Source organism: Nipponia nippon, unplaced genomic scaffold, assembly GCF_047370975.1.
Source record: "Nipponia nippon isolate SJK-2023a ecotype South Korea unplaced genomic scaffold, ASM4737097v1 scaffold_3, whole genome shotgun sequence".
In the NCBI taxonomy this organism is placed as follows: Eukaryota; Metazoa; Chordata; class Aves; order Pelecaniformes; family Threskiornithidae; genus Nipponia; species Nipponia nippon.
The window spans coordinates 14,041,863-14,462,695 of record NW_028262347.1 but is presented as its reverse complement, the minus strand read 5'-3'; the positions used below and the strand labels follow the sequence as shown (position 1 = coordinate 14,462,695).

At 39.8% G+C, this 420,833-nt stretch overlaps 12 protein-coding genes and 1 long non-coding RNA gene across 49 annotated transcripts; 6 read left to right on the top strand and 7 right to left on the bottom strand.

Annotated features, from left to right (window-relative positions):
* The first annotated feature begins 2,594 nt into the window (after positions 1-2,594).
* On the top strand, positions 2,595-39,956 carry SLC26A5 (solute carrier family 26 member 5). 6 transcript variants are annotated; one of them, XM_087767874.1, is made up of 20 exons: positions 2,595-2,761; positions 12,523-12,708; positions 16,678-16,892; positions 18,642-18,781; positions 22,862-22,972; positions 23,537-23,718; positions 24,241-24,405; positions 26,459-26,611; positions 27,848-27,930; positions 28,025-28,172; positions 29,910-30,023; positions 30,341-30,418; positions 31,326-31,421; positions 32,204-32,310; positions 33,529-33,598; positions 35,046-35,138; positions 36,083-36,205; positions 37,060-37,272; positions 37,527-37,581; positions 38,131-39,956. In XM_087767874.1, exons 3-20 carry the CDS (start codon positions 16,738-16,740, stop codon positions 38,271-38,273), a joined length of 2,229 nt encoding a protein of 742 aa, XP_087624000.1. In that variant the 5' UTR covers positions 2,595-2,761; positions 12,523-12,708; positions 16,678-16,737; the 3' UTR covers positions 38,274-39,956. The 6 variants fall into 6 exon arrangements, with proteins under 6 accessions (XP_087624000.1, XP_087623999.1, XP_087624004.1 ...); XM_087767873.1 differs by lacking the exon at positions 12,523-12,708; XM_087767876.1 differs by lacking the exons at positions 2,595-2,761; positions 12,523-12,708 and adding an exon at positions 3,565-3,584.
* A 1,393-nt stretch (positions 39,957-41,349) lies between these two features.
* Positions 41,350-50,438, bottom strand: PSMC2 (proteasome 26S subunit, ATPase 2). Its single transcript, XM_087767881.1, has 12 exons — positions 50,305-50,438; positions 48,091-48,128; positions 46,749-46,830; positions 45,594-45,693; positions 45,121-45,252; positions 44,420-44,492; positions 44,180-44,275; positions 43,756-43,920; positions 43,135-43,222; positions 42,345-42,547; positions 41,719-41,815; positions 41,350-41,622 (listed from the first exon to the last, which is right to left on the bottom strand). The coding sequence occupies exons 1-12, from the start codon at positions 50,372-50,374 to the stop codon at positions 41,465-41,467; spliced, it is 1,302 nt and encodes a 433-aa protein (XP_087624007.1). The 5' UTR covers positions 50,375-50,438; the 3' UTR covers positions 41,350-41,464.
* DNAJC2 (DnaJ heat shock protein family (Hsp40) member C2) lies at positions 50,411-68,423 on the top strand. 8 transcript variants are annotated; one of them, XM_087767865.1, is made up of 17 exons: positions 50,411-50,915; positions 51,650-51,840; positions 52,471-52,546; positions 54,745-54,843; positions 57,123-57,264; positions 58,469-58,549; positions 59,328-59,393; positions 61,147-61,238; positions 61,340-61,461; positions 62,351-62,500; positions 62,802-62,890; positions 62,977-63,046; positions 64,634-64,818; positions 66,104-66,204; positions 67,180-67,287; positions 67,619-67,773; positions 68,303-68,423. In XM_087767865.1, exons 1-17 carry the CDS (start codon positions 50,411-50,413, stop codon positions 68,375-68,377), a joined length of 2,307 nt encoding a protein of 768 aa, XP_087623991.1. In that variant the 3' UTR covers positions 68,378-68,423. The 8 variants fall into 8 exon arrangements, 7 of the variants coding, with proteins under 7 accessions (XP_087623991.1, XP_087623993.1, XP_087623992.1 ...); XM_087767872.1 differs by having other exon boundaries at positions 50,779-50,915; positions 51,739-51,840; XR_015706995.1 differs by lacking the exon at positions 68,303-68,423 and having other exon boundaries at positions 67,160-67,287; positions 67,619-67,659.
* On the bottom strand, positions 68,375-78,181 carry PMPCB (peptidase, mitochondrial processing subunit beta). Of its 2 annotated transcripts, none has more exons than XM_087767879.1 (13): positions 78,050-78,181; positions 75,263-75,403; positions 74,851-74,937; positions 74,244-74,373; positions 73,665-73,863; positions 72,906-72,985; positions 72,222-72,334; positions 71,414-71,557; positions 70,672-70,835; positions 69,202-69,287; positions 69,038-69,126; positions 68,749-68,824; positions 68,375-68,653 (listed from the first exon to the last, which is right to left on the bottom strand). In XM_087767879.1, the coding sequence occupies exons 1-13, from the start codon at positions 78,137-78,139 to the stop codon at positions 68,589-68,591; spliced, it is 1,464 nt and encodes a 487-aa protein (XP_087624005.1). In that variant the 5' UTR covers positions 78,140-78,181; the 3' UTR covers positions 68,375-68,588. The 2 variants fall into 2 exon arrangements, with proteins under 2 accessions (XP_087624005.1, XP_087624006.1); XM_087767880.1 differs by having other exon boundaries at positions 70,672-70,832.
* A 19,323-nt stretch (positions 78,182-97,504) lies between these two features.
* NAPEPLD (N-acyl phosphatidylethanolamine phospholipase D) lies at positions 97,505-119,783 on the top strand. Of its 8 annotated transcripts, none has more exons than XR_015706901.1 (6): positions 97,505-97,796; positions 109,166-109,478; positions 115,579-116,225; positions 117,265-117,379; positions 117,894-118,077; positions 118,663-118,793. XR_015706901.1 is itself a non-coding variant. In XM_087767576.1 (6 exons), exons 3-6 carry the CDS (start codon positions 109,182-109,184, stop codon positions 118,786-118,788), a joined length of 1,185 nt encoding a protein of 394 aa, XP_087623702.1. In that variant the 5' UTR covers positions 97,688-97,796; positions 105,599-105,733; positions 109,166-109,181; the 3' UTR covers positions 118,789-119,779. The 8 variants fall into 8 exon arrangements, 7 of the variants coding, with proteins under 7 accessions (XP_087623698.1, XP_087623702.1, XP_087623700.1 ...); XM_087767576.1 differs by lacking the exon at positions 117,894-118,077 and adding an exon at positions 105,599-105,733 and having other exon boundaries at positions 97,688-97,796; positions 118,663-119,779; XM_087767574.1 differs by lacking the exon at positions 117,894-118,077 and adding an exon at positions 105,807-105,898 and having other exon boundaries at positions 97,764-97,796; positions 118,663-119,779.
* On the bottom strand, positions 119,061-130,925 carry ARMC10 (armadillo repeat containing 10). Of its 4 annotated transcripts, none has more exons than XM_087767583.1 (6): positions 130,793-130,925; positions 128,907-129,052; positions 127,592-127,726; positions 125,514-125,690; positions 124,362-124,433; positions 119,061-123,070 (listed from the first exon to the last, which is right to left on the bottom strand). In XM_087767583.1, the coding sequence occupies exons 2-6, from the start codon at positions 129,021-129,023 to the stop codon at positions 122,816-122,818; spliced, it is 756 nt and encodes a 251-aa protein (XP_087623709.1). In that variant the 5' UTR covers positions 129,024-129,052; positions 130,793-130,925; the 3' UTR covers positions 119,061-122,815. The 4 variants fall into 4 exon arrangements, with proteins under 4 accessions (XP_087623709.1, XP_087623712.1, XP_087623711.1 ...); XM_087767586.1 differs by lacking the exon at positions 130,793-130,925 and adding an exon at positions 130,251-130,407; XM_087767585.1 differs by lacking the exon at positions 130,793-130,925 and adding an exon at positions 130,369-130,384.
* Positions 130,926-131,148: 223 nt separating this feature from the next.
* Positions 131,149-224,912, top strand: FBXL13 (F-box and leucine rich repeat protein 13). 5 transcript variants are annotated; one of them, XM_087767569.1, is made up of 21 exons: positions 131,149-131,282; positions 138,570-138,673; positions 141,318-141,411; positions 142,806-142,873; positions 144,573-144,727; positions 147,360-147,469; positions 148,152-148,247; positions 156,423-156,518; positions 159,574-159,649; positions 177,682-177,734; positions 181,846-181,946; positions 185,281-185,410; positions 192,990-193,088; positions 193,723-193,840; positions 193,997-194,159; positions 198,199-198,318; positions 199,482-199,608; positions 207,272-207,355; positions 214,269-214,403; positions 217,761-217,924; positions 224,789-224,912. In XM_087767569.1, the coding sequence occupies exons 1-21, from the start codon at positions 131,208-131,210 to the stop codon at positions 224,910-224,912; spliced, it is 2,292 nt and encodes a 763-aa protein (XP_087623695.1). In that variant the 5' UTR covers positions 131,149-131,207. The 5 variants fall into 5 exon arrangements, with proteins under 5 accessions (XP_087623695.1, XP_087623694.1, XP_087623693.1 ...); XM_087767568.1 differs by having other exon boundaries at positions 159,514-159,649; positions 185,284-185,410; XM_087767567.1 differs by having other exon boundaries at positions 159,514-159,649.
* Positions 166,735-186,593, bottom strand: LRRC17 (leucine rich repeat containing 17). Of its 3 annotated transcripts, none has more exons than XM_009462899.2 (5): positions 186,561-186,593; positions 185,351-185,437; positions 172,651-173,525; positions 168,807-168,962; positions 166,735-167,573 (listed from the first exon to the last, which is right to left on the bottom strand). In XM_009462899.2, the coding sequence occupies exons 3-5, from the start codon at positions 173,405-173,407 to the stop codon at positions 167,170-167,172; spliced, it is 1,317 nt and encodes a 438-aa protein (XP_009461174.1). In that variant the 5' UTR covers positions 173,408-173,525; positions 185,351-185,437; positions 186,561-186,593; the 3' UTR covers positions 166,735-167,169. The 3 variants fall into 3 exon arrangements, with proteins under 3 accessions (XP_009461174.1, XP_087623705.1, XP_009461173.1); XM_087767579.1 differs by lacking the exon at positions 186,561-186,593 and adding an exon at positions 186,361-186,469; XM_009462898.2 differs by lacking the exon at positions 186,561-186,593 and having other exon boundaries at positions 185,351-185,486.
* On the bottom strand, positions 224,047-276,515 carry FAM185A (family with sequence similarity 185 member A). 4 transcript variants are annotated; one of them, XR_015706903.1, is made up of 10 exons: positions 275,942-276,515; positions 268,788-268,897; positions 262,964-263,056; positions 254,877-255,015; positions 249,968-250,009; positions 239,549-239,644; positions 236,527-236,661; positions 231,091-231,270; positions 228,701-230,393; positions 227,762-227,890 (listed from the first exon to the last, which is right to left on the bottom strand). XR_015706903.1 is itself a non-coding variant. In XM_087767581.1 (8 exons), the coding sequence occupies exons 1-8, from the start codon at positions 276,333-276,335 to the stop codon at positions 227,775-227,777; spliced, it is 1,125 nt and encodes a 374-aa protein (XP_087623707.1). In that variant the 5' UTR covers positions 276,336-276,509; the 3' UTR covers positions 224,047-227,774. The 4 variants fall into 4 exon arrangements, 2 of the variants coding, with proteins under 2 accessions (XP_087623707.1, XP_087623708.1); XR_015706902.1 differs by having other exon boundaries at positions 228,701-231,270; XM_087767581.1 differs by lacking the exons at positions 228,701-230,393; positions 231,091-231,270 and having other exon boundaries at positions 224,047-227,890; positions 275,942-276,509.
* A 7,829-nt stretch (positions 276,516-284,344) lies between these two features.
* On the top strand, positions 284,345-360,763 carry CCDC146 (coiled-coil domain containing 146). The gene is made up of 21 exons (XM_087768006.1): positions 284,345-284,420; positions 285,842-286,008; positions 319,790-319,872; positions 324,681-324,890; positions 332,549-332,606; positions 333,146-333,322; positions 333,458-333,460; positions 333,785-333,812; positions 334,352-334,394; positions 335,727-335,954; positions 336,908-337,094; positions 340,799-340,894; positions 342,115-342,285; positions 343,649-343,737; positions 343,855-344,019; positions 346,888-347,112; positions 347,739-347,967; positions 354,240-354,368; positions 355,931-356,068; positions 357,489-357,737; positions 358,955-360,763. Exons 1-21 carry the CDS (start codon positions 284,378-284,380, stop codon positions 359,156-359,158), a joined length of 2,922 nt encoding a protein of 973 aa, XP_087624132.1. The 5' UTR covers positions 284,345-284,377; the 3' UTR covers positions 359,159-360,763.
* On the bottom strand, positions 294,246-300,823 carry FGL2 (fibrinogen like 2). The gene is made up of 2 exons (XM_009462900.2): positions 300,076-300,823; positions 294,246-297,267 (listed from the first exon to the last, which is right to left on the bottom strand). The coding sequence occupies exons 1-2, from the start codon at positions 300,821-300,823 to the stop codon at positions 296,561-296,563; spliced, it is 1,455 nt and encodes a 484-aa protein (XP_009461175.2). The 3' UTR covers positions 294,246-296,560.
* Positions 360,208-407,376, bottom strand: GSAP (gamma-secretase activating protein). 5 transcript variants are annotated; one of them, XM_087768000.1, is made up of 31 exons: positions 407,169-407,376; positions 403,617-403,690; positions 399,065-399,121; positions 398,297-398,366; positions 397,812-397,868; positions 397,591-397,679; positions 397,126-397,195; positions 395,971-396,020; positions 394,593-394,697; positions 393,596-393,655; positions 392,845-392,888; positions 391,158-391,243; positions 386,550-386,627; positions 384,180-384,257; positions 383,616-383,708; positions 382,117-382,334; positions 381,745-381,814; positions 380,955-381,037; positions 380,250-380,303; positions 376,175-376,300; positions 375,694-375,749; positions 375,241-375,272; positions 373,506-373,567; positions 371,810-371,905; positions 367,180-367,250; positions 366,522-366,616; positions 365,253-365,372; positions 364,334-364,395; positions 362,246-362,350; positions 362,001-362,094; positions 360,208-360,960 (listed from the first exon to the last, which is right to left on the bottom strand). In XM_087768000.1, the coding sequence occupies exons 1-31, from the start codon at positions 407,251-407,253 to the stop codon at positions 360,860-360,862; spliced, it is 2,541 nt and encodes an 846-aa protein (XP_087624126.1). In that variant the 5' UTR covers positions 407,254-407,376; the 3' UTR covers positions 360,208-360,859. The 5 variants fall into 5 exon arrangements, with proteins under 5 accessions (XP_087624126.1, XP_087624127.1, XP_087624129.1 ...); XM_087768001.1 differs by lacking the exon at positions 407,169-407,376 and adding an exon at positions 404,311-404,831; XM_087768003.1 differs by lacking the exon at positions 362,001-362,094.
* Positions 407,377-407,545: 169 nt separating this feature from the next.
* On the top strand, positions 407,546-418,904 carry LOC148054502 (uncharacterized). The gene is made up of 3 exons (XR_015707012.1): positions 407,546-408,083; positions 409,158-409,334; positions 413,869-418,904. It is a non-coding gene; the product is annotated as an uncharacterized LOC148054502 (long non-coding RNA).
* The last annotated feature ends 1,929 nt before the right edge of the window (positions 418,905-420,833 follow it).

Genomic DNA, 420,833 nt, shown 5'->3' with positions numbered 1-420,833 from the left:
GCGTCAGCGGTCTCCACACTCCCCAGTCCCTCAGCTAGCTCCTGTGCCCATGCTCACCATCAGCGGTTGTCTGAGGGAGCTGAGAACGAAACAGCCCAACAAGAGGAGCTCTAACCGGCTATGAGCGCTGGATCTGGCCTTTGATGGTGCCTCACAGCTTTCCTTATGCTGCTGGAGAGCAACGGCTCCTGCTGCTCCGTCCCCTCTGAGCCAGACGAGCCCTCCAAGCTCACACTGGGCTCTGTCATCACACAGCTCCAGTGGTGTCTGTGCCATTAACTAATTCCCCCAATTATCCTCCGCAGGAATTTTTTTTAGTCTCTCCAATTGTCCATATTGTTTATTCTGTATTAACTTCCCCTCCCTTCTTTTGTTTTGACCAAAAATCCTCTCTTCATCTTGTTCCTACTGAGTTCAGCACTATATTAATCCCTGCCCTTCTCTCAGAGCTGAAGAACTGAAGCATCTTTTACCATTTTAGACAATGCTGGAAAGAAGCAATAAAAAGAACTATTAACCTTCCCAGTGGGTCACGCTAAAATGCACACAAGAAATTAAAACCGGCTTCAGTTCATGGATTTAAATGCAACCATTGACACAATTAGTGTAACATAATCCGCAGTGTGGATTACTGTAACATTCAAAATGATTTATGCCTTTGTGGATTTTTTTAGCAGGAAATCTGCTATTCCCGTGTTTGCTTCAGGCTTTCTCCTCTCCCTCCTCTTTGTGCCGGGTGCGTAAGCACAGCTCTCTCTGTGGCGTGTTGCTGCAGTACATGCTTTACTGGTAATAAAGCACTTCAGAATTTCAGTACACCAGTGGTGACTCAACACATTCATGAGCTCATTATCTCTAACACAAGCTACAGATGCCCACGTTCAGAAAAAAATAGATTTTTGGATAAATAAATATGCATCAAAAAAGATGTCTCTCCCAAAGTATCTCCATTTACCCAGTTCTGTGTAACACTGGCATCCAGCACCATTCCACATGAAGGCTGATGTATGTGGTGTATCTAATACATCACTCCGAAATTGTTCACCAAAATGCCTTTTTGTTACAGCCTATTTTGGATAAAACCAGTTATAACAAACCTCTTATTTAAAATGCAACTTTTGAAATGTTTCGACCTTGCAATTTCTCAGTTTGACAACACTGAAATTTAAAGTACTGTATTTCAGCTTGAATTAATTTCAATTTTATTTAAGTTATTCTTAAACTCTAACAAGGACTAACATGTCAAGGAATCATTTTAAGGTTTTCAAAATAATACATTCTAGTAGACACCAGTTTTACATTTTTTTTTCATGGTCTCAGTGCATAAGAATCTAAAAATGCTTTTTTCCTACCAGTTCTAGATACAAAACCAAATCTCTAAGAATCTGAGAGGCGGGAAAACATTTTCTCCTGGGCAAGAGAGAGAGCTATTGTTATGCTGGAAAACATTTATAAATCAAGGACTGAAAGGTGAGATCTGTGAAAATATTTCACTATCAATTCCTGTGTATTCCCAAGGAAATTGATACCTACATATTCTTTGCATCCCTAAATAAGTAAGAAACCATGCCCAGTCATTTGTGAGACCAACCACACCGAGGCCCAGGCTAAGTGTGTTCCTCAGACAGCAGAGGTGGCAAAAACACTCTCCTCATTATAAAAGAAGAAAAATAATTGTAAGTCAGTCTCTTGAAGTGTTCAATCAACACGAAGTCCTTCAGAAATTTGTATTTTTACATTCATTTACATGACTGGCACATGTCTGAGCTGGGGTTGTTTAGTCTGGAGAAGAGGAGGCTGAGGGGAGACCTTATTGCTCTCTCCAACTACCTGAAAGGAGGCTGTAGCCAGGTGGGGGTCGGTCCCTTCTCCCAAGTAACAAGAAATAGGACGAGAGGAAGCGGCCTCAAGCTGCGCCAGGGGAGGTTTAGGTTGGATATTAGGAAAAACTTCTTCACTGAAAGGGCAGTCAGGCATTGGAACAGGCTGCCCAGGGCAGTGGTTGAGTCCCCATCCCTGGGGGTATTGAAAAGACGGGTAGATGTGGTGCTTAGGGCCATGGTTTAGTGGTGGACTTGGCAGTGCCAGGTTAACGGTTGGACTCGATGATCTTAAGGGTCTTTTCCAACCTAAACGGGTCTATGATTCTATGTACTAAATTTCTTAAAGGACAGAGCATTGATGTCTGCCTTTTCAAACCCACTTTAGACAATAAATCCTGAAAGCCTCACTTCACCGGCACGTCGGAGAGCCCAGCCGGGCTGTATCTAACAACCCCGCGCGTACCCCAGCGCGGCGCCCACGCAGCCGGGCCGTGCCCTGTGTGTCACGGCACTGCCAGCCAGCGCCCGCCCCGCGCTCCCCAGATGCACACCCGTATTTAAGTCAGAAGTAAATGACATCTATGCCGTGTGTTCGGTGTGAGCGCACCCGAGGGGAGGCCGGGGGGGGGGGGGGGGGGGGGCGCCCGGCCGCCCCCGGGCCCCGCCCCCGGGCCCCGCCCCGGCAGGTCGCCCCTGCCCCGCGGCATTCTGGGACGTGTAGGCCGCGGCGGGCGCGCGCCCGGCGGGGGCTGCGGGGGGGACTACGAGTCCCAGCCGCGCCCGCGCTCGCCCGCGGCCGGCAAGCGAGGAGGCGGGTCCGGCGGCCCGCTGCCGCCCGCCCGCCCCGCTTGCGCTCACCTTGGGCGCGGAGGGGCGGGAGCAGGCGGTCGGCGCCGCGGGTGTCTCGTCGCCGGGCTGGAAGGAGGCAGCGCCTGGAGGTGAGCGGAGCGCGGCCGGGCTGGCGTGGGCGAGCGCGGCGTGCGGGGCCGGCGGCGGCGGCGGCGGGGTCCCTCCGAGCGGCCCCTCTGAGGGGGCGAGCCTTCGCCGTGAGGAGCGCCGGGCCGGGGTCGCGCTCTGCCGGTGCCCGCGGCTCCAGCCCGGTCGTCCCGGGCCGGGGGTCTCGCACGGTGCCGCCGCCTCTCACCGTGCCTTCCCGGCTCCCTTCGCCCCCGCTGCCCGCCGGCCCCTGCCGCCGGTGCTGCCTGGGCGCCGGGAGCGGTTGAAAGGCGCTTGTGGCGACCGCGGGGCTCGCCTCGCCGCCTGGCCCGGGCAGCCGGGCCGGTCCGCGCCCCGTCCCTGGCGGGCCCCGTAGAGCCGAGAGGTTTGCCGGGCGGCGGGCGGCAGCCGCGCTGCTCCTCGCCGTGAGGGGCACGCGAAACGCCCCGGCTCGGGGCAGAAGGAAGATGAAAGGGGAAACGGGAGGACGGCTGTGAGATCGGCCGCTTCCTCGTCTGGCGGCTGCAGCCCTCCGGCTGGAAGCTGCCGGTTCGGGTCGGGGCGACCGTCCGAGGGGTCTTGTAACAGCAAGAAGTAACTGCTTTGCGCCCTGTTACCAGCTCCAACCCAGAGGTCTTCAAAACCTGCCCCAAAACCTTGACTGAACTACTCCTGCTGCCCCCCGCCCCCAGTTTGCTGGCAAAGGATAAGGTGGTGGCTTTCCCTGTGTCAGTGCTTTTCAACTTCGGGTCTGCGAACTGTGGGAACGTTTTGAACCCCTTAGGAGGGATCAGTGAAAGCAAGCAGGAAAAGCCAGCCGGGAAAGTAAGTAGGCTTAAATTTGCTGTGCTGCTGCCCATACTGCTGTGGCAGAACTTTTAATTGTCTGAACATTGAAAGCTGTTTTCAGGATGCTTCAAAATTTCAGATAACCCAAATGGCTGTTGCAGCAGGCATTTAGAGATACTCCAGTAGTAAGAAAATGAAGAAAAAAAAAAATTAAAAATTACCACCGTTATTTCTGCTGATGACTCAGCAGAATGTACATTCATAATTCTTCGTATCTATCACAGTAACACCATTGCGCAGCATTGGCTTGGATGGGGATGACTGACAGCCTTAACAAGGGTCTGGCCACTGGAATTTTTTTGGCCGAAGCTTTCACAAAGGAAGGCTAAAATGTTCAGACAGACTTTTAAAATGCCTTCTACTAAACGTGCGATAGAATGTATTCTGGGTTAACAGGTGTCTTGGTTTATATTACAGAATTTTCATGAGTAAGATGCTATTTTACTGGCTGCTGTAGAAATGGAGAAACTAAGGTGATAACTGTACAGTGTCAGAAACAAGCACGTGTAGGTGACTTGCACTGAATTAACTCTTTGAGCATCGATTCTCGCACTGGCCTTCCTCAGGTGGTAGTCATCACAATTTGAAATACTTGGTTTATGGCAATTCCAAGCCTTCTCAGGACACATGATAGGTGTTCCAGTTCTGCATTTAGCAGTATTCCTGAACTGAAGTATTTTATTGATTGTTTTGCAGTGTACTGTGAAATGTCTCTGAAATGGAATGGGGAAAGGGTATAGGGAGAGAAGGGAGTTTCGCCCCTGCAAAGCTGCTGTTGGTAGTTGAGAAAGCATATTCATTTCAGATAGAATATACCCCCTTGTATCGACTTGAGGGCCTTAAACTCAGCAGTCTCGTGCTAAAAGCTTCACTACACTTCAAGGTATATTTGTGGGGGGAGCTGGGGCAATATTGGGTTATAACCAGAATCACATTTCAGTGAAGGAAAGCTCTAAGTCCAATAAGAAAAAAACCTGCTGCTACTTCCAGGCTTGGGTTCTTACCACTAAACTGTATTTCCTCTACCCAAGTAATCTGTCCACAGCTGATGCGGTTTTTTGATTGTACTGTACAAACTCTGTGTAGGGTAACAGTTTGCTTAAAGGCTGACATACTTATAATTAAAAAAAAAGTGAAGACGGCTGAAGTGGGCGAAAGGGCCTAGGACATGGCGAAGTTGTCAGCCTCTGCCACAAACTGAGCCCAGTTTTCTGAGCTGAGTGCTTACTGAAGTGCTCTGTTGGGTTCAGCCATCAGATCTTAAGACTTGGGCCACTAAACAGCCAAGTATTGCCTTTTGCTTGTTGTTTCTAGTCCGTTACTGTGGTTCAAATCGTATCCTTAGCACACAGCTCTTCATAGGTATAGTGGTCAGTCCCCAGGGGTGCAAAGTTTTTAGAACTTAAATATTCCAAAACCAGACGGGAAGTTGGTTATTATTTAACGTGACACTAAAATCATGCAATACTGAAGCACGGATCTAGCACATGGCTGCGATACCCTTGTTCTTTTGCTAGTAACTTGAGAAAGAAGAACTGAGTGTGTGTTTATCTGCTTTGACTATTATTATAGTATAGACAGACCATTATTGTCTTAAACTACTGTTTATTTGGACTGTAGCCTCTGTAAATGTGACGAAGACTTTTGTGCAGCCCACGGGTTGCCTAGAGAAGCACAGAGTCCTTTGAGCTCCTCTGCCTCTCTTGGTTTGGCTGATCATCTGTGAAAGTCAGCCCTGTTGGGGAGCTACAAAGGAATTCACGACTCTGGAGCCTGCTGCTTTTTTTTGTGTCTTGAGACAGTTTTCCCCTGCAGAAGACAAGCCTCCACTCTACATTTTGGTGGGATTTTTTTGTTCCATCTTTTCTCTGTGTTAGTCCTCCCCTGCGCAGGCTGTCCTAGCCACGCTGGTGTGCTCAGCTTTAACTTTGTTATGCCAGTTGTTACCAAGCTAGGGGTCAGTAGCAGCTACCAGTAATGTAAACTTGACAGGATTGGGCTGTAAACAGAAATAATTAGGCCAAAACTGTATCTGATTTAATAGGCAGCTATTAAGGCTTAATATCTCATTGTCCCCTAGTTCCCCGTTTGCATGCACAGTGACTGAAGCATTTACGTTGTGGTAACTTTCCTAGCAACTTCCCAAAGGTACCCAGACAGCTTCTCAAATCGTTGTCCTACATGGTAGCATCAGACCTTTTAACTGAATTATGGAAGGACAGTGGATCTCAAAGAATAATGAAATTACAGTGATACTGTATCTGTGCATGTACATTAGATGTCAGTTTGATGATTAAATCAGAGTATGCAAAATTCTAGGAAGAGCTTGTGTTACTTCAGCTGTCCATTCTTCCCACGCTAACATTAGCACACGGCAAGAAAGCCCGAAAGGCTTTCATTCTCGTCGACTAACTATGCCGTCTTCTCTTCAACATTGAAACAGGTTGCTTTAATTTGCAATTCAAGGTTCAATAGCTTTCGTGGGTTCCCTCATTTCTTCGTACTAGTCGCCTTTTTTCTGAATGGCTTTACACAAGGATCTTTTGGCATCTCTCATTATTTCCCCATGATCCAGCATTTTCTTCCTTCTGAATCTGATGAACTGCTGACTGCTATTTTTCCTTCTATTTCATTGCTGATACAATTTTTCCATAAGAGCTGGTTTTCTAAAGCATGTGTTTTTCTGTCTGATCATTTGGTAGATCTATAAGTTTTAGCACAAGAAGACCATGCTGAAGCTAAAATTCTCAAGCTCAAATTAGCCTATTGATTTCCCAGTTAAGTTTAATGAATTAAATGCCTGCCTTATCCTGATGTGTGTCCTTCCATAGATCTGTTAGCCAGCATAATGTTGTCCTGCTAGATAGTATTTCTTGATAGTCCTTCTTGATAGTATTTCTTAATATGGCTACAAGACCTACCATTGCTATTATTTTATAGGTAGTTATCTATAGCTTTTTGCTCTTCAGAAGTATAAGCAGCAGCGAAGTCCAGGTCTTGTAGTTATTTTCGATGTGCCCAGGTAATGAGAAAGCTATAGACAAACAGACAATGTCAAGTATTTCCATGGGTACGAAGATATGGCTGTAAGTTTGTGCAGGCAGTTGAATGGGTTTTGCAAGTCAGTTACGTTGATAAGATTTAGATTTTATTAATGATCATAAAGGTACATATATGAATAACTGGCTGTGTGGGTACTTGGATTACTGTTCTCAAAGACTTGCATTAACTGTTTCTTTTGTTTTGTGCAGTCGCAAGCTGGGAAGACCTTGCATGTGACAAACAATAGTGTGATTGCCTTCTTGGGAGTTGTTTTGACAGTAAATCTGTGTTGTCACTGCCTGGGTGGAGTCTCTTTCTCCAGCCTTCACTGAAGAATTCTTACCAGTTTTGCACAGACCGTGGATCAAGTTTTGCTGCTCTTCTCTGACTGTTGCCTACCATTTTATATGTCCAATTTCGTTTGCCTTCTTGTGGTGGTGTGGGTTGTTTTGGGTTGGGGTCTTTTTTTTAGCTAATTAATAGATTCTAATCTGTTGATTGAAAACTTGAGATTCTGACACCTAGACTGGGCTAGAGCTAAGGTCAAATTGTTCATTTTCATTTCTTTTATGGAAATCGGGTTCGGAGGCAGGGCTGGGACTTTTGAGAACTCCTCAGAAAACCTTTCATAACTAAACATGGACAGAATTTTCCAATCCAAATGAAAGATTGCAGTGTCTGTCATTTGAAACGTCCTCGTTGGAGTTCAGTCTTGTAGGGCTAGACTGAATTAAGGATTGAGCTGACTAGGCATTGCTAAATTTCGGTTTGGGGCACCTGGTTTTCATGGAGCAGAATTCAAAACTCCGTATACCATCCAGGAGAAAACTTGGATTGCTACTCAGAGGCGTCTACAGGGAGCTGCCTGCTCCTGTTCTCACGGAGCTCTGCTAAGCTCAGGCATGTCTGAAGAGGCATGTCAGGAAGAAAACCACAGATCTTTGATAGATACAGGCATCTGTAATATCGTCTCTAAATACTGAAGTTTTGCCGCTGCTGTCATAACTTTATGGCATAACATGGTTAAAGTCCTTCCCCAGAGAAAGCTAGACCTGAGTTCCATTACCACTTCAGCGTGTCGGGATTTAACCCTGCATCTCCTGCTTTACTAGGATAATGCCATAGCTACACAGCTTTGACATAACATTGTTTTCTAAGCCCTCCCTATTTCTTTCAGGTTTACTGCTTCTTTATCTTCTGTCTCTGGTCCATTTCATTGTTCAGTTTGGAAGTTCGCACTATACTTCTTGTTTTCTTGTTTTCAGTTCTGTATTATGTGTTTCTGTTTGTATTTCTTTGCTGGTTTCATGTTTAAAATTGATGCTTATGATTTTTTTTTCACTATGGCATTGCAGTGGTTCTGTGTTTGTGTCCATATAGCTGAACAGGTGACCCGAGTCTTTAACTTACTACAGATGTAGTGAGTCTCATTTTCTTTTTCCCTACTTTCTGTTGACATTTGTTTCTTTTGCATATGTGTTTCTGAGGAAGGAAGGTTCTTGCAAGAAGAAATCACCAGAAAATTACTCGATGAACCTTTCTTCATTTCATTTGATCATCCTCAGCCCAGACACCCTTGTTCCTTTGTTATGGCACCCTGTTTTAGTGTTAGCTGCTGCAGGAATCCCTTCACGCTGGGTTGTTCTGCCAAACACACTTGAAGAGTCAGTTGGAGAACTCTTTGCCTCTACAGGCCTATTTGGACTAAACTCTGTGACTGACATAGTTACAAATCTGCTATAGATGATGTTTTGGTAGGTGGATTCGTAGCTTTACTGCATGCTTGGATGATGAACACCTCTACTCTCGTAGACCTCTTCACAGAATATACATATCTTCAGTTCTACCTAATAAATGCCACTGATTTATGAAGACCTGACCAGCATATCTGAAAGTCCTGTGCTTCAGTAGCCTAGCAAAATTAAAGTGTAACTGCAAGGACATGAGCCTGGTAGGTTGTTTTATCATTCCTGTACTCTATAGCCTGGAACCTTCAAAATGTGAACATGTTCAGTGCCAACCAGTAACTAGTGTCAGTCCAAAGCAATTTCTCTATATTGTCCGTCTTATTTGATTGCTCTGTTTGGGATTGTGGAGTCATTTCTTTAGCTGTATGAAGGTTAGTCTTTTTACTTGTGTAGTTAAGAACAGACACAGGGCTGTCTCACGTTAAAATGTGAGCTCTGTCATCAGCCACAGAAGAAATGTGAAGCCCTAAGGTGAGTCTGCAAATAAAGCAGGGGATTGCTGTGAAATACTTATCAGAGAAGCTCTCTACGTGTTCATTTTGCTTACTATGAATTTTAAACATTTCAAGGAAAAGCAGTATTGGCCTGGGTTTGCTGCGCACTCGTGGCCTTTATGTGTAACCTTGACATCAAGATGTTGAGGAAGGTCATTCCCACTGCTGGCAATCACTTTCAGAACATGAAGCAACACCCTTAAGTACATAGGAGACAGGAAAACACTATTGCTTGGGTAATCTAATATTAATCAAGCATTAGTTGCATAAATGGGGACAGGATCTGTCACAAGTCATGTCCTACTCACTGCTCATGTAGGATTTGGTTTGATATCTAAGTGCACAAAAGATATACAGAGAAAATATGTTATAAAGTAGATGCCAAGAATGAAATGTTTCTTCCAAAAGCAGATCCTGACATGGATAGGGAACTTGAACTTCTCTCTCAAAACTAGCAGGAAGAGAGTTGCAGCTTAGATAAATAGTTATCGTTACTACTTTCCCAGGGAGCGCCTGCCCCGTGCTGGAGTTCGTTGTCGGCCTTGTCAGAAGCAGCAGTTACTCAGGAATTCCTTCAGGCACGGCAGTGGCTGTGTCTGTTCTGCAGAGGGGCAAGTCCTTTCGGAAGCTGTTAGGAAGAGAGCCTCGTAGAGGATCCTTGGAAACATTTCAAAACTTCATATTAGTTAAGTAAGGTAGTTACTTCATGCCTTGTTTTCAGCAGTGAAACTGGAATATAAATTTATACTCCCATCCTAAACCCCCTCTTCTTTCCTACCCCCACCCCAGTAATTTCTTTCTGTAACCACGCTGTGTTTTACTCTCCTTCAGCTTCCCCTCTGGCTTGAGAGGTTTGCACTGTAAACACGATGACTGAAATGATTCTGGTTATAAATAACAACCTTCTGCTTGTTTTTTGTTTTGTTTATTTTTAGCTTGATTCAGCACTTGAGAGACTAGTGATGTGTGTAAACAGGACTGATGAAGCAGATACAGAGGGGGAGGACTCTTTTGGTCGCTTCTCTGCTGAAGGAAGTGTATCATGTAAATTTTTTCTTCTGCACAGGCACTTGTTTGTCTGCTTGTTCTGCTTTGCCAGAAAAGATGAACCAGCTGCTGGAGGTCATTGATGCACTGAGGTCACATGAATTGCAGAAATTATTCTGAGTTAGCTTTGGTGTGTATGCGTGTGTTTTTGGCAGTGGATTGCCTCTGGAAAAATGAAGCTAGCTAATGATTACTTGTCTCTGGGGGGGTGTACATCCTTATCAGTTGGCTTAAGCATGACAAAGGGGTCAGCAACCATGGTACCATTCTGATTAACTTATCTGATTCCACTGTCACTAGCTACTGCTTTTGGATTTCAAAAGGGGTGAGGGCGGCAGATTCAGAGCCAAGGTCACTAAAGCCACAAAAAGCAGGAATAAGAATGATCATATTTCCATGGGTTTTCATGCTCATCAGTGTGTTTGCACTGGAAAGAGAAGGCATCTCTTATCTATATCTGAGAGGGAAGGAGACCAGTGTTCGGCTGCTCAAAGTACTCCAGGTGTTTGTCTTATGTGGAATTGATTAAACAGCTCAATCATCATAACGGGTTCCCAAAACATTGTCTTGTTGAAAACAAACATAAGATTGCTGGTTGATAAGAGATACCATTAAGATACTAATGAATTCATTAGTCCATGGAGTAAATCTTTAGAGGCTAAAGTGTTTTTTGGCAAGGGACATGAAATATAAAATACCCCTTATCAGTTACATAATCTATTTTTTTTTTTGTATAGGTCTAATTTGTTACCATTTTCTGAGATCAGGATCTCTATGCCTCACATGTTGTTGTTACGCTCTTTTCAGTGGATAAGGTCAGTTTGTTAGAGGAAAATATATCCTACTGAATCCAGCAGCCTGAGGAAGGCAAGGCTGCTGCTGCTGCTCCATATCCCCAGGTCTAACCAGTATCAAGGCTGAAGGTGTATTCCCAGCAGGCACACGCACACAAAACATGTATATGCACAACGTATATACATGGCAAGTCACACAGATGAGACAGGCAACAGTGACAGCCTCATCCTCGTCCCTTCTCTGGCTAAGCAGGACAGAGGTCCAATAGTGAGAATACATATACATGTATATAGAGATACACACACACACACACATGTGTTTGTACAAGGTGGATCCCTTCAGCAACTGGGCTGACACTCAGTCTGCCCAGTAGCTGGCTCCTGCATCCCAGTCTCCCCAGCTGCTGGCAGCTGGGCATATGAGCCCTCAAGGCTGTAGCTCCACTCCAGTTGCTGGTACAGACCATTATGTGTGCACGCGCGTGGCTGGCTAGGACTCCCCAGGCCCCAATAGCTGCCCCCTCTGTGCTCTTACTCTTAGAGATACACAGATGCTCTCACACCCAGAGCTGGCAGGGACTCCCATGGTCCCAGAGCTGGCCCTCCTGTGCTGCTCTGGGCTCCTGAAGATGAGCCTTTGATGGGCTGATGGCTCCTGTGATGGACCTGGGAGTAGCCCGGCAGGGCATTATCCAGGCTCTCCCTCCTGCCATTGTCCCTCTGAGTAACTCTGTGGGTGTGCCAAGGAGCTTTATCACACAACCCAACACAGTTTATGTAGCCATCTCTCCTTTCTGTGTGGAGTAAAGTGGAAATTTTGCCTAAAAGCTGTATAGTAATTCAAGGTCCTGATTTTTATTTTTTGTTTTTATTTTTTTCCCAAAGATTCACCCTTGGAGTGTATTTTTTTAGCTTAGGACCTATACAAGGAAAATTCTGTTTGTTTTACAAGTTATTTCTAAATTTGTGAAGCTTTACATGAAGGCTACAGGTCTAAATAATCTGTTCGTTAGTGGATTTAGTGGGAGTAGTGGAGGTGGAATGAGGTTGATAAGCACAGTCCAAGAAAACTGGGAGAATGCATTCTGTATGGCCCCACCCAGTCATTTTACACCTTTGTGCTTGTTTTAAAAACTTCTATTCCGGCTTGGCCTACTTTTATACATACCACTCAAGGTGATAAGTGGAAGGGCATAGGGCACTGGGGGATCAGGCCAGAGAGGAAAGAAATAAATGAGAGAACATGTAGTTCCTAAAATTGCCTCAGTTTTTGTGTCTAGCCTCTTCAGACAGTAGGAACAGACCTTGCAATAACTCTGCTTTTCAGTGTACATTTGGGAGAATGTATTTTACATAGAGTGGCAGTATTTCCGCCAGCCCTTTGGCTGATGGCAGTCACTCACATTTATTTGTAAGCTTACAGATACAAAATACTTCATAGACTTTGCAGTTCATAATCAAACTTGGAATTCCCTAGCACAGATGTGTTTTTCTACTATAACGCTGTACTAGTACTGTCCACCTGTGCTTTTCCACTATTTAAACTCTGTGCTTAGCTAGCAGAAGAAAGGTTTTCTGCTCTTTTAAAACAGGCAAGTCAACAGATCTCCTACTGACTCCCCCCTGTTGCACTAGGTAGTTCAGATACATTCAAGTTAGATCATAGAATCATTTAGGTTGGAAAAGACCTTTAAGATCATCAGGTCCAACTGTTAACCTAACACTGCCAAGTCCACCACTAAACCATGTCCCTAAGTGCCACATCTACCTGTCTTTTATATACCTCCAGGGATGGGGACTCAACCACTTCCCTGGGCAGCCTGTTCCAGTGCCTGACTGCCCTTTCGCTGAAGAAGTTTTTCCTAATATCCAATCTAAACCTCCCCTGGTGCAGCTTGAGGCTGTTTCCTCTCATCCTATCGCTTGTTACCTGGGAGAAGAGACCGACCCCTACCTGGCTACAGCCTCCTTTCAGGTAGGAGCGAAAGTGCCCCATTTTGTAATTATAAGCCCATTAAAGCTGCAATAATCACAAAGTACACTATTCTTCATGTCTCCAGCTTTTTTTTTTTTCTCCCCATAGTCATATTTTGAATCTAAGGAACAGCAGCCAATTGTAGTCCTTATAAATTTTATGGCTGCATTCTAATTCACGTGGACTGGATCAAAGGTTATGATTCTCTACAAGAATCAGTGTAGATGGCTTAACAGCCCTCCTTTATCATCTAAGATTGGGAAGAGAAAGTACTTAATTATTAGTGATAGTGTTATAAATTGATGTTTGCTTCATTTTTTTTTCTATTTAACACCTTCAATTTGATAATAGCAGTAAAGACATAAGACAGGCCTTTATCAGTCAGATAAATAATCACCAACTCAAGTCTTTTGCATACAGCTTTTAACTACTTCAGCTCAGCTCTTATCTGGCTGATAAGATTAATGGCAGTGTTTCTTATAGCTTTTTAATTCTATTCTTGCCATGAAGTTCAAACATTGTCCGAGAGCAGTATTCCACTATTAATTAGGACTCGGATGCCCAAAGATTGCCTCTTTCTTCCTTTGGATAAAGGTCTGGGAGTTTTCAGAACTCATAGCGGTGAGCTTTGTCTTCATGGAAATGACAATATCTGCTTTTGCTCTTCCTTGAGCATGCTGGGAGAGAAGGGCAAGGCTGAATCTCCAAGCCTTGGCTATCTCTTTTGGCAGTTTGTCATACTGCTATTCAGCAAACACTTGGAGAGACACTTCAGCCAGTCACAAAATGCTGCTATTTTGCCACTCCATGGACAATGCGTATCATCTGTTGTAAACACAAGCATCTCAATCCTTGTTCTGTGTGTGCTTTTGCAAAAGAGATGGATGATATTGAAAACTTTCATCTTTATTGTATTATCTATAGCTTAGTATTCAAAATGATCATGAGAGAACATGGTTGTGGAGGGCTGTTAAGATGAAGTTGGTGACATGACATGGAATACAGAAAATGATGCATCCAGCTATAGTTTTCATAGTTTCATAAATCCATGCTGACTATTCTCAATCACCTCATTGTCCTTAACGTGTTTGAAAATGATTTCCAGGGTTACTTGTTCCATCACCTTCCCAGAGATCAAGGTGAGGCTGACCAGCCTGGAGTTCCCTAGGTCCTTCTTACTCACCTTGAAAGTGGGAATGACGTTGGCTTTCTTCCAGTCCTTAGGAACTTCCCCAGTTGTCATGACCTTTCAAAGGTAATTGAGAGTGGCCTTGCTCCCTCAGCCCTCGTGGGTATGTCCTGTCAGGTCCCATGGACTCGTGTCTGTCCAATCTGTTTAAATGTTCCCTTACCTGATCCTTTTCCATGGATTTAAGTTTTCCTTGCTCTAGACTTTCCCACTGGTCTCAAGGGCTGGGATTGCTAAAGGCTGATCTTACCAGTAAAGACCGAGGCAAAGCTCATCTTTCACCACGTCCTTTGTCACCACTGTCCTTTTCAGTAGAGAGCCCACATTTTCTATAGTGTTCCTCTTGCTGCTGATACACCTGTAGAAGCCCTTCTTGTTGCCATTCATGTCCTCCTTCAGATTCAGCTCCAGGTGGACTTTGGCTTTCCTAACCCCATCCGTGGATGCTCGAAGTGTCTCTATATTTATTCTTCCTGTGTCATCTGTCCTTGCTGCTACCTCTCATATGCTTCTTTTTCATGTATGAGTTTTGCCAGGAGCTCCTTGTTCATCTACACAGGCCTCCTACCACTCGTGCTTGAATTCCTGTTACTTGGGATGGACCATTCTTGAGTCTGGAGGAGGTAATCCTTGAAAATCAGCTAGCTCTCCTGGACCCTTCTTGTCTTCAGGACCATATCCCATGGGATTCTTCTAAGCAGGTCCCTGAACAGACCAAATTCTGTTCTCCTGAAGCCTGGGATTGTAAGCCTGCTATAGGTCTTGTTTCCCTCAGGATCCTGAACTCCAGCACCTCATGGTCACGGCAGCCAAGGCTGCCCCCAGGCTTCATATTTCTCCATCACCTGTGGCAGGAAGCTATCATCACCGAACCTCAGAAGGCTCCTGGATTCCTTGTGCCCTGCTGTGTTGCCCTTCCAGCAGATACTAGGGGCATTAAAGTTTCACTTTCACTGGGCAGAAGTTGATACGCTAGGATTCATGGGTAGCTCGCTGTCTGTGGCAGGGCAAGATGTGAAGTAGGAAGTGGTATTTGTGGATAGGTAGACACTGATGTGGGAAACAAGTGCTACAGATGTTAGTGGCCAAGCATATCTTAGTATGACGGCATTGCTGTAAATATGAAATAAGATACATGTGTAATATGGAGGTTAGAAGAAAGCCAGAGGGCTGCTCAGATGGGAATTGCTGGTAGAGCAATCCTATTCTAAAGCTGACCGGATCAAAATCTGCAGGTAGGCGGAAAAAATTGTAATGCTGAGAGTTATAATTTGCTAAACAATAACATGAGAAAACAGTTCACAAAATGTCGTTCAGGCTTCTCGGTGAATTGAAACTATGGAATGATGTAAAAGAAGCTTCAGATGTATTTCAGGAGTACAAAGGTAACAAGCTCTGATGGTACCCTTGATATGATACTGTTCTTACAAACGAGTTTGAGAGATCTTATTTCACGTGATAAAGCTGAAGTAATCTTGAATGTAGTGTAAATAAAAAATTATAATTTCAGTAAAAATATCCTTTTGTGGCTGACTATGTGGGGAAAATGTTGCTTACAAAACAATGAGAACTGAAGAGATGCTAGGCTGCGTCTGTCCTAGGAGACAGAGAACAGCGAGCACCGAGAGGAAAATTCCAGCACCTTTGTCAGACTGAAGGCCTAGGTAGCAATATTAGTATTTTGCTGCCAGGCAGACTGTATTTGCTGAATCAGAACATTGGACCAATCGTGGTTTGCTTTGTCTGAGTGTTTAGGTCGCAATTTGTTTAATTTCTGCACGGTAACCCTTTTCTAGGAAGGTATTGATGTACAGCTAAAAACTAAACACCTCTGGGTTAGCTCCCTGGGCTGAAGACAAACACATGCTTAAGTGACTTGCTGGACTTGATCCCAAGGGCCTGGTTTACAATTATGGCTCTGTTTCCCATTGCACTCGTGTTCTGTCATCAAATGTAGTGCTAGCCAGCATCTCTGCTTAATGATGTAGCCGTCCTGTCATTTTGCTCATAATTTGGAGTTGTGTTTCTTGCCCCGTATTTCTAGAAGCAGCCAACAAGGGACAAAGGCATTAACAGAGTATCTCCTAAATATGTTAAGGTGTTTATAGCGCTAAATCAGACAGAGGAATAGATGTTTACAAACCTTCTGGCTAGTTTTAAAATTGCGTAAATCTCCTGACTCCTGTTTTAGTGGGCACGGGACTGAGAATAGCAGTAAGTGGCACATCCATTGAAAGAATAACTTTTTGAAAGTAGTGGATTGTGCATCCTTGAGATGCTGTCTGGAAAAAGAAGGCTGTGAAACAGAGGAGAAAGCAGGTGGATGGATGCAGGAAGCAACAGGCTGTTCAGAAGAAAGAAGTGGCTTTCCCTGTTAAAACCGGAGTTGTGTCTTTTGGAGATGGATGTGACAGTTTGAGTAAGCAGGAAGTAAGTCAGCAATAAAGCAATCTCCCTTCCACACTGACATTTCCTTTAGAAACTGAGGAGGGAAGATCCAGATAAGCATGAATGTAACCTTCCAATTTTGTTTCTGCAATTATTTACAGAGTAATTAATGCAAAAGCTTTTGTTGCCTAAGAGAAGCATAAATCAATGGCTTCTGTCTAATAAAGATTGTGAGCGTGGTTTATTTACTTACTGCTGTTACAGACTGTCTAATTAGTGCTTTTAAACTGCATTCACAGTTCCTGTCTCTAGCTTGTCAAAATACATTCTTTGAAAGGAAATGCCAAATCCAAGGTTAAAAAAGTAACCAAACTTCTTGTGTCTGCAACCAGGTTTTTTTAGTGGAGACTGTGGAACTGTTCTTCCTTGGCTCCTGCTCCGTGAGATGAACTATGGAACATGCTCAAGAACACGAAGCATGTCTTGAGCAAACCCAGAGGTATTGTGTGGAGAGACCAATATATAACCAAGAGCTCTTGCAAGGACAGCTGCACAGACGAGAAAGAACACCTCAGACTTTAAGGCAGAAGATTGCACATTCTTGTCGGTAGGGTTTTTTGTCTTATCTTTATTTTATTGATTAGAAATATTCTAATTCTTAATTGATTCAAGCACATAGCTGGTAATCTCTTCAAAGAAACCTAAAAGATAAAAACACTAGTTCTACTTTGATTATTCAGCAAGACTGTGATAAAGTTGTATGTGTTTTTATATGTTCGTAATGTAGTTATATATTAAATGTTGGATAAATTTGTTGAATTGCCTTCATCAAAGTGCAAAGGAAAAATATGCAGGATAGGAATGTGAGGTATTAGTCAAATCATGTGACATGAATTCATAAGACCCAGAAAAATATCTGTCCTTTTTACATGGAAGTACTTATGGCCAGATTTGTGCTTCACATGATCCTTTCACGGAAGAAGAATGGAGATGTATGACAGCTGTGTAGAAATCTAAATTATTAAAAGACATAATAGAGGCATTCTGTAGCTTTTAACTAACTGCCTTGGAATCTAAGTATCATCTGATTAGACAGGTAATGTCTTTAACTGTGCAACTCTTGCTCTGAGGTACCAGAAGATAGTGAAGAGAAACTTATTCTAGTTAAGTTCTCATAGCTTTACGTTTATCCATGCTTCATTTGCAGAGTTGATTCAATTTCTTGCTAGAACCTTGTTCTGCAAGACAACAAATGATTTCTGCCTGACTGCTTGTCTGTAAAATATTCCTGTTCACGTGATTTGACATTTGGAGATTTGTTTTGGATAATGGAATGACCATTCTAATGGTAACGGCACCTAATTCCACCTCAAAAAACTTATCTGTCCTGAATAAAAAATATTGGATCAAAATCCTCCTGAGCTATGACTTCTTGTGATTCAGTCTGCTTAAACATGGAGAAGTGTGGATGACTGTAGTTCCTCTCACTTGTAGCCATAAGCTGCCTCACTATGCAATTTATCCCCTGAAAATTCAGAAATGTTAACAAATCTCTGCAGTTCTCTTGCAGTTCCCATACACAGAAAAGCATTTATATGATCCCAGTGTTATATTTTTACCCAAGGTTAAACTTTCTTATCACAGAACAATCAGTGTGATGCATGGCAGTACTGGATAGAGATATTTATTTCCTGGCTCTAGTCATTTGTCATGAGTCAGGGTTTCAAAAGGTTAATAACGCTAAGAGACACAAGGATCAGTGTTGCTGGCTTCAGTGCCTTTCCTTTCAGGGTAAAGAAGGGTTATGTTCTCAAATAGCCTTAAAGTGAGGCTATCAGTACCAGTGGTAGTAATAAGCATTAGTAAAATAATAGTTTTTTTAAAAAAAGCATAATAGTATAACATGTTATAATCAAAAAAAGTATAAAGCGCACAAATAGTAAATAAAAACAGGAAAAAGCATTGCAAAGTACTTTGAGTGAAAACTGCTATCAGAAAGCAAGTTATCCTCAGGGGATTGTTACTAGGAATGATCTCGGCAAAAAGTGCTGTGTGACTGCTCAATCATGCATGGAATTGAACCGTTTCACTTCCCACTTACCTCCAGCCTCACAAGACCGTGATTCTCTTCTCCAGTTCCATAAGGTTTGTGAACACCAACCAACATGTGATAAAGGGCTAAATTAACTGGAGTCATAGTTGGTTGTGCTTAAGCTTTGTCCAGAAATTATTGTCATCAGGGGTCTAAGCCTGCCTTTAATGGAGCTGTTTCCCTGCAGAGGGATGAAAGACAGTTTTTTCGACCTATTTGTCCCCTGCTAGTGTGTAACTTTTTCTTTCTGCTTTGTATTTTCAGTTGTTCTTCTAAGAAAGCCAAGTCTCATCTTTACAGTTTCTTACCAATTTTAAAATGGCTTCCCCGTTACCCAGTGAAGGAATACTTATTAGGAGACATAATCTCAGGTATAAGCACTGGGGTTATGCAGCTTCCTCAAGGTGAGTATCTCTCTGGATTTATTTATCCTCCTCTTCGCTTTTTCTGCCTGTGCTTTTATGGTAGTGCTTGGCTTCTTGAACAGGTCCCCATGAGAATAGGATGTGTATTTCAGGTGTGTACGTGGAGATCAGTACATTCTGCAGACCAGCCCATAATGATGATACCCTTAAAACTGCAAGTCAGTGATATGCAGCAAACTCTTGACAGAAGCTTATCCTGCTGGTCAATACCAACAGCTCTTGATGACAGAACAACTTTTCACAGTTTAAGTGCATGTCTAAACCTTTGCTGAATGCACCCAGTTATTTTCTGATCTTATCATCCTGAAAGTTGTAGCAAATTTCCTACAGAAGGTAGCAGTATCTAATAGATATATAGGCAGGCTTCCTACCCTGGTACGGCCCGCAGATTACTATCCATTATTGATTTTTCTTTTTGCAACAAGAAGTCCGAGGGCAATCAAGAGAGATTTCAGGGCCTTGGGGTGACTGGTTAGGGAATCAGGAGCACAAGTAGTGTTCCCTGTCCTTCCAGTTGCAGGGAATGATGAGGGAAGAAACAGGAAGAGCCAGCAGATCAATACCTGGCTCCGAGCCTGGTGTCACCGGCAGAATTTTGGGTTTTTTTGATGATGGGCTGGTGTACATGACACCAGGCCTGCTGGCAACAAATGGGGTACACCTGTGTCAAAGTGGGAAATGGATCCAGCTGGAACTTAATCTGACTACTGCCATAAAAGACAATAAAAAACGTTTCTATAAATATATTAGCAACAAAAGGGGCAACGAAGCTGGTGAAGGGTCTAGAGCACAAGTCTAATGAGGAGCGGCTGAGGGAGCTGGGGTTGTTTAGTTTGGAGGAGAGGAGGCTGAGGGGAGACCTTATTGCTCTCTACAACTACCTGAAAGGAGGCTGTAGCGAGGTGGGGGTTGGTCTCTTCTCCCAAGTGACAAGGGATAGGACGAGAGGAAATGGCCTCAGGTTGTGCCAGGGGAGGTTTAGGTTGGATATTAGGAAAAACTTCTTCACTGGAAGGGCAGTCAGGCATTGGAACAGGCTGCCCAGAGAGGTGGTGGAGTCTTCATCCCTGGAGGTATTTAAAAGACAGGTAGACGTGGTGCTTGAGGACATGGTTTAGTGGTGGACTTGGCAGTGATAGGTTAACGGTTGGACTCTATGATCTTAAGGGTCTTTTCCAACCTGAATGTTTCTATGAGTCTGTGTTTCAAGAGAGCATCTGTTGCACAGTAACCAAACTAAATTCAACCAGAGAAGAACATGCAAGAAACCAGAGGCTGATCCCTCTTTTTCTCTTAAGGCTAGAAGTCACCAGTTTAAGCTGGAACCATAGTAGTGGGCAATGATTTCCATGGTGCAAATAAATCAAAAGTATCTTCTATAACAAGACTGCAAATCTGTGGAATTTCTATTAAATTACTTGGAATTTTCACCCCAAGTGGAGCCTGGCCCTGAAGAAGGAGCAGGCTCTGTGGAGGATGAAGAGAAAACCAGTGTTCACTCTTCTGTTCAGCTTTTGGTGACTGGACCAGTGGAATCTTTTATTCAGCCTAACACCTTACTATCAGCAGTTTCAGAACTGCTATGGGGTTAGAAAGTGACAGCATTTTTATAGCAGCATTGTTATGGGGTGCCATCAGTGCTCTGGGAATGGCAACTTCGCGACAGCTGCTACAGTCCCAGTAGATTTCCCCACGAGGTCTTGGAGTAGAGGGAATTCTTGAATTTGTGCAGAGCACAGTCCAGAGGAGTCCTCAAGCTTAGGGTAATGCAATTAAGCATATATAAGCATTTTGCCTTATTTCACATTTCCACCTCACTCATTCCACTTTAGGCTGAGGCAGGTCTGAAGAATTAATCTGTAAATCCAAGAAGCCTAGATTTTAATAGGCATTAACCCATTAAAGCAATGGAATATCCTAATTTAGTCTGTGCAGTTGACTTCTTTATTTCTGTAGCTTCCTGAGTTTGTGCAATTTTTTATAATTAAGGATGTTTTTTTCTTATACAAATATAAACATCAGCTTATCTTAAACTGATAAGTAATGTGGTTAACTGTCAGGCAAATCTGTTTGACACAAGTGTTACCGGTTGTATACTGAAACACAGTTTGTGTGATGACCAGATAAGGGCACTAAAATTTAAGTGGTCAGCAGTGAACTTTATATTTAATTTTGTGACTTTGTTTTAAATTAAACATTATTCTTTCCTTCGGTGACTGCAGACATGCCCTTACACTGCTCCTAATCTTTCCCTTTCTAAAAAGACCAACGTTGAACTTTTATTTTTCTGGAACAGATGTAATTATAGCAAGCATGAGTTCAAAGAAGCCTGGGAATCATTCCAGGAAGAACTACAATGACCAGGATGTTTAAGCCATGAACTCCTGTCATGTCAATATCTCCTTATTTCCTTGGCACTGACAGCCTTTAAAAATGCCAGTACAAATGGAAAGGAAAAGGAATAAAAGGGTATTCAGATCAGTGACTTCCCATTGACCCCCCCCTCCTGGTTTTGAAACCACTGGGTTTCAGTTCTGGTCACTTGTACTGTTAGGTTCACCACCCTATTAAAGGGCAGGCGGTAGTAGTACAGGGTGGTCTGCTGATAGGCTTGGCATGAGAGGTAGCCCCTGGGGCAGAGAATGTATGTGGGATGATTTTCACAAGTACTTAATGAAAAGCTCATTGCTGCAAGAGAACAAACGATATCATCAGTCCAGTTCTGACGGGAATATGAATTCTTGGTTAGGACTCAGGCATTGCTTAAGGCATGAGCAAGGCCGTGTGAGCTGATACACTGCGCAAGAGTGCTTGGATGACACAGAAGTTCCCTTCCTGTTTTGGTTCTTTTGTTGTAACCTGGTGCTTTGTCTCTCAATTTAAAAATAAATTAATAGGGAGAGGTGGTTTTGAGTATCACTAGCTCTCCATGGTGGGTGAACCGTTGCTTCCTTTTGTGATTTGCACTGGACCGTTGAGCTTTTCAGTCCTAACTTGGACCAGTCTGCCCAAGTGTGGTAAGAACACACAGCTTCCTCATGAGTCTGCACTTGCAAAGGTGAATTGGAGAACCAAGCCAAGCCAGGATATCGTGTTTTCTTCTCAAGGCCCATTTGTTCAGTTCTGGTATCTAATTCTCATTAACGCAAGCTGTGTAGAACTGTTGATTTTGCTGGAACTGCTCGGGACAGTGGCACGCCATAGCACGTGGTGCACACGATTTGCTTGTGAGCCTGGTCCCATGATAAGCGCACACAGAGTCACGCAGAGGGGGAGCATCATGGGAGGTGTCCCTCCCCGGTGTCGCTTAGAGCTGCTCCCCCACAGTTCCGTTGTTGTGCTTGCCAGCCCCTCTACAAATAGGAATGGTGTGGATCATACTTCCACTGCGTGGAACTGGACAGGGCTTAATAATGAAAGGACTTCATCTTGGGGAAGAATACCAGACTGTATAAGCTCTATGACCTTACGGATTGTAAACAATGATTGTCTGCTTATTTTACATTTTGGAGCATGTTTTGCAGAAACATAAACTGTTATCTCATCCCACTCGTTCTGGGGTGAGGGAAGAGGGAAGTGTTTAATCAGTCATCGATTACCATGAAGATCATGTCTGATGAGAAGAGGAGGAGAAAAATCAAATGTGTCCCACTGGTTATGGGGTTTGGGGGTTTTGGGTGTTTCTAATTACATTCTTTGACAGATGAAAACAAAAGCACCAAAAAGTGTGGGCTATTAAGAAGTACTTCCAGCCACAAAGGCAAAACAATGAGTGCCCAGGTGCACAGATATACACACAGACATGCACGCACACACCTGCAGTGTCTGTAATTAGAGACTTCTAGTTTCCTGATTCAAACCATCAGGTTTCTAGGCACTGCCCTACAGTATTATATATATTAAAGAATATTCCCTGCAAGACTTCTTGTTTTTTACACCTGTGATATGTCACTAGATTTCCTGTTAGGTGAGTTCAGTTTTAGTAGGCTTGAATCCTTTTGCTTCAGATGGTTTCTTTCTGTTGTTTGCCTAACATACATATTTGTGTCTGTTTTCTAGGTTTAGCGTATGCTTTGCTGGCAGCTGTTCCCCCAGTATTTGGCCTATATTCTTCATTTTATCCTGTCTTTCTATATACTTTTTTTGGAACCTCCAAGCACATATCAATAGGTATATCTGTATGGATAACTGAAAGTCTGTGTGTGTGTTTAATAAAGTTGTAAAAAATAAAATTGGAGAAATAGAAAGTGTAGTTGTTTTCCATAAATTCAGACTTAAGTGAATAGGAGAAACACAAATGTATCAAACATTAGCAGTATTTTTTATTGTTAATTTGTCCATCCTACTTAGGAAGGAACAGAAGAACATGTTTTATTGGATTAGATCTAGAAACGTGTGCTGTGAACTCCTGAACTATAATTTCGTCACTGCAGTCAGCTGTCTCTGTGGCCAGGATGAATCTTTAATTTGCATAACAGAAACAGAGACAGAAAAAAAATTACAGTGTTTACTTACCATAGAGATGTATGTTCACCATCTAACTAGCTTTAATGGTGCTGAGTACTGGAGCAGATTTTGGGACTAAAAAATACAATATTGAGTTAGAAAACTCTATTATAGTTTAATTCCACATATCTTTTAATAAGAACCACTCCTAAAAAAAAAAAAAAAAAAAAAAAAACAAACAACACACCAGGTTTTTAACCAATTATTTTCCTCTCCCTCTTATTTCAGGCACCTTTGCTGTGATTAGTATGATGGTTGGCGGCGTTGCTGTGAGACAAGTGCCTGATGAAATTATTTCTGTAGGCTATAATTCTACTAATGTTACAGATTCCTTTGAATATGACAATCCTAGGGATGCCAGGAGGGTACAGGTGGCTGTGACTCTCGCCTTTCTTTCAGGAATTATCCAGGTATGTGCTTGCAGTTTGCTCTAAGGACAAGTTCAAATGCTGCTGCTAGACTTGCAGTTGCAAGGGGTGCTGGGTCATGGCAGATCCCTGGTCAATAGACTTGTGCTTCAGCACTGCACTGTCTAGAATACAGGCTGCTTCGTGGCAGCCACATAACAGAAGTGGGGAGGGATACACTGGAGGCAAGTCTTTGTCTGGCATCTTGGCTTGACTGGGGAAAATGGGACCTTCCCCCTTTCATTTTTTCCTATCCCATCAGAAAAAGTCAACCTGATGTTCTCTAATCTGTCCATAAATGCATACAAACACAGGTGTTTACCCATATCCCACATTGTACCTGCCAATGGCCTGGAAGATTTGGTGCGTTGATGGCTGCTTACTGAACTGTGGCTTTAGAAAGGCCAAGTTCAGGTTTGCCTGATCTGGCTTGGGCAAGAGGTGTCCTGTGGCCTGTCTGCTATATAGTGCTGATGTTCAGGCTCCAGTGGGAGTCACTAGGTTAATCTTCCTCTTCTTCATTAGTTGTGTTTAGGTCTCCTTCGATTTGGATTTGTAGCCATCTATCTAACGGAGCCTCTGGTACGAGGATTTACGACTGCTGCTGCAGTTCATGTCTTTACTTCTCAGTTAAAGTATCTCCTTGGCATTAAGACTAACCGATACAGTGGACCCCTCTCAGTTGTATATGTGAGTAACTACATTTACTAAACATGCACATTCTGCGTTGTCTGGATCTAGTACTTAAACCTTTTCCTATTTTTTTTAAATTATTTTGGCACTAAGTAGAATAATGCTTCAGTATTCAAAACTGGATATGAGGTCTTTAAGTGCCATAGCAATATATAAGCATCTTAAAGTGCAGCGTGGGTGCAACTTGATAGATCAGCATGGTCTGATGGGCAGATTTTAGGGTTCTGATAAATGTAGTTTTGTAATATGAACAGATAATTTTCATTGAAGCAAGTGTCTTGTACATCGTGGGAAAAGGTGCTGCTAAAATGTGTCACTGTAGACGAGACATGTTTTGCAAAGCTGGGAGATGTTATTCTCAGAACGCTGCCCAGTCTGTATGTCTTTAATTTCACACATGCTTCCTGATGGCAGTATCCTTCATTTCCTGTTTGTAAGCGGTTTTGTAGCGTGGTTGGACACAAAGTGCTGTATCATCATAAATGTACCTGTTCTTTAGATGAGGAGGAAAAACTATTTTGAAATAAGGACACTTAGTGTAAAACATTGCTATTTATCGAAGACCCTAAGCATTAAAACCGATTGTTCAGAGCATGTAGGGGATCCAGTATTTGACATAGCTCATAGCCTAATCTTCCACTCACCTTCTGTCTAACACAAAGGGATGCGAGAGGACAGAAGAAAAACCATGCAGTGTAAAGCTATGATTTGGTTAGTATGACTTAAGTAAAACCAAAAGCTCGTTACCTGCATTTAAAATCGACAGTTGTACTCTGAAAAAAATGTAATGGATCCCATGCAGCAAATTATTTATTTAAAGGGACATTCCTAATTGAAATCACAACCAAAGCTTTTTAAGTTTATATGAGCATTACTTTTCTTGCTGTTATGAACACACAGAGTTGAAATGCATCTGAATCTGGTTTGGCTGCCAGTCTAGGAAGCCCCAAGTTGTTATCACAAAACCAATGCTCTGATTTTGCAGACAAGAACTCCTGAGTGGAAGAATAGGGAAGATCTCAGATATCTGTGAAAACCCAAGCTTTTGAGCAGATTGATGGCTCAGCAATAACAAAGCTTCAGGATTTCAACTACATGGAGGCTATAGAAAATTACTTTGTGGGAATCTTTTTCTTGTATATTTGTGCAGGTATAACAAACCCTTTGGAAACAAGGCTGCGCTAATGATTAATTCTTAAATTTGCTGTTTATTTCACTAGTCCAGAAACCAGACATACTAACTGCCAGACAAATAAGAAGGAAGATATACATTCAAGATGTACTACCAGGACATCTTGAATGTATAGTACCTTGATAGTTGCTGTAATTTTCCTTCTGTCTAAGGAAGGGTATGTACATCTTCTTTCAAAGACCTCTCCAGAGGTCATTTATTTATTTTTATTTTTTTAAATGCAGTGGAAGAAGGAGGAGTAATTGGTAGGGGAATCGTGTACCCTCTAGTATCTTGTGTGTTCCAGCAAGCTTTCTTTCCTAACACCCTTTTAATAGCGTTTTCAACTAAAAGATGTTTGGAATTGTGGCCAGTTCAGCAGTGTTGCAAGATCACTGTTATTTAATCATATTGCTATGGTAACCTCAATGGTTGTATCAGGAGCTTTATCGTTTTAGACTGGTTTATGCAGCTCTAAGTAGATGTGACTTGCCAGAGAATATTTGAAGGTATTAGAAGGAGTTTGCATTTATTGCTTTCGGGTAGCTGCCAGTATGAAATACATGTGAAATGCTGAGGATAAGAGATGTGGTTTAGTTTAGACTTTTTCCCCCCTTTATAGTTTTTCTCCAAATTTTTGCCCCATTTGAGGAAGACTGATATTGTAAATGATTGCAAGTGCATCTCCCTCACTGAGATACTCTGAACTTGTGTCTTGTGGGAACAATGGGGATTTTGGTGAGGCACTGATTCACTGTGATTATAAATGCAGAATGAAAACACAGCTGAACAGCAATGTATAATTTGCTCTTTTGTGGCAAATCTCCATGAAGATTACATTTTCTTAAGAATAATTATGATACTTCTGTTGTGTTACAGAGCATAGCTGCTGTGCTGTCAAAAATAACAACAACCAATATTGCTGCATTGATTGTTGGATTAACGTGCATTGTTCTATTGTTGATTGGCAAGGAAATCAATCTGCGGTTTAAGAAGCAGCTCCCAGTTCCTATTCCTATGGAGATCATTGTGGTAAGCCAGTTGTGAAATTCTGTAGCTAAATGATAAAACTATTCTAAAGCTGTAGAAACTATCTCATTTTCTATCAAGTCTTATTGAGCTTTAGAGTAACATAATTCATTTGAGGCTTGATCCTGTTGAAGGTTTGGATACTCATAAGGTTAGGGACTGACATGCCCAGGTTTTAGGCATGAAGTCCCAAAGAAGAATTGAAAACGCAGTTAAACACCCACAGTCCCCTATGGCAATGGGCAGGTAGAGATTTGTTGTAAACCCCTCTCTATCTTGGAGTTTCAGCACCTGAATGATTCTCGGTGAGACATGCTGCTGAGTGGCATTTCCCACTTGGAGTCCAAGAGCTCAGAACCCCCTCCTGGAAGAAGGTGCTTACAGACGCCTGTTCCGGAGGTTCTGCAGGGTGTGCTTGCTTTTTAAAACGCAGTGACAGAAAAAAGAGCAGGAACCAGTGGGACTTAATACTTAACCTTCCTTTCTCTGTTTCTGAGACTGATAACTGACTGCAGCATTGATTCTGTTTCGAATGACTAGTCTAAAATACATGGATAAAGCAGACTATCTTAATACGCATGAAGCCCACATCTCAGATAACCTTTCACCTTTAAAAGTGGTTGGATTTAAAATGAGTTCTTGGGTAACGAGAGCTCTCAAACAACCTGCACAAAATCAGAGCTGAGAAAGGGAATAACTGAAGGTATGGGTACAATCTAGATAGAAGGAGCAAAGAAAAGGGATGCTGTTGAGAGATGAAGGAGGCGGTGTAATAGGGTATTTGATAGTAAAGCAAGAACAAAGCGATCTTACACCTGTTCCTTTCACTGCTGCTGCACCAGTTCTGTTTACAGAGAGCATGCAGGTTATGCACGTGAAAATATGGCAGTGCAGACGTCCTTGGCTTGTCCTTGCATTTAATTTCCCAATACACTATTCTGCCTGAACTTGGCTCAGGCAAAGAGAATTCGAGTGATTCAGATCATACTGTAGCGTGTTCCATTTAACTGTTTCCAAGAAAACTTCATAAAATCCCTGGGAGTTGAACATGATGGAGGGAAAATCGTGGTATTTCCTCCTTTTTATCTGCTTCTTTATCCCATAACTCTTAGAAAACTGATTGACAAATAAATGTAATCCCTTGTGTGTATTATTCATAATCAGCTAACTGTTATTGGTTCTTCAGGTGGCTTTATCTCTTTCTAGCTGATGCTTACAAATGTGTCTGTGGATTTTTAGGTAATTATTGGCACAGGAGTTTCAGCTGGAATGAATCTGAGTGAGTCATACAGCGTGGATGTTGTTGGGAGTATTCCTCAAGGGTAGGGATGATATATTCTTACTCAAACTATACCTTTTCCATATGGTATGTAGCTTTTATTATAGTAATTTGTAAATATTTATTTCATCTCCAAGGTTACGTGCACCAGCAGTTCCTGAGATTCAGCTCATCCCAGCAATATTTGTGGATGCAATAGCAATAGCAATAGTTGGATTTTCAATGGCTGTATCAATGGCCAAGATCTTTGCTCTTAAACATGGTTACACCATTGATGGGAATCAGGTAAAACTATTGGGGTTGCTTTGTTGAAAATTCTCAGTAGCACCTTTGTTACATAGTTAAAGTAGCATGGGATATTGGACAAAAATCAGGTTTTCTTTCATAGTGGAGTCAGGTCAGGTTTTTGACAGCCTACACATTTAAATGCCAGGAATTATTTCATGTTCTTCTGGCTGTGTTTTAATAACCAGTTTCACTTTTAGCTTCATTTAGGGAAACTTGCTTCTCTTAGACTTGGACATATGTATTAATATTAATTGTTGGGGCAGACATTACTTGGCCTACTGTCCCGATGGGCAGCTACTTTATCTCTGCTTTCTGTAATAGAGCTAAGCATAGAGTTCCCATGTGATAAATACAATGCCTTATGCATCAAAGAACTATTATCTAAGGTTTAGAAATTCCAATTATGTTTTATAGGGTGTGGTTTGTTTTTTTTTTTTTGATTCCCACCCATTGCAAATAGGCAGCTCATCATTTTCTGGGACAGCAATTGGCCCTGTCTGTAGTTAGCATTCTGATCATGATTTGAGTGATAAAGGCTGTGGTTAGGGACTCTCTAAAACTAAAACGATATGTCATCCTCACCTGCTCTGTCCTTCCTGTGCAATTTAGAATCAATATTGCAATTGGATTATTGGTTGATATCATTGTGGTGTCAAGGGAGACTGTTCATATGCTGTAACTCATTTCCTAGAGCAAGCATCTGACACAGCACAGATAGCTGTTCCCCCTTCTCAAAATGGCTGTCTTCTTCTGAGAGTAAATGGAGTTTAAATGACTTTTACCTACAGTGTTTTACATCTGGTCAGATGAACCTCATCCTTCGTATTATTGGTTTTTGTTACCCAAAGAGAGAAGAGGACAAATCTATAGCTGTGTGAATGGAATCAGTGCTATTTACGTTAGTTAAAGTAATCATCACAGACCTGAGTTAAGCATCTAGATCTTTTTCCTCAGGTGGTGCCAGATGCTCCTTCACCTGGATGTTAAACTATAGAACTCCTTGTCACCTGATGCAGCGCATGCTGGCTGTTCAAATGAGTCAAAAAAGGATTGTACAAATGCAAAGAGGAAAACTCATTGAGAACTATTGAAAACATATAATTCAAATTACCTCAGTTACAAATGGGGGTGCAGAGTAATCTGGGGAGGCCTCATTACAAGCAAATACTTTCTTAGGTGTCAGAAACACAGTACCGAGGTAGATGGAGCTCTGATCTTGCTCATGATAACAGTTCTTGCGGGATCTTCCTGATGAAACAGTGGGAAAACATTGGTTTTTTCATGTACAGCAATGGATCACCACCCATAGAAACAGAGCCCAGGCTGCTCTTGGTTCTAATAGTACTAAACAGATAGTTTAGAGTGGGATACAGGAGCAGTGTTTGTGTGAGAAACCATTTTCCATGTATATTCACTGGTAAAATTCAGGTTATCCCCAAGTTGAAGAAATCCTCAAAACAAGCAATGCTGCCATTCATTGTAGTTTTCAGTGTGACTCATTACAGTAACATTTGAGGATGGGAAATGTCTCGAACACTTCATCAGATGCTTTATTTAACAGATGATTTAACATGCATCAACTTGTGCATGTGTGAGAAACACAAGTATAAACTACAATAAGGTTGCTAGAAAGCACTGTAAATAAGATGTGGTTATTAATATGTATGGATAGCTCCAGCTTCATACAGTTGCTAGGTATAACTGCCTTTTGTTTTGCTCTATTGTTTAATGCAGGAACTTATTGCCTTGGGAATATGCAACTCTGTGGGGTCGTTTTTCCAAAGCTTTTCAATCACTTGCTCAATGTCTCGGAGTCTTGTTCAGGAAAGCACCGGTGGGAAAACTCAGGTATGTAAACTCAAATTTTGAGCTGAACAAAGTATGCTTTTTGGAGCTCCAAAGCTAAAGTCTGAAGCTTCACTAGATTGCCAGATTTCTCTGCCTGGGCCAGAAGGAATAACTGGAGTTTCCCATGTTCAAATCCAGGTTGGGCCAGGATAGCGGGCTGCTTGACAGTCGAAATGGATGAACTGAGTGAGAGGGATCAAAAGCCACTTGGAAAAACAGCCTTGTGGAAAGCATGAGAGGGGTTAGCTAATCAGTGATAGTGCCCTTTGGGGGCACTTCTTAATACTCTGACATCGTTTCTTGCTGCTTTTGTTCAGATTGCAGGTGCGCTCTCTTCAGTTATGGTTCTGTTGGTAATTGTGGCTATTGGATACCTCTTTGAACCACTTCCACAGGTAAGGGAGTTTTGCCCGTTAGGCATTGCGTCGTCAGTGAACAGAGGCCAGCGAGAATTGCTTAAAATAGAGATGGTGAGATCATTAGTAAGCACACACAGTTAGGCCTTGAACCTGAAACCTTTAAATTCTGTATGCTTTTTTGCTGTAAGTTAGACTAGAAATTAATAATATTTTGAAGAATCCGGCATGCTTTTTTGTTGTTGTTGTTTTTAATATTGGACATTCTGGACTCTGTCTTTAGAACATTAAAATGATACCTTCAAACAATTCCCCTTTGCAGCATAGGAATTCTGGGAAGAGGTTAAAAAAGTTATTTTCTTCTAAAGTAACAGCTCAGCTGGGAAAGGGTTGGGGCTAGGTGATGGCTCAGCATAATGAGTTGGTTTTGCTGCAGTTTTAATTATTTGTATAAAAATATATTTCTGTGAATAAATATTCTCACTTAAAAAGAAAAAAAGCTTGGTTCTGGGGCATGCATAGAATGATATGCAATTCCTGTGTGTTTGTTTTTTTTTTATAGGAGATGTACCTTGGGTTACACCTATATGACACTTGCAGGAAATGTTGCAGTATATTGTAGAGAAACTTGAATTTGAGATTATAGCCTAGCTGCTTCAGGCACCACAGGCACTGTAATTGCATGGAGCTCAGGAATATGTGATTTCTCTTGCCAGGAGAGAGTAAATCAAACTGTACCACTCTGGCTTGCCATTTCTGCAGCTCCAGTAAAAGCATATCTCCACTGAACTACTTGAAAAGTTGTTTGTTTAAATGGAACATCTGTTCAGTAGACTTGTATCAGTTGTACAAAGCACAGAAATATGGTTATTTTGATGCTTTGAAGTTTTTATTTGGCATTGGGTTTATTTTGCTTGTGAAAATTGTATTTGTGTTCTATTCCTAGACAGTGCTAGCTGCAATTGTAATGGTGAACCTGAAAGGAATGTTTAAACAGTTTGGAGACATCGCGCACTTCTGGAGAACCAGTAGGATTGAACTGGTGAGCAATACACAGCTCAGTGCAAATATTTTACTGTATTAAGTTTGTTGTTCCTCTTCTTCCTAACCCCCAAAAGAGGGTAGAAACTTATCAAGGAGTTACAAATTGGTGTTGCGTTGCAGATAAACATAAGACATGGAGCTCTAAGTACCCTAGAAGAGTGATTTGTTGCAGACAAGAATGTTTTTGTTGGTGTTCAACGACCTTTAACTCAGGTCAGAAGTAGTTTGGTTGCAGTAAAAGCAAAGCTTTTCCAGTGTTGCTATAGGAACTGCACTGAAGGCTGTGAGAATGTCAGAGAAGAATTTGAAATAGAGAGTAACAAAGGAAACTACTTGAAGGTATTTCCCATCTTTTAAGATAAACCAAAAACCTGGCTGGAGTGGGCCAGAACTAAGAGTGTATTTCAGGGAACAGTTTGGTGGCATTTTTCTCCTGGATTAACTGGCTAATGGCAGTAAGCGAGAGCTGCTTGCAGGCCTTGCGTAATTTTTTTTTTTTATCCTAAGGTATTTGGAGTCTGATGGTAACACAAGATTCCCTGGAGAACAGGACTTAACACATTAATACATGACAGTTTGTCAGATGTTATGTTAGTGCGCCTTGAGATGTTATGCCCTTCTGAAAGGTTAAGGTAATTAACAGTCTGCTATCATGATGGATTACATTATAGCCTATCCCTGAACAGAAGGGCTACATAGGTTTTGAGGCTGAATTATGCTATTGTTTTTGCTGGTAACAGAAAAGGATGCATAATAATTCGGAGCTTTTCTTTGTTTTAGGCCATCTGGGTGGTAGCTTTTCTAGCTTCTCTTCTCCTGGGACTAGACTACGGTTTGCTTACTGCAGTAGCGTTTGCAGTGATAACCGTTATTTACAGAACACAAAGGTCAGATTTCTTCTTTATCAAAATTAGTGTTTGCTGATCTTCTGTGTGGTTTTGTTTGTTTAAGGACTGCAAAGAAGCAGAAGACCTTTCCAACCTCTTCAACTGACCTTTCCAACCTCTTCAACTGCATGCAGCATCGAATCTGCTTCATAATGTAGATCATGACCTGTGGCTCTGATCCAGGGTTCACATTTTATTTTTCTGAGAACAAAATTTCTAGAGGGCATGAAACTTGCAATTTCAATGATAAACAGAAGATTTTTGATTTCTTATATTGGTTAACCTTCTTGTTTACTTTTTTTAATGCCTAGAGTTCAGAAATTCAAATCTGCTTGATGCTAGTTTCAGTAAATGATTACATTTTGTGTGCACTAATTGTCACAGTCAAGCAGAAGTTGTATTAGGTTATCACTAGATGGATGTTTAGGTATTTTATAAGAAAGTTCTAATTCATCAGAAAATTGTGCCTGCCTTCTCGTTTTTTAGATCACTTCTCCTCTCTCCCCATTCAAAGTGACAAAGTTTTTACTGTGAAGCTTTCCAGGTCTATAGCAAAATGATTTTTTGCATGTGTGGATAGGACTGTTACGTCAGGCTTCTAGGCTCAAGGTCTGGGATATCTAGGTGGAAAATGCGTAAAAGTGTTGGTCTCAGTCTGCATTGGAATGAAACCAAATTCTGAGATTTCCACTCTGCATTAATAAGAGTATTTTTCTGCCATCTCTATACTTTTTTTTTTCTTGCAAACAGAACAGTAATGTACTTTGCTGTCGCACTGCTTGCGAGTTGGAAATATTCATCTTCTCAGGCACTGTCCTGGGAGCAGAGTGGCTCTTTGAAATTGCAGCATGTTTTCTGCCAATATGAGTTTCCATATTTGCAAGATAGTCAATGGAGTTGCACCACTTCACACTGAAGAGAATTTGCCTTGTACCTTTTCATGCTTTGGCCCATGCTTTTCAGAAAATGACAGCATTACAGTGCTAAGTTTCTAAATTGTTTTTGCATTGACAGTAGCAAACTTGTCTAGTCACTAAATGGCCCCTTTATTATGTTCCTGCCATAAACTGCCCACTGCATTTGACTGCATTTAGATAAGCCTGTACCAGACAGGCACTGCAGAATGACCATTTAAAATAAGTTGCAATCTGTATTGAATACTTACTTTTCCACTTTATAAGTGATAATACTGAAACATTTGCTTCCATTTCTCTCTAGCCCTCAATACAGAATCCTTGGTCGGATTCCCGACACTGACATCTACTGTGACGTGGAAGAGTATGAAGAGGTAGGAGTGTGTTCTTCTGTGTTGAAGAGTTTTATGTAGTGGAGCAAAGACAACTGTGGCAATTCGCTGCTTAGCTGTGCCATACTGCACATATAGTGCTGCCTGCGTGTTCACCGGTGTTGACGGGGAGGAAAATAAATTTAATTTAGTAGTAAAAGCTGTTTTGTTCAAAATGCTAGCTTTTTGCACTGCATGTACATTTGACCAGGAGGTGATCAAAAGTAACCTTCACACTAGTTTCATTGTACTAGCTTGTACAAAATAGTAAGGTTTATAGGAATACCACTGCTAAACCTGCTATATACACAAGTGCATGCAAGGTCACCTTCCGTACTTGTGTGGCAGTATTGCAGGAAATCCATGGAACCCAGGACCCAAACTGATCTGTTCTTCAGAACTGCACAGACTGTTAAAAGTAGCATCTCCCTGCCTCCACCCATTCCCTGCTCATTAAATATACATAATTAATGGCACAATTGCTCGCTATGCACTTAGCTTTTTATAAATGCCATTTTGTTCAACCAAAAGTCCATTAAAGCAGTACGTTTTGTCAATATAATGGACATAAACATGCTGTATTTATTAAAAAACAGCAACTACAATTCTCTGCGCGCTCTGCCGTGTTTTCAGAGACGCTGCCATGAAGCAGCATCCCCCTTTGCTAAGGAACCAGTCTGTAAAAACCTATGTGAAAAGATGGTGCTGCCATCTGAAAACATTCTCTCACCAGCAGTTCTCCTTTGAATACGATACAAAGCGAAAGGATATGTGGGCCTGTTTATAGCTGTCTGCAAAGAAGAGGAGAGTCCATTTTTGTTATACTCAATGCAGTTAGCATTTCCTCCTCCTGTTTAAGGACGGGGTTGGCAGCATATGGCAGGCTGGATCTCTGCTGCTGGCCGGGTCATTTGCATGTAAAATGTCAGAGTGCAGCCTGTTTAGAGATGACTTCCTTTAAAGAAGAGGAAGAAAGTGATATTGAGACCTGAAGGCCTGTTAAAGAACAAAGATTTGAAAGGGAAGGCAAGAAAGAAAAAGAGAAAGAAAGAGAAGGAGAAATTAGTTATTATGCCTGTAGAAAGAGAGGCTGAAGGGAAGCATTCCTAGATCTGCATAACTTCCTAATGTTAATACCAGCTGCAGATGCCAACGTCAGAGAACTGCAAATACATAATTCCTTTTTATAGCTGTACATTTCATTCTTATAAAGAAGGAGAAATGTTACATGGCTTTGATTGTGTGCAACATGGCACTGGGAAGGGTGGAAGTTCTGATCTTCTGACTGGCTTTGCTCACAACAGTGCCGAACTTCTTTGCTTGATGCATGCTGATAGCCATTCAGGGTTGGCTGTTGGGCTGCATGTTCATGTGTCTTGTGATCACACAGGTGCTTTTCTTCTAGAGCAGGCAATACTTAACTGTGCACATCCACTATTCTATTCCTTAGGTTAAAGAATATCCTGGGATAAAAATATTTCAAGCTAATGCATCACTTTATTTTGCCAATAGCGAGTCATATACAAGTGCACTGAAGAAAAAGGTGAGTAAAGCACATTCTTTAATGTCTGTGTCTTGAAAATTCAAACTGGCTTCTGAAATATGCTCATCTTTCAGCCTTTTTAGTGTAGCCCCTAGCACAATGTTTCTCACCCTGTGCCCTGGTGATCACTGAAAGTGACAAGGTCACCCTCCAGCCAACGGCAGATCATCTTAGGAAGCAACAACGTGGTGGGAGGGAATAAACGGACAAAGTGCAGCTTAATACTGACCGCTTGGGAATGGCGAGTCTGGTGGTTGCAGAGCACAAACTGGTCAAACACTTCGTTTTTTTTTTTCAGAAGGAAATAAGTAGTTGCTGAACTGAAAACAAAATGTCTGGGAGTAAAAGCTTCCTTTTTGGGTGACAAACCTTACTGGAGTGTAAGACTGTGGAATACTGGGCATTTAATGCCTCTCATGAGCAACAAATTACCTGCATACAGAGTGTGCCTCACCTCCTGTCTAACCCGTGTTTGACTGGGTGGGAATGGCAATAACAGAAGGAGCTAAGGGCAGAACTGCCGGACCCGGTAGCAATTGCACCCTTACTAACTTCTGAAAAATTTTTCTGTAGCTCCCATGATGAGTCTTACACCGAACAGGTGGGTGGTACTTGTTGTCACAAAGCAAGAGGTAGTAGTGATTTACATCCAGACGCACTTCTCTCCCCTTTGCTCTCTGCACTCGAATCAGCATTTGGTTGAAACATGGCACTCTCTGATTTCAAGAAAAGAATGTGATGCATCTCTTCCTCATCTTGTTAACACAGTGCTTGCCAAGATTATTCCTTCTTACTTTTTACTGTTCTCACCCCCACCAAGGGAAGCTGACCAATGCAGGCTTGTGTTTTAAATTTATGACGGTGATGAATTCAGTGCTAATTGGTACTGCACTGTCACCCTAACAAGCTGAATCTCCTCTGATCGTGCTTTCTTTTCATGACAGACTGGAGTGGACCCTTGTGCCATATTAGCAGCAAGGAGAAAAGCCCAGAAGAGGCATGCCAGGGAAATAAAGGCGGCAAATCAACTCCGAAAGAAAGCTGTATTGAAACTAGTGAATTCTTCGGTAAATATTTACCTCTGCTTTATCAGCTAACACGGTGCTTTCTGGTGTTACAGTTCTTGTTTATACAAGGTACAGAGTGCTACTTGGGTAGGAAGGCTTAGGGAGCAAGCACCGTGCAGTGTGGACAGGCTGCTGCGGGAACAGCGGTCAGGATCAGAGGCTCGTGGCTGGATTGGAGAACGGTGTTGAACCTTGATTACACTCAGGTAGCCTGTAGCGGAGCAGAGCCTTTCCACGCTGTCTCAGCAGTGGTGTTGGCAGAAACTGGAGGGACCCTACCTACCAGAAATAGGATATAATAAAAGTAACGCAAATTAGCAGCCCCTGTAATAAGAAGGTGTCATCCGCGCTGCTGATCCTGGTGTGGTTAAGTGAGGCAGGTACACTGAGAAGGGCTGTTTGAAACACGCTTGTGCTTTCGTGCATGTTTAAATTCACCCCCACGGTGGGAGCTGGTGTGTGCTTTTTACCATGGGGAGCCAAGCAAATGCCTAACTTAAGAGCCCGATTGCTTCTTTTGAATACGTAGGCCCTGACAGGATCAGCAGGGATAAGGCAAGGAAAGGGAGTAACAACATAGCAGCAGGTGTCGGTGTTTGAAGGAAACGGGTAATTCCCTCCGGAGATAACAGCTGGAAGCTGCTTGCATGTGACTGTAGAAAGGCTGGGCCTAAGAGAGGAAACCTTCCTACACATAAGATACGGCAGTACGTGTGCAGGTACAGCCAGTTTCTGCAACGGTTAGGAGCCGCACACCTTTCAAAGGCTGAAAGAACAGATGAGTACGGGGAGGAAGGGGATCTACGCTGGAAAAGCTTTAGCTGTCATTAAGCTTTATTTATCTTCTCTCCCAGACTAACGACGTGGAAGCAAGTGTAAAACACGAGATCGCAAATGATGAGTTACCCGTAAATGGAAAATTTGCATCTGCAGATGCTAGTGCACAAGACATGTCTCCTGATGAGCATGAACACTTTGTGGAGCCCAAAACAAACATCCACTCTTTAATTCTGGATTTTACCCCAGTGAACTTCGTGGATTCAGTTGGAGCAAAAACATTAAAATCAGTAAGTGGGGCTTTTCCCCCCAGAAAAAAACATAGAAAACTTGTGAGGTACCAAACAGGGAACCTGTCGGCATGAGGCATAAATGCCAGCTCAAGTACAATCCAGTATCTCACCTCATCACAGCTTTAATTCTGTAACTCTGTAAGTTTTAGCTGAATACTGGGGAATGTGGACTGTGCAGCTTTCACAGGAATTGGCTTCTTCCAGAGCTGTGATGCATACCTGCGTTTAATTTCAGTTTAACTCTGTTGCAGATTATCAAAGAATACAAAGAAGTTGGCGTCTGTGTCTATATTGCCAGCTGCAGCGGTGAGTTGAGGTTTGGTTGTGTGTGTGTGTTTTATGGGAGAGATTGTGTTTTATCTCTTTCCCTCTGGCCCCAAATTTTCTGCTGCCAGGTGCCTCAGTAGTATTAGCACTTACTTCACGTAAAACTGGATTAAAATTGGATTTGAGGAGAGCCTTCACTTTGGTGAAGGTAGAGCACTGACATAACGAGTTCTGTGAGGACTAGAGCCTGCTTCCATGTATTCCAGCTGGCAAATTGTAAATGCCACACCAAACTTTGTATCTTGAAATTGTTCTAATAACGTAATAAGGAGAAAAGCCTGCGGCATTCCAAGTTTCTGATATTTGGAATTAGAGCATCTTCTGCTGAGAACAGGCCTCTGTGTATGTCTGGAGAAGAGACTTACCCATTTGGAGTAGAAGTAGCATGTGGTCCACCTGGCTATTTTAAATGTTTTAAGTAATAACAAGTAAGAGAATAAGTTGTCGTCTTCTTCCTGAGATACCGTTGTCTTCCATCATCGTACTTCAGTTTGTGCAGTGATGCCATGTTTGGTTTTTATTTTGTAGGCCCTGTTATGAACGAGCTGACCAGGCTGAATTTTTTTGATAACGCCGTAACGAGAGAGTTGCTGTTCCACAGCATTCATGATGCTGTCCTTGCTTGCCAAGGGAAAGACGGCTCTGCTTCCCAGACTGACTTTGACCTCTGAAGAGTGGCATCGAGCAGAACAGAAGCCAGATTTATGCTGATGGAGACTCTTCCTCAATATTTAATAATTTGCACAGTTTAAAGAGAGCCTAAGGCTGTTTGTATCTACGGGTATAGGGCAGTGCTGCTTTTCTGTAGGAAGAGTGGATAAGGAACTGGAAGCCTTCATGCTCTTGAATTTTTTTCCTTCAATCAGGGTATAGCCTTCCAACGACATACAAGCACAAAATTATGCAAGACAAGACAGTTCAGTGTATTCTGCTACAGTCAGAATCCGATAGACAAGGTGACATTCCTATTCCTGTTGAGAAAATGGGCACTTTAACTCACTACGAGGTGGGATCTTGCAGGAAATAACCGTTCTGCACTTGCAATGCACTGTACCAGTGTCTTTAAAGAACTTTCTTAGATGACTTTTAAAGCCTGATGTCAACATCTGCGTACAACAGATTCATATAAATGATAATAATCTGCTAGCTGGATTAATGAATTCACACTGGTGGTGTTTAGCTGCTACTCTTTTTAAACCTGGATGGCACAGTTATTTTTTTAAAATATCTAACCTGTGTCAACTGTACCAACTCTTCATTGCCTGAACATTTTCACTCTTAAGTGAACCTCAAATTAGAAACTTGTTTAATTATTACATTACCCATGAGGTACTTTCACTGCCAAGATCTAGTTGTGCTTTCTAGAAAAGAATAAAGTTGATTTTAAGCTAAAATTAGTTTAGCTTCAAAGTCTGAAGACAAAACTGGTTTAAAGCAGGCGTGAAGCCTGTTAAAATTAAATTCAGAACTGATGCCCTCTATGCAGCCTCTTTAAGCTGGAATAAAAACGTAGACGAGGTCTAAAGTCTCAATGGTCCAAAAAAAAGAAAAAAGTACTTTTCTGTTGCCTGAGATACCTTCCTACCAGCAGTCTTGCTTCTGCCTCAACTTGCAAGTGCTTTGAGAAATAGATTTCAGTAGAACTCAAAAATGTTACGTGGTTGGGTTTTTTAAAAGAAAGAGTAGTGTGGGGTTTTTCTGTTGTCTTCACAACCTGGCTGCCACGGTACCGACTCACTGTAGATGCGAGCTGAAAAACATGGAAATGTAATTCAAGCAAAAGAATAAAATCTTCAATGCCTGTATTTCCCTAACAGCAATCGCTACGCATCTGAGCAGGAGCAGGCACCCTAAAGCGTCTCCCTGTAGGTTATTCCGACAGCAGAGGGGAAGGGGAGCTCAGTGCACCCTCAAATCAAAGGTCCTGTGCGCAAGGGAACTCGAGCGACTTCCTCTCCTCTGAATGCAGACCTTGGTACTCTCGTTTTGCTTCGGGCTCTGCGTGATTAATGCTTGCTTCAGATAAACCAAGCGTCCCAAGAACTGGGGCAGTTGGGGAAGATGTTTTCTTTCCTCAGCCTCCCCTGCCAATAGGGATAGGAAGCTTTCTGCATCAGAAATTACTGCTTAGCTGGAGTTCTAAGGATGAATTGAATGCATGTTAACACATTGTGTGTGTTCGTTTAAATGACTTTTGGTACATTTTATAATGTTAATTAGTTTAACAAGGCTTTGTATCTACATACAGTATATTTTTCTACTTTCAGCTTGTCGCAGCTTCAGTTTTTAACTACATACTCTCTTCAGTTCACGTCAAAATCCTGTCAACTTCTGAAATAAAGTGATGATCATGACTTGTCACAATTTTCCACTTTGTCTGGGTGAGCCCCTGTGTGGGACAAGTGCCTGTTGCGAAGGGGTGGGCTGGGAAGGGTCGCCCCCTCCGTGCGGGTCCTGCGGGCTGCTCGGGGTCCTGCTCCCCACCCTCCTGGCTCCCTCACCTGCAGGAAGCCCTCTCCATGCCAGGCCTCACACTATTACTGCTGCATTCCCCAGCCTGGCAGCAAGAGCTGTGCTCCCGGGAGCTGCTGAAATGCCGGGCTGAAAGCCTCTGCCCCAGAACATCCTGGATCCCGGCCTGGGCGGCGCTAGCGCAGTGCAACCTGCTCCCGGGCACCACGGGCGCTGTGCTAACGAACCCATCCAGTAAAATCATCAAACCTGGGGCCTTCGCGTCTCTCCCTGCGCTGCGCTGCCACCAGCTGAAGCGCTGCTTCGTACTCGCCGGCCTGGGCCAGCTCCTGAAAAGTAACCGCGCTTCCTCCTCCCTACGCTGACTAACAGACTGCTATCTAAAAGTGTAAACCCCACCTTAGGCTCGTCAGTGCTAGAGTAAACCAACCCGCACCCTTCAACCTCCCAACAGGGCTCATCTCTTTTTCCCCTCTCCAGTTTGTCCGCAGTGACGGGGGGGCCTCACCCCACCGCAGCACGTGGCACTCTCAGCCCAAGTACCTCTTAACAGAGTACTATTCCTCCCCCCCTCCTTTTTTGCAATTTGCTAATTCAGGATACCCGGTAAGCTCCAAACTCTTCTCACATCCTTCACTTACTTACCCTTTTCAAGTAAAAGGTACGCTTCGTTTCACGTGCTGCGCTTGGTAGAGAGAGACTCTGTCAGCGCTGCTTTCTGAACCACTTTCCTCTCAGTCTCGAAATGAAAAAAAAAAAAAAATTCTGTCCCCAATAAACTTGCATCTGTCCCCAAAATGTTCTCACAAAATAACACCTAACGGTTGTGTGGGCAAACGCACAGGATTGCCCGAGTTTGCTGATCAAGACAGACAGTGACACAGGAAGAGGAGACAGGAATCTCCCTTCCCTTAGTGCTAAGAAATTACACTTACTTCTTTCTTCCTCCTTGACCCACTTATATTTTGTAAAAAAACAAAGAATCTCAGCAAAAGGGACGAAGAAAACCACTGAAGAAAAAACACAAGTTATGATGATGCCTGGGAACGCTGCAGGCACTCGGGGATCTTTCAGCACCTCCACAGCCCAGAGGGTGTTTTGGGGTGTAAGCGGTGACTGGGGATCTAAACCTCGGCTTTCTAACGTTGCCCAGGTATCTGGTTTAAAAATCTCTCACTGCTTTAGGCTCTGGTATTAGAATCTCACTCAGATTTTTCTGCTACAGCAGCAATACTTCACTAATGCAGACCACCCCCATCACGCACTCACACCTACTGTTTGGAATACTCCGTTTATTTCTAGTTTCCAAGCACAAGACATGAATTACTCCACTTGGCTTTTTGTTTCATAGAAAGTTTAACAACAGGAACAGGAAGAAAACCGCAAGACATTAGTTGTAGGTCATGTAGCGGGGGGTGGCGCTGAATTTCGCATACGATTTAATGACTTTGTTCACTGCTTCTAAGAAGTCTTTCTCTGTTGCGATTTTTCGACGTGCTCGGATAGCAAACATGCCTGCCTCCGTGCAGACACTGCGAATCTCAGCGCCTTCGAAAGAAAGGGATAAACGAATTCAACACTGACCCCCAGGGGAGATGATGCATACAGAAAATTGTTTAAAAAATAAAAAAAATATCAGCTTACCTGTGCTATTAGGGCACAGTCGAGCCAACAGCTCAAATCTTATGTCTCTTTCAACGCTCATCGAACGAGCATGTATCTTGAATATGTGAGTTCGCCCCTGAAAAAAGAGCGGAGGAGAGAAGTGCTCATGCTATGAAAGAGGCGATGACTCTCGGCGTGCAGCTGTCCGCATCCAGAGCAAGGGCAGATGGAAAACAAACCTTTTATTTGCTGCCCGACTACAGTTTCCTACGTCTGGACTAGCATGTGTAAGTGTCCATGACACTAAATTAAGAAAATAACTTTAAAAAGAGCTTTAATGGTAGAAGTATCTCAAGAAATCTCTCTCAAAGAGCCAAACAAAATACATTCCAACTTCAGAACTACATCACGGATCTGGTGAAAGGATTCTTTATCTGTTGAGCCAGGACTATACAGTGAATATCGCTATCCACCATGGCTTCTCAGCCAGGGATGGAATCTGTGCAGCGTGGGACAACCTTTTTGGCACATCTTTAATCCCCCAAATGCCCGTGTAGTTTCACGTAAGTGAAGAGTGCTGCTTTTGTTAATTCTTGTGAACTGCTTCCAGACAATAATGCCCTAACTGAAGAAACACGCTGATATCAGAAAGCAAGCATTCTCACCTCAAGATCAGGCAAGCTAAACTCGATCTTCCTATCCAACCTGCCGGGCCTCATCAGGGCTGGATCCAGAGTATCGGGTCTGTTGGTAGCCATCAGCACTTTGATGTTGCCTCGTGGGTCAAACCCATCCAGCTGGTTGATCAGCTCCAGCATAGTACGCTGCACTTCGTTGTCGCCCCCGGCCCCATCATCAAACCGAGCCCCTGGCGAGAGCAGACACCCGTGTTTCACAAAGCGAGAGGGGGACCTGCGGCGCGGGGAGGAGGTGTCGCAGTCCCCCGCCTAGCAACTGGCCAAGCTGCTGAGCTTCAGAAACGTAGTTTGGTTGGTTGGTTTGCCTCCCCTCAACCAAAATCCCCACCGCCCCGCCTTGTCTGTGTAAACATTGTTCTGCTTTCAAAGGACCCAAGTAATTCCTTTGGGGAAAAAAAAATCATTTCCTTTTCAGGCAGTAATAAAGATTTAGTATGTAGTCCAGAAGCCAAAGGGGGTTTAAGTTAACAGTACTTTTTGCCAACACAATACAGAGATTCTTCACTAAAGTTTAAATAATCTGGATGTTCTAAACGTGCAAAAATGACTTCTCATCTGGGCTAAATATGTTCAAATTTATATAAAACACTTCTTGATAGCTTCCTGGACACGCGACGTGCTGGTAGTCGTTTTGCTAAATAGGTATTTACAAGCACATTACTTGAAATGCAGCAATCCAGATAAAGAATTACAACATGAAAAGAAAACCTGAAAGTTCTCTATGATGAGATTAGAGCTATACATACTGCAAACATACCTCCAATGGCATCAATTTCATCAAAGAATATAAGACAAGCTTTTTTAGTTCTGGCCATTTCAAAGAGTTCACGAACCATTCGAGCTCCCTGGGAAGAAAAAAAAAAAAAAAAAATCAGGATTTTGTTAAAGATTCAAGACACGTTAAAGAAAAACTATCACAACGAAGCTTTTCATGCTTCCAAACACTTCTAAGTTTCCAATGATAAAACTCTCTTATTTGTACACACGCACACGTATATATAACAGAACATTCATAGAACTTAAAGCGATTTATCAAGGAGAGACAGATTACTGCTCTTAAAGTCAGAAGTACAGATGAAGCCAATTCCTCAGGGCCAAGTGGAAAGCAAGTGGCAGAGCTGGGAACAGAATCCTACTCCCAGAATCCTCCCGAACCACAGCTTAAACTCTGCACTGCAAAATCCATTTCATCGACGACAGCACAGTCCAGGTCTCATAACCGACTGCCTGATCTGCAGAGATTTGTCTGACAGCGCCTCCCCTCTCCCTGTATCCCCAGCAGGCGAGTACATTCACCCACCATATCCACGACGGTGCCTGGCCCGCACGACTGGACATCAGCAAATCACTCCACCCTCCATCAGGTATTTGCTCTTACCTCTCCCACGTACTTCTGCACCAGTTCGGATCCAATTACTCTGATGAAGCAGGCATCAGTCCTGTTAGCAACAGCACGGGCACAAAGTGTTTTGCCTGTACCAGGTGGCCCAAACAAAAGTACTCCTTTGGGAGGCTCAATTCCAAGGTTAACAAATCTTTCAGGCTGTAATGGTGGGAAACAGAAGACAAGGTTATGTGCAAATTACAGATCATGTGCACCAAAGGGTATATGCAAATTAAGAAAATCGTCAATGAAGAGCAATATAAACCAGGCTAGGCTGGATTTCACTTGTTAAAACTAGGCCTCCTTTCACCTGGGTGTTTACACTCAGCTACATTATTCTTTTCATGCTTTTTCAAATGCTAACAGGTGACCAGAATGCTTTCAAAATAATAAAATTTTCAATCTGGAGGATACTTACATGAAGCAGAGGGGTTTCAACCACCTCTCTCAGCTTTTCAATCTGCTCTTTACAACCACCAACATCACTGTAAGTGACGTCTGGTTTTTCTTCTACCTGCACAACAAGAAGGTGAGCGAGCAGTTAACAGCCTGATGCTGCACATCTCTCCAGGCTTTCAAGAGCCTAGAACAAAATCCAGCCGAAGTAATCAGAGTTACAAGACAAATCAATGTCATAATATGTAAAGGCAGCTCTCACTTGCATCATGGTGACTGTGGGATCAATCTTTGGAGGCAAGGGGATATGGATTTGATACTTGTTTCTGTCCACCCTGGTGAGAAAGAATACAGACTGTTATTTTAACACCGGTTAATTAAACTGTCATGTAGAAACAACTCTGTAAATTAGAAGCTGAATTCTTAAACTGTTCTTTTCTCTGGCACCAAGACAGCCCAGCCCTGAAAGCTAACAGTCAGATGGGCTAGAAATTGGAACTCCTTCTGCAGAGAAGTTTAAGGTTTCCAAAAATAGTAGTTCCAAGGTATTTTGAAAACTAAACTTCAAAATATCCCACAGAGCAAACTGGCAAAATATGGATTCTAAAAGTAACTGGCTTCACCTCCTTAGCAAACACTTCCTGCAGCCACTCTGTGTGTAACTGTGCAGGCTGCCCAAGAGGAAGCGGGCTACGCAGGCTCCCTGAAAGCTGGGACTGTTGGGACCCGAACTGAAAGGTTTCAGTCCATGACGCACGGTTCTCGTCAGAATGACATCAAAATCAAAAGATTCCAGCACAGCATGCAGGTGAGTTACTGTCTTCCAACAGAAAGACATTAGTGTTATAATTTCAACTATGGCAAAAATACGAAATGATAGTTGTTGAGCTGTCAAACTAATGGATCAGACGAGAAAGCTTCAGTCTCCAGGAAAACTCATAAGAACATAAAGATTTTGCTTACCCAACTCTCATGCCTTCTTCTATGTCAGTAGGTGCCACCTGGTCACTGAGATCCACCACGAACTTGGCAAACTGCTTGACATTGATAATGTACTTGGGGTCCTCGGAGTCTGCATTGATTATCTTTGTACACCTAACACACAACATACAATTAACACCACCAGGCAGACAAACTACCTGGCTTGCTATTTGTATAAGCATCAAGATGAGAATTGTATTTTCCAAATACACTGAAATAGCTATTGTGCTTGTGATTCTATTACTATAGCATCCTACAATAATTACAGGAATAACTACAAGTATGAAGTACGCAATACATCATCAAGCATAACAGCTCCTTTTTGACACAATGGTAAAAGGCACTTTCAATAAGCACAACAGGTGAACCTTATTTTTTAAAAAAGTCTACACGTGAGCTATAAGTCACATGTTTACAGTATGCAGCTCCACTCCAAAGAGGAAGAGTGCGCCCACCTTGCAACTTGTAACGGTTGCTCGCTTTGGAGAGTTTGCTTATCTGCAGCCAGATCCCAAAGGGCAGGAGGAGCCAGGCCGGTGTCGGATTCCTTGATTCCTGTGTAGGACACAGACAAGCTGAGGAGGAAGCAGCTAACTGGTACCTCAGCAATCATTCCCACACCGAGAACCTTACACACAAGCCTGCAGGAAACTGAGATCTCTAAAGCACACCGAGAACCTTACACACAAGCCTGCAGGAAGCTGAGATCTCTAAAGCACACGCACACACGCCTTTGACGGACTTCCTAAAAAACAAGTTTCCTAAAGAAAGGAGGCCTATGTGCCTGTGCCAGCTAAACATGCAAATACCAGTCTAGTCATCCTCTAATACAATGTGTGGATGATTACAACAAAGCGGGATAGAAATATCAGAGATAAGCATATTTCTAAAAGTTTCAGAAAAGGAGTGAAACTCTGCAAGTGCTTTCACCCAGGGAAAGCTTTGGTGCAAGATATCGGAAGCTAAGGGATTCACACAGATGAAAAACGTTACAAATCTCCCAAAACATGGATATAAAAAGCACCACTGCCATGATGTATTTGAAAGAATCAAGGATTTTACTGGAAAAGAGAAATTGCGGTCTTCCTGGCACAACTGAGGGCCATTAGAGGATTAGCAACAGGGCAACAAACATACACCAGTGAAACAAAGAAAGAAAAATCAGGGAACAAATTAGTTTTTATTGTAACTGCCATAAGTGGCCAGCTGATTTTAAATGCTAATTGCTCTGATACGCATTTCTTCATTATACAAGGACTGGTACCACTACTTAATGATAATAGGTTGGGTTTTTGCAGTCTCAACAAATTATCTAGTGGCAGCAAGGGGCATTCATTTCATGCCACCGTAACACATAAAAATTACAGTTTTGAATAAAAATGTGTTAAACTACAAAATCACACAGTCATATGTACAGATTATTCCTGCTCAATCAAAAGGGCCATCACCCACAAAGCAAAAATCTCACGTTACCAAATAAAGAAATGTATTCTTCTGAGAAAAATAACAATAATAAACCAATGCAGAAGATGTTTAAAATCAGCTTCTTAAAACACTCGTTTTGGTACACATGCTCTTCTATCAAAAGTTATCTTAAGACAGAAAGATACCAGTGAGCTCATTGATTTTCTTAAGTAGTTGTTGAATATCATCTTCTACTTGCTTGATCTGCCTTGAGTATGTGCTCTGGCCCTGGAAAATAAATATCATGTACATTTCGTAACTCAAATTATTTTCTGTTTAGGAAAAAATGCCAATAGCTGCTGAGCGTCAAGATGTTCAATAGACTCTCTTGGTATAACAGCCAACTATTGATCACAGCCAAAAAAGACAGTATTAAGTTCCAGTAACAATATTTCTGTTCACAAAAACAGAGCGCAGCTATCCACAATCAACCAGTTGCGCAAGTGGAAATTTTTCACATTTGTAAACTTCAAGGATTTGTTTTTCTCTTAAACTTGTTCAGCCTTATTTTTTAAACTATTTTTTTCTAAAGTTTAAAAAAGACTTAGTAAAAATTGTATATAGACAGAATTCTGTATACATTATCTGAAAATCATCTGTACGAGCGCTTTAACCACCTTACCCAACCTTTCTATCATGCACAGAAGACAGCAGAAAGACCACGGGGCAAATCAGAAGCTAGATTCTTGCTTGTGATAAAATGCTTTACTATCTTGCCCTGCCTAATGCAGGCAGATCTGGATCTGGATTTCCTTTACAAGATCTCCTTCGTATCAACCTGGCAACAAAAAAGAAGCTGCTGTGGGCACAAGCCACATTTCAGAGCTTCGTGAAGGAGTCCTAGCGTTAACAAAATTCAGACTTCTCGCAAACATATCCAAATCCAGACACATGCTAAGCTGCAAGTTTCATTCTTCAAGAGTTCTTTCACAGACCCACTCTGCTCTCTGGTGGAGAGGGGAGATTTGCATTTTAAGCCTTATTGTCTGTGGAAGACAGCTCCCAAGATGACATTCTTTTTGACAAGGTCCGTGTATCCCTCACTAATAGTAATTTAACATGATGGCTAAAAGCAAGTAAATTTGATGGGAGAAGGGGTCTTAAAGTTATTGTTCTTTATAAAGCAAGAAAATTGGTTAGTGAAAAAGCCCTAGTAAAGCCCTAGCTGTTAGACCCCTATGACAATCAGCTACGAGATACACAACAAAAATAAAGGGGAAAAAAAAAGTCATTCCTTTCAAGCTAATGAACCTACTGGATTATTTTTAGGGTTGTGGGTTGGGTTTGGGGCTTTCTCATTGGAAGGTGGAAAGGGAGAAAAGATTTTGGCAGGAGAGAAAAGCAAGAGGAAAAGCAGATTTACTAACTGCTCCCTAAGTACACACCCCTCCACTCTTCCATTTTTCGAAGGGGACTTCTTTTTTTCTATGGGGGACTAATGGGACTTGCTTTTTTTCTTTAACACTCTTGTATATGTACGCTACTTACGTATGTTTTCAGCAAGGCAATATCTCCTTCATCCAGAGCTGAAACAAGACAAGAAAGACTTAGCTTCCTGTTTTAAAAACAAAACCAGCAGTATCAATTCTGCTTCTAAAAGATGAAAACATGTATTTTAAAGGGATTCTTTTGAGTTTCTACTTTTTCACTAAACCAAAGCAGAACAAAAAAGTATCAGACATTCAAGGAAAACAAAACAGGGTCTCCAGCTACTCTCTTCAGTCCAAAAATCTGTACCACCCAGAGCTCACAGCAAGCAAGCTACTTGAACTTTGCCTCGCTCAGAGTAGCTTACCAACCTATGGCTGTACAGAGAAGGAACTAAAGGTATCAAAACTTCATCTTTTCAACTTTTTGTTTCTTAATGTTTAAGAAAACATCAGTGAAAAACTGTCACCACTTTCCACCAGTGATGTCTCTTTTCCAACATGCCCAGTGTCAGCAGAGAACAGCAACCAAATCTAAGCTGGTCTCACTAACAAAAAACTACCATAAACTACTAAAGCAGCCTGGAATCAGTAACTAAGACTGTTAAGTTTTAATATTGCAAAACAGAAACCATGAGAATGGTCATACTAGACGAGATAACCGGTCTGGTCCAATATCCCTTCTCCGACAGGAAGGTCTGCAAACATGGCAAATACACAGCGAGCTCCCCCTCCCGGGTCACACACTGTTATTAACAGCCCTTAAAACACTTTCCTTAAGTGAATATTTCTCTCAGTTTTTTGAATCCCTGTAAAGTTTCAACAGCTTGCAGCAGAATATGCAGGAAGGAATCCCCCGATTTAAATCAGCATTGTGATTCCTTTTACTTGACTTAAACTTGGAATCCAAAAATTGTACTTGGGCCTCAAAACTAAGAAAAATATAAGTCTCTATTACTGTCGTCCTCTATTTACTTCCACATCACTCATCATTTAACAGACCTTTAACATTCTCTATCCCTTCCCCCCAAAGCTATCTCTTTCCCTGAACGAATGATAGCCTTCACCTTAAGCATCCCTTGCCCTCCGTCTTCCTCTTTTCTAATTCCATTGTTTCTTTTTATGATAAAGGGAGCCCGAACCACACCGTATTGAAGATCTGGGCGCAGCGTGTATTATACGGTATTTTGAGAGGATTTTTTTTGTGTTGATCCTTATTTCTTTCCTGATTATTTGTACTACCCCGTTGATTTTTTGATATCTACTAAACACTATGTTGTTATAACTAAAAAAACCTTTCTTGAGTGGGAACAGTTCAAAGTCCATCCCTGATTACATATAGCATTGATTTTGTCTCTGGATGCGTTACTTAATATTTACTAGCATGAAATAAAAAGGCAAACGCAGTTCAGACATGAGGAGCAACTGGCAATTTTCACCCAGTTGGCCACCTCACCCTCTCCTGCTTCCACACCATTACTTATGACAGTGGCAGCACAGGGGGTTTGACAGCCCCTCTGCAGGACTCCACCAGCGAAAAAAAAGAAGTTATCACGTTTTATTAGGCTGATCTTCTAACTAACCACTAAACCGCAAAAGGCCTTCCGTTTTACAAAGAGCAGATTAGGGTTTTTAGGAGCCCCGGCGCCGGGGAGGCCGGCCTGCGCCGCGGGGATCGCCCCGCTCCCGAGGCCCAGCGGCTGCCCCGCAGCGACGGGGGCGATGGCCGCCGCCCCCCCGCTGTTTGCCACCCACCCCCATCGACCCCTCGCCGCGCCGCCCGCGCGCTGCCCCCGGAGGAGCGGCGCACTTCGCGGGCCCGGTGCCCCTCGGTTTCCCCTCGCCATCTTCCAACAGCGGACGGACGTTTAACGCCCCCACCCCACCGGCCGCCCCCCGCCAGGGCCGCGGAGGCGGCACCGGCCCAGCCCCGGCTCCGGGGGCCGCTCGGGGGGCGGCGATCGCGGCGCCAAAACGCCCATTCAAGGGATTTTTAAGTCTTTTTTCCCCTCCGGCCGCGCTCCCCCAGCCCCGCCGCTCCCGGCACCGAAATGGCGGCCGGCAGCGCCGCCCGCGCCCCGCTGCCCCGCGCCCGGCCGCCGCCTCGGCCTTGCTCGGGGCGGCTCCCCGCCATCAACCCGGGGACCCCAACCCGGGGCCGGGAGGCGGGGGGGGGGGGCGCTGCCGGTTCCGCCGCCCGTTGCCGTGCTAACGGGCCGCGGGCCCCGGGGAGGCGGCAGGACCGGGCCTGGCCCCCGCCCGCGTCGCCCCTCACCGCGGATGGGTTTGTCCTCCTTCTCCTCCTCCTTGGTCTTCCTCTGGTCGGCGCCCAGGTAGTCCGGCATCCCGGCGGCCCCGTCCCGCGGCCTGCCCTGCCCCGGATGCGTTACGCAGCACCGCCGGGGCTTCCGGCCGGGCCGGGGGGACACCAAAGGAGGGTGCACCGGCCCGTACGCGCCGCGTGCCGCGCTCCCCGCGCCACCGGCATCTCCTTCCCCCCCGCCACCGCTGCCCCCGCCGGCGGGTTCCGCCAGTTAAACCCGCGCCGCCCCGAGCCGCGGGGCCCGCCTCGGGCTGCCGCGGGCCCGGCTGGGCCTCGCCGCGGATGCCGGCCCCGTTGCGGAGAGGCGGCGCGGAGCAGGCAGGGGGGCGGGGGGCCGGCGAGGGGGGCCGGGCCCCGCCGGGCCGCTTATCCCGCCGCACGCCGCCGCCGCCCCGGAAGCGCTCTCCGGGCGCCTCCATGCGCCGGCTCCCGGCAACCGGCGAGGCGAGGCGAGCGGGGCCCGTCGCCCAGGCCCGAGGCTCGCTCCGGCCCGCCGCCCGCCGCCATGCTGCGGGGGGCGCGGGAGGGGCAGGTGACGGCCGTCACCGGGGCGCTGTCGGCCGGTAGGTACCACCGGCCCCGCGGGCGGGGGGCGGGAGCGGCCCGGCCCGGCCGCGGGGTTGCGGCGGGTGCCGAGCCACGGGCGGGGGCGGGGGCCGTCCGGGATCTGGCGCTGCCGCCCGGGCCGGCGGGGTGCGGGGCTCCCCTCGGCCGCTGCTGACAGGACCGGGGCTGCCCCTGTGCGCGACCCGGGGGAACAAGCCCGCCCTCCCGCGCCTGCTGAGGCGCTGGAGCTGAGGGATCGTCTGTTCCTGAGGAGCTTTCCCGTTTATTTACTGCACTGCTGCCGCTCCCGGGCTGCCTCTGCCGCGGTGCTCACCGCAGGTCCGCGTGTGAGTAACAAGTCTGGTTTCGCCGCCGGAGGGAGTGGCCTGTACGAGGGAGCGGGAACGCGGGGGAGATCCATCCAAATTTATCATTCCTGCCGCAGTTATCTCCTCTATCACCAAAGCAAGGAGGGTATTAAATATAATCCGGCGTATGCCTTCCTTTAACTGGAAAGCACCTTCCAAGAGTTGAGAACGCGGTGGAGTGTTGGGAAGATACCGCCCGGTAGGCATGGGTTCTGGTTCTCGCAGCCTTTAAAGCAGTCTGGTGTTTGTAGAGCGAGCTAGAAGATTTGGCAATCTGTAGCCTCGTGTGATGCCGTACTTTTATGGGCTTTGATGGGGTTTAATTAAAAAAAAAAAAAAGTAAACCACAGAAGGTGAAGTTGCTTTTATGTTTTTGCTTATAGCATCAGTACTCTGTCAAGTGGAACCTGTGGGAAGATGGTTTGAAGCATTTATTAAGAGGAGAAACATAAATGTTTCTGCCTCTTTCCAGGAGCTAGAAGATGAGAAGGAACTTTCTGAAGAATCAGGGGATGAAGAATTGCAACTTGAAGAATTTCCTATGTTAAAAACCCTTGATCCAAAGGACTGGAAGGTATTCAGTTGACGTTGTTATAGATTAGTGTTAATTATTTTTGCTGGAAATCTGCTGTCAAAGTTATCTGCCATTCCCAGCTGCTAAAGGTCCCCTTCCTCCCCCACTCCCACCCCCACCTGAACTGGTTTGTGTCCCTTAGCATTATAGCTGGGTTTGTATTTTCCACACGTAAGCAGTTGGTGAGGGCACACTCAAGCGCACATCAGGGTAAGATCTTAGTCTTGAACTGCTGTTTTTCATTTTACTGCCTGTAAGCAGTAAAAGTGTCTCTTCTCCCTGCTACCGCCTCCCTTATTCTGGAATTGCGTTAGCACTCTTGATATTAAAGACAGCAATTCAATCTTCCAATAATTGAACTTTCTAGGATTCAATGCTTTAATCCAATTTAGAGTAAGCTACTTGAATTTCTGTAACAGTGGCTTGATTTATTGATGTTTGGTTATTCAATAATTATGGCCTTTATAACAATTGTTCTTTTTCTAGTATTTATTGAGAGAGGGAAGAATTCTGCCTCTTGCTTTTAAAAGATGGGGAGGAGAACTGTTTTTCTGCATGTGTTGTGTTGTGGTTTTTCAGGTTGCATTTTTCAGTGTTTATTAGGGTTCATTTTTTTTTTTTTTTCCTCAGAATCAAGACCATTATGCAGTTCTTGGGCTAGGAAATATACGATACAGGGCTACTCAGAAACAAATCAAAGCAGCTCGTAAGTACCTTTCCTTCATAAGCGTACCTTTCTTTCACATGTACACAACTGTTTTCCATGTAAAAATACATACATGTCACCAACAAGCTTTTTATTATTTCACAGGCCTAAAAATGCCCGCTCTTTGATTTGTGTTGCTTACCGGCCTTCTAAATTCACTTCACAGCTCCAAAATCCACAGGCTTAAAGCTAGGGAATTCAAAAATTACACAGAGTTCACATCTCAGCTTCCTTGCCTGTGTTTTTCATCAACAACCTTGAGACTGTAACTGTACATTTCTGCATTTTTGAATCTGCAGCCAGGCTCAGTGAAAGCCAGAGAAATACAACTAGCCCTGCCCTACGTGTTTCAGTAGGTTGGTACCTTGAAGCCCCCTTACGATGGTTAGCTGCCGCGTTAATGCCAGTGAATGTTTAAGACGTACACTGCTGTTATCATTCTCATTAGGCTGAGCATTGCATGGGAATGGAGCAGTAGCTCTTGAATTGTCAGGTATTCAAGTAACTGAAGTTACTTAGGCCACTGAGGAGAAGCTCGGTTTTGCTCTTCTTTGGTCATTTTACCATGTGAAAACTGTACAGTTCCTGTGGCTGGCTCTCTGGGATATTACCAAGCTCTTAAAAATGTAGTCTTGTGAGGTTGAGTTTCCTTGACATTTTGGGTAAGTAAACAATAGAACTTGGAAGTGCCACTGTGCTGCTTAATGACGTCACGGGCCTGTGTCTTAAATCATGACGTGATTCAGAAGTGCATGCAGCTGATTGGGGGTATTTTATGGTACTTGCGTATGAAGGAACAACATGTTGGGCTTCACAACTTTTTTTCCTAGAAAGCAATGTGACCAAGAGTTGACTTTGCAAGAAGGGTGCAAGTATTTAGTGGAGGGAGATTTAAAAGTACGCGGAAGGTTGTTCAGTAGCCTTTATGAAATAAGCTGATGGTTTTGTGACTTGATCTTGCAAGCAGTTGCCTGTATAACTGTACTGCTGTGAGTAGAATCACTTTCCCCAGTGAAACCACAGACGAAGATTAAGTTACTCCCAAATGCAAATGGGTGGAAATTAGCAAATTACCAACTTGCCCAGGAAATGACGTTGCCTCAGGTACGTGTTGCTTAGCAGTGCCACCGTGGAGCATGGGCTAATGTAGCACAGAGCAACACCTACTCCGGTGATGGTTAGTGGTCTCACTACTCTTGTCGAGCAAGAACTGGGGCATCTCTCTTTCTAGGATCCTACCAGCACTCAATTATTACATGGTGGTGTAGAGATGTGAGTCTTACAAGGATTCTGATTTGTTCTCAGTGAGTCTTACAAGGATTCTGATTTGTTCTCAGAAGGCAGGTTGCTGTAACTACTTGCATGGTATCTTCTCTCTAGTATTTTATAGTGAGCCAGGAAGGTCCATTTTACGTTGTATGATAATATGGCTAGACCTTTTGGCAAAGAAGTCAGTTTAAAATCTGATTTTACTGTTTAAACGCTAGGACAACTTTGGTAGCAAATTTAGTAGATACTTCATATGTGTTAGTTAAATCTTAGGATTTAAGGCCTAAGTAAAGAGAGAGCTTGACCAGAGTCTTGTGTGTGTGCTTAATGTTACCCATGGGTAAGTGCAGCAGTCTTCGCAGGCTCGTGGCTGTAGTTTCCTTGCTGAATTTCATCTTGGCTTGTGTTTAGAACTTGAGTAAAGGGATAGAACACAATTTTTATTTTATCTGAACTACTTTGCTTTTCATTAGAAATAACAACTAAAATTACCTTATTTATTTTTCTTTATTTTTTCAGTATGATTGCACAGAGAATTGTACAGTTTTGCACAGTTAAGGTCCTGAAACTGCATTATGCTTAAACTGTACACTTACAGGTACTGAAGCACTTTGCTATGCATAATATTAGAATAAGTCCCAGAAAATCAGTACTTCTTCAGCTGATGAAGGTGGAATAGAGTTTCTGAGTTGCGGTTATCTTGTGTCCTAGCAAAGATGAAATAATTCTGACAATAGTGTTAAATGAAAGAGAGTTCATTAACTCATATCTGTTTTCTTCCCGATGTTATTTGGGGTTTGGGTTTTTTTTATTTTTTTAAGTATCTATTCAGAGAAATGTCAGTTGGAATTACTGTATTACTTTGTAGTTTGTGAGAAATAAATTGTTGGTGATGAAGCATTTCTAAACCTCACGCACCTGTTTGCTAGATAAATCCATGGTTTTGAAACATCATCCAGACAAGCGAAAAGCTGCAGGGGAACAGATAGGCGAAGGTGATAATGATTACTTTACATGCATAACTAAAGGTAAGCAATTGATCTCTTTTATTAGATACTGTCTTAATCTACTTGATTATCTGAAATGTATTTGTAGTGCTTTAGTAGGCTTTTAAGGAATTGTCAGTTACTAAAAAGCCGGAGAAGCTCTTTCCCATTTGAGAAAACTGCCTCAATAAATACAGATTACATTAATATAACTTCTCTCTGGGTAGATGCAGTATGGGAATGCAACTGATAGACAAACGGATAGTTTGTCTGCTGTGCCACTTGGTGATAAAATCTGAACATTTGCAGCAGCGTATGCAAAGATGAACCACTAGAGGTAGCCACATACCTGGGATAAACTGGCGTGCTAGAAGGTAATTCCCCTAAAACACCAACAGCAATTGGAAAATCTGAATTCTAATGCACTTACTCTGCCAACAGAGCATCTCTTGATTTGATGTAGAATACCAGTGTCTTCAGCTGCTCTTGTTTGCCCCCAGATGACTGAGTGAAGTCGATTGAATAACATTTCCTTTCTTGCCTGTAGTGACCTAGAACACCACTGCTGGCTGATTCCAGAACCGTAGGGAGTGTTCTAGGTGTATGACTTGTGCCTCCAGAAATGCTTTGGAGTTTGGCTTTTTTGTTTATTTTAAAAAAAATTTTTTTGACTCAATAAGGTCAGGGCAAGAGGAATTTGTGTGTTCTAAACTTTCTTCTGGGTGTCTTCTTACAATATTGGTTAAAATTTAGATGATATGTTAGACAAGCTAATGATATTTTCAGTCTCCCTTAGAGTTGTCAAAAGGAAAAAAAAGTTGCCAAAGGAAATTTTTTTTCCATAGTTGCAGTCCTGTCGAAACTGGCAGGTATTTATAGTAAGAACAACCTGCAACTGAATTCAGGAATATGCTCTGTGTTCTACATGCAAGGAGCAAAATATGTTTCCCCTTAACTGCTTATGATCTAAGTTTAAGGATAAACAGAAAGGAAAGCACAAAGTGGCATGGAAGAGGAGTAATGCTTCCAGGCAGTGCCTTGGAGGAAGGAAATGCAGTGGTAGGGAAGGGCAGTCTGGAGTAGGAGCAAGTGGTAATGGAATGGAGAGAAGAAGCTTGGAAAGGCAGGAGTACACAGCTGGGATTCCGACCTGGGGCTGAGGAAGGAATGAGTGGGAGATAGCGTGCCGGGGGAACTGAGTATGTGGGAGTGGAATTGGTGATCTGTATGAAAGGGAAACCTCTTAAGCGGAAGAGGAACCAATGGATGTGCGCAGAATTTCTTGCATCAGGAAAACGGTGTTAAGGGTTACAGAAGCTCCTAGCTTGTAATGTAGAGGATAACTGGGGTCATTTAGAGTATTGCCAGAGGGAAGTCCCTTCCCAGAGGGAAAGGGAAGACTGGCAGACAGCAGCTCGTTGGTGGTCCCTTGCATTCCTTCCTCGCTCCGTTAACATGCGCAGTGAGATCAGTTTACAGAACCACAGAGCACCAAGGTCTCCTCCAGCTTATCACCTTCTAGATCCGACCTTCACGGTGCAGTGTCCAGGAATGTGCTCAGAGAAGCCCATGAATGATCACAACATCAATTTGATTCCTTTGATGACTTTTCACTCTTATTGAAAAATAGTAGGTATTGTAGAACAGACAAAGTAATTCCACGCTTCCTTGAGAGAAAACAAGTGTTTACCGCAGCTACAGCGTGTGTGATTTCCAAGGTATAAGATTCAGTAACGTGATGCTCCCCAACTGCAGGAGTGTAAGAACAGGAAAACTGGGAGCACATGCATGTTTTGGCTAGTAGCTATGTGGTATTTTATACTCTTTCCACGTCTCAGTACAACTTCATCATGAGCTGCAAAAATTCTCGTGAATAGCTCCTGTTCTTGGCAGTTCTGTCATCATATTAACTCAGGGACTGTTTTTACTCCATGCCTGTCTTAGTAGACTGTTTTTTGTCAATTTATCTGCAAGGATCTGGTGTAGGATCAAAGCCTGAAGATGTCACGCCCAAACTCCCAGTGCCTGAACCGAATTTACTGCTATAAAATTATGTTAAATATAACCTGGTTTTGTTATATCGTAATGGTTAAATGTGTTGTTTTTCATAAACATTTTCCTCCTACTTGGTTTAACAGGAATTGACGGCAATGCTATTTGGTGTCACTAAAATAATTAAATATCAAGCTGTACAGAATGATAGATCCAGCACAGATCTGAGAGCATCTTTTTAAACATTTAGAACCTTTTCTGTAACATTTCCACCTTGTGGGGACGACTCACTTTAGTCTCATGTTTTATGTCTGGTAACTTTTTTTCAGCTTACGAAATATTATCTGATCCTGTGAAACGACGAGCATTTAACAGCATAGATCCTACTTTTGATAACTCTGTACCGTCCAAAAGTGAAGCAAAAGAAAACTTCTTTGAAGTTTTTTCACCAGTTTTTGAAAGAAATGCCAGGTAAGCTATGTCAGACTGCCTTTGCTGTTGCTGGAGAATCAGCCTTTGCAAACTCTTCTGGCATTGTGTTTGTAAGAGGTGTGATTTTAAGGGATGCTGGGAGACGCATTAATTTGCTAGAAATGTAATAGAAGTAAAATAGTGCGTTCTCTATTATTTAGTTTTAAAATAATCTGAACTGTCACACTGGTGGCATTGACCCATTTGACCCATGAGATTTAAAAAAAAAAAAAAAGTCTGTTCTCAGCTCCATATTATTTACTGTCCTTTTTTTACAACACATTGTTTCATCTTAAAATTATTTACTATAGCAAGTGTGTGTATGCTACTGACTAAAAATTCCTTTTTTATGATTTTCTTATGAGGGTGAGACATTAAGAGAAGACAATAGTTATGTTCACAATTTAGCTGGTTAAAAGAGAAGATAAATATAACTATCAATATTTGGTGGTTCTCTCTTAAGGTGTGTGACTTTTTTCCTGCATTTGATTCATGCTTGCCAATTAACTTTGTATTAAGGCTGTCACAATAGAAGTCTATTTCACCTTTAACCTGTATGGAAAAAAAGTGTTTTATTGTGTGAGGCACTTTACAACACATTCTGAACAATCTGTTGATTATTTAAAGTATTATTTAAAGTATTCCAGAGATTCAGACCTGGATCTGTGGTTGTCAGATGGGTTGTTCCCTTCTCTGCTTGGAAATGGATGCTATGTCATGGAATAACTAATTCTAGAGCCTATGGAAGAGTTCCCTCCTCGTAGGGAAAAAATGGAATGGAGGCAGAGCATTCGTTATTGCCTTGTGCTCGATTAGAATATGTCGGAAACTTCCTGTAGCCTACCACAGAGCCAAGTTATTCACAGAGTACCTTTTGTCTGCTTTCTGTAAGCTGCTCTAGCAGGACAATATCTACAACAATATCTACAACAATAGAACAATAGCTTGTGCTCCATCAAGTCTCCTTCTAGGCACGCCAAACTTGGGCAGGAGGAGTTTGCTTTTCTGGGGGAGCTCCCCAAAAAAGGCCCAGTCTGGAGGATGTTTAGAAGGAACTCTCCTGTTTTCTTCCTCTTTCCTGGTGCCCCTCTGTGTTGGTGGGAGGGAGCCTCTGATTTGGGATTTTGATTCTGTGCTTAACACATGCCACCTTATGATGTAAGATTATATATATAATTTCTTGCATATATCCATTTATTTTCAGGTGGTCAAATAAGAAAAATGTTCCTAAACTTGGGGACATGAACTCGTCATTTGAAGAGGTAGATGCATTCTATTCATTTTGGTAAGTTAGCTGATACCTCCGTTTCTATTCAGTGTTCAAGACCTGCGATATAAAGGGCTTGCAGACCCTTTTGTACATAGGTTGTTGGCTGTGGTCTGTTTTGACCTAGTAATGTCACGAAATTACCCCACAGCTGTTTGGTGTCTTCCGCAAACTGAGCTGGCTCTCTCCTAGCTAATATATCCACCTTGTAAATTCAGTTACAGCGGACGCTTCTGACAGTTCTCTGCCCACGATGGCTGTGAACCGAGTTGACCCACAGACTAGAAGTGGGGTTCATCTCACCTAACTTGTGTTTTCAGTGGAGGTGTCTACTAGCTGTTTAAGCTCCTCTAGTTAAGGGAGGTCTGTCTAGTCCAATAAAGTCAGTAGAGTTTATGGCTTGACTCATCTGCTAAATACGGATGCTTATATAAAGATTAAATTAATTTCTCTCTGAACTCTACAGCCTGCACTGTATCTCCACTGCTTAGACAACTGCACTGTAGGCATTTAGAGTTGGTGAGACTGATACCATCCTAAAATACACTCTGTCCTACAGTACAGATAGGTGTAAATCATTACTTTCAATAGCACCTTGTGTTTTGACTTAACACAGTGCAATCATTGTAGGTGGAGTATAATTGTAAAGTATGTAGTACAAACTGTAAATAGCAGTATAACTGCCTACAGAAAAACTAATAGTAAAAAAGGTAGATTATTTGTAATAGTTTTGCTGGTTGGTTGGTTGTTTTTTTCATTCATTCGTGGTTTGTTTTTTTAATTTGATTTACTCTAGGTATAATTTTGATTCCTGGAGAGAGTTTTCATATTTAGATGAAGAGGAAAAAGAAAAAGCAGAATGGTATGTAAGTAAAAAGAAATTTGAGAGGAGACTGAGACATTGATACAGCAAGGTTTTCCAACTTTCTATTAGACTGTAAGCCATAGGAAGAAAGGTAGCTGAACAAAGACTGAATTCCGTTCTCCCAGCTTAGTAGTCAGTCATGGACTTGAACTGGACTGACCATGGGCTTCTCTTTGTCTTATTTGTGTAAGTGAAATAGTTCTTGCTTGCATCACAGAGGCGCTTGGAAATGCGTGTTCATTTACGTTCAGACTTGCAGTTCCAGCAAGTCCCAAACACAGGTTGAACCTGGATGAGTGCCCAGGTATCATTTCTCTCTCCAACTCTTTATTAAACTGTGCTGAGACAAGCGAGACTTCCTAGAATTTAGAGAGATTAGTTCTGATGGCTTGATGTTAATAAAAATCGTGTAGTTGTTGATGTAGTGATAGTTGCTGAATTACTCAGACCATGTTGCTATTGGAAAATACATTCTATTTTTATCCTTCCTACAGTTATAAACACAGAATGTTCAAGTTGAAGCATCAAATCATTTAGTCCAGCACGTATTTCACAGGACACAACCTTTCATTTTGTCATCCTTGTATAACCATAACTGGCATTGTATGAACCTCTTCTTCCAAGTTTGAATAGAAATCAATTTTGCAGTTAGATGCAGTGGTTAGCTTGCTTTGTGGCTAAAAGCTGTGCCATATTTAGGCTGTAGCTAGGCATGCATTCCTCTTCTCTTATGCCTTTTCCTGCTATTAAAGTTTTTGAGCCTCTCTGGATCCAATGTTCTCTCTCCTGTCAAGGTTCTGTGAAGGCACTGTAATCAACTCCATATCGCTTGTATTTTTGATAAATTGTACAGATTAATCTTTAGGCTTCTCATTGGAAGGCTCTTGAATTATTTGCATAGCTTTTTTTGTGCTTGTTCCTCTCATTAGTGTCCTTTTTTAAAAATGTTTAGACAAATGGTACATAGTGTGCTGAACTTCAGAGAGAGAACTACGTTTCAGCTTCTGTTCATAGTTGTGATTCTTGTTATCCCTTCTTGGCAAAGGTGATGTTGCTCATGTTTTAAACTTTCAATCTACTCATAGTAGTCTCCTACTCTGTTCTGGGGATTGTTTTTTGTTCTGAGGTACATTGTTCTGTATTTGGTTGTATGGATGAGGATATAGACCCCCACTAAAAATTCGCCTCTTTCTTGACAGCACTGGCAAATATTTTCAGATTATTTAGTCAGCCAATTTTTAATCTATTTCACCTGAGCTGTATTTTAGTGGAGTGAATCTGGCATGATTTTACTGGAGTGTCACAGTACTTCATAGAAAGTGTTCTTTCTGTGCAGACGGGTTTACTTGACATGGCCTATATTTTGTAAAATGGAGATAATTGACATTGATTATATTGCTGCCCTTTAATTAAACTGTATACCAGCATTTCCGTTGTTTTGCTTGGGTTTAATGTTAGGTCAACAAGTGGATTGCATTTTTAAAAATAAAGTCCATGATCTCATTCCCTGCAATGACAGATAAGCAGCTTGTTTTGTCAGGCGTTTTGAAGGTTTATGTAATTGTGTAAATGCTTAGCATTTTGAACATGAGCATGGGCCCTGAAACTTCATTTTTTGAAGTCTATTTTTGAAGTATTTAGAGAAAAGCATCTGTGTGGGGAAACTTTTAAAAAAAGTTTATTGTTGAATTTCTAACAGTCTGACACTGTAGGGTATTAGCAGGGAACTAACTATGCTTTCCCTTTGTAGTCGAGATGAAAGGAGGTGGATTGAAAAGCAAAACAGAGCTGCCAGAGCATTGAGAAAAAAAGAAGAAATGAACAGAATTAGGACACTTGTGGGTGAGCATGCAAACGGCTCTTTTTTTAAAGAGATATTTGTTAACTAACAGTGGAAATCTCCTGTTTTTCTTTTGTACGTGATGCATCCTTTCTTCTGCCAGACAATGCATACAGCTGTGATCCCAGGATAAAGAAATTTAAGGAGGAAGAGAAGGCAAAGAAAGAAGCAGAGAAGAAAGCAAAGGTAGAAGCAAAACGAAAAGAACAGGAGGCAAAAGAAAAAGTAAGTTAACTACTTTATTTGCGTTGAAAAACCCTGGTTCATCTACAGCTGATCCACTGCTTCAGCTTCTAGATGTGTCTGAAAGCTACTGTTAGAATCATATTGGGGTTTAAAGATGTGTTGTCTTCGATCCCTGTGCAACAGGCAGTGCAAGATTGACAGCCTTTTGAGAATGAGATGAAAACAAGGAGCACAGATCTGAAACAAAAAAACTTCTAAAACTGTGTTCTGCTGTTGCATACACTTCCTCTGGTTTAGAGGCAGTCGTTAAGTTCTGTGGCCTACTTTCCTTTTTCATAAAATGGATACAGCTGTTTGCCTTGTGCGTGTGGTCTGTGAATGGCTGATTGGTATGAAACACTTTGAGGTAACGTATTTGATTAATATTAACAGTTAGGAAAAGATGGCTCTGAAAACAGCACCAGGAATGAAAGGGAACTGTAAGGTGCTAAAAAGTGACTTGAAGGACAGTACTGGAGCACTGCAAGATATTATGTTAATAATGATGCAGGAGAAATGTTGGACCACTGCATTTTTCCAAGCTTATACTCTTGGGGCAGGCATAGGAAATTTCTTACAGTTTTATATCTTCACTGTAAAGGAAGTCAGGATTTATAAACTAGGGGTCCTCATAGTGAGTATTTGAATTAGTGCCAACTGGTTTGTGTTTCATCACCTCCCTCAGAATTCTTGGAAAACCAAACATTAAAGAATTGATGTATTAAAAAAACAAAACAAAAAAAACCCAACCAAACAAAAAAAACCCCAAAAAACCAAAACCAAACACTAACCAAAACCCCACCAGAAACAGCACATTTCAATATTGACTGACCCTGTTACAGTGTGACTTTGTTGAGTTTTTTGTTTGTATTTTTCCTTTTGATTGCAGCAAAGACAAGCAGAATTAGAAGCTGCACGGTTAGCAAAAGAAAAGGAGGAAGAAGAAGTTAGGCAACAAGCATTAGTAGCAAAGAAGGAAAAAGAGATACAGAAAAAAGCGATCAAGAAAGAAAGGCAAAAACTGAGAACGACATGCAAGGTATTTAAATATTATTACAGTGAAATACAGGTTAGATCAGTGAAATTACTATGTTTGCTTAGATCAGACCCTATCACATGCTTGCTTGTTCTTATGGCTGGAGAGGGGTACGGAAAGTGGGTTTAGTAAAAAGCAAAATACTAAAACACGTACTTATCATACGGTTTTGAGTTGTGAGTAAAGCTGACCAAATAGGTCCAAACACAGCAGTGGCTGAAGAATGCTGTGCGTTAAGCCTTTGTCTGAAGGAACAGGACAATAAAGTTCAAGAACTTTGTAGAACATGTATTTCTGCTTCCAGAACTGGAATTACTTTTCTGATAATGAGGCAGATTGTGTTAAAATGATGGAGGAGGTGGAAAAGCTTTGTGATCGTCTTGAGCTAGCAAGGTAAGTCTTCCTGCTGCTGCTTTCTGCTCATTTTGATACCCATCTTTCTATTAGCTATCCGTTGTAACTTAATAATTTATTTTTAGTCTGCAATGCTTGAATGAAGCACTTACATCCACAACAAGGGAAGGAGGAAAGGCGGCTGTAGTAAAACAGGTAATTATGCTGAGTGTCAAATCAAAATAACAGAATAATTTGATTTGTGAAATCTACATGACTGAATCGAAGTAAGATACAACATAGCTGCTGTGGAATCCTGCCTGTTAAACACGAAGACCTGAGTTTCAGAGTCCCCAGGCAGACCTTATCTCTGCTATATTTTACACAGTGCAGTTCATGGCTGGCGAAATAACAAGGGCCAGCTGAGAAAAAAATATGCGCTTTTAGTTAGTAAAGGATACAAAACCTACCATTTGTACAGTATACAGAAACAGTGGAGGAATTTAATTTTGCCCAACAATGGGTAGCAATTACCTAGAGGGGAAGGAGGGCAGTCTTAACCTACTCTGTTACGCAAGAAAAATCCTAGTCTAGGATCCGTGACCTGGGGCTAGATCCACAAAAGGACTTAAGTGCTGCAGGCTGTAGCCACTGGAAGGGCCAGTGGGTTGGATACCAAAGTATGGGAAAAGCAAGATGCTTGTGATCAAGATTTACAAAACTCAGCAAGGATCTCCCTAAACTTGGCAGCAGGGAAAAGCCATTTGGACTAATAAGGCTGAACCCACATCCTGCAGAAAGAATAAGGTGCTTTCTCTCATCTGCTTTGGATTCACAGCTGTGAACTTTCTCTCCTGGTGGGGAAGATGATCTGTGCCCATCCCTGGGTCAGGTTTACTCATCAGACAACTTAAGACTCAAATCCCTCCTGTTCTACAGGGGACTGAATCCAATCTCCCAGTCTCCAGGAGAGTGTTCCAGACACGGGACAGTCACCTTTCTGTCTCTCTGTTAAAACTGTTCCACTTTTGCATTAATAAAAATTATTTGTCCAATAACTTTCCTTTTGCCAGGAAGATTTTATTATGAGATAGACAGCGAGAAACCTATTTTGAGCATCCTGCCAACAGGCGTAAGTGCATAGCTGTTTTTAATATTGCCAGGACTGGACTGGGCATACTCACAAGCAAATACGTTAAAGATATGTCACACCACAGTCTCAAGATGTGATTACAGTCCACAAAGATGTGCGATGGATAACTTAAGTTCTGCTGAATTGCTTGCTAACAAACTACGTGTGGCCATCTAACCCTGAGTAAGCACTTAGTAACTAAAATCTGGGTTGTTGCAGTTAATGCTAACTTAGTACAACTATAGTTACTGAGAATTTCTGGTATAACTAGGCTTAGGTAGCAGTTAGGTTGGAAGATCTGGGAATCAGTGTATTCAACATGGATGTTTAACTGCCCTCACTAGTCACTTTAGGTTCTTAATACTTTTGTGGATCTGTCCCTGTAAGTCAGGAGTTAGCAGAAGTTTTGCCTTAATCCTGGAAGTGTTTGTTTAATTTCCTAGTGAACTCGTGATGGATTCCTGCTGTAGCTCCTGATCTGGGATGGCCAAATTTACGCACGGGATGGAGGGAAATAATACTGAAGCAGATAAGCTCCTCCATTTCCTTATGTATAATGTATGGAACAGAAACTAAGCAAAATTCAAGGCTCAAAGCAATTCCAGAGAGAGAGGTTTGTGTCACTGTAAAATGTATAAATAAATAAATAATGCTTGTTTACAATCCTTCAGATAGAAGAAATAAATGAACAAATAAGGCGAGAGAAAGAAGAGGCAGAAGCTCGTATGCGCCAAGCAACAAAGAGTTCAGAAAAGTCAACTACTGGTGGTGGAGGGGGAAGCAAAAATTGGCCGGAAGATGATTTACAGTTGTTAATTAAAGCTGTGAACCTCTTCCCAGCAGGGACTAACTCAAGGTACTTCTCAGGTTTGGTGTTAAAAGCCCAACTAACAATTTTTAAGTAAACAACAAGCGTAATACAGGTTATTTTCAGACCATCCTAAGTATGATGTCAGTATAAGGACTCCCTAAACTTCCTCCTTTTCCTTGACTATTGAGCAGCCTGTGGTTTGTCTTCTCTTAGCACCATGCTCTACGTGTCACTGGAGTTAGCTCTGGCCCTCTATCTTGTTTCCCCCCAAACTTGGGCCTCAGTCCATCAGCAAGATTGTACTGAGGTGCATGTTTGCACAGGACTTGCTACAGGATAGGTTCCTGTCATTAAAGTAGAGAATAAAACCGGAACAGTGACCATGATGCAGCTGGCTAGGAATACAAGTGTGTAAGCTGCTTCCAGTAGCTCCACAATGAACGTGAGGCTGGTTCCTCCTCTTACACAGTAGGAGGAAAACAGCCAGAGATATGAGTTCAGTGCCCCAGCTCACTTTTGGGAACAGCCAGGGGAAAAGGGAAAGGCTGGGCTTCACAGAAAGCAGCACTGGCAATCAGCTTACTAATAAGCATTGAGAACAGGAGCATGCCTTAAATCCTGTTCTTTCCCAGGAGTTAAATGCCTTCTTCCACTTAGGATTCACAGATTTGAAGCCTCCATTACAAGATTTGGATGCTTACTTTTAAAAAAACAAGCTATCATACTCTTTATGGAGATGATACCAGTACCTGTTTCTGCACTGCAGCTCAGCAGCCAAGAGTACTCATTGAGAACACAGGGCTAGATACGAGCCTACTGTCTGATCAGGTGCAAACATTCCCCTCCATTTTCTAAGAATGCACTAGGAATGATCTCGGGGCTAGGGCTGTTCCAGGTCTCTCCTGTTGAAGCCCCTGTACCTGATGGTTAGGTATTCTTTTGGGGGGCAGTGGAAACAGGGTTCGTAACTTCTCAGCCCTTTCAGTGCAGCCTGCAGTATTTAATGTCAGAGGTGTTTAGGGAATTCAGGAAAGCAACAGCTGAGCAGAGTTTTGAGGATTAGAGGTTTGCACTTACACACCTATATTCTACCCCATCCTTCTGTATCACGCCAAGAAGCTCCCCTAAGCTGACTGAATTCTTAAGGGAAACTTCTGCATTTAGTGACTGAAAGCTTTCCAGGATTGTTACCGTGACAGTTTATATGTGTTTAAGTATGATGAAACTTACTTAGGAGTTGATATAAATGTGTACGGGAGCTTGAAAGTAGCTTGTATGAAGATAAGCTATTATGTAATACGCTGGTTTACCCTTTCTGTTCTTGCTTTAGGTGGGAAGTTATTGCCAATTACATGAACTTGCACTCTACTACTGGAATAAAACGAACCGCAAAAGATGTCATCAATAAAGCAAAGAGCCTCCAAAAGCTTGGTATCTATATTACCTTATTTTTGTAATAAGATGGTCTGCATGCTTCTGTACGGCTCGATTTTCTTTGAACCGCATTGTGTTTCTATTATGAGAAAATCCTCTGTATATCCCCAAAGGAAACGTAGTTCAGATGGAAGATTTAGAGGAGCATTTATGTGACTCAGTATTTTTCAACCTAATAGCTATCCTGTAAGTTACCACCTCGTGAGCGAATCTCAGGAATTCTTTTAATCTAACTCGATGCACAGATGTCGAGGCCACATGCATTGCCTAGGCTCCTCTGCACTCAGAGAGACACAAACTGGCCTCTGAAAAAGCTCTCTACAAAGGAAGGCATCTAGAAAAATGACATGGATGAAGCTATAGAGATACTTTAAAAAGATGAATTGGATTCAGCAACAGACTCGGACACCTGAATTAATGTGGCTCATCTCTTCTTATAGTAAATGGAGCCTAGAGAGCTGGGATACTGAGAGGAAGCTCTTGAGTAAGTTCTTAAGGAAAATCAAAACATTCCAAAAAACAAAGTTTAAGGAGTTTCTCCATTCCAATACCTGCACTAGGAGGACCCTGGGAGGCTCTCCCAGTGTTCCTGACTGCCCCTCTGAGACACTGGTACTCTGGGTAATATGTAAGTTTTGTGCTGCAGCCTGCCCTTGAGAGAATATTATTTTGATTTCAGTGAAGTTGCAGGTTCAGGCTTAAGCTTATACGGAGGAAGTATTCATCTGAGCAGTATAAAGCAGGGTGGGGGTTGGAGAACTTGATACTTTGAGTAAAGTTTACTAGACCCTGAAAGATTTTTTTTTTTAAATCTACCAACTTTTCTAACATTATTTTAAAGGAAGTAGGAATTAGGTTTTTTGATTATGTGATTATTAGTTTGCAATAAATCTGCTACAAAATGTTTTTATTGTTACATCCAGTTTTAATTTTGTTGCAATGATTACTCTAGTCAATGTCTGTTGCTCATAGACCCTCATCAAAAAGATGATATAAACAAGAAAGCATTTGACAAATTTAAAAAAGAACATGGTGTGGTGCCTCAGATGGACAGTGCTGCCCCTTCGGAACGATTTGAAGGTAAAGGTGAAAAGGGAGCCCTTCTTGCAGAATTGTCTCCCCTGTGCATTTTAGTAAGAAAGTAATCCAAAACTTACTTAAGACTTGCTTACAAACAAATTTATGTAGCAAGTAAGAAAGTGATCCAGGTTTGGGGTTTCAGGGTTGGGTTTTTTTTTTTTTTTTCTTTCAGGTTTTTAGTACTGGGTAGCCCTTAGGTCAGACTAGTATCACAAAACTGTAAGGATTTTAAATCAACTATAATAGATTCTACAATATATTCTTAGTCTTATCTCATAGACACCTTATTCAATATTTTTTTTCTTACTGTAATTTTTGCATTTAAAAACAGGATCACCATTGGATTCATCCCCTTGGACTACAGAAGAACAAAAGCTTTTAGAACAAGCATTGAAGACTTATCCAGTAAATACTCCCGAAAGATGGGAGAAAATAGCAGCAGCTGTTCCAGGCCGGTCAAAAAAAGACTGCATGAAGCGATACAAGGTAAGGTGCCTCACCTCCTTCTCGGATTGTAATTAGCCCGGGTCTTGTTAGAATCCTTTGCTTTTACTGTTGCGCTCCCTACCAGAGACAGTATCTGACAACAGCAAACGAGCACAAGATGGAGCCTTATGGAGAAACTTTTTTTTGTTTTGTAACTCAACCCCAAAAGAGCACTAAGGACTAAGTTTTCCTCAGTGAAAGTAGTGGTTCTGGCAGCTGGGAAGGGAAGTCTGTCTTGTGAAATCTGTCTTACAATTTGACAGCAAGCTCCTGTAGATGGTAAAGTCCTATCCCTAGCCTCCTATAGGCAAAGTTCCTGCAACAGGGGAAGCAGATGAGCATTGACCTTCCATTAATTTATTTGTTTCTAAGAGGAACTGTTTTAAGGTATTAACCTGTCTAGATTCCTTGCTATGTTGAGAGCTAGAGTGTTTCAGGCTGAATATATGTAGTGTTCAAAACCACAGCATCGTTATCAAGTTCCACATTTAGATAAGTACCTTTTTTTTTTTTCCCTCCAACTCTCCAGGAACTCGTTGAAATGGTCAAGGCCAAGAAAGCTGCTCAAGAACAAGTGATGAATGCTACTAAAGTCAAGAAATGACTCTTACTGACAATCTTTGTTTTATAATAAAAATGCAAATACTGTACATGTTTTCATTCCTTCCTTAATTATACAGATATGCAGGACTGGCTGGTTCTTGAGTTTTAATCTTCTCAAATGCATTTCTTCAACTCAAAAGCTTTAAATGGGGGTGTAGTTTTTTTTGGTTTTTTTTTTAAAGCTCAAACATATTGACAGTTCTTGTTATTCATTACTCACGAAGCCAATACATGCCACTGCAGATTTTGTTATACTCTGGAAGTTGTTCAATTGGACCTGGAAGTTAAAGAAAGTTGGCCATGACACATGCTAAACTGATACCAATTGGTGTGGAGGGATTGCGGGAGGGTAGGGAAACTTATACAACATACCCACGGCAGCAACTGCAGGATGCTTATCGTAGATGTACTTTGTGCAAATTTCTCTAATAGTCTGGGCATCAATAGCCTAAAAGGGGTAAAGAGAGATCTTTGTTACCAATTCCATCTAAAAAAATATTAAGAGCCAGTGATCTTCATTTTGTATAACCCAGGGGAAGAGGCAACAAAACAGTTGAAAATTTTCTCAGTTGGAAACAGGCTAACTTCTGTAATGTTACTTCCCATACAATTAAATTTCTTAAGGGCCTAATTTAACAGTTGCAACATGACTGCCACTTACTTCAATTCTTGCCTCAAGTTCTGGAATTGGGATTCGGCGCTTATAACACAGCATTTGTCTTCCAATGTCTTCACAGATTGGTGTGGACCCTAAAATAGGGGAAAAGATGCTTCAGTTATCAGCATACAACTCCGCTGAAAATAAAAAGCTCTCATAAGTCTCACCATCAAGTTGTAGCAGCATATTTGTCTTTAGAAGATTTTTTGCCCGGGCTACTTCATTTTCTGTAACACTTGTGCAAAGTCTTATCCTGAAAAATAGTGTAAATCCAAAGGCATTAAGTAATGGTAACCTGTAGCACCCAAGATTGCCTGTGATAAAGAGGTACATATATCTTAATACACCTACCAGGCACATCTTTTCTATAGACAGAGCTGGTAAGAGAGTTTGGTATGGAAACAAGCCATAGGATGCAAAGCAGCAGCATAAGAGTAGCGCTTATTGGAAGCACACCAATATACCCAAGAGCAAGTTTTTCCCCTTAGAAGAGCTGTATTTCATTTTATTAAATGAATATTTTGAGCAAAGTGTAGTCCATACTCGCTATCTTGAGAATAGCTGTTATAGCTGAGATAGTAGGAGCCCAACAATTAGAGGTAATTAGCCTAGAAAGCAATCCATTACGTCCTGGCTCTTGGTGAGAGAATAATTCAGCACACTGCATAAGGACCATTTCACCAGGACAGGGGGATGCACCAGATATCTTAACATGTTCTTGTCACAGGAATGGTTCATATCTTCCCCGGTGCTAAGCTGCAGCAAACAGCCAAAACGATGCCGTTTTTCTCCACAAGTTGTTTACAAAGATCTCATAGAATAATGGTATATGAGAAGTGATCCATGTGATTAAAGAAACTCCTCATTTTCAAGTTTTCTTTCAACTTTTGTTTCAACTTCACCCACTTTAAATCAGTGTTCTTAAGTAACATATGTCTATTTCTAATCACATCTGCAGTTCAAGCATTACAGTTGCACCTATGGACATCTTTTCAATTTAGACATAAGCCTTAGATGAATGAGTATTATCTAGGATCCCAGGTTTCAAAATTCTGTATATAACAGCTCACCTACCTTACATCATTTCATTTCCCTGTGTACTCACTAGGGCTCTATGTAACACCACCACCTGGTACGTCATGTGGGATAGCAATGGCAGAACGGGGAACTGCTTATGGTGTTTGTAGGTAACTGCATGTTCGTTATTCTCATTCATGAATATTTACTCTTTCAGTTGTCAATCATGCAGTTCACGGGCACTGTACAATCACTCAGTAGTATTCTAAAAGGTTTGACACATTTTCATAACTTCTGTCACTTCCAAGTCAAAAAAAAAATCACTGCTATATTTTCTTGTACAAGGAACGCTATTATATTAACCACAGTTACTATTCATTCTTCCAGGGCAGAAAAAGAAAACCAAACCTAAACCTTAAGCTATTCACTCCGAGTAAGGCTGCCAGAAACTGGCTGTTGGGACTCTGCATTCAGTGTCAAAGTTTAGAACTTGATGCATTTGTTTTTTCCAGGCAAGCCTAAGCAGAGAAAAAAAAATATTCTCTTTAAATGATTGCTATTTTTAAAATTGTATTCCTCCACTGAAAACAATCTTTTTAGAGAAAGAGCTGTTAGCTTACCATTCTTTCTGAACAAAGTGCACCATGTCCTGTATAGTGGATGGCTCACAGACCATATAGAGTCCCCAGAGCCCTGTATCAGTGTAGCAGGTGTTGAAGGACTGGAAACTGTGACACAAGTTACCATGGCAGGCAATCTGAGCAAGTTTACTGGATAAATTCTGCTGAGGCAAAACAGAATATATTATTTATTTTATGAAGTGTTTTGAAAGCCCACTAGTTACATCCATGGTCTCCTGTTTTCATTTCAGTGACGGAACATACAGTAGTATCTCAGGCTCCAGCAGAAGCTATGAGGTTAGTTTTCAGCTCTTCATCTCAACAGCTTCTTTCCTTGCATGTAATCTCATGTTTCCAAGTAACAGCCCAGATTTAAGCCAAAATCCTAAAGCTACTTAGGTTCAAGAAAGGGACAGTTACTGATACCCACACGTTCTGATGACCTACAGGTATGAAACATCCTACTTTCCAAGAGGGCTGTCAGACGTCAAGTCACCTCTATTTTGGTGGTTTAAAACCACTTCCTAAGATCTTCCTAGATCTTGGGCAACAAATTCTCTCAGACTCACCACTGGATCCCCCTCTCCCAGTCCAAAAAAGGACCTTCAGAAATAGCCATAAAGTAGCAGTAACGCCATCAGACAGGTTTGAATGGGTCGGTATTGGCAGTACCCAAGTCGGAGCGATCTCACCAGCCCACCAGCCTCATTAAGAGCAGGAAGGTGCTTGCAGGTTCACTCACCGCGCCTCCTCCAAAGGAACGATCCCAGTTACCTATCAGAGTATTCGCTACCATAAGTGGGATTGTATCTGGGTGCGACCAGCCAGCTGCTTCAACGGCTATCGCCATGTGCGCCAAGGGCATCTTGTCATCTCTTATACGAATCTGTGGGAACATACGAAAGTAGCTGTAGTACCAACCCGTACAAGGTAATGTACACGGGAAGTTCACTGTCAGGAGACAGATATTTCCATCACATCTGAATTATAAAGCATGCACATGGAGAACCAAAAATTAAAGCACGTGTAGCTTTATTTAACATCGGTCTTAACTAGTCTTCCCTGTGGCGATTTCAGAGCATTTTGGCCAACAGCAAGCCTAAAGCCATGTACACAGAGAGGGCATTACAAGTCATTTTATGACAAACAGCAGCAAGGAAAACTGATGAGTTTTCAAAATCCAAATAGAGCTGGGAACAGAACACAGATGCCTCTGTTCTCTTCCATACCCTTTAAATTAGTGATTCTCAACAAGTGGAAATGCTCCAACACTGTAGGTAAGGGGATAAAAAGAAAGTAGCAGCAGGGGTAAGGGAGGTATTCCTCCAGGAACTGATAAAGCAGAAAAAGTGGCAGCAGCGAGGCTTGTCCAAGACAGGTTGGAAAGTACTGCTTTGGAAAGCAGCTACTCCATTGCCCTCACTGGGGGCAAGAAACCTTTTCACCTGCTGATTCTGTGGCCGAGAAGCTCTCTCCTCAGCAGAGAGGACGTGTCAGTTGTGGTCACAGGGGATATAAGGGCCAGCTCAAAAAGCCATCTAACAGCTTACCTCACTACCTGTGAAGCTACAAGGGGGCAGGGGTGGCAGTCCTCCTTCCGGAGCAGATGGCAAGTTACCGAAGTGGCACTTTGCTAGGTCAAGGAGCTCATCATGAGAGACCCCTGAACAAAGACATTTCACACACTTTGTAATGTTACCCTGTAAACAGTTAATTTAAATTGCTGTGCAGTTTAAAGACTCAACCAAGCAGTAATTTATTGTTCCCCAGCTTCAATGCCACACTTTCAGATTCCTCACACCTCCCCGTTATACAGAGTAAGATCATCATTACCCCCCTCCTTAATTCTCTTCAATGGCCCTCTATTAATATTACATCAAATCAAGCTGTTTGCTCTCAGTTTCAAGCCTAATGTTATTTCTCCTCTGCTTTCCTTGCTACTCCCCTTTTCACACTGAACCCCTCCTAGGCCCCTCTTTTCCTGCCCACATGGAAAAATGACCTTGGCGTACAATTTACTTCTAATTACTGGTTTAAGAATGTTTCTGGAATACTACTGAGGGGAAAAGGGAACAAAAGTTCAAAGGGTATGAAGGCACAAAACATGCAGGGCTAACAATGAACTTCCGGAACCTACTGAACAATGGGTAATTCATCATGTTGTCCCCAGAAACTTAAAGACCGTGGTTTTAAGTACAGTTTCACATGATCCAGGGTGAATATCTCATACTAACCTCCAGCAGCAGCCAGGACCATTCTGGGTCCTTTGTAATGTGTTGTTATGTACTCCACCAAGTCATTACGGTTTATGGATCTAGAAACAATCAAGGGAACATCACTACTGTGTCAGTAAAGATTATTAGGGTAAGAAGAGCTAAATGTATAGAACAATACAACATCAAAATTACTGTAAGTTCTGCCAACGCACAGAGCTGTGCATAGAGGCAGAAAGCTAAAATAAGGGTGAATTCCTAAAAAGGAAACAGGAACTTGATACATTTTGCCTTTCAAAGCCCTTCTAGCTTCCTGAGAAGGAATGAGAATTACAACTCACTCAGGTGGCGACAGGATCCACTAACGATCTCATGCCAATTTGAAAATAGCACATTTAGCAGTCTCCTGGGCTGCACTGGTATAAACAAATGCTGAAAGAGCAGTGCAGACACAGTTGTATTTACGATAATGCCCAACATCTGACCGATGGGAAAAAGAAGCATTTCTAATTTTGTGTCAGATGCATTTTTAACAAACAGGAGAAAAATACGGCAAATAAATAATGAAGACATGTGGTAGACATCTGAAGTTCACATACCCTTTGATGCTTGCATACAGGGGAATTAAGGCAATAGGGGGATTCTTATTACAGTTATATCCAGTGCAATTTCAGCTACCTTCCAGGTAAAAATGAAAACTGACGCTGTTCCCTACATCGTCAGATGAGTCTTTTATAAAAGTTACCACACAATTAAAGATAGCCACAAATTTGGACATACTTGATGTTTTCAGTGGGTCCTAAAATCGTCCGTCCTAGGGCTGTCTTCTGATAGGCTGTAGCATGAAGGTAATCAAAGACAACTTCTTGTAAATTGGTTTCAACCTCTTGCATCTCTCGAAGTATAACTCCTCGTTCACGCTCAATCTCTGCTTCTCCCAGGGTGCTGTTCTGAATTATGTCAGCAAGAATTTCCACAGCTAATTGAAAACAGAGATAGGAATGGAAAGCGTATTTTCAGGCTACCAGAAAAGTCTGGTTCCAAAAGTAAAACCCACCCCAAAGATCAAGTGGCCCAAGATTTGCTAATAAGATTTGCAAGGGTACAAAAGACTTGCTCTGCAGGAAAGGAGAAGTCCAAAAGGTATTTTCTTTTGGGAATCTAAAGACAACAATGTTTCAAATATCAGCTGGCACTCTCCTTTCCAAACCTTCACATTCCTGTGAAGTTCAAGAAAGGACTTTTCACCCAGGAAGGAAGGGACTGTTACGCTGCAAAAGCATCATTCTGTGTTGTCTCATCAGGAGCTGGATAAGCACTTCATTCTTCGCTGCTTTTCTGATGAATGAAAGCAGTTACCTCTTGGTAAGTCTTTTGAAAAAGCCTTTGCATAATACACGGTTTGTTCCCTGGATGTATACGCATTCAGATGAGCTCCCATGTTCTCAATCTCTAGTTCAAGGTCTAACTGAGATCTCTTTTTTGTTCCCTGAAATAAAACAATAAGAAAATAAAACTAGACGCTTTAATTCACCTACTCATCATTACTACTTCTTGTCTGGAAAAGTCAAGGTCAAGAGAAAGAAAAAGTATTCTGGAAAGAAAACTGGCATACTAATCTCTCCAAGTCTGAAAGTCAGATATAAATCCTACTATGCTCCCAAATTAAAATAAAAAGCCGGCAAAAGATGGACTAAGTGTCTTCTAAGACTATTAGACGAAGTTAAAAGTGAGTTAAAATTAGACCTGTGTTACTCATCTATAGTTGTTTATCGGCTACACAGAACTAGGACTTCAGCTACATTCTCTAAGGAAACCAAAGTCTAAGTTGTCCACTTTTTTTTTTCCTCACTCATTGATTTGGAAAATTTATTTACCCAATTCTGACAAAGTTCTTGTCATTGATCTTTAAAGATATATAACTTAGAAATCCATTGTAAATTTCTACATCAATACTCATACTCACCTTGAAAGCCATATGCTCAAGGAAGTGAGCAGTTCCATTGTTCTTCTCATTTTCATACCTGCTTCCAGCATCAATCCAAAGTCCAACCTCATTGGGGAAAAAAAAAAGAAGTCATTTTACCAGCTAACAATGCAGCTTTCCTGTTTTTGTATATGAACTACACTTAGATTTTCAAGACCTATTTTTAAATGGCTTTTTCCTTAAACGAAGCAGGTTTTCAAGAAAAAGAAAATTTTGATCTTCATGAAAACTCTAATCACAAATCATTTACAAAAGCCTTAAGACTTCTATTTCCTAGCTTAAGTTTCAAGAACAATTGTTAATAAACATTGAAAGAATGTTCATTTCCTTGTGGAATTAAATTGCACACATGAACAGTTACAAAAAAACCTTCCCTTTACAAGTTACCTACTGTGCACGTTGAGAGTCCAGAGTCTTCAGAAGCTACTTGCAAGCCATTTTCCAGAGGACTCACCCTAGTTTCAGGAACATTTAAGATTACCTCTGTTGCTGCTTTAGAAGCTCTGAGCCTGCCTGTTCCAACATGCACACGCTGTAAAGAAAAAACATCAGTCATGCTCAGACTGTTAAATTATATCCTAGGATGCTCTTCTAAAAAAATGTATTCCTGAAGTTTTCCCTTAAGTTTGTGGATCTTTTTTAAAGCATACATTTAAAAAGAAAAATTCAGCCCTGATTTATTCGCCACTACTTCACATCAGGGATGCATTAACCTGATTCAGAAGAAAAACATGAAGCATGTCCAAAGAATGGCAACGAAGCACAAGTCTTACGAGGAGCAACTGAGGGAGCTGGTGTTGTTTAGTCTGGAAAAGAGGAGGCTGAGGGGAGACCTTATCGCTCTCTCCAACTACCTGAAAGGAGGTTGTAGCGAGGTGGGGGTCAGTCTCTTCTCCCAAGTAACAAGAAATAGGATGAGAGGAAACAGCCTCAAGTTGCACCAGGGAGGTTTACGTTGGATATTAGGAAAAATTTCTTCACTGAAAGGGCAGTCAGGCACTGGAACAGGCTGCCCAGGGAAGTGGTTGAGTCCCCATCCCTGGAAGTATTTAAAACACGGGTAGATGTGGTGCTTAGGGACATGGTTTAGTGGTGGACTTGGCAGTGCTGGGTTAACGGTTGGATTCAATGATCTTAAAGGTCTATTCCAACCTAAACGATTCTATGATTCTGTGAAATGATCTGACAGAAAAGCATGTTACTATCATCAGTCAGCCACCCCGAGAGCCACACTTGTTTCCCAGTTCTGCCAGCAAGAGCCTGCAGGACCTAGAATATATCCTTTAACATCTGGAATTCTTTTGGGTACCTGCTTTCTAAAGTGAAGTAAGAAGTCCAAGGGCCTATGTCCACAACTGCAAATCACAGTCACCCATTGTTCATAACAGGGACAGATATTGAAATTGTCACTTTTTATACAATCATCTGGCAGTTAAAGCACATTAAATCAGAATGGGGTACAAAAGAAGGGAAGATGTAGGTTAAAAAAAGAGAAAGTTCATTGCACTTTTTCAACATCAAGAAATTGAAATATGTATCCCAAATGTGTACTTCAAGCAATAAGCTACTCCAAAAATTTTAAATCTATCAAATAAACAAAGATTTCCCTCACCATGTGACTGCCCTAAACATGAAAGTACAAAAGCCAGCTCTCACCCACTCTCCTCCTGGAATACCAAAAGGCTAGATCTCTCAAAGCTTGTGCATTTTAGGACCATAGCACAATTCAAGTTTGAAAGAACCTCGCATTTTAGAACCATAGCACAATTCAAGTTTGAAGGAACCTCAGGAGGTTTCTAGTCCAACCTTCTGCTCCAAGGATCAGCAATGGGGTCAGACAAGTATGCTCAGTGCTTTTTGCAGCTGGGTATTGAAAATCTCCCAGAATGGTGAGAAACTGCACAGCCTCTCTGGGCAGCCTGCTCCATTGCTTGACTGCCTCATGGGAAAAAATGTTTTTCGTCCAGTTTTGCCTCTCTTGTTTCAACTTATGCCCATTGCCTCTTATTCTGCCACCACACCCCACTGTGAAGAGCCTGGCTTTCTCTTCCTCACAACCTTCTCATAGGTACTGGCAGGCTGCTGTTAGGTCCAACCAAAGCTGTGTCTTCCCTGGGCTGAAAATGTCCCAGATCCTCAGCCTCTCCTCACAGGGCACATGCTCCAGCCTGCAACCATCTTGCTGGCTCTCTGCTGAACACACTCCAGTTCACTAATGTCCTCCTTACACTGAGGAGCCCAAAACCAGTTGCCATATTCTAACCACCCAACGAGTGCGAACTAATCGCTTCCTTTGACCGGCTGGCTGCGTTGCTGTTTGTTCAGCCCAGGCTGCTGCCAGCCCGCTCAGAACAGGGACAGATATTGAAATTGCCACCTTTTATACAAAGAAGGGAAGATGTAGGTTAAAAAAAGAAGTTCTGTGCCCAGCTTGCTGTCCTCCGGGACCCTCAGGCCTCTTCCACACAGCTGCTCCCCTGCCAGTCAGTTCCCAGCCTGGGCTGTTGCAAGGGATCATTTTCACTGCTAGTCTGCATTACGGGGAAGGAAAAACCTGTGTTTGACAACAAAACCTCCCTCTCCTGTTTTTCAAAAGAAAAGCTTCGGTTTCAAACTGGGAGGATGGGGAAAATGACCGAAGGGGAGGGCTCTGCGATCAGCGCCTCTGGGCAGCCTCCATCTGACCACGGGAGAGACGGAGGGCTTAAGCTTTCTCCGAGCTCCCCCGGGGTGAGCAGGGCAGGCCCCGTGCCGGGGTGGATGCTGCTGCTGCTGCCCCTCTCCAAGACACCGCTCCGGCTCCCAGCCGCCGCGCCAGCCCCGACGCCTCGGCACCGCGGGGGGCGACACGGGGTAACAGCGGCCCCAGGGAGCAGGCAGCAAACCCTGGGGCCTGCGGCACCCGGGCTCGCCCCCCGGACCACCGTGTCCCGCCGAGGGGCGGCCGCCAAGTCACCTCAGCCGGGCAGAGACTACAGTTCCCACCATGCACCGCGGCAGGGCGCCCGCCCAGCACCACCTCCTCCCCGCCGCCGCGACTACAAATCCCAGCGTGCTCCGCGCCCCGGGGCCGCCCGTCCCCCCGCCCCCCTTGCGGCAGCCTGACCACCAGCGCAGGGAGCCACCGGGGCGCTTGGGCTCTCCGCGGCTCCCTCCCCTTCCCCGCTCCGCCGCCTACCCGCTCCGCCGAGCCGGACGCCCGCACAAGGCGAGCAGACCAAGGCAGGAAAAGTCGCCGAGCCGCTAAGCGAGCCGTAGACGCAGCCATCTTGGCGAGCGGGCGGGCGGGGCGGTGGCCCCCTTCCGGCGGGTGGGGCGCAGGCGCAGAGGCCGCCCCGCCCCGCCCCGCCCTCCCCGCCGCGGGGCGCTCCCTCAGGCTCCGCCCAGCCCGCGGGCAGAACCGCCTTCGCCCAGCCAGCCGCCATGGCGGTGCGGTGTTCCCCCGTCTCCTCAGAGCCCCTGACGGCGCTGCCGCAGCCCGAGGCCCCCGGCGGGGGCTGACCCCTTCGTGAGGAAACACCAACACCGGGGCCTCGACCAAGCCTCGGCGGTGCGGGCCCAGCAACGGGAGTGAGGCCTGGTACCTGATCAGAGCTGTGGAAAGTTTATATTCCTCACAAAACGGCTGATTCCCCTGTAATTCGTATTTTCAGTGGGATTATCCAACAAACCACAGTCAAACCGAACTATTCCGGAGCTGGCTAATTATAAACTGCAGAACAGGCCTAGGTTTTAGTCACCCTGCTCTCCTAACTCTGCTCCAGAGAGCAGTGCAATTCAGGAAAGCCCCTTTTCCTCTCAGTAAATCGCTACTGCCAGTTTCAGCAGCGACAAACTCGTGCGCCTCTTTGCTTAGTTTGTGAACTGCTGTGGGCAGCGCTTACCGCCCGCTGAGGTTCCCTCGGCCGCGTGTTTCCACGCAGCGCTGAAACGGGCCCTTTGGGCGCTGCTGGTTGAGGGCGCTGCGTTTCCTGCCAGACAGATCCACCCTAACTGGGGAAATCCCCAGACTGAAGCAAGATAATAATCTAAAGTCTTGTTGTAAGAAGCATTCTGAATGTATGCAACGTATCTAAGAGACTGGACTATCAGGGCTAGGAAGTCTTCGTCGACACCAGTGAATTCAAAGCTCAGCCAAGGCCAGCTGGCAGGGAACGGCCCATGCCAACGCTGGTGAGCTCCCTCAGCTCCCAGCGCAGGACGGCCCTCTGCAAACTGGCTGCTGGGAACAGTCCCTCCCAACTGCCAGGGGCTGGGAAAGGCTGGGAATGGTACTTGATGAGAGCCAAATTTGGGCTGGGAAAAGTTCTGGCAATGCACCAGTAGAGGCAACTTCATTTCAGTGCCAAAGATCCTTCCTGAGCATGCTTGGAGTGTATGGCTGTAGATAAATAGGTACAGACAGGCAGAAAGCACTGCTGTCAGTTTTTACTTCCCAGTTAAAATTTTTACTTTTTTCCTGGAGTTAGGAGCTTTTCACTTGGCTAATCAAGTATTATCTCAAAAATGAGGGAAAGTCAGAGGTGAAATTCTATTACCTGTCCAAGTCCCACAGTTTGTTAAGTGTGACACTATACAAAGAAACAAAATACAATTAAAAAAAAAATCTGTACTATATATGCTGGAGGGAAGGCACTGTTTTGGGGTACTACTTTCCTAACCCAGTAACTCCCCTCTGCCTCAGACTGTAGCACAGTGCTTCTGACGTCCTCTGCCTCAGTACAGATAGTATAAACCTCCGTTACTGCTGTCTTGCTCTGCTCCAAAAAGAGAAAGAAAGCTGGGCTCTCAGCAGATGATCAGAAGGAAGAGGATCTTGGGTGCCAGATGTAGTATTGGCTTTTCCCCAGGTCCTCCAGCGCCTGCCTTCTGTGCCCCCTGTGCTTTCCTTTCCAATAGATACAGCCAGTTTCTGAAGGAGCTCAGTGCCGAGTTGATGAGTGCCCTCAGTCACTCTGTGTCTTGCTCTGGGCTCTACTTCCACGCTGGGTCTCGAAAATGGTGGGGACTGAGGATCCTTCTGCTCCGTGTGAGCTGTCTCCTACAACTGCCAACGTCCTGTTACTCAGAGTTGATTCACAAGAGCTGTCAGAAGTGGTGCTCCCTTCCCCCTGAAATGTTATCAGTCCCACGCAGATCTTTTAGGTGACAAAACTACTGTGACTCACAAATGACATGACGGTGGTTAGAGGGTCCTGAGCTGTCACAGAGGCTAAAGCTTGAGAAGGCTATTCACCGTGATTTACCTTCTCAGACTCCAAAACATGGAGGAATTTCAGAAAAAGCCATCGTATTTTAAATACATAGCTTTTCTGGAATATTTTGTGCGTGTTGGCAAGTTGTTTTTCCCTTCAGAGTTCAGAATGAAAATGTACTGACTGCCCTAAAAAGCTTACACTGCCACTTCATATGCTGTGTGTTTAAACAGCAGCTTTAATCCTGCAGCGGGGCCTGTCCAGTTTCTGTCACGAGGACTGTAATTGCATGAAAATAGTAAAACACAAAAGCATGATATACATTTAGAAATAAAAGTGGAAACTGTTGTTAACACATTAGTTAAAATACAAACCTAAATGCCAAGAAACCAGATGCTACCTAATTTGACAAGGACACCTTGATTGCATACGTGACTGTAGATCTCTGTGACTGAAATTATTGTTACTGTTGTTTTGCTGCCTGTACTATTCTCGTACCCACATAACCTATGTAAGAAGCATCTTGTAGCTGCAGAGTAGGCACATCTTTTTACCAGAGAATTTACATCGGAGGCAAATTAGTTTCCGTGGAATAGAAAATCTAACCCTACATGAAGCTAGCTACTTCTTCTTTTTTTTTTTTTTTTAGTTTAGTTTCTCCCTTTTAGTTTGTGCATATTCAAGAGATCCATCCAGTTCCAGCATTTTTTAAATTTCAGATATCTCTCTGTCAAGTTGTAAAATAAAAAAGCAAAGCACCAAACTGTGCATTTGAAAATTAAAATTAAGCTTCTCTTCCATTTTACAGTTAGATCTAACTGATCTCATTATGCTGGGATTTATCTCAAAGATGTTTTACCAGATTTCACTAAGCCATTAGACATCCTCCATCCTAGAAATTTGAATCCTTGCTAGACAAAGAATTACAGCTTAAGATAAACTGATTATCCTCATAATATGTCTCCTACTTAACAAAATAGCAGTGTCTCATATGTAAATGCAATCTAAAACGTAGCATTCAGCAAAGGTCATTAGAGAGATGCAACTTTAAATCAAGAAATGTTATTATTCAGCTAAAAATGCAATAAAATTAAAAAAATACTGGTGTTCTAACAGTACGAGCTGAATATATAAACATTCACCACTGAACTCTTACAAAACGCTGCTTTTTAAATGGTTTTAACAATCTCTTTTTACAATGAGATTATTTAGAAATGGACTATTATAACAATGAACACTCACAATATCCCTCTGGTTTAGGTAAACAGTATTATCTGCAGCTTCCAGGTGGAGAAAATGAGACCTTTCTTCATAGTTATGCGTCCAGTCTCAAGCAACAATGAAGCAGAAGGGCCAGGATTAGCAGAGGGGAGTTCTATAGAAACGATGTCCTTGTCATTTATCCTGCACTCATCAGCATGATACATAAACGGTTGCCTGCCAAGTTCAGGATGCCACGGAGCCTGACGAAATGGGTAGATGATACAGGTGAGATTCTCAGGATGACAACCTGGTTCCTTCAAATCCAGACTCCAGATTTCACCCAAAGTATGAAAAGCTTTGTATTTTACACTAAGTAGCTATTTTAGATTAGCATCCCTCGTAAACAGGTTTCTGGAAAAGGACCAAATGGCACTTTTGGTTTTTAAGCAGGCTTTACCCTTCAAATTTGTCAGGAACTCCACCAAAACCAGTAGTAATACACAGTCTGAATTATTCAGTTCAACTGGTTTTCTGAAGAAATGAGGTTTCCATGCTCATTACTGTACAATATCAACCAAGCTTGACACAGAGATCTCAAAGATAAGGCCATTCCTATGTCTCATGAAGATGAGCAGCCAGGAGCTGCCAGCTGAGGAGAAGGCTGCGGTATCAGCTCACACACACGGGGAGAAACTCTACAAATGGCCGAGATGAGAAAAGATTCAGCTGGTTCCAGCACTCATAGATCTAGCTGGTTGCTTCTAGAGTAATACTTCTACTTTATAGAACAATTCCAGGTAGCAGCAGTGAAAGTGATATAAATCAGAAATCTGCATATACGTACCTGATGCATCTATAACCATGTGTCAACATAGGGGCTGAACACAGGACTTGGACATCAGCACTGCTGTAACTCTGAACTGGAATGACAATCTTGATATGACCAGTGAAAGCACGGTCACATTGAAAGGTTTTTCTTTCAATTGTATAGATAAAATATTTCTGCTGAAATAAAGAAAAAGTTCATATCAGCGAGACACCCTGTCATGATCAGGTTACTATAGAAGTCTGGAAGAGCTATCCTGAATTACAGGCTGATTCAACCCCAGACGAGAGGCCACAGCAACTGAGCGTCAGAACGGCACTGCCCAGGAAAAAGACCTTCAGAACTGCTGAAACCAGCACACAGTAAAAGCATTAACAATTGAAATTGCCTTCAGCTAAACTACTGTTTAGTGCTGTGTTGGCTTTTTGGAGAGTCATCATGTTCACTGTTTATTTACAATCCATTATGTTTTTAAAGCAATGATATAGCATTGCACTTAATGAATATGCCAAAATCCTGCTGCCAGGAATTGGCTTTAGCTTAGCCAAGCAAGCAGAATTCAAACGAGCCTAAAAACACAGGCTCAAGAAACACTACTTTTTTTTTTGCAGAGGAGTGGTTTTTTGTGAATAAGCTGTTTTGAGAATACAAATCAAGCTTTATGGACACTACGTTGTCCAATTTTCATGCCAGCTGCTCACTGGCATCTAGCTGCTTATTTTTATCAGTATTACCTATAGGTTATCCTCCAGCTAATTAAATTGCAAATAGCTTTTCTTTCCCATGGTTAATCACTGGGCAGCAACTGCAAAGGCCTACAGGCCACCGACACTGGCCTTTTGTACTCTCAAGCTGCAAGGAAAACTGTCTAAATTAAACATAAAGGCTGTTGGCTGAATTTATAACATTTCAATTGCTCATTAACAGAGCACTCTTTTGAAGCTGCTGATTAAAAACTTTCTTCAGGGAATATTGTAGTATTCTGTCTGCATGCAGTTCTTTTCCTCATCGGTATTTGTGCACTGAAATAAGAAAGAGGGACCTGTTGGTAAGTACCAAACAACTTACTACCTGACTTCTGAGGACTTTTCTCAGAAAGATAAATGGAAGGAGTTTGGATAGTTCATAACAACAGTGTTTCAAGAAGATACAGTAACTCAATAGGAAATTCCTGTGGGTGAGTTCATCTGATTTAGCAAAACAAATACAGGTTTCTCCTTGCCTTTCAGCAGGCTCACTACAGAACAAGGATCTTAGAAATTAGTCCTTTTTTATTGCTGTTGTTGGCATTCTATACAAGTGTCATTTCCATACCTTCCTTTGACTATAACCACAGACAGGTGCATTGTTTTGTTTATTCTGGTTTGATGATGGACGACTTTCCAAAACTCCAACATTTATTTCAACCTTTTGCTCGTTTTAAGAAAAGGTCACTTTAGCAAAATATTTTCTTCAGAAAATAATTAAAAGGTCACCCAAGTCTCTAGTATAATTCAACAGCAATTAAAACAGTTAGTGAAAAATGAAATTAATGCAATTACTGAAAATACTAGAATTTGGCACCTGATCAGGCAGCCAAGACAGCCGTCATTTTTTTATTCTGTGATTCATTCTTCCTCAATATGTTCAGGTATCAATGTGGTGAGCAGCTTTTCTTAACAATCTGTGGAAGGAGAGTAGATCTTTTGTTACACAAAAATGCTGTTAATGCGACTCGTCACAGCTTATAATATAGGAAATGTACAGTTATATGTTATTTTAGTATCTAGATAACTGAGTTTTCTCTTTTATCTCCTCTCTTAAACCCTGTTTTCTCAATCTCTAATCCCTATAATTCAATAATGCTTAAGTAAGCATTAGCAAACACAAGCTGCAGACCATGTAGTTTTATACAGATATTAATACAGTGCAAGTATAGACTTACCCAAAAGAGTCATTGATGCAGGGCAGTTTTGGTTTAGCTACCATGTTTCCCTGTTGCAGTTTAACCGTGGAAGCGAAGCGTTCGGCTTTACAGCTCTTTCCAGCTTCTTAGCTGGTTTTATAGCCTGGACTGATTGCCATGATGTCGTAGGCTCTCTGAGGCCCGTGATGCTATTGCAGACTGGCCAAATTTGAGTCCTGGCTCATCTCTGTGTGCTGTAGGCCTGCCCTGCACTCACGTGCTAAGGCGGTTTCACTCATCACACCTAACTCCAGCTGTATAAAACTAGTTCTCTACGCTCTCTCAATAATCAGTGGAAGGAAACGGGCACCTCCAAAATGTGGGTTATCTGTTGTATTCTGGACACCTCTCTTAGGATGATGGCTAAGAAATGTCTCCTGGTGGTAATTCTCTCTCCCGGTGAATGCAGAGGAAGGAATGACTAGTTCAGCAGACTAAAGATACCCAACTTCTAGGCAGCTACCTTCAGGCAAAACAAATCTTATACTGAGCTTCAGGCTAGTAGCTCATCCCAGGCGTCCCTTACCTAAACATCAGATCCATATATTTTATTAAATTATTGGAGGGTATTATACAGATTATAAATGCATTTACTCAAGGGCACAAGTTGAACCTACATTCTGTAAGGGCCTCCAGCATTTTAATGCAACAGGCTGGAAATTCTGAAGCATCTTTACTTAAATTTAAATACTGAGTTCTTGTCATTAATTAAATCAAACAAAGCAAGCACTTGATTATTCCTTGTGTTATTTATCTTTATATTACAAAAGGTTTATTTTTTGATGCGTGCACATATTCAGGGTTCAAGACTCTGTAGCAACTGTATTTTGTGCTGATTTTTGTGAAACGAATAACCACACTGTATCGAGGGAAAAGCTAGGGGTGTTGGCAGATGGCTGGCAAAGAGAAAGTTGGAGCTTTTATAACCTGAGAAGCCAGCAGAAGGACTTTGGGAATGTGGGATAATATTGGTTGGATATTTCTGCTCACATAAGCAGCTAACTTGCTGAAGCTGATATTTAAATTTCAAGTTAACAATCTGATTGCACTGAGTTTAGCGGTGCGTATCAATAAAGATCTTTTTTCAGACTGATTTCAGATTCACTGGCCTTTTTTTTATAGTCTTCTGAAGGAAACAATTTCTGGAGCTTCTCAAACCCACTGTGCTCTATGTCCCAGATTGATGCCTTTCTCAAATCCTATTATAGCCCAGAGTGCCAGACCTACCATTTTCTTTGTGGGAGACAGCTGCTTTTGCTGGTCATTTTCTTCCCTACCACTTTTCTGCATTTTTCTACTAACTTCCAGATGGTTGGCAGCTAGTGCAGAGCAGTAACTCCAAGCAGGCTGCCAAACATCGACAAATCCCAGACATTGTGCATGCACAGGTCTTCTCTGTATTTGATGTGCACTGTGATGCTTCTCCTTCACAAAAGCCATGCAACTTGAGCCATGTATGCTCAGAAAATCAGCAGGTTTGCGATGCAAGAATTTCAGTGCATGCACATTAATGAGTTGCTCTGTAGACAAGCAGTAAGTTTGAAATGACCAAAACACATTCAAACTGATGCACAAGCATAAAGATCCAGTATGTCTTAAACACATTTGCTTCCACATTTGCCTTTGGAACTTCAGATATTGACTGGGAGGCACGAGAGTACCTGCGTACCGCTGGAATATGTATTTTTTTCTTTGAAAATCCCATTTAACTAAGTATATACAGAAGAACCTGGTTAATATGAGAGGTTTAAGAGGTCTACCTAAGAGGGATTTTCAGACACGACATGGTCTTCATAGCAGATGAGCTGTAGTATGTCAAATGAAAGAAGGTTTGGAAAGGACTCCAAGTCACTGCTACTAAGTAGACTCAACAGAGTTAGGGGGTGGGCAGTTACTCTCTGGCTGGTTGCAGTTATTGCACTGATGGTATTGCGTAGTGCTTGCACTACTTTAAGCATTAGCCATAGTCTCATGTGTTTCTGACTATGGCTGTCAGTCGTCCTGCTAGCCTATTAATGCTGGCAGATCTACTTTTTGTACTATGTAACATATTTATTTTATCCCAAAACATTTTTCCCAAACCAGGTATAAAAAATAAAACCAGAAAGCTTCAGAACTTACTGCCAGCTGCACAGTGCCCAAATCTCACAGCTCTTTCCACTTTTTTTTTCCCACTTTTTTTTTTTTCTATGATAACCCATATTTATTAGTCTTGGCTTTCTACCAGTGAAATTATTTACGTCTCAATCTTTTCTTTTTGAGTCTCAATCTTTTCTTTTTGAATTACAAGTTAAGCACTAGGAGTAACTTTTTGTATAATTATACATATAAGTCGATCACAAGAGATTTATTGAGAAATTCTAAATTCCCCAAACCTTCTTGAAACTATTCTTTTTTACTGTTTTTCAAAGTTTTCAGCAGCCTCTGGATAAATAAAAGAAAGACTATGTGGCATTTACATGCAATTTTTATTTCATCCATGTAAGATCCTCATACATTTCTCAGAAATGTATGGATTGACTCTCTCTGCCTCCATAAAATCTACCCCAAATCATTTATATTTGAATAAGGAAAACACATCTACACAGTTCGCAATAAAGCACCAGGAACTATGTGTGTAGTTAAGATTTGCTATCCGATCTTTACAGGCAAAGACTCTAAAGGCCCGAATCAAAGTTCAGCACAGTCAATGAGATGCTCTGATTTAATTCAAAGTACCTGTCTTTAAACAGACGACTTGACTTGCATGAAATGGTGGCTGATACTCACAAACTGAACATGGAATGGAATGGAATGGAATGGAATGGAATGGAATGGAATGGAATGGAATATTTCAGTTGGAAGGGACCTACAAGGATCATCTAGTCCAACGGCCTGACCACTTCAGGGCTGACCAAAAGTTGGAGCGTGTTATTAAGGGTATTGTCCACATGCCTCTTAAACACTGACAGGCACGGGGACACCGACCACCTCTCTAGGAAGCCTGTTCCAGGGTTGGACTACACTCTTGGTAAAGAAATGTTTCCTAATGCCTCTTTTTTTACCTCCTTGCTTTGACTTCTGCAAATGCTTGCGTATGATGCCTTACTTTTTGATTGGGAAGCTAGAGAAGGGAATAAGACTTCCAGATGGAAAAGGGGAAGAACAGATAAAGACAACTTAGATAAATTAAATGTTCTAAATTGTGTCAGCCTGATATAACCCCCTTAACCAGTTTTCAGAAGTAACTGATTCATTCCCTCTCTAAATAAGGAATGTGTATGTTAAATAAGAAAGGAAATGGTCAAGCATACAAATGGAAAAAAGGCAGAATCCAAAACTCAGGAATTCAGGAAAGGCAGTTCTTTGCCTTTTAGTTTCTTTTGCCAAATGATAGAAAAAAATTAAAGTATTCCTAAGCATCTATACAAATAGAAAAGAGGAGATTATCAAGAAGATGGAGCCAGGTTTTTCGAAGTGCTATACAGTGAGAAGATGACAGACAATGAGCTAAGTTGAAATAAGAGAGGTTCAAACTGGATTTAAGGGAAAACATTTTCACCATGAGGCAGTCAAGCCATGGAACTGGTTTTCCAGAAAGCTTGTGAAGTCTACACTCTTGCAAGTTTTCAAAATCCAACAGGATAAAATCTGATCTGAACTCATAGCTAACCCTGCTTTGAGTAGGGGGTTGGACTAGAGACCTGCTGAGGTCCCTTTCAAACTAAATTATCCTGTAATCCTATGGTGATAAGTAACAGGTAATGTGGTTTTACAAGAAAACAACCTATTAAAAGCAACATTCCAGAACAGGGACTATAGGCCTTGCAGATTAAGAAGAAGCAACAGATGCTTCATATGTTGACTATAATAAGGTTCTTAACCTGGTCTTTCAGGAAGCACACATGGCTAGCTAAGGAAATACTCTGCGTCTATCTAGGGACCAGATTCAATTTTCCTTGAAAATTCCCCCATCTCTTGCCCCATTCCCTTTTGTCTTCTCCTAAGGGCCACACGGAATTGGGCAGGGAGTGGTCACGGCATGCATCAGTTGTGCTAGTTCTGCCCCGTGGCACCGTCCTTCGTGAGGGCTGCATGGCCTTTCCTCAGGAGGCAGGAAAGGGAATCTGTCACATGGTCTTAATGCAGTGGCCTAAGTGGTATGAGTGCACAGGTACATCGTGTCATAGGATCAACATCAGAATAAAAATTGGAGAACGAGAGAAACGATCTCAAAAAATAGGATGTTGTTCAAGATGGAAGGATGTAAGGTATTATTTTTAAGAATAATTAGCTGCACAGGAAGGCGATGGAGTGTTATTGGTAAGCAGTACACCCCTCAGAAAAGCATCTAGGGCTAGTATTGCATCATAAACTGAACAAGCCAGTGCTGTCATACTGTTGTGAAATAAGCAGACTTCACACTGTATAAAGAGCTCTATAAAAGACACATGAAGCAAGGTCCTGTTCAAGTCAGCACTGATAAGACGTCAGCTGGAGCACAACATCCATTTTTGGGCACCTCACTTGAAGAAAGACCAATAAAGAAACCACGGTAGAGCCATGTAATTTTCAGAGGTATAGAAAATGTGACCCATGAGGTAAAATTGAAAGAATTAATTTGTTTAGTCTAGCAATGAGAGGACTGAGGGAAGATATGATACCACTTCTCAAACACATAAAAAGTATTGCAGAGATACAAACTGTTCTTCATGTCTATGGATACGGCAAGAAGTAATAGTCTTAAACTGCAACTTGAAGACTTAAGTTATATTTTACAAAAAGCTTTTGAACTGTAAGGAACATTATGCAGTAGCTCACTGTGGAGAGGTCTGAAGAATCAGCATGACTGCAAATTTTCAAGGTCAGGTTGAACAAATATCTGTCAGGAGCTGATCAGATAGAGTGGATTCTGCTCCGAAGCAAGAGGATGAACTGGAAAACATTTTCAGATCCTTTTTAAAATCATGTCTAGAGAAGCAACTCCATGGTCCTCATTACTAAGTTGGCATGAAAAAGGAGGAAATAATGTACCAGTGTCACATCTCCAAGTTTTCTTAAATTATGACAAGTATTTTGGTTTTCTACTCGTTAAATCTCAGTCTTGTTTTATGTAGAATTAGGGTATCTCTGGTAGAAGAACAGTACATCATACATGAAGCTGGAAAATTATTTTTATTAAGGTTATTCTCTTCTGTGTTTTGTAAATACTTTTAACTTAAATCATGTGAGCAGCTGGGATAAAAGAACCCTTTGATTTATAACTGCTCATTTTGTTTAAATGACAGGAATGGCAGGGATAAGAGAAGAACCCTTCATTCAGCTTTATCTGTGCTGGAGAGTATCTCTTGCAATTGGTCTGTACACCACCGTTTTGTCTAGGTCTTTTTACACTGACTTTCTAAACTCCCCAAAGCTCTCCTAGTGACAGAGGTACACAGACACCAAGATTTGGTGTCCTTTCAGCTAGGCTTGAAAACACACTCACGATCAAACTTCTTCATTTCAACTCTAAAGAAACTTACTCTGACCTTTGTAGAAGTCCTGGTGAAACTAGGGGAAATCCCACTTGAAATTCCCAATACTTCTATGATTAAACATAAATAGCAGAGTTAAACGTCAGTAAGAGAACACCAGTCCCTCATTTCATTTACTACAAAGGAGCAAGTCACTTGTTCTTTATCTACCTCAAAATCCATAAAAGTTGCGGTTTCTAAAAGTTTCCATCCCAGGAAGCAGGAAGCTTAGAAGCAATCTTTTTTTTTTTTCCATTTTAGAGGTAGTTTTATCCTCTGCTTATGTTACCTTTTATTAATTAACACCACTATTTTGTTATCTGACTCCAAAAGCATTTTCTATGGAAGAAGCTTGCCACTGTGTTGTGCTGTGCTCTTGAGTCATTTATTTCTTTGAAGAAAAAACTACCTATACCAGAATACTTGAAGAAGCATCAGTCATTTCCCAAGTTATAAATAACATGATAACTACATCCCCTTTGAAAAAGACAATGATGCTAATAATTACCTTGAAAAAAATCTTTGTTGCCTTCATAGAGTTTACATCATCAATAAACCACTATCAACAATTACTTATGCATTTTAAGTAACAATTGTGCAGTTCTGCTCTAGTTTTGCCAAAATGAAAAGACTCGGTTCAGATGCATCTGTTTTCCAGTGACATCGATGCTTGCTTTCTTTCATTTATTCAGTGAACCAGCTGTGTTGACTGATGTCTGAGAAATCAAGTTCACTCCCAGAATAATTCCATTGTAGTCAATTTAGTTGCAGCGAGGACCAATTTGACCCATGGAGCTCAGCATATTCTAGAAGGTCATGCAGCCTGTCAGTAGCTCAGACAGGACTTAAATAGAGGATCCTCCTGAATCCCAATTCAAATGAGCCTCTTTTGACATCATCATCGTGTCTACACATTCAGAGTGACATTTTGTCAAATGCCACTTGGAGCATTGCTCATCTGTTGGCATACCAAAAAGTGACCTTAATGGCTTTAGTCACATGCCCTCATTCTTTATTTCCATTTATTTATAACTCTCTTCTCTATTCAGTGCCAGCTGTGGAAACCAAAGCGAATTTCCTTTCCCTCTCCCTTGTGGGAGCTGTGGATGAAGAGGTTTCAGACTCATTTCAGGAGGGCGGTAGCAGGGTACTGAGGTCAGTCTGGGAACCCAGCAGTTTCCCTTCGTGCCAGAGCAGCAGCTTAGCAGCTGAAAGCAGCTTCTTGTAGCACATAGCATGCCTGTGTGGGGTGCCCACAGCTAAAATAATACTCCAGTTATGAAGGATCCTCGCTGAATGTAGTGGTTTTGACTATGGGATTTCTCAAAGCCCCTTCTAGCCCTGTATTTCTATGATGCTTGTATAAGAAAGGTACAAAAATAGTTTGTAAGGAAAAGGAAAAGGGTGGTCCATGGAAAGGATGGTCCAAGGAAAAGGATGGTCCATGATTCTGAATATTTACAAGCAATCACAAGGAAGCTCTGACTTACCTCATTGTTATACACCTTTCTTATTCATGACTATTTCTCTATAGTAACTTTACATGATTTAAAAAGTCATTATTTTTTCTCATTTTCCATTTCACAATATATTTTTCGTTGTAATCTAGAAACTAACTTATTTGAAATTATGCAGAAGTTTTTGGTTACAATACCACCAGCACTATCTGTTTTTAACCAGGTTTCTTGTGAAACCATGTTCTGTGCCTTTCTGTCAAACTAATTGGCCGATTTCAATGATACTTGAAAGAAGGAAAGAAATTTCAAGGGCTTTCTGTGGCTTAGGAAATCTTAGAGCATTCCTCGGTTTCTTAGTAAAGGTGGACAACTCCGCTACATCCCAGTTCACACTGTGAAGAAACCTGGGTATGCATCCGTCCTTTTCTCTGCAGCCTGGTTTTCATAGAAAGTAAACATTAAACATTTGTGTTTGATGGGATCTGAACGATGCTCCAAAGGCATCTGTTCTGGTCAGTTCAGGGACCAAGGCCTCTGAGCATGTAGTAGTACGCCCCTGAAGTAAGCCTAATACAGCCCAAAGTGATTAAGTGCCTGTGATTTTCTTTCTATCTGGATATGGGAAGGAGACTCAAATTAGTTCCCTGAGTATGGGAAAAGTAGGTAGAACACGGCAGCATGTATTATCTTAGCGTGAGCCAGCTGGCAGTGGGCGCGCGCACTTGCTGGCCAGTCTGCCTGCACGTACGACTAACTGGATTAACCACAGCACACGCTGTCTCTCTTGCCCAAAGAGATGTCATGGAAGGCACGGAGAGAAGTGGGCTCGGATTATTGCACTGGGAGGGTGAAACTACAGAGCAGTGAATAGAAATGATCAGGACACCAACCTTGCTTAGTTTCATTCTTTCTGAAAGAGCCTATTTATATATGATTGTATGTTTCTACGTGCCATTGTCTTTCCATATGTGCTCTGAAAGTATATGAGCAAACAGTGGCCCCAGTTCTTCCATGACCATCACTGCTTTCGTTCTGCATTGTTGTCATAGGTATTACACTGACTTTAAACTAAAAAACGGGACAGACAGTGAATTCAAAGTTGTTGTTCCAATCCTAGGATCTCCAAATGGGTACGTCACTGTTTAGCAGGAAATAAACATCTATGAACCTCCAACATTGTCTCTCTGTAAGACTTCAAACATATTATGTTCAAACATGAGAAGGAAGAGACAGTTGTAACACTCTGCAGCTTTATAGACAGCTCCTATAAAGCACGTAGAATAAATAGTTGAACTGACCTGCCACACTCCCATGGTCAGCTCATCACTGTATTAGTGCACCCCCAAAATCATCCTGAGAGCAACCGATTTGGGACACTGCTGGTGAAAACTCAGGCCTGTGCACCCTTTCAGCATCCTCTTCAGGAGGTCTAGGTACTTCTTCTGCAGATGTACACAGCCTGGAACATCCCCAGCCAGCATATTTCCACCACGAAGTACTTAAGAGTATATTTTTCCATACTCTCATACTGAGTACTTTGTAGTACTGCCAGTGCAGTAGCCCTCTCATTTTGCAGGCGGACGATATGCCAAACAAGCGAGCTGTGTCTTGGCAGGATGAATTTTCCTCCCACATTCCAGAGGACTCACAACGGGCACTCCCTGCCGAAGGGCTACGTTCACAGCCATGAAGGCAGCCAGACCATCTTACAGACCCACTGAGACGCAGCATTGGGGTTGTCAGATGATGCATATCTGCCTCACGGTAACCCACTTGCTCTGGGGTGAACAAAAGCAAAGAGCTAGGGCCCAGTACTTCTTAGAGACACAAAAAATGAAACCAGAGAGATATAAATGGCATGAGAATAAGGTTCATTACATATACAGACAGCGACCTGGTCAATATCAGAAATTAAACTAGAGGATTTAGTTAAGATCTTGGCAATTCCCAAGATTCACATCCAACCCATGGCACTATGCGTAAGAAATGCTCCCTTAAATAAAGGAAAGTCACAAACTCAATCCATTTTAGTATATGTCTAAAATGATTGTTAGAGGGACACTTTTCAGTAATGCCTTAGACACAAAGAAACAGTTTGTCGTCATCTTGCCTGCAATGAAAGCAGCACAACATTCTACAATTTCTAATTCGCGATTAAAAGTCAAGACACTCATAACAACCTAACTGTGTTAGGAGCTACCTTACATATTTTTATCTGTTCCTCCTCTGTACATCCAGAATGTCTTTTTCCTGTTTATGGGACCTGTTACTGTATCTTGTGCCCAATTACAAATGCAATTGCAAAAGGGCAGGAATTTTTCTTTCTGCACAGTGCCACTCACAAAGGAATCTGGATCTGATCAGGCCTTGTAGACACTGTAATTGAATTTCCTAAATAAATTTTAATGACAGCAATTTTGCAAAATGTTATGCAATATTACAATACATTATCAGGTACTGACTGTAACAGCATCATCTCATGGTAGTGCTTGTTCACAATGACACTGCTAAGCTTCACCGATTTTGGAAACAAATGTAACAACTTTAATTTCCCCTGAGATACATGGTTAAATCTGAAAATCGGGTGTTGTCTAAGCCTAGATGTGTTCCAGTAAACTATGGCATGGGCCTGGATGTTGCCACGCTGTAATAGCCATTAAATAGCTAGCAAAGTTGCTACCTGAGTTTTGGCTCATGCCAACTAGGATTCTCCCAGACGGTGCCCAAGCATGCTTCAGGGATTAGCGTGGGCCAGGGAAGACTTTCAACAGCCATTTTGATGCAGCCACCTGCTCTGCAGGGCTCGGAAGGTTTATCTGTATGAAAATACACGTGTTGTACGATTCGGTGTCAGGGCTGGAGAACGCTCCTGGCCCGTTAGTAGTATAACACAGCCTAAATGTCTCTGTTAGGGCCCCAGTTTATTGTCTCCCCCAGATTTGTCCCCTAAGTAGAAGTTAAAGATATACCAGCTAGGCATCAGAGAGTATTTCACATAATATTTAGAAGCACTTTTTTTTTGGTTTGTTTTAACTGTAGTTCATAAGTTCCTTCTGTGTAGTCTCAAAGACCGTCAAATTCTTTATCATGTAAGAGGTTGGGATTTGTAACAGTAAACATGATATGTACAGTCATTTCATTAAGTATTGTATATTGATTATATATTCATTTTTAACTAAGGCAATTTAATGTTTTGATTAAGCATTACTGTGAAGCCTTTTGTACCTACACATATAGATACATATATATAAAAAATATATTAGCTAATTGTGTAAGCCTCTTTCACAGGGTAACTTAACATCCAACATGATTTGAAACTCTGCTTGCATCTGCCTGCAACAGGTGCCAAATAACTTTTCTCCCTTAATTTCTCTCCAAAACAGTGTGGATACCATAAGGGTGGTCGCCTCTCCACACTGTCATTAGAGGGCTAGGTTAGGCTTTTTGATTATGTCCCCATATGGGCCAGTTTTGCCAGAGAGGCTTTTACTAGCCTAGTAGAATTTATTTTGGTGCAAAATCTCTATGCTAGTAAAAATTTCAGTATAGCTAGTATTAGAGGGGTGAAAAACTTCTTTGCTAGGATAGTTTATTTCACTCAGAGACCCAGCACAAACTGTTACAGTGAGTGTGCTTTTTTGCTGCGATAAACTGCATCTGCACTATAACAGTAAACATTGCCTAGCAAGACTAAGCCTAAAGGGATTTTGGACTATGACTTGATATTCTAAGATGGAGCGAGAGATGGTACAACATTTTTTATCGTGTTATCTAGGAGGATTTTCAATCAAGTTAAAACAGCTCAGTTATAAGGCTATAAAAAATTTAACTATCAGAATTTTTACTTTTTCCTACTTTAGATTGTGCTTCAGTTACTGCCCAAGACAATGAGTATCTTGCTCTGACACAGCTTATGTCAACTGGCTAAATTAAACTTTGTGAAAAAGATATTAATTCTACACTTTAGAGGTCTAAACAAAATACTGATAAACTTTGGTTGCATAGAAGGTTAAACCCTTCATCAAGAGAAGTTTTATCATCAAGTTAGTTGAGCTGTCCTGCCCATGATTAATGCATACACTATCTCCAAGGGAAAGACACCACTGCGGATACAGTTCATGAAATACATACTGTGTGATTCTAATTAAGATATAGGTTGTTGCATTATGCAGATTAAGCTGCGTTAAGGAACTTATCCTTCCAAGTGATTAATGAAATGGTATGCCCAAAAAAATTCTTCAGTAAAAAAGGATTCTGTTTCAGCTGTTAATTTTCACTGTGAGAAAATAAAATGCACTGACCCCAAAATAACCCCACTTCGCTATTCCTCAGTATCTGTGCCTCTCTGCAGTACAAAGAAGCTCCCAAATCTTTTTCATTTCCATATATAGTGGACAATATGTAGGGCCAGTCTGAGTAGTAAAAATGCCAGGAATGTATGCCACTAAAGAAAATACAATTATTAAAACTCCCTTTCTTAGGACTAGGTGCCAAGCAAAAAACTCTGACCTCATGCACAGATGGCTGGAACCTTCCCATCTGTTAATAACTTCTGGCCTCCAACTTCTGCAGGATCCTAACATCAGTCCTCTAAGCATAATAGCACGTCTGGGGTGTATTAAGAGTCAGAGATCTCTGTTCTGGGTTTGCACAACTGTTTGAGCACAGATGTCCCATTGGGACTTTTCCTCAGTTTAAATGCCTTTGTGTGCATAAGACATTGAAAGATCAAAACATACCAAAGCAGCAGGACTAGACTGACATCTTCGTTGGCTCATGGGAATACTGAAACAGGAAACCAATTCAAAATTCTGGTTTGTTGAAGAGCACCTCTGAAGTTGAATTTTCTCATGTTGTGCACACTGGCGTGGCAGAATAGGTACTGATAGGGACATCCAGCAGTGCCAGAAATTACTTGAACAACCATGTAATTCTTCACCAGTTGTTATACCAGAAAAAGAGATGTTTCCCTTTCAAACCGAAAACTGCATGCTGCACAGACACCAGTTGTCTTTACTTACAGACTCCAAATGTTGGCATCTATATTTGTAGTACAGACAAAATGCATTTACTAAAGCAGAGCCTCCTGAACTGTGGCTTTTGCAGCACTGGTGACATACGAACCACTTCCAAATGACACGTGAAGGCAGGTCTGCCTACCGGGAGATACTCAGCTGAAGTGTAGGATGAGCATCCCAAATCCACTACTGTTGGCAATCAGTTACTACCAGGCTGGAGGCACTTACCTAGTGGCTTGCACAAATTTCTATACATAGGCACTAATTATTACTAACTGTTAATGGGCATTGATCAGAGCTATGGAGAGCAGCTTTATCATCTAACTCATTTAGTAGGTCTTAGATTCCATAAAGTAACAGTAGAAATAACTTCAGTCAATATAGATCTGTGTTTAATGACATATGAGTAAAAGTCATTGCGACTGCAAGGCCAGCTTAACATTAGACATACTGATAGGAGATGAAATGATCAGGAAATGTCAGATGAGAAGAGCCAGAAGTAAGAAATAAATTAGGATTTTCCACTGGCAAACGTCAGCAAATCTGCCTGACCATAAGCAGCCAATATATACCTGTCTTCCTCATACAGAACAAGATAACTTGGTAGTATTATCCTTCCTCTACCTTACAGAGACTAAGAGAATGATAGGTTAATGATAAGAAGAGTAAGACTCATGTTTCTAGCCTCCCAAGACGTACCTTGAGAACGCGGCCTCTGAACATAGGTAAGATTTCTTCACTAATAAACTGGACATCCATTCCTGAGCTTCAAGATAAAACGTACATAAATATATTATCGGAGCTCCAGATAGTCTTAGATTTCATATTGCTGCTATACATGATTTTTTTTTTTTTTCATATCACAGCTGCACAGCTTTGTCAACCTTTGATTGTGCTATGTGCTTGAGGAGGTAAGGAAAGATCAAAAAAAACCCATATTTATTTCTAAGAACCTAATTTCTCTGGATTGGGTGCCTCAAAATCCCCCAGTTCCCAGCCCATCGGCTGGAGCCACACGTGAACTACTCACAGGCATAAACAGGGGGTGAGGTGATGGTGGTAATCCAGTGCGTGAAGAAACTTGGGCATGAGTTGTAACGTCCTAACGTAGGGGAAATGGCCAGGGGGATGCAGGGGCCTGCGAGGTGGGCTGCTCTGGGGGAGGGCGGCCACGCGTGGCCTCCCTCGGGCGCCGAGCCTCCCGTGAGTGCCGGTACCCCCGGTGACGGCGGCAGCGCTTCAGGTTCCTGACAAAACCGAGTCTAGGAAACTTTTCACCGCGGCACCAGGTGGTCAGAGCCCGCTCGTCCTCCCAAACGGGACCGCGGGCAGCGTTTACCAACCACCGGAGCCGGACAGCAGCAGAACCAAGTGCTTCCCTTTCCCCGGGGCCGACGAGCAGCCCGGCCTCCCGCCGCGGCCCTGACGCTGCCCCGCCGCGGCTCCGGGCCCAGGACGTCCGGCGGCCGCGGCTCCCTCAGCGCCGGCCCCCCCGCCGCCATCTTGCTAAGGCGCCGCCAGGCGGCCCGCCGCTGCGAGCCCGGCACCTGGCGGGGCCCCGCTGAGGCGGGCAGGGCGGCCGCGCCATGGTGCGGAGCAGGGCGCTGTGGAGCTGCCGCCTGCAGCTCGCCGCGCTGCCCTCAGCGGCGGGCTGGTCAGGTGGGAAGCCGCAGCCGGCGTTGAACGGCTCCTGCTGGAGAGCCGCGGAGCCGCCGCGGAGGGGGTGGAGCGGCACCATGGAGGAGGAGGAGGAGGAGGACGAGACTCCTCAGGGGCAGCCCGGGAGGTGAGCGGCGCTCCGGCGGCAGGCAGCGCTCCGGGGGCGGGGGTCGCTGCCCCTGCGCCTTCCTGTGGGCAGGGAGGGACCGAGCCGAGCCGAGCGGCGGCTGCCGTGCCGTACCCGTCCGGAGGAGAGGCACCTGCCCGACCTGCCGCCTTCCGAGCCCGGGGGAAGGGGAGCCGGAGCAGCGCGGCGCTCCGCACCTGCTCCCAGCGCGGCGGCGGGGCTCGCTAGACGCACGGTACCGGGGTCCCGGCGGGTGAATGCGGCGGGGGTAGCCGGGCTGAGCCGCTGCGGGGGGCGGCGGGGAGCGGGGCGGGGAGCCCCGCCGGAGGCAGCGGGGCAGAGCGGCTGCGGGCGTCCGCTCGGAAAAGTTCGGCGGTGGGCGAGGTGCGCGGGGCCGCCGAGCCCGGGCCCCTGGCCGGGGAGGAGCGGTGAAGCCGGCTCTCCCCCGCGCCGCCTCGGCCCCCGAGGTCCGGGCGGGCGGGCGGCGGCGTGGGCGCTGGCGCGGCGCGGGAGCTGGCGGGCTGGCCGCCCCCGGCCCTTCGCGACAGATCGCGACTGGCGCCCGCTCCAGAAGCAGCTGGGACGGGGAGATCCTTTCACACCGGTGACGGAAATCCTGGAAGAAGAAGTCGTACCGGCCCCCTCCCCGGCCTCCCGCGGGGATGCCTTGGTTTCCCGTAAATTGACAGTAAAATGTGCTGCGGCGGCGCTGGGAAAGAAACAAGTTACGTAATCGCCTGCCCAAAATACGCTTCATGGTACCGACGGTGCCGCGGATGTTTTGCTTTGAAGAGGAGAGACGAGCGGATGTTTATCGCCAGCATTTTTCTTGCGTTGTATAATGTCGATGCGAAGTGGAAGATACTAACGAAGTCGTTTGATGTAATTAGTTCAGTCAAATCATCTCAGTGATCGGCAATTATCTCTAGTAAGGATTCAGGGAAAGTATTTGTTGAATGTCTTGACGGCATGCAGTTAAGTTCGTATTAAACTTCTGCAGAAATGGTTTTTCTAGTGATGATTATGATTTCTTACTCTTCTGTTTGCTAAATGGCGATTATGAAGCAAGTTTTCAGTTTTAAAGGAAAGTACTATTGGCACTTAGGTATTTTTTCTTTGTTTTTCAAACTGCACGGACTAAAGTGACATCAGAAACTGAAGGTAGTGACAGGAAAATCACTTCTGTTTTCTGCCAAAAGACACTTGAAAAAGAGTCATGTATTAATTCATAGTAGTAGCTTTATCAGTTAATGAAGTAGGAAGCCTGTTTCCTTTTACAGGTAAGACTTCCAGGAAGACAAGAAGAAATAAGATTTTTATCTTATTAATGCAAGAGTTATTGCAATAGTTGCTTTAGAAATGCCCAAAATGATATGAAATTAAAAAACTTATTATGGTAAAGGTAATGGGAATTTTGAATACCTGGAGATTGGAAAGCCTTGTCTGATTCATTTGCTGTGATGGAGAGGACACGTTCAGGAGAGGAGGAAGTAAGGGATGACAGTGAAACTGTTCAAATATAAGTAACAGTTAATTGGGCTTCAGCTTGGCCCAAATCAAGAGAGATCCACAGCCTTCTTAAAAGGAAGCAATCCATTATTATTATTATTTTCTTCAGTTGGATTAACTAAGTAGATTTGAGGAATTACCTCAGCAGAAATCTGCTATTTCCTCAGCCTTTATAAGCTCAAGATTGAACCAAAACTGCTAATTCTCCATCCAGAAATAGCTTTTAAGTTCTTTACTGCAAACAGGAAGGCAATTGTTTTGTCTGTGATGAGAAAAATGGAAATGCTGCCATATTAATTAGTGCCTTTATATGTAATACCTGTTGCGAAAATATCCTTTGGTCACATCTATAAATCCCTTCCTGATCTCGGTTTAATTTTTTTTCAGTCAGTTGTTGCAAGTATGTAGCTTGCAGTATGCTGGCTAGCACTGTAATCGGGGTTCTACTTCTCATATGCTCAGAGCCAGGACCGTGCTAAATCACTTGGTCATCTTGTGTCTAAATGCAGCTTTGAGTAAAAAGGATTTTTCTGTAAACGAGATGTTGCACTTGGTTTAAATATTCTTAGAAAATCTAGGAAAGAAGTTACGTGTTATTTACTGTTTGCATGTAATATCTTAGTATTTAGCAGCTGTATAAAGAAGGGATGATTTGGGTTTGAATAGCATGCAACTACACCCAAGCAGATTAACCTTACAAAGCTGTTCAGCAAGAATTGGGCATTACCAAGTGACACTATGAAAACATTTTGCTGCCATTGTGTCCCTGCTGTGAAAAACAAGGTTTGATGAGATGTTGTGTGAGTGAAAAGTCAAGTGGTAAGGAATGTATATCAAGATGTCTATCAGAAGATTTTTCTTGTGTAAGACCTGTTACCATGGTTGGAGCTGGTAGTGCCACTGTCTGCTGAGTAAAGCTTATGGTAAGATTTCAGTTTTTATTGCTTATAATATTTGGAAATAGTTTCAGTTGTTTAGGTGGAAATCTCCCATGGTGTGGGCTGGTTTTTGAGAGAGGGTTTCAGTGAGGTTCAGCTGTTGCTGATAATGAGATTGTGGCAATAACAAGTTGTTCATGTGTGTCTATTTAAGTGTGTGTAAATGAAATACTTTGTCTTCTTAAAACACCTACATATTTAGGATGGTGCCTCGAAAATTACTAGATGGATTACATTTGTGTTGGAAATGTGCCTTGACTCTTCCATAAGAAAAACAAACAAACAAACAACTTCTAATATTAACACTTTTGTTGTTGACTAACAACCAAAGCACTTTGCATTTCATTTAGAGTACATGAAGAGACATAATAATCTAGAGTCATGGGGACAGAGTAGAAGGCTGGTTCTATATAGGAAAAAGGGTTGTCATGAAAAATGTTAACGTGTTGTGATGTTTCCAGTTTCCTTGGGTATTTGTGTTTTGCTGTGTCTGGTATTCTACCATTTGTAATTTCTTTTAATGGCTGTGTTTCAGTTAAAGAACCGTAAGGGTGCTGTATCACATGTTTTCTGGCTTTCCAGTATGAAGTTTTGGAGATTCAAAACTTTTATATTTGGAAAGGCTGATGACCTTCTAGCTTAACTCATGTGAAAGATGGTCTTGGAACAGTTGCATTCAAGAAAAACATTTTTCAACAAAGAAAAACTTCTATTTTCCTTATCTTGACTGATCTGGAAATGATTTCAATGCATTTGAGGTCAAATGTTATAAATAGTTCTATAAAATGCATATATCTATGGGGTGTGTGTACATACATACACAGACAGGGAGAGAGAGAATGTTGTTGGGACAAGCAAAAGTTGAGCTTATGTTGAAACCTAAGTAGATTTAGAAAGAATTTAGGGCAATATTTTTATACTGCAGAGACATAACATTGGGTCCTATGTGCTTGGACTTTGAACTGAAGAGAGGGAATCAAATAGACAAGCATTTAAATATGTATATAAACAAAACTGTATGACTGTGTATTAACTTAAAAATAAAAACTAGTTTAGTGCTTGGGCATTGCTGCACTTCCTGGACAACTAGAGGTTTTATAGGGTTTTAAAGGGTTATTCTCGGTGTGAGTCTAGAGAAAGTTTGCATAGGAGTTTGTTCCTTTCTGGCATGGAGAGAAAAGGAAAAAGAAAATTAAAAGGCTTCGTAAATGAGGTGGAGATAGCAATTGTGCAGTTGCAGACATAAAAGTGCTGGAGTTGATTATAAATGAACTGCTTCAGATCCTACTTTGCCACGTGGATCCTATGGATCAAGGTTTTAACATGATTTCTATCCATTTTATGAAAACAGTTCTTACTTTGCCTCTGTGGCCATGTGCTACAAAGGAAATTGTATTTCTACCATAGTATGTTCAAGTGGAGCCTTAGTTTCATTATGTGTAGTAGTATTTCTTTTTAGTCATATCTAATTGACATAAGATGTTAGATGGGAAACCTTTACCCTCAGGACAGAGTGTGAGCTTGTAATATTTTAAAACTTAATAACTTAAAATACTAAACCGAAGATGCACAGGCTGTTAACGCATGGGAGTGGCTACAGTGTGTTTGTAAATGCTAATCTGTAAAGTTTGGTTGTTTTTTCTAACAGTAAGCCCTATCCGGGAAGGGTTTGGCTCTGTTATTAACTGTAGTCACATCAGTAGACCAACTGAAACTAATGAACTACTCGTTTGCATAAATACTTACAGGAGTGGAGCTGGTGCCAGAACACTAAAGTTGGGGTCCAGATCCTGTAGCTGGGTTGGTACAAGTTTCGTGTTTGCTCTTTTGGAAAAGCTTTATTGAAATTCTGTACAAATGTAAAAGGCTATCCATGGAGATTGTAGTTGTTATTGGAGTCCACGGTTTATCTGCCCAGCTGGATGCATGTGCTATCTTCTCTTATTTTTCTGTTGATTTTAAGAACTCTGCATTTGATTCGTGATCCAGTTATCGTCTTGCTTAGCGTAACGCAGCTGTAATGCTGCTTCTTGCTTCTGTATGTTGTCAGCCTGAGTCCTGCAGAGCAGGTAAGAAAGCTTTCATTCCAGCTCTTGTGTTTTCATCATTCTTCCCTGTACATTAAGCAGTCATGTGAAATTAGTTGTTTAGGGGGAGCAAAGGAAAGCACTTTCTGTTCTGGTGTAGGGAAAATTGACTCCTGCTTTTCTTTGATGACTGCTTCAGCAATAGCATAGAATTACTCTGCTCTTGTGCTTAATCATAATGATAGTCTAGGCTGCTCTTTTAAATGTGATGGCCACATGCCAACTTTTGGATACTTTTGTTCAAGACTGCAGTAAAAGATGAGGGTAGAGAGGGAAATAACTTATTTTAATAGGCCTGTATAGCTAAAGACATTTGCTACTGGGTCTGTCATCTCTGTTAATATGCATGGCCCCTACGGACAACTACCATCATATCAGGGATCATAACCTAAACAGAATGTGCATAACCTAAACAGAAAGCTTCTATAATATTAAATACAGTTCATAAACACGTTTGGGGACTATAAAGTGGTCATATTGGACAGGGACAGTCAGTTGGGGTGTGTGGAAACAAAGGGAAAATAGTTATGTATCATCCCAGTTGCAGGAAGAGGCACCTTTATGCAGTTGATACAATGCCCATAGCTGATCAGATTTAACTCAGGGTTGAGAAATAGCTGGCTCCAGGTACTACTGATGGATTTGACTCTAAAGCCTATTTGCATTTGTACCCAGAGGCATATAAGGGTGTAGCTGATAGGTACTCATAATGACTATGAATAACTTTCTGTTGGTTTAGTTCCCCTAATGAATGCCAGGAAAGTAGAGGTCAGAATGTGTAGTAACGGGAGTGGGCTGCCTTTTGGGTGGTAGGTAGCTATTGAATTTGCTTGGTTATGATATGAAACATCACTTTTGGAGGAGGCAGCCAGAGAGTTTAAGCAGCATCAGTACTAAATGTGAAACCTTGGATGGGGAATAGATTGAAAATGAAGTCTTTTAGGGGTAGGGGGAATCACTGAACCTGACTTGGTGGTGTATGTAACTGAGCTACACTGAGAGAATTCTAAATGGAGGGTATTTAATAAATTACTTTAGCAGCACTGGCATAAGCAGTTTTTGTTTACAACAGTATATTCCTGTTCTCACCCTTCCCTTTCCTAACCAGTTTGTTGGTATAAACACTTGCATGGTTACACAGGGATGCAGGTGAAAAATAAGTACTTCTCTAAGGGATGGGAAGGTAAGAAGTGACTATCAGCTAGATCAGTTTCTTGAACTAATTTACCATGTGGACGCAAATGTTTGTTTTGGCAAGCCTGGGGGAGTAATGGGGGCAGAAATGGGTTGGCTTATGGTCATGGCTGCTCACGTAATACAGCTGTTGTGAGAATATGCCTAACAACCGATGACCGTGGGTAGATGCTTCACATTTGTTTTACTTGTAACTAAATTTTTTTTCTCTGTAATGTCTAAATAAAACTTTGCTTTGATTTACTGTTCATCCTCAAGCTAGATAAGAATGGCAAAGGATTCATCCTAATTCTATGAGGTTGTTTATGGAGAAAGCTATTTCTGTTTCTGTTATCAACTCGTTTCTTCTTCTTTCCTAATCAGTACACAAAATCACTGTAGAGTCAGGATACGTACAGATCTGTTGAGAAGAGAGAAGAACTGGGCTGGCAACTATAGCTGTGCTATGAAATGGGTGCATCCAAGAATGGAAGAAGGCTGTACTAGCATGGATTTTTTGCTTTGTGGATGTTTGGAAAATATGGAAATAGGACATCACACAGAATCCCAAGCTGGCTGTTAAAATATCAAACAATTTGAATGAAAATTTCTGCACTGCTTGTTCTTGCTTGCAACTTTTAATGAGAAATCTCAAATAATAAAAGCATTTATAGGTTCATCTAGTTGCAAACTTGAGAGATCTTCTTTGTGTGAAATCCTAAGACCAAGAGTGTCTGGAATAATTGCTGTTGCAGTCATAAAAAATATGTATAGTGAACGAAGACTTCCAAGTTGTGTAGCAGTATATGATTTGCAGAAAGCTCAGGTTCTTGCTTTGATAAGGCTACAGTGGTATGATGAACAGCCTGAAGTACTGCACAATAAAAGTTCAAATGCATTCAGAATTTTCCAGTCTCAAACTGTTCATTAATTAAAGCAGGCAATTTCAGACCTGAAGGAAAAATAAAAGCACAGCCAAAACTTAGCTGGCAGTTGTTTGATAGTTGAGCTGGCAGCAGGCTTTTTTCAGAAAAATACTTGTGTGATCGCTAGTGTTTGCAAATACCTTACCTTTTAGCTGAAATCCTTTTTTTTTTTTTCTTTTTAGTTTCAAGCCAAAAAGTGTGCTTTTTGCAGTCTTATAAAATACGTATGTTGAAAGAAAACTTCTGAGTTATGTAGCAGTACATGTCTTGTAGAAAGCTTGAATTCTTGCTTTGATAAGGCTACAGTGGCATGATGAAGCACAAACCAAATGAGTTTGCTAGGAATTGTGTGCTGTCCCTTTTAGGTGATGTGTAGTGCAGCCCAGTTCTGGATGTAGTCTATACAGAGAGACAGCAATTAGAAATGAGCCAAACTTGTTCCTCCAAAAATAGAGAAAATTAAGGATATTTGGAAAGCTATGGAATATTTTGCAAGGTCGGTGTGAAGTGTTGTGGATGTTGTTGGGTTCCAGTAAACTATAGCTTCATAGTAACTCTTTCGTAAACTTTCTGGCTTATGAATTTGTTAAATAACGACCACATTTCTGTGTAGAAAAGAAGGATAAACCCATTCTGGCAGACTTCACGTTTAGTAGCATGGCTGTATGCTTAGCAGGGGGAACTACATCCATTTCAGTTATGGAGTAGTGGATGTTAGAGGAGACTGGGTGGAAAAGGTGAAGACTCACACAGTAGAGTTTATGTCGATGCATTTCTTCTTCAAAGAAAGTTAAAATAGTTTGGCTTGAAGCTCTGCTGTGTTTAAAAGACCATTTAAAAAGAAAAATTTCAATGTTGGCGTGCTTCTTGTAGCGTTAATGTATCCTGTTTCCAACCTTCTTTTGGAACAGAAAGAGAAAGTATGAAAATGTTTAACTAAACTTTTAATTATTTTCCTAAATAAACAGAAGACTCAAAGCCAAAATGTTTGTATCCAAGTTTTCAGTTATATAAACAATGCTAAAATAAACAGTTTACCCCAAACCTGTTGTCCTAAGGGCTGTATCCTGTTTAGAAGTGTAAGCTTGTTTACCATGACATAAGACATGGGTTTTCCATGCCACGTCCTGCCTGATCTACAACTTCTCTCTTGCTTTGTGGATTCCTAGGGGCCCCTTAATATTTGGTGCTGGAAAACCAGTTACGTGAGCTCTGCGTTTTGATTCATGTTAGGCTTCATCCTGTTCATCAGACAGTGGTGGTTTCGCCCTCTGCCTCGAGTACCTTCTGGCCTCATGGATTTGGTATGACTAATGGTCTCCTTTAGTAGTTTGTATGTCTTGGTCCATTTCCTTTTTCTCAATTCTCTTGAAACAGTAAAGCACCTTTCAGCACGGAGAGGGTGGTTGCGTTGCGTCTTGCCTGAGCCCCTCTTACAAACGAGGCAATCTACTTGCCCTGGTTTGGGGGTAAGTCACCTCATCCTGAAGGATGGGTTCCATTTGCTAAGAAAGCAATTTAATGCTTTTAAGTAGAATAGTAGTTTTCCTCTTTGTTTAGAAGTGTGTAAAATAGAAGATTTCTTGTGGAACCTTACAATAACAAATATTCACCAAGGACATGACCCCTTCCCCCTGCCCCTCCCAAATGAACACAACTCTACTCCAGTTTGATTTTGGTGTCTCTATCGCTCATAATTTGGCTGGCAATCCAGTGCTTAAATTTATTTCTTGAGTGTCAAACTATTATTCTTCTTGCGGAAGAATTCAGGAAAGCTGGATGAAAAATCAGCTCATTTATGATTGGGTATTTTCTAATATTTAAAATATACCTGCCAAATCTTCTTGTCTGTAGAGGCTTTCTTTTGCAAAAGGGTGAGAATCTCCTTGGACTAATAACTGGTTGAGTTTTATTTTAAGCTAATGATTGCTGGCTTTCAAGAAATTATCGTCTACCATTTTGTTTAATAAGAAAATTAGATTTCTTTTCCTGTATTCCATGAATATTCTAGGATATATTTTACCAGTTTAAATGAAACAGAAATGAACTGTCAAGATTGATACTTCAAAGGAATCTACAGGTCATCAGGAATACTTCGTCAGTTAATTGTTTGTAAATGTGTCCCTTTCTCATACATGTAAAAGGGTTTAAAGTATTCTGTGAGCACTGAGGTCTTTTATCCCTTCAGTTGCTTATGGAATACTAATGAAAGTAATGTATGTGCATCATGTGGAAAATATGTTGGCAGACAGATACCTGCAGTGCCTTAAATGCTTTGGCATTGTCTTTGTTTAATCAGCACAGTTGATCCCTGCTTCCCCTAGAGCTTTATACTTTCAGAATAAGATCAAAGGTTTATATGAAAATTTAAGCAAAAGTAGAATTCACCTATTTTAGAGATGAATGAATAGATAAACAGAAGCTTAAAAATAAAACCTTAGGCACTCCAGTCTCTAATATAAAATGTCTTGTAGGAACAATAATTACAGTAGTTATATATATTTAAAAATCAGACATCTGAGATGTTAACAGAAGAATTTCCTTGAATTAAGTACCTAACTGATTAAAGTTTTGTGATTTGTTTTCATGATGCTTTCTGGAAGAGTAGATGTTTTATGCTGTTTCTGCGTGCTTTGCTAAATTAATAAGCTGACTTGGCATTGAAAATGCTCTTTGAGGAATGCCAAAAAAAAAAAAAAACCCTCTTAGATTAAAAAGTAACAGTTAAAATATCCATTACAATTTTTTGGGTAGTCTGTCTACCTTTTCGTGGCACTAATTCTTTTTGTTGCCATTTATACCTGCTTAAATTGGTATAGAGCACGTTGGGTGGCTGTTCCATTGAAGGCTGATTCCAGTAAATGTTTAGTGGCATAGAGAAAAAGCCTAGGAGTATCAACAGTTAAATTAAAATTATGATGCAGATGTGGTATATTATTGCTAAATAGAAAATACATAAATGGAATGGTTTCAGTAAAACTACAGGGAAACTAGAGTACAAAGCAATTACATTAAAACAAGATTATGACCAATGGTACTATTTATTAAAAAAGTATATCAGCAATGTTTTCTGAACGTTGTTCATGCTTCTTTATCAGAAGTGAATTTTGATGTGTTAATATTTTATCTCTACTGTATGGCAAAATAATGGTTATTTTGTTAAGAAAATTTCACAATATTTATCAATTGTTATATGTTTGCAACTGACACCACACTTTCTGTTTAGTAATAGGTTGCTGCTGAAATAGCAGGGATGGGCTCTGCATTTGAAGTTAGAGCATCACCAGTGAATGCATTTGGGTTCAGTTTGATAACACTTATATGTGTGTGAAATCTTCACTGTAATGTTGCAGTGACAATATTTTTTTCTCTGTAATTATGAACTTATGAGGGGCACAGTGAGTTACACCTACCCAGCTACTTAGAAAATATCTAATTTAGGAAATAATTTCTAAGAAAACTGTGGGCTTTAATTCTGTTTTCTGAAAATGTTGTTTGTTTGGACTAGCTTTCATACATCAGCCCAGTGCTTCTCATATGAGTATACAGCTGAAGTTTGAGTATCTGAGTTAATGAAATAGTAGATAGTCGAAAACATGTGGTGGAGAGTTTTTCCACAGGATGAACTTCACAATTTATTATTAAAAATTATTCCTGCACCTAAGCAGTATATCATGCTGTCTGGTCATCTTCTAGTTTTTATCAGGTAGAGCTTGTAACTACCAGAAAGTTGTGTACTCTTTAAAATGGCAACCTATTTTTTTAAAAAACTGTCAGAACAGTGTATTTACTTTCAACTGAAATGTTGAAAGTAAATATAGAAACTGAAGAATTTAGCTTCAACTGAATTGCTTCAGCAACTTTTAAATAAAATAGGCGTATTTGGGTTTTTTTGTACCTTGGATATAATGAGTTCAGTAGGACTCTGTATTCCTAAACTCTGCAACACTTAAGTGCAGTTTGGAATAAGAGACTCTGACTACTGAGTTCACAGTTTTCTAAGAAATGTGCCAGAGTTGTGACTTTATAGAAATAAGCTTGTCTCAGTTATTTTGTGATATTCCAATTTTCTGTGGCCTCTCACTAGTCAGTTCAGTTAAATTTGTATCAAAATTGTATTTGAAACAGTTACTTTTATTGTTACTACAATAAGCTTTTCCTCTGTTTTGGACAAAATAGGAAATAGGACCAAGCATCTTTTGTGTTCTGACTTTTCTGCATGTATGTGCATCTTGTTGGTAGAAGTAATGTTATTAATGCTACATGAGGCTGCTGCTCTTACTACAAAACAAAGTTACTATATAGGCAAATCCTAAGGTACTGTATAGTTCCAGTGTCTCTTGGACAGGTTTGCAGGAACGTATTAAATCAGGCACTAAATGTCATAAGTTTCAGGGGGAACTTACTATTCTTCCAAAACGTAAATTAAAGAACCCTTCCCCCTCACTCTTGCAATTGGTAGATAATAGTTTTAGTATCTGAAGCTGTGCATACCAGGGAGTAAAATTCTGCCTGAACTACAGAGAGATGTCATGTCTACTTGCCACAGCATGTTTTTGAAGTCTTTTGTGTAATAGCAACTGTTTTAAAAGCATATTTTGTTGAGGAAAAAATACACTAGATCATAAAATGAGAAGGGCAGGCTTGTTTTTAATGTGTGTGAGAACATTCAGTCTTACGAATGCTGATGTTAGTCCAAGAAAAGATTGATTAATCTAATTTAAAATTTATTTTAGTTCTCCTCAAATAGATATGGATAAGAAAATGGGTGAAGAGCAACCTTTGACTGTGTGTAACCAGTACCCTAAAGAAGCGGTGAGGAAACGTCAGAATTCGGGTCGAGGTTCCAGGGGCAGCGATTCTTCCAGGACCTCCAGGAAAAGCTTCAGGCTGGACTACAGATTAGAAGAGGATGTAACTAAATCAAAGAGAGGCAAAGATGGGAAGTTTGTCAACCCGTGGCCAACATGGAAATCGCCAACCTTGCCAAATATTTTGAAATGGTCCCTTATGGAAAAAAATAACAGCAACGTGCCATGCTCAAAGCAGGTAAATACTTGCATGTTTCCTGTTCTTGGTTTAGACTGCTTTTACCTCTGCTCTACTCAATAAAATAGGACAGTTTCTAACTAACACTTATTAGGCATCTTTTGGAGACTTTTCTAAGTGTTATTTTTCTAATCTTTATTATCACTTCATTCTTTTCAAAAGGTGGGTTACTACTTCCTGCCTCTTTAGGTTGTTTGTTTTTTTTTTCTCCTTTCTGTTAGTTCCACACCCTTGGATTGATCCAGCTTAGTTTGTATTTACAAAACCAACAAAAATGGCCCCCTAGCTCAGTCATAAACTACAGTTGCACTTTTCTTTTTAATACGTGTTGCCTTATGAAGCATAATACATAACATTACTCGTATTGGATGAAGCAGCTGAATAATTGTGGTATAACTAATTTTAAAAATTTTACCTTCCCCCCCCCCCCCCGACTCCCGTTTACTACATACATTACATCTTTTTCATAAAAATGTAATAAATATTTGCTCTCACTTACTTATGGAAGTGTTTGCAAATCTATGTTTTTCTGTTTCAGTACACCAGGAGAAAAAATTGCATATGTTAAAACTAACCTGAGCAAGTATTTGTACTGAAATACTAAAGGTACGGTGCCAGTTTACTGGGAAACACCATTATTTGTTCTTGGTGTATTGCTTCTGTCAGATATGGTATATAAAGAAAGAGGCAGGGGAAGCAACTTCTGAGAGAAGCTTCTTTTCTGTGAAGAGTAATGGATACTGGAAAGCCCCGGGTTATCTTTGTGGCCACAATGGGTGTTATGATGGCCACAGTTTTGACAGTTAGGATTACTTCTCAGTGTATTTTCTAATGTGTTTACTGCACTTCGGAAAAGCCGTGCTGAAGGGTGTGCAACCAGGAAAAGCATTTTTGAACAAATAGGTGGTGTTAATGCCTTTAAGCATCCAAGAAGCCAAGCATAAGCTATAAATCTCACAGTCAGTATTTAGCAAATAGCTTACACTTTTCATTTTCATCTTATGTGAATTAACTGTGAAGGAAGGAATTTGATCAGCTTTACAGACAGGAAGGCCACGTTACTTACTAACACATGATAGTCAGAGGTTTGGGGATTTTTTTTTTTTAAGGATGTGTGGCACGGAACATGTTTAAGGGAGAAATAATCTTGGCTGTAATTGTTCTGTAGTAATAACAATTTGACATTGGAAAGAAGCACAACAAACCTATTTTGGTCTTGGGATCCCTTTCAGCAATTTACTGTTTTAAATTTGGTGTCTTGCTTCTACACATTGTCTGCACCTTGTAGTAGTAACAGTGGTTGTGTCTCAGTGCGTACAGCTTTCAAGGCAGTGTGCTGCATTATGATACTTTGGCCACGTTTTTGTGTAAAATTCACACCTTGGCTTTTTCAGTCGCCTTTGACCGTTGCCCTATTCTGTATGTGTACAGTAGGCTTCGTATTTTGCCAGAAACCTGGTTAGTGACTGAAGTACCTAGAAGGCGGTGCTAAGGTGTACTATAGAGTGCAGAATATGCAGGTCTGATGGCAGTGGAGAACTGTAGCACTCCCCTTTAATTTCCAGATTATCCCTGCAATAAAGGATGATTACAAAGAAATCTACACTGTACCAGTTGTAAAGCTCTCTCTGACCCAGTTGGGATTAATTTTGGATTAATTTTATTGCTTTGCATCTGAAATTTTTTAATTAAGTGCCTGCAATTATTCAGCAGCTCAGCAAAGTAAATCAGAAATAGAAAAACCTAGATAGGGATCAATGAAATGCACTTCTTGGGTACTCAGCCATTTCGATGCTTGTTCCAGCTACGTTTGCTCCACACCTAAATCAACCCATAAAGCACTTCTGAGCTTGTTTAAGATTCATACTAAGGACTCCATACTTTATTTAGCACTGCTAGGTAGCAGATTCCTACTTCAGTTTCCACATCGAGTGTGCCTGGTGATACCCGGCTATGCTGGGCAGGTTCAGTTTATCTGTACCAAGTGCTTTGCATATGTAAAAAAAAAAAGCATATGTTACCCCAGATGTGTGCTTCACTGGGTAAAAGCTATATGTATTATAATCATGCCTCCACAACAAGCCTCTGTCATTATCCAGAATGCATAGGCTTTTTCTACTTTCATGACAGGCTTTATTAATAACTTTTTTCAGTGCCGTTGAAGTGTCTTTAATTATTAGTTGTTGGATCAACAATTTAGATTGTTCTCATTGCTGTAAAATCCAGTGGTACTCCAGTACACACTAAGCACCGAAAATCCTCAGCTAATTAGCTAGTCTTACCAAAGCCCGTCATGTGTTTCTTCTTGCTTTGTATTAGGAAGGAAAGAAGAACATGGGAAGGGGGAAGGGGCACAGCAGGAGGAATTCTTGTATTACTCCAGTGAGGAAGATAAGACAGTATTAGGCACATTTAGCTCATGTTGGTAGCTGATTTGACATTAATGCCATATTTCAAAGATCCGTTATAATTCTTGTAGTATTAATGTGTTTCTGGTTAGTCTGACAGAGAACAAAATGTACTACAGCAGGATAAAGGTTCCATAAGATTATGTATTTCGTTCATTATGTTGTTTTATTTTGTTGTATGAGTTTTAAGAATTTCATTTGATGTGTGCTGCCAATAGAACTTGTGTTTTAGTTTGAAATCTTATGAGTTGAGTAAAGAGTCCTTATTGCTTTAAAAGGTAATTTGGGGGATTTTAGTGTACTTTTGTAAAATGTTAAAAAAAAACCCCAAACCCCATGCACTGAGAATTAATTTCTTTAGCTATTTCCCTGTGTGATTTACTATGATAGCTCAAAATAATGCCTGATTTCTGATCTCATCTCCCAGGGAATCACTGATTTGGATCAGATGCCTATGTATCACAAACCTGTAGATCTCATACTGAGTTAGTGCTTTCCAGGTTACATTGCCTTTGTGCTTTTGGTTTGCCTTGAATTTTTGTTCACAGAATTTTCTTTAAATACGTTAGCATACTAGCTGTTCAAACTGTTCTGCCCTTTATTTATCAGTTTTCCTGTCTACATGTCCTCCACAAATCTCCACAAATGCCTTTTATAGTCATTAGTTTTACCTTTAAATCAACTGTTCAAAATATTTCATAGTGTCAGTCCTAGTGACATCCCTGTAAAGCCTTTAACAGTGCAAATGTGTTGTGGTTTAATCCCAGCAGCAGCTCAGGCCCACGCAGCCGCTCGCTCACTCCCCCTGCAGCGGGACAGGGAGAGAATTGGAAGAGTAAAAGTGAGAAAACTCATGGGTTGAGATAAAGACAGTTTAATAAGTAAAGCAAAAGCTGCATGCACAAGCAAAACAAAACAAGGAATTAATTCACTCCTTCCCATCGGCAGGCAGGTGTTCAGCCATCTCCAGGAAAGCAGGGCTCCATCACGTGTAACGGTTACTTGGGAAGACAAACGCCATCACTCCCAACGTCCCCCCCTTCCTTCTTCTTCCCCCAGCTTTATATGCTGGGCATGACGTCATATGGTGTGGGATATCCCTTTGGGCAGCTGGGGTCAGCTGTCCCAGCCGTGTCCCCTCCCAGCTCCTTGTGCACCCCCAGCCTACTGGCTTTGACGCTGTGTAAGCACTGCTCAGCAATAGCTAAAACATAAGCCTGTTATCAACACTGCTTTGGTCGCAAATCCAAAACATGGCACTATATTGAGCTACTAGGAAGAAAATTAACTCTATCCCAGCCAAAACCAGTACAATATGTTTAAATCCCAGTTAAGAACTCATTGTTCACATCTGCCAATTAGCCGGTTCTTAATCCATTTAGTAGTATTGCTTAATGTTGCATGATACTAATTTTAAAAACTAGTTTGTGTGAAATGACAGCAAAAATAAAGTGCATTCACTTAGAGTTCTCAGAATAATTTGTAGTCTACCTTTAAAAACAACTACTTAAAAAGAACGTTTTCCATAAAAAATGTGCTCACTGACCTAAATTGCATTATGACAATTAATTATTAAATTCCATATCTGAGTTTAATTTCCTTGATATAATCTGATTTGTTGGCTTAACCACATGTAATTTGGTGGGTTGTCCTAATTTCCATTTTTGAGTATTATGTTAGTTTTATGGATCTTTCACTCCTTTTTTTTTAATTGAAGTGTCACAGTATAACACTCTCTGTGGTTCAGATTTCTCCTGTCAGTGTCGTTCCCATGTACTTAGAATGAAATAGAGATAAGAAAGTGATGTTACTTTCTTGAAGAAGCAGCAGATTATTTCCGTCTAATACTCACACTTTGTTTAGTCTTGTATGAATTAAGTGATTGTATTGTACTAACCTTATATTCAGCTTTATGGCAGGTTATCTATTACTTGTTCCTGGAGACAATAATGAAACTTTTTCAGTAGACATGTCTTGTCCATTAGCTCTCCGAAAAAGCAGTTTCATTAATATTGTATCACTTAGAGTAGGATTGCAGGGAGTAGGGTGTGTGTCTTTGTTTTTTCCCAACATATGCCCTCCAAATCATTAAAATATTGTGGAGAAAGTAACTTTCCTGAAGCTGTCAGGACTGTTTTAGCAAGGGAAATCCTAGACTCCTAAACTGTCGCAGCATCAGCTGGGCTTTTAAGGGAGCAGGAGGTCAGCTCTGTATAAGCTCACTGATAGCACTAATCTGCTATCCTAGACCTAGAGAACGAGAGCAGCAACCGTGATAGGGAGACGCTGACTAGGAACCAGAAGTGCTGGGACACCTGCGATTACCGGGGAGAGGAGAGTGTCAGGAGTCTGCAGAAGGTGCCTTAGGAGAGCCTTAGCTGTGCTGTGGCAGAGCTGGAGATGGTCAGGAGTCCCGAGAGGACTTTCTGTTTGGTTGGTTTTTATAGTAGGAAAACTCTTTATTACAATAAAGCTTCTGCATAAGCATTTCAACCAAACTGCAGTGAAGAACGTAACTCCTGTTCAAGCTGAGAGAATGAGCAGTGGTTTGATAGTGAGTTTCAGTAGATAATGTACAGCCATGGCCTCCTTTGTGCCAACTGACCTCTTGAAGCTGTACATAGAGTCAAATTTGGAAGCTGATCAAGCTGAAAGCTGCCTGTTTTCCTCCTCTGGATTAATGTTCAGCTGGATCAGTTCTCTGACCTGTCAGACTTGAGTGGGGACTGCATAAGCATTGAGGCTGGAACAAGAGGGCAGGTGGGGGAAGGTTTCCATAACTTTGTTACACATGAGTATAGATTTACGTTGGTTTAAGGCATTCATGGGACTGCATCCTGAACATACAGGGAGATCAGTATAGCGATTTATTCAGTAATAATTAAACTTTAATTACCTAGAACGCTTCAATAAAACATCGTGAGAAGCATAGCTATAAGTGCCTAAAAGACCATCTTAAAAAGGAGATCTGAGTTTTAGTTTGTTTTACGAATGTTTATTGAATTATTGGCAGGATGGAAAGAGAGAATGGTAAAAGCTAACATTAGCCATGTGAAGTTAACCTCCACACGCTGCTTCTAAACATAATGGAGAAGGAGGGTCTGCTAAAGGCTAACAGAACAGAGCTTCTGTGGAATGCTGTTGGGAACGTTGCATTCTCCTTCATCTGTGGGTTTGTGACTTACTTGTGCTAGGACTTAGGGGACGCATCATTTCGTTGCGCAAGCTAAACTTGAGCATTTGTTACAGTAACAGTGTGTGTGTGTATATATATATATATACACACACATATATATATATATATATATTCTTTTCCAGATCAGGAAGGCCAACTGATTGCAAAGCCTTTCCCAGGATGTTGTCAGTGCCTTGCAGTGCTTTCATTGCAATATTTTCAGACTGTTTCTCCATTAGTAGGTCTCCTGGCCTGATGTGGTACTCTTGAGCGCTCTCCTCTCTCTCTTGACAGAGATGTGAAAATGCTATAAAAACCTAAGATAAAATTAGGAGGAAGTAGCTGGGAGAATGGTCATTAAAAAGGCATCTGTTTTGTGTTGCAGTTCTCTGGTTGCCTAAAAATATAAACAAAATGCTAGTCTTGACTGTAATGATTTGTGCCTTGTATGCAGTTTCTGTTCCACGGCCAAGTACGTTCTGAAGTCCCTCATGCACGTTGTGTTCTTTTTTGCTAGGAACTCGATAAAGAGCTTCCAGTGTTAAAACCTTACTTTGTTCAAAAGCCGGAACTTGCTGGGAAGACGGGAACTGGTATGCGAGTCACCTGGTTGGGACATGCCTCTGTTATGGTGGAAATGGATGAACTTATATTTCTAACCGACCCAATCTTCAGCCAGCGAGCTTCCCCTACTCAGCTGGTGGGTCCCAAGCGCTTCCGAGGACCTCCGTGCACAGTAGAGCAGCTCCCCAAAATCGATGCAGTCATGATCAGCCACACCCATTATGATCATTTGGACTACAATACTGTAACGAGTTTAAATGAACGCTTTGGGAGTGAGCTGCGCTGGTTTGTGCCCCTAGGGCTCTTGGACTGGATGCAGAGATGCGGTTGTGAGAACGTGATTGAACTGGATTGGTGGGAAGAGAACTGTGTCCCTGGTCACGATGCGGTAACTTTTGTCTTCACCCCTTCGCAACATTGGTGCAAAAGGACTGCGACAGATGATAACAAGGTTCTTTGGGGCAGCTGGTCTGTCTTGGGACCTTGGAATAGGTTTTTCTTTTCAGGAGATACTGGATATTGTGTTGCTTTTGAACAGATAGGTAAAAGGTTTGGACCTTTTGATCTTGCAGCCATCCCCATTGGAGCTTATGAGCCAAGGTATGAAAATCAAAGTTTAATCAAAATACATATATGAAATGATATACTAATGACAAAAAAATACACCCAGAAGTGAAAGCTGTAGGTATGCTTGTATTAATATTTTATAATAGAATACAGAGGCAAAAGAAGGAAATTGCTGAATGACCAAAAAAAAAAGCAGGCAATTGGATGATGGAGCTGAAATGTCTAGGATACTTGCCTGTGTATGTGTGGTGTTCTTGGAGGGTTTTTTTTTCTTCAGTGTTAAGCACAGCAAGGATGAATCGGCTGACTTTCTTCCATGAAAAATGTTGAGTAAAAATCTGGAATTACTTTGTGCCTTTTTCTTTTAAGTAGCATCGCTTAATCCAACTGTTCAGATGCATGCAATTTTCAGCATTTTTCTCTTGCTTCAGTCCTTAACGCTGTTTTTGCAACTTACCTGGAGATAAAGATGAATCCTTTATAGAGTATGAAAGATCTCTTTGTTTAAGCATCTGTATTGTACTTATGACGGGGTATCTAAACCTTTAGATGATAACGCTCATACAATGCTGGAAGCAGAGCATGTATAGGCTGGGGAAGGAAGATAGGAATCAGAATAACGTGGTAAAAATCCGGTATCTTTCAAGAATTGCCAGGTTCTCTCTTCTGCTTTACCACCCGTTCCCTTAGGCTGTCTTCTGAAGCACACGCTTTTTGGTGTGTGCTGCTAGCATGAAATTTTTTCAGGGATGGATTTAAATTGACAGCCTTAATGCCTCAAGGCACCAGTAATATGTCCTTATACTGTTAAAAATACAGATAAGAAAAAAAAAAGTTTGAAAAGAGGAGTGAAATACATGAACCGCTATTTTGTGGGTATGTTGGTATATTCCAGCTTGTTGATTTTGAGTGTTCTCTATGTTGTTCAGACATACATGCTCCTTAATTTTTTTTATTAGGTGAGCATTTTTTTTTTTTTTTTTAGATTCTTTGGAACTTACCCAATGAAAGTAAAGAAGAAATCTTGCACTAAATTAGGTGACAGAAAAAAATGTACTTTGTGTTTTGGTAGGTGGTTTATGAAATACCAGCATGTGGATCCTGAAGAAGCAGTAAGAATCCATATTGATGTTCAAGCAAAGAAGTCTGTAGCAATTCATTGGGGGACCTTTGCTTTAGCAAATGAGGTAAATTTCAACACTATACATGAGTTCAGATTTCCTGAGTACACAGTCATTAATGAAGCTTTGCTCTTGCAGTTTAACCTACATATCTGTAAATGTATACTTAAAATGTAAACTTTGTATGAGTGAAAAGTTACTATATGTACTGCAGTTAAAAACAATGCTTAGCTTTTCATAACCAATTACATAAAATATTTCCACGGCTAAGACTGATTTGAAAGTACAGAGTTATTGGAACAAATGTGGAGGACTTCTGATATCCAAAAGCTAAGGAACATGAACGGTGGGGACACATACGCAATAATAACAGTAAACTCAGTGGTGCATCACTTGGAGACGTTAAGAATTGCGTGCTTGTAGGTCAATACAGTATTTATTAATCTGTCTAGTAAATAAATTGAATAGCGTTTTTGATAGTTGATTTGTAGTTAAATACCAGCAAGAATATGAAAAACTGAGTTATTCTGAATTGCTGATTTTTTTTGTTTATTTTTTTATTCCTCCTCCCCCCGCCAAGTCCCCAGTTCTAATAAGGAGGTTACCCAGGTACCCTAACAGTGACTAAAAATGCAGCGAAAGGGAAGTATCTACATCTACTTTGATACACCTTGTCTGGTAGCTGTTTTTCAACCTTATCTTTGCATCAGTTGCACCACCTTGCCTTATAACTCAGTCCTGATGCTGTTAGCTATGTTCACCTGGTATGTCATGTTTTCTTTAACTTGGATATAACATTTTCTATCCATGATGCTTCTAATAAGCTGTGTGACTAGTGCCCGCGGTACCAATGCTATTGTGTATTTAGAAGCACAAAAAAATGGATGATTTCTCCCTGCTGATGCCTTTTCTGAAATGTAACCAACACAATGCAGTAACTTGAGGGGACCTCACTGAAATGGCACTGGTTTTTAAGCAGTGAAGCTGGCAGCTTTGTTTTGCTCGCCGAGAGAACGAGCCCTCCGCTGACCCGCGTGCCCGCCCTCCTCTGGGCTGGCAGCGAGCAACCGCCGGCTTTCTGCTGCTGGGAGATCCAGTTCAGCACGTGGACGACACTGGCTTTTGGATGACAGCTTGTGCCTTGCTAGCTACTCTACAACTGTAAATCAGCATTCTTGTCGTTTAAAAACTGAAAATGAAGCCAAACATTTTAATTTGACAAATATATCCCCCCCTTTTCCGATAATGTTTTAAAAGTAAACTATTTCTTGTTTAGAGCAGTGATGTTCTTTTTTTCCCCCAAATGCTGCAGTGGTATCTTTTCCCTTATTTTATTCTTATTTTTCCAGTACTACTTGGATCCTCCAGTTAAGCTGAATGAAGCTCTTGAAAGATATGGATTGAAAAAAGATGACTTCTTTGTCTTAAACCATGGAGAATCACGGGACTTGAGTACAAATGATGGATTTGAATAACGAAACAGTAGCAAGCAGTTCCTTGGAAGCTTCGTTTGATTTGAACTAGCAGTTAATGTTACAAATATTAATATGATGTACTTACAAAGTAGGTTTTTTGGAGTGAATTGGATTTTTAGATGCCAGGTTTGTCAGTTTCAGAACTAAAACTTGCATACCAATATCATGCTAAATTTTACTAGTTATATTGTTTATATGAGAGGTGATCAAAAAACTGGTTAATATATAAGCTATTGTCTGGGAATAACTTGCAGTTTCAACTCTTATGTATGCCACTGATAAATTACTGTTTTTATTGGTTGTTTTTTTTTTTTAAGAACTCTTCATCTTACCTGCAACAGCAATAATAACCTCAGCACAGGACATATTCTTAAAATTAATGGCTGACTTGAATTAGTCATTGTTAGTGTCATCTCCCACTTGTTAGTCATTAATCTTCAGGTTATGCCCTGTACCTTGATAGCTTCACTGTATGTTTTGTGGGGTGGAGTCTTCCAATACAGCTGTGTTGTTAAAGCACAAGCACAGTAAAATCATTATTTTACTGAGTGCTTCTACATTTTCGTATATTGACGAACCACAGAAGCTGAATTTTACAATGATCTAAAGAAACGTGCCTTTTAAAGAGAGAGATAATTTAATATTGCATCACTGATGTTTAAAACTTACTGCTGGCCAGAGTATGTGCACACTTGCATTGTTTTGTCAATATTTTTAAGTTAGGCCTGAATGTGTCTAAAATAACTTTCCTGTTACACGAAATCGAAGAATCCCTTAATGGCGCTTGTCTTTGCATTGGCTCAGCCTATTATTAAGTACTTTTTTTTTTTACATTAAAAGTCTTAAGCCAGGGCTGTGGTATTTTTTCTTATGGTTTCCCTATAATTTTAAAGTTGAATGAGAGATTACAACATTGTTCAGTATTGTAAAACTTGGCTAAATGTATCTGTATCAAATTGCCATGCTAATTTACAGAATTAAAGCCTATTGTTGCCAATAAAATGGGTTGTTATTCTCCTTCATAATTCATTGGCAAATCATTTTTTTGTTCATGATTTGTTGTGGTCTATGGTATATGTGTATTTTTTGCTCTTGCTGTGCATTACATTTTATGTTCATTCTCCATGAAGATAAATAAAAAAAAGACACGTTATTTCCCTGCAATTTAAAGACATGAACTTCTGGCAACTAATTAAAACCAGTTAATGAGATTTCATGCTAGGAGCAAACTGAAGTGATCTTTTAACTGTTGACAGTTATCTTTAAAAAATTTAGATCAGGAAGTTCTAGAAGTCTTAAAGATCTTAATACCAACAAAGAACAGCACAAGGAGGCAAAGCTCAGTTAGTCCAAGTCCATGCTGCAGAAGGGTTCTAGAACAGAGGATTACACTTAAATGTAAGAAAAAGTAGCTTATATTCCTTTGGTGGGATCCACACTTGACAAACATCAACATTTCTTTATGTGAAAAGTTAATTCTAATATGGTCTAGATGTATTCACCAGAATGTGTTCAAAACTGGTTTAAAACTACTCTCAGTCGGTCAGTGTTGATTTTTGGGAGGGTGTTTCAGATGAAGTCTCTGTTGGGCCTCTTATTTACACAACAGCTTCAGTAACGATTTTGGTAATACAATGCATGTTACATGTTCATAACATTGTGGAGGACACCAAGCTGCAGGATGTTTTGAGTACTTTGAAGGACATGGTTAAAATTGAAGTTGGGTTGTTTGTTTTGGTTTTGTTTTTTTTTTTTCAGCTTTCAAAATCATCAATAGACTATTCTGTGAAGTTCTGTACTTTAGAAAGAAAGAATGAAACTAAAATACAGAATACCTAGATAAGCAGCTACATAGCAGAGAAGTACGGACTTACAAGGATCAGAGCCTACATGTCAGTAATGGCATACGTTTTGTTTTGGATCTATTAATTTGTAGGATTTGTATGTAGAATGGTGACTGTTACGCTTTGCTTGGTGCTGATAAGATTCCATCTAGGGTGGGGGATGGGGGATAAAAAAATTACACACTTGTATGAAGACACTTTGGAGAGTCTTCCATGATTTCAAAACATCTCAATAGCATTGTTCTAGGAAGAAAGCATTTAAAAATAGCTCTTTCTAGACTGAGACAACACTGTAACAAGTTTTCATGTATTTTTAGAAAAGGGGACAATGGTCACTTGTTTCTGTCAGCTATCAAAGCAAAGGATAAGAGATCAACTTTAATTATCAAAAACATGATGTTTGAAAAACTTATTTTTAGGTTGGAGAACATGGAGAGGGATATCTGGACACCTCCATTGCTGAGCTTAAGAAAACATACATCTCTCAGATATACCTAGAACAGAGTAGTCCAAGTTCTTGTGTCAGAAGAGAAAGGTGGGATTGGTAAATTCTTAGTGTCTGACCTAGCCTTTATTTTTCTTTGTTAAAAACAGAAGCAGAAAAAAATTCAATCTACAAAAAGTGGCAAAACATTAAGGGATTGTAATGTAATTTGCTTATTGCAACAGGAACAGTGTTTTTGGAGCAGTGGGTTCGCTGTCAATGCAGCGATTGTCAGGGTTCTGACTGGGCATCACGCCAGCTTCTGTTCCCGCCTTAACTGTATTCCTGAGGAGCTACAACTACCTACGTATTGAGAACTACGTAGGTACCTTTTCTTTTTTCTGAATATGTAGTTACTGGCCTCCAACCAAAGGCTCACAGACAAAAAAAACCCCGAGAGAATCAAAGCGTGGTGCAAAATATTAATGTGGTGTTCAAATTTTAGCACAAATAATAGGTACTTGATTCTCCTCTACTGCCAAAACGGAGTTCCTCTGGATGTAGAAAAGCGTCTTAGTCCTTCCTGAAAACATGTGTGAAAGTACATGTGACCATGTGATCAGAGGTTAATTCCCTTTCTGGCAGCATTTTGCAATAGTTTCAGGTCAGTAATCTTTTTCTCAATACGTCGGTAGCTATTGTAGGTAGCTACAACTACCTACAACTTACCTACGTAAACTACCTCCCTACATGTAGCTTTACCCGGTATTGATCAGGGCATAAATATGTTCTATTTTCAAGGTCACGTTTTTCTTGCAGTTTGCAAAGTTGCCTACTGAAAATAAATAAAATACCTGTTGAATTACAGAAAGAAAGTAATATTTTATTAAGTGCAGAGTGGGTATATTAACTTAAAAAGATGAAGCATCTGCTAACAGTTTAGGTAATACATCTCTCAAAAATGGTAAAAGGTGGAAAACTTGTTTTCTAGCCTTTTTACATCTGATGCTCCTTTTACTTTCTTTATGATGCGGTGTTCAGGAAGCTTTAGTAGTCTCATTTTAGTATAAAGTGTTTTCTACTACATTTTATGTTCATCAGTGAAACTTCCTTCAGGTTCTTGTACAACGATGTTTATATGTATGCCATTTCATTTTGAATTAGCACTGCGTCGATGACTAAAACTTTATGGGGGCTAACTGAACAGAGCACTTATTCTGATGGCGTTCCAGTTGCGGAGCAAAAGGAGTAAAGCTCTCCAAGGAAAGTGGGCTCAAGGGCTGCTACAGAACAGGAAGCTTTTGTAAAAATGTGTATGATACTGCGCTTGTAGATTTTATTTTATAAAGATGAGACTGTTGAATTGCAGTCACAGATAATCTTTGACTCATAATAAAGTATTTTGAAAAATATGTATGCTTTCCTTAAAGTGACAATTTTGAAGCAAGATAAAATCCTTTTCATTTTTTTCAAGTGGGGAAACCTCACACGGTTGTGGTTAACTGCACGGCAGTTTGGCTAAATGGAATGCATATGCTAAGCGTATGAGAATGTAGTTTTAGAATATATTCTCTACAGGTAAAGTGAAAAAACATAGGCTGGGTAACTTTAATATGCAGCTTTCATTGAAAATACTAATAATATGGTACCATTCAGTAATTTTGGTTGTGTTTGTGTTTGTTTGGGTTTTTTTTAGCATAGCATTCTGAAGATTAGATATTTCCATCACGTCAGTCTGTTTTTTTTTTTAAAAAAATCACTATTGTGTTAATATTCTCACAACTTGCTCTTTCACTTCTGTATCGGGGTGATGCAATAAAGATGCCAGTTTCTGAGCGAATGGGGTAGAGTCCCTGCAGAGTGTAAAGAAAACTGAATCTTCACTGTATTGCTCCTGAATCACGGAGCCATCTTCATTGTTCATGTTCTTTTTCAAGTTTGCTGCAAACGCCAGGGCTCTAAGCAGAATATCTCTGTTCATACAGGTGTCAAAAAGTAACAGCAATGACGGCACCTAGGATATTCAAGAAAAAATCCATACTTAATCACCAGCAGTAAGTACACGTAACTAAATCTAACTTAAAAAAAAAGAAAAAAAAATCTGCACCTAAATCATCTACAACAGAAATCCTGTGAAATACCATAACTGTATGCTGTGAAAGCATGCCAGAAACTTGCACAGCACGCACATTTCCCCTTTAGAAAAGACTGGCTTGTGCATTAGCCTTATCACAGGCTAATAAATGCTTTGTACTTTCAATCTCCAAAATGTGGCTGTCTGGAAAATTCCCATTTGGAAGAGAGGGGCTGCTTTCCTTCTCAATAATGTCGCTTTTGCTCTCTGCTGTGATCTGAATGTTTTTATGTCAGCACATCTGATAAACAGAAAAAGGATAGACTTTTAACAGAGAACTGAATATTTAGCTACCGTAATCTTGTTTTGGTAATGAAAAGCCGGTAGTATCTGGACTAGCTTTGCTCATGGCAGATAGATAGCTCAAAAATAAAAGCTGCTGTATGTTTTCAGAAACTGACTTTGGGGAGGTGGAGGAGGATGCAGCACCATCCCAGTCCCTGCCTCTTTGTTTTGGTGTGAGGAAAGGATAGAACTGAAATAAACCTGTATGCCAAGGCCAGCGATAGCAAATGGCAGACAGAGTTCTCCACAAAGACAGGAGTAAATGCACAGGGAAAGTTCACTTACAGTGCTTAGAGACGACAGTTTTATGGCTGCATTTGAGGAAAGGGGTGGGGATTTCAGTGGAATTTGGTCGTCTTAGGTACAGTTGTTAGCTCTAGAAACAGTCGTTGAGAAGGCTCATTTACAGTACTGGTTCTATTTGATGTTTGTACCTGGACTTCAATCTATAGACTGACTGCGCGTCTGGAAATGAGGTTTTGGGTTTGGTTTTGAAACTTATCAGGTACCTTATATATATTTCATACACAAGGTCACGGTACTATCCCTTTGGTGGAAAGGGAAGGTGAGAACAGGCTTCTGCAAGTTGTCACTGATGATGTGGAATGGTACGCAGGAAGTATGACCAACTGCCTTCAAGTGCACAGGCCCTGTGCCTCGCCCTCTGCAAGTCCGGTATCTGTATTACGCTACACTCTGGAAGAAAGCTAGCTTGTGGAAGAATGCACACTTCTAGCTACTAATTTTAACCAGGTACTGCCTAGAATTTTATGCTGGAGTTGCATATATACTCCTAATACATTCAAATTCTTCTAATGCATGAACGTATCTACACACACACACGTGTACAAATGCTAAAAATACAATGCAACAGCAAGAACCTTACTTGAGCTCTGAGAAGATGTCTTGTCATGGCTCGGTTTGCAGATAAGTTCACGAGTACTTTCAAAACTTGAATCTGAAATGAGGAACGTACAAGTCCATTGCAAGCTCCAAAACCAGTAAGTACATCAGTAATGGGCATCAATAATGTCAGCCTTGACTTGGAGAGGAAAAGGTAGAATGGGTCAACTAACATCTTGAGTTGTGCACTTCAGTCTTTGGCACAGGAAAAAACAGAGCTTATGGAGTCACTAGCATGTATGTACTAAGTGTAGATATTTTAGAAGCAAATTCAGTTTGCCTTAAACATCAAAATAAGGCAAGATGTATACAGAACTTGCAGCAGGCAAAATACGGAGTATTTTTAAAATATACAGAGGACGGGTAAGTACTGTATTTAAAACGTGATCAGAAGCATATAGAAACACACCTTTGTACTTTCCTGAACCTCGTGACACTAATCTTTTAACTAAACACTAGGAAAAGACCAAATGGTGTTTATTGTACTTAAGTAAAATAGGTCTGCTGAGTTTAGTGGAAATTTGTGTTTTGGAAAACTAGTTTTGAGCTGATAGAGCAACTGAGTACATTGATATTGATGGCACTGTGACATCTTCAATAAGCACTGTATGTGGTCCCTATTTGAAGCTTTTCTCTTCTTTCAATATTACAATAATTCACAAATAAGCACAGTTTCCCACTGCAGTCACTAGGGTTGCCAGAGATGCAATAAGCATAAGGGAACAGAAATCCGTAACTGAGGTTATCGCTGGTTGGCATGTTTCCCTAGAGAGATTCATGCATCGGTGAAGCCTTTCACGTGCAGATCCTCCTTGCTCTGTGATGCAGCAGCAATGTTTAGCGAGCAGAAGAGAATTCTGGAGTTGCTATAGCAAAGGCGTAGGACAATAGCAGTGCACACAGCACTGGTTTGGTAGCCCGGTGGTTCCACTATCGATTCCCTTCCTCCCCTCTTTCTGAATTTACATTGAGAAAGTAATATAGATCCATATTTTACAGATTTTATGCACTATCTGCTATCATTAATGAATATTTGATTTTTCTAAGCACAGTCTAAACCATTTTACAAAAACAGTAAAAAGGAGGCAAGTAAAGCAGCTTCATAAATGGTTTGTAACAATACACTACCCAGTACCTGTGTCCTTTCCGTTCCTTCTGAAAGCAAATGAAGAAAGCATGGAATTGAGTTTATCATCTTATGGTGGTAGTCACTGGTAACAGACATATTTGTCAACAATCTGAGTCCAGCTAGCTGCAGATCAGAGTTCAGGGGAGCTGACTCAACGTTCCTACAAACTTGCGTAATATATACCTGGGGAAACAGGGAAGGAGACAAAAAGAGAAGACATTTTTTGATGCAAGCAGATTTTCTATTCACAAATAGTATCAGCAGCCTAGCCACAATAGTGTAAATACCTCTTGAACACTGCTGGCTGAATACATAAGCTGATCAAGGTTCTTGGAAACAAGGACTTTTTTGTTTTGTTTTGAATATATTCAAACATTCTATTGGCATGATAGAAGCAGACGTTACAGTGTTATGCTCACTAACCTTCCTGAAGCATAAATTGCTCTGAAAACCCAAATTGCTTTGACTCTGTCTCAGAAGTAGCACATTTGCTTTAAAGAGTTATTTAAAAAATCACTTGCAGCAACCAACATCTTCTTAAATGTTGATGTCCTGGTTTCAGCTGGGATAGAGTAAATTTTCTTCTTAGTAGCTGGTATAGTGCTGTGTTTTGGATTTAGGATGAGAATAATGTTGATAACACACTGATGTTTTGGTTGTTGCTGAGCAGTGCTTACACCAGCCAAGGACTTTTCACCTTCCCCTGATCTGCCTGGTGCACAAGAAGCTGGGAGGGGCACAGCCAGGGGGGCTGACCCAGACTGGCCAAAGGGCTATTCCATACCGTATGGCATCATGCTCAGTATAGAAACTGGGGGAAGAAGAAGGAAGGGGGGGACATGTTCGGTGTGATGGCGTTTGTCTTCCCAAGTAACTGTTACACGTGAGGGAGCCCTGCTTTCCTGGGGATGGCTGAACACCTGCCTGCCCATGGGAAGTAGTGAAGGAATTCCTTGTTTTGCTTTGCTTGCACGCCCAGCTTTTGCTTTCCCTATTAAACTGTCTTTATCTCAACCCACAAGTTTTCTCGCTTTTACCCTTCTGATTTTCTCCCCCATCCCACCAGGGGGGTGTGAGCGAGCGGCTGTGTGGGGCTTAGTTGCCGGCTGGGGTTAAACCACGACAGTTGAGAACAAGCTAAGGACAAGTCTTGGAATGAAATCCTTTCTTCCAACCACGTGGCCCGTCCACTGGAGTACTCCTCAGGAACAGTGATGACAACTGACATTAACAACTACTTTTTACCAAATTTTCTTCTGGATGACAGTATACAATGAATTTTGGAGTCCTAGCTAAGAACTTTGCCCTTACCAAAGGAGTTGTTTTCTGCCTATATGCCTATAGAAATATTTGCTGTTGGCAAGCACTACTTTAAAAAACAGCTGCTCAGCGCTAAAGATGCCACAAACTACTACGTACAGTCAAACTGCCTTTTTATCAAGGTAATGAAAAAAGTAAAAATCTTCAAATCTGCATCAGCTCACTGCTTCCACACTTCTTGATCTATTGAGTAATCTGATAACATCCAAAGTAGATGCTTTTTTGCCGATTTGCCCTTTCACATCCATACCATCTACTATATTTACCAGCAGGACTTGTTATCGTTATTATACACTATTCTTTTAGGATGAAAGTATCACCCTGAAAAATTGGTCTCATACAAACCCAGGGGATCAATTACTGTTTTCTTCTCCCTTGCCTAAGGAGTCATGCTAAGTCCAGTCTGCAATCCATCCTATTGAACAACCACTGCTGATGTTCTAGACACATTCGGAAATCATCTTGCCTCACATAATTTCGCTATAAACTTAACAGCACAATCTCTGTTTAATAGCATTTGGTGAGAGCTGAATACAAACTGCCTAGTTTCCTAACCGTCTTTTAAAAAACTAAGTGCCAGTGATGCAGTGCATTTTTAAGTTATCCGTTTGGCCTTGGGATGCACAGATCATCCAGATCTGCTGGCTTTTATGTCTAACCTCAAAACATTTTGGCATCCTGGCTTGTATTTGACAAATATGCTGAAAGCCCTGTACTGTCTCCTGTGTCTCAATTACTTTGATTTTTCCCTTTAAGAAACTTACCTGTATCTCTTCCTGATTTTTAATATTCATACTCAAATTATTAAGTGCATTTAGTGCTTTTTCTTTAACTTTGGGAACGCAATCTGAGAGCATCCCTCCAATAACAGAAAGGCCATCCAAATTTCGGATTATATCCTGAAATATAAACCAGATATTTAATAAGATTATTAAAAAATTAAATTAAATGCTGAAGGCTTTCCTCAAAGTTTCCATTTTAATGCAAATGGAATGTGTGAATGAAGACTTCCAGAATAGACTACCCTTTTTAAAGAGAGACCGTTAGCAGATACTGCTTTATTGCTTCCATTGAAATTAAGAATAGCCCTGACTAGGGCCAAAGTATTATTTGACATTATTTGACAATAGCACAACACCTTTACTTTTAAAATCTGGCCTGCAAAGCATGCTTAAAGCATTTTAGATTATAAAGAATCAAAGGTAATTATTGCATAATGAATTTATAGAGTAGCTGAGCCAGGTCACAGTACCTAAAAATCCTGACTGAACAGAACAGAATTTCAAGATGCAGCTTTATATTATTATAAGTAGAAGTTCTAAAACTTTATCTTTCTTTTCCATTACACTTGATTTTTTTTTAATTTTTTCTCACTTAGACTCTAACCATCAATAAAAACAACATACACTGTTTCCAGGAAAATGAATAATGGGCCAGTGGGCCTTGGGATTCAATTACAGTCTGTTCTGAGAGATTCATATTAAGAAAACAGTTTTGAGAAGCCAGAATATACAGCTGTCATAAATACCATACAAAAAGGAGAAAAAACAAACAAACAAAAAAAAAGGGTGGGACCCTGGAGGTTAAACCTTTACAAAGGCATGAAGATCTGCATCCAGCTCAAAGTTTTTCTGCATCATATTTCCAATGGATTCAAAGAGACCTGGATAGTTGGCAAGCTCCTAAGATGTAAATGGCATACAACTTCGTAAAGATAAAATATTAGTTTAAATTATCTCAGTAAATTTCAGATCTGATCCTGAAAGTATTTTACCCTTCTCCAATTCAACCCTTTCATTAACATAACTGTAAGCCACAAAAGATAAAAAGATACTTCCAGCACTTCGAAAATATAGAACTCTGTACAGACCTTAAGTTGTATGAACATTAAGCTTAGATGAATTTTGTGAAGCTGGTAAATTATATTATTCGGGCTAGCAGAAATTAAGGCATAGACATAAAACGGATTTTAGAACAGAAGCTATCGTAGCGCTCAGTCCTGTGTCACTCTTAAGCAAAACAGCACCTCTCCACACTGACTGGTATTGAAACAGTTGTTTTCTATAGAACAATACTTACTTGATTTACAGAGAAGGCAGCACTGTTGCCGAGAGTGATTAAAGCTTGCTCTTGAATCAATGGATCATCTGTGGCCTGGAGCAAATGAATAAGTTTCTGTAGAGCATCCGCATCCATGGTATGGGTTGACACTGGAGGACTGTTGTCTGTCAGTGTTTAAAAATGAAATACTTGACACCAAGTTTGAGACATTTCACTTAGTTACCACTTAACATTTTTTACAAAGCTGAGGTTTAGCTCTCAGTTGTAGGACGCGTTGTTCTAAGTTTGATTGTACCCAGCCATCATATCACGGCAAAAAGATTGTGTTTTACAACAGCTCGACTACCGTCCTTTTTCCCCTGAGTCCTCTGACTACCTCTTTTCAAAGTAGAAAATAAAAGGGATCGTAAGAAAAGCTTGGGGTACGTTACTATTTAGTTAACCAACGGCAAGCCTCCCCTTCAAAACTATTAGGAATATTCACCAAGTATGGTAACTTTTTTCCTTGTGTTGCCCGAAATGAAATGTGGGAATCTGTCAGGACACCGTAGGAAAAGAAAATAAAACTTCCGACTCGCAGACTACTGCTTCCAGAAATAACGATAATGACGTTTTGCCAGTACCCTGAGGTCCTTTGACAAAGTAACAGCCACAACGTTAAGAACAGCGTCACTTGGCCAACCGAGGAAAGCTGTTCTGAGTCAGAATGATGTTATGGAGTACCTGGCTTTGATAAAAGGGTGACACAAATGCCATCAAAGACCATTTTCAGCCAGGTTGGAGGCAGAACTATTTAGCTAGCTGAACAGCCTAAAGATCTATGACTACTGAACTAGTCATAGATGACTCAAGATGACTTTTGAGAAGCTAACCAGTCCTTTATAATTCCACGTATTTGCTGCCACCACCTCACCAGGCAAACACCACAGTATTCTTTGGGGGAAAAAAAAAAAAAAAAAAAAAGAGGTCAGCCTTAATGATGATAATCCAAGAACTAGCCTGAAAAACAAAATTTTTGTCTTCATCTCACCCTCACCTTCATCTAGACACTTTGTTGAGCTTTGAATTACAGGGGAACATGAATAACTGTAATAAAAAAATAGCAAATCAGCCCGCTAAGTAAATACACTGATTGGACATACGCTTTAGGGGACTTTAAAAAAATAAATCAGGCTTTTTTAAAAATAAAGCATGCTCTAGAGCCCTTTAAAGCCGCGGCGCGGTACTGGCGGGCCGCCAGGCAGCACGGCGGTGACCCCCCGCCCGCAGGCGGGCTGAGCCCCCCGGGCCCGGCCGCGGCTGCGCGGGGCCTCCTCCGCCCTCCCCGGCCGGGCCGCGGCGCCCGCCCGCCCTGCGCCTCACCTGAGGGCGGGCCCCGGGCGGCCCCGGGCGCTGCCCGCCGCCGCCGCCGGCCGCCCGCCGCCAGCCGCCAGAGGCAGTAGCAGGCGCCCGCCCCGAGCGCGATCGCCGCCGCTCTCACCGCCGCCCCCCGCGGCTCCCCCATTTCCCCCGGCCGCGCCGCCCGCGGAAGCCGCCGCCCCATCCGGCGCGGCTGAGGTCCGGCCCCCCGGCAGCGGGGCCCGGGCGCTCCCCGGGGCGCTGAGCCCGGCAGCGGTGTGCGGCGGGGGCGCAGCGAGGCGCAGATCCTCCTAGCGACCGCGCCGCGCAGCGCTGGGTTGAACGGGAAAAACGGCGCGGTCGGGCCGCCCGCGGGAGGGGAAGGCCCGCGGGAGGGGAAGGCGGCTGCAGCCAGCGACCTGGGAGCACAACAAAACCGCACTTTTTGTAGCTACTGAGCTATTTAGAAAGACGTTAATTGGACCACACACACCCCACCTAAAAAAATCTATTTAAAGTTTCAACAAAATACAGCAATATTGCCTCGGGGTACGGGGTACGCGTACCTGCTGGCGCCGCCTCTGCTTGCTGGCTTTAAATACCAGCGCCGGGCCGCGGCGTCCCGCCGCCAGCCCCGCTGCCGCCCTGCGGGGCGCCTGGCGGCTCTGCGTGCGCGGGGCCTCGGCCGCGCACACCGGCAGCGGCGGCAAACGGCGGTGGCGCCTAGCGCGGCTGAAAACCAGGCGCGGGGGCAGAGCCAAAGGCCTGGCAAGGAGATGCCGGGGGCGCGGGGCTGGCAGGGCCCTCCGGGACGGCGCGGAGCAGCCGCCGGTAGATGCGGCGCTCCCGTACGTGAAAGCCTTTCTACCGCTCCTTGCCCCGCTCACGGGGCAGCGCGGAGCGGGCGCAGGGCGGCTCGGCCCGGGCGGCTCCAGGCCGCGGGCCCGTTGCTACGCGACCGGCGCTGAGCCCAGCGCCGCCATGGCGTCCCTCAGCAGCGCCAGCCCCGAGCTCCGAGCGTACTTCAGCCGCCACAACCTCCTCGGCGTCTACGAGGTAACGGCGGCGGACCCCGCCAAGGCGGGCGGCTGACGCGTGGCCGCCCCCCGCTGTAGCGAGTGGGGGAGGCAGCCCTCAGCCGCCCCTGGCCCTCCGCCGCCCGGCCGGCCCTCCCAGCTGGTCGGCAGCCTGGGCCCCGCTGGAGCCGGGGGGACCACAAACTCCCCCGGTAGCAGCCGCGGGAGGGAGGCGGTCGCCCGCCGAGGGGCCCCCCCCTTGCCCCTCAGCAGGACCCCGGTACCAGCGGGTTGGGTCCCTCAGCGCTGGGCAGGGTATCTCACACCCCTGACTGCTGGTGTGGGGCGTTCTTGTTGTTCTCCTGTTGTTAATAGCTTGCTTCCAACACTTTCTGAAAACTTTAAAAGTAGAAACAAGATGGAACAAGGTAATTCTGTTTCTTAATCCATATTTAAACTCAAACGATGACCGAAATGAAGGCAAACACAGTGAACCACACTGGCACCTTCTGGAGAAACTGGCTGCTCATGGCTTAGACAGGCGTACTCTTTGCTGGGTAAAAAACTGGCTGGATGGCCGGGCCCAAAGAGTTGTGGTGAATGGAGTTAAACCCAGTTGGCGGCCGGTCACAGGTGGTGTTCCCCAGGGCTCAGTACTGGGGCCAGTTCTGTTTAATGTCTTTATCAGTGATCTGGATGAGGGGATCGAGTGCACCCTCAGTAAGTTTGCAGATGACACCAAGCTGGGCAGGAGCGTTGATCTGCTGGAGGGCAGGAAGGCCCTACAGAGGGACCTGGACAGGCTGGATCGTGGGGCCGGGGCTAACGGTGTGAGGTTCAACAAGGCTCAGGGCCGGGTCCTGCACTTGGGTCACAACAACCCCATGCAATGCTACAGGCTGGGGGAAGAGTGACTGGAGAGCTGCCTGACAGAAAAGGACCTGGGGGTGTTGGCCGCCAGCCAGCTGGATATGAGCCAGCAGTGTGCCCAGGTGGCCAAGAGGGCCAATAGCATCCTGGCTTGTGTCAGGAATAGTGTGGCCAGCAGGACCAGGGAAGTGGTCATCCCTTTATACTCGGCACTGGTGAGGCCGCACCTCGAGTACTGTGTTCAGTTTTGGGCCCCTCCCTACAAGAAGGACATTGAGGTGCTGGAGCCTGTCCAGAGAAGGGCAACGAAGTTGGTGAAGGGTCTAGAGCACAAGTCTTGTGAGGAGCGGCTGAGGGAGCTGGGGTTGTTTAACCTGGAGAAGAGGAGGCTGAGGGGAGACCTTATTGCTCTCTACAACTACCTGAAAGGAGGTTGTAGTGAGGTGGGGGTCGGTCCCTTCTCCCAAGTGACAAGGGATAGGACGAGAGGAAATGGCCTCAAGCTGTGCCAGGGGAGGTTTAGGTTGGATATTAGGAAAAATTTCTTCAGTGAAAGGGTAGTCAGGCGTTGGAACAGGCTGCCCAGGGAAGTGGTTGAGTTTTAACTACAGAAGTACCTCTAGATTTCAGCTGGATACTTCCCTCCTTTTTGAGCGCTGCAGGTACAGTCTGTGGTTTTTAGTGGCCTTTCAAAGGTAAAGATGGCGGTGGACCACGTTTCAGATACTGGTGCATTAGATATTTATTGGCCCAGGAGTAAACTTCCATGAAATGTTAGAGAGTAAAACTGTTTGTCACAATGTGATGGACTGTGGGGGAAAAGGAGTTGGTGGGTTTGCTTTTAGGATTCTTAGCTGATTTTCTGTATTTCTTTAGTTTCCTCCCTGTTCATCTCTGTCACATTCACCTCTGCCCGTTTCAAAATCTGCAGCAGCTGTTTTGCAGTTTCCTTGAAACAAAGAAAGGCACAATGCACAAACACAAGTTTAGGAGACATCCTGGTACTTTTAAGCTACCAAAAATAGGCCCTGTTTGCAAGCAGCTATTACAGCCAGGATTTCCATGGAAACATTAATAAAGAAATCTTGAGCCAATTAGAATAATTATAGAGCAGCACTGCCACGCAGACTGAGTACCTCTCCTGGGAGCCTGTCTCTTGATCATTCTCTTGTTTTTTTTAAGCACAGAAAAACAAAAGGTAAGATGTATGTGTGTGAGGTGTATTTTTTGCTTCAGCACTTCAGAAATGGCTCATATTTACATTTCCAAGCAAAAGTTATAAATACCTTTATAGCCACACTGGCATTAAGTTAATAAACGGGAAATGAAAGAATTAAGGTTAAGATTAAAGGGAGTTTCTTAAAACCAGTTAGAAATTAGCCTGTATAAGATCTTTTTATCATTTTTTTCTTGTTTCTTAGAGGTTGGTGCTTGCTGATATCTAGCCATATTTTTTGTTTTATTTTATTACATTTTAATTTCTTTATGAAGTTACAGTATGCTTGGTGTGAATATAAATGAGATGATACTGGTCCCTGTATTAAGGAACATCAAAGCTAAGCAGAGACCTGTGAACATTTATACACATATTCTTAAAATTAAGGACATAGAGTTCTAAAATGGCCATTTGCTTAAGTCTTTTTATGATTAGGTTGTGGTTTGGACATGGTCCAAACACAGTTGGAGTCCAAATAATCGAGTCCAAATAATTTGGGATTCCCTGCTGTGTCTGAGTCTTTCATTCCTGTCTGATTTCTCCCTTGCAGTTCTCATCCAGATTTACTTTTAAACAGCATCCATAAAAAGTCAGGCAAACTGTAATCCTGCAAATACTATGTGTATGACACCTTTCACTGTCGTTAGTAGCTGTATTCTTACAATGTTAAATACGGATGCAGAGCTAGATTAAGATTTTTCTGCTGTATGACCCAAATGAATTTTGCCATGAAGGGTACATGGCTAAAGCTGTAGGAAGAGGAATGGAGTTATGGCTGGAAGAGAGAAGCCTTTGAGAGAAGCCAGGCTTTCTACTCTGAGTTAGTGGAAGACTGAAGCTCATGGCCAGTCCTGGCCTCATTGTGTGTTTCGCACCCCCTCCTCTTTTCCTCCTCTTCTCCTCACGGGAGTAGCAGCAGCAGACCAGACTTTCTGTGTCTCTGGAAGAGACAAAGTTGACAAGCATTTTGTCACAGTTTTCCGTCAGTTTTGTTGTCACTGTCAATTGGCTGCTTGGGGCTGCTGCCCACCTTGCTAGAACTCCTCCTGGGGATGGCAGGCTTTTACTGTCTTTGTAAAATGCATCTGGTTTTAGGGGGTAGTCTTTTATTGAGGGTAGATATGAAATAATAATATTTAATATTTATAACACTGTATTGTCATTTAAGCAAGGTGTTATGGAATAGCTAAAATGTATAAATGGTAATGTAATTTGAATATACAGTGAACAGCACATCTTCAGCACTGGAAGTATGAGGCTGGGAAATAACACGCATCTGTAGCAACAAATCAAGATAACAAAATTCATATCTTTCCTGGTAATTTTTTTTTTTATATTGATCTCACATACTACTTCTTGTAATAGTCATCATCACCATAATGCTTAGAAACCTAGGTAGTGACTCAGGATATTATGTTGTGCTAGGTGCTGTACACTTATCAAAAGGTGTTCCCTGCCCAAGTGCCTTATAAGCTGATGGTGCGTCAGCAAATGGACATAAGAAACAAAATGGGCATGAAAAGCACAAGGACATGGTAAGATTGTTATTGGTGAGCAGGGAAAGGCAGTAGTCACAACACATCGAAACCAACCATAGTCAAGGGCTTTTATCCAAGGTTCACAGAAAAGAGAGTCTTTGCGGAACCTATTTAGTTAATTTTTTGATATTCAATGGTAAAACATACAGTCTCCTGATTTTAGTAGGTGCTTCTGGAAAAGCACTGCACATTATGAGGGCCTGCAAGAAAACAACAGGAGTTGTTAACAAAACTATACCCAATGGCATCTACTGGTTCTGGATAGCTTATGGGGTTTGGGAGAATCATTAAGTTTAAAGTTTGTTATAACTCTAATAGATTACTATTGGGTAGATGCTGTGGTGATTTGCCCAGGACTAGGAGTAAGAGAAAATGATGAAAATATACCACTGCTAAGTATTTTTGGTAAAAATGAATATGTTGTGTTTAGATTACCTGATTTTTGAGGCATAAACTTACATCTTGAAACTTTTTGCTTTGGATAACCTTATAGACCAGATATGGGTGTTTCTTCATCCTCCTGGGGAATATTTTCTAAGGCACAGCTGATAGTCATCATCCATGCCGCCCAGTAATGCTGTCTGTTTGGTGTTGGAAATAAATGGAAGTTACTGTTCAGAAAATGTCTGTTAACATCAACAAAACTATAGCTCTGTGTACTGAGGTCATTTCAATGATGAAAAAATGTTATAGCTGAAGAGTTTGTAAAACTTGTTGGATATCAGTATCAAATATTTTATTTTATTCAGATGATGAATATGCTGATTCTCAATAGCTCTCTTTCACACATGAGTAAGGAATAAGAATATAGATATGTAGGTATGAATGTATTTTTAACAGTTGCTAAAAGTACACAGGAAGGGGGGCTAAAAACGGTTCTTCAATTACTAAGCTTTAAACTGAATGCTGCACAATTTTAGGACTTTTCCTTTGTGAACTTTTAAACAACAGATGAGCTTTTTCAGAATGATTAATAGAAGCAGTTTGTATAAAGCCTGACCTAAATATTTAATTCTAGCCTGATAACTTAGTTGCACTGTAGCAGTTTTTTTTTTTAATACTTGCTTGGTAGTTGGTTAGCTGGGGGTTGTGATGATATGTGACTAATGATCATTTGATGTAAGAGTATACTGTTAGTTGTTTAATGTTATGAATAAATAAAATTTATAGGTTAAGAAAAATTGTCGATGGACTCTTTCAGATTGTTGAGAGTCTTGTGGAAGTCTAAAAGAAATAGTCAGACTTGTACAGATTCAGCTTAATTGTTTTCGGTTTTACACCTGGCCCAAGCATCACTGAAGAGGATTGCAAGACCAGGTGTTACAATGCCATCCTTATTTAAGTTTTATAAAGGAATTCTCAAATGTTAAACAGAGGCCTTGCACTCCAGTATATGGTTGAATAGTTTGAATTTCCTGTGTTGGAGACCTTTCAGCACATCCAAAGGAAAACAAAGTTGTTTGTGTTTGTTTGAAAAAGGAAGAGAAAAAAGGTAAACAGTAAACAAAACTTGAAATAATAAAAAATGGCATTCATACGGCAGACACATACTGGCTGAATCCAGCAGAGGGAGTAGCTGACCAACGTTGGGATTGGCTTTGGGAAATCTGTCCATAGGAAAATTTGTGATGAAAGCCATTTAACTGCCTGTATATTATTTAAAATGTTATTATTGTTCATGAATTAAAATGATAGGTGATGGATTTATAATATTTTCTTAATATAGTCAACCATCAAGGTATACCTTGCAAATTACATTTTTGTTACGAAGATTGAAGAGATGCCAAGGTTGGAATCAGTGTGTTGATTAGTGTTATAAATACTCAAGGTGTCTAAACTGAAGACAGTTGCCTTTCATTGTGTTTGTGCATAAAGAGATATTTTTCTTTGCCTTTTCATATTGGTCTTAACTTAGAATCATAGAATGATGGAATCATAGAGTGGTTTGGGTTGGAAGGAACCTTCAAAGATTGTCTAGTCCAACTACTGTGCCATGGCCAGGGACGTCTTTCACTAGATCAGTTGCTCAAAGTCCTGTCCAACCTGACTTTGATCACTTCCAATGATGGGCCTTCCACAACTTCTGCTCAACAACCTTCAGAAGTCCCTTCCAATTTACATTATTGTCTGATTCTGTTTCTGCATAGTATTCTGATTAGCATGTGGAAGGCCTCTCTAGCATGCAAAAGTTCCCAGGCTGCTCCCGCCACCTGCCTGCCCTGCTCTCTGCCTTTACAGACTGAGGGTCCGCTTGACAGGGTGCCTTTTCTCACCTCTATGTTGTGCATGGCTTTTGCTCTATATCCATAGCGTGGTTTTGATTTCGAGCCTTTCTCTTTTCCCTTGTCCTCCCACCATGCTTCCTGAAAATGATTCGAGCACATGCTCCACATTAATAATAGGAAGAGGCCATGTCTTGAAAGGAAAGTAGTATTGCATCATTTGAGTTTGTACAGTGAGTAAACCATTATATTCTTGTATTGTCTCGATCCATCAAACATGTAGCAGTTGCTTCAGATATTTCCTGGTTTTAAAATTTAGTTTTATATTTACATAGATCAGTTGTATTACAGTAATAACAAGTCAGAATCAATATGGATGTTAGAAAATTAAGAAAGTATTTCTACCCACTGAATGCATAGGTGAAAGGCCATGGTTTGGGAAAATGAAACATAAGTGGATGGTGAGATTGCATAGTCAGAATTTTGGTGATGAGCTTATAGAGGCTAGAGCACACTCTGAATGGCAAAATTTAGGTGTGTACCATCCAACTGCACCATGGAGAGTGGTGTAGTGAAGTGGGCAGAGGCGAAGAAAAACAGTTCTCAAAGTGTCAGGGCTGGAAGAAAATCTAAAAAATCAGATGTTGTTTTTGTGATAACCAATAGAAGCTAGTTTCCTTATAACAGGCAGAGGGAAATATAAACAAGAGTGTGTGTCCCAGGGCAACGTCTTTTGCATTAATGTAGATTAATGTCTAGTTAAAGATACACAGTCGTGTTTTGAAATTTTTACCAGGCACAAAAACTTCTAGTTTATAGTTTCCATTAAATATTACTTTAAATAATTGCAGTTTGCCCATATATTTTTAAAAATCAATATACTTTGGGCGTTCTTGCTGTATGTGAGCTCACAATCCAAAAATAAATGATATATGTCCTTTAGCTGAAGACAGCTAAAGGCCAAATGAGAAAAATGGTTCATTGGTTACGGGCATTATTACTAAAAGATAATGCAAAGTAGTGTGATAACACAATCCTGAAAAGCAAATCTTTTTTTAAACTGCATTTTGTTTTCAGTACTGGTTAATTGGTCAATTTGTGGTCAAGCTCTTTACTACACAGGATTAATCTTGTTTTAGATTCTGGTTTCCATTAAGTAAATAAAATTATCCAATCTTCTATATATTCTTTCTTTAAAGCACATTAAAAGCAGTGAAATTCTTAGTAGGAGTTGTTAAAGAAATACCGCATATTTTATTGCTATCCTAAACCCAGTGCTTTGAAGTCTAGCAATTGAAATATGCTGATACATGCAATATTACCTTTAAAAATTGAATGAAAGGGAAGTGATAAAAAGAAATGCCTCTATTTTACAATATTTTAAAAGATGCTGGTAAACTTGTGTTTATTTTAACAGTTTCATCTCGAGATGCTGCTTTGCTGTTAATGCAAAAGCATTAATTTGCAGTTTCTCTTTGCAGGCGCTGCTTTGTGGTGTAATTGTTATGCGTCCAGAAGATCCACTTACCTATTTAGAAGAAAAGCTCAGAGAAATAATGGAAAGGGGATTAGATGCTGTCTTATGGTACATACTAAATGTTTGTCTGTGTGCTATGGGGTTTATAATACTGAACTTGGACTTTTAAAACATGCGAATGGCACAGCACCTACTGTGTAGACTGCAAGTTAAATGTTAGTATTGCTTTATTTTGCAAATATTAATAGCATATGATATTGCAAATACAGTAAGACAATATCTTCTAAAAACATAGAAAATATTTTTCTTTTGATATCTATGATTTTTTTGTCTACAGTATATCTAGTGAATATGCTCCTCGTTGTTTAGTTTAATATATCAAACCCCTACTTTTATGGTAATCAAAACTGAAGTGATGTTACTTGTTAGAACTTCATTTGTGTCCATGGTATATTTACCTTTATGAATCAGGGATGTGGCCTTCAAGGACTGAGTCATTAATTGTAGTACTTCTCATTTTTTTCTCTTCTCTGTGTGTTCTGTCACCCTTTTAAGTGAAGTCATGACAGCATGAGATAAAAAAAGACTAAGGATTTAGTTCTGTTTACACTGGAATATTAGAGAATATTGTGATCAACTTAACTGGGAGCAGGCTTTGGTCTCTAAAATACGTGCAACTTCTGTAGGCTAAAAATGGCATCTGAATTTTTAAAAATATGTTTCACAGCAAGTGCTTTTTCTCCGACTTCTTAGTCCTTTTTGCCCACTGTTAGAAAAAAAGCCCTTGATTAATTTATAGTTAGTCTGTACCTGACAAAAGAGAGAAAGTGTGTATGTGTATTCTTAGCTTACTGCGTAGAAAACAAGACGCAGAGTTTTCCATTAGTTTTGAATACTGTGAGATCATATGTTCTTGCCTTTTTTTGAAGCATGTTCATTACTGTTGATGCAGCTCCTGTGAAAGTTACTTCCTGTCCTGCTTTAACTTGCACATATAATTAAGTGATTTCATGGTTCAGGTGTGTTTCAAGAAAAGTTGGGTTTTGTAAATATGTCATCTTTGAGGTTTATAAATTCTGTTCCATTGAAGGTTTTGAATATCAGGAAAAAAACTTCAGTGGGTGCAGAGGGAAGAGCAACAAGCTATAACCGTATTTGCATTGACATGAATCACTAAGAAGATGGAGTACCCTCTTTTTTTACTTGCTGGACTTCATCCAAGAATGCAGTTTCATTTGTAGGTGTCACAGCTGTGCAATAATCAAGCGTGATGTTTTAGGATATCATCAAGATTAAGCTGCAAGAAATCTTTAAATATTGAGAAGAACTTCTGCTGAGATTGTAGTGTAATGGAATAAGAAGATAAGAAAAAAGATGAACAAAATTTTGTGTAACAATAAGGATGCCTGGAGGCAAAAACTCTGCTGGGGAGTGAAAGAACTTTGTATAGGAAGGAAATAGAAAGTGTTAATTCAATATGAATTAAATTCTGTGTTACATGTAAAGTCTATACAGTATAATTTTTTAGAGTTCAGTTTAAGTAGGTGTGCTATTACGGATACAACTTTTTAGTAACGGACCGTTCTGTTGAGATACTGAGTTCTGTATTTATCGTTGTCAGAAAATTGTAGTGTTCATCACTGGATTAAAACTGACCCCAAAAGACAGTACTGCTCTATTTAGATGGGAACTAGAAAAAGTTAGAGAATGAGAGTTGGAAAAAAGAGGGAAGGAAATATAACGGACAAAGTTGTGGGTAATGCTAGGAAAATAGGCATCTTTTGTAATGTGAAATGCGAAGAAGCTGTAATTTCAAATGGCTGGCCAGGGAGGTACTTACCTCACTTTTATATGCTGTGCAATTGTCATTCTGGTTGAAGTTTTCAGTAGGAGGTGGATAATAAATCCTTAATCTTTGGGCCCACTCAAGCAGAAATCTCGGGAGTTGTCTGGACCCCTAACCACTCTGCTTGCACTCAGACTGACGTAGGTGCATTGTGGTAGCAGGTAAAATCGTTACAGTGGGTGATGCAGATGTGTGCCCTTATTGTGTCCTTTCCCTCGGGTTCTCTGTGGGGTAGTGCAATTCCTCATATCACAAGGTGCACCAACAGCCTGAACCATAATGATGAAGTTTTATTGTTTACATTATTTATGATGTCTTTCCTAGAAGTTGAAAACTGACTTGATTTCTCTTTTCATTTTGGCCCTCTGATAAATACTTTTTATTTCCATATTTTTCATGGAAGCATAATGCAGCATATGCTTTTTTGATTTATTTGGCTTTTGCAGTGTGTCTTCTCTTTTTTTAATGAAAAGAAATCAGTTTACCTACCTAGACATGGCATGGCCTCTCTGCACCAGCAGGAAACATTGCTCCAACTACTGGAAATTTGAAATGGCTGTTCAGTCAGTATTAAGATGAGAAACGAAATAGTATAATCTGATAGGAGATCTCCAAGATAGATATTACATGGAAGGTATTAAGCTCTGATGTACACAGTATTTCAACATAGCTCTAAGAGCAGCGATAAAACATGATGATTTGTTTCCATATTTTGTAAATGCATTTTAAAAATGGCTGCTATAGGTATTTGTAGTGAAAGTGACACAGGTCTTTCTTAATCTTTTAATAATGTTGTTATTATTATAATACCGTAACATGTAACTATAATCTATTAGGTACAGAGAAAAGTTGCGTTTTCTTTTGGGTATACTAATATGGTTAATATATTTTACTTCTCTTTTAAAGGTATATGTGTATTGATCTGTCTTTACACCCCAAATTAAAGAGGATTTCAGAAACTTACCTGAACACTGTTTTTGGACTAGGTGGTGAACAACGGGTAAAAATCATTGAACGTTTGCATTAACTCTATGCTGTGAACAAATCTTCTAATACAGAATACTAATATTCTGTTTTTAAGGTTTCTCGTGTTACTCTTCTGTAGCTAATGGGAGGAATATGATACTTTGAATTTCTTTCTATTGATACTGATTTGTATCCAAAAACTAATGTCATCAGAGGTGAGCATAGCATCTAGGCTTATGGTAGGGAACAGTTAGTTCCTGTTTCATATTTGGTCATAATTTTAAAGAGAGTTTCACATAAATAATAACATGTTTTTTCTATGCATTATTTAGTTTTACTTAGACTGATTCCTAAAATTACACTTGAACCGGTAAATCTTGGAAAGTGCTGTCAACGCTAACAATTAATAGTTACAGTGAAATGCAGTATTATTGTACATAAAGCGATAAGGAGGTAAACATTTTGGTTTTACTGATCCAAAAAAGTCACCTGTAGAGAAGAAAAACTGTAATTTTAAAACATTCAGAGAAGGAGAAAGTTGCTGTATGACCATGCAAGGAAGCAGTCTAAGCAATTTAGTCAGTAAGTTGGCATGCAGTGTGACCAGATTTTTCTCTTAGTTACCTCTGTATAGCTGTACTCAATTTTGTCTTCTTTTAGTACATCTGTACTGTGAATTTACTGCAATTTCATTTCAGCTGTTTCCTCTTCTACCAGCCACTCAAATATTATATTAATCAGTCTATCTAAAAGTGGAATGGTTGATTTATACAGTATATGTATAAATATACGAACGTGTCATGATGAAATCCTCTCATAGATTTTCTTAGGAGTAAGAACAATAAATGAGATAGATAAAAAATAGTAGTTTCTGAGGCCCAGTTACTATTTGCACATTCAAAGGACCATATTTACTTTTGCAGGGATATTCTTAGCCCGTAGTCTTACGCAATTTTGATTTTGTAGAAGTTCAAACAGAATTATTAAAATACCAATGAGTTAGAATCATGTGGTGAATGGTTTACATAGCAATGGGTCATGAAAAGATTTTTGCAAAGAGTAAATAAAGTATTTGTTTCATATGCTTAACTGCTGGATACAGCTGATCAATAAAAGAGTAGATATGAGGGATGAAAGACTGAATTTCAGTTATTGAGCTTTCCCTCAAGTACACACATTAGTTCTGTTCCATATGCTAATTTAGCTTTTCCTTTAACTTCTGTGTGTAAAAACAGAGGTGTAATTTGACAGCAAAGTACTCCTAACTATATACAGAAAATTTTACTTGAACATTCATCTCTTTAAAATAGATACTTTAATTTGCACCAGTCAATATGGAAAGTACAAGATTATATCTTTTTGTCTGATTTTTAAATATTCATGATACAGCACTGTTTTGTGTACTAATGCCATAAATGATTTGTTTAGATGACTGGAGAATTATGTGCCAAAGCATGGGACTTTTACAGCAGAAACTTAATGAAGCTGTATTTTGGGTAAGTATATGAGTTTTACATATACCTCAGGAACAACTTAGGAAAAATCTTTTACCAAAGGAATATTTATGTAGTTCCTTTCGGGGAGGAAAAAGTTTTCATTTTAATAGAACAGTGTGAAGAGAGATTAGAAACTTAGATTTGGCTTTATTTTTCTTCAGCAATACTATTGTATGTTAAAACTAGTCAGTTCTGAGTTTCTGCTTTTTCCAGACCTGAACAAAGTCCATTTACATTTCTGTACTTTAATCAGCTCTATTGGCCAGGAATATGGTAGTATACCCAGGAATAAAAGGATAATTTGCGTTTGGGTCTGAAAGTAAAAGATCTAGGTTCTCTTCTGCTCTTTCTTTGGTTGCCTTTATGCTTGGGATTAGGTAACTCATACTTTATGTAATCCAACTTCTCCTTTTAAAAATAGGGGTAATATATAGATATGTTTTAAAATATGATAATCACATGTTCAGTGATTTCTTTGTTATAAACGTGTGTCAAAATTTAATGATCCTCCATTTAGGATAGATAAGTTTTGGCTATTTTGTTTTGAAAAGCATACAATGCTAATTATATAGGAGGTACAACTCTGTTAGGAACACTGGTGAAAATCCTTCCTAAGAATCACAGGATCACAGGATTGGTAGGGAGGTGAAGATTTTCAAGCTATACTGTGGTTAGCCTTGGTGAACATTTGTCTAGGCTGTTTTTAGTCATCTTAAATATCACAGGTGTTGGAGACAGTACAATCTCTGCAGGCAGTTTATTCCAGTACTTCATAATCCTTCCTACTAGAAATATTTTCCTAAGACCTGAGTCTTCCTTGCTACAAGAGAAATATTTTTTTAAATTATTTTTGTCTTATACACCAGGGACATGGAAGATTATTCCTTATTCCTTTACAGCAGCATTTTGAGGATTGTCTGAGCTAACAATTTTGTTTAATTATTATAGAAGTTGGACTGGAACAGTAGAATGTTCCATTTATAATTGCTCCCAACTGTATGAAATTCATTTTTTTAAAATTATTATTTGAAATGAGAGAGATTTTGGCCAATGAAAGTAGTCATGTAAAGTCTAATTTATTCAGTAGTCTTTCCAGCAAATCAGATACGGAGAGATAGTGTATTTTAATAGATCAGTGATATATGATCCATTTGAAATACATTTGTTGTTCTGAATCTAATTATTTCTTATTACTTAGCTTAGAGGAGAAGTGGGATTCTTACCAAAGCCTAAAATTGTTAAGATATAAATTGAATTTATATTCTGTTATATTAATTTTTATTTGTATTGCCAAGAAAATGTAAATAGCACTTAAGTAAATGAATGCATCTAGCACTTTTAAATTATTTTGTATAAAAACTCAAATGTCCTTCTGTAAGTACAGATCTGTACATTAAAGCATAGCTGACAGCAGCAGGAGTATATGATGGTGGAAGCAAGCAAGTTTTTATTGCTCAATACTGTAGGATATTAAGAACAAGTAAAAACTTTATTACAATGAGTGACTGAACTACTACTGAAAAATATTATCAATGCATATTTTATTTAAATTATAAATAACAAACGTCAGTTCTATTCAGGAGTTTATATTGTTGAACTTGACTGCTTTGTATTTTACAGCAAATTGCAGAGTTTTACAGATTTTACTTCATTCAGGTCAGGAGACATATTAAATTACTCATTCTGTTTTAAAATTCAGAGGATGGATAAAATATAATCTGATGAGAAAGAACAAAAGAAAAAAGGCAAAGCAGAAGATGGCTCTAGCAGTAGTCCATTATAATGTCCAAATGTTAAGAGTAATTATACAGAAGTGGAGCACGTGGGTGCAGATTCACAAGGAAACAATGACATGTAAGTCTATATAGCTGCTTTGCATAAGACAAAAAATACATGTTATATAAAAGAAAATTATGCAGTATAAATTAAATATGCTTGGTCCAACAGGTATTTCTTTTTGCAGGATGCCATTCATTGGTTGACCTGTGGCAACTTGATGCCATGAATGCCGTGAGAGGCAGTTCCCTGTATTCTTTGCTAGGGCTGGTAGTACCAGCTGGGTGCTGGTACTCTTCTCTGAAGACTGAGCGGTGATGCTGATGCAAAGCAGGCTTGGGAGGCATTAGGGAAATGGAGCATATGTCAGAAGTACAGGGTGGAGTGAGTCGGGATGCTTTTCTGGGAGGTGAAGATTAGAGCGATAGGGATAAAACAGGAGGGATCACAGAGTTGGGAGTCTTGGCTTCAGTTAGAGGGAATGCATGATGAGAAGTGGGGAAGGAGTGAAGATCAAAATAAAACAAAAAAAGTCAGAAGACAGAAAAAAAAATACTTTGTTCATTCTGCCTGAGACTTTGTGTTCCACAGATCCTGTGGGTATGGGTTTTTTTAAAAGTCTCCACACAGCAGTAGCTGTGAACATAGACTCTGTTAACCTGAGTCCACCCAGACAGAAGTTTCATAAAAGTAAAGAATGGGCCAAAAGCACTACCTATAGCTTTGAATTTGAGCTCAGGCAGTTCTGTGTGACTCAGACATTGCTCTTACAGAGCCAGAGGCCCAAGCTGTTGTCTCACTCCCCTAGGCAGTTTTCAGAGACTTCCTGTTCTTTTTTATTACTTCCTTTTATATTCTCTTATAAATATTGCTTTCAGCCAAGGCACCTTTTGTTAATTTTAAATTCACGGAAGCAGAGGAGGAGACGTCTAGAGGGCATAGTTACACAGTATATTTCCTTCCATGACAAAGCTGACATATGGAGAAATATCATTTAGTCATTCTTGGCTGTGTGACTCTATTCGTTGACTCTTGACTAGTACCCGTATAACTGTTTGTGGGATTGCACTGTAAACAAGGTCGCTGGAATGATAGAGAATTAAAAAAAAAAAGAGGTGGGTCTTTTTTTCTTAAATAAAATTTGATCGTTTTGGGAATCTGCTTATAGTAGAACTCTACTGTACTATGAACACAACCCATGAAGGAGTGATCTGTGCAAAAAGTTCAGGAGTGAACAGTGTGTTGTGAGAAAGAATTAAAGGGGCAGGTCAGTGGGCTGTTAGATCTTGATTGATGAATGTCAGAGCAAATTAATGTAGATGCAGTTTGGCCTTCCCTTGCAATACTGAGAGTTTTTGCCTTCCTCACTTGGGCAATGAAAATTTGATATTATTTTGTAGGCATTTGCTTTGCAAATATTTCCAGTTTCTGTATCTTATTGGCTGTATAGCCTAAAAAGTTATTAAAGTTTGTAATTAAAGTGTAAAATGTACACTTATTAAAGTGTATAATTAAGTAATATCATAGAATATGTTCCCTAGAACACATAGTGTTTGAGCATGACTCAGGTAACAGAAAACAGACTGAGGTTTATACTGTCAACAGTGCATCTCTTGCCAGATTTGAGACACACGGATTTTTTTTTTTTTCCCCCACAAACAAGAATGGATCTTAAATGTACCTTTATAATAATTTATTTCAGTTGAATTTCAACACACCTTTTTGTTAAAAAATAGTAGATAAGTGATTCTATAGTATGTATTTAATATATCAAAATTTACATTTTAATCCTTCTTTTGATAGTGAAGACTGCATGTCACACTAATCAAGCTTAGGCCTTGTCCATAAGATAGGATTATATAGGGCTAAGCTACGTAAACATCTATACGTTCTTGAAAGTATCAAGAGTCGTCTCTCAGCTCCCTTTGTAGCTTTTTTTAGCTTTGCAGGTTTTTTTACAAAGTTAACTGACAAAAAAAATTTGAATGACTTAAGTTTTTGCAGAAAATTGCACTTATTTCCTCTTGTTTTTATTTCAGTGGCTGTGAAGAGCATTTTATTTTGATTGCATTTGTAACACCTTGTACATATAGAAGGACGGTTAGAGTATTCCCCATGCTTTTTTTTTTTTTTTTTTTTTTTGTGCTGGACTAAAGAAAAGTCAATTCCTTCCAAACTTTCCTTAAAAGTAATTTTTTAAAATGTTTACGTTAATTCATAATGAACACGTGTTCTTTCATAAGCTGCTTTACTGTTCTTTGTATGTTTAACACTGGTGTAACACTAAGGACTTGACTTTACTGAATTTATTCTTATGACTTTTGACTTCTATGCCATCTGACACATTATTAAAGTTTTGTTATTGTATTTTATTTCACTGAGGTCTGTATACATCTTGTACCTCCAAGCTCTATGAAATTATTGGGCAATTTGGTAGATCAAACTGTAGATCAGTAATGTCTTATACAGAACTCTGATAAATTGGAAATATGTCATGTTTATGCCTTGCCTGCTAACTTGAAATCCTATTGCAACGGTCTTAATTGTATCTATTGTAAAAAGTTGATATCTATTTCCTTACAGACGCTGAATTGAATAGCTATTTTATTGAAATGTAGTTTGATAGACAGTCATTCATCTAAAGCATTTAAATGACATACTTGCTCTTACTTGTGGTCCTCAAATTGGTTATAATTCTGTATATTTTCAGTGGCAGCAAAGAGTCTGCAACAGATCTTTACCAAAATATATTTAAATGCTGTCGTGAAAGCTTGGCATGCAGAGGCCCACAGTTCTTTGAAAACAAAAGCATATTTTGAGGTATGCAGTATAATAGTTTAAATATAGTAAGCTCAATGATTAAAGATTAACTCTATTAATTCCAACTGTTATGGAAAAGCAGCTCTATCAATATTAAATGAAGCATTTTAGTGTACTACTACTAATAATACTACTATTCAGTACTTATGGTGTTATGGGAAGCAGATCATTACCTCTATATTCTACAAGTAAAAGTTTGGTCATACCTTAAGCAGCAAAAGGGATTGAGTGTTGTTGTATATTATCAGTGACCTAGCTGGATTGGTTGGATTGTTGGATACAATATTGTTGGATACAATATGACATCAGAGAGATTTTAGTAGTGATGCCTTTTGAAGACTTGTCTGAAAAATTCACATGTGCGAATGTTTCATTCGTATGTTTATGTCATATTGTGTGCACAAACTAGTATACACAGTGTTTTACTTTGGAAATGCAGATGGTCTCCTATGCTTCTGTATTGTATTGCTATGATGCAAAATCACGAGATGCACCCTAAAACTATGATTATTCTTAGTAATAGCAGTTACAAATGTTCGTAGATGTGTAGCTACATGGGGATTTGAAAATACCTAGTTAAGTTTAGCAAATTTGATTTCATTTTTGAATGTTTAAATGTATTTGAAACTTTGAACCTGCAATTAAGATAAAATTGTACTTCTCTTGTACCATCTTTTTTCAGAGTTTGGCAAAGGAAAGTCAGAAAGGCTGTTTTGAAACAAATGATCTTACTGTCGGACATGAAACATCCCATTTACCAGTAAAAGCCTTATTACAGGTTTGTGATAGTTGGTGTTCTTCCTAATTTTTAATGTGTATATTTCATAAATGGTATATATCATGTTTTGTTGAAAAGGACGTGTTTGTGTGATGGAAAGGAAGGTTCCTGTTTACATTGTTCACTTAGAGTCAGGTGGAATCCTTTGAAGGATGGTAATGCTATTCTTTCCTTCAGTGGCACCTGATCATATTCTGCATACCCTAACCTGACATCCAGAAGCTTCTCCGAGCTGAGACTGAAACAGAGAGAGGGAAACACAGAAAGGGATAACAAGAAATCAGGAAATCTGTAGGATAGATGAGAGTGGAACTCCTGAGAGAAGTAAAGGCGTTTGTTTGCAGTGAATAGAAGCTCGTAAGCCAAGCCCCAAATGTGATAGAAAGCAGTTTAATTTTCTTAAAAATATACAGAAGACTGTATGGACATTGTGCAGCTCCTTAAGACAGGAAAAAATTGCTAGGCCAGAAAGCAAGAGTAGAGTAGAGGAATCTACTGCAAGGGCACAGTGGATAGGGAGAGATTTCTTTCCAAACATTTTTATTCAATTTATTTAAATTAATTTGTTTATTTAAAAGGTTGCTTTATTCAGTATTTTTGTATCCTTACAAAATGTAATTGTGAAGAGTGAAAGCTTGTTAATACGCTAACTTCTAGAAGAGAAGGTAGTTCTACTCAGAAGCAGGAAGATTGATTTTAGGCAGTGTTTTAGAAAAAGAACAGAATTATTAACTACTGGTTGTGGGGCCTTCAGTTGTAGAGGCCAGTTTAACTGAATTATAGGTTGGTTACTGAAAATAATTGCCATTGAGGGATACATTGGAACTACTGCTAAAATGTTTTCATTTTATCTTCTTATTTATAAGCTTTAATTTGTCCTATCATGTTTTTCCATGAATTTAACATTGCAAAGTGATATTTCAGAAAAACATGATATGTTTTTCTTTAAATAGTATGGACTATAGTGAACTCAAAATTCCGTTTTTATCCAATGAAGTCTAAAACCCAAATGCCAATACTTAGTTTTAAGTATGTGCATAATGCTACTGACATCACAGGAAACTTGAATCTGTAAGCTAAATCATGTACGTAGTTTACAGACCTTACTCACCAAAAGTGCAGCATGCTTTAATTCTTCTTGATGTTAGCTATCTGGATTCCACTGGTGGTGCATACGGTCTTCATGGAGGTGAGACTGGTTTATTTTGATTTAGGTCCATCAATGGAGTTTAGTCTGTGCTGTTTTCTTAGTACTGGCTCACTCAGTAACCAGAGAACTTCTGCTATCGAATGATTCAGATATGGGCCCCTTGCAGCAGCAGCAGTATCTCTCCTAAAGAATTTGGGAGCCATAATACTCATACCTCTGATTACTAAGACATTGATACAAGTTAAGGAAGAATCTCTAGTATGAACCTCTTCTTCAACAGCAGTGCACTCAAAAGGGAATATTCTTCCCATACAAGTGTAAACACCACTAAAACAGAGAGAGATTGATTTACTGCATGAGTAGCAGAATGACCAAAATTTGATCTATAGTGCCACCTCCTAATGTTCTCTTTCCTAATAAGGTAATATTATACACTAGAATAGTATTATATATAGAAGGTAGTATTATATAAGGAAGAGAGAGAGAGAGTGTGTGTGTGTGTGTATTTTTATATATATATATTAAAGATAGTATTATAGCTTACATGTGTCCATACCTATCAAACTTGTCATACCTATAAATAAATAAATAGTTATTCAAATTTTCAGGAATTCTGGTGTCTATACTAGCATCCTTTCTGTTAGTTCCATAACAAACAATATTGACAGTATCATTCCTTTTTTTGTAGCTTGGGAGAAATCTGTTTATTTTATTTTAATCCATGAGCCTTGTTTTTTTGACATCCAAACCATGAACTCAAAATATAGTGACATGTTAAGCTATCCTTGTAGGTTGCCCTTTTTTGAGGTCACATCACATTCACAGTTACATGTGCTGCTGTCACAAAGAATCAGATCTCACATACGTAAAAGCTATGCACATGAAAACCAGAGTCCAGATATTAACATATTGAAAAGAATGACAGCTATTCTGAGGTATGTAGGTGCAGTTTTTGATTAAGGCTACAGAGCAGCTGTAAAAATACGTTATATAATTTTCTCTTCTGTTTATATGTCAAGTTAATTTTACAGTCTACATAAATGTACTTTCAAGTGCTATTTCAATGGCTTAGCAGGAAACATTGATGTCTTCCATTTCTAGAGCAATTCCAACTCTGAGGTATGGAGCTGAAAAGCAAGGTAGTTTGCCAGATTAGACTTTGGTCCCATCCTAATGTATATTTTAATGTGCGTTTTTGAGGAGAATGAAGTAGTAGTGAGAATTCTACTGATTTGAACAGGAAATAATAACCTAAAGAATAAGAAAAAAGAAAATTGCATGATCCACACAAATTTCAAGCCATATTTCTGTCATCCATATATAAATATGTCGTTGTAGGAAGAGGGATTATTTTTGTTTGTCTTTATTTAAATATAGCATTTGCATATCTAAAATCCAAATACAAAAGCTAAAGCTAAGGAAATTGTATGTCAAAAAAGAAATCAAAACTAATTATATCACTGCAGTGAAACAACCCAAGAGGTAATAAAATGAAAAACAACAACAGGGTAAGGTGAATATATTAGGGAATGTTAGTCAAAACTCCATTGTAGTAATTGTTGAGTTTTTCACTAGAGAGTGATCAATATCTGTTGGATTTTCAGGAAACAATAAGTAACAATAACATTTTTTGAGTATTTTCAAATCTGCTGATTAATTAAAAAGATCTTTAACGAGCCCATTCAGGAATATACATTTTTTGTCACAGTTCTTTTCTTGTGACTGAGCACGCAGGTAAAGATAAAGAAATATAAAAATCTTGCATCTTAAGCGGTATACCTATTGTATAGCTTTTTATTCCTAAAGACAAGCTGTACAAACCAGTTTCTGTACAGCTTTTCACATATTGTGAAATTGTGAATTACATATTCAGATATGTAATATCTGCCTGTTCATTGAACTGAAGCAAATGTAGTTTTCTGTTCTTATTTGTATGTAGTAAATAATTTTGAAATATGATTTTTTTCAGTCCTGTTTTCTTATGGTTCAGTCCTGTTATTTCCCCCTCTTTACAGCATAGGAAAATAAAAAGCTTTTAATATGTAACATAATATTATTTCTGGGAGGAACCTATGCTCCAGTTCACTAAAGGATTTAAAAATGTAAAATAAACTTAGGTAGGAGTTTGTCACCTAGATCTAAAATGAAGATCCTTAAAATTATTGTTTGGTGTCATTTAACTGTGCAAATGCTCAAGGTTTCAATATTCAGGTTCCTCAGAACTTGAAGTTTTGCTGAGGATCTTGAACCCGCAATTATCATTGGAGGGAAGCTGTCCCAACCTTCCTATGATTCCCATTTACCCTTTCTCGCCACAGCACTGTTCTTCCTTTGTGTTCATTACAATCATTTATATGAACCGCATCAGGGAACAGAACTGTCTGAAAAATTTTCTTTCATTTTCTTCTTTTACTGAATCAGTTGACAGTTGGATCAATTCCTTAATCCGGCTCATTGTGTGGCTGCACGAACAGTTATTTGGGTACAGAGGAGGAGATGGGGAACAAGTGGTGGGGAAATGGGTGAAGCATGAGTGGATCTGCCTGGTTTGGCAGGTGTAGGGTGTTCACTGAACTGCAGTGCCTCAAGGATAAGCTTGTTGGGATCTGTCAATGAAACAGGTCTCCGCCTTTCTAGCCTGAGAGTCCATAGGCAGTTTTAGAGCATACAGGGCGTAGCAGCTGCTGCTGTTTTTCTTCAAAGTGTCATTGGAGAAGGAAATATTTGTGCGTTCCTTTTAGGCGTAATTTAAAGAGTGGGTCCCTTCACCGTCTGTGGGGAGATGTGAGTGAAATTCTCACCTTTACCCAAGAGGTTCACACCCCTGTCACTGCTCTGAAGGCTGTGCTGACCGCAGAGCTGTAAGCTGGCAGTTTTCACACAGGGAGTAAGGGGGAGATGGAAGCAGGTCTTTCTGGGGAGCCTCCTCATACACCCTAGGAGGAGAAATAAGCCTCCCCAAAACTTCATCCAATCCATCCTCTCCCCTCTTTTCTTGCCTGTTCCCCCCTGCCTCCTCCCTCCAAAAGAAAAAAAAAAAGTTCTGTCTCTAAACAGAATGAAGAGAATAGCATTACTTTGAGATAGTGAAGACATAGGTTTGGGATATAGATGAAGACAGTAGCCCAGACAAGAACAGGGCGGGGGTGTTGTTAACTGGCCGGTGTGCTAGACAGGGTTTGCCATCTCCCTCTTCCTTTTTTTGCGTAGCAGTGGTGAGACAAACTGAGCTGTCGTGGGGTACACTGTGGTTGTTGTCATGCATGGGGGTGCAGCAGTTTCCTATTTTTTCCTAGGGAGCTATCCCAAGAGAAGTTGGGCTGCAGGGGATGGGAGCTGATTTTCTTGGGTTATGTTGGGGTAGGGAGGGTTAAGGACTGGGATCAACAAAAAGATGACAGCAGCAGTGCAGGGATTTGGGGAGGGGTGCATGGAGGGGCATGGAAGCGTGTGGGGCTGGGGAGCGCCTTCTGGAGGGTCTCCCTCAGGGCACGCGAGGGAGAACAGGCTGAGCCAGCTGTGCTGAAAGTACTTTTGCAAGTTTTTTTGTGTATGTGGGATAAGTAGTACAAGTTATTACATATGTGGGCTGGAAGCTAGAGCTGTGGGTCTTTGGGGCAAGCCAGAAAATAATGGCTTTATTTATGTGTAAAGTGCAGAGGGAACAAAAATTATTACAGAAAAGCAGGAAGCCTACTGAAATGCTTGTTTTGTATTTAAAAAGAATGTAGCTCCCTTGATCCAAAGAGATGTGCAAATCCGTGTGGCTGTCACCTGGTTTCTTTTTCTTGAGCTGTCACTATTTTATTCACTATAGGAAGTGCAGAAAGAGCTCTTCTGTTTACTGGCACAGACCAGAGCTTCCCACTAGCTGAGTGCCTAACCATTTGCTGCAGAAAGGCAAAGCACGCATTCCTTTCTTTTTCCTTCCTTCCTCCCTTTCTCTCTTCCTCCCTTTCTCTCTTCCTCCCTTTCTCTCTTCCTCCCTTTCTCTCTTCCTTTCTCTCTTCCTTTCCCTCCATGAATCCTCATGCTCTCTTTTTGGTGGATCCAGTATGTAGATACAATTGCCTTCAACAGGAGACTGTTACTGGGTGCTTGTCTCCTCCAGGCAAAATCTGTGTTTGCTCTGAGCAGTCACAGACTGTGGAAAATAAAGTGTGCCTGGACTTCTCAAAGTTTTGGAACTTATGATAAGGACACTTTATTGCCTCTGTCACTGTAGATGATATTTGGTGGTGGATCATTTCAAAATCACAGGGTATTTAGCAAATATCATTATGAGTATGCTATCGTTTATTGCAGCTTTCTGTTCTGCTTCTGTGCAAAAAAATATCTGTCAGTTTGTATTTACTGCTGGGACAGGATCTGTCCTCAGGGCCAGCTGGAAACCATTTGCTTTGTAAATTACAGTTTCCTAAAAAAGTCAGTGGCACCACAGTACCCTAATGTGGAGTTATTGACAGAAAATGATTGCTGTGCTTTAGAGCTGGCTACTGTGGTCTTGACCTAACACGAAATAAATGTTTCAACAGACCTTTTCAGAACTGAAAATTCAAGACGTTACTAGCAAGAGAGTGTCAAATTAAAAGCCTTGCTTTTGTTCTTCTAATATGAAACTAAAGCCTATTAATGAATAATAATACAGTCAATATTTTCTTTCTCATTCTAATAAGTCATATAGTTCCATTTATTCAAATACTTTCTGTGAGCTGTGTCAAAATTCCTTAGAGTTTTAAATTAGATTAAGTTTTGAAGTTAAGGAAATAATCCACATGTCCAAATTAAACAGACTTTTGGTTAGAGAAGCCTGTGATGGATCCAACTATAATTACCATGGGATGCAAGTCTTTGAAGGGATGGGGTGTACAGAAGCAATTTGCTATTGAAAAGGGCCTACACATTTTTGTACTTTAAAAAATCTTTGTAAGTCCCCAACTGCATTCTAAACCACTTAAATATCTTTAAAATGAGTATGGCTATAGCAAGCTCCCAAGATTTCAAAATGAATACATAAAGACAGAAAACCTGATTTTTTAAATTGTTTTAAGTAGTTTATATGAAATGAATACAGACAGCTTGTTGGACAGCAGCACGTTTTGAGGATTGTGATTAAATTCTAGTGGTAAAAGACATATTATCAGTGATTTTCCTACCTGATTTGTCCTTTTCTAGCTAAAGAAATTATAGCCTTTGGATAGTTTCTATAGGTTGAAACAGAAAATATTTTTAAATCTTGGTAGAATACTCGTGATATTTCTGCTTGTTTCTTTTTGTTGAACTTAATCTCTCTGATGAAAATGGGTTCTAGCCGATATGTTTTTCAATCCTATTCATTTCAGTAGAACTGCACAGAATATAAATCAGGATAAAAGTCTCTCTTAAGGAAGGAATATTTCCTTTAGTGAAACATCTTTTTTATTAGAGCATCCCTTTTCCTAACAGTTTCTTAGTGACTCATTTACTATAAGGCATATTTCAGTATAACCAAGATAACCTGCACTTTGGTAATCCGTGTACTCTACACTTACACAGGTAGTCACTCTTTCTTCACTTCTTAGCTATGTTGATTACTAGAAGTGAAACAAAATTTGCAATTATTTACTTACTTTTACAAAGGCTTGTGTGTATTGCTTTGTGTAGAACAGTCATTTGAGTCTCAAAGCCTCTGTTTGACTCAAGATTTCTCTTGTGCCTCTATAGTTTGAGTGAACTCTGTACAGAGTATGCATTCATTTTCTGGAGCATACTTCAAATCATACTTCATATACTGCTATGATGAACAACAGGTTTTATTGTATGCATTATTGTATGGAAAGTTGAATAACTAATATGGAAATACTCTTCTGTAAAACACACTGGCATCTTTGTTATGTTTTCACTTTGACATCTTACTATTAAGATATGTATCTTAAGTGCTAAGCTCTTTGAAAATGTATATTATTAAGAAAAATTTCTCTTCAGTGACAAGTTATGGGATAAAATTAGACAGTTCTTTTTGTATTTTTGCTATCAGCCAATTACCATACCCAGTTAAAGCCGTTGCCATTGAAGTATTATTGTGCAGTTATGAAAGTAATTCCACTACAAGCATAAAGTTTTCCTTATGTAAAAGTTGCTTTAGGAAAAGTGATGTGGAATTTTATTAACTGTGTTCCTTTCAGCTGGTTTCTTTTTCATACTTAGAACTGCACATTTTAAGTGTTGTGTTTCATATCAGATATTTATATTTCAGCATATGATGAAATAATTCAGTTCTGCAAATGATTATGGATATGGGAGTTTTTAGTATGTAAATAATCCAGCTGTCTTATATAAAATTCTGCATATGCTCTTTGTCTTTGAGTCTTAAATGAATCATATATTTTCAGATGGTTATAATATAATGTGTATTTTCTTCTATAGCAAAGACATTAAATTTTACCATATTTTCCCTCATTTCACAGAATCATAGAATCATAGAATCATAGAATCATTAAGGTTGGAAAAGACCCTTAAGATCATCGAGTCCAACCGTTAACCAAGTCCACCACTAAACCATGGCCCTAAGCACCACATCTACCCATCTTTTAAATACCTCCAGGGATGGAGACTCAACCATTTCCCTGGGCAGCCTGTTCCAGTGCCTGACCACCCTTTTGGTGAAGAAGTTTTTCCTAATATCCAGCCTAAACCTCCCCTGGCGCAGCTTGAGGCCATTTCCTCTCTTCCTATCCCTTGTTACTAGGGAGAAACTGCTCATAGTCCATGAAAAATGTACAGTTTTGAAACATACCTGTCATTCTCCATCACAGCCTGAATTTAGGAGCTTTTAAGCAAGCTGTCTTTTCATACTCTTTGTTAACACTGTTAATGGGAATAATTGACATTCTGCTATAAAAGGTGTGTTTAAACTCCTAAGAAAGAAGTATTTAATTTTAAAATAGCTCTTGTTGTTTAGGATAGGTGAATATGTATCATTTAATACAGCAGTGCTTCTTATTGAATAGTTTTTAATATCATTTATGTCTGTTTTTCTGATATAGATTTTCCGTTATGTAAATTTAGTTGATCTGGCAAGATGTGCTCAAGTTAGCCAAACATGGATGCTACTAACTCGGAACAGTTCATTATGGAGTGACGTAAGTAAGATAACCACTTTCAATATTTTATTTCAATTTTATTTCTTTTAAAAAAAGAATGAGGCAAGGAAGTAGGTTACTTTAAGAATGCTAAATATCTAGGATAAAAGTTTTATCCCAGAATATGACTTGTTTTACTCAGCTACGTGAATAAAAAAATACAAGCAACTCAAATGAAGTTGTCTGTGGTATATCATTATAAAATTGGTGGAACTGGAAGAGAATCATCCACTAAGGCTTGGCTATAGCCCACTAAATTTAGACGGTTAAGTGAGGTGTCTTAGGCTACCTTGGTCATCTAAACAGGCACTATATGGCTACTGTGGAAGGAGAACATAAATTCAGTTACAGATACCCCGAGACTGCTTGTGTTTGCTCTAGAGAGACTCCTGTCATCCCTGGAACAAGTAGTGCAGACCAGCTCAGTTCCATACTCATGAGCTCTCATCGTTGTTGAGGTGGTCACTGTGTCTCCAGAGCACATGTCAGTGTCCAAGGTACTGCATTGTTTCTTCTACCCTAGCAGTCCAGTTCCCTAGCACACACATTTTGGTCAACTTGCCTTCTGCTGTGCATTGTGTGACCATGCTAGCATAGTTTGTTTGGGGCCATGCCTGAAATAGCTACTCCTGTCTTTGCCTTGAACTTAAAAATACAATCACACTGCTCATTGCTGTTGTCTTCAGTAGTGCAGATGAGGCTTCAGGTGTGAAGGCCTACCTGAAGGCTCCCCAGTCCTTAGGCAGTGGCTTAAGACTAGCCGTGGCACCTCAACCAATATCACCGTTGCTTCTGTATGATTGCCTCACATATAGCCGTTTATCAGCAGTACAAAGAAAGATTAAGGCCAGATTTTTAAAAGTGTGTGGGCACTTCAAACATGATTTAGTCAGATTTTAGGCCCTCAAGTCTGAAATTACAATCCAAAATACCCTGTGCATCTTCTGCACAATCCTGGAGATGTCTAATCTGATAGGCATCTCCTTTTTGGACCTAAAAGTTTATGATGATGATGATGGTGAGGAAGGAGGTGATTGTTCTTCTCTTTTCTCCAAGAACTGCATGACCTGCAGAGCTTAGTGTGAGGAAGCAGCAGGGCTGCTCTGCAAGAGAAGGTGAACTGGGAGCGAAGGTGCTAGAAGGGCAGGCAGGGGCAGTGCCCCCCACTTACAAGGGGCATGGTCCCACAGAACCTGTGCAAGAAGAGCAGAGCGGGTCCAGTGACAGTAACCAGGGTCAGACACACACCAGAGACTGCCAGTCAGCCCTGTTGTGAAGAGGCATCTCCAAGGTCTAATCTGGAAGTGAAATCCATGAGTGAGGTTCAGGGTCAGCCAGACACATGGCTGGATACAGACATGCCTGAAGTGTAGTTCAAGCAAAGGCTCAGGGCAAGGGCATGAGCTTAAAGGCGGCTCCTGAGCCAAGTGGGGAAACCCCTAATGAGGCTTCTCCAGCTCTTTCACACAATGAACTGTTTTTGCAACAGTCTTATCTAGAGTTACACTGCTGCAACATATAGGAACTGACCCTGTACTCTGGGACCTTCCCCTGAGGAAGGAAGAGGTTGCAGAGCCTGTTGGTGAACCCAGGACCCTGACACTAGGCACCTCTCTCCCATTTAAAGAGATCCATTTGGGATCCAGAAGGTGCACAGAGTTGTGCCTTGTGAGGCTGAGAAGAGATCTGAACTTGGGTCTCCCAAATACGCTGTTCTGTTCCCTGAGTGGGACACAGGCTCTAGTTCCCAGGTAGCTGGAGGCCTATATCTGCCTTCCTGACTGAGGTAAAGAAGTTCTGGAGGGCTCAGCAACGCTGCTTGCATGTCCTACTGTCTGGTTCTAGGCAGCTGCCTGTTCTCTGTGTGAGCGTCTTTAAATTGACCTTCTGATGTACTTAGCTGTCATGATAGTTTGTAGAGTCTCTGCTCAGATCTGAGTTGTTGAATCTACCCTGGGCACCAACACCTAAAAGACACTGCAATACTCGGCTTGTAGGTGCCTGGAGCCTTTATTAGGTCTAGTCTTAAGTTACTGTGATGAATGCATGATCTTAATGACACTAATATTAAAACTTCTGATAATTTTAATGTAAGAAGAACAAAATCCTAATAAGAAGGTGAAAAACTGGAAAAGGTTCCAGACTCCTGACTTCCTAGTACTGTAACCACTTCCAAGCATTCTGCATAGGAATAATGGTGATTGATTTCTCAAAGTATTTGGGTAATAAACATGTATTATGAAATATACAACAAGCAGAAGCAGTGTAGCTGTAGCAGATTATACAAAAGGGAAAAAAAGCTTTTTCTAGCTTTTTTATGAACAAATTTAAAGAAGGCATGAAAAAGTCTTCTTCAGAAAAGGAGATATTTCTTATTAAACGTTTGTATGTTGGCTTTCCTGCTTTTTTTGAAACACTCGGTAGACAGACTGTTAAAACTATTTTCTAGTAATTTTTGTTAAAACTTCTTAAACTCAAACTTTTAACATATACTAAGAAAAATAATGTTTTTAGTCAGAGATCTAGATATCCCCAGCCTGCAGCTTAAATCACTTAAGGATTCTTCTACTAAAACTAAGATGGTAGGTTATGTATTCTTGATATCTTGATATATCAGTAGACCATTAATTAGAAAAAAAAAATCTTTAGCAACTTTAGAATTTTATACATCTTAAAGGGAAAAAAATAAAGTAAATATTCAAGTCTGACAATGTTCTTTGCACGTGATGTTCTGGCATGTCATATTTTGGCAGTTCAAGAATTGCTTCAGCTCCATAAATACTGTAGACACATGCTTCCTCTGCATTTATGTATTTTTAGTCAGCTGTCTGAAATTTTTATACACGTAATGCACACACTTCGGTGTTTTCCTGACTATTGATTCAGTGTTTACATAGAACTTCATATATTTGCTAGGGATTTTCATAATGATGTGTATTTTGTATGTACTACCTATTTTAGTACTGAATTATATATCAATTGTTTAAATTTTTAGATCAATTTTTCATCAGTAAAGCATAAAGTTCAGGACCAAATAGTAGTAAATATTTTGCAGAAGTGGCGTCCATATGTATTGCGGTTGAATCTGCGAGGTTGCTATTCTCTTCACTGGCCTAGCTTTAAAAGTATCGGTAAGTATTACACGTATTTTTAAAATCTTAATTGTCTTTTTAAACTGTGTCTTCTCTCTGTGCTTTGCTGTTGTCCCGTTTTACTGCCGATATTCTTCTCTGTATGTCCAGCCATAACGAAGCAATGTGATTATGAGATCTGTAAAATTACTTTAAATGTGGGCCTCCTTCCTTCATTACAGTTTCCAGGCCCAGCAATATCCATATGACTGAACATTGCTAGAATGCCATAGAATGGTTTGTATTACGTGTGAAATGCTGTAACATGACACATAAGATTGGAATGCCAACACATGCTTAAATATATCAGAATGCCAGAATCCAACTCTACTGAGATAATTATCACAGAATCACAGAACGGTTGAGGTTGGAACCTCTGGAGGACATCTGGGCCAACCCTCCTGCTCAAGCAGAGCCATCTAGAGCAGGGTGCCCAGGACCATGTCCAGATGGCTTTTGAATATGTCCAAGGACAGAGGCTCCACAACCTCCCTGGGCAACCTGCGTGTAGTAAAAAAGTGTTCCCTGATGTTCAAATGGCACCTCCTGTGTTTCAGTTTGTGCCCATTGCCTTTTGTCCCATCTGTCACTGGGCACCACTGAAAGAGCCTGGCTCCATCTTCTTTGCACCTGCCCTTCAGCTATTTATATACCTTGGTAAGAGACCCCTGAGCCTTCTCTTCTCCAGCTGAACAGTCCCAGCTCTCTCAACCTTTCCTAATAGGAAATATGCTCCAGTCCCTTAACCATCTTTTTGCCCTTGTTGGACTCTCTCCAGTATGGCCATGTCTCTTGTGTACTGGGGAGCCCAGAATGGGACATGGTACTCCAGGTGTGGCCTTACCAGTGCTGAGTAGAGGGGAAAGATCACATCCCTCAGCCTCCTGGCAACACTCCTCCTAATGCAGCCCAGGATACCATCCACCGTCTTTGTGGCAAGGGCACATCGCTAGCTCGTGTTCAACCTGGTGTCCACCAGGACCCCCAGGTCCTTTTCTGCCAAGTTGCTTTCCAGCTGGGATGCCCCCAGCATGTACTGGTGCCTGGGGTTGTTCCTCCCCAGGTGCAGGACTTTGTACTTCCCCTTGTTGAACTTCATGGGGTTCCTGCAAGCCCATTTCTTCAGCCTATCAAGGTCCCTCTGGATGGCAGCACAACTTTCTGGTGTATCAGCCACTGCTCCCAGTTTGGTGTCAGCTGCAAACTTGCTGAGGGTACACTCTATATCATTGTCCAGATCATTAATGAAGATGTTAAACAGGACTGGACCCAGTATTGACCCCTGGGGTATACGGCTAGTTACTGGCCTCCAACCAAAGGCTCATAGACAAAAAAAAAAAAAAAAAAAAAAAAGAGAGAATCAAAGCGTGGTGCAAAATATTAATGTGGTGTTCAAATTTTAGCACAAATAATAGGTACTTGATTCTCCTCTACTGCCAAAACAGAGTTCCTCTGGATGTAGAAAAGCATCTTAGTCCTTCCTGAAAATATGTGTGAAAGTACGTGTGACCATGTGATCAGAGGTTAATTCCCTTTGTGACAGCATTTTGCAATAGTTTCAGGTCAGTAATCTTTTTCTCAATGCAATTGTATGCTCCACTAAGCAGAGAAGTGGGCAGGAAAAATAAAACCTTTTATGATCCGTGTTAGAGGTTCAGTGCTAGCTATGAAAGTGTACTTAATTTGTTAGGAATTACCTGCATCCTAACTGTTATTCAGCCATTTTATCATGAAGAGTGTTAAAACATCTTGGTAGTGTTTTCATGAGAAAAAACTTTTCTGCTACAACTAGGCAAGATCCCAAGAAATGTTTTTGATTCCTGGCACAGCTTTACTTCAGTGTTTCTCAAGCAGAAGAATGTTACTGATTGACTCTTTTCTAGCCTATACTTTAATTGAATGCAAATGCATAAAAAAGAAAAGGAAAATGTTTTATTTTCCAAATAAAAGGTGTATTTTGATGTTTCGAGACTATAATGCACTTACTGTTTAATCAGATAATACGTGATTGAAATTGTTGATGCAGCCTATGACAATTTCAGTGTGTTTTCTTTTGTTTTAGAAAATGACTGTGTAATTATGGGTGAGAACAATTTGCTCTCTAGAGTGGTGACGGGAAAGAACAACTGGCCAAGAATAAAAAGTATATTTGGTCATGGTCTTGGCTTTTAAATCACAGGATAAAATAACATTCTCAATGATATCAACATGCAAGTTGTTTAGTGAAATAGTTTAATTTAAGATTATAATGAAATTTGGCAGATAATAAAGAAAGCAAGCCAAAATAAATCATACACAGCCACGTCGCCTCCATTATGGGGGCTGTACTTAGAAATGTTAAATCCTTTTATGATTTTGTTTTCCTTATGTATTTGAGTACAAAACTAAAACCATAGTAATGTTTTTTGTGTTTAAAGCTAAAAACATGTAAAGAACAGTTGCGATAGAATTAGTTTTTGTATACACACTGCCTTTTCTATCGCATTGTTTAACTGATTCGTATCTAGTTCAAATAATTTAACTTAGAAGTATCAGCATGTTGGTTCTATCAGTTGGAATATCAGTATGTTGGTTGCCATCTATTTCCATTTGTCTTACATATCAAAGACACTAAATTCAATTTGTGTCTCTACAAACTATGTATCTTCCATTTTTGTTGATAATTTATGTTTTCTCTAGGCTCAAAATCAAAGATTATGTCCATTTACCTCTACTCAGTGCTATTAATTTTAAACTAATTGTGATGAATCATGGTCCACAGGGGCTTTTAGAAAACATTGATTTATAAAGCTGTTTCTTCTAACTTTGAAGATACCCAGTAGTTCTTTTCCAGAACGAAACTCATTTATGTCAGTATACTGTTGCTGTTTAGATTAATAACATATTTCTTCTGTTAAAACTCATTGATATTGATCACACAGCCTACTTGTGCTGTTCTTTTGAAGCTCTTGTGAATGGTTTAAAATGGCTGCAAAACTATTTATGTTTTTTTAGTGATTGAAAATCACATTGAAGTTCTCTTCCTTTGACATTTCTTCAGCTAACAAACTGCATTGAACTGTCTGTTCAGTTATAGGCTACAGATGTGATGAACCTTTCCATTCGAACTTCCCCGAGCTACAGTTCTGACCTCATCTTTCCAAATAAATCCAAGATTACACAGATTTTGGCAACATGTTTTTATTGTTAATGGTAAAACAGCAATGATATTAACTGGGATTTAGGCTTGTTTGGCTGTCTAATTGTGTTAATATTTTTTTGTAAATTAATTAGCTGCAATTTTTAAAAATTGTTTTTATGTACTGCAACTTTGGTATGTGGTGTATGCATGAAATAGTAGTCATTGTTTAATATCTACATATGAATGTTATATGATTCCAGCTCAGACTGTCTTTGGCAAATGAATGTGTTGTGCCAAAGAAAAATGAGTATATGAGATGCATGCATTACAGCTCAGCTGTTTGTGGTATTACTCCACCCACTCAGTGATCTTAGAGAATCATTTGACTTCCATGTGTGACTGGCAACTGCATTTAAAAGCTGCCATTCATATTCATAGTGCGGGAGCTAAAATTTCCTCGGAAGCTTTTGAAGTGTTTTATTCCCAGTAGTGGTCAAGTACTGACAGACCTATCCATTTTTCCTGCACCCTGTCACGGCGAAACATGGCGCAAGATCATCTTTCCTCTGTTTCATGTGCACTGTGTACAGAGAGGGGCACTGCTTCTGTAGAGTACTGTAGTTTATCCCTTAAGACAGCACTCCTAGTACATATACTGCCTATCAGAAAGATGATGCACTATCATGCCCTTATTCCTGGATATGGACAGAGAAAGAAGGGGAATCAAGAGAGAAATTACTGAAAGAAAGGACTTACAAAGGAAGAGGAAGGTCCATGATTTTCTTTTAGACATGGAAGTGCTTCTGGGACTTTTGTGATTAAATAGTACAGAAACATCAACATTAAATTGTGGTTTGTGGCTGTGGTGTTTCATGGAGGGTGGACTTTAGTTTACAGTACATTTCAGAGAAACTCAGAGAAATAGGAATTAACTCTGTAATGGTGAAGTTTTTATCAACTGTTAGTTGTTTCCCCCATATGTATGTTTTTCAAATATATTCTTGTCTTTTTCCTTGGGCTGCCTCCTTCTGTACTATCTTCATAGTTCCTATATGCTTTTCCTGTTCATACAGTCTTTTCTCAAAGAATTTGCTACTAGACACTGTCAGCAGAACATACTAGCCTATATTACCCTTGCCCCAATCTAGTATTTCCATTCTTGTGTTCTTATATTATTTGCAATTGCAATTACTGTCTATTCTGCCACATCCTCAGTGTGGGTGTCTGAAAATGCCAACATCCAGAAAACCCTAATGGATTCCAGCTAGTTTTTCAAGGAAGGCTTCCCCCCCGGGCTTTTTTTTTTTTTAGTTATAGGAAACTAAACCGCCACTTGAATACTCCTGTATCTATTTTATAACAATTCTCTAGAATTGTTGCAAAAACTGAAGTATGCAATAACTTTAGACAGTAAGGGATAAAGTTACAGTGCATTGTAGTTAAAAGAATAGAACTTCTAGCTACTCCTTGAAAGCTCCAGAGGCCATCTAAGGAAAATAGTAGCAAGGACAAAACAGCATTCGAAACTTCAGTCCATTCTTCTCTTGACTGCTAGAAGTCTTTTCACTTGTTGATTCTCAAGAGGCTTAGACAGATCTGCTCTTAAGTATTGAATTTCATTTTGGTGTTATTGCACAAGTGTTTCTTTCATGGAGCTTCTGAGATGACACTGATTTCACAAGTTCACGCTGAAACCTTTATTTGCAGGGTACTTGTTGAACCATGTTCCTCTAGAGTGTCCTGTTGATATGTCCCTCGCTTATAGATTTCACACTTAACAGCTATCACCAAACATTTTGTGCTGTTAGATATAGGCAGCATGTTCAGCTCATCATCCCCCTTGAACCTTCGGCAGATGGAACACTTTCTGGTGCCACTGTTCAAGAACGCTGAATGATCACACACATTCCCCTTAACTCTGGCTTCTGCTGAACAATTGTCCTATCTATCACTGCGACCCCCAGGTTTTAGCCTTGGTCCTAAGAGGGGCATTTTGTGATCTGTTTAGGAATCCCCAGAGCCTTTGAACTTGTTATTTACAACAATTAGGCCACTGCTTGCGGTCCACAGTCTTATTCCACTGCTTTTCCAACTGGTAACCTTTTGCTGACCACAGAGATCGGAGACCTCTCACCCAGCTTGTATCCTATATTCCTTTCCTGGATTGCCTTTTCTACCCAGACTTTAGCCTACCTCAAGCTAGTTTTTTTCCTTAACGCTGACTCTTTGCAGAAATTAACCTAACATGGTTTATAAATTCATTTTTTCCTACTCAGCTTTTCTCCATTGGCTGTGCTGCCAATAACAGATGTTCTCCTGCGGTTCCATTGTCTGTCCTTTTCAATCATTCCCCGTAGTTCCATTCTGTACTGAAATAATCCTCCAGAATTTGAGAGGAGGAGGAGTTCTTCACTTAATGCTGGCTGCTACTTATGACAGATTTTTTTTCTTTCAGCACTTCTGAGTTTCTAGAAAATGCCCCATTTAGTGAATATTACTGGCCAAATGGGATTTTCGTCTGTGTTCATCTTATCAGGATTAACCTTTAATAATTAAGGTATTCCCAGGAGCAGGGATGAGTCAGATACTGTTGTATTTGCCATGAAGTTTTTAAAAGATGTTGCAGAAGAAATGGCTAAATTATTCAGTTTATCAGTAAAGCACAATTAAATATATTCATAATCTGAATAACAGAGGACATGAAGGAATGCAGTTAATAATAGGATGTGTTTGCTTAAGGATTCTTTGGCATTCCTACCACCCTTAATAATTTCTGAATTTTTGCTTTATGTCGTTCTTTTATTACGTGTTAGCATAATAGCGCTGAGTGCTTTGAATTGGACTTCTAAACCAAAATGTGTGACCTTTTGGGCTTGTGGCTAAAGCACCAGAGGAATCCACAAACACTGTAGTTGTGTGCAGATCTTTAAAGGAGCAGATTTTCTCCCTGGACTGTTCCAGAACTTCTTCCATGATAGCCAACAGATATTTAAAGTTTTGGCCCTGAATCTCTATCCTGCACTTACATATTTCTTACTGATCTAAGAGCAGGAGATTGGTCTAAGGCTTGCGCTGGGAATACTGAAGTTTTAACCCAGCATCTCCTACTTGTCCACCATGTGAGCTTGGGGAGTTACTTATCCTTTCCATGTGTAAAAAATGGTTTATAATATCTATCTTTAAGAGGCACTAGTTCTGCTAGTTCAATATGAACTGATGCTGAAATTAAAAAAAACATTTTAATTATGTAAAAGCTAAGAATAGTAATTCAGTAAAAACACCTTTTTTTGTAAAAGAACTTTTAGCCAATATATTATGTAGCAAGGAATTTTACCTTTAGAGATATTGTCTACTTAGCTGGAGCATTTGTATGGCTCTGTTACCATAGTATTAGAATAATCACAGTTTTAATGAATGTATAATCGCATAGACAGCTGTGTGATAAGGAGGTGCTATAATGTGCATTTTACAAATGAGCTGGAGGAAGGGCAGACTTTGAGAATGTCCCACACTTTTGGTGAGCACTCAAAAGCATACTTACCTTCAGTTTGGATGGGCACTGGTGTGTTGGATGTAGACCACAGCAGCCTTCATGTGGTCCTCTTCACCAAGATGTCATGCAATCCGTGTCAAACTGACATGGCAGCCTAAAATGGTTCCTAGAAAGACTTCCGCTCTGCCTTCTGCAAAAACCAAAGAAGGCAAATATGAGCATGTGGAGCTGTATCGTAGGAACCAACCATGTCTTGGCTACTCATGGTTTCAGGCAGCTCAGGTACGGAAGAGGTAGAGGCTGAGTTAGTCACTCAAGACTGAGCAGGAACACTGGTAAATCAGCAAGTAGAACCCAACTTCAGGGTTTGAATCCTAATCAATATAACAACTGCCATTCCTGTTTTTCTAGAACTGTATTTAAGGTTAGTCTTCAGTTTGATTTTGTGTATACAATAAAACAACAGGAAGCTGATACAAAAATCTTAGAAATGTTTTCTGGGAGTATTTCAGTAAACTGATAGATACAAAGCACTGTCAATACATTCAAGAAAAATGTGTCTTGGTCACAATCCTGCAGCAGGTTCCGTGTCAACACATAAGCTGTGTTCATACATAAGACAGCTCCTCCCCACCACATTATGTACATTTGTGCCTATCGATTTCTACTGTATAGTTTCAAATATTTTCCAAATGTCCAGAACAAATTGTCAGAAACAGTTACTTGATGAAGAATGCTGTATAACTAATGCCATCCTGTAATTATTAACTGCAATAAACAGAAATCTTTGTAGGCAGATAGTCCTACAAACAGTATAATTAACAAAAATGTAAACAGCATGTTTTTCTTTGTCAGAGTATCAAATATTTGAATGTACAAAAAAAAAAGGGGGGGGGAATTCCCTTATTAGCCTATCACAGTGACAATTACACCATGCTTCTTTACTGTTGGAACTGATTGTTCTTTGTGTCGTTCCCAGTCCTCGTCATCTTTGTCCGGATCAAAAGTTTCTGGATAAATGGGCAGCTTGTCTTTTGGGCACTCCTCGTAATAACTTCGAACGTATTTTCCAACAGACCATCCTTTGTATTCCTCAGGCATTTTGCATTCTAGGCCATTGTAGTGAACATTGTAGTGATGCTTCAACCAGTAGTAAAGATAATGAATGTTGTAATCACATCTCCAAGGATTCTCTCTCAGCCACAGTATTTTCAGAAAGTAAAGATCTTCCAGTACCCCATATTCAAAATTCTGCAAGGTGTTGTTTGATAGATCCAGCTCCTCTAAGTTACTGAGGCCTGAGAAAGCAGCTAGTGAATAGAAAAATAGTTATTGGTACCTTATAAAAATACGTTAGAAAAAAAGCATATCTGCAACAGGAAAAACATTTTCTTAATTATACATTTATTAAATTTTTTTTGGCTAAAGGCTACAAAAAAGACTTTTCAAACACTGAACTTTAAAGTATGGCTTGTGCCTTGAGAAGTGACAAGTTGGTATAAATATATCGACATTAGGGGAGTTGTACTGCTGGTAAAGTTATAAAACACTTAATGAGCATGCATGAGTGTAGAATAGGAACAGCGAAGGTGAATGAATGCTTGATTTGCTCATAGAAGTCTACTGTTATTGCCGTGATCCAGAAGTAGCAATATGGAAATTGATTATGTATTAGACAATGTGCAGGGCTAGTAGTTCTTGTATGTATGTATGTATGTATTTGTGTGTGTGTATAGAACCTTTAAATTAATATTTTAAAATATGGAAGATAATAAACATGGAGCTTCATAATAATGCTTCTGAGTCACATTTCAGAGAGCCATTCATACTATTTGCAAGTATACTGTTTCATTTAACAGCAGAAGTCTTAATTTGAATAAATCGACTATGTATAATGTTAAACCTCATAAGTACCATTTTACTGATATTACCACTTTCTACTGCTGTATAACTTCCAAAATGCTACTAGAGAAGGATCTTTTTGCTTCATACGTTCTCTCTCTCTCTTCTTGTGTCTGCTTTCATAATTCAAAACTGAATACACATAGATGATAAGCAAATTGCGAAGGCCACTTAAGTTCTAATAATATATAACTTAAGAACAATTTCATGTAGTGATTTTTAACCCAAAAGAGTTTAAATCCTTTTGGTTTGTCTATTACTTTATAGTCCAATATAATTTAAAAGCAGCCTCATTATCTGACAAGTTTTCTTAGATTTGGCAAAGATATTTAAAAAAATCATTCAACTATTTAGCATTTTGGGAAATGATTAGCCTTCAGTCTGCAGAATTGAATTTTTGCACTTGGTTGGTTTAGTATTAAGCAAGGGCAGCTGAAATCAGTCTCTCTTCATTGACTTCCATGATGAATACATTTCAGTGCAAAACTTTACGAATTGAGTGGTACAAAAGGTAAAATTTGCACCAACTTCTAGATTTTTAAATCCTTTTCCCCCCACATTTATATCTGATAAACATTATCAAAGTTTATAATTAATAAAACACAAATCACTTTTTGATTAATATTTAAAATTATTCTTACCAGGATCAATGTAAGCTATTCCATTACTGTTTAGGTTTAGTATCTTCAGTTCACTGACATCTTCAAACTCTTTGGCTCGTAGTTGTCTAATTTTGTTGTTGGACAAATCAAGTTTAACTATATCTGGAGGTATGTTACCTGGAACTTTCTTTAAATCTTAAAAAATGAAAAAGACATAACTTGTGTCAGCTTTAGATTATTCTTACTGCCTCGGTATCACAGTTGCATACCACAGAGTTTTGTCAGTCTAGCATTGTTTCTTGTTTTCTTTCACTTTTATCCCCACTACTAGTGTCAACATGTTTTTTCAACTTCTGAATTTCATTGCTTTGTTCACTTGTATCTTTACATTTCATGTGAAAATTGCTCTTTTCATTAGTGCTTATAGTAAAGCCTCTTTCTGTGTTTTATGTTTTTATTTTAACCAAACTGTACTATTCATTCACGTAAGCATAGGGTAGGTAGTGAAGATACTATAGTAATAAAAAGTTACGTGAAGGGCTTGATCATTTAAAGAAAAGAAACCAGAATAAGTATATAAAAAAAAGATGTGAACATCTTCCATAATCAAATTATAGTGTGCTTTCTTACGTCCTTTGTTTTGCGTTGCCAAGAGGTAAAGTGTTCTAAATTTTATCAGCAATAAAAATGCTAGTTGTTATAGTATGTATAGTAATACATATAGTTCTATAGTTACAGTTATGTAGTGTTTTAGTAATATTTAAGGCTTTATATTTGTTATGATACTTACAGTTGTTATATGTCCAGGCAGCATAGTGGCATTCTGTCTATCTACTTCTCTACTTGATCCTACTTGTATCATTGGCATTACCAAAGTAGCCAAGCACCTCTCAGTCATCTGTGTACCTATCCTTACAGTGTTCCTTGCAAAAGAGTTACAGAAAGAATAGCTTCTACTCTGTGGTTTGAATCCTCTCAGGATAATGTTAATAAACCTAATCTCCAGGATTATGTTTACTCAATGAGTGTTCTAATCCTGGGCTGTTATTACAAGAAAATGAGAGGTATCTCTTATTTGGCCGTCTTTGAATGAAAGCAAGTAGTTTCTGGATCTGTGTTGAAATTTGTGTTGTCAGTGTACTTCTGAAGTTCTGAAGATGTCTAATGTATTAAGTATTCTCGAGAGTAAAACAACATATCAGAGTCTTCCTGCCTTATATCTGATTTTGAGCAGAGCTTTGGTATTATAAATACATAAATATTATAACTACTCCAGCCTGCTCTGGTTGGAGTGCTTCCTGCTTGTGCAGATGTCAAAGGTTCAGGGCCTATTTATCACCAAATGAATGCAAATAATGCTTGAATTTAGAGACTTGGAGAGTTTGGCAGTACTAGAAAGCAGATTTTCTCAACTGCTCTTGCAAATACAAATTCTTTTGTAGAAAAGCAAACAGAAGTTACTTTTGCATCTAACTTTTGTTGCTTTTTTTGGTAAAACAATCAAGGACATCATAGGATACTTTCATTCTGAAGTACTGAAAGATCTGGCATATCACTGGTCTGATGAGATATAAAAAGTTCTTCAAAAAGGAGAACATACACATAGTTATATATATTTTTAACATGTTTCTTTCATGTGCTTTCTGACACTAACTGAAAGCTGCTGACCTGTTGTCATATCTCCTTAGAGATACATAGTACTGGTATACTGCTTGTCGCTCCATCCCCTTCATTGTAAAGGAATAATGGATTGCAGCTTTTCATGTCATCTTACTGGTTTGGCAATTGATGCACCTTTTTTCCTATTCTGAAATCTTGTCCATGTGGATTTAGAGAAATTTTTGTGTTTTCCCACAATTTTGGGTGCATTATACTTCTCTCTCTGATGAAAATTCCAATTAAATTGTGCATCTGCTGCACAGTAATCATATGCAAAGACAGTAAGTACAATGCTTTCATCAAAGATTACCATATGTTCAGAAATCCCAAATGTCCATGGGAAATCTGCATCCAGCTGTCAAGCATATGCACAATAGATCTGATACTTCCTAAAAAATATTGGACGTACTCAATGTGTCCATGTAGACAGTCAGGAAGTCCTAGAGTCATGTACTTAGTTCTTGACCTGGAGGAGGGAGTTCCTGTACCCTCTAGTACGGTCATCTAGAGACTGATGTAACTTTATTCCTTCATTATTAGTACTAAAGACTTTAAACTATTTTTTTAAAATACCGTAAAAGCCCGTGAAAGTCCCATGAAGAGCAGACCACATTGAATGTTTCTGTGAACTTGGAGAAAAAAGTAACATTTTTCTTGCAAAAGTTTTTGAGTGTATTCATGTATTCAGCTCATCTCTTTGATGCCACTAAATGGGGAGAGCTGGAAAACCAGTCTTGTCTTATATTAAGATTTATAATATATGCCTGGTTTTTGTTCAGTAGCACAGTTTAGACATAAGGTAACAATGATATTATTAAGATCCTATGAAGGATAATTAAGATCATAATCTGTAATCTAATCATTAAGATCCTATCTACAAGGAAAAGTAAGGTAGGTGAATATTAAGAAATTAAGGAACACTAGCCAGTAAAAAAGCATAAATCATTAATAAAAAAGATATAGTAGCTGCATGGTAAAACAAAGAGGAAAGTGAGCCATAGGAAGAAGAAAGGAATTTAACAGGGTGGAAAAAAGTAAAAACATGGACCATTTTTTATGACATACATAGTAGATAAACCATGAAATCAAATACTGAAGTCGTTAATTCTTTATATTTCGGTATTGTCACCTTATACTGACTTCTGAGCTTGCCTCTGGCATTAAGGTCCATGAATAAGGGCACACAGAGTCGTTACATAAATTTAAGTCACTGTTAAAGCAAATAGAAGTTTGGCAAACACATTGCAAGATACAAGTAGGCAAATCATACTGCAGTGATCTGGTATTGCAGGCAATGCTTTGCAAAAGTTGGGAAAAAATCCTCCAGTTTTGGCTACTTCTAGTAACGCTTTTTGTTTCAGATTTGTAATGTTAAGGAACAACTCTCTTCTGAGTTGTTTTGTTGTTTGCTTTGTTTCATCATGGGATAAAATATGGGAAATATAAAGCACGAATAAATGTGCACTTTTGTGTTGATATATGCCCCAGCTGGTTTACCCTTAAGGCTTAACTGTGGCTTTTAGGAGCCTGAGAAGGATTTAGGAGTGGAATGGATCCAAGTGTCTGAAAAACATTTCTTGAAGGCCCTTCAACTTTGAAACGTTTGCTGGGTGCTGGGAGGAAGAGGACAGAGGATGTGTTTCTTTGTGAACAAAAGCATACAATTTCTTCCCTGAGTAGAAGTAGTCTTGTACAGAAAATGTGAGGATGCAATGGCTCTCCTTTGCAGTCAGGTTCCTTTGGGCATTGTAAGCACAGCTGCCTGCTCCAGTCCTGCTTCACAGCTCGCTTTTGTCAGAGTTGTTTCTAGCTTTGTGTTTGTACACTGGAAAGAAGAAAAGACGCTGTGTACTTTTCTCTATCAGTACAACAATTTCAGCACAGCTGTAATTTGACTGATTAGTTTATAGTTGTAAAATTGGACTAGTGAGGTGCTGGTCCTTCCGTAACTTAAGCATGTGCTTAATTTTATTCCTGTTGATTTTTGTTGGATATCTTGTATTAGAGCACTAAAGAATATCTGTGGAATTGGGGCTGCAGAGTAGAGGTAAAAAGAATTCCTACTTGTCGCTTCTATTTATGAGAGAAACACAATTAACAGTATTAGTTAAAGTAAGTAAAGCAAGTACTGGTATGGTATTAATTTGCTGTAAAATGTGAATAAATGTAGTAAGGGAGCTAGAATATTAAAATTATTAGTTCAGTTATATGGAGAGATACAAACCTTTCCTTTTGCAATTCAGAGTTGGTACAGGAAACACATACATGTGGCACAAAGAGGGATCAAATTCTGGTTTGACAGCTTCAGGCTTCTCCTGTTTTATGTTTCGGGGGTCCTGCCTGTCCTCTTCACTACATAGTTGTTCAGCTTTTATCTGCTTTAGCTTCTGATTTTTCAGTTCTATTGGGTGCACACACTTGGCATAATTCCCCAAGTTCCTGTTTGTTGGAACCTGAAGCATTGTTACAAGAGTTTCTAGTTCACAGTTGCAATGCCAGGGATTATCATAAAGACGTAGGTAGTTTAGTCTGGGTGTATAAATAAAAATCTCCTCGGATAAACTCTTAATTTGATTATGCTGAAGTAAGAGTGTAGTAAGCATATTCAAACCAAAAAAAGCCTCGCTTTCAATTTTTGATATATCATTCTGTTGTAAATCCAGACTTTTCAGTACTTTGTACTTGGAAAACATATTATTCTTCAGTTTACGAATCCTGTTTCTTGCTAGCAGCATGTGTTTTAAATCCTCAGGCCAATCAGGTGCCACAAAAATCAATTTTCTTTCCTGACAATCTAGGTATTTCTCATGAAGATAAGTGTATATATCACATGGTAGGCCTCGGGCATTGCGCTTAACAGTGCTAGATGCTTTCCTTAAGATGTTTTCCCTTTCATTGTTTCTCAAACTCCTATTCCTCGTCTTCCTACAGTCAGATGCTTTACAAAGAAGCAGCAGTAGTATAATAGTAACTACTTGCATCCTGACATTCAGCTGGCCCCAGTTATTTTCTGTGACAGCTGGAACAGTTGAAATTTTTGGATAGCCTTAATCAGTGTTGTACAGATCTGAGGAGGCACAGCTGGGGTATGTGAGATCCCTGTGTTGGAAGAAAAGTAAAACATTAGAACAGATGAAACAGGCATTTTCATGGAGGCTTGCACATAATCTGCAGCATTCAGTCAAGTACTCAATCATCACACTACTTGGAGCTTCACAACTACTTTGAAGATTTAAAGTCCTATTTCTTTTTTTGTTGTTTTTACTCTCTCTGGTCTACCGTCTTTCATTTTAATTAAACAGGGGAAACTATGTGGACCAATTTCTAATTGATCTTTGTTAGAAAGTTCTCATGTATTCAGGAAAATGGCATCAGGCTGAATCTTCTTTGTATTTAAGTTCATTTTGGAAGACCAGCTTGAAAGAGGAGCTTGAAGCTGATATTTTCCAGCTTTTCTGGGTGTTGACCCACTGGAACACATACAGAGCCAGACCAAGGAAAGTCATCCAGTGCCTATCAAACCCCCAGCATTAGACTGCACTCAAGTGTGGACTTGTTTTCAGGTTGAGCTCCAATTTATCATAACTAGCCCTGCTACTACCAGGTGTCTCTCATGGCCCATGTCAGGTAGACAAAGTTGGCTGGACTGCTCTGAGAAGGACCCGAAAATAATCTTTTGCAAGAGCCTATGAGGCTATATGTCATTTGAGCGTAAGGCAGAATGCAAAGAGAACCTGCAGGTCCTGACCCTGGCCTGCTTCAAACCACTTCCAGGTCTGGCCACCAGAGGAGGGAGAGTACAGAGTGGTAAGCCAGGAGCTTTTGCCTTTCCAAGAAAGCCAAACACAATCATTAGGAATTATTATTAGGGGAAGAGAAGGACTGCTCCCTGCATCCACGTCTAAAATGACCTCAGTATTTTTACTAATTTTTTGGCCTATGATCTGTCCTGAATATCCCATAGTACTCCTGTGCATTGCCCTTTTCCCTCATTTTCAGTGAAGTTTGGCCACAAGGTTGCATTTCCTTAGAAACATTTTAACCCCTTCGGTTTTTGTATTTTCTAACTTTTTTCTGTCTCACAAATTTCCTGGTTTTGCTAGTCAGCACCATTCCTTCTGAAAACTTTTTTTAATTCTTCACTGTTTTTCTCTATGACTGTGGACATCTTTCTTTGCATTATGCTCAGTCCTTTTTGACCTTAGCACCTGGGAAGGTATTGAATCCCAATTTTGAGTGCAGGTCATTGCACAGATGTTCTGTTTCTAAAACACACTTGTTTTGGGCTCAAAAAACATGTTTTTATCTGGAGAAAGGGTGGCACAATAAATTAACTAATATCAGGTAAAATTCTTTTGGAAGCAAAGAAATTTTTCATTTTTAAACAAATTGGTAGATCAGTTTAAACCATATTTCACCCGTAGGGCGTTCTCGGTATTTGTGCAGTTCTTACTCATTAGACAGATGGAGCAGTCCTGTCTATGCATGCTAATACATCCCTCTAATCCATATGGCCAGTTGTTAATATTACCTTTGAAAACCCATTGATTGGTTTCTCCAGTTTGTTCCTGTAGTTGCCAGTTCTCTATCTGCATTCAGATTCTCTTAGTTCACAGTGTGAATGAGTGTTTGCCTTGGCAACTTTATCCCTTACATGAAAAATGAAATTTTATTTGTTACTTTTTGGCAGCTATATGCTAGTCAGTGTAAATTGATCACGTGTTTTAATAACTTGAATCATAACTGGGATCCTCTGTGTTGTTTCGAACTGTTCACCGTTCTGGTAATGTGATAGCTCGTTCTATCCAGGAGAGCTCGGAAATCGAAAAAGAACGTGGGGGAGGAAAGGTAATAAATAATTATGGAAATATTATTTCCCCTTCCTTCCCATCTCCTGGGTCTGAACTGGAATTTTTTACTAGTATTACATTCTGTCTGCTAACTAAACTATACTCATCTATAATACCAAAATGAGCAACTGCTTTCAGTAGCATGTACAGGTTCACATGTAAAATTATAACTGTGTCTCATTTTGCACTAGGGCAAAAAAACTGTAAAAGAAGTATGTCATTTCTGTGGCTTGGCAGCCTTAAGGATGATTTTAATTAGTTAGGTTCTTCTGAGTTGTGCAATCCCTCTCAGTATTGTCCTGCTCTTCAAAAAGGCACTGAGTTAGACAGTATTCCCACAGCATTCTCCTGGAGAAGCTGGCTGCTCACAGCTTGGATAAGTGCACTCTGCACTGGCTTAAAAACTGGCTGGACGGCCGAGCCCAGAGAGTGGTGGTGAATGCAGTCAAATCCAGTTGGTGGCCGGTCACAAGTGGTGTTCCCCAGGGCTCAGTATTGGGGCTGGTCCTGTTCAATATCTTTATCAATGGTCTGAATGAGGGGATCGAGTGCACCCTCAGTAAGTTTGCAAATGACACCAAGTTGGGTGGAAATGTTGATCTGCTGGAGGGCAGGAAGGCCCTACAGAGGGACCTGGACAGGCTGGATCGATGGGCCGGGGCCAACTGTATGACGTTCAAGAAGGCTCAGTGCCGGGTCCTGCACTTGGGTCACAACAACCCCACACAACGCTACAGGCTGGGGGAGGAGTGGCTGGAGAGCTGCCTGGCAGAAAAGGACCTGGGGGTGTTGGTTGACAGCCACCTGAACATGAGCCAGCGGTGTGCTCAGGTGGCCAAGAAGGCCAATGGCATCCTGGCCTGTATCAAGAATAGTGTGGCCAGCAGGACCAGGGAGGTGATAGTGCCCCTGTACTTGGCACTGGTGAGGCCGCACCTCGAATCCTGTGTTCAGTTTTGGGCCCCTCACTACAAGAAGGACATTGAGGTGCTGGAGCGTGTCCAAAGAAGGGCAACGAAGTTGGTGAAGGGTCTAGAGCACAAGTCTTACAAGGAGCGGCTGTGGGAACTGGGGTTGTTTAGTCTGGAGAAGAGGAGGCTGAGGGGAGACCTTATTGCTCTCTCCAACTACCTGAAAGGAGGTTGTTGCGAGGTGGGGGTCGGTCTCTTCTCCCAAGTGACAAGGGATAGGACGAGAGGAAATGGCCTCAAGCTGCGCCAGGGGAGGTTTAGGTTGGATATTAGGAAAAACTTCTTCACTGAAAGGGTAGTCAAGCACTGGAGCAGGCTGCCCAGGGAAGTGGTTGAGTCCCCATCCCTGGAGGTATTTAAAAGACTGGTAGGTGTGGTGCTCGAGGACATGGTTTAGTGGTGGACTTGGCAGTGCTAGGTTAACAGTTGGACTCTATGATCTTAAGGGTCTTTTCCAACCTTAATGATTCAATGATTGTATTACAGGGTATCAGTGAAGTCACAGTCCCCATAGAAAAGAATATACAGATTGATTGTTGTACTAATGCCTGATTGCAATTGAAAACATGTATTTGGCTTATCATGTGAAAATGTGTTTTTAAAGATTTTTTAAATTTTTTTTTAACTCCATAAACTTTTCATACTGCTTTTTCCATATTAGGTATTTGTGTCAGGCCTATTTTTTTCATTTCAGTTTAGACAGATCAGTTATTTTTGAAGATTAGATTAAGGCAAAAAGTATTACTATGTTTAATAGGAGTTTTTGCATCTTGAAGGATAGACTCAAAATTTGGCAGAAGAGTGGCTGAAGTGTGTAACTGTTGTTTCTAGTGTCAGACATCTATCTTTCATTATTTTGTTAGAATAGCAACAATCTCTGCAAAATAGGAGTTTCTAAAAATAATAGATTATATGCACACAGAAAAGACTGTCTCAGGCAGCTAAATTCTCTGAAATTCCATACCTGCAGAAGATAAGCAGGGCTTTTCCTACAATTGCTCTGATTGCTGTACCTCTACTTTCAGAAGGAAAAAATTGTTCATGTATATAATTAGATACTGGTGTCATAATATATGGGTAGAAGGGACAGATAAACCTATGTGGAAAACTCAATTCCGGCATTTCCTAACACCAAATTGCTTAATTGGGTAGCTTTCTGGTCCTTTGGTAGCGTAAGACAGAAAACAGCTTGGTTCCTAAGCCAGCCATTAGTTGTTGGAGTGTAAGAAGAGACATTTCCTCAGGACAGCTTACTCCAACTTTGTGTTCTGCTTTTGTTTTTTTGTGCTTTCTTCTGAGTAATCTGCTGTGGCCGTGGTTTCTAGGAGGATATTGGCCTAGATGGACTGCATCTGTAATAGGAATTCTTATCTTTGTGTCGTACACTTAGAATTTGAACTGTTCACCTTTAATATGACTTTTTTTCATTTTTAGGTGAATGTAAGAATTTGCAAGACTTAAATCTCGCTGAATGCCAGGGATTAAATGTAAGTACTACAGACTTTTTCCACAAACTCTAATTTATACTGAGAAGGAAGATTTTTTAAAGTGCTGTGGTTATTTGGGTACACAAATCTTCCTGATAAAAAGTAAAGACTCGTATTCTAAAGTACTTTGAAAATGGAGTTTAGTAGGATTCAGAGATCATTGGTGAAGTTCTCATTTGTTCTCTACAGTGCCAGGGCAAAGCGATATATTCAATCTCAATTAATTTTAATAAACAGGCTTCAAAACTTCGCCAGTTGGGGGGAGGATTTTTTTGTTATTTTAAGTTTGGAGTTGTCAACAACGATACATTTTAATCCTGTATTTTTCCAAGTTCCTTTATTTCTTCATTCAGTAGTACATTTGGGCTCTAAAAATGTCTCACTAAATTTCTAGATATTTGTGAGAGCCTTTATTTGAAAGCTGTCTAAGTATTCAGTCACCATTATATATTTGTCCATTCTTTTTCCTTTAACATTTTCAGTTTTATCTTGCTTCCATTAATTCTCTTTAATGTTTTTTCGTTGCTCTTATGCGATGTAAAACCAATGTTTGACTCTGCTTTAATTAATAATTTCTTACAAACGACACTGATATGTGCAAATTTTTCTAATAATAAATCAATCTAAAAATAAAATCATTATTTCTTTTAGAAATTATGGTTCTTAATAGGTTCATATAATGTGTACATCTATTTATAGGCTATTTATAGTGCTAAATATAGAAACAAATAATTTGGTATAGTTTAGTTGTCTTTGGAGTGAAGTGTACATCCAAAGGCCTAGCCCAGAAACATGCCAATACTTACACACAAGGTTTTAAAAATTACCGTGGATAAGCTACAGCTTATGAGCTTCATACAAAAATGGCATATGGTGGTCGAGTTAGAGAGGCAAGAGCTGCAGAAGAATCATGAGGTTCTTATTTATAATACTCTGTTTTGGTTCTGCTTTACATGTATCTTCATGTCTGTCCTATGTTGATGTTAGCTTTATTGCCAAATATCTTGTTCACACCATTTTCACAGATTTTATAATTTTCTTTGCTATACCAGCTACAAGGAAGGGATAAAGATATATTATGAACTTCTTTGCGTAACACTGTAGAAGCATCTTGCTACATTACATAATACTTGCTATATGATATTATAATTACAGCATAATATTTAGAGGTTGTATGCTTCTGAAGGATCGTGTTGATTGCAGGTTCCTGTATGAAGGCAATAAGTTAAAGAGGGCCAGGGTTTGCCAAATTGTAAAGACTCAAACACTGTTTCATAACTGTCCGTTCTGTTTGGTTGTTAGCATGCTGGCTAATACACATTTGATGCGTACCAGCAAGCACATTCCTAGGTGATGGCAGGGCCTGGTTCATGAGATAGCAGGGACTTGCTGATTACACTCTTGCCCATATAGCCTAGTATGCAGTTGGCCACCTTTTTCAGAAGGGCGCACTGTTGACATACATTGAAATTGTTACTGACCAGGATTCTCAGGTCAGTGTGTTTGATAGCTGCTTTCTGTCCAGTGTCTAGACTGTAATGATGCATTGGGTTATTCCATTCCAGATGCAGGACTCTACATTTGCCTTTGTTGAACTTCATGAGGTTTCTGTCAGCCCATTTTTCCAGACTGAATCTCTCTGAATAGCAGTTCTAGCCTCCAGTGTATTGACACTCCCTCCAGTTCAGAATAATTTGTGAATTTGCTGAGAAGGTACTCGGTTCCTGTCATCCAAACCATTTATAAAGACATTTAACAGTACTGGCCCCCATATTGACCCTTGAGGGATGCCAGTTGCCACAAGCCACCAATGGGACTTAGCACCATTGGTGACAACCCTTTGGCCTGGCAGTCTGCACAAATTTTCACTCACCTTGAAGTCCACTTATCCAGCCTTTATTTTACCAATTTGGCTATAAAGGATTCTGTGGCCTGTGTTGAAGGCCTTGCTGAAGTCAAGATACACAACAGCTGCTTTTCTCCCCTTATCCATAGATCCAGTAATTTCGTCATAGAAAACTATCGCCTTACTGAGGAATGCTTTGCCTTTGGTAAATCCACACTGGCTGTTCACTATCACTTTTTCATCCTTCATGTGCTTGGACAGGGCTTCAAGGAGGATTTGCTACATAACCTTCCTAGGGACTTGGGTGAGGCTGACTGGCCTGTAGTTTCCTGGATTCTCCTTCTTCCATTTCCTGAAAATGGACATGACATTTCCTATCTTCCAGTCATCAGGAATCTCCTCTGATTGCCATGACCTTTCAAAAATGAGTGAGGCTTTTCTGTGATAGGAGCCAGCTTTCTTAGTACTCTTGGATGCATCCTGTCTCATCGTATTTCCTTAGGTGCTCCCTGACATTATCTTCTTCTACCATAGGTATTGCTTCATTCCCACAGACTCAGCTAGTAGGCTCCTGCGAGGCACCTGGGAAGCCTTAAGACAAGCCTTAGCAGTAAAAACTGAGGCAAAAAAGTCATTGAGTACCTTGGCCTTGAAGATCAACCAGCTCTCCTGGGCCCCTTTGCCCTCCAGGGCTGTCTACCATGAGATCCTGTTAAGCAGATCCCTAAACAAGCAAAAATCTGCTCTCAAGTTCAGGCTTTTTCTTTACAACTTGTCCAATTTTCTTCTCTCAGGATTTTAAACTCCTCATTTTCATGGTTGCAGTAACCAAAGCCACTCTAGTTCTTCACATCCTTGACCAGTTTTTCCTTGTTCGTGAAACAAGTCCAGAAGAACATGTTCCCTAGACCACTCGTCAGTCACCTGGATCAAGAAATTGTCTTCAACACACTCTAAAAGTCTTCTGGATTGTTTGCCCAGCCATATCGTTCTTCCAGCAGATATCAGAGTGGTTAAATTCTCTCATGAGTAACCAGGATAGGCAATTGTAAGGCTTCCTTCAGCAGCCCAAACAAGGTTTCATCTACCTTCTTTTCTTGATCAAGCAGTCTGTAGCAGATACCTACCACAATGTAATCCTCATAGGTCTAGTCTCTAATCCTTACAAATAAGCTCTCGACTGACTTGTCACCCATTCCAATGAGAAGCTCCATGCATTTAGGTATAACTTTGCATAGAGTGCAATCTGTCTTCACCTTCCTGGGCTGTCATTCCTAAATATTCTGTAACCATTCATTGAAGCCCTCCAGTTGTGTGTGCTACCCCTTTGCATCTCCGAAATCCCAATGAAACCATAGCTCTGCACCTGTGCGTGGACTTTGATCCCTACTGGTTGATTCCCATGCTACAAGTGTTTGCGTTCAGACACTTGAGATGGACCCCTGGTTGTGCTGCTTTCATGTGGAAGGTTTCAGAGTTTTCCTCATCATGCTGTCCCCCCAGTGCTTTCTCACCATTCCCTATGCCTTCAGTTCTCTTCATGTTACGGCTATCTTTTGTCAACATACGTATTTTTACTGATATCACCTTTCTCAAATCCTTTGTTGCAGGAATATATTTCAAAAGCACAAACTGTCCTCTTTAAAGTTGATTGGCATTGAATTTCTAGCTATCTTGATGGTCATTCTTCATACTAGGAGATTTTTTCCCGTTATATTCTAACGGAATGATATATAGAACAATGTAGGTAGTACCACTTTTGCAGGTCAATAAAACATGGAAGCCTTATAATTACTCAAATCTAATGTTCCACCTAGAGGGCAGAACTAAACAGGAAGCATTTTGTAAATGATATTACTGGTTAGAGATGTGTACCAGAGTTTATGGAGAAAATTCAGCAGTGGTCTTAGATAGCAGGATTGGCTAACAAGAATCTTGGCTTAGCAAAATATGTAAACATGTGCTAACCTTCAATCATGAGAAAAGTCCCCTGTGCTCTGTAGGACTGTGTAGTGTATAACGTTTCCTTGAATTGGAATGTTAAAATTACCATACTTCAAGCGAGTAACAGTAGCATCATGTGTCTCTCAGTATTCAACTTTGAGGCTTCCAAAGAAACTGGCTTTGATGTGTAAAAATTAGTATGATGATTTAAAGATATTTATTCATGTTTTTTCTCCCCCGTTACTCTGTATAAAAATGTAAGATAAATTAATACAAATATAATTTTATTGTCTTCTGGAATTTTTTTTGTTTATTATTCAGGATGAATCAATGAGACTCATATCACAAGGTTGCAGAGCTCTTCTGTATTTAAACCTGTCGTATACAGATATTACTAATGGAACACTACGACTATTGTCAAGGTAAAATTAAACAGAAATACAAAAGTGTGTTTGTTTTAATCTTGCAGGAAACCTAGAGGCATATGTAGTAGAAATACTCCTTTTGAGTGATTTACAGGATTCTGTCTGCTATACAAAATGAAAAAAATGTATCGAGTTTTACAGAAACTTAAAAGAACATGCTAGCCAAAAATTTCCTGGGCATGTCCAGTTACTTGTGGTGATGCAAGAAGTTTGCAAGTTAGATACATTCTTAAAAATTTATTTTTGCAAGAGAGGATTGTGGATAAGTGTATTGTGTGAGCCAAGTCCTTGTGTGACAACTGCAAAAGAAAGAGTTATTCCAAACTCTTATTTGGAAGATCAGTGAGCTGAAGGCAGAGAATTTACATTCTTACAGAGGTCTGACGTTCCTGTTTTAGATGTATCCCTCTGTGAGACTCAAAGTTTGCCTGGTAAGTAGAACTGCTCCATTAAAAGCTGCCGTAAGGGAAAAGAGGCATGCTGGTCCAAGATAGCACCCATCACAAAGATAGATAGATAGATAGATAGATATATGAAGATAGCTGCACATTGTTTCTCTTTCCCATGAGGAAAACTAATGTATTCTTTTCAACAGCAGCCCCATGAAGTCCAGAAACATGTTTTTCTTTGGCATTTGCATAATACATTTTGACTTTTGTTTTTCTTAGTCTATAATGCCATATCCTCATATTACTAACATTTGTTTTGGCAAAGTTTTCCATTTAGTGCCTCCAATCTTACCACTCATCTCTTCATCAGTGTTATTCTTATAATAATCTGTGTTTTCTCCATGTTGGCTGATATTTTGTCTTTTTAAATTTCCATATATTTATGTTGAAGTTTGGAACAGTTGTTCTATAGGTAATCTCAGCGTATGTTATTCTGGTTACTTGAATATCCTGTTGCCACCAAAAGGCAGAATCATTCATTTCTTTTGATGTGTAAATAGCACTTACCCAAGAAAGAATTCTCCTGAGTAGGTGAAGCTTTCGGTGCAGTAAAATGTTTAAAACAAAAAGACAAATTCTCCACTGACAAAATATATGTTGCAGTTAACTTGTACCTCACTAATAAGACGTTTTCCCAGTCACACATGATGCTTCTGATTTAAAACCATAAGATACCACTGTTTTTATTGACACTTTTTGGGCAAATCACAGAGCTCATTGTTTCTGAGATTACGGGGATGTACAAAAAGTTGCTATCCTATGAAGATTTTGATTGCACACAAATTTTGTAAACATTTCACATGCCATGTCAAATGCATTGGCTCACCACAGGCCCTATGTAATAAGGTAACTAATATAAAGTTCTTAGAGGTGGCAGTATTGCATTTCATAATACTGCACGCAAAGTTTGCTGTTGTATAGCAGATGTCTGTTATCGGAACAAGGAACAAGTGTAGTGTAGGCTGAGTGTGCTCAAAGCTGTTTGGTCATTTTTCATTCTCTCCTACTGTTGCATACAAGCTTTTTAACCTCTGTATTACACAACACAGATTATCAGCTACAATTTCCCTCTGAAAAGTTCTGTTGCATATGGTAGACATGAATATCATCTATGAGGAATAAATGTCAGAAGGTAATTTTTTCAGATTGCTTTAAAACAATGATCCTGAGATTGCTGATGCCAAAATTAGTTGAAAAACCAGTATGACATAATTCCTGCAGAATTTAGCTGTAACACAAACAAGGATTTTTAGTAGTCTGTGTGCTCAAGGTTAAGTTTTAAGAAAGCTGTCACTTTAAAAATGGCAGAAGAAGGCATGTGTTAAAATTCCCAGATCATAAAAATGGGTCATATGACCTGTACAGAAAATCAGCGTCTCTTCAAGAGTATTGGAAGGTTTTGATCACAGTCTTCAAAATGCAGTAAGAAAGGCTTCCCTGTGTCTTAAGTTGTGCAACTTTGTAGCAACATGTACTTTAAAAAGACTCAAAACTGCCAGAGTATAAAAAACAGTTTCTTAATTTATTATCTATTTTGTCAGATAAATTTGGAAGTGTACTCTCTCTGAGTTTGATTTTCCTCACTCATTTCTGTGGAATATGTCACTAAAGTGCAAAAGGGCTTATGCTTCTACAAAGAAAGATACTTATATTTCTGTATTTAATACGAATGAAATGTTTCCATTGAAAAAAATGCACCACAAACACATGTCCTTATATTCTAATATCTGGTTCTGATGCACATTGTCTGTCCTTTTTTTTTTTCCATGAAATATAATCTTATATTTAATTTCTAAATATTTTTGTGTTATCCTTTTTTTACGATAACATTCTTTTCCAGCTTCCTCTCTCTTTTTTTTTTTGTGTTCAGTTCAAGTTAGCATGTTTCCCCGCTCTATACTGAAAGTATAAAGTCAATTCCAAAAATGTATGCCACTCCTTAAGTACTCAGCTCCTCAGTGGGTGTTCCCATCTTCAAAATGTCTATTTTTGCTGACTTGCAGAACTGCGTGACTAGATCCCTACAACTAAAAGTCCAGCAGAGCAGTAGGTCATAATTGTAGGTTTTGATTTTCTGTATGCTTTCATTTGTGGTGCTTGTGGCAATTGTTATTTATACCAGTTAGAAATGTACTTCAGTAAAATGAATAGTTTTCAGTGTGTTATAAACCAAAGCTGCAGATGGAGACTTAAGTATATTCAGAGTATAGATTCTTGCTTTTACAGAGTGCTGTTGATTAACATTTTCCATTTATACAGTTTGCTTTCTTTTAACTGAAGTTTAGAATACAGAAATGTTTTCCAAAAGAAATGATCAAAACCTAACATTGGATGATTCACTTTTGGATAATTCCCCTTTGTATCTCTTTCAATATTTCAGATTCTTTTAATAGTAGTCTTCTAAATAATTATATGACCAGAGAATATCTAACTGTACATTTATGCTTTTAACGTCCTTTGATAGACTTCTGGTTTTCATTTCCAGCAGGCACTGCTTGTAAAATCAATGGCAAAGACAGTCCAGCAAACTTATGCTGAAAAGTCTATTAGCTTTCAAAGTATGCACACAAAAATCCCAGTTAATTACAAAAGTATGCTTTTGCAGTTATTTGAGATAGCTTTAAAATGATACTGTTTTCATATGGTGAAATATGTTGTATGATAGTGCTATTCCCCAGCAATTTGCAATACAAGGAGGAGAGGAAAAAGTGCAGCAGAAGAAAGGGACTTTCAAACTTCAGCAAGGAGATAATTCTATTTCATATCTAACATCTTTTCTTTACAGTAATTTTCAGAATACTTTAACTATGGTATTTTATATTCTTCTGATTCTGTAACATACCCTTGTAATAATTTGCTCTCTGTTTTGTTTTGTTGCAAAGCAGCTTCCCCAATTTACAGCATCTGAGTTTAGCTCACTGCAGAAAATTCACAGACAAAGGTTTACTGTACCTGGGCTCTGGAAAAGGCTGTCACAAGCTCATCTATTTGGACCTTTCAGGTTGCATTCAGGTTTGTAGTTCACGTCTGTCTTTCATTCTGTGAAGAAGAGAATCCTTTATATGACTGGCTGCATCCTGCATTCATGGTATACTGAAGTAGAACAAGCACTGCAGCAGACTTCCAGGGTTTTGAATTACATGACTACAGCTGTTTAAATTTTACTAAGGAATAATAGCACTATAGGTTTGGATCACTTCCAACAAACTGTCAGATCTATAAACAGCTAGTACTTACTGCATAATGAGAACAAGGCTTGCTTTTTGTAGCCATAAATAGACTAATTTTATGTCATGATTAGTTAGGATTTTAAATCAGGAGCTTTGCAAATGCAGTTTTTACTAAGATATAAAAAAAAATAAAAGCTACTCTGCACTGGAAAAATAAGAATTTACACTTGATTTCCTGAGAAGGAAATTAATTTAAAAGTGAACTTTTGTTACTATTTTATATTAGTCTACTATATAAATTGAAGTAGTATTTATAACTACAATCTAAAAATAGTTAATGTTTTGGATTATTTTAGTCCCCTACTAAACTTCTAAAAAAAGCCAACATTTTAGAACCTGGTACTATTTTAGAAACTTTCAAATATATACTGTATATTGAAACATAGTTCAAAAGCAGTATGAAATGCCAAACTGTAAGGCAATAAGTCTGCCAAGGTTTTAATAAAGACTCCCACATATATTTCTGTATAGACTGAGCAGATTCTCCAAATTACAAAATACATGTGAAATAATAAAGAGATGGCGTCTGAGGAATATAACAGTTTAACTTTCCATCTAACAAAACCTTTTCAGAACCAAGGATGAAGGCAGATAGGGCAACAGTCTTGTTCTGACTGCTCTTTACTGTGTGTCAGTTTCTTGTTCCTGAGAATCATGCTGAGACTATTGTGCGGTGACAGTGTGAAATTTGAAATGAGGGCTGAGGTTAGAGGAAAGTTAAGAACTACCTACCTCTGAGTTACTTTTCCAAAATGCCAGTAATTGGTTATTTTTTCCAAAAGCAACGTTCCTGCTTGTTCAGAAGTGTAATCATGAGCTGTAAGGATCTCCCTCTAGAAAGCATGATCTAATAGTAGTCAGAGAAAAGTGATCACCATCGAACTGGGAAAACCACAATCCTCCCCTTTCCAGTGGAAATCGGGTTTGCTCACCAGTGTCTTTGAGAGCTCTGAAAGGGATTCCACAGCTTCCTCCATTTTGGGTTTCCCCACGATTCTGGAACAGTGCTTAATGATTATGACTGAGTACTTAAGTAAACAGTTAAAACCAAAAAGAGCATCAAATTGCATCACTGTTGCAGAAAGCATTTTAATAAGATGGAATTCTTTGGTTTTCCCCCTCATTGGATGAACTAACCCAGAGGGAACTTCTGTAAGGCTAATGTTTCAGAATTAGTTAGAAAAATGTAGTGAAGCTATAGTATAAACTTTTACATTAGTCTAAAAAGTGTTCTATAGAACAGAATATATATTCTATAGAATATATATTTTTCCTGTTTTTTCATGTTTCTGGCTTTTTCCTTCATTTTAACATTACAGTTCTTTTTATACGAGTTCTTATATTACCATTACTACTGTAGGATTTGAACGTCTATGTGGAAAGCCCATCTGTAAAGTGTGTGAATTTGCTAATAATTTTGTGAGTGGCAACTTAAGGACCAGGGCATTTAAATAGCTTGTTAAAACATAGTTAGGCAGAAAACTGGGAATTAAGCACACATTTTCTAGTCATAAAACAAGGCAGTCTTTCCTTTGACTATTATGTTAATACATGGTAATAATACTGGATGAATTGTAGGTATGGGTCTTTTGCATAAAATCTCAGTAATTAAGGTTGTATCTTTATGACACGGGTGGTAAGTATTTTCATTAATGAGTTTCAAGATATTTTCATAAAAATGTAGAGATTCTCTTGTGTCCTGCTCAAAAGGTGTCCTATTACACCATTGATAGTCTCAGAGAATTACCGAGAAAGCATAAGATTTCTTTGTCCTGCTTCTGAAGCTGAACAGTATAGGTGGAAAAAATTCTGCTATTAGACATAAAACTGAAAAGACAGAAGGGTATAAAGCAGTTGCATGCCATTTACTGACATATTAGATTGAGATTATACAACTAGAACAGTTTGGTGAGAGATATTTTCAGTTAAATTAGAAACATGGAGATTTTCAAAGAATTTGACTTTATTTTTGGTGCCAACATCTGGCTGATTTTCAGACTGCAACTATTCTGGCCCAAAATGTGTTAGAGCGGTCTATCAGTTGCTGTAGTTTACAACAGCTGGATAAGAGATCACAAGCCACTGGGAAAAATAAATTTGACCCTTTCATTTCTTGATATTCTGCAGTGTTTGTGGGGATGTCAGAGAAGCTATTGGCAAATGTGTAGGCTTCACCAGTTTTCACCATCTGAGTGCCTTCTGCTCTGGCTTCATTGGGAGAATTCTCATTTTGGCAGCTATTGTCAAATTCTTGCTTCTTCAGACGTATCAAGCAGCAAAAAGAGGCCATCACTTGGGGAGAAGAGCTGAGCCATGTATCTTATTGTTTACGTTTCCTGAGTACAAACTCGTGTAACTGAAAAATACTTTATTAATGCATTATTCTGTATTTGTAGAAATATGCTAATTCAGGAGTATATTAATATAAGCTTTTTTTGAACAGTGGAAAATTAAAAGACAAATAACATGTGGAGGCAAGCCATCAGTGTAATGTGCCAAACATCTGAAAGGATGTCACAATTAGTTTTATCATTCTTGACAAACACTGAATAAAAAAAAAGACAGCCTCTTGTGCACCACAGGAGTACTTCCTCAACACTGATTTTCAAGTTTCTGCACTCACAGTGCTTTGACAATACTAGAATCATAGAATAGTGTTTCTTCAAAATCCCTTCTGCATATAGAGAGCATTCTGCCTTGCAGGGTGGATTCTACAAATACAATTGGTTCAGGGGGAGAAAGAAGGAATTTTAAAGCAGTACTGTATGTGTAGCAAATAAGCCAAAACTTCAATAAAAATTCTGTGTATTCCTATTCTTTGGAGTTAAGAAACTATAAAAAGATGAAATGAAATGAATTTTGACATTCTTACAAGCATTTCATCATTTCACTATGTTTATTTTCTAAATCTCTGGGGTCAAATCTTTAGCTGTGGTTTGCTCCATGTTTGTTTTGATGTACTTTCATTTCAGATCACAATATACTGGCATACAGTTAAGAAAAAAACCAAATCAGTCATTTACATATTAGACTGAAAACTCCTCATGGACAAGGAATTATATTTTATATACGATCATTGCATTGACTTCTGATCCTGTACATGCAAGAATAATAATATATTTACAAAATTATCTTACTGAGTCATGCAGGAAAAGTCTGTTTTGCAGAATTTACAGGATCTAAGACTCATAATAACCTTCAAAGCATCCTCCCTCACAATTGGTTTGAAGAAGGTGATTGAAGTGGGATTTTACTGATCCAGGGCAAAGAATGCAGTATTAAATTCCCTATGTGTCCTACCATTGATTCTCAGGTCAAGCTGTTTGCTCTTGAGGCAATCTATTAAACACTGAAATTCCAAGTGAGTTGAGAAAGCAATTGTTTTATTATATGTGCACAGAATTTCATATTTCTACACCTTATCTTCAAGAGTGCCTGAAGTTTCGTAGATAATCCATAGGGCTTTAGAAAATAAATTCAAGAGTAAGATTTTATTGTTCTAGAAATAAAGAAAAATAAGACAAATACAGAATAAAAAAATGTAGCAGCATTTAAATGTTGACTAATTTAGTTGAATCTTATCTGAATGTATGTTTCACACTGAAACTTTCTCAACCTGATGCCTGATATCCATTATCCAGCTTTAAGTTAAAAAAAACAGTTCAAGTGAAAAAAATGTGAAACTGTGCAGGGGTATTATTAGCTGCTTCGGTATAATTGTTTTTGGCTTGCATGGAGGAAAACACTAAATCGCTGCTATTTGTGGTATCAAATGTCTATGTTAAGCAAACAGTATTTTTCCAGACAAAGAGATTAGAAGTCCTTTAGACTGCAGTTAACATTATGCAATCATTACTGGATTCCAGAAACAGATATGCTACTTGTGTCCCTCAACATTGTTGAGTCTGATCTGATTACCTGCTGCCTACTATCTGTCCTTTTGAAAATTGGAATTTCACTTAATTTTAGGCATCTAACCTAAGGTAGTGCCTAGAAAATTACCTTAATTTATGTATATAACAATTAGAGAGGCAGAGACGTCTCCAGAGGTGATTCAGACTTTTTCAGGTCTGACCTGTCTTGGGATCTTTCTTGCTCTTTGTTTGCTACACAGAGATCCCAGGCTTCAGAATTGTCTAACATAGACACCTCAGTTACATTCCTAATTTCAGTGGAGTAAACAAAGGCTTTAGCATTCACAGTCTATTTTTTAAATCATCATCAATATTACTGGCACTTTCTTGACTCAGCATTTTTTCTACCTATTTCCCTGATTTTAAAGTCCTCTCAACTGTCATTCCCCTTCTACAATTATCAGAACAACCTGTAAGTCTCACAAATATTTATCTTGCTGCTCAGTTAAATGGCTAACATTTGCAAAGTCAGGAGCTTAAAACTAAGCTCCTAAGCTCCTGAGTCTGCATTTTGGTTTTTTCAGTGATATTTTTAAAATCTTGGCCAAAGCAACAAGCAATGTAACGTAACTAAGATCCATCATTTAATTGTATTTGCATCTGAATTTTAGGTACCTAGACATGAGGGATCTTGTATTCCTACTGTCTGTATCTAACTGTGATCACCAGCCTCGGTGGGTGCTCTTAACAGTTAACAATGTGTTCACGGTAAAAAAAAAAATCCCAAGAACAGTTGGCAGCAGGCCCATTAAGCCCCATACCTTCCTTTGATTAGCAGTCTTAGGAGTAAGCTGTAGTTGGTTACAGTAGATGCAGGCATTTGAACCTTACAAAATCTCTTCAGTCTGAACAATAAGGATAGCTGAATATGGCATGTTCTGCACTATCTCAGCTTTTGAGTGGCTGTTCCTCGGGAGCAGAGTTATTCCTTCTCATTATAGCAAATCTGTTCAGCAGTTACAAGGGGAAATCCTACTGTCATAACAGCTAAAGCATACTCAAACTGCTTAACAAAATGTGGCTGATGTTTCAGGAGAGTGAAAACCTCAGTTTTCTTTTGAAAAGGCATCATCTTCAGATTACAATGGACAGTGTTATTACCATGTATTACAACAAACTGCATGATGTAGCATACCCTCTCTTCTCTTGGGAATGGTCTGCTCTTTGTAGTATATGGACCAAGGACAGGACTCAATTACCACAAATTCACCTCTCAAACTGAAAATTCTAGGAGGTGATTTGTTTCATTTTTTAACATATTAAAGTACTTGGTTTGTGTTATAGAAATGTACTGTCTTCTGTTGTTGCGGTGCTTGAGAGCCAACAATGAGGAGGCCTGTTGCAGGGTTAGGTCAACTCTTGCTTGAATGCACTTGTCATGCCATGTTAAAGCAATTAGTGCTTCTTGACCAGCAGAGAATGGAGATTTCCCAACACATCCCTCAGGCAGCTGCTTGCGTGATGTTCAAAATTTAAGCTAATCCCTTTCATACAGACTGGAGGTTTTGGGCTGAGGAAACTGGAGATAGGATTGCATTGTCCTACAGTATACCCACTGTAGGAAAAACATTCACGCTACACTTATCCTGGGCTTAAAACACGTTGCGCTATTTGCATCCATCGTGCTAACAGTGCCAGTCAGTGTCATGAACCACACCATATTCTGTCTGTCTGGACATGAGACCCACACATACACTTTAAGCCTAAGAACACATTTGACAGACGTGTAGCCAGTTCCCTTCTAGTGCTGACACCTCCCTGCACAAGGGAAAAAGTGCAAAGAGTGCCGCAATCCCTTACGCAAGAGAAACAAGACATTTAACATCCAAATATTTAAAACAATTTATAAAGAATCTTTTTAAAAGGCCACTCGAGCCTGAAAATAAAGAGCAAGCCAACCTGGCCATAGGTTAAAAGATGGGGCATTATGCCAGAAAAGACAAGACAGTCTGTCTTGATTATAGCTTAAAGTCAACTACTCAGTTAATGCAAAAAAATCTCACATGCAAAAAGAATGCAAACGTTGTTTGCAAAAAGAAGAAGAGCCAGAAACCCAATGTGTTAACCCCCTCACTCAATGCTAGAGTGGCAGGAAAGGACGCTTGACCCTTGTTTCCATTGATAAGTAGTTGTGGGGAGCAGTCAGATGTGCTACAGAGGCTGGAGGCTTCCCGTCCAAGAACTGGAAGCATCTTCTGGTGCACTGCTACCATACTGACGTGTGATGGGTGATTAGCTGTTCCTTAGCTTCTGGCTTGCTTTTCTGTGACTATCTCCTGTCTGCTAGTGGTGGCCACTGTCAGACAACAGATATACACTAAGCAAAGCCTGTGTTTTATGCTGCTGCTCCCCTTAAGCAATGTAACTAAGTAAATCAGGCTTCTGCAGCAGCTGGAGAGGTGGGGCACAGCAAGAATCCCTCCCAGTATACTTTATCTTCAAAGTTTCCTCCTTTGGATCCTTGTCTCCACAGGCCTTATTTGGTACCCAGGAGGACATGCCAGACTGGGTTTTTTTTGTGGATGTTTTGCAGATGAATTCGTGGTGCGGATCATGGCTGTAGTCTGAGCTGCACAAGATTATTTTATTATACAACTTCAAAACCCTGGGGAATAGTGAGCTCTCTACATGCAAATATCAGGGGGGACTATTTCACACGGAGGAATGGTTCACATCCATGTTGTCTGTAGAACATGGAGCTAAAAGGAAACTGTCCTTTACTTTACACAGGATTTATACATCAAAGGAACTACTTTGTATGCCCAAGAGTGAACAGACATCTATTGAATCTGGGAGGTTGAAGAATTGCAATCACTCCCTGAAGTCACTCCCTGGAGTGATAAAGGAAATAAACTGAATTGACAGATCCATCTGTCCATTTGTACTTTCACTGAATATTGCTCTGTTAGAGTATGCAGAGTTGGCGATGTGGTCCTACATGAAGGAGTCTGTAAAGAAGCTCTACGTTATTGTGATTGCATAGGATCTTTCTTTGTATCCCATCTGAACTTAACACACATTTTACTATGGATCTGGAAAAAACAATGAAGATATTTTACTACATTCAAACCTTGCTTCAAACTAGATGTGAGCGTCTGCCATGTGTGAATACCTCATAGGTTGGGAAAACAAAGGTAGAAGGATGTGACAATGACATTCATTGCTACTGCCGTAAATGGTGTTGACTGTAGAAATTGTTGTGCCTTACTCTTGCTTGCTTAATAGTGACATTTTTAGAACAGATCCTGGATTTAGATTATGTTGTTAAAATTTCAGAATAATATGTATACCTCATGGGTCTATTTTTATTTTAATGGGATTAATGCATTTCTTGTTTTAGTGAGCATCTAGGTACCTATGATTTTAAAGTATTGAAAAGATCTCAAGCCTTTCCTATATTGTTTTTGTTAGGCTTGCTAAGACATAAATATTTTATTTCTTACTTAGATTTCAGTTGATGGCTTCAGAAATATTGCCAATGGCTGCAGTGGGATTCAAGATTTACTAATCAACAACATGCCATCTCTTACAGACAGATGTATTCAAGTAAGAAATTGAAAATAAATCTGTACTTTGAGAAAATTTCTGATGTTGGAAGTGGGTTATCCTCTCAACTGACTTTAAAGAAAGTTATGCAGATACAATTTAAGAGGAAAATTTATCCCCCAAAACATTTTAAAAACTATTATCTAATAATGTTTATAAATCTTGCTTACTTGCAGTTACTTTCAGAAAATTTCAGTTGTCTTGTCTTCTTTTGCTACATGGGTATGGCTGAATTATGGCCTTCCAGTTTATAAATGAGAGTTTTTAATTTTTTTCAGTGTTAAAACAAATACAATATATGGGAACAGCATTCTGCTACTGATTTTGCCCATCAAAAAAGAATTTTCAGGCTTCTGCAAAAGTGATTGTTAACTAGATCACTGTCTTGGGTGTCTGCCATACTTCATGTCTCCAGTTACTTACTTCTTTTCCTTGTGTTCCCAAACATAATAAATATATGGAGAATTTCAGTAGTTTATATACCGCTCACTGTCTAGAAGTTGCTGTTAAAATGCATTATAACTATTTTTTTGAAATTGTAACAGTCAGTATTATATGGAGAATATTTGCTGATCTTTTGTTACGTGACAGCATAGGTACACGAATATTTTATTTCACCTTTTTCCCTTCAAAGGCTCTGGTTGAAAAATGTCAACAGATAAAGTCTGTTGTCTTTCTTGACTCTCCACATCTTTCTGATACGACTTTTAAAGCCCTTGCTGAATGTAAACTTGTCAAGGTCAGCACTGAAGGTTAGTATAATAATTCACAAAATTATTAGGATGATGTATTTTTAAAATTCATCCAGATAATTTGAAATAAATCTTTCAGCTGATTTCAGTGGGTATTTGGATCAGGCCCTTAATGTATGTCAGATGTGTAACTTACATCTTTATATATTTCAACAGGGAATAACCAGATTACTGATTTGAGTTTCGAGTTGATGAGTAAATGCTGCCCATACATCAGGCACATTCATATGGCTGATTGCCAGAAGATTACTGATGCTAGTCTTCAGATGATTTCACCATTGAAGCATATTCTTGTACTGAATGTAGCAGACTGCATAAGGTACTATATCACATCCAGATTTCTGTAAACAGTTGCAAAGGAATTTCAATAAAGTTAATTATAATAAGTCCTGTTAACACATCTTTCAGTTTTAAAAATAAATTCTTAGAATGTTAATACATGTATCTTACTATTTCAAAAAATATTTTATACAAGTAGTTTTTTGTTCCTGTATCATATTTTCAAAAATCCATTCATTATTACTCCAGTTCAAGCAAAAAAATTAACTGTAGATGTAATATTACTTAATAGCCATGGCATATTTTAGTGTGGAATGTGGCTATGAAGAAGATCAAAATGATAACCAAAGACAATTCCATTGCCACAACTCTTAAAATTTGGATATTGTTTAATTTTGTGAATATTAAAACAATACTTTATAACTATCTAGTACTAAGATAGATACAAACAAAATAATTTTTTACAGTTGCCAAGACAGCATTGTAATTTATGTTGTAAAGGAAGGATATATTTTATGTGAAGACAGTTTTCCACTTCGGGTGTGTCATGTATCAGCAGAAAGAAAGACAAATGAAAGGGCTTCCAAAGCTGCACGCTTGTTCCCCGTTTTGTGGCACGGTGATGGAGTGAAGGGTGGGAGGGAAAGGGGAAGGCAAAACCTCCAAACATTTCAAAATCAACAGACCTATAAAATAATACAAAGAATTGCTGCTTATCTTAAAATTTCTGACGCCATGTGAAGTTTTAGGAATTCTGCTTTGATGTGTAACTAAAGTACTTTTTGTGCCTGTTGGTGCTGTATAAAAATCTGATAACATTGCATGTAGATGCGCTGAGAAGTGGAGTAATACCATGACATCATGTGGGTAGTTCAGCTGGGCAGATGGGAAAGCTGCCTCCATTTTCTGGTTTAACGTTTAGAAGGCTGGATTTTCCAGTCTGTTAGCCAAATCTTGGGCTGTGAGCGTGTTTGCACATGTGTCTACTGTCTCTGCTGCTAAACAATTGCTGAATTACCTTAACAAAACTTTTTAAGCAGTTGTAAATCTATTGTAAAACTCTGTACTTATTTTATTGCTTTTGCAGACACTTGTAAAAGTTTCAGCATTAACAAAGTTGTAACACATCTAAACTTGTGTGGTGGGTTGACCCTGGCTGGACGCCAGGTGCCCACCAAAGCCACTCTATTCTTCCCCTCCTCAGCTGGACAGGGGAGAGAAAATACAATGAAAGGCTCGTGGGTCGAGATTTAGGAGAGGGAGAGATCACTCACCAATTACCATCATGGGCAAAACAGACCTGACTTCGGGAAATTAATTTAATTTATTACCAATCAAATCAGAGTAGGGTAATATGAAATAAAAACTAAATCGTAAAACACCTTCCCCCCACCCCTCCCTTCTTCCTGGGCTTAACTTCACTCCCAATTTTCTCTACCTCATCCCCCAAGTGGCACAGGGGGATGAGGAATGGGGGTTGCGGTCAGTTCATCACACGTTGTCTCTGCCACTCCGTCCTCCACAGGGGGAGGACTCCTCACACTCCTCCCCTGTTCCAGCCTGGGGTCCCTGCCACGGGAGACAGTCCTCCATGAATTTCTGCAATGTGAGTCCTTCCCACAGGCAACAGTTCTTCACGAACTGCTCCAGCGTGGGTCCCTTCCACGGGGTGCAGTCCTTCAGGAACAGACTGCTCCAGCGTGGGTCCCCCAAGGGGTCACAAGTCCTGCCAGCAAACCTGCTCCAGCCTGGGCTCCTCTCTTCACGGGTCCACAGGTCCTGCCAGGAGCCTGCTCCAGTGTGGGCTTCCCATGGGGTCACAGACTCCTTCGGGCATCCACCTGCTCTGGCGTGGGGTCCTCCCTGGGCTGCAGGTGGATATCTGCCCCAGCCTTAACCTCCATGGGCTGCAGGGGCACAGCCTGCCTCACCATGGTCTTCACCACGGGCTGCAGGGGCATCTCTGCTCCGGCACCTGGAGCACCTCCTCCCCCTCCTTCTTCCCTGACCGTGGTGTCTGCAGGGTTGTTCCTCTCACATATTCTCACTCCTCTCTCCGGCTGCAGTTGCTGTTGCGCAGTAACTTTTTCCCCTTCTTAAACATGTTATCCCAGGGGTGCTACCACCATCGCTGATGGGCTCAGCCTTGGCCAGCGGTGGGTCTGTCTTGGAGCCGGCTGGCATTGGCTCTGTCAGACATGGGGGAAGCTTCTAGCAGCTTCTTACAGAAGCCACCCTGGTAGCCCCCCGCTACCAAAACCTTGCCACGCACACCCAATACAACTTGGTAAAGAGTTTCTCTCAAGAGATATGAAACTGCAAAAGGGGAATTGTTAGCATTTATGTTTCTCTTATTTGGACAGTGTATTGCTATAAAAGTTCACATTGTGAATTAGAAACGTAGGGATTTCTCATAGAATCAAGGGAAGCACCATACTAGTGGTAGAATCTTAAGAACAGGTTTTGAAATGCTTAGCTATCTCAGTGCTCTTAGTTTCCTTTTTTCATTGACATTTTTTCTTAGTCTAAGAGTCTAAGTTTTTCTAACTTAAGTCATATGGAAAATTTTTAGAGAAATTAAAGGGACAGAAAAAGCAAATCTAACCATTCAGAATTCTTAAATTACAGGAAATATTTGACTACTTGTGAAAAATGAAGAAAGAAAATTAACTGATCATGATTATTAGAGTTAAGAAATAATAGAGACGTGAGTAAAAAGCTGGCTAAAAATGGACGCAGGCAATGTGGTGGCTCATACCCTTGGCACATTTTTCCTGTTAAATATGTTATCTTCACGTATGATAAAGCAGTGTGTGGCCTGTGTTCTTATACAGTTAATCAGCTGAGTAGAGAACCTTAGTCTGTGTATTCACAGCACAATTGTTTAACAAGTTATAATGTGGCTATTTCAGCCCTCAAGCCCAGTGTGGTTACAGATCTTTTTTTTTTTTTTTTTTTTTTTTTAATTCAGTTGACTGTATTGCCAGGCTCTGCATTCCTTACAGACTTTATGCAAGTTAATTATTCTGAAGGTATATTTCTTAAATTTATCTATCCTGAATGAAAAACTACTGCACTGTGAAATAACACCAACACTACCACAGTGGTTGAATTATTGCAGAGTGATTACTTTAACACTTAATGAATTATAGCTTAATCTGTAGCTTGTGGTCACACAATGAGGCTCTGTTCAGGTTATCGTTTTATTAGTAGTGCTATTCTTACCCATATGTTTCTGGGACTTTGGGATTTGCAGTGATTCTTTGTGCTGCAACAAACTGTACAAGCCAAAATATGATTCTGTCCTGCAGAATTCTGGGATTAATTTTTTATTCGTCAGGGACCACAGAAGAAATACTGGGAATGCATTGAAAAGCTAAGTGTACGGTAATGTTAAACATACCAGAGATATGAACTGTATTGAAACACCCAAGTTGTAGTCAGCTCTCCAACCCTCTCAACTTGGCTAAAAGATTTTCCATCATCTACTTAAATTTTATAACCTTTGTGTATATTATAAGTTAGCCATGTGTGAGATATGCAATTGATTAAGTGAAACACTCTGATGAAGAACTCGGGTTAACTCTTTATGCAAGTCTACAGAACAGCTGTATAGTATACATACATATACTACCTATGACTTTTGCTTCTGTGCTAGATCATTTTTGCTTTAAATTATTTTGTTTCCTTAAATTAACAAAGATATTAATACAAGTATTACTCTGAAATGTTTAAACAGGTTCTGATACTTTCTAGACGTGTTTTCCAAGCTCTTTCTTTCGGAGTGCTATCATATCTGAGTGTTGGAACTAATGGAAGTTCTCATAATCTCCAACAGACTTTTTTTCAGAAAGTTCTGGTTTTCAGCAGTTCCAAAGAGCAGCATCTTTCTAATTGAGCCATTAATTATTCTGACATCTTTTTGGCTTTAAAAGACTATTTAAAAAAAAAACAAACAAAAAAACCCATTATTAATTTCTGCTTATCTACAATGTAGGCTGCTGAATGCAAATTGTATATTGACTTGTATGGAGTAGGAAAAATACATATTATAAATATTGCCTACATTTCTCTTTTAGAATCAGTGATGGAGGTGTAAGGCCATTTGTACAAGGTTCTTCAGGAGCTAAGCTAAGAGAGCTGAATTTGACTAATTGTATTCATGTCACTGATGCTTCTGTCACAGAAATAGCACAAAGGTACCATAGTCCAGTACAATATTTTTCTGTGTGGCTAGACTTAGAGTGTATTTCTGATGTTAAAGTTCTTAATATGTTAATAGATAGGTAAAATTATACAGCCAATTGTATATAGAAAATTGTACTAGATAAATGACTAATCCCTTTTGGCATTGTGACTCTCTTAAAAAATGATCCATTATATAAAGGGGATATGAATATAAATATGGAAACCTAAGAAGTCTTATTTTTAGGGGAAAAAATGTGCTTATATGATGGTTGTCAGTGACAAAACTGCATTAAAAGATTAATATGAATAAGTCACATTTTTTGTAAACTCAATAACTACTCATGTCTGCACAAAAAGCACTCTGTTGCTAAACCTCTTCAATTCCAGTTCCTCAGAAGGAGTATTGGTACTGGCAATCAGAAGATAAATTTAAATCTCCAGAGAAGATTGGAGTCAGTCTTTCCACTCCTTACTAGATGTCTCAGCAGGCCCCTGTTTATGCTTTCATACAGTAATTGTGAATAATTGTATCATGCTTGGTGGTAAGCTAGGGAATGCCTTCCCTGTCTTAATGATGGAGTGTTACCCCTAAGGCTGTGAGCATAGACGCACTGCTTGAGGAGTCAGATTTCTTAGGTCTTCTGTTTTGGCTATGGGAAGATACAGTTTGTGGTGCTTACTTACGCAGTAAAATTCAGTTTTCCATGTATGGTCAGTGAGTGCTGATTTGCAGAACCTGGCAATGTCTTCATTTGCTGTGTACCATTACTTGCCTAGCTGTAGTTGGGTGTGGGTACAGCCACGGGGTCCTGAATTCTGTCGTTGCAGTGAGCTTTGAAGTTCCTGTGCAAGACATGAGAGATTTGGAGATGAGGAAAAGTCAAGCATCAAACTAATGTAAAAAATATTTTTGTGTAATACAGCTCCTTGATTTCCATGTTTTTATTTCATTTGATTGCTGTTCATGATTTGAAACATTTGTATGCTTATGCATTATGAGTGGAATCCTTGGAAGTGCCTATAAGTAAGCTAGGTATCAAAAGTCTAGAGTGCTTATTTCCTTAGGTCCCCTGAAAAAAAGCTTAGCAAGGGTTATTACAAAAATGTACTTGCTATACTACATTTCTGTAACAAAAGTGGAAAGCTGACAGTTCTGTTTTTTTATTTAATTTAGGTGTCATGAATTGACCTACCTAACTCTGCGTCACTGTGAAAATGTGACCGATGCTGGAATTGAAGCCTTGGGAAATATGTCGTCACTGATATCCATTGATATCTCTGGAACCAGCATCTCAGATATGGTATACATGAGATTAAAGAATGCAGGATGTGTTTACTATTTATCTAGGCTTTCTGAACAAAATGCAATAAAAGTCCATTCATTTAAAAACCTGAATGGATATGAAGCAGTGGAGTTGCAGTGTTGTTAACACGTATTTTAGAAACGTGTATAGTACAGTATTAGCCCATGTATAGGCAGTAACAAATAAAAGGTAATTTTTAAGTTGGGCAATTCTTACATTTGAAAGAGAGAAACAGAAACCATCAGAAAGAGGAAGTTTGGCTGCTGTGAAGCTGATCTGAAAAGAATGTTTGCTAAGCAGATTTTTTTTCCTCCAAGATGATTATGCCTGAGGAGAACTGAAAAATTGGTATTTTTAACATTTAAATTTGTAAAAATTGTGTTTTCCGTGAACTGGAATTTATGGTGAGAAATCCTGAATGCTAGCTCTAGCAGAGGCACTGCTCTACACTGTAGTCTAGAAAATAATTACTAGTGAAAGAACTACTAACAAGGTATCTTCAGTGTGTCAAGTTGCTAAAACTCTGGAAAGCAAAATAGTGAGTGTGGGAGCCAGGTTAAACATCGCAGGCCTCCACATTAGATGTTCTTGGGAGGTCCTGCCTTGTGCACAGGGTTCAGAGGCAGTTCTGCTGTGTCTTTTACTTTTGGGGCAAACTCCTTCCACTGAACACAGAAATCTAGGAGAAACCTCGTGAAGAAAACTTGCCATAGACACTATTCACGCAGTCACTGTTCAAACAGAATTCTGACCAAGTACTTTATTATTTGGCTCTAACAGAATTTGTGCAAAGGCAATTAAAATGTGAAAAAGTAATTGAAATGCCTGTATCTTTTATGGGGGCCTGAAAATTAAAACCAAAATTAAGCTAAATAAAGAGGGTTGGGAAATCCAAGACGACTTCATTTAATGTGATCATTTAAAATATCATAAAATTATATCTGAATGAAATTTATGCTGCCTTGAATTACAGTCCCACAATGTTTCAACATAAATGTTTTCTTTCTCCTTGCCTGCCACAGCTAGTCTTTTAAAATGCTGTGTTGCTTCTTACTCCAGTTTTCACATAGCACAACCCATGACCTCGGCAATAAGCCAGGCTCTTTCGCTTACACTGCATTTCTAAAGCTTTCAGTTTTCTCTCTCCCACAAGACAGATAAATTAACATGGAAACTGACCACTTACCATTTTTGCAATTTCTGATCCGATTGCTAGTACTAGCTACAAAACTGTTATGGGTTTTGCTGTTTGCTCTGTTTAAGTATATAGCATTCACACATGTATAATAAATACATTTTCTAATCTTAAAACATTATTTCATAAAAGGAAATCTAGCAGTCTGCTTTGTAACAAGCTACTATTTGTATGCTTTGACTTTATAGTAGGCATTTTATTAGCATCTAGAGGAAGTTGTATTAAGATCTCTTTCAATTTAGACTTTGTAAGTATGGCTTTAAAAATGTAGCAGAGAGCACAATGTTTTATGTGCAGTAATCGACACCATTACGCTGTGCTGATGAAAAATTGTAAGGGTCATATGCTTTCCTGCAGTCTGTGCAGTAGATCTCTGTTGCTTTTGCTGTCTTGCTATTTAGTGTGAAAAATGTAGAATGTCCAACATAGATTTGCACTACACAAGAGAATTTTCCTTTCTGGCTTTTCAAATGACAGCAGAATCATTCTGCTCATCAAAGCAGAGTGGAATTTACTGCAATAGGGATGACATATACTTAAGGGAAGGATAGGGGAGAAAAGATACAGTAGAGTCAGATTTTCTTACAGATCTGTGTCTCAGGTATGACTGACTTAATCAAAATGGAAGTTTTTTTCCACTGTTGGTGCCTTCCTCTTCTGTAGTTACTCTGATGCCCAATAAGTGAATGTTCCTGTTGTGATCTGTCTTTCATTCAGGGAATTTGTTGCATTCGGAAGAAATATATTGACTCTTAGAATTGTCCCTGACAAGAGATCTTGTTAATAAAAAAAAAATTAAAAAAAAATTACAGTACCCTGTAGACTCACAGTAATTAAAAAATGTAGTGCTGATAAGAAATACATTAAAAGTCTCTTGCATGTTTGGAGGAGTTTATTATCCTTGTCCTGAGTCTACTCCTCAACAGAAAGACTGGAAATTTAATAAAGATAATGCATATATTCAGATTTTGGTATTGTGTAGAAAGTCATGCATTTTACATAGAGAGAAAATGCCTAGGCAAACTTCTACACACAAGCTAGAATAGGTCAAGTAATTCATTACGTGTTTAAGCTGCATGTGTGCTTAAGTGTCTTGCTAAATAAGTCAAAGACCATCCATTAACAAAACCAAATACCATCCAACGAAGAGGATGTCAACTTTATGCATGTGAGAAACTGGTGGCATACTGAAGAAGTTACTGTACTTTTCTCATTAGGGCTTTGACTGTATTGCTCTTACCCTCATAAAATACATAACATTAAATAAAAAATCCCACAATTACATTTTAAATATTAATTTATTCACTCAGTTATTTTAGCATCCATCCTTTGACATTTGTTTATTCAAAATTGATTTTTTTAAAACAAATAGCACACATTTTTAAGTCTCAATAACTTTTTTTAATAGTGGAAGGACATTTGTTCTGTTTTTGTCATTCCTGAAGTACTAGAAATTGGTTTCTTAGAGCTATAAATGACTTAAAGGACACTTAGAAATGAAAAGATTTGCAACTTAGTGACAGCATTTCTTTTAAAAAAAAGCAAATGCAATGACAGAGCAAAGATGTTGAATTATTTGAAAAAACTACCTTTAAATTCTTTGAGAACACTCCCTTTTTTTTTTTAGCTAGCCTCCCATCCCTCATTGTTTTCCCTCATGTTTTGCTCTTCTAAACTCCCTGGAATAGAGACCATAGTGTTTTAAATTGTGAGTATGGTGAACATGTTCATGAATGCATAGATAATATCACAAGTCATTTTAGATATCATTATGAAGGTATTTACAATATATGCAAGGCATTTAAGCTTCTGTTACAGAGTTGGAAACATTAGCATTTAGGACCAAAACCTATTTGTCTTTCTTGTAAAAGGAGACTCAGTGGAAATGCTTCCATGAGTTGGAGAAGCAGTTTTAGTTATTTTATTATTTATTTAGTAGTTTAAATTCTTTATTCTCATACTCTCCATATTTTTGTTCAAATGTCTTGAGCTTTTTCTGATGCCTATATGATACAGCTTTGGCAGCTTGGCTCTCCAAGGCTGAGAGTCTGAAAGCATGCAGCTGCCTAGCTTCCCTCATTCTGACACAAGCTGCTCATGCATATGGCCCGGACCACCCATCTTCTTGGGACACAAAAAAAAAATTAAGTATAAAAATGTCAGGACATTTGAAGAAAGTGTCTTAAGTCAAGCAGGATTTAGACAGAAAAAGTATAGCAAAGAATAATAAACTTAGTTGACTTCTGAGTTATATAGAGCATTCAACAAAAATAGTAGATGCCCTGACATAGACTCAGGGAAGCTTAATGGCAGTGATGAATTATATGCAGTGTAATAATGAGGGAGAAAAAAATAGCCTAAAACATAAAAAATAGGTAAAATCCTCTAAAAATGGGAAGAACCCTGATGCACTTCCGAAATCAAAGATAAAAAGGAAATATGAAGTACACAGAGAAATATTCTTTGCTTCTGCATTTTCTTCTGCAATGACTGGCATGCATGAAATTCTTTCTCATAGTAATTTAAGGCCCCATTCTCTCTTCTGGCTGAAATGCCTCCTCAAGAATTCTCTGTGGCATCAAGTCAGCTAATCAGTCGCAGATTTTTTGCGTGCTATGTGTAGTTACTCTTTAAAGTTGAGGATAATTTGTAATCATTGGGGACGCTGGAGTAGTGGTTATATGGATGTATAAACAGTTAGCTCAACTTTCTTTTCTTACATGTTTGTGCTTAATGATCTTCAGGTCCTGGCTGATCCTGAAGGCCAAGCTGCAATGTAAATATTTACTAATATTTTAATAATAAGTTTCTAAAAAGGGGAAAAAAAAAAACCCAAAAGTGGCATTTTGGCTTTCCACAGTTATCTAGAGTAATTTCTTTGCACTCTTAGTGGGATTCTGAATCTACGGTGACTTGAATCCATAGCCCGGCTCCACATTTTGTTCTGGTAGAAAATTAGGGCAGTAGGACTGAGAAAGAGCCTTGTCAAAGTTAAGAAAAAAATATTATCAGGTCTGATAGATATAACCAGCAACAGACTGCAAATGAATTCCTTGCATTTGATTTCCAAAGGAAAGGATGTAACAAATCACACGCATTCCCAAGGCAGAGAAAAGGACATGTTAAAACATATTACAGTGGGCTCCAAATTCAGATGTTAGCACTCCAGTTTGCTTGGGAGAATAGAGAAAGAGAGAATTTGACCTGGAGACCTAGCAACTTAATTCTGCATAGAAATAGGAAACACTAACACAGACAGTCATTACAATCGATGCCAGATGTGGTAACACCTTGAGTCCCAATGCAAATCAGTAGGAATTAAAGGTGCTTAGCAATGCTGAAAATTGGGCTCGATATTTTTACAGGACATTTTGTTGCAATGGAAGCCCTGTTGTGTGGACTTAGTGTCAAGAAATGTTGGCAACCACATTACAGAAGTTATGATCTGGTCTAACTGCAAATGGTGTTAGGTTCATAAGTTAAATTTTATGGCAAGCATTATACACAGTCATACAGGGTGATTTCTGCACTGCAATAGAAAAATGTCTCTACAGTTCCTGTAAGCAGATCTGACCCACCTTTATATTAGCGTAGGTATTGGAAACAGTATAGCTACATTTGCTTGAGAACTTACCAGTTTTCCGGAAGGTTTTTGCTATCTGAAACTGAACTTTGTTCCACCACATATGTATTGTTAGCATTATGATACTGATTATGATATGATTAGCAAAATGATACTGCATGATAGGAGTTAAATTCTTCTCATCTAGTAAGTGTTTGATCCATGAAACTGATGCCTGACTGTGGCCAACCTGTGCAGAAATCTGAGCATTTTAGAAGATAAACTGAGTCATTTAATATTAAATGGCTCAGAAATGGAAGGTGGGAGATACCTCTTAAGAGCCATTTTCCAAGATTGGAGTCACTTCGAGGTCAATCTCTTTGGTTTGGGGTATGAACAGGAAGTAACATCTGTAGATCTCTGAACATAAAGATACATTACAGATGCTGACCTTTAGGGTTACAAAGAGATACGTGAACAGAAATCTCAGAAGTTGTTGAAAATAGCATAGCACATGGTTATTATTAGTGAGAGATGGTACATTCATTGCAGTCTGCAGTTGAAAGGCAGAGACTTGCAGCTTGTGAATATAAAATAAAGAGTAGTTGTCTTTGGTATGCTGTAGCCTCAGATGACTTTTGTCTCTAGCAAGAGAAGACCATCACCGGCTGGTACAGTCGATACTCATTTTCTCATCTACAAAAACTTAAAACCTTGGTGAGATAATAATAAATGGTGTTCTGCAAATGTTGGTAGGCCTCAGGTAATAAAGTAAATGAAACAGAACAAAAATATAAAAATTGCGTGAAAAAAACAGTTGTTGGAGAAGAATAAGACATTTCTTTTAAAGTTGTTTTCTAAATGGAAATGGTAATATACATGCTATGCAAGAGATGCAGGACAAAGTCTTCCCTTTTTCCATGTCAACAGAAGATTGATCCAAGATACATGGGGTGATTTCTTTATGTTAAAGGAGAAATATGTTTCTGGAGACACATAGAGTGGGTGATCCTAGTCTGTATGCTGCACAGTATCTGTTTCGCTAGCATCTATTTCCAGGAGTTCCAGTATTTTTCAAAAATGTCTGGAGGCTTAGTATAGAAGATAAAAGTCTCTAGAAATAGGTCAGTATCCTGGATGGGGATCCCTGATGTTATTTATCAGGGAATACTTCTGAATAAATCAGGAAGTCTAATAAAACTAGTGATAATTGGCTCCTTTGTATATAAGTTAGATACAAAAAGAATAGCTAAAAATTTCATATAGATTAGACTTCCTGCGTAGAACTTGTTTGAAGAGGTTTGTTTTTGGAAACGTAAAAGTTTCATAGTTTTTCTATGTAATAGACAGTTCCTAATGACATTCCTTGTCTTCCATGTCTTCACTCTTTCGCTTCTCAAATCTGTAATTATTAATGAAACACCTCAAAGGAGACCTTGATTTTCATTGGAAAAAAAAAAAGTTGTTCTGTGATTCAGTGTCACTCTAATCATATAAGTTATCTTTGAAGTCATAGCAGCATAAATTGTCATGTAGCAAAAAAATCTTTATAATATTCTTTAGTATTTCATTACCAAGTACATTAAAGTGGTGCCACTTTTAAATAAAGGAAAATGCAAGAAGAAATTATGTCCATAAGGTCACGCCTATTTCTATCAGTCTCTGCTGTAAGGAATTCAAGTTCTGACATAAACCCATTTGGGGTTTAACTACATAATTGTTTTTTTGTCTTGAATTAAGAGTGCTCTGGTCAACAAAAATTTGAAATCTGTAGATTTTCATGAAGCCGTTGAAAGTAATGGTCACCACATAACTGTGTCTGCTGAGAAAAATGCAAATTTCTTTGTTTTCCTAAGTAGCCAGGATTGGAAATCTCTTTCATTGTTTCATTTTTTTTGTTTTTATTCAGCCTGTGAGATTTCAGGAATTTGCAAAATTTGAACTCCAGCCACACTCTTCCAGCATTATCAGTACAGTGTCCACATCTGGATTCCAGACAGTATTTACATGTGCTGATTTTTTCAAGATGATATTTCCTCTATGCGCAGTGCTGTTCGCTGCCTAATTGTAGATAATTTATTAACCATATGGAATAAAGTGATAACTTTGTTTTTCAGTAAAGTTTAATTTATTGATATAAAGCACAGAGATATTTTGCTGTGACTATCAAAATACATTTTTACAAAATCAACATTTAATTCTCCTTCAGATTAGAGAGTTTGGGATCAGAACACAGTCCTGTTCCCTGGTGTACAAGCAGTAAAAATCACAAAGCATTGTCAGATCCTTTTGCACTCCTAAAATAGGAATTTATCAAAGTTTTCACCTTCCTATTGTCTTGAATATGGCGGTTGTTCATGCACCTAAGAGTGACTGCACCATTTCAAATGCTGTCGTGTACCATAGCTGTAGCCATAAAGCCCTTACTGGTAAGCAAATCATAAAGGCAGCAATTTTAAGATATTATTGGGTTGTAGGAGATAGTATTTTGTTCTTCCAACACAAACATTTGTGAAAAGCTCTTTCAAACCCAAATTTTGGAGAAGATCTGTAAATGTATTTTGCTTTGTAAGAGTCCTGGTCTGTGTCCTATGGTATTTCGCACCGTGCTACTTTTCTTCAGTTTCTTTCTTTCTGAACAGGTAGGAAAATCTAATTTTTTGCTTCCTCAATTGAATTATTTCTGCAAAGAATTCTTAACCCTTGTACATACTTCAAGCAAAAGTCAGAGGATAAACTATATGCATTCCACTGAAGAGAATGTCTTAAAAGGTGCTGTAATTCTTAGATAGAAGCTTTAATATACAGGCATTGGATATTATTTACTATCTTAACATATTAAATGTAATTACATAGAAGACCATGTATTGATTTTTAAGATTAATTTTTCGGTAATTTTTTAGAGCTTGAGAGCCCTTGGCCACCATGGAAAAATAAAGGAACTTTCTGTATCAGAATGCAAAAACATCAGTGATACTGGGATTCAGGTAAATCTTCACCAGTTTTCTTGGTATTTCCTGGAAGCCTCTCTATTTCTTCAAAGTAACCATGTCCAAAACCTGATCTTATTTTACTCTGTATGTCATCATTCATTCTTCATTACACTGTTTTACATTCTCACTCTTACAAATGATTCTCCCCTTTCATTCCTTTCCATTTTTTTCATTCCTTTCATGAATTCTAATGTCTTGAATTCTGCCCTCTGCTTGACTCTGAAATTCACTCCACAAGAGACTTAATTCCTAATGAATTGTACTGTGCAAATTGCAATCTAAATGGCTGGTACTGTTATTTCTTTCTGGCTCTACAAATCCTTCACCAATTTCTATCTAAAACATACTTTTCCCATCGCTACTGTGGGCTTTCAGGTCTTGCTTTCTGCTTCTTTAGTCTGTCATTTGTTTCATGCCGTATTTAGATGACAGCATGCCTAGCTCAATGGAATAGTTGAATTTCTTTTAGTCTGTTACACTTGGTTCATCATATGCGGCTGATATATTGTTACACATCATTATCTGTTAGTGACACAAAAATATGTCTCAATATACCTCTAAAGGCATATTTCTTACCAGCATAAATGTTATGATTATTGTGATTAAAAATAGCAAATTATATTTCAATAAGTAATGCATGTGCATCTTCTTCAGATTGAACAGATGTCTTAGCTGTTTTATGGGAAAAATAGCACACATTGCACTGTGTCATTATTTGAATAAAACCTTTAAAAATGTCCTATGAAAACATCAAATGTATAATTTATCCATATGTAATGATGAAACTAATAATCTGCTAGAAATTGGACTAAATGTGTTTTAAGCTAGATGTTTGAAATGCTGACTTCTTATTCTGAAGATATCATCATGCTGACAGCAAGACATCTATTGAATCTCACTAAACTTTATTTTTTCCATTGTTTTTCTTTTTTAAATTATTATATACAGTGGTTTTGAAAATCAAATATTGGATTTGGGCAATATAAAGCTAGATATTGTTCTTAAAATAAGAAGATTGAGTCTGATCTCAAACTTAGGCTATGAACTTAGAAATTTCCCAGGATCAATAATCTTTATAAAGTAATCAGAGAGGAAATTAATTAATTTGTAGAAAGACAACTTACAAATTGAAGTTGCCACAAAGGCAATTATTTACATTGATGCTAAGTTATGAAGTTACACAGTGAGAAAATACTTTTTCTTTTGAATACTCACCAATTATCATAGAAATGTTCATCCTAATACAGTATTTTAATTTCATTTCACAATGCTTATAAATTTTACATTTCTGATTTACTGACTCTTGCTTTTTTTAAATGAATGTCAACAATGAGACTTGCCATTCAAATATTTATTAGACTTACACTATCATCACAGCAGTAACTACATACTAAATTCTAATTTATTAGTACTCATTGTCTTGTTTTGGTAAAATCAGTTACTCAGTGTTACTGTAATTCTTTTTATGGGTAAAGCTTAAAGGTTAACGGTTGGACTCGATGATCTTAAGGGTCTTTTTCAACCTTGACGATTCTATGATTCTATGATTCTGTGATTCTATGATTCTATGAAAGCATTGCACTGGAAACTGGAAAAGATTCAGAGAGGGTAACAGGAATGATCAGAGGTATGGTGTAATCTCCATAAAAGGAACAGATAAGTAAGCAAGGAACCTGCGGTCTGGAAAGGAGATGGCTGAGGGAATACGACGGAGATCTGTTCAATCGCAAGTGGCATGAAAAGGGTGGATAGGGGTCAACTTTTTGCTGTTTACTTCCATACGTAATCTAATGCACATGAAATGAACCTAGTTTGAAAATTCAGAATGAAGAAAAGGAGATGACTGTTTCCAAAATGTGTAGTTAAACTGTGAAATTTCTTATCATAGGTTGCTTGAAATTTACCTAAATCCTTATGGAGAATTGACAAATTCAATATGATTGCATAGATTTACTGCTTTGTGTTTCAGAACAATATAAGAAAGAAACACTAGTTGTTAACTTTACAGCAGAAAAAAGAACTATCCATCTTGTTAGGAAGGAGAGAGGATTTACATCCAAATAAGAGCACTTGTTTCTGTAACGGAGAATTGTTCCTAACCATATGTAACAGAAATGCTTAAATCATGTTTGTTAATGGTATCAATTTCATGCCCATAAACAGCTGCAGATCGTAAGGCTGCAGGTACAGGCAATGCCATCACGTAATCCCAGTCTTCAGCTTCTACATTTTTTCCATTATAAAGCTCTAACATCCATCATTTTATAGCCATGTATTGTAAAAATGAGTCAGTTGTTGCTGTACCACAAGGGATGCATCTGGATTGAATCTTGTTACCCAACATACACGTCAGGCCATTAGGATTTGCTTCTTTAGGAATAATTCTGACTTGCCTTTCATGAACGTTCTGTGTGAAGGTCCATGTTTTTAACCAAAACAAGGACCAAATATGTACATCTTGTGTACCTCACGGACCATCATGTAGCGCCAGCGCTGTTGCTCTCAGAAGAGAATATTCACTTCTGCGTTGTGCTATGCTTATGGCTGAGAAGCTATTTCAGTGGCCTCACTACATAGAGGAAGTTCAAAAAAAGACTGTGAAAAAAGAAGTGTTTATGCTTTCCTTGTCTGCCATATGAATTTGAGCTTTTTGAGGAAGAAAGCATCAGCAGGGAGTATGTGTAGGAGTTACAGAAGCCATGTTGTCATGGATCTAGGGAGGGCAGGAGAAAAAAGAGGTAAGAAAGTAATTCAAAACAGCAAGTCCTTTTTTGTAGGTTGAATCTAAGGATATTATGGAAAATTTGTAGAGAGTAACCCGATTGCATGCTGCACATCTTGGTTATCCTTTGATTATATAAAGAATATTTAAATTATGTGAAAAGAAAATGCATATTAAGAGGACTTTACTAACACTGTTAAGGTAAATTGCTGAAAGTTATAAAATGCCAAAAATAATGCTGACTGTACAGTGTTAATTGATTTACATGTTCCCAGGCATTGTAACAGTATGTGAATGCTTATATGATCACATATTTTATAAATAGGATCTTTGCTCATTCATAACTCAGATGATGCTCACTTAATGAGCAGCAATTTAGTATTTTATATTTTCATAGAATAGAACCATAGAATCATAGAATGCTTTGGGATGGAGGGGATGTTTAAAGCTCATCTAGTCCATCCCCCCTGCAATTGGCAGGGACATCTTCAACTAGATCAGGTTGCTCAGAGCCCCGTCCAGCCTGGCCTTGAATGTTTCCAGGGATGGGGCATCTACCACCTCTCTGGGCAACCTGTTCCAGTGTTTCACCACCCTCATTGTAAAAAATTTCTTCCTTCTCTCTAGTCTGAATCTACCCTCTTTCAGTTTAAAACCATTACCCCTTGTCTTATTGCTACTGGTCCTGCTAAAAAGTATGTTCCCATCTTTCTTCTAAGCCCCCTTTAGGTACTGAAAGGCTGCAATAAGGTCTCCCCACAGCCTTCTCTTCTCCAGGCTGAACAACCCCAGCTCTCTCAGCCTTTCCTCATAGCAGAGGTGTTCCATCCCTCTGATCATTTTTGGGGCCCTCCTCTGGACCCGCTCCAACAACAGCTCCATGTCCTTCCTGTGCTGAGGACTCCGGAGCTGGATGCAGTACTGCAGGTGGGGTCTCACCAGAGCAGAGCAGAGGGGCAGAATCCCCTCCCTCGACCTGCTGGCCATGCTCCTTGTGATGCAGCCCAGGATACAGTTGGCTTTCTGGGCTGTGAGCGCACATTGCTGGCTCATGTCCAGCTTTTCACCCACCAGTACCCCCAAGTCCTTCTCAGCAAGGCTGCACACAATCCCTTCATCCCCCAGCCTGTATTGATACTGGGGATTGCCCTGACCCAGGTGCAGGACCCTGCACTTTTCCTTGTTGAACCTCATGAGATTCACACAGGCCCACGTCTCCAGCCTGTCCAGATCCCTCTGGATGGCATCCCGTCCTTCAGGTGTGTCAACTACACTGCTCAGCTTGGTGTCATCTGCAAACTTGCTGAGGGTGCACTCGATCCCGCTGCCTATGTCATTGATGAAGATATTGAACAGCACTGGCCCCAGAACGGACCCCTGAGGGACACCACTCGTCACTGTAATTTTCATTGATGCTTGTGTGTGTCCTCAGGTCTTATTTACACAGAATTAAAATTGTGCAAATAAGTTAGAAAATGTTATTTCCTTCATATAGTATTCAGTTCTTTGTAGTGTCTAAATGTTTTGCAAACATTATTTATCTTCACAAGCTCTTCTGTTATTTTCTTTATAGGCATAGAACCAGGGATACAGAGATGAAGACAGCAAACAAAGCTCCATTTCCTTTGATTGCAAATATAATTTTAGTGCTATTTGCAAAATAATTTAGGGGTAGACTTAAAGTTAGGAGCAAATACAGAACCTAACTTTGAAGGATATTTTAAATATGTATGCAGATAAACTATGCCAGTAAAAACAAGATAATCGTATCTCACAGGCATTGAAATCTTGGCTTCAGCTTGTGCTACATACCCTAGCTGAGAATGTAGTGATTAAGTCATCACATCTGAGGCCTAATTCTGAAGGGAGTGCAGCTTCTCTTACACAGGGATAAAAAACATTCAGTTATTGGGTTTAGAATATTTCTGTATTGCAGGTAACAGCCTGTAAAGCTAGCAGTGAAATAGGAAAGCGACAGAAGTCAATTTTTATAAATCCTGAATTGTTCACTCTAACCAGTCCTAAGTTGAAGCATTCACATCCTGCTATTTGTAAAATAAAACAAGCCCAAGCAGCAGTGACTTGCTACAGCTAAACTGATAGATAGAAAAAAAGAGATGAGTGAGGATAGACAAAAAGTACTAAAATTCTGATCCATGAAACAAATTTCAGACTTAAGTTTCTCTGCATCTGTTTAGGTAAGACTTATGAAAATCATGCACAATCACATACTTTTTGGTCATCAAAGAGCTAACATTTACCAGTGATCAACCATATGTTAGTGCCTGAGTTCCTGTTTTACATAAGGAGAAAATAGCTATGTGTCAATGGCAATAGTCTGGTTACTGTGGATTTTTTTTCAGAATGATAAATATGTAGTATTTGTGCATGATAAATATGTGCATTTGTGTGTCTCTGTGTGCATGCACATATGTTATTTATCCATGTAGCCCTTAGTCTGTTTACCTCAGGACTAATTATTGGAAGTTTGGAAAAGCTTTGTGCAACCAGGGTTTTTTAGTCAACTACTATATAAGTAGTTCCTTCTTTCCCCTATAGAGGTAGAATTTTCATTCCAGTAAATGACAAATTACACTGGCCTTAGGCCAAGATTAGCAGGCCTGGAAGATCAGCTTAGTGACAAATTTAAGGCCTCTCACCATCGTTCTAGGCTGAACATCACAGAAGAGGAGAGAGTCTCACTGAAGCTAAAGCTTTGCTTGAGCCGCAAAATATTCTGTGATGCTTACATCATGGCACCATTAGGTGAAGAAATACAATTTTAGGTTGTTTGGTTCTTGAGTCAACAGATCTTCAGGGTCTTCAAGAGAAGGTTTCCACAAACACAAATTATGGTCTACCTTCTCCTTTGCTTTGTAGGCCTAGAAGTGATATTTTCACGTTTGAAAAAGATTCAGGCCAAAAGGTAGACAAAGTTTCAGAGTGCAAAGGAGAAAAGTACATTTTATGAATCTATGTGGCCTTTCATAGGAGCTTCATTGCAAACAGTAAATGTGCATAATATGCCAAAGTTATAACTACCCATGTTGCATGAGAAGCAAAGTTTTATGTGGGATTCTCTGATGCTATTTAAAATATACACTTCAATGTCCATTTTGCAAAAAATTTTCATTCATATGATCACCTGTCAGAGGCGCAAGTATCAAATGTAAGATGTAAAATACATTACGACATTGAGTTGGTCAAATTGTCCCTTTGGTCTTTTCGATTGGCCTTGTAGAAGAGAACATGGAAAAGGTATTCATGTAAAAATTAAAAAACACATGTAGAAGCTGGAACGTCTTAATAGTAGTAGTAGTAATAATAATAATACCTTACACCTATTTATCACTTGCCATCTGCAGGTCACCAATATGTTTTGTAAACAGCTCTTGCAATTTCATAATGTGTGAAGTTATCTCCACTCCATTTTATAAGCTGGGAAAGGTCACTGAACAGTTTGGTCTGTTTTTTCCCAAAATGATCTGTTTTACAGGGCGTACAAAAAAGCTAATACCTGAGTTACAAAGGTGCTGGAACTGAAGTCAGTGGGATCTGCAAGTGCTTATTAGCTCTAAAAATGAGGATAGAAATTGTAGTCAACAGGTATCACAGCAGGAATTACATGGCACTTCAGTCACAGTTAACTGGCCTGAGCTCCACAGAGCGAATCAACACCTGGAACTCCCAAGTGACAGTCCTGAGATTCTTACCCATTCCTTTCCAAGAAAATAATGTAATTTATACAGATACAGTTGTTTGTTCATTTTTGCAAAAAAAAAGAGAAAAGTTAATATACCCAAAAATGGGCATTTGCAGAGGGTAGAAGAATAAATGCTTTTGGAGCTGGTCCTTTAAGCACAAACCTTTAGGTTCTGGGTTGTGCTCAATTTAAAGAACTCAAATTCAACATATTTTAATATATACAGTGGAACTTACATGAATGTTAGTCTAATGAACACATAGTATAATATATAAGCAATGGAAAATAGCCTCTTTTAATGCATCGCTTCTTTTTCTAGTGACATTCACAGCCAACGGCTGAATGACTTCACTACTAATAAAGGGTACCTAGAAAACTGAAGTGCCTGAAGTAGATCAAAGGATTGATGTAAATATATCATAAATTGAGAAAAAATAGAGTAGGCATGCCACCTAAGAATGATTGCTTTGTCACTCTTTCAGGAGTTCTGCCAGGGCACAAAATCCCTGGAATACTGCCATGTCTCTTACTGCCCTCAGCTGACGGATGAAGCTGTGAAAGCAATGGCATTTCACTGCCACACACTAACATCTGTCAACATAGCAGGTTGCCCAAAGGTATGTATAAGAAATGGGGCAATAGTTCTGAGGTTGCTATTGCAAAGAGGTATTTAGTATTTCATTCAGAAATTCTACCTGCTGGCCTCTGCGTCTTGTCACAATTCTACAACGTACTCAACTAATTTAGAAATCAGAGCTTAGGTTCAGCTGACTTTCCATGAGTTTTAAGTTCTGGGACTTGGTTCTTGAGAGTGTTTGGTGTTCTTCTAATGGTTGCAGTTACAACATAAAGGTGTCAGAGCTGGATCAGGTAAAAGTTTGTCTCGCCAGGGGTTGATGTCTAGGGAAGGGTGAAGAGAGAAGGGCTTTTAGTGATACTTCCTGCAAATTCTCTCTCAGCTTCTGGTGTTTTGGGTGCTTCCAAAGGGTGATCTCTTTGTTTTAATAATTCTAGGTATTTTCATTCACGGAAAAAGTTGTTGTAGCGTTACTTTCATCACTATCAAGTGGGAATACACTAAGTTTATTACTAGTTTTGGAAAAGTTCATCTTGAGCTAGCCTTTACAATTTCATCATACTCATTGGACCAGTTTCCTCCTCTTTTCGAACTGACGTACCCAATATCTTGTTTCCTTCCACAATAGGTCTGCAGCCATCGCTTGTCCCTGCCTTCCTCCTCTCCAACACCCATCTCCATAACCCTTGACTATCCTTTCTGCCCGCCACCCCCCCCTCCCCCCAGTCCTCATGTCCTTTTATTCACTGCAGTGACTGAACACCTTAGCCTCCTGGCCAACTGGTTTGAGCTGACCCAGCTGAGTAGTTAGCCAGCCCTAAATTATATGTATTCTGATCGGTTCATTAGCCTTCCAAAAGTTCATAAGTTTCTCAGCCTCTAGGCCAAACCCCACAGGCTGTCTGTCAGATCTGGCAGGCCAAGGAAGCTGCTCTGTGTCTTACAATAGCCCCTGGTTTATATCTTACAGATACCTACTGTACAGCATTAATTATTATATACATGAGTCTCAACCTCCTGTATCCTTTGCTTTTAAATAGATATTAAGCTATTTTCCCATAATAACTGATAATAGAAGTTGTGCATGGAGATCTTCCCAAAGTGGTTGAAGTTAGGTAGTTTTGCTAACAGTCAAAAGCTGCCATGCTTTCCATTATACCTTATAGACTAACACAGAAAAAAAAACAACCCCAAAAAAACTATAAAATGGCAGGCTGGAAACTAGGAGAGTTTCTGATTATCAGAGCAACGAATTGTAAAACAGCATCCTGGGAAGGGAGACGGGGGCAAAGTATTAAGGAATGTTAGGATGGCTCTTGATAAGGGAATGAACTGGGTCATATTTTGTAGTTCCTTCAAATGGGAACAAGAAGTAGACTCAGTGACCTAGTAATACCCTTCCAACGCTTTGTTCCTAGATGGTATCTTTTCTTTAAACAGTTATAGATAGTATCTTTTCTTTAAACAGTTATAAACCCAATCTGTTAACTGCTAATACTCTACTATTTTCAGAAAAGAACATCAAGACTCTTTCAAATAAACCTACACATAAGTTTACACGTCTTTTTTTGTCTTGAATCCAGCTTGCAACTCCATAAAATGAGATGGGTACACCTGCGGATGTTAAAACTAATGGGTCTTTCAAATCCTTTGGCAATCCCAAGTGTAAATTGAGGGGATCCAGCTGCTAAGTAAGGAAATATTTTCCACTCAGATACTGTTTAAAAATGGTCAGGAGATTAAAGTAAGAATGAACCTGTTCCAAAGGTCTGACAGTCATGTCCTGCAATATCAGCTATATTTTATTAAAAAAAAAAAATCATAGCAAGAGAACATGGAAAAAATCAATATATGAATACATGTCCATTAAGAATGTTTTGGCATGTGCTATGCAGGTTACTCTAAAATTAGAAGAGCTTATCACTTAATCATATCTACTGGGGCAAATTAATTGTCTTTGAAGAAACTCCACTCAGTGAAAGTGCAGTGAGCTTCCCTGTCACGTTTCTGTATACCTAGGACAGGTACAAGTCATTTTGCAAATGCTGATACTAAAATATTCAGCAGTGCAGTTCTGAGTCTTACCCAAGGAATGAACCTTATTCAAGAGTAATTCTTATTTCACAGGAAAAAAATGAAGTTGCTGTGGGAAACATATCCTACACATGAAAAAATATAGCAAGAACTGAAAATAAATCTCTGGTTAAATGAATGAATCAGCTATTTAAATAGCAAAGTTCTGAAGACACAGTTCAATGGACGATGAATTCTGTAATTCAGTCCTCTAAAGGGAATAGGATTGAGTGTACGATGAATGTAGATTTCTCTTAAGTGCATCTCATAACCGAATACTGAGATCAGTTAGCAACTTTGGTTTATTTCAATAGGCATATTAATCTATTTATTAATATTTTAATCTACTTATTAATCTATTGCAGATCTACTATTGAGCACATAGCTAAATCTGGAATAAGCAAAGCCCAGAATTACCTCTATATTCCAGGAGGACTGTATCATGAGACAGTGTGCTAATTTTCTGTTCCACGACCCAAGGACCCAGCTTCATCTTGCCTGCTTGTCCCCTTTAAGATTCTCATGAGATTGGCTGTTTAATGCAAGTGAAACCCTCATCTCTCTTTCCACCATCCCACTCTGCTGATTTTAATCAAGTCTCTTTTAAAGGTCTTTAGCATGTCCCCCCTTGATTTTTGGTCCTGACTGAACAAGGTAATTGAAGTATGTACAGAATTTATTCCTGACTGTTTCCACTGAGGTCAGTGGAGCAATGAAGTAGCTTGCATGACTGCTTATGTGCCTTAAAGTGTCCGTCTCATGTGTTTCTCAAATGCGACTTCCAGCATTAATCGCAGTGAATGTCAGTTCAGAAAAATGGAATTGTGAGGTGGAACTAAGCAGCTCTACTTCAGGGCTAAAGAAAAACAACTATACATTAAAAAGGTCTTGCTGTGAAACACTCATTTGTAATAGAGAACTGAGATACAAAACTGCTATAGCTGCACTATAAGTGCAGCCTAAGAGTTTACCAAGAACAATGCAATAGCAGGTCAGGCTAAAGGCTTATATGTGCTACGTGCAAAATGATGAGGTTGGGAAAGTTAAACCATTGTGATTAGGTGGAAAAAATCCCACAATACTTTAGACTGTACTGGAATCACAGTTAACTAATACCTAATAGGCTCCTGATATTTAAGTGACGGTTCCTGTAGAGCCTCTTCCAGAGATTCAGAATTTTGCTGTGCCAGAAATTTTACTTCCATGAAGTGTTTTAAAACATAGTTTTCCAACAGATCAGACACTAAAATTGTGCTCTGTGTTTTTTTCTTTCAGTTATTCAATAATCTTCTAACTTCTGTGTGTCTTGTTGCTTCATTTACAGATGACTGATACCTGTATCCAATACTTGGCTGCAGCCTGCCATTATCTCCACTTCTTGGATGTCTCGGGTTGCATTCATCTTACTGACAAAGCACTGAAATATCTTTGGAAAGGTTGTAAGCAACTCCAGATTCTGAAGATGCTGTACTGTAGAAATATTAGCAAGTAAGAGGATATTTCCTAATCTTAATTCAGAGGTGGTTGTGAACCCAAAAACATGTGGCTTTTTTCTTCATTGGCATCATGTTGCCATGCTAGGTATCTCTCTTGAGCCATCTTGCTCCTTTATCTGGGGGGTGTCCACACTGCTGCCTTAGGGTTCCTGTGGCTTGGTGTGGGTATCTACATATTCTAGTGTCAGCCAGAAATGAAGGGAAATAGAGACTCCATCTATCTTTATGGTGGCCAACATCCTGTTACGGAAATTTCTGCAGACACAGGATAACACCTCAAGGGCATGTGGGAACATGAGGGAGAAAAACAGGCTGGGCCTAATGCTCTCAGCCATCGCACTATGTACTTGAGCTCACTCTGAGGGTTTGTGGGAGCCTGTTTCCCCATGACTGCATGTCAGTATACGGCAGAAGCAGATTTAAGCATTGATGTGGGCCTGTGCTCAAAATGCAGCATGGTTACAGCGAATGAGTGAAGGTATCATAAGCATAGTTTCATGAAGTACAAGTGAAACATACTTGTTATGTATCTACAATTGGAAAGAACAGGTCATCTACCACAATGTAATCCAACTTCCCTACTGGTGTAGGTGGACCCAGCCTCTTGATTCCCCATGGCATTTAAAAGCCAGTCAGTTCTGGTCAGGTTTAGAGCTGAATTTTCAGCTCTGTGTCTCCAAGATGCAGATCTGATGTCCGTCACCCTTCCATGGGGGTTAAGAGCATCACAGACCAGGAGCCGTACACCTAGAACTGCACAGTGGCCGGACATGCCAAAGGGACTGAAACTGTTTGGAAGAGAACTAAAGTTTAAGCATGGTTGATATCTCTGAGTGTATAACTTAATCAAACTTTATGACTTCAGTAAGAAATACATACTACTCTATTATGTAGAGAGTATCCATACTAGGAGAGCTCTAGCCCCACTCTAACACGACCACTGTAGATGGTGCACTTCAAGCTAAATCATTCCAGGGTTTAATAGTCACTTCAGAGACCACAAGACCAATGCAGATGCTTAGTAACTTAAAAGCTATTTCCAGTGTGCTTCATGCTTTCCAAACCCTCCTTGGTTTATTTCCCTCTAACTGTCTTGCCACAAGCAATTCTGCTGTCATTACTTTTATTTTCTCTACTTCTCTCTGACTTAGTTTTCTTTATGTCATCTCAGAACTTCCATCTCAAAACCTCTACTTCTCATTGAATACTTGTTAGATACAGAAAGTGTTTTGAAGGATTGGTATGCACGAGTACTAATTGAAAAAATTATTCTAAATGAACTACACTGCTCATTCTCAAAAAAAGATATTTAAAATATGATTAATTTCCTCATAACTTTCTGATTTATGGTTTTTCTTGTATTAGACGCTCAAGGGATTTTCTTTTACCCCCAGATTACTGTTGTTGACTTGCTTTTTCTGTGACTTCATATCTCTGTTTAGAGCACTAAACAGTGTGTCATCCCTTTCGGGCTCTGGTTGCTTATACATCTGCCCATAGAAGTGAGATGTAGTAGGAACAGAAATTTGGGTTGAGTTCCAATTTATGTTGGGTTAGCCATCATAAGAGCTGACCTGACTTCTCAGAAAACCGGTTGCATTATTGCAGCCTTTGCAGGATGGCCCAGGATAATGCCTCTGCCTCAGAGTGCCATGTGCTATGGGCTCTCCAAACGTCTTGATTAAACTCTTCTGACTCAGCCAAGGAATTTCCCAACCAGTTTTTTACTGTAAAGAAAGCCCTGGAGAGTTATAGATCTTTACAAAATGAAAAGCAACCATGAGACACACATCTCCACCCAGTGTTATCTTTGCCCTTTTTGTGATTTTTAGAACTAGGCAAACTTCGCCAATTTTACTTTCTTGAGCCTGATTTTCTGGTATGCGATGGTGGATAGTTCTTTCCTCTGCCAGCCTCAGTCTCTAACCCTTTGCACCATATGTTCAATGACAGGAAACTCTTACCCCATGCCAATTGAGTCTGGGACAAAAACTATCAGGTGGATCGATCATGTAGAACAATTCTGCACGGAAGATGTTTTGCTTGTTGCTTCCAACAGGTCTGAGGAGCCTCCCTAGGCCTAGGCAGGCTGCAGAATAGGCTGACCACGTCAAGATCAGAGGGGCTTTTCAATGCAGACTCTAAAATTGCCATTAGACAGAATGATATTCAGAAAATAAAGGAGTTCACAGCTAGATTCAGCTATATTCCACATCCTGTATGTGTCACGCTTTCGAAAAATCTTTTTTATTGTAGTTCAAGGCCAATATTGTGACGATGATAAAAACACGTTTGTTTTCTGCCAATACCTACATCAAAAGCACAGTAAAACATGGCAGTGATGCTACACCGTTAGTCATCTTGCAGCAGATTTGCAGTAATGACATCAAAAGCAATGGCAGTACTGTCACTTGTATGTCACAATATCTTTTTATAGAACTACGTATTTCATTCACAACCTGTATGTTTTTAGTAATGAATAATAAGCAGCAGACTGTCAGAAAACTGAACAACAGGGCCTCATTCTCTGTTTTCAGACTAACTCTTACAACTCACAACTCTTACAACCTTATTTGAGTTCTTAGATTTTTCATACAATGTAGAGGAAAAGGCTGGTTTTGGGTATAATTTATGTTCTGCAGGTATCAAACATACATTTCAGAGCCATTTCATTCCCTGTTGAAGGAGATGGAAGAGGACATCTATGTAAAAATCAGATTAATCTGGAGTACTAAACATGCTAGTGGCTTAGGTTCTAAATAAGCAAAAGAAGAAATACGTTTTTAGTTTAAAGTTGCCCTACAAAATCATGTATACTTCATTTCGCCAAAGGCATTCGCCATTATTTATTATTAAACACTAACCAGTCCTAGCAGACATCTCTTAATAGACTGAGCCTTGCAAATATTGAGGCATATCTCTTGTATTGTGTCACATTCTCTTTCAAAGTTTTATTTTTACTGTTTCATTATATTAAAATAGAAAACATATGGAGACACACAGTTCTTCAAGTTTCAGTCCAATGCAGCTTCATAGGAAACACTTACGAGCATATAAATTGTCCATTCTTTCCAGTATCAGGTAGCATTCGAGATTATATTTGCCAACATACTAGCCTGGTTCCAGGTTTATTAAATGTTAGAAGGAAAAAAAGGTCTATGGCCTGATATCTTGCTGCATATTTCTGTATCCAGAGGCTAATGACCTTTCAATTAATCCTGTTTCTAAATGCCATAAAGAATCATGGATAACCTGCCTGTGGGAGTAAATGATTCTGGTACAACTGATTTCTTCTACTAGAGGAAAAGCAAGCTAACTAATCTGTAGGAAAAGGCTGTATTGGTTGTGATTCCCTTGGGACTAATCCTAAGAAATAACACACTGGCATCTTTAGAGAAACACTTCCCTGCAAAACATTCCCCTTAAACTTCAAAACACAAATACCGTTTAAAGTCAGCTGCGGTGCTGAGCAAGGTGTGGTGCTGTGTTGACATTCTGGGTGCAAAACGAGACCGGCAATCTGCCGTTGCCTTGAGAAGGCAGCCAGCCTCGTGCTCTCACAAACCGCATCTCGTCTGTAACACTTCGGGTCCACCAAAAGCTGTTCTTTGAGAGCAAAATTAAATGCTTCCTTCTTTCTGGTCTGCACTAATATGAAACCAGTTACATTTCTTTTCAACTCATGACTACTCTTGTTAACGAGTGACTCATGAACAAATACTGTTACAATTTTTGCCTTTGAAGCGGAAATTACATTGGGTCTTAATAGCTACAATGCATTTGACATTTGGAGAACATTCTGATTTGGGGGTTTTTTTGTTGTTGTTGTGTTAATTGTGGTGGTGCATTAGAAAGGAGACTGCAAGAACCCTGTTTTCTTAAAGAGCAGAATTTCTTAGATATTATCCAAATATTCAGGTCTCAAGGCAGGAAGGGTTTGGGAGTCCAAGACACATGTAATCGGAAATGAAGACAGCCTACACATGATTTGGTAAAGGACTAAGAATAATTACTCTTAAGTTTTCTTTTGAAGAAGCAACAAAAACAATATAGTACTGTCTTCTCACTCACTGTGAATCGCTCTTCGGAAGTGACGTGGAGGCTCCTGGAGCCCCATGTTTCAGCCATCGTGTGCACTTGAACTGGACGCCATGAAATGATACAACCACTGCAGCTGACCGAGACCTCAGAATACTTCAGATTTTATGTAGTCTTATCACTTTTTGTAACCTGGAGCATGCTTGCAGGAGGCTTTCTGCTTTTCCCATTAGCTGCCTGCCTCCACTTGCTTCTCCGGCTTAATTTCTCCCGCGCTGGCACTCTAAACAGTACTCCCATGTTTAAGTTTTTATTTTCCATTACTTTTTAGTCTTGATTGGGTTTTGTAACCTCATCTCAAAAAGTCTTTTTCAAAACCTCTGCTTTTCATTATGACGGACCCAGTCAAATATTTCTGAATTTTGGAATGGCTCAGGATTCAGACCGTGCTGCAGAACTGTATTTCCTCGCTACCCCCCTTAGTAAAAGGGACTGAAACGTTGGGTAAGGATTCGGTGATATATTCCAGTGCTGCTCAGGCCGGGTGTTTGGGCCAGTACTTTTGTCTGACTTACACCAAGAGGTATTTGCTTTGCCAAAGATAATTGTAATTATTTGCTGAAATGCTTTTATTCATCAATGTGCTCATTTAGGACACTATATAAATAAATAAGCAGGCTCTATCATAGCACAGTATATCTTAAATAAACGATCTATTTTGCCATGTGTTGATGATTAATGAATGGCTGTTTCTGGCAAACTAATCAACTGTAGCTCCAGGCATGGGACAGCATAAATTCCCAAAAAACCAGTAACAGCTCCCCTTATACATGCTTCAGACAGCTGCCATACATTGCAGTTTCCATGAAAAACAGGAATTTGGACTTGGATGAGTTGATCTTTATTTTATAGCTTAGAGCTTATAGCTCATATAAATTGTGCACACATTCCTCAGTGGCACAGGCCTCCCTAATATAAAAACAGATACAGCCTTGTGTTCATGTGCTTCATACAGTGTGTCAGTGTTAGATTTCAAAAAAAGTGTCACGCAGTGGTTGAGAAGGCGCCCTCCTTGCTTCACCAAGTTTGCCCCTTTTCCACCCCTCCCCGCCTCCCCTCTTGGGCTGCGGTGGGGCGAGCGTTACAGCTGGGCACGTCTGCCTCTTGTGTAACCATCTGCAGCGTTTTCGCTTTGGGAAAAAGAAAATACTGTAGTAGCAGATAACAGGCCACTTTCGTTTGGGTTTTTTTCTAGTATTGTCTAGTTGCCATCTCTCATATCCTTCCAGAGCTCAGGAAGTTGGCCAGCAGGGAGAAAGGCTGCGGTGCTGCGGCTGTGCCGCACCAGGTCAGGCTGACTCTCCTGAAGGAGCTGGCCCTTCCCGCGAGCCGCTGGGCCCGGGGCAGCTTTCCGGAGCGCCAGAGCCAGGGCCGGGGGTGGCTGGGGCGGCCGGGGGCGGCGGTGCTCGGCGCAGCCCGGAGCGGGCTGACAGCCAACTCGCACAAGCGATGGAAAGAAAGAGACATTTGAAAGACTGGAAGTGGCGGGTTACGTGTCTTCAGCTCGGGAAGGCAATGAAAGTTGCTGGACTGATACTGCCTGGGAAGGAGGGACAACTTCTTTTTAGGGCGTCGCACTCAGCAGGCCCGATTTCCTCCTAGTTCTGAGGCATTTTGCTCTAGTTCATTGTTTCCGTGTTCCAACAAAGGGGCAGCGGCCACAAAATGCCGAGGTTGATCAGAGGGGTCATCCTGGTTCAGTGATCGCAGAAGCTGCAAAGCGCAGCCTCAGGGCGAGCTCGGGGCCGGCGCCAGTGGCCGTCAGGCCCCATAACGCTGCTCGTTCCGTATTCGGTTCCGTTTCAGAAACAATACGCTTTAAGAAGAGGTGGGTGACAGAAGATAACTACAAGAGGAGAGGTTAGCCAAAGAGAAAGCAGAAGGTGTACCAGGAAAGGGTGGAAATACCTGGAGGTGCCACAGAGACTGTTCAAAGAAAAAAATAGAGATAGGGACCTGCACAGTTACTACGGCCTTCCGATATAGCTATGAAAAACCACGCTGGAGACTCTGTGGTATCTTTTGATGTAACTGGTTTATTTATCTAGCTTGGCGTTATGCTTTCTTCAAAACACAATGCTATTATTCCAATGGCATCGCCTACTCCGTCCCAGAGATCTGGGTTTAGGCACTGACAGGCGGCAGCAAGCACAGGTGAGGGGCGGAGACCGCGGAGGGGCTGGAGCACGCGATGCGCGAAGGGAGGCCGAAAGCATCACTTCGCTCCGCCGCCGGAAGAGAGGGCTGGGGCTGGGGAGAGCCCACTGCTGTCTGCAGCTCCGGCCGGAGGACATGGAAGAGAAGACACGGCCGGGCTTTCCTCCGAGGTGCACTGGCGGGACAAGTGGCATATGTCAAGTTCTGATTACATACAAGGAAACTATTTTTTCATCAGGAGGCTGGCCAAACACTTGAACGGGAGCCCAGAGAGGCTGAGCAATCTTCATCCCTAGAGATATTCAGAACGCAGCTGGCGAAGCCGTGACCCACCTGGTCCAGTTGGACACATTTAGAGCAAGACCAGGATTAAACGCTCTCCAGAGGCCCCTTCCAACCTAATTTATTCTGTGACTCTCTGGCCTAACCAATTATTTGCTTTTTTTAATTTCCACAACACCTCTTAAAATAGTGATAGCTTCAGTTAGAACAAGGAACTTTTGCTCATTAAACAGCTTTTAGTGTTCTTTGTAGAAACAGCCTCTGCAAATTTTTTTTTTTTTACTTTTGTCATTTTTTTTTCTTTTAACTCTTGTTGCAGACAAGCTGTCTTGAAATATACAGCCAAACTGGAGACACAAGAACACAGTGATGCTGACCCTCCTTCCTGGCTTGGATACAACCGGGACGGTAACATACTCACCTTCACATCAGCGCCTGAATAAACAAATTACTCAAAATGAAAGATGAAGAAATTGCACAACATCTTCTACAGTTCAAGGGTTTTTCACTAGAGCATGAAAAGAACACTATATTATTTGTCTTAAAACTAATCATACTTTAATAAAAGGCTGTTTGTTGAATTAGTAAGGAAGCATTGCAAATCCTTCTCGCAGGAGTATGTACGCCTTCAAGCAAGACAGCCGCAGTGAAACAACACTGCTAACTTTCAGATGTTGATTCAAGCTGTCTTCATCTTTCAATAACGAGAAGTTCTGTAGTCCCATGCAGAGTAAGCAATAAATAAATCTGCGTGTGCTTGGGGTTCCTCTTTGCCATGAAGGTCCCCTCCGGGACATAAACACTCTGACTTCCCACGTGGCAGGGCTGGTACTCATCAAGTGCAGCGCTCTTGAGCACTAAGAACAGCGAATGGGTAGTGACTGCCGATTCCTTAACCTGCAACTATACTTGCACACTGAAGCACGGTTCTCTACTTCTCAGCAGTCGCTTGTGCGCCCAGAGCCCTACCTCTCATGAAGGCCCCTCGGGCCGGGTTCAGCTCTCTAGGCGAGCCGATGTTTGCACGTGCAGATCGGAACTGCAGGCTAGCTGGCAGCTGACAGTCAGGAGAATCAGATGAAAAGGAGCACAGATGAGAAAAGTGGTAAAGGATACATTTTCTCCGGTTACCAGAACATGTCTTCTCATCAAATGGACAAAAAAACACGAGCACATATTTTGCCATTCAGATCCTAATTACTGATAACCCCCTAATCTTTCCTTGTCTAGAGAAAAACACAAAGTTTCACCTCATTATTGCAGAACAAGACATTACTCAAATGCCTTTGGGGAAACTCCCAAAGGTTCGTCTTTCTCCAGCTCATTCTTGACCTTTACGTTAAAGTTCTGGCTGCCCTCAACATTTATTAGCTTGGAAGGAATATAATCAGAGCAGCTTTAGTGGTAGCACAATTTTTCTGATGGCTTATTTAAACTTCTTTAAGCAAATAATTACCAATCCGAATGTTTAATTCCAGCTGTGTTTAGCATATGAATGCCTTAGCTTGCTTACTTTTGAACATGGAAGAAACGACGTGTTTTCTTACTGTGCTCTCCCTTAAATTGCTGATGCAGCAGTTCCAAGAGGCACGACCTTAGTCACAGAGGCTGACAGGCTTTGTAATCCGGGTGAATAACGGAGCCATTAAATTGACTCAATTTTGTGAAATATCTACTCCACTGTTTTTATTTTCAATGCAGCGTGAATTTAGAGGTGCTTCTTTCGCTTTGTCTGCAGCAGTGCACAGAAATCATTAGTTTCAAAAATTTTTCAGGAAATCTAAAACCATTACACATTTATTAATTTTGTGTCTTTTAAAAGTAGTATAATAAAAAGTACTAATAACTAGTAATATCATATTGCTTTTAGCAATAATATTTGTAATGTTTTATATATTAGTGTTTATATTAAAAATATATGTAATTGCCATACACATCAGTGCCCACCTCATCCAAACAAACAGTACACGCAACAGCAAACAGAATGTGGAGTTTTTAACCACCCTGAACTATAGTAAAAATGCTGCCCGTGACTACCGAAGTCCATCAGCCAGGGGCAATTACACCTCCTGCGGACTCCTGTGGGAAAAGGAGAAGTTCCTTTCATAACGTGCCATTCTGATCCAGAGTACATACACACATATAGACAAGTGAAAACCTGAGCTGACACTCTGAACTCTTCTTTGCTACTCTCCATCCACTCAGCTGGCAGGAATTCTTACATTTCAGTTTTAAAACACAAATTTCTGTCCTTCTTTTATAAGGGGAGATGTATATGTGGAAAGGCTTTTAAAAGCTCCATTTACTTTACTGTGCGTTTGTATTACGGTAACACAAAATCCCCCACAAAAATCACGTATGCCCTGGTGCGGGGCTTACACATTCCCCTCACCTCCCTCTGCCTTTCTGCCTCAAAGGGCCGACGGTCCCCTCATGCAAGGCTGACAGCAAGTCACTGGAAATGTAGCAAATAAACAGATTACAGTCCTTATTTATTAGGCCAATACTTCCATTCTTTGGTAGCTTTTACTTTAGGGGAATACTCATGTGGACTTGTTCGAAGTCCAGTTGGTGGAGCGTTCCTCGAAATCAGCCAGACCCGTTGCGCTTTTCAGTATTTATTTTAAAAGCTTTTCTTTGCAGATGAACAGCGGTCAACATAGCTAGCGTTCTTATTTCTATCCACACGTAAAGTGGTTCAGGATGACACGGGGCAGGTTCTGTCATTTCACGTAAGTAGTTCTACACATACGGTACCCACTGACAAGGCAGGAGCTCCTTAGGGGTCGAACACCAAACGAGAAGACCAAATAAGAAGTAGAGTTTTGAAAGTGGTTTTATCCTATCCACAATACAAATAATTTGGTTGAAGAAAATTCTCTGCATTTTGCATAAACCAGTGGAATTTCCACAGTACTGAGACATTTAATTCAAAAATACAAAATAGCTTGCAGAGCGTGTCATCTTGGAAGTAAATTTGCATATTTTCAAATACCAGATGTGGACAATTATTTTTATTTTTAAATGACGACTCCAAACTTCTGTTTGAAAGTTACCAGCTTCTAAACTGACATGGTAAGTGGGTCAAGTTACACAAACTCTGAACATGTAAGATCTTGTCGTTCCTGGAAGGCACTAAACCAGACCTGTTAAGCACCAGCCACGGGCAAATCTTGGGTTAAAATGCCCTCATTTTTAATATTGTTTCCGTCTTATATTAAGAATATGCATCAATAAAGTTTCATAACTTTACAGAAATGTTCCTTTACAATTTCTTGATTCAATCTCTTTGGCCTCTTTCACCTTTAAGAACTCTTCAGCTTGACAGACTGGATCCAGCTTTGGCTTTTAAGACACACTTTGCCGCTTTGTGTGTCAGCCTTAATCCATTTGTCCGTTTCGTTCCTTTGATTCATGTGACCTGGGAAAGAGAGTTCTGTTTAGTTTAATGTGACACCCAGTAAACATATCCTCCTCACATCGCCTTTTTTTCAGGCTCCCTGGAAATACTTATAAGACTTTCATTTGGTAGAATTTTTATATTTTTAACAGGGGCTTCTGACATTTCATTCTTGATACAGTTTTTTGTGCATTAATCTCACTTCCCATAATATGTTATTACAATAAAGTTGTGGTTTTTATTATGTAGTACCGTAGTTTTTATTACGGGCTAGGAAATACGTCTACATTAGACATTAATCTGGCTAAGTAATTTGAAAAGTTTTCACCTTTATTGTAAACATGGAAAAGAGACATGGGTAAGACCTGATTTTCCAGATGACCAGACATGTTGCTACTATTACTGCTTTCTTATAATAATGGATTAAGAAACCCACCACCCCGAGATGTCTGTCTTACATGTTTCACAGAAACTTGGTATGCATGGTCATGCTCGGAAAAGCTCACTGTATAACAAAGGAGAAAGTTCAACTTACCCTCATTTTACAATTAAGAAACTGAGGCCAAGAGAAAATAAGTGACCTTCCAAATTTGTACAGATTTGTGACCAAATTGGGAATTAAACTGGGATCTTTTAGGTCTCAAATCAGTGCCTTTATCACAAGATCAACCTTCACTTTGGTTTATCTTCACAAAATATCTTTTATTATTACTTTAGTGTTTGTGTGACCGAGTGAGTTCTAAGTTTAGAACTAATTTGAGCCTGGAATAGCATGAGGGATGGCAGGGAAGCAGATTCTGAAGCAACTTTGCAAACATGCTCTGCTCTGACCTGTAACACAGCTGAAGTTAAATTTTGGCCACGTCAAGAACAGTGGCGAAACTCCAACTGACATCACTGCATCGGTTTCCACAACTCAAGCCTCCGTGCCAGAGCTTTTCAATAGTGTTTCAGCGCTTCGGTCCTTGTAATCTGGGGTTGTGGGCCAAACCCACATGAATTCACTACCAGGCTGAGGTACTGTTTAGAAGTACGGGATTTTCAGAGGAGTCCGACACTCGATGGAGTTCTCCCACTGAACGCAAAGGTCTTTGAGTGTCCTTTGTTACCAGACTACAACACGCCGTCAGGGATCGCCGTGTGGATGTCCTAGTACAATTTCTGCGCTCCTGATTGCTCCCGGCAGCAGCAGTCTCAATCACGCTCAGTCTCAATACCGTTCCTACTGCAAGGCAGAATCCACAGTTCTGCTCCCCATCTAATTATGGACTTAAATCTATGATGATCATCACCAAGTTGGACAAATGTGTTGTACATCAAATCTGTTAAAATCTGAAACTTCCGTTCCTCAGAAAGCTTTCCTGAATCATCGATTTGCAATAGTATTGTATCAGAGAATACAGAACAAAAATGGAAACAAAATCTAACTTTAAGTAGAGGTAGCCCTTAAAACCCTAGATCGATCTGAATTTTAACTAGGAAATAGCCTCCAGGTGTCAAAAAAATGAACCTACAAAGAAGCATAGACGAAAATTTCAGTTGATCCCTTTCAGAGTTGTAGAGCACTGAAAATACAGCTTTTTTTTCTTAAGGTGAGAGGACACAACAAATGTAGGGCAGAGAGAGATTTCCAGGAAGGGCGCATTGGAGCGCTTGCTCCCAGTTCCTCTCTCTCATGTTTTTATCGCCGTGGCTTGTACTTCCGTACAAGGAACAAACACTGAAGCACAGGATCGACCCCGTACACGAACAGATCCATGCACTGCTTACACCCTGCTACACTTCTGCTAAAGAAGAGTTTTGAAGAAACACACAAACAAATTAGCAGGAGCTGCTGTAAAGCTCAGTTGTTGTCTGAGCTCTGTTTTTCATTTTGCGTTTGCTATGTGAACTTAGAAAAATGTTTTGTTCCTTATGCTTCTTCTGGAGATTTGCCTGTGAAGGGAATGCAGAAAATATCAAACTGCCTGCAAGAAAGTGAGTGTCAAGTTCCACTCCCTAGGGATGAAGATCTTCAAACTATTTTAAGGTTATTAAGCCTATCGCCAGTAGCAGGTTCAAACCAAGCTTAAGATATTTAAACAGCTTTGTGTATGAGGCGCTGATCAAGCAACAAGTTTTAGTTGGAGACCTTTTGATGACAGTTTGGTCTTAACTGTACCCACTGCCTGTACTCTGAATACTGTGGGAACATAAGTGGATTTTGAGGATGACTTTGCTAGTGTAATTAAATCACGAAGGCCAACAGCCTGCTGGATTGAGAATAAGGAAAAGGCGGGGGGGGGGGAATTCATTTTCATTTCAAAACCCACCAGTCGAGACGACAGCGTAAGCTCCCAAGAAGACAGATGCACCAGTACGCTGCGTGGCACCTTCTTCAGTTTAATGCCCAGGAAAAGTTCTTTTTTTTCCCCCCCATGTGTGTCCAAAGGCAGGGAACACCTTTGCTAAACATCATGCAGTGAAGTACTGACTGTTTAACTTCTCCAGTGTCCAGGAAGGCAAGTGAATAGAGAGCTCAATTCTATCGTAAAAAACATGAAGATAAGCATATTTTAAATGTTTTTCACCGGTATTGTTAGGACTGTGGTATATCTCACAAAGGCTGTGAACAGCTTGAGTTAAATGCAAGCTGAAACCAATAAAAATCTGTAGGATAGCATCTCATCTAATGTGTTTCATAAAAGTTGGATGAACTTTCTATTTGACTTGAAGGAATGTAATCTTTTCCAGATACAACCTGCATCTTTGTTTGTTTGGTTTTTTTTTTTTTTAAGATACTGCTTAAGGATCAAGGCTTCACAGAGGGACAGTGTTTAGAGGGACACTGTAAAACTGTAAACCAAAGCTCTTCCCACTCAATTCTAGTGGCAAAGAGTCAATAAAAATTGCTTCTAGGAAAGAAGGAAAGTTTTGAAGAAATGCCTTGAGAACAGAGAAAACAGGGAGGGACGCGGCAGCGGATAGTGTTACTCCTGGGATTAGAGCCGTAACTGAATGCAACAGGCCCAAGGCAGCTGCACGGTGGGAGAAGCAGTGCTACGCTCGGACAGCTGTTAAGTTTCAGAAGAAACTTAAGTTTCAGCAGACTGCCATAATACAAGCTCTTCCAGTTATTTCCCTTTTAAAGGCAAGTTGCTTGCCGCACATTATTCACTGCCCTTTCACCTGCGTTCGTATTTAACCCTGGAATGCCATGCAGCTAAAACCACAGAAATTACCTTAAAGTAAATAACGCAGAATTTCTGATAACAAAGGCAGTTAAACGCATCTGTAAAGCCTTGTAGGCAGTGTACGAGACCCATGCAGTCAGCTCTCCTTTCACGCTGTCTTTGAAGCAGTCCTACAGGGTAAGTCCACAGCACCTCATAGGCTGCTCTCCCAGTACCACTGGATCCGTTCTGTGAGCAGTGAGAAATAAGTTATTCCCGAAGGACATCGAGGTAGGAAACATCTAAGTCCCCTATGTTCCAGAGGGGAGTCCAGATCCAACCTCACGCAGACATAAAAGCCTTATTATTTCAGTGCACGCCTGAGAGAATGATTGTTGTAAGGAGAAAGGAGAACCAAACAGTGAAAAGGCCTGAAGTTATTAAGAGAAACCCAGAAAGTCGGAGATAGGACAGTGGTATCAATGCCCATCTTTTCAAGGGAATCTGGTAATTAGGCAGGCTGTCTCTCTGCAGAGGCACCTGAGGAAGAAGGCCATCAAAGGAGTTTCTAGTGATCAAAAGAATAACTGGATGCTGGATCAACCCAAAAGGTAGAGGCAACATCTATCTGGAAACTTTCACAGGAAAAAGGGGGATAGAGAAGACAACAGGAGATTCCTCTCCATCCTCAGGACAGACATCTGAGGGAGGGTATAAGTTAACATGAAAGACAGCACCCTATTACTGGTGTGCATGGCCACCAGAAGGCAGGGCTCTGAGCAGAACACTGTTCAGATGTGGCTCGGCACAGCTCTAGCGCTGTAGATGGGGTGGGGTTAGTACCAAAGGCTAAAAATCCTGTTAACTGCTGCAACTGTTGTCATGCTGGATGAAACAGGGAGCAAGAATGTCTCGACCTGGGAGAAGACAATCATTCCCAAAGAGTATGTTCTCTGTAAGAGGATGGAAATAAATATAGGAAGAAGGTGGTTTGCCGACCTGAAAAATTAAGAATAGGGAGACACAATAACCTACAAAGACAAACATCCACGGCCTCTGAGAAGCACCTGTGACACTGTGGGACTTCTACCAAGCAGACTCACGCAAGTGCTGAAAACCAGATGGAGTAAGTGACTGCCAAAGTTAAAAGCTCACTCGGCACCAAGCAGATGGATGGCATCGGTCAATGGTTGCCACTGGATATGAACTTGGCACTAGAACTGGGGCCAGGGATGGAGAAAGATCTGGAATCAGATGAGTCCCTGGTACCACTCAGAAATGGAAGATTTACATGGTTTTTTAAAAAAAACAAACAAACAAACAAAAAAAAGGCGGGGGGGAAACATTATATTCCAGACAATTAGATTTGGAAATTGATACCATCAGCTACAAGGATCCAAAGAAAGTCTCTGAATGATTGCAAGACTTTTTCCAGCAAGCTTACGGTTACCAACACACAAGCTGGCAATGGAAGCGGGCGGAAGCGTGCCCACTGGCTGCATTCGTTTAGTCCCCAAATTTATCCATCCACGTGCCTCATCGCCTTCCTTTGCAGTGGGTGGGAGCAGACGGTCACACCAACTTAGGACAAGAGAAAACAGGGCTGAAAGCAACCTCCTGAGGATGCGCTGTATTTAACCTGACATGCTTGCCTAGCCTGTTCTTCACAACCTGCAGCACTGACACTCCTATGGCCTCACCAGACAAGTGCTTACTACCAGAAAGTTCATCTTACTATTTAGCTAAGTTTTCTTTACCACAAGATCAAGTCATAATTTCTAGTCCTATCCCCAGTGGACAGAGAACAATTTATTTCTTTCATCTCTACAGCAATTTCTTATGTACTGGAAAAGTGCATCTTCTCTCAGTCTTCTCTTCTTTAGACAAAACCAACACTTTTTCAGTCTTCCCTCAAATAGTTTTTTTAGGCCTCTGATCATGTGTTCTCCTTCAGCGCCTCTACAGTTGTCCACATCCTTTTTGAAGCCCAGTACTCAAAACTGGACACCTCCCAGCAAAGTATTACTAATGCCATGTGAAGCCAAGGGATTATTTGGAGTTTTACAGAACAGTCATGTTAATACACTGTTTATTTTTTGCAACTGTGTAACATTATTGTTTCCTGTTTACTGATGTTTTTATTGAAATATTCCTCCTCTTGGGACCACACAGTAATTATTCCTACCTTTGTACTTTGAATTTAAAAGGACTTATTAGAAAAATGGCCTAAAAAGCATAAAAATAAAAGATTATTTGAATTTTAACCCTGGCCTTCAATATGTTTGTAACCCCTTTGGCATGACAGTCTCCTAAGCTCCTTTTCTGCTTGAATATTTGACACTTTTTAGCCTGCTACCCTTCCTCTTACCACATATAGTTCCAGATACAGTTAGTGATCTCTACAGACTTCTTAAATCAGCTGATTTAAGAATACAGGCAGACCTGGAGACACAGGGAAGGCACCGACATCAAGCAGCGAGGCCTAAGCAGAATCCTCTCTTCCTACCCTCTTGGCCAGGGAAAGGAAAAGAATGCCGTGACATGATCGCCATCAGAAATTACTGGAGTTACTCAAGCACTCTCAAACTAAACAGCTGAACAAACGCTTTCACAGATGGAAGCTGGGGCAGCGCTCAGCACAAATCTGTTTTTATAACAGCTTTCATTATACCATACATACTACTCCTAAGAGTGCGTACTGATGTCAATGGAAACAGGTATCTTATCCCTGCAAATTACTCTGAAGTGTGAACTCCCTGGCACTGCTCTCTATAGTTCTTTCCCTTTCTCAGCAAATGTCCCAGTTCTGCAGGAAAGTCCCTTCCTTTTCTAAAAGACCAAAACAACTTTTCACACTCTCACCACTCTGCCTCTAGAGCACTCGCTCCAGGCTTTCATCTTGCTTTGACTAAATCCCGCTCTATTCCTTGACTATCTTGCAAAACCCTGGCCGTGACTGCTTGTGGGACTGCAGCGTACTGACTTCCCCACTCAGCGTGGTACCAGGAGCCGTGAAGCATGGTGATGACGTGCATCAGAGCTGCTGCACCAGCCGCAGGGAAGGCTTTCCGACAGCAGGTCACAGACTAGGTGCGTGTTTACCCAAGTCACAGAACTCCACCCTGTCTTTCCCCTGGAGAGCCTCCTCTGTAACATCTCTCACAATATTCCCAGAGGCAAGTAAAGCTTTCCGAAAGCAGCCGGTTCCTCCGTTATCCACATGAGGACTGGCCAGTTTCTGAAAAATCATCTATTTTTAAACTAACCTTTGAGCTCAGAAGCATAAAAATCTAAACTACCATGCTCTTGTGATACAGAGTTTTCTTCCACTTGGCAAAACCCTTCTTTTCCCTCCATTTTATATTTCTTTAGTTGCAGCAGCAGGACAGCTAAAGGAAGCTAGAAGGAAGGAAGCTAGAAGGAAGGAGCCTGTACATAAAATTTCAACAGTGGATAAAGATTTAATGATACAGAAACAGTATTAAATGATTTTTAATTATTTCAGAATCTACTTGCACAAGAAAATTCTCAAGTATCAGCTTTAAGAAGAGATTGTTGAGAAGGAGGGGACAAGTGCTTGACCTGCAGAAAGTATACACTGTCCCCATGGGACACGGTAAGGAGAAGGAAAAGCAGGCAGCATCTCCCTTGCCGTGCCAAAGGAATGGTACTGACTTGGCAAAGAAAGGGGAGGCACCGTTTCCAAAAGGGTAAGAAAAGGAGCAAAGCACAGGTTAAAACCAATTACTTCATCTCCCTTCAGGTTTGTCGCTTCTTACCTACCAGTGAAGAAAAGGAAGGAGAGAGCTGCTATAAATCATTGGTTACATTATGTGAGAAAACACTCAGCAAAGCTAAATGCTGGGTATAAAGACAGATGCAGATACATTGCTTCCAGCCAGTGCTAGTTTAGCTGAATTGTATCCTGCAGAAAATCCATTCCAGGGTGTATTTTTCATTCACCTGTATTATGATCAATTTAGATTTATGTTTAATAAATTTTTTGTGCAATGCTGTAGCCTCTTTAAACAACTGATAATCAGTGGCCTAATGCTGTTGCCTCTGCACAATTCTTGCTGATTTCCATAACTCTGGGATACGTCTATTTGAGGGTTAACTAATTAGGGCTGCTTTTGGCCTCAACTGCCAAGATCACTTCCATACAGAATAGTGGGTTGAAAAATTGCATCTGCTTCAGTGATGACTGTCCTACATAAACACTGACTGGGTTGTGAAACCAGAGAAGCCATTCAGCTGTGTGTATTTGAAACACCACTCTTATCTTTAATGTTGCCAGAATAACAAGACGATTCACTGGCCAGTGGTCCTCCTTCGCTGGGAGATGGGTTGTTTTATTGCTGAGGCAATGCATTCCAGCCTTGCTGGAATCTGGGGTCCTTCCACAGGTTTCTAGCTTCAGAAGTTCTAACCACAGTTTTTAAAAAATTTGTATTTAATAACCACTAGTAAATTTAAATTCTAGTTCCTGTCTTCAAGACAGGAAGGGATACACCTATACATTTCAAGACTACTATTTTATATAAGCAGGCTACACATTAAAACTATGTACATACACTTCTAACATTTCCTGACTTTGAGATTATCATCTTACATGGGGGAGGAAAAGAAGTTTTGTGCATATTTTCTTAGGTTTAAAACCAAAGAAAAACTCAAAGTCTCACCCAATCTGCTATCATAGCAGGTCACGCTGACATAACACGTTCAAAAACAAAGCTGGAGCCTTCAGACACATTACGTTAATGTTCCCTCTTGAGCAAACTGAGTAATTGGTAACAGCAACAGCCCTAACTTCTAGATAGGCACGTCTGGAGAGCAAGGGAGAAATACACACCCTGACAATGAATTGTACAACTGTTTTCTAAAGCAGGAAACAGCAAGACTTGGGATTCCCAAGTTCGATTTTAAATGCATTAGAAGAATGTTTCCAGTAATCACAGGCACCTTTCCAGGCATGCTCTATTCCTCCATGCTCCAGCTTCTTCTGCTCTTCTCCTAGCTGTCTCCCACCCATCATTTCTCAGCCTACCCTGCGCTGCTTAACATTTATACTGCACATTTATAGATCTGCCATATGCCCCTTTTACTTCCCCCTCCCACCCAACAGAGATACACAGAGAAAACTTTTCATTATATTTTTAACAGGCATTCCCTGGCCATTTATTATATGTGACTGTCTAAGCCAACAAAGCAATGGGTCAAATTCCGCCCTGGATTACCTCCCACAAATTCACAGGAATGATGCCGAGGATGAATTTAGCTCTAAGACTTTTGTTAGAGAATCAGTTGTTGCATTCACAAGTCATTTACCAAACAAAATGAAAAAGTCATCTAGTAACATGGGGAGTACAATGCACAAGCAAACATTTGAACCTGAAACAGATGAAACAAGAAGAAGCCAAGAGCAATAAACTCATAAGGAAACGCGGATGCCTTTGACTAAGGCCAGACAGACATTTAGTGGAAGCCAAGATTAGTAAGCCTTACCACTTATAGTTACGTGATCGTCTTTGGAGGCACTCTGTGTTTCTTTTAACTGGATCTCTGAGCTCACATCCACTTTTCTTCCAGACAACTGTAAATAGGCTTTGAGAGAGGCAGGTACCTTGACTGTAATAGAACCTGGTATAAATTTAAATGAAAGCTCGTTAGTTTAACATTGAGATCAAAGCATGAAACAGGCAATTATTTAGCTAACTTGAATCAAATCATTGTTTGTTTGGTTTTTGTTTTTTGGTTTTTTTAAGAGCCTTCAGACACGGTAACCTCTTTTTTTGTTTCTGAAAGGATAAATGAAGATATCTTCATTTATCATAACCAGAATGCTCTACGTCACATGTAGAAAATAGTGTCTCAGTATTTCCTTGGCAAACATTAAAATTAACATAGACATATACTGCTAGCAATGGCTCTGGTAGGGGATCTTATTACACGAATGATCAAGGAAGGCAAATCTAACAGATCTCACAAGTATTATGACTTCAGTTTCACCTTTAGTTGCATATTTACACTCCTAAGCAAGGACAGGAGATCGGATTTGAGGATTAATCCAGCCACTGCATGGCACATTATGAAAGAACTGCTCCTCTGGAATGATGAGACACAGCTTACATACTGTTAACGCTAGCATTTGTCTTTGCTTTACTGCACAGGGCCAGCTGTTCACATCCTTGAACAGATGCAGTCTCAAAAGTGACTAACCAGTTTAGACTATTGTGCTGATTTTGACTGGAAAAGAGTTAATTTTCTCCACAGTAGCTAGTATGGGGCTCTGTTTTGGATTTGTGCTGGAAACAGTGTTGATAACACAGGGGTGTTTTAGCTATTGCTGAGCAGTGCTTACACAGAGTCAAGGCCTTTTCTGCTTCTCACCCCACCCCACCAGCGAGGAGGCTGGGGGTGCACAAGGAGCTGGGAGGGGACACGGCTGGGACAGCTGACCCCAGCTGCCCAAAGGGATATTCCACACCGTATGATGTCATGCTCAGCATATAAAGCTGGGGGAAGAAGAAGGAAGCAGGGGGACGTTGGGAGTGATGGCGTCTGTCTTCCCAAGTAGCCGTTACACGTGATGGAGCCCTGCTTCCCTGGAGATGGCTGAACACCTGCCTGCTAATGGGAAGGAGTGCATGAATCCCTTCTTTTGCTTTGCTTGCGTGTGTGGCTTTTGCTTTCCCTATTAAACTGTCTTTATCTCAACCCACGAGTTTTCTCACTTTTACCCTTCTGATTCTCTCCCCCATCCCACTGTGAGGGGAGTGAGCGAGCGGCTGTGTGGGGCTTAGTTGCTGGCGGGGGTTAAACCATGACAACTATATATTGCTAAAATGTAAACTACTAGCAAAACTGCGGTTTTGGTGGCCTGAATAATTCTACCCTTGAGATTAAAAACAGAAATTCTGACTTCTGCTTCCCCTAAATATGTGCTTCTATGCATCAGACTGAAGGCAGACGCTGGGCCCCCAACCTGCCCATGTCAGTCATATTTGAAACTATTCAGTCACAATGTTTGGAAGCTGGACCCTACACATTAAAAGAAAAACCAACCAAAATTCAGAATACACTTTCTGTATATGTGCTCCTTAGTTTTTGCCCAATTCCAACATTGACTTTAGAAAAACATAAAGAAGTTTCTTTAAATACACGCCAAAAGCTGAAGCAGAACACAATAAGAAAACAGATGTTATAACAACTGAGTAGCAGTGAGAAAGCAACCCTAGCTATGCAATTTAAATTCAGCAGAATCACTTGCCTGTGACAGTCCTGATGAACAATAACTGTCAGTAGAATTTAGGCCTAAATTTTGCTGCATGCACAAAAGCCTTAGAATAAGAAAGGGAAAAGGTCTTCATCTGTGGGTCCTCCTTGGAGAGTTGCTCAGTGATGTGACTCATAAAATCCAACACACATGCAGCTAATTTATCACGAATGGGACATTTTCTATGCTGCAGCTGTCAGCAGTTACTCTGAATTTACAGGGTAAATGAAAACAGAACTTCAACTTTGCCTTTACTAAACTGTGCTGCCAAAAGAGATGTCAGGCAATGTTTTGAAAATAACTTAAATTAGTTTTTCTTAAATACATTCCTCTTTGCTACTAATTCAAAGAGACGTAACGCAGTATTAAGTGATTCAAAAGGTAACAAGGAAATAATATAAAAATGTCCTTGCACCAATGGAACCAGAATAGCTTGTACAGAAGAATGGCACACAAGTGATTTCAATGCATTTCCATCATTATTCTCCTTCTGTGTAACTGCTAGGATTCAACAGGGCGTAGGCATTGCCTCCCAGACAACAAGAGAAGGGTACCAAATACCATGTTCCTTTAAACCACCTGAAGTTATGATGTTAAAGTCCACTATAGAAATGCTGTAGTGGTTTTTTTCTTTTTGCAAAGCTATGACTAACAAGATGTATTCAGGACTTTGTTATTTGCCATTCAGAAGATATGCTATTGTAAAACTATGAATCCAACTTTAGGAGTGAGCTTTTAATTAAGAAGTGAAATTCTAGTGAGTAATGAGGAGAAAAAAGGAAGAATGGTAGGGTAATGCCCCCTCATCTTTGTTTTTCTGCCTTCCAATTTCAGTAATGGGACATTTCACCAGGAAAAGGCAGGAAAAAGAAATGTAAACACGTGATGGTTGTGACTCTGTACATACATATATCAGCACCATGGAGTAAACTGGGCTCAAGGCAAAGGAAGATTGTAATCCAAGTCAACTCTGAAGAATTCTGTTGGGTAGATTGCCAGGAAGAAAAGAAAGTATTGAAAAATAAAAAAATTCTGCAATCCATTTTAAGTACCATTGCCCCTTACAGAGTTTACTGTATTATAAGTATTTACACACATTTTCTAATAATGAGGTAAAAAAGAATGTAGATAACCAACAATCACAAATTTAACAAATTAATTTTTTCCAGACAGGTAAACAAAAAACTCCTTACCCCCTCTTCTTTTACATCATAAGCTGCCACAAAAAAATATTTGTTTTAGTTTGCTAACCTTTCTGGGATTTCAGATCCACTTTTCTTAATTGACTGACATAAACATCTATTGCCCCATGATGCGTAGAAGCTTTTAGACTTCCATCTGATGAATCTAAAAAAAAAAAAAAAAAAGAAAATAAGAACTTGTGTATCATTCACTTTTTTAAAATAAAAATTTGCTAGACTCTTTCTTTGTACTTTGAACTGATTTTGTCAATTCTGTGTTTGAGCAGTATCTTATATTAATTTACTGAATCTCAGACTTCTCATAGAAAAACAGGTTTCTGAACAAAACTTATCTCTGCAGTCCAGAATTGCGGCATACACTGGTCCCAAGGCCATAGCCCTGCAGTTGGTACTGGACTTGCAGCATCTACAAGGCTTCAACAACGCTCCCCTCTTTCTACAAGGATGAATTCATCTTCATGTGAAGATCAAGCACAAAATTTGAACACTAAGATCTGTTTTAGTTTCCAAAAGAGTTCATTTGCTCAGACTCTGCACAGGGAGGACTTTCCCAGGAAAGCTACCCCATGCAAACACCAAGCCGTTCTGCATTGCAACATGTTGTTACACATAAGAACTGTGTTATCAGGCTTTGTAAAGTCTGATTCACTACATCTGAATTTTAAACAAATGTTTGAGATAAGTATTGCACTTTAACATACATAGGAAAACAGCATTCGTTCTTTGCCCTGGAATAGAGACCTACATTTTCTACTACACCTTATTAGCTGAAATTTATGATAACAAAACTTTCTGAAGAAACCTTTTTACAAACAGAAAGCCTTTAAGAAGCCTTAATTGTATACTTGAGTCTTTAATTACTTGCAATGTATTCCAGTTTTAAACACACAAATTTCCACAATATTACAGCAAAGTCCTAAAGAGTTAACTTTTGAACTACTGAACAGACCTATAACTGATAAAAATTGCAAAGAAATTATGAAGCAACTCAAGAAGCATAAAAAAATTACATATGTCCATGAGCAAAAGGCAGTCAGTGAAATATCTTTTTAGATACACGGCTAGAAATGAAAGTATTGGCAAGAAATCTTGAAATACTGATAGAGACTGTTTTTCTTAGTTTCTGGTTGTGCATAGAAAAAGAAAGACAGTCAAACTTTCAGAATGAGCTAAAATAACAAAATCAAATGTGAATGAAACTTCCCATTTTAAAAAGTAAAAACATTAATGAGAGAATGAAGTTGATTAATCATAACAAGGCTGTCTAGGATTAAAGCCTTAAGTTTGCTGTACAGTTTTAGCTCTAAATACACTCATCTGGAGCTTTTCTGTTGCCAGATCTCAAGCACAGATGTGGAAGATCAGCATATTACATGCAAAAGTAAAAACATAGAAAGAGATTATCCCACAGCTAAAACTGATTTCTTTGGAGGGGAAGGTAGTTTAAAAAAAAAGTAGCCAATCCATATTTAGTCAGCTGAGAAACTGAGACTGTCTTTGACTAACAAGTAAACAATAATGACTAGAATTGGATGGCAATATTTTTCCCATCTCAGTAGACTGTGTTAAAGAAGTTCTGTTCCAAATCTGTAAGAAAAAAAATGAACTGTTCATTAACTGAAATTAATGAACTGGAAAAAAAAGTTTTGCTTGTATAAGTCACAACGGAACATTTTATTGATAACTTTTTAAAATGTTCATAAGCTTGAAAATGAAAGTCATTGAAACAGAAAAATTTTACCTGAATCAATCTGTTTAATGAAAGTTTTTTGTAGCCATAAACCAACATTTTCATGTAAAAGCTATTTTTGCAGATATTCCAAATCAAATTTACTAACAGCCAATCACTGAGACTCCACATAACCTTGACAGAGATCTCGTGGCAACAAATACAGGAAATACCCAGCCGCTGACTCTTCTGCTTTCAACAAAACATGTAATTAGTTCCTTTATCTGCACTGTGAAGAAAGAGGAGTCTCCTGCGATAGGACAGCAACCCTTCTCCAGGGAGAACAACTGCTAACAGTCAGCGACCAATGTTTATTCAGTGAATCCTTCCTCTTCCCACTCTTCAAATGCAAAAGCAGCTCTTGTGAGATTCTTCACAGTGAAAAGATGCCTTTTGTAAATTACCTTTTGAAGCCTCACTTCAAGACTGAACAGAGTTCCTTTCTAGATTTTCAATTTTATACATATATATATATATGTATATACATAAAAAAAAAATAAAAGAACTCTGATTTCATGAGAGAGACTGGATTCTGTTTGCAGAAGGCATAAACAGAATAAAGGATGCGGGAAGAGGGCAGTAGGCATGGGTTCGCCAAGGCACAGATGTACCTTGAAAGCAAAAAACCAACCAACCAAAAAAACCCCAAACCAAAAACAACTTGAGGGAAAGCGGAACGCTGTTTTGGGAGGATGACTTGCCAGATTTTGACTCCCAGAGTACACCACTGAACAGAAGTTTCTGATGGCAGAAGAAAATACAGCAAAGCTTCAAAAACATTGAGAACCTCAGCAGCATTAACCAAACACTAAAGCTGACACTACAATACCTGTTTAGCTTTGATCTATGGAAATAACATGAAATGTATTTTATGGAAACAACTGAATATGATTTATAGAAAGAACTTTATGGATATGATATTGAATATAAATGCATAGATACAAATAAGAATGCCGAGAGACTTAAAGTTGTTCATCACTTCTGCAAAGTCTACTAAAGATGCTGTTTTAAGTTTTGTGTCTCTATAAACAAATGAGAAGGAGGAAAAAGGAAAATTAATTAAAAACAGCAAAGATGAAGTTATATAACAAAAAAGGCCAAATATAAATAAATAAATATTTCAACAAGAAAAATTACCCTATATTAAGTAACACAATCTGGTAGGATAAAATACATAACTGAAATAATAAGGGAGACAATACATATTTTACAGTTATGACAGAACAAAACTAAGGCGATTTATTTTTAAATATACACCCAGTGTTAGCTGGGATCCATGTGAATAACTGAAAGTAACAACAAGAAAAAAAGTGTATAGTTTGAAGTCAGAGTTTGCTAAGGACTGACAACCCAAGGGGAAATCAAGCATGAGTTGTTCTACTGGAAACAGAGCAGATGGTCACTCTTGAGCAACTTCAGCTATTTAAGAATTTACTAGTACAAGGGGAAAAAAAGGGGGAAAAAAAAAGCAGTGAAGCAAGATGTCCTTGACAAAGTTTTTGTTAAGCTTTATGAAAAATAAGTACAGCTTGAAGAATAAGACCTAAGTCACATAACTTGAGAAAGACTATACAACTGAAATCACTGAAAGGCCCACAAAGGTGACAAAACTGAAACATCATTCGCAACATTTAGTATCTCTTCTTCCTTCATTTTATAAAGCCAAGTACTGAAGAAAGGATTAAACACAAGTGATCTTTCCTTAAGTCTAAGCAAAAACATATTTACTTTTCCTAATAGTACATAATGACTGACCTTGCTCATGTTAAAATCAGTGACAAAACTGATTTCAATACGAAAACACAAAATATTTATTGTGATTTGGTTAAAGATAGAAGAAAGTATAAGATTCCAACATCTCTGAAGTGTGAGGAAGATTTAATTCCTACTTAACTGGCTACCTAGTAGTGTTTGTTGATAAAGACTGGTCAATTTTCTTGGTTTAGTTCATTGTTCTAAAACTGTCACATGAAAAATATTATGAGAAATTGAAATGCATACATTAAATACTAATTGCACATACTACTAAAAAATCATTAGCAGTCCTTACCATATTCACCATCCAGTCCTCGCAAAACAAATGATGTATCACAGAAAGCAAAGAAATCTCTCATTAAAACAATTCTTTTGCTAACTAAATTGTCCAGATTACCCTTTTACCTCTAAATGATCTATTTTCTACCTAGATTTTAAAGTTATATCCATTGCTTCTAAAGGCCAGAGTCTCTTTTGGGTAACTTATTCTGTTCCAAAAAAAAACCCCCATGACATGCCTCAATCCTGCATCATAATACAATGTGCCAAGTACAACTTCACCTTGATAAGCCTCTGACCCCCTATAGATCAAATGGGATCTTCCCCTTTGAATATCCTCACTGTCCATATCTATGCATCTTCTTCCACAGTCTATATCACACTGTGCTAATCATCTCTGCAAACCAATTGGCTATAAGTCTCTACTATTTTAAACGTTTAAGAGACTAATGGGATGGAAGCAACTTCTGAAGAGATATGTGCATCTAGTCAGGAACATGACATGAAATCCCCACAAAACCTCCTGTGGAAGTTTCAATAAATTATGTAAAACTGTTCATTTGTGAGCCTCGAGTTGGAGGCTAGTAACTAGTGGTGAACTCCAGGGTCAATACTGGGTCCAGTCTGGTTTAACACCTTCATTAATGACCTGGATGATGGAGCAGAGCGTACCCTCACCAATTTGCTAATGACACAAAACTAGAAGTGGCTGATATGCCAAAAGGTTATGCTGTCATCCAGAGGGAACTGGACAGGCTGGAGAAATGGGCTGGCAGGACCCCCAAGAAGTTCAACAATGAGAAGTGCAAAGTCCTGCACCTGCACAGGAACAAGCCCAGGCACCAGTACATGCTGGGAGCCACCGAGCTGGAAAGCAGCTTGGCAGGAAAGGACCTGGGGGTCCTGGCGGACACCAGGTTGAAGACAAGCCAGCAATGTCCCCATGCCGCAAAGAAGGTGAAGGGTATCCAGGCTGCATTAGACAAATCATTGCCAGCAAGTCAAGGGAGGTGATCCTTCCTCTTTATTCAGCACTGGTGAGGCTACAGCTGAGTACTGTGTCCAGCTCTGGGCTCCCCAGTACAAGGGAGACATGGACATGCTGGAGAGAGTCCAACAAAAGGTACAAAGATGATTAAGGGACTGGAGCATCCCTCCTATGAGGAAAGGCTGGGAGAGCTGGGACTGTTGAGCCTGGAGAAGAGAAGGCTCAGGGGGGATCTTGTAAATACCTTGGTATACTGGCATATCAGTGGAGGTATTCAAAAGCTGTCTGGCCATGGTCCTGGGCAACCTGGTCTAGGTGACCCTGCCTGGAGGGAGGAGGGTGGACCAGCCAACCTCCAGAGGCCATGTTCGTTAAACATTACGCTTTCTTTTCTAGGACTTACTTTTTATTACAGATCAAAACATAACACCCTCCTTTTGACAACAGGATTTAAGGATTTCATTTTCACAGTTTTAAAATTCACAGCTTATAACACTTGTAAAGGAGTAGTAAGAAAATGTTACCCTTAATTTTAGTATGTTTAAGGAGAATGCTGACCTACTGAGGAAAAAAACCGTCAAACTACAGAGTGATTTCTTCAGCATCAGGGTATTTTATCCCAACAGGAAAAGCACTTTTGGTTTTGTATTCAGATCTAATAAATAAATAGTATTCTATGATACTAAACACAGCCCTGTATTTTAATATGCATAAGAGACATGCAGTTCTTTTATATCATGGCTGCTTCTTTCCAAGAAGGACAAATACCTTAATCTAGCTCTGCATAGATTCAGACTTTCAGATTTGTTCTCTTGATGTAAATCCATGGAAATTATATCTTCATTAGTCAAATTTTTGTAGATTAAGAGTGGTATACGTGGGAAACGTATGTTTGAAATAAAATGAACAGGCCTGATATTTCTAGGATACTGCATTTCTTAGAATGTACCTAATATATATTAAATAACAGTGATAGTATTTAAGGAGAGAGCATTTTGGATTCAATTATCAAGAGGTTTCAGTGCACCCCAACTAGTGAGGGAAGGAAACAATTCTTCAGAAAAATCAATTATTTTTCCACTTGTGGCATCCTGTGAAAGACTTTCAGATATCATATCTGTAGGAAAATACTGCCTGTTAGAAGTTATTAGAATTGGATCATACTTGGATGTCTAGTTATATTTCTACTGTCTGGAATGTAGACTGGTTAGCTCTATACTGGAACAGAAGTATCCATCTGTGGATGAAATGGATGGTGTAGTCCTTCATTTTTCTGCTATGAACAAATAGGTATTGACAACTGTAGCAAGATACACATTCTACAAGGATAAAATATATATCTTATCAAGAGTTGAAAAAATAAAATATTGTTCCAAAACCAATATAAACTTAAGTACTACTGTAACATCCAGAATCTTCAGCACCATTAGATGAGATGCTATAAAACATACATGATGTAACATCACCAAAATTGTTTATTGCTAATAGAACACGTACAGAAGTAAAAAAGTTTATTCTTTTAAGCTGCAAGGAAAACCCTATTGTTCTCAGGCAGCAGCTACTTTTTTTGTGTGCTCCAATTTTAAGTATTTTCTCCAGGACATAAGCTCTGTCCAGAACGCAATATAATCTCTGTTCAAAAGGACACAAAGAGAAGGAAGGGGAACATGGAAACAAAGACTGATGATAAAACCAAGTAGTAACTCAGCAGATATTAACTCATAGTGGACTATTCTTTAACTTTCATTTTTCATAGCCTGACACCTGAGGGATAGGAAAAAGCAGCTGTTTCCAACCTGCCTGGAGAGCAGCACCCTTAGTATAGCATGGTGTGGAAGAAAGCATGGGAACAATGGGGAAAAAACATTACAGGTCTGTCATCAGTCCAACACAGAAGGTCAAGTTCTGAGGTACAAGCCTGGAAGATGAAGGACACTTAAAAATGAGAGCCAGAACATTAACATACTTTCAGCAGATGGCAAAGACTAGATCAATAGAACTAACTGCAATTAAGAGACAAGTGTGTGCATGGGTATTTTTTTTTAAAGTACTTAAGAGCTGTACTTTATGAAGTACAGTAAATGCCTTTAATGGATTTCAGAAATGAGGTTTTTAATTTAAAAATTCCCTAGATCACATATTTAAAAACTAAACCCTCAAGACAAAACTCACAGATGCAGCATTACTTCTAAATACAGTTAAGTTGTTTATTGTTTTATTTTTCAGTCATCCAAATCTGTCTTCAATACCATAATTGTTTTCCACAATTGATTCCCTTTGTAAAACAGAACTTTGGTGTTTTGTCTCAGTACTAGGAAATTGCCTTATGATGACACTCTCTCATCACAACAGAGGATCTCAGACACCTCAGTTCACTTTCATGTCAGGACTATACTAAAATTTATGTTTTTGAGAAAGTTTGAGTGTTCTTAATTGTTAGGTTTCAATTGGTTTAAGACAGTGAGCATCACAGCAAGTCTCTGAAGCCTTCAGGTTGTCTAGTGTGGGTTACTGAAGAAAGAAATTAGCAGAATAAGGCAAACTGACACTGACATATTAAAAAAAACAAAAAGTTTCTTGGATCTCAGAGTTTTCCTTGCCAGACTAAGTTCCTGCTGCCCATAAGCTGGTTAAGCTTGTTTTCTCCCCTCTGAAACAAAACAACCACCATAAGCTTTATCATTTCTGACTATACCAAACACAGAAGATGCATTTCTTCAATGCATAATTGAGTTAAACATAAGTAATCCAGTAAGGAAAAACAATTTTCTTTTTGAGCTGGTAGGGGAAAATTTGGCTTGGCAGCAGATTAAAGAATACATAATCAGACCATACCAATAACATGGAGAAATAAGCAAAATCTAGCAGGACTGAACATGAGCCAGCAGCGTGCCCTGGCAGAAATGAAGTCCAACAGTATCCTTGGCGGTATTAACTGGAGCATGGCCAGTGTTACCAAGGGAAGGTATTATCTCCCTCTACTCAGCACTTATTAGATCATACGTAGAATACAGCATCCAGCGTTGGGGCTCCCAAAAGAAGGGACACATCAATAAACTGGAGGGAATTCAGCAGAGAAGCACCAAGATAGTCAGGGTATGGAACACCTTCCCCATCAGGAGAGGCTGAGGGATGAGGGCTTGCTCAGCCTGAAGATCAGACTGCTTCACGACCTGACAGCAGCCCCCTAGTATCTGCGAGGAGGTGATCAAGACAGAGCCAGGCCCGTCAGAGTGGTGCATGATGAGAGCACGATAGACAACAGACATAAGTTGAAAAAAAGAGAGTTTCAGTCTGGATAGAAGGAAAACCTTTTTCACCCTGAGGACAGTCAAGCATTGGAACAGTTTGCCCAGAGAGGCTGTACAGTCTGCATCCTTGGAGGTTTTCAAGACCACAGGGTAAAGCCCCAAGCAACCTCACAGCTGGCATGGCTTTGAGCAGGAGGCTGGAGACCAGAGACTGCTTCAGCAGGGGGCCTGGACAAGACAACACCCAGAAGTCCCTCCCAACCTCAATCATTCTGTGATTCTGCAACTTCCTGAGGTCTCTTCCAACCTGAGTTTCCCTATGAATTCACCAAATAAAAATGTAAAAGATTAAGCTAATTCTAAGAAAAAAGTACTCCATTACTTTTTGTAAGATTATTCAGATTTCTAATGACTATTTGAACTTAAATTAGAAGTAAAAATAAGTCTGGTCGTTTTAAATTAAGTCGTCACTCAAAACCCATAGAACATTTGTTAGAAGTAGGAAGCTTCTAGTACAGGGTTGGAAAACAATTTGTTGGTGACTAACAAAGCCCACAGTATAGAAAAAAAGGGAATAATCCCTACTTTCTTATTTTAACAATGTCAGTGTGACACGCTCCCATATGCCAGATGCTTAAAATTGGACTGAATTTTGGATAGAGTCTTCAAAAAATAAAAGCAGATTTACACAAACAAGTAATACCAAAATAGAAAAACAAATCAAACTATTCTATAAACAATTTAAAAAGGCAGAAAATTAAAGGGAGCGAGAGACAACAGCATTGGTTTCCTGTTTTAATGAAGAATTATACAAGAATAAGAAACTGTCAATACAGTCACTTGTATTTTCCAAAAAATATTTTGAAAAAAACCCCCAGCACTCTCAACCATGTTCTAGTTTGACTTGTAAATAAATCTCTCAAAAGCTAAGGATACATCCCCAAAAGCTAGAGAAAAGTGCATTTTTTCAGTTAACTGATAAAATTCTGCCTCCAGTGAAATAACTAACTACATCCCCGTGAAAACCCAGCCAAGGAAGTTGGAAGATCTGAGTTGTTCTTCCTATTTCTATCAGCAAATCCCCATCAGGTCTCTGGCAATCCAATACGCTATCTTGTGGCGTAAATTTCTCATACACGAAAACTTTTCACACAAAACTTTACGTTTTCTTTATCAAGTTTTGAGAGTTGAACCACTGGATCTTAAAAGTCATTTGCCTTTGGAAAAATCCATGAAAATCTAAAGGATGTTTAATGCTCTTTAAGAAAAGATTAAGTCTAACTAGTGCTTTCACAATTGAAATCTGAAAAATAAAGTTTATTCAACTGCAAGATGTGTCTTAATGTTTAATCTGAACCTGATTAATTAAGGAAAATAATCATCATCTGTTGATAGAAAAAGCTACCTCCTGTGTTAAGAAACCTTTATTTAAACACTTTTCATATTCTAGGAGTTTATTTAACAGAAGGAAAAACAGACCAGCATGCTTAATTTAATTCTGTGGTTTAATGACTAACTCACAAGAATGTGTATTGCACTCATTTTCCAGTGATGTTAATATAGATCCCTTAGAAACATAAGAAGAGTTGTAACAGTACAGCTCATCCCTGAACAATGCTTAGTGAGGGACTACAGTTACTGCCATTAACAGAAGTCTTTGAGATTTAGGCCTAAAACCAAGTTTATTTACAGAAGGGGAAATCCTTCTATGTACATTCAAGAGACACTGAGCCTTGTCAGTGATTCTCTTCAATTTTCTGCCACAGAAATAAGCAGAATTTGAGTTTCTTACTTTTATGTTGATGTACTATGAAACGGTCAAAAAGGGGCCCTAATATTTTCCTAGACTAATACAACCAATATAGTGTATACCATAATTGATAACTCTGAGTTACCCTGTTGTATAAAAGCTCAAGTTCCTGAAAGAAAATTTATGAGCTGTTTTTATTTCTGAAGGGAAAACAATGATTAGCCTAATAGTTTGGAAATGTTTAAGTTATCACAAGCCTTCCCCTCCCCCAATATGTAATACATCAATGATTAATGCTTCGTGATATAAAAACTAAACATAGCTAAACACTGATATCAATAAATGTAAGATAGAGAACTAGGTTAAAGGCAAAACGATTGCACTTGATGCACACTTAGTCTTTTCTCACATCCTTTTATCCCATCTTAATCTAAAAGATGACACCTAGACTCAGTCTAACTTGTACAAAGCCCAGGGGGTATTGTGGTATCAAAAGCTAGACAGTGTGCCTTGCCTAACTGCAAAAGGCTGACAGACAAGTTTGGAAAGGATCTTCTTCAGCTATGCAGCTATCAGTGCTACTCCTGAAAAGAAAAGAGGGCAGAAACATCTGAGAGGAATCACCTCCTTTTTACTTTCCCTGTGACTATTTAGCTTTTAGAAAGGAGAAGGGAATAGTGAGAAAAGAGATATCTCAGAGAGAAGGTAGAACCTACCTACTGTGATACTCCCTGTTTTGGTCTGAAGGCTGGTGTTACCTATTAGAAAATGAAAAGGGGAAAAATGTTAAAAGCATATTATTTAACTGGTTTCTGAAATCATAACAAAGACTAAAGTAATGTGATCCTATACAAGAGCATTATATTTGTATATCTGATTTGCATATAAAAGCAAAATAGCATAAACCAGTTATATTGCTTGAATATTATTGCTTTACGAACAAAAATCTCAACACGTGGGTAACAATGAAGTGATTCCAGACAAGAAAAACACTCTGAGCAAAGCTTAAAGGCACAGACTGGAGGTGAGGGAGAGAAAAGCAGAGAGGCATTGTGAGGCTAACGCACAATATTTTCTTATTTTATTTTGGGCCAAATTTTTAATTTTTTTAAATTGCTCTGATGCCTGCAACAGCACTATAGATGATTTAAGTAGTTCAAGAGGATGAGTAAGAAAAACTGTTTTATTTTCCTTTTTTCTATACATACATATGCACATGCCCCTTCCCTCTGCTGGGTTTTTTTGCTTTATGCTCAAAGGCTACTTCCTGGGCAATTGCCTGAAGAATCACTGATTGTCACCTAGTCCCTCCAAGCTTATTCTTATGTGCATGATGAACCACTGTCAAAATTTTTCATTGGATTCAGCAACATCTGAGGGTGTTGGGCACACTGGAGAACAGACAATGTATAAGGCATAAAACATAGAATAGTCTTCTACCGACCTCGCATTACTTTGAACAGGCACTGGTGGTTTATCCTTAAATGTCAAAATACATACTCTTCCCCTTTACCTATGGCATCAAGAGAATCTGGAAGGAGGACAGATGTACCTCATAACAGTAAAGCCATCTATGCTGCTAACAAGTCTAACAAAGTCGGTAGAAACTTCCATAATTCCATGTACATTACACATGTATAACTGCCTCCCAAAAAATGCTTTACATTAAAAAACTAAACCACAACATGTCATTCCTGCCAATCCCTCATCCTCCCGGGAGGATAACTGAAAAATAAGGTTGATCACAGTCATTTAGTAATACACAGTATTAACAACAGTTTTCAGATCTTTTGGGAGAAGCCTTTAAAACTTGCAAATGGATCAAGCTCTGCTCCTGTCTTCTGTAGTTACACAGTAGTGAATATCCATTAGGGTAGAATGGATTCCATTGTACATGACCTGTACAATGTGTTTTTCTTAGCAGTCCATGGGCTGAAAGCTAGAAAAAAAGCCTATTATCAATAGTCTTAAATTCATCATTTCAAGCACATACTGTACAAAATACTTAGGGGTTCTGAAAATCAGAGTTGAAACAAAACCGTATTTCAATGAACTTGAAAGACGTTTGGCTTTACTGTTTGCTGTTTTTAAAAGGCACACCCTTTTCCCCATTTTATTATGACTAGTACTTATTTTTGTACAACCTACAAAAAAGCCTAGGGTTTTGTTAGCTAGCAACTCCCATGGAGCTGAAGATAGATTATACTCTGTCTGAATACAGCCCGTGGGACTTGCGGTCTATTCTCTTTGTTTTCCTGGGTTTTTTGTTTTTGGTTTTGATAAGCAGGGTCTTGAAAAAATATTAAACATTTAGAAATCAAACTCCTATTGACCACAAACTTATATGGCAGATATGGCTAATGTTGTGCAATGTAAACATATTAGTGTGATAGGCTCACTTCAAACATTTAGCTAGAACAAAAGTTGCTTTTAAAGCAGACAGCAATGTCCTGCTGTGTTGTGACCTGCAGTGTCTACAGACAGCGCAAAGAAGTGTACTTCTGGTCATGTAATTGTTCCATGAAGGCTAACACTTAACTTACAATTTTTAGGCTAGCCAAGTATTTTTTGGACATGTCAAGGGCAAAGAGAGAAAGACCTGACTAGAGGTAATTACTAGGTCAACTAGAAATAGCACCTCACATCTGTAACACCAGTTACAGAAACTGATTACAAGTACTCAAAACCACCTTCTTCAAAATAATGCATTATTCATTTGCCGTAAAACTACGAAGCATGCAAAAGAGCAATTAAGAATGCCTACGTGCATATTCTCTTACCTTTACCTTTTTTTCCTTTGTAAGACTGAATAAATTCAATAGGGAGCATTTGCCCCCTTCCCTTTAGTTGTGGGTTGGACTACAGAAAGAAATGTGTACTCACTGGTATTTCCATAGAGATCTTAATCCCCCATTCTAAGGGCATCTTAAGTATTGTAGTGACTTCAGATACATACACTGGGAACAGCCCATTTCTGAACATTGCAATCCAGCTGTCTTATCAGATATATGAATTACTTAGATTTTACATTAAAAGGTGCCTGCAAAATGCAAGCTATTTTGTTGTTTTAATACAGCATTACTCAAATTCCCTGTAGTGTGAGTAAAATTTACACCTTTTCAGAGATAGTAATTTTTAATATGAAAATGCTTATAGAAAGATACCTTTAAGTAAAATCTTAAATTCTATTAAGTTTTTAAATTACTAGTAATGTACAAACACAACAATTATGCACTGAAAGGAGGGAAATCTAGCCGACATTAAAAAGTGAGCTAAACTCAAGTTAAATTAAAAGTCAAATGTTCAAACTACCATTTGTATTCATCCTGCTACCAGTGATACAGGCATTCTATAAAAAACCATGACAGTAATTTTTGTTCTATAACAAAAATACCAGCTTCAACAACATTAAATACATGGTGCATGCAATATACACTCATTTTCTTTACAAATAAAAGGATCTGACAGTCTTTTGTCTGTAGTTTGCCTGTGTCGTGCTGGTGGATGGTTTTTTTTGTCTGTTTGTTTTTTGTGACAGCAAAGAAAATTTACCTTCTGATTATATGCTCATGCCTCCATAATCTGAGGCATTGGTCAGCAAGAATATTAGAGACAGTATCACTGTTATGGGATTGCTTAAGGACTGCAATACAGAATCACTATAGTATTTCTATACAAAGTCAGTTTTAGTCTTTCAGTTCCTAATTTTAATTCCATTCAGGCCCTTCCTGAGCCAAGTTTGCACTCAGGCTTAGGCACTGCCAGTGTTGGAATTGTATGGCCCGAGTTTCAACTACAAAATGGGTCTTAGGCAGGTTTGTAAAGTTTGTGTTGCCCTGACTTCAAAGTTCTCAGTGCAAAAGCAATGAAGTCTAGCTCAGTTTTGTGCACAGATGTGCTGATTTTATGCCAACTATAATATCAGCATACTGTCAGCTATAGGGAAATAGCGGGCTTAATTGCCCAAGAAACAATCTCTCCGAGTGTTTACAAACAAAACTACCACTAAAATTGAGCTACTTCATGAGCAAAGACTAGAAGTGAAAGTGACTAATTTTTTTCTAACATAAAATTATAATCTGAGTTTACCTTTTCCACAATATATATACACATGTGTGTATATATATATATATATATATATATGCAATATAATAAAAGACTTGAAAAGTATTTGCTCTTACTATTAAGACGTGATTGAGGAGCATATTTTGCAGAAAATATTTTTCTGAAAAAATAAACTAGAAGGATCAAGCAAATGTTACTGTGCAATTGTTTTTACAAGAAACAGCTAAAATAATGTTAGAGGTGTTCCAGACCCATTTAGTAGAAAGCTCATGAAAATAACCCTGAAGTAACGTAAGAAATGTCTGTATAATTTGGATACAATTCTATTTGTTTTCACAATGTTTCTTCAGCTAAATGACAACGAGGCATTACCAAGGAAGTAAGTCATTAACCTCAGCAGTTATCATTTCATCTTTGCTCCAAGAAAACAAAAATAAACTTTTGGATGTGCACACAGGCATGAACATGCTCACAAACTGATCACTCCATAGTATCATATTGGTTTGAAGTTAGGGGAAAAAAAAAACAACCAAAACAAAACAGCTTATCAACAGAAGTACCAGTAACAATACAGTCTACATGTTAGAAGAATACAATAACAAGAAGAAAAAAAAAAAAAATCTTATTTCTGCCTATGCATGCTGAAGTGAACTTTACCTAACAGGTTTAGAAACCAGTCTTAAATTTACTATAATAGACAAAAGACTTGCTTCTTTAAGGAAAAAACAAGAGTCATTTCTCAAGCAAGATGACAGCACAGAATTGCTAAGAAATAGCAGCAAATTGTTTATAAAGGCATACAGCTGGAAATCTGGAACTATGACTGACCTGAGTAATTTTCATCCTCCAGTTTGTTTTAATGTTAAATCACCACAAATGCATTACAGCACAGTGAGAATTCAGTGGGAATTTTGTTAAATTAGAAAACCACACCAGATTCCCACCCTGACTGCTGTTGATATAAAAGACACTCAGGTTAATTAGTTTTAGTTCTAGGCGAAGGACAGTAAAGGGTGGATGGATTAGAGACCTTTTTTGCCAATCACAGAACAGAAACTGTCACCACTCTATTAGTATAGGGTGCCAGCACACACACAGACCATTTCTACTAAAAACTTTGAAATACGGCCGAGTTCTACCACAGTTCTTAGTAGACGCTGTAAGAGTTAACTTCTCCTATGAAGAAAATAAAGGATGGAGAGAGGGGAAGAGAAGCCTCTTACTACTTTTCGTATAAGTTTAATTGCTGAATTTTAAAATATTTTTAAATCCTTAGTATGTGTCATACATTTCTTTCTTATAACATACACTTTTTGCTATTTCACAAGTACACTTATAAAATTGTTTTTAAAAATAAATACAGTATGCTATATGGTAAGTTAATTCTCGTCAATCCAGTCTCTAACAAATACAGAACTGTTTTGTTCATAAACTGCGCACAGTTCATTCAGTGACAGTCTATAGCATTAGTCCATATGTTACTGTGAACATTATGAATACCTTCAAAGCAGCAAAATTTGTGACAGCTTCCCTAACCATGTGACAGTATTTCCTTCTTACCATGAATACTTCCCAGCAGAATATCACCAGCTACTGAAGACAGAGATGATGATTCTGCATAGAGATACTTAGTTTTCAGCAGCCCATCCTCAGTAGATATGTTGATGGATGTCCCCTGCAGCTTCTCAATATTCACACTCTAAGAGAAATAAACTTAAATAAACATAATGGAAAACTTGTCATCACAGTTTGAAAAGGCAGAGGGAAGTAACACTTTTAAGAGGCAAAACAAATGAAAAGCAGTTGTTGGTGCAGAACAAACAGAATCAAGTTCTTAGTTAAAAGCTACACAAGACAACAAAAACCCTTTTCATCCAAGAGCTCTGACCAACAAGTTAATAATTCTTTACAACATTCCTATGAATTACTACATCCATCATACAGGTGAAGAACCCAAATAGTCACAAACGGATGAAAGAAAAACTTGATTTATTTTTAAAAACCAAAATGCTTCATTTTGAAAAGTAAAAAAAAAAGGCTTAGCTTTAATAATGTAGACTTAATGTTCATACAGCATTATGACAGTTAAAGCATTGGTAATCAGTTTTCTGCCACCACATACTGAAACATCCACTGTCTTTGTTACATACAGCTATTTATGCAGATTTTTAACTGGCTCACTTTGTAGACATAGCTTTGATGAAAGTTTGCAAAAAACCACAGCTGCTCTTTTTCTCAGTATAATTGTTCATATTACCTTGGTTATTCAGGCCTCAATTCTTGAACTTAAGCCTCAAGCTATACAAAGCCTTGGAAAAATGACGGATAAGATCTCCATTTCTACTTCTTTTCAATAGAAATGGAGAAAAAGGATAAGATTTGAAAAGTTGCACTATGGATAGATTTGGGGAATAAAAGGTGATAGATGAGATTACCTACGTACAAGTAACCAGTCCTGTGACATAACCTACACCTATCTGAACAAAGCAAAACAAATCACGTGCTTGTGCAACTACCATATGAATTTAATTCTGTTCTTCCTCAGTTAAACTTAATTTATGATGGAATCATGCAACAGTTCATATTTAACCCCCACTCAATTTGTTTTTATTTTGCTTATGCAGACTTTAAGTGAATTGCACAAAATCCTTATTCATTACATGAAATTATATATGGACTTCTAGAACAAACTGTGCCTTATGTCAATTTATCTTTAAATCCACTTTGTCATTTTAGCATTATCATCTTGTGGAAAAAAGTTAATAAAAAATAAATAAATCTGCTGACCCTTCCAGTGTTATATTATATAAAGAATAAGCTATGGATGAAGTAAGAGATATTCTGACAAACAGCAACTAGTGCTGCACAAACTCCATGCTATATTGTGCCCCAAGAAGTGAGCTAAAGAGGCTGGTTCAGTATGGACTATATGCCAGCCAAATTATACTGTGACTTTAGCAATCCACACATACCGAGCTTTATGCTGTTGTTACACCTTAAGTCATAAGGTTACATATGGACTCTTGTCTTAAGACTTTTGACATGATGCTACAATACATAGTAGGTCTCCAAGAACGTAACAAGATACATTAACCTTTAAGAAAATCTAGTGATCAAGGTGCCGTGCTAGAATTAGATACACGCGACAGTCAATATCTGCAATCTCTGTAGGTGATGCTGCTTAGAACTATGCTACAGAATCTAAGCATCAACAGTAAACAAACCCCATGATATTAAGGCATAATTTGTCACTACTGAAAGTGACAGCAATCCAGCTTTTCAATCTCTCAATGCTTCTAACAAAACTCTAACAAGCAGAGACCTTAACAAACATAAGTTTACACTGCATCTGTCCTAGGAATGTTTCCCACAGAGTACTCCACTACTGCCTCACCCGGGATGGCAAAGTGTAAACCTGCTGTGGCACATGGCCAAAGCAACAAGTAAAAGAAAAGCCACTGTCAGTTTAGGCTCTGTGATCTAAACCTGTTCTGAAGAAAGTTAAATGACTTGCAAAGAACCTTTCCAATTTTAGCAGGGCCATCACTGCTATCAGCACAATGAAAACAGAGCAAGGCACACTTAAAAAAGTGTATGTGTGGGGGGGAATAAAATAAAAATATCTGCAGAGCTTGGGTGCAAACTGGCTGCCTTGTGGCATCCTGAATAGGAAAAGGAAAGCCCAAAAAGCTACATCTGTTACCATGGGATGCAAGTTTTGGCTCTATTTAAACACTCCTTTAAATATTATGAAGTGCTTTATTATAAACAAGCTCACATACCAACTCATCTTATTTACCAACTTCAAGTACCTTTCTTATAAATGCACAGCAATAAAAAGAGTTGTCTCAGCACATGGTGACATGGGGTTGAGTGTTTATGGGTAAGAATCAGGGGGAAGGCCAACAAGGCAGATATCATGGTGGGAGTCTGTTATAGACCACCCAACCAGGATGAAGAGGCAGATGAAATATTCTATAAGCAGCTGGGAGAAGTCTTGCAATCGCTAGCCCTTGTTCTCATGGGGGACTTCAACTTACCAGACATCTGCTGGAAATACAATACAGCAGAGGAAACAGTCTGGGAGGTTGCTGGAGTGCATGGAAGACACTTCCCGACACAGCTGGTGAGGGAGCCGCCAGGGAGGGCACCCGCTGGACCTCTTGCTTGTGAACAGAGAAGGCCTGGTGGGCGATGTGGTGGCTGGAGGCCATCTTGGGCACAGCGATCATGAAATGATAGACTTTTCGATTGTTGGAGAAGTAAGGAGGGGGGTCAGCAGAACTGCCACCCTGGACTTCCAGAGGGCAGACGTTGGCCTGTTCAGGAGCCTGGCTGACAGAGTCCTTGGGAGGCAGCCCTGAAGGGCAAAGGAGTCCAGGGAGGGTGGGCATTCTTCAAGAAGGAAATCTTAAAGGCACAGGAGCAGGCCGTCCCCATGGGCCGACAGACGAGCCGGTGGGGAAGAAGACCGGCCTGGCTGAACAGAGAGCTTTGGCTAGAGCTCAGGAGAAAAAGGAGAGTTTATGACCTTTGGAAGAAGGGGCAGGCCACTCAGGAGGACTACAAGGATGTTGTGAGGTTATGCAGGGAGAAAATGAGAAGGGCCGAAACCCAACTAGAAACTTAATCTGGCTACCGCCATAGAAGGCAATAGAAAATGTTTCTATAACTACATTAGCAACAAAAGCAGGGCTGAGGAGAATCTCCACCCTTTATTGGATGCAGGGGGAAACATAGGGACAAAGGATGAGGAAAAGGCTGAGGCACTTAATGCCTTCTTTGCCTCAGTTTTTAATAGCCAGACCAGGTGTTCTCCGGGTACCCACGCCCCTGAGCTGGAAGACAGGGACGGGGAGCAGAATGAAGCCCCTGTAATCCAAGGGGAAATGGTTAGCGACCTGCTACCCCAGTTAGACACACACAGGTCTACGGGGCCAGATGGAATCCACCCAAGGGTACTGAGGGAGCTGGCGCAAGTGCTCATCAAGCCCACTTTCCATCATCTATCGGCAGTCCTGGCTAACCTGACTAAATGTGACACCCACCTGCAAGAAGGGCTGGAAGGAGGATCTGGGGAACTACAGGCCTGTCACCCTGACCTCGGTGCCAGGGAAGGTTCTGGAGCAGATCATTTGGTACAGATCATACAAGGTGACGCGCTTAGTGGATGAGGGAAAGGCTGTGGATGTTGTCTACCTGGACTTTAGTAAGGCCTTTGACACTGTTTCCCACAGCATTCTCCTGGAGAAACTGGCTGCTCATGGCTTGGACAGGCGTACTCTTTGCTGGGTAAAAAACTGGCTGGATGGCCGGGCCCAAAGAGTTGTGGTGAATGGAGTTAAACCCAGTTGGTGGCCGGTCACAGGTGGTGTTCCCCAGGGCTCAGTACTGGGGCCAGTTCTGTTTAATATCTTTATCAATGATCTGGATGAGGGGATCAAGCGCACCCTCAGTAAGTTTGCAGATGACACCAAATTGGGTGGAAGTGTTGATCTGCTGGAGGGCAGGAAGGCCCTACAGAGGGACCTGGACAGGCTGGATCGATGGGCCGAGGCCAACTGTATGAGGTTCAACAAGGCTCAGTGCTGGGTCCTGCACTTGGGTCACAACAGCCCCATGCAACGCTACAGGCTGGGGGAGGAGTGGCTGGAGAGCTGCCTGACAGAAAAGGACCTGAGGGTGTTGGCCGCCAGCCAGCTGGATATGAGCCAGCAGTGTGCCCAGGTGGCCAAAAAAGTCAGTAGCATCCTGGCTTATATCAGAAACAGTGTGGCCAGCCAGTTTAGGGAAGTAATCGTCCCCTCTGTACTCTGCACTGGTGAGGCCGCACCTCGAGTACTGTGTTCAGTTTTGGGCCCCTCCCTACAAGAAGGACATTGAGGTGCTGGAGCCTGTCCAAAGAAGGGCAATGAAGCTGGTGAAGGGTCTAGAGCACAAGTCTTGTGAGGAGCAGCTGAGGGAGCTGGGGTTGTTTAGTCTGGAGAAGAGGAGGCTGCAGGGAGACCTTATTGCTCTCTACAACTACCTGAAAGGAGGTTGTAGCCAGGTAGGGGTCGGTCTCTTCTCCCAAGTAACAAGCGATAGGACAAGAGGAAATGGCCTCAGGTTGTGCCAGGGGAGGTTTAGACTGGGTATTAGGAAAGATTTCTTCAGCAAAAGGGTGGTCAGGCACTGGAACAGGCTGCCCAGGGAAGTGGTTGAGTCTCCATCCCTGGAGGTATTTAAAAGACAGGTAGATGTGGTGCTTAGGACCATGGTTTAGTGGTGGACTTGGTATTGTTAGGTTAACAGTTGGACTTGATGATCTTAAGGGTCTTTTCCAATGTAAACGATTCCATGATTCTAAAAAGAAGTACTGAGTCAGCTAGTTACTATAAAAAACAAAACAAAAACTACCAATACAATGAACATTTGTTTCAGAATATCCCAAATGGTGGGGCAGGGGGGAGTCAGACTGCTCAAGTATAAGACTAAAAAAGTATTCTAGATAGGGAAAGCATGAAGAAAAAAAAAAACAGGATTGCTTTTTACTGAGACTAAAAACATTTTCAATCCCAAGTTCTTTAACTTTTATGAATTTTTGGCAAAACAAAGATGTTTGTTTCTGCTAAGTAAGTGTTACAGAAAAAATCCCTGTGGCACAGATTAGCTAATGATTCCCCAGTCAAACAAATTTGATTATTTTTGTCCATCGAACCACCAGTTTTTCTGGAAAAATTCCTTCCTTGAGAGTAGAGCCTTGGGAGTTGCAGTTACTGAGACTGACCACATGCTCAAGTTCCATCAGTTTCTTACCCTTTGAAGAAAAAGGGTCAGTCTATCTTCATAAATCAGACTGAGAATGTTTTTGCACCTGAACACATTTTCAAAATGAAAACTAACATATTGCTATGTTTAAATAAGACATAAACAACTCCTTCCCCACATATTCTTCTTCTTGGCCTTCCTTCTTATACTATCCTTGCTCAAATATTTTACAAGTGTCTTCTCTATTTTCCCCCTTAAAAATATTCTGTTTCTTAAGGGTTTAGTGTCTTTTACCACATCCTTTCCCTCCCCACCTCCAGGAGGGGGCTGGAAATGCTGACAGAGCCATAATTACATAATGATGACTACAACTGATGGAAGAAACATTTCATACAGACACACAGAGGAGACGTAAGGCTGACTGATTATTAACAGAAGTGGCCAATTGAGAAAAGAAATCTCACACTGTCCTTCCTAAGTACACAGCAGAGTTTGTTAATGAGAAGTTAAATAACATAAGCCAAAATATTGTTCCATAGCTGTAAATTCCTGTTAAAATGACTCACTTCACTCAAGTTACTACAGTTTTACAACTGTACGAGTGACTTCTAGCAATATTACAGACTATATAAATATTTATGGTCACAAAGAAGCACTTCAACTTAATCTGCATGAAGTTTATTTTATTGTTTCAGGACAGTGTCTGAAAAAAGTGAGATTTTTAAACAGCATTTAAAGACTCAAAGCAAAACAATTATATTTCTCATTTTCATGAACTACATTTTCATGTAGATATAGATCTAATTATTTTTCTACCATCCACTTGTTTTTATCAACACAAGCAAGATGCTATTTGAAATGAATTCCATGGACTGCACTGGTGTAACAAACTAGTTTGGGACAAATGACTAAGCAGCACAACTCTAAAGACCACCACCATGCTAGTACGGGGTAAACAGCATGAATTCACAGCAGTCAAAGCCCTTCCTAGATTGCACTAAATCTTTTTCACTGGTAGAAAGCAAGGATTCCAGTTTTCAGCTCCTTCCACCAGAAGCCCTCTGCAGGAAGACAGATGACACACAAAGAAAGCTGTAAACTACCTCTGCCCTATTCTGCTCCCTGTGGCTCCTAGTGGCTTAGGATGGATCCTAACTTCACTAACTAGCAATAGTCCCAAGGGAACTACCAATCGATTAGCACTGATCAGGCCAACTGTAGCATCAACAGAGCATATCACAGTCAGACCTTACCCACCCCACTTTATGCTGGGAGGTCTCGCTGGAATGAAATAATGTTCATGAAGAGAAAGCAATCATAGAATCGTTTAGGTTGGAAAGGATCTTTTAAAATCATCGAGTCCAACCGTTAACCCAGCACTGCCAAGTCCATCACTATACCTTGTCCTTGAGCACCACATCTATCCGTCCTTTAAATACCTCCAGGGATAGAGACTCAACCATTTCCCTGGGCAGCCTGTTCCAGTGCCTGACCACCCTTTTGCTGAAGAAATCTTTCCTAATACCCAATCTAAACCTCCCCTGGTGCAGCTTGAGGCCATTTCCTCTTGTCCTATCCCTTGTTACTTGGGAGAAGAGACCAACCCCCACCTCGCTACAGCCTCCTTTCAGGTAGTTGTAGAGAGCAATAAGGTCTCCCCTCAGCCTCCTTTTCTCCAGACTAAACCTCCAACAATAGTACAGCTACAGCAGCCTCCTGGCTCTTTTGTACATAAAAGGCAGGCTAGCATCCACTACAAAGAAATGCAGGTAATTTAATGTTGACAGGGTTTGGAAAATCCAATGGCAAGTTGCTTAGTTTACAGCAGGATGTTAAAAACAGCTCACAGCTGGCTCTATGTAAGTGAAGATATGATCTCAGAACCCAATCTACAAGGCGTACAACAGTGCCAAATGGCACTTCACAAAGGCAATTCTGGACTCCTAGAACTTAATAGCTTGGTCTCAAGTCTATCCTTGGCTAGGGAGAGCTACCTGCACTCTTTCTGATTCTTCCCAGTGCTGCTGGTTTTAAGGGTACCTATTGATTCTGATAGAGTACTGCATGCATCCAGGCTACTTTCAGACTTGGCTTGGCTCCACATGTTCATATAGCAATGCTTCTGATCTAATGAATCCTAATGCAACTAGTTGCATGGACATTATGACACCTAAACATTCAAGTTGAGCCTAAAAACCAGACTGGATGTGAGAACTGTAGTATTATGTAAGGGAGCCTAGTTCTACATTATTTTAAATAATGGAGAATTGACTACTTACGCCAAGAAACAAAACTAGATTAGAGTAGTATGAGGTTTATCTCGTACTGCCATCTACTGAAAAAAGCAAGCTACTTCTCTATGAAACCGTTTTCCTGTTCATGATTCTTCTCACTGCATATCATAACAAGATTATATGTGATTATATTTCCTCAGCTGCAAAGAAATATACAAAACTTTCTACTCTTCCATTCTTACAACCATATAATGCTGGAAGTGTACAGCATGTACAAATATCAAGCCAGTATTCATGAGACGCTAAAATGAACTCATGGGCCTATTGCAGGATCCAGGTGCCTAGATATCAGCCAAATAAAAAGTTTAAGACTGTTGTGAGGGTCTGCATAAGTAAAGCTGACGAGTTGTATCAGCTAGTACAACCTCTGTGCTGATGGAATGATCGCATGCTTACTACTGTTCTTTCTGTGGAGTCTGTTTACTAATCCAAATCAAGCATAAGATAAGATAGTATAGTTAAACAGACAAATGTAAGTTAATAATGAAATGACAATCAACCAATGAGGGTCATTAAATATTCTTCGGCACATTCTTCAAAATGTAGTCATTTTGCAGACAAGCTGAATAAGCCATTGAAAAGAAAGTTTTACTTCTTACTTACACCCTTCTCTGTTGCACGAATATCTGTATTTCCATAAAGAGTTCCAAGACCAATTACTTTGCCACCGTTTGTCCGTATATCAATTTTATGGCTCTGAAAAAAAAGTTTAAAAATCATATGGTTAGGATAATCATAATTAGAAAACAAGTTATCTTGTTTTTCAAGCTGTACCACAATAACCACCTTGGATCACAAACCTCCATTTTACTGTGAAGGTTTTTTCACAAGTGATTGCCAAATGTGCTGTTTATTTCCAGTGGAGTCGAACTCAAAACAAGTTACTTTTCTTTGTAACCAGAAACACAAGGGAAAGAACAATGCTGAGGAACTCTTTATTGTCCATACAGGTGGGTTTTTTGGTTTTGGTTTGGTTCTTTTAACTAGAAACATTCACTCAGTATACATTAAAATGAGCAGCAGGGGAGGAAAGAGGGAACTTTGTGCTTCATTTATAGTCCATCCAGAAACCAAGGTATGCATATACCCAATGCTGCAGCAGATGAGAAACACGAGCTGGCAGTGAGAAATGAACTTGCAAACTGGAGCCTTCCAGTGACCTGGAACCTACAGTGTCACAGAATTCTGTAGGATAATCATATATATACAAACACACCACAGAGCTACTTACGCTTGGAGTAGTATGTATAGCCATAAACTTCTACAGATGGATACCAGTGTAAACTTTAGGCCTGCAAGTAGAACCAGATCCTACAGTGTTTTCAAATTAGGTATTTTGGGTACATCTGCATTACAATCTCAAGTTTTTCCACAAAGAAACCAGGTTTCAAGTAAAAAAATGCTATAGCCCTTATACCTTTCAGCTGCTGCTGTATACAACTGACAAGAAAAAAAAAAATTTTACAGAAATACACACAACCTAATCTCAGAAAGATAAAAACACCCCAGGTCTTGAGAGTAAAAAACAACCATTTATAAGAAGGGAGAAGGGAAAAAGAAAAAAAAATTAAAAATTAGATTTAAGTGACATCACTATTATAAGCTGCAACTTCAACAAATCTGACTTTACAAAGTCTACAGATCTCAACAGCAAAGCTCTTTTGCTTAAGTTCACTAGTGTAAACATTGGAATAATAGAATTAAAAAAAACCCTCAGCATTTTTTATACTTAATGCTGGATAAGCTTCCCACACACACATCCTTCATTTTCCCATACCACCACCTCCATTTTCAGATATATTCGTTTCTGTTGGAAAGGGTACTACTCCTGTAGATGGTATTTAATTTAGGACACCATCCATTACATTTGACAATCAAGCATATCAGAAATATTCAAGATATTTAGATTATTAAAAACCTGTCTGGATAAGCCATACTAAATGGCAACAAGATTAAGGACTTTTTTTTAAAAAAATAAATATATGAAATCAAGTTTTGAATATGGAAAACATGGACTTATACTGCTCTGACATTTCTGATGAAGCACCAAGAACCAGAAGTTTCATGGGGTTTCATAAAACAGGAAGAACTCTAGAGCAATGTTTCTTAACCTTTGTGTCCTCAAGTCTTGCTTTCTCCTCTTCATTTAAGAGGCTTCCCCACAGTGAAATGCAACGCCCCTAACTTGAGACTACAGTGGCGATTCAGACCTTTTAAAGGTTGTAAATAACTTGGCTGTTCAGTTAAGCTTCTATACAAATATAATAGATGATTCTCTCCATATACAGTAAACAGGATAAAGTTAAATTAGATGCTTCAGCCAGACATCACAGTTCCTCTGAGACAGTTACACTAGGCACATTATCAGAATTATGGTTAAAGAGCAAATCCTCCAGGCATACAACTTGAGGAAAATACCAGAACTCATAAGATTAGAAGAATTAGCGTATAGTGATGGCTTACCAGTATGGCCACTGATAGTTAAGCAAAATAAACCCATGACATACACGCTTATTTCCTCAATTTTTTTTATTCTATCATTTTTGGGATAGAAAAGGGTTTGATAAGACACAGATCCCTCAACTTTTTTTCCCCAGGATTATTAGACTATCCCTATCCTCTTAAAAAGAACAGGCTTTAAGAGGTAGGTATCAATAGAGACACTTAACAGACAGCAGGATTTGCTGAGAGAGGAAGCAAGTTACAATGGTCAAGTAGCTTTTTCGTTAAGAGGGAATATTCCACTAGCTGAAAGTAAGAAGCACTAATTTATCATAGGGCTTCTCCTAGCAAGGGAGAAAGGTTTGAGTAAGGAAGAGGTAAAAGGCTGTCAAGGCCATGACAGATGTTAAAAACAGAAAAATTTGTTCAGTTCCAACAAAGGAAGGACAGTGGTGCAGGACTAACAAATCAGGCTCAGACATGGTGTGTGGTGAGGAAGCATGGCAGGTCTTCCACTGATCGTGCATGAGACACCTGGAAATTCTTGTTATCCCTGGCACAGTCAGAGAGTCAGAAGTAATCGCTGAACATACAAACAAAATTAAAGGGTCTCCTTGATCCCGCTGTCACTGCTAACCTGATGGACTGTAATAAAAAGCAGCAGAAAAAATTAAAAAGAAGCAGCACTGCTTTCCCAATAAAGAATTTTGGAATAATTTATACTCTGAAGAAGACCTAGAAGTCGTAACTGTATTTTGGAATTACTGCTATGTCCTGGTTTCAGCTGGGATAGAGTTGATTTTTTCTTCCTAGTAGCTGGTATAGTGCTGTGTTTTGGATTTAGGATGAGAATAATGTTGATAACACACTGATGTTTTGGTTGTTGCTGAGCAGTGCTTACACCAGCCAAGGACTTTTCACCTTCCCATGCTCTGCCCGGTGCACAAGAAGCTGGGAGGGGGCACAGCCAGGGGGGCTGACCCAGACTGGCCAAAGGGCTATTCCATACCATATGGCATCATGCTCAGTATAGAAACTGAGGGGAGTTGGCTGGGGGGCAGCGATCGCTGCTCGGGAACAGGCTGGGCATCGATCAGTGGGTGGTGAGCAATTGTATCATGTATCACTTGCTTTGTATATTATTATTGTATTTTATTATTACTACTACTACTATTCTATTTCATTTTACTTCAATTATTAAACTGTTCTTATCTCAACCCACGAGTTTTCTCACTTCTACTCTTCTGATTCTCTCCCCCATCCCACTGGGGTGGGGGGAGTGAGCGAGCGGCTGTGTGGGGCTTAGTCGCCAGCTGGGGTTAAACCACGACATGCTACTATCAGTTGACCTAGAGACTTGAAAGGGATAGAGTGAACTGGGCTTTAGCCAATTACAAAAACAACAATCAACAAAAAAAACCCTCAATAAAACAACCCTCAACAAATGTCACTGGCTGGATAATGCCTACCACACCAAAAGCACCAGCTAAAATCCACTAAAAAACCCATACAGAATACTCATCCTTTCTGTTCAATTACTAGCACGCTTGATTAATGAAAGCAGATGTCAAATTTCTAGGTCTTCTGTAAAGACCCTACACAGTATACCAAAAATCAGCAAGTTTTTTGAATTACAAGTTATACAAACAACTTCTTGCAGTCTGTCACAAGTTAAGAGAATTAGCAGTTGTGAAGCTGTTGGCTGGTGCTCTTGAATAATCCCCACATGACCAGATTTTTTTTGTTTAAAGTCACTGATCAAAGATCTTTTGCTCTCTACTGCAAAGAAAGGATCTCCTGCTTTGCTAGTCAATGAGGTTTGTGGACAGCATGACAGTGAAGCAACATTAAACAGCTCTTTAATCCATCCAGGGGAGGGCAGTATCACTTCAGTTTGCTCAGTAAAGCACACTCCCTAAAGGGGAATGGGCTCTTGCGCTGCACTACAGAATCTAGTCTACAAGATTTTCAGTAGCCTTAAAAAAAACAAAAGGTTAATAATTCTGCTTCTCACTAAAAATTCTACTTCTCCGCTAATAGAGTATAATTTCTGAATCTACATTAGAAAAACTGGGTTACAGTTGCCTTACTAGAACTACAGTACTTCTTAACAACGTTAGACTAAAAACTGATTGTATGGCTAAGAGATACTGTAACTGAACAATAGTTTGCTCTCACAAACACCTACATGGTCAGTAATTTTAAATTAAAAACCTTCATCTCACTACTTCAGAGTCAACAAAATCAAGAGTGGTAACATGTCCGCTCTAGTACTGTATGCTGAAGCCGCCACAATAACCAGAACAAAGACAACCAATCACCACTCACAACCCAAAAGAATACTTCAGGTAACTATTTTGGTTAAAAAAAAGCCAAAGCCTTATAATCTACCACAGTTTTGTTTTAACAAGAGTTTCAGTTGATATCTGCAGTTCTTGATACTTTAAATTTTAAATGCTTTCTGCCTTCTGCAACACGGCTGTTCCTCTCACCTGAGGCTTAAGGGAGCCTCTCACCTGAGGCTTAAGGGCCACTAAGTGTAGTGGCCACACTGAGGCACATGCACAGGGGAAGAATCATCTGTCACACCTGCAGTTTTCCTGGCATTTTTGTGAATCAAGCAAGGCTCAAAGTTGACAGAGGAAAAAAGCAACACCAAGCTCCTCTAAACTATACTGAGGCCGCAGAGGTGTTGCTCTCAGAAGCCTCAAACTGGTGACTTTGCAGCCTTCTTTTCAGTTCATTAGAGTGTTACTTCATTGCTACCTGAAGTCTCAAGGAAAATAGAATTTTAAAAATGAAAAAGCCAGTTCAACGTTTTGTTGAATGAGAAAAGATGCCCACAAAACTAGTTAGTTTTCTTTCCTCAAAATCCTCTTTTTCCATGACATCACAAAAAATCCTTGACAATTGTGATGGCATGCTGTGATTACTGTCACTATTGCTGGCCAAAACTACCTTGTTTTCCCATGTTATGCAGTTTCTCATGTACTGCTGTTTGCTGCTATTATTATACAGCAGAGTCATTTTTAACCAAAGCTTTGGACAGCAGTAACACATATAGTACTGTTAACTTTAGGTTAGATTTTGGTTACCTTTTTAAGAGTAATATGGTAAATTACACAGAATCTGGAAGATACAAATTCTCTGTAGTTCATTGAATATGGATTAAACCTAGCTCTATTGTATATTAAATTTCCCCTTAAGTTCAGTTTCCCACATATGCACTATAAAATCATCTCTTACCACGATAGAGAAAAATATTGAAAGATTTTTCATATCTCAAAAATACTTAAACTTAGGAATTACCCTATTTGAAAAGCCCTTCTTTTGAATTTATACCAATTCCTGCAGGTACAATCCCAATTATTCAAGTGAATTTGATTCCAAACAGCACCTAAGTCAGATAGGCTTTTGTAGAAATAATCAAAGTATATCTCAGCAAACCTGAAGTCTTAAGATTGAAAAATCAAGGTCATGACCATGATACACATGGTATTTATCAGATATATTTCAGTCATGTATTTTGTGTAACTTCTGATTGAAAATTAACCTAAAGAATTTGTCAACACCACTGATATATGAGAATTATTAAAAAAAAGAAAAACACAGAAAAAAAAAATAAGCAGCATACTGCACAGTCCCGACTGAGCAAGCATAACTATTAACCTACTAGACAGGAAATCCCAGTCTTTTTTTTTTTGAGGTGTGGGGAGAGCAGATATCAGGCCAACTGCTGTCACTGTTTCTGCTGGCTTTGGCTATCATCAAAGGTACTTGGACTTCTGACTCCACATTATTTAGTGTTATTGACTTTGTGTTTTAATGGTATGCAATAAATAAAGGTGAGGTCTTACACACATAGTAACATTTAGAAATATCAGAGTACTTCTCATCTCCAGAACGGGTATTTAAGTTTTTACACTATATTCCACCACACAATCCCTTTCAAAACACCGATGGAGTGGGGGAGGGTTCTTTGTACCTTTATTGACTGCAAGACACTAGTCCCCTTCTCCGTTTCTATTTTGCAGTTATCACATTCTATTTTCTGAATCTTCACACAGCCAGTCCCCGATGTTTTGATATCCAAATCTAGAATTAAAACAGTTTTATTAGCAACAGAATGAGAAGAGTCAGATCTATTTAACATAGTACTTGATTACTTTATACAGTAACTACATATAGTAGGGAAAAAAGCAGCTTCTTTGTTACTAAAGAACCTTCTTGCAAAGTTTGGCCCCATACTTTCAATTGCATGACTAGTCACTGTCAACAATCGACACTGAAAACTGTAAGCCCGTGAACAGCCATCCAGTTTCAAGAAAGAATATTAGAAGGCAGCAGAGTGACTGTTACTGCTGGCAAGGAATCAGCAGGGTGTGATCCTTTAGTGAAGTTTTATCTTTTTTTTAACCTACTCCCAAACTCCACCTCCATCTCATAGCTACCCTAGTCATCAATTATTCTATTAGCAATGCTACTGAGACATTTGGGTACCCTGACATGGGTTTTGGGGTGGGAAGGCTGTCAGGTTGTTTGAGGCCCCACATAGAGTAATAAGATTCAACAGCAAATACATAGGTCTTACTTAGACCTATACTGCTTCAACTAGCAAGCAGCGTAACACAAAACCATGAGTTTGCATGCGTCATTCTTCCCTAGCCTTCTCAAAGGCCTGAATTACCCCTACAACATGAAGAAGCATGTTTGCCTCTAGTCTGAATCACCTCACCCTATTACTGTTCATAGGCTTCCACAAAGAAAAGTCACTAGGTCTTGTAGGTAACTCAAGCGTGTAATTTATGGGCTGGTATTTAAGTTTTTATACCATATTCCACCACACAATCCCTTTTAACACACCAATGGAGTGGGGGAGGGTTCTTTGTACCTTTATTGACTGCAAGACACTTGTCTCCTTCCCTGTTTCTATTTTGCAGTTATCACATTATTTTCTGAATCTTCACACAGCCAGTCCCCAATGTTTTGATATCCAAATCTAGAATCTTATTTATCAAGGGAGTAATTTATGGGCTCATAGTTCTCAAAAAGCATTTTTCTGCCATTTGAGCTCACCCCACTTCCAAGAAAGAAATACCGTGATCAAGATTTTAATCAAACTACATGTTTCTTACATTTAAGTAAACTCTAAGATAGACTTTGAAGCGTGTAAAAGCACAAAACCTGGCAAACTGGGCTGGTGACTATCATCAGAGGTTTGAGGGCCAGCACCACAAGGTTTTATGTTGGTAAAGCCTAGACAGTTTCACCAGACTAAAAATATCTGAGTGGTATCTGAGCTATTTCAATTTGATTGATGCTAATCTACAGGTTCTGAAGTTGAGACCAAACTTTTCCATAAGGTTTTACTTCTCAGGGAGCAGTTGGATTGTTTAAACACAGTTCCCAGAGACACAAATAGAGGCACTCTCCAAACACCTATGCTTGAAACAGTATGTCCCTGCACAGCACAAACCTGGAGAGTTTAAAAAGAAAGAAATATTATTTTTTAAATACAAGCTGTCTTGCTCAAAACTGCTCAATTCACCCACTGGAAAACTGCACGGTCCTTGGGAGGATCTACATCCAAGACTTTTGCTATTTTGCTTTCTGAGAAGAGAGAGGTCCAAAAGCCATTTTGCTTGTGCAAATCTTTGAATTCAATCAGCTTGATACCCTCTTGCCCTTATTGCTTCTGTCAAAAGGGGCAAGGAAAAGGCTTAAAAGGAGTCAGTTTAGCCACAATACCAACTTAGTAAGACTTTTATAAGAATAAGGTTAATAAAAACTTCTGATCCTGCAGGGCATATTATGGCCATCGTTTGAAAGGTAGATTAGTAGTGTAATCCTAGTTGTATCAAAGATGGGTGCCAAAAGAGGACACAGAAGTCTAGGGATTCATGAGCATGCTGTGAAGAAACACAAGGAATTCCTGGAAACATACTTTGTGCCTTGATCCTCTGCAGAGTGACGGCGCTTTGCTAGCCTTCATGCAGCAAAAATTAGTGGAGAAGGAATAGAGCCCCTCTGTCTCACAAATTGTCTTCCTGAAGCAAGGATAAATGACTCCACAAAAAGGCAGGCTAAAAGCTGGATAATATTGCTAACAAAATTTCAAAAAGCAAGGAGGAACAGGATACAATCTGTTTCAGTGCCAAAGCTCCAAATATAGCTAGTTTGATTTCTCCTTAGCAAGGATGAGGGCTGAAGCCAAGTTCAGCCACACAAACCTCAAAGAATGCATGAAGATCTTTGAGGTGCAAAGGACTTGTATTGGAAATAAAGGTACATAGGGAAAAAAATAACTTTGGTATCAGAATGTAGGCAGGAGTACCCCAGAAATACCACCTTAAGCTACAGTATTTTAAATAGACTGGAAAATTACGTCTTTTAAAGTGACTCAGCAGCCCTGGACTACTAGAAGTACTTCATGATGATCCACTTCTCTGCTCGTAGAGGAAGCTTACCAGTAAGTGAGCAAGCGTGTAAAATAATTCAGTCTAGGAAAAACTACTTATTGAGGGCATCAGATTATAGTATTTGCTACTCTGAGGCTGTAAGTCTGCCATACTTAGGAGCAGATCACTGATGATCTTTTTTCCAACTCAATAATATGTTAAAAGTTCAGAAAAATACATTGTTGAAAACATTCACATTCGCTTTCCACTAACATTTACGAAAAACAAAAAGCAGAAACAAGCAGTCCCAGTAACTTAGGTTCTCCCGTCATATTAGTAGGCAGAAAAATTGTTTAAGTGATACCATAAAATTATGATTTTGGTAATTCACAGAAACATTCCAGACCCATACATTCATTCAGTTTGCCTGGTTAGTTCCACAAGAATCTGCAGTATTTAGCCAAAAAGCTAAGTGATCTCATGAACTTAAATGAGACTAATGTGGAAGAGTTAAGTTTTCCCAATGAGAGAACTGATAATAAAAAATAAACAGCAACAACAAAAAAATTAAAAACCCATACTGGCTTACAAGTGCACCTAGACCAGGAGTGCTTGATCCTGTGCCAGAGAGGACAGAGCTTTGGTATTTTACTCCATGAAGCCTGGCCACCACTTCAACACTCATGGTTCTCCTCCTTGACTTCGGCATAGAAACCTCTGTTGTTTTCACCAGGGTATAATACAGAAAAAGCATTGGAACAGTTTGCCAAAGGAGGTTGTATAGCCTTCATTCTTGGACATTTTCAAAACCAGATGGGATAAAGCCCTGAGCAGCTTCCTCTGACCTTGGAGTTGACCCTGCTTTGAGCAGAAGGTTGAACTAGAAACTTTGAGGTCCCCTCCAACCCAAATTATCCTATGATTCTAACATAATATGCATGTACCAAAGCAAAACCTAAGAACCATATGGTAAGACAGGACAGAGGAATATCAAATTCTGGTTATGCAAGTTGGGTTTACTTCTGAGTACTCAATAATCACTGTACAGTAACCAGAAATCAAAGAGCTGGTTTCAGGTTTAATTAGCACATGCAGCTTGACATGCCAAGACACAGGGTTCTCTATGTGCTGAGCAGACTCCAAACCTACAGCCATGTGCCTACACCATCCCTGGTATAAATAGCTAACATATACATGCGACCTGAAGGAAAATAAACAAGCTTGATGAAAGAGAAATCCATTGACATCTATCATCTATTAAGGTTAAATGTATCAGAGAGGATTATCAGATTGTGTATGATATTGAAAGACTATACACAGCATAAAACTAGACACTAAGACAGAAATAGAGGATCCTTTAGGATTTGCCCTACTGGGCTGCTTACAAGTTGCCTTTGGTTTAAAATGCATACTTGAGCTCATCATCTAGCATCTTCTGCTCATGCTCTTCATGGGCTAAGGAGTTTTAGCTAACTTAGAGCTTCTTGGATAAGCTCCAACCTAAACTGCAAAAGCTGTTATGAAATGCCACAACTTCCAAAACCAAGAAAGAAGCTAGAATACTGTAAAGACATTCACATCAACTTCGCAACTTCTTACAGCTAAGTGACAGAAAGAGAGCTCGGATAAAACGGTCTAAACAGAACAGAGTTAACACCCTCCTTACACGTTCAAGGAAGGCCAGAGAAAAGCCGAAGTGCTTGCAGAGCAACAACAGTTTATTTCTGGTCTGAGATGTGTTTTTACAAGAGATAAAATCTTTTGCTCATGCAATGATGTTTAATGGATAATTCTTTCCTAAATAAAGAAAACGAACAATCCAAGCACAAACTATTACTCAGAGAACCCAAAAACCAAACCAGAGCTGAAAGGACACTTAAAGTAGAACCTCACTGGCAAGCAGCAATTCTACTTCACCGAGTACAAAAAAATATTTACATTTTGGGAAATATATCTCTGGATATGCCTGGATGATAGCATGAACAGACAATTCTAACATCATGCTAATCACGGGGTGACAAATAGCAAGTAGCGGAAGGGGATTACAATCCCCAGACTGTCCAGGGAACCTGAATTGCATGAGCTTACCACAAACTCCAGTGGAACCGCTTAGAAACCTACAAACTGATAAAACCTATTTCAAGAAGGAAGACTGTAAGACAGTCTGCAGGGTTGGTTGCTATTCAGAATATAATAAGAATCTCAAAGACAAGACAAAAGCTAAATGATTTTTTTTTTCCCCATCACTCAGGATTCATTATTGAGACCTTCAGGAAGGTTCCCCACATTGAAACTCTTTATGAAGGCTAAGATTCTCCAGATCTTAATACAATGAATTCTACCACCCGAGAGTAACCAAGTCTGGAGTAATGCATAACAGTCACTCAGAGATCCTAGAGAAACTGAAATATTGAATTACTAACAGCTACAGTGATCAGACACACCTGGTACCAGAGAAATGAAGGGTAATAGATGGGACACTGGGTGTTGGTTTGATTGTCTGTAATCCTGGGATGGACTCTGTGAATGTACTACAGATGACCCAAGGTAATCTTTGCACTTGCCAAGCAGGGGAAAAAAAAAAAAAAAAAAGCTGTAAGAAGGTAACTGACAATCCTTAGGGAAGAGTCAAAACTACAAAAGTCTCTTGGAGAAGAACAGTCCTGCTACAGTTCAGTGAAAGAGTCAATGAATATATAGGTAACAGTTGATCTGTTTAAGAGAATGAACTTGAATTTCCAGATGTCTTTGACAATATCCTTAGTCCTATATTGTCTTTTAGCTATAAACTATGTACCATCTTCAACGCTACATGAATTTGGAAATCAGCACAAATACCAAGGTTGAAAAGTTTCATCAACAACACTGGATTATTCAGACTAGTTAAAAACTCACTGACGAACTGCAGAAAGATCGTGGAATACCACATACTCAAATAATCAAATAGCAGGAAATTGAACGGATAGTATGCCTTGTGGGACTCTTTGCCAAGAGGCAGGGAGTTTGCCAGGAAGCTCTCACCCTGAAACTGTTTACATGTGTAAGCGGACACTCGGAAGAGAGACCCACTGAGGGGCTGAGCTGTATCAGGCTCAGAAAATCCCCTGAGCTGAAAACAGCTGACAGCTAAGAAAACACTTAAATGGAATATTATTTATGTTTGTCCTGTTCTTACTCTTCCCTGAGCATCTGTTTATGACTACTGCCGGAGACAGGACAGAGGGCTAGCTGGGCTCATAGTACAAATCAGTATAACAATTCTGACATAGACAAAGTAAAGCACACTGAGGGCAGGGAGAGGGAGAAGCCCCTGATTTTATTTACAGAATGTTTATCTCTATATTAGTTGTTAGGAAACAAAAGAGTTTACCATAAGTTTTGGTAAACATACCTAAGAAACACCCTTTCAGTTATCAACACTGTTCCAAAAAAAGACCAAGCAAAAGTATATTAAAGTATATTACAGGGATGAGTAAGACTAGAAAATTAAAGAGAATGCTGCTGTGATAAATCCATAGCACTTCTCCATTTTGAATGATAAACAGTTCAGCTCCTTCTAAATGAAAACAAGAAGAAAAAAACAAATCCAAAAAACAACATAGCAGAAGGTAAGAGAAGATAAAAGGTGCAAAATGTCTTTGCTGTAAGGGTTTGGAAAAATGATAACCAAGAGAATATAACACCATGCTCTACAAAAGTCATAGATGACATGTATGAAGTCTAAGTAGAATGAGATTATTCACCATTTCTCATACCGCGACTGCAGCAGAGCTTCAAATGAAATAAAGCAGCAGTCTTGAACAACCACTTGAATCAAACCAGAGGACCGGGCTTTTTGTACGCTGAAAAGTTTTTCCAGCATGGTGAAACTTATTCTGCACTGTACAGGCACCTGCACAAATCCATAGGAAAACAGACATATCAATGACAAAACACAATTCTCTCTGGGTCAAGTACTCCCTAAACCTTAGCTCACCAAGGGGAATTATCCTAGCAAGCTTGCCCTCTTCCTCTCCCCTAAACTTAGGGCCACTATCAGTATTTCAATCCAGCACAGACATTTATTGGTTTCAGACACTACAGCTGCTCTCCCAAGTTGTTTATAGGTTCCGCACCAGAAACCCTGCACAGATTTTTGCCCTGTGCCCACAATGATAACACAAGACTTGTACTAGACAAGGGAGCCCTTCTTGGCACTTCATCTGTGCTGTTACCTTCCAGACTTTTTTGATCCCTGTGGATGGCCACTCAGCATAACAACCACTAATGGAGCCGGCAGGTCCAACAAGCCTACTGGGAACAACGCTTGAACTGCAGGGGTGCGTAGCACATACTGAGGACTGCTGTCTCCCAGCTGACCTGCAGTTATGCCTTTTCTGGAACACCAGCTGTCAGAGCTAAAATAAAAGTGTGCATGGCAACTACCACTTAATAGCACAAGTTGCAGCATTAACTACTGCTGCCAAAAAGGTCAACAGCAAGTCATGTATCCAGACACCTAAGAAGTCAGGAAACACAGAAAGAAACGGGACGCTTTGAATCTCCTTAATGAGAGGGGGCGTGATGCCGTTTCCCAATATCCGCTGCCGACAGCGCTTCCAGCCGGAGCGGCCGCAGCAGCAAGGCCAGCGCGGTCCCCGGCGCGCCCCGCCGGCGGGAGCCATCCCGGCCCCGTGCGCCAGCGGGCCGGAGGGAGAGGGCTGGCAGCCGGGCCTCCCGCCGCCCCTCCCGCGTCACCCACCGAACTTCACGGGCGTCCTGACGTCCACGGCGGCCTTGCTGTCCACGCCGTCCGCGACGATCGCCATCTGCTGCAGCGCCTCGTCGTACTCCACCCGGACGCGGTCCTGCTGCCGGCCGCGGGGCGGGGGGCTGCCGCCGGCGCCGCTGACGGCGACCAGAACGCGGTCCGCGCCCGGGTAGCGCTCCGGGTCCAGCGGGCGCACGCTCACCTGGCAGGGCAGCCGCACCCGCAGCCGCCCCCGCGGGCTGACCGCCAGCGCCCACTCCTGAAGGGGCCTGCGGCCGCCGGCCTCGGCGGAGCCGCTACAGCCGCGGCGGGGGACGGCCGGCCCCCACCACCCGCCGGCCACCCGCACCGCCAGAGGCCCCCAGCGCGGGGGCAGCGCCCTCATGCCGCCCGGCGGGGCCGCCGGCCTCGGGAGCCGCAGCCGAAGCCCCCTGAGGAGAGGCGAGGCGGGACGGGGAGCTGCTGCTGGCGGCGGACGGCCGTTACCCCCGCCCGGTCACGTGACGCGGCTGCACGCGGGGAGCGGCACCGGGGCAGCTGGTAAACAGGCGGCGGCCGCTGGCGCGCGCCCCGGGAACAGCCGGCGCCAGCCCCGCCCGCTCGCCGAGGAGGCCGATGGGAGTCGTAGTTCGCCAGCGCGCGGAAGGAACTACACTCGTCCTCATCGGCCTATCAGCGAAAGGGGGAGGCGGAGCACTTCCGTGGTCTGCTTCTATTGGGCAGCGGGACGGGATGCTGGAGCCAATCAGAGGCGAGGGTGAGGGCCGGCCGAGGCAGGCCGGAGAGGGCGAGGCGGCGTCGCCATAGGAACTGGGGACGCCGCTCGGCGAGGCGGGGCCGGCCGCGGCCGCACAGGTGGGGCCCTGCGGCGGGCCGGGGCCGGGGCCGGGGCCGGGGCCGGGGCCGAGCGGCCTGGAGGAGCTTGCGGCGGCCGGGGCCCGGGGCGGCAAAACCGCGGCTCCGACGTAGAAGCGGGAAGCGAGTCCAGCGGCGCTGGGCCTCGGGGCCGCCCCAGTCCTGTTTGAGGAGTGCCGGGTGGGCCGGGGCCCACCTCCCCGCCCGCGTCCCTGGGTGCCGGGGCCCTTCCCCCGGCTGGTCTCCGGCATCTCCTGCGTGAGAAAACGAGGTACCTCAGGGCGTGAGGGCCGGTTCCGTGGTCCCCTTGGGCTGCTGCTGGTGCAGCCAAGCGGTAGTCTCCGACGGGAGAGCCGTGCTGGCTGGGTTTCAGCAGCCACAGGACTTAGCACCTGCAAGGAGGAGGCAGGGAAACAGAGAGGAACGGGATGGGGGAAATGGCGGGGCTTTGGGTGGCAGCCTGGTCTTGGTTACGCTTAAGCCTTCAGTGAGATTGCGTGTGTTGAAATGTCCTCGGTCAGAGGATAAAGAAGCAGTTTGGCAGATGTGCTGGAAAAACAGTTTTTTTCAAAAGTGGTATTGCGGAGCTCCAGAATTGCTGTCTGTCAAAATGGCTTGGTTAACATGTTATTTGTTGTGACTGCTTTTTAGCAGTTAACATATAGCCTAGCAGTTCTAAAGCAGGCCAAATAAATATTTTCCTGAGTTCTGTACAAATATGTCATGAGACAATTGTCCTTATAGGGTTTACAAACAAGTGGGGAACTACTGAATTAAGTTAAAAAAGAGTTTTATTGGCTTCATAGCGCACATTATCATTGTATAATAATGAAAAAAAATGCGGTGGGGCTTGTGGGCATAGACGATGTAAAGTCAAGGGCTGCAGTCTTATCATAGATGTAGTTTACTGCTAATAATGAGAGTGAAACATGCATAGAAAAGTGCATTGTCATAGCTACATTGCAACACAAGAAATAATGAAATCTGGGGCTGTTACTTTATTGATTTGCTCCCTTTTGCTTTCCATGTGTTGTTTTTCTTCTTTTCCAAAAATAACCATGCAAGCCATGCGATATGATATTTGGTCATCAAGCTCTTTTCACCTCATTAGCCTCATTTCCATTTTTATTACTGTCTGGCATTGATTATTTTTGAATCTGAAATGAGGTCTGAGTGTCCAAGAGGAAAGAAGATGGTCCTAGCTTTTTGGCCCATCTGTAATTTTCACTGTGGAAAGTTTAATAAAGATTCATATTAATCAGTAAAGCCCTTCAAGTTAAATTATTTAATTGGTTTACATTATTCAGTCTCAAAAATCATTAGATGAAACACAAAAAGGGCCAGCCTGCCATATGATAGTTTAGTGTAGAAAAATAGAATTCTAGAAAGACAAAAATGTGTCCAGAAATATCTTGGAACATGACAGGGGATAGAAGTGATTTTTTTCAAGTCTTCAGAAATAGTTGATTTTGGGAAAAAATACTACAAAATTCTCACTCTTGAGACCAAATACCAAATTTAACTGTTTCCCTGACAAATTACCTAACATTTACAGACCCGTAAGAAGTGTGGTGCAATGTGCTATAATTCCGCTAGATGACAGCCAATTCAACAAATCACTCTATTAACCGACTATTCAAAGGGAATCCCGACTTTGGTTAGGTGGGCCTTACCGCTGCCACCCCTTTCGCCCTGAAGTCAGTGCTGCTGTTCCTTAGCCTCGTCTCCTGCCTCCTCTTAAACGTTACCGCTGCTTTCCCACTGCCCCCTTTTCCTCCAGTATCTCGGTATTTGACGCTCCTCGGGTAGGCAGAGGTTTATCAGGTTGGGCTCCGCACTATGCTATGCATCATCTTTAATATTGTCAAGTTTTGCATAATTGAGAACTTTGTTCAAGAAACCATTCAAAGATACTTAAGCCTTAGCTATATATATATGTCACTGTTTTGTGTTGGTTTTTTTCATTAGATACAGTCTAAGCATATTTATATGGTTAAAAATACTGAAGAAAACAAATAAAAAGTAATTGCTGGGAAGTTCTTCTTTCTCCATACGTACATAACCTCATGTTTTTAATGTTTTACTTATGCCATCTATATTTTGGCTATAATATTGATGCAGTTTCATTTTCGTGCTCTTGATTGAATTCCAGCTGATCCCATATCAGCTGGTATGGCATGTAGCAGAGTCCAACAGTAAAATTAGATTTGTTTTCATCTTTAATTTTCTGACTTGTCACTTGCAGGAAAAGAACACTATATCAAATTTATAAATGAAGACTTAATTAGAGCTCCAATTTCAAGATGCCTGCGTGATTCCTTAATGATTCTTACTAGCCGTTTTGCCAGATATTTACTTACAGTGTTGTTGTAAGCCGAAGAATATTCTGTATTTCATGCAAAAGCTAACAAAAACTAGACCTTATAAATTGTTATAAAGTAGATTTTAAAGCCAAGCATTATTAGAGGTGCTTTTAGGCTAAGGTAAGTGAGAGAGAGATTTTAAGGGAAGAGGAATTAAATAAAAAGGATATACAGGATAGGCTGTAGAAGGAATACATTTTTCTAACTTTTATATTTGGAATTAATCACAGAATAAGATCAGACTGCTTCAGGTACCACAGGGTATAAACTTAGTCTGCCTGAGTGGGATTAAGTTCGCCTGTTTGCTATAATTGTAATCAAGAAATAATATGACTTCACTGTTCAGCAAAATGCGGCTGCCCTGCAGGAGTGTTCTTGCTGGGGTTACGCTCATGCTGAGGCTCCTACCTGCAGATGCAAGAACACTTCTTTTCAAGTTAACATCCAGCATTTGGGCAAGGTTCACTGCACGCAGGGCTAGCTACTTATCCATGTTCCTCCATATCATGAGGCTTAAGAATTTTGTAGTCAGGATATTTTTCCAAGTTTATTAAAAATTCTCGCGTGTTTCTATTATGAAAGATCTGTATTATGCTATTTTAGTTCCTTTATTTGTATTTTGTATTTTTTCAGTGATGTATTTCTGATCTGCTTCCTTGAGCCTTCTTAGTTCTAAAGGCGTGTCTAGGTTTCAGTGGGTAGGCAAAGCATGTTTTGTTTGTTTTCCCCTCGGTATTTTAGTGTCTGTGTAGTGATGGTAACCATTTCTTCTCAGGGATGGCAGAGAGAGGCAGTCTCCAAAGCACACAATGGTTTGGATTTCAGAGATTTTTTGTTTGTCACGCTACCAGAAATCTTCTGAGGAAATTAAGTTCCTCATGGAAACCATGTGAAAAGGGAAGTGGCCAATCTTACCATTCAAATTCCCCCTATCTTAGCCATATCTAATTAGAACTCCAGCAGATAAAGTCTGTGTGTGGCTCAGGGTGATTCCATCCCAAATAGCAGAGACTTGAAAACAAGGGGAAACAACAGAACTTATAACAAAAGTTGTAAAGCAGCTTAGGTATGCGGTGTGCTCTCATTTCCCCAAAGTAGTTGTCTGTGAGGTTGTACAGTCTAATCAAACAATCCATTCTGAATTACCTGCATATTATAATGCCTTATTGTACATGATGTAATTTTAATTTTAATGATCATTTAATGTTGGCATAGCTTTGTCGTTTAAAGACGCATCACTTCATGCTGTAGCACAGGCTGTGCCCGGCAGCTGGCTGTGGAAGGAGATCTATGTCTATGGCCTCAGCGCAACTTAATGTGAATTTACACCTATTTGTTTAAACTTGGCTAAACCTTAGACTTGTGTTGTATTAAACAAAACAATGTCCAACAATGTTGGAGCATTTACCTGTCAGTCTACATCAATTTAACTAACCCAGCTTTAACTGAAACAGATCAGATTCGTGTGGCAACAAAGAATGAGGGAGGGAATATATTAAGAAATTGATAATTTCCATCAGGAAGGAAAGTAGCACACATATCAATGTATAATGTACCATCTGTAAATCCAGTTGTGAACTTGCATGCAATACTAGTAATTAGCTACTTCCATAATTATTTCCCACTGGAATTAGTCAGACTACTTCCATAAATAACTGCTCATTGTTTTAATTGACTTCACAGACTTCCCAGTCTGGCCTGATGTTATCAGACTGAAATTATAAATTACTTGGAATGTAATCTTTTTCTAATTATTGGCTCAGTACTGGGGCTGGTCCTGTTCAATATCTTTATCAATGATCTGGACGAGGGGATTGAGCGCACCCTCAGTAAGTTTGCAGATGACACCAAGTTGGGTGGGAGTGTCGATCCGCTGGAGGGTAGGAAGGCCCTACAGAGGGACCTGGACAGGCTGGATCGATGGGCTGGGGCCAACTGTATGAGGTTCAACAAGGCTCAGTGCCGGGTCCTGCACTTGGGTCACAACAACCCCACGCAACGCTACAGGCTGGGGGAGGAGTGGCTGGAGAGCTGCCTGACAGAAAAGGACCTGAGGGTGTTGGCTGACAGCTGCCTGAACATGAGCCATCAGTGTGCTCAGGTGGCCAAGAAGGCCAATGGCATCCTGGCCTGTATCAAGAATAGTGTGGCCAGCAGGACCAGGGAGGTGATAGTGCCCCTGTACTTGGCACTGGTGAGGCTGCACCTCGAGTACTGTGTTCAGTTTTGGGCCCCTCCCTACAAGAAGGACATTGAGGTGCTGGAGCCTGTCCAAAGAAGGGCAACAAAGCTGGTGAAGGGTCTAGAGCACAAGTCTTACGAGGAGCGGCTGAGGGAGCTGGGGTTGTTTAACCTGGAGAAGAGGAGGCTGAGGGGAGACCTTATTGCTCTCTCCAACTACCTGAAGGGAGGTTGTAGCGAGGTGGGGGTCGGTCTCTTCTCCCAAGTGACAAGGGATAGGACGAGAGGAAATGGCCTCAAGTTGCGCCAGGGCAGGTTTAGATTGGATGTTAGGAAATTTCTTCAGCGAAAGGGCAGTCAGGCACTGGAACAGGCTGCCCAGGGAAGTGGTTGAGTCCCCATCCCTGGAGGTATTTAAAAGATGTGTAGATGTGGTGCTTAGGGCCATGGTTTAGTGGTGGACTTGGCAGTGCTGGGTTAACGGTTGGACTTGATGATCATAAAGGTCTTTTCCAACCTTAATGATTCTATGATTCTAATTTTATAAATGCAAGGCATTAAGATGAAGTTTAAATGGGTTCATCAGTATGTGTTAGTGAATTCGATCACTTGAAGTGTAGTTCCCTCAATAGAGATTGTTATCAATTTTGTGTCTTCTTAATTAGTCTAGTTGATGCATTTTCATACATGGAGCTGCATCTCTTCAGGTTCATAATGAAATTTTACTACTTTTTGCATCTGTCACTCTGGAGAAAATCAATGCAGCTGTCACCTTTCTGGATTCTGCACTGACTTGTGTATGAACATTGCTATTTGCTAGACAGATACCGAAGTAAAGATGCTGGCATTAGTCTTGGGAATCTGAGTTCAGACTTTTATTATTATTGCTGTCCTGAAGCTGTTTCACAAGACAGTTCTCAGCCTGATTTGACCCAGGTTCCAAAACAGACTTGTAATTCCCTTTCTCTGCAATTCTGTGTGTTGGATCAAGGCTGTAATATTATTTGCAGTTCTACAGTTCAAAAACATCCATGTTTGTTGAACTATTCTGTAAATTTAGAAATCATACCAACTTTTATTGCTATTTGAATTAGACTGTTTATTTATCAGATATTGGAAAAATACAAATTTTCCGCTTTGCTTTTTGAACTTTATATATCCAATTTTGTATAAGCTGAATTTTAAATTTAATTATGTAGTAGGTAATTGAAGAATGCTAAACTTAATTTAGCTTATTTTAATGTCCCTTTGTCGTGGTTTAACCCCAGCCGGCAACCAAGCACCACACAGCCGCTCGCTTATACCCATAATTGTACATATCTTTTGTTAGTCTGTCCCCTTTCCTCTTAAAAAGGAGGGGAGACTAGCATTTATCACACTAGCTAAGGCTGTCTAATTGTTTTCCTCTGTCTCAGCTGTCTATAGTTATGTCCTAACCTGATATTATAAACTTTTCAGATTCAGAAGATTGTTCTTGTTCTCTCCCTGCCCAGCAAATTGGAGTCTTGGCGAGGACTCTTTTGTACTACGACACCACGAGGAAATATATTTTTTGACTGTCGTCAACTCTATGTTTCACATACAAGTATCGACAAAAATGCCTACACCCATGAAGCTCTCGGGTTTTGGCATTGTTCTGCTTAGAGTTTCTGCCACTGTGCTTTTCCCTCTGTCTAAATTCTTCTCATATGTTTAGAGGAACAAATAAAACAGCAGCCATAAACATGAAATGCATATGCTAAAATATTCAGCAGTTCTTTATAGATGAAAAATTGCTCTCTGTTTCTAAATGTGTATGCATGTTTATGTACAGTATTTCAGAGTTTATTTCTTGGCCTCTATGGTGTTTACAGTTGTTTCACAATGTTTTGACTCCTCCAGGAGGGATCATGAAATTGCTTTTTTTTCCATAAGCAAATGCAGCCGCTGAAATCTCTCTAAAAGTCAAAATGTTCCTGAAGGAATTCCAAACAGCACTGAAGAAAGTCATAAACTTGCCAGTTTAAATTTCACTACCTTTACAGGCAAGTGACTTTTCAAAAGGTGGATACACATAACGCAACATTTTCATATCCATTTTCCCACCGCAATTATAAAAATAAATTATTTTTTTCTTAACTGTCAGCTTTCTGGCTTTGGAATGCAAAATTGCTCTGGTTGTTTCATTGGAGAAATCTGGTGCATACTATTGAAATATTCTCAAAATTTCATCTCGGTTTTATTACAGTTTTAATTTTGGGTGTCCTTGATTTATAATAAAAAGCTCTCTTTTAAAAGAGAAAGGTCTCCCATGTGAAAGGCTGAATAATGTCAAGACTGACTAATTTGAGGTGGGTTCTGCATCTTTGGCAGCTGATAACGGGTTTTATAATGATTTTGTCCTACAGCAGAATACAACATTCTCTGCATAATAGTTATTCTGCATAATAATTAACCTAGAAAGATCTGCTGGTGTCAGGTGAACACTTGCAGAAGTTGGCAATCTTTCTCCCAAAGTCTTGAACTAGAATACTGTGATACTGATTTGTCCATTCATTTAGTCTACAGCCAGCTTCAGTGAACTTGTGAAGGAATTATTGAATTCCTCCATGTATGCTCCAACTCTGCTTTCTGCTGTGCTTTGCTGTGCAAATACTCTACGGCTCCCCTGTCTCACTATGTCATGGCAAGATTTCTGTGTGCCTCAGAAGTCCTTCTTCCCCTCTCTTCCCTCTGTAAGATGCTTATTGCCTCTCTTTAGTCATCCCATATCTCTTGTATTTCTCCTGAAATGTTTGTGTCTTGTTTCATGCTGCCTCCATGCAAAAGGTCAATATTTTAAAACTCTTTGAATATACAGAGCTCTTAAGATACTGTTATGCCAGAAGATGTTTTTGGCAGCTATTAATTGGCATTTGATGTAATGACAAGTACCGACCTGATGGACATTGCTGTCTTATCAGGGTACCAGGAGCATTATATCCCTTTGTATTCCACCTCCCATTTCCCTCTTCCCTCTCAGCATTTTCGCAGACATCGGACAGTTCTGATGATTGATGCCTGGGAACATAATTCTCAAGTGCTGGACCGAGGTAGTAAACACAAAGGGAAGTTACATGAAGTTATAGTAACTTGATGACATTAGGTCTCATCTTGCTCAGAAATGATTAACAAATGTCCTTGATCTACCTGTTCCTAATGCAAGAATCTTAGAGATTTCGGTTCCTAAATGAGAGCTATGAAAGTGGGATTTTCTCAAATAAAATTGTAGGAAAGTTATCTTTTCCAACAACCCTACTTGTTCCAAGTTTCTTTTATTTCTCTCTCTGTGTATTTATTAAAAAACTCTGTTACCTAATTTGAAAAAGAGCTTTCTTCAGGATAAAGCTCATACCAAGCTACAGTTATAAAATTTGGATTTTAGCCTCTTTTAAAGCTCCTTCTTTGGAGGAATTAAAAAGGGATCCCCACACTGTGCTAGGGATCAAAATACAGCTTGAGTCCCGTGAGTTTTAGTATTACTCTTGAATTAGTTCACTTGTATATTTTTCAGGGTCATATTATTTTAGCAGAGGTCACAGATGTCACCTGGTACATAAGTGAAATGTTAGTACTACATAGGAGCTCTGACATGAGGAGATCTTGGAATAATTATTTTTTCCAGTATTTTTCTACCTCCTATTCTCAGATTTTATATCATGTTTTCTCATTTTGTATGGTTTCGGGGCTTATTTGTTGGGTTTGGTTTTGTTTTTGTTTTTGTTTTTTTAAAGTATGGCCATGCAATAGCTTACAGACATGAATAATGATATTACACAAGTTAGACCAGTTCTTGTCCTGAAGATCTCTATATTCTGTGAAGGAGTTCATTTTCTATGTAATTACTGCCTGCAAGGTCAAGGGACACCGTGAAGGGTGGGCTTATGTTGGATGGAGGGAAGGGGAAACACGTTCTTGGATTAGTCTTATGGAAAAGACAGAGAAAAGTTCATAGCAGTTATACCTGTAGGAGTCCCATCCACTTGGGGATTTCCTTTATAAGGACCTGCCTGAAGGCAACGGCTGGACTCCCCAGTTTAAGAGATTTTTAAAACTGAGCTGGTCAAAGCCCTAAGCAAGACAATGTAGTTTTGAAGTTAGCCCTGCTTTGAGCAGGAGATTGGGCTAGATGACCCCAGAGGCCTTTTCCAGCCTAAACCTGTTACTCAATGCCTGTTCTTTAAGAAATATTGTTTTGCATGTTGTTTAGCATTCATGCGATGGTAACGTAGCCAACTATTAGAGGATTTTAAAAATACTCAACCAATGATAGAGTGATAGTGCAGCCTCTTACAAGTCTTTCATGAAGTTGTAACTGTAGACCCACCTAGTTTGCTCACGTTGTGACTTTTGTTGTTTGAACGTGGGTCTCACGTGTCGATGTTGTGTTCGTTACACTACACGTTCATCTTGCACAGTCATATATATCCCTAGATCTAATTAACTGTATTTTGCTATTTTTGTTACTTCCTAGAACTTCAAACAATGAGTCAGGCTGGTGAAGAAAGTTCCAGTTCCAGTGACACAGAATTGGAAATCGAGAAGGAGCAACCTATCTGTGCTCTAGCTCCAACAGTTTATAGCCGAGATGAGGGGTCCACTGATGTAACAGCAAGTCCTGCATTTCAGTGTTTAGATGAGGTACGATGTACCCCAGCTTTCTCTATATATAACAGTGCATATTGTGTCCAAATCAATTAATCTGAAATGTATATTTTGTTGTTAATAATTGAAGGTTGTTACCATAGGCTATCTGTAGATTCCCTATTTCTTCTCTGATTTTTTTTCTAAGTGGTAAGAACATTTTGTGAAGCAGAAACATACATGGGGCATATTCTTGCTGGGGATGGTGTGCGTAATAGATAACCACATTAATTTTTTCAGTGATCATGGCCTTAAGGGGAATGAGAATAGAGAGGTCTTGTTTTTTGCAGTATTCTAGTTATAGAGGTAATTGCATCATGATTTCTAGAAAGGATCAATAGCTGCAGGAAAAATCCAAGGTAAGTGGCTCCTGAGGCACTAACAACTGATCATAATAGAAGAAACCGTTTGGAACTCAGTTTCTTTTGCAGAATTTTCTGTGTTAAGGAAACTTTAGGAATACTTGAAATATTTTAGAATTTAAGATATCAAATACATGTCAAATGGAATCCTAAAAATGTAATGCCAGAAGACACATTAAGAGATCATCTGATCCAAAATTTACACTGAAGTAGAGTCTCTGCAGATATTTGTCTAATTTGTTCTTTAAAACTTTAATTGATGGAGAGAGCTCTTTGGGTATCCTTTTCCAACATTTCATCATTGCTAGAGTTTTAAAAAAAGAAGATTTTCCTAAATCCCAGTTTAAATTTCCTTTGGAGTGAATAATGCAGCTTTCTTCTTGCCTTTCCCACAGTGACAATGGAGAGCAATCAATTTCTGCCCTCTTTATAATAAAAATATACATCTCTCTTACATCTTAAACAGGCTTCACATTTTCCTTAAAGTTCTTATATTAAGTTGCTTTACCTTGGGCTCTTTCCAGCTTGGATCTGTCAGATTGGTTTGCCAGCTCAGGTCTCTCTTTCTGCCTTCGATCTAAGGTCAGTAGAAAGGAGGGGGCAAGAATTTGTAGTGAAGAGGAAAATAGGACTGCCCCTTTCCTATCGTGCTATTAGATCGTACTGAACATAGCATGAAGCTGCACAGTCAATCTCTCCCTAATCTCTTGTGCATTCAGGTGAAGTATACAGGAAAGAGAGAGATTTTCACTTTCAGTCCAGTGCCAGTATATGGTGAGCCAACAGCTTCCAGGATTGTAGCACAAAACCCCTTTCTTCTCAGTCCAAGGCAGTTGCAAAAGTCCAGGACATCTCAGTTCTCAAAGAGAGTTGACCTCTCACCTTACAGAAATCCTCCTGTCTACTGAAAGTATGGAAACTGCACTTTGGGGAGTACTTTATTTTCCAGCTACTCCCATACTTTTTCTATAGATTTTCAGATGTGGTAGAATTTTTGCTATGTCAACAAGAAGCGTATGCCTAGTACAAGATATCTTTACCCCCCGACCCTTCCCCAAATAAAATAAAACTAAATAGTGTAACATTCTAAAATATATTCTACATTCTGCTTTGTTTTCCTTATTTTTAATCATGGTGAAAGCTTATTTTTCTAGACTTACTCTAAAAAATGATGAGATAATTTGGCTGATTTTTTTTTTTCTCCAAAAAATCCAAAGAGGTTATTCTGCATGTGAAATTTAAGGCCAACTTGTTTAACACTGATAACATTGTAAACCATTAATAGGGAATATAGGATAACCTTAGTATTAGAAGTTGTTCCCAACTCAGGAAAAAAACATGCAGTGGAAAACCGCAGTAAGCAATTTGCATAAGATTTCATAAATGAGGTCTTTCGGTCATTTAGTCAATTTTTAAAGGGAACTATGACTCATTATTCTTACCATAGTTTTTAACAGTTCGTACTTGTGCTTTATGGGTCAATTTGGCTTTTCATCACTTATTCACATTTCTTCTCTTCCACTGACGTGTTTGTTTTCCTTTGTTGAACTTTATACATAATTCAGAGATAAATATATTAATTCAGTCACCATAGAGGTTGTTGGATTGACACTGGCTTCAGCTTCTTGGAATAGCTTTCAGAATTTTTCCACAGAAGCAGAATTGCATCATATTACCTCTGGTTCACTGGCTAGTCATTTATGCCTGCACAGCAGCAAATACTTATCAGGACGGACACCTTTTGATATGATAAGATTTATTTGAGAACAGATATATCCCTTCTAGCAGTAAACCTTCCAGTCAAGTTGTTTTTCTCATGTAAACAGCAGATAGTCAAACATGTGAATAGCAAGAAATCAAACATGCACACTCTCTCTCCTGCATTTTTAATGACACATAGTAACATTGTTTAGGCTTGTGGGTGAGGTAAAAATATTAAAAACTGGACAGAGGTTTGAACAAAAGCCGCTCAGTCCATCATGACTTGCTTTTCACCAACAGTTTTTATATATTAGCAAGTTGACATCAGCCTAACTCACTATTTCCACTGCTCTTGGTTAGAGGGCTGTCATACATTCACAAAATTAACTTTCCACTTCTTTTAGCCTTTGTTATTATGTCCTTGAAATAAAGACCTTTGCTCTAACACTTCTAATTTAACTTCTTGACTTGTGAGTCTTTCCTCATATCCTGTTTTCTTCTAGTGTACACCATCAGAAATAAATCAATCTGCATCATGTTAATAACTTTCATGGAAAACTACGTAGTCTAGTACTCATGTGATGAAATAAATATATTACTTGGATAAATACTACATTAAGATGCAATAAATTTTGCTGTTTTCATTTTGAATTTAATGCATTATAGACCATGCATATGTAATTTGATGCTTAAAAGGCAGCAAAAGATGTATTGAATTTTATGTAATGTACATTGTCTAAATTTCAAGAGCTATTAATTTTATAAAATTAATATTTTACTAGTAGCTAGCTTCAGCAAAATGGTCTCTAATTTATACTCATCCTTTGCATGCAAATTTATGATTTTTTTGCAACAGATTGTAATTTAATATATTTTACCTCTCCCTTTATCCTTGTATCATCCTTGTTACAACATTGCTATTACTGCTTAAGCAGCACAGGACATACTGAAATTGCCATTTGAATACAGAAAGCAACAGAACATGACATGAAACTGGATTAAATGCTCAAAATGACAAGATTAGGCAGAATGAAAATAAGAAAGACCGATTAACAAATTGCCTCCTGCACACTCTCATAATTTTTGTCCCCGTAATTTTTGCCCTTCCCTGCACTGTATAGTAGCATTTTTTCCCTTTCCCTTTCCCTTTCCCTTTCCCTTTCCCTTTCCCTTTCCCTTTCCCTTTCCCTTTCCCTTTCCCTTTCCCTTTCCCTTTCCCTTTCCCTTTCCCTTTCCCTTTCCCTTTCCCTTTCCCTTTCCCTTTCCCTTTCCCTTCCCTCTCCTCCTCCAGCTGATCCGAGCTTTCCCGTTTTAATGGGAACATAAATAAATAAAGCATCAGTTGTCATAAGGATGCTGTTGATGTTTAGTTTGTAATCTATTATAGTCTCCAAATCCTTTTCTGTTGCTTAATTTTTGTTTTGTTACCAAATCACAATTCATCCCAGACACAAAAAAGACCCCTACTCTATATGTCTTTTGAATTTGATAATGAATCATTGGCAGCTACGCTCCAGGAACAGTTTTCCATCCACTTTATCTTTGCTAAATTTCAAAGATTTAATGAAGTTGATGAATTGCTCACAAAATACTGGTTCATCTTTTTTATTGAAGAGACTATCCAAAACCTAGTATTCTTCAGGTTCTTTCAGTTAAAGGAGTTATCAGTCATGGAGCCTAGTATCTTTTAATTCTGTTTAGTTAATTCTGTTTATTTACAAATTAGGTACAAGCGCTTCTTTTTCTGGGAAAAAAAAAAAAAAGGAGAAATCAAATGGTGGGAGGGTAGCTTCTCCCAGTTTGAGGTCTTTTTCAGTTGGTATTATATTAGTAGTTCTTGTTAGGCTTTACTCAAGAGTGATGTCTTTCAGCTTTTATATGCTGTGCTTTTACTTTCTCTTCCTTTGTTGGTATGTTCTTGGGTTAGAAAGATAGTTGTTCATTCACTCAAATGTATATATCTATTTTTAAAACAGTACCAGAAAAAGGATTCTGCAACATTTATCTTGCATGTGTTTGTAGTGGACACTATGAGAGAGCTATTCATTCCATAAAGTAGTGTCCTTGTGAATGAAAAGTGCTTTACTATTTACTAGATTCAGTGAGTGGGTACCTTGTTTGGAAGGTACCGCAATAATCCCTTTCTGCCAATGAATGCCATCCATTTATGTGCTAAATCTAAACCTGCAGAAGCAGAAACTCCTTTGGGAGATTTCTCTGATTGGTCTAATGCAGACTGTTGCACTCTGTATCCTATAAAGATAAAATGGACTGTGCCCCCATCTGATACCGGCACCAAATCTTTCATTTGCGCTGCTTTTTTTTTTGATGGAAATTGTCACTATCATGCTACATTTCTTTTTGCTGGTGTCCAAGCATCCTATTGCCACCATCCATCAGGAAGCAGAAAGAACCTTTCGTGAATGTTTTTCATGACTATTTTGAAACTTGGAGTCTTTCAGAGATTAATGAACTTCTCACCCCTGACTGCTAAAAGTGGTTGAACTGCTAATAAAGATGTTGACCAAAATCCTGGTCCTACTGGAAACAGAGCAAAATATCCATTTTTACCAAAAAATGAACAGTATAGTGACAGAGACTTCTCAAGCAAATTTTGCTTCTGCTGATCTGATGCTGATTCATGTGGATCTGCTAGCTGGAAGAGCTTTAAAGTCATGGAATGATGCATATGTTCAGAGTTTGAATGTGGTTTAAGGGGGGGAAGGTACTTTTCATTTTTCTCTTTTCTCATCTGTGCTGCAGGAAAGAAGAGAAAGTCACATAAAGGTTGGCTACAGCTTTCAAATATAAAAACTAAGAATCAGTATTTCATATATTTCTTCAATGGCATTCCAACATCTAACAATGCCACTCTAGAAAATATAGCCTTTTCCAATTTCTTTCGCTAACAAGCTGGTTTTTAATTCTCTCCTAACTTAGGTTAAATGGTAGGTGTAAACAACTTTCCTTTTTAAAAAAAAAGTGAATACCTCTTTAAATGAAAAATTTCCTAGAAAAGCTAGCTCGGTAGACTGAGATAGAAATTTTATTTTTTTTATATGAGCACCAATTTAATTTCTGTTCACCTACACATACTGTAGTGTGCTTTCTACTGTTATGTAGATGATCATCGTATATTTTTGCATGGTAGCCATAGCAGTGGATGATTGTTTTCTGTACTCTCCAAACATGTATGCACTCTGTCAAAGATGTAGAAATCTTAACAGAGCTGTTGAATGCAAACAACATTGTCAAACTTAAGCTGATCCTGGCACACTCCACATTATAGGCTTCAAAGGCTCCTGGCACAACAAAAAAACTGTATAAATATGTTGGCACGGACAGCAAAGACAGATGTTGCCTCCACGTCCAGCCATAGGAATTTGTCTGCTAATTAAATAAACCTTTTCAACTTTGTTGATATGGTCACCTCGGGAGTTAGCTAGGGATGGTAATGTGTCTGTAAGCTAGAGTCTGGGGTTTTTTGCAACAGCTTTCAACAAGCAAGCAATAGTTTGCATAGTGAACGTTAAACCGATCAGTCGTTGCGATAGGTAAGTTGATTGTTCCAATTGGTGGTAACTCCTATAAAAAGCTGTAGAGGAGTGGGGTGAATTTACAGGTGCCTTTAAACAGCAGGAGTGGGAACAGAGCCAGCGTACTATGCTCTTTCTATCGAGAGATTCTTTTTACTGTTTGCAGGTGACATTGTGAGGAAACAAGATCAGGAAGCTTTTGCATGTCCTCATATTATCACAAAGCAGGTCGTATTTCTGTTCATTTCTGAAGAGCACGTTTGAAAGCATTTGTGATGTGTTGTTTCTTCTATGCTGTTATAAAGTCAAGTGCAGATTTTATGCCACACAGAGGAAACACAGCTCCCTAAAGCTGCGAGACTAGGAGAAGGAATAATCTTTACCTGCAGCGTCTTCTTGCGTTTTGGCCTTTTCTCAACAATTTCTGAGACTCGTGAGACTTAAAAAAACAAGCATCTTGCTGCCTTATGTTCCAAAGCTGTCTCCCCCTTCCCCTTTTCTCACCCAAAATATGTATTTGAGAGCTGATATTCCAAAACAGGGTGATCTTGTACTAAAATTGTGAGTCTACCTGGCCTTGGCTTATGATGTTTATGTCAGCACAACTGCGTGGTGAGGAAGCCAGAGCAATGTTAACCAAACATACATTCAATAAAAATGTCCAGTGGTGGAGAATCATCTGTTACACAGGTTAGGTTATTTTAAATGTTGAAAAGGTAATTTCTGGTTTCCTTATTCAAAAAACCTGTGCCCAAATAGTCCTTAATGAACAGACCCTTAAAGATTTGCATGAGAAAGAATCTTTGGGTTTAGCATATAGAGGTTGAGCTGCAGAGGTAAGCAGAGGGACTTTTATATTCTGTCTGAAGAAAGAAATGAGAATTTCTGTTTCTCAAAGTGGATCCTACTTCTCCATAAAAATCATTGACTCCATGGCATTGCTTAAAAATAAGTGTGTAACACATACTTATTATTTTCTACTGTATCATTCTAAATGTTGGTGTACTGTTTCAGTAGAAGTGTAATATTAATTAGACTTACAGTTTGCCTTGATTATATGAGCATAATTATGTAATTGGGGATATTTTTTTCCAGTTATGGGTTATTTTCCAAATGGATTCTTTTTTTACTGAGATCAGAAAAATTGATGAACAAGTACTTAAAAAATAATATTGATTCATATCCTGTTCTCATGACTTGTGTGAGGGTTGGATTTGACACATCGTCTTAAAACATTGTTTTCTGGTTTTGGTTACGATTGAAGGTGATGGCCAACTTCACTTCTGACAGAAGTATTGTAACTCCATAGAAGTTTCATTAAAGCTGTGAATGAAAGAGATAAGTTTAGTAAGTGGAATGTTTGCGTTTAGCAGGGCCTGTGGATGGTATTGCTCAGCCATTTTTCTTTGAAACTTATGCCAGTGTCTTCAGGCCCATATATACCATATTATTTTTCTCTTATCTCCTGAAAAAAAGAACACAGAACACATTTATAAAAATATATTTCAAATCTCTTTCTTGGTAGGCCAGTATTTAGTTCTTATTTCATCTTTTTTCTCTATGAAAACTTGAAGTCGCACCCTTCCTGTTTTGATTCTTCTATGACGTGTAAGTCATAGAAGCTAAGTAAATTTGGCACCTTTTTTTTGTTTGATTTTGGTTTAAGTTATAAACATGGTGTTCTAAGTGTGGATTGAGAACCATCTTAATTTCCTTTGAAAATAATCACATAAATGCCAGTTTATTTTCCACCAAATTGTCAAACTATTTGTTGTTCGTAACTCACTCTCTGAGTTTGACTGCAGTGTTTCCCAAAAAACACCATTAAAGAAACAGATATTTGCATAAAAAAAGGAAGAAAAAAAAATTAAAAATCACTGCTTTCAGACCTTCTTTTCATTTAATCTCTGATTTTTTTTAAATTTTTTTTTGTTTAAGCAATGCATAGAAAGCCAAGACACTACAGTCTGCTTGGCTGATCGCATTGAACAAATGGGTTTGTGCCTTTATTTTTTGGAAACAACCCATAGGAATTTTGCTAGCAAACGCACTGTTAGTAATCTTCTTCACTAAAATTCACCATTTAAATATTAGTAAGATCAAAACCACAAGTGTTTTCATATGATAGCCAGTGTCACATAGATGTTTTCTGTAATTCGAAAAACATGTTTTGAATTATTAAGCCTTAAGTAGAGACCAAATGCTTTTGTTTGTATGAAAAAATGTATGCTTTAATTTGGGGTATTATTTCTATTCACATGTTTTAATGAAACTTGCATGTGATCTGAAAGTTTGTGTGTAATACAAAAACCAGATGAGTTAGCTTCTTCTCTTTCATGTTAAAGATACAGGTTATGTAAACTCTTGATTGGGCAATTACTTTTTTCTCTTATATAAATTGTTTCAAAAAGATGCCTAAGATTTCAGCCATTGGTATTATCTGGCAGCTGAAATGTCATAAAATGGACCTCTTAAAAACTATCGTTACTAGCAGTTACTCTCCTGGCACATCACATAGTCATCTTTGTTGGTCATCTAAGGTTATCTGTGTTTTCTTATTGCTTCAATTTTTACAGAAAATCAATAAAAGAATTTGTTTGATAGTCTCCATAAACATCTATGACAGTAGTACAGCTTTAGCAGTGTGACTTAATTTTATTACACCAAGGAAAAACAAAAAATAACGCTTGCAACAAGTAGATGGAGTTACACTTTGTAAAACTAGTATACATGGATGGAGATTCAGCTACAACAGTTCCAGGCAGGTAATATTCAGATTTGTGTAACAACATTACACTTCCTTTTTCTTTTCCTTTTTTTTTTCTTTTTTTTTTTAAAAGACATCAGACAAGGCTTTTGTAGGCGATATTAGTCACATTTGCTTATTCTCTTAAAATTTCTTTGTTTTACGAAGTTTCCTTTAAACAGAATAAAAAAGGACAGTTTCTCTTCTAACAACTTAGCAGGAAAAAGACATTTTCAAGTAGAAGCTTGTAGGTGCTGTAAGTCATACTTGGCTAGTTACCATACAATGAATAGGAGCAAATTGTGCATTTCATGCAAAATGATTAAATATAATCATGTGCAATTAGATATTTGCTCTTCTAACCAATACTTCATAAGTTGCTTTTTTTTGTTTAGACAATATTTTTTTATCCCAAAATAAATACTCTATAGCTTCAAAACATGTTCTCAAGCAAAGATTATACATCTTGCAATTAAATTTTTCCATTACTCTTTAAAATTGAAATAAAATAAACCAAATTACAGTTCATACTGAAATATCCTTCAAAGTATTTACTTCCTTAAAATATATATTAATATTTTACAGTTTAGCAATTGCCACTATTGCTCATTTGCATAACTTGTAACCATAATAGTTCTCGTTATCATCTTAAAAACAGTAAAGGTCGTATTTGTAAAGTATTAGGTCAGGTGTATACTTTTTTTTTTTTTGGTATGTCTCTTTTAACTAAAAGGCTATGCAGCAAAGACCACACTTTAACTGGTAAAGATATACAGTCTTAGTATAGTTTATCTGCACCTCAAGATTGGCATAAGCAATATAGCAAAATAGTCTCTTGCTAAGATACATTGCATCTCCGCTCAGAATGTTAAGTCACTGTAATTATAGAGACATGGCCTTTCTAGGGTAGGCGATAGATACGTGTAGTCAAATTTGTGCTTGCTATCTACAGCATGAGCTTTAATAGTAGTATCTCTAATTTACACTTCCTGAAGTGTTTGAAAAATTGATTGTTTCATTTGTTACGTTTTAGAAGAAAAAAAGTCTTTCACGAATTCTCTTTTCTGCCTATAATTGCCAGTGGGTTGTTCATTTTTTTCTGGCTACAAAAGGGGTACTTGGAAAATGGGGAGAACACAATCCTTCCGTATCTTACAAAGTATTTATAATCTTTCTTATAATTTTAGGGTCTAATGGTACCTAGAGTGAGAAGGACTTAAATGAGAGCGTGAGTCTCTACAAGACTCATCTTGTAACATTTGGCTTACCTAAAAGATTCAGGAGAAAGCAAAATGGTGCTGGAAACTCTTTCGGTATGGATTTAAAGGCACTAATGCAAAGACATGGATTCTTCTTGATGTCTCTTCTTCCTACCTGTCTACCTGCCTATATAAATGTGCAATAAGCTACATAACAGCTCCTTTCTCCCACAAACGACAAGTAGTACCTTGAGCTTGAACAGAGGAACCAAAATGAGCAAGAATAGTCTTTCATTACATGCTCTCTACATTATTTCCACTTGCTTTTATTCAATTCCTTCACCAACTTCTTTGAATAATCTTTGATAAAGGGGATAAGATTTGAGGAATCATCTTAATTTTCTAAGTTTTCTTCAAGGCATTTTTTGTATCTTTGGGCAAACCATGTGGTCCTCTCTTTCCTAGGCCTTTAAAAAATAATTTGTAGTACTTTTCCTAATTTGTATTGGTACTGCCATGGTATACCTTTGAAGTTGTGAAGGATAGATGATACAAAAAATCAGGATGTTTCAGAGAGACTAATTTTAATTCTAAGTGGTGACAAATTCATATGTTATCAGTTATACCTCTGAGTTATTTTCAGGTTAAGATGTAGGTGTTCATTCAGACACAATTTGTGGAAGACCATTTAAAAGTTTTAAATCATAAAATCTGGTATATAACAGTCAGTAAAAGCACCAAAAGCAACATTTAGAATATTTACATAACGATACCAAGACTTAACCTGTGCTAAGTTTTAGCAATAACTATTCAGAAACATTTATTCCGTTTTTAATACATTATATGGGTCAAACCATCTCTAAAAAATTATGTGGAAGTATGCTGTTTTGTCTAGAAGTATTTTATGCCAAACATAACTGAATACTTGAATTCTGAGTATAATACTGAGTAAGTATGATTTTGAGTGCAATCCAAACGCAAACTAGCTAAGAGAAAGGTGTAGAATTACTGCGCAAAACTTTTGGGTCTGATCATGATTTTTACTGATTTAAAGGCTTGCCTATATCCGCTGGGAATATCATTGGAAATACCGTGCCATGTACCCCAGAAAATGCCATTGCGAACACCTTTGTATTTCTTGTGGTAGTACTTGCCGTTGAGGTTGGCAGACAAGCACGCATCAAACCACCAGCCAGAGCTGTAGTACGCTCCACAGTTTCCTGAAGGATACCTATCGTTGTCCTTGTCTGGAGTAGTAAAGAACTTTTGATCGTGGTTGTAATGCTTGCTGTAATGAAGGGCATCTCCTGCTGTGCCACTATAGCCATGAACACTTAGACGATACTTTAGATATTCATTGGCCACGTAGAAGTGTTCGTATTTCGCATACTCTCTGATACCATTGAAATCTTCAAGTTCAATTCTCAATTGCATTTCCTGGCTTTTTGTCAGGAGGTGAATTTTGTCGTTCCCCAGCCAAAACTCCCTGCTGAGGTTTCCAAAGCCATGTTTGTAGTCGTTCCAGGTTCTGTTAAAGTTAGTGCTACCATCCTGACGCCGTTGCAGCACCGTCCAGCCGCCTCCCTGGGTTTGCATGTCACAGTAAACTTCAAAGCTATCATTTCTGGGGTCAGGGCTGATCCTGTAGATTCCGTTATGCCTTCTGCCTGCTGTGTAATGATCCGCACAGTCTCTCTGCATTATTTGTATAACTGGTGGAAGAACAGATAGTGTTAGAATAAACATAATTTCCATTTAAAAATAAACAAAATTTTAACCCAGACTGATGTGGCATACAGAATTTGGATTGGAGAGACTTCTACATAGGAAATGGTGTTACAGCAATTTCGGTTCTGGGGAGAAACAGGGTTTTTCCATCAGGTTTACTCTATAATAGATGCCACCTAGGATCTCTGCATCAGACAGCTGCCCCAAAAAAATAATTTAAATGACTTTTTGTATCAAAACTGCCTAATATAGGGGCATTTTGATTGTCTGCTTTCCCTTTTCTCTACTCTTCTCTTTATCCTTTCATTACCTCCTGTAAATTCAGCCCGATTTCTTCAGTCCATGTTTCTAATGCTTCGTGTTTATGTACTTGCTGCTTTTTATATTTAAATGTATACCCTCACACCCTGTCTATAATTTAAATCTTCATCTGGCAGTATGTCAGAGGAAAAGCGTTGTCCATATGGAATGACTTTAACCTGGCTATTGTTCAGTTGACATCATCTGATACAGAACATAACATCATTAGGAATGTTTCATATGTTAATGTTGGCTGTACTTTAGGAAGCAGGAAAAAAGTACTAAAATTGTCTCATCTATTGTAGTAATACTGTGATTCCTAGAAAGATGAAGCTAGAAAAGTGTCAGTGCTTTCCTATGTATGTGGCATTGCTGGCTTTACAGTAAGGAAAAGTTTTAGCAATTACCATTAACACAGCTTTTTCCCACTGATGGGTGATGTGTTTTATTCAGAATAAAAATACCCCCAGGTTTTTTCTGCAGAGTGAAAACCCATTTTTGATCCACAATATCATCTGGTAATGACATTTGATCCACAATGTCATCCAGTGATGGCATTGTGTTCAACAGCATGGCATTATAATTCCGTGTTCTGAAGTAAGTGATACGGAGCGCTCTCAGAAGTTCTGAGTTAAGAGTCAAAAGCAGAATGTTCATTCCTATCGCAGATTTGAATTTATGGGCCTGTTCATTTGCAGGCTTGAATTGCATTTTTTTCCTACAAAAACTTAAACAATTAAACTACTTCTTGAAAGGGAGGAGCGTTCTCAGGCTGCAGCAGGGAATAAGACTCAGGACTCCTTGTTTGCCAGTGCAGAAAACTGGACATCTGTGAAAGCATAAAGTATAGGAATCAAAGGCTTAAAAGCCAAATCTAAATCCACAATAGATTCTCATTTATTTCACTGAACTTTGTGTTAAATCTTTGGTGGACAAAGTTTCAGAGCAGATATTGGCAGAGAATATACATTTCAGATAAAATGCTTTTATAATCGAATTCAACTCCTATTTAAATGAAGTTTTGCTGTTACTTTCAGTGGAATCAGGAATAGCTCCTGTATAGCAAAAAAGTTGTAGCTGTTATCCTTGCTAGTTTTCATAATGTATATATTGCTGCTAGAAACACTTTTAGCATGAGTAACTATATAATATAAGGAATATCCACATGATCATATGCTATGAACAGTACCCAGCATTTCAGTAAGAAATGTGAGAAATACCTAAAATTAATTTAGTCTATTATGAAGCACTGTACTTGAATTTCATTCATTACCCATTATCAATATACCAAATATCACTCATTCTTTTTGTGGATGTTTTATATCTGAATTAAAGTAATTGATTTATACTGATTTGTATCTGATTTAAGCGGTTTGTTGATATAGTAAAAGCATTAACTTTATCATTATTCATTTGCTCTTTTCACACTTTCAAGAATTTCAGCTGTACATACACTGTACCATCTGCAGATCCTTCCATTTTCGATATGGGTAGACAGAAGACCATTTTATTTTAAACTTGAATGCTAAACAACAGAGGCTTAAAAACTGTAATGCAGCCTGATCTTTCTCTGCTTTCTCTCTAGAGACCCCTATCTTCCTATGTATATCTAAATGGGAGAATACACTGACAATCCAGTAAATATTTCTTGTTTTCGAAGATTCTTATATGTGATATAAAAACTTTATGACTTTAAAAAACCCTCAGTCTTCCCTTAATAACAGTCAACATTAGAAAGAAATTATTAGTTCTATTTCTTTATTTTAATTAGGACAATTAAAAAGTAAAAGAAAAAAGTGTTTGTCAGTGATAACACCTGTTTTCTGTTTTATATTGCTTATATTTTATATTCATGCTAAGGGTTTGGTATTAAAATGATGGTACATATGTTACCCACTTGAGAGGTACTGTTAATAAGCTTTTTTAGCTGAGCCTTTCAGATATTTGCTGTGATGACAGAAAAATTATTTTATTATCCATCTCTTAAAACCGAAACATTTAAATAGATTCATTTGATGTTTAATAATGTCTTGCAGACCTTTTCAGAATAGTTGCTGTTTCACATTGAAAAAAACCATAGTTTTCTAAGGCACACCTAGAGAAAATTTAACCCTTCTCATCCAAGGAGAAAATATATGTAGTTCACTGGTGTTTAATATCCTTAATGAAGGGTAGTATGGTGTAAAATAAAGTTAATTTTTCACGTTTACTAATTGAATTGCAAAAAAAAAGTCCTTTGAAGATTCATGTTTTAAATCTCATAATGAAGTCCAATTCTAGGAGGAACTGAACACCTGCAACTCTCAGTAACCCTCTAGTGGCAGATGAAATGTTTTACAGCAGTATAAACAAACACTAAAAGAGCAAATACTTAACTTGTGAAGTTAATAGCACAGCCGTTTGGGTAAAATATATTTTAAACTGTTTACCTAAGATTTGTAAAATGCACAGAAAGCTTATATAGAGGCAATAAGAATTAACAGGTTACATACCAGGGCTTGGTTGCATTGCTGGACATTTAGAAGAACATTTGTTATCAAGGCTGTTCACAACAAACGTCAAATTAGCAACTTTGCTGTCAATATAATGTTCTACATTGTTCATATTTATGAGGCTCATCTTCTCTAAACGACCCTGCAGTGTCTGAATCTGGCTCTTTGCATTTTTTAAGCTGGTTGACATTCTGTTAACTTTGCTTTGCAGTTCCTTTACTCTGTTATCTTGGATTTTGCTGTTTTCTCCTGGAGTTTCTGCATTAGGTAGCAGGAATTCATTACTACTGTCTCTTTCTTGGTTGTCATCTGCCTGCAGCTTGCAATCTTGGCAGCATTTCTTCAGCTTGTTTACTGCTTCTTTAAGGGTCTGTACTTCTTTGAGAGTCTTCTCAAGCAGTCTGAATTCTTTGGGTAACTGGATGGTCATCGGAGGCAGATTTATCTGATACGGGCAATCCTCTCCTTCATCACATTTCCGATTAGTTTTGAGCTTTATAGGACAAGTTTCAGTAACTTTTCCTTCTTTAGCATCCTCCTCAATGTCTAAAACAGCTGCAAAGACATTTGTTAAAGCAAGGAGAGCTGTCTTCAGCAAGACTAAGTAAACGAGCAGCTTCATCTTTGCAGAGAAACTAGCAGTATGAGGAAGTATGCAAGAGTGGAACAACTTTATAAGGGCAGCTTGAAGCCTGTGAGTTATCAGACTGCCTACACTGCTTTCAGAAATGGGTGGGAGTGCTTGCATCACGAGTGATTAATAGCAGAGCAAAGTAGGTAGTGCTTGCAAGAGCAGCATGTTTCAGTGAGTGTTCCTGACTCGGAACTAGTGTATGTAAGCAAAATGCTCAAATGCGTGTGTCCTGATCACTTATGCAGTTTAATTTCATTCCGTGTTGTACATGGATTTTCTTTTGGGGGAAAAAATCACTTAGTTCTGTGTTATAATAGTCTTCTAATATCTGTTTCTTAACATTTGAGTGTTCTAAAACTGCTTTTGAAAAACAGACTATAGTTTTACCACAGCAGGTGGAAAAGGTAAAAAACAGCCCCTTTCCCAGTTTGAGGTTTATCACAGCAATAGCTTCACTGACACTAAGTCCCCTTCTTCTGAAAACTTTTTTAAACTGAATAGGATGTATTCATGAAAATGATTTAAATCCCAAAGCATGTTGAAATACACATATAGTTCTGGTTCCAAACATTTTTCAGGACAGAGTCATAAACTAAGGCAGGCGGGCAGCACTTCCTTCTTCCTATTTTGCCTAACACTGCTTAGAATAGTTACCTGGAATACCACAGTTAAAATTCACCATTATCTGATTCGGAGTACTTTTTATTGAACCTTTCTAAGTGAAGGAAAGGGAACTTAAGATGCCCCTTCAATGCATGGGATCCTAACTGTTGGATTGGTTGTCCAGAAAAGCCAAAGCAAAGCCTGGTGTTCTGAGTAATGTCCCGAATTCTAAATCTAAAGCAAGGCAGGGAGCTAGGGAAGGCGCTCCCATGGGCCCGCCAGTTTGAGGTATTCTTTCTGTATTCCTGATTTTCGGTTCCTGCTTTGCTTTTTATTGTGCCTTGTGTCAGCTTTAAGAGTTAATCGTGTACTTCGCATGACTAATCACACCAAATGGAATACTTCAGCTCTAGGTGACAGGTGCCAAGGACTTCCTCATTTTTATTCTGCAGCCACCTTTGCCATTCTCACCTGATGCCTATGCAGTTTTCATGATCTATGCAATTTTCGTTGTGCCCCAAAGTAAGGCTACATGGACATGTCTTTGTGCATTCATAGCTCAGTCAAGAGCCAAATAACTTGCATGAGTAAAAGATTTTTTACATCAGTTATTGCTTAATTAGTCCAATCTGAACAGTTTATTTCCCTATGCCCTGTTTGAAATTACTCATAACATAGATTAAACATTAAACAGACCTTAGTCACACACATATTCTGTAAGTTCATGATCTCTGGAATGTTACTAGCTTTTATAGAGACCACAGGCTTATATTGATAGTACCAGAGGGAGGCTTGGTAAAAAACCCTACTTGTCTAACCTGCTGCAATAATTCCTTCGGATTCCTACATAGCACAATAGTCTGGGCACTTTCTTAGGAAATGGGTTTTGAATCTACCTTTCCTTTATTCTAAATGAACATCCCAGAACCTGCCATGGTGCTTTTAGTTATGTGACAAAACTGTGTATCTCTCCCTTTCAGATCATGATAGTTCCCCAGCAATGAGGTGAAAGACACCCCCCCACCCCCAGACTGCAGCTTGGGTGTAAGACATTGACATCGCTTTGTTTTTGTTAAAAATGCGTCAAAACTGAAATGTTTATAACCATAGATGAAATGTATGAATTTAATTTGTGAGTAAAATTTTAATTTTTTTTATTTGATTGATAGGATCCTGATTTTTTTTTTCTGTCAGTCTAAAATCAGGTATTTACAGAGCCTTGCTCTCCTGTATGGCTGCAACTGTCAAACTGAGGAAAGCTATACCAGGCTCTTTTGAGGGGCTTTAGAAATATAATAGAGTTCCTAAGTCCTTGTTATTTGGGAAACCACGTTCCCCCCACTGTTGTTTGTTCAGTTTACAATGAACTCTGCTATCTGCTGTGTGACTTTGGATTAGACAAATTATTCTGTATCTGTAAAATTCATAATAATTGTCCTTGGTAGACCACATCTTATGCATTTCCTTGAAATGTTTAAATGCATATAAAGTATTGTTATAATTTATGACTGTTGTGCTGCATTGAAAGCCTAAAATATCATTAGAACTGAGTGACTTCAAGAAGGGCAGAAATTTCTAGTAATGCTGAATGTCAACAAAAAATAGTTCCGATAGTAACGTGAGGTATCTGAGCTTTTCAGTCATCTTTGTCCTGAGACATTCATTCCTTGGTCCCTTCTATATCCTCATTTTGGGATATTTACTGCCTCCTTTGGATGAGATTTCTGTAATCTTGAGATGCTCTGCTGTCCTGATTTTGTTATTAGTCTGATGTTCTGCTGCTAGGCTACTAGCAGTCTGTTTGGAGCCCGAAAGACCCATTTCTCCATCAGATATCTCTGCACTTCTCCTACCTGGAGAAATCTTGTCATTGAGGACTAGTCTTTCTTCCTGTTCTGTCAGGGAATGTCCATTCCCAACAATTTGTCAGGTCTCTGTTCTTTCTTCAGGGACTCAGAGTAGTATGCCACAGCCTTTTTTGTGTTTCATGTCTCTTATCTTCCTTGGGATAAATGAAGCAAACTTTCAAAACTGAGTTTTTCACAAGTCTGCGCCCTTAGAAGGGGCACTGTGCTGTATAAGCTTATACTGGAAGATGCTGATGCAGCTTAACTAATGGCAGAAATATTGGGCCAGATCAAAATTGAGAACTGCAGTTTGTTTATAAACAAAGTTTCTTCCAGATAGGGCTTTTCTAGATCCCTAGAGTGTTCTGTGTAATACTTAAAACTTTAAAGTGGTTAAGCAATCATAAAACACAAAAGCCAATCTTTTTCAACTCTGAAAGGATCTAACTGAATAACAGCTGATAACCACAAGTGAGAATTTTCTACCATGGTCTTTTGTTTGGTTAAAGGTAATTTTCTTATAGCTTTTCATCTCTTTTAGTCTTTTTAGGAATTTATTTTTCTTTCTGTGGACTGAAGAGGTATCTTAATCTTACAGACATATCTTCCTAAAGATAAAGAAAATAACTGAGAGCTCATGATATTCTTAAATTCTGCTGAAGATTTTAATTTTGTTCCCAGAACTACCCAGTGGTTGCAAGGTTAAAGAACTAATATATTTTGGTTTAACAGACTTGTCTTAGGACTGTTTATTTGGCTTATCAAAAGCAGCATGAACCATTTCCCATGATTTTTTAGAGGAAATTTTTTTTTCTGGCAGATAATGGAATGTAGGTCAAATAGAAAACAACAAAGTTAAGACTGTAGGCAGATGTTCATTTAACTAGTGACTATGGCAATTTAAAACACGCCAGCTTGCCATCTCTTTGATTTCTGGCCTTGTGCTGAGACTTAACATCTGCTGCAGCAGAGCTGCTGCAAAACATGCAGGTTTGTGTAAGCAGTTGGAATGATTGGTATGAACAAACCTGAAGCACATCTAGGCTCATTCATAGAAACCATTTTGGTGGCAGAGGTGGGATGTGTTAAGATTCAACTGCTGCAGTAACATTTTTGATGTTTTTCTAGGCTTCAGTGATTCTGTGTTCTGTTTTGGCTGAGAAAGAGGATGAAAAGTAACTAGATTAATCTTCAGTTTTTCCCACAACGTGGAATATATACCAAAAGTCCATACTAGAAACAAATTCTGATTTAGGATTCTTTTTGATTAATTCAATTGTTTTATTTTTTAATTCAGTAGTCATTCTTCATGCAAACAGTCTTTATGGTGCCCACTGGATCTTGGGACTGCCTGTTTAGCTTCCTCATGTGTCTATGAGAACGCATCAGAGCACAAAACGGAAGGCAGTCCTATTCCATTTGATTTTAATTGTTAATATTCTTACTGAGATACAGGTTACATAGAACTAGTAGCCACGTGGATTCCCTATCTGTTGAAATTGGTCTTTGCTTTATTTAAAAATTCTGGCAACAGGCGGAAAGGCAACACTGACATAGAGCATATAAGTAGTAGATAACATATTTAAATAAGCAATTGTAAATGTAATACGTATTACAAAATTCACGTGGTCAAAGAATATCACTCCTTCTGTTAAGGCAAGGACCATATTTGTAAAAACTAAGTTCCTATTCATTCTGTTTCTCCCACAATATCTGAAGATGTGCCTGCCCAAAATCTAGAATTTACTGCTCAATATTTCCTTTATCTATAGCCACAGAAGACCCTGTAGTTGGCCAAGTACCTGGAGAAAATAAACCAGGATGCACTCTGAAAGAACCATGACATACTAAATACAAAAGCCTCTCCCTGCTGTGTCTTTTTGGGAAAATTCCTTTTTGATTCCTGCAAACCCTGCTCCAATAAAACCAGCTGGTGAAGGACTGCACTGGATACTCAGTATCCTCCTTTCGAGTTTCATGGCCACACAGGTGATAGCAGGAAAGCTATCTCCTTTCCTGAAATGCCTATCTTACTGGTCTCTCATCCCTGCTTTTACTGAGCCATGCAAGACACAATTGGCCACCAGATGCAGTTGTACCTTGACACAGCTGGCCACCAGATCTTGCCCGTTGTCCCATCTTGATGGTGGCTGTTTTTGATATTTTCCATGTAGGGACTGCTTTTTCCCATGAACTGGGGGACAAAACTACTGTTACGAACTATGCCTTGGGAAAGAATTCATTATGTTATTTTTCCTAGTGGTTATTTGTTAGTTTTAGAAAGCTTTTCAGCAGTTTATTTTTGATTAAAGGGTGCCTGGCTGATCCATCTGTAATTAAAAATGTAAAATTGTAGAAGTTCTGTGTAAGGCAATATAGTTCTAGATCTACTCTAAGTAGGTATAGTAATGTTTTTCATGTCTACCTTTACTTTACCCCCACTCTCAGTTTTGTCTTGTTTATGTAGCATCATCTGCATATAGCTTTTTTATGTGAAATACTTTGTAGTAAACGATGAGCCTTTCAGTGGTATATCAGTATAAAAGGCTCCATATCAAAATAAAGTGAGTAGATATTAATAATTTTTCAGGCTTGTTTTTTTAGTGTTTGACTTTTGTCTTCTGAGTTACTGGCTTGTATGTGGAACCAATGCAGCCAAGTCACTTTCCTTTAGACAGCAAAGCTCAAGGAACCATAAACCTTACGCCCTCACTTTGTGAAATAATGATATGCTATACTTAAAAAGTGCATGCTGTCTTTCATTCGTGAAATACAAAAAATCACTTTGTTAAATTATTTAAATTATTGTCCCTTCCAAATAGAAATGGCTTAGGTGATTTTTTTTCCTTTTAGCACTTATAAGGGAAAACAGATTTACAGATAAATGTGATTTTATACAAATGTACTTGTTACTTTGTTATAATTTTGCTCATCACAAACATCAGGAAAGAAATGCCTGACTGCATTTGTGCAATCAATAACCTCAAGGGTTCAGGTATAGTTGTTTATCACCTACTAAATATTGAGAAAACTCGGCGATAGATCTTTTGCTACTTGAAAGGCTAATAAATAGGCTTTTCCTGGGGACTTCCCATACTTATCCTAAAAAATCTACTGCCTATCAGTGTGTATGTAGTTACAGATGAGGGGGATTCTACCTCATTTGTTAACTCTAATGACAGCAGTAATTTAGAAATCATACCACATTTTTCTTTACCTTCTACCATCATAACCTTTCTCTGGAATAATGACTGATTACTTAAACAAGGCACATCCTTCCCTAAATATCTGCAGTGTAACTATTCCTGTCTGTACTTTAAATGTTTCCCAATCTACAAAAGGGAATGCAGAATTGGATTGAAATAGTGATAACTACAATTTATGGTGTAACTAAATATTTACAGTATTATTTCAGTGATTTTTATCTTCTTGTCTTAAAATACTTCGAAATATGTGCTGAAGCCTGAAATATTGTTGAGTAGAGAATTTCTAGATTACGTTAGAAGTCTTAGTCTTCTATAACTCTGTATGAATATTTGAGGCAGACTGAAAAATGAGTGATGTAAATGACTGAATAAAAAAGTGTGATGATGATATTTACTGGGCATATATAAATTGTGATGGAACAATTTGCATTAAAACCAGAGTTTAAGTCATCTGAACGTCTGGGGCGTAGCCTGACCTAGACAGTCATCTTTGGCTCCCTTTATTGTCAAAGGCAAGTATGAGCCTTACTGAGGACGTTTCTTGTTTCTTATAAATGCTGGAAAGTAGTCTGAAATAATTTAATGAGTTAAATTTGATTATTAAAAAGAATCAGAATCTTAAATACACTGGCTTAATTATTATCCTCTGTTCTGCCATCTCTTTTTGCCTTCCTTATGCTTCCTTAAGGTCTAAATGCAATACATTCCAGTCTTTAACTGCATGATTTGGAAAAAATATGCAAGTGAGACAAATAAGATAGTCAATGTTTAGACTCAGTACTTCAGGACAAGTCAGTATCTTCTTTTCAGTGAAAAGTAGAGAGAGCTGTTGGTACATCGGACTGTGTTATAACTGGTGCACTATTTATTCGACCACTGCATCCTTATTCAGTCACTGCATTTTCAAAATTTGACAGGACAGGGCCCTGAGGTAACCTGGTCTAACTTTGAAGCTAGCCCTGCCTTGAGCAGGAGGTTGGACTAAATGGCATCCAGACTTTCCTCCAGCCTCAATTTTTCTGATTCTGCTCCTCTCCTGTGTTACATGAAGTTTATTTTTTGCTTCACTATATGTTGTAATAAAAATGATGTAAACAAAACATTCTCAAAAATGCAAAGAAATACTTTTTTTTAATATGTAGGGGCTCTGCACAGATTAGGAAAAAAAAAGATTGAAGTAATTGCTTTCATTACTTGCTGTTTAAACTTTACAGATGACCTGAAGTTTATGTGGAAAAAACCTACCCTATATGGCAAAATGGCCCGTTACACTGTTTCCTCTGCCTGGAAAACGGTTTTCTAACCTGCTCTGATTTGAAAAGACTTTGATGTTGACCTTGTGTTGCAAAAGAATATATGAGGGAGAAATCCTAGCTTAGCTGAAAGGGAACAGATTTCATTATAGATGTTCAGGAAAATTTTCACTGTGTTTTCCTAAACTGGACCAAATTTCATTGCTGTAAAAAGTAAAGCCATTTGGTAAGTAGACCTGTTCTAACTTACGTTAGCCTTTAACCATTTTCCTAAATTGAATTTTAAAAGAAAAAGCTTGGATAGTTTAATTGCAACAATTCCAGTTGGTTTTTAATCTAACAAGCCATGAAATAATTTTATTAGTTTATTTGTCAACAACATTCAGAGTTAAATGGTTCTGGCTCTAACTGACGTAGGACCCATCCTTATTCCAAAGTCAGTGGGAATTTTCTCACTGACTGATTCCAGTAATGAGTTTTGTGTTCTAAGAAATTGTTTTGTCTTGTGGTATTAAAGTGCATACTTCAAACCCTGTAGCAAACATGGTGAAGAAGGTAAAAACTGTCCTGTGTATTGTTTGGGAAATGATATTAAATTGTCACAGAAGTCCTTAAGACCATTACATTCTCTGGCATCAGGACTGGTAGTTTTTAGAGCAGTTGTTGGTTTTGGTTTTTTTTTTTTTTTGGGGGGTGGTGGAGGTGGGAATAAATCCATTGCTACACAGGTTATAAATACTACCTCTATAGGTTTTTAATTGTTGTTCCTTCAATTTTTGGGTGCCCCATCTTGACGTAGCCAGGGCGTGATCTTCAGAAGTAATGAGAAGTCACAGAAATTCTCAGAAATTGAGAACAATGTAAACCATTATATTTAGCCATTTGGAAGCCAAGTTAGTATACTGCGTTTTTCTTCATTTTTTCGTTAGCATATCACTCTCAGTTCTGGTTGATGGCAACGGTGATGCTAAGGACCTGGAGCAGATGCTCCTTGTTTTCCATTTCTGTGTAGACAGTTTTGCACTGTTTTAGCAGAAGTGCAAGCTCAGCTATAAACTTGCTCTGAGCAATGGACTGAACTTGAGGAGAAAGCTCCAGTTCCCTTACTGCATTATCATGAGTCCAAGCTTTTGTCTAGATAATTTGGAGGTATCAGGCACAGGCAAGCCAAACACCAGCAGATATCCCTAGCTCACCTCTTCTAAACGATGAAATGGATTCTGTGGAGACTTACAGCCAGCAATATGGATAGAAATGTAAGAGTCATAGCATGGGTTCAGCATGCTTGCACCTGTTGCCCCCTGCAATGTAGACATAACCCTTGAAAAGTCAACGGGAGATGGTGTTGCCTTCTCCCTAGACTAAGAAACACTTGAGTTGTGTGGTGTGTCCAAACAGTGTGGACTCAATGAGGGTTTTCCCAGAGGATACAGAGCTTTCTGTTCATAGAGGGGCATTTATCCTTTTTCTTCCCTGAATGTTTAAGCATTTAAGTGTTACCCAAAAGAGGTAGGAAAAGCTCTTCAAATAAACAGAGAGAAAATTCCAAACCTCACATTGCAGACTGGCCAGCAGAGCCATTTGCCGAGGGGCTAATACTATACTGAGATGCTGAGTATATACAAACTATAAAATATATTAATCCCTTGATATTTTTGTGTTGTCTCCTATTATGATGAGACCTTTCAGATGTTTGAAATAAAAAACATTAATATAAAATGTTGGATTATGCTATGTGTTAAAATAACATTAAGTGTAGTCGCAATGGCTTGTTATAATTACAAAACCTACAGCGTAGAATGAAGAGGTGGAAAGTGTTATTATTCCATTCGAGCTTAGAATACATTTTAGTTATTTTGCAGTGTCTGTGAACATAATTAGAAACACGTGTTAGCTCCATCATTTCTCCGAAATGCAGAGATTCTAGGGACTGTTGAAATTAAGTCTTTCCTAGGAAGACTTCAGAAGTTTCACTTTCATGACTATGAGTAATTTATGTTAATCAGTATTTTCTTCGTGGTGGCTGTATTTATCTTCCATGCTTTTCTTGATGCTTCTTATCAAAAGAATGTGAGGAGCTAGACCAACATTCAGATTGCATCATCTTTTTAAGTTTAGAATTTGGCTTAGTTTTATTCATTTCTGGAGAGTCCAAAAAGAAGCTTTAAAAACCTTGAAATTCAAAATGGGGAATGTCAAAATTCTTAGAGTTCTTATTTATATCACAACTGAGTTACAGAAAACTTGTTTTGAAATCCAGATGTGTCCCTTGGTGTATTGCTTTGAGCCAACTGTCAGAAAGGATTGAATATAGTCTGTTAAAATGGAGAATGTAAAAGCCTACTGCACTTAATGTGGGGGTGAGGAAGTGTTGAAGTAGTTAGCACCACATTTCACTAGTTTTGCTCACATGGAAGAGTATCTTATTTATCAGGTGGGTCCTCTCCCTTCTGTGGTTTTAATTCCCATTTATATTCTGACATCTTCTCTTTCTTACCAACATCTCATCTACATCCACCTTCCAGCCTCAGAGAAACTACTGTGGTCCTACGTCCAGGGGCTAGTGGACCTGCAGTCAAGCTGGAAGGATATACAAGAGCTCCCTCAGATTGTGTGTAAGCTCAGATTGTGCTCACTTTTTCTTGGAATTTTCTTCAAGAGATTTTGAAGGGAGCTCTAATGGGGAGCTGGTGGCAGCAGGCAAATATGAACTTATTACTGGTGTGGGTATAGACAAAAGTTATGCAGGTATACAGAACAGCTATTTGAGCATAACTATTCTTCTGTTTTTCTCATGGATTCCTCTATCTAAAAGATTCCTGCTGAGAGCCAGAAAATCCACCTTTTCCTGCGAGAAAAATATGAAGGATATGCCCTTCCCTTTCCCCTTTTCAGCAAAATCTTCCTCCACAGTCTTTGTCATAGGACAGGCTTATTCAGTACTTTATTTCATGGGACTTTTTACTGCTTGAAGGAAACAAATTCGTTTTGGAATTTGGGTTTGGGTTTGGTTTGGTTTTGTTATGTTTTGTTTTTCTGGTAGAATAACAAAAGCCAAGCTTCAGATAGCAAGGTAACATGATAAAATGTAACAACATTAGAAAACTACACTCATGTTAATCAGTTAAAGACGAGTGTAAAGTAAAAGAAAGGGTAACTTAATAGGGTAAAATAAACATAACAGAAATTTTAAATTAAAAGGGAAAGACACAAGTAAATCCAGTAATAAGATACATACTTCCATACTTTTTATGTAATTACATTTATGGGAGTACAGGGAAAAAGAAAGCAAAAAGTTGCCAAGCAACCATGCATTAGCAGCTAAATCTTCATCCAACTTTCCAATAATTCTCCGTTTAGATAAGGAAAATTTATTTTAGTTTATCCAGATGAACTATGAATTTTGAGTGTGTTTAAAAATGTATGGTGTCCCAGTTCATAGTATAATGAGAAAGAAAAGCTGACAAAAGGAAAATACAGTTAAGTACAACTGACATGGAAAGGGACCGGAAGACTCAACAGTTTAAGAATATTTACCCAATTTTAGATTGCCCATATAACAAAATTATCTCAGTTCTTTCCAGGGCATTACGGTTAACACAGGACTGAACAAAGACATCCTCAGTTGCCATTCACAAGCTCTTTTTTTTCCCTCTTTACTCCATCTTCTCACTTGTTCTTTTCAGTGTAGCAACACAATTAATTGAACTAAGGAGAGCTACCATTTTACTTAGCCCAGCAACATGAGCACTTCCAAGCAATAAAATGAACTATGAGTGCATCTTGGAAGGAAAAGGGCGAAGTGAAATGTAACTTCTTTTTTCAACATGACATATTAGTCTTGTACACAGCTTTTTTTGTAGAAATGTGGCTAACACAGATCCAACATACCAGAAGAAAATTATCACAAACCCTCATTTACAAATGTTATGTTTGAGTGTGTGTATGTATGTACATATGTAAATACTGTTGGCTATTTTATCATAAGTTGTTTTATTTGTGTGTTCTTGAATGATGACTTTTTTTGAACTAACTTGCAAGCTTACTTCCTTAAGGTTGAAATCTGGAAACTCTAATACTCATTACAGTCACTGCTGCCAAAGTATACTTTTTTTGAATTAACCCAGAGCTTACTCAAACATATGTTGCGTAAACTCGAGTGTTTTTGCCAATAATAAAACAAGTAGGTGAGTGAGCCAACTAGGGAAGGCACCCCACTGGACCTCTTGCCTGTGAACAGAGAAGGCCTGGTGGGCGATGTGACGGCTGGAGGCCATCTTGGGCACAGCGATCATGAAATGATGTAGGTTTTGATCCTTGGAGACTTCCAGAGGGCAGACGTTGGCCTGTTCAGGAGCCTGGCTGACAGAGTCCTTGGGAGGCAGCCCTGAAGGGCAAAGGAGTCCAGGGAGGCTGGGCATTCTTCAAGAAGGAAATCTTAAAGGCACAGGAGCAGGCCGTCCCCATGGGCCGACAGACGAGCCGGTGGGGAAGAAGACCGGCCTGGCTGAACAGAGAGCTTTGGCTAGAGCTCAGGAGAAAAAGGAGAGTTTATGACCTTTGGAAGAAGGGGCAGGCCACTCAGGAGGACTACAAGGATGTTGTGAGGTTATGCAGGGAGAAAATGAGAAGGGCCGAAACCCAACTAGAAACTTAATCTGGCTACCGCCATAGAAGGCAATAGAAAATGTTTCTATAACTACATTAGCAACAAAAGCAGGGCTGAGGAGAATCTCCACCCTTTATTGGATGCAGGGGGAAACATAGGGACAAAGGATGAGGAAAAGGCTGAGGCACTTAATGCCTTCTTTGCCTCAGTTTTTAATAGCCAGACCAGGTGTTCTCCGGGTACCCACGCCCCTGAGCTGGAAGACAGGGACGGGAAGCAGAATGAAGCCCCTGTAATCCAAGGGGAAATGGTTAGCGACCTGCTACCCCAGTTAGACACACACAGGTCTATGGGGCCAGATGGAATCCACCCAAGGGTACTGAGGGAGCTGGCGCAAGCACTCGCCAAGACACTTTCAATCCTTTATCAGCAGTCCTAGCTAACCAGGGAGGTCCCAGTTGACTGGAAGTTAGTAAATGTGACACCCACCTGCAAGAAGGGCTGGAAGGAGGATCTGGGGAACTACAGGCCTGTCACCCTGACCTCGGTGCCAGGGAAGGTTCTGGAGCAGATCATCTGGTACAGATCATACAAGGTGACGCGCTTAGTGGTTGAGGGAATGGCTGTGGATGTTGTCTACCTGGACTTTAGTAAGGCCTTTGACACTGTTTCCCACAGCATTCTCCTGGAGAAACTGGCTGCTCATGGCTCGGACAGGCGTACTCTTTGCTGGGTAAAAAACTGGCTGGATGGCCGGGCCCAAAGAGTTGTGGTGAATGGAGTTAAACCCAGTTGGTGGCCAGTCACAGGTGGTGTTCCCCAGGGCTCAGTACTAGGGCCAGTTCTGTTTAATGTCTTTATCAATGATCTGGATGAGGGGATCGAGTGCACCCTCAGTAAGTTTGCAGACGACAACAAGTTGGGCAGGAGTGTTGATCTGCTGGAGGGTAGGAAGGCTCTACAGAGGGACCTGGACAGGCTGGATCGATGGGCTGAGGTTCAACAAGGCTCAGTGCCGGGTCCTGCACTTGGGTCACAACAGCCCCATGCAACGCTACAGGCTGGGGGAGGAGTGGCTGGAGAGCTGCCTGGCTGAAAAGGACCTGGGGGTGTTGGTTGACAGCCAGCTGAATATGAGCCAGCAGTGTGCCCAAGTAGCCAAGAAGACCAATAGCATCCTGGCTTGTATCAAGAATAGTGTGGCCAGCAGGACTAGGGAAGTGATCGCCCCCCTGTACTCGGCACTGGTGAGGCCGCACCTCGAGTACTGTGTTCAGTTTTGGGCCCCTCCCTACAAGAAGGACATTGAGGTGCTGGAGCCTGTCCAAAGAAGGGCAATGAAGCTGGTGAAGGGTCTAGAGCACAAGTCTTATGAGGAGCAGCTGAGGGAGCTGGGGTTGTTTAGCGTGGAGAAGAGGAGGCTGCAGGGAGACCTTATTGCTCTCTCCAACTACCTGAAAGGAGGTTGTAGTGAGGTGGGGGTTGGTCTCTTCTCCCAAGTAACAGGTGATCGGACAAGAGGAAATGGCTCAAGTTGCCATTGACCAGGGGAGGTTTAGATTGGATATTAGGAAAAATTTCTTCACCGAAAGGGTGGTCAAGCATTGGAACGGGCTGCCCAGGGAAGTGGTTGAGTCCCCATCCCTGGAGGTATTTAAAAGATGTGTAGGTGTGGCACTTAGGGCCATGGTTTAGTGGTTGACTTGGTAGTGTTGGGTTTGTGGTTGGACTTGATGATCTTAAAGGTCTTTTCCAACCTAAATGATTCTATGGTTCTATAAGTTAGGAATATTTTCTGTTTCTTACACTGGATTGCCATGTTGCAATTACTAGGAATTAGAGTACTTTAAATTAGTCATTGGAGTCTTGTGTTACATGTGCAAGATAAGGCATTTTGAGGTTTGATTTTGGTTTTTGGGGATTTTTTTTTTTGAGTAATCTTTGCAATACCCTTGGCACTGGACTTCACAGGAATCTTCTGACCTTTATACAAGACATTAATGCCCTCTGGCAAGCATGTCTCTTCTGAAAGTCTGAGGTGTTAGGTACCTTGTACAACATATCTCCTTCCATACAGCCTTCTGTCATGCATATTATAATTTGCCTGCAAAATCAAATTTATTCTGGATGAGGTGAAAAGCATCAGGGAAGTGAGTATTCACTTAATCCATTTCAAAGAGATTTTATTAATTAACTTGTATTGTGCTGCAGTCTAAAACATGGTTGTGTTAACTACTGTATATGCCTTTTATAGTGGATATTATGAACATAGTATAAATTTTATTTAATAACTGGTAGATGTAATAGGTGCAAACATTTTTACAATATTAAGACAATCCAAGCGACATTGAATCCCGATTTTAATTATGCAGCTGAGATATTGTGCATTTACTCTACTATTGCAGATCATGTGTCTTAGTTCTTACTGAGCAAATGAAATGGAGCAGGGCCTTTAGAATCTGTCTGTAGGTGCAGGTTAATGAAATAAGGTGTGCATATACTCAGCATTTATATGTATCTGTGTATTTAACTTATGTTAGTAGTCTGTAATTTTTACCATGACACGGCTAGGAAAGAGCAATACTCTGCTATGCCCATATTAATCTACGCCCATAGCCAACATCATCTGGCTATAGTGTGTCACGAATGGGTGATTTAGAACGCTGAAGGAATCACCGACAAAGGTATTAGCAAAAGTGGTTTTAGTATGATGTTGTAAAAGTGGTGACTTAACAAAGATCAACAGCAAGGTTCACTCTATTAATTACTGCATGGAAGAATCATATAAAGGATAATTGAGTTACACTCGAGTTAGAATAATTCACAGAGAGACCGGAGATGCAAAGAGTAAGGAAGACCCTCCCGTTGAGTCACGAGGTTCAGAGTAGACCCCCTTGCATTCTAAACTCCTCATGGAGCTTAGGTGCGGCTATGTCTAATCTTAGTCTCAGACTTGGACAACGGTTTATGTCTAAGGGATTGTACATGCAAAATTCATATAATGTTTCATTAGCATCAATTCAGCATGCAGTCAAAGTTACTAAGACGAAATCAAAGTTACCATAATACAAGGTTATGCGTGATATCGGTTGCTTACCAAAGATCTGTTGTTGGTAAAAGGTCTCTCTGCCTTGAGGAGCAACCTTGAGAGGTGTCCCAGCTCAAGGGGAGATCACTGCCATGCAGCCACACTGCCTAGCAGGGAGAGCTCAAAGAAGGCTCACTTAGGCTGTCATATTTATAGGATAAAGTGGTCGTCTTGTAGTCAAATTACATGCCATGGAAAACGTATGCAGGGGACTCCTTGTACCTACAACTTTCTTTGTTCCTTGATAAATGAGTCTTGGAAAAGCCACCCCACTATTCATGTGTCAATTGCATGATTGGTGTGCCAAGGTCATATGCATTGATGCTCACTGTGTCGCTCTGCTCCTTTGTGGTTGTTCAGAAAACAGATTGAAACTACAGGAGTTCACAGCCCGGCTGCAGCTCAGGCCTTTACCTCTTCCAGAGCCTGCACCAAACCACCACCAGTCTGGTCAAGGGGTTGAGCACATCTGTCACATAGAGAAATAAAAACCTTTGTCTCTAGTGCAATTTAAGAATTAATTTTTTACTTACTCTGTGTTAAAACATGCCTTTTATGATAGTAAAGACAAAGATGAACCTAATTCAAATTAAACAGAATCTCAAAGGAAAGTATGACTCATCTATTGTGAACATTCAGAAATAGAGGTAAAAAGAAATATTTATGCATTCCAGTTCCAATTTAGCTTGTGATATTTAAAAAAAGAAATCTAATACTGAACTTGAGTAATAAAGCTGTATGAATGTTTTATATTATGGCATCTGGTTACAAGAATTTTTATATACTTCTCTGTTAAATCTGAGATCCAAATGCAAAAACCTGTAGTTTAGAGAGGAAACTGGCATCCAGAAATTCAATATATGGGTTTACTGTTCCTCGTTGATTTTTTTACTGTTTACACCAGTGTAAGTCTTCTGACTTAGGAATAATTATTATAATACACTATAGCACTTTATAGGTCTTATTAGCAATATTACCCATTTCCCTAATTTCAGAATAGAGTAAATCTGTGAGCCTATGGAAGGAGGACTATGTACACTAAATTAACAGGCAGATAAGAGCATATCAGGACTCAAGGCACTGTTTACAATGTATTTCTTATAGTTATATACTGACTAAGCAGTTCAGAGCCTTACATTTCAGCTAAATTAATCTAATTTATTTTTTACTGTTGATAATTGTATTAACTATACCAGATATTTTTAAAAATGGGTAAATAGATCCAGAATGCCCATTAGATCGTATCTACCATTCAGGACAAAATTTATTGTAAGCACAGACACATAAAATAAGTGACATGGTTTCATTTCTGATTCCAATAGCTTCTTCTAAAACCATATAGAGGTAAACGAAAAAAGCAAAAGGTGAATTACTGTATGTTTTGCTTTGAAGGTTGTATGGTAAGGCTTAATGTTGCAGCCATTAGTTAAGAAAATAATGCTCACCCTTGCAACTATCCCCATTTAAGTCAGTTTATATAAGTGAAAATTATGAGTAAAGATTTGTTCTGGATTGTTGCCCTTAGATTACAGTTTTCCAAATGCTGTTTTGATGGCTAAGGGGAAACTTAGTAGCTAATATTGCTCTCCACCATAAGATGTTTGTCCTTGTAAACAAAAATATATAAACAAGATGTGAGGACATGATCTGGAATGGAATGTCAGAGGCAGAAGCATATCTCCATGGATAGGGGATACGCAAGGTCTCTGATTACAAGCCAAGAAGGCCAAATGTGCTTATTTCCATGCTATGGAATAAAGTTTAAAATATTCTGAGGAGAAACTCTACAGGAAAAATTGTTATAATAGTTAACTGTAATTTGCCATTGAACTGGAGGACGTCCATGGCCACAAGAGGCGGTTTGCTTCAGGACTGTATAGCCTCTTCAAAAGATGGAAGGACAATCAATTTCTTGGCTTTAATTCCATTCTAGATATTAGTAGGAACTGAACTCATCCCAGCTGGAAAACTGTTTACTTCTCAGCCCACCTGATGGCAAACAAGACAGACTCTATCCTTTATACTGTCCACTGAGTAGTGGCTCTAAAAGGTGACCCCTACCCATTTTCAGTATCTTTCGCAAAAAGCTGTTGCTTGTTTTCTGCTGACTGTGCACAGCCATAGTTCCAGGTCCGGGTGGGTACCTGCTGTCACTCCAGTCCAAGCCCTAATTTTTGTTACCAATAGGCAGTATATTCAGGGACTGGAAATCTAGTATTCCTCAGCATGATAGAAATGTGTAAGGAAAACAATTGCTAGCCCCGTTCTAGGCATTCAATGAATTTCTGCGAGCATCCATTGTATCAGCTAACATAGCTTCTGAGGTTCACTTCATTTACATATCACCTGCTATCACTTGTGTGGGAAAGGCAGCCTTGAAAGCATTATATATCTGTATATCAGGGGCATCATCCCTCATCTGGTTGTATGACCACAAATACAATTTTTCTCCAGTAGGCTCATGCTTTTCCTCTCTTCTTCCACAACTGTCTATTTCTTCCCCTCAAGATGTTGCTTCTTTCCTTTCTTTCCCTTCTGCCTTCCCAAGAATCTTGGTGAAAACTGTGCTGGGCAAACAAATCCTGGGATCAGGGTAACCCAGCGCTGACTCTCTGATGGCTGTCCAAATAAAGTTGCTGTAATGGGAACTATCTGGTGATGATACTTTTCACAGAAGTCTCACCCCCTTTGACATGCTGGTTATGCTATCCATACCATGTCTTATGTTGTCCTCAAAGCTACGTGTCTTCATATTGTATAGAACCAGCCTTATTGAAATAGAGCTCTTGGCTCTGAACCAAACGGAGAATTTAACTGTAAAATGTGTAAAAAGCTTATGGATATGAAGGAGAAGACATAGCCTCAAGGACAAGTAAGTTGGTTTCTGCAGAAACATTGTCAAACATGGCCTAGGTCTGCAGTGAGAAGCTAAGCAGTAAGAAAAACTGGAACTCACAGGTATAGATCAGAGGAGCATGGAGAAAGGAGAATACTGAGGCACCACCCAAATAGGACAACTATACCTGCATATGAGGCTAAGAAATAAATGGGTTGAGATAGGGAAATATTTTCTTTCTCACAGAAGAACTATTTAGCTTCGTGAACTTAAGTGAACAGTATCTTTGGATCATAGAGGATGCCAAAATAAATATTTGAGAGCTGCTTATCTTTAATCTCGTGCAAGCAAATGAAAGACGGATCTGCTTTCCTTTTCTCAGGGCTGCAGACAGCGAAGATTGTCTTTGCTACCATGAAATGTTTTGCAGCAGATCTTAAAAAAATACATAAATCAAACAGCTATCAACAAAATATATACTTACTTTGGCATATTGGGTTGGGTTCTGCTTCTTGACCGTAAGACTGGTTCTGGATGGTTTCTCCTGGATATTCCAGAAAGAGGCATCTACAGAATAGCCCACATATGAATCTCTTAAATGGCCCTTAGTTCAGCTTAGAAAAAGGCTTTTCCCTGGAGGCCTTGTCAAACATAAGGGTTGAAGTATGACTTCTGGGATTTTCCTGGTGCTGCAGTAAGTTTGTTTCTTATTTCAGGAGATCTGCACAACCACATTTCTTGGCAGGTTCCCATAAAAGTTGCAGATTTGACTTGCTGCCCCAAAAGGCTAGCTATGGACTTCTATAAAGCCACGTCACCTTACATTTTTTACCTGGATTTAACCTGGTTCTCCTTACCTGTAATCAAGAGGGGAAGAAAAGGTTTTCTAAATCAATATCCCAGGAGATACTATTGTATTGCTGCTGTGATATTTCCCAGTGGCAAAATTTGGCTCCTAGTCCTGTTTCCTATTTATATGAAGAAGGACTGGCTCATCGGCCCAAATTACTGCCCACAAGACACCTGAGGAATCACCTAAGAGATGCGTATGTTGAATCACATACATACAGGTTTTTTAGTACTGAATACATGGAATGGTTTGCTCTTGGTGTTTGCCGAAGGCTTGCACAGGCACGCAAGGCAATGTGTTTTGTGGCCTGGGGATGATCTAGCTTGAGCCCAGCTCCTCTTTTTTGCAACCGTATTGCCTGTGGACACAACACTTTAGCACAAACCGGACTTTAAGCCTCAGTTTCACCTGTTCAGTCCAGCTGGTATATATCAAAACTGAACCAGTCAAGCAATGTGGAAAACAGGTGACTTAGAGGCTGAGTTCAAAGTCAAGAGAGAATTATTATGAAATATTAATACAAACAGAAAATCAGAGAAGAAATGGTGGTGTGGGTAGTGCTGTAGTTGTGACAGACACATTCTTCATATTCTTAGATTTATGCTTTGAATTATTATGTAAATAAGCATTTTCTCATCTGTGTATTTGATTTGATTGTGTATTTTATTTGGTATGTTACCAAAGACTGTATAAACTAAAAGGCTGCCAATTATAGTTATAAAAAGTTGCAGCAGAATGAAAATACTAGTGCTTAGGAGATTTCATAACTGTCTGTTTCCCTTCCATAGCTATTTTCTGCTGGAAAAATCACAGGCACCAGAGTAGCTGAGCTGAAGGAAAAGTACACCCTGCTGCATAAGACCGTGATAAGGTACAATATTCCTTTTTTAGACTTTGTTTAAATAGCCAAAGCATTACATATTTAGAGTAATTTTCTGCTGATGCTGAGGCCTAACCATTATTTCAGGCTTTCTTACAATGGTTGTTCAGAAAGAGGAAGCAAGAACGCAAGGCTGAAAAACAATATTGTTTAATAGGAAGTTTCAAGGTAATTTGTGATATTTAAATACTTGTTTGAACATTTTGTTTTTAATATAAGCATAATAATAATGGCAATGGAGGTAAGGACAAACTGCAAAAGACAATATACAAGTTTAAAATAAAGATATAGTTGAAGATCATGTAGCCAGAATTGTAACATATGAAAAGACTCTGACCTGGTGAACTAATATCATAGAGAGCAACTGAAGAAGCTAAAGGCTCATCTCTAAGAAGGAAAATGAGACTCTGTCACGTCTAAATAGGTGTGAATTTTACCCTCAGAGAATATTGACAGTCACATTAGACAGGACTGCTAATAAATTTAGAAGGTTAGAACCTTAAGCTTCAAAGTGTAAATGAAACTCGGAAGTTAGGTGTAGTAGTTGTGAGTCTGCCCTCCTCCGGTACTTGCTGGAGGAGAGGGAAGAGAAGAGATCATGCTCATATCCCAATGCCAGGTTTGAGCAGGGCAAGTGTGAGTGGAAGGAAAAGAAAATGGAGGGACGAAGTGGGACGAGATAGTACCGTTGTACTAGGTGAACAGTGTGTGCAGGAACAGAGCAGTCCTATTGCAACTATTGCTATCCTGCATTAGTATTTGTGAATAATAATTTTGGTACTACTTATGATATACCCATAATTATCAGTAAAATCAGCATCTTGATACTCCTGTTATATTTCTGTAATACATATCATCATATCCACCATAATAACAATATTTTAGCCCAATTTCCCTGACAGTTCACATCAAAACCTTTATGGCAATTCTGCTTATAAGAGAACCATGGCTGTTCTGTCACTGAAGCTAAGGCCTAATTTAGGGATTGTAGAACTAATTCAAGTCATACCTGCTCAATTGGGTTATGCTGGGATTTGGTGTGCCTCCTGGCAATCTGAATAGCGGTAAGTGCTAAGTAATGTAAAATAATTTGAAAAGGGGTTCCCAAAATCCTGAAAAAAGTTTTTCCTGAGGTTAGCTGAGTCTTCTAGTTTCATCTTAATAAAATGGGGAGTAAGAATATGGCCCTGACTCTGTAAAAAGTTATCTGACTCTATTCAGATTACTGCATAGCAAATATTTTTGGGAAGCAAAATTAAAACCAGCACTCCTAAACCAGTTCAACTCCCTAGAAAATGCAAGAAGCATTTTCTTAATGCTCAGAATTCAACATATTATGTGGGTTTTGCATTAGTTGACTGAGAAGCCTTCTACCACACTGATGTTCTCTGTGCTGAGGTAGAAATCCAGTAGCTGCTGAACTTGATTGACTTTTAGCCAGTGTTAGTTTGAAAACAGTCTTTGGTTGGAAAAAATACAAGCATATTACTACATATTTTTATATATATGTATGTATTTTATGTATATATATATTTTTATATATACTTATATATTTATATAACATTCTTTTACGTAGAACATTCTTTTATGTAAAGACAATTCCTTTGTATGTACAAGTGGCATGTGGCCTGAGTGAAAACAGGACTCAGATGTCTTTTCTGTCACACATAAAGCTACCGTAAACACTGTGCACCAAAAGCATGGCAATGTTAGACAGTAGATTACATCTCTCATTCCATGGTTCTCATAGAAGTATGAAATTGCCATGCTTCTGTAAGAAAGTAAATGGAAGAGAATCATGTCACGTTCTTTACTTAGATGTAGTCATGTGTCAAAGTAAAACGCCAATACGTGAATGAGTGCTAATTCCCACAGATAAATTTCTCTTACTGCTAAAAGAAAGAAAGAGAAATCAATTACCAAAAAGCGATCATGATCTCCAGTATACTTTAAGGACTTCTCAGACATCAAAAGTGGGATTCACTTGTCCATATGTTAACATCAGTGGACATGCACATCTGAACTACGTATCTAGAGTCCCTTAACGGTCCATAGAAAGAAATAGGGACCACACGCTTCCTCCTTATACGGACATCTGCAAGTGTCTGGTTCTCCATTGACTATAAAGAGAGTCCTGATCGTAGGTTCAGTATATGTGTATACTCTTTTCCTGCAATGGACCGTTCACAGAATCAACACCACTTTTTAATTTTTAGTTCTTCACCCTTACATGTGAAGTATAGTTCCGTGGATCAAGAACTTATTTTTTCACTTATTACAGTTGATTTTAATCTCTTTCCCAATTAATCCCCATCTGTCCCAGTGCTGTTACAATGCCATGTGGAAATAAATGACGCTGGACGAGGTCTTCAAGCTGCTTGTGTTCTTCTTTCCTTTAGTTGCATACAAAAATCACAAGGAGAAAGTCTTATGCATCTTAAGCAGCATAGATCCCTGTGACAGCTATGCCAAACGATTGCAACTGATCTCTCTGATATACAATACAAATTTGTCTAATATGATGAAGGCAACTAGTCTGTATGCAGATAATTTCCATGGCTGTTTCTAGACTACACAGTTACAAGTTTATAGTGTGGTCCTTTGTTTAGTGGTAAATAGTCCTTTATTTCTTGGTTTCACATTTGTACAATTTGGCATTCTGGAAAGCTGAGAGATACCTGGCAGATAACATCTTTGATACATTTCTTCAAAGTGTTATGTGCTTTTAAATTTATGTTTGCTGCACAGCTGAAATTCTGGCAACAGGCTGTCATCGCATTCTGGTGCTGTCTCACCCATCCACTTTGCAGTGAGCTGCACCTAAAGCTGATATGTCTGAGCTCATATTTGGCCCCTGAAAACCCATTTGGTCACACAATGTGGCCGAATTGTAAGTTTTTATTTTTATTATCTCAATTTAGGAATGTAATATAAATATTCTGATACACCAAGCTGTAAGAAAGTCAGGTAATAATGATAGTTCACTGACAGTTTGGGAATCTCATCTTCTTAAGCCTATGTTAAATTATTAATCACTTCACAAATTCAAAAAGCTGCTATATCAGACTTAGCAAACCTACTTTTGCACTCGTGATTCTAGGTATGTACATTGTGTAGATGTCCAGTTATTTCTTCATTGTCTTCAATGAAATTTAAATCTTCGTATGTAAAAATACTGTTGACAACTGCAGTGAGCAAGATCTGGTCTAGATTCAACACTCAGTTCTTGTTTCTATTTTTATCTCCTTATTATCTTAAAAAAATCAATACTAAGAATTTTGTTTTTATGGAAGAACTTATGTTTTTATGTAATTTTATGTAAAATTTGTTTTATGTAAGAATTATGTTTGAAATGAATGTATATTGCTGCAACTAATTATATTTTCTCCTAAAACAGCATACATTGTGTTGGACTTAAAGAAGATATAAATATTGTATAGGATCTTGTGTCAATAATTCAATTTATTTTTACCTTAAAAAGTTACTATGTAAATACATCACACATGAAGTTATTTGTTCGTGATAAAGGCACACTCTTGTTTCCTGTTGAAGTCTGTGGTTTTGTTATTTTCTGGTTTAAAAAAGGAAGTGGTTATCTAAGTAGAAATGTTAACAAAACCCAGAACTTTTTCTGCTATATTATTTCAGCTATGTTTATGCAGTATAGTCAGTTGTATATTTTGTGTTTTTATAGTTACTATCTCAACTCTATTATTCAGTGTGTTACATAATTTTGTTCTTGTTCCTAAGCCATAAATGTCATCAACTATACATAAAATTTATGTATAGTTTCTCAATATGGGAGATTCTCAATTCCTTTAAAAAAATATTAAATTGCATTATATTTTTAATTAATAAAAAGCAAGTGATAGAGTTCTTTATTCTTCCACATCATTTGTGACGAATTTTAGTATACCATTATACAAAAGTTATAATGTAGTAATATTGAGAAGGCATACACAATGGTTTCTATAGCATAAAGAACAGGTTTATATGTTGGGCATTGTATATGAATTTTCATACTGTAATTCCCTTTAAGACTTTTCCATAATAATCAATGTATTTTACTAACAGCCTTTAAGATCTGTTATTCAGCTATCAACACATGTAAGTTCCTAAGTGTATTATGAATACCAGTCTCCTAACATTGACAGACTATTACAATTTGTTGTTTCTGTGAAGCTAGACTTCAGTGATACAAGTCAGATCAGATAACTTGCAGCTTGTGTATCATTAAACGAGTTGCTTCACATCCGGATAACACTACAGCAATAGCAACATGCAGTTCAGCACTGGGTAGGTGTCCTGGTATTTACCAAGAACTTAAAGGTGTCATGTAGCCCAGACTGGGCCTTGTCCTGGTGAGTGCTCCCCTGTTAACGGTCCCCATGCTGATTCAGGTCTAGCCTTCAGCTCTTCTTAGGATAAAACGGATTCCCTGTCTCTTCACTGGTTCTAGGAGGTGCTAGACAAATATATCAGACTAACTAACCATCTTCCATCTGGTTAAAATTAGATGAGATGAATCCCACTCCAACTCCAAGTATGCCGAAAAAACATCAGATTCCACTGCTCTCATGGCACCATAGGATAATTCTGGTTTGAAAAGAACTCAGGAGGTCTCTGGTTCAACCTCCTGTTCAAGGCAGGGTCAACTAGGAGGTCAGACTAGATTATTCAGGACTTAATCCCATCTCATCTTGAAAACCTTGAATTAAATATCATAGGTAGGTAAAGAACTATAAATACAAAGCTTATGCTTCTCATTGCCTAGTTCTAAATTTTTCTATTTAATGTAGTTTACAGGAAACTGAGATCCAGCTGTTGCAGGAAGCCAAACGTCTTAGTGTAGAACTGGAACAACAGCAACATGAACTGGAAAAAGCAGAACAGTTCCCTGAAGAATCCTCCAGTGAAGTTTCCCGAATAAGGCAACAACTTCTTAGTTGCCAAAATGAATACAATGCTATTAAAGAAAGAGAGTATGAAATTCAGTTCAAGATGGAATGGTAGGTGATAGTGGTCAAACGCTGCTAATTTTACCATAGCTTATCTAGAAAGATAAGAGCATAGAATATAATTCAATCTTCTCTCCATCTTACATGGACACATTTCTTGATGGCTGTTGTTAAACAAATTGCCACAAACTTTCCCTAGTAACAGCAACATTTCAGTGATGAATAAAATTGTCCTGGTGTGAGGTTTGTAGATTATTTTAATTTTACAGCATGCTACAGTGTCCTCTGAAATGCTGTTTAAAATGTACTACATTGCATGATTCATGTTTAGGTAGGCAAAATTAACAGGAACAATTCTAGTCTAGGACACCTTTGATACAAATTATTCAAGTGTCTCAGAGACCTGGTGACTGGAATTTTATGGAAACAATGTCATAAATAGACCCAATGCTATTGTTAACATCAGAGGCACAGTTTATTCAAATTTTTCTATTCAGGTATTTAAAGGAGGAGAAGTATTTGTATATTCTCATGTCAGAAAAATGAGAAATTTGCTGTGAAAGAAGTGAATACTTGCCATTTCTATAAAAGGAAAAAAGTCCAGAATAAGCTTGATACTGTATATATTTTAATTATCTGCATATATGAGTGTGTTGTACTTGAAGTTTTATAGTAAAATTACTAAAAAAACATTACTATTGCATTTTTAAAAATATGTACCTATGGAAATGAAGTAATATTTTCATTTTGTGGGGTGCTTGCTATTTTTAGCCATCTTCAATCCAGCTGTAGTGTAGTTGGTGTATATAAATGCAAATAAATGTCAGCACCTCAGCAGTTAAAACTGTTTTTCTGCAAGGAGAGCAGGGGCACAGTACAAACTGCATAGAGGAGATTTTTCTGGCAGTTCTTTCTTGATTTCTTTTTTAGAGCCAAATGTTTGCTCTAAGAGAGAAAGAAACTTGAGAAAGAAGCAAATTGGGAGTGGGAGAAATAAAGAAACATGGAAAGCATCTGGAAAAAATTATTTGCTATGAGATAACTAAGCAACATGAAGTTTCCTGAAGTAATTATTAAATACAGAATTTATTGCAATTTCCCAGCAGTCCAGAAATGAGCTCTTCAAAATATCATGCTTTTTACCCATTTGTTCTCATATCTTATGAACATTTTTCACTGATTTTGCATCACTTTTCCAAAAAATCATGGGGGTTTATATGTTTAGAGGATATTTACTCATACTCTATTTTCTACCTCTAGTCAAAAGGAGATTTCTGTCCTACACAAAACACAGTTCAGGTATTGTTTCGATTACTCTTGCACATTTACTGCATTAATTCTTGTAAATGAATTGAATATCCTATCTTGCAGATTAAAAATACACTGTTTGGGTCAGCCATACTGTGAAAAGTGTTCTTTCACTTTAATAAGAAACTTCCCCTGTTTGGCCTTACGTATTGCATGAGATCAAAACCAGCTGTACAGTCTGACCAGAGGTCCATATGGCGCAGTATCTAACGGTGACCAAAAGTGCAGCCCTCAGCCCATTAGTGATGCAGGGATTTCACGAGCCAAACACAGTCCTCTGTATTTAGGAATCCTCAGCTGACCCCTCTTCCTTGAACTTCTCCTGTCTCCTTCTCAGCTATACAAACTTCTGGCATTGCAACACCCTGGGCAATGAGTTCCACAGATTAACTATACAAGAACTGCCACCTGCTTTTGTTTTGAACGTGACTCCTACCAGCTTCATTTCATGCCCTGTAGTTCTTGGATTGGATGAGACAGTGAACATCCGATCCTCTCTTCATTTTCACTGCTGCAGGATGGTTTGATAGATCTCTTTCATATTCCCCCCAAATTTGCCAACTTTCTAAACTGAAGAGCTACAGATTATTTAGTTGCTTCTTGTTTGAAATCTGTTTCATGCCTGGTGGTAGCATTGGGTCTTATGTGTGTTGTGGGTGTGGAGTGAGGAGGATGTGCCTTGGTTACGTGTGGACCTGTTTATTTGGAGAGAAGATACTGCTTTCCAGAAATGAGAGGGATTTTAATGTTGGAGTAGTGTGGAATGAACAGGGATGGCAGAATACATATCTACGTGGGGAACGGATGAGTGAATGTAGTGGGGAAATGAGCAATGAGCTATGAAGAAAAACAGGTAACGGCTGTGAATATGTGTCTGTAAAGAAGGGATGGGATTGGTGCCTGTGGAACGCAGTGAAAACAAATGTCCAGAATAGAGTTGTGAGTAGCAGGTGATCTAATAGTAACACTAATGTAAAATGAAGATCTATATACTTGATGGTTTTATGCAAATAATAAAGCGATGTCTTCTGAAATATCTGTGTGCATGGGGTGGTGTCAGAGATAGAGGGGAAGCTGCATCAAAGATGTTGTAAGTTTGCTGTTTGCTTGGTTTCCTTCATTTCTCGGGATAGAAACTCATGGTCCAACCTCTCTTGGCCCTTGATCTCTCTGGAGCACAGTTTCCCTTGTTGTCCAATTGTGTTAATACAGTCCAAGCTCTGCTTGGCACTTACAAGTAAACTTCTGTTTGGGAATTATGACTAATGGCTGTTTAGTCTGAAAACAAACCTATTGCTTATTTACCTTCTTATGTATAGCAGGCAGGAACATGGAGGGGAAAAGCTTATGAAGGGAATATCTGTGTCTCGTGTCTGTTGCTTTATCCTTTCCTTAGAAGTCTGGGATCTTGTCTACTCAGAAATACTGCTGAGCTGGAAGTGCGAGAGCCTCTTCTGCTTCCCTGTTTCTGCAAGCCTTTCTTTCCCTGAAGCATCTCTGGTCTCTGCTGCCTTCACTTCCTCCCTCAGTTCACTTTCTCTGGCGGCTAAGGGCACTTAGCACCACTTTTGGCACTCAGATTCAAATCTAACAGTAAACAACTTCTCTTGAAGAGTCATATAGATGCACCATAACATTAGCAAAGTTATTTTTTGTTTCAAGGTCCCTTAGTATTCTCTGTTCTTTTCCATATTTCATTTCCTATTTGCTTGCCTCTGTAAACAGTTTTTTTTTTCCAGATCAGATACTTTTTCAACAGCTGAAGGTGATATTTCATCTTCTGTTTTAATTCTTTAGTTTTCCAAGGAGTATTCAACATTCCAAGAGCAAATTTAAATTGCTTTCATCACTGTAGTATCAGCTGGTTTTCAGAAATTTCGTTACTTTTTTCATAGCTTGAATAGGTACATAAGGTATTCAGAAGCAGCTCTGATGCACCTTAGCTGTCAGGAAAGTCACCCTGAGGGGATTGCATGGGTGTGGTGTACCCCCACTGTCCGTGTGTCCCTCCTCTTCTGGTTTGTATTTCTGTTCTGTTGTACGGTTGTACTGGGTTCGTTGCTAGTGTGTCTGCCCGTGTGTTCAGCACAGGAGGGGAGCAACAGTTGGAAGGATTTTACCGAGGTTATAACGTTTGGGTCACTGCCCCAAAGTCAGAGCTGACTCCAGGATTATTCTTCCTCTCAAAAACTATTAGGCAAATGTAATAAAGTAAGAGGAAAAACAGTGATCCCAATTCAGTTCTGGTACAATTGCATTCAGAGCTGTGAAGTTTCTTCATATAATTGGGACTGAACGTGCCTCAGTAAATAAGAGTATAGACCAAAAAATCAGATTAGCACAAGAACAAGGAAAGGATCGATGTGATCAGCAAGAATTTGTTGTAGCTTGAGGAAACTTGTCATTTGAATGTCCATGTAAGGCTTAGAGTCCTGGTTTGTGAGAGAAAATGAAGAAGAGCTGCTTTTCTTTATCAGGCAATAGTATCAACAATAGTTTATTATTGAGAAATAATAAATTTATAATCTAAATTAATTTATCATCTAAACTATATATTTAAAAGTAAGCAATTAATTTGAAATTAAATTCTCTATAGCAGGAGTTTGGGAGGTTCAAGGTGCCTGATTCTTGAAAACAATATTCTTTTAAAACCTAGGTCCAATCCGCAGCCCTCAGTCATTTGTGCAGGTAGCAGAATGGCTAGTCACTGAAGTACTGCATGCTATTGCATGTAAGTCAGGATTGCAAAACTGAGTTTGTCCTTGTAGAAGCATTACAAATATGGAAAATTATTTCAATGCTTGTAATTATTTCAGGATTAGTCACTCGATAATTAAAAAGTGAAAAGTTAAGCTTTTGCCCATAGTTTTTCTAGTAAAGAATTACAAGTCATAAGCAAAATAAATGGAGTTGCAGTCCAAGTTGTTATCAGCTGGTCTTGTGACTGCATTCTCCGGTACATACAAACTAAGCACAGTGAAAAGCCTTACAGGAATCTCATGTGGCAGATTGTCAGCTGTGATATGTTCTACTTGTGATCACTAGATTTTAGTTGTGAGGTGCTGGACGCCTTCTATGGATTCCTCAGCAATCCCAGCTATGTGTCAGAGTAGCTGAAGGAGTTCTCTTTCTTGCATGATGGGATTAGTAATGATAACAATGTTCTGGCTATTTTGTGAGCTGAGGAACTGAAATGGACCTCTGTTGACAACTACCACTACATTTCTTAATCTCTCTGACTTAATTTTGTATTTCTGTGTCAGTTTGCAGCTGTAGACATCTCTCAGGGAAAAGTCTGGAATGTATTTTCATTAATGGTCCAATTTTCCAAGTGCTTTTTTTTAACTCATTACATCTGCATCCATGATAGCTTTTCATGTACAGTACTGCTATTAAGCTTCATGTAAATAAGCCAAGCAATGTGAGAAACATTTATGTTTAAACTTTAAGAGTTCCATCTTCTTTTCGTTATGTATGTCATTATAGGTATAATAATAATAATAAAAAAACACATGATGCTGAAAAATACACTCATCAAAGAAGGTCTGTAAAACAATGGGAATTATAAGTGCCTAATGCCAGTTGCAGCTATTTTGTTTGTTGTTGTGATTGATGTCTAAGTAATTAATAGGCAGTCATGAGGCTGATGTCCATATATCACAGATGACAAGATTCAAATGCTAAATGGAAAGATCAGATTTTCTCTGCTTACCGTACATTAAGCTTCTGTGTCCATATAGCTATTAAATCAGAGACTGAACTTAAAATCTTTGAAGAATCTGGTTTGATCTCTTAATCTGTGTTAATCATCCTGGTCTCGCTTTACAGTCAATGGAGAGAAATATGTTATCTTCAACCGGTAATTTAGCTCTTCCCAAAATAGGTACCTGGGATGTCAGCTGACCTGCCCTTTGGCAGATCCTGGTTTTATCCTTGACAGTAAGGAAACCTGGGGATGTTAGCATAGGAGTACCTGTCTAACTTTCAGATACGGGCAGCTGGACCAAACTCATTGCTCAAAAGGGAGAGATTTAACTTCTTTTACCCCCTTTTTCTTTTGACACCTTCACTGTTTTTTGTGTGGAAGTAGTTGGTCTGCCAGCCCTTAAGGTAACTTAACTTGGTGCTTGCTGTTCAGTGTTGCCTTTGTTTATGTCACAGAAAATGAGGTGTTCAAATCGTTTTACAAGTCCCTGTTGTGAAACTGGAAGGGCTCCACAGGAGTCTGTCCTCATGAGTAAGGAATGTGACAAAACAAAAACAGTGTCAACTTTGGTCTCCCTCCTGATTTGGGGGATTGCTCTTTGGATCGTCTGGCATGATATTAAAGAGGGCACAGCACGGACTGACGACGAGCAATGCAGTACCTCTCTAATGTTTGCACAGGACTTATTTAACCTCTTTTTTGTGGCAGTCAGACAGTTACAGGTATTTGTGCAGAGTGGACATTCATTATAATTAGAGTGATTATGCCAGTCCCAAGGATTCCAACTAGGAATCCTGCCAAAATGTGTTGGGGATATGAATTGTCCTTATTAACTTATGTATACGTTTAGACAACCTGTTGGTAAGTGAAAATATTTTGTTTGGCCTACATGTCACTCCAACACAATACTCAGTTATAGCTTATGGGCACAGTACACAGGAGCAGACCAAAGCTGCCATCGCAGAATTGAAGTAGCTCAGTTTTCAATGCAGGTTGATTCCTGTGCTCTCCTTCATTGACTTTAAACAGTGGAACATAAAAGGAGTAGTTCCTGAGCCCCATTGCAGCAAAGAAGAAATCACCTTATGGTGTTTCCTTCTACTCGGATGTACTTGTACTGTACACCTGCAAAATACTCCGTGAGGCTGGCAGCTAGGAAACTGATCTCTCTCCCCATGACCACCACCTTCTGCAACCTGAACCACCACCACCGTGCAAAGTGCTAGGCTGCCACTGAAAGGTTTCAAAGGAAAAAAGCAATACCGATCAGCTGCCTATCTTCTGTATCCACCACATTCAGAGACAACTGTAATAGCTGCTTTGGGTCGTGGGGGTGCCCCAGGACTCCCTTGCCATAGTTTATAGCTCTAAGTGATACAGCTATTTCATGAAAGCCTGTCCCCTTCTGTTAATGCTGCCCTTATTTAACGAGTTATTGATTCTAACAGACTGCTCTGAGTCTCAAGGTAGCCTGACCAGCACATCCTCAGCTGGAGTTACAAACACAACTTTAAGTGCTGAAGTTGATTTTTTGCTATATCTGAGACAGAGAATTTGGCTGTTCCACCTATTCCCCAGCTGCAATCTTTGCTCCTTTATAGCCTGAGACTCAGAAATGTCATTGTAGATACTAATTACATTGCAAGAACCTGCCTCCTTGTTCCCAATCAATAGCAGAAGGACTTAATTAAGTTCAGTTTGGTTGTGATGGCATGCAGACTGCTGGAGCCCATTTACCTCCTATAGGTGCAGAATTGTTCCGTGCATGCACTGGGGATGTATTGACGTATTTCTTCACTAGGGCTAATTTTATATTTGGCACTGTTTACCTACCTGCCATCAAGAAGCTCCCTACTGTAAATCTAACGAAGTCGTTAGTTCAGCTTCACTTTTGTAGTCACTCCTTCATCTTTCTCAGGGCAACATTACTAAAAATACACCCAGAAGATCTAAGAGCTTTCCTATTTTTTCCTTTCCTCCTTCCCTCCTTCGGCATTTCTCTCTATTGTTGCCTGAAATTAAATTACAACATAGTTTTGGATATAGGTTAAAATCACCATGGCTGTTCAATTTAGTTTTCTACTGCACCCCATTGGCTTAGTCTACATTGCCTGTCACTTTTCAGGATTTTTTTCCACAGGAACCTGTTCAGATTTGAGGAGCTTCACTTAGAGTTGTTTACAGTGTGAATATGTGCATGAGCAATCACTCAAAGGAAGAAGAAAGTTTCTCACTAGCAACTGCACTTTCTTTGATGTGTGATGTCTCTGTGGGTATTTATAACCCACCTCCTCTTTCCTTTTGCCTCAGTTCCGTGTTAAAATTTTGTTTTCTGAGGTTGGGAGGAACTGTGGGTGTAGGATGCAGTCTGACCTGTTATATTCTGCTAGTATAAAAACAAGGGTGGCTGCATCCCTGCAGGAGGTGGTAAGACTAAGAAGAATCAGGTTCAAAAGGTTAGATGTGTGCACTTTAGAAAAAACCTGCATATGTACAACCTGTCTTTCAGGACTTCCAGTTACCAGTCAGCAACCTTCCTTTAAATCTGGACACCTTTCAATTGTCCCTGATGATAATTTGCCATACATTGCAGTCTAACACAAGTTAGGCTTCCATACTTTTTTACCATTTACTATATTATACTGATATTTATTATATTACTAATATTTTTAGCTCTGTTTTGATTTTTGTGTAGTTTGCAAGAAGAAAAAAGGCTTCTGGAAAATGAATATGAAAGAATTCCAAAACAAAGGGTAAGTACAAAACATGAGAAAAACCATGTTTTGTGTTCTGTCAGCTAACATATAAAAACATCAATGAAAATGCTTTCACAGTGTGTAGCTCTAGAGTTTATTTAAAATCTGGAATACGTAGAAAAATCAAGAGGTAGGTTTTATTTTTTTTATATTACATCATTCAGGTTTGATAACTGTAGGGCGAGCAATGAATAACTGATTCAGAAAAGATATGGATTTGCTTGAGTTTACTCAAGAAAATTTTTTACTGCGAATGGGTACTGCATGTAAAGATACCTGCAGGTTTTCGGTTTTAGAATGTGAGTATGGAAAATACATTTGCAGTCATAAATCCTGATGAATATATGTGGTTCTGTTGGAAATAAAATTCTGCTGGTTATTGATAGAAGAAACACACAGCTGGTAAAAAATTATATTTCATACCTTGTTGTAAAAATGTTACCATCAATCAGTGTTAATGATGCTTTAATATCACAAGCTTGCAACATGTAAAAGGGAAAATAAAATTAATCTGATCTTTTACTTAATTTTTAAAGGAAACAGATAAGAAAATTAAGCAGTTGAAAGAAAACTGTGATGAGCTCTGCAAAGAAGTAATCCAAAGGAAAGCAGAAATTAATGCAATAAAGGAAGATGTTTCATCCAAGCAAAAGCTGGAGTTAATAGATAAGAAGGAAGTAGAAAAACTTATGGAGAAGCAGGCTAATTTAAAAGTAACACAAAATTAATTGTGTGTATGTATATCTGTGTGCGTGTGTTTGCATGTATGCGTATACTGGGGTGGTTTAATCTGGAAAAGAGGAGGCTGAGGGGAGACCTTATTGCTCTCTACAACTACCTGAAAGGAGGCTGTAGCCAGGTGGGGGTTGATCTCTTCTCCCATGCAACAAGGGATAGGAAGAGAGGAAATGGCCTCAAGCTGCGCCAGGGGAGGTTTAGGCTGGATATTAGGAAAAACTTCTTCACCAAAAGGGTGGTCAGGCACTGGAACAGGCTGCCCAGGGAAGTGGTTGAGTCTCCAGCCCTGGAGGTATTTAAAGTAGATGTGGTGCTTGAGGACATGGTTTAGTGGTGGACTTGGCAGTGCTAGGTTAATGGTTGGACTCGATGATCTTAAGGGTCTTTTCCAACCTAAACGGGTCTATGATTCTATATGGGTAAATGCTTTGTCCAAGGAAATGGTGAATCTTCTGGGTGTCGTTTGTCATTCCAAATTCATTAGATGGCATTATGTTATATATTATATCATTTTTCAATAGGTGTGAACATGTTGCTGTGCCATATCCATTATTACTCCTTTAGGAAATAATAAGAGTCATGGTTTTGATTAAAAAATGGTTTCTATAATGACATGTTTGCTATGTTGTGTTATTGTAGGCTGATCTAACATATGCTCAGATCCAAGTTAATACAGATTTATACTGACAATTAAAAAACATACCCAGGTCTTTCCCGCTTTCCTTTCCATGGTATAGATAACAATCAGATGTATTAATAATATTTAAGCATAGTTTTTATCTTGCAGACATAATGAAATGGTAAATATCAATGTTTAGTTTCAAAAGTAGCAGCTACAATTCCCTGGGACAAGCTCAAGTAATTTGAAAATATGTTTCTTGCCCATTTTCACAGCAGTTTTAGGCGAGTATTACTTCTATGAAATCTCACCAGATTTTGAGGCTATTAATCTAACCTTTCTGTTTTATCACTAGGATGAGCTAGTTAAGATCCTGGTGTTCCAGCACAACTTGGAAAAGAAACTGAGAAGATGAGTTGGAAAAAAATGTATGCTTTTAATAAATAATTCTTTAATATATAAATGTATAACTTATTTTCATCCATTTGTTGCAGAGACAGCTGCAACAGTATAGTTGTTGATTAAAATTAGCATCAGCATTTAAAAAAACATCTATAATCCACTTAAAATCCATGCACTGTACTGAAAAATACAGTATATGCAGTGAAACATTGGAAATTTAAGTACAACAAAGAAAAATTTAGAACAAAGCTTGGTCAAAAATTGCTTAACTGTCTTACTGTGCTTGCTGTGTTACTATATATCAGAACAACTTAGTAGGTTTTTAATGGAAAATAGTGTTGCTGTGTAATGTAGTGATTAGGCTTTTTTACAGTTTCTAGTCCTCAGTGACTGTATATTAACTTATCTGTATTGGCTTCAGTGAAACTAGCAGCTTTCACAGCTAACAGTCTGGCCTGAGCTAAATCATCATTCTCCCTTGGTACTTCTGTACCAGTTTTTTAGTCAGAGGTGTGTTGCTGGAAGTTCCTGATGTGAATTATGGTCTCTAATATTCCAACTGGGAAAATGTAAGCCAGTAGCCAGCCTTTTCTTTCTCCGTTATGCATAGTCGGGTTTTTTCTCCCCTGAAGCATGATGTGTTGCTGTCTTTATGTGTAAAATCTAATTAGCACTGTGCAGTTTCAGCCAGGTCACTCACAGATCCAAGTGCCTTCCAGATGAACCATGGGTTTTGTACCCTATTCAGGCACAGGGTTACACTGAAGTTTCTGTGCCTCCTGCTTGCAGTCCCTGTTTGTAATAGAGAAATTGTTTGACTACGTTAAATTTCTCAGTTTTAAAACTTGTATAATGCTTGTCTTCTACATTTTCCCCACTACTCTGCTTAATGCAACTCTGCTATCATAAATGTAAGAAGTTTTTCCTATAGTATTGCACAGAAGCAATTTTAAAAATCTAGTGCGTTGCGTAGTTTGTTATTAATGAAGCATGTAAATGAGTCTTTCTACTTGTGTTGCATCACAGAATGAACTACCTAGAGTTTCCAGCCTTGGCAATAATATTTAGAAGTGTCACACCCATGTACCTAGTAATTTTGACAGAAATCAGTTTACTAGAAGTCTTTTTAATATTGTCATGGTGCTAAGCCCCGTTAGTCCCATGGCCATCTTCAATTTTATTGTTGAACTGTATTGGCATTTGAAGATTTTCACTGTATGTAGGCTGCTTTCAAACATATAATGTAGATAGTTGTGGTGTTGAAAGGATTTTGTGTGTCCATCAAAACTTACATTTTGCCATTTAAATATGTGCATGGAAATGTGAACCCCTACTGTTTTGTTAAAATACATCCACAGCGATGCAGAGAAGAAGAAAGAGGCCCTTGATGAGCAAATAGAAGAGTTGAATGGTACCCTGAAAGCCATTGAAAAAAGGACCCAAGAGATTTTGCAAGAAAGAGAAGATGTAATGAAGGAAGTGGATGGGAAACAAATTTTGCTAGAAAGCAAAGAACGAGAATGCATTACTTTGACAAAATTACTAGAAATTAGCAGAGAGAAGGAATCAGCAGTCCTATCAGACAGGTTAGAGCAGTAGACATAAGCCATATAGTATGTGTGAACAATTCTGTGTTTTCAAAGATCTATTTCTTTTTTCTTCTGTATTGCTTATGTTTTCAAGTTTTATGCTGCAACCAGTGCGGACTAGAAATTATCAGACTTGTTTTTGCCTTCAGAATTGTTTATATAAACTACTGGAATCTAGAATCTGGCTTGAAGAAGAACATCAAAAAGCATAAGCATTTGATAAAGTCCTGGGAAAGTGAAACTGGATTTTGCTCTGAAAGGGAAATCTTTTAGAGGGTTTCTCTCTCCAGTGAAAATATATTTCTTTCCTTGTAACCCACAGAAAGTAAATTGAGCAAGAAAAAAAAATGTCAGTATTTTCATTTTCAAATGAGGATCATAGATTTCTGCGCCCAGGTACTCCTGAATTTCAGTAGGGACTGGTTACTCATCTCTTTAATATTCCCTTGAATTATGAGCTTATATATACTTGGTAAAGTAAAATAAACTGTTAGGTTGATTGCAAGCTTCAAATGATTCCTTCTTTGCAGAGGAAGATGTATAGTTGTAATCATGGCCATATGCTCAGCAGCAATGCTTTTGCCTTTAACATTTTGTATTAAAGGACAGTGGCACTTTAAATTGAAATGTTTGAGTGAATTGAACATGTAAATATTCCCTCATACTAAAAGATGTGTTTTCTTCTTTTTATAAGAAATAGTTTCTCTGGAATTTTTAGCATATATTAAGAACAGGCTGTGAGACCTCAATGATGTCATTAGAAATATTATCATTGATTAAAGTTATAAAAATGCTACCTTTTAGGTAATTTATGTCAGTAGTTTTTGAGTTTATCTTTCTGCTCAGCCATAATGATGCAGTACTCAAAACCCATCAAAATGATCATGTCAGTTTGCATACATGTCTTGGTCAAGTTACCTGTTTCTAAAATTCTGTGTCTATCTATATAGAGCAGCTCTGGAAGATAATTTAAATAAATGTGTCTTGGAGAAAAAAAAGCAACATGATATTCTCATTCACAAGAGAACACAGAAAGACAGAGAACTGAGAAATTTAAAAAAGATGGAGTTACAACTGAATATGATTTATGATTCCTTGGAACAAGATAAGTCACGGCATAACAGACTCAAATTGGAGGTCTGTATGAATACATTGATCATATGGATTCGAAATTTTCTTGTAAGAAATCTGTCTATGAAATCTTTTGACTGGTTCTAAAAGGGGGAATGGGAGACAAGTGTCAACAACACTACAACTGACAAAGAAATCTCTAGGTGCTCTGGCTGTAATAAAAAAAATGGATTTTAGGGTGGGAGCATCCTATCAAGGAGAACTGGGAGATTATATTGACACTCTGGCATCATGTCTTCCTTTAAAGTACTGTGGGATTATGGTCATTTTATGAGTGAAATAAGATAGCAAGTTGCCCATTGGCATAAAAGAAATTTGTAGCAGGCAAATAGAGCCCAGTACTGCCTGACTCCCAGATGATGAAAAAAGACATCATGAAGGTTGTTTGTACATTACTGTAAACAATTTATAATGTATTTAACATTATTCTAGGGGACAGGAAGCTGGCACTATAAGGTTTTGTATTAAATGACATGACATAATTCCCTATGTTCTCTTCCTTTCCACTCAAATTTCACCTTCTGCATTTCCTCCCTGCAGCAGTGTTTCACCCATTCTTCTTTCCATACTGATTGACTCTTTTCTGTTTTACTTGTGCCTTCTACTATGCTGAGTTTAAAGGGCAGTCTCATTCTGCTTGTCTATTCAAAACATTTCCTTTCTTTTCTCCTTCCAAATATTTCTTAACAATTTACTTTGTCTGTAACTTTTGTGTATTCTTTTCATCTCATCACTGGTTCTTCCATTCTCTCTTTCTTAAGCTTTTCTCCTATACTAGCTCCTTGCTTAGTCTAAATTGTAAGTCAATCGTATAAAATTAATCTTGCTTAGTCAGGTGAATATTTTTTCACAGGAGAATACCCATTATCTAAGTTAAAAGCATAAGGACTTAGTATTTCTTACCTAGATACACAGTGTCATTGACATTTTTCTTGGTCCTTCTAAGCAATTCAGGGCAGAAAAAAAGTCTTATTTACATTACTGTGAAGTTTTTAAAAATAACTATTGATATCAAAACCCACACATACTTAGCTTTACTATATAAACAACTCTAAACATTACTCAATAATATTTAATATTATTAAGTTATAGAATTTTTTTTCTGTCTCCCCTGAAATTCCTCCCGAATTCACATGCGCATTAATTACCTAGTAATATAAGCCCATTTGGAGAAGGGAGGAGAGCTCTATACATACACAAAAAAGTTTTAGACTGAATTTCCTGAAATACTGATTAAAGGACTGACTCATATTCCAGACTTTCATCTTAAAGCTCATGCTGACTTTCTGTTCAGTATCAGCTAAGAGAATCTGGGAAATGGTGTTTTTTTCCTGTGTTCCTATTGAAGAAATGGTCTTGATGGGAGAATCACAATAGTTCAAAAACATAAATTGCTAAAATCAAATGCCATAACTCACCAACAGCTGTGGTTAGAGTTCAGTGTCTTGGGTAAGACCCAAACCCAACGCAACCCAACTCCTTTACGCTGTGTGAAAGGGCGAGACCTGTAATGAGACCCTCCAAGGTTAAGTTGCACTGCAAAGGATTCCCTCAGTGCTAATGCTAGGTTATCCTATAGGCTTGTATGTGTTTTGCAAGTAGCATCATCATGAGGAGTGGGGAAAAGGGAATGCCAGCAGAGATAGAAGTGAAATTCTATGCAGTACTTTACTCCAGAACCTGCAGAATGCTACCCTAATGCAAACAGGCCATAGCAATATAGTTGTTTTAGCCCATCCTCCCATGCTCTGTATCTTCTCTGATTCCTGTCTTGGCTCTTTTAAAAGAGCAAATGTGAAATCACCGCTCCTCTGCAGCATGGGCAGTTCAAATGCAGTACTGGAGTACGAAAGACTAGAGTGGCAAACTTGATTCTGCTTGGCTTTTGCTGTCTTGAGACTATCTTAATTTGGAAGACTTAGGAGCACACCTAGGAAAGTTAAAATATTTTAAGTAAAGTAGTTAAAGGAACTTTAAAAGCCAGATTTATATTTATTCACTGTAATTCCAAGTGAAAAAAATCGCAAGAATTAAGTGCTAGTATAAAAATGTGATTGCAGAAGCAGCAGTACATCAGTGTGCTTCCCCAAATTTCTCTTACTTTAAATCATGTGCTAACTGCAAAATGACTGGTTTGTAGAATAGGGAAATTACAGGAACACTTCCTTCAAACGTGGTTTTCTTCTTAATAAGTTGTGAAAGGTCAGCTATTGCTAAACGCTGACATTCTGTGTGAAAGAGAACTGGCCGCTCCAGCTATCACCAGCCCGGAGCAGAACTGCTGTTCCTCTCCATGCATGCCTTCTTTCAGTCAGGCCAGCGCAGAGACAGCCAAAAGTGCCTAAGTTTAGTCATGTCTTGTGTGAACAAAAGTCCTTAATGGATTAAAGATGTTTATATGAGCTTTCTACTTTTAGACTCAAGAACTTGATGGCATCTTTAGAATCCCATCTTGAAAATGTGGAAATGCCTACTTACAATCACTACAGCCTTTTACATAGCAGAAGTGGTAACTAATACACGCTCCGCAGGACAGCTCTGTTTGCTCCTTCTACAAGAGTGGGAGCAACTTGCTTAGAATAGGTTTTATTGACCTTTTATCAAACCTAAGTCAAACCAAATCTGTCTCAGTGTTGGCAGCTGAAACCAGAGTAACTCCAAAGGTTGACCTTTACTATGCCTCTTGTTTCCTTTCTTCTTAATGCAAGTAAACAACATCTAATTTTATAATTTTATCACAAAAGTAAAAACCATAAGTGCAAAACATCTCATTACCTATATTGAGGCATAGTGTTTTGAACTCTAACATCTGGTTGAGATCTGAGAAAGATACCACGGGGTTGCATGTATTATCTTTGAATAGCTTCCAGATGTGTCGTTCAGTGTCATATTTTTCCCACCTGTATGAATTACAGATTATGGACAGGCAACATATGCCTGCATAGTTAGCCTGCTGTATTTCTTTCTTTCTTACTTATAACTGTAAAGAATTTTTAAGTGAAGTTAGTCACTGTGAGGCCAATGCAACCTTTTGCCTTATGAGTTATATCTCGTGAGTAGTTGTAGTGGGATTGTTCAGATATATTTTAATCAGAAAGTAGTTTCTAATGTGTCTTCCTTCACACACACAATTTTAAAATCTGACTGAATAAACAAATTTTCCCATAATGTAGAAGAAAAAGTAATGCATAATTGTTTGTGTTGTTAGTTTGGACTTTCTAGACCCTAAGGAGGAAAAATCTTACTTTAATAACTAAAAGCAAAAACTATGATATCAAATCTACACAGATGTGAAATATTGACCCTATTAAAATCAGTGGTAAATCTATTTTTTCCTTCAGTAAGGCCAGCATTTCACTCAGAAAATTTTCTGTGAATTTCGAAGGTGATATCTTTGCATAGTCACTCTTTGTGATTATTCTTTTTAATGACGGTTTAGTTGCTGAAAAACATAACCCTTATAAATTCAGTACTTACACTGGGCTTTGTGAAGTTTAGTATTTATAGTTAAATTCTTAAATGAAAAATTTGAGAAACTTGGAGATGTTGCTGAGGAACTCTGCTCAACGAAGAACTCTTGGACTAGCTATTGTAACAAGACAGAAAATTAATTTCTTAATGTGTGTAGCTGCTTCAAATAGATTATCTGCAGTTTACATTTTTCACATCTTTTGTTTGCATCACTCAGTGTGCTTGGTTTATTTTTGTAGGCAGAAGCCATCCCTAAAAGTAATGGAGTGCTACTAGAAAGACGACGGGTACTGCAGAAGGAAATTGAAATGACCAAAAGAAATTTAGCTGAACAGGTGCTGAGATCTGCTTTCTCGTACTTTTTCACTATAAGAGTTGGTTTTCAGTCATGAGAATAAAAGGACTGTTTGAAGAAAAAATGATGGGAGTTTCTAGTTGCAGCTTTCTGGTGAGAAAACATGCGATAGTATTTGTTCAATTTTAAAGACTACTTGTTTGTCATGTTTAAAAAACATTTTTCGGTGTTAAGTGGCCACATATTGGAAGGCAGACAGCAAATCTGCTTTCTAGGTTAAGTCTTTCTGAATATCATTAATTACACTACAGCTAGAAATAAGATGGGTATAAATTCCTTTGGATATGGCACATATGTCTTGTTGAAACAAGGACAATTCAGCGTTTGTACATTAGAATTTTTCATCTTCACGGTTTTGTCATTTGTGGATGTCTGTCTGTACTCAGGACAGTCATATAGAGTGTGGAAATGCAGATGTCTCAATTATGAGAGTATTAGTACTTGCCACTATATAAATGACTTTAAAAGAAGCAACATATTTCAGACATACCTTCTTCTTAAGATCATGCCTGCTTATCTTCTTACCCTTATATCCATTTTCTTTTTGTGCTGTCTTTGAATTTGTTAGCACTATCAGGTGGGATTCAGCTTGTGTTTGAATACATATACGTTTGGTATCTCCATGTCACTATTTGTCTATGGGATATGTATCTAATGTGCTATGATAGTCCATAACAATCTAGTCATGTAGTCAGTGGAGCCTAGGAAGCCACTCATTCACCTCCTTCTGAAGAGGTTAGCCTACGCTGAGCAAGTAGCTCTTTAGAGTTCACTAACTGTATTGACTGAATCTCCAACAACTCTAGGCATCTAGATACTTTGCTCTGGTTTAAATGTCTAAATATTGTCTCTTAATGTGAAAGCTGTGTCTTCCATTGTGTAGTATGGACATGTCAAGACCTGATAGTAAACTTATTTAAAGATTATATGGCCATAAGGAACGATTCTGCCTAGTGGGCAATAGCTGAAAGACATGCTAGACTGCAGAACAGAAGTGCTTCTAGGTGATAAAATATTTTGACATGTTATTATAGGGATTGTGCATGGTATTTTAGCTGGTATTTTAAAGTCTTTTTTCTTTTTTTAAATCCATGTAGTCTGTATATATGTGTACTTTGCAGATAAACCCAAAGTATTTCTGGCTTTGGGTTAGCCAACATATGCATTGATGCATAAGGAATTAAATTTAATTTTCTTTAGGAAATGATGTCAGATATGGATACCCACATGTTAGAAGAATGTATTGCTGAAGAAGGCCGGCTTTTCAAAGAGCAGGAAAAATGCAGAGATGAGTTATCCAGACTTGCACATCTGACTTGGCTCAAAGTTGAAGAGAGGGAACAGAAATCTAGGGATGTTCAGAAAGCCCAGGTAAAAAGTTATCTCATATAATTGGAAGACTCTTCTAAAGATACATGATATATGGAGAAATTAAATTACTAGTGAGGAGAGGCTTAAGGACTTTCATTTCCCACTTTACTTTGAAGTTCCATCACAGCACGGGAAGCTCACGATACTGTGTTGTTTTATTGGCAATTTATGGTGCAGTGCGGTAGTATATTAAAATATCATGCCACAACTGAAACAAGGTATTTGAAAGGACATTTTCTTTCAAGCCTATGAAATAGAGAGGCAGAAAAGCAGATAGCCTCAACTGAGATTCTTGGAAGTACAACTATTTGTTTTATTTTACAAATATATGGACATTAAAGGAAAAACAGAACTGCTACTTATTCCAAGGAGAGGCAGAAATTTTTGTTTTCCTGACACATTTCCAGGTGTAAATTGTTATATTATTGTGAAGAAAGATGGAAAGAAATTTTTTGCTACAGTCACAGAAACTAGGACTATTCATTGGGTTTGCTGCCTGCAGTTTGCTGGCATTATAATATCGTGTATGTATGTGCTGTGATGTTGCACAGTTTATACTAACTGCTGGGTTTGTATATGAGAACAAACTACTTATGCTTCCACAATGTATGTCTGTATTCAACCAAATTATATAAGCTACCCTTCTATCATTTTGGGAATCTTTGACTGTTTATAAAAATAGAGTAAACAAACATGTCAGGCTTTGCACCTTCAATAAAAATCAGTCCATAAACAGATCAAAAAATAAACAGTACAAAGTAATGAAGACACACACATGCCCAGAGTTGCAACCCAACATCCACCAGCTTTTTTAATACCAATCTCCTCCTCCTCATACCAGTGGGAGGTGAGAACAGGCCTGTCCATTGAAGGTTAATGACAGAGGCTGTTAAAGACTGAACACAACTGAAATCAAAAGGTCCAGAGCCATAACAAAATGTAAATGTACCATTCTAGTCAAGCATCAATGATTGCTCAAAAGCCAGAAAAGAGTAAAAAAGAAATTTTATTTGAAAAGGTACAATTTCAGTGGTGCACATGCCAAATAATTATATAGTGATGGAACCCAGAGGCTGATTGATAGAAACAGCAGAGCTCGAGCTACAAGGGACCAAGCATTTTAAGATGCAGCATGAAATTATCTACATTAATAACAGCATTGTAAGCTTAATATACATAGAAAGACCGTGTTCTTTAATGTTGTTACAGTAAAAGCATTTCATTATAATTAGAACAAATTCTTAGAATAATCTCGCTTCGCTGTCTTTTCCTCATCTAAGAGGAACAGCTGTTCTGAGTCATTTTTTTGAAGATATTTCTTTGATGTATTTAAAGTGCTCACTGAATTCTATTTAACTTTCAGATACAACTCCAAAATGTTATTAAAGAAATAAAACGAAAGGATCTTGAAATAAGAGAGTATAAAAAGAGGAAAAGAGAAATCCAAAACCAGTAAGAAAATAATAGCTAAAAATTAACTAAAAAAAAGTCTTTTAAAGCAGTTTTTATCCAAGTAATGTATGCATAAAATTATAATAATTATTTCTTTCACACTTGTCATTTCTTCAGACTCCAAGGATTTGCTAAAATGTATGAAGTTATCCAAAATGAAAGGAATAAATGTGAAAATTTGGTGCATGCTGCTCAGCAAAAAGCAAATGAAATTAAAGAACGGGTAAAATTGATAGGAAATGAAATAGAAAATTTAAGGAATACTGTTATAACCAAGGAAAGGTGAGTTTTAAGTAAGCTGTAGGTCACAATTATAGAAATGCAAGATTAGAAAGAATCTTAAGAGATAATCTAGTCCAACTTCAGCTATGCCTATATCATCCTTGATAGTTATTATCCTGATTTTTAAAACATGATTCAAAGACATTTAGCAACATGCTTACATGGAATCATAGAATGCTTTGGGATGGAGGGGATGTTTAAAGATCATCTAGTCCATCCCCCCTGCAATTGGCAGGGTCATCTTCAACTAGATCAGGTTGCTCAGAGCCCCGTCCAGCCTGGCCTTGAATGTTTCCAAGGATGGGGCATCTACCACCTCTCTGGGCAACCCGTTCCAATGTTTCACCACCCTCACAATGAAAAATTTCTTCCTTGTGTTTAGTCTAAATCTACCCTCCTTTAGTTTAAAACCATTACTCCTTGTCTTATCGCTACTGGCCCTCCTAAAAAGTCTGTCCCCATCTTTCTTGTAGGCCCCCTTTAAGTACTGAAAGGCCGGAATAAGGTCCCCCCTCAGCCTTCTCTTCTCCAGGCTGAACAACCCCAGCTCTCTCAGCCTTTCCTCACAGGAGAGGTGTTCCATCCCTCTGATCACTTTTGTGGCCCTCCTCTGGACCCACTCACCAGAGCAGAAATAATCTGTTCCAATTTCTTGTCACCCTAACACTTCACAATTAGCTTGAGCATCACGTGCGTGGCACGAAGCATTTTTGAAGTTTATGTGGCTACTCTCTCACTTTCCTGTCCTTTGAAGGGATAAATTGTCATTGCGTTTCCTTTGTATCATAGTTCTTGAGCCTCTACTATCTGCATGATCATGCTATTTCATTCATTAGGAACAACTGTGTTGTACTCACACTTGCTTATCCTTAGACAAAAAAAGAGGTCCAATACATATGTGATTCCACAATAGACTGGTGCATGGTACTATTAAATGAGTCACTAGCGAGTAATGCAGCTGTCTAATTATTAAATTAGAACAAACTGAGCTTCTTGGTTCAAACTCAAATTGAAGTTTATTGGATAACGTTTCTTTCAGATCAAACAAAACATGGTTTCGATTTCCAGGCAATCCAAGTCAAAATGAAAGGTTACAGTCACAACAAAGAGGATGAGGCAGACAGAGGCTGCATGTGACTATTTTTTCCTAGACCATTATTTAGTGGAGATGTCTTTTTGCCGTCTTTTTGTCATCCTAGTGATGATATTCTGCAATATAGACAGAACAACGTCTCTGAAATTTGTAGTTGGGACAGTAGGAAGCTAGTGAATAGTTAAATGTGTATGCAAAACAACACAGCCAAAACTGAGTCGTTTAAAAATAATTTGATTTTCCCTAAACTGTTCTTTTTGGTGCCAAAAAATTGCACAACTACGCCAAAAAATGCATTCAGGATACATTCATTCAAAGTATATTGTGAATCTCCAAGTAGCTTGATTTCAAAGTCATGCTGGAGGTAGCTAGAAAAGAAGTGGAACTTCAGTAATTCAAGTGATTTTGTCAAGATGCACAAGCTGACATTTTGTGCTAAATTTTTTGAGGCCTTCCCTATTAATTACTGGTGAAAGGAGGGGGGAAAAAAGGCTAAGACAGTTATATATTGTCTAGATAGCAGAAATATCTAATTATTGTAGATGACCCTACTCCAGTAAAGCTCCAACAGGCATTTTGATCTCTGCAAACCTAGATTTAAAACTAACAAGAGGTACTGAATTATCAGTAATTCTCTCGCCTATGGAAAAATTTTTTAATCCCAGTAATAGATTTTAGTATCATAGTATCACTGACTTAACTGCAACATGCACAATTTGGAGGACAGACAGAGTATCAGTCCAAATAAGAGCAAGGTTTTTCAGAAGATGTTTAATAACACATTGCATTTCTGCAACAGTGTCATGCTTTCAGTCTGAAACTTGCTTTACAGAAGTTTAATTCAATTCAGTAATACCCCGTGGAAGTGGAAAGTGTTACACACATGGGGGAAATGAACCAGAAAGCAGCTCACTGCTTTGTACAGAGTAATTCAGCAATGCAATTATGGAGCCCATGAGGGGAGGCAGGATATTTCATCTGCAGTTCTGCATTTTAATAGGAGACTATCCTTCTCCTTTCACTACCTCTTCTGTATGTTGACATGAATATCTCTCCCCAGTGCAGATAAAGTAGTGATACTTGATCAGAAGTGATACCACAGTCAAATGCAGTAACTCTTTAAGTTCCACGTCGTGGGCAAATGAATGATCCGTGTGGCAACATGAATCTGTATTTTAAGTGAGGGACCATCATCTAGTGGCCAGCGAGGTCGCTGGAATGAGTTCTGTTCTTCATTTTTATGGGTCTATTATATGATCTTGTCACTAACCTTTCACTGTGATTTTTTTTTTTCCTCTCATCTGTCAAACAGGGAAACTGATCATTTTCTTTCTTGTGTGAATGTTGTGATACATGGTTGTGTAAACAATAAACTTGGAGACCTTTGAATCACAACCACAAAATTATTTAAATATCGCTCTTTAAATAGAAGGGCAGGATTTCTACACATTAAGACTTTGCATCACAGTTTATGCTTCTGCTCTTGAACTTTATTTCTTATGTCCCCTTGGGCTACCCAGTGGAGAAGGAAAGAGCTGTAGTGCAGTGCTCCGTTTATAGCATTTTTTTGGGCCATAATCCAGTTCTCTTCAAGCTGGAAAGAGCTTGCAGAGAGAAGCTGTTCTCAGAGAGTCTTTCTACTTCTTGTAATGCTTCTGTGAAGCAGAGTGACATAGAAGACCCTTTGTGTATTGAGGAATTAGTTTAAGCTCTGCTTTTAGTTGCTTTCAAATTGAAAGGACTAAAAACTTTCCTACTTTTCTGATATGTTAAAGAAAATTGCAGAAACAACATCTGAAGAATACAAATAATGTCGCAATTACCGATAGTCTCAAAAGCGATTATTGCAAAATTGTACAAATAATGCACGAGATGAAAGAAAAGAAAAAGCAACGGTGTCTGGATCTTGAGAGGCTTGCCAATACTGTCACCTGCATCGAAGAGGAAATTGTGCAGCTACGCAAAAAATATGAAAGGGCTATTCAGCAACAAAATGAGAGGTATACATGTAAATTTGATGTAATAGAGTGTTTGATTTTGACATTCACGAATCAACAGTATTTTTCAACTTATGAGCACTCCAAATTAGGAATACTAAGAGACTGCCTCACTACAATGTTTCACTGAACAGTCTACCTCACTGCAATGTCAGGGCTGCTTTGCATTACACAGATGTTTTTTCTCCATCGGTGAAGATGTTCATTCTTCAGAACTATTGTTAAAAAATATGGTGGATTGGCTACTGAATGCCTTGAGAGCTTGTAGCCTCCTGCTCTGTTTGTGCTTTGTACGCAGACAAGGTATAAAAATGCAGAAGATGTAAAGCTCCCTGATTATGTTAATCCATTTTTAAATGCATGCTGTGGAAGGCCAGAAGAGCTTTTAAAATCATATGAGAGACTAAATCAACCTTTGCAATGGTTTGTTCTCTATTTTTCACATTGTAGTTATTTTGTTACCTATTTAAAATATTATCATGATATAAAAATAATATTTGTGAAACCTTTGGACATTTTCCCAGATTATTACTACCTTTCAAGGTTGCCAGTTATGTTCTTGAATGGAATACACTGAATATGAGTCAATTTTTTTAAAATTTTACCTTTTCATTTTGGGCTTATTGCAGTGGTCTTCTGCTCAGAAATCGAGAAGAAGAACTATGCATTTTATATGAAAAAATAAACATGCAAGAGATGTTGTGTAGAAATGGAGATATTGAGATGCAAGTTATGGATGAAAAGATCAGATTTCTGAAGCTGAAGGTAGCTGAGAAAAAGAGACAGATTCAATTGTGGTTGAAAGCGCTCCCAGTGAAGAATGCCCTGGATGCACATCTGGTGGTACTTCAGATACAGGTTGGTGGGAAAGCAAGCCTTCTTTTTCTTTGCATTATTCTAGATTTTAAAACTTAAGGTAATTTCATAGAAAAAAAATGTTTGCATGTACCAGGTTTATTAAAACAGAAAGTTCAGTAATACACCTGTCTAGCAAAGCACTAATGTATGTTTGTAACTTCAGATATTTGAGTTTCTATGCTTTTGTGTAACTGGCTAATACGCTTTGCTACGCACACGCCAAACGCTTCCCGGGTATGGAATCTCAGCTAGCCCTCCCCATAGCCTGAAATGTCAGTATGACTAAGCTGGAGAATGGGAGTCATGGGGAAAAAATGGGAATGTAGATAAAATTTGTTAAAACTGTATTGATGGGGGTAGGTGGAAGGGTAGGAGATATACTTAGCTCTTCAAATGTCTAAAATAATAACTCAATTCACACTTGACCCTGAGCCTACTCTAGAAACTCTGCTGCCTACAATGATACAATCCACATATATTTTCTGCTACACAAAAACAGTGTAAGTTTTAGTTCTAGTTACGCCATGACATTAACAAACTGCAGTGTTCATCATTGTTTGGGACATTCTTTCCTTGCTTTCTGAAATGGCTCATTTACTTCTGACCTTATCTCCAGATAGTAATTTTTTCCATACATATTCTGTTAGTGTCTGCACAAAATCATAAATTAGGGTGTACCATTGCCATTTGCAGTTGCATTGATGGGAGCTGTGACTCACTGTTAAATAGTGCTTACACTTGTCTGTAACTTCTGGTCTTTTAAAGAAATCGTATGCTCTGCTAAAAGAATAAAATGTTGTACAATACCTTATGCAAATTGTACCCCGAAGAACTGTAACAGTGCTGTTACAGATTTAAACAATGAACAGAGGGAGTATGAAAAAAAGATGATAGACTAAAGAAAAAAAAAAAAGAGATGTTTTCAGGTAAGATTTAGAATGAGACTGAGAGTCACTGCGTCAAACACTAACAAAATGCAGATGATTTTTGTGAACTGACAGAGTCAATCATGAAACTTTGATTTTTCTGTTCTGCATTCCTGAAATTTTCTCCTTTGTGATGATGGTTCATGTGAAGCCTGAAGTCACCATTAAAGGGAGGCTATTGTTACAGGTGCTTTAAATCTTTTTGCAATATTGACATAAAATTAAAAAGTAGGAAAATACGGAGTGGTGTGATATTACACATGAAGTAGCCTTAATAAATGTTCCCAAGTCAGAGATTTTCCAGTGAACGATGGCAAATAACCACTTAGCAGCCTTTAAAATGTAACTAGATACCGTGGTTACCAAATATTATGTAGTTCAAACTGGTTGTTAACCCAGCCATCTCCTTATGCTCAACCATTCTAGCATTAATACTCTTCCTGCCACTGCCAATAGCCATCATGTCTAGTGAGAAACAGTTTCGAATTGTTTGGCTTTATCTCCATGATTGAAATAAAAGCCATAAGCCTGAGTCTGAATTCTGGTGTTGGTTGCCAAATTCAGAATGCTAATTCCTGTACCGATTACTGATTTGGCCCCCTGTTGAAATCCAGCTCAGCATCTGTTCAGTTATTATGTGCAAAGGATCTTACAATAATGATTATTTGCACAAGACTTGATGTGGTGAATACAGATCTAAATTACTTGTGTTGTCTATGAAACCAACCTCTAACACCAAGCTCAAATCTGAAGAGGTGGTAACGGGAGCTCCTTTTTGACTACCATTTGTCTATGATTCAATTTAGATAATTATAAATGTTCGGAGAGAGGATCAGTGCACCGCAGGCCTACTGATTTCTATCAGAAGCCCTTAGACCTCCTATAATGGAAACTGTAAATCTCATTTCTGAGTTCTCCTCTTAGTTTTTATTTCTTCATTCTGTTGTGACCTTGTGTAGGAACTAGCATGCCTAACCTTAACTTTGTGTTAGGAGCCCACAGAACAAATTATCCAGATAAGTGAACAAGGTCTCTTTTTATTAATGGAAAGAGTTGGGTGTCTTTGCCTCCGGAGGCAGATGCTGATAACACTACTTAGGGAGCACAGTATTCCTCTTGGAGGTCTTTATTCTCAAGGCACCCACCTCTCCCCATCGCTTGTATATGAAACTTTGAATCATGTAAGAAGGATGCTTCAAAACACTCCTACATTTCATTTGAATTAGGAAGGCTGAATCCTGTACCTGCACCTCTTTAATTTTATTCTTCCCTTTTTCCTACCCTTCCTGTCTCCTTAAGTCTTGGGTATTTTTCAGACTTTGTCACCTTATTCCCATCCCTATTCCCATTCCCTATTTTTCTCCAATCCTGCATTTCCCAGCCCTCCCATTACCCCAGAACTTTTTTCCTTTTTTCTCCCTCCACAGGTGAATTAAACTTTCTAGTATTGAATGCTGAATGATTTTCCAACAACAGATATTCGTCATTGGTAATACTTAAAATATATAGAGAGAAATCTGAAAGGAAAACAAGATCCAGTCTCACAAGATAGAAAGAGTTTCAGTATTTGTTTGTTTGCATTTGACTCAGATCTTTTGACTTATTTAGAGACACGGTTTGAATGTGAGTCTCAGATATTCTCAACAGACGCTTTAATCATCACTAAATTAGCTGTTCTGAGATGGGATATCTATTTCTGTTAGAGATATATCTCTAGATATAGATATATCTAGATATATCTAGAGATACATGTCTTGGTATGGATGAATGAGTACATTGTATTCAATAGGTTGCAGAAACTGACCCCATATCTCAGTGGCTGTGGTACCCATTGGGAAGGGGAAAAGCACAGATCAGGGCTGTGTGCCAATTCAGGAAGAACAAAAATTACACCTGGGTCTCCTATACTCCTGTAATTCCTTTATCTGACACAAAAAATACCTGGTGAGATTCTAAGGTGGTTTTCTCTGGGCATAAAACTATGTAAATTTTAATTGGGACTGCACATCAGGGGACTGTTCCTGCTGACTGAAATGACCCATGAAAACTAATCTACCTTCATGCATCAATGAGAAATACTTAGCATTAATCATTAATTAGTCCAACACGTAGACCTGCTGAGCTGTCAAGACACTGTAGATGGGACTTTCATGCCTCGGAGTTCAACTAACTAACAGGGACTAACAGTTTTGTTGAGGCATTTGGCATCGACATTTATCCAGGTTTTAATATAACCCCATGACAATCTCCAGACTACATCATCGTGGTCATAGAAAAATGGGGCTAGTAGAGAGGTAAAGAGTTTCTCTAGGCAATCCTGCTCCTACTCCAGCATCGGACTGCCCGTCATTCCTGAGAGGGCTAAGCTGTGCTTTCAAACTGCCACTGGGAAACTCCAGTTTCCCCAGCAAGCTACCCCAGTGCTTCCTTAACAGTGGAAAGATTTTCTTAACCATCAGCCTGGATATTTCTTGCTGCAGTGTAAGCCCATTGATTTGTATTCTGTCCACCAAGGACATGACAAACGGATCATTCTCTTCCTCACTGCAGCAACATTTCATTTAAGACAGTTAATCGTGTTCCTCTCCCATCCTTGTGCTAGGCTACGCAACCCTGTTCTTTCATTCAGCCCTTATGGATTTTTCTTAGATCATTCTTTTTTTCTATTATTTCTTTTATTTTTGGCAACTTGGTCTTTATTTTTCTTGAGGTGCAGTGCCTAATATCAGTGGCTGAGAGTGAAAGGATTCATTGCAGGTTACGTTCCTGCTTATGTGTCCAGGTACCATGGTAGCCTTTCTTGCAACATGACGCATTGATTCATCTTCATGTAAATGTATATAACAACCAGACACTTTTTTAAAAAAAGGGTATCTAATCAGTTGACCTTGATTGTGTATTTGTACAGGTAATTTTCCCTGCCCACATGTAGCACCTTGCATTTGTTATTTAATATTATTTCTTTTGTTCAGACCTATTTTCAGATCAAGGTAATTTTGAATTTGAATCTTCTCCTCCAAAGAGTATTTGTAGTCTCTCTGAGCTTAACCACATTCTACTGATGTAGTACTTACCTTGTATTTTCATCAAGACTCTGTTTCCTTAGCTCATTTATGAGAATGTCATATGAAACAATACCGAAGCCATGCAAAAATCAGTATGTATGATACCTACTATTTGTCATCCACACAAATGTTAAATTATCATAGCAGGAAATTGGGCTGGTTTGGCATTACTCAACACACCTGTGTTGGCTGTTATTCATACCCTTTTTCTTTTCTAGCTACCTACAAAGAAAGCTTAATGATTTGTTCTGGATTTATTCTTCAGAAAGTGAAGATAAGTTATCTATAGTTCCATAGCTCCTTTTCCCCCCCATTTTTAAAAATAGGTATGATACTTGCCTTTTTCTAGTGCTCTACGTACCTCACCTACCTTCTCTGAAATTTCCAAACTAAGCAGCAGACCTCCACTTTTTCAGACCAGTCCCTTTACCTAGGCGTGTGTTCCCTCTCGGCTGTTTGTCCTTCAGCACTCCCTCCTGACTGTTTACAACCAAACATGGCAAAGCCTCTCTTGTAGAGCCTCTTCCTACCCCCTGTGTCAAATCCGCTCCAAGAAAGAAGGGTCTTTCTTGGTTTTAAGGCTTAGAATCTCTGAGAACTTAGATAAACATTGCAAATTAGGAGAAAATAAAGATGCCTATAGTCGCATCGCTTCAGCAAACACACAATAGTGTGGTTACTTCTAAATGTGCTCTGTTTTCCATACTTTTGGATTAGCCTGCATCTAATCACTCCCAATTCATACTGCATATAAAAGTCAAGTATTTAACATGAAAATTTTTATGGATTTTTCTGGTTTGGACAGTGTTTTTTTCTGCAAGTCCTTCTTCTCTAAAGTAACAATTCAATCCAGCAAAATTTTACTTGGTGAGCTGTCCCTAATCTCCTTAAGGTACCACTGCCTCCAACAAGGCATTTTCACCTGAGTTAGTGGTTGAGAAATTTGGCCCCAGATATGAAATGTCGCTGGAAGCATAGCTGCATCCTCTTGTTTGTGCTGGGCCTGCTCTTACTTTCTTCCACTCTGTGTATTATTGGGCTTGAGTTTTAGTTGTTTACAATTAAAATAAATACACTTTTCAGTACCCCTGAAAGTAGTTACACACTGAATGGCATTCATTTTAAACTGAATCATGATTTGACAAGGAAATTGTTCATTACAGTTCTTTAAGGTTTTTACTTTGCCTGCTCTCAGACAAAGTACGAGCTGCATGATGCTTTTTTTACCATAAAAAGAAGTGTTTAAGACAAGCGTTCTGGTAATGTTTCATTATCACCCCAGAAGATCTGTCAGTTTTCCCTTTTCCAGTTAAACATGACTTGTTAGCTTCCAGTGAACAACCCCATCCCTGTAGCAACATCTAAACATTTACTTTGTCTTTTTTCTGACTGTTCCTAACTTTAAGAGCCAGTGACCACTTATTTCCTTAATAATATCATCACCTGTGATTGATGGTTAGCATTTATAGCAACTTCCTTGGGTTATGTTATGTCAGTGCTAGTAGATCAAGGTTGGAGTGACAGTGTGCTGATGGATGGCCAGGTGCAAAACAAAGCACGAAACCCCACCATGGCCAGTCCTGCAAGTCCAAACGTGAACAAACGGTCCCAGTCACTCCCTCAGTGAGTATTTATGCAAAGCGCGGGTGTCCAGCTGGTGTCTTCTAGGAAGTGTTATTCCATGGGAAGGTCTCGCATCGGAAAGGTCAGGGAACACCTGCCTCTGTGGGTTCCTGGAGTACCACATCGCTCAGTGTCACCACGGAGTCACTTCAGGACACGTGCATGGAACGCAGGAAACTTGGATGCCGATAGGGATGAGACCTTTAGTGCTAACCAGCGGGAAGAAGGACTTTCAGATTTAACTTGCAACCAAACTGTCAAGCACTTGCATCCTTCCTACATCCCTTTGTGTTTGCGCGTTATAGGGATGGCCTTCTGTGACACAATCTACCATTTTTTCAAATTCCCATTCGTTAGCAATAGGACAGGAGAATGACGTATGTCCACCTCTGGTTTTGTACGTAAATGTTTCCCAGCATTTGACCAGTATCGTTTTGCTTAGTCCTACGCTGCCCGAGCATCCCAAACGTCTCCCAGCAAGGCTGGAGTCTTGCTTCCAAGCCCAGGAGTTGGCAGTGCAGCCACCCCAGCCGCTTTAGTGCTGTTCTCCTGGTGTAAGTCAGCCACACCGAGACCTTCCAGCTCTGGCCATGTTGTAACAACGGGGCTTTTGGCTTCTTGGCTGAAAAAATAACCATTGTGGCTTTTTGTTTGCTAGTATTCCCAGTGCAAGGACAGGATTAAACGGATGGAGGAAATCTTTGCTGACCCTGCGAATGAGAGCAGAAAGCGAGACTTGGGAGGGAAGGACCCATCTCCACCTGAGCTACTAAAAAAGATTGAGCAGGTAACTTCACTTCTCATGTCACAAGCTCTCACACTATGATCGACCTCTTTTAGAAAAAGCAAATGGTATCTTTTATTTTTAAAATAAACTTTCTGTAAGAGGAATTAAAATAATTATGATGATTGGCTAATGGGAACTCCAGCCCAGCGTCTGCTTTCCAGGACAACTGGGTGTGGGACATCTCGACTTCTTCCAGCAGAGGCTGGTGAGCAGGAGCAAAACAGGGGCTCCACGCAGCGTGCCTGGCTCCGCAGCACCCTCTGCTAGCTGGTCCTTTCGCATCATTGGCACTTCAGTGCAGCCCCTCCTGCTTCACTACGGGCAGGCACAGAAAAGGTGGCAGAGGGGAATAAATGCAAAATAATAAAGTGCTAGCGAACGAACTTGTCATTCTTCTGCAACTGGCTGTTAGCTATTCCACTGCAATGCTCAGGCTGAGCCACAGGCAGTCCCACTGCCCTCTTAACAAAGTCTCCGTACGTGACAGAGGATCAAACATAATCCTTCTCAGGCTTTGGCTGTACCGCTTTGTTGCCATGCTGAACTGGGAGCCACAGAACGGATCTTCATGGAAGAGGCAGCTGGGCCGGCCAAGCAGCTGCACACCCGACCGCAGCACTGCCAGGGCCTGCCAGAGGCGCCTTCAAAATGAAGCATTAGGTCCAATATAAAAGCCAATCTCAGGGCACCTCCTGTGTGGCGTCTGGGGGGAAGGTAAAGGAATGGAATGAGCAACCATGATATTTTCTTAGATATTTTTATCTGTCCCGTTTCTAGCAGCACAAAACTCCCCCCACTGTATTTAGTGTTTGGGGAGGATTCACGGGGGGCTGTGAAGGTATTAGGGTACCAGCAAGCTCGGAGCAGCACACGCAGTTCCAACTGAAATCCAGTTTGTAAGGATTTACCAGAAACACTTCTGCTTGAATTACTTGAGCTTTTTGCTTTACTGTCCCACATTCCTTGACAGGAGGGAGCTCTGTGTAGCCAAGCAGGCCACAACACCGCCCGCTATTACCAACCTGCACATTAAAAACCCGGGTTTCTTGGAGTCGTGAGACAAGTTTAAATGTTCTCTTTCAATCTCCTCATGATTTTAAAGTCCTTTTAGTTGCACAATACTTTCTTTCTTAGTCTTTGGAGCCCATACTTTATTTTTTTTTAGCAGCAGGAGGGTAAAGGTATTTAAAGCAAAAGCCGAAACTTTCTTATTACAGCATGACTCAAGGAACTAGAAGATTAAAAAAAAAAATCACTAGAAAAAACCCCATTGCTTTCAAGAAGATCACAGCAAGGCAGGAATAACGTCAGTGTAACTGCTTGCGCCCTTTGGGGGGGGGCTGATATGGAAGAACTGTACGGCTGACAGCAAGCAACTGACCCAACTTTGGCCCAATACTTAGAAGAGAGGGTGAAAATTTTGAGAAAACCGATGGTGAAATGATTATTTCTGGCTGTTCACCGGCATTATTTCAGCAGCTCTCCAAGCAATCGCAGCAACACCTTGTGTTGCACCTTCCCCCATCATTTACCTACACCCTGTCTACTCCTTCTCGCTGCAGCTAGAGGTAGAGCTGGTGCAGAAGGAGGAGAAGTTGCTGGAGACAGATTTTCTCTACGAGCACGTTTCCCGGCTGACGGACAGAATCCGCGCCACGGCAGAGAACGGGAAGCAGGACACGCTGCTGTTGGCTAAAAGGGTAAGAAGGGCATCGCAGGCTCTGCTTGCCAGCCTATACCAAATGAAATAACGTCTGGGCGAGAGGTAAGATGACTCACTTGCAAATTACAAAACTGGTGGCTGGAAATATTGATAGGCAAGTCATACGTTAGCCTTCAGAAATCATAGACATTTAGTAATAACAGTAATATCGAGACAGCAAGCGCGTTAGGCGAGTGTACTTTCTTTTTGAAAGTTACATCATGAATAGTACCTGTCACCAAAATATAGGATTAGTCATTTCTCAGTGTGAGTGCTTAGAAACTTGGGAGAATCCTCCTTTTGCCTGTGTACTTAACAGCCCTTCCACAACAAAGATGTTATGGATAAAAAGAAATTGGGAAAAACCAGGGAAGTTCTATATCCTTCCAATGCAGAAAAAGATAAACGTGGTATCTGGCTCCAAGCTTGTTACTTAGGTAGGGAGAGCCACACAGGAAAGAAATATCATTTTCAATACAGTTACTTTTCTATAATTATAGCTGTTTCCCTTAACTGCCAGTAATATTGTTTGTGGGAGAGCAAAAATCCCCTCACCCCCACCTCCTTAATGAAAAAACTCCAAATAGAGCAGAGCTGAGTGAAAGACAGAAAAAAAATGCTAAGTAATTAATGGAAAACAAGGCCAGGGTTGATTTTTTTTTCCTTAGGTGTTAAGTTTACACTCAGAAAGGCTTAAAACAAAACACATCTTTATAGTAAATCTTTAATTTTCCACAGACAGAGAAATAACATGGCTGTTATTTGGGTTTGTGAAATCATGGCCATGGGCTAATAAACTACTGTAAAAACGGCAGTGTGCCTAATGTTACATTCGAGTGCTCTGACTGTCCCCGTGCCCTGTTAGTCACTTACAAAAACAAGCATTTGAGTTTTGTTGGGGTTGTTTGTTTAAATCCTCCCCAGCAGACTCAAGGATTCCTGTCCTGTTCCTTTTCTGTTCGTCCCCCTGCCAAGGATAACTTCACACTCCACAGCCCCGCCATGCCGTGCCCGCGTTATCACTCCATTATCTTGTAAGGATCGGGCTTATAACATCTTTATTCCAAAGTTAATTGTGTTAATTGTGCACAAGATCACTGGGAATGGGGGTTTAATACCTGCCTTTGAGGGCAGTGGGAGTTCTGCTAGTCAGCTGAAAAGGGCAGGAGATGAATGCAAACTTGCTTTCCTCTATCTTGGATTGGATGAGATGTGACTTGTTAGGGAAGTTTCTGTGGTTCCCAGCGTACCCAGAAACGCACGTCCCATTTCATTAACTCGTTTTCAAGTATAGAACTATTTTTTAAAACCAAGTCAAGCTGGACTTGTTTTCACGTACCCAACACTCACCGAAGCGTCACGCCCAGCCAGTGTCTAAAGGGAAGCCCTAACTAAAATGCAATTGTTACTCACTCCAGACAAACGAACTGCAGAAGAAGATAAAGGACAGAACCCAGAAGATGATGGCTCTCGTTGCAGAGCTATCCATGAAGCAAGCACTTGCCATCAGACTCCAGCAGGAAATGCGAGACAAGGAACAATTTTTGATGACTGTCTCATCAAGGATAGATCAAGGCCTTCCCCCTCCCAAAGAAACAGAAAACGAATGGTTGAAGATATTACGCAATGAGAAAATGCAAAAAGAAGCAGCTGAGGCCAGAGCTAAGGTAAGTTTTTGCCATACGTTGCAATGAGACCTTCAGCCCCGTCTTTCCACTGCTCCAGCTTGTTCTGACAGAGCCGTGCCAGCTCGCTGCGCAGCTCTTTGCTGCCAAGCACGGAGCTCCAGGAGTCAGTGGAGATGACGGTGCAGAGACCACTACCAAGGTGGCGCACGGTGGATTTGCGGAGCTTTAACTGCAGTCTGGCACAGCGCTTAGACCTGGGCATTGAATCTTCAGCAGAGAACACGTTACACTAAAAGGAAGACTTAACTTCAATTATTACAGTAATTTGTGTGACCGTGCTTTGGGGTGATGGGTGAGATGATAGCCATCGGCGGAGTATTGCTTTCCATTTGATTTCAGGGTAAAGCTGCAGAAGGTGGGGCATGGGGTTCAGGGAAAATAAGTTTAGAGTTTTCTACACACCAGATGCAGTGAACATCAGAGCAGAAGTAGCATGAAATCGCATTGCTGGGCAAGACACCGAGGGCAGGCAGGGCAGCATACCAAGTAGTGCTCCAAATTCTGCCCTGCTGGATGCCGTGCCTCCTTAGCTGAGACCACCAGCGACCCCTGAGCAGAGAGCGCCCAGAGAAGAGCGAGCAGTATGAAAATGCGATGCATACACTGAGGGGACTCTTGCTGATGGGAAATTAGCTCTGCTACATGAATGCTTTAGTTGATCACTCCAAGGGACTCTGAAAGGCGCACAAAGCTGGGAGAGCAATACACTGTGCATGCACTTACAGAACTTGAAGTCACGCAGAAGTGCTGCAGTAAAACTGGTTTAGAATAAGAAACGTGTGTGTCACTGCCACTTCTCCATGCCATGACTCAGTTTCCTTTCAGTGCTGTGGACACAAGCTCACGGCAGTAACTGTATTCAGGGACAGCTGCTGTCAGCGCAAATACAGCCATGTTCTGAAGCATCAGAACAACTATCCCATTCCTGAGATGTTCTGTGCACGCTCATTACAATTTTTATAACAAAACCGTTACAGGCTCAAACTGTACACTATTTAAAAGGACAAACTCACATCTACATGGCCAATAACTCGCACTTTCCTTTCAATGAACACTTAATACTCTGGGTTTCCTGATTCGCTAAGGATTAGACTAACGGCGTTTCCTTTGTTAGGCACTCTGTTCCTTGGCTCAGGAGAGTACCAGAGTTTTAAAGCGTATAATCACTATGTGATCAAAATGCGTTTCTTTCACAGCGTGCTGCAGAAGAGGAACAAGCTGCGGTGCCCGGCTGTGTCCGCATGACAGCTGAACAACGCCCAGCCGCCTACGTCCCAGACGCTGAACACAGCCTCCCGCTGCCACGGCCCTACGGCGCTCTGGCTCCTTTCAAACCAAGCGAACCTGGCTCAAATATGCGACATTTCAGAAAACCCATTGTAAAGCCAATTGAAATCTGAACAGATAGCACCTAAAAAGCAGGAGAGGCCGTTACCGGTTGCTGAATCTCAAGGGTCAATAGCATTTACACTGCACTGAAGGAATGTCCCTTAGTGTTTAGCCAAATTCCATACCGAAAACAAAGTAGTAGTTAATGCCAGAAGCACGGCTCAATAGTCAGTGACACAGGTTCCCTTCTCCTGGCTAGGAGGAGCCCGGTATCCCAAATGCAGTGCAGTATTTTAAAATGTTAAGAAAAATGAGTGATCACCACACTACGCTTATTTTTTTTTCCAGGTGAAGTTTTATTGCATCTGATTATATCTTATAATACATTTCATTAAAAAGAAAAGGCTAGAAAATCTTCTCTTGTTATTAATATAACACGAAGTTCCCACCGCTTACACAAGTACACCAACACGGCTTTCTGCAGCCTGGGATTGGAGTGGATGCTTGCCAGACAAATTTTAATTATATTGAGAAAAATATTCCTTCCCTCTATGCAGTTACTGAGAAAGCCACAACTCTTGCTCCACTGATGGCAATGATGAGGGAATGACCATGAGCGTGCCGAGTCGCTCCTGACAACTGGATTTTTTTGGATTTTTTTTGGATTTCACTGGTTAGGAACAGCAAGCATCAGTGGAAACTGCTCAGACAGAATATCGGAGGTCGCTATTGAAAAACTCCCAAATCTATCAGATTGTCAATGAGTTTCACCAGTTTAATAGCCTGAAACTTTGACAGAGTTGTTTTTAAATCCAATAAAAACTGCAGAAATCCTACGTGTCAGAACTTAAGGTCTTCTCTGCATAGCAAACCACTTTTTTAAATTAACGTCACAGTTCAGAACTTAAATAAAAGTTGAAAATTAAGGAAAAACAACCTCCATCATTTCTTTCTGAAGCTGAGGTTTGAAGTGTAACACTAAAAGTTGTAAGGAAAGAATTAAGTCAAACTCTGTCCAAGTCACCATTAAGGTAAATTTCTAAAGAACTTTTTTCTTATCCTGCATTGCTTACAATATATTATACATATCTTAAAGGAAACAAACCAAAACCCTGCCAGATGCGCTTTACGAAGATTGTATTTTGCACTAATTACACAACTGAATATATTAGAACCCGACTCCAACGGCAGCAGTACTGTAAGGGAACAGATGGCCTCCACAAGGAATGAATACGTCACTACCGATGCATTATATACAGAGACTGAGTCATCGTTTGTTATTCTTACCTATTTTACATAAACACACCAAGAAATCCTTTTATTAATCCAAATGAGTAAACAGTTACCCATTTCTTGTTACTGTACAATACAACTGCTCTACCTTTTTCAGGATTGTCTACCTTGTTAAAATAATTGACATGAATACCAATTTTCACAGCCTGTTTTGACCGCCGCTGTAGTTTCACTTATTTGACTACTTCACCATGAGACAATGAAACCACAGATATATTTCATTGGAAACCTGGGGTTCTGCCAGATGAATTTCTCTAGGATTTATCTAGAAGTCAGTGATTTCAGCCTTAATACGTTGCACCAAATGATATTTTGAGTAGCTTATGTCAGTAATGGTGGCTACACAAAACTACAGATTATTTGGCAAACAACATGACGTTTAAGTTTAAAACAAACACAAAAGAAGTTGGTTGCACACTTCTGTGTGAGTACATTTATGTAAGAGTACCGCAGTCAGCTGTCTTCAACAGCATGTTATTTCAGGAATATTTGAGGCCCAAAAGCGTCATAGTGTGTTTGAGTGCTGTTTCCTCTACAAATCTTACGTTAACATGACCTTGTTTTTCATATGGATGCACACCTAGAAGAACATTGTCAGAAAGTCAGCATTTACAAAATCCTAAGTGTCCTGGGACACTCAGTCCTGCAGTCTGTTAAACACCTTCACCTCCAATACCGAAAGACAAGGCAACAGATGCAACTGTGTTTCCATTTACGCAAAATACCTACAGCTTTCAGTGGAGTCATTTGGGTGCTCACCCATGGCAGAAGCTTTCCTGTTAGTGGGATACAGGGAAACGACAGGCCACCTCTGGAGGCCGCTAGGGATTTCCGTACTAATTCTACACTGGAGATCCAAAACAAGATTTAAGCACAGCGGCTATGTTTGTGCCAGCACATAAAATGTACCAGGGCACATTCTCATATGTTTGTATATGGTTTCACTCTTTTTCCTCCCCAAATGGGATGATATCCACACACGGACAATCCTGTTTTAGCCTTCAGGTCCTTATCCTGACCGTATTTTGTTTATTAGTAAAGGCATAGCCAGTAATGCTAAAAAGTATGCTTCCCTTAACGCACCTTCCTTTTTCAGTGGAATTCAAATCTTCAGATGCTTGGGTTCACTGTAAGAAGCGAGTGCCCTAACCAATTTGAATTTCATTTCAAAAAATGGAACAGCATTGAAATAAAAAAAAAATGCCCGTTACTTCAGAGCACCTCCTAACCTAGCGATCTGGGTACTCTTTTCTGAGGTGGAAGATCTGATTTTGGTTGCCTCTTAGCCACCATACTGTATAAATAAGGAATGAGCCCTTCTCCCCATTTGAACACAGAATAGCAGCTACCACCACGCTGTACATGAACCATGGTTCACTACATGTGCTGAAAAATGCAAGTTTGCCAACTGGATTCAACACACAGAGGACTGGGATGAAAGCATAAGCGGTGAAGCAGCCCCCTGACAATTCCCATCAGCAGAAAGATGACCAAGACCTACATGTTCAGACATCACCGGAGTTTTAGAACTCGGTTATGTCAACATAGTCAGGATATGGCTGAGTGTGAGCACCAAAAGGCAACAACTACTGGTCTTCCGAAGTACAGAATTGACATTACCTTGATTCTCTATCTCTGCCAGCATATTAGTCAGGTAGTTAAGTGGCAAAAACTCTACGGGGACTGAGGGTCTCTCAGGGATAGGCCTGCTACACTGCAAGGGAGAACACTTCAGGTTAGTTCACAAAGTCACACCGTGCCCAGTTTCAGTGTTACCTTTAGTGTGTTATGGTCTACAGAAAGGTCAGGAATCTCAACACTGTCAAAGCAAAAGATAAAAAAAAAAATGGCCTACTTGCTCTTACCTGCCTGTTCCCCAGCTTCTCAAGCAAAAGTTTCACATATTTCCGTGCAATGAAATTAGTATTTATTGGATGATTCCAAAACTGGCGGACCTTTTGACCAAGAGCCTAGTAAGCAAAAAACAAAAACCAAAAACCTGAGAACATAAACACAGGACAGTGGAAACTTTGGAGGTGGAAAAGGAGGGAAAAAAAGGGAAACAAAATCCAGGCTGTAACACAGACTGCTTTCCTTTCACGCACTGATGACAGAAGCTAAGATGTCATCATTTTTAGCTACAGAGCCTTCCTTTCATAGCCAGTAACTAAGAGATTACAATACGCTCCCAAAACATGGGAAACAATCAAAACCTTGCCACTCAGTACCCACTGAGCTACTCAGTAAGTTTCTATCAATCAGTCTGTCCCATTACCTCTGCCCCACTCCGCACGTGTACTTAAATATTAATTGAGGCATAAAATGACCGTTTATCCTTCACTGTGACTCTTTGGTTTAGACCCATTCTTCTTCCAAAGAATAACACAGATGCCCCATTCCTCAATGCTCCGTTCAGAACAGGGCTTCTCTCAGGCTCAGTCTAAGGAACCTTACAAAAGCAGAATGCCGACAAGGAGAGAGACTGGGAACGCAGTTTGCATCCCATTATTTAGGACATCGTCCTGGGAATTGAGAACATTGATTCACATTCCCAAAGGCAAGAGAGATTCAAACCCAGATGTCCCAAAGCTTCCAATCCTAACCAGTAAGCAAACAAATACGAACACACTGTGAAATTAGCTCCACCTTCTGCTGTTTTCCCTATCTAGATCTTCCCCCCCCCCCATGCTTTCAGTGCTATTGCAATACAGACTACTGAAAGAGTTCATTTAGGAAACGCTGGACAGTTTCAATGGCGCTTAAATACTTGCTTCTGATGCAACTGAAGTCATCTAGTGAACGTAACTTGCTCAAAACAGTCCAAGTCACCCCAAAGTGTCCTTTTTGGCAAACAAACTATTCTCTGCATTTTTTCCCAAAGCTGTAAATAGATACAATAAGGCACTGAGTCTACTGTGCGTAACTAGCGGTACGTGTCCCCCAAAGCACTCGCAGCTCAGCCCCTCGCGTCCAAGCGCGGTCGGAATGGTGTTCCTCACCCACCAGGCTCGGGGCTGACAGCTCAGAGGCCCCGCGCTGACCCCGGCTCACCAACCCATGCCCAAAACAAGAGTCGGAGGACAAAGAACGTCCTGTGGCGTTCTCCTTCCCTACCCCTTCTCAGAACTGCTGCCAAATAAAGAAGCTCTTGTTAGAGGAAAACCAAAGCGGCACTTCTGGCCATTTGAACTATACATAACAGCCCATAATGAGCAAACAATAAACAACTTATGTTGAGAAAAGCCTGTTCTACAGCAAGGCAGTCCCCGAGGGGGGGATCCCTCTTCTCCTCTGCTCATGGAGATGTTGTGCTTCCTCTGCAGTACTGTGGTGTGCACCAAGAACAAAAGCGGAAAAGGAGAAGTTGATCTCCCATTCTGTCGGACCTTTTAATGGAGCATCAGTAATTAGTTCCAGCACGTGGCTAAACAAATCACCTTACCAATGGGCGAGGCTGGGAGATTTCACAGCAGGGAAGATCTCATGATTCAGTCCCCGCCACAGAGCTGTGATACGATCAGATTTTACAGCTTTTACCGTACCAGCTTTTGGACAAATTTGATAAAATGAATAAAACCAAATGCAGAGGTCGTAAGTGAGAAAGGCGTTTGTGAATGCTATAACACACACACACAAATAAATTCTCTTTAAACCCCATAAAACCATTATTGCTTTATGCAGATGAATACTCAACAGAACAGTGTCAGCGTTGTCTATTTGATCGCGGCAGGGTACTGGAGACACTCTAAAACATCACAGACAAATCTGTAATTTAAGTCGTCAGGGTACCCTACAGGACATGAGCAGCAGATGGAGAAATTGTGGAGGTTCAGGTTATATTTGTGCCCTATTTGAATCACAGCTAAGTCTCCCATTGGCTTGATCCTATGCACAGGGAGGAATTTCCTATTGATTCCAAAATCCAGGAAATGACATCCATGGTTATTAGTTACCTCGGGAAGCCTCATGACAATACTGAACTTCAGCTTTTCATTCTTCTCAGTGTTGTCCAGATCTACAAGGAAAGAAAAAAAAAAAACAACAAAAAAACCACCACTGTTAGTGGGAACCACATAACTAAAACTTTCAACTTTCACTTAAGACATTCTGAATAAATACCATCTCTGTAATGAAATGAAAATTTTAATTCTAAATAAGGGCTATTAGGAGTGTTAGTTATGTTTATACTGTTTATATAAATATTTTCTGTATATTTGTACTAACTTCACCATTTTATATAACAATTTATATAACAACTCAAACATGTTTTGACTAACTAGAACTCCCCATAACCCTAACTCCCACCTTTAGGTAACCTTATGATATAAGACATTCACAAGCTCAGTATTTACTACAAATATTGGGATGCTGGGTCAGGTAGGCTTTTTTTTTTTACTTATTTTGAATTTTTACTTCCTAGCACTGAGTTTCTAGCCATTTGCCAATCCCAGCACTAGGATTATCTTGTTCCAAACATAATTAAAGCAAAAGCTGAGGACCGGATAGCAGAGTAACTTCCTTACACATAGGTGTGCACTTTCACAGAGTCACAGAAATCCCCCAACAAATTCTATGATGATCTTTAGTATTCACTTTTCTAAGAAGTCCCAAGCAGAAAAATTATAAACTCAAATTCTTCCCAAACAGATATTTCTTTGCCTGTTATGGTAGGCTCAACCATATAGTCTGAGCCCTATTTTTCTCCTTTCAGCTGGGCAACATCATCAGCTACAGCCCTCACTGAAAAAGCACTCTGGGAGAAGAACTGAGTCTCCTGGGCAGTAAATCCTGTGTCTGAGTTTGACCGGCTGAAAGGACGTCGCTCCCAATTAGCTGGCTGGTAACAAATGAAACACATGAAACTCGCTGTACCTTTCAGCAGTTTCCTGACACATGTTTCTGTCAAATGCAAGACTCCATTATCAATATAGTGCAGGAGGGTGTGCAGCGGGAGACATCGAACACCAAGCCCCAAGTGCAGAGTGTGAAAACCTATGAAAGAGAAACAAACTTCTTTGGTACAACAATATATGCTTTTTTCTAAGTCTGTATTGGACACTGGCATTACTCTAGCTAAAGCCAACACTCTCCTTAACTTCTGACTGTTTCTAGTTGGTGAGGAAATCAGTTTATCAAAAGTCATGTAGTCTTATTTAGGCATTCTTTAAGTCCTCTCAAGTACAATCCTGTCAAAAAGAGGAAAGCCAAGGGGACTGAACACAGGCATTATAGTCATACACAGTCATTAAACATCTCCAAGCTGTTGCCTTATATCTGAATTGTGCTATTAATTTGTCTTATCTCCCTCTTTCCTCCCAATTAATCAAAAACTGAGGCCTCACCACCCTCAGCATGTGGCTGCCACCCACACACTCCCACAGGCAGCATTAAGACTGCAGTTTCTCACTTAACACCAGCCAGATGATGGCCTGGCATCACGTGACGCCATTACGTGGCAGCATTTGCGCCCACACAGCCTAAGTCTGAGGGACAACCTCATACCAAAAACAGTTTCAAAGACTGAAGACAGATCAGGAAATACAAACTAGAAAGATTCAAACAGAATCAGAAAGCATTAAGAATTTCAGAAGTCTTTCCCTAACAAAAATAAGCAAGTGCTTTGAAAAGACTCTAAGCGATTATGAGGAGCCCTAGGAAATTAAAGTCTACTATCAAGATCAGCTCTTCCATCAGGGCTGGAAGTAATCCTTTCAGGATAAAACTGAAAAATATTAGCAGGGCAACAGCATGAGAAAAAACACTCTTTTTTTTTTTGCTCCAGGATAGGATTTTCCCTTGTAGCCCATGATACTAAAGTCGGGCTGTCTAAGAAAAATATATAAATGAAAGAAGTCTAAATCTTAGTTCTGAGCTAAGACTGTGCCCAAACGTTCCACTGGGAGTTGAAAACAGAGAACTAAACCTCTGATTTCTTGTCTATATTTGTAGTAACTATTCAGTTTTGTTTCATTTCACTTGCACGTGTTTATGGAGGGTCTTCCCCTCTGTAACTGTCTTGAATAGATTTCAATACTGCCAAAGCTAACTTGAGACATGTGCTGCAACTAGTGCTCTTCTGGGAGGAATTCATAGCATTGCTCTCCTCACTTATGATAAAAACAGCAAAAAAATAGGACTTACCAGGAGGTAAAGGCATGCACATGCCATTTGCAGCTTCCAGAATCCGACTCATGATGTGGAACACTGCAAACTCTCCCGTACTTCCTCTCTCATCACTGTATTTAACAAAGTAGCAGCATATTAGGAACCCGAGATGCCCACACCCTCCTGGAGATACGGTCAACTTGTACTGCATGTGCGCTAAATGCATGCATTTTGGGTGAACTGCCGTGGGATGCTACCTTGTTTGCTCAGGTGTCTGTCTACAGCATTAGCTGTTCACCTAAATGTTGACACACGATGTCTCTGTGGTGTCCCCTTCCTCCTTCCCCCACTACTGCATATTTACAAGTCTCTCAGCAGTACCTGGTATCAACAGCAACAGGTGAAATATTTTGAGCGCTGGTATAAGCGATCTGGCTTTTACAGGTGTTCAACACCCACTACCCAGCTTGAGACCACTGTGAACTCAGCAACTTTGAACTCCAGCTGTAAAACTGCCTATATGGTTAATAGTCATGTTGGCTTAGAGAGGGCCATCAGGACCATTAAAAAGAGTACATGACACTCAGATTGACATTCCCAGTAGAGTAAGCACTGACGGTTCAAGCGAGTAGTATTGCTGAAGACCAAAATTATTATGCCCATATTTTAAAAGGTAGGCTGCAAACTTGCTCACAAGCAGAAGATGCAGGAATGAAGCTGGTATCTCCTCCAAACTTCTTTCATTATTCGATGTACCAGATTCAGCTAAAACAAAAAAGAAAAGACTGAATGTTTCTAGGAGCTTGTGTCCAACAGGCCCTCGACCTTCATTCATTTCACACACCAGTTCATGTTATAAACTTATCATGAGACTCCTACTAAGACTTCAGTATTTAGTCTTAGACTTTTTTTTCCCTAGGAGTTTAAAATGTAAAATTGATTAAAATTTGAATTGTAAATGAATTGCCCTATTCCAGAAGTTTGAAGTAAGTGATTCCAGCTCATCAAAGCATTGTGCAAAACATTCAGCATCTTCACACATCATGCTTCTTGGGGATCAGCTGATCTCATACTCTTGCATCTGATTCTCAAAGATCTGTTTGCCATGGAAGTAAAAACTGCATGTCCAAGCGGCTGAGCACTTGGCAAGAAAAGATCCCTAGGGCCCAGACAGAACTGGATGATGCTGAAGACAGTGGAATACTCAGTTTGCTGAAAAAAGCCTGCAGGAGGAATCACAAATCTAGTCCTGGCAAGGAGGAAAGACAAGACAAGCAAATGCATCTCCTCCTCCATTGAGTTTCCTTTTTGTGCACAGTGAAGTAGAACAATCTCTTGGCCCATATTGTTGCTTCTTTGTGCTCTCAGGCTGACCTCCAGTACAGACTGTCAGCACACAAAAGCCACAAGCCCTGTTCTCACTTGGACCTTCTGAGCTTCTGCAGCTGAAAGAGAGAAACCATGCATGAAAGAGCTGAAATAACTTCCTCTAGCCTGCCCCTCACAGTTGTCACGTGTAACCACTTCCATCTCTCAGTAACAGAAGCGAGACACTTCCTCTGCGCCTTTTATCTTTGGGCCTCAAAGTGCACGAATCCATCAGTCCCAGGAAACTCTCAGGAAACAACTCTGACTCCTGGTTTGCAGAGAGGTGTCATGAGAAGTTACAACCCCTTTTCCCCCAAGATAGCCAGAGTCCAGGAATCCTTTTCCCCACTCTCTTTTCTCCTCATAAGCTCTGCCCCCTCCAACCTCTAATTCATCACAGACTCTGAGCAAGAGAGAAACACGACACACAGGAAAGGTGCATATGCAAAGGCCAGAACAGGAATATTGGTCTTCAGTAATGCTCCTGAGTGCTCTCCTCTGTACCTTGGCCAAGGTACCTCCACAAGGTAGCACCTTTTCCCTCCACCACTCCATCCAGCCTTGCACAGCTACCCGACACAGAATAACCACCTAATACTTTCCATCTTCATACTTTCTGGATGCAGTGGAAAGCTCCAGTTTAATCCCTCTGGAGTACGGCAAGTTTTCTCCACTCGTTTTCCAGGAAATGAGTGATTTCCAGTTTTCAGAGAAGGGTCACAAGAACCGCACCTGCTTCCAGAATGACTTTCATCTCCGGCCAGCACACAGGGTGCAGCTAAGGCCTCTGCATCAGGAGCTACAGCTGGATCTGAAGATCAGTGTTGAGGTGAAGGGAAGCTTCTTACAAACTCCAGAATCACCTCTTATTATTTGTGCAAGTAAAATTGTTTTCATGGGTATGATACTCCAGAATCAATATTCTTTGCTTAACAATACAGCAAACTGTACAGCTTTCGCAGGGTATAGAAAGAGAACAACTTCTGAAGTCAATGTCAACCTCGCTATCACAACATACTTAAACCTTAAATACATGCATGCTTGTGACATGACACCCTCACCAACAGCACTACTCACTTTGGAGACCAGCAACAATGGACATAGAAAATACATACAGAAAGGGAAGCCACGTCTCGAACTTTTTTCGGTATATAACACACAGGACGTGCATGAGAGAAAGGAAACATTATCTATTTTATAGAGGGAGTGCAGGCAGCTTCCTCACCAAGGCTAGCAGCACGTCCCTGGGGGAACCAAGTTAAGAGCTAAACCCATACCTTCACGGCAAAACCATTTCTCATTTAGTAACAAAGACATACCACATGAGGTTTTTCTGGGCAAGTATCAGAAGCCATTTCCCTTAGAGTGTTCTAAACTAGCAGGAGAAAACATGATCCACAGTGAGACAGTGCATGCAGTGGGGCCTAGGCTGACATTTGCAAAGCACCTTGCTGTCTTCAAACATCTACATTTCCAGGCAAAGGTGCTGAGTAGACTGAAGTTGCACTAAAGTCATTTGGAACTAAAGTGCTCAGCTCCTGTGGCTGTTTGTACAAGACAGACCTGAAAGCAGCCGAAGAAAAGAATCAGGAGCAAAGGACAAAAGGGAGTAAGACCGGGTCTTGCTGTCTTCCAGATTCCCCCCTGCGCAGGCAATAGGAGGCAGTCCTCCTTCTGAGGAAACTCAGATCCAAATGGTGTCTGTCTGCTATTCCTCCGCAGTTGAGACCACATCAGATGATAGCTAGCCACAGGCATCAGCCAAAAAGGTGCAGCCACAGCAGCAACTTTCAGAGAAATGTCAACAGTTTATTTTGGTCTGTCTCCTTCTTGTGCCACAGGCTGGCTGTTCACTCTGCCTCCTCTTCCACTTGCTGTCAGGGCAGCAAATGTCACGCTGCTTCCATAAGTTATTTCCCCCCTTCCCTGCCCTGCTGAAATGAAAAGAATGAAAGATACAGAGTAAAGCTAAGATAAAGAGCTTGCAGGGGAGAGAGAACATGGACATGCAAACAATTACTGCAGGCTAGGTTGCACGTGAACTGGTAACCAGCCGTACTCAGGCTCCGCAGACCTCCTTGGCAAACAAGGGAATTCCCACTGAGGCATTTCATTCACACTTCCCCAGGTTACTTCTCTGTATACAAATACACACAGTTCTCTGACAGCAACCAGCCACTACTCTACTGTTTTATGAGAAACTGTTAATGCTCCCATGTCTTGGCTACTTCAACTTCAGCTGCAATTGATTTATACAGTGGCTACACATGACGGAGCCCTTTTCTCAGCCACTCCTTTGCTTCTGAATGTAATAAAAAATATTTTAAGAAAGCAGACAAGCAAATAATTTCAAGTATTTTCCTGCTTCATTAGTTTCAGTAGCTCAGATACATGCTGCTGATGCTACAGAAAACTGTTGGAAGAATCAAACCAGCTCATTCCCCTGAAGAACTTCCAAACATTTAGGATATAGAAAGGTTTAAGAGTTTCTGACTAGATTGAGGGGAAACCCAAGCCTAACAACGAAATAATTTCTAAAGATTACTAAACAGCACCTAAGATGCACCAGCCAAAGGGCAGAAGCAATTTTGAGAGACATATTATCTTTGTTTATAGTAGTTTTTCCAAGAATGAGAAGTCTGTGAATTGAGTTGACAGAATTCTTGCTTTTAGTGACGTTATAAAAAAAATTCCTAAGAGCCAAGAGTTTGCTGATGGGGAGGGCTGAGATTTGTTTTGGCTGTAAGATTTAGTCTACAATAATTTCATCTTGCAGATCAAGGCTGCGTAGGTGTTTTAATATTTTTTTAATCTTAATTTATATTAAGAATGAAGAAATGATAACTGGAAAATGAATGAAAGGAGAACAAACATTCCACTTTCTTCTTTCAGCACTGTTTTCGGGTACAAAGCTTTGGTTTACACCGTACTCTTTCTATTTTAATCAGTCACTAATTTTTCTTTCCTTCCTATAAAGATACAGAAAACCAGACTGCTGATTACCAGTAAAACAACTTGTCAAGCTATAGAGCGAGGCCTGAATAGAAAAGTCAGTAACCTCAGTGGAAGCTGCAGCGGTTCAGAGAACATTGTAACGTCGACAGCAGAACCGATTTGCACAGGACTTCAGAAAAGATGCAGGCACCTGTAGCCTCAAGAAAGTTTCCTGAAATTTCCATCCCTAGGAAACAGCACTGTGGGGAGTTTCTGCTGAATTGGGTGACAGGGCTAGCACAAAGACAAAGAACATGATTTACTAGTTGCCATGTGAGCTCTTGTGGACTCCGTATTCTGCACTTAAAGGATTTGATGTCGAGAGACAAAACTACGTACAATTTCTATGCACAATAGTCACAGTTTTTACAACTTATTTTTTTAAATTTTCCTTAAGAGGATGAAAGACAGAAAATTAAGAATTTGGAAAGCAAGTTTTCACTGTAGTTTATATGGATTTCTTCAGGCAAAACTCTGTCTCCTGTTACACTCACAAAAAGTCCATCAAAGTCAGTATGTAGGAGTAGTGATGATTTACTCTCATGCCATATCGGAGAGAAACCTTTTTTTCTTAATCTGTATTTCCCCTGATGGCACTTTCATTATTCAAAACATGCAGCAATGTACTCTACAGGAAACAAAATAGATCTAAAGACCATTCTTTCAACTTTCAGGATGAGTTCACATTTTCACTTCTGGGAGTAGACCATATGTGCATAAGCTGTAAAGGGAACTGTTTCTTCTGTATTCTGAGTAACCAATACAACTCTTCTTAATATTATTTAAGTATTATTATGTCCTTTATCAATGTAAACAATATTAAGCAGCAAAATACTGTTAAACATCTTAAAAATTACCTCCTCCCACCAAACATATGCTATATACACGCAATACACACCCAAGACCCTCCCCTCCAACAAATATATGCTTACTCACAATAGTGACTATGAAATCAAACTAACCAGGTTTGCGACGTAATCCAAAACTATTTGGTCAATCTTCTTTTTTCCTACATACTGTAGATGTCTCATAAGGTGATCCTTTAGCTGAGCAACCATCTAGAAAAAAAAGCCAACAATTCAGCGTCTGCATGGCATCTTCAAAAAGATGCAAAAGCTCCACCAAGTGCAAGGCCTGATCAATACAAATTAGCACAACAAAACTTTCCCCTTTACGAAACTCGAGTTCCAGCGTGAGATCCCAAGCTACCATACAAGCTTGCCGAATTCAAAAGGAGATCTGAATATTCAAAATGGTTACTTGGTGCAAATTCAGCAAAATGAGTGCTAAATTAAACTTTCAATGACATTGAATAGAAAAAGCTTACAGTTCTTGCATCTCTCTGGGTTAAGCCAAGTGAACAGGGTGAAAGAAGGGTTTTAATATGAACATTGAATCCTGAGAATATAAGTATTTATTACATACAAATAAACCTGAGGGATTTTATGGTAGAGAAAACTAGCACAAGTACAGTTTGTGGTAGTAGCCAAGAACCTGAGAACCTGAGTGACTAATGGTAACTTTAGATTAAACATTAATTGTAAACTCTTTAAAAATCAGAGGTTCGTTACCATACAGTCCATGCCACTCCCCACCCTCTCCTTTCTGAAATATTCTCTGACCTCACATTAGCTTCCAGTTGCAACTCAAGTCCATGCCGGTTCTTTGCTGAGAATCACTATGGAGTGTTATTTGTTTCAAAGCTCAGGGAAAAACTGAGGCAAATAAAATCTCTGTCTCAAGCAGTTTACAAGTAGATTAATCTCAATGTGTCAGGACAGCAATACAGGTATTAGGAAAGCATAGACAAAGGAGAGCAGTGGCCTGCTTTTTGGATTTGTCTGAATAAACTGCAGGGAAGAAATGTAGAGAAGCTTCAGAGAACGAGGCAGAACTTGGAAACAAGGGGACAAGACTGCAAAGAATGAAAATTTGCCTTAGATTTGGACCGACAGGACAGCGTTGATATGCTCTTCACAGATGCAGTGCTCAGACCTTCCAGTGCACACTGAAGAGTTTTATTTGGTTATAATAGTAAAAGAACAAGAGAGAAATGAAGATGTGTATTCAGACAGAGGGAGGACAGGTAGGGATTTGAGATAGGATTTATTACCCAGTAGCATAAGGATGGTAGATCCTTTGGGGAGATCATCAATGAAAACAGTGCAAAAGGAGAAGGGACCTCAGAATAGCCATAGCAGTCCCAGGAGTGAGGCAGAAGGAAAAGGAGACTGTAAAAAAGGTGTTCAATTGAGGAGCAAGATCTGTGATCTTTAAGGGAAACAGTGGATGGGGAATTCACCTATACATGTTTTAAGGATGTAGAGTAGCCCAAAAATAACTGTCAGATTAAGATGAACTCCAGGAGGATGGAATAACAGTTTCTAGCCAAAGAAAGGGTATAAGCAAAAAAACAGATAGCTTGCAAAAAGCAAAAAGTTGTATGCAAAAAGCATTTTGACAAATCAACTTTTCATTGCTGTTTTTCCCTGATGTCTTATGATATCATGACTATGAACTCTAAAACTTAGGAAACACCATGTTTGTCCCATAGCTACTTCGAGTGAGCTTCTGCTTAGCACTGGAACTTATAAGCTTACTCTTTACATTTGTTGAGGTTATGCGTCCTCTAGTGCACACTGTGACAAAAGCACATACCAGTCCCATTAGTAATTGCTGCTGATAATCTTCCTCTTGAAAGAGAGGTACTAGCCTTTCCTCTGAAATAAACAGAGCAAGAATCATTCAAGGACATGACGCTATAGAAATACTACAAGACTTCAACCAGCTTCGAAAGTACTTAGAAACATACACAAACAGAAGTTGTGGTTTGATCTACTCACCTACAGAACTAAGATAGTGAAGAATCAAGGACTGTGTAAGAGAGAACTGAGGAATGGAAAATAACCCTGTATCTGCCACCTTCTCCCTCAAGTGCTTAACATTGAGCATAGAGGAACACAAGCCTGTCACACCACTTTACGCTTTATTTGCCTTACTGTTTTCTTTGATATTTAAGGGAGAGTTATCACAGCATGGTGATTCAGTAGAGCAAAGAGGCTCAGAGAACCTTCTGGTAACACCAGTGCAAATACATATGCTATTTAGAACTTGCCATTTACAAACAAACAAGCTAAACCAGCTACATACATTTTCCAAGGAAATCTCTAGACACAAAGTAAACACTCCACAGAATCACCTCCCACTTTCCTGGTTCTCTCCCATGATCTAGCTGCTTCTGTTATTCAGATTTGCAGACCACTATGTAAAAGAACACAACTTTTCTAACCAAATGGAGGGAGGTTATCTACTGAAATTTAATACCCTGTATTTCCTAATCAGTGCTTCCTGTCTACTAACACAGGAAGAAAAAACAATCTCCTCTTCCATCATGTAGCATAAAATCAAGTCAACATTTTACAGATCCAAGTGCTAAATTTTTACAAAGTTCTTTCCAGCCATCTTTGCTCTCCTTGAAATATATTTACTGCACCACTTAGCAGCACAAAGACCTGTGTTGCTTTATTTTAAAGGACCTGAAGAAAAATCTACAGGGAAGATACACTACACTGATGCTTGTTACCGGCTGGCAGCTATCTAGAAATTCTCTAGTAACAGTTAAACATCTGACTTCTTTATCAATAAGCACCTTTGGAAAACATGAACTTGAGGCTAACAAAATTGATACAAGGTCCCTCAAAGTCAGAGCCCATAGCAATAACCAGCAGTGGCGCGGATGACCTGTGTTAGGGCCTGGAAATGAACGCACTGAAAATTCTTCATAATAAAAGGAGCGAGCAGCACTTAGATCAGTATCATTTCACAGCACACGGTGGCAGGGCACATAGAAGGCACTAATGGTGAACAGCAGGAACATAATTTACTACTAAATTCAGTTTTACTTATTTGTGCCAGGGGAACTGAGCATCACAAAATCCCAAGTGTTCCTGGCCTGGGGAAATTCATTACGCATCTGCTTTCTCTACTCCGTGATCTTTCACCAGCCATAATCTCCTACTGTACGCAAGTTCTAGAGCTGCAAAGGCAGCTATAAGCAGACAAGACTCAGCAGTAACATGGCGTCACTGATACTCTGCTCCAGGAGAAAAATCCTGAAGAAGAAATCCTTAGGCAGACAAAGATTTACTGCTTATGTTGTTAGATCCAATACAAAGTAGAAACTATTTTCAAAGGTTTCCTAGTCAGTATATGATCCTACCACCACTATCAGAGTGAAAGTTTTCCTCTAGTCTAATAACCGCTCATCTTAATGCCTCGAACTCTTCAGTGCTGAAAACACACACAGCAATTTATTTTTAGCCAACAGCAGCTAGACGGAAATATTCTAATAAACCTTACAGCGGAAGCCTACATCAAGACAAGTTTTACTTACCAGAGTCCCAAGTGTCCAGATGAGAAAGTACCCTGGGGTTTGAAACAAAAATCAAGCTTGTTTCATATGCATTACTCTAAAGTATTTCATAAGGACATTAAAAAGCTCAAATGACCCTTTGATCTTTCAAAGACAGCTAAAGAAATCCAAGAACTGTACACGTGAGTACATTTAGTAAAGATATGAAATAGCGTTAAAAAAAATTCTGTGTCTCGGTTGCATTAGAATAACTCTTCGTGTCTACCATAAATTCCCCAGCTCTAGAGGCCTGGATATTTCAGATCACACTGTAGTGATTATAAGGATTCCAATAATTGATTTTCAGCTGGATAATCTTCTTTAAATTAAGATATCTAGTCAGACATCTAATCAACTATTGAAATGGCACATTAAATCCTTCAACATACTTCAAAAAAATAAGAAAGGATAAATACAATAGAAAATGGTACCTACTTTTTGGCATTTTCAAAAATATTTCTCAAATACGCTGTGGTTCTTCTCTCCTCTCTCTGGTTGGTAAACAAACAAAAATCCCCAAATGAACAAACTAGGCGGCCAAATTAAAATACTCCCTTATAAAATGCAGATAAGAAATGAAGCTGGTTTTCTCTTTGAATGGAAATAATGCACAGTGGAGCTTCAACCCCACCTTCCAACTACCCATGCTCATAGGCACTCACGCATCTAACCTACATGACAATACAGGTACGTGCAAGCTCTGCTTTTGTTTAGTTTCTAGTATTATTTTAACAGAGTAAGACTTACAGGCAAACACCTTATAAGTAAAATGACTGCAAGTCTTCGCACTTCCCATAATCAGATTCCCATTTCTTTATCCCCAAAATAAAAAAAAGCTAACTCTTCCATGTTTGGCTTTAAACCATCCACTTCAGAGGCAGCTCTGGAGACTGACTGAAAGTGCATGCATATTTACCTCTTCTGAAAGGTTACGCCATTCCCTCCTGAGCACGTTATTGTGGTAATGCAAGTGCGGCTCTGCATATTTCACACTCTCCAAGTTTGAGTTGAGTTTCTCCCAGAAGCCTTTGGAGTTTTGGAACTGCAAAGTATTGCAGGGAAAGCATGAATAACAGGCTGCACTCTTAAAGAAATACCTAATCACCCTCCCACTAAGTGATTGGAAAGAACTGTGATTCATGTAGATTCATAACAATCTAAGTGAAAAAAGTTAAACAAAAGCAGTTACACTATTTTTTCCAGTACTTTAAATTTCCTTGATTTGATGGCAGGGGTAGCACTTACTTAAATGTGAGGTCAAGATTTGGTGCCTGTAATGCAGATACTTTGCCACCTTAGGATCCTTTTAAGTCACTGGGAAGAAATGAGTACTTCTAGGTCATAATTCATCTGACCTATTTCAGATGTTTGGGATGGGATGGGAGGAACTGCACCACAGACTACACTGGCCATATTGTCTAGACTTCCGCTGGCTGTAAAAGGAGCCTTAGGCAACTGACTTATATGTAAATGTTTACATTTGGTCAAATAAATCCCATTCTGGGCTTCTAGGAGTTCCAAATAGAGGAACACCATAATGACCCCAGCACAGCTGCAGGCTGCCGCTATTTTCAAGCTCCATTAATACTTACATTGCAAACATCCATTTGCCAACTTCAAGTAACAGTGCCTCATCCCAGAAAAGAAACAAAATCCAATCATTTCCATAGCAATTCTAAAGCCTTTGACTAATACTGAAATTAATTTAAACTCAGCTGTGAACAGACAGGAGGGAAACACCCCCACACACACACACACACACTGGTTTCCTGAGCTAGTTCTTGGACTAGGTATAAAGATTTGAAGCCACTGTTTATAAAAGGGGAGTGATGTGATCATTGCTGAGGAAGAGATGAGATTAAGGCAATTCTTTTTGGCAGTTTTAAAAAACAAGAGATGGTACTAGCTGTTCTTGCCCCTCTTTATACACATTTACATTTCCATACAGACACTAGTGACATTTGAAGGAAGAGAAGTTTGAGTTCACAATATTCCTCCGTCTTGCATGAACATGTTGGATTTTGCTCTCTCTCCCCTACTTTTTCTACAACGAAAATAACTTTAGAAAAAAACATCAGAAGCCTTTAAAACCACTTCCTACTATAAACTACAATTTGCCAAGGAAAATAAATTGCAGAGACTCAATCCTGCCAGCCACTTCCCTGTTGCTGCCAGTGCCGATTGTCACTTTATTGTTGTAGCTGCAGCAGAGAAAAATAAATCTCCTTTTTGCTTCATGTTAGTTATATTTAGCAGCTGGGAACTAGGAGCGCATAAGGCACCATATGTTCACCCTGCTGGAGCTAACTAACAAGATCTACAACCTACTACTGCAGTATGTTGCCTAAATGTTACCAGTATGAAATCAGAGAAATACCAAGAATATAGTGTAAGGGTATCATCTAGTGACCAATTTATGCAACTGCGATAGCACCACCACTGCAAAACTGCATTCAGGCCACACTGGATTTTGTTTGATGTGTGGCAGGGGGAAAGCAAGCCAGCAAGTTTCTTTCGTACACTGAGTCTGTCACAGGAAGCGGTAGACTTCAGAATTAAAAGCAGACACCACTGAAAACCTGCACTGTATTAGTCCTCATTAAAAAGTTTAAAATAAGGGATTATTTTAATTAAATCTGTTATTTCTTGAGGATCATCAGGGCAAGGACTAGGAAGAGAAGGCTTCTTCATCTTAGGTGGTGTTCATTTTGCAGACATTTCTGGAGTCAGGAATTAATACCTAAGCATGAGCACCTGAAAGACATTGTACTACCAGAAGTCAAAGCAAGTCCTTACCAGGTTGTAATCCATGAAAAGCTCTCGTGGAGCCTTTCATAAGTAGTGTTGTTTTAACTGAAGACAAAGAGAGCTCTCTGCTATACCCCTCTGAAAGGATGCAGGGTGCCAATGACCTTTAAGAGGTGCATGTGCTCTCCCTAGGAACTGTAGTGCTACATCTCCCCAGCAGTGAAGGTATTCAGAGAGCCGTGTAACTAACTATGTAGCTGCACAGGCTACTCCTTAAAACATCACTCTTCACCCCAGTGGCTCAGCACAGCATGATGGAGAGGCCGCCTTTTCCCGTGCTGATCTAACAACTGCTTGCACTACACATCTTCGCTCTTCTCCTGGACCTCCTCCTGTTTTCTTCCCTTATTCCTCCTGCCCCTTCCTCCTCCCCTTCTGATCAAGGCTATTCGCACCCTTTCAAGTTTGGCTTCTGTGTTTAAAAAGGGGGGCGGGGGAACAGACTCTTATTTATTAAGGTCCTTATGTAAAGCTTTTTTGACAATCAGACTCTGACTGTTCCCCCTTTCTCACACACTGTCTCAATATCTCTCGCTGAACGGGAATTTAGTGATACAAATACACCTGTTACCCAAATAGCACAATTTTTTTGTGAATATGCGCATAGCCCTCCCGAAGGCTCTCAACAATTCATGGGCTTGAGAACTCCAAAAAGCTTCTCAAAGCAACAATTCACCATTGTTTCTGTGAAATGGCATAAAATCTTTGCAAAAGAAATACTACTTACAGGAGCAGATTTGTCACCAGGGTCTGACTTGCGATGCCAACAACACACACCAACTGAAACCCCAACAACTGACCGGCTGAACTCGAGCTATGGTGGGTTTGTGTCACTGGTGTGGTGCAAAGCAGCCAAAGCACTAAACCTTACCCTGTGTATTATCATCTTTGTCCTCACTCAAAAGTCAGAGCAATCTGCAGTCAAAAGTAGCAGGAAATATTTGTCTTTAGTTCAACTCTGACCTTTTCAATCTGTTTAGGTTTCAGACAGAAATAGGAAATGAGTTCCACAATCAGGAAGTATAGCTGCTAAAGGCATTTGCCCCCAGGGGCTTGAGGTTCAATCTCAGACAAATTAAAGGCCTGCTAACTCTGACCTCAGTGAGTTACAGGGATTATCTAGCAACAAATTTTCTCAAGATCTGATTTTCCCAGGTGTCCCAGCTCTCAAGGCAGCCTTCCCAAGCAAAGCATGCAAAGCCCCATTCCCTGACAGCAGTCACGTGAATCTGTCGCAGCACAGCTGTAATGCAGTGTTGTAGAGTGAGCGAGCAGTGGGTAATTTCACTGATTTTAAAAGATTTTGTGAATGCTGAAGCTTTATGAGCTTATTATAAGCACTGGGGAGGAAACAGACTCTCACCTCTTTAAAGTGCTATGTGAAACAATATTGTCATGTATCCAGAGTCTACTCCCATGTGTTGCTGGTACTGTTGGGTTCAAGCTCTCACTCTTCCCATTAGCCCTCCACAAGCAGCTGCTTATTAAAAGTCTCTTTCAGATTTTGTAGGGGAACACTTAGGAAAATTTCAAGTATTTCTCTAAACTGGAGCTGAGGGAGTGGAACGGAAGACGGGAAGAATCATTCATGTTGTTTTCAATGGAAAGTACAATTTCCTACCCAAACAGCATGTGTTCTCCCATCCAGCTCACCGCCTTTTCCAGGCTGTGCAAGAATTTGTCTAGATTTAAGTAGCCAAAGCCCTGACATCAGTGCAATCACAGGATGCTCTGGACAAAACAAAGTGACAGGGTCACGAACCACTGGTACCAATGGCAGCACAATGAAATATCCCACAAAGTGGGTATACGTAGAGATATGTAGAAATCCTACATGTCTGTCGCGCCAAGTTTACCTCCAGCTAATGAAGTCATAAAATGAAGAGGTATCAATCAAATCTAATAAGAATTAATTCTTGGAGGACCTTCCCTGTTGAATGGAAGAAGTCTCTTCAGAAAAGGGGAAAAAAAAATATGTATCTTTCACCTAGTAAACATCAGTCTGAATAGCTGATATTTTAGTAAATACCTAAGACATTTCAAACAGGGCAATTACCTGTTCACCCCTATTTCTGCATAGGGCTGCGGGGACACTGCTTTGTTAGTATTCAGCACACCCCCACTCCACAAAAAAAAAACCTCCTAACCTGCAAATATGAATGTGGTTTTATACTGGAACTTACCTCTAACACAGGTAGAGAAATAATGTCTGTTGCACATGTTACTCCAGGGATAATCTATGAATACAGACAAGAATATAAATAATTTAGCACAAAACATGGGCCTGTTTGGGTATCTAAGTGAATCTCCATTACCCGTTTCCTTTGTGAAACTAGCTAGCTAGCCAAAACTGTACATTCAGTTTTGCCAAAAAGAGATATGGAAGATGTTTCTCTCGTTCATCTCATTTAAAAAATAGACAACATATTAGAACAGTGTCAGATCAGAGAAATTAAAATAAGCTATTTGCTGTAACTGTAGGGTCTTGCCTAAAGTTATTTTACTTCTGCAAACTTACTCATAAATCGTAACTCCACTGATACTGTTTGTCTTGGAAATAACTGCATGATTTTGCTGGTTAAATATATTTTGTATTCATTATAAACCTCATATGATAAGCAATAAATTACTACCTCATTATGAAAACTGAGAGATTTAATCATCCATTCCATTATAGTAGCTATTCTTGTTTCATAAATGCTTTTATTTGTTCACAAAAAATAGGACTCATGGAAAACACCACTTTACAAAATAAAATGAGCATAAAGCAGAGATATGGATTTAGAGCATGTCTATGAAGAGGTAAGGCATACAAGCTAAAGGTTGTATTAAAGGAGAAGAGATAGACTCCCTCTAGCTATTAATTAAAGCACCAGCTGTTATCTTACCCCAATCCAGTCAAGCAGTGACGTGTAGGGCAAAAGTTTATCCAGGTTGTGAGTTTCTGGACACATTCTGCAGTACAGGGAGGCTGAATGCAATGTAAAAACATTTATAAGGGCAAGATTGTATAAACTATCAGTTAAAAAGAGTAGGCTTCACAGTCAGTTCCTTATCTAACACTTTTTTAGGGACAAATCCTGCTGCCGTCTCTGAAATGGCTTCCTCCGTGGTGGAACTGGTCCCATTCTGTGCACAAAAGGAGGAAGAGAAGTCCAGATGGCAGGAGGGCCGGGTCAGCTGCTTGGCTACAGCTCAGCGCTGCAGGGGTCCTTTGTACAAAGGCTCAGGGCACAGGACATGCACTGGCTAGGCTGAGGAATCAGTTATTAGAAGAGAATATCATGATATGCCAAATCCTTATGAAAAAATGGTTTGCATTGGCCTAGAGGAGATTTGCTCCTCCGCTCCCATCTCAATTATTTACATCCCAGATATCCAAGACGGGAGCCAGATGGAGAATTTGCACTCCAATGACCTAAAATAACAATAAATCTATTTGTCCCACTAGACAGAAAAATGCATTTGAAAAGTTTTACTGCCAATCTGATTTGGGAGATCTATGTATCTTCGAAACTACTGATGTTGTCTCTAACACCACAAAATGCAAGTCAGTTAACATAAATCATAACCAAAAAGTTTGGAAAGAAGAGAGTCAGTTTGTGACATTGTGGTTTCTCCTTAAGTCACAACTAGGGTATGCAGGAAAATTCAGCATGCAGGAAGAGAAATACCTACCAATGATAAATTCTTGAATGGGGTCAAAAGAATGACATGTTGACAGGTTCTCAGAAATCCACCGAATAATCTGTCAGAATGAGAACAGGGGAGTTTGTCACGTCTCTCTGTTTAAGCATGTGTTGTAAGAGACTGTAGAAACTTTCGTTTTGGTAGTAACACTCTGCATGAAGTAGTGATACAGAGATAAACGTTTTCAGGACAGCCTTGAACAATAAAGCAGTTTGGGCAGCCCAGCTGATGAGCCTCTTGGCACTGCCAAAAGGTACATGTGAATCAGGACTTTTCTTTGGCCGATATCATTTATGCCCTGACCCTGCTTTATATAAGACATCAGTCACTGAAAAAACTTAGAGGAGGGTCTTTTCCCACCTGCATTTCCAAGCCTTCTGTGTGTCGGAAGTGCAATAGAGCACAATGTAGAGCTGCCAATCTCTCGCTGTCTCGTTTGCTGTTCTGTAGAAACTGTAGTAAGGCACTGTCACTGATGCTCACAGCATACATACTTCCTATGTGGCAATCCAAGACTGTTGACACGAGTGGGGATCGGATGGAGCAGTTTTGCAACACATCAATTCTTGCATCCTCACCTGAAGAACATTGGTTTGAAAATAAAGAGGACTAAGAACATAAAATTTGACTGCTATCAGTATTTCTCTTAAGACTCCCAGGTCCCCAGCAGTAAGAAACAGCCTGCCTCTTGTACTAGCTGCCCTGGTATTATGCTGAAGAGGGGAAGGAATGGTGCTGGCTGGGTAAAGGAAGTAAATGAGGAACACAGTCCATACTCAGTTCTCTCCTTCCCTACTGCCGAAGCAGAGAAGCTGTACAGACCTGAGGCTCACAGTGCTGATACAGGACAAATCAGAGTACATAGGATGGAACAGAGAAGGGCACAAGGCTAGTATTAGAGATTCAACACTAGAATTAGCACCTAGGCATACTGGTACAGTTCAGAACTGCTCACATGCAGAATCATGACACAAACTTGCATTGGTGGATCTCTTACCATCAATCCCAATGGCTGGAACAGAAAGGTTCTGTTCTATGATTACGGACTGAAGCACCAGATCGAAACCACTTTATTTATGCTAGTACTAAGGCTGACCACCACAGTACTATATAGTAGGATTCCAGACCCTTTGCATCAGAGAAATCAGGCCCGCCATACCACAGTGATGCTTTCCACTCATTTCTAGCAGAATAGTATTTCATTATGTATATACAACAGGTATTAGCTTCCTGTGATGCTGCCCCTGCACCAGTTCCCACTACTTACCTCTCCTTCACCCAGTCAGAAGAGCAGATTTCTGTTTTCAAACAAAGGCCCCCCACTTCCAAAAATAACCCACTTCCCACAAAGACATGTTTGTTGGGAATGAAATAACATGCCTCTCAGATGAGACTCTAAATCAAATTGCATCAGCCTGATCAGGTGAAGGAAACACAGATTTCCTCTCCCCACACCCTCCAAACACACACATTTAGAACAACTCAATTGGAGGAAGGAAATGGAAAATCAAATTTACATCTCCATGTGAAATTTGAGAACAGTGGAGGATGGAGAAGCATGTGCAAAGATGGGGGAAGGGAAACTACGAAACCAAGGCAAAAAATTTCAAATTCAGTGAAAGGTCTTCTTCCATTTCATAACAAGCTAGAAATACGTAATAGATGAAGTGTCACTTCAGATTCTCTTTTTAAAATGGAAAGTGGCAAAAATACCACTCTTATTTTTTCAATCTCTCCCCTTCTTCTTCAGAACACTGTGCAATAAAGCAAACATTGAGAAATACAAGTTTCACGTAAAGAGATTTGAACAAGTTTCCACTACAACAATAAAACCACTTCAAGCAGCAGTCTTACTATACCTGTCAGAAATAAACTATAGCACAGCAGGTCAGGATGCTGAATATTCAGGAGGTGCAGGAACTGGCCAGGCAAATAAGCAGCCACATAATAGTCTATTTAAAGAAATAACAGTGGTCAATTTAGCACTTGTTCACCTATTTGCTTTAAGAGGCTGTTTCACATGATTCTCATCTTGGCACACTTCTCTCTGATGGAATTGATTATATCTAGGAAATATAAAAGGAGTTAATTAAAAGCTGCTGTTGTATTAACACAGGAAACACTAGCAATGCATTTGGGTTTCCAGGGGAGGATTCAAGAGGCTTGAGACACTCAAGAACTCAGCAGCTGATCTCCAGAGCAGATTCTGAGGCAATTTCAGAGGAAGTTGCTTACTAACAGTGAGGTATTGCAGTATCAAATGCCAAATATAAAAGTTAAGCAACAAAAAGCAGCAAAATAACACAACTACTTAAAGTCAAGAAAAAACAAAATCCTTTCCTTCTAGAGAAGGGTTAGCCACTTGTCTCCCTACTGGGGACAGAGACTGGCAGTCACACAGGGAAGTAACACAAGTAACCTACCAAGATTCATAAAAGCCACTTCCTTCAATTGATGAGATTCTGTTCGTTCTAGAGAAACTGTAAAAGTTTTGTTGTAACCTGGGGAAAAATAATACTTTTAAAAAACCCCAACAATAAACACCATCTGTTACAAGCCAAGTATGACTTTATAGCTAGAAACTTCAGCAGTGCCAACATACCCAAACAGAGATATTTTAGACTGTTTTACAGGCTTGTCTGCACAGACAGATTTACTTCATCCTAAACAGAGTTGCTGCATACTTAGTAGACCTGCACCCACACAATGCAGTTCTTTAGTACGCGGAAAACAGCCATGCACTGCACAGCCTATGTTCATGTTTAAAGAAACATTCCATCCCAGAGCAAGCTTGTGTAAAAATACCTCCCCCCCCCAAAAAAAACCCAAACAAACACAAACCCTTAGCATAGCTGTGCTTCACATTTTGGTGGTCTTTCATCCGCTTTAAAGAATTCCCAGTTTGTTTATCTGCATGTCCTATTGCTGTAACTTAGTTCAGCTCTGGCTAAACATAGGCTAATTTCAGACCTGCCGTGTTTGCATGGGCTTTGCATCAGCACAGCTGCTATTTTATTCTAGACTTGCACCATACTACTTCTGGCATCCAGTAAGAGTGACATAGAGCCCTCAAACTTCCTCAATCTCTGAGAAAAGCTGAAGATTAAAATAGTTAAGGAGGCAATGACTGGCCTCCAAATGTCCATGCTGCAGTATCCTAAAGGCTGAATAGTGTCATGATCAGGATGCTACTTAATACTGCACGAAAATTCAAGATAAGATGATAAATCCACAGTTCACAGGACCATCAAGGGAAAAAAAAAAAAAAAAAAAATAGATCATGAGCCATGCTTCAGCCACTCATCCAGGACTTTGATTCCTGACACTAGCAGAGAGAGATGCTTTATCTATGCTGCAAAAAGAAAAATGAGACCTCCAAGACCAACAGCAACACTACAGATGAAGGGGTATATAAACCAAATAGTTTTTCACACAAGATAGTGACTGAATTTTGCTTGCAGTGAGTCAGTATACTCATGATCACCACCCTGTTACTTGCCAACGCAAACACATGCAAGCTAATACCAGCACTGCAGAATACACCTGCAACATCACGACTTTTTTATTTATGGTACATCAAGAGACTGCTTTAACAGGGGGTGGGAAGCTTCCTTCCGAGTTTACAGATGCTGCAGCACAGACTGAACTCTTTATGTCTCCAAAATGTGGCTTATGGACCTGATATACCGCTGCTTCTGTGGGTCACCTCAGGACCAGTCTTAAAATTCTCTCGTACGACTGATGAATCTTACATGAATCCACAAACAGCTCTGCACCAAACAACTCTGTTCCGTGAAGGTCATTTCAGATGCAGCTGGTCAATGTCACCATAGTTACCCTCAGTTTCTTCCTGGTACAGATAGGGATGTACAAGGGCCATGGTTGGCTCCAAGCAATGCAACCACCCTTCAGCTACACACCAAGTACATCTGGGGAAATCAGCCCTTCACAGCAGTACAATGCAGAGTGCTGCCACACCCAGAATGGACTTTTCCAATTTGTTAACGCCTTCAAGAGCACAAAAATGCAGTTCATTCAATCCCACAACGTTCCAGCAGCAAAGCAACATGTCAGTGCAGCTCTGACATACGAAAAGTTTCCTGACACAAGAAAGCAAACAGTTTTAAAGTAAAACAGAGGTACGTTGTCCACTTGAACACGGTTACTCCATAATATGCAGCTTCTCAATTGAGAAATAACTAGCCTCTCTCCTCCATATATCAAATGAGAACGATCTTGCTAATGACAAGTTTTATTCTGATCAGAATAAAACAATGTTCTTTATTCTTTTCAAGAAAAAAACAATAGGTCTTAAAATTAAGAGCTAGAGCACCACGTATATAGCAACTATTCCTACAGTCAGTGGGTGTCGCACCTCTTGCTGTGAAAATGACATGTTGAACTGGAACTCTAAACAGACATTCCAGCTAAGAGCTGTTGGCTCTATTTCCCATACAAATGCCTGATGGCATAAGTACAACACACCTGCAAGCTCCCACAGATTTCATTGATGTTTGTGCTCAGCACGCCGGAAAGTCTGGCTAGAAATAAGGGACCAAATTAATAGCCACTCACGAGACCGCTGGTTTGAAGTTACTCGTTCAGCATCAGGCAGGAAGTCTAGAGCAGGAAAGTCAACTTTGCAGCTAAAGGCAGCTGCTGTCTTTAAACACCAGCCACAGTAGTTTATTGTCAGGACACTTTGGCAGTTATTCGTTTTGCAAGGCATTCTGTGACTCTTCAGCAAAATGACATTCTCCAAAATAAAGCATAACTTAACAGGTTAATCTTACCTTTATGTAAAAAATATATGGAGTACATTATTTCATCAGGAATATCAGAGGCTAGACTACAACACACACACAAGCCTCCTAAAAAGACAAAAAAGGAAAAGAAAATTGACTTGTCCACCTGAATACCTAGACATCTTTACACTGCACAAAACTAAAGCAAGACAGTTTCAAATTAGAAGCTAAAAATAATCTCTCAAAAAAGGCACAGATAACAGAAACGTATATACATCTAACTATCATTTACCTAGCGAAACACAAAATAAGCAAGAAGTGAGGAGGCAATATGGCACAATGGAAACCTGGGTTCTGACATGGCTAGCGCTTCTCTTTAGGAGAAGTACATGTTTAGCCCTTCCCAGCAAAAACCATGCTTGCAGCCAGAAAACTGATCAAGCCTTTCTCTCCACAGACTGCCTCAATCTCTAGATATTTTCTGTTCAGGGACTGTTAAATATGCACAAAACAACATAGTAAGACAGTTTGCTTGCTTGCTAAGTAATTTCGTATTGGCAGCAGCATGATACACTCTAGAGTTTTCTCACACTAGAAATGATAGTCACTTCTCCCCTTTCCAGCCCAAAGAGCCATTAATTCCTTTTTTAGGAGAAAAGTCAGTCCTTGGCACAAGCTTATTTCAGCCAAGGTACTCTGTGCAGGAATGCTCCCCCCTCCCAGCCTGATTCTAAATCAGACTGATTCTGTTTTGACTCCACTGGATGGTAGCCCACCCTCCATCCCTTACAAAAACTTTAATCCACTTACTCGAATGCTTTGGCAAGCTGCTTTGGCATTCATGTTAGAAACAGCTTCCAAACCACATTATCCCAATATACAGCTGGGAAAGCTGGGCCACAATTATGACCATTCACCTTTTACCTTTATTGAAAGTTTATCACTTAAAAGAAAAAAAGAAAAAGTAATACTAATACAGACACTGTTCTGTAAAAAAAATAAAGGTTTATGTATACAAAGTATACAGAAAAAGCCGTGGTACAAAAAAAGCACAGCTACCAAGGTATTTTCACTTGGTTAAATGCTTCATACTTCAGACCGCAAGGCTGTACCATAGCTGTGATACAGATATAGCTGAGGCACTTCACACTTCTGCAGAAGGTAAAGACTTTCTTCTGAGATGCAATTTTTTTTCCTGCTTATTCTTAGCTGATTGAATATTGTTTGATACAGTTTTGCTTGGATATTTGAGTCATTTAGACAACAGACAGGGCATTTTGCCAGAGCACTTGGCATCTTTCAGATCATGCATAATTTTTAAAGTAGCAGCATCAGGACTCATGAGGAAGACTGGAAAAGCTCCAGCAACCCACAATGCTGTTTTATTATCAACAGCTCCCTTCCAACACTGCAAATTTTTCTTGTATGCTGGAGGCTAGTGTATACACTGTTCTGTAAATTGCACAGCATGCAAATGAGTCTGTTCAGATTGAAGTGGCTGTGGGTAATATATGCAAGCTGATCACAAAAACAGTGGCTATAGGGGACTATTAATAGGACATGCATCTTTCAACTCCAGGATACTGGTCCAAATGTCAAACTGAACTATGAACAACTGAAAATACCAAATGGTGTTTCATTAACACAGACAGAAACACGACAGTCTCAGATCAGCAATGTTACATCTGATACCATCTTGGCAATCCCATTAGAGCAGCCAGAGACTGAGAATATAAGACAAATTCCTTTCCTACCCTTACCAGAGCTCTCTGCAAATTAGAGCTGGCTTGTGCTGATGCAGGGAAAGCTTGTTATCTTACTGCACCTATATGGTAAGTGTTTCATGCGAAGGCAGAACCAGGTCTTCCACACTATCCATTTCAAAATCATTTGCAAACAGTAAGAGCTGTAGCTAAATGCCACAAGGTGAGAAGACTGGCAGGAAGGTATATTTGGATGGACTCTTATCTTCTCAGAAATAAATGGGGAAAAAAGATCTCAACCACAAAGTAAAAAAAAGGAAGCATTTAAAAATTAAGTTCTACTCATACAGGGTAACAGCAAGTTACTACATTCAGCAGAATTAGGGAAATAATAATTAGAACTCTGCCACTTGGTAAACAAACGTCATACCACTGGAATTGTAAGAATCACCTATCAAGAGATTATGTTTTCCCTTGAAAACTTTAATTTCAAATTCCTCATTTCTGTTCATGCAGAAGCATAAGGCTGTACCAACATCTCAACATGGCATCAGAGCGTCACAATTCAAACACGACATTGCACCAGGACGTTTTGTCTAGTTGTACTGGCGTAGGAGCGACTTGCCTCACCTAACTTCAGCCATCCACACATCTCTCATTTAGACTCCTCTACAGCAAATGAAGAAATATGGATAGAAGCAATCATCCTCTGGAGATGCCTATTTCTCTCTATATATATAGTCCAGATGCTTAACTTTTAGGCAGGTAAAGTTAGGTGATGGTAATCCAGGGTTTATGTCATCTTCCCGCCTTCCCTTTTTTTTTTTTAATACCAAGCAAATTTAACTGAAAAGTACTTCTGAAGTGCTAAAAGAAAACATAACAACAAAGTGTTGTTTAAATAACCACTAAATTCTGGACATACAAAGTTAATTCTGAGACTAGAACTGCTTGATCTCAGCTAATCTAGAAATACATAGGGGTTTTTATCTGGAGACATTTTGTCTGTGCTGAGTATAAGGAACAGGGCTACTTTTCTTCTGCTGCGGAAGTCCGAGAAAGGAAGAGTGATTTCATTCAGAGTTCACATCGGCAGTAGCCAATAACAGTTTTATTAAATGGGAAATTGCATGGAATATTCCATTTTGAATTTATGCCAATTATTCTTTACCAGAGATGTCCGAATGGTACAAATAGGGATATCGGCATTAATATCTGAAGTATGCTAGCAGTTCCACAGAAGGCATAATCTGCACCCCAAAGAGCTTGCAGTCCAGTTTTGTAAATCACCCCAACCAAGAGGCACAAAAGGGAACTTTAGTGTGATTACCCACACTGTTCTTTGACAACTAGATATGGTCTCAGTGCCAAAACCATTTGCTCCAAACTGTTAATTACTCAAAATGGGTTGTGCAAACTAATCCTCTGTTTCAAACAACATTCAATGAAAAGCCACATACAATAATCTCACTTAGTAGGTGTAATTGTCATATTACATGTCTTACATTAAGCACAATGAAAAGCGCATGTGAAAGGTTCCACGCAGAATTTAAATACTGTGGCGCCAGATGGAAAAGAACATTTTACTTCAGGTTAACCAAACAACAGTCTTGTCGGAGGAAGACTGAATTTCATCCTAAACTAAAAGTAGGTGCTTCAATCTGAACAAACCCTTGAGAAGTATAGGTTTAAAAGGAAACATGTATATACAAGTCAATAACATCTTCCATCACTGAACAGGCTGTTTGTATATGAAATAATCTGTCTTGCTAACAGAAAAGAAGTAGCCTAATCTACATTTGGTAGATAGAAACTTGGCTTTCTCTTACGTCTAATGCCTTCCCTCTAATCTTTTTAAGAATGCTGTCTGCCTTGATAAGAAAAAAAAAAATCCACGTGAGGAAACTGTATTTCACTTGATTTGCACAAATGGTCATTTCAACGCAACTGGCAAATACCTCAGCAATTCACCCGTCTGCATACAGCACACCTTAAGAAGTGCGATGTAAAGCCACTTCCGCAACACGTCATATCCCTACACAACTCTCCGGACTATTCAAAGGTTAATCAGATACCATCTCTGCTTGGCAGCATGCTCTAATTTAGAAGCTGAACATGCAGGCATCTGTGAGGAACAGATGCCTCTCGAGACCAGTTTTTAATCAAAAAAAAGCTCATGGCATGCATTAGGATGCATGGAGACTCCTAAATCCTAAAGGTTTATTAAGGAACATTCTAGGTTTAAGTAATCATATATGTACTAAACCCTTAAGTATCACATACTAAGTTTAGTATCACATACTTGGACCTTCTAAGTATCACATACTAACAGCAACATGAAGCTCTTAGAATCTGTATTGCACGTGCTCTGTTTACACGTGTCCATTCTGTAACACAATTATAGACTATATCAGATACCCAGACAACAAGCCTAGCCAAAACCCTCCGTGAGTTTACTTTCTAAAACATTTTTGGTCAGCTTTAACATTAAAATGCTCTAATCTAATACACAACCATGCTTTGATACCACACGTGTTCTGAAACTAGCAGAAAATGCTACGGTGTGCTTAGAGTGAGATATTTTACCATGTGAGTGCATTATACCAGTTCTTTGAAGTTGGGCTACCAGAAAATTTCTGGGTGACTGTTTTGTTGTTTGTGTTGATATATAAAACGCTAGGTACTCTTCAGCTCAACTTGGAATGCAGCTTTCAGAGGGTAAAATAACTTAGTAAGAAAAATAGTGCATAGTTGCCTTCTCCCTCTCCTCGCAGCTACCTGTCAAGTATACTCTAAAGGAATAAAAATCTCACACTCATACAAAAAAAAACCCACAAAAATACAAATATATATATATAATGTCTTATGAAGAAATTTAGTAATCAATTACGATTACACTGCATAGTAATTACTAGTGGAGATCATTTTGACAATACTTGTATTTATTCATTACCTGCTTTACTTGTAAAAACCTGAAGATTCAAAGATTTAGATGCAACATCTTGGTCTTGACAGTAATCATATCCAAAATTCACAAGTCTATGAGCAAATAAAGATCACTAAATAAATCAATTCTTCATCCACAGAGATTCATCACAACACAAATATCATGAGAAGAGTCACTATGTAATCAAAAGATCCTAATTAAATTATAATCAAATGTTCTTTAATGAAAGTTAAATTAGGCTTTAACCAATCCGCTCAATGCTGTTAGAAATGAAAATCCCAAGACTGCACACTGTTATTAGACACCAACAATTTTGATTACACCTGCAAACTTCACATTCACTTTCTGCAGCATTGTCCAACCATTCCTATACTTTGAAGTGAAAGCAAGTTCTGATGAAGTACTGGAAATCCAAACATTCATCATACCTGAGAACTCAAAGGCTTTGCAGCCTAACTCTACCATTCTTACGTCTGTAAAGCTACATTTTAATCTGCAATTAGGCACACTAATTTCGGCAGAAATACTCAAAAAGGAAAGCACAAAAATCACACTCACATGGAACCTGTTATACCATGACATTCTTTCAGTCTCGTGCTGCCTGTGCTTTAATGGTTTCACATATCTTTAAAATCTACAAGTCCCATTTTTGCCATACAGAACATGCAACAGAAGATTGTAGTCAGTCTGCTTTGGCCTTTTTGTTGTTGTGGGGTTTTCTTTGTTTGGTTGGTTGGGGGTTTTTTTGTCCCCTAGGTCTTCTGCAATATTTTTGAAAAAAAATTATAGCATTGAAGCTCTTACGAGCTTCGGATTTTTTCAGTAATAACTGCAAGAGGATACACTGCCCTTTTAGGGCAAACTGCATGCGCAGTAGCACCACACCGAGCCTTCTGCATAGCAATGAGACATCCTGAGAGACACAGTTTGGGCAGGGTGGAACTCAACTACCTTCAGTTATTGATATCTGATGTAGTAGCTTTGGCCTCCCTTTTTAGTCACAAAGAGAAACAAGCCCTTTTGGAATTAAATTCAACTGATTGAAGATAGATGAGGATGAGATGAATTATGACTGAGAGTGAGGCCATCCTGACTAACTTTTCCTCAATTAAAAGGGAGCCTTAAGGAGACAAGCTTAGATGCAGTCATGGGCATGGTAGACACAGATAGAATCAGACAAATCTTAGCTTTTGAAAGTGCAGGCTGCCTGGAAATAGCATGCTGGAGGAGAAAAGAGTACAGGCAGTATCTCATAGGCTATAAAAAGGAGCTACTGGTCTGGTTAACTGCCCAGTAAAACATGTAACATCAGATAAAAATGGAGAGCTTCCCTTGACAGGAATTTTGACATCACCACTACGACATGCCCAAGATTAAAACAAATGAATTTAAATAGGTACAGAATACTCAGAAGAAGAATGGTTTAACCTATAGCTAGCTCTTCAGACAAATTATTTTTAAAAATGGCACCAAAAAGCAGTCAAGGATTAAACTACATTTTACAGTTGACCCTGATGAAAATGAGAGGAACTGGAGGTTTGGACACAGCATTCATATTATTGTTATGTTCTAATACCACGTAGGCAACTGCAAAGATACTGTGGTTCAGACAAATTTTAATTAGGTTTCTAAAACATTACCATATATATTAAAAGGAAAGCAAACCAAAACATTAAAAAAAAATCCAACTTACTTTAATTGTCTGTCATTTACAGAAATATCCAGGTGTGATTCCAGCTGTTAACCAAAACCAAAACCAAACCTGTTAGTCAGGTCAGTATACTATGATTAATACTTCAGACCAGTAAAATATGTCAAACTCACATTTCACCAGATTCAACATTTTAACAAAGTTTATTTATCCTCCTCTAATCCTTACAGTCACCCCAAAAATCATAAAATAGATTCTTTAAAAAAAAAAAAGAAAATAAATTGTGAGATATTTAACCTCCCACATTACAGCAAATTTCAGCCACTGAGACAAAAGTCTAGTAACAGTTACCTGTTCACCAGTTATAATTTTTATGTTCTGTTCACTGTATTTTAGCCACAACAGATTTTCCTGTCTCGCTTAAAACTGACACAAAATTAGTACTTGGCTTCTTTGTCTAGTGCATGTGATAACCCTGCTTTTCAATACTGGAGTGCAAGATCAGTATAGTGTCATGAATGTCACTTACTTATAGGTCAATATCTGTGCAATTCCACTGAAGTTACCTTACCGTGGTGCAATTTGAATCTGACTGAATATATTCTTGAAAAGAATATAATGCAAAAAAAACCAACCAAACAAACAAAAAACACAAATGGAAAAACAAAACCCAGTTTTCCTCTGCAAAAGTTCCAATAATAAAAGACACTGAAACAGATCTCTGTATCAGTGCCCAGAACACATGATCACACCCCTCCCAAAACCATGGTATAATAAAATACTCATGACTTACTATTGAGTTAAAATTTTCATCAGGATAAAACTGGACACATTTTAAAGTACTCTTTGATTCCTGGAATTAAGAGGATGTGTTTTGTAACTGACAAAATAGAAAGCATATCCTATAGACGGAAAAGTGACTGGATACTCCACACCGTTCGCCACGCTCAACCTGCTTTGCTAACAGATATGCAGAAGTTAGGGGACAAAAGACGACTTTAAAAACCACATATAACCCCCCACAATAGCACTATGACAGGCTTCCTTCCTGTCCCAGATCATTATCTGCCAATCATCTATAATTGCGTGGGCCCTGACTTGAAGCACAGCATTACATGTCTCGCACACACACACATTCTAGAAAGTTAAAAAAATGTTTTCCATAACTACCTATATGGCAAAAAGGACTGTATCTTATTTTGGTCAGTTGAAAAAGGGTATGTCAGAAACAAAAACAGGAATATGTTTCTCCATCACAGTTCACTTCCTGTTATTTCCTAACACTCATATTTTTTTCGTGGCTAAGAGTTAAGAAAAATCAATTTTCATTTAAGTAGAATACATCAAGTGCAAACAGTCCCTCAGACAAAACAAAACAAAAAAAACAAATCCAAAAAGTTTCAGCATTTCTACCCAAGAACCTGCTCTCATTTGGTCACTCAGTAAGTTTGTGTACAACAGTTTCTAGATGCGAGTTCTCTAGAACAGAAGCATTATACTCACAACAGTTTTTGGTAGATTTAGATCCTTTTGAATAAAAGACCTTTTTAAAGCCAAAAAAACTAACAAACCCACCCTTTTCTACAGAAAGCACTTAAGACTACCAGTCTTCTTGCAATTTACTATGGACAAATAGCAGTTAAGGCAAGTCTGGCTTTTGCTTTAGGTTATGTGAGGCAGGGACAGACTACTATAAGGAAAAACAAACTCACATTATTACCCCACACACTCAAAACTTTACTGTCATGAGATAGGCAGGAACAAAACTACTCGAATGACTTTCATCTCACCTTTGGAACAATGTAGAAGAGCCTTTGTTCCATCATATCCCATTGTGCCCAAATGAGATCATCTGCAACTCTGGCTCTTGGAAGCTGACCTGTGTTTTGAATCACCTAAAGGGAAAGAAAGAACATTAGAAGTTGTCAAACAAGGTTCTATAATAATTATGCACAGCCTGTGCTGTAAAGGGAAAAGCAATGACAGAAGAGGTGTAAATACTAAGGTGCTTGGAGGGAATATGCTACTTGTTAGCTGCACAATGTCCACCTTTGCTGTGTGCAAGGTGCTCAGTTTAAAGAGATCAGAAGCACAATTCTCAGGGTACGCCTACTACCAAATATTTTCTTTGAGATTTCCTTGCTTGCAAGAAATTCACCACTTAAGCTGCTCAAAATGAACAAAGACAGCACTCTTTATCATAGAGAAGCGGAGTGAAATACCACAGTCAGTTCAGAACCAGCTACATTAACTATTGAAGGAAGATGTGTTAGTTCCGAAAGGGATTTCTGTCTCAGCCACGTGATGGAGAGTACTGGCAGTAGAGAAAGGGCTAGAATTGTGGGAAACTATTGGGATTGCATAAACACACTCTTGAAAGATGCAGGGAGATTTCACGTCAACCAAAACAAATCTGTTTTTTCTGATCACGCTCTTAGTCATTACTCCACTACTGTAGTCTAGCATATAAACCTCATCTGCTTTAAAAGCAATGATAAGCTTAGAAGTCTTTCATGGTTTTCTCACAGTGACTGAAAATCAGGACCTTAACTTTTTCCTTGCAAGCCTACATTTGTCTCCATAAAGCGAAACATTGGCTTTCGTGACGCAATTCTTTACTATATTAGATGTAGGTTTATTATTAATAAGTCTTTTAAGCAAAACATCCACAATTCGTTGAAGACAAATTTGTATTAAAAACAGGAAGAAGAGATGAGGGCAAAAAGAGATTGGAACATTCACAGTACTTGGAGCGTATCTAAGTTTTATGTCTTTTGTTTGTTTGCTTGTTTTTTAAATGAATCCTTTACTGGTAGACACACACTCCCAAAAGGCAAAGTTACGAAGGTGACTCTGCAAATATTTTAAATGGCTTAAAAATGTATATACGCTATGTTTACTCCCAATTTCTAACATATAGACACATTCAGCAACCAACAAAAACAATAAAATAAATTACTTTCCTCATAGATTACATGGTATACAGGTTTTTCAATCAGCTTTGTGGTTAGCTGCATAAGTTGCCATAGTACTAATACTTCCTTTAATATACTTTGTGTTGCCCAAGTGTAAAACTACAAAAACAGTTAGCTAAAATTACAGATGTTCAAATTTTCAATTAAAGCAAAAAAAAAAAAAAATCAAAACCCAAGATTTTTCAAGTCTTACCACTTTGTGTTCTTCTTCTGCAACAACACGAATGTCAAATTGTTCAATATCTTTAAAACATACATTAAAAAAATCATTACAAACATATATTTTTATATGCTTTTATACAGCTTATTAAACAATCTCACCTCTTAGAATGCTATAAGAGCATACTGGGGCCAGGAAAGTTCAACTCAGTGTAAGAGGAAGTCTGTGATACACGAACACAGGTGCCTATGGAGAGACCTGGACTCTCTTCCTTCCCTGAGCCGAGGGTGGCCTCAGCCATACCACCATTTCCACCTGGTGGAAACAGCTCTCTGCCCACATCAGCGCAGCACCATCAGGAAAAGCGCTAACTGAAACGTGCCAAACCAAGCCAAGGAGCACACTTATAAAGAAAGAGCATGCAGAGCTGCATGCCTGTGCCTGAGACTATACCTTAGCCCTGTTGCACGTCCTAGCATGACTACCACCTCACAGTCCTTTCCCATGCAAAATTCCTAAAAGTTATTGGAAGTTTGCCTGTGCAAAGGGTGCAAGATTCACCCAGCAGATGTTATAAATGTTTCTGATACAGTTCACAGCACTATGTGAATGTATTGGGAGGTGAAGTCTGCCCACCTAAGTCCAGCTACCTAAAGGCTGGTGTCTAGCTTAGCGGAGAAGATGGGCCTCTCCAAAAAGATGGGAAGAGCAATCTCGCTCTATAAGACTGAAAGGCAAGAGAGATAAACAGCCTTTTCCAAGTGTTCACCTCTATCCATTCCCTCCCATTAGATTAGGCTGAACATGCAAAGTTAGCTGAATCCAAGGAACTGTTGTCCTATTCTTATGGCACTTGTCACACATTAAATCACAATCCACCTCATAGTCAATTGATCTGCTCTGAATTTAGATAGGCAGCTATAAAAGTCCATTTTAGCTTTTTTAGAAATAAAGATAACTGATGAATGCATGAACTAAGCAAATAATTGCAGTCAAAGCTGGTCATTCTATTAACATTGAAAAAAAATCCCATTAAATTATACAGTTTTTGAAAGACATTTGGAATACCTAAAATAGCTTACACTTTTTCCCCCTGTTTTTTTCTAGTAAAAGTCTATCAAAAATATAATCTATAACGATCATCTTAAAGTAAAAGAACAACAATGTACTTTCAAAATATTAACTCACATTTATCTTCTGAAACTAGCAAGAGGCGACTTTCTGTAGAAGTATTTCTGCCTTCAACTGGATAAAGAAACTATACAGAAAGTTTCACAAAAGTAAGTAAATAACCAAAATAGTTTAGAACATTTATCTAAAATGGGTTTTTTTACAACTTTTTAAATTAAGACAGGCACACTAATGATATTTAATTAATAAAAATAGCTATTATTACAGACTAATAGTCACCAATCACTATAATTGCAAGCTTTGGGGGATTGAAGAGAAAAAAAAGTAGCCTTCATGTCAGAGAAATATTCTACATCTAACATTTTATGAAGTTTCTCATTTTTTTCATTCTATGAACACACACAGGCACACTATCTCTGTAACAGTTGCAAGATAACATGAGATATTTCTGCACTCAACCACTTTTTCTCTGTAGCACAGTGGATTAAAAAGGTTTATATTTAGATTAGTTGAATAATTTACCTGCACTCGAACACAGCTATCCACAGCCTTTAGGACTCTCACATTATTAACGGGATGAATTTCAATTAACAAGGTTAAATACTTGGATACTGCAAAAAGAACATGTTTTAGATAACATTCTTTTTTATACACAATTTTGTTTTCTAAACAGAAATTACATGGGGGAAAAAGCAAAAGGGTACAATATTTCTAACAGTATTAAAACAATCCACTTGTAGTACCTGACTGTAATAGCCGACTTACTCTTTCTTCCTCCGTATATTGACGGAAGCTGACCGCTAAGGGTGGGGGGGAACAAAACAAAAAAACAACCACAATGAGCATGCATATTTGATATTAACTTTAATAAACATTCTTGGAGAGCAAGCATCACAATTTTTTTTACCAAAACCATATATGTTAAAGGAACAACAGCAGCTCTTCTAGATGTAGGAGGCATGTATGTATAAATGCAGGAGGAGGAAGCGAACAAATGGTCAGCATGTCTCTGATTTTTGTTTTACTAAGACAGCAATATCATTACAGATGTGTCTTACATTGTTACCTACATTATTTCGTCATGGATCCACTGAAATGCGTAGACTGCTGTGGGCAACTTATGAGTCAAAACAGATTTAAGTAATTCTAGACCCAAACGTATCATCCTACTAAACTAAATCATCTTTACCATGACACAAAAAAATTTAATGATAAAACTCATATTTACCCAATAACGTCCTTTCATTGTTGACCGAACAACTGATTATGCGTAGATCCCTCTCAAACATATAGAGGTGCTAGAGAGAAACACATTAATGATAATTTTTTTTAACTATATAAAGAAAACTATCTAATTACTCCTCCTTAGGAAAACACTGCTGACCAGCACACCTTTTTTATTTTTAAAGCAAATCATTTTACAGCCAGAAGAACCATGTATCAAGCCTCAATTGTATCACTTCTCCTTTTTCTCATTTGTTTGTTTCTTACTGGTTCTTTCTATGTTGCCACTAGAGCAGCGCAGCAGACCCTTATGTAAATACAAAATTTCACCCATTTCATACTGTTATGGGGACACCTGCAAAGGCCTGTTAATCATGATTCCAGCCACTGAATTGCAGTATGTTCAGTTTTAGAAAAATTTCTTACAAATGGTAGCACCAAACAGACTGAGGATGCACACATAAGAAAGAAAACCCAAAACATTTACTTCTTAACACACATGTTCAGTGTGAAGAGTGGAAAGGGCTTGAATTGGTTGTTTAGAAATAAAGATTGCAGACATGACGCTTTACTATTCCCAAGTCATTCAGATGTTCTGTAACGCTTTGCAGCTTAATACTACTGAGCATCATTCAAATACCTTCTCTCATCCCTCTTCTGTTTCAAGCAAGCATATACTCCTTAAGGACATAACATACTGTGTTGCAAGGCATCAAAATCTGAAATACTACAGCACTGTCTTCACCAGGGAGAAGCCTGGTATTGCTCTCACCTCATTTTGTTTAGTTTGAAGATCGTACAATCCAATGTGAGTATTTCTCCAATTTCCCTATGGATGAAAACAAATTAGCACTGGCAATGTAAATATAGACAAAGTTAAACATTGTTCTTATTTTTTTTCTACCTCCCTCTCCCTCTTCCCCCTGCCCCTTCACACACATCCTCACACGCTTCCCTGCCCTATAAACAGGTAGTTAATTATCTAATTCCAAGAAAGCAAGGCAAGAAACAGAACAAAGATTTTTTTTTTTTAATTCCTTTTAGAACTAACACGTGGGATAAAGCTGAAATGTGGCCAATCCACAGCCCACAAGCTGTTGCATAAGCAAAGTGCCTCTCTCTCACTTTGGTTCTAAACTTGTTTTAGTTATAGGCAGTAGGGCCAGGAAGAGAGATGTCTGTACAAGAATGAAAGGGGATGCTATGGCCCCTGGAAGATTTAAGGCTGGTATTCCAAACCTCACCAACTTGGTGGCTCATTGCTCCAAAAAGGGAGCACAGAAACATCAAACATCACCAAACACAGCTTCCAGTGACCTGGCTGCAGTCTGGAAAAAAGATTTCAGCTTGCCTTAGGAAATGATTGTTTGAAGGCTAAATATATTTCACAAGCTCAGATGATACCATTAGTCTGCTGCCTTTGAAAGGAAACATAATACACATCCTTTCTAGCTTATTGATAATAACATACAATGATTTTATTTAGGGCACTTCTAAGACTATACAAATCAAAACTTTTCTTCTTGGTAATTTTTACCATGCTTTAAAATTTTCAAAATATTAAAAAAAAAATAAAATAAATTCTGCTTGGCAGCATACACTGTATATCAAGTCAAGCTGAAGTCTATTAATGTACGCTAGGTGTAGGCACTAAACTACTAAACTGTGGAAATTAAATCCAGCCACATAGGCTTGTACTCAAACAGTGAGCATCATTGTGTTTAACTACAGCTTGGGGGGAGAGGGGAGAAATCTGTGGTTATTTACAAAGTTATGGCATCTTGCTTTGTGAAGTTAAAACAAAAGCCTAAGTATTGTCTTCCTAAGGGGTCTGTTTCTGAGTGTCTCATTATTGTTGTGGCAATGACAAAAGTCTTTGGCTTCTGATTTAAACAAGGAAAACAGAATGTCTTTGTATTAAGACACAGGCTTCAGGCCTCGTAATTTAAGGTTAAGCAAGTGCTTTCACAAATAGTTCTTCTTTCCAAGTGTGTCTGAAACGCTAACATCCTCTGTACTTAGCTACTGAAAAATACACTTTACAAGACTGGTAACAGCACTACGTCAGTGCCCCTATCTGTGCATAAGCCACGACGCTTGTTTTCATGTTTACTCTAAAGATTCTTGTATTGCCTTGCAAAATAGAAGCACTGACACTAGACTTCACTTCTGTTAAAAAATATCTTCCTTTACACCAACTATCCATGTCACGAAGGACAGACACTGTCAAAACTACAGTACAACGCGATACTCTAAAATAAGCTTGAAACTAAAGCTCATTCTCCCCCTTCCCCTGATTTCATGCAGAATGCAGTTGATTTTCTTCCACTTAGCAGATGAAGGTTGTTTTCTATTTGTACCTATTAGGAAACAACCCAGGGCAGCTCAGTTTAGTTTACATCCTTGTTTGTGCACTATCCTCACTGACAATGTCACAGCTAAAGTTTACTGCTCTAAAACCAACAGGAAAGGCTCACAGACATACAGCTGTGTCTTGCAAAAGTGGTAGCTCATTAGTTATAAATAGTTTATCATGAAGGGGGGAGAGAGAGAAAGAGATATTAAACTGCCTTAACCCAGTAAGATCGGTAGTTTGTTAGAAGGTGTAATTACATTGTGATTTCTCCGGCGTAAGTTTAAGGAAACAGAAGGACCAGCTGCAGACACTAAAAGCATCTGTTTTCCCCAGGTAAGCTTTCCAGTGCAATGATGTATATTAGCAGAACAGAATAGCAAAGTACAAAGAATACTTATGTTTTATAACAAGTTTGTAGAAATTTAAAGGAAGTGTCAAATTGGGGCCTAAAACTACTTGTCATTTGCTAAGATGCATACACCAAGACTCTTTTTTCTTCTACGTAAATATGAATGGATACTCCTCTTAAAAGGTTTGCAGTAAAATCCCAAACCACAGAACTATACCCATATGTTGCCAATGGACTGTTTCAGAAAAGGAAACATTTGGATTGAATCCTTGTTAAGTCAGTAGTAAAGTGTAAAAAGACAGACACACAATCCTCCCAACACTTGCTGTTTTTTAGCATTCTACTCTTGAGAGAGGAAGAAAAAAATTCAGTCCTGCTTTAAGGTATCACATCGCAAGGTGTGACTGCAGCTGACACAGACATAACTAATGTGACAAAAGCATGGACATCAGGCAAGGCACAGCGTTAGCAGCTCAGGACACTGGGCGAGTGCTACGCAGCTACAGCCTGGGCCACCACATGTGCTCCTACCAATACAGAAGCCACCTAGACAAACACACGCTTTGGGGCAGACATCCCCACATGTTCTTAGCATGCATGCAGACAAGCGTGGAGGTATTGACTCCCATCAACACCAATGCATCTAAGTGGGCACCAACACTTTCAGCTGATGAGCACAGTTTTTATTGATCCAAGAAAGAAATGTGTACTATACACTATGAACAACTTCTCTCTGGGAGAAGCTTCATATATTTAACACAACACCACCTTAAGATACACTTGTTCTTTGTGAGAAAACTCCAGGAAGTATTTTCCAGTTTGCCCATTGGCAAGTGTAAAAAACACTTACAGTAGAAGCAAACAAAATATGTCAGCATCCTTCCCAATAGAGGAATAAATAGATGCTGTTCTTCAGCAGGCTGACTCACTCAGGGGAAAAAGATCAGACTACTTTATCATGGTAAGAGAACAGGAAAATAAAAAGCAGCAGCATCCCCTCTGGGAAGGCATTTGAGAGGTGAAAACTGCAGCACAGTTGTGCAGTTTGCTAGTTCCAGTTCTCAGGCTTTGCCATCCAGTCATTCCTACCACACAGGCTGCAGAGGTCACTTTATTCCCAAAATTAGGGAAGAGAAACTACAGTGAACATTTTCAGTGACTTTCTATGCAGCCTTTACCTCTAGGTTCAGGGAACTAAGCCTAGGTGTTTAAATCCCCCTGAGAGTCATTGGCCTATTCAGTAAATGGAGTCTAGTGGGTATTTGTCCACTTCCTCCACCCCACACACCGCCTCCCAAAGTACAGGCTACAAGCGGCCAGTTCTCTAAACTCCGCCAACGGTTCTGATCAGATTCCTACTGGCTACAGCGGGAGCTTAGACACCTAGCACGCAGGCAGACGCCTATGTTTAGATGTGCGAACCTCGAGCTACAACTCATCCCTTGTGCCAGCTGCAAGAGCCTGAAGAGCATACAAGGCAGTTGGAGTCCACTGTCAGAAGCCCAAAAAAGCTTAGAGTGAGATTCCATAGATGCTAGAAAGCAGCAACATCACACATATGCAGTACCAGATCTCATGCTGGGAGCTAGATGGGTTACTTGCATTAAGTCTTTCTAGAGTTTTGAGCAATGCAAAAAAACCAAACTTGACACATTCTTTAGTGTTGTTTTTATGGTTACTGTTGTCTTGTACAGACTTCCCTCCCTATGCTTGTACTAAAGGAAACATCCACCCACAGTTCAAGTGTATTATACCTTGATGAAGGCCTCACCTCTTCCCTTAACCCTAGGGAAGCTGGCGAGTTTTAGCATTGTTGAGCAGGAGGGAAACAAAAGCCAGTCCTGTTTTACTGGAGCCTGCTATCTCCAATCTATACTCTTCAAGAACCAAGATCCTCCAGAATCCAGTTGGGTCTACAGATTTCTCCAAGATGCACAGAAAAGAACCACAGCTTGTCTCATCAAGGGGACACCTTCTCAAACCATTTAAAAATCTCTTGGAACTACAAGCGTTTCAACCTAAAAGCTATACATATGCCATGGAGAGCAGAATCCTATGTTAAAAAGGATAGCTCTAGATACTTCAAGACATCACAAACAACAGTTACTTCAGACTACTTGCAATGAAGTGCTATAGATGAATCTTAAAGTAACGAAGAAGAAAGGCAGAAGCAGAGTTAGTGTTAGATAAACAGCATCTTAAAAATATATATTGGTAGGAGGAAACATATTTAACTGAAGCAGTGCATGTGACTTTAATAGTCAGACTTCCCTGAGAAATTCTGAGGGTGAAAAAATGTGCTGCTTACGAAGAGTTTATCTGTTAAAGAAATGGCATTTAATTCAGGGTGAGATTCTGGCCCCCAAAAAAAGCAACAGCAAAAACCCTGTGGACTTAAGCAGGTCAGTACTTTACTCTCCGTTTCACCGCTCTTAACCTTTGTCTGAAGTAGAGACAGGTATTTTCCCATTGCCCAACCCCCCACGTTGTAATCAGTGGAGTTTTCATATTCTAACCCTCACTGCAAAAAATGTTAAACTACAAGGACTCAGTTAGGCATAGATATACATACAGAGTTATTCTCTGCTATGCTTTTATTAAGTTCCGAGACAGACTTACCTTCCAGGTATAAATAATTTTTCCATTTCTTTCAACATTTACAACATAGAGTGCTGATGAATTCTCAGAAGCATCTGAAATGATAAGTATCAAAAGGCATAGGATATTCATTTGAGCTGGTTCATCATACAATTTATGCAAAATTAAGCAAAGATACTATATACATTTTTACATATAAATACTTCTTTGTACATGCCAAAACTACTCCGTTCTGGAAAGAAAGAGAGAATATTTCTTATACTGTGATTTAAATCTGATAAACTTCAACACAAAATAATTAAGGGGCTTCAAAACACACAGGAAAGATTTACATAAACTCCTAACTCTTCATTATAATTGCGAGTTTAATGGCCGCTACCTTTTGTGATGAAAATGGAAGTAAGTGCTTTTTCACTATCTTCCATTCACAGAAAAAAAAAATATAAACAAATTGCATTTATCCATTATACACAACATGGGGTTCAAACAGTTAAATTGCACTCCAGTCCTCAGAACACTACAGGGAGATAGAACTAGCCCAAGGAAAAGTGTCACTTGCTCCCACCTGCCCCTTCAGCATCCCAAAGGAATGCCTGGAAATAAACTACATCTTCAGAGATTAGCTCTACAACAACATCCCCTCCCCGCCAAAACCAAAGAACCACGAGACTAAGCACCATATATATACATATATATTTATATATATGCAACATACCTACAGGTACAAGTGAATTAAGCAATGTAGGACAAGACATATGATGTGGGGTGTGAATGAAAGAGTAGGGTTAAAAGGGAAACAGATCAGCAGGAAGCTAGGATGGACACAGAAAGAGAAGAGCATATCTGGACAAAGCAGCACAAAATAAGTAATAAAGAAAAACACCAGAAAAAAAAAAGATAAAACGTCGTACTCAAGATGACAAAACCACATGCTTTCCTGATGCTGCTTTTCTGCTTTCTAACTGCCGCAGCCACCAAAAATGTGTTTATCTCAGATAGAAATTCCACTAAAGTAGAAATTTTGCCCTTAATAAGGTTGACAGCTGTGTGATTGGTCCTAGTTTTAAGATAAAGGTAGTGTGTGGTTCAGTAGGCATCAACAAAAAGAATTCTCCGCAACTCTCGGCAAGCATTTAGTCGAGTTGGACACTATTTACTTTGCAGTTATCACAAAGCATTGAAAGAAGACATGTGATAGTTTCACAAGCCTGATACTATGAACTGGCTTGTGCAGCTTGCAGTGATAAGAAAAAAACTTTTAACAAGTATTATCAGAAGGAAATAAATTCTATATTTTGTTGTGAGAGGACAATGAAAAACCTCAGTGTACGTTTAACACCACATCACTTTCTACTGGTTTCAGATCACTTGAAGTACACTACAATACCACTACATTAGGGCTAGCCTGTGACAACTGAGAAAGTCTCAGATAACCATATATTCTGCTCTTCTTTTAGTGGAAGCTTCCCAGAATTTAATCACCACCTCAAACTTTCAAGATGAGTCCACACTTCTCTCTTATACAATACTTCCTCAGAACAGAATTTAGCTAGAGAAGATGATCCACAAGAAATGTCCATGTCAATGAATTTCTCTATCACCCGACACAGGGATCTTGAAGGTGTTGAAAATGTTCCATGTCAGAAGTGGGTTTCATGTCACTGAACATTGTCGGTGGGAACACGGAGCCAAGGAAGAAGTGGCAATCATCTCTGCCCTTGGAAAGTCCTGCAGTAAACTCTGCATGTAGAATTACCACTTCTTCCTCATCCCCACAGCCGAGATCAGCAGATGAAGGGCTGCAAAAGAGCCAACCCAACCTGCCTGCCCCGCAAATAACTCTTATCAATGTACTCAGGAGAACGCAGTTTGATTTCCTGAAGGCCATTATATGCAGCTCATACAAAAATAAGTGGAATAAAGAGAACAAAGCTGGTTCTCTTCACCTGCCGCTCCCCTCCCATCATCACAGTTACTCCCAGCCCTCATTCAATTAGAAATTCTCACACGCTATCAAGGGCTTTCAAGTCCTCAGGAAAGAAAATAATACGAATAACTATAACATCTGAAACCACTGACACAAAAGTACCGTGACTCCTTAAAATTACTTGCTTTCTGTGAACAGGTATTTCTTTGATGTTTAAATGAATCTTTTAAAATTCCTACCTCCTGCCTTCACATTCCTAATACAACAGCACTACATCAGGCGAAAAAGTCAGTATACACAGACAAAAATTGAAATGCAATACAGCAATGCTGGTATCTGATCAGATGCACCTTCCAACCTAGATTCTTCTGATTCTGTATTACCAGGGGCATCTACTGAGCAAAGAGTCCATATTAAATTTTAAAAAGCTGAACACGATTGTCCCTTTCCCAAACACAAGTCAGCACCATTTTGAGATCGTTATGACATAACTGCATGGGTTAATTGACTCATTGAACTCATCACAGCTGAACTGATAGATTCATAGACAAATTGATTATGCGTGAAGAATTTCAGAATTTTACCTCAAACCCCTTCAGTACAGTTGTTCAATAAACTACCAAGTACCTGTGAAATAATTTTAACGGAGTTTGTAACCGATGGCTTGGTAAATAATTTTCTTTTATAAATAAGCTGATACTTTCTGGCACACCTCCAAAGAAGTTTTTATGAAACTATTTGATAAACCTCAACATGCGAAGCCAGTTAAATATTTTGAGTTAATTAAAAGCAACCAAAGGAGTTGAGGTTTCACACGATGCATCAACAACCATCTATTTCTACTGAAGTAACAATTATTTTTTTTTTTTAGACTAAGGTTTCCATCAGTTTCTGTAAAGCAGAACTAAGCCATCTGCCCTGCAGATGAATGAGAACAAACACAAGCAAAAAACCACAGGGCCAAGAATACAGTGGGGTCATTCTTTTTTTTCCAACCACTGCATCAAGCGCCCGCGACACTATCGCACACTGCTGTGACAGCTAACACTATCTAATTTTAACTAGCACTCATTTACCACGTAGACAGAAGTGTTTCTTCCCCTTCCCCCCCCCCCCCCCCGAAAGGGGAATAGCGTGGGAGAGGGAGTCATGCTAAAAGTCTCTTTGGGGGAAAGAAAAAAAAGGGAAAAAAGGGTGTGAAGAAGCAGAAGAAAGAAACGAGCTGTGGAGCGCAGCGGACGCGCGCAGGTGCTTTCGGCATGTGAGAAGTTCCTTGAAGACGCCAAGCTGCCCCTCCTCAAGCCGCCGGCACGGGAGGGACGAGACCCCTCGCAGTCCTGCGGCCGGGGGCGGGCGCGGCTCGCTCCTCCGGAGCCCGGCCGAGGGGGAGCCAGCGGCCGCTCCCCCGGCCCCTGCTCGGGAGGGGGTACCCCGCCGCCGCCAGCACCCCCGACCTCGCCGCGGCCGCAGGCGGCGCGGCCCAGCGCGCAGGCCCCTGGGGGTCTCGCCTCAGGCCCGGCTCCTCCGCCCGCGGGAAAGGGCAGCGCATCGAGGCGGCTGGGAGCGAGCGGGCGGCCGGAGGGAGGGAGGGAGGGCAGGGACTCTCCTCGGCCCTCCCCGGGGAGCGCCACCCGCCGCGGCGTTACCTAGGGCCGCGGCCCAACCCCGCGCCGCCAGCCAGGGGACCACATCCCTCTGCAGGTCAAACTCGGCTACCAGGTGAAGCAGCATAGCGCCCTCCTCTCGCCCCGGCCCGCCGGGGACGCGGAGAGGCACGCGGGGCGGCCCGCCGGCCCAGCACGGCCCCTCTCCGTTCCGGCTGCCCGAGCTCCCCGCCCCAGCGCACCGGCTCCGGCGGGGCGGCCGCCGCCATGATCCCGCCCCGCTCGGGCCGCCTCGGCGCCCATTGGGCGCGGCGGGTGTCACTCAGCTGGCGGCGGCGCGGAGTGGCTGGGCACGCTCCCGCCTCCCTCCGTCCTCCTCAGCCGGCGGCGGGGCGGGGCGGGGCGGGGCGGGCTCGCTGCGGGGCTGCGGCGGTGCCGGTCCCGCTCCGAGGCCCGGTGGTTGTCCGCGTCCTACCGGGGGACGGGAGCAGCGCGGACAGCGCCCCCGAGCCCCGCCACGGGGGGCAGCCTGCGCGCAGGTGAGCGGGGGCTTCAGGTGGTCTCGAAGGCCACCTTTGCCCGTTGGAGCTGGCGCCCAGGCCCCTCCCGAGGCGTGCTGGAAGAAGGGGTGATCCTTTTTGAAACTTCCCTCACGGAGTGACTCAGAGCGACTTAAGCAGTTGCCTGTGGGTGAGGTCTGGTGTCAGGCTTCAGCCGCTCCGTGTCCGCCGACCAGGAGGCCCCAGCCATCTGTTACCCTCCTCGCGTTCCCCCTGGAAGTGTTAGGTGTTTTCCAGAATTTCCAGCAGCGTCCCTGTTCTCTGCGATGATGCACTCCGCAATTGCGTGTTGAATAGGTCGAGTCTGTCTGTGCAGACTGCTTTGGCAGAGCTCAGGATGTCCTCTCAGACTAGGCCTGGCCTGATCCTGCTTTTCATCTGTCTACCACCAAAGGAGGTAAAGCTTAGTATAATCTTAGGGTTTTTTGTGGTTTGGTTGGTTGGGTTTTTTTTAGCTCTTGAAAATATTTGTAGTGCTGATAAGGTGGTACTCCATGGCTATCTATAGCCTGCCTGTAATTACCATTTCCCTTCTCACATGCGCTGGCTGATGTCAGCCAGCTAAAAGCAGCATAAAATGGATAGGCTGTAAGGGCACACACCACGATAGATGTACGCCGAGTACAGAACAGCTTGAGCCAGTTCTAAGAGGTAATCCAGTACCAGGTTTTTTCCCCTCATTGCTCAGCTTCGGAGCTATATAAAGACCAGAGGAGAATCAGGTACATCTGCAAAGTGTGGATGAAAGGCAAGTTGATAATCGAAATGCAAAGCAGACATATGCTTTCTCTCAAACTCCCTTTTTCCAACTTTTACAATTTTATCACAAGTTTCATAATCAGCATTCTTAAAGCTCCTTGGATCAAGTGGTTGTGCAAGAATTTCGACTTATATTTTCACTGTTGTGAAATAAAGCTTGAAAATGTGACTGGAATATTTATTTCAGAGGCAAAAGTAGAAAACAGACAAAAGGTGCCAAATGGATGCATTTTTTAAGAGATGAGGTGGGGCTAATTCATGATTATGAGTATTTCAGAATGTCAGAAGCGGAGAGGCAAGCAAAGGAGGGAAACAGAGCCAACAAAATGACTGATTCTGTAATTACTTACAAAAAGGGAAATTTTCACATGGAGAAAATCTCCTGTGCCCAGAGCTATAGAGTGCATTTAAGGCCAGGATGTGGCCAACTGGCAGAATTTTTGCTTCTGCTGTAAAGCAAAACAAAAAGAAATGTGGAGACGGGTCATAAAAGAGTCTACCTATAACAGCAGGCACTCCAAATGCAAAACAAAAAGAAAGAAAATATTGCTGCCTAGCGTGATGGTCCTGCATTTAAAAATAAAAACCAACCAAACAAAAAACAAAGCAGCTGTCACTGTTCTTTTGTTTCAAAATCAACCATGTCACTTATTATAGTTCTTGAAAGAGAGCCCACATAACTGATGGGTGAATTATTCTCTAATGTTTACAGACCGAGAATCATATGACAATGCTGTTCTTCTAGAGTATCTTACGCAATATGTGAAAGGCCTTTCGGACAGCAGGAGCTGCACGGAGTGAACCGGAGTAACTGCTGGGTGTGCGGTAGAACTTAAGCTGGTTAATATGAGTAAAGGAAATTGGAAACGTTCTTAGATGATGTGAGCTGGTGAGTAGCTATGCAGGCAAGTGGGTGTGAAGGCAATTCATTCACTTGTGGCCTATGCATAGGATCCATTCCACAGTCCTTATTTGGGGAAGGACTGGAAGAGTTTGTACAAGTTGCTGGAAGAGTTTGTACAAGTGAAGACTTCACTGTCAGGTGTGCAGTAGGAAAAACCTTTCTTGTTGAGGAAATAGTTAACAACAAAATTTCCCCTCAGACTGTGTTTTCACTGCAAAGGACTCTTCATTATTTTTGTATGCCCAATATGTTGGCATGATCTCACTGAAGTTTATAAATACACTTTCTCAAGGCTCCTGGCATAGAGTGGGACCTCACCTCCAGTGCACCATCGTGGGAACTCTGATGTTAGTCCCTGAAACCGAGCAAGATAAATTCTCTCAGGAGTTTCCCTATCATTCCAGTTAGAAGAAGGAAGTGGTAGCTTGACAGATGAAGAGATTTGAGAAATGGGAAGGGATGAGGTGATTCATGATGACTATCAGGATTTAGAGATACAGAAACATGAGAAGAGCAGCCACGTAGAGCTGGGGAAGACGGTACCAGCAGGTGCTGAAGGAATTGATAGGAGCAAGGATCCAGAACAGAAGGGAATGAGGAGAAGGGAATCTGGCAAGACAAGACAAAGGTTTGTAACCTGTGTAGAACTGAAGTCAGTCTTCCCAGAATTGAAGTCAGGATTCCTAAGTTCCTCTGTTGTCCAGCAAATGATTTGAAATCCACTATTTTCCAGTGGCTTATCCATACAAAAAGACAAGATATTACTTCTGCCAATTTCTTTGGTTCAAGTGGTAAAGGTTTCTTTGCAACTCTTAAAGGTCCAACACTGCTGATGACCCTTGGGAGTGTCATTATGATTCCATGGTGTAATTATCGGTGCTTTCTCAAAAAATCACACACAATTATACATAAAAATGACCGTAAAACCACTTGTGGTTTAGATAATAGTCTCATTTGTTGTATCTTCTTTCATTTCTAAGACATAATCCATGCTATGTACAAAATAAAAGGGGAATCTTAAGGAAAATGGACTGTATATACAAGATTAATGATATTTTAAAGAGAACTAATTAAGCTTGTATAAACAGTGCTTTTTTGGCAATTTCTCATTTTTAAGAGCTTAATTTACACTCATGATATACATTAGGAATACATATATCTGCATTCAGTTGCCAAAAATATATTTAAGAGAAAGCAGATGGTTTGCCTGCCTGTTTGTATGTTTATATAGTACAGAGGAAATACTTCCAATCAAATAAATGAGGTTCACAGTAAATGGAGAAAGCGATACAGTTTCTGAATTGCTTAACTTTAGCCGTCAGACTTTTTAAATTATCAGAGGAAACATGATAAAACGCTGACAAATGATGTCAGCATGAACCTTAAAATGAAACGCAGAGTGCCTGCTCACTGAAACGTGCAAGATAGATACCCCATCTTTCAAGAAACAACAGACAGTCGCAGATTTGGGGCTGTGCAGTCGTACATTTAAGGAACAAGCAAATGGTCTCGCATAAGACTTTGCAATGCCATGAAGAAAACTTAATCCACTGCTGCTCTTTCTCCTCAAGATACCACTAAGTGTTTGCTACAGCCACTGTCACCTGAATAGCACCTCATACTTTGAAGCAGGATGGGGTTTCTTCTTTCTCTTCCTGTGTTCCCATTGTTATCTGCTGTTTTTATTTTCTTGCTTCTACCTTTAATATCTATTTCCTTCACAACTGTAAAAAATAATACAGATTTAGAGCTCGTTATGTAAAGCTCATTATTCCCTAACCTATCAGTCTGGCTATGCACATTAGAGGCCATACCTACAGGCCCAGAGATCCAGGTTGAATTCCTAGAAGCACAACACATTCCTCAGAAACCACAAAGCTGACTCATTCGGAGTACTTCAAGTAATAACTCAGTACAGTGTATCATGCCACCTCAGCCCCGATACATAGAATTAAAAGCTTGATGCAGAAGCCGTAAGCATCTAAAAAACCCCTTACACTTCCTTCAGCAGGCTTTGAATTAAGACAGAGGGCCTGATGTATTCTTGATAACATCTGCCAACTTTGCTAGGTGGAGAAAGAAGCTCTTGGTTTAAAAAAAAAAAAACAAATTCATATCTCTGCCAAGTGAAATTAATGTTTTAACCCATTTCTGACTTTTGCTTCCTTTTTGTTTGAACCATGAAACCAAATAGTGAATTTCACTTTCTATTTATACGCAGTTTCCCTTTCTGATTATCACGCTCAGTTAGTTTGGGTTTCTAGAGCCAGGCTGAAGCTGTGTGCAGGCACAGGAGCTGATCACGATAGAGCAACCTCTGGGATAGGGATGTGAAACTAAAGCTCTTAGAAAAAAATGATTACATTTTTCTATTTTTTTTTTTCAATCAGGAATCTGTTCCCACCTTAGTAATGGGAGGATCTCCCTCAAATTTTTAGCTGGAGTGGGTCTTGACCATAGTCAGGCAAATCATCAGAAAACAGTAGTGGCCCTACTGATTGCATTGTAATCAGCATCAGCATTTTTTACCCCTAACAACAATGTTTGTGCTAATGGCATATGTGCCTATCATCCCTTTTCAAACAGTTCATGTGGCAGGAATTACAAAATCATACCTTGAAACCAGTGTGGGGCTGGTGAGGCATTGGCCCCTCTCCTGGCATTGACAGATGTAACATACCTTTCAGTTCTTGCAACAGAATAAAGCTTTGTTCATGGAAAAAAAAACACACGGAACCATAAATCATCAGTGTGTTCCGCACCAGGAAATTATACTTAAGACTTCTTACAAAGAATGAATATCTGAAATAATTATTTAAACACATGACAGCCTGGCAAACAGCTCATGACTTCTTTGGGAAATACTGCTTACTGAGGGCAACCTCTTTTCCCGCCGTTCTAGCAACAGAGGGTTTATTGTCATCGTGTCTAGACAGTTGTTTCCTTGAAGAGTGTTTTCAGCCAAATACAAAATACATAAATAAATTGTTTTCCTCAAGGAGGTGGTCAATATGTTTATTAAACCCTCTAGGAAACACAAATACGGTGCAATTAGAAATCAATATTTCGGCAGTAAAAATAAAAGCTGCAATTCAAGGGTGGTAATGTAAAATACCTTTATTTCAGTGTGTGAGAACAACATTTTTTCAGTATCTTCAATCACAGAATATCAACACAAATCGGAGTAGTTTCACTGAAGTCAGTCAGTATCCGTTACAGATGCCAGTGCTTCATGGATGTTTTTTAATATGCTTTGTTTAATTATTAATCATAGGAAATAGTCTTTTCACTACTAAGGAAAAAATTCCATCTTGCTATTCATGCCCATATTGAACAGCACCTTCTCCTTTTAAATAGCTTCATTGAAGTCAGTAACATGCTCAAGCCAATAACATATTTAAAGTCAACGAGGCTTCTGAAACAATTAGGGTATTCCTCAAAGCGAGGGAGGGGAAGAGAACGGGACCTAACGAAGGCCCTGACTGTCATCCAAGTGGCCTTTTTGTTTCCGCCGGTTCTCCCTCCGTGGCCCAGGCTCTGAGGCTCCTTTGTTCTTGCCACAGAATAACCCCTGCTAGCGCTGATGAAAGCTCTGTGAGCGCACACTGTCTCAACAGCTGTTGAAGGAGCTCTTTGCTCTGTGTTTATTCTTCCAGCTACAGCCTCATTAGGACTCGTCAGTAGTGTTTAGAAACTTGCCCTTTTTCCCTTTGTGATCTTTCCGTTTTGACTTCATTTTGCATTGCAAGAGAACAGTGTCAATACTCCACAACAGACTTGCAACTCTTTCGGGAACAGATACAATAATGCATTTATCAGCAGATCAGTTCTAATTTCTTTCACTTTTTAGGTGTGTTTTCATTGTCATTTTTATAGTAAAATAGAAAAGAAATGTTTAGCACAAATGGATTCCTTTGAATTGCAAGGCATGGTAGAGTGGAGACTACAGACAGGGACAGCACAGGATGAACGCATCAGTTGAATTTCATCTCACTGAGCTTCAGCGGTTTTGAAACCAGGGTTCTCATATGAGCTCTTTGTCTAGGCTCCTTCTAGTTAATGAAGAAAGATAAGAGCTGCAGAGGGCAATTGATACAACCTGGTTTACCACTTATTTTAAGGTGCATTTTGCATAATCCAAACCAATTGTAGATGCTGGGTCTCCTGTCCCCTCCCATCTGCTGTCAGGCCTACCAGGAATGTGCAGCTGGAGGCCTGGAGGAAAGCATGACTGTCCCTTTCTGCCTCTGCCTGCAATTAGATCGCATGCAATGTAATATGGAAGGGGGCCCTGAGGGTGTGGTTTGATGAGCAGCTGATCTAACAACTCGTGACTGTTGAAAGGGTGGTCCCAGACTTCCTTCTCTTCTCATTGCTTTGCTTCCCACCCTCATCCCCAGGACATCGAGCCTCTTTGTTTGCCAGCTCTGCTGCACATCTGACGCCTCTCCGATCCAACTCTGCTTGCTAACCCACTAAAATCTATTTACTCTTTTTTAATGGTTTAATTTTCTGCCAGGTTATGAAGGTGTCTCCGGTCACAGAAGGCTTTACAAGTGCCACAGCCATTGCAAAGGGAAGTGGTGGTAGCCTGCAGCTGGCAGCAGGGAGGGGAACAGAGGAATAGAAGACGACCTCCCTGTATTGGCAGCAGTGAAGTGTCAGACCCACATGGCTCATTCAGAGCCTTTGCCAAACACTTTCCTCTAACTCTCAGGTTGAAAGAAACAGTTGTTTTGGCCCAGCATTCCTCCTGTCCGTTGCCCAGCCACCACTGGCATAGTTTCCAGACCAGAGAACTCATCCAACTGAAAAATAACCTTGAGGGGAGAAAGGACGAGGTGGGAGGGACTGCTTTCAGTAACATCACCCATCAAGTTTACTGAACCCTTATGCCAACAAAAATGAAGATAGAATAGCATAGAGTAGAATAGAATAGAATAGAATAGAATAGAATAGAATAGAATAGAATAGTTCAGTTGGAAGGGACCTACAATGATCATCTAGGTATTCTACAGAACTGGTAACAAACCACTCATGCTGGGCAAAGGGCCTTGGGGAAACTGCTTTTCCCATTTTTGGTGCTCAGTTAGGCCAGTTTAAGTTTGTGCCAAACTACAGCCTTAGGATGTCCATGGAGGCACCTGCTTCTCTCGACTTACAGTAAAAGGAGTCTAGGTATCAGCTCTTAGCTGATATAAGTCAGGCAAGTAAATCCCATTCTCAACATCCTTGGCCTGGTTTCCTATTTCCATTCAGAACCAATAGAAACCACTAGTTTTTAATACCTTGTTTCTACACTGTAACAACCATTCCTTTGATACAGTGCAACACTTTTTAAATACATTCAAATTATTCTCTCAAAATCTGAATACATTTCCTTGGCACATCCTAAAAATATCTCTTATTTATTATATGTGCTGGTTCCAAACAAATGTCACATTAATAAGCGGAGAGGGTTGGGTAGGTCTACGTCATGAGTCACGCAGTGGTTTCTTTTTTCCAAAATACTTCCAGAATTCAATCTGACCTCTTTTAACAATGAACTATTTATAGGATTCATAAGGGCCTTATCCTCCAACCCTGACTCAGCCAAAACTCACCACTGACCTTGACCTCCTGTAGTCTATTCTTATAGCCTTACTCATGTGAGGAGCTTTTATTCGCTGACCTGACTTGGGGAATGTATTCTCATGAGTATGATTTTGCAGGCTTGGTTCCCAGCTCAGTGGGACTTGGTAAATGTCACAGAATCAAGTCCTAAGGATGCATATATTATTTTTACAATGTTATAAATACAAAAAACAGGGAAAAATATGCAGCTAAGTTCTGCTTCCAGTACCACAACAATAAACTGAGTGTAATTACATTAGGTTTATAGAGCTACAAATGAAAGCATTGAATTCTCCTTATTTTGGAAGACAGTGCATATATTTTTAGAAGAAAGCAGTCACTAAGTTTCTGAATCATAACAATTATTACTAAATAGTTGTTTTTTCTCAACAAGATATAATTGTTTTCACGTAGAATATTGTTGCAGTGTTAGGTGATTAACTAGCACAGTATGACAATGGCAATTTTTTTCTGTATTTTTGGCATCTTCTCTGTAATATCTAAAAAACTCTTGATCTATAACTAGTGTCAATGTCCCTAATAATTTTCTATTTTTCATTCTGATACAAGATGATACATTTTTAGAAGCTAATATATTGTCATTAGTAGAGCTGGATAACAAGATGCGTTGTCTGTATCAAAAAAATACTCTTAGCAGTCTACTATCTTTCAGTTTGTTTGAATGACTCTTCCAATTATAAAGGTTATAAATAGGTATACTTGATGTGTCTTCTTTCCAACATATATTGTGTTACATATCTCTTTAATGTTCTTTCTTGTTTTCTCACTTTAAAGTGGAAGAGTCCAACTTTTTAGGTGCTTTTGTAAGTCCCCAGTGCTTTTTTCATTCACATCTGAACCACTTCTTTTTATTTCCCTATATCTTATTGTATGTGGTGAAAGTATATTTATTATATACTTGGATCACCGGTATATTATATGGTGGTCTTTTGTAACTCCTGTATTTTATTTGCTCTTTAGAATATAAGCGTGCAATGAACAGGTGCCTTCAGTTAGCTGTCTGCTACGATGCCTAGGCCTCTTTCTTGAGCAGTTACAGTAAAGGTGGGATCCATTTTGTTTATCAGTAATTGAAGGAGTTCCTTGGAATCAGCACTGTCATGCATTTATCAGCATTTGACTTTATCTGTCTGTATTGCCAGTTAGCCTAGTTTCACCAGCCCTTGGAACTTCTTGTACTCTTTTATAGTTCTAAGTGAACTTTGTAAAAAAAATTGGTAATCTGCCAATGTTGCCAATGTACAACATCCTTATTTTTCCAGGTATACTAAAGTATAGATAGATACCTCCCCAAAGCTGAGTGGTAGCGTTTCATTCTACAGTCGTTGCCTTCCTCTATATACTTCGTGAGATGACCTGATCATCGTGATAGCAGCGCAGCTTCTTCAAGGTTTGCTTGGAGATCATGTAAAATGTGCAGAGTTTAGCATCCTTCTCCTCTTGTTTCTTTTCCTAGCTTCTTCACACTGTGAGCGTAATTGCCACAACTCACTGTTAAAAAAAAAAGGCTCGGAGGCACATACATCCTTCCTTGCTTCTGAAGACCCACAAACTTCAGGGGCACAGGCAGAAAGGAGGTGCCCTTTATCAGCCATGTTGGAAGCTGACGCTCAGCTTTTCTTCTCTCCCAAGACCAGGCCAAGGCCGTGGTGGAAAGCAGACCATGTCTGCCCTAACTATTCCATTACTGGCATCAGAGGAGACAGTTCTGCTACTGAACCTCAGGACAATTCTTGTCAGCCAGGTCAATACTTACAAGCAATATCTACAAGGGGACTTGCTTGCTTATTGTATGAATGCTCCACATGGATAAACACTACTCTTAGACCTGGATTCAGCTCTTCTATCCGTTCCAGCTCCTTCATGTAGTCCTCATGCTTAATGGCCATTGACCCTAATGTCCTACAAGCAGCAGTCTTCATGCCTTGTCATTTATTTTTTTCTGAGTTCTCCAGCTTCCCTCCATTCCCTCCAAAACGTGTCTGCCATATCTGTGCCAAGTTCCCTACAAGCACATACTGGCCAGCCTCTTCTTCCATCTTTTCCTCTGCACACTCCTCTCCGTTAATCCCAATCAGCAAACAGAAGCATTGAAATCCTCATATCTGACATGCTTACAGCTGCCCATCTACCCTGGTGTTTCATCTAAAGCCTTCTTTTTTTCTTTCCTCCCTCTTTCTCTCATTTTGGGCTACTGTCTCCTCATTCCACTACAAATGCCACCAATCCCAAACAGAGGAATGCTGCAACTGGGTTTGATCTTCCCGCAGCACTACTTAATTGTTCTTGTCACGGCAGGAGTACAGAAATTGAAAATGTATTTAAAATTGCATGTGGATTGCATTGCCGTACCTTCAGAAGTCGTCAGTTCCAAATGCTTCTGAGAAAGGTGCAAGAAGCCCTGCGGCTGTTGAATAAAGATATTCTGCACCTGTCTTGGATGTTAGGTTTCACTCCGATCTCTAATAGTCAGAGACTGATTTATGCCTCAAAGTCTAACATTTAATATTCCAGGGTATTCAGTTTAATTAGAACTCTGCATGTTCTTGAAATCCATAGAAATGTTTAATTCTTTTTTAACTTTTGGACTCAATGACCTTTTTTATCCACAGTCTAATTACAGGGTACATGAGAAGTAAGAGAGAAGTAAGAAAGAGAATTATTTAAGAAACTGCCATCATTTAATTGCTTTGAATTAAATTCAAACTCCTGCTCTATCTTCCCTGTAGCACTTTTTAGTCTTCTGTGCTCTTTCCTAAGTTAATCACAATAAATCTTTTAAATTTGTCTTCAGAGAAGATGCTTTCCATGCTCTGGATCATTCTTATAACCTTTCCTGAACGTCTTCTGAAGAGGGACCTTGAAAAACTTTCTTTAAGAAACAGAAATAAGGTATATACACTTGTTTTTCCATTTTGTCAGCACACTTAGATGATAAGGAGCATCGTTTTCCTTTACACGGGCAGAGCTGTTTGTCCTATCATGCTCATGGTTAGGCCTTTTGTCAGTCTGTCATTAGAGACTGTGTCAACCACTCAACCTTGTGATAGAGACTCTCATAATTCCTAGAAATCTCTTTTTTTGTCTTAATTTTGTAGATATATACACATGCTACAGACTTATGATGCTGTTAGATAATTAGATGATTTAAATGCGAATGTTTGTATATTAGCTCATGAACTTTCTCATTCTTAAAGTGTGGTTGGATGTATCCTGCCTGGTTTTTATTTTAAATTTATCGGTTTATATTAACATCTATGTTATTTACTCTGTAATCCTTCTGCTGTTGTTGTATTTTTATTATGGGAAAAATATGATTTTAACCAATGTTCTCTGCTGGGAAAAAACCTAAACAGGGGTGATTATTTGTTTTGCATAAAACTTCAGACTGACTGTGCTGGTCAGATCAAAGTTCCATCTAACTAGCATCTCACCTCTGACAGTGGCCAGTAATAGATGCTAAGAGAAAGCATATATAAAACCATAAAAGATTATATTTCCTTCCGTTGTAACTCTTCCAGATTATAAAAAGCAGGGATCAAGACAATCTGGAACCTATTAACTATTATGGCATCCAAAAAATCCTGTGACAATTAGTTTAATGGTTTAATAAATGTGAAAAAGTACATCTGTGTATTTAATTCTCTTGCCTGATAATTGTGTGATGTACTCTAGTTTTTATATCAAGAAAAATAGTGCATAATCATTCTCTAATCAAGATTTTATATAAATTTATCATGTTTTCCTTCCCTATCATCTTTATTCCAAGGTGAGGAGCCTATTTAATGTCTCTTCATGTAAAATCTATCCTCTACCGCTTATCATCCTTATTACACTTGTTTGTGTTTTTCTATGACTGCATATTGTATCTGAAATTGGATACAGAGGCTTTATTCTTTGTAATTGTTGTTTTTATTTTCTTGGGAGTCTCATGGATCCATAATTTGTATCTTTAATATTGTAATAAAGTTCCCTGTAATTACGTCAATGCCTGTTTGCTTGTCAAATTCTCGCCTAGGTCTTCTGATTTCCATTTTATACTTTACTTTCCATAAGTATCCTTTATGAAGGCATGTAAATGAGTGGTTTGCTTTTCACAGGCACAAAAGCCATCTAACGTTAATTATCAATTGTAGTTCACACATTGGCTTTTTGTTGCAGTCCCTGTGTACCTGTCAGGGCTGGCTTTAGCCCTAGGGAAGGCAGCAGCTCTCTAGGACGGCAGACTGGTGGGGACAGCAAAGTCACTGTAGAAACAGTCTGTGCTTGGCACCATCCACACTGAAGGCTTCAGAATATCAAGAGGAACTGACTTCCTCAGCCCCAATAGTAAGACACCGTAGCATCATGTGAACCCCATGAGGTTCAACAAGGCCAAGTGCAAGGTCCTGCACCTGGGTCAGGGCAACCCCCAGTATCAATACAGGCTGGGGGATGAAGGGATTGAGAGCAGTCCTGTAGAGAACCACTTGGGGGTACTGATAGATGAAAAACTGGACATGAGCCAGCAATGTGCCCTCGCAGCCCAGAAAGCCAACCGTATCCTGGGCTACGTAAGAAGAAGCGTGGCCAGCAGGTCGAGGGAGGTGATTCTGCCCCTCTGCTCCACTCTGGTGAGACCCCACCCGGAGTACTGCGTCCAGCTCTGGGGCCCCCAACATAAGAAGGACATGGAGCTGTTGGATTGGGTCCAGAGGAGGGCCACAAAAATGATCAGAGGGATGGAACACCTCTGCTATGAAGAAAGGTCAAGAGAGTTGGGATTGTTCAGCCTGGAGAAGAGAAGACTCCGGGAAGACCTTATTGTGGCCTTTCATTACTTAAAGGGGGCTTATATGAAATATGGAGAAAGATTTTTTACTGAGGCGTGTAGTGACAGGACAAGGGCCAACGGTTTTAAACTGAAAGGGGGTAGATTTAGATTGGACATAAGGAAGAAGTGTTTTACAGTGAGGGTGGTGAGACACTGCAACAGATTGTCCAGAGAAGTTGTGGGTGCCTCATCACTGGAAGTGTTCAAGGTTGGGTGGGGCATTGAGCAACCTGGTCTAGTGAAAGATGTCCCTGCCTACGGCAGGGGGGTTGGACTAGATGATCTTTAAAGGTCCCTTCCAACCCAGACCATGCTATGATTCTATGATCACTACTTGCCAAACCCATTTTCTTACCTGCTTCTTGCCCAGCAAGTGGCCGCAGAAACAGCAGTGCCATGCTGTTGCAGTAGGATTTACATGTTCACGCGTTTCTGGTGGGGACTGTGGGTAGAGAAACGTGCAGGGTGGTGCTGAGCACACCAGCAGTGGGACCGTGGTTCCTGGTTATGGGAACAAGAAGCTTGCTTAGTTTTCATGCTCTGAATTGCTTTCTGGACTGAGAGCCTAAGGAGGTTAGCTAATGAGTTGTATGTCCCATGTTGTGCAGAGTGAATATTTCTACACAATTTTATTTGAAGAATTTAATGAATAATAGCCTTGAGTGGTATGCTCAGGCTGGAAAACAACATTTACATAAAAAATGTGAATATGGCTTTAAAAAACCAGTTTTAATTATTTAGGAGCTAAATGCACCAAAGAATGTCGTAATTCTAATTGTCTGATTGTTGTGCGACTTCCCTCTGAAGTGAGGTTACAGTTGTTTAGGTACCTTAAGGACACATTGCTATTTTAACTTATTTTATTTCTGCTATATCTAAGCTGAACTCTGAATATTCTGGGCTTCAGAAAACATTTCTTTTTGTTAATTACCACAATCTTATTCTTTATTCTATGCTTTAATTGCTGGTACATATTCTGTATCAATATTAGTCTCCTTTTCTCAAAATCCTGAAATAACATTTTTGGCTCTCAATGT

Coding starts and splice junctions, on each gene's coding strand:
- SLC26A5 (XM_087767873.1), top strand. CDS start 16,738: ATGGAACATGCTCAAGAACACGAAGCATGTCTTGAGCAAACCCAGAGG. Junction 28,173..29,909: donor ACACCATTGATGGGAATCAG/GTAAAACTATTG, acceptor TGTTTAATGCAG/GAACTTATTGCCTTGGGAAT. Junction 30,419..31,325: donor TCTTTGAACCACTTCCACAG/GTAAGGGAGTTT, acceptor TTCTATTCCTAG/ACAGTGCTAGCTGCAATTGT.
- PSMC2 (XM_087767881.1), bottom strand. CDS start 50,374: ATGCCGGACTACCTGGGCGCCGACCAGAGGAAGACCAAGGAGGAGGAG. Junction 48,129..50,304: donor GGAGGACAAACCCATCCGCG/GTGAGGGGCGAC, acceptor GTCTTGTTTCAG/CTCTGGATGAAGGAGATATT. Junction 45,694..46,748: donor GAAAATCAATGAGCTCACTG/GTATCTTTCTGT, acceptor TGTCCTACACAG/GAATCAAGGAATCCGACACC.
- DNAJC2 (XM_087767865.1), top strand. CDS start 50,411: ATGCGTTACGCAGCACCGCCGGGGCTTCCGGCCGGGCCGGGGGGACAC. Junction 50,916..51,649: donor CACCGGGGCGCTGTCGGCCG/GTAGGTACCACC, acceptor TTTTGCTTATAG/CATCAGTACTCTGTCAAGTG. Junction 67,774..68,302: donor ACTGCATGAAGCGATACAAG/GTAAGGTGCCTC, acceptor CCAACTCTCCAG/GAACTCGTTGAAATGGTCAA.
- PMPCB (XM_087767879.1), bottom strand. CDS start 78,139: ATGGCTGCGTCTACGGCTCGCTTAGCGGCTCGGCGACTTTTCCTGCCT. Junction 72,335..72,905: donor GGTCCTGGCTGCTGCTGGAG/GTTAGTATGAGA, acceptor GTCTTTGTTCAG/GGGTCTCTCATGATGAGCTC. Junction 69,288..70,671: donor CACTTTGTTCAGAAAGAATG/GTAAGCTAACAG, acceptor ACTATTTTTCAG/GATAAGACTTTGCACAAGTG.
- NAPEPLD (XM_087767572.1), top strand. CDS start 97,597: ATGGTGCGGAGCAGGGCGCTGTGGAGCTGCCGCCTGCAGCTCGCCGCG. Junction 109,479..115,578: donor ACGTGCCATGCTCAAAGCAG/GTAAATACTTGC, acceptor CTTTTTTGCTAG/GAACTCGATAAAGAGCTTCC. Junction 116,226..117,264: donor ATTGGAGCTTATGAGCCAAG/GTATGAAAATCA, acceptor GTGTTTTGGTAG/GTGGTTTATGAAATACCAGC.
- ARMC10 (XM_087767586.1), bottom strand. CDS start 130,392: ATGGGGGAGCCGCGGGGGGCGGCGGTGAGAGCGGCGGCGATCGCGCTC. Junction 127,727..128,906: donor CTGCCTTCTCTGTAAATCAA/GTAAGTATTGTT, acceptor TTTATATTTCAG/GATATAATCCGAAATTTGGA. Junction 124,434..125,513: donor AAGGAACGGAAAGGACACAG/GTACTGGGTAGT, acceptor TCCTCATTTCAG/ATTCAAGTTTTGAAAGTACT.
- FBXL13 (XM_087767567.1), top strand. CDS start 131,208: ATGGCGTCCCTCAGCAGCGCCAGCCCCGAGCTCCGAGCGTACTTCAGC. Junction 144,728..147,359: donor TCACAAGGAAACAATGACAT/GTAAGTCTATAT, acceptor GTATATTTTCAG/TGGCAGCAAAGAGTCTGCAA. Junction 156,519..159,513: donor ACAGTTCATTATGGAGTGAC/GTAAGTAAGATA, acceptor TTAAATTTTTAG/ATCAATTTTTCATCAGTAAA.
- LRRC17 (XM_009462899.2), bottom strand. CDS start 173,407: ATGCAAGTAGTTACTATTATACTACTGCTGCTTCTTTGTAAAGCATCT. Junction 168,963..172,650: donor TCTGAATTGCAAAAGGAAAG/GTTTGTATCTCT, acceptor TCATTTTTTAAG/ATTTAAAGAAAGTTCCAGGT. Junction 167,574..168,806: donor AATAGCTTACATTGATCCTG/GTAAGAATAATT, acceptor TCTATTCACTAG/CTGCTTTCTCAGGCCTCAGT.
- FAM185A (XM_087767581.1), bottom strand. CDS start 276,335: ATGAGGGCGCTGCCCCCGCGCTGGGGGCCTCTGGCGGTGCGGGTGGCC. Junction 268,898..275,941: donor CAGGACGCCCGTGAAGTTCG/GTGGGTGACGCG, acceptor TTTTAATTCTAG/ATTTGGATATCAAAACATCG. Junction 227,891..236,526: donor CGATCACGTAACTATAAGTG/GTAAGGCTTACT, acceptor TCTCTTTCCCAG/GTCACATGAATCAAAGGAAC.
- CCDC146 (XM_087768006.1), top strand. CDS start 284,378: ATGATTGATGCCTGGGAACATAATTCTCAAGTGCTGGACCGAG. Junction 356,069..357,488: donor CGCTGCTGTTGGCTAAAAGG/GTAAGAAGGGCA, acceptor TACTCACTCCAG/ACAAACGAACTGCAGAAGAA. Junction 357,738..358,954: donor CAGCTGAGGCCAGAGCTAAG/GTAAGTTTTTGC, acceptor TTTCTTTCACAG/CGTGCTGCAGAAGAGGAACA.
- FGL2 (XM_009462900.2), bottom strand. CDS start 300,823: ATGCAAGCACTCCCACCCATTTCTGAAAGCAGTGTAGGCAGTCTGATA. Junction 297,268..300,075: donor AGCAATGCAACCAAGCCCTG/GTATGTAACCTG, acceptor TTCTTCCACCAG/TTATACAAATAATGCAGAGA.
- GSAP (XM_087768000.1), bottom strand. CDS start 407,253: ATGCTGCTTCACCTGGTAGCCGAGTTTGACCTGCAGAGGGATGTGGTC. Junction 396,021..397,125: donor GCTAGTTTCAGAAGATAAAT/GTGAGTTAATAT, acceptor TATGTTTTAAAG/ATATTGAACAATTTGACATT. Junction 391,244..392,844: donor GTAAATGACAGACAATTAAA/GTAAGTTGGATT, acceptor ATTTGCTCATAG/ACTTGTGAATTTTGGATATG.